Genomic DNA, 434,693 nt, shown 5'->3' on the forward strand with positions numbered 1-434,693 from the left:
GAATTAGAAGAGTGATGTACTAATCTTATAGTGAGTAAGATTAACCGCAAATGATCCCAGCAAGGTAGAAAGCCAATCCCAGTGAATAAAGTGTGAGCAATGATTATAGGGCCCGCGTGGTATTCTGAAACTCTGCTCTAATCCTCAGAAGAGGAGGATGAATACATATCCTTTTCTGATAGTGGGAATGAATCCAAGGCATGTAAGGCCGCCCTATTATTACTGAGCAACGCAAAAGGAGGCTGCTCAGAGCTCATGGGGGGGCAAATGGTGTGAGAGATGGTACACGTGATAACGTGAATGACGTGGTCCGAGGTTACACCCAGACTGAGCTTAGCAATTTAGCAAAAACATTTAAACAACAGATGGATGAGAATATGTGGGAGTGGGTGTTGCATTTGTGGGATTCAGGTGCTGACAGTGTGGTACTGAATGCGAATGAAGCAATAGGCATGGGGCAGTTAACGACAGACCTCCAGGTCAGGCAGGTTTTGCGGAGAGTAAGGGAGGTTTGAAACAATTTACCATTGCTGGATTTGGTACAGCATGCTATCCAAATAGTTTTCCCATCTAGTGGAGACATTGAACTTACAAACCCCTGGCTAAAATTAAGGGACGCTATAACGCGTGTTAGGATTATGGGTTGTATAGCAAGATTGAATAAGGACAATTGGGAGGATCCAGATATGGAGGAATTCACAGCCAGCATGCGCTCGCAGTTTTTGAAAGCAGCGCCTCATTACTATCTTTATTCGGCGGATTGGGGAATGGAGGAAAAATACACCAACTTACATCTTTGTTAGCTGAGATTTGGAGAGTTAGAACAAGAATCTAAACCCAGGAAAGGCATGTCTGTTATAAACAGAGAGGGAGAGGATATAGATTAAAAGGGAATGGAGAAACAGGGAAAGCATAGGAACAGAGATAGGATTAAAGTTTCACGTAGACAGATCTGGATGGATTTAATAAAAGTGGGTTTACCTACAGATAGCATAGATGGCATTTCAACTGCTGCTATGTTCCAGAAATGGACAGAGGTTGTTAGGAGATCTAAACAGAAAGTACAAGTATATGCTGCATACAGGGATCCAGTTGACAATTCTCAGTCCCTGGCTTGTTTTCTGGACACACCATCTGACGTCCACTCTCTAGTGACTGCTACTACTAACCTTTCCACAGCCATGCACTCAACAACCCTTCCGACACTAACTGGACCCCCCATCCACTGCAACAGATCGCATCAGCTTGTTCCCTAAGGCCACACCCATTAAAACACCTACACCCCCTGAGAATGCTCAACAAGGTAAGTCACTGTATCCAGCAGAAGATTTGCTTACTCATGAACTGACAAACTGGGATGAGGTTTCACTCCAATGACTCACCGGTGGGCCTTCAGTAGTGCACATGTCCCCACTGACTTCTAGAGACCGACGTCCTCATGTACCTTTGACTGTTTGGTGGGGGGCAAGATAGCAGCCAACTAGGATTTTGGCTTTAGTAGACACAGGGGCATAAGTGACGGAACTACATGGTAGCCCTTCAAAGTTGTCAGGACCAAGTGTGAGTATAGAGGGTTTAGGGGGACAGATTACAAAGGCAGTACAGACAACCGTTACATTGTCAATAAACAAGGGACCACGATTTAAGGCAAAGGTATTAATTTCAGAACTACCAGATAATATCTTGGGGATAGATGTTTTGCTAGGGCAGAGTATTGAGACGCAGTGGGGGGGGGGGGGGGTGTTCACTTTTGGGTTCCCTCACAAGCCTTACTACCTTTGCCCAGTAAAAGACATTGTGCGGGGGAATGCAAATTGGACACCCGTGGTTATTCCTTTTCCGAGTAACCCGGTAAGGCTAAAGCAATACCGTTTGCCTGGGGGACAGAAAGAAATCAGTGAGACCATTGAAAAGCTGCTACAGTCAGGTGTAGTTCATCCTGCAGTTAGCCCTTTTAACGCACCTTTGTTCCCTGTTAAGAAACCGGATGGTTCCTGGTGAATGACAATAGATTACAGGGTACTCAATAGAGTAGCACCACCGTTGAGTGCTGCAGTCCCTAATATCATCACCATAATTGAAAATATTGCCATACAGGAGGGGACGTGGCACGTGGTGATCGATTTAGCGAAAGTATTCTTTTCAATCCTCATTGCACCTGAGTCACAAGACCAGTTTGCTTTTACCTGGGGAACATGCCAATACACTTTCCAAGTGGTCCCTCAAGGCTATGTGCATTCTCCTACAATTTGCCATGGATTAGTTGCCCGAGACCTAAGCAACCTCACTCTGAAGACCCCAGTTTTTCATTATATTGATGACATCATAATCACAGGATATAAAGAAGAAGTAGAAGAGGCACTTCCTATTCTTTTCAACCACATGACCAGTAAGGGATAGGCCATTAACAAAGAAAAAATCCAAGGCCCTACTCAGGAAGTGAAGTTCCTAGGAATGGTATGGGCTGGCCCCATCCGTAAAATTAAATAAAAAAAAAGGAAAAAGAAACACTATTATGGCACACTATATCTATAAGTAGATGAGATGTTAAATCTGAGAGAGAGGAGGGGAGGACCGGAATAATTTATTAAAACATAACTTGTATTAGAAATATATCACATATAAGTCATGAAAGTCATGAAAGTCATGATGGGGGTGAGAAGAACAAAATAAATTTAAAAAACAAATAGCATTAAAAAAAAAACAACACAAAATTCTGCCCCCTGTGTGCGTATGCCACTAACTATTAGATCTCCAAGAACGGCTTAAACATATAAGGGATACACATGTCATAAATACCCAGGTGATGATGGCTATGACTGGAAATGGGGAAATAATGCCAATTATAACATTTGTGATTAATTCTATAACCAGTACTTAAGCCCACCAAGTGGTAAAGCGGTAACCATACCTGATTGTAAATGCTCAGCAGGAAAGAAATGGGGGTTTTATACATATATCACTATTAAGTAATGGTAAAGAACTAGGTAAAGTATGTGTTATTCAAAATAGTCAGTGGTAGGAAACTATCAGTTAATACCTAACTGGGTCTTAATTATTGCAATCAGTGACCACAACAAGGGCCCTAATTATCACAGCCAAATTGACTGAGATATTACCAATTATTACTGAGTCAAAACTAATAGCATAGATACCTATAACCATAACTGTAAACTACCTATATGCTATTTAGGTTTGCCTATTACTGTAGTTCTGAAAACAGGTCAAAAGGATATATAAAAGACCACAGCTATTAAAATCAGAAGCTCAATATTAAGTCCTGAATGTTACAGCCAAAATGGCTAATACCCAACCTTATATTGCAATGTCTAGATTTAATACCTAGTATACCGATCAGAGTGACTATATTGAAAGCCTAAGGTGTCGCAGCCACAGTAGCCGAGAGAACCCCAAGCCAAGACAGATGCTATCGATATCAAGCTGTTAGGAAAAGAGCAATGAGGTACAGCCTAGGAAAGTGAACTTATTTGTATCACAGCCAAAGCAGTTGTGAGTTACCTATTAATACCATATTGAAGGCTGACCATATTTATGCTAAGCAAAGCAGCAGGAGCAGGCAGAGTAACCCATTTAACAATTAGAACTATAACAAGTTGTACCGCGTACGGTTTATCAAAGGCCTTTGATAAAGCAGTAGCAAAACGCACATCAGGCGTTTGCACTGCTCCCTGTGTGTGTGTATATAGTTTCCCTTCTCTCCTAACTGCTGTAATTTGTATGGCTTGTTATAGTTCTAATTGTTAAATGGGTAGATCTGGGCAGATCTGGCAAATGGACAACATTGGCCCACTACCAAAGGGCAAGGAGATTTAATGTATTGCTCTACTGCTGTGGACACATTCTCTGGGATATTTAGAGTACTACCCTGCAAGCATGCAAATCAAGCCTCATCCCTTCAAATGCTTCAGACTCTAGTAACTGCCTATGGACAACCATCTGAAATCCAGACAGATAATGGAACCCATTTCACTGGACAGCTTGTGCAGCAGTGGTCACATGACTCATACATTAAATGGATATTTTACAACCCCTATCACCCTCAAGCCTTGGGGTTCATTGAAAGGTGCAATGGGCTTTTAAAAGATCAAATTCGGAAGCTATCCCCAAGTAGGACATTAAGGGGGTGGGATAGGGTCATTACACAGCCAGTTATGATGCTTAATAACAGGCCAATAGGGAGGTTCTCCCCATATGAGAGACTGACTGGACAGATGGAGACACTGACTGTGAATTTCAAATTCAAAATAGTCAACCAACATTTATTTGAGGTTGCAAATGGGGGGTGGAGAGGGCAATCACACCCTTCCCATGGAAGATACCCTACCGGAGGAAGCTGATATAACATTTACATTAGCTGATGATTTAAGATATAATGAATGGTTGACCACAGGGACTATTAGTGTATCAGAAAATCTGTGGGAGATTTTTTTGTCCAGGGGGTCACCAGGGCAGATCACATCAGGCACTGTTCTGGGTGTGGTATCTATATGGATACCCCTACCAATTCTTGTGACTTGGGAACAAGGCAGCACTGTGCAGTCAGGATCTAAAGTGTGGGTATTACCCCATGAGGGTGAGCAGGTCAGGCAGAAAGGAGAAGTTTTATCAGATGGGCCTGGGGATACTAAAGTTGTATTGTTAAGTGGAGGTACTCACCCTGTCTTTTATCCTTCCAACAGGTTAGTGGCAATATAGACCGGTCGGATTCATGGTCCTCCAACTCATTCTTGAACCTGCTTGCGAGATACTCAAAGGTGTAGAACAGCACTGACTGCTGGATATGTGGGGCCATTCAGTGAGGAGAGTGGATACCCTTTCATTGGAGTACCATGATCATTGGAGGAATTGAAGCACTATAATGCAACAGGATTTGGCTGGTACAGAGAAGTGGGGGAGCCACACTCAGAAGGAAGACTCCACATAATAAATATCCCACAGGAAGGTGCTATTTGCATCAGCTCCCATAAAAATGGACTTAATGCTACTAGGTTGTGATATTCTAATTGCACATCTGCTTGGGTAAAAGCTATGGTAATGACCAACATTGGAGAATGTCAGTGAATGAGTATTCCCCTGTAATCAAAATTGTAACTTTCACTCCCCATGGTGCCATTAAACGCATGAACTTTCCTTTTATAGCCACCATCATGGACACTTGTTTTAGTGGGCCCCCTGATCATAGCTATAGTATCCTTCCTCGAGGTGTATATTTTCTATGTGGATCTTGGGCCTACAGGCGGTTACCATGCCAATGGGAGGGGGAGTGCTACATTGGATCTTTCATCCCAGCAATAAGGAAAAGAGATCATCCTCCAGAAGGCCTTATCAGAAATAAAAGGTTGAGTGAATTCATAGGAACCCATGAAGCCAACTCAGGTGTGGTATTTCCAAGCTGGAGGTATATTGGGCATTCAACAGAATTGAGGCACTTGGTTAATTGTTTGAAGATGCTCTGGATGCCTCAGTGGACTCAATCAATAAGCTAACCCAAGAACAGGTGCAGATTAGGGCAGTGGCATTACAGAAAAGACTATCGCTGGATTATGTTCTAGCTGCAAAAGGAGGAGTGTGTGCATTGATAGGAACTGAGTGCTACACATACATTGTAAACAATGCTGGAGACATTTCCCATTACTTGTCCAAGATAAGGAACATTAAAAAGAAGCTCCAAGAACCACCAAATATCTGGCTTTTTGGGTATTTGGGGAATCTAGGGGCTACATTTATTCAAGGAGTAATAATGATTGTTGTTATATGTGTAATTTTATATGTTTTTGTAAAGTGGGTAACATGCATTGGGAAACAGATGACACATAGGGCTAGGCCCAAAAGAGAGGTTTATGAGTTATAGAGATTACATATATAATGGGACCAACAGATGGTTTGTATTGCCATTAGAACATCCATTGCTCCCTTTATAGCATGCAATATTATATCCCACCACTAGGTGTCCCCACTGAACAAAGGATTAGCTGTACATTTTCCAAAATGAAGATTGTTGGAAAAATGCCATGTGCTTTTAGCAGGAAGTGACATCAGTCTAGGGATCCTGTGCGTAGCCACCACCCCCCGACAACTTACTTCCTAGTAAGTTTATTGGCCATTTTATCTGGTTCCTCCCTTGTGGGTGTTAACAATATCCTAATCCCTCCCTTTTGGATTAAAGGCCAGGACACTGAGAATCCTGGAGACTTCCTCTTGGATCGTGTAGATGCCAAGTCTTACCAGAAAAGCTAAAGAACTGAGGGCCCAGGAATGTGGCAAGGAGTCTCCCTCACCTGTGTGTTTGTCTGTTTCCTGCTACCTGGTGTAAGCTGCTGAACTCAAATGAAGCTAAGTAAATGTAATATTTTTAATTGTTTAGTATTTAGATGCTATTATTACTAGATTTAATTACTTACAATCAAATGTTTAATGTCTAATCACCATTTTTTATTTTTTTTATGTTTAATCTTTACTGAGTGTCTTCATTCCGTATTAAATATAACTGTAAATACACACACACACACACATATATATATATATATATATATATATTTTTTTTTTTAATCATATGCGATTGGCTGAAATACCATTTTATGTGTTACTGACCTTACACCCTGCCCTCTTTTTTCATTATATTTTGTCAGTTTTTGAGTAAACCTCAGGCACCTTTTTCACCCTTGTGTTCCTTCTTTTTCCATTTTCCGTCGGTTGAATGACTGGAGATTATGGGTAAGGTAACTTAAAGGGACAGTATACTGTAAAATAGTTTTTCCCTTAATGTGTTTACAATTGCTTTTTTTACCAACCGCAGAGTAAAAAATGTATGAAAATTAGCTTTTTAAGGTTTATTTGTGTATTTTAAAGCTCTGATTTTGTGTTTTGAAGCCACAACCTTATAAAATGGGTTGAGCTTGTAGGTATAATCAGATCTCATTACTGTATCACATTGTATACATATACTTGCTTCTTTATCTTATATCTGTCCATAAAACAATCACCACTACTTGGAGAGAACAATGGAAAATCAACATTTTATTACCTTATCTCTGCTATATCCCACTGGCTGAGTTTACAAAGCTTTTCTATAGCTTGGATCTGCGGCCACAAACTTTCAGAATAGGTGGGGATACCACATGCTAAATCAACTATTTCAAATGCCGATATAAGGGTAAAGGAGCTACTTGTAAACAATTTAATACACTCCAGCAGGTAAAGTGGATCATTGGGAACAAATTAAAGGGGAGAATTTTTTTGAGTAAACTGTCCCTTTAACAGCCTTGCTGGGGTGCTCTTTGCCTCCTCCTGCTGGCCAGGAGTTGAATATCCCACTAGTAATTGGAATGATGTTGTGTACTCTCCATGCCTGGAAATAAATTTATCAGGTAAGCATCAATTTTGTTTTTATCAAATATATAACAACATTTTGTTTTATACTATAGAAAACAACCTTTACAGTAAAATAAAAGTTATACAACAAAATTAGGTCATGGTGGTAAAGAAAAAAAAGAAATCATTGTTCTTATATGATTTGTTGCATGATGTGCCTCTGATAAGTAAATGATAAATACATATCTGTTAAAACCCATGACAATATTACATAGGGCTCGACAATCTAAACCTTGCAGAAGTGCTTTTTTATACCCACCTGCACAGGGGCTTCCCTGGTGGAATTATTCTAAAATGAGGCAGTCCCTGCGAGTGGCAAGATATTTCCTATTGAAAGTAATGGAGCTTGCTGGAAAGGGAAATCTGTACCATCATTGATGTGTGTTGCGGGACCTTTGCCTGTCCTCTGACTACCCTCCTGCCCACCATGTCTTGTCTGTTAGTTGCCAGAACTCTGCCTGGCCTTGTCTATTTTTCAGTAGCCCAGGAGTGATCAGTCTTACTTTACTAGTATGTTCCTTTACCTAACTTTTCTTTCTGGTAGTAATGTCTTGGTTTTATACAGAATGTTGAGACAGTGTACATATTTTTAACCACTACTACAGTTATTATGGCCTGATACTAACTCTGTTATATATCTGTGCCCAATTGGCTTTAACTGATAACAACTAAAAAACAGAATACTTGACTAGCCTTGTTATTTGAAAACTAAAGCCCAGATTGTCTCCTCAAAATAATGTAATTGGAGTTTAGCTATTGAAAAATAATTGCAGTAAAAAGGATATTAATGTGTTTTAAAAATTGGCTGAGATGTTATTCCGTAGCAACACAACAAAAACATCTTGTAATTACAAGGGGCCCATGTATTAAGCGACGTGCGGACAAGCTTCTCATCTTGAAATGTTGTCCACACCTTTGCTGCATATGGACAGCAGATCTGTTCATCTGCTTGCCTGTATGCATCATTACACACTCGCATGGCCAATTACGCAAGCGAGTTTGGGATGATTTCTCTTTTGCCACCTCAGAGGTGGTGAAGAGTGTAAGAAGCAGCGATCTAATGTCCACTGCTTCTTACATTGCAGGAAGCAGGGTTGCATTGCAAACCTTCCCCGCAAGGGCTCTGGAGCAGCTTACACTGCTTCGTACATAGAGCCCAATGTGTTTACTGTCATTTTAGATGCTACCTGTCACCATTCCTCAAGGGTAATTGATGAAGAAGCATGTCTACAATTACACTAAAGTATATTAGGTGCATTAATGGACTGGGCTAAGCAAGTGCCTGAGATCTCCTATATTTGAGCCTTTTTAATGTTTGTGTGCAATTTTTTTTTTTTTTTTTTTTTTTATAAATATATTTTATTAGATTGTGTTATTATGAGTGTAAGTGTACTTTTTGATGTATTGTTTGTTTGTTTGTGCAACTTTTATGTTTCACGAAAGTTAACCATAGCTAATCATTCTAGCGTAAATCGCGATTGCACTCAAGTGATCGCGATTACGTTCAACTCGTAATATAAGCCAGATGAGCGGAAACCCTCACAATAAACCCTTTATCGATTGGACACACACGTTTGCACTCCATTCGTAATCTAGCCCTTAGTGAATTTGTATTTCTTATGCATATATTTGCTAACTTTAGAAATGCTTTGTGCCACTGTATTTAATTATTCAGTTATAAATCTGAGGTGCAATAACACACACACAGAGCTACGCATAAGCCTTGCAGACAACTAATAAATAAATCAATAAATAAATATAAATAATAATAATAAGGATCCAAGTAGCCTTAGGGCTAAGGCCATTGAGAGAGTAAAACTGGATATAAGAGGGGGTAATAGAATCCTAGCTCTACGACAGAGAGATACCTACTGGATCAGAACTCTGGGGTCTTTTGAACCAAATGGAATGAACAGAGAGATCAATCTGGCCGCCTTCTTGGTTGATGAATAGGACCCTTATATGAGAGATATTAAATGGGCCTCTGAGAACTTAATTGTTGGCAGTTTGAAGAGATTATGCTGTAATATTTACGGTACAGCTGACAAGAAATTAATTTACGATTCTGACATGCAACCATTAGATTTTTGACACATAGATACACTGGACATACATATGTTTTCACATTAGTTAGTACCATAGGTATCATTGTGCACTTAGCTGACATCAGCCACTAATTGGTATACATTCTTATATAGCAAACAATTACTATGAGGTATACACATAAAGGTTGTAACCAAAACCCATTATTTAAGATGAATCAAGCACTAGTCTTCTCTGGTCTCTATGGATGATTATTATTATTACATTTTTTAAGTAAAGTGTTAAATTGGATCTAAGAGACTTTTTGAGTAAGAGTTATGTATACACAGGAAATATCAATTGATTTTATATATATATATATATATATATATATATATATATATATATATATATATATATATATATGTATTTATAGATTAAATATTGTTTGCTAATGATTTTATGGACATATCTATATGAATTAAAATGTATGGTGAAACGGAATATTTCCATATATATATATATATATATATATATATATATATATATATATATATATATATATATATATATATATATATATATATATATATATATTTAACTTTTTATTTGAGGTTTAACATAAGGTATACATGAAATATACAATACAGTGACACCATAGAAATGTTTGGAATAAAGACAACATGAGATACAAAATTGTGAGTGATTAGCTGCATTACATAGTTAAGTATAAAGGAATGGGCACAATACATAGGCAGTATACCAAATTCTTTGTATACCTCCAAAATGATAAATGAGGCCACTTTTGGACCTCCACTCTAGATGAAGTAGGTATTGGAGGTAAAAAAAAACAACTAAGGAGACCACTCTTGGATGTCAACTGAATAACCTCATTTTCTGTTTTTACATTAGTATGAATATAGTGAGAACAACACTGAAATGCTGGTAAATAAAAAACAATAATGGAAATATAATGCAACTTGTAGGATATAGTTTAAGGAAAGCTTGCTTAACTGGTATAAAGCCCTAAATCTGCAGCGTACAACGTGAGAGGGGATCTATTATAGAATGTAACATAAAATACTCATAAGTATTGGTCTTTGTTTATTAAGGTATAATTCTTCCCGGTATATGGAGCTCATTATATTTCTGCTACTTCAGAACCCACAGTTTTATTTCACAGGAGAAACGTATGGTAGATACACCACCTTACAAGGAATATTGCATGGGCTACCTCACTTTTGCTAGGGATATCTTGCAAAACAGGAGGACCATTTTTTTTTCCCCTTTTTTTTTTTTTTCTTAAATATTTTATAATTTTAACCTTCCCGGGCATCAGGGTATCTATACATTAGCCTGTGGTGCCTAAGAAAGAAGATAGATTTTAGGGGATTTCAAGAGGACATATGTTATATAGAAGGCCCCAAAGTATAGGACCCAAAGCAAAAATAACTGCCTTTATTTATATAAATTTTTTGGGACTGTATATAAATGTTTCTCCGCATAAATGTGTGTATGCTGCTGCCCCAGCCACGGGCAGTTCATAATAAATATTCCTGCTAAATAAAGAGGAGAAACACTATGTTTAGTAGGCATATCCTTATACAGAATAGACCTTAACAGTAATTCAGTGAGAAATCCTTTAAACTTTTGCGTATCTGGTTAATAACAAGAGATTATATGAACAACAATAAATATGCAGGAGCATAAATCTGACTTTGCAAAGTTTGTATGGTACTGTGAAGCTCCATTGAATTTGTTTATATTATAGCGAGATAACAAGTAAAAAGGTAAATGCATACAAACCCCTACCCATTGTTATTCTTAGGGTTTAAGATAGTAATAATTAACAACTGGGGTAAGCTTTGGGTAAAGTGCATACTTCATTTAAACTACGGATATGAGATATAAGAACATAAATAATGCACACTGTTTGTTCCAAAAAAAATAAAAATAAAAAAATAATCAGAGAGACAAGGGAATAAGCTATACAGGTTTCTGTGTGATACAGCTGCAATTCTCAGGCTAAGTAGCCACCATCACTGTATACTATGTAAGCCCTATCTACCTGAGGTAAAATACTGACAAGTTAGGGCAACAACTATGCTAATTTACAGCTAATACCCAAAGGTGTTCCAGATTCAGCCAATACCGACTTTAGTGGAAAGAGGGGGTGAGAAAAAAAACATTCTTGTGAACCGAGTAACAATAAAAATCTTCTTTGGGCAAACCGCATCAAGACTGTAACTAAAGTATGTCCATTCAGCAAGCTTGGCATCAATTTGTTGTATCTCTACCCCATGACTCGGTTTCAATTGAAGGTATTGTCCATTCCGTGTTATTGATGATTTCTCTAGAGTCCCGGTGGCGTGGACAAGCTGTATGTCAATGCAAAAGTTATAGGGGTCACAGTTTACATGCCTGTTATACTTAGCAGTGTATTTTGTATCCCCATAGACCTCCTGTTTGTCAAGAGTGTCCATGTTCTGTTGTCTTTCTAGGTCGCAACCAACATAGACCATTTTTGGCTGGTATATCTCAGCAGATTGTGTGTGTCCTTCTCCCTCCATCTCTGGTATATTGCTAATATAAAGAGGCGATGAGCACCGGGGCCCCTGAGCATCACCACCCCTCCCAGGCATCAGAGTAGGGGATGCATACGGAGTTAGTATTGGTGATTCTGAGGCTTGAGGGCTTATAGCAGCTTTTAGGTCTAGCGTGAATGCAACTCTGTACTCACTCAGCATGGTTCTCAGTGTGTCCAATAGAGCTGTAGCAAGCATCCTGTAACAATATATTGACCCGCGTGGAGCTCAGATGCGCAGACTTGAGCCACAATGTGTAGGCTAGATCCCCTATTGAGAGAGGGCTAATAAAACAGAACCAGCAGTCCTTCACTGGAAACGATATCAAGCTTGCACTTACAGTGCTAACTAATGACAGGTGCTGGAAAGTATCCTGCCGGGGGGGTATGACATGCGGCTGATGGTATACGCCATTACTCCAAAGTAATTCCGGGCTCTGAAGCCAGCAGCGATTCTGGCAAGAAAGGTCTCCTTAGATAGATATTTGTTAGTAGATTATAGATATGTCAATCTCAAGGTTAGATGCTTCATATATAGGCAGATGTTTGGTAGATAGCGCTGGAAGGCTGGAGCAGCTTGCAGAGATGCGACCAGTCATGGTCGCCGCCCGGAAGTCCCCCCCCCCCCTATATATATTTTTAAGTTGAAAGTTTTAGCATTTTTTGTATTTTTAAATACATATTCTGTACATATTCTGCACATTGCATAGGTAATCAAATTGTTTTTAATATTTAATTGTATGCATTTTAGGTATGGTTTTTATATTAAAGCCGAGATAAGTTTTAAAACCATATAGATAGGGTTGCTTATTATTATTATTTTTGTATTAATTTGTGTATTAATTATTTGCACCCATAACATGCATAAATTGTATGTGTGTTAGAAACTCAGTGTAGTTTCAATTAGTATTCCTTAACTGCAAGTGCAGAGCAGTGGAGTTCTACAAAGGATCCGTCTCTGTTTGGGTTAAACATACCTGTGGAGGAGGAGCATTATGTTAATACACGTATAAAAGATCAGATGGTGGAACAAGTGGGCAGCCTCTGACGAAGTAGGGAGTACCCCTACGAAACGCGTAAGGCCCCACCCACCATTCACACGCTACCACTAACAGCTGATGCAAGTTGCCGGCTTCTATTGCTTGCATGCGGCTGGTTCCAGTGGCGTGTTTCTTTTAACTTTAAATAAGTGCCCATACCTTACAAACTGGATAGAGTGTATGGTGATCCTGGGAACAGCTTGCACATTTGTTTGGTGTGTGTAACATCTGGACACGCTATCAATGTACTTTGTTTGCAGCTGATCGGATACAAAGGGATTTTGTCTGAGAGACCTGGATGGTTCCCAAGCGCTTTTTTCATACCTCATTTATGTTGAGGTTACCATTGTGAGTTTTCAATTGTTAATAAATGTTTTGGTTTTACATACATATTGCACTTAGAGGTGTTGCGTCTGTTTTCCTTTTTTCTTTTCTATACAGTTTACATCCGGTGTTCAGAGCCGTGACAGGTGTATGGCAGCAACCCAGGCTCTAGTGCAGCATTGACACCTACTCCCCATATATCCTTTTTTCAGTTATCTCAGTGGGGCGTTCAAAATTGTATTGTATTTTAAATAAATATAAATATACAATATAAGTATACGTCAAAAGTCTTTAATCTTAAAATCAAGTAATCCAAAATACCAACCAATGAAGTCCAAGCAACTATTAATGTTCTCTTAATATGCACAAGTGTGCGATGCTCTCCCTTAGGTGTCTCACATACACAAATCCAGGAGTTTCAGTTTTTCATATTGATGTGAAATATCTACCTCCTCCAATAAGGAAACCTCCCGTATAGAATCCCAGGCGCAGCTCTCCAGTTCACAAAGTACTTTAGGGAGTACTTGGCCAAATAAAAACTACAAAATAAGAGCACAAGAGAGCATCCTCGATTCAAAGTAAAGTAGGTAAAATGTATTAATGCACTTAAACAAATGCACTTACTAGACAGAAATGATAAACCACTGTTCATTTGCGGCTTCTTATGGCTCTTCTGACAGACGGCTAAGACAATTCCATTCTTCTGTCCACAATCCAAGCAAATGCTACTGTCCCACTTATCACCCTTAGACAAAGGGAAACAAGATGGATACAGGAATTAGATAGCTTAACCCCAGAGGGCTTAACGTTGATTTGGACCTACAAGCATTTATGATTATCCTTATGTCTTTTATGATTCCCGTGTTTATAGGAGTATATTAGAATGGTGTTTTAAGTTTTTTAGCATTAGATTTAGGGAGGAAGTTATAAGCTCTCTAGCAAATTGTGGATGGGGGTTTAGTACTTTTATTATGTTTTATATTTCTATAGAAGATTTTTTATGATTCGATGAAATGTTTTCATGTATTCGTCAAATGTTTTTATATGGATTAACTTTATGTACTAATAAGATAGATATATATTTTTAATATTTGTATATGTATCACATTAATTATTACATTTAGTATATGCAGTAGGCTTATTCACTTTAATACGTGTTTTTAAACTTAAATTTCACAATTCTTAATTTCTGTGGCTGTAGCAATATTTGCAAGAGATACATAAGTTTTTTATAACTTCAATATAGCCATTGTTAATGTCAGTAAGTATATTTGTGCATGAATAGTTATATACATTATTGCTCAACAATCTGCAAGAATCATTTTCTTTATGTGTAAATATTTTTTTGAAATATCGCTTTTCAAAGTACATTACCAATACCCATTGAAATATTTTTTGGCTGTGTGGCCAGTCTCCTTTCACTCACTTCAGTGCAGAGCCCATGTGCCTCCCCCAACTGTGACGTCACTGTGACGTCACAGCAAGGAAGCAAGTCTGTGTTCAACTATAAACAGTTTGTTTTCTTGCCCAGATCACAGTGACATTTTAATGAGACTTAGCTCTGCTGAAATTCCCTATCAATTTCCCTTAGCTTCAGAGCAGTAAATGTGATCAAAGAGGTCTAGTGATTTACAGGCTTGTGGGTCAACCAGGTTATACATGGCTTTCTTGAAGCCACTCTCCTGTGTGAGCAGACTCTTTTACCTCGTCCAAAGAATCTCTCTCCATTTAACCCTTTTCTACTATACTGTAGCGCATAAAGGGTATTAATAATAATTAATAGGTTAAAATAGCTATAGTTGATTGGTCAGGGGGCGTGTTAATAGATCTTTGTTGTCAAATCCTTTTAATTGGGAGTTCCAGTAGCATTGAGATAAACTGGTACGGTACAAACTAAAAAGCTAAAAAACAAAAATTATATTGCTAAGTTTATTGTTTATACATTGATTTTAATTTGTAAGACTGTGTTAATGCAGCTAAGCATTTGCAGCTCTAGTGTGAACTGGTCCTTTAAATATAAGAATTTACAATTTTCCATGAATTTCAACGGCACTGACAGTAAACAATACACGCATGGCTACTGGGTGTTTTTGATGATGATGGATGGAAAATCTAACAGAAAGGGGCAGAGCAAAAGGGGTATATAGGAGTTGGATCAACAGTATCAAAACAGCTGATCCGTTCGTCTTGACAAAGTCTGCATAAAGACAGATGAAACGCATAGACCGGATTTATATTTACAGCTGTATCCTTATCAATCTGCACTGTAGAACTCACGGGACAGTAGCATTTGCTTGGGTTGTGGACAAAGGAACAGCGTTGTCTTAGCTGCCTATCAGAAGAGCCATAAGAAGCTGCATATAAACAGTGGTTTATGTTTGAGGCATGTTTATCATTTCTGTCTACTAAGTACATTTGTTTATGTGCATTAACCCCTTAGTGACCAGACCATTTTTCAATTTTCTTACCGTTAAGGAACAGGGCTATTTTTACATTTCTGAAGTGTTTGTGTTTAGCTGTAATTTTCCTCTTACTCATTTACTGTACCCACACATACTATTTACCACTTTTCTCGCCATTAAATGGAATTTCTAAAGATACCATTATTTTCATCATATCATATAATTTACTATAAAAATATATATAAAATGTGATGAAAAAGTAAAAAAAAAAACTCATTTTTTTTAAACAAATAGCAATTAAAGAATACATGTACTGAGAACTTTAAGGGTTACTGCCAAAGAACACCCCAATATGTGTCCAGCAACATCTTCTGAGTACAGTGATACCACTCATGTATAGGTTTGTTGGGTTCTCTAAGGGCTAAAAGGCCTTATTTTTAGGGCGCATTACAGTTTTCGAACTTGGAATTTTCACATCTGGTCATCATGCACCCATGTCCTATTTGGGACATTTCTGAAGTCAGCCAAGGTAATTTAACCCCATCAAACCATATATTTTTGAAAAGTAGACACCCCAGGGTATTTGAAATGCTGGTATTTTAACACTTTCCATGTACTAATTCAACCACCAGCCTTTGTCAAACTTTTGGGAAATCATTTTTTGTGTGTTATTTTTAACACACATTGTAGTTTAGGCATGGATTCTCAGTTTCTGTTATGTGTTACTGTCAAAGAACACCCCAATATGTGTTGAGCAACATCTCCTGAGTACAGTGATACCACCTATGCATAGGTTTGTTGGCTTGGTTGGGGGGTGCAATGCCAAACTTCTGACATGTGTCAGGATTTTGGGAAGGTTCAGTTACAATTGTATGACTTGTAATTTGAGTTGAAAGTGAGAGTATTTCTTCTGATAGGCATATCTTTAGTTTGGGGCTTATCGCATACCCCCGTTTTATTTATTGCCATGAAAGTGTATATATTTTTTAGCCAAAAAAATTGGAGAAAGTGTATGGTGGTAATTTTTCAATTTTAATTTTTACACACATTGCATTTTGACTATGATTTAGGAGAGCCTGTTGTATGTTATTGCAAGAAAACACTCCGGGTAGTTTTCTCTGCAAGACCACCTGAGTACACCCATGCCCCCATGCATAGGTTTGCCAGGATTTTGGAAGGTTCAGTTACAATTGTATGACTTGTAATTTGAGTTAAAATTGAGAGTATTTCCTCTGATAGGCCTATCTTTAATTTCTGGCCTATCGCACACCCCAGTTTTATTTATTGCCATGAAAGTGTATATATTTGAAAACATTGGCACCCCAAAGTATTGTATATGGAGTGCTTTGATGCCTTTGATGCAACTGTTTTAGCCAAACAAAATCAGAGAAAATGTATGGTGGTAATTTTTCAATATTCATTATTACAAACACATTGCTTTTTGACTATGATTTTGGAGAACCTGTTGTAAGTTATTGCAAGAAAACACTCCAGGTCCTTTTCTGCAAGACCCCCTGAGTACACCCATGCCCCCCAATGCATAGGTTTGACAGGGGGGTTGGTAAAATATAGCACCAATTTTAGAACAAAAAATAGAACAGTGAAATGTAAAAATCTTTTGCTTTTTTGAACAACAAAAAAGCATTGTGGGTTGCAATCTGAATTAAGTAAATTGCAAACTTTTTGTACCAGGCCCTTGTCTTCCTCATAATTAGGTAGGGCTGCAGCAGCTGATCTGCCAGATCAACCCCACCCATATGCCGGTTATAAGCCGCGATGCACACTGTCTTTCTTGTTCTTTCAGCTCTGCCACGTACAGAGACCTCCACAGTCCTTTCATTGTCGAAGGTGGTAAGAAGTTACACATCCTTCTTGTCTCTGTACTTGACTGCCAACAGCTCCTCTTGGCACAGAACTGAGGTCTCCCCCCCTTCGTAGCCGGGTGCGTATAAGTTATCCTGGGAAACCTGCGTGTTTTTTTCTAATTGTACCATAAGCTACTGTATTAAAACAATACAGTAGCTTAAACAAAAGGACACTTGTATAGAAATTGTCTAGATACAAGTGGTACCCTTTGTTCATCAGGGGTAATATCAGGTCCCAAACAATCTTGCCAGTGGTTCCCATATGTTGTGGGCAACCTGGAGGATCAAGGTGGACATCCTTTCCCTTGTACACCCGGAAGGCCAATCTCGCTCTCACAGAGCTTATACACTTTTACTCCATACCTGGAGCGCTTGGAAGGAATATACTGCTTGAATCCCAGCCTTCCCTTATACTTCATCAGGAATTCACCCATGAATATATTCCTTCCAGGTGTAAAAGCCTCTGCAAACCTGGCAGCTTAGTGGTTAATAAGGGGGCAGATTTTATAGGGCCTGTTAAACTGGGGATGCTCCCTAGGGGGGCACAGGCTGTTGTCGCTAAAGTGCATGAAATGTAGAATCATTTCATATGTTTTTATTATTATAAATTTAATTATAGGGGCAAGCTCAGATTGGATGACCCTAGCCTGCCCCTATGATAAGGCAGGCTAGGAACACCCCCAGAAGCCCCATGATGCAATGGGCAGCACCATCTTTGAAGCCACATTGGGCAGGGGCTTTATGGGACTTTTTTATATCAAAACCTATATATATATTTTTTTTTAAATTCAAAAATATAATTTAGTAAGTTCCTGGACCCACCAAGGCACTCAGCCCACAGTCAGAGCATCAGAAGCCTGCAAGATGGCTTCCGATGCTCTGCTGGGCTCCATGTGGAGCAAAACCAGAAGTCATCGCTCTGTGGGAGCGATCAAAATGGGGCCCGGCAGTCAGGAACAGTATTACAGGATGCCTCAACATTGAGGCATTGCTGCAATACTGTTTGAGCAGCTGGAAGCGATTTAGATCATTTCCAGCGCTCAGATTACCAAGGACGTGCCAGGCATGTCATTGGTCCTTAATGATCGCTTTTTGTTGGACGTGCCTGGCACGTCCTTGGTCGTTAAGGGGATATTACATTTTGCCTGCTTTACTTTGAATCAAGGTTGCACTCTTTTGCTCTTATTTTGTAGTATAAATCTGAGGAACTTATTTTTTTTTAATTCAAGTCTAGGGCCCCTTTCATGAACATGCAGGAGGACAATGTTCCCAGCCAGGGAACCTGTCTATCATTGTTCTAGTTGAGTGAGGCATTATCCACTTCCCGAACTGAACAATGCGAAAGCAATTACTTGTGCAGCCCTGCTCTTGCTCTCAGGACTTGTATTAGAGCAAGGCTTATCTCATTTGTCCATGATCATTTAACTCCACCGCCTTTGAGAAAATAAAAAATAATTCTAAAGACCTCTACTTCTTAACTTGTGGTTGGAAGTTCACATGAGACATTGAGCACTAATGCCAAGTTTACTTTGCTGGTGTTAATCTTTTTTGTTTTTCTTTTTTTCAAAAAAGTGTAAATTGTACTAACAAATGACAGTCTTAAAAGATTTTAAAATATTTTTGCAATGCTGTGTTCAATGCCGTTGAAATAATGACATAAATAAACAGAATATTATGGAAGAAACATCATATCAATAAATGGATACAAGGTTGAGTGGAAAATGCCAAATGGATACTCATATTTATCCCAAGTACACTTATGTACTGGTAGATGCAGGCTGGTAACTTGGGGTGTACCAGCTAACCAACTCAAGGTGGAAAATTAGGTATTGTAGATGTATACTGCTTCACTCAGTAAATCATGAACTCCCAGTGGAGTAGCAGTGCTATCAAGTAAGGTGCTGTACCAGTGCTTGCATTAAAACAAGTTGAATATTAAAAACAAATTAAAAGAATAACAAGCAGTGGTTCACAGAGAACATAAAACATATATGCTCTGTCTTATGCAACGCATTTTTCATTGGCTGTTACATCAGACATAGAGCACCTTACAACTGACAACAATTTAAACAAATATAGGCCAACTAGTCCTAAAGCCAGGGCCAATTTTTTAGGTACCGTGGTTCCAACCCTTGATCCGTCTCTCTCCCCCCTCTCTTTTGCGCTCTCTCCCCCCTCTCTTTTGAGTTCTCTCTCTCCCCCTTATTTTGCACTCTCCCTCCTCTTTTGCTCTCTCTCTCCCCTTTTTTGCTCTCTCCCCTCTTTTGCTCTCTCTCCCACCTCTTTTGCTCTCTCTCCCCTCTTTTGCTCGCTTTCTCTGTTCCCCCCCTCATCTGCTCTCTCCCCCCTCTTGCTCTCTCTCGCCCTCTTTTGCTCTCTCTCTCCCCTATTTTGCTCTCTCCCCCCCTCTTTTGCTCTCTCTCCCCCCTTTTGCTCTCTCTCCCCCCTCTTTTGCTCTCTCTCTCCCCCCCTCTTTTGAGCTCTCTCCCCCCCTCTTTTGAGCTCTCTCTCCCCCCTCTGTTTTGCTCTCTCTCCCCCTCTCTTTTGCTCTCTCTCTCCCCTCTCTTTTGCTCTCTCTTCCCCTCTCTTTTGCTCTCTCTCCCCCTCTCTTTTGCTCTCTCTTCCCCTCTTTTGTACTCTCTCTTCCCCTCTTTTGTGCTCTCTCACCTTTCTCTTTTGCTCTCTCTCCCCCTCTCTTTTGCACTCTATCTCCCCCTATTTTGTGCACTCTCTCTCCCCCCTCTCTTTTAAACCCTCTCTCCCCCTCCTCTCTTTTGAGCTCTTTCTCCCCCCCCTCTCTTTTGAGCTCTCTTTCCCCCCCTCTCTTTTGAGCTCTCTCTCTCCCCCCACTCTTTTGCGCTCTCTCCCCCCTCTTTTTTGTGCTCTCTCCGCCCTCTTTTTTGCGCTCTCTCCCCCTCTTTTTTGCGCTCTCTCCCCCTCTCTTTTGTGCTTTCTCCCCCTTGCGCTCTCTCTCCCCCTCTTTTTTGCGCTCTCTCCCCCTCTTTTTTGCGCTCTCTCCCCTCTCTTTTGTGCTCTCTCCCCCTCTCTTTTGCGCTCTCTCTCTCCCTCTTTTGCTCTCTCTCTCCCTCTTTTACACTCTGTCTCCCCCTTCTCTTTTGCGCTCTCTCCCCCTCTTTTGCACTCTCTTTTAAACTCTCCCCCCTCTCTTTTGCGCTCTCTCTCTCTCCCTCTTTTGCGCTCTCTCTCTCACCTCTCTTTTAAGCTCTCTCTCCCCCCTCACTTTTGAGCTCTCTCTCTCCCCCCTCTCTTTTGAGCTCTCTCTCCCCCTCTTTCTCGCTCTCTCTCCCTATTTTGCTCTTCCCCTCTCTTCTGCTCGCTTTCTTTCTTTCCTTCCTTCCTCTGTTTTGGTCTCTCCCGCCGGCCACCCCCCTCCCGTGTGCTCCCATGAGGCCACGCCCCTCGTCACGCCCGACGGTCACTCCCCCTCGTCCCGTCCGTCGGCCATGCCCCCTCATCATGCCTGCCATGCCCACAGGCCACGCCCCCATCATGGCACGCCCAACGCCGGTCACGCCCCCACCAGGCAGCTTCCGCAGTGCACCCTACTCTGCAGCTGAAGGCCAGGTATGTTTGTCACGTGCAGTCTCTACTGCGCATAACTGCATCTGACAAACATATTTGGCCAATTATTATATAGGATAGGAAACAAGCACCCTCCCCAAATGTGCGTGCATAAGTGAAAGCATCATTCATTGATTAATTGGTAACTGACAACAATTAGTTAGAACATACACAAATAGAAATATACAATGTAACTAACACATAAATTATAATCTAACTGTTTCCCAACAATGTTACATTTGTAACATACTTAAATATAGCCTGTTTACAATCATATTGTACATATATATTATCTAACATATTGAACATATTGAATAAACCAGATAGTTGATTGATATGTATATATCAAAATAAGCAAAGGATTAATAAATGACCATGTTGGACATATGCATGGTAATACAATCAATCATAAATATAATACTAATAGTTATATTGCTCTTTTGATAAGGAGCCAATACTATAATAGAGTTAATCACATTGTTAATAGCCCAAATCATCTGATTTTAGCACCTTAAAGTGTGATAAAGATTGGCTGAATATGAATAAGAAGGTCAATGATCACAATGTTGAAAGCCCAAATTGTTTGATTTTTGTACTTTAAAATGCTAAAAATTGACAAAATATGTATAAAGGTTCAATTTGTGGAGTGTAAGTCCACCATTCTTATAGTTATAGCTTCTAAAGTTCCCTTTTACTTATCTTAATTAGTATGATGTGTTTATTGCTTATCAACATAGCAACATAAAGTTAGACACGAGTAACTGTAAGCACACGCCTACACCACAACGTCCCTTTTAGACTTATATCATTGGCTCGATCTAGTGATGTCATCCATAATAGGAAACACTGATTAGCTCTACTTGAGAATAAGGAGGTAACTGTACATCCCCCCCATAGTGTTCCTAATAGTGAACTTATGTTTAGGAGAAAAACAGATAAGCAACAAACACATCATACTAATTAAGATAAGTAAAACAGAACTTTAGAAGCTATACCTATAAGAATGGTGGACTTACACTCCACAAATTGAACCTTTTATACTTATTTTGTAAATTTTTTGCATTTTAAATTACAAAAATCAAACGATTTGGGCTATCAACATTGTGATCATTGAACTTCTTATTCATATTCAGCCAATCTTTATCACACTTTAAGGTGCTAAAATCAGATAATTTGGGCTATTAACAATTGGCTAGATTACAAGTTTTTCGTTTTGAGCTGTGCAGTGCTAACGAGCAGTTTTTTCTCACCGCTCACTTACCTGTAGTGCTGGTATTACAGGTTTTTACAAACCCGGCGTTAAAAGGCAAGAAGTGAGCGTTGAGCAAAATTTTGCTCATTACCGCACTCCAATACCAGTGCTGCTTAAGTCAGCGGTGAGCTGGTCGTATGTGCTCATGCATGATTTCCCCATAGGAATTAACAGGGAGAGCCGGCTGAGAAAAAGTCTAACACCTGCAAAAAAGTAGTGTAAAGCTCAGTAACGCAGTCCCATTGATTCCTATGGGGAAATAAAATTTATGTTTACACCTAACACCCTAACATGAACCCTGAGTCTAAACACCCCTAATCTTACACTTATTAACCCCTAATCTGCCGCCCCCAACATCACCGCCACCTGCATTATATGTATTAACTCCTAATCTGCCGCTCCGGACACCGCCGACACCTACATTATATTTATGAACCCCTAATCTGCTGCCCCCAACATCCCCAACACTTACATAATATTTATTAACCCCTAATCTGCTGCCCCCAATGTCGCCGCCACTATAATAAACATATTAACCCCTAAACCGCTGCACTCCCACCTCGCAAACATTAGTTAAATATTATTAACCCCTAATCTGCCGCCACCTACCTACATTTATTAACCAACCCCTAATCTGCCGTCCCCAACGTCGCCGCCACTATACTAAAGTTATTAACCCCTAAACCTAAGTCTAACCCTAACACCCCCTAACTTAAATATTATTACAATAAATCTAACTAAATTATTCCTATTTAAAACTAAATACTTACCTATAAAATAAACCCTAAGCCAGCTACAATATAACTAATAGTTACATTGTAGCTAGCTTAGGGTTTATTTTTATTTTACAGGCAAGTTTGTATTTATTTTAAGTAGGTACAATAGTTATTAAATAGTTATTAACTATTTAATAACTACCTAGCTAAAATAAATACAAAAGTATCTGTAAAATAAAACCTAACCTAAGTTACAATAACACCTAACACTGCACTATAATTACATAAATTAACTAAATTAACAACAATTAAATAAATTAAATTAAATTAGCTAAAGTACAAAAAACCACACTAAATTACAGAAAATAATAAACAAATTACAAGATATTTAAACTAATTACAACTAATCTAATAAGAGCCCTATCAAAATATAAAAGCCCCCCCAATAAAAAAAACCCTAGCCTAAACTAAACTACCAATAGCCCTTAAAAGGTCCTTTTGCAAGGCATTTCCCCAAAGTAATCAGCTCTTTTACCTGTAAAAAAAAATACAAACAACCTCCCCAACAGTAAAACCCACCACCCACACAACCAACCCCCCAAATAAAATAGCCGGGAGAAGTCTTCATCCAAGCCGGACAAAGTGGTCTACCAGACGGGCAGAAGTCTTCATCCAGATGGCATCTTCTATCTTCATCCATCCGGCGCGGAGTGGGTTCATCTTCAAGACATCCGGCGCGGAGCATCCTCTTCATTTGACGACTACCCGACGAATGAAGGTTCCTTTAAGTGACATCATCCAAGATGGCGTCCCTTAGATTCTGATTGGCTGATAGCATTCTATCAGCCAATTGGAATTAAAGTAGAAAAAATCCTATTGGCTGATGCAATCAGCCAATAGTATCAAAGTTCAATCCTATTGGCTGATCCAATCAGCCAATAGGATTGAGCTCACATTCTATTGGCTGTTCCAATCAGCCAATAGAATTCAATAATAATTAGTTATTAGTATAAATTTCTTATTTTTCACTTCTTTATCTATTTGATTTAACTCACTTTATAGGCTTCCATCTTATATTTTACCCCATTTGACTTATATTGTTTTATTACATAACACACACACAATCTATGTTCACAATATCTCAGCTCACTTTCCACAACTTGATACAAGCTGTGAACTTTGTTTTAATTGTTTTAATCTTTCCACCGGTGGTTTAGTCTTGTTTTTTTTTAGGTTTATTTCCTGTTTTATTATATAATATCATTATTTAGTAAATATTTTATTCATACTGTTAGGTGTGGTTGCTGTTTTATATGCACTTTACTATTTTTGTTTTTTTTATTTTACTCTTGTGATTGGTTCTAGAGGCCAATCCTTTTTTGTTTAATTGCAATACCACCCTGCTGAGTGTCTGAAGATATTCCTGTTAAACATTTGTGTACCTAAGACTGTCACAGAAAACCAGATAGGAACAAGTTGTGCATACACAGGTATCAGGGAAGTTTGCTTGGCTTTCAGGAACAGGTTAGTATGCTTGGTCTCTGGAACAAGGTGAGCATACACAGGTATCAGGAAAGTAGGCATGGTGTCTGGAGCTATGTGAGTATACACAGGTGCAATGTAAGTACGTTTGGTCTCTGGAACAAGGTGAGCATACACAGGTATCAGGTATATGTGGTGCCTGGAGCAAGGTGAGCATACACAGGTACAAACCACGTATGATTGATCACTGGAACAATAGGAGCATACACAGGTATCAGGTAAATATGCTAGGTCTCTGCAAGAGTTTCTAGAACAAGGTGAGCATACACAGGTACATGGTAAGTATGCAAGAGTCTCTTGAACAAGGTTAGTATACACAGGTAGAAAGTAGGTATGATTGTGCTTCAAAGGAACCAGGAACAAGGTTGGAAGGCAATAACTCATCCCAGAGTGATGGGCTGTATTAGCTTTTATAGGAACTCCCAGACCTAAGTCCTCCAGGTGGGAGTTTCTGTAATTAAGACGTGGCACCTTTTAATGCATTCTTTTAAAATCTCTGATAAGTGCAGGGGCATGCACTTCAGTTGCTGGTATCCAAATTTTGTTATCAGGACCATATCCTTTTCAATAGATGAGTTACTCCAGTCTTCCGCTGTGCAGTCGGGCATTTAGAATTTATTCAACCTTCTGGTCCATGCACCATAACAGGTCCTGGAGAAGTTAGCTTGCGAGATTGAAAGGGGTCTGGCACTGAAGGTTTGAGAAGGTAGACATGACAAACTGGATGGATGCGATAGGAAGATGGCAACTGGAGAGAAATTGCGACAGGAGATATAATTTTCACAATAAAATAGTGAATAAATATACTTTGTCTTCAACTTGATGAGCAGGAGTAGGAGGTCTCATCTTGTCAGTCAGCATAAGTTTATATTGTTGCTGGGCCTCAAATAAACACTTGTTTATTACAGAAACAGTATTGTAAGCCTCCTGTAAATGTTGATCAGCAGCAGGAACTGAGCTTAGGAGAGGGGACCCAGGTAACATGGTTAGATGGTACCAATTTTCCCTCTGATGAGCGCGGCAGCACGGCCACGCATTGATTTTAATGACCCTGCGCACTTGTTAATTATTCCCGCGCACCAAATGGGCGTTGCTTAGCCTGGAGCCCTTAGCGCGCCAAATTGCCCTCATTGCGCAGTTGAGATAGCGCCGGCAAAGACAACACATCGTTGTGTGAGACTGGAGAGTGTGACACTGTGAGTTGAACAGTTCTTGAACTTGTCTCCTGTAGGTGGAAGGAGCATCTATTTTGTAAGTTTGGGGTCTGCCTTTAGGGTCTGCCTGCTGAATATGATTACTTATCAGCAGTTTCAATATTGTATAAATTCTTTGCTATGGCAAGCAGATAACTTATAAAATATTGAGACTAGACCGCTGATAAGTAATCTGATTCAGAATCAGAACAACTTGTTAACTCTCTCGTCTTTGCTGCACCGGTCTGGTGCAGCAGATTCAGTAGTACTGTGTAATTGCATTACAGACAGTCACAGTCTGTGACTGTCTGTAATGCAATTACACTGTACTACTGAATCTGCGGCACTGGATCGGTCATCAAAGCAAAGACGAGAGAGTTAACAAGTTGTTGAAAGTATGTGTCTTCTTGTGCTGCAGACTGGAGCCCAAAATGACGCGGGGGATGCCGCAACTGCTTCAGTGCCACATGGCTGAATTTAAAATAACTACTTAAATCTCTAGACATTTTCTATAGATCTTTACAAAGAAGCAGGTGTTGAAACTGTTTTAATTATGTGTGGGACGTTTTTATTTTGCCTCGTCATAACTGAAAATCATTGTGGAATTCATGACAGCAATAATTGCAAAGCCATATTGATTCAGCAAAATAACAAGGTTCCTTGGACTTCCAAACCTGAGCCCATGGTATCTTGTTTGAGCATTCCCTTTGTGTAAAATTGTTACATACTGCAGCGCGGTGTAACAGTCATTTAGTGGTGTTAAATAATATTATGTAAAAATGAGTAGCACAGTGGTCAAATTATTTGTTTAATTGTAGGTGAGTTATTTACCCTGTTCTTCATTTTAAAATTATAAATGAAACTACTTGGTTATTAAAACACAAATAGAGATTAAAATAATAATACCATGTATGAATTGCTAACCCTTTTATAACACTAAAGCAGTGATGGGCAATTAAAGGCATATGAAATCCAACATTTTCTTAATTGATTCAGACATGGAATACAATTTTAAGAAAGTTTATAATTTACTTGTGCTCTAAAATTTACTCCATTCCCTTCTTGGTATCCTTTGTTGAAAACCAGGTAGGTAGGCTGAGAAATGTGGGCATGTCCAGAGCACTATATGGCAGCATTTTTGCAAGCATGTATTTAACGTTATTCATTGTGCAAACTGGTGCCATCTAGTGCTCAAAAGCATTATTGCAAAACTCCTGCTATAGTTCTCCAGACTTCTGCACACTACCTACCTAGGTATTCTTTCCAACAAAATTAAGTACATTTGCTAAAATGGAAAGTTTCTTAAAATTGTATGCTTTGTTTAAATAATGGGAAAAAAATGGGGATTTCATGTATCTTTAATTGCACTGTCAGTTGTCAACAGCTTTTCTACAAGGTCATAAATAAATAAATATATATAGGAAACATTTTAGACACAAGTTTGTAGAAAATAACTATATTACTTGTTTATACAAAATCTGCTATATCTTAAAGGGTTAATAAACACTAAATAAGTACTATATTTACATGTATTTTAGTTTAGTTAAGAATTATATATGTGTGTGTGCTGCCTGGTCGCCAGGTCATGTAAAAAATTCTGCTCGGAGCAGTAGCAGCTCTGCACAGATGTAAAAAAAATTAGAGGGAACATTGGATGGCACCCATAGGTACACCGGCAAAGGGAACATGAACGTAGATCTATGAACTTGATTATTATAGGCAGATTCAAGAATCCAACAGATATCCAGCATTGGCACAGACAAGTGCAATGCTGTCAAGCCCTGCACTAGGGCTTAGTCCCCTCAATCTCAGTGATAACAACAGCACTACTTTGCAGCAAATGTCCTTTTCTTTATTAGGAGAAGGTAAGAAAAAAACATTTGGACTACATGATTAAAGACATGTAGTCCGAAAAGTCTTTTTTTCTTACCTTCTCCTAATCTGCTGCTATAGTGCTGTGATGGAGACAAAAATAATACCAGCATGAGTGTTTTCATATATAATAAAAAAATAAAGAAGTAAACAGTAATGATAACAAAATCTGCATTCAGACACATTAGGCAGACATCATCAATATTGAATTAATTATCCACTCTTTTTTTAAAAATGTGCAAGTTCTGTTTAGCCGAACCCTTGGTTATGTTGATCCTTTTTTTTTTTTTTTTGGTCCACACAAGTTTGGTTTATCAGGATCCCACTTTTTTATAGTGTATGCTTTCTGCCATCTCCCAGCGCTACGGAATTTGGCGGCGCTATACAAATAAATTAATAAATAAATAAATTAATAAATAATAATAAAAATAATCTCAATAAAACTAATTCCTTTTATTTAAGAGATCCCTAATATGGTCTCTAAAAAAATACAATATAAGAACATGGCCAGTGTATTTTTTGAAAGTAAATATAGAAGATATACATACATTATGATTAGGTGAGGCATTAAAGGCCAAATTAATGTCAGAAAGGCAGGTGGCGGATAACAACCAGAAACTAAATGGTCTCATATCTTGGAAGCTTCCATCTATTTGATAGTTACTTAGAGGTAGATTTTCTGCATTTGACTACAAAATATTTTGTTACTTACATCATTGTCAAAGTTCATACAAAGTCAATACTATTTAAAAAAAAAGCGGCCCAATGGGAAAGGAAACTACATTATTTAAAGGGATGGTACAGTAAAAACTTACTTTCATGATTCAGATAGAGCATGTAATTTCGAACAACTTTCCGATTTACTTCTATTATCCCATTTGCTTTATTCTCTTGGTATCCATTGTTGAAATCATACCTAGGTAGGCTTAGCAACAGCAATACACTACTGGGAGCTAGCTTTAGATTATTTGCACATATATGTCATTGCCTTGACTGATGTGTTCAAATAGCTTCCAGTAGTGCTTTGTTGGTCGTTCATCAAAGGATACAGAGAGAATGAAGCAAATTTGATAAAAGTTGTTTCAAATTTTATGCTCTATCAAGAAAGAAAAAGTTTGGGTTTCATGTCCCTTTAATAATTATGATGACAGCCATATGTAATTTTTAAAAATAATTTAAAGTGAGGGTAAAAGAAGCATGATTGAAATAGACATATAAAATCCTGGATCCTTAAAATCTAAAGCCGTCATGGAATTTGCAAGCACACAGCATTTGCTCCTGGTCACTGTAGATGATATTAGGGATTATTGGAATGTATAATTATTTACAGAAAATACATAGTTAAAGGATTACTTTCTGTTATAATTTTTAAGCTAAACAACTAACATATTAAAGTTAATAAACATTAATTAAAACCTACTGACCTATATTTTCTCCAAAACAAAGTTTCATAACGTTCTAAAAGTTATATCTTTTATTCGCCGATGATGTCACGTTATCCTGCCCACTATTTTCAGCACTGCATGTTCAAAATACTTAAACCAATAACTTTGTGTTTAAAACTTCATTTTGAAACCTAGGTATTGTAAACGGATTGGTACAGAGCAAAGGATACCCATGGAGTGGGTTTGGAAAACAATTAAATTTGCAGACAAGATTTCTGATATACGGTAGAGATATGTTAATGAAATGCTATTGATAAAAAGCGTATTTGGGGTAGTTAGTTAGTAACAGGCATAGAAAATATTTACTTACAGTGGCCCTTTTAAAACGATATTAAATATGAATAGTGCATATATACTTTCACTTGTTTATGTCTACTTAAAGGGACATGCCATCCACATTTTTTCTTTTATGATTTAGAAAGAGAATGCAATTTTAAACATCTTTCTAATTTACTTATATTATCTAATTTGTTTTATTCTCTTGATATTCTTTGATGAAAAGATCTAGATATGCTCACTAGCTGCTGATTGGTTGCTGCACATAGAAGCATCATGTGATTGGCTCACCATGTGCATTGCTTTTTCTTCAAATAAGGATATTTAAAAAATTAAGCAAAATAAATTATGGAAGTAAATTGTAATGTTGTTTAAATTTCTATTCTCTATCTGAATCATGAAAGAAAGATTTTGGGTTTAGTGGCCCTTTAACGGCAAAAGGTTCTAATGCACTCATATATATGTCTATATATGTGTACATATGTATTTATGTGTGTATATATGTCTGTAAATAAATAAACACAGATATAAATAAATACATATGTAAACACGCACACATATATATATATAGGCTTACCATAATTTTTAGAGGTGAAAATGGGACAACCTGGCTCGGTGCCAGTGGGGGTGAGGTTGGGGGCGTGGTCAAGGGGGCGTATTGATTACCGGTCCTTTTAAAGTAGTAGCTTTTATGTGCATAATGCTTTGTGGATACTCTACCCTTCCTCGGTCAAACACAGTTTAAATAGACCATAACACCACCACCTTGTGAAAAAAGGCACCATTATGTTGTCATGGCAACCCATACACAACATGAGCAAATAAATCATTCATCTAAATCTCAGATTCTAAATAATGCCAAACATCAAGCATAATTACCATTTCATAAAATAGAGAAAAGCATATACATCACACAATTTAATATCTTCAGTGTAATATGTGTTTTATGTGTCTAATTAAGCAACAGAACTGGATACTGGTAAGGCATAAATACAACAATGAATGAAATAAGTAAAAAAGAAACACATACCTGCTAAAGCTGTTTAAGAGGCTACGCTATACTACATATAATGGAGGAAGATTACAGCCAAAATGCTATCCTGCATGAAGTAAAGCAATATCCACATCAAAAATCCTACCTGTCTGCACTTTCCGGTCATACCCACGATCACCCTAAACGTGTATCACCAGGAGTCAGGGGGGGGGGGGTGTTAAATTACTAGAAAAATAAACAAAGTAGTACTACAAAATTAATAAAACCGTATGCTGCTCTCTCAGCCTGTACTACTAAATGTGAACTTTGAAGGGCTGTTTGTAACAAAGTATCAGCATCCAACTATGCTGGAGAGCCACAGCCACAGACTCACAGTCAGGTCATTTTGAATCATATGTCTGGGTTTCAGGCGGTCTGAAACCCAGACACATGATTCAAAATCCGGAGGTGGCAACCCTACTGGGACAGAATGAACAACGGGGTGGGACACTGGGACAGCACCTCAAAACAGGGACAATCCCAGTCAAACTGGGACTTCTGGTAAGTATATATATATATATATATATATATATATATATATATATATATATATATATGTATCAGTCTCATAGGTATGGGCACTCACAGGATTTTTGAGATGTGAAGCGAAATGGATCCATAGACTCAATACTCTAGCACATATTGGTCTTAATGTGCATTTAGATTTTTCTTTATTTTATTGAATTATTGGATGTTATTCCTTATAACCATTAGGTCTCTGGTAGCTATGTACATATGTTCCTTTTTCATTTAGGTGAAATAGACTGTTCTTTGTACTTATCTATTTTTTTTCAGCATGAGAACACACTTACAACATTGTTTATCTTTGACATTGGATCTATGTGACTGAATTCCTTGTGAGTTCTTGGTATGTTATCTACGTTACTCTGTGTTGTATGGATTCTGCTATAACATGCTATTGTGTGGTAGTAGTTACCTTTGTTCTCCATGATTCAATCTGTAACTTTTAAGTTTATATATCTGTGAGTCATCTATTTCGGCAAAAGTTGAAAATATTTTGTGTACTTATTTTGCTTGATTAACAGATTCTAGTGGGTTCCTTTGAGCGTGAAGTGAGCTTGTTTTGGTCTAGCTCTATTTGTTTTGTGATCCAGTTTGAATATGCTGCAGGGGTTTTTCAACTTTATCTGACGATATGTGATACTTGCATTGTGAAGTTGAAGGGTTTAATTTGTCCACAAGCCTCAGAGCTTTTCTCTGTCACTAGGAATAGCTACGTGGTATCCATATATTTTATATATTCCGGGTATTAATTTTTCTGGTACTAAATTAGGACCTGCACCTTTATTGATCTAATTATCAGCTGTTCTACTTTTAAGACGTCACGTCTTAGTTTAAAAGTAAGTCCCATGGTTTTATGCTACTTTCACTTTAACTGCCTATTGAAACTGGGAGGACGGCTTGATAGCCGCTTCTGTGTTCACATTATACTGATGCACACTGTAAGTACTTTTATTGTTGACAGATGTTACACTCTAAAGTTACCCAATTGTTCTGATATATTTCGTGTTAAAAGATTACAACAAAAAAACTACTTAAATAAAAGAAAACCCACCCCATTCTTCTTCTTTCCTTTCAAAGTATTCTACCCAACCTACAAATCTTAATCCAGTGCAGCAGGAAGTCCTCTTCTCATTGTCCCATGTTGCTTTTTATGTCTTTTCTCTAGCATTTTACAGCTTATATACAGCTGTCCTGGTTTTTTATTCTTGCTGGCTGATTATATCAAATCATCCAATAAGAATAGTCACTGAACCTGAACTGAATCAGACAATTAAATTAACTTGCATCCGATTGGTTGAGTCCTTTGGTAAAGGGAAAAATATATATTTTTTACCCCCAAAGCCCTGGAAGACATTTGCATCCTAGACTCCCAGTTTCCCCTTTTATCCTCTCTCTGGAATGAGCCCATTGCTTTTAGCAATACAAGATACATATACTGTACATCATATTGATGATATTTCTTGTAAACAAGATAAAATCAATTAATAAAACACATTATTCCTTTTATGTTTTTTGTGAAATATAAATACTAATGTCTTTTATGTTGTCATTAAAAGAACTGACAGAAAAAGAGTAAAATATAAAGCGTTAATAAATTTAAGCAATGTCATCATTAGTAATCAGTGCTCAGTGCCAGCATTTTATATCCTTCCCTGTCAGTTCTTCTTTAGAAGATTATTTATGTAATTATTCACAAGTCTGCAGGGAAAGGAATCAGTAATATGTTGTAAAAAAAATAACACGAGGTGTGGAAATGTTGGTACATCAGACTGTATGACGCTAATACATGTAAAATCAAGCAATATTACATTAAGGTAGAAAACTAATCTCTGTAGTTATAGCATTTTATAATTATTTTATAGCAGCGTAGTACAAACAACCTTTTTTAATCAAACTAACTATTGTAAAATTAAATAAATAAAAATAAATACAAATAAATAAAATAAAAATAAGTTTTCAAGCTATAAAAAACGTCCATAACGCTCCAAATTCATATACGTTTTCTATATTTTTAAATGCATTAAAGGGACAGTCTACACCTTAGTCATCTTAAAGTCTTACCTTAGATTAAGCTGCATATAGCCCCCTGCACCATTTTAATATCATGCAGCAGTAGCAGTACAAAAAGCTATTTTAAAATGAATAGTGTTACTGGCCAGTTTGAAATGGCTGCCAAGCTGGCTGCCAAGCTCAGCCCACTGATGACTTCACAATCTGGGCTGCATCTAGGCACTCTGCTGAATAGCATTGACATTCTGTTTTAACAACTAGTGAGCTTTTTGTGATTGGATGCCATATGCAGCCCAGATCATGATGTCATCAGTGGGCTGAGCTTGGCAGCCATTTTAAACTGGCCAGAAACACTATTAATTTTAAAATAACATGTTTACTGTTCCTGCCGAATGAGATAGAAAGGGTGTAGGAGGCTATTTGCAGATTAATCTAAGGTAAGACTTTAAGATGACTAAGGTGTAGACAGTCCCTTTAATTCTCTCTTTATTATTATGAACCTTAACGAGCCAGAAAGAAGCTAAACATTGATGTTGTGCATATGAAAGAAAACTTAGCAATTGCAATACAAATGTTTGTGTGTAGTAAAAAATCTTCACACCATATTCTCATTTTACTGTAATTTAATTCTGAAAATTGTGAGCTTTGCTATTCCAAATAGAAGTGGAAACCACACTGTAGTCTTAAAGAGATATGAAATCCAAAGTTTTTTTTAATATTTTCACTTAACCAACTTTACAATTTACTTCTATTATCACCCAATGTGTTCAGCTAGCTCCCAGCTACCAACAGACTGAAGCAACATTTATAATAGAAGTAATTTGGGAAGTTGATTCAAATATATGAATATTTGAATAATGAAAGCAAAAAAAATGTGTTTCATGTCCCTTTAACACAGCTATATTCTACACTTTTATCACACTAGTGACTCATTTATACCTGTAGAGAAGATAAGATAAAGACCATTTAAGTTAAGTTCCCATTGCAACCAGGCCCTATGGCCCAGTTGGGCCATAGGGCCTGGTTGCTCTCTGGCTGATAAGCAGATTTTACATTGCTTTATTCATGGACGGTGGCATACCTAAAAAGCTTAAGGTAGACAAAAAGTTATATCATAGTACCCGGTCATCTAGTTGACAAAAAAAAAACAGTGCAAAAAAGTGCAACAAAGATAATAAATAATTTAATGTCCCTTTAATTGCAGAGCATTTGTTGGGCTAACCTATTTATATGATATATTTCTTATATTTATAATAGTTGCACAGATTATTAGTTGGTTTCTATTTACAAGCATGCTCTTCCACTCCAGTGGTTAACTCCTTAGCTGCTAAAAAAAAATGAAAATATTTGCAAAGCAAATAGCCAACAATTTAATTTGACACCACCTAACTACTTGCCTTGAATCATGTCAGTATTTAAACATTCCCATCAACATTTAAATAGTTTTTTAAACTGTATTTACAACTATGAAAACAGTATTTTTTTCCATTATTATAGTAGCTCTTCTTATTGACTTTTATTTGTAATATTGCAAAAAGCGACACTGTGTAGAACGCTGATGGTCTCTTAATTGGCAAAAGGCCATACATTGCTGTGCGTGGTAGAGATAAAGGAGACTTTTGAAACAATGCCAAGATTCTTTTGGAAACCTTACAAAGAAATAAAGTAAGAAAAATATGACATATGGGCCGTAAATCAATATTAAGAACTGTAAAGCCTGGTAAAAGTTAAAAAAGTGGAAATTATTCAAGTAAATATACATGTTAACAAATAATAAAAAGCAATTCACCCAGGTGTCATATTATGTGTGATGACATGGTGATGAATAAAATTGAATAATACGTACTGAACCACATACTTTCCTTGCAAGAGATTTAAACTGATTTGTTTCTTTCAAAATAAAAGGGATCTATCACAATCTATTGGAGATTTGCTGCTAAAATGGCTTTTGGCTTTCTGACCAAAATAAAATTGGCCATTGAGTTTCTCAGGCGATCACAATGCAAATTTATTTTTGTTTTTTTTAAAAGTCTGCAGCCATGAATACTTTTTCAACAGAAAAGCTCCCAAAACCGCCTGTTAAGTACCTGTTTTCGAAGTAGAAACTGGGATGTCATTTGAAACAGGGGCGCGATCCGATATAGGTCGTAGTTTTCGGCGCAAGCGAGAGAACCTGCGCCGCCCGTAATTTCACCTCGCAACTCGACCTATCCAATATACTGCGCCGTCAGATGCTAAACTGGCGTAAGTAGCAAAAACCGGCGATCAACTAAAATGTGCGCAAATACACATTTTAGTCGTCGCAAGTACTTACGCCAGTATTTTGTTCACGTAAAGTGTCAATAAAGTGTAGTTTTTTGCAAATTAGGCTACGAATCGTAAAAAAACAACGGCCAGTTCTAAAAGATGCGACATGTAATTACGCCATTCAAAATTCATACATAAACCCATGCGCAGCGGCCATTTTCTTTAGTGTGTTTGGTTGGTTCTTGGAGCTACAGCACACTACAGTGAGTAGAGATTAGTGGTAAGAGCAGTGAGAGAGGAGCATTTCATTCAGTTAGTTAGGTGGGATTTTTGGATTGTTAAGCCTGTACATTTACTAACACTATTTTTAACATATTGCACACATTTTGCATACACACATATACAAAATACACAACACTTTTTTTTCTAACACCTCACACATTTTATTTATCTTTTACAGTGTGATAGGCTGAGTGTTTGGTTGTGATTGTGTGTGATTGAAGTGGGAGTGAGTGTGAGTGTGTGAGTGTGTGTAGTTTGAGGATGACAGGGAGAGCTAGGGCGGGGGGGGAGGAGGGAAGGGGAGTTGCAGAGAGAGGATTATGGACAGGAGGAGCAGCAGGGTCCCTGTCAGGGAGTGAGTGGAGTGGGGAGAGGGAGAGCTAGAAGGGAGGATGGGATTGGGGCTGCCCCAAGGCCAGGCACACTCTGAAGAGGGACAGAGGGTGCACATGGGGATAGAAGGGGGGAGGAGGGAGAGGATAGGGAGGAACCCACACCAGGGACATCCCAGGGAGGGAGCCAGGCAGCCCAGGACGAGGAGCGCATGAGGTGCACCAACTTCTCTTTTGCCGAAAACCTTGCGCTAGTCCAGGCCGTCATGGAGAACCACACTGCCCTCTTTGGCCAAGAGAAGAGCAAAGGAGTTGCCCGAAGGCGTAAATATGCATGGCTGAGGGTCGAGGAGGCAGTCAACAGCATGGCCCAGCAGAGGAGGAATGTGGATGGGCTCAAGAAAATGTGGAATGACTGCAAGAAGCGGGTCAAGGAGAAAATGGGCCAAGAAGCCATGCACCAGAGGGGAACAGGCGGTGGTCCTCCCCAGGAGGCGGAATATAATGAGTGTCAGGAGATCATTCGCAGGACCCTGAGCATCACAGCAGTCCGTGGACTTCCAGGGGCTCGTGACTCAGGGACTGCAACATCAGCACAGCATGCTGATGAGTAACATCCCACACACCAGTATTATATGTATTTGAGATATAACATCCTTTAATGTTACACATTCATGTACACAATGAGGAGCATGGTATTTGGCCTACTAACAAAAACATCTACAATTAGATTTCACATTAAAGGGACATTAAACCAAAGCTTTTTATGTCATTATTCAGATAGAGAATACAGTTTTAAACAACATCTCAATTTACTTCTATTATCTAATTTGCTTCATTATTTTGTTATTCTTTGTTTATTAAATATCAATGCACATGGGTGAGCCAATCACATGAGGCATTGATGTGCAGCCACCAATCAGCAGCTTCTGAGCCTATCTAGATATGCTTTTCAGCTAAGAATATCAAGATAATGAAACAAATTAGGTAATGGAAGTAAATTACAAAGTTGTTTAAAATTGCATGCTCTAGCTGAATCATGAAAGAATAAAAATGGGTTTAATGTCCATTTAATGCTACTTAACACATTGAAATTCATGATATGAGGTGGAATAGTGAAATACTAACATGTCTCGGAGTAACACAGGCCACAAGCCACATGCAGAGTTTTCAGTAAATGGACACTATAGCCATCACAATACTTTTAGCTCAAGAAAGCACGTTATGTGCCTACATCAGGATAAAGGAAATTGTGTGACCATAGTGTCACTTAAAGAACACATTTTCTCCATCACTGACATGTACACAGAACTATTGTATGAAACACATACATGTATACTTTGCATATTAAAATCCCTCATATCACAAATCACAATGTGCACATGCATGTTATAGAGTTTGACATGAGAATGAGTATAGGCCCTAGCATGTATCAATGTACATTGTATGCCCACATGGATATATATGATTGTACTAATACCTCTCATCATTTGACTCCTCCACAGAACCTCCTGTCACCAGGGTGCAAACAGGCATGCATCCACCACAACCACCAGGCCAGAGAATGCCTCCACCACAACCACCAGGCCAGAGAATCCCTCAACAGTATGCTCCCAGGCATGAGGTGGGTTGGATTGCCTCTGTTGAGGACCCATACGTCATGCCACCAAGTTTTGAAGAGGAGCCCTGGCAGAAGCCCTGGCCGGAGGACTATTCTTTTGGTTATGAGGGGCAGCCAAGGCATCCCCAAAGGGTAGATGTCTTTACCCCCCCCTCCCAATATCAGGCCAGTCAGGACTTTTACCACCAGGACATACAAACTGGTCAGGCTGAGTGGTCGCACACCAGTCGTCAATGGGACTACCAGTCCACCCGGAGAGCTCCGCCATCCGCTTCCCTTGGAAGAGCTCCAGCATATGAAGAGGAGCATATAGCTGTGGTAGTTCCTCCTGCAGCACCAGCTGTCATAGTTCGTCCTGAGGCACCAGCTCTTGTAGTTCCTCCTGAGGCACCAGCTCTTGTAGTTCCTCCTGAAGCAACAGCTGTCATAGTTCCAGATGCAACAGCATCTAGAGGTGAACCTGCACCTATAATCCCTGCTGGTGAACAGCCTTTAGATCCTCTGACTTTTGCCCTGGGCGACGAATACATTGCTCTCCAGAGGAGGCTCACATCAACCTGCAAGAGAATGCAGAGAGACCAACGCAGGTTTTACAGGAGCCAACAGACTTTACTCCAGCATTCCATTGAGCTGCAACGGGACATGGCAGCATCTTTAAGTGGTATAGTCCAGAACCAATCTCAGATGATGAGAGTTATTTCGGACATGCAGATGCAGACTGACAACAGATGGCGGGAACAAAACCAACTGTTGGGTGTGATGGTGGAGCATTTCACACACCAGCAGGACACTGCCTCCAGCCTCTCATCTGTGGCCAGCACTCCTGCAGAATCCTCTGAATCCACACAACCCAGGAGAGGCAGGAGAGCCACTCCAGGCACCTCAGCCCCCTCATCTAAGAAGCCTAAAAAAAAAAAAAATATTGTTATATTTCAGCCTAAATCTTGTCCTCTGTTATTTACCATATAATTGTCATCCACATCCATGTGAGGGGTGTTTTAGTACACTAATATTTTTTAAAAATATAATAAGGCCTGTGTGGAAATGGCCCAAAAAAGGTAATATCATCATGTTTATGACATATTCATGTTCTCTAAACCACATCACATAGTTGTGTATGAAGGGTACATATAGTGATATTCACTTTTAAGATGTAAATCAAGGTTTCTCACATCCAATAGAAATTGACCCATGTGCAGGGATAGGCACGAGCCAAGGCTGTGGTGGACATTTTCTAAGGTAAAGACTTTTAGTGAAGGACACCTTGCCTATCCCTTTACATGGGTATATATATCTAAATAATAATAATGTATTTACAGAAGGTGTGAACATAAGGTATAAACATCCATTTTCATTCCTCAAAATGATAGTCAATAAATCATAGTGGCCAAAACATGAATTGAACTAATGATATATTTTCAGTAATTAGGGTGGTTAAGGGAATGGGGGGTGGGATGTAGTAGTTTCACTTACATGCAGTGGAAATCCGCAGTATGTAATTCGATGACCAGCTGCAGCAGGGGCAGCACCATCACCATGGACCTCAGCAGCAACTATAGAATCAGCATGTGTAGACGGAACAACAGGGGATTGTAGGGCTTCCAGCACCCTTGTGTCCCCATGATGACCCCTTGTGCCCCATGATGACCCCTTGTGCCCCATGATGCACCCCTTGTGCCCCATGATGACCCCTTGTGCCCCATGATGCACCCCTTTGTGATTGGTTTGACAAACTTGCAGGGGCAGGGAATAATAAATGCTTTGAAGAGGTTTAACTATTTGTGATCAAGCTGCTGATATGTATGTTGTTAAGCATGCACTTGTTAGGCCTTCAGAGAGTTACGTTGGTTTCTAAGTCAGTGCAAGGGTTGCTGCGCCTTCAATTTGTGGCAAGATGAGAATGGAGTAGATTTTCTGAAATCTGCGCACGTAAGTCCTTACGCCGTATATTGGATACCAAACTGTGCGTGTTTTGTATGTCAGTCTATGGGCCAAAAAAATGATGGGCGAAGGAAGAAATATACGCGCGTAACTTCTAAGTTACGCCGTATATAGGATACCAAACCTGCGCAAAATTTGGCGTTGCCGGCTTCTGCGGGCGACGCTGCATATCGGATCGAGGCCCAGATGTATACAATAGCACATTCACACCTCTTAAGTTTACAGAAAAGATCTATTCATGTAACCAATTTGTTCACTCTGGAAGGAAAATGCTCAGTTGTATGTACGACATTAACCTATTGTCATCAGAATACATCCTCATCACTGATTAACCATTTGAATGCCATATGTATCTTGGCATGATGGGCATACTCCAATAGTAATTTCAGGACCCAAACATCTACGAAATGTGTGTTTTTATTGAACAAAATATTAATATCCTATAAAAGACTTTAGCAATGGCTTTTTATTGTATTTGTATAGCGGCTAGCCTTTACAAGTTCACACTGTACTGAAGGTGTTCAGTTTTAATTTTACGATAGCGCTGTACCAAACATGTTTTATATTAAAAAAAAAAAATCAAGAGAAAGGGGGCATCCAATGGCCTAGGCGTAGCACAGTGGTAGCAACAGATGGTAGTGTGTAGGTGAAGATGAGATACTCACTTCCGTGTGAACTGGAATATAATGAACAAAACACAATGGACGCCCAATGGCCTAGAACAGTTTTATATTTAACTTTTAATAAAATAAGTATATTACAGATTACTTGAAGAACTCCAATACTTACACACCATTGGCTTAGCACATTATCAGCATAGCGCTGAGAGCAATATCCCAACATGAATAAACTGCATGACCCCTCAGAAGTCTATTATGTCAGGCATTTAGCACACCCGCAAAATAGATGCTCTATTGATTGGCACTTGAGTGATGTTAATACACACTAGCATTACACTGTGCTACACTTGTAATATAGGCCATTAACAACAAATTCAGCAAGCAAAAATATTAGAGAAAATCTTTTAGCACAACCGCTACCTCCTATTTTGGCAATGAAAAGTGTTAGCTTGGAATATGATTAAAGGGATACTAAACCCAATTTTTTTTCTTTAATGATGCAGATAGACCATAGCAATTTTTAACAAGCTTCTAATTTACACTCCTATTATCAATTTTTCTTTATTCTCTTGCTATCTTTATTTAAAAAGCAGGGAATGCAAAGCTTAGGAGCTGGGCCCATTTTTTGGGTCAGAACCTGGTTAGCCGCTTTCTTATTAGTGGCTAAATGTAGCCACCAATAAACAAGTGCTATCCAGGGCAATATTAGACAAATTAATTTTTACTATTTATATGATATCTAAAAATATATATTTAAAAATACTTATAGCATATTCTGCTATACAGTACATACACTGTTAAACAACTTCATTAAATATGAATATTGCATAAGAATGATTTTACATGGTTTTCAGCTGCTTGACAGCAAAGGGTTCAAATCCAATTTTGTAAAATATTTTTTTATATGATAGTGTTATTAATGAGCGCAACTGTACTGTTAAATTAATTTTTGATGTGGTTTTAGTGACGCTTTTTGTGACTCACATAACATTTTAACTGAACTCTTAGGTTGTAGTAATCATTCCGAGTCATAAATCGCAATTGCACTAAGGGATTCGCATTTACTTTCCCAACTTGTAATACAAGCAATTCTTCTGATTGCGCTCAAACAGCCACAGAATAAACCTGCAATAGGACGCCTAATCTTGGGCTCTAAAAGTTTTCTTTGAAAAAGCTGTGATTGAACAGAAAATGTGTTTTGGAGATTACAGGGGCTGGTTGCAAGGCAGGGGATGGATTTTGACCTACACAAGAGAGACAGAGTTTGGTGAAATATAAACACTTCAGCAGTTGCTATAAATAGCAAATATAAAAGTATATGAAACTAGTCCTCAGCTTTTATGTGACTATTAACCCATGTCTGTATTTTTTATATGTGTTTTTAATAAAATGAATTGTAAAACAAATTGCTGAAGGGAAGGTTGGCTTTTAACCCAAGCTGTTGAAAGCTCTGGGATAGGTGCGTGCTATTCTATCATACTGACTTTTTAAAATTAATTGAATAGTTCTGTTACGGCTATGAGATTTTTTCTCCTCTTTTCATTTTGAGGGAAATCTGGTTTAGTTAACAGTAGACTGTTCACTTTCAATATCTACCTTGTCAAGATTATTCACATAAAGTATAAAAATTATCTTTATTACATGGTCTTGATTTACATTGGTGCACAGGGTTCTTTACAAATTGTTTCATTAGTTTTGTATCCTATTATTTAGTTTATTATTTAATCAGTTGTATTGCGATATTTATATTTATTTATTAAAATAATTAGTACATGTAAAAAGCTGTTTGTTTATCACTGCATTCCACTTATTTTAAGTAATTATACAATTACAAAATATATTAAGCACAATACAAAGATAGTTATTAAAACTAACTTAAAAAATAGAACTTTGCTGTAGACAAATAAATGAATATAAATATGTATGATGTACATTTGATAAAAATTAATAAACATGTAAAAACAAAAGTGACATCTGCAGTAATAAAGATAAATAATTAAAGTGAATGAAAACTTTAGTGAATTAAAGCCAGTATCCAATAATAATCTTAAAAATAGGAGCATTTTAATTAATTAAAGTATACAAAGAACGCTTATTTTTTAAAATACTTACCTTTGCACTATGGTAAACATAATGCTGATTCACTGCCCGGAGAGCGCCTGCCTTTTCTTTAGCAGATCAATGACAAATCTGCTGGCTTCCTCCAATTGATGCGTTGCCCCATGAGCTTGGACGCTCAAAAGGGGTCACAAAAAGAGTTGGAGGAAGCCAGATTCATAAAAATGTTAAAAACTTACAATAATGGAAATCAATCTAACAAGTTTAATAAAATTAGTTGGAAAGTAAATAAAGTGGAAATCATTACTACAACTAAAACTTCAATACTGGCAACCAAGAGTTATATTTTTAAATCCAATTTTTTTACAAAATATTTTTACATATCTCACATGTCCAGTTTTATGATTAGCAACCCTGTATTTTTTTCATTTTTAAAATGTCCTAACTATAAAGGATATTAAAACACTAAAGGGTTAGATTACTAGATGGAGCACCTTAGCAGTAGAGTGTTGTATCTAAGGTTTGTGCATCATCAGGCTTACTGCTCAAATTACAGGTTGAAAGAAAACGCGATCCTGCTTGAGCGCAATTGCAATTTACGCTAGCATGATTACTGCCGACTTCAGGGCTCTGGTTAATACTCTTTGCGAAACTTATAAAAGTGTCACCAAAACACATTAAAATTACATTACGAAGTACACATAGCACTCATAATAACACTATTCTAATAAAAATTATTCCAAAAAAAAAATATTGCACACAAAAGTTATAAGGGCTCAAAGACAAAAGATCTCAGATGTTAGTGGGAAAAAAAAAGACAGCCAAAGGGCTTTTAAACCCCTTAACCGACCGAGGACGTTCCAGGAACGTCCTACAAAAAAAAGACCCTTACGACCAAGGATGTTCCTTGGCACGTCCTCTGTCTTCAGAGCGTGTTTCATATATGTGCAATGTGCACGCCGGGTGCCCAGGAGCGTACGGGGTGGGTTGTGTTGGGCGTGCGCACGCAGCAACCACTGCCACCAATGAAAATGAATGGGAAGGAGGGGAGAGGGAGGGGGGAAAAATAAGGATCGTAGGATTTGTGAGGGGGAGAGGGAGGGGTTTTGAGGGGGGGGCTGCTACACTACAGAAAATGGATACTGGCAAACAGCTGCCATACCCAAGATGGTGGCAAATAGGTAGCGGGGGAAGGGTTAGAGAGCTGTTTGGGGGAGATCAGGGAGGATGGGGGGGCTTAGGTGGGGTCCATCAGAGCTACATATTTTTTTTTAAATTTATTTATTTCTGGCCAGTACCTCCAGGAAGGCAGGGACAATTGTGGGGAGGGGGAGGGATAAAGGGGTGGGGAGCTGTTTTGGGAGGGATCAGGGGTGGGAAGTGTCAGATGGGAGGCTGATCTCTACACTAAAGCTAAAATTAATCCTAAGAGAACAAAACATAGAGGGCGCCACATAGTGCAGATTAACTGATAAGGATCCAACAAATATATATAGATAGCCAAAATTGCTGAGTTATTGTTTATTATAGTGGCATAACACCACCAGAGGGAAGCTGCCTGACTTTTGGAACACTTCTGATATTGGACACGTTGTTATTTTTATTTTATTACTTGTATGGACTATTATCAATTTCTTTTAATACAACATGATTGGGACATTTTTATACTAATCAGGGCCAGAATTGGCCTACCAGGATAGCCAGGAGATTTCCCGGTGGGCTGCAGTAGCTTGGACTGGGAAAGCTACAATTTAAAGGGGTTGATTAATGGATGCAATTTGGTTGTAGTGTTGCTATATACCATCAATCTGACATTTTTATTTAATACTAAGTAATATAATTTAATACTGGAAAAAAAATATTGGAGGAGTGTCCCAGTAATCCCCTTTGACAAAAATAGGGCATGTGCATTCGTAGCGACTCAATGGTAAATAGGGCTGGTTTTCATATTTTTCCAGGGCTGCTTTTTATTTCCAGTCCAGCCCTGATACTAATTATTATTTTTATTTCACTTGATTATATGTTTATGCACTATATAGGGGAAGGAATTTTTTCTTGTGTATATTGATTCAATCTTGTACATATTATTTTAGTAGTAGCAATTATCACTCCTCATCACATTATATATTTTTATAGATATTCCTTTTTTTTTATACTATTACAATATAATTCTCATCATATTATTTAGTTTGATCACTCCACACATTTTTTATACACGTTATTATTTATATATATATCCTTGGTATTGGCGCCGTCTTAACAACACCAGTTAGATAGACTTTACTGGTTGTGTTTTTGCTTGTTTAAAGCTAAAATTAACCCTGCAAGCTCCCTACAAGCTACCTAATTAACCCCTTCACTGCTGGGCATAATACAAGTGTGGTGCGCAGGGGTATTTAGCGGCCTTCTAATTGCCAAAAAGCAACGCCAAAGCCATATATGTCTGCTATTTCTGAACAAAGGAGATCCCAGAGAAGCATTTACAACTATTTGAGCCATAATTGCAAAAGCTGTTTGTAAATAATTTCAGTGAGAAACCTAAAGTTTGTGAAAAAGTTTGTGAAAAAGTGAACGATTTTTTTTATTTAATCGCATTTGGCGGTAAAATGGTGGCATGAAATATACCAAAAGGGGCCTAGATCAATACTTAGGGGTGTCTACTACACTGCACTAAAGCTAAAATTAACCATACACACTCCCTACAAGCTCCCTATTTAACCCCTTCACTGCTGGGCATAATACACGTGTGAAGCATTTACAACAATTTATGCCATAATTGCTCAAGCTGTTTGTAAATAATTTCAGTGAGAAAACTAAAGTTTGTGAAAAAGTTTATGAAAAAGTAAACAATTTTTTTTTTTATTTGATCGCATTTGCATTGAAATGGTGGGCATGACATATACCAAAATGGGCCTAGATCAATACTAGACTTGTGCACTGGCCGAAAAATTTGGTTTGGTTCGGATCGATTCAGATGTTTTTGAATTTCGGTTCGGTATCGATTCAAAATCGGAAAAAATTTAATGAATTTGTTTCGGATTCATTTCGGATTCATTCGGGATTCGAATAAATTCAGCTGGATTCGGTTCAGTTCGATTCGGAAATTCGGAATTTTGGTATGTGTTAGGTGGGATGTGCTGTGGTATTAGACTAGATATTATGTACTGTATATTAGGTGTAATCCATAGCAGAGTGATATAACCTAATATACTGTACAATACTAGTTGTAATCCATTGCCATCCGAATGTGATTGAATAAATCCGAACTAATTCAGATTTATTTGGTAGATTCGGTACAACCATAATTCAGAAATTCAAATCAATCCGAATCTCCGAATTTAACAAATTCGTCCGAATTTCGATTTGTTTCCGAATCGAAACGCACATGTCTAATCAATACTTTGGTTGTCTACTAAAAAAAAAATAATATATATAGCATGTCAAGGGATATTCAGGGATTCCTGACAGATAGTGTTTCCAATATAACTACCGCTAATTTTGAAAAAAAAAATGGTTTGGAAATATCAAAGTGTGACTTGTATTATTGCTCTATAACTTACAAAAAAAGCAAAGAAGATGTAAACAGTTGGGTATTTCTAAACTCAGGACAAAATGTAGAGAACTATTTAGCATAGGAGTTTTTTTTGTGGTTGTAGATGTGTAAGCAGATTTTTGAGGGTCAAAGTTAGAAAAAGTGTGTTTTCTTCCATTTTTTCATCATATTTTATATATTTTTTTATAGTAAATTATAATATATGATGAAAATAATGGTATCTTTAGAAAGTCCATTTAATGGGCGAGTGAAAAAAAAAACGGTATATAATATGTGTGGTACAGTAAATGAGTAAGAGGAAAATTACAGCTAAACACAAACACTGCAGAAATGCAAAAATATCCTTTGGTCCCAGATGGTCAAACAAATAGAAAAGTGGTCTGGTCACAAAGGGGTTAAAGAGCTTGCAATTTTAAACAACTTTCTATTTACTTCTGTTATCTAATTGTCTTTATATTCTTGATATCCTTTGATGAAAAAATATATCTAGATAGGCTCAGTAGCTGCTGATTGGTGGCTGCACATAGATGCCTCGTAAGATTGGGCTTAAACCATGTGCATTGCTAAAGGATATCTAATGGAATGAAGCAAATTAGATAGTAGACAGTAAATGTAATATTAGTTTAAAAATTGTATTCTCTATCTGATCATGAAAGAAAATGTTTTGGGTTTAATGACCTCTAACATAGACATTACAGTACATAAACATGTCTAAAGATGTGTGGGGGTGGGAAAGGTGTGGGGGGGGGGGTTGAGCCCGGGGTTTCCATGAGAAATAGAAAGGTGACATTTATACTAAAGCGCAAAGATTCCATCCTTATCATTTGGGGTGCAAAGTGACAATGTGGTTACAGTCTGACATAATAGGGCTCTATCGGGGTAAAGGGAGCCCTAGTGTTAATTTACGGAGGTGAGGGGAGGGGGAGAAGGGAGAGGTAATGGTGGAAGGGGAAAGGGGGGGGAGAAACAACAGTAATAACAAACATTTAAGTGTAAGAAATATGTATTTAAGAATAAATAGAACTAAATTTGGTTAGATTACAAGTAGGAGCGCTAATTTACATGCTCCTTGTTTACAGGCGCACGTTAAATAACCATCCATTACAAGGGGCTGGTTAAAAAGAATATTCTACTTAGAATTAAGACTTTCATGATTCAGATAGAGCATACAATTTTAAAGCAACTTTCTAATTTACCTTCCTATTATCATTTTTTCTTCGTTCTCTTTCATCTTTATATTGAAAAAGCAGAAATGTAAGCATAGGAACCGGCCCATTTTTGGTTCAGTAACCAGAGTAGCGCTTTCTGATTGTGTCTAAATGTAGCCACCAATCAACAAATGCTACCCAGGTGCTGTACCAAAAATGTAGCCGGCTTGCTAAGCTTACATTCAAATATAAGATCCCAGGAGAATGAAGAAAAATTGTTAATAGGAGTAAATTAGAAAATTGCTTAAAATGACAGGCTCTATCTAAATCATGAAAGTTTAATTTGACTAGACCTATCCCTTTAATGCTAACCGGTGGAGTTCGCGGTAGCACTTTTTGCAAGACTTCATTAACCAGAGGTCAGACCTCTGATTTGTGAAAATAAATGCCCCAAAATAAAGTGTACTGTTCATTGTTTTAGATATATATAATATATATATATATATATATACATGTATATACTATATATATATATATAGTATATATATATAAATATATATATATTATATATATATATATATATATATATTTTGTTTTCTAAAATGAAATAACTGCCAAAGCAGTTATAAGGTGTTAAAGTGAGGGGATTGTGGGTGTTAGAAAAAAACGGCACTAAAAAGTACCTTTACATTGCGGTCTTTGGGGACTGTGTTAAAACTGTTAATATGTATATGCTTATATATGTATATATTGTATGTGCTAATATGTGCATGTACACAAATAAACACAAATATATATGTATCTATTCATAAACATATATATTGAAACTTTGCTGCCCAGCGCTGCATAACTTACCCCCTTCGCTGCGCTAGGTTCTGTGCTGTGTCTAATGGCATCAGAACAAGTCTCCCATTGGAGCCTATGGAAGCGCACTTTTGTGAGCACAAAGCTTCCATGCAAAAATTTTACTTCTAGCGCAATTGACGCTCAAGCGGGAATGTTAATTTGCACTCCATTTGTAATCTGGCTCTAAATAAATGCTAGATAGAATTATGCAAGTATATGTATTTAAATTATACTTGCTTTAGTGTTGAAAAAAAAAAGTGTATTATTTTAGTGTCCATAAAACAATGAAAATTTCTTTCTTTACTTAGATCAACTAAGGACAGTTACAAATAGGTCACTAAAGTGTGCAACCAATGAATGGGGAATATAGCTGTGCTTAATTTTCAGAATTAAAGTTAAAGTAAATTTTACTATTTCAATACGGCTATTGGTTAATCTACTATTATACATGTTAAATCGTTATCTTTATATTTTTGTAGTTTATACCAGTTTTAGAAAATATCTACCAATTTTGATCTTACTCTTCGTTATGTTCCTCCGCCCCCTTCGCTTTCTTCCTGCTTCATCCTTCTTACTAGTGATCAGCGGTCCCATCCACCGTATACGTCATGAAGCGTGCTCGTAACCTTTCTCTCAGCTGCTTTCTCTAAGCCATGTTTAACTTAGTCCCCCCGCGCGTGGGGAGCTCTCATTGGTCCACATCCTGATAGATGGTACATCAGAACCAATAGTATGCGGCAGGAGTGCGATTAGGGCAGGCTTGTGTGATTTAATCAATGAGGGGATTCCCTTTGTTTAAAATGCGTATGCGGCTTGCATGAACGCGGCTTTCTAGAGACAGCTGTAATTCATAGTTTAGTGGCATGAGCATTGGGGCGTATATGGAACGGAACAAGACGCCACTAGGGGACCAATCAGTTTACATTATTGCTGAATACGACACGCTAAAAGGTATTTTTTTTTTAAAGCGGTGTGGGAGGATCGGCGAATGACTTTGTCAAATGAATTGTGGGACAAAAAAGGATATAGAAAATGATTAGAACAAAAATGATGAATTAAAAATAATCCTCTAATTTTAATATATTTTTTAAATATTTATAACAAATAATCTGACTTACTTTCACTTTAAATTACAGTAAAAGGGTTTTTTATACTAGATATAATTATACATTTTATATTGCAATCAGTGTTAAATTTCCCTTTATATACAACCACCCCTCCTCTGTATTGTTGTTTCCATTGCTGTTTATATAAGACTATACAACTTTACAATCCTATAAACAGTGGGCTATATAGGAAAAGGTTGCCTGCCCATATTTAGTAAACAACCGAAAAAATTTTAGAAGCATAATGATATGCTCTTTTCTTCCTGACCTAAAATAGATACGCCAAAAACTGTAATTATGTATTGGGTGTAGGCAGTAAACACAGGAACTAAAAATAGTGTGTATTTACTGTTAAATGAGGAAAGAAAAAAACACATATTTATACTCACAATCATATTAAAAGTTTACAGTGATTAGAATGAGTATTAAAGGGAAAGTAAACAACTTGTGGTGTTAATTAAAATGTTTAGTTATACATATTACAAACTACTTTGCAATATAGTTTTATTATTTACTATGCGATAAGGTCTGTCCAGAGGGCAGTCAAGTTAAAATTACTGAAAAAAATAAACAAAATCATCATAAAAAAAACAAACAAAGAATACCCCTAATCTAATACCACTTTAAAAATAACCCCACCAAACTAAAAAAACCTAATCAAAACTAAAACTACCATAATAGCCCTTAAAAGGGGCCTTTTGTAGGGCATTGCCCCTGAGTTAAACAGCTCTTTTTACCTAAAAAAAAGAAATAGCCATTTACCCCCAAATAGTAAAATCCCCACCAAACCAACCCCCCAAAATAACAAACCTAAGTCTAAAAAGCCTAAGCTACCCATTGCCCATAAAGGTGCATTTGTATGGGCATTGCCTTTAAAAGGGAATTCAGCTTTGACAAACAGCTCTTTTGCGCCCATAAAAAAAAAAATTCCTAATCTAAAAAAAAAACCCAACCCCAACAAAACCCCTAAAACCCTTAGTCTAACACCTAAAAGAGTACTTACAGTTCCTGAAATCCAGCGGCGAAGGTCTTCTCCCAGGTGGTGAAGGTCTTCATCCAGCTCAGAGACATCTTCTATCTTCATCCGGAGCGAATGCGGCACGGAGGTGACCGTGGAGCAGGCCCGGCCGTTGCAGAGCAGGAGGATCCTCTTCATGCGGTCGCCGCCGCATACTGAATATTGAATGCCAGGAGCCCCATTTAGGTACCTTGCATTCCTATTGGCTGAAATTTTGAAATCAGCCAATAGGATGAGAGCTACTGAAATCCTATTGGCTGTTCAAATCAGCCAGTGGAATGCAAGGTATCCCAATATAAATGGGGTACCTTGGATACAGACTTCAGTGTGCGGCGACGACCGCAGGAGGAGGAACCTCCATGCCGGTCCTGCTCCACGATCGCCGGTCCTGCTCCACGGTCATCTCCGCTCCGCGATCACCTCCGCTCCACGCCGCCTTCGTTCCAGATGAAGATAGAAGATCTCCCCGCGCTGGGTGAAGACCTTCCCCGCCGGACTTCAGGAACTGTGATTACCTATTTTTTTATTTTTGGGGTGTGTTTTTTTTAGATTAGAGATGCCCATACAAATGCCCCTTTAGGGGCAATAGGTAGTTTAGGTTTTTTAGACTTAGGTTTTTTTATTTTGGGGGGTTTGGTTGGGAAGGAGTTTTACTGTTAGGGGGTAATTGGTATTGTTTTTAGGTAAAAGCTATTTAACTTAGAGCAATGCCTTACAAATGGCCCCTTTAAGGGCTATTGGTAGTTTAGTTTAGATTAGGGGTTGTTTTTATTTTAGGGGTTTCTATTTTCATAGGGGTATTAGATTAGGTTTCATTTTTTTTTTTGATAATTTTATTTTTTGTGTAATCTTAGGTATTGTTTTTTTTTAAATTGTAACAGTATTTTTTTATGTAATTGGGGTTAATTTAGGGGGTGTTAGGTTAGGGGGCTTAGTAAATAAATTAGTTATTTGTTTTGTGGGGGGTTGGCGGTTTAAGGAGTTAATAGGTTAATTATGTTTATTGCGATGTGGGGTGTTGGTAGTTTAGGGGTTAAATAATTTAATTATGTTATTTGCGTTGATTAATTTGCGGATTAGGGGTTAAATACTTTATTATGTTGCGATGTGGGGGTTGGCGGTTTAGGTGTTTGTCAATATTTCTTGCGGGCGCTTAGGTGTTTTTTGTTAATACTTCATACGGGCGCTTAGGTGTTTTTTTGTTAATACTTCGTATGGGCTGTTACTTTTCTTTCATTAATACTTTGTGCGGGTAGATTTATTTTTGTTAATACTTCGTATGGGTGCTTAGTTTTTTTTTGTCAATTCTATGTACGGGCGGTTATTATTTCATACGGGCGCTTAGGTGTGTTTTTGTTAATACTTTGTATGGGCGGTTAGTTTTTTTTTTTTAATACTTTGCGCGGGCAGGTAGATTTTTTCTTGTTAATACTTTGTGCGGGTGCTTAGGTGTTTTTTTATTAATACTTCATACGGGCACTTAGTTGTTTTTTTTGTTATTACTTCGTGCAGGCGTATGCTGTCGACATTTATCGATGTGCGGCGGACATTAGTAAATTGGCCCCTATGTAGCTTATTAAAGAGCTTCCTATGTATTTCTGGATAAGGGGAGACAAGTGCTGTATAACAATAATGAAGAGCAAGTTTAATTCACTTTAGAGTGTTAATTTTGGGGGGGATTTTTTTGGGTATAGCTGTGCATTAACAAATGACATGTATAAATACACAAATGTAAGGCAAGATATTATGTGAGTTTCTAAAATACTTTGAAAAATTTTTGCAACATGATCCAGACTCACAGAACCGTAAAAAGAGAATAAAATTCTTGTACCAAGAAATACCCTATGTAGATTTTCTCAAACCTAGTTTTACCCAGCTCTCCCGATTTCATTAGCATATTTGCAAATTAGCATTTGTCCACATAATTAATTATCTACCAAAACATAAAATAAAACTCCCTTATTTGAAACATCCTTCTATTAAATGTGGATGTTTTGATATACTGTATTTCTATTGTGAAGGGGATATCGGCTTCTTGGTATTAGTCTTTGTTATGTTAAAAACCTCTCAGCTGGAAAGACACTGGGCCATTAATTGGTACCCTCAATATTTCAAAAGTGTGATTAATTGTTTCATTGAAGTGCTTAAATAAAGGGTTATAAGGTTATAAGGTCACTTTTGGAGCCCAGAAAACCATAAAATCACCTAGTAGACAGGTGTTTGCCATGCCTTTGGCAACTACCTGTTATCTAGATAAAGACACTAATTTGAAAGAGGATAATCCTCACATTTATATGATGATTTTGTGTGTGTGTGGCATTGGCATATGTTGTCTTTAGTGCATAGCAGCCCTTTGGAGCATTTCTTAGGCAGCTGTTTTTATTATTTTGGTAGTTTACTAATGACAGTGTCCTGAAACCCCTCATTAGAATAAGGGACTTTTTATCATAGGAGAAATATAGAAATTAGATGAGCAATCGCCTTTTTAAAATAGTATGTTTCAAGTAAAGCAAATGGGAGTTCCATAATAACTTTTTTTTACCTTCTACAGAAAATCCATGGTGTCCAATGGGGCAGGTGACCACCATTTCATACACACAACACCTTATTTTAAAGGGACAGTATACACTCATTTTCATATAACTGCATGTAATAGACACTACTATAAAGAATAAGATGCACAGATACTGATATAAAAATCCAGTATAAAACAAGCTTACTTTGAAGCTGTCAGTTTAGCTCTGTTGAAAAGGTAGCTGGAAAGCCCACTGCAAGTGGCAAATAAGACACTCCCCCCTCCCCCTCCTTTTGCATATGAAAAGACCCTTTACACAAACAGGAACAAGCTGAAGAAGGTAGCTGACAGTATTCACATAAAACTTTGGGGCTTGGTTAGGAGTCTTAAAATCAGAGCAATGTTATTTAAAAATAAGCAAAACTATACATTTATTTTTTTTAAAAACTTTATGGGCTATATAAATAGATCATCTACAAAACATTTATGCAAAGAAAAAATGAGTGTATCAAGTCCCTTTAAAGAGAGATTTTACCCTTCTGAAGTGAGGGATCTCATCCTTTTAGATCAAATGGGGATGGATATGGACTCTACCCTAGCTAAACTATTTACCTTGGTTTGCAGGTATTGGTTGCATTGGACAAGATAAAGTCCCCATAAAAGTCTCTTTCCCACTCCAGGAACAATCAGGTAGTTAATGTGTATGACAACATAATCTACTATATGATGACATCATGTCACACCAGATGCAGGGGTACTAGGAATGAGGAAAAAACTTATTCTGCCACTAGAAAACAAGGACAATTGTGTGTATATGGAGGAGGGCAGTGCTCTGCACATCACAGCATAAAAAAATAAGATGTCTCCCTGTTGTTCCTTGCAATGTGGGAATAAAAATGTATTGCAGGATCATTAAAGCATGGATTAAAAAATGTATTGCATGTTAAAATACAGCATCTTTAATATTTCTTAAGGTTTCAGTCCCAAAGTTCTGTTCATACTTGGAGGCGTTTTAGTATATTCAATTACTATGAAATAGTGTGAAGTATCATGTTTTTGTTTTGATTCTAATATTAGTCAAAGGTTTTAAGAAACCTTGGAACATAACCATAATAAACAGAAATAAAGGGGATTGCAAAGGCAACCACCTCATCCTAGACAGAAATATATATCACTGCTCTTGACTGTATATGCTTCCCATACCCTAATTTATGGGTCAACACACAAATAAATATGCCTGTTGTTCCCTACCATAGATCATTGTTCCTGTCAATTTTGTTAATAATAAATACATTATATATATATATATATATATATATATATATATATATATATATATATATATATATATATATATATATATATATATATAAATGTGTAATACATTTTAGTATGATAATCACTTTCATTCCATATTCTGGAATAATTGATCAGCTACCCAATCAATACAGAGAATAGTATAGCACACCTTAATGTCCACTTCCAGATCAGATATATAATTGATAATATCTCCGGCTTCCATTTTGAACACTGTACTGTACACCACAAACAATAGCACACCTAGAAATGTTTAGAAATATATCTCTCTGTCTATATGCAGACCATTGTGCTTACCAACCAAAACTATCATAAGACACTTATGGAAAATGGTATTTAATATTTGTTTTTCAATTTCTTAAATACAGTTATAGCCATATTAGTGTCATCATGTTTCATAATTCACAGCTTGCGTGATAGTCATTTTCCAGTTTTTCTTCCTGCTGCTCCGGTTCCCTATATAATCTGTTTTCACAAACTGAAATTGATGACCACTAAGAAGCTTTCCATAAAAGCCTGTTTTTCTAGCATATTCTTTACATTTATTCTTGAACTGACTAAGATCTTTTTATATAAGCACAGTTAAAATATTGTTAAATGTAGTTATTTATGTTTGCTTGGTGTTTACACTTAGTATATTTATATGTCTGATAAAAAATAATAAGACTTGTTTAAGTGATTGTCCAAAGATTGCAAAAAAATGCTGTTCATGCAGTTGTACGTGCACTCTGTGTATTACTTTAAGTGGCACACTATTAAGTGTTGATATTGGCTTAAATCACAGCATGTGTTCCAAAAAGAATAAAAGATGGATTACTGAATACTCTGCATGCTGGCACATACTGTTTCAGGTGCCAACATGCCTGGCGCTGGATAAGATATCCAAGCTTACATTTATGCTGATAACCCTGTTATATAATTTCAACCTATTGGAAGTGGAGGGCCCTCTAGTGGGCCTGTAGCAAAATTAAGGGGCAAGGGACTTGAAGTCTGGATGGTTCTAGGTGAAACAATGTTGCAATTGAGGGGGGCGGGGGTTTCTACTCACCTTTAAAGGTTCTTGTTGCAGTAGATCCGGCCTCTTTGTTCCAGTGCACAGACTTCAAGAAGAACTTTTTGTTGCTGTAGCAAGATGAGGCAAGCAAAGAGAAGAGCTGTTCCTCCAAAGAGATATGCTGAAGTGGTGAAGGAGGTCCCAGGGATGAGAGGCCCTGCAAGAGCAAGAGAAGAATCAGGTTCTGAGGGAGTTATACCTCCCACCCCCAGGGCTCAGTCAGTTAGTAAAAAAGGGTCCGGAGCTAGGCCAGGGGCTAGGAGAGGCCTGGAGTTACAGGGAGGAGTGGTTAGGCAAGGGGCCCAGCAGGGAACCGGGGCTCAGGAACTGAATGCCCCGGGCTTGCTAGGGGCCCCCTCTGGAGCTGCAGAATCGGAAGGGCCGTCAGGTAGTGGGGCGGTTGGGAGGCCCACAGCAAGTGGCGGGCAGCATGGGCAGCGGCCTGCAGTGGATTCTGCGGCCGCTCAAATGCTCCCGGGTAGTCAGGATGGCACGGCGGTGCCCCAGGTGCCTAGGCCGGACTCGGCGGTTGAGGCTTGGCTGGCCACATGCCAGCAATTGCGGTGATTACCCTCGGAGGCCTTGGCTTCCGTGGCCTCCTTGGCCCAGTCCCTAGCGGCGTGCATCGCCCCTGGTGCGGCTGGGGCGGGCGGCGACGGCGAGGTCCCGGGTGGCAGCGGTGCGGCCTACAGGCCTCAGATGGCTACTAGGCCGCGTCGCGCGTCCCCGGCTGGCTCCGCCTCCTTGTTTACGTCACGCGCGTCCTCCCCATGTGACTCATCAAGCGGGGAGGAGCGCGGGCGTGCAAGGAGGAAACGCGCAGTAGGCAGCAGGAGCGGATCCTCTTCCGGAGAAGCCCCCAGTAAGTTGGGGAGACTCCGGGCGGAGGATGCGGCCCCTGATGGGAGGGGGACCAGGCGGCCTGGTGGAAAGGCAGCATTTAAGACCCCGGGAGGGGGTAGAAGCAGGATGCCAGATGTTGGGGCGCAGGCAAGGGGAGAGAACGTTGCAGTGGTTGGGTCTGCTGAGGGAATGAATGCGGTGGATATGCCTGACACGGGAGTGTTGCATGAGCGGGCCAGACAGGGCATAGTGCGTGATAGGCCGCATGCACCGGCTATGCATGAGACCGGAAGGTCTGCAGAACAGGACAGACAAGGGGTGTTGGGAGACATGCCAAATGCAGTGATTATGCAGGAGACTGTAAGGGGTAATGCGCAAGGCAGACAAGGTGTCTCTGGGGTCAGGCCCGGAGCTGACAGGGGGGTTGCTGGTCACAGGGAGGAGACTTTGGTGGCGGCTATTGCACAAACAGGGTGTGTGAATGAAGAAGTTATAAGGAAGGCTGTGGCTGCTGCGCTTGGGATGTCTGTTGTGGATGGTAGCAAGGAAAAAAGGCGTGTGGGGGAGGAGGCTGGGGGCCCCTCGGGGGTCTCATCCTACGCACAGAGTACTCCCCATATTCCTTTATTTTCCCAGGTTAGCAGTGATTCGTCAGCAGTGCGGATAGATTCCTCAGCTGGTCAACCTCCTTCCGGATCTCAACCTGTCCCTCCAATGGCTGCAGCGGCGGCTGCACAAAGCGGAACTGGAGCAGCTCCTCCTTTGGCCCCGAGTGGTGAGTACTTGCTTGGCACTTCCACACACACTGAACACATGGTACCCTCTAGTGAGTCAGGTTCAGATAGCGATGGGGACCTAGGGTTAGTGGGTAAGGGCCAGAAGGAGATGTTTAGAATGATTAAGAAACTGGTAGCAGCGCAGGTGAAGAGCCAGGCAGCGCAAGCATCGGGTTCGGCGTTGGTTCCGTTTGTCCCCGGGGTGGGTGCAGTTTTACAGCCCCCCTTGGGGGTGCCAGTGACAAGGAGGGTGGCCTCGCAAGGTGACACTTACCCGTGCTTGGTTCACTCCCTTTATGGGCACCTCAAGGCGAAGGTGGTGAAAAAGATTCAAGATGGTCGCTATGTGAACATCTTTGAACTTTCACCTGAAGCATGTCGCGTGAAAGAGCGGGCGGCAGATGGCACGGGCCCTAAGAAGGTCCAAAGGCCGGAAACATATGAAGAATGGCAGAGGTGCTTCAGAGTCCTCGCAACCTGCTATTTGGATAAATGGCAGACGCAAGGACATAACCTCTTTAAATATGAAGACACTATCGATGATGTCCATGCCAGGTTCAGGGAAGGGGCGTGGCGCGAATATGACATGGCCTTTCGTAGAAAAATGGTAGGGAACCCTATGCTCCACTTTGGGACGCAGGATTTATACCTGTGGTCCAAATTGGGGTTGGAAGGTCAAGCGGGCCAGACACCGGGCCTGCGGACCGGCCCTGTGCGGCCTGGCACCCCGCGTCCGAAGAGACGCGGACGGGAATGCTGGAAGTTTCAGGACAAGCAGTGTGACAGGGGGGCAAATTGCTCCTTTCGTCACATCTGCAAGTTCTGCAGCGGCCCACACCCAGGAATTGATTGCAACAAGAAGAGAGAGGTTGGCGGAGACAAACAGTCCCAAAGAGGGGCCCCTGGTAACAAGGGCCCCAACGCCTCTTAGGCTTGAGGCCATGACCGTGTGGCTGGCACAGTACCCGGACAGGGGAGTAGCCGACCTCATCCGTTGGGGTTTGGCGGATGGGTTTAGGATACCTGTGTCGGGCCGGGTGGTGGGTTCCTCGTTGCACAGGAACCTGAAATCAGCCTATGAGTTTCCAGGTGTGGTTAGGGACAAATTAGCTAAAGAATTGGCCTTGGGGAGAGTTGTGGGCCCCTTCAAGGCTAACCCCCTCCCGGACCTGGTGGTGTCTCCATTGGGGGTGGTACCAAAGAAGGATTCAGGCAAGTTTCGGCTTATACACCACTTGTCTTACCCCAAAGGGGCATCTGTGAATGATGCCATCGACACCGAGCTTAGTTCGGTGCACTACCAGTCCTTTGATGAGGCATTGGCATTGGTCAGAGATAGGGGTCATGGGGCTTTGATGGCTAAACTGGACATTGAGTCAGCGTTTAGGCTTCTCCCTTTGCACCCGTCGGCCTTCGTGCTGATGGGCATGAAATTTGAAGGGGAATTTTATGTTGATCGTTGCTTGCCCATGGGTTGCTCGTTGTCATGTGCCCTATTTGAAAGTTTCAGTACGTTTCTTCACTGGGTGATATGGAAGGCGTCGGGTGGTGGGGCCGTGGCCCACTACTTGGATGACTTTCTTCTGGTAGGTCGTGCGGACACATCAGAATGTAGGGTTCTAATGGAGGTCATGCATGACATGATGGGCAGGTTTGGTGTCCCTTTGGCATCAGATAAGATGCAGGGCCCGTGCACTTGTCTCACATTTCTAGGTATAGAAATTGATACAGTGGCTGAGGTATGTCGGCTCCCAGGCGACAAAGTGGTGCGCTTGTTGGGGGCCGTTGAAGCAGTAAAAAGGGCAAATTGGGTGTCCAAAAAAGACCTGCAATCCCTACTTGGTATGCTGAATTTTGCCGGTAGGGTTATCCCCATGGGTAGGGTTTTCAACAGACGGTTGGAAGAGCAATTACGGGGGCCACACATCGGGGCCCGGCGTTTTAAAGTGTCACAGGACTTGAGGGATGACTTAGAAGTTTGGGAAGAATTTTTGAGTCGGTTTAATGGCGTCTGTATTTGGCAGGAAGAGCCCAAGTCAAACCAGGCGTTGCACCTGTTTACAGACGCAGCAGGCAGCCACGGCTATGGGGCTTACTTGAACGGGGCGTGGAGCGCCGCTCCTTGGCCTAGGGAGTGGGTTTCAGCTGGCCTTAACAGGAACCTGACGCTGTTGGAGCTGTTTCCCATTGTGGTAGCAATTGAACTGTGGGGTCCAGCGCTGGCCAACAAATCTGTAGTTTTTTGGTCAGATAATATGAGCGTGGTATACGCCATCAACAGGTTATCGGCTTCTTCCCCGAGGGTAGTCACTTACCTTCGGCACTTGGTGCTGCGCTGCTTGCAGCTTAACATTTGCTTTGTGGCACGTCACGTCCCGGGCGTCCACAATGTGGTTGCAGATGCTTTGTCTAGGTTTAATTGGGAATTATTTAGGCAGGCTGCCCCTCAAGCAGAGCAGAATGGCTTGACATGCCCTCCTTTTCTTTGGCAGATGGCAGAGGCTGGGAAACTGTTATCCCTTTGATTCGGGCTTCAGTGGCGCCTAAGACATGGACAACCTATGTGAGTCACTGGAGGGTGTGGGAACGTTTTGCTGCTAATCAAGGGTTTGAGGTGCACAAGGCATCACAGGTACAGGTCTTAGAGTGGCTGGCTAGTTTGCGGAATGAGGGGACCTCTAGATTGGCTGCACAAAGTAGGCTGGCCGCGATGGCGTTCTTTAATAGAACGTTTGGTATTCAGGATTTTTCGGGGTCATTCCTTGTTAGGCAGGTACTGAAGGGATGGGGTCGCATTGACCCTCGCCCTCCTGACCACAGGGAGCCCATCACACCTTCTCGTTTGCGGGCATTGATGGAATGCTTGGGGGAGGTATGCTCCTCTGAGTTCGAAGTTTTGTTGTTCCGCGCGGCATTTGCGTTGGCGTTTGCAGGGGCACTTAGGATTGGGGAGCTAGTGGCGTCATCGTGTTCTGGGGGCGCTGGCGGTATCCTGTGGAAAAATGTACGGCCGGCTGAGAATGGCCTTATGTTACTCATTCCTAGGTCTAAAACGGACCAAGCATTAAAAGGAGCATGGTTATGCTTGGGCAAGTCAGAGGAGGAGGTGTGTTGCCCAGTGTGGAACTTCGATAAGTTCTGCGCTGTGCGCCCGGCGGGTCCGCTGCAGCTACTCGTACATGAGGATGGGTCATCCTTATCTGCCTTCCAGTTCCGCAGGGTTCTGGCGAGAGCAGCGAAGATGGCTGGGTTGGACCCCGCTAATATAGGGTCTCACTCATTTAGAATTGGGGCTGCGACGTCGGCTGCTGCGTGTGGGTCTTCAGGCAAGGAAATTCAGCTGCTGGGTCGCTGGAAGTCGGGCAGGTACAAGTTGTATATCCGGCCGGTGAAGAATTCACGGGGGTCGGAACAATCAACAGCACAGGCACTCAACGCTAGTCAGATGGGCTTTTAGGGCGTGGGGGGGGTGAGAAGGGAGCTCTCGGGCTCTTTAGGTCTGAAGGGGTGGGCGATTTGTATGAGTGTTGCTCAGCATTTATGTCATGTCCTTTCAGGCAGGAATACCCCTTCATCACGTGTTTGGATAGTGGGCCACTCATTTATTCATTGGGCGGCCATCAGGGCGTTGAGGTTACCAGAAGGGCAGCAGCTGGGAATTCCGTGGTCAAGGGCCAATGTGCGGTGGTTGGGACGCAGGGGATTGGCTTGGGATGATTTGCCAGCACTCCTTCAGGATGCTCACAGGAGGTGGGGGAAGCCTCAGATTGTTATTTTGCATGTGGGAGGCAATGACTTTGGTGCTGTCCCGGTGTTGGATCTGATCAGAAAGATGGTGTCTGATTTACGATGGGTGTATGCTTGGCTCCAAGGTGTGCAAGTAGGGTGGTCCAACGTGGTTGCACGGCTGCGATGGAGACATATTGTGACACAAAGGGCGGCATATAATGTCAAGAAAAAAGTTAACCGGGAAGTAGGGAGAGCGGTCACGGCATTGGGCGGCTTTGTGATTCGGCATGACTCAATTACAGCCGACAAGAAGGAGTTATACCGTTCAGACGGTGTTCACCTGGCGGACGCTGGGATTGACATTTTTCTAGCAGACATTAGAAGGAGTCTACTATCAGTTTTATAAAGTTTAGGACAGTTGTGTTTTATGTCACTGTTACATGTTATGTAAGTTATTGAGTTAATGCTGGTTATGTGTGTATGTGGTGGCGGCAAGAGGGCAGGGAGCTGTTCTCTTGTGGCGGTCGGCTCGGTCCCCCGAAGCGGGTAGAGAGAGATTTGAGTGACATCCTTGGATGGGGGAGGGACGCCTGCCGGGTGCCGGCCTGGGGGGTCCTCCCCCTTACTAATCTTTGGTTGAAGATCTCTACAGTTCTGCAACTATCTCTCTCTGCCATTTTGGGCGCAAGCAACCCGTGCTGCGCTGCAGTCCCCCGATTGGGGGGTCCGGGCCGGCTGTCAGTAGGGGTTAGGATAAGGAGTAGATGCCGCCACCAATTTTTGCTGAACTTGTTACAAGTTATAAAATTTAAAGTTGCCTGATGCGGCATTTAGCCGTGATAAAGGTTAGGTTAATAAATGCGACCGTGACCGGTCTTTTCCCACATACATATGTGTTGTGTATTTATTTTGAGTAAGTCTAGATTAATTTAAGACGGAATAGGAGGTTTGCCCCTTATGGAAGTGGAGGGCCCTCTAGTGGGCCTGTAGCAAAATTAAGGGGCAAGGGACTTGAAGTCTGGATGGTTCTAGGTGAAACAATGTTGCAATTGAGGGGGGCGGGGGTTTCTACTCACCTTTAAAGGTTCTTGTTGCAGTAGATCCGGCCTCTTTGTTCCAGTGCACAGACTTCAAGAAGAACTTCCCACCCTCCCAGCCCAGAGAGAGGAGATGTGGCATATTAGTGTAATTTTTTTTAGGGCTTAGTCAGACGCGGCCCGGGTAGGTTTATGTGAGCCAGCCCTGTAAGTCCGAGTCTTGTAATTTTAGTTTCCACCACGGATTGGCGTGTTTTACGACTCGCCAGGCGTGGGTGCCTTCTCGGGCTGGAATTGTGTGCCCTAGCTGGCGGTCGGCTCGGTCCCCCGAAACGGGTAGAGAGAGATTTGAGTGACATCCTTGGATGGGGGAGGGACGCCTGCCGGGTGCCGGCCTGGGGGGTCCTCCCCCTTACTAATCTTTGGTTGAAGATCTCTACAGTTCTGCAACTATCTCTCTCTGCCATTTTGGGCGCAAGCAACCCGTGCTGCGCTGCAGTCCCCCAATTGGGGGGTCCGGGCCAGCTGTCAGTAGGGGTTAGGATAAGGAGTAGATGCCGCCACCAATTTTTGCTGAACTTGTTACAAGTTATAAAATTGAAAGTTGCCGTGATAAAGGTTAGGTTAATAAATGCGACCGTGACCGGTCTTTTCCCACATACATATGTGTTGTGTATTTATTTTGAGTAAGTCTAGATTAATTTAAGACGGAATAGGAGGTTTGCCCCTTATGCTTCTTGCATTATATCACAAAACACTAGAAAATAATCTATTTCCAAAAAAGTTTTTTTTATGAAGAATCTTAATGAGACATGAAACCCAAAAATGTTCTTTCATGATTTTGGTAGAACATACAATTTTAACCCCTTAATGACCGGACCATTTTTCAATTTTCTTACCCTTAATGACAATGGCTATTTTTACATTTCTGCAGTGTTTGCGTTTAGCTGTAATTTTCCTCTTACTCGTTTACTGTACCCACACATATTATATACCGTTTTTCAAGCCATTAAATGGACTTTCTAAAGATACCATTATTTTCATCATATCTTATAATTTACTAAAAAAAATGATAAAATATGAGGAAAAAATGGAAAAAAACACACTTTTTCTAACTTTGACCCCCAAAATCTGTTACACATCTACAATCACCAAAAAACACTGATGCTAAATAGTTTATACATTTTGTCCTGAGTTTAGAAATACCCAATGTTTGCACGTTCTTTGCTTTTTTTGCAATTTATGGGGCAATAAATACAAGTAGCACTTTACTATTTCCAAACCACTTTTTTTCAAAATTAGCGCTAGTTACTTTGGAACCCTGATATCTGTCAGGAATACCTGAATATCCCTTGACATGTATATATTTTGTTTTAGAAGACATCCCAAAGTATTGATCTAGGCCCATTTTGGTATATTTCATGCCACCATTTCACCGCCAAATGCGATAAAAAAAAAAAAAAGTTCACTTTTTCACAAATTTTGTCACAAACTTTAGGTTTCCCACTGAAATTATTTATAAACAGCTTCTGCAATTATGGCACAAATGGTTGTAAATTCTTCTCTGGGATCCCCTTTTTCAGAAATAACAGACTTATATGGCTTTGTGGTTGCGTTTTGGTAATTAGAAGGCCGCTAAATGCCGCTGCGCACCACACGTGTTTTATGTCCAGCAGTGAAGGGGTTAATTAGGGAGCTTGTAGGGAGCTTGTAGTGTTAATTTTAGCTTTAGTGTAGTGTAGTAGACAACCCCAAGTATTGATCTAGGCCCATTTTGGTATATTTTATGCCACCATTTCACCGCCAAATGCGAGCAAATAAAAAAAAAAACTTTACATTTTTCACAATTTTAGGTTTCTCACTGAAATTATTTACAAACAGCTTGTGTTATTATGGCAGAAATTGTTGTAAAAGCTTCTCTGGGATCCCCTTTGTTTAGAAATAGCAGACTTATATGGCTTTGGCGTTGCTTTTTGGTAATTAGAAGGCCGCTAAATGCTGCTGCGCACCACACGTGAATTATGCCCAGCAGTGAAGGGGTTAAATTAGGTAGCTTGTAAGGAGCTTGCAGGGTTAATTTTAGAGATCAGCCTCCCACCTGACACATCCCACCCCCTGATCCCTCCCAAACAGCTCTCTTCCCACCCCCACCCCACAATTGTTCCCGCCATCTTAAGTACTGGCAGAAAGTCTGCCAGTACTAAATAAAATAGTTTTTTTTTAAAATAAAAATAATAAAATATTTTAGTTGTGATGAACCCCTTCCTTAGCACCAACCTCCCTGATCCCCCCTCCAGCTCTCTAACCCTCTCCCCTACCTAATTACCGCCATCTTGGGTACTGCCAGCTGTCTGCCAGTACCCAGTTTGGCCCCACAAACCAAAGTATTTTATTTTTAACTTTTATTTTTATTTTTAATTATTTCTGTAGTGTAGCAGCCCCCCCACAATACCCCCACCCCCTCCCCCTCCCAGATCCTTTTATATGGCAAAATTTTTTTTTAAACTTTTTTTCCCCCTTCCTAACTTCATTGGTGTCAGTGTGGCTAATGCGTGCACGTGCACGCGCGTCCACGTGCACGCCCTTGTGCACGCGCGCGCATCGTGCACGCGCGCACACGCTCCCTCCTCCCACCCGGTCAAATGGCACCATCGGCACCATCGCTACCAGTGCAGAGAGGGCCACAGAGTGGCTCTCTCTGCATCGGAAGCTTGTAAAGGGGTATTGCAGGATGCCTCCATATCGAGGCATCACTGCAATACCCTCAGAGCTGCTGGAAGTGGTTGTGATCACTTCCAGCACTCTGTTAGACAACTGACGTACCAGGTACGTCTATTGTCATTAACTGCTTGTTAATGCATGACGTACCTGGTACGTCAGTTGTCATTAAGGGGTTAAACAACTTTCCAGTTTGCTTATATTATCAAATTTGTTCCATTCTCTTGGTATCATTTGTTGAAGGAACATCAATGCACATGCACTACTGATTTCTATGTGAACACATGAGTAAGCCAATGACAATCGGTATATATATGCAGCCACCAATCAGCAGCTAGAACCTAGATTCTTTGTTGCTCCTGAGCTTACCTAGATAAACCTTTCAGCAAAAGATATCAAGAGAAGAAAGCAAATTAAATAATAGAAGTAAATCGGCAAGTTGTTTAAAATTGTATGTTTCTTCTAAATCATGACTATAATTATTACTTTACTGTCCCTTTAAGTAAATTCAGTATGTTCAATTATATCTTTTGTATGTTTTTATTTGTTGCTATGTTAGTTAGTGCATATCAACTTTCTAAAGCCAAACATGATGAAAAATATATTTATTAGAACAATACAAGCAGTTAGGTATACACATAAATTGTATATTAAAATCAAATATTTAGCAAATGTATTGTTTTCTGCAACAATATAGTGATTTGGAATTGGAAATGACTTAGCAGTAAGAGTTTAAATTATTTTAAATACAGAAACCAGTATTCTGAGAAGGGAATACACATAGGGGATTGTAATGGTTTCTAGACGCTATATTAAAGGAAAATAAAAGTGTTACTATAATTGAGGTTGTTTGCATTGTGAGATGCAGTAGATTAATACTATTTTTAAATGTTATATATGTGTGTGTGTTTTTGGTAATTCGTTGACTGAACGGCTGGAAATTATATATATATATATATATATATATATATATATATATATGCACACACAAACAAATACACAAACACACACACAAACTACCATACAAAGGTTTTAGGTAGGTGTGATAAAAATAATGCTAAAACATAAAATAAAAAATGCTGTACAGTAAATTTGCTTTCACAAATAGAAATGCTAATAGTTTATTTATTTTTTATCAATTAACAAAATGCAAAGTGAATAAATAGAAAAAAAAAATCTAAATCAAATCAATATTTGGTGTGATCACCCTTTACCTTCAAAACAGCATCAATTCTTCTAGGTGCACTTGAGCAAAGTCAGGGATTTTGTAGGCATTTAGTCCTCTGCATAATTAAACAGTTATACCAAACATGTGCTAATGATCATCAATTTAATATGTAGGTTGAAACATAATCATTAACTGAAACAGAAACAGCTCTGTAGGAGGAATAAAACTGGGTGAGGCACAACCAAAGTCTGCTAACAAGGTGAGATTGCTGTAAACAGTTAAATGTCAAAAGTCATACACCATGGTAAGACTGAGCACAGCAACAAGACACAAGGTAGTTATACTGCATCAACAAGGTCTCTCCCAGGCCGAAATATCAAGGCAGACAGGGGTTTCTAGATGTGCTGCTCAAGCTCCTCTGAAGAAGCACTAAGAAATAGGCAAAATTAAGGACCGTAAATGCAGTGGTCGGCCAAGGAAACGTAGTGCAGTAGATGAAAAACACATCATGGTTACTTCAAATAAATAAAACAAAACATAAGTGCATGGCAGATATAAGTGTGACATAGTTAAAAAATTCTTTAATTAAATCATAAAAATATACGCACACTTTTCAAACTTATTTAGCATATGAGGTCTTTTAATGATTACCTTAAAAAAGTGTGACTTGAAACTTAGCCCTTCATTAATCCATTAAAAGCAGCATCCCAAAGAAAGTCTTGAAGGTAGCGGGCAATCAACAGGTGTAGTCCCAATAACATATAATATATACTATTTTAATATAATTTATATAAACTGTTTGAGGACGCATTACTATTTTCACTTGTAATACATCATGCTTACTTCCCTTCACAATCAGAAAATATCCAGCAGTGCCATCAGCTCAAAATTGGCAGAAAGCAGTGGGACCCTCGTACACCCATCTTTTGTCCAGAATTGGTCTTCATGAAATACTGGTGGCCAGAAAGCCATACAGCAGATGTGGAAACAAGAAAAGAAAAATGGCAGCAGCTGTTCTGGACTGATGAGTCAATACTTTAAATATTTGGCTTCAGCAGAAGGTAATTCGTTGACTGAAGGGCTAAAAAATAGTACAATAAGGAGTGTCTGCAGGCAACAGTGAAGAATGGTGGAGGTTCCTTGCAAGTTTGTTACTGCATTTCTGCAAATGGAGTTCTGAATTTGATCAGACTTAATTGTCTTCTTAATGATAAGAAGTACAGTCAGATATTTATCCATGAGGCAATAACATCAGAAAGGCATCTGATTGGCCCAAAATTTATTTTGTAGCATGACAACAACCCCAAACACTTACCTTAAAATTTTGCACAGCATTTTTTACTTAAAAATTAGTTAACAAGTCTGTTTTGTGGGCTTATTATAAAAGATTAAACAGAATTGACAAATAATGACACAGTGTCACTATATAAAATAGGATATAGAGGTATGTGTGAAACCTCGGTGCTGCCCCTTTAAGTAATTATACAAAACAGGATAAGGGATAGGAAGGGACTAAGAGGGGATTAGTAGCACTCTTATTCCTATGATTGGAAAAAGCTGTATCCAGCTAAATGTTAGCAATTATGTAGGTATTAAAATTCAAAAACTTTAATTCTGCATTTAAAAATTATAAAGTTAAATCCTTGTGATCAAAATTACTAATTCACACACCACTTATTCAAACTAACTAAAAACAACCACCAACCACCAAGGAAGCTGCACAAATACACCGGGTGACACCCCCCTGTATTCCTGGCCGATAAAAGGATTCCTCAGCTTCAGGTGTCAGGGGTAACACAAGGTGCTATTGTACTCGCAGCCACTAAGGTGATAACAAGGGTGAAAAAAAGGTGATATCACTAATATACTGGCTATCTATTATTGATGGGAACAGTATGAATATGTGAATATGACTACCAATACATAATAGTTTTATTTTGGTGGTGCATGTCTTATAACAAATTGTGTGATTCGTTCTACACAGTTTTTCCTTATGTTGTCTTTTATTTGCTGTGATGCTGTCCTCTTTACCTACTATATTACAATTTCTCTTAGCGTTAAATATTACCAACCTCTTGATCATAAATAACTTTAATATATGTCACAGCGGTAATGCAGTGATGACAGGCTAATTGGATGTAACACCATCTGTTTCCTGTATGTATGTGTAATTAAATGACACATAGTTATAAGTTGATATTGCATTGAAGTAAAGACGTATCATGTTAATACAATCAAAGTATAACTACTGTCATTTCAGTCGCTCATAGTAACAATCTGGAGATAGTGAATGTATTTTGATTAGAACGTAGCTGAGGAGCTTGTCTCCCAAAACGTGTCTGATTGGATAACCGGCTTTCTCACTTCAACCAATCCGGGTTTACATTACACCATTACACAATGAGTATCACTGCAACTGTGTACTATTGGCTGAAATAGGGGGTTGCCGAATTTAACGCTCATGATTGGTGCTACCATTTCAGTACAGGTTTAAAAAGAGGCTACAGCAAACATTCGGCTTGTCATTTTTTGAACCATATTCACATTGAGAAAGGCCGTATAACGGCCGAAAAGCGTTTGTGTGGCTAACAACATTTTTTTCACCCTTGTTATCACCTTAGTGGCTGCGAGTACAATAGTACCTTGTGTTACCCCTGACACCTGAAGCTGAGGAATCCTGTTATCAGCCAGGAATACAGGGGGGTGTCACTCGGTGTATTTGTGCAGCTTCCTTGGTGGTTGTTTTTAGTTCGTTTGAATAAGTGGTGTGTGAATTAGTGATTTTGATTATTATTTGATTATTTAACTTTATAATTTTTAAATGCAGAATTAAAGTTTTAGAATTTTAATACCTACATAACTGCTAACATTTAGCTGTTTGGATACAGCTTTTTCCCATCATAGGAGTAAGAGTGCTACCAGTCCCCTCTTAGTCCCTTCCTATCCCTTATCCTGTTTTGTATACTTAAGTATAAAAGAAACTGCTTTTTTTTTTCTGAAAGGCCAGCATCTTTTTAACAGTGTTGATGCTCATGATAACCTATGTTTGTCATGAAGGGAGATCATTTATGGTTTACAATAATACGTATTACACTGCTTTTCAGCCTGGGGAATGTTGATGGCCTAGTGAGTAGGGATGGGCGAATGTTTTGCAACATTCGAAAAACGGCACAAATTTTAACACATTAGTTTGTTCGAATCAAATTTCGAATGTTTACATAACATTCTAACATTCGATTTTCAAATGTTCGGTTTCGAATTTTACGATTACATTCGAAAATATTCTTTTTGAAAAATTCTAATTTAGATTGTAATAGTATTTCTAATGCTTTTTCTTTAAATGTAATATTCGAATTATGCAATATTCGAATTAGAAAAATTCTAATTTAGATTGCAATAGAATTTCTAATGCTTTTTCTTTAAATGTAATATTCGAATTATGCAATATTCGAATTCGAAAAATTCGAATTTATATTCGAATTCGAAAAATTCGAATTTATATGTTTGTAATAGTATTTCTAATGCTTTCTTTAAATGTAATATTCGAATTATGCAATATTCTATATGGAAACATTCAAAATTATATATTTGTATCTATTATGTATCAATTTACTAGATTCCCGCCCTACCACATGAACTATTGAACTTCTGAATAGTATTTGTTAAATAGAATGTTAAATTCGAAATATATATAATTATAAACATTCGAATTCGAAAGTGACATTCGAAAACTGTAAATAACATTCGATTTTCGAATTTTTAAGAATATTCGTTTTTATCGACATTCGGATTTAGAATTCGAATTTCGGTAATAACATTCGTTCTACATTCGAAATTCGAAAATTTACACATTCGCCCATCCCTACTAGTGAGCAGCACTTCCAAGCCTTCAATTGTAGTGCTGGAAACATTGTTAAAAGCGTGTGGTGAAATCATAAAGGAGCAGAGTTAGTGTAGATGCAATGGAACTGGGAAGAGGGAGCTAGATAAACACATTGGTAAGCCAATGAGAACAGGCTAATGTTGTGCAGTCACCAATCAACAGCTAGCTCCCAGCTCCTAAGCCTACCTAGGTATGCCTTTTAACAAAAGATACCAAAATAACAAAGCAAATTAGATAATAGAAGTAAAATTGGAAAATTATTTAAATTTGTATCTTTTTTCTGAATCATGAAAGAAAAAAAATGGGTTTTATGTCCATTTAATATTTTAACTTTTATTGATTGAGCCAGTAGCAGTTGCATCTGTTTGGTGATGTTGCTTCCTAACATCATCCAGCATGGCAAGGGTAAAGTTAGTGGGCTAGATTACGTTTGCGCCCAAGCGATTTGTGGTTTATCACTAGGGTTTGCGCTCATCGGGTTTAACACTGCTATTACGAGTTAAAAGTAAATGCAATCATGTGAGTGCAATTGTGATTTATGCTAGAATGATTACAGCGACTTCAGAGCTCTGGTTAACTGTTTCACGAAACATAACATTTGCACAAAACACATCAAAAATATATTACAAAGTATAGTATCACCCTTAATAACACAAAAGTTATAGGGTATCAAAGATAGAAGGTCTCAGGTGTTAGGAAAAAAAGACTGGCAAAAGGATTTAACATATACATACATATACATGTCTAAAGATGTGTGTGTATATATATATATATATATATATATATATATATATATATATATATATATATATATATATATATATATATATATATATATATATATAAGAATAGAGGGGCGCCTCATGTGTGTATCAGTATGTCAGATTCAATCAATCAAATACGCAATGCCAAGTGGGTACTCACATTTGGCCCAAGTATACTTATGTACTGGTAGAAGCTGGCTGGTAACTTGGGGTGTACCAGCTAACCCTCTCCAGGCATAGATCGATCAGTGCAGGGGGATCCTGCCACACTCGGTGTGAATAGAAGTCAGTTGCAGTAGTTATAACTGCTCAAGAAGATGATGAACCAGAGCTTGTATAAAACAAGTAAGTTTATTAAAATGAAAATTAAAAACAGTAACAAGCAATGGTTACATATAATGCAACGCGTTTCTCAGCCCTAGCATGGGCCGTTTCATTAGGCATAATACACATTCCAACTGACAACCTATTTAAACTAGATCTAGCCAATGGTTAGAAAGGACACACCCATTATGGGCGTGTAAGAGTACATACATTCTTAATTGAATAATTGACAATAAGCAACAAACTTATGGTTAAAGTGAATACATAGCAAGCATATATAATGTTTTATAATAAAAACTGCACCGTACATTGTAATCTAAACATTTCAAATCGGCATAACCATCAAAAATAGCAATAATATAGTCATTTGTATAATGTCAAATACCACATTGCACTGTAATCATACATAATAAAGGTACAATAATTTATACAATATCTTCAAATATCTGTAATCAATATATCTATACACAAAACCGTTGTACAGATTTAAATATTATTCTCTAATGAGCAAACAAACCATAGCAATAAGTTAACAGCATTGAACACATGCACATCACATATCTCAATCCTCATCTCAATAGATCCAAATTGAGAATTTGCTTGTTTAATAAATGTGTACTTAACATAAGGGGTTTATAATGATTCCCCAAATAATCTGTTATGTAGTACTCACAGTTTTGATTAATGGTCATGCTTCAGATACTTTAAAGAGTTATTTGATTATGTGGAAATACTTTCCATACACTAGTGAGTTATACTCAAACTGCTGAATGAACAAATCAACAAGGTTATTTAACATCATGCCAATCCTGCTGTATAAAATGATGTGTTAGTACACAAGTTGCCGAATAAACATAACAAACGTGGGTGATTTTCATGAACGATATTGAGCCAAACATTGTGTCTCTAATTCCTATCACACCCTCTACTTAGCCAATAATTTGGCATTGGGCGTGTGAAGTCTGATGTCACAAGTAAAGTTAACTTCTGTCACCTGTTGGATTTAGTCTAATGTGATGATTCTCTTAAGGGGGCGTGGTCCACTACCGTAATCGTACCTAAAGCTATGACTGTTACCTATTGGGTGCTAATTTGGTCTAATGCGATGATGCTCTCAACGGGGCATGGTCCGTTACCATACTCGTAACTAAACATATAATACTGACCACACTGTGCCTATTTAGTGTTAGGGTCTACTATGAGGAAGCTCTTTGGGGGGCGTGATTCGCTACCGTGACTCATATTCGTCACTAGAAAAATAATGAAGACTAAGCTGTGCCTATTTAGTGATAGAGTCTACTATGATGGTGCTCTTAGGGGTGTGTGGTCTGCTACCGTGATCCATAATCGTTGTTATATACTTTGATGGAGAACTATTTTGTGCCCTATACGAAATGTGTGTTAGTAATTTTTTTGGTATGACTAACAACCAACAATTAATCCTTATCATAAAATAATAATGTGTAATGTGATATCGTCTAGTATAAGTGTTTTAACTACAATCTGTGAACACTTTATGTGATGTGTAGTGGAGTCTCCATATACACGCTTTATATAAGAAGTGTATATGTGTCATATATTCTATGACATAGTAAGCCTTTTTATATCTATTAGAAAGAATAATAAATAGTCTTTATAAATATTTAAACTGTATGAGTGAAATGCTATAGTGTGCAATATTTGTGACTGTAGTGTTAATATAAATAACAAATGAATAGTGCATGGAGACATAAGTGACTAATAATAAAAGTATATTAAGAATGTGACCTCAATAATTGGTATCCTATAATACCATTAATGTGTCCAAAAAAACATATAGATGTATTATATATCTCTATCCTCCTAAGGAGCTATTTCTGGTGAAACGATGCTAATTATCCATACTAATTGCAAAATTCCTTATATTAAACAAGAAAACCTTAACTTATAATGTAAGTCTATAACCATATAATAACTAGCTGATATATATGTCTAAGGCTCTATAAGTACTAAGAAATGATGGCTATTGCTGTTTCATCGCAAAGGAGATGAGAAACGAGAGGATGTGATCCTTAACAGATTGCGGGCATGTGTCCAGGACTGAAGTGCATTCTCAATTTGGATCTGTTGAGATGAGGATTGAGATATGTGATATGCATGTGTTCAATGCTGTTAACTTATTGCTATGGTTTGTTTGCTCATGATAGTATTTAAATCTGTACAACGGTTTTGTGTATAAATATATTGATTACAGATATTTGATATTGCATAAATTATTGTACCTTTATTATGTATGATTACAGTGCAATGTGGTATTTGACATTATACAAATGACCATTGACTAGATTTAGTTTAACTAGGTTTTCAGTTGGAAGGTGTATTATGCCTGATGAAACGGCCCATGCTAGGGCTGAGAAATGCGTTGCATTATATGTAACCATTGCTTGTTACTGTTTTAATTTTTATTTTAATAAACTAACTTGCTTTATACAAGCTCCGGTTCATCACCTTCTTGAGCAGTTATAACTACTGCAACTGACTTCTATTCACACCGAATGTGGCAGGATCCCCCTGCACCGATCAATCTATGCCTGGAGAGGGTTAGCTGGTACACCCCAAGTTACCAGCCTGCTTCTACCAGTACATAAGTGTACTTGGGCCAAATGTGAGTACCCACTTGGCTTTGCTTATTTGATTGATTGAATCTGACATACTGATACACACATGAGGCGCCCCTCTATTCTCCTGTTTTCTCTATAGCTACTTCCGGATAAGTCTGTGAGGAGGAGAGCAGCCTTCTATCTCTGTCCCATTGATTGAGTTGAGTTGGATTACTTCATCACATTGGATAGACTACACCATCTCTTGTTTGATATCTTAATTGGAACTCTCTACTGGGACTTTCCCTACTAACTACAATTGGAATATATAGTTTGACCAATATGTTATTTATTTGGTATTTTTAAGGGCATAAAGTGGAGTTATATGGTCTCTAAATACTTTACTATAGAGCGCCCCCTTATTATCCAGTATATTTATCTTTGCATCTGTATATTTTGCATAGAGGGTGGCAGCTGTTTTTTGTTATAAGCATAATATTTTGATATATTTTATATATATATATATATATATATATATATATATATATATATATATATATATATATATATATATATATATATATATATATATATATATATATATATATACACTGTATCTATAATGCTGTCTGTATCAGGAAGGTCCTCAAGGAAGCTTTCCCATAACCCCACTGATCAAGGATCAGATGGTCCCACAATAGTTAAATCTATTGGAAGCCTCTTTTCCAATCTAGAGGATCTTATTAAATCTGGAACTAGACATTGGTGGGACCTTGATACCCTCAAAAAATATAGGTACACAAAACAAATACCAAGAGGTTTAAGAATATTTAAGAACTGTTCTTTTAAGAATGATGATAAACTTTTGAAAAAAGAATACCAATCAACATCTACATAACACATCGAGTAACAATAATTGGAGATAGAGAAATAGTGCTCCACAACAAACACATTGGGGGACCAAAATAGATCAATATTTGGCTAGAGGATTCAATAGTCACCATTATGAGAATGGAAACCAAGGGAGACCTCACCTCATCATAAGCAGCATCACAATAATTATGGAAACAATGGGACACATAATCAAATGGAGGGCCATAATTATGAAATTCCCACACATAATAGATATGAGCCACTTATAGAACATGATCAAAGTCATTCACCTCATGTTCAATAGCAAGAACAAACTGATTATAAAGAGGAAAGGCCATTGACATCAGGGAATGCTAATGCTAATAATAATTTTTTAGGGGATAGACCCCTAGCCCTTTTATGGAACAGAACCATACCCCCCCACACACCTCAAACAGCAAAAAAAGATCATTTTCCAATGAGGGAGAAGAGGTAGAGGGAAAACCCTAAAAAAAACCCCAGAATTATTGAAACTAAAAGAGGGGATCTTTAATCTTTCTACACACAAACGAACAAATTATGAAATTAGAATTCTGGGCAGGGGCCTATGATACTGTACTCCAAATGAACCTAATCTGTTTAACTTGTTTGTAGATTTGAATGCTTTCACTAGGAGACTCAATCTACAAAGATATTTTGCATCAAAAAATCTGAAGAAAAAAAGAGGGCACTCCCATTGTATTATACACAATGGATCCTAAAAGGTTAGAATACATAGCATACACCCAACAGATGATATATCCAATGAGATATTTGAACAGGTTCTACATACTCCACTCGCCCCTTCAAGCAGCTTGTTATGGAGGATTTAGAAAAAGCAGTGGCAAATGGAAAACATAGTAAAAAGAAAGTATGGCCTAATGAACAAAAGACCCTTAAAACCCTTATGGATGACAGGAACTTGGTTATCCACTAGTTGGACAAGGGAGGGGGGATCGAGTTACAAGACTATAATGACTATATATTGGAGGCAAAACTAATTGTATTAGATCATGAATATTACAAAAAAATTACTAAAGATCCCACTATTACTTATAGTAAGATGCTTAAAACAATCACCCTACAGGGGTTTGATAATGGAATACTAAACAAAAAAAAGAAAGCATATTTACTCCCCGATCACTGAGTGTCCCTTTCTACTATCACTTGCCTAAGATTGACAAAGATTGACTCAAACCCCCTGGGCATCCAATTATAGTGGGAATCAATAGTTTGACAGATCGGTTGTCAGAGTATATAGACTTTTATTTGCAAGAATATGTGGTGAATCTTCTATCTTATATACGTGACACAACCGATCTGTTGAACAAACTCTCTGACTATCATAGAAAAGATGAATATATATGGCTATCATGTGATGTAGGTGCATTGTATTCTAATATAGACCATAGACTGGGTTTAGAAGCTATTAATACGTATCTGGAGAGTAACATTTGTTTGCCATCCTCCCAACAAAATTTTATATTAGATTTAATATAATTTATTTTGTCACATAATTATTTCCAATTCTTCTTGGACGAATTTTTCTGCAAGTCAAAGGACGGCCATGGGCACCAGGTTCGCCCCCAGTTTTGCCAGTGTATTCATGGGCAAATTCGAGGAGAAATATATTTATCACTCGAGCTGGAGGGCGAACCTGGTGTTCTATGGCTGCTAGATGATTTGATTTTTATATGGGAAGGGTCTCCATCATTAGCTAAAGCTTTTGTAAACAGTCTAAATTCAAATGACATGGGTTTAACTTTCACTTCAAATATTCAAACAGAGAAAATTGAATTTCTTGACGTATATTTAGAATGGGATTTGGATGGGAGTTTGTTGCCATCAACATTCTTTAAAAGCGTAGATAGTAATAATTTTTTTAATTTTTCAAGAAATCATCTAAATGGTTGGAAAACAAATATATTCTATAGCCAGTTTAGGTGCATCAGAAGAAACTGTAGAAATATAGAATTATACGATACTTAATCCACAATTCTAATAAATAGATTTAAAGAAAAAGGCTACCCTGTGAACTTGATCATAGATGGATATACCAAAGCAAGAAATATAGATAGAGGGTCTATTCTGCAACAAGCTCCCAGAGATATGACCACTAACCAACAAAATATATCATCTAGCCCAGCTTCTATAACTTAGTATAACCCAGGCCCTAAACAAACACTGGCCCATTGTATTAAAGGACCCATTCCTAAAAGGAAATCTTGAACTTAATCCAAGAATGGTATTTAGGCATGCTCCAACTTTGAAACAAAAACTGTCTCCAAGCAAAATAGTAGTCTCTAAAAGAAATACACACAATACATTACTCTTAAAAGTTACAAAAAAATACAAAGAAACCAGGAGTGTTTAAATGTAACGAGAAGAGGTGCAATAATGTTTGACCAATGGCAGCAATTCTGTTACAAGTCACACTATGGGTGAAACCTTTAAAATTAAGACTCATATAGATTGTGGTTCTGACTACATCATATATGTTCTCACATGTGAATGTGGATTACAATATCTAGGACACACATGTAGGAAGATAAGAATTAGATGGAGTGAGCATAATAGGAATCTTAGGAATGGTTCATTGAAACACAGTGTCTCAAGACACAGTGTCTTACAACACAGGAAACGTAACACTTTTGTTATAACTCCTTTAGAGAGCATTTCATGCTCTTATAGGGGTAATAGATATAATCATTTATGCCAGAGGGAGACATACTGGATCTATCATTTCCAGTCCCTGTTTCCTTCTGGTTTAAATGAGGTAATTGATTTAGCTGCATTTTGACCTATATTGTTATGTACCGTATATAGGGGCATGCATTATATGAGGGTTACTATTAACTAATACGTATCATAATTTTGAGGGTTTATGTGATGGAAGAGTGGACACTGTCCAGAGACGTGTCACCTCAATATACCCTTACATGTTAATGCATTTCAGTCCTGGACACATGCTCTCAATCTGTTAAGGATCACATCCTCTCATTTCTCATCTCCTTTGAGATGAAACAGCAATAGCCATCATTCCATAGTACTTATAGAGCCTTAGACATATATTTCAGCTAGTTATTATATCGTTATAGACTCACCTTATAAGTTAAGGTTTTCTTGTTTAATATAAGGAATTTTGCACTTAGTATGGATAATTAGCATAATTTCACCAGAAATAGCTCCTTAGGAGGATAGAGACATTTAATACACCTATATGTTTTTTGGACACATTAATGGTATTATAGGATACCAATTATTGAGGTCACACTCTTAATATACTTTTATTATTAGTCACTTATGTCTCCATGCACTATGAATTTGTTATTTATATTAACACTATTGAACACTATAGCATTTCACTCATACAGTTTAAAGATTTATAAAGACTATGTATTACTCTTTCTAATAGATATGAAATGCTTACTATGTCATAGAATATATGATACATATACATTTCTTATATAAAGCGTGTATATGGAGACTCCACTACACATCACATAAGATAAACACATACAAAAGGTGTACAATATGGGTGAATACTTTCCTTTGAATTGTGAACCGCAGCCATCTCACAGTCTCTCCAGAACACTATGTAGATAGATAGGGCAATAAAAGTGCATAAAGTGCTTTACATACCAAAAAGCATGGTATGTAAAGCACTTTATGCACTTTTATTGCTCTTGATAAAGACGGCTGGGTCCATGGAAACGTGTTGGGCTAACATAAAATGCAGTTTTTTATTGAAATATCTGTGGAATCGTTTATTTGCAACAGGAGAGAGCCGGTTGTTTGGAATATTTACTGTGAGTAGATATACACATTTTTTTTATTTGCTTCAGTTTGATGTCTCAGCACTGTTCCTTGTACCTAGAAACTGAGGAGAAATAATAAGAAAAGAGGGAAAAAGGAGAAGACAGCGAATAACAAAGAACCAGCGCCTCTGTCTAGCACACCCTATCTAACATCACATAAGATGTTCACAGATTACAAAAACTGTCAATAACACCTAGGTGTCCAACCTTAGGGGGCGCTAGAATAAGACTGATAATGTAATGAGCGATTTCTAAATGCAGAGTATGTAGATCTATCACATGTGTGACGATCTGTGGGTATGATATAATAAGAATAATTATAATTAGGTAGTCACAATATAACCTATATAGGTAAAATACATATGCAAAAAATACAAACATACGATTCTGATCAACAGTCATATACCCATAGTTGATTGAAACTTAGTTGAGTCTTTGTCAGAGGTTGGAAGACAAAGTCCAATAATCAGAATTGTCCTGGTATATTCATCAGTGGTAATGACTCATCTGTATGTGGCAATCCAAATGTAGCCAGTGAAAAACTGTTCAGATGTAATGGGCAGCTCCTCTCATAGAATATAGAGCAGAAAACATAAATCTGTGAAAAAAATCACCAAGAAAGAGGGCATCTCCTAGTGCAACACTGGGAGAGTAATGATATAGCAAATCTTGTGATAAAATGATACTCACAAACGGAGCAGCACCAGTGTGCTAATTGGTACAAGCTGGGGAATCACAGTGACCCAGCTATACTGATCCTGCATCAGGATGATGGGATCCAGGATATCAAGGTAATGTGGTAGGAACAAAGGCTCAGGCTTCCATGTAGTACAACATATTTATTAAAATGGTTGCTAAAAACAGAGGGTGTATGAACTTCACCCAAAATATAAAAACAAGTATTGAGACAGATTACAACGCGTTTCTCAGCCAAACTGGCTGTTTCCTCAGGCAAGATAGAGACATTTAATACACCTATATGTTTTTTGGACACATTAATGGTATTATAGGATACCAATTATTGAGGTCACACTCTTAATATACTTTTATTATTAGTCACTTATGTCTCCATGCACTATTCATTTGATATTTATATTAACACTACAGTCACGAATATTGAACACTATAGCATTTCACTCATACAGTTTAAAGATTTATAAAGACTATTTATTACTCTTTCTAATAGATATGAAAGGCTTACTACATCATAGAATATATGACACATATAAACTTCTTATATAAAGCGTGTATATGGAGACTCCACTACACATCACATAAGATGTTCACAGATTGTAGTTAAAGGGACAGTCTAGTCCAAAATAAACTTTTATGATTCAGGTTCATATGCTAATTTCTAAGCCCTTAAAGGATGCCTATTCTCTCAGGGCATTTTGACAGTTTTTACCACTAGAGGGTGTTAGTTCATGTATGTCATATAGATAACACTGTGCTCACGCACATGGAGTTCAGGTGAGCCAGCTGATTGGCTAAAATGGATGTCTATCAAAACAACTAAAAAAAGGGGGCAGTTTGCAGAGCATTAGATACAAGGTAATCACAGAGGTAAAAGGTGTATTTATATAACTGTGTTGGCTTTGCAAAACTAGGGAATGGGTAATAAAGGGATTATCTATCTTTTTAAACAATAAAAATTCAGATGTAGACTGTCCCTTTAAAACACTTATACTAGACGACATCACATTGCACATTATTATTTTATGATAAGGATTAATTGTTGGTTGTTAGTCATACCAATAATATTACTAAGACACATTTCGTATAGGGCATACAATAGTTCTCCATCAAAGTATATAACAATGATTACGGATTATGGTAGCAGACCACCCCCCTAAGAGCATCATCATAGTAGACCCTATCACTAAATAGGCACAGCTTAGTCTTCATTATTTAGTAGACGAATATGAGTCACAGTAGCGAATCACGCCCCCCCTAAGAGCTTCCTCATAGTAGACCCTAACACTAAATAGGCACAGTATGGTCAGTATTATATGTTTAGTTACGAGTATAGTAACGGACCATGCCCCCTTGAGAGCATCATCACATTAGACCAAATTAGCACCCAATAGGTAACAATCATAGCTTTAGCTACGATTACGGTAGTGGACCCCGCCCCCTCAAGAGAGTAATCATATTAGACTAAATCCAACAGGCTTTTTTATGGTTATGCAGGTTTGCAATGTTTAGATTACAATCGACTAGATTACGAGTTTTGTGTTAGGCTGAAAAAGCAGTGTTAACAGGTCCTAACTCTGCTTTTTCACTACCGCTGGGATTACGAGACTTGAAGGTTTAGGATCCCCGCACACTTTTGGGCCTTACCACAAAACGACTTACGTAAACTTCGCTAACCATTTTTTTCTATGGGACTTCCATAGCGCTGGTATTACGAGTCTGTCCTGGGAGGCCAAAAAGTGATCGGTACACCCTACCCGTCAAGAGTCCTACCGCATTTAAAAGTCAGTAGTTAAGAGTTTTACACTACAACGCCGTAGCATAAAACTCATAACTAAAGTGCTAAAAAGTACACTAACACCCATAAACTACCTATTAACCCCTAAACCGAGGCCCTCCCGCATCGCAAACACTAAAATAAATTTTTTAACCCCTAATCTGCCGCTCCGGACATTGCCGCCACTAGAATAAACATATGAACCCCTAAACCGCCGCACTTCCGCCTCGCAAACACTAGTTAAATATTATGAACCCCTAATCTGCTGTCCCTAACCTCACAGCCACCTACATTATACTTAGTAACCCCTAATCTGCTGCCCCAACATTGCCGACATCTACATTATATTTATTAACCCCTGATCTGCCGCCGCAACATTGCTGCCACTATTCTAAATGTATTAACCCCTAAACCTAAGTCAAACCCTAACAACCCCTAACAAATATAATTACCATAAATCTAAATAAAAATTAATATTATTACCTAAATAATTCCTATTTAAAACTAAATACTTAGGTATAAAATAAACCCTAAGCTAGCTACAACACACTTAATAGTTACATTGTATCTAGCTTAGGTTTTTTTGTTTTTTTTTACAGGCAAGTTTGTATTTATTTTAACTAGGTAGAATAGTTATTAAATAGTTATTAACTATTTAATAACTACCTAGCTAAAATAAATACAAAATTACCTGTAAAATAAAACCTAACCTAAGTTACAATAACACCTAAGACTACACTACAATTAAATAAATTAACTAAATTAAAAACAAATAAATTAAATTAAATTAAATTAGCTAAAGTAAAAAACAAACAAACACTAAATTACAGAAAATAATAAACAAATTACAAGATATTTAAACTAATTACACCTAATCTAATAGCCCTATCAAAATAAAAAAAATCCCCCCCAAAATAAAAAAAAACCCCTAGCATAAACTAAACTATCAATAGCCCTTAAAAGGGCCTTTTGCGGGGCATTGCCCCAAAGTAATCAGCTCTTTTACCTGTAAAAAAAAAATACAAACAACCCCCCTAACAGTAAACCCACACAACCAACCCCCCAAATAAAATACTAACTAAAAAAACCTAAGCTCCCCATTGCCCTGAAAAGGGCATTTGGATGGGCATTGCCGTTAAAAGGGCAGTTAGCTCTTTTGCGGCCCAAATCCTAATCTAAAAAATAAAACCCACCCAATACACCCTTAAAAAAACCTAACACTAACCCCCTGAAGATCGACTTACTGTTCTGAAGACTGGACATCCATCCTCAAGGAAGCGGCAGAAGTCTTCATCCAACCGGGCCGAAGTCCTCAACGAAGCCTGGAGAAGTCTTCATCCAAGCTGGGCGAAGTGGTCCTCCAGACGAGCAGAAGTCTTCATCCAGACGGCATCTTCTATCTTCATCCATCCAACGCGGAGTGGCTCCATCTTCAAGACATCGGACACGGAGCATCCTCTTCATCCAGAGTCTTCTTACTGAATGACGGTTCCTTTAAGTGACGTCATCAGTATCAGTATTCTATCAGCCAATCGGAACTAAGGTAGAAAAAATCCTATTGGCTGATGCAATCAGCCAATAGGATTGAAGTTCAATCCTATTGGCTGATCCAATCAGCCAATAGGATTGAGCATGCATTCTATTGGCTGTTCCAATCAGACAATAGAATGCAAGCTCAATCCTATTGGCTGATTGCATCAGCCAAAATGATTTTTTCTACCTTAATTCCAATTGGCTGATGGAATTCTCTCAGCCAATCGGAATCTAAGGGAAGCCATCTTGGATGACATCACTTAAAGGAACCGTCATTCAGTAAGAAGACTCCGGGTGAAGAGGATGCTCCGCGTCAGTTATCTTGAAGATGGAGCCGCTCCACGTCGATGAAGATAGAAGATGCCGTCTGGATGAAGAATTCTGCCCGTCTGAAGGACCACTTCGCTCGGCCCAGTTGGATGAAGACTTCTGCCACTTCCTTGAGGATGGATGTCCGGTCTTCAGAACAGTAAGTCGATCTTCAGGGGATTACTGTTAGGTTTTTTTAAGGGTGTATTGGGTGGGTTTTATTTTTTTTTTAGATTAGGGTTTGGGCCGCAAAAGAGCTAACTGCCCTTTTCAGGGCAATAGGGAGTTTAGGTTTTTTTAGTTAGTATTTTATTTGGGGGGTTGGTTGTGTGGGAGGTGGGTTTTACTGTTAAGGGGGTTGTTTGTATTTTATTTTACAATAAAAAGAGCTGATTACTTTGGGGCAATGCCCCGCAAAAGGCCTTTTTAAGGGCTATTGATAGTTTAGTTTAGGCTAGGGTTTTTTATTTTGGGGGGCTTTTTTTATTTTTTTTTTATTTTTTTGAAAGAAAATTTTTATTGAGGTATGAAAAACAATTATAAAGCAGATGAAAATTTGCCATACTAACACAAAAGTAAAAAAACTATAAAATGAAGAGTGCTAATATATATGTAGGTACAATGCTCACCCCACACAAGTAAAAACAATATACATATATATACATATACATTGTCATAACCTCATAAGAATCAAAGATAGGCAAATCTAATATAAACTTCATTTTTTATAAAGATATATATACCACCTAATGTATGAGTAGGCAACTTTTGGACCCTCTTATAGATTAACATATTAAGAATATATAAAGAAACAAGAGTGAAATATACTTGTATAGCAGAGTTATGTATAGCTTGGTTTGGTGGATCATTAACAAGTAATTCTATGTAACCCCCTATATAACAAAAGCGGCCACTTTTGGACTGATGACCAAGCTATGGCTACTATATGGGGTAGTAAAAAATAAGATGGGCCACTGTTGGACCCTAAAAAAGGGGAAGTCATCTATGTAGGGAAAATTGTAATTAACAATGTACTAATAGTAAGTGGTGGATCTCCCCACAAATACACCTCTTAACAAGAATAGTAATAAGCGACCTATGGAGTACGCTGGTGCTGATATCAATTGTGAATATAACACAGAACAGCCGCTAGGCTGCAAGGCAGGTTAGAGAGATTGAACTAGGCATGCTGTGCCGAAACCCCAAATCTGCAATATTCTGTATAGGGCAGAGGCTGTGGGAAATGTAACTACAGTGAAAAACACGTGGAAAGAAAATTTAACTACTCCCTTGCCGTCTCGGCCGCAGACAGCCCAGGAGTCCCAGATTGTGGAAACTAGGGGTCAGTTGTACCTCATTTATGGTTGGCACATTGTAGGCTATGGCGGTACAGTCAGCTAACTACATTTCTTAATGCTGTCTCTTAGACTAGTTATTAACCATATTAACAAAGAGTCTTAACGGAGTGTATATCATCCCAATTGAGCATAGCTGATATATCTGAGTCTCATACAATAATGTACTCTCATGGCCACTTTATTCTAACAAATATATGGATATAGCATTTACCATATAAGATATAAACTACAGTGAGGCCAATCTGGTTAAAATTAACCTAGGCACAGGCGAGATACAGTAAGCAGATTATTGCTATAGGCCTAACTAGTCACATCCTACCCATGAACCTTCATGAACTCCCAATTAAGCATAGCTGATATACCCAAGTAAGCATTATTATAATACTATGACCACTGCTTCCTATAAACATAGCTCAAATGAATAAACAAAGGGGATATAGCATAGTAAATGACTTATGGTATGATGAGTTTGCACAAAACCAGACTGGACATAAAATAAAGAGACTGCTGCGATGAGTATGACATGTCAATAACTTTAAGTCAGCGTTAGAAGCTTTCTCAAAATCTGACTCACTAAGCAGCTTCAAGGCTCGTATTTAACCAACACCTATTCTCCGGTGCAAATTTCCAGTAATCCTTTCCGATAAAAAGGTAGAGTTCCAGTCTCTGTCATCTGCTGCGCTCCCCCACCGCAGCTGATAGACAGTAGTAAGAGCTCGTTGTTTGCTGGGCAGATTGCCGTTGAGACTCAGTGAGAGCTTCCAGTACTTGTCTAACAGAGGGAGGATAGGGCCCAGGCGCCAGCGCACCTCAACACCCCCCGCTTGTGAGTCCCAACTTGTGTCTTCACAATCGAGCGATAAAGGTAAGTCCAATGGAGCATCAGGTGCTTTGGTGGCCTGTGCAGTGTCTTTCTTTGTCTGCCACAGGATGTCTTCCAAATAGAGCGGAGCCGGCACTGGTTCTCTCAACTCCCCCTTGAGAGAGGCTTCCTCTACGCTGGGATCTTTCAGTGGTACGGTACCTTCCAGGTGTGAACCCAGTACATCAAGCAGGTCCCGCTGGAGGCTAGTAAAATGTATCGCTATAAGCGTTTGCGTTTCTCTCTCCCACCGGTCCACTGCAGCTATGCTCTTCTCACTATGGCGGGAAGGCGCCATTATGATCGCTGTGTGCTAAGGTTGTTATATGTCCGTAGATACAATCTCCAGGTCTGAAGTATTCAAGGTGTGAACCAATTATCTAGCGTCCTTTAATTAGTATGACTTCCCCAGTTGACAGCTCACATCGGCTGTTGTTACCCGGATTTATCCGGGGGGGGTTAGGTGGAGGCCTCAGACAGCTCAGTGCCGTTGCCGCGGGCCCACCGTTCCGGTACTTCAAAGCAGGCAATAGAGCCACCCAAGCACACCAATCTGTTCCACAGAGTTAGATAAGTGTAGGGATATATTTTTTTGGCATGGATGGAGGCCCCAATCACTGATATGCAGCAAAATTATCAGTGGGTCCACACAGCTTCAAAGTAAGTCGGCCATCTTGGTCGCAGCCCGGAAGCATCCCCCGGCTTTTTTTATTTTGATAGGGCTATTAGATTAGGTGTAATTAGTTTAAATATCTTGTAATTTGTTTATTATTTTCTGTAATTTAGTGTTTTGTTTTTTATGTACTTTAGCTAATTTAATTTATTTAATTGTTTTTAATTTAGTTAATTTATTTAATTGTAGTGTAGTGTTAGGTGTTATTGTAACTTAGGTTAGGTTTTATTTTACAGGTACTTTTGTATTTATTTTAGCTAGGTAGTTATTAAATAGTTAATAACTATTTAGTAACTATTCTACCTAGTTAAAATAAATACAAACTTGCCTGTAAAATAAAAATAAACCCTAAGCTAACTACATTGTAACTATTAATTATATTGTAGCTAGCTTAGGGTTTATTTTATAGGTAAGTATTTCGTTTTAAATAGGAATAATTTAGTTAATGATAGGAATTTTAATTAGATTTATTTAAATTATATTTGTTAGGGGGAGTTAGGGTTAGGGTTAGACTTAGGTTTAGGGGTTAATAAATGTAGAATAGTGGCAGCGATGTTGGGGGCGGCAGATTAGGGGTTAATAAGTGTAGGTAGGTTGCGGCGACATTGGGAAATGGAGATTAGTGGTTAATAAATATAATGTAGGTGGCGGCGATGTTGGGGGCAGCAGATTAGGGGTTCATAAGTATAATGTAGGTGTCGACGTTGTCCGGAGCGGCAGATTAGGCGTTAATAAATATAATGTAGGTGGCGGCGATGTCGGGGGCAGCAGATTAGGGGTTCATAAGTATAATGTAGGTGACGGCGATATCTGGAGCGGCAGATTAGGGGTTAATAAGTATAATGTAGGTGTCGGCAATGTTGGTACCGGCAGATTAGGGGTTAATAAGTGTAAGATTAGGGGTGTTTAGACTCGGGGTTCATGTTAGGTTATTAGGTGTAGACATTAAATGTGTTTCCCGATAGGAATCAATGGGGCTGCGTTACTGAGTTTTACGCTGCTTTATTGCAGATGTTAGACTTTTTTTCAGCCGGCTCTCCCCATTGATTCCTATGGGGAAATCGTCCATGAGCACGTACGACCAGCTCACTTCTGACTTAAGCAGCGCTGGTTTTGGAGTGAGATATGGAGCAAAATTTTGCTCTACGCGTACTTTTTGTCTTTTAACGCTGGGTTTGTAAAAACCCATAATACCAGCGCTGCAGGTAAGTGAGCGGTGAGAGAAAACTGTTAATTAGCACCGCATAGCCTCTAACGCAATACTCGTAATCTAGCTGAATGTATGGTGCAGTTTTTATCATACAACATTATATATGCTTGCTATGTATTCACTTTAACCATAAGTTTGTTGCTTATTGTCAATTAATCAATTAAGAATGTATGTACTCTTACACACCCATAATGGTTGTGTCCTTTCTAACCATTGGCTAGATTTAGTTTAAATAGGTTGTCAGTTGGAAGGTGTATTATGCCTGATGAAACGGCCCATGCTAGGGCTGAGAAACTTGTTGCATTATATGTAACCATTGCTTGTTACTGTTTTAATTTTGATTTTAATAAATTAACTTGTTTTATACAAGCTCTGGTTCATCACCTTCTTGAGCAGTTATAACTACTGCAACTGACTTCTATTCCCACCGAGTGTGGCAGGATCCCCCTGCACCGATCGATCTATGCCTGGAGAGGGTTAGCTGGTACACACCAAGTTACCAGCCTACTTCTACCAGTACATAAGTGTACTTGGGCCAAATGTGAGTACCCACTTGGTTTTGCTTATTTGATTGATTGAATCTGACATACTGATACACACATGAGGCGCCCCTCTATTCTCCTGTTTTCTCTATAGCTACTTCCGGATACGTCTGTGAGGAGGAGAGCAGCCCTCTATCTGTGTCCCATTGATTGAGTTAAGTTGGATTACTTCATCACATTGGATAGACTACACCATCTCTTGTTTGATATCTTAATTGGAACTCTCTACTGCACATAATTATCAATGTATTTGGCATTTTTAAGGGCATAAAGTGGAGTTATATGGTCTCTACATACCTTATTATAGAGCTCCCCCTCATTATCCAGTATATTTATATATATATATATATATATATATATATATATATATATATATATATATATATATATATATACAACAATGAGTATTGCATAAGGACAAGACCTGGTGATGATCCCTGTAGTCCCTCGCAAAGAAAGCCAGCACACGAGATTTAAACAACACACCTTCCTTTAATGCCAAAATAGCATAACGTTTCAGCTCCCACTGGAGCCTTGGTCACATGCAGCAATTCACGAAAATAAATCAGGCATAAAATAACATACACAGGTAAACCCTTAAATACCCCCACCCACCAATCAGATACATAACAAAAAACCGCCAAATACAAAGGTAATTAACTCAGCTGTGTACCATAATATCGGGCATGGACCGCAAGCATAAACGCGTGTCCATGGAAATAGCGCATGCGTACGCAGTGACGTCATAGCGTCAGAGCTAGTTGTCATGGTAACCATATACAATAGTAAAGCTCAGCGGAAAACATACCGCAACGAAAAAACAAACTGTGAACATAGACTCTATTTGTGAATGGGCACCAAGACAACTCTGCGCATTGTACACCTAACTTACAAAATGTAATATGCATTTATATCAAGGACATATATGTACACCAATAGGCAAATGCAAACAACCTGTGTACAAGTTGCACAAGGATAAATTGTATCTGATTACCAAGTGAAACTTACTAGTTAAGTTAGCCCATTCACTAATAGAGTCTATGTTCACAGTTTGTTTTTTTAGTTGCGGTATGTTTTCCGCTGAGCTTTACTATTGTATATGGTTACCATGACAACTAGCTCTGACGCTATGACGTCACTGCGTACTCATGCGCTATTACGTCATCTACGCATGCGCAGTTGTGAGATACACGCTACTGAGTTTGACAGTGTTTCCATGGACACGCGTTTATGCTTGCGGTCCATGCCCGATATTATGGTACACAGCTGAGTTAATTACCTTTGTATTTGGCGTTTTTTTGTTATGTATCTGATTGGTGGGTGGGGGTATTTAAGGGTTTACCTGTGTATGTTATTTTATGCCTGATTTATTTTCGTGAATTGCTGCATGTGACCAAGGCTCCAGTGGGAGCTGAAACGTTATGCTATTTTGGCATTAAAGGAAGGTGTGTTGTTTAAATCTCGTGTGCTGGCTTTCTTTGCGAGGGACTACAGGGATCATCACCAGGTCTTGTCCTTATGCAATACTCATTGTTGTATTTATGCTTTGGTACGCAGAAGTACGTTTCAGCCTATTGTGGGTCTCGTCAGTGAGGTGCAGCCATATCCCTCTAGGCACACTGAGCAACGGGTCCACATCTGGCTTCCCACATCACCATTAGGGAGACTTCCCTCAGGGTCATAATTTGCATAAATGAAAACAGAGAAGCGCTCACCCTGGGAACGAACAACAGCATAAAGCTTGCTCTATTGCTAGTTATCACCCAAGAAGCAGCCTCTTTTTGCTCAACATGTGCCTTTCATAGAGAAGAACTTTCCTGTAGCATATCAGTCTGATTCAAACTTAACAGTGCAGCCCAGTCCAGGGTCATAATTTGCATAAATAAAAAAGAGAAACTATTATGCTGTTCGTTCCCCGGGTTGAGCACTTCTCGGGGTTGTTAAGTTAGGATCAGACTGATATGCTACAGGAAAGTTCTTCTCTGTGGTAACTAGCCATAGAACAAGCTATGCTGTTGTTCGTTCCCAGGTTGAGCGCTTCTCTCTTTTTATTTATATATATATATAAAGTGCATTGGAGCCCTTTGCCGTTAAGTAGATGAAAACATGGAAAAGCTTTTTTATGCAATATTAATATTTAATAAATGTTTAGCTATGTTTGTACTGTAAATTTTTCCCATTCCAATGTTCTGCACATAGAGTAATATGTTCTATGTAAATTCCTATATACTGTATATATCTATACCTACATATTTATAGCCATTTATGTATATATAGGTATATATATATATATTTTACCAAAAACACATCAGCTATATGTAGAAATGTTTATTTATGAAAATATAGAACATGTTCTGCTATGTGCAGAACATTGGAATGGGAAATATTTATATTTTCATGTCGGGTTAGCGTAAATGAGAATATGCAGTTGTTTTCCACTTTTTTTTCTCAATTGACTTCTATGGGGAAGTACGTGAACATGCACTCAATATTCTAACTTAAGATATTTGAGCAAAAACAGTTTACTTTCAACTCATAATATGAGCGCAAAAATTATACTTCTAGCGCAAGCAGGAAGCTTAATTTGCACTCCACTTGTAATCTTTCCTAGTGTGTGTTATCCATTTTTTATTAGGATCAGCCAAACAGGACTGGCACATGATAAGTATGCGGACATTTTCACTAAACGAATAATGAAAATAGCTGAGCGTGATCATGTTGAAATTAAAAGGGGCTCATCTGCATACGTTGACATGCAGATAATTATCAAACGATAGATTGTAGGCAAACCCAGAACCCCAAAGAAGCTTACTTTGCAATATCTGCAAAAGCTGAATGCTTCTATACATGTCTCCCACAAACATTTCCAGTGGAAAAAGTAACGATACATTACCAGTGAAAGTCACATGCGCAAGCACTTTGCCTACCGCCAATATCAGCAGAGTTTCTAACTAGATTTGTGTTTAAAAAAGTGCATCTAAACACATTGTTTATCCCTTTACTCGAAGCAATAAAAACTATCACTGGTCACATGACAGTTTAAAAACAAAAATACAAGTGAGTCTGCCTGTCACAGACTGCATTACTGGCATTAGCCAGGTATTCTAAACTACACACACAATTAACTTTCTGAAATACCTATACTATAAATGGGATGTTTCTCATTGAAATGGAGATAATAAAACAAGTTATTGGAATTTTTTATTGATAGTTTTGCAATATAATCAAAGCAGTATATATTCAGTAAAATAAATTGGCATTAAATCCCCTAACAAATGAGCTTGATGTTTTTCCTCAGATACAATTTCTTCCTCACTTTTATTAAACATCTATATAAAAGCCCTCATTCAGCCCTGATAATTAATAGAGATCTCTTACCCAGCTTCCACTTAGCGAAGGGCACGAGACAGGGATGCCCTCTATCACTCTTGTTGTTTAATTTGGCGATAGAGTCACTGGCAATTACAATCGGAAAGTACATAGAAGGAATTCAATTAGAAATAAAGAGAATTACAAGTAGCATTATGTGCAGATGATCTTTTGGGATTCATTAGAAAATCAAGGGTAAATATGCCCAAATTAATACAGATCTTTATTATTATTGGTTATTTGTAGAGCGCCAACAGATTCTGCATCTCTTTGGCTCATTCTCTGGATACCGTTTTAAAGTGAAAGTAAATCCTAGCGTTGTACAAACACTAGGATTTACTATTGAATCAAATAAAGGGCACTTTCATTCATGAAGTATAATATACTTCATATAGAAAGCTCCTTTATTTGATTCAATTGGTTGCTGTTTTTAGCTCCTACTGCAGCCCACGGCTAAAATAATTTTTGGCTAAGAGGTGACATTTTCACCAGCCATGCGGTAAATCCAGCTTGGCGCCCATGGGAGCCGGATTTACCGCACGGCTATTGGCTAAGAGGTGAAAGCTGTAGGAGTTAAGAACGGCAACTGATTTAATCAAATAAAGGAGCTTTCTACATAAAGTATCTTATAATTCATTAATGAAAGTGCCCTTTATTTGTTTCAATAGTAAATCTTAGCGTTTGTACAATGCTAGGATTTACTTTCACTTTAATGGCAATAAATCAGATGTTATGTGGATAAACAAACAAGCTTATTCTTGCACTATATTTAAAGAAGTGAATTTCTACATTAAAAACTTATGTATTAACATCTCCAGATCTTCGGAAAAGGGGTATGAACACAACAAAATAATAATCAGCAAAATAACTGCTGATCTTAAGAGATGGGTGATTTTATCCCTATCACTCACTGCCAAAATAAACTTGATAAAAATGATAGCTTTTCCTAAACTACTATACCTATTGCAAAACCTACCATTATTTTTAAAACATAAACATATCCAAATATTGAACAAAGGATTCAGAGAGTTCTTATGGGTAAAGGGGAAGGCAAAAATCTCTTTACATAGATTGAATCAGGCAAATAACTTGGCCAGATTTAACCTCCCCTCATTATAAAAATATAATTGGGTCTGCATGACTAAGTTAGTACCAGATTGGATTATAAGTGGTTGATCATTTCACATTAAAAGGCATAGAGGAAAGCATTCTTCTCCTGTCTCAATAAAGGCATTTAATCCCACATGCACCCGAACAAACTCCCAGGCCATATCAAAAGAATGATAATATTTAAAAAACCCTTTTGTTGCATAACAAAGACTGTGTAAATCTCTAGAAGTTTTCCTTGTTTTCTCTAAATTTCTCCCATTAACTGGCAATCCAGATTTTTCAGATGGGGTAAATTCATGCAATAGAAAAGTAATTTCATGCAATAGAAAAGAAAAGGTTTAGAACATGTAGACTAACTGGCGTTTAGCTAAAACGTTGAACAAATTAAACAAGTGTTCAATATTGATAAGAAGGACTTTTTTGCTTACCTTCAAGCTAGACATTTTTGCTCCTCAATTAAAACAAAATCTCAACCAGAACAATGGAAGGATATTGAAACGGGGATAAATCTTTTTAGGAATGGTAATTTCTCCATATCATATTGGTATAAACTAATATTAAATAAAGAAGGAAAAGCTAATATTAATAAGCTAACCTTAAAATGGAAGAAAAAGATCAAATTGGTGGGTGATGATCGCCTTAGTAGGAGTATTAAAAGAGCACAGAAAGCCACATTATTATCATCCTGGCAGGCATCACACTAAAAGCTAAATCATTTTGCATACATTACACCGGATAAACTCACAAAATGGAATCAGGCTAGATCAGTTGCATGTTATAGATGTAACTTCCCAGATGCCAATATTTAGGAACCTGTCCGAAAGTTAGGAAGTTTTAGAAAATGATCAACCATTGGACCTCAAAAATTTTAAATTCTACTATCCAGATTAATATAATAGATATAATTGTTTAAAGGAAAAAGATAAAGAAACCCCCAAAACTAAAATGTATTAATTTTGTTATTCTATGTGGTCGCAACGTGCTTTTCTCTAGCTTGAAGTCAAATAGAGTTAAATGGTAATAGAGCAATATGATACACTATATAATATAAAGTCAGAGGTTCCTACCTTTTTTCAAAAGTGGGGAGACCTCATAAGAACTTAAAAACAACTAATTTCTCCCTTTATAAATACAGTTTATATACAGGAGGCCTATTTAAGAGGGGAATATAAGATAATCTAACAGATAGGTGCGGGTAGGAGAATGAGGAGCGGTGAGATAAAGGGGATGACTCCACCACTTCTTTCCATTTATGCTTTTTATGTTACTTATTGTTAAAAAATGAAGTACTAAGTAAATGAATATTGAACATACTTTATTTTGTGATATATATCGAATTACAAATATTATAAAGTGAGTTTCCAAGCTAGTATACAATACATTGTTTGTACTGATCTTAAATTGTATTTCAATAAAATATATACAATATTGGTAATATGTATGCTGGCAATGTCAGGCTTTGAGCCCTTCCCTCCCCCTATTTTATCTATTTCTATCCAGCATTTATCTTTTTATGGATTTATAGAATACCTAAATATGCATTTTCTATCATTTTAAAAGAGCAACAGTGTACTTTATACCTTTATATTGGACTTAAACATGTTTAAACCTTTTGTATTTGCAGGAGTGAGTGGATTAAGTAGGAAAAGGGAAGATGAAGGGGAGGGAATGTGTTCTGTAGGTTAATACAAAATATATTTGTTTTCTGCAGATACAAATTAGACATGTTTTTGTTGCAGCTGAAGTAAGCATAGAGGGAAACAGAAATTATCTGAGAAGCACATGTTGACTTTGGCTTCCATTTATACAACACTAGCCCTTCCTCTGTCCTGTTTGTTTTGTGGCATTGTTTTGTAGAAGTTTGCACAGACGTCCTTGAGTCGTGTTTTTTGCAGTGTCATTCTGATTTTGCTATGCAATCATATTGATTAAAAGGGAAATTGGGGTGGTCTATTCTGTTAAAGTATTTATTTTCAATGACAACCCCTTTTCACTATGTGTCTAACCCAGCATAGTGGATAAATACACAGTTAATGTTGTGCACCTAGATGCAATGCATTGCTAATCTTAAGACTATCAGGTATGACATTACATACACCCCGGATTAGAGGAAGTTCTGCGCTAAGGTTTGTGCTGCAAAGCAATGCAATCTCAGCTGTGTTCTATAATTGATGTACCTCCACTGCTACAAAGGATTCAAAAAGTGCCCCCCCCCCCCTCAATTGTCGCTCTAGGCAAGTGCCTTGTTTGCTTAGGAAATAATACGCCCCTGATACATGCTCTACTCAACTGTGGAAAAGAAACAAATAGCGAAAAAGGCTAATTCCTTTTAAATAAAATGCTGTAAGAAAATTGAGGCTATTCATTTTACACTATAATGTACTTTTAATTATTAACTATATCAAGCAAATTTAATTAGCTGTTAGGTGAAAACATTTTTTCCGGTTGCCTATTTGCAATAGAATATTTGAGGATGAAAATTTGCAGATGGTCTCAGAACTGCAGGACGGTCCGTATACTGTAAGACAAAAAAGAGATTTTAATGAAACTGTAAAATATACATTTTTAACATAATAAGCTTACTAAAGTCCATTTCCATCTTTATCCTGGATTGGATACATTAATTAGGTAGATACAAAGTTACAAAATGTTTTCTGAAAACTTTCTGTAAAAAAATAAAAAATATAAAATGCATATGGTACTAATTATGTTCAAATGTTTTTCTTGCTGCTAAACTAATCATGGAAATGTAGAAACACTTGGCTCACTTATTTTGTTTCTTTATTAACCAGATTTAAAACATCAGATGTTATTTATTTTTTAACATTGTTTTACATTAAAGGTGCAGCCAACTCAAAATCAAACTTTCATGATCTTGACAGACGATGCCAATTTAAAAAACTATCCCAAGTACTTTGATGATCAAATTTACTTTGTTCTCTGCTAGCTGGTGATTGGAGGCTGCAGATATATGCCTCTTGTCAATGGCTCACCTGATGTGTTCAGTTAGCACCCACTGCTGCTCCTGAGTCTGCTCTTCAACAAAGGATATAAGGAGAACAAAGCAAATCTGATAATGGAGGTAAACTAGAAACATTTTTAAATGTCATGCTCTGTGTGAACCATGACTTTACTGTCCCTTTAAGGATAGACATAAATAATTTCTTTCTGATATTACTCTGCTACAATTCCAGACTCCCTGCAGAAGCAGTAAAGACAGTATTTAGAGGGATGTTGAAATGTGTATTATAATTATTGCATTTATTTTTAATGAGACTACTGAACAGGACTCTTATTTTCCTACACAGCTTTTTCCCTTGCAGCCAATCAGAAGTTGTTTCTGCAGTGAAATGGAGTTGCTGCTTGGCTGCAGGGAAAAGAGTTCTACAAGAAAAAAATTGGGAATCTCCGCCCAGATTTATCTCTTGTGTGCAAAGTGTTTTATTTTTGCCACAAATTTGCTTCTTATTGCAACAGAAGCCACCAATTAAAGTTTTTCCATTTGCTTTTATATGGACATTAGACAAAAAATACATATCCGCACTGGAATGTAGTGAAGGCTAGATTTCAATATGGTGGCACCCATGATTAGGCAGGCAATAACTTAGAAACTATTCTATACAAATTGTATTTAGTTTAAAATGTCCCTTCAATAATATAGGGGCTATACACATAGCTAAAGAGACATAAAACTCAAAAAATGTATTTCATGATTTAGATAGATCATACAATTTTAAACAACTTTCAATTTATTTCTATTACCTAACTTGATTCATGCTCTTGGCATCCTTTGCTAAAGGAGCATCAATGCACTACTGTGAGTTAGCTGAAAGCCAATGTCAAGAGGCAAATATGTGCAGCAACCAATCAGCAGCTTCTGAGGCTACCTAGGTATACTTTTCAACAAAGGATGTATAGAAATACATTGGAAAGTTGTTTACAATTTTATTCTCTATCTGAATCATGAAAGAAAATAAAAATGGTGTTTCATGTCCCTTAAGCTTACACTTCATACAGTGAACAGTGTTTCAATGTATTCTCTTATTCCAAATCAGTTTTATAAGGAGAGATTCTATGTTCATTACTTAAATGTAAATACACAAAAAAAGTGTAATTGACTGACCTTGGTGCACTTTTATTTATTGCGTTTACATGAATTATTCTATGGAAAGTGATATTGGTTTGCAACAATTATTTGTCTATTATTGCATATGTCCATAGCTTGTGTCTCAATAGGTGTAGAGCATTGCAAGAGAACCTTTATTGAATATGAATATCATCTCAGCTGCCCAACATCCTCACAATACCGGCACATGTTTTAATCCTTTGCTGCCTACATGGGCTACAATTGTGGATACTATTAAATTAAAGGGACAGTCAAGTCCAAAAAAAACTTTGATGATTCAAATAGGGCATGCAATTTTAAACAACTTTCCAATTTACTTTTATCACCATTTTTGCTTTGTTTTCTTGGTATTCTTACTTGAAAGCTAAACCTAGGAGGTTCATATGCTAATTTCTTAAACCTTGAAGGACGCCTCTAATCTAAATGCATTCTGACAGTTTTTCCCACTAGAGGGCATTAGTTCATGTGTTTCATATAGATAACATTGAGCTCATGCACGTGAAGTTACCTAGGAGTGAGCACTGATTGGCTAAATTCCAAGTCTGTCAAAAGAACTGAAATAAGGGTTAGATACAAGGTTATTACAGAGGTAAAACATGTATAATTATACCTGTGTTGGTTATGCAAAACTGGGGAATTGAAAAATTAAGGGATTCATTTATCTATCTTTTAAAACAACAAAAATTCTGGTGTTGACTGACCCTTTAATTTGCAGCTTATATAGAGTGAGGGTTTAAAATAATGCAATGTGTATAAAAGTGTACTCAAATTTATTTTTTATATATACATCAATTCTCTAATGTCAGATTGGTCATAGGCCAAATTACACTATTCTTAGATTTAATGATTGATATAATGCTCGGAGCCCTTGCGGGGCAGATTTGCACAATCAAGGGAGATGCTCCATCAAAAGTGAGTGCACTATATACTATACTATACCCCGTTTGTGCAAACAGTACTAGGCCATATAGGCACCCTTGTGTTTTATATTATCATCCACAGACTACTAAACATCCTCTGGAGGTCAGTCATCTGGGTGACTGTTATTGATCCCTGACGGCTTCTTCTGCACCACTAGGGGTGCTACACTACATGTTAGTGTACCAGATACACATATTATCACTCTATTTGTATCCAACAATATTGGGCCATGTGGCGCATGTGTCTTTCTTTGTTGTCTGCAGATCATTGATCCTGGATCGTAGCCTTGATCCTTTACAGATAGCTGCCTCAACCTAATCAACTATTCATCTGTTATTTGAGACCACCATCTTTCAAGAGACTTTGGCACAGTTAGATAATAAGAACCATTTATTGATCTGGTTTAAAATATATACAGTATTATTGTTTATACATCTCAACTATTATATAATTACATATCTTCTGCTGCAATATCAATAGTGTGGGTATAGAATAATATTGATATTTATTTATATTTATTTTTTACCTTATATGTGTTATTACCTTTAGGTCACTTATATTATATTTTATCATTTATTATTATTATTTTTTCATAATACCTATTATAACTCACCAGTGGTTATATAGGAAAATTATTTTGCAATTTATACTTTACTGCTGATCATTTATTGGGTTACACCTGTCAATTCGTCAGTTACTAAACACAGTCCCTGATTATAAATCTTGGTTTAGCAAGGGCGCCCCCTACTAGTTTTATATGCTTCCTGCAATGTAAGAAGCAGCAGTCACTTCTAAGGTGGCAAAGAGAAATCACTGAGAGCTCATTCACTCTTGATTACTGATAGTCCCTTCTCTCATACGATCTGTCACGCATTACACACTCAGCGTAGTGTGTAATTATGCATATGGCCCGTATGCAGGGAAGGTGTGTGAACAGCTTCTCAAGTTTAGAAGCTGTCCACACGCTTTTTAGTACATGGGACCCATTGCCTCAAAAATAGTTTACAATCACTAGGTATGTGCATTCAGACTATTCAGAAGCAAGCAAATGCCAAATATGACGCCCACAAGTGGCATTTGGCTATTTCCGGAGAAGAAATCCAGCTTCGAAAATTGCTGAATTCTGCTTGCTGCCACCAAATTCACATTTGTTTGCTTCCGTATACTCCAAATGTACATACCCAATAATCCCATTTTATTTACAAATTACACGAGAAATCATTTTACTATTAATTGATTTTAATTAACTGTATATACTTCTCAAAAATTAGGTACAAATACACATGGCTTTTTATTTTATTAAAATAATTATGCAAGCCCCTTAATAAACATTGGTAGGTTGTGAAAGTTGTTTAGGCTGCTCTAGTGTAAAAATCACATATTGTACAGTTCTGCATATTCCAACAGGCATTTTCAGATCTGTTGAATTGCCTGTTTGAGCAGATTTACTTTGGGACTATTTGTTGCCACAACTGAGTTTAAAGTCATTTAAGGTAAATGGAGAGTGCTGTCTTGTTTAATCTGAAATATTTAACGAGTGATTCATTTCTGGTGCAGAATAACAAGCAACTCTGCTTTATTGGCAATAGATCACTGCTCTTAATCAAGAGCTTAAGCCTATCTATTAATGACTATAGGGTGGAAAGCTTCCATGTATACTATTGGCTTGGATGTAATGTTGTGTTAGCATTCTCAGATACAGCAGCTGCTGCAGAATCATATTTGTCTAGATGTTTTCTATAGTGTTACAGTTTTTTGTTGGTAATGTAAAATTTGCCAATAATCAAATGTTCTGCACATTTTAATGAATCTTTTCTTTTCCCCCATCTGTTTTTATTGATTGTCTTCATCTATTAAAGCACTCAAAGACAAAAAACAAAAGAAAAAAATAGGTCCAAACTAAAAATCATTCAGATGATACTTTATTTCGGAGGACGCAGTCGTTAGATTTGTGTGCAGATAAACATATACAATTATTAACATACAATATATTGAAACTTGGAGTCAACAAAGAATATATATATTGAATAACCCCTCAGGGGGAGAGAACATTTTAATGAATCTTAATAAGATATTAAACACTTCTTGCTTTTGTGTAATATGATGTGTTTGTGCCACACTCCTTAAAGAGGGCAAAAAAGTAACCAAGGTTTTCAAAACTGAGAATTTTGAAAAACACAGTTAAAGGGACATGGAACCCTGATTTGTTTTCTTTCATGATTCAGAAGGAGCATAAAAGTTTAAAATGTTTCCAATTTCCAATTTTCAAATTTGTTTGTTCTCATGTTATTCCTTTGTTGACAAGATCATCTAGAAAGTAGGGTGCACGTGTCTGGGCACTACATGGAAGGAAAAAGAGCTCTGTCATCTAATGCTCTTGCTAATGTATAACATTGCTGCAAAAACTGCTGACACAGTTCTGCAGAATGTGCACCACTCCTGAGCTTACCTTCCTACCAGGTCTGGAATAGGACTAAAAAGCAGCCCTGGAAAATCTGTAGACCAGCCCTATTTCCATTGAGTCATTACAATGTGCACACCCCATTTTTCTCAAAGGGGATTACTGGCATTTTCCCTTCCCCCAATATTTTTTTTCAGAATTAATTTATTAGTTTGTAGTTTTGTATAAAAATGACAGATTGTTGTTATATAGGCACCCTACAGCCCAATTACATCCATTAAGCACCCTTTAAATTGAAGCAATTACAGCCCCAGCTGCTTCAGCCCACTGGAAATCTCCTGGTATACTGGTAGGCCAATCCGGCCTTGCTTCCTACTATTGGTTGTGCAAAAATAGTTGGCATTGTACTTGTGCAATGGTACATCTGGGCAGCTTACATACAGTGTCGGATATGGGGACCTTGAAAATGTGACTTGCAATATGCTACTGCAAAAATGTTTATAATCAAAATTGAAATACACTGATGAAAATGTCAGTTGTCTCTCTTCCCTGTAAGAACTAATTTTATACTATTTTATACATGACCTACTTGTATATTTAGTGGTATCGTGTATAGTCTACAATAGCGGTTCTAGGGGATGCTGTGCTCCCCAAATTGACAACTGTAGGACCCCCAAATCTCAAGCATGCATGATTTTGCAAGGTAGTGTCTTTTTTTAAATGTCCCGCTCTCTGTGCAGATTTAAGGAGAGAGATCAAGGTGGGAAGGTAATTTAAAAGGACATTAAGAACGAAATAAGAGCTGGATAGATTGAAGATTAACCTAGATATAAAATGCTATAATAATGTGATAATCAGGCCCTAACTAAGCCCCTCCCATCTGAAACAATAAGACCCTTTTAATTAAACCAAAGACATTCCTTTCAAATGGGGGTAGTTTGACATCATACGATCAATGTCAAATTGCAATTTCTTAACTTGTATACTAGGTTTAGTGTAATAAATTAGGATGGTGATGAAACCTGTGTTGCTTTCTTGAAAAAAAATATTAAACCCAACTATATCTCTGAACACTACACCACTCTATTGTAAAATTTTAAAATTCACTAAAAAAATAAAAAAAAAATAAGTAAAGTTTATTGAGTTCCATTGATTGTATATTAATATGTAACCATAGTGAGTATTATATCACTTCAAATACATGAAATACACAAAATGTTAAAAAGTGTATGAAATGACCAGGTATAGAAAATCATATTGACACGTTCATATCTTTTCAGTATTCATTGTAACAGATTATCTCATGGCTTACTTTGTGGCTTAGGGAAAAATTTATTAACTTGTAATTATTGGAAAGAAAACAGTTTGAAGCCTTCTTTTGTGAAAATATATAAAGATTGAACAAATGCATTTGTTTCTAGAATTAGGTAGCTCATGTATGTGAGTAAACTACATTATATTATAATCATATACAATAATAATACTAATTATATAATGTTATAAAAGAAAAGAAGGGGCAGGCTTCCTTGTAGAAATGGTAAGATCTAGCTGAAATGCTTTTTTAAACATGAACTGATACGCAAAAAGCTATCCTTAGAGTACAGTACAATTCATATCCACGTTTGTGATGTAACAGGACACATTTTCCGTTATCTATGTATGGATAGATAGATAGATAGATAAGATAGATAAGCTGATAGATTAATTAATAGATGATAGATAGATAATTGATCGACAGATGATAGAGAGATAGACAGACAGACAGACAGACAGACAGATAAATAAATAGAAAGATAGATAGATAACCAAAACATGGTTGCAAGTTTACAAGTCTGAGACTTTCTATAAAGTAGTAATCTTGTTATCTTTTCTACTGCAATCCGCCAACTTGTAGCTCTGGTATTTATTTTATGTATGTTATATTTTTCTTTTAATTGAAACATGATTTCAAAAGGTATTAAACAATAGCTAGTTGTTTAAACATGAAAGGAAGTTAGAGTAATATTTCCTGAATATGTACACACTCAGAATGCAACATGTTTACATATCTAATGCAAATTGCTTTTGTTCCTTCTGCAGGAAGCATGAACCTTTAAACTTGTGACCAAGCAGTGGGGGAGGGTTTCTATATGTCACAACCTGATGACAATAAGTACATGAGTGGTTGAACACATTATATTTTGGCATGAGATACAGGTTGTGTATTTCTGTTGTTTTCTTTAGAAAATCCTTATTTCTGGGTGTTATAGAATGCAATGCTGAAGATAAAAGTACCTCACATTCTGAAGAAGAAGTAGGCAAAACAAAGGGTGATGGAGGGAAGGTAAAATACTTATAACATAGGCAGTTGCTTATGTAGCATCTACCGGGAAAGTCAAAGAAACAAAGTTAAGCCAAATATAGCTGTTTGAGGAATTATGTGATATAGTTGTGCTGCCTGCAAGTCCCTTGATTTCAGTATATGAGATTATAGACAATTTTCCTGATGGGGTGGTCAGAGAGGGCCTTACAATATATTACATTACTCTATGACAGTCATGGATTCCTCCCTAAACGTATTCTCATTCTTTAATACAATTGATTTAAAAGTGATAAATGTTTTGTAGTATAAAAGTGAAAAAACTGACATATTAAAATCTTTACGTGAGAAACTGATTTTATTTACCACAATAAACAAATATTAATAATCTTTACAGCAATCTTTTTATAATCTTTTCATAATACCTCATAACTTATCTAATAGTCATAAAACTGGAGCGGTATTTAGCGCTTCCACCAGAGCGCTAATTGCGCTAGAAGTAAACATTTTGCCCAGTTGGGTTGCGCTCATATTAGGAGTTGAAAGTGAAAAGCTCATCTTTAATGATACCAGCCCAAACCAGGTACTCCACTCCACCTTGTGGCGTATGAGTCGGACTGGAGCTCTCTGCCCTTTACCAATCCAGCCACGGCCCATCCTTCTGGCCCATCAAGACTCACTCTCATTTCATCAGTCCATTAAAACCTTAGAAAAATCTCAGTCTTGAGATATTTCTTGGCCCCAGTCTTGACGTTTCAGTTGTGTGTCTTGTTCAGTGAGTGGTCGTCTTTCAGCCTTTCTTACCTTGGCCATGTCTCTGAGTATTGCACACCTTGTGCTTTTGGGCACTCCAAGTGATGTTTGCAGCTCTGAAATATGGCCAAACTGGTGGCAAGTGGCATCTTGGCAGCTGCGACGCTTGACTTTTCTCAGTTCATGGGCAGTTATTTTGCGCCTTGGTTTTTCCACACGCTTCTTGCAACCCTGTTGACTATTTTGAACTGAAACGCTTGACTTGTTTCGATTGATCACGCTTCAGAAGCTTTGCAATTTTAAGAGTGCTGCATCCCTCTGCAAGATATCACACTATTTTTGACTTTTCTGAGCCTGTCACGTCCTTCTTTTGACCCATTTTGCCAAGGAAAGGAAGTGCCTAATAATTATGCACACCTGATATAGGGTGTTGATGTCATTTAGACCACACCCCTTCTCATTACAGAGATGCACATCACCTAATATGCTTAATTGGTAGTAGGCTTTCGAGCCTATACAGCTTGGAGTAAGACAACATGCATAAAGAGGATTATGTGGTCAAAATACTCATTTGCCTAATAATTCTGCACTCCCCTGTATTATATATATATATATATACACCTACATCTTTAGACATATATATATGCATCTCTATGTTAAAGCCTTTGCCTTCCTTTTTTTTTAACACCTGAGCCCTTCATATATTTGAGCACTTATTTTGTCTGCAATATTTTTTTTAAAATCATTTTTATTAGTTGGCGTTATTATGAGTGTAACTTTGTTCGACGGACAAAGTTCAGAGATAGTGAACCTGTCCATCCAGGATTGCAACCTGCTACCTGTATTTATCATTTAATGTTCAGATGATTGTGCAATGCTGCCCCACAGCACTCCAACATCCAATTAAGTAAGAGCAGGGCTTGCTAATCAGCACAGAATGACCAGTCCAAAGTGATTTTAATCTGTCAACCTATCTATCATAGGTTTATGAAACAGCAGTTTAAACTAACATGTAACAATAATATTCTCTCTTTTTTTTCTCATGTATTTATCCATGATCTAAAAAATCACATTACATTTAGTAATCAATTATCCTGTTGCAGAGGAAAAATCAATTTAATTGAGAATGATTGCTTTAGTTGTTGTTCCTTAATTTTTTTCTGATAAGAATAGATTGATAAAATGGAGAAATAATTTCGTAATTGCTTTCAATCATTCTTCATTAAATATAGAGCAAAAATGTATTTTTAGTGTTTCGACAAGATTTGATTATAGCCAGTTTCTAGATTGTAAATTCCCACAGGACTAGGACCCTCAACTGCTCCTGTATGAGTCTGTCAAATATTGGTCTCATCTCCTTTCAGTTTTGTATCGTTTTGTTTAAAAAAAAAAAAATTATCCTTGGACAGCGCTGCAGAATATGTTGGTGCTATATAAAGTATAATAATAATAATAATTATAATTATAGCCATCTTGCCTTGAAATTTTAGATATTTAATCATCACTTGCCATTAGATGTCGTATCATTGTTATGTCTGTTCTGGACTCACTCAAAGCACATTTTCTACTGCTGTGGGAGAGATTTATGATAGTTAGTACTTTGCTGAGGCAAAATATAATATTTGCAGGCTGTTTCACTGATTTTGGCAGACCAATCAATCTTTGCATATTTTGTTTAACACCCACTTCAGCTGTTGTCATCTATTTGCTTATTTTGATCATTATGCTATCAGCTGTTTTACTATAAGGTTTTCTCCCAGTGAAGTTTGTCTTTGTGTGTTGATGCTGAAAAAGTCACAGCATATACTTATATGCATTTTGGGATTGTGTAATTATGCGGGGGACGGCAAATTAAACTAACCTTAAATGGTCAGTCTAGTCAAAAATGAAACATTCATGATCTTAGATAGGGCATGCAATTTTAAACAATTTTCAATTTACTTTTTTCATCAAATGTGCTTTGTTCTATTGGTATTCTTAGTAAAAAAGCTAAACCTAAGGTAGGCTCATATGCTAATTTCTAAGGCCTTTGAAGGTCGCCTCATATAAATTGTGCTCCACACTCATGGAGTTACCTAGGAGTCAGCACTGATTGGCTAAAATGCATTTATGTCATAAATAACTAAAATAAGGGGGCAGGACTGCAGAGGCTTAGATACAGGTAATCACAGAGGTAAAAAGTATATTAATATAACAGTGTTGGTTATACAGAACTGGGGAATGGGAAATAAAGGTATTATCTCTTTTTTTAACAATAACAATTCCTGGAGTAGACTGTCCCTTTAACATTCTAGAAGGGCATATATATGATTATCAGGACTGCAGCTGTTCTGTGTATACTTTCAGTGGCATCTTTAATTACATGGTGGTCCCACAAATTTATTGTTACCTCAGAGTTTTGCTTGAGTGGATGACAGCACATTCTGCAGTAAAAAATACTTTGGGGAAAATTAGTACAATTTATTCTCTGTGATGGTAAGATCCTTCCAGATGGTCATTATGTGGGCCCACCAGGAAGTTTCACCCCTAATTTTTTTTTTTTTTTTTGAGTTTCAAAAAAGCTTTATTGTAAAACTAATCTGTGCACAATCCTTAAAGATAGAGACTGCAAAGGTACTTTCATACAATGACATAATACAATACATATCCTGATTCCAGGTCTATCTGATAGGTATGGGGTTCTCAGCAATATAACTCTGCATGTGAACATCTGCGGTATAGTTTCTCCTGTATCAACTAGTCAGTCTCTTATCAGAGTTATCATGTAGATATCAATACAGACTCGATTAGTATGGGATAAAGTCCTGCCTTACAAAGGTATTCATCTAACTGTTGAGAATACATTACAGGATTGTCAATAGTACCAGTGCAGGTATAATGTTGATGTCATGGTGGTAGAATAGCGGAAGAAAAAATGGACAGCGCTAAGTGGAACCGGTCCCATATTGTAACGAATATAGTCAGTATTAACATATAACCAAGTATATGCAATTTATAAATAAAATCTCCTTTTTTACTATTGGAACTGAATATTTCATTTTATAGTGTCAAATGTTTAAGGTGAGTTTACGTTGGTGAGGGATTCCCAATAGAACAGGCCATCCTGAAAGAAGGTCAAATTTCTATTCTTAAAGTATGAGAATTCCTCATAAGCAAAGAGCTCAGTTGTGTGAAGTGTCCATTCTTGTATTGTGGGAATTTGCGTTTTTTTCACTTTCTTGCAATCAACAGTCTTGCACTGTTGAGTCCTATTTGTAGTAATTTTACATAGCTATCCTGGTTTGTAGTTAAGAAGGGCAGTTAGTGGATTTAATTAAAAGGTAGTTCCCATTAACTTGTGGTTACAGATTACACTCCTCCATACAGAAGCTAAACACTACGTTGTAAGGTGTCCTAAGAAACTAGAGAGTTTAAAAGCTCAGATAAAACTCAGACATAGACAGGGTCAGCACTCTATCCCTTTGATCAATACAAGGACGCATGGCAATATCCCCTAAAGACATAGGAGATTCATTTAGATCTTTCTACACCAATCTTTACAATCTAAAAAAGGGGTCTTTTTCTGATATAACCTCGATTGAGAAAAAGCATGAGTTTCAGCCCCTTTTGATATATTAAATGGGTCCAGACAGGGTTGTCCCCTGTCCCCCTTATTGTTTGCAACAACGATAGAACCATTAGCACAATTATTAGGCTCATCCAAATAATTCTGGACTGAGGTTTGGAGAATCGCAACATAAAATTGCGTTGTTTGCAGATGATGTAAACTTGAAGCTTACTTCTCCCACAAAATCCATGCCAGCGGTATTTGACCTGTATTGAGAAATTTGGAAAATGCAGCTTCTATAAACTTAACTAAACAAAAAACTGAAGCTCTATATGAATATACCGCAAAAAGAACTCAAGTACCTACAGAGGAAATATCCTATCCATTTAAGTCCCGATTTCCATTTAATGATCTTCTAAAAATGACAAACACTATACTAGAATACAGAACTCTATTAGAAGGATGGGAGTTTAAAGAGTTCTCCGTGGACAGGTAGAATAGCGGCGGTCAAAATGTCACTACTTCCAAAGCTTACCTATCTCTTTAGATGTATAAACTTAACTGTTCCTAGGGTAACCTTGAATAAGTTAACAAAGTCTCATGTCAACATATGTCTGGAAGGGAAAGACTTAGAGTGGCAACCACCTGTGATTCAACAAGCCAATACCTAGAAGGGGATTTCTAGCGTATCCCAGTATTCTTCTGTACTTATGATGCAGCTCGTCTATCTCTATCATATTGTGCTGGAACTTAAAAGACTCCAAGCTACAGATGGCAGAAGTAGAACAATCTTTCAACCCAAAGGTAATAACCCTCTCAGATCTCCCTTGGATCCCAGCCATATGCGCAAATCTCTTAAAGATTGATCATCAAATTATTCTAGATGCCCTTAAGCATTGGGATACTAAAAGCATACCGTGACTATCTCACCCCTCATCCTTCCCCCCATGTATAAGATCCATTAGCATACTAGTATCAATGACTGAGACCCACATTCATAGCTGGTCTGATACAGCAGATTTGCCCATTTCCTCTTTATATAGAGATAACTATATTCTAAAATTTGAGGATGCTAGACATACATTTTCTCTCCCTTTTCACTTCGGTTTGATACAGTCGCCTAGCTAGCATTCTTAAAATCTTGGGGTTACCAGGACAATCAATACGAAAAACCTACGTTTAGGAACTGAAATGGGAGTCTGGAGCTTCATTTAAATGATCCCCTCTCATTCCATTATGATATATTAATCACATCCCCCAAAACTAAGTAAACATAATCAATATAGGATAAATAAAAAGAGAGAAGTGCTGAACCTGGGAACGAACAATAGCATAATAGCTTGTTCTATGGCTAGTTACCACCCTAGAAGCAGCCTCTTTTTGCTCAATATGGGCCTTTCACAGAGAAGAACTTCCTGTAGCATATCAGTCCGATCCTGACTTCACAGTACAGTCCAGCCCCGAAATACCAGGCAATCCCTCTCTGACAAGAGAAACAGCAAAACCCCAGATGTACGTTTAGGCCTATTGTGGGCCTCGTCAGTGAGGTGCAGCCATCATCCCTCTAGGCACACTGAGCAACGGGTCCATGTCTGGATTCCCGCATCACACTTAGGGAGACTTCCCTAAGTGTCATAATTTGCATAAATAAAAAGAGAGAAGCGTTTAACCTGGGAATGAAACAATAGCATAATAGCTTGTTCTTGGCTAGTTACCACCCTAGAAGCAGCCTCTTTTTGCTCAATATGTGCCTTTCACAGAGAAGAACTTTCCGCGTAGCATATCAGTCTGATCCTGACTTCACAGTACAGGTCCAGCCCCGAAATACCAGGCAATCCCTCTCTGAACAAGAGAAACAGCAAAACCCCCAGACATATTATGCTATTGTTCGTTCCAAGGTTGAGCGCTTCTTCTTTTAATTTATGCAAATTATGACACTTGGGGAAGTCTCCCTAAGTGTGATGTGGGATTTACGATGTGTACCCGTTGCTCAGTGTGCTAGAGGGTTATGGCCTGCACCTCACTGACGAGACCCACACCAGGCCCGAAAGTACGTCTGGGGTTTTACCGTTTCCCTTGTTCAGAGAGGGATTACCTGGTATTTCGGGCCTGGACTGCACTGTTAAGTCAGGATCAGACTGATATGCTACAGGAAAGTTCTTCTCTGTGAAAGGCACATGTTAGAGCAAAAAGAGTCGCTTCTAGGGTGGTAACTAGCCATAGAACAAGTATTATGCTATTGTTCGTCCAGGTTGAGCGCTTCTCTCTTTTAATATATGCAAATTATGACACTTGGGGAAGTCCCTAAGTGTGATGCGGGAATCCAGACGTGGACCCGTTGCTCAGTGTGCCCTAGAGGGTTATGGCTGCACCTCACTGACGAGGCCCACACTAGGCCCGAAACGTACGTCTGGGGTTTTGCCCGTTTCCCCTTGTTCAGAGAGGAATTGCTGGTATTTCGGGGCTGGACTTGCACTGTTAAGTCAGGATCAGACTGTATGCTACAGGAAAGTTCTTCTCTGTGAAAGGCACATGTTGAGCAAAAAGAGTCTGCTTCTAGGGTGGTAACTAGCCATAGAACAAGCATTATGCTATTGTTCGTTCCCAGGTTGAGCGCTTCTCTCTCTTTTAATTTATGCAAATTTTGACACTTGGGGAAGTCTCCCTAAGTGTGATGCGGGAATCCAGACGTGGACCCGTTGCTCAGTGTGCCTAGAGGGTTATGGCTGCACCTCACTGACGAGCCCCACACTAGGCCCGAAACGTACGTCTGGGGTTTTGCCGATTCCCTTGTTCAGAGAGGAATTGCTGGTATTTCGGGGCTGGACTGCACTGTTAAGTCAGGATCAGACTGATATGCTACAGGAAAGTTCTTCTCTGTGAAAGGCACATGTTGAGCAAAAAGAGGCTGCTTCTAGGGTGGTAAACTAGCATTAGAACAGCTATATGATATTGTTCGTTCCCAGGTTAAGCGCTTCTCTCTTTTAATTTATGCAAATTATGACACTTGGTGAAGCCTCCCTAAGTGTGATGCGGGAATCCAGACGTGGACCCGTTTGCTCAGTGTGCCTAGAGGGTTATGGTTTGCACCACACTGAACGAGGCCCACACTAGGCCCGAAACGTACGTCTGGGCGCTTCTCTCTTTTAATTTATAATCAATATAAGGCCTGGGATAGAGATTTACACATTGAGACAGAGGCAGTCCGAATGGTTCAAGGAGCTGACGAGAGCAAAAAAAATCCCTGCATTGTGCAAACATTATGGGAACTTTACTAACAAATTGAGAGTACGTTGGCATCTGGTCCCAGTTACCCTACATAAATACTATCAGACGGCCTCCCCACTGTTCTGTAGAGAATGTGGCAACTTGGGTACTACTATACACATTTGGTGGGAATGCCCTAAAATAAGAGGATTATGGAGAAATTTTTTTGGAATTCTAAACAAACTGAATATCCGAGTGCAGTTGAGTCCAGCTTTGGGGCTTTTACATCATGGAACTTCTACATTGACTAAGGCAGAAAAACTTCTAATGTCTTATATACTCATGGCCACAAAGTTGGCTATAGCAAGAGATTGGAAACAGTCTTCTCCCCCAGCAATGGCTAAAGTAGTTTCTCTTGTGGAATTTATAATGAATATGGAATTGTATGCTTATAAGTCCTTGAACAAGGTAGACTTATATTATGAAACTTGGAACCCTTGGGATGAACTTGGTCTAGACAAATAAATAAACTATCATCCACATAATCTTCCCCCTTTTTTTTTTAAAATACTCACTTCCCTCTTCCCTTTTCCCATGCTCCCCTTTTCAGGCCCCCCTACTGAAGTACACAAGAAGCGAATCCAACTTTATCATCTCATTTCAATGTTGGCATGATAGACCCATATCTATCTTAAGAGTAAAACATTATAGGTCACGTATGTAGCTATAAGATCCACTTCTTCATTTACTGAACCAGATGGTCCAGAAGTTGCCATAACGATAGCTACTTACATTAGAGTGTACAATAATATAAAATGAGGATTTCAATTAACTAGATAATGACTGTAAAAGTTATGTTATGTTACAGCTTTTTATCTTTGTATTGTGAATACATTGCTATGTAACTTCATTGTGATTATTTATGATTGTAAAATGTCAATTTTTCTAACTGAATCATTAATGTTTTTTAAATCCTCAATAAAATAATATTTTATTTTAAAAAATGGTATTTCCCAGTAATCCCTTAAAAAATTATCTACACTATTATAGAAGGGAGCCAGAAATTTGGCACTGCCACCAAATTTGTGACATTATTACCACCATTCCACATCCTCTCCAGCAAGAAGCATTGGCATTAGGGTATATGCGTTTCTTTCAGGGTGAGGTACCAGTGGAACAGAACTTTATGGTTCAGTTCTAGTAGTCTAGGGGATGAGGATGATTTATGGGAGTGATAAAATATATTTGAAAAATATATACACAAATGTGTGCACTCTACTAATAGGTAGTAGGACCAAAACAGGTGCTGTGAATATTCAAGAATGGACAAGGCAGCACTCAAGTCCAATTCCAACAGGTAATGCATGCAGCTCCTTGGGTACTACTACCTTAAAAAGCAGATTAATATTTGCCAGGTCATTTGGAGCACTTAGTGTTCAAAACATGCTCACTGAAAATCATTAAGGACAGATGTTATCGCAAATTGTTAGTAATTGTATACTGCAAGATTGTACAGAGACAGCTTTAGATTCAAATGCCTCACCACGTTGTGATGTCAGAGTTCCTGGATCACATGTAACGGGATCTTGTATCCACACTTAGCAGAGGATCCTCCAGCAGAGGATCCTCCAGCAAAAGCAGCGGGCTGAGACTGTGATTCAGAGACACAGACAGGTAGCTTGTGTGTTGATGCCGCAACTGGCATGTACAACAACACATCCAGGGATACTGTAGACAAGGTAAGGCGTGAGTGGTAAACAAGATACCTCCGGACACACTGTGATACTGTAACGGGATCTTGTATCCACACTTAGCAGAGGATCCTATAGCCAATGCAGCGGCTGTGACTGTGATTCAGAGACACAGACAGGTAGCTTCATGTTGATGCTGTAACTAGCATTTAGACATTCAGGGGTACTGTAGGACAAGGTAAGGCGTAAGTGATAAACAGATACCTCCAGACACACGTGATCCCAGGAACTCTGACATCACAATGTGCTGAGGCATTTGAATCTAAAGCTTGTCTCCGGACAATCTTGCAGTATACAATAACTAACTTTTGCCATAACATCTGTCCTTGAGGATTTTCAGTGGAGCGTGTTTTGAACACTAAGTGCTCCAATTGACCTGGAAATTATTGATCTGCTTTGTAAGGTAGCAGTACCTGAGGAGCTGCATGCATTGCCTGTTTCCCTACTTTAATTACGCAGGGAGCATGGAACTGTGCATCCAATACTTTCACTATAGGGCTTGAGCGTGTGTGAACACTTATGTGCTCATATTTATTTTTATAGAATTTTCACTACAATGTATAATGTTTTTTAACATATTAGGTACCAACTTAAAAGAGGAGGAAGACTGCTTATCTAATAGAGCATTTGTTCTAGAACCAGGCCTTCAAATGTTTGAAAGGTGATAGGAGGTCAATAAATTAAAGATATTATACCTCTTGTAATATCAGTTTTTTACAACACAACTGAAGGCACTCAAGTTAATGTATTAGCAGAGAGAAGAATAATGTATTAAGTAGTTACACTGTACATGTGGAATTAAAAGTGGTAGATTGGATCAGAAGACTATGGGGCTTAATTGATGGCATGGAAACATTATTTAGGACACTATGCTTTGGCTTGTTATAATTTGGCTAATCTTCAAAAGTACTTACCCCCTAGTGCCAAAAAATAATAATGACACTAACAAAAAATTAGGGACAGTGCTAAACGGTATACAACAATTATAACACTTAAGGAGAACAAAATTATATAGAATATAATTTATATTTTTTATTTTATTTAACTTAAAATAACTAACTTTACACTTAGAAAAAAAAGTTTTTTAAAAAAACACACATAATAAAAGTTTTGAGGCTTGTTCGAATTTATTGCCAGTGCATTTAGCAAAAACTGTCTGCACACACATAATTGTTTACTATATCTTATTTGGAGAACACCAGTTGTTAAAAAATCTATGTTGACTGATAAAGTAACCATATTTGTGAAAGTTTAACAATCACCACTACTTAAAAGTATCAAAACAGGCAAAGAAATGTGTAATATAAGTGCACCAAAAATAGAATATACAATCTAGAAATCTTCTGTGAAAGTGTCTTTAAAAAAGGAAAAAAAGACAAAAACAATAGTGAAATACTGTATAAAATCCATTCAAGGGAAAAAGATGAAATCGTACTCACACAGACAAGAGCTATGACTTAACTCTTAGTATTAAAAACCCCATGTAATCAATCCAAGTAGGATAAACAAAGGACCAATGGAAAAAATATTTATTATATAAAATGTTACTCGAGTAAAACGGATTTCATAAATGAACAAACCACATTGTATCAGCATAAAACATCTAACAACAAGGGCTAGCCGAAAGCGGTATACAGTTGAAAGGAGTCCCAGCCCTCCAGATGACATCAGAGTTCAAGCGACCAATGGTTCCAATGTACGTTTCACCGGACATCCTACCCCTAATTATCAACCATAAACATTATTTGTTTGCCTCAAGCATCTGAACATATCTGCCAAGCCTCTTTAGAGACACAGTATTATGAATAGATTTCAAGTGCTGAATACACTCAATGTCCTATATTTATGAATATATGTTTTTAAATATTTATCAAATACACCAGTGGATATATGTTTTTTTTATGTCAAATAAGAAAGCGAACAAGTCAGCTAAAAATGCACAGGTGGCAATGAATAATAATTACCATAAAACTGCAGAACATTCCATTAACAACACAAAAGAAAAAGAATAGGGCCTACGTCAAACTATATACGCTTAGGTCCATGACACAGAAATGTCTCATCATTCCAATATAACTAACGAGGCTCTCAACCATGTCCTCAAAAGATTACATTAAAGAACTCATGAAGGAAGTTTGTACGACACAGCAATTGACCAAAGAGTCAAACTAATGGAAGAGAAACACGATTCTCTGCTGACAGATATTAAACAACAATGTGACTACCTGAATACACATGATGAAACATTGTGGGTGCTCATAGACGGTGTTAAAGACTTACATAATAGAAGCAGGACAAACAACTTATGAGTAAGAGGGGTTCCTGAAACAATTGCCCTCTCCCAGCTCTTCAAGGATGCTTACAAGATCCACAAAATAGGGGCAAGTCTGGAGAAGTCTTGTAAATGGGAATGCAAGGAGGTTAACAAGAGAGGAGGAGAGAAGGAGGGCCATGAGCAGAGGAAGGGGACGGAAGGGAGAGTATCTGGAGACTAGGTTGGAGATATAGGGTTGAGCAGTGTTATTGAGAGTTTTAAAATTTAGAGTCAGGATTTTGTGTTTTATTCTGGAGGTTGGAGGACGCAAGAAAAGGGACTGGCAGAGAGGTGCTACAGATAAGGAGTGATGTGTAAGGAAGATGAGCCTGGCAGATGAATTTATTAAAGATTGTAAGGGAAATAGATGGCAATTAGGGAGGCCAGAGTGGATGGAGTGGCAATAGTCAAGACAGGAAATGATGATAGAGTGGACTAAACACTTAGTTGTTTCTTGAGTGAGGAAGTGCCAAATTTTGCAGATGTTTTTAAGGTGGAGGTGGCAGGAATTGGCCAAAGACTGGATGTGGGGAGTGAAAGTGAGATCTGAGTCAAGTGTGACCCCAAGACATTGGGCATGCAGGGTTGGGGTAATGATGTTATTATCAACAGTTAGAAATTTGGGGGCTGGGGATTTTGGAAGAAGGGGAAAATAAGGAGCTCAGTTTTGGAGAGATTTAGCTTAAGGTAGTGAGAGGACATCCAGGATAAGAGTCAAATAACTCAAAGCAGCTGTCTAAAAGTGTTTTTTTCTTGCTGTATTCTAACCAATAAAGGGAATTGATATGTACAGTACCTAGAAGCAAAAACTGTTAAATATTGAATATATAATTTCTCTCTCTCTCTCTCTCTCTCTCTCTCTCTCTCTCTCTCTCTCTCTCTCTCTCTCTCTCTCTCTCTCTCTCTCTTCTATTTTCCATAAATGCTCTCTTATTCTTTATTTTAAAAGTCTTGAAGTATCCCTTATATATTGTTTTTTACAAACACACTCAACCAGGAATATAACCCCTTTATCCATGGACATAATTATATCTTTATATAAAATTCCTCCCCTGTGATTGATATTGTAACTCATTTTTTCTTGCAGCTGTATCTACAAGCTTTGCAGCAATGACATAGGTAAAAAACTTTCAGTTCTTCCCCATGTAAATCTATTTCCTTTAATTTTGTGGTTGTGCATCTAATGCACTTGGTGCTAGGATGTTTTTCAGATTTTTAGATCATCTGTATATAAAACTTATATAGGGTTTTATCTTATCCTTCAAAACTAGGTCTGTTTGTAAGATGTGCCAATGTTTTTTTTATAATCTGTTCAGATTGTTTATGGTGGATATTGTAATCAGTAATAAAAGGTACATCTAATCTCTCATCATTGGGAACTTCAGTGGTCTTACTCTATATTCTAGTAAGTAATTCCTTTCTAGTTTTATTATCTATCCACAGTTTTACCTACTTCCTCTATATCATAGTCCTTTTGTTGACTGATTTCAGATGTGAAATCAGTCAATGATGTTTCCATAGTATGAAAACATCATCTACGTATCTTTCATAGAGTACAAGGTTTGCTCCAAGTGGGTATTGGAAAAGGAACTCTTGCTCCCACTTGGCCATAAAAAGATTGACATAACTTGAGTAAACCTTTTACCTATTTCAGTCCCTTTTTTATAGTAAAATACACCCCTGGACACAAAGTAGTTATGTTCTAAAATCATCAGGGAGTTAAATTATTTAGCATTAATAATTCCGATGTATTTTTGCTTTATTTAAATGGGTCTTTAACAGTATTTCATATTCCATAGTAAGATAACATTTCCAGAATCTTTAAGTGGGTTTCTCACTTAATAGTCTTTCTTGCTTCATCTCATGCCTTATCTGCTGGTTTTATAATTATATTATGAGATATTGTAGATGAACATGCAATGCACCAAAAATATACTTAAAATTTATCTTGGGGGCTGGATTATATTTCTTTAATACATTCAAAAATTAAAGCAGAAATTCCCATGTTTACTGTGTTATTTTTTAGCATGACACTAGAGTATTTGGCTCAAAAACTTCATATATGATCAGACTTGTTTTCAATATAGTCTTTATAAAAAGAAATAAAAGAAATAATGAGTGCCAAAAGTTATGATCAGAAAATACAGAACAATTATTCTTAATACTATAACTACATTTGTTGGCAATGGTTTACATTAGAACAAGGGTGTGAGAACAAAATTAATTATATTCATAGCATCTAAAGAAGTTTTATTTGTTAAAACATCTAGATGCAATTTTGACATAATGGTTTTAAAACATGCTTTGCTAATTTATATTCTTGATCTAAGGTTTGCAATGATCACAAATAAATAACACTGTTACTGTTTACATCCATTAAAAAATCATCTCCCCACATTTTTCCCTTTTGGGACTAATAGGCTCAGGGCTTAGCCTGAGAGTACCAGGACTTGGTCTGAGTGGTCTGGTTGGAGCTTGAAAAACACTTACACGCCTGGGAAGATTTGGGTCTTCCTACAGTTATGGGTGTTTCTCAGTGGGTACAGGTTGGACCAAGGGTTTTTCTTTTTTTTACAGAAATCTACACTTGAAGAAAAAGTAGTAGGTACAGCAGGAAAGAACTCACAAACTGTGGCATTTCATCAGAATTCAGGATGTTAATGACTGAAGTATATTCCATGTTTAACATATTAGATAAGTGCATGTTTTTTTCCCTTAAATTGACATTTGTTTAGAGCGTTTAAAAAAAATGTAACTTGAAAATATATAAATATTTTGGTTTTATGCTGGTGTTGGTATGGGCAGTCTGTCACCATGGCTACATTATGTGCAAACATGCATTTTTTGTTAGCTGCTATTTGCATAATAGAAATGTATGAGTTTAATGACTTATAATGTTTGGTGACTATATCTAGAAAAGAAGTGATTCAGGATTTTGTGTTTTATTCTGGAGGTTGGAGGACGCAAGTAAAGGGACTGGCAGAGAGGTGCTACAGATAAGGAGTGATGTGTAAGGAAGATGAGCCTGGCAGATGAATTTATTAAAGATTGTAAGGGAAATAGATGGCAATTAGGGAGGCCGGAGTGGATGGAGTGGCAATAGTCAAGACAGGAAATGATGAGAGAGTGGACTAAACACTTAGTTGTTTCTTGTGTGAGGAAGTGGCGAATTTTGGAGATGTTTTTAAGGTGGAGGTGGCAGGAATTGGCCAAAGTCTGGATGTGGGGAGTGAAAGTGAGATCTGAGTCAAGTGTGACCCCAAGACATTGGGCATGCAGGGTTGGGGTAATGATGTTATTATCAAACAGTTAGAGAGTTGGGGGGTGGGGATTTTGAAGAAGGGGGAAATAAGGAGCTCAGTTTTGGAGAGATTTAGCTTAAGGTAGTGAGAGGACATCCAGGATAAGAGACAAATAACTCAAAGCAGCTGTCTAAAAGTGTTTTTTTCTTGCTGTATTCTAACCATAAAGGGAATTGATATGTTAAAAACAGTACTTAGAAGCAAAAACTGGTTAAATATTGAATATCTAATTTGCATCTCTTACTCAGTGTTCCAAGGTGCATTGGTAACAATGAATTCAGAGTATTTCTGGAGGTAAACAAGCGGGATACTTGTCTAGATCTGCTAATTTTCTATATTTGTCTTATATCCGCTTTTGTACATGAGGTATATATATATATATATATATATATATATATATATATATATATATATATATATATATATATATATATATATATATATATATATATATATATATATAGTATATATATATAACTGGCCTTCTCCATAGAGGTAATTTAACTTTCTATGAACTTATTTGTTCTCTAAAGGCCAATGTGAAAAAAAAAAATGAAAAAAAGGTATGAATCTATTGTATGAGGGAAATAAGACTTTTACAAAAACTTTTATAGAAAGACATTAACCTCAATCTCATCATTCAGTTCATGGGGGGTTAGGCTTTTAAAATTCTGCTTTGTTCTGCAGAAGCTGTTTTTTTAAAATTACACCCTCTCCAATAATTTTTAACCTTTCAAAGTATTAGAGTTTCTGGCATGCACTTCTCTAAAATGTCTCTCTCTCGCTCTCTCTCTCTCTCTCTCTCTCTGTGATATACCTTTAAGGTATCTCCCTGCATGCACTTCACTCCTTTAAAAGGGAGCCTCCTACTTTCATACCTTGCCTGATTATTGAGAAGACAAGCAGCCTAAAACCTGCACCTTTCGCTAATGTTCAGGTCTCATCCCTATCACTTGGATAACTCTAAGGATATTCCTCTACTAATCTCCAGATAAGCATACGTGGGACCTTCCAACAATTTCCCAGTACCTTAATCTACGTTCCAGCCGCCACAGCTTTTACGCTCTGAGAAGAATCCAGTTCAGCTCTCCCTCTGCAGCACCTGTCAGTTTTACACTGACCGAGGTACCGCTGCAGCTATCCGACTGTGGATCATCCAACCGGAAGTGAGTCACACATTCACCGCGGACCGATCAGTTCAGCAGCAGTGATCCTCTGTCTCTCTCCACAGGTAATTGTTCCTGGAATTCAACTACCGCTTGTTGTTCTTATTTAAATTAACTACTAACTGATAACTTTGGCCTGAGTTGCCTTGAATACCTATTCCTCCTGCTCAGACCTACTTATATTACCAGTTGCAACTACAGCTGTGAAATTGTTTCTTATTATCCAGAGATTGATTCAACCTAACTGAGTGACTGACTTTGTACATATTTTATGGGTGAATGTGTGTGAAGGAAACTACGTTACCAAGTCATATATACTGATTCTATCAAGCTCTGCTGTAAAGACTTTTTCATGTGATCTTTGCTTTAAATTGACTTCTGATTGAAAGGAGTTCAGTAATACCTTTATCTAATTCTACTGGCTATTAACTGCTCACTGTTTCATTTTTCTGTCAAACAGAGTCTGTGTTTGCAGGAATTGCTAAACAAAAGAGCTACATTTAAACCATTTCTGGTAACTGAGTGCTCAATTCTTTACATAATAATCAGGCCTAAAAATAGATCTTGTTACATTTATTAAACATGGATCCCATAGTAAAAAATGAATTCACTAATGTGTACCAGAAACTGGAATGCTTAGCCCATGCCGTACAAGAAATCCAGACAGAGAATAAAGCCATAAAAGCAATGATAAAAGACTGTTTAACCCCTAAACAAGTGGATATACCAGAACCATAAGTACATACACCAACACCTTTTTCTGGGAAACGATCTGAGTTCCGTGATTTTAAAAACGCTTGCAACTTGATGTTTTCCCTGAAACCACGCACCTACCATTCAGATAGGATTAAAGTGTGCACCACAATTTCATACTTACTAGGAGAACCACGCACCTGGGCTAACAGATATTTTGAGCAAAATAACCCCATTTTAGATTCATTAAATGATTTTTTTTCAGCAATGACAAGTCTCTATGAGGACTCTAACAGCCAGCTACAAGCTGAGACAAAACTCCAGTCACTTAAACAAGGGAAAAGGACTGTAGAGGTATACACTACCGATTTCCAGATGTGGGCCTCTGACTCATTATGGAATGAGGTAAGCTTACGTAACCAGTTTCGATTGGGTTTGTCTGAATCATTAAAAGATGAACTCTCTCGACTGGAACTCCCTGAAACACTTCCTGGGTTAATCAAGCTAAGCACCACACTGGACAGACGTCTGAGGGAAAGAAAAGCTGAAAAAGGCATGTATGACCCTACAATCAGGCGCACTTATTCCTCATCATTCACCCAAGACAGAAACTTGACTACAAGCACCCCAATGGAGATTGGGGCAATCAAAGGTCCTCTGACTCAAGAGGAGAAAACAAGGAGAAGATTAGGTAATTTATGCCTTTACTGCGCTCACAAGGAGCACACAGTTTCAACTTGCCCACTCCTATCAAAGCAAAAGAAGGGTAAGACAAAGAATTTAATTTCATTATTTAATCTATCTACTGCTACCCATCTCACTGTCTCTCTCTCCCTACAGTGGGACCGTCTCCACATCCAGAGTGACGCATTAATAGATTCCGGGGCTTCAGGAATATACATTGATGTTACTTTTGTTAAGAAAAATAAAATTCCCACAGTGTGTAAAGAGCAACCAGTCTTTGTGAAGTTAATAGATGGTACTTTGATTCAGAAAGGCCCAATCACACACCATACTATTCCCTTACTCACAACAACTAAAGATGGTCACACAGAATATCTCACTTATGATATTATTCCTATTGATAGACACACTATTATTTTGGGATACATATGGTTAAAAACATATAATCCAAGTATTGATTGGTTAAAAGATGAGATAAGTTTAACATCTGTATATTGCACAAATACATGTTATCCACATTGTTCTATTTTATCTATTGAGACTGGTGTTCCAGCGGCATATTCTGATTTGGTAGACGTATTCGATATGAAAGAGGCTGAATCATTGCCGCCACACCGTGAGTTCGACTGCCCCATAGAGTTAATACCAGGGTCTCAAATACCCTATGGCAAAATATACCCACTGTCCCAGGATGAGCTCACTCATTTACGTACATACCTAGACGACAATCTGAAAAAGGGTTTTATTTCACACTCAACATCACCCGCCGCAGCTGGTATATTTTTCGTTAAAAATAAGGATCTAAGTCTAAGACCCATAATAGATTACAGAGCCTTAAACGCGATTACAGTTAAAAAACGTTACCCATTGCCTTTAATACCAGAATTATTGGAAAGACTCACCATCGCCACCATATATACCAAACTAGATCTAAAGGGGGCGTACAATTTAATTCGGATCAAGAAAGGAGACGAATGGAAAACAGCTTTTCGTACGCGGTACGGATTGTTTCAGTACAACGTTATGCCTTTCGGGTTAAGTAACGCACCAGCAACTTTCCAGCACTTCATTAATGAGATATTCCGAGATTTAATTGACATATGTGTTGTAATTTATTTGGATGATATTCTTATTTATTTCACCAACTTACAAGATCATGAGAAACATGTACGCTGGGTTCTCACCCGTTTACGATCCAAGACAGTATAACATGAAAGACAAAAGCGCAAAAAGAGGGGATTCAAGCGTAATTTGTTAAAAAGTGCTGTCTTGCACAAACATAGACTTCTACTCACCAGAGTTAGTATAAAAATAAGCCTTTATTGATACAATCTTTAAAACGATACTCTGTGTCCCAAGTACAACAATCCGTTTCCCAAGGTAATTGGCAGCTGGAAGTTCTTATATGCAGGATACGACCTGCGGCGGGCGTAGCCGGCTTGCCCACCCTCAGCTGTTTACTCTACGGTTGCGGAGCTTGGGACCGGTGGTAGATTAACCCCAACGTGTTTCCCCCGGTATTCGCCGGGCTTTCTCAAGGGGATCTGGATAAGCACAAACGGATCTCACCCATTTACGACAACATAGATTATTCGCCAAACTGGAAAAATGTAATCACCTCAGCATTCTGGAGGTCCCTGTGCAAACTCCTACAGATAGATACACACTATACTACTGCCTTTCATCCTCAGTCGAATGGCCTGACTGAACGGTTAAATCAGACATTAGAACAATTTCTACGGTGTTATCTAAGCCATCTCCAGGATGATTGGGTTGATTACCTTCCGATGGCGGAGTTTTCTTATAACAACTCTATATCTTCTTCAACCAAGGTAACTCCATTCTTCGCTACATATGGTTTCCATCCAACCACTATATCGTTCTCTACTACTACAGTGAACTGTCCAGGAGCAACAGATTTCAGCAACACCTTACAGGATAGACTTCAGTTGCTTAAAACTCATCTCCTGGAAGCTCAAGAACATCAAAAAAAGTACTATGACTTACATCATTCCCCAAGCCCCACCTATAAGATAGGTGACTTGGTTCTCCTGTCCACAAAAAATCCGAAGCTCAGTGTACCTTGCAAAAAGTTGGCCAACCAATTTATTGGTCCTTTCCCGATTGAGGCAGTTGTGAACCCGAATGCAGTTCGGTTGACTTTACCCAAAGATCTTACTGTTCATCCTACGTTTCATGTTTCTTTGATCAAGCATTATGAAGCTGGTTCCTCGCTACGTCAGGTTCTTCCTCCTCCACCTATTTATCACCAAAATCAGTTGGAGTCAATCCTTGATTCTCGAATACGTCGCGGACTTGTCCAGTACCTGATACAATGGAAGGGCTATGGTCCTGAGAGCAACTCCTGGGAGTCCCATACGGATGTTCACGCACCTGATCTGCTCTCCGCCTTTCATCGATGGTTTCCTGGGAAGCCCATTCCCCGCTCTCTCGCTGCCTGCCCTTAAGGTGGGGGATATGTGATATACCTTTAAGGTATCTCCCTGCATGCACTTCACTCCTTTAAAAGGGAGCCTCCTACTTTCATACCTTGCCTGATTATTGAGAAGACAAGCAGCCTAAAACCTGCACCTTTCGCTAATGTTCAGGTCTCATCCCTATCACTTGGATAACTCTAAGGATATTCCTCTACTAATCTCCAGATAAGCATACGTGGGACCTTCCAACAATTTCCCAGTACCTTAATCTACGTTCCAGCCGCCACAGCTTTTACGCTCTGAGAAGAATCCAGTTCAGCTCTCCCTCTGCAGCACCTGTCAGTTTTACACTGACCGAGGTACCGCTGCAGCTATCCGACTGTGGATCATCCAACCGGAAGTGAGTCACACATTCACCGCGGAGCCGATCAGTTCAGCAGCAGTGATCCTCTGGTCTCTCTCCACAGGTAATTGTTCCTGGAATTCAAACTACCGCTTGTTGTTCTTATTTAAATTAACTACTAACTGATAACTTTGGCCTGAGTTGCCTTGAATACCTATTCCTCCTGCTCAGACCTACTTATATTACCAGTTGCAACTACAGCTGTGAAATTGTTTCTTATTATCCAGAGATTGATTCAACCTAACTGAGTGACTGACTTTGTACATATTTTATGGGTGAATGTGTGTGAAGGAAACTACGTTACCCAAGTCATATATACTGATTCTATCAAGCTCTGCTGTAAAGACTTTTTCATGTGATCTTTGCTTTAAATTGACTTCTGATTGAAAGGAGTTCAGTAATACCTTTATCTAATTCTACTGGCTATTAACTGCTCACTTTTTCATTTTTCTGTCAAACAGAGTCTGTGTTTGCAGGAATTGCTAAACAAAAGAGCTACATTTAAACCATTTCTGGTAACTGAGTGCTGGATTCATTACACTCTCTCTCTCTCTCTATATATATATATATATATATATATATATATATATATATATATATATATATATATATATATATATATATATATATATATATATATATATATATATACTATATATATATATATATATATATAAATATATTTCAACTATTTCTCGCTTTTCTATTTTCCATAAATGCTCTCTTATTCTTTATTTTAAAAGTCTTGAAGTCTCCCTTATATATTGTTTTTTACAAACACACTCAACCAGGAATATAACCCCTTTATCCATGGACATAATTATATCTTTAATATAAAATTTCTCCCCTGTGATTGATATTGTAACTCATTTTTTCTTGCAGCTGTATCTACAAGCGTTACAGCAATGACATAGGTAAAAACTTTCAGTTCTTCCCCATGTAAATCTATTTCCTTTAAATTTTGTGGTTGTGCATCTAATGCACTTGGTGCTAGGATGTTTTTCAGATTTTTAGATCATCTGTATATAAACTTATATAGGGTTTTATCTTATCCTTCAAAACTAGGTCTGTTTGTAAGATGTGCCAATGTTTTTTTATAATCTGTTCAGATTGTTTATGGTGGATATTGTAATCAGTAATAAAAGGTACATCTAATCTCTCATCATTGGGAACTTCAGTGGTCTTACCTCTATATTCTAGTAAGTAATTCCTTTCTAGTTTTATTATCATATCCACAGTTTTACCTACTTCCTCTATATCATAGTCCTTTTGTTGACTGATTTCAGATGTGAAATCAATCAATGATGTTTCCATAGTATGAAAACATCATCTACGTATCTTTCGTAGAGTACAAGGTTTGCTCCAAGTGGGTATTGGAAAAGGAACTCTTGCTCCCACTTGGCCATAAAAAGATTGACATAACTTGGAGTAAACCTTGTACCTATTTCAGTCCCTTTTTTTACAAGTAAAATACACCCCTGGACACAAAGTAGTTATGTTCTAAAATCATCAGGGAGTTAAATTATTTAGCATTAATAATTCTGATGTATTTTGCTTTATTTAAATGGGTCTTTAACAGTATTTCATATTCCATAGTAAGATAACATTTCCAGAATCTTTAAGTGGGTTTCTCACTTAATAGTCTTTCTGCTTCATCTCATGCCTTATCTGCTGGTTTTATAATTATATTATGAGATATTTGTAGATGAACATGCAATGCACCAAACATATACTTAAAATTTATCTTGGGGGCTGGATTATATTTCTTTAATACATTCAAAAATTAAAGCAGAAATTCCCATGTTTACTGTGTTATTTTTTAGCATGACACTAGAGTATTTGGCTCAAAAACTTCATATATGATCAGACTTGTTTTCATTATAGTCTTTATAAAAAGAAATAAAAGAAATAATGAGTGCCAAAAGTTATGATCAGAAAATACAGAACAATTATTCTTAATACTATAACTACATTTGTTGGCAATGGTTTACATTAGAACAAGGGTGTGAGAACAAAATTAATTATATTCATAGCATCTAAAGAAGTTTTATTTGTTAAAACATCTAGATGCAATTTTGACATAATGGTTTTAAAACATTCTTTGCTAATTTATATTCTTGATCTAAGGTTTGCAAATGATCACAAATAAATAACACTGTTACTGTTACATCCATTAAAAAATCATCTCCCCACATTTTTCCCTTTTGGGACTAATAGGCTCAGGGCTTAGCCTGAGAGTACCAGGACTTGGTCTGAGTGGTCTGGTTGGAGCTTGAAAAACACTTACACGCCTGGGGAGATTTGGGTCTTCCTACAGTTATGGGTGTTTCTCAGTGGGTACAGGTTGGACCAAGGGTTTTTCTTTTTTTTACAGAAATCTACACATGAAGAAAAAGTAGTAGGTACAGCAGGAAAGAACTCACAAACTGTGGCATTTCATCAGAATTCAGGATGTTAATGACTGAAGTATATTCCATTTTTAACATATTAGATAAGTGCATGTTTTTTTCCCTTAAATTGACATTTGTTTAGTGCGTTTAAAAAAAATGTAACTTGAAAATATATAAATATTTTGGTTTTTTGCTGGTGTTGGTATGGGCAGTCTGTCACCATGGCTACATTATGTGCAAACATGCATTTTTTGTTAGCTGCTATTTGCATAATAGAAATGTATGAGTTTAATGACTTATAATGTTGGGTGACTATATCTAGAAAAGAAGTGATTAATAAAATACTAAAGCTACTCTTCCTTGAAATGGTTTTTAATGTTTTTTAAATGATCTTAAATGACCCATTAATTGTGATTTTGTGTGTGATTACAGTTACTTCCCAGATAGACAGCATTGTAGAAAATGTTTTCTGTCTCTTAAAGAGCCTAAAAACACAGAAAATCCTGTTTTTCTGCTCTTCAACCTTGAGCATAGAAGAAACAAGAAATGAGTACACAATGGCAGCATCAAAGTAAAGTCCAAGAATAGGCAGCACCACCTTTGTCTTGCAAAAACTCTTTTTATTTCTTTCTTTAAGCAGGAGTGGGTACAAAAGAAAAGCAGACTACGTTTTGGGTTACATACCCTTAGTCATGTCAGTTATACATGTGTACCTTAGCAAAACTCCTCCCATTTAGATATTTCTTTCCTATTACTCATTATTTGTTCAGAATAGCTCCCTCTACTGGAGAAAGAGTATAATCACATTTTGAAAGAAAAACACACACAAATATATACAGAATGTAGGCAGCTTTGAAAAACCCATTACAAAAACAAGCTTGAATCAAAATATCTATTCATACCATTTGGACTTAAGGCATCCAATGTATAAATAAAAAAAAATCCTTTCTTTTTAATAACAGTTCCCTATTCCCATCTCTCCTGGGTATAGGGACCCAGTCTATGATTCGGAATCTTAACTGTTCAATTGAGTGACCTGCCTCTAAAAAGTGGCAGGCCACAACTTGTGTTGCACCATCCTGTCTCTTACCCTTTGTGTCGTTTCACCAATATAAATTTTGGCACATGGGCACTTAAATAGGTACACAACAAATGTAGCATTGCAGGTGAAATAACCACTAATGAAAAACATTTTACCTGTTGTAGGATGATAAAAGCTGTCTCCTTTTGTCACACTATTACAGCTTGAACAGCCCGGACATGGGATGCATCCTTTCTTTTGTGTGCAAAAATATCCCATGGTTTTCTTTTTTAGACTTCCCACGTCTGCCCTTACCAATATATCCGTCAAACTTAGAGGGTGTGTATAGGCAGGCATAGGAGGGGGGGGGGGTCCTTAAAAATCTCTACCCCCGGATGGAATGCCTTAATAATGTGCCAATGGCGTCTGATGATCTTCTGAATCTTAGGACTTAAAGTATTAAATTCTGAGACAAAAACCTTCCTTTCTTTGTTCTTATTTTCAGTTAATAATAGGGCTTTTTTCGTTAGATCTTATTAACCTCCTCAATATTTCCTTTAATAAATTCTGCAGGGTAACCCATTTCTAAAAAGTGTAGGCCTTCTTCAGCTAGCCTAGTCTCTATAAATGTTTCATCTTTTACAATCCGTCTGACCCTCAGCATTTGACTCTTAGGGGCATATTTATCAAGCTCCGTACGGAGCTTGATGCCCTGTGTTTCTGGGAGCCTTCAGGCTTGCCGGAAACAGAAGTTATGAAACAGCGGTCTAAAGACCACCGGAATACATATTCCTTATCTCACCTTTACCAGTGTAGTGCCAGTTTTAGTCTTTTTTGTTCCTAACACTAAAGACCACTGCTCCATAACCTGTCTGCCTGCTTTGAGGCGGCTGACAGAAATCAACCCGATCGAATACGATCGGGTTGATTAACACCCCCTGCTAGCGGCCGCGAATCTGCAGGGGGCGGCATTGCACCACAGTGTATGCTGTAGGCATTTATCGATGTGCAGAGGACATGATCCGCATGCACCATAGTAAATAGAGATTTTTTTTGAGAAGGAGGGTGAGCACTTGAATAATGGAGCAAAGTATTGCGATCTGTTTCCTTTCATAATAAATCTGTCAAAATTGACTCATCCTTGTTATAAATTTGTTTATATAAAAAATGAACACTCTCCTCACTCCACATGAGTGTAAACTTTTTATACCTGGAGTTGAGATTAAGGGTTCGTATAAACTTTTGTAAGGATCCAACGCCCCCCCACCATATGCCAAAGATATCATCTATATAGCGCCACCAAGTGACGCCATATAGATGAAACAATTCATTTTCAAACACTAGGTGTTCTTCATATCATTTCATATATATGTTGGCATAGGTAGGGGCAACGTTGGACCCCATTGTTGTCCCTTGTCGCTGTTTATAAAAGGTATCCTGGAACAGACCGTAATTGCAGCATACAATAATTTCCATCAGTTCCATAATGAACTAATCTTCTTGCAATGAAAATATTTTACTATCTGCCAGTGCACTTTTAACAACATCCATCCCATTTGTGTGTGTAATAGATGTGTACAGGCTAATAATGGCAAGGCTATAGAGTATACACTTTTAATAGTTCCCTGACAATTCATGACTTTTCAAAAGAAAACCATTGGTGTCTCTAATGTAGGATGAGGATTGCATAACAAAAGGCCTATGAACTCTATCTAAATAGATTGAAATGTTGGTAGATATGGAATCAGTCCCTGCCATGCCCTGGTGGTTTCAAAAGGTTCTTGTGGACTTTAGACAGGTATAAAATACTGGAATAGTGTAATCTTCTTTTATTAAAAATGTCTTTGTTACCATGTCTGAAGCCCTTCTCCACAGTGCAGATAATAGTTTCTAGAATCCTTTTGGATGGATGAGAAGTTAGTTTATCATACATTGTGGTGTCAGAAAGTTGAGATAAAATTGTTTCTACATAATAATCCTTATTTAACACTACCACTGCTTATTTAACTTCTTGAATTTGTAATTTGTATAATAAATTAATCACCATATTTAAATAAAAAAAACTACACAAGACATACCTTTCACCCTTACGCAGAAGTTCAAATCCTTCATTGATTTTATGAAAGGGCAGTTTGTGAGACACCAATCCGTCCAATGTAAACTTCTTTGCCATCGCATCCCTGACTAGCACTGGAACAAAATCCTTGCTCTTCCAGCCTGTAAAATCCACACAATGTGTATCACAAAAATGGCAATAAAATCTCCAAATGACTCATAATAATCGAATTGTTTGTAGAAGTATGATTCTCTAATAGAGTTAATTTATACCAAAATAATATATAAAAAGTTTGCCTTTTCAGTATTACACTAAAGACGGTATCTCAGATTCACCCCTTTGATGCACATAATGAACTATGTTCGTCAAGCACATCACAGCCAGCAGACGCATGATGATGCCTCTTCATCCTGCAGGGGAGTCAACATAAAAACACTGTTTTCGGTGATGCCCACACTACAGGCCGGCAATCCATTGGTGATCTCGTGAGTGGCACTCCCAGGCTTCATGGAAGTGCCAGTGATGTCACCATGTCTGCATATGGTGAGGTCACAAAAGGATTAAGCCAGGAAGCTTGGTGTAGCTGCGAGGGAACTGGATGTGGGGAGGTTCTTCAAGCCCCTTAATCTCAGCTCCCATTGCATCCACAAACCTCAAAGACTCATTTGAAAGAGAAAAGCCATTAAAAAAAACTGCTACAAAAACACACAGGTATACACAGGGATTATAGTTTATGTGCACAATGAAAAAAACTAGTATAGTCAGGTGATCACTGTAGTAACAGTGAACACCTTGCAAGAAAAAAGTGCTTTTATTTCTGTACTGCAAAATGGGGCATCTCTAATCTATATTATAACCCCCAAAAGCATGTATAGGCTCCTATTTCACATGTGGCTACCTTTGATGACAATTTAGTAAGGTGATCACTGTAACACTAGTGGTCACTGGGCTAATTTCAATATTCCACAAATTACTAGAGTATAAACAAAATACTCACAAACACATTGCACTCAACAGTGCAAATTGGGCAGGCTGAACTCAGAGTTGTTCTGCTAACTTGCAATCCACCTAGCCACTCTCAGACCGACCCAACACCTCCACTAGTCTCGGCACCTCTGTTAAGGATGGTACAGCTCCGCTAACAAAATACTGCACACAGCACCACTACTAGAGTGGCTCAGGATCAAAGCATGGTAAGTTAGGGAATTTCAGTATACCTCAAGGTGCAGACAGAGGATAAACAGAGGCTCACAGGTTATGTACATTAAAAACTATTTATTCACAACGCGTTTCTAGGTACATGACTGTTTTATCAGGTGATAAAAAATACAAATACAAGTGAGCTTAAATACCTGACTTCCTTGATGTGTTTAACCAACTAATGCACATGTCAAGAAAAAAGGGGGATGGTCTTTTACTCCTACATGGATTGGGCAGCAATAATGACATTGCAACCAATGTTACAATGCATATACACTATTAGTAGAAAGTGCTACAATTATATCAAAAGAGTTGCCAAAATGCCAAATATATATGCGCATAGTGTTTTAAAGGTAAATATACCGGGGTAGTTTCGAACACAGATGGAAAAAATAGAATATACTACAATACAATATTACACATACACATATTCTTGTCTAACATCATCAAACACATATTCTTGTCTAGCATCATCATGTTTCTAAATCATCGATCTGTTGTGTAACTACACAGAACAATATATTAACTAATGCCATGGATAATATGTATAGAACAACAAAATGATAAAAACATTCTAGATAAAAAATCCCTCATATGTTAAAGAACACAAATTCCTAAAAATTAATTTGTATTTCATATATGATTATTTACAACAGGACAGGGTGAATCTATTGCGGAAAGACATAATATATCAAAATCACATACATAGATATGATCTAGCATATATCGATCAGATTTTAGTCATTAAAAGCTGCAAGGTCAATATTCTCATTCAAACCATATGGTGACAATGACTGCATTTTCCAAATCCAATAAGTTTCTCTTTGTCTAAGCCTTATAAATCTATTTTTACCCCAAGATCTAGGAATAGACTCAATCGGGATAATCTTTAAAGCATCTATGTCAGAGCCATGATTACAAAGTACATGTCTCGGAACACTATGTTTTAAAAAAGTATTTTTAATATTTATTAGGTGCTCCCCCCATCTTTTTTCGATAAGTCTAGAGGTTCTACCTGTATATTGAAGTCCACATAAACATTCTAGAACATAAACCACAAAAGAAGAATCACGTGATTCTAGATTTGATACTGAATGTTTCTTGAGTGACATTAGATTTGAAACAATCAGTGCCAGTAGTAATATGCTTGCACAAACCACATAGTTTTTTTGTTTTTTGTTTTTTTGTGGTTTGTGCCCCATTTACACTGTTGAGTGCAATGTGTTTGTGAACATTTTTTTTATACTCTAGTAATTTGTGGAAGATTACTGATATATACTTCACCATTGGAACACCCTCTTTTATCTCTTTCTAGATTTCTCTACCCACTTGTTTTGGTGAATCACGTATGATCGTTGGAAGAGGAGCTGCTATATGGAGTTGGACACTTACTTTATGATGGACTTTCATCATTTTTGAACTGTATCAGACATATATATTGATATCACTTATTTTTGATGTCTATAACACATCTTAGTATTTATAATATTTATCTTATATTAATTAGAGGTAGTAATTAGAGTTATTGGGCACACATATTACTGATAACATTACCACCTATATTGATGCAAATAGTCATTTTTGGGGTTTTATTCCCAAAATTTCAATATTATTTATTGCTATCTCACATGCCATAAATTATAAATGTAATAATGGCATATTGTGAATCTGCTGTGCCTGCTGAAAAAAAACAATGTATATTGTGTGTGGGTCACTCAATAAAACTAGACTTACTATAAGGTTTGAATGTAGGTAGGCAACAATAGCTCAAAATTGGCACAACACTTAGGTGTAAAAAAGGCTTAGCAGTGAAAGAGTTAAGTTGATATGTATATTTTCACATCATATTATATTACAGAAAGAGCAGCCATTAAATTGAGATACAAATATGTGTGTGTGTGTGTATAATAAAGATATAGGTGCATCTCCAGGCCAATAAAGTATCAACTTGGGGTGCACAATTTGAATTTTTTTTTCATTCAGCTTACAATTTCCTGGCCCAGGCATTTAAAGGGGCATAAAACCCAAAAAAAATTATTTCATGATTCAGAAAGAATATGCAATTTTAAACAACTTTCTAATTTATTTACATTATCTAATTTGCTTCATTCTCTTGCTATATTTTGCTGAAAATCATATCTAGAAAGGCTCAGAAGCTGCTGATTGGTGACTGCACATAGATACCTCATGTGATAGCTTACCTATGTGCACTGCTATTTCTTCAACAAAGGATATATAAATAATGAAGCAAATTAGATAATAGAAGAAAATTGGAATGCTGTTTAAAATTGTATTCTCTATCTGAATCATAAAATTAAAAAAAAATGGGTTTAATGTCCCTTTAAATGTAGAGCAGCCCACATCAGTTATACTTCTGTCAGCTAGGCAGCCATAATAGACTAGATCTCTTGTCCTGCAGCACTTCTGCTTAAAAACCCAAAGGAAAATGTACTTCCTAGTGTGGCTTCTATATAGCAGCAAGGCCCACATAAGAGACTGGCCCACTGGGCATTTGTCCTGTATGCCCTATGGCCAGCTTTGGCCTGTAATTAGTCTATTATGAATCATATTTAAACTAACATTTTAATAGGTAGTTGTAAAGAGGGTGTTTACTACTATTATAGTATACAATGTGTATGACTTTAGTATACATACAGCAAAATATAATTAACATCCCCAGTTAGAGGCAGATTACAATTTCTTGCTTTCGCCCATATATATTTTCTATTTTTTTATCACCTAAGATTTATATTTATATTTATCTTTTCACACTGTGTTCTTGTCATTTCCACCACATACATACTTCATATTTTCCCTCTCACCGTTGCTTTCTTTCCCTCTGTTGATATGGATTTCCCTTACAATCTCCTCTGTTTTTTTCCTTACTTTTTATTGAGTATCTCCCTCTTTGCGAAAGTTATTCTCCATTATTTTTTCCAAGAATTTAATTAGCCTTACTCAATGCCCTTTTCTACATTTCTTCTATTACTTTTTAAATTATATTTAATAAATTAAAGGGGCATAAAATGTAAAAAATAGAGTTGCCTGTTTACGTCTGTTATCAAATTTACCCCTTTCTCTTATTATCATTTTGTTGAAATTTAGCTGCGAGCATGCTGAGTGCCTGTTGTGAGCACTGTATGTAGGAAAATGTTACAAACATTGGGATCATTTCCAATCTTTCTTTTCAATACCAGAAAACCAGGATTGTCCATTTTTTTATCTTTTTTTTTTATCAAAAGTATCACAACCTTTCTGGTTCAAACAAAGCTGAGGTTGATATTTCTAATGACTTTTAATCTCATATCCCCCATAAGCAACACGTTACAACTGATAATGGCTGTGGATCATAGAAAACCTAAATGAATTAGGCCTAGATTTAGAGTTGGGCGGTAGCCGTGAAAACCAGCGTTAGAGGCTCCTAACGCTGGTTTTTACCGTCCTCTGGTATTTGGAGTCAGTCAGGAAAGGGTCTAACGCTCACTTTCCAGCCGCGACTTTTCCATACCGCAGATCCCCCTACGCCATTTGCGTATCCTATCTTTTCAATGGGATCTTTCTAACGCCGGTATTTAGAGTCGTGGCTGAAGTGAGCGTTAGAAATCTAACGACAAATCTCCAGCCGCAAAAAAAAGTCAGTAGTTAAGAGCTTTCTGGGCTAACGCCGGTTTATAAAGCTCTTAACTACTGTACTCTAAAGTACACTAACACCCATAAACTACCTATGTACCCCTAAACCGAGGCCCCCCCACATCGCCGCCACTCGATTAAATTTTGTAACCCCTAATCTGCCGCTCCGTATACCGCCGCCATCTACGTTATCCCTATGAACCCCTAATCTGCTGCCCCTAATACCGCCGACCCCTATATTATATTTATTAACCCCTAATCTGCCACCCCCGCTATCGCTGACCCCTGCATATTATTATTAACCCCTAATCTGCAGACCGCACATCGCCGCCAGCTACGTTATCCCTATGTACCCCTAATCTGCTGCCCCTAACACCGCCGACCCCTATATTATATTTATTAACCCCTAATCTGCCCCCACAACGTCGCCGCCAGCTACCTACAATTATTAACCCCTAATCTTCCGACCGCATCTCACCGCTACTATAATAAATGTATTAACCCCTAATCCGCCTCACTCCGCCTCAATAACCCTATAAGAAATAGTATTAACCCCTAATCTGCCCTCCCTAACATCGCCGACACCTAACTTCAATTATTAACCCCTAATCTGCCAACCGGAGCTCACTGCTACTATAATAAATCTTTTAACCCCTAAAGCTAATTCTAACCCTAACACCCCCCTAAATTAAATATAATTTTATTCTAACGAAATAAATTAACTCTTATTAAATAAATTATTCCTATTTAAAGCTAAATACTTACCTGTAAAATAAACCCTAATATAGCTACAATATAACGAATAATTACATTGTAGCTATTTTAGGATTAATATTTATTTTACAGGCAACATTGTATTTATTTTAACCAGGTACAATAGCTATTAAATAGTTACGAACTATTTAATAGTTACCTAGTTAAAATAATTACAAATTACCTGTAAAATAAATCATAACCTAAGTTACAATTAAACCTAACACTACACTATCAATAAATAAATTAAATAAACTACCTACAATTATCTACAATTAAACCTAACACTACACTATCAATAAATAAATTAAATACAATACCTACAAATATCTACAATTAAATAAACTAACTAAAGTACAAAAAATAAAAAAGAACTAAGTTACAAAAAATAAAAAAATATTTACAAACATTAGAATAATATTACAACAATTTTAAACTAATTACACCTACTCTAAGCCCCCTAATAAAATAACAAAGACCCCCAAAATAAAAAAATGCCCTACCCTATTCTAAATTAAAAAAGTTCAAAGCTCTTTTACCTTACCAGCCCTGAAAAGGGCCATTTGCGGGGCATGCCCCAAATAATTCAGCTCTTTTGCCTGTAAAAATAACATACAATACCCCCCCAACATTACAACCCACCACCCACATACCCCTAATATAACCCAAACCCCCCTTAAATAAACCTAACACTAAGCCCCGGAAGATCTTCCTACCTTATCTTCACCATACCAGGTTCACCGATCCGTCCTCTGAAGTCTTCATCCAAGCCCAAGCGGGGGCTGGCGATCCATAATCCGGCTGAAGTCTTCTATCAAGCGGCGGCTGAAGAGGTCCAGAAGAGGCTCCAAAGTCTTCATCCTATCCGGGAAGAAGAGTAGATCCGGACCGGCAACCATCTTGATCCAAGCAGGCAGAAGAGGACATCCGGACCGGCAAACATCTTCATCCAAGCCGCATCTTCTATGTTCTTCAATCCAATGACGACCGGCTGATCTTCAAGACCTCCAGCGCAGATCCATCCATCTTCACCGATGACTTCCCGACGAATGACGGTTCCTTTAAGGGACGTCATCCAAGATGGCGTCCCTCAAATTCCGATTGGCTGATAGGATTCTATCAGCCAATCGGAATTAAGGTAGGAAAATTCTGATTGGCTGATGGAATCAGCCAATCAGAATCAAGTTCAATCTGATTGGCTGATTGGATCAGCCAATCAGATTGAGCTTGCATTCTATTGGCTGTTCCGATCAGCCAATAGAATGCGAGCTCAATCTGATTGGCTGATCAGATCAGCCAATCGGATTGAACTTGATTCTGATTGGCTGATTCCATCAGCCAATCAGAATTTTCCTACCTTAATTCCGATTGGCTGATAGAATCCTATCAGCCAATCGGAATTCGAGGGACGCCATCTTGGATGACGTCCCTTAAAGGAACCGTCATTCGTCGGGAAGTCGTCGGTGAAGATGGATGTTCCGCGTCGGCGGGATGAACATGGATCCGGAAGAAAGAAGATTGAAGATGCAGCTTGATAGAAGACTTCAGCCGGATCATGGACATCTTCAGCCCCCCGCTTGGGCTTGGATCAAGACATTGGAAGAGCTCTTCTGGATCGATCGGTGAACCCGGCGTGGTGAAGATAAGGTAGGAAGATCTTTAGGGGCTTAGTGTTAGGTTTATTTAAGAGGGGTTTGGGTTAGATTAGGGGTATGTGGGTTGTGGGTTGTAATGTTGGGGGGGGTATTGTATGTTTTTTTTTTACAGGCAAAAGAGCTGAATTCTTTGGGGCATGCCCCGCAAAGGGCCCTTTTCAGGGTTGGTAAGGTAAAAGAGCTTTGAACTTTTTTAATTTTAGAATAGGGAAGGGCATTTTTTTATTTTGGGGGTCTTTGTTATTTTATTAGGGGGCTTAGAGTAGGTGTAATTAGTTTAAAATTGTTGTAATATTTTTCTAATGTTTGTAAATATTTTTTTATTTTTTGTAACTTAGTTCTTTTTAATTTTTTGTACTTTAGTTAGTTTATTTCATTGTAGTTATTTGTAGGTATTGTATTTAATTAATTTATTGATAGTGTAGTGTTAGGTTTAATTGTAGGTAATTGTAGGTATTTTATTTAATTAATTTATTGATAGTGTAGTGTTAGGTTTAATTGTAGATAATTGTAGGTATTGTATTTAATGTATTTAATGATAGTGTAGTGTTAGGTTTAATTGTAACTTAGGTTAGGTTTTATTTTACAGGTAATTTTGTAATTATTTTAACTAGGTAGCTATTAAATAGTTATTAACTATTTAATAGCTATTGTACCTGGTTAAAATAAATACAAAGTTGCCTGTAAAATAAATATAAATCCTAAAATAGCTACAACATAATTATTCGTTATATTGTAGCTATATTAGGGTTTATTTTACAGGTAAGTATTTAGCTTTAAATAGGAATAATTTATTTAATAAGAGTTTATTTATTTCGTTAGATTTAAATTATATTTAATTTAGGGGGGTGTTAGTGTTAGGGTTAGACTCAGCTTTAGGGGTTAATACATTTATTATAGTAGCAGCGAGCTCCGGTCGGCAGATTAAGAGTTAATAATTGAAGTTAGGTGTCGGTGATGTTAGGGAGGGCAGATTAGGGGTTAATACTATTTATTATTGGGTTATTGAGGCGGGAGTGAGGTGGATTAGGGGTTAATAACTTTATTATAGTAGCGGTGAGATGCGGTCGGCAGATTAGGGGTTAATAAGTGTAGGTAGGTAGCGGCGACGTTGGGGGCGGATGATTAGGGGGTTAATAAATATAATATAGGGGTCGGCGGTGTTAGGGGCAGCAGATTAGGGGTACATAGGTATAATGTAGGTGGCGGCGCTGTACGGAGCGGCAGATTAGGGGTTAAAAATAATATGCAGGGGTCAGCGATAGCGGGGTCGGCAGATTAGGGGTTAATAAGTGTAAGGTTAGGGGTGTTTAGACTCGGGGGTTCATGTTTGGGTGTTAGGTGCAGACTTAGGAAGTGTTTCCCCATAGGAAACAATGGGGCCGCATTAGGAGCTGATTGCTGCTTTTTTGCAGGTGTTAGTTTTTTTTTTCAGCTCAAACAGCCCCATTGTTTCCTATGGGGGAATCGTGCACGAGCACGTTTTTGAAGCTGGCCGTGTCCATAAGCACCGCTGGTATCGAGAGTTGAAGTTGCGGTAAATATGCTATATGCTCCTTTTTTGGAGCCTAACGCAGCCCTTCTGAGAACTCTAAATACCAGCGGTATTTAAAAGTTGCTGCCAGAAAAAAGCACGCGTAGCTAACGCACCCCTTTGGCCGCAAAACTCTAAATCTAGGCGTTAATGAGGTTAATGGAGTGTTAAACAATCTGAATGCAATATCTGTGTGTATGTATATATATAAACATTTTAAACTTTTTTCATATTTTTATTTTTCAGTCATTGAGGCCAAACGTCAAACATGTCTTTTACTGAAATTGTTGAACTTTGTGAAGGTCTTGACAACTTATAGTAAAACTAATTACAAAAAGCCTGGTCATTCAACACAACTAAATTGGTTTTAGGTTTTTAATTTTTGCTTATTCTGTTAACAATTTATATTATAAAAGTGTATTATAAAATAGGTAAACATATAATTTATTGGCTATATTTTATAAAAAAAAACAAAAGAATTATTGTAATGCGTGGAAAAACTCCTAGTAGTGGGAGAAGTGTCACACTATTTAGCAATTTTGCTCGTATGCAAACACCACCAGAAGCAAACTTTTAACACATGCGGGTTATCTCTCTTATTACAAGTTGAAAATAAAATTTTTAACTTGGGGACATTGGACATTGTGACCCCCTTAGCTTGTTCTTCCCATAGACTTCAATGGAGCGTGCAAACTAGAAAATAACCAAACACTTATCGCTCACCTGCAAACCTGACACTACGGTAGACCTACAGCGATAACCCAAAGTTAGTTATAAATATTTTACATTCTAAAGTATAAATTTATTTTAAATATCTATTTATCTATATATCTTACCCTCTTCTTTTTTTTTGGTACTATTTTTGTCTGCTGCCATCATTTTTAATTTATTCCAATAAACGTCAAGTTTTATATATGAGCTAAGAGTTTCTTTTGTGCTTTAATGAATTAAATATGTATAATATGTGTATGTATATATATATATATATATATATATATATATATATATATATATATATATATATATTTTATATACTGGGATACAGGGCTTGACATTTCCAGTGGTCCAGTGATCCTGAACGACTTAAAATTGCAGAAATTGCAGCGGACGACTTATATATAGATATAGGTATATACAGAGATATATAACACTTCCCCTATATGAAAAACATGTTAATGTAAAATATTTACAGTACATACACAGTAAAATACTTACAGGTAGATTGCGAGTTATGTGCATGAGCGTTATTTAACCCTCTATAGCGAAGCCATTACAAGTTTTGGAACAGCCGGGTTGTGCGTGCGATATGGTTGCGTTGAGCCCCATACCACACAAAATACAAGCGCTTTTTTGACGTGCTCGTGCATGCTTTCCCCATAGACATCAATGGGGAGAGCGGGTAAGAAAAAAACTTAACACCTCCGATCTTAACACCTGCGATCGCAGAATAAAAAGCTCCGTAGCGCAGCCCCATTGATGTCTACGAGGAAAAGAAAATTTACTTTTAAACACCCTAAAATCTGCTGCCCCCGACATTGCCACCACCTACATAATGTTATTAACCCCTAATCTGCCGCTCCCGATATCACTGCCACTATACTAAAGTTATTAACCCTATTCCCCTGCACCCCAACATCGCCCACACTATAATAAATCTATTAACCCCTATTCCGCCACTCCCTGACATCACCGCAACTAAATAAAGCTATAAACCCCTAAACCTTTGGCCTCCCACATCACTACCACTTAATAAATCTATTAACCCCTAAACCGCCAGCCCCCCACATCTCAACAGCCTAAATAAACTATATTAACCCCTAAACCTAACCCTAATGTAACCCTAACGTAACCCTAACCCTAACACCCCCTAACTTTAACATAATTAAAATAGAGCTAAACTAAAGTTACAATTATTATATAAATAATACCTATTTAAAACTAAATACATACTTACCTGTGAAATAAAACCTAAGCTAGCTGCAATATAACTAATTGTTATATTGTAGCTAGCTTAGGTTTTATTTTTATTTCACAGGAAAGTTTGTATTTATTTTAACTAGGTAGACTAGTTATTAAATAGTTATCAACTATTTAATAATGACCTAGTTAAAATAAAAAACAAACGTACCTGTGAAATAAAACCGAAGCTTACTTACATTAAAATCTTACATTAAAAAAAATAAAAAACACTAAAATTACAAAAAATTAAAAAACCTACCGTTTCAAAAAATAACAAAATTATCCAAAACAATAAAAATTATTCCTATTTTAATACCCTTTAAAAAAAAAAAACACCCCAAAATAAAAAAGCCTAATCTATAATAAACTACCAAGGGCCCTTAAAAGGGCCTTTTGTGGGCCCTTAAAGGGGCCTTTTTTAGGGCATTGACCTAAAGTTAAAGGGACACTCAGGTTTTATTGAATTTTCATGATTCAGATACAGCATGTAATTTTAAACAACTTTCCAATTTACTTCCATTAAAAAAATGTGCACAGTCTTTTATATTTACATTTTTTGAGTCACTAGCTCCTACTGAGCATGCGCAAGAATTCACAGACTATACGTATATGTGTTTGTGATTGGCTGATTGCTATCACATGGTACAGTGGGAGTGGAAATATTCATAACTTTGAAATTTGTTATATAAAAAAATCTTCTACTCATTTGAAATTCAGAGTAAATGCTATTGTATTGTCTTGTTATCTTGCATTTGCTGATTATGCAAATCTACTATGTTTACTGGTCCTTTAACAGCTCTTTTGCTACAAAACAAAACAAACACCCTTAACAGTATACAACCCCACCCCCAAACCCACAAAATTAAAATAAAGTAAAACCTAAGCACATTTGTATGAGCATTACCCTTAAAAGGGCATTCAGCTCTTTTGCTGCCCATTAAAAATAAAAAATGGCTATTGTAACCCCCCCAAAATGATAAAAAAAAATTACACAAAATAACAAACAAATTATCAAAAATAAGAAAAATTATTCCTATTCTAATACCCATTTAAAAAAAACAAACATCCCTAAATAAAAAACCTAATCTAGAATAAACTACCAATAGCCCTTAAAAAGGCCTTTATTGCCCTAAGTTAAACAGCTCTTTTACCTGAAAAAAAATCTAAAAAACCCCTAAGCTACCCATTGCCCTGAAAAGGGCATTTAGCTCTTTTACGAAAAGCCCAAACCCTAAACTAAAAAAAACCCTACCCAAAAAAAGTTTAAAAAATCCTAACACTAACCCCCAAAGATCCACTTACAGTTGCTGAAGTCCCGCTTGAAGGATCTTCATCCCGGCGGCTCCATCTTCATCCAGCATCTTCTATCTTCATCCCGGCAGCATCTTCTATCTTCATCCCGGCAGATCTTTGGGGGTTAGTGTTAGGATTTTTTAAACTTTTTTTGGGTGTTTTTTTTTCAGTTAAGGGTTTGGGCTTTTCGGAAAAGAGCTAAATGCCCTTTTCAGGGCAATGCAAAAGAGCGAAATGCCCTTTTAAGGGCAATGCCCATACAAATGCCCTTTTCAGGGCAATCGGTAGCTTAGATTTTTGTTAGAGTTAGGTTTTTTATTTTGGGGGGTTGGTTGGGTGGTGGGTTTTACTGTTGGGGGGGGTCTTTGTATTTTTTTTACAGGTAAAAGAGCTGTTTAACTTAGGGCAATGCCCTATAAAAGGCCCTTTTAAGGGCTATTGGTAGTTTATTGTAGGCTAGGTTTTTTTATTTTGGGGGGCTTTTTATTTTTATAGGGCTATTAGATTAGGTCTAATTCTTTTTATTTTTGATAATTTCGTTTGTTATTTTTCATAATTTAGTGTTTGTTATTTTTTTAAATTTAGTACTTTTTATTTTTTGTAATTAGATAGTTTGTCATTTTTATAGTAGTGTTTAATAGTTATATTAGTTTAATCGTTAGCTTAAACTTATTTTTTTAATTTGCTAGGTAAGTTTTAAATTAATTTAAGATAGGGTAATTTTAATATAAAGTTAGGGGGGCGTTAGGTTTAGGGGTTACTACTTTAAATTAGTTTATTGCGATGTGGGGGGCTTTCAGTTTAGGGGTTAATAATTTAATTTAGTATGTTTTGTTGTGAGGGGCTTGCGGTTTAGGGGTTAGTAAGTTTATTATAGTGGCGGCGGTGTAGGGCTTAAAAACTTTAGTATAGTCGGGGCAAAGTGGGCGGACAGCAGATATGGGGTAATTATATTTAAATAATGTTTGCGATGTGGGAGTACGGCGGTTTAAAGGTTAATAACTATAGTATAGTGGTGACGATGTCGGGGAGCGGCGGAATAGGGGTTAATACGTTTAATATAGTATTTGCCATGCGGGAGGGCCTCGGTTTAGGGGTTCATTTGTAGTTTATGGGTGTTAGTGTACTTTTTAACACTTTAGTTATGAGTTTTATGTAACAGTTTTGTTGCGTAAAACTCATAACTACTGATGGTGGTACGGATTTTGTCGTTTTAGAGTGTAACACAAGCTTTTGAAAAAACTTGTAATGGCTGCGCTATGGAAGTCCAATGAAAAAACTAAATTTTTGAGTGCAGGACTGACGTTCCATTACAGGCTAAAAGGCTTGCGGTACAGCTATACCGACAAGACTCGTAATGACTGCGTTGCTGTTTTAACGCTGAAATTGCCATTTTTCAGCATTAAAAGACGAATGCACAAACTTGTAATCTACCTGATTTTTAATTATTACAACTGAATAAAATGATTTTTCATGTTTTCTGGTATTTGAGTTCAAAGGGCTTAAAAATATATGTGTATATATGTGGTTATATGTGTATATATCTATATGCATACATATATATGCAGATAAACATAAATACACATGTATACACATATATACATATGTATATACAGTATAAATACATAATACACATATTTAGACATGTATATGTATGTACATAATAGCCGTTTCCATTCAAATACTTTGTCATATGCCAAATACCTTTTAACCCTTATAATCATATTTTTTAATATTTATATTATTATTTTTTATTACATAGTATATATCTGAGTGTAAAACTTTAGTTTAATGTCTATGTTGTGCTTGGTGAAACTTTTAATTTTGCCCCAACCCTTTACGCAAGGACTTCAGTTGCGCTAACCCAATTTACTTTCAACTTGTAATATGATCTCAAGTTAGCATAGGCGCGATATTTCGATATCACGTGCGCTAATGTTCATCTTTTATGGGATGTTGCTTTCTCATAGTACAGCCTCTTCTAAGCCGTATATTCTTTTACAGATGATACAATCTGAAGTATATAAGTCTTAGCATTCCAACATTAAATCATTTTCCAACCAGTGCCTCCAAATGTAAACGTTTTTGCTGCATGTAAAAAAAGGCATTTCACAATGTAGTACTTTTTGATTTTAATAAAAATGCATGCTCTTGTCCTGAATGAAGCAATATTTTTTGGTAAGGTTTGCTGAAGTGTTTCCTTCTACAACAATATAATGCCAATATAACTGTACAAACTGACGGCCAGATTACGAGTTTTGCGGTAAGAGGGGTGCGTTGCTAACTTGCACTTTATTCTCACCGCTCACTTACATACAGCGCTGGTATTACAGGTTTTTATAAACCCGGTGTTAAAAGACAAGAAGTGAGCGTAGAGCAAAATTGTGCTCCATAACGCACTCCAATACGAGCGCTGCTTAAGTCAGCGGCGAGCTGGTTGTACGTGCTCGTGCACGATTTCCCCATAGACATCAATGGGGAAAGCCGGCTGAGAAAAAGTCTAACACCTGCAAAAAAGCAGCGTTTAGCTAAGTAACGCAGCCCCATTGATTCCTATGGGGAAACACATTTTATGTTTACACCTAACACCCTAACATGAACCCTGAGTCTAAACACCCCTAATCTTACACTTATTAACAACTAATCTGCCGCACCCGACATCGCCGACACCTACATTATATTTATTAACCCCTAATCTGCCGCTCCGGACATCGCTGCTACCTACATTATACTTATTAACCCCTAATCTGCTGCCCCCAACATCGCCGACACCTACATTTATTAACCCCTAATCTCCCTCCCCCAATGTCGCCGCAACCTACCTACATTTATTAACCCCTAATCTGTTGCCCCCAATGTCGCCACCACTATTCTAAATCTATTAACCCCTAAACCTAAGTCTAACCCTAACCCTAACACCCCCTAACTTAAATATAATTAAAATAAATCTAAATAAAATTACTATCATTACCTAAATTATTCCTATTTAAGACTAAATACTTACCTATAAAATAAACCCTAAGCTAGCTACAATATAACTAATAGTAACATTCTATCTAGCTTAGGGTTTATTTTTATTTTACAGGCAAGTTTGTATTTATTTTAAATAGGTAGAATAGTTACTAAATAGTTATTAACTATTTAATAACTACCTAGCTAAAATAAATACAAATTTACCTGTAAAATAAAAAAAAACACCTAACACTACACTACAATTAAATAAATGATCTAAATTAAATACAATTAAATAAATTAAATACAATTAGCTAAATTACAAAATAAAAAAAACACTAAATTACAGAAAATTAAAAACAAATTACAGGTGGCCCTTGGTTTACGCCGGTTCAATTTGCGCCGTTTCAGAATAACAACCTTTTTTTTTAGTCATGTGACTGCTATTGAAAAGCTTTTGGAAAGCAATGCACTAATTAAAATAGCCAGTAGGTGGAGCTGCCTGCTTGTTTTGCAGCAAAGTTATGCAACTTAACAGCCTTAAATTGATCTGTGTACACAGATCAGACCAGATCTATTGAGCAAAATGTAGCAGGCACTTCCCTATTATCTTCCTGTCCAGCAGCTTGAGGTGAGGGTGCCTAACTGCTTACTCACTGCAGATTGAAATGCATAGAATAGGTGCAGACCCAATATTATCTAACATGCTAACAATGCAGAGAACTTATTGCAGAAAAATGTAAGTAAAAAAATGTTTTGTTTATTAAACTTAGTTTGATGATGATGCAGTCTGTTGTGTGATTATTTTATTAGGTGATGTTTAGCAAATGTTTTTGTTCATTAAACTTAGTTTGATGATGATACAATCTATATTATTAGGTTTATAATGCTGTTTAGCATTTAAAGTCTTCATTTCAAAGCTTTAAAAATAATGTATTAGGTGTTACTTATGCCAATTTTGAGAGGGGCCTGGAACCTAACTCCCTCACTTCCCATTGACTTACATTATTGTCAGGATCCAGCCTGGAATTGAACCTGAGACCTGTTTATATTTCTGCTGCTGTTCTTTCCCAGCCTGTTGTTTTACCACTATGCCATTAGATGGCTTGATCAGAGGATAAGAATATTGTATTTTTCTGTTTGCTGCAACTTTGGCTCTCTGGCTCCATCTGCTTGCCAGCTGAAACAAATCATTTAATCAGCAGCTTGCTTTATCTGGGTGGTTTGTTTGCAATTCTAGGCCTTGACATTGAGAGTTATACTTTGAAACAATCTCTGCTGCTGTATCCTGTGTGAAATACAAAATTGTTGGATGTCCTGGTTCCTGATTTCTCTACAATTACTGACTACTCTTCTGGATAATCCATTGGCACTGCGTTTCATTTTTTGACTGATTTCCTGGCAATTGATCTTGCCTAAAACTTTCTTTCCTAAGGACTGACTCAGGTACTTTTGCTTGCTTGTTTCCTGATACTACAAAGTTTCAATTTGCAGTCTATGCAAGTATCCTGTTTGTTTCTACAAGGTTCCAAATTGCAGTCTATGCAAGTATCCTGTTTGTTTCTACAAAGTTCCAAATTGCAGTTTATGCAAGTTTCCTGTTTGTTTCTACAAAGTTCCAATTTGCAGTTTATGCAAGTATCCTGTTTGTTTCTACAAAGTTCCAATTTGCAGTTTATGCAAGTTTCCTGTTTGTTTCTACAAAGTACCAGTTTGCAGTTTATGCAAGTTTCCAGTTTGTTACAACTGTGTCCAGTCTACAGCATATGCAAGTATCCTGCTTGTTATTACAATGCACTGCATTCCTGCGTGTTATTACACAGTTCCAGTCTTCAGCATATGCAAGTATCCTGTTTGTTATACAAGTTCTGCTTTCCTGCCTGATACGACACAGTTCCAGTTCTACAGCATATGCAAGTATCCTGCTTGTTATTACAAAGCTCTGCTTTCCTGCATGTTATTACACAGTTCCAGTCTTCAGCATATGCAAATATCCTGTCTGTTACACAAAGCGCTGCATTCCTGCCTGTTATTATACAGTTCTACAGCATATGCAAGTAACCTGCTTGTTATTACAAAGAACTGTATTCCTGCCTAATACAACAACCTATAGACTTTGTCTTATCTAATTGCATATCTCTACATTGCTTTATCCTATAAATAAAACCATCTCCTTTATTTCCTAAAACCTTGTACCTGTTTAATTATGCCTAAAAGGAAAGACTCAAGCAGACAAAACACAACATTAACCCCAAAACCTGACACCTCTGCACAACAGCTCCTTACTCCTGAACCTGCTCCCTTGCAGAGTATGACAATTATAAACTGGGTTTCAATTTACAACGGTTTCGATTGACAACCATTCCTCCTGGAACCTAACCCCGGCGTAAACTGAGGGCTACCTGTACAAGATATATAAACTAATTACACCTAATCTAATAGCCCTATCAAAATAAAAAAGCCCACCCAAAATTAAAAATAAACCCTAGCCTAAACTAAACTACCAATAGTATAGCATCAAAGAAAGAGAATAGAGGCACCGGGTAGTTGCACAAACAAAATGTCCTTTATTAAGGAAATAAAACAGGAAACACTTTGGATAAAGCTTAAATCCTTGGGGCAATGGTGTAGTGGTAGTTCCCCACGTACCCTAGTGCTGACATGTTTCGGCAAATGCCGTAATCGTAGCTATAGGGTGCAAGTTTGTTTGTTTATTTAAATACACAGATCACATGTAATTGGTTAAAATCTTATGTGCTACGTGGGTGACACCCACCTCCACCTGTAGTTAATCTATCTGCCCTAATCTAGGATGTGTTACCGTGCTATCCACTTTATGCACAGTTTTATCTGTCTTAATTATAAACTAGACTGATATAATAAATATAATAGATAGATAGTGTCATGAACCGAGACCTTCCTTAACGTATGTATATAAATACATAAAGTAATACCAAAACTGAAACAGAAAAAACCCTTGTAATAATGAATTATAAATAATAAACTAAGTGTACAATCTTAAATAAATTCAAAAAATAATAACAAATGCAAGGATCTGCTAAAACAGACCCAATACTGGAGGCACCAGAGAGTATTCTTGGCAGCTAACACTAATAAACATTTTTACATTAAACCATGTTTTACTATAGTGTACATATACTAGACTATTTTAAGTCAGTTTTCTATGTCTTGTGTGTAGTTGCCAAAGATAAAATTTGTCGAAGGTGAAATTTATTCATGAACATATAAACTTATAAGTAAATATATATATTATAATGCTTTGTTTCGAATACACAGGCTAACACCAGAAATTAATTAAATCATATTCAGAGTTGAGCCCCTTGGGCACCCTGGTGTTCAACCTGTGTATCCAAAACACTTCCCTTTTGAGGAGCAAATTCTCCCTATCCCCTCCCCTATTTTGTGTATTCACCACCTCAATAATAGTCCATGACAATGTCCCTGGATCCTTATTATGTTTAGACTTGAAGTGGTTTACAAGGGGGGTGGTGAGTTTACCTTGCTTAATGTCGTTTATATGTTCCCTAATTCTGGTTCTGACTTGTCGGGACGTTTGTCCTGTATATTGGATGTCACATGTGTCGCAACTGAGAAGATAAACTGCATATGTGGACCTACAATTAAAGAGTGCCCTGTGTGCAAATGTTTCACCTGAGTAGGCACTCCTAAATATATTTCCTAGTTTTACATGTCCACATGCTATACAGCCGCTAAAATTGCACTTGTAAACCCCTTTGTACCTTAACCAAGAGGATGTATTTATTTCATCTTGTTTTAATTGTGTGGGAGCTACATAGTTTCCTATGGTTTTGCCTCTCCTGAAGGCAAACCTCACTTTTTGTGTGGCAATGTGAGCGAGCTCGTCATCAGCCTTCAGCAATGTCATGTGCTTGCGTACAATATTGCACACCTGATAATATTGCCTACTAAACTGTGTGACAAAAGTTAACTGTTCTGGTTTGGTGTCACATTTTGATTGTTTCTCACAAAGTAGGGTGGTCCTTTTTATGGCCCTTACTTCCTCACGTGCCCTACATATATCCTGCTTGGGGTACCCTCTCTCCTTAAATTTAGTTACTAGTTCAGTTTCATGCTTGAAATGTTCACTATCTCGGGTACAATTCCTTTTGACCCTGGTGAACTGACCCTTCAAGACTGATTTAAATACCTGTTTCGGGTGGCTACTATGGGCATGTAAAAGCGTATTTCTGGTTATTGGTTTCCTATAGAGCTCGACCTTAACATGTTCCAGTTTCACACCATGAAGGGTAACATCCAAAAAATTGATGCTAGTAGGCCCATATTCATGGGTGAACTGTAGGCCAGCCTTATTGTTGTTCAGATACTCTGCAAATATCTCAGCTTCCTCCACACTTCCATCCCAGACAAATAGCAGATCGTCTATATAACGACGATAATATGCAATTTTGCTTCTCTGTCTGTTTTTATCTCCATAGATGTGGCACAGCTCCCACCAACCCATATATAGGTTGGCGTAAGAGGGAGCAAATTTTGCTCCCATGGCCGTGCCACATCTCTGGAGATAAAATAAGTTTTCAAACACAAAGAAATTATGTGTGAGGAGGAATTCGGTTACCCTGACAACAAATTTAATGAAATCATCACTGTATTTAGTAGATCTTCTTAGAAAGAAGGCTATGGCTTCCAAACCTAGATTATGTGGAATGGATGAATAAAGCGATTTTACATCCACTGATAACCAGCCATAGCCCTCCCTCCAAGAGATCTTTTCCACCTCTATGAGGAGTTGTTTAGTGTCCCTCAGGTGACTAAGGAGTTCCCCCACTAGGGGTTGTAGAAGGGAATCTAACCATTTGGATAATGGTTCCAACATGGAACCAATCCCACTGATGATAGGCCTACCCTCAACCTTCTCTAGGGACTTGTGTACCTTAGGGAGAAGGTTGAAGGTAGGAATTCTGGGGTTACAATTATATAAATAATCGCTAGTGCCTTCATCAAAAAACCCCCCTTCCATCCCATCATCAATTAGGTGTGAAAGTTCCCTTTGGAACCTTAGTGTGGGGTTGAAATCCAGTTCGGTATATTGTTTGGGGTCATTAAGCTGTCGTAGGGCTTCTTTGATAAAGGATGCCCTATCCATTAAAACAACAGATCCCCCCTTGTCTGCTGCCCTCACCACCAAATTTTTATTCTCACTTAAAGCTTTGAGTGCTTGTCTTTCCTTAGCACTGAGATTACCCTTAGCTCCATATCCAGAGGTGTATGCCAATTTATTTAAATCCTCCTCAATCCTTCGCTGGAATTTTTCCAGGATAGGTCCCCTCGACTGAATAGGGTAAAATTTGGATGTACCTCTGAATCTGGGACCAATGGTACTGGTGTGGGCAGAATTCATATCACCACAGTAGTTCTCTCTATCTAGTGACTCCAAGTTCACCACATCACAACATTCTTCAAAGGTTAAAGAAGAATTTATTTGCTCTTTGGCTAAATCACCTGTATACATATCCTCAGCCTGATCATTTTTGAAATGCTTCTTTAATGTTAGTGTTCTGATGAGTTTGTTTACATCAATTAGCGTAGTGAACAAGTCAAAGTTATCAGTAGGTACAAAATTTAGTCCCAAACCTAGGACTTTTTCCTCAACCTTACTCAATGTGTGGCTGGAAATATTGATCACTGGTGTTAATTGTACTTCCTGCCCTGATATTTTCTTCTGGATGAGGACCTTGTTTTTAAATGATCTCCACCTTTCCCCCCCCCTTCTTGTCCTATGGGGGGCCTGGAAAAAACCTGTTCAATCTCTCCCCTCTCCCGTTCCATGGACATAGCAGTAGTGGGTATAGGAGCACCATTGGTACTATCTAGATCCTGGTATCTGGATTGTCTGCCCCTACCTCTTCCCCTGCTACCTGTATTGGGCTGTACTGGGGCTGAAACTATGGCTCTGGTTTTATTCGAGGCGACTGTGGGTGTTTGTATATTCTCGTCACCTGAAGAGGCACCAGTATTGTAGTCTTCTTGTGACTCTACCTCACTATCAGAGAAAGTGACTTTTTTGAGTGTGGAGTGTCCCTTCTGACCCCCTTGTCCCTGAGATTTGAGTCTATTATCTTTTTTAAATCTATGTGCATGTGATCTTTGCTTCCTGTTCCAGATATAGACTTTATTATTGTCATAATCACTCTGGTCCCTGAGATATTTCTCATGCTTAATGCCCATAATATTATTTTTAGCCTCATCCAAGGTACTTTGCAAAATACTGTCATATTGTGAGTATTTGACACATGTACTGCGTATGCTTAATTCTGACTGTAATAATTCAATATCAACTGTTATATTTTGTAATAACTTTCTCTTATACTCTATAAGCATATTAATCAAACGTATCGAACATTCTGTCAATATGTCATTCCATGCAGTGATAAATTCTATATCCTCAACAGGAAAGGTAGGGAACTTGGCTATGCGTAGTCCCCTAGGTATAATCCCTAAGGAAAGATATTTTTGTAATGTCCAAATGTCCCATTTGAGACGACATTCTTTTATCAAGAGAAATTCAGCCTCTTCAAAGAGCTTACTGAGTGGTAACTGTGCTCTATCCGTAACAAACAAAGTCTCAAGTTCACCTTCATTTAACCCTCTGTCCTCCAGTTTAGAGAGTGAATAGAAATGTGTAGACACATCCAAGCTTTGATCGGCCTCCATGTTACTTATATGCAAAACAGCTTCAGTATAGCAACAACAATATATACTCTCACAGTGCAAGCTTAGATTCACTGGGACATGCAGTGTGATATATACGATAAAAGAGAAAGGCAGCACCTGTGGTTGTATTGTTGCGTTGCTAACTCCAAACACCCCTTTTATGTATAACACCTGCTTCAATTTTCAAAACATCACAATGGCCCCCCAAAAGTTCCGTTATACATGCATACGACCTGTATTCCGATGTGGCGCTGATTTTGGGGACCCACCAAAACCTTCTGGGCTCCAAATCCCCTCTCTCCGTATTTTGTGTATCAACAGTGATGGCCTGGAGGTCGAGCCGCGGCGTGGGTCCCTACAGCGTCTAAGCGTGTGTGCAGGGTCGATCCGGAACTATGTGACGTCACAAATGGGAGCGGAAGAATCCGCAGGTGCGATGAGTCCTCAACCAGGGAGGACCGTTGTTACAGCGTCGTACTGTGTCTTTGCAGGGGTGATTCAATGCTGCTCAGAAGGTGCAAGTACCCGTGCCTTTGAACATATCCATCAAGGTATAGCATCAAAGAAAGAGAATAGAGGCACCGGGTAGTTGCACAAACAAAATGTCCTTTATTAAGGAAATAAAACAGGAAACACTTTGGATAAAGCTTAAATCCTTGGGGCAATGGTGTAGTGGTAGTTCCCCACGTAAATTTTGTACCTACAAATTTTGTACCTACTGATAACTTTGACTTGTTCACTACGCTAATTGATGTAAACAAACTCATCAGAACACTAACATTAAAGAAGCATTTCAAAAATGATCAGGCTGAGGATATGTATACAGGTGATTTAGCCAAAGAGCAAATAAATTCTTCTTTAACCTTTGAAGAATGTTGTGATGTGGTGAACTTGGAGTCACTAGATAGAGAGAACTACTGTGGTGATATGAATTCTGCCCACACCAGTACCATTGGTCCCAGATTCAGAGGTACATCCAAATTTTACCCTATTCAGTCGAGGGGACCTATCCTGGAAAAATTCCAGCGAAGGATTGAGGAGGATTTAAATAAATTGGCATACACCTCTGGATATGGAGCTAAGGGTAATCTCAGTGCTAAGGAAAGACAAGCACTCAAAGCTTTAAGTGAGAATAAAAATTTGGTGGTGAGGGCAGCAGACAAGGGGGGATCTGTTGTTTTAATGGATAGGGCATCCTTTATCAAAGAAGCCCTATGACAGCTTAATGACCCCAAACAATATACCGAACTGGATTTCAACCCCACACTAAGGTTCCAAAGGGAACTTTCACACCTAATTGATGATGGGATGGAAGGGGGGTTTTTTGATGAAGGCACTAGCGATTATTTATATAATTGTAACCCCAGAATTCCTACCTTCAACCTTCTCCCTAAGGTACACAAGTCCCTAGAGAAGGTTGAGGGTAGGCCTATCATCAGTGGGATTGGTTCCATGTTGGAACCATTATCCAAATGGTTAGATTCCCTTCTACAACCCCTAGTGGGGGAACTCCTTAGTCACCTGAGGGACACTAAACAACTCCTCATAGAGGTGGAAAAGATCTCTTGGAGGGAGGGCTATGGCTGGTTATCAGTGGATGTAAAATCGCTTTATTCATCCATTCCACATAATCTAGGTTTGGAAGCCATAGCCTTCTTTCTAAGAAGATCTACTAAATACAGTGATGATTTCATTAAATTTGTTGTCAGGGTAACCGAATTCCTCCTCACACATAATTTCTTTGTGTTTGAAAACGTATTTTATCTCCAGAGATGTGGCACGGCCATGGGAGCAAAATTTGCTCCCTCTTACGCCAACCTATATATGGGTTGGTGGGAGCTGTGCCACATCTATGGAGATAAAAACAGACAGAGAAGCAAAATTGCATATTATCGTCGTTATATAGACGATCTGCTATTTGTCTGGGATGGAAGTGTGGAGGAAGCTGAGATATTTGCAGAGTATCTGAACAACAATAAGGCTGGCCTACAGTTCACCCATGAATATGGGCCTACTAGCATCAATTTTTTGGATGTTACCCTTCATGGTGTGAAACTGGGATATGTTAAGGTCGAGCTCTATAGGAAACCAATAACCAGAAATACGCTTTTACATGCCCATAGTAGCCACCCGAAACAGGTATTTAAATCAGTCTTGAAGGGTCAGTTCACCAGGGTCAAAAGGAATTGTACCCGAGATAGTGAACATTTCAAGCATGAAACTGAACTAGTAACTAAATTTAAGGAGAGAGGGTACCCCAAGCAGGATATATGTAGGGCACGTGAGGAAGTAAGGGCCATAAAAAGGACCACCCTACTTTGTGAGAAACAATCAAAATGTGACACCAAACCAGAACAGTTAACTTTTGTCACACAGTTTAGTAGGCAATATTATCAGGTGTGCAATATTGTACGCAAGCACATGACATTGCTGAAGGCTGATGACGAGCTCGCTCACATTGCCACACAAAAAGTGAGGTTTGCCTTCAGGAGAGGCAAAACCATAGGAAACTATGTAGCTCCCACACAATTAAAACAAGATGAAATAAATACATCCTCTTGGTTAAGGTACAAAGGGGTTTACAAGTGCAATTTTAGCGGCTGTATAGCATGTGGACATGTAAAACTAGGAAATATATTTAGGAGTGCCTACTCAGGTGAAACATTTGCACACAGGGCGCTCTTTAATTGTAGGTCCACATATGCAGTTTATCTTCTCAGTTGCGACACATGTGACATCCAATATACAGGACAAACGTCCCGACAAGTCAGAACCAGAATTAGGGAACATATAAACGACATTAAGCAAGGTAAACTCACCACCCCCCTTGTAAACCACTTCAAGTCTAAACATAATAAGGATCCAGGGACATTGTCATGGACTTTTATTGAGGTGGTGAATACACAAAATAGGGGAGGGGATAGGGAGAATTTGCTCCTCAAAAGGGAAGTGTTTTGGATACACAGGTTGAACACCAGGGTGCCCAAGGGGCTCAACTCTGAATATGATTTAATTAATTTCTGGTGTTAGCCTGTGTATTCGAAACAAAGCATTATAATATATATATTTACTTATAAGTTTATATGTTCATGAATAAATTTCACCTTCGACAAATTTTATCTTTGGCAACTACACACAAGACATAGAAAACTGACTTAAAATAGTCTAGTATATGTACACTATAGTAAAACATGGTTTAATGTAAAAATGTTTATTAGTGTTAGCTGCCAAGAATACTCTCTGGTGCCTCCAGTATTGGGTCTGTTTTAGCAGATCCTTGCCTTTGTTATTATTTTTTGAATTTATTTAAGATTGTACACTTAGTTTATTATTTATAATTCATTATTACAAGGGTTTTTTCTGTTTCAGTTTTGGTATTACTTTATGTATTTATATACATACGTTAAGGAAGGTCTCGGTTCATGACACTATCTATCTATTATATTTATTATATCAGTCTAGTTTATAATTAAGACAGATAAAACTGTGCATAAAGTGGATAGCACGGTAACACATCCTAGATTAGGGCAGATAGATTAACTACAGGTGGAGGTGGGTGTCACCCACGTAGCACATAAGATTTTAACCAATTACATGTGATCTGTGTATTTAAATAAACAAACAAACTTGCACCCTATAGCTACGATTACGGCATTTGCCGAAACATGTCAGCACTAGGGTACGTGGGGAACTACCACTACACCATTGCCCCAAGGATTTAAGCTTTATCCAAAGTGTTTCCTGTTTTATTTCCTTAATAAAGGACATTTTGTTTGTGCAACTACCCGGTGCCTCTATTCTCTTTCTTTGATGCTATACCTTGATGGATATGTTCAAAGGCACGGGTACTTGCACCTTCTGAGCAGCATTGAATCACCCCTGCAAAGACACAGTACGACGCTGTAACAACGGTCCTCCCTGGTTGAGGACTCATCGCACCTGCGGATTCTTCCGCTCCCATTTGTGACGTCACATAGTTCCGGATCGACCCTGCACACACGCTTAGACGCTGTAGGGACCCACGCCGCGGCTCGACCTCCAGGCCATCACTGTTGATACACAAAATACGGAGAGAGGGGATTTGGAGCCCAGAAGGTTTTGGTGGGTCCCCAAAATCAGCGCCACATCGGAATACAGGTCGTATGCATGTATAACGGAACTTTTGGGGGGCCATTGTGATGTTTTGAAAATTGAAGCAGGTGTTATACATAAAAGGGGTGTTTGGAGTTAGCAACGCAACAATACAACCACAGGTGCTGCCTTTCTCTTTTATCGTATAAACTACCAATAGCCCTTAAAAGGGCCTTTTGCGGGACATTTCCCCCAAGAAATCAGCACTTTTACCTGAAAAAAATACAAATCCATCCTCATCGAAGTGGCAAGAAGTCCTCAACAAAGCCGGAAGAAGTCTTCATCCAACCCGGGAGAAGTGGTCCTCCAGACGGACAGAAGTCTTCATCCAGACGGATCTTCTATCTTCATCCATCCGGCACGGAGCGGGTGCATCTTCAAGACATTCGACGCAGACAATCCTCTTCTTCCGACGACTACCTGATGAATGAAGGTTCCTTTAAGTGACGTCATCCAAGATGGCGTCCCTTAGATTCCGATTGGCTGATAGAATTCTATCAGCCAATCGGAATTAAGGTTGAAAAAATCCTATTGGCTTATGCAATCAGCCAATAGGATTGAACTTTAATCCTATTGGCTGATCCAATCAGCCAATAGGATTGAGATCACATTCTATTGGCTAATTGGAATTAGTTTTAGGTTAGGGCTTTGGGCTGCAATAGAGCTAAATGCCCTTTTAAGGGCAATGCCCATCCAAATGCCCTTTTCAGGGCAATGGGGAGCTTAGGTTTTTTTAGTTAGGGTTTTATTTGGGGGGTTGGTTGTGTGGGTAGTGGGTTTTACTGTTGGGAGGGTTGTTTGTATTTTTTTTCAGGTAAAAGAGCTGATTTCTTTAGGGCAATGCCCCGCAAAAGGCCCTTTTAAGGGCTATTGATAGTTTAGTTTTTTATTTTGATTGTAATTGTAATTTGTTTTTATTTTCTGTAATTTAGTGTTTTTTTTTGTAAATTAGCTAATTGTATTTAATTTATTTAATTGTATTTAATTTAGGTAATTTATTTAATTGTAGTGTAGTGTTAGGTGTAAATGTAACTTAGGTTAGGTTTTATTTTACAGGTAAATTTGTATATATTTTAGCTAGGTAGTTAGTAAATAGTTAATAACTATTTAGTAACTATTTTACCTAGTTAAAATAATTACAATCTTGCCTGTAAAATAAAAATAAACCCTAAGCTAGATACAATGTAACTATTAGTTATATTGTAGTTATCTTAGGAGCTCCCAGAATGCACCAAAGTCAGCAAGAGAGGTATTTGCCATTGTATTAGAGCACTTATGGTACCTGGACACATCTGATGCAATCAAGCTAGAGGAAGTTTGGCATTATAAAGCAGTCTATGTATGGAGGGTTTAGTACTCCAGTTGAACAAATCCCCTTGAAAAGGTCTGCCCGTGAGCAGAGGAAACGCGTTGGGTAAAGGGACTGCTATATGCAATTGATCTATTACCGCTCTGTGAGACAAGGAGAAGTGTAACTCCAGGTGCTGCTGGTCGGCGTCCAGGTGATCCTTTCCGGTAACTACTACAGGCGGTCTTCTCATCAGCCAGTGGGCTTAGTGCTAGTTTTTATCCTTTATCTTGTAAGTGTGCCATTTTACGTGGAACTGTGTGTTATGAATAAAACGATGCTGTGAATCGCGGATGAGCTGTGTTTTCTTTTTTTCCCATTTAATACTAGCAATCATATCCATGAATTTTGTTTATAGACAGAAATGTATCCAAATAATTTTTAAATGTATCTAGGGTTTTGGCATTCACTACCTCCTTTGGTAATGAGTTTCACAATTTTATTGCTCTTACAGTGAAAAAACGTTTCAGTTGCAAGAGATTAAATCTCCTTTCCTCCAACCTTAAATTGTGACCTCTGGTCACAAACAATTTTCTTGGAATAAACAGAGCTTCTGCCATCTCTGTATATGGGCCTTGAATATATTTATATAAAGTAATCATGTCACCTCTTAAGCGCCTTTTTTTCTAAAGAAAACAGACCCAGTTTGGCTAGCCTTTCCTCGTAGGTTAAATTCTCCAATCCCCTTATTAGCTTTGTGGCCCTTCTCTGAACTTTTTCTAGATCTGCAATATCTTTTTTTGCGATTGGTCCCCAGAACTGCACTCCATACTCAAGGTGAGGTCTTACCAGGGCTTTATATAGTGACAGAATTATGCTTTCCTCCCTTGAGTCAATGCCTCTTTTAATACATGCTAGTAACTTATTAGCCTTTGAAGCTGCTGCCCTGCATTGTTCACCCATCTTTAGCTTGTTATCTATTACTACCCCCAAATCCCTTTCCTCCTGTGTTTGGCTAAGTCTTGTCCCATTTAAATAATGCGTTGCCTGCTTATTTTTACTTCCAAAATGTAGAACCTTGCATTTTCCCGTTTTAAATCTCATTTTCCATTTACCTGCCCATACTTCAAATTTTTGCAGGTCCCTTTGTAACGAAAGCTCATCCTGCTCTGACCTAATGACCTTACTTAACTTAGTATCATCTGCAAAAATAGAGATGTTGCTATTTAATCCTAGCTCCAAGTGATTTATAAAAATATTATAAAGAATAGGGCCCAGCACTGATCCCTGGGGTACTCCACTTACATCTTCTTCAGTTCACTTCTACTTTAGAATAGTTTCTAAGCTGTTCCAGCTTCCTAGCATATTATCATCAGAAATATGATGACACCTAACCCAACACCTCCTAAATTAACCCCATTACATAAATTAAAATAAAACTAAATTACAATTAAATCTATTAACCCCTAAACCGACAAAGCCCACAACGCAAATAATTCATCACTAAGCCCCCTAACCTAACACCCCCTAAATTAACCCCATTACATTAATTAAAATAAAATTAAATCAGAATTAATATAAAAAAACCTAACATTACTTTAAAAATAAAAAATACTAAGTTTAAATTAAGCTAAAATTACAAAAAATAAAAAAGCTAAAATGACAGAAAATAAAAAAAGGCTAACATTACAGAAAATAAAAAAACAAAATAATCAAAAATAAAAAAATTATACCTAACCCTTATGAAAATAAAAATATAAAAATAAATAAAAACACCCCCTAATCTAATAATAAACTACCAATAGCCCTTAAAACGCCTTTGTAGGGCAGTGCCCTAAAAAAATCAGCTCTTTTCCTTAAAAAAAAATACTAAGTCCCCCCTCTAACAGTAAAACCCCCCACCCACCCACCAAACCCCCAAAATAAATAAACCTAACACTAAAAAAACCTAAACTACCCATTGCCCCTCAATGGGCATTTTTATGGGCATTGCCCTTAAAAGGGCATTCAGCTCTTTTAAGGAGGCCCATAACCCTAATCTAAAAAAAAAAAAAAAAAATTTTTTTTTTTTATAAAAGCCTGAATCTAACCCCCAGGTTGGTATTCACGGTACCTGAAGTCCAGCGGAGAAGGTCCTGTTCCAGGCGGTGAAGTCTTCTTCCAAGCGGCGACCGGTTCCTGAAGTCTGTCAGTGAAGTCTTCTTCCAAGCGGCGACCTCGTCTATCTCCATCCAGGACTGCGGATCTGAAAACCGGCGACCACAGAACTAAAGACCGGTGAACACGGAGTGTGGAGGATCCTCTTCGTACGATCTTCGCCATACACTGAATAGTAAATTCAAGGTACGCGATTAAATATGGCGTCCCTTGAATTCCTATTGGCTGATATGATTCTTCAAATTCAAATCAGCCAATAGGATGAGAGCTACTAAACCAATATGATTTCAGTAGCTCTCATCCTATTGGGTGATTTAAATTTGAAGAATCAAATCAGCCAATATGAATTCAAGGGACGCCATATTTAATCGCGTACCTTGAATTTACTATTCAGTGTACGGCGGAAATCGCACAAAGAGGATCCTCAATGCTTCATGGCTCCGTTGTCGCCAGTATTCAGTTCCGCGGTCGCCGGTCTTCAGTTCTGTGGTCCCAGATGAAGATAGAAGAGGTCGCCGCTTGGAAGAAGACTTCACCACCTGGAACAAGACCTTCTCTCCCGGACTTCAGGAACCATGAGTACCAACCTGGGGGTTAGATTTAGGCTCTTTTTAAAAAAAAAAAAAAAGATTAGGGTTATGGGTCTTCTTAAAAGAGCTGAATGCCCTTTTAAGCATAGTAAAATGTCTTTACTATCGCCACGTAAGTCCTTGCGCTGAATATGTGATACGATTTGCGATATCGGTTCTATGTTAGCTTATGTGATTGAAAATTGTGGGTGACGGGTGAAATATACATGCATATACGGCTTTTGCGGGTGACGCCGCATATATAATTGAGCCCCAGCTTGGAATTTATGGCTGAAGTGTCATAAGACGTTCAGGAATGTTCTCTGTGAAATATATAGATTGGAAAAAAAAAAGGTACCCTGGGTAGGCACAGCACCCTATAGCAAGCTACTGAGCTGTGTTTATTATGTGTTGAGTATCTTTATCTTTCAGAATTTTTTTTAATGGGATGACCAACATTTAATGTGCTGTACACATACCGCCAAATAGAGCCCCTTTCAATGTACGTCCAGTGAGCATCAGCATTGGATCAAATGCAATCTGCGATGATGTAGGTGCCACTCCAACAATCACAGCGGTTCCACTGCCAGCGTTACTGGTTAGAAGGGTAGAAACCTTATAAAGAGCATATAAAAAATAGACATTTTAGTAAAAAAAATCATGTGCATGTTTAAAAAAAAATAAAAAAAAATCTAATTTACCTTATGATTTACTTTGACTCACTGAAAAAGCAAGATGCAAATTCTTGGCACATACATAATATGAACCTTTGTGTGCCAGGCATAGTGACTGCAACTTTTGCCATAAAATGTAAAAAGAGACATATAAACATGTACAGTATATTGACTATTTTTTATAATTTCACTGTGTAGTATGTATGAAGGAAATAAAAAATAACCATATTATTTGCTTTTTTTCTGTTCTGACTCAAATACAACTGCTTGATTTGCTTGATCTGCTTTTCCAAAACTCAATAGCATTGTGTATAACAACATTAATGCCATCACTGACATAAAACGCAAAAGTTTCTTCTTTTTTTTTTTTTTATAATTTTAGAAAAGTTTTTCATTTGCTTTGCTCTTATGGTATGCTTTGTTGAAAGAGCATATCTAGGTAGGTAGGGTGCATGTGCCTCGAGCACTACTAATAAAAATATACACTTTCATTTTTAAACATGGTTCTTTATTTCTATTAAAGGGACACTGAACCCAAATTTTTTCTTTCATGATTCAGATAGAGCTTGCAATTTTAAGCAACTTTCTAATTTACTCCTAGGGGCCCATTTATCAAGCTCCGAACGGAGCTTGTGGGCCCATGTTTCTAAAGACCGCTGCCCCATAACCCTGTCCGCCTGCTCTGATGAGGCGGACAGGAATCGCCAGAAATCAACCCGATCAAGTACGATCGGGTTGATTGAAACCTCCTTGCTGACGGCCACGAGTTAGCAGGGGGCGGCGTTGCACCAGCAGCTCACAAGAACATAGAGATGATATTACCTTCTCTAAAGATACAAGTGTAGCAAGGCATTTTTTGGATTATCATGGATCCAACCCAGAATCAATTAAATTTATTGGTATTGATAGAGGGATAACGTCTGGAAGAGGGGGTGACAATTACAAATGCCTTTTACAAAAGGAAACTAGATGGATGCATACTTCAATAACCCTGGCTCCTGTTGGCCTGAATAAAAAACTGGAGTTTGCAAGCTTCTTATAATAAGAAGTTGAAAGGACAAGTGCTTATGCCTTTCTTGCATACTAATAACAAGATAAGGATAGATATCCCTAAAAATTGGAAATACGTAAATACTTTGCTAAAAATAAAATTTGCATATGAAAATAGATGATTGCAGACAGATCTGAGAAAATGTCATCTACTTTGTGACCGAAAAAGCGGAACCATAATTATAAATAAAATGTGCCTTTTATAGGTATAACTTTCAAAGAACAAAAATGTGATGAATTGTATTGCCTAAGTTGGTATAGGATTTAGTGTTATGCATTTTTAGTGTGAATGTCAGTGTGTGTAAGTTTTAAGATGGGAATACATAGCTATACAGTGAATAGAGCATTTTGGGAGTCTATGTTTTAAAGCAGAAAAAGTCCACCTTAAATATGACAACAAAGCAAAAAAAGAGGCAGAGTCTACCTGTTAAAAGAACGGCTCACCTAATGATTGACAGCCCTGATGAAGCCCTTCTTGCAAAGGATTATGGGTGAAACGCGTGTTGACTGTTTTGTTTAAAATTGTTTATACCTAGGGTGACTATATTGCTGCTTTAAAAAGGGACACATATGAAAGATACATATGTCAGGGCTGTTTTCAGGCCTGTTTAAAGAAATGTTTTGTATAAGGACCCTGACATATGTATTTTTCATATGTGTCCCTTCTTAAAGCAGCAATATGGTCAGCCTATTTATACCGGTATGCGGTTGGTTAAAGTAAAGCCACAGGAATCTTGGAACGAAACAGAGCTATTTCCAATCAAAACGAGTCGAAATGTAAAGCATTTGCGAGCAGTGCCATGACGGATACAGAGGACGTTTAAAAGCTGCTGTCTCTATAAAGGAAATACGGAAGGGAAACAGTGGAGGGAGCGAAGGCCATAGTAAGGTAGTATTGATGTATACTGTCTCCACTGAGGCAGTGGGACTGAAGAAACCTTAGAAGCCGGGTTGCAGAAGGTAACACTCCCTACCACATGAAAGGCTTTTTTCAAGCACCTAATAGCACTTAATAGCGGCATAATACTAACATCTGCTAATCTATCACTGCTTTAAACATTTGCTAAATCTGCTTTTGCTTACGTTATAAACATTCAAATGGGAATCAAGACTGTGACATAACTGGAACATGAACTGACAAATTCCTTTCTCTATGCTTACTGGATACGCTATAAATAGCCTGCTTTTTTCTTTTTTACAGTGCACCAGCGCTGGCCACTATATTTTTTGAAAAAGTTTTGTGTGCACACATATTTTTGTGACTCTGATAGTGGACTTTTAAGCATAGTATAGTATATATGTCTCTAGATGATTAAACTGCATATGGGTGTTTTGGATTTATGAATGTAAAATATCTTTTTACTGCACCTTTTTATTTCTCATGTTGATTTCAGTTCTGGAAGTTGGAACTGTATAAATAAATAGGTGTTTTTTTGATACATTAAAAAAGTGCTGATTTCCCTGTCTTTTAAAAGGAACTCTATAATCCGAGATCTTCTGGCCTAGATTTAGAGTTTTGTCGGTAAGGACCCGCGTAGCTAACGCCGGCTTTTTTCTGGCCGCACCATAAAAATAACTCTGGTATTGAGAGTCCACAAAAAGGCTGCATTAGGCTCCAAAAAAGGAGCGTAGAGCATTTTTAACGCAGCTTCAACTCTCGATACCAGAGTTGCTTACGCAAGCGGCCAGCCTCAAAAACGTGCTCGTGCACGATTCCCCCATAGGAAACAATGGGGCTGTTTGAGCTGAAAAAAAACCTAACACCTGCAAAAAAGCCGCGTTCAGCTCCTAACGCAGCCCCATTGTTTGCTATGGGGAAATACTTCCTACGTCTGCACCTAACACCCTAACATGTACCCCGAGTCTAAACACCCCTAGCCTTACACTTATTAACCCCTAATCTGCCGCCCCCGCTATCGCTGACCCCTGCATATTATTTTTAACCCCTAATCTGCCGCTCCATAAACCGCCGCTACTTACATTATCCTTATGTACCCCTAATCTGCTGCCCCTAACACCGCCGACCCCTATAATATATTTATTAAACCCTAATCTGCCCCCTAAACGTCGCCTCCACCTGCCTACACTTATTAACCCCTAATCTGCCAAGCGGACCTGAGCGCTACTATAATAAAGTTATTAACCCCTAATCCGCATCACTAACCCTATAATAAATAGTATTAACCCCTAATCTGCCCTCCCTAACATCGCCGACACCTAACTTCAAACATTAACCCCTAATCTGCCGACTGGGGCTCACCGCTATTCTAATAAATGTATTAACCCCTAAAGCTAAGTCTAACCCTAACACTAACACCCCCCTAAGTTAAATATAATTTAAATCTAACGAAATTAATTAACTCTTATTAAATAAATTATTCCTATTTAAAGCTAAATACTTACCTGTAAAATAAATCCTAATATAGCTACAATATAAATTATAATTATATTATAGCTATTTTAGGATTAATATTTATTTTACAGGCAACTTTGTAATTATTTTAACCAGGTACAATAGCTATTAAATAGTTAAGAACTATTTAATAGATACCTAGTTAAAATAATTACAAAATTACCTGTAAAATAAATCCTAACCTAAGTTACAATTAAACCTAACACTATACTATCATTAAATTAATTAAATACAATACCTACAATTACCTACAATTAAACCTAACACTACACTATCAATAAATAAATTAAAAACAATTCCTACAAATAACTACAATGAAATAAACTAACTAAAGTACAAAAAATAAAAAAGAACTAAGTTCCTCGAATTCCGATTGGCTGATAGGATTCTATCAGCCAATCGGAATTAAGGTAGGAATATTCTGATTGGCTGATGGAATCAGCCAATCAGAATCAAGATCAATCCGATTGGCTGATCCAATCAGCCAATCAGATTGAGCTTGCATTCTATTGGCTGATCGGAACAGGGCTGGTAAGGTAAAAGAGCTTTGAAATGTAGTAATTTAGAATATGGTAGGGCATTTTGTTATTTTGGGGGTCTTTGTTATTTTATTAGGGGGCTTAGAGTAGGTGTAATTAGTTTAAAATTGTTGTAATATTTTTCTTATGTTTGTAAATATTTTTTTATTTTTTGTAACTTAGTTCTTTTTTATTTTTTGTACTTTAGATAGTTTATTTCATTGTAGTTATTTGGAGGTATTGTATTTAATTTATTTATTGATAGTGTAGTGGTAGGTTAAATTGTAGATAATTATAGGTATTTTATTTAATTAATTTATTGATAGTGTCGTGTTAGGTTTAATTGTAACTTAGGTTAGGATTTATTTTACAGGTAAATTTGTAATTATTTTAACTATTTTAGCTATTAAATAGTTCTTAACTATTAAATAGCTATTGTACCTGGTTAAAATAATTACAAAGTTGCCTGTAAAATAAATATTAATCCTAAAATAGCTACAATGTAATTATTCGTTATATTGTAGCTATATTAGGGTTTATTTTACAGGTAAGTATTTAGCTTTAAATAGGAATAATTTATTTAATAAGAGTTAATTAATTTCGTTAGATTAAAATTATATTTAATTTAGGGGTGTGTTAGTGTTAGGGTTAGACTTAGCTTTAGGGGTTAATACATTTATTAGAATAGCGGTGAGCTCCGGTCAGCAGATTAGGGGTTAATATTTGAAGTTAGGTGTTGGCGATGTTAGGGAGGGCAGATTAGGGGTTAATACTATTTATTATAGGGTTAGTGAGGCGGATTAGGGGTTAATAACTTTATTATAGTAGCGGTGCGGTTCGCTCGGCAGATTAGGGGTTAATAAGTGTAGGCAGGTGGAGGTGACGTTGTGGGGGGCAGATTAGGGGTTAATAAATATAATATAGGGGTCGGCGGTGTTAGGGGCAGCAGATTAGGGGTACATAGCTATAATGTAGGTGGCGGCGCTTTGCGGTCGGCAGATTAGGGGTTAATTATTGTAGGTAGCTGGCGGCGACGTTGTGGGGGGCAGATTAGGGGTTAATAAATATAATACAGGGGTCGGCGGTGTTAGGGGCAGCAGATTAGGGGTACATAAGTATAACGTAGGTGGCGGTCGGCAGATTAGGGGTTAAAAATATTTAATCGAATGGCGGCGATGTGGGGGGGCCTCAGTTTAGAGGTACATAGGTAGTTTATGGGTGTTAGTGTACTTTAGAGTACAGTAGTTAAGAGCTTTATGAACCGGCGTTAGCCCAGAAAGCTCTTAACTACTGACTTTTTTCCTGCAGCTGGAGTTTTGTCGTTAGATGTCTAACGCTCACTTCAGACACGACTCTAAATACCGGAGTTAGAAAGATCCCATTGAAAAGATAGGATACGCAATTGACGTAAGGGGATCTGCGGTATGGAAAAGTCGCGGCTGAAAAGTGAGCGTTAGACCCTATTTTGAGTGACTCCAAATACCGGAGTTAGCCTAAAACCAGCGTTAGGAGCCTCTAACGCTGGTTTTCACGGCTAACGCCAAACTCCAAATCTAGGCCTCTATTTCTGATAGTAAAAAGTAAATAATCTGTATATGAGTTTGCACCAATAAGAGGTTATCAAGCCTCTATTTTAGAAAGACACCTTCTGAGAAATATAACATTTACACCCCCTAACTTAACACCAATTAAAATACACATAAATAAAATTAAAAATATACTAACTACTTAAAAAAATAAAAAAAAATACAATAAATAAAAAAATCTACATTATCAAAAAACCCTACAACTACAAAAAATAAAAAAATTAACACCTAGATTACGAGTTTTGCGTTAGCCTTAAAAAGCAGCGTTGAGAGGTCCCAACGCTGCTTTTTAGTGCCCGCTGGTATTACGAGTCTTGCAGGTACAGGTGTACCGCTCACTTTTTTTCCGCGACTCGAAAATACCGCAAATCCACTTACGCCAATTGTGTATCCTATCTTTTCAATAGGATTTTTCTAACGCTGGTATTACAAGTCTTCCTAAAAGTGAGCGGTACACCCTCTCCTGTCAAGACTCCTACCGCAGTTGAAAGTCAGTAGTTAAGAGTTTTACGCTACAAAGCTGTAGTATAAAACTCTTAACTAAAGTGATAAAAAGTACACTAACACTCATAAACTACCTATTAACCCCTAAACCGAGGCCCCCCCACATCGCAAACACAAAAAATAATAATTAACCCCTAATCTGCCGAACTGGACATCGCTGCCACTTCAATAAATGTATTAACCCCAGCACTCCCGCCTCGCAAACACTAGTTAAATATTATTAACCCCTAATCTGCCGTCCCTAACATCGCCAAAACCTACCTACATTTATTATATTTTTATTGAGGTAACACATAACATTGGTACATTTACAGTGTATGGACATGTTACATCACATCATACATATAGGTGGTATTGCATATTGTAACAATTAATGTTGACATGACCATAAATGATTACTTTAACCTCCCTTTTTTTTTTTTTTTTTTTTTTTTTAATATAGAGAGAGAAGAAAAGAAATTAATGCCTAGATTTAGAGTTTGGCGTTAGCCGTCAAAACCAGCGTTAGAGGCTCCTAACGCTGGTTTTGGGCTACCGCTGGTATTTAGAGTCGTGTAGGTAAGGGTCTAACGCTCACTTTGCAGCCGTGACTTTTCCATACCGCAGATCCCCTTACGCCAATTGCGTATCCTATCTTTTCAATGGGATCTTTCTAACGCCAGTATTTAGAGTCTTGGCTGAAGTGAGCGTTAGAAATCTAACGACAAAACTCCAGCCGCAGAGAAAAGCCAGGAGTTAAGAGCTTTCTGGGCAAACGCCGGTTCATAAAGCTCTAAACTACTGTGCTCTAAAGTACACTAACACCCATAAACTACCTATGTACCCCTAAACTGAGGTCCCCTCACATCGCCGCCACTCTATTAAATTTTTTAAACCCCTAATCTGCCGAACGCACACCGCCGCCACCTACATTATCCCTATGTACCCCTAATCTGCTGCCCCTAACACCGCCGACCCCTATATTATATTTATTAACCCCTAATCTGCCGCCCCCAACGTCGCTGCTACCTTACCTACAATTATTAACCCCTAATCTGCCGACCGGACCTCACCGCTACTATAATAAAGTTATTAACCCCTAATCTGCCTCACTAACCCTATAATAAATAGTATTAACCCCTAATCTGCCCTCCCTAACATCACCGACACCTAACTTCAAGTATTAACCCCTAATCTGCCGACCAGCCCTCACAGCTACTCTATTAAATTTATTAACCCCTAACACCCCCCTAAGTTAAATATAATTTTTATTTTACGAAATAAATTAACTCTTATTAAAAAAAATTATCCTAATTAAAGCTAAATACTTACCTGTAAAATAAACCCTAATATAGCTACAATATAAATTATAATTATATTGTAGCTATTTTAGGATTACTATTTATTTTACAGGCAATTTTGTATTTATTTTAACCAGGTACAATAGCTATTAAATAGTTAATAACTATTTAATAGCTACCTAGTTAAAATAATTACAAAATTACCTGTAAAATAAATCCTAACCTAAGTTACAATTAAACCTAACACTACACTATCAATAAATTAATTACATAAAATACCTACAAATAAATACAATTAAATAAATTAACTAAAGTACAAAAAATAAAAAAAGAACTAAGTTACAAAAAATAAAAAAATAATTTACAAACATTAGAAAAAGATTACAACAATTTTAAGCTAATTACACCTACTCTAAGCCCCCCTAATAAAATAATAAAGCCCCAGAAAATAAAAAAATGCCCTACCCTATTCTAAAATTAAAATAGAAAAGCTCTTTTACCTTACCAGCCCTTAACAGGGCCTTTTGCGGGGCATGCCACAAAGAAAACAGCTCTTTTCCCTGTAAAAAATAACATACAATACCCCCCCAACATTACAACCCACCACCCACATACCCCTAATCTAACCCAAACCTCCCTTAAATAAACCTAACACTAAGCCCCTGAAGATCATCCTACCTTTTCTTCACCACGCCGGGTATCACCGATCGATCCAAGCTCCGAAGTCTTCATCCAAGCCCAAGCGGGGGCTGAAGAGGTCCATGATCCGGTTGAAGTCTTGGCCCAAGCGGGGGCTGAAGAGGTCCATGATCCGGCTGAAGTCTTCATCCAAGTGGGAGCTGAAGAGGTCCATGATCCGGCTGAAGTCTTCTATCAAGCGGCATCTTCAATCTTCTTTTTTCCAGATCCATCTTCATCCCGCCGACGCGGAACATCCTTCTTCACCGACGACTTCCCGACGAATGACGGTTCCTTTAAGGGACGTCATCCAAGATGGCGTCCCTCGAATTCCGATTGGCTGATAGGATTCTATCAGCCAATCGGAATTAAGGTAGGAATATTTTGATTGGCTGATGGATTCAGCCAATCAGATTCAAGTTCAATCCGATTGACTGATTGGATCAGCCAATCAGATTGAGCTTGCATTCTATTGGCTGTTCGGAACAGCCAATAGAATGCAAGCTCAATCTGATTGGCTGATTGGATCAGCCAATCGGATTGAACTTGATTCTGATTGGCTGATTCCATCAGCCAATCAGAATTTTCCTACCTTAATTCCGATTGGCTGATAAAATCCTATCAGCCAATCGGAATTCGAGGGACGCCATCTTGGATGACGTCCCTTAAAGGAACCGTCATTCGTCGGGAAGTCGTCGGTGAAGAAGGATGTTCCGCGTTGGCGGGATGAAGATGGATCTGGAAGAAAGAAGATTGAAGATGCCGCTTGATAGAAGACTTCAGCCGGATCATGGACCTCTTCAGCTCCCGCTTGGATGAAGACTTCAGCCGGATCATGGACCTCTTCAGCTCCCGCTTGGATGAAGACTTCAGCTGGATCATGGACCTCTTCAGCCCCCGCTTGGATGAAGACTTCAGCCGGATCATGGACCTCTTCAGCCCCCGCTTGGGCTTGGATGAAGACTTCGGAGCCTGGACCGATCCGTCATACCCGGCGTGGTGAAAATAAGGTAGGAAGATCTTCAGGGGCTTAGTGTTAGGTTTATTTAAGGGGGGTTTGGGTTAGATTATGGGTATGTGGGTGGTGGGTTGTAATGTTGGGGGGGGGTTATTGTATGTTATTTTTTACAGGCAAAAGAGCTGTTTTCTTTGGGGCATGCCCCGCAAAAGGCCCTTTTAAGGGCTGGTAAGGTAAAAGAGCTTTTCTATTTTAATTTTAGAATAGGGTAGGGCATTTTTTTATTTTGGGGGGTTTTGTTATTTTATTAGGGGGCTTAGAGTAGGTGCAATTAGCTTAAAATTGTTGTAATCTTTTTCGAATGTTTGTAAATTATTTTTTTATTTTTTGTAACTTAGTTCTTTTTTTATTTTTTGTACTTTAGTTAGTTTATTTAATTGTATTTATATGTATGTATTTTATGTAATTAATTTATTGATAGTGTAGTGTTAGGTTTAATTGTAACTTAGGTTAGGATTTATTTTACAGGTAATTTTGTAATTATTTTAACTAGGTAGCTATTAAATAGTTATTAACTATTTAATAGCTATTGTACCTAGTTAAAATAAATACAAAGTTGCCTGTAAAATAAATATAAATCCTAAAATAGCTACAATATAATTATTATTTATATTGTAGCTATATTAGGGTTTATTTTACAGGTAAGTATTTAGCTTTAAATAGGAATAATTTATTTAATAAGAGTTAATTTATTTCGTTAGATTTAAATTATATTTAATTTAGGGGGTGTTAGTGTTAGACTTAGCTTTAGGGGTTAATACATTTATTAGAGTAGCGGTGAGGTCCGGTCGGCAGATTACGGGTTAATACTTGAAGTTAGGTGTCAGCATTGTTAGGGAGGGCAGATTAGGGGTTAATACTATTTATTATAGGGTTATTGAGGCGGGAGTGAGGCGGATTAGGGGTTAATACATTTATTATAGTAGCGGTGAGGTTCGGTCAGCAGATTAGGGGTTTATTATTGTAGGTAGCTGGTGGCGACATTGTGGGGGGCAGATTAGCGGTTAATAAATATAATATAGGGGTCGGCGGTGTTATGGGCAGCAGATTAGGGGTACATAGGTATAATGTAGGTTGCGGCAGTGTACAGAGCGGCAGATTAGGGGTTAAAAAAATATGCAGGTGTCAGCGATAGGGGGGCGGCAAATTAGGGGTTAATAAGTGTAAGGTTAGGGGTGTTTAGACTCGGGGTACATGTTAGGGTGTTAGGTGCAGACTTAGAAACTGTTTCCCCATAGGAAACAATGGGGCTGCGTTAGGAGCTGAACCCTGCTTTTTTTTCAGCTCAAACTGCCCCATTGTTTCCTATGGGGATATCGTGCACAAGCACGTTTTTGAAGCTGGCCGCGTCCTTAAGCACCGCTGGTATTGAGAGTTGCAGTGGCGGTAAATTATGCTCTACGCTCCCTTTTTGGAGCCTAAAGCAGCCCTTCTGTGAACTCTAAATACCAGCGGTATTTAAAAGGTGCAGGGGGAAAAAAGTCAGCGTTAGCTACGTGGGTCGTTACCGACAAAACTCTAAATCTAGCTGATAGATAGAAAAGGTTGATAATTATCCGCTAAAGTGCAAAACCTGCATGAAATAACTTGTTCACATTTTCATCCAAGATTTGTATCCTATGTCATACATCATATAGTATATTGCTATGTATGTACTCTTCCCAAATAAAAAGCATCTCATGAAAGAAATCTTGTTTCATTATTTTCATATAATGGTATTCTTCCAGTTGCAAGGTCTTATGTATAGTTTCTACCCATAGAGCTATAGAGGGGATTTGATCTTGCTTCCAATGTTGTGCAATTAATGCTTTAGCACTGTTAGATATGATTTGGAATAAGGCTAAGTATGTTGCAGGTAATTTTTTGGGAGGTTTATTTAAGAGCCACAATAAAGGGTCCAATGGAATATTTGTTCCCAATATCTTCTCTGTTTGGGTTACTACATCTTCCCAAAAGGGGGTAATTTTGCTGCAACTCCACCAGATATGTCCCATGTTCCCTACCTCTTTTTTGCAGCGCCAGCATAGGTCAGATCTTTGTGGATATAAGGTCTTTAAACATGCAGGGGTGTAATACCAGCGATGTAGTATCTTGAAATTAATTTCTAAAATCTTGGCTGATGTAGAAGCTTTCATTGTTCTATTAAATATTTTACACAAATCCCCACGGAAGACATTGATTTTAAGTTCTTTTTCCCACCGTTTCATATATTGATATTCTGTGCCTATCGGAACCTGTTGTAGCATATTGTATATTATGGATAAGGTATGTCTAATAGGGGATTTTAAGATGCATAATTTTTCAAAATTTATTGGAGAGTGTAGCAAGTTATTTTTCCCTTTGTGACATTGGAGAAATGAGTGAGCTTGCAAGTAGAAGTACCAGTTATTAAAAATATGTAGATTGTTTTCTATGAGCTTCGACCTAGGATACATTGTCCCAGCTTCAGTAAGGATATAAAAAGGTAAATTACTTTGCCTATCTAGAGGGTTTAGTTTAATTATTTCAAGTCCCGGAGGGAACTCTGGGTTCCGCTCGAGCGGTGTTAGGGGTGAGGGTTTGGATGAAAGTAATGGGTACAGAACCATCAATCTATCCCACATTTTAAATGTTTCTGTAATTATATAGTTATCTGTTAACTTTATCATTCTTTCAGAGTACTCTAGCCAACACAATGAGCCTAGATGATGATGGCAGCTTATTTGGTGTTCTATCTTAACCCATATCTTGTCCTGATAATTAGTGTGCCAGTCTACTATACTTTGTAGGGATATCGCCTGTCTATACAGTTTCAGGTCTGGAACACCCAGTCCCCCTGATGCTTTGGAAATGCACATTAATGTTTTATTAATTCTGGGATGCTTTCTATCCCAGATATAATCATTAATAATTTTTTGTAGGGAAGTTATATAAGATGGTGGGAGAGGTATTGGAACAGTTTGAAAAAGATACAAAAGTCTAGGTAGTATGTTCATGGTTATTGTCCCCATTCTCCCCAACCAATTAAGGCGTTTGGATCTTTAAGAGCTTAGGTCAGCTATTATATTCTTCTTGAGGGTGTCATAATTAAGAGCAATTAAGTCTGATTGGTGGCGCGTCAGCGATATCCCTAAATATTTAATAGATTTGGATTGCCATTTAAATGGACACACTTTTTGTGTAAGATGCAGTTCTGTCTGACTTAAGTTAAGATTCATGATTTCTGACTTCGAATAATTAATTAAGAAGTTAGATATATTTCTAAAATCGTCAAACTCTCTCATTAATTCTGGAATTGATGTGCTAGGGTTAGTGAGTGTGAGAAGTATGTCATCCGCGAAAAGAGATAATTTGTATATATCAGTTTGGAGAGATATTCCTCTAACAGCATTATTTTCCCGGATTTTTATGGCTAAAATTTCAATAGCGCAGGCAAACAGTAGGGGTGACAGGCACCCCTGTCTTGTTCCATTTTTAATATAGAAAGAGTCGGAAAGAGTACCATTTACTAGAATACGTGCGCTTGGATTACTGTACAGGGTGAATATCTTTCCTAAAATGCCTTCTCCAAAACCAAAACACTCTAAGGAGTAATATAAAAAAGTCCAATCTACACGATCGAACGCTTTTTCTGCGTCTGTGGAGATCAAAACCGTTTGAGTGTTGGTAGCTAAAGCATGTTGTATTAGGTGTAAAGTATGGACCGTGTTGTCTTTTGCTTCTCTGTTCATAATAAAGCCAACTTGGTCTCCATGTATAAGATGGGGCAAGAGCGGGCATATTCTATTTGCCAATATTTTGGCAAATATTTTCGAGTCTGTATTTAAAAGGGAGATTGGTCTGTAGTTCATAACCTGATCAGATGGTTTTCCTGGTTTGGATAGTAAAACTATTGTGGCTTCCAATGAGTGTTTTAAAAAGGGATTTTTTTTATGTATTCCATTATAAAAGTTACATAAATGGGGGGTCAACAGGGGATGATATTTTTTATAATAGAGATTAGTAAAGCCATCTGGACCTGGAGCTTTACCATTCGGTAATTGTTTCATAACATTAGTAATTTCCTCCGTTTGAATTGGTCGGTCCAAGTGTTCTTGTTGTTCTTTTGATAAAGAAGGGATCCCAATGCCATCTAAATATTTTGCTATAGTATGTTTAAGTGATTTATCATGTGTTGATGCTATGGGGTCAGATTCATTTAAGTTGTACAGGCCTTCAAAGTAATCCCGAAACGCTTTTGCTATAGCTGAAGTATTTAGACAAGGGGTGCCCTTTATATTTTTAATAGACATGATAAAAGTTTTATTAGTTCGTCTGCATAACTTCCTAGCCAAAAACCTTCCACTTTTATTGTCACTATCGAAATAAATTTGTTTAAGTTGAAGAGCTTTACGTTTATATATATATGTAACAATTGTGCGTTCATATCTTGTCTCTTAGAATGTAGCTTATTTTGAATGAGATTATCCTCTGGAGTTTGTTTATGTCGGGATTCTAGAATAGTTATTTGATTTAATGTTTCTTCTAGTCTAGCTCTTTTTTGTTTATTTAGCATGCGTTGGAAGCTAATACATTCACCTCTTATGAGCTTCCCAGATTATTCTATTGTCTATATGTGGGGTGATATTAATTTCAAAGTATTCCTTAATAGATTTCCCCAGCTTCTCAGTTATAAGAGAGTCATCTAGTAGTGATGGGTCAAATTTCCAGTTGAAGTGTTTGTTAGGAATGTCAGGCCATTTTAAGTCACAGCTCATGAAAGAGTGGTCTGACCACGTACAGGGTAGGATTTTACTCTGCCTGACATATGAAAAACTGGTGACATCCATAAATATGTAGTCTATCCTGGAGAACAGTTTATGTGGGGCTGAATAGAAAGTGTAATCTTTTATTGATGGATTAAGAATCCTCCACACGTCATGTACAGCTAATTCTTGTAAGCATTGTTTAATTGTAGTTATCCTTTTTAAGGAAATAGATGTTGATTGAGTGGAGCAGTCTATGGAAGGATCAGGTGGTACGTTAAGGTCACCCCTCAATTATTAAAGAGCCTTTCATAATATCAAGGAGTGTATTAGATATGGTTTTGAAATAACGGTGCTGATTAGGGCATATACACATACCAATGTCACAATCTTTCCATATAGTTTGCCTATCACTGCTAAAAATCTACCTTCTTTGTCTTTGTGAATTGCAATCTCCTGAAAGGGGACATTGTGTTTTATCAGTATCCCTACTCCGTTTCTTTTAGATAAATTGTAAGAGTAAAAACTTTGGCCGTATTTAGATTTAAAGGTTTGAGGTTCCCTACCCCTTTTGAAATGTGTTTCTTGTAACATTACAATGTCACTTTTAGTCTGTTTAAAGTCGTGTAGGGCAGAGTTTCTCTTCAGAGGAGAATTGAGACCTTTACAATTAATAGATATTATCTTGATCTGATTACTTTGTTTGTTTGTCCTGAGGGGACATGGGTAAGTGGAAATATATTATTTTGTAGACATAAAGTTGTGTAGTATGGAAGTATGTGGTCATTTATATTAGCATTTGCACTCTGTCGAGTATTCATTATCAGAGGTATAAAGAGAGGAAAGTAAAAAAGAATCAATGATTGAAGGAAAAGGAACATAGGTAAATGGAATTGAGAAGGGGTAGTGTACCGGAGACTTCCATTTAAGAGGTAATAAGAGGACCTAAAATATATCTCAAGTAACATTTTTTGTAAAATTCCTAATTATTAGAGACAGTAGCAAGAAGGAAGACAACAACATTGGATCAACAAATCACTCAACAAATGAACAACCTAGAATCATACTTTTTTTTTTTTTTTTTTTTTAAGGTTAAAGACCAGGTATTGTCCAGGTTCGTGGAAATATTCGACAGTCTGAACATAAGTTACTTATTTGGCAGGAAGACAATATCATCACAGCTTAGATAAAGAAACCTCATACACTTGAGATCTGTCTTAGACCCCCACCACTAACAGCTTAGATCATAACACATGTAGTACATATATAGAGCAACACAGCAGAGATAAGCTTGAAGAGTCCAGGCTGCCCTCTCGGGAAGCTATTAATTAGTATCAACACCATCCCCAGTCTTTCTAGAGCTTCCTATAACCTCATATATTTTTGTCTGTCTTCTAGACCTTCACCACAAATAACATAGAGTGCAATCAACATAAACCTGCAGTAAAAATATTTAACAATCCTAACAATAAATAACATATGTAGTATATATATAATGCAGCACAACAAATATAAACTTAAAGGATACAAGCTACCCTTTTGGGAAGCTACTATTTGGTATCTACACCATCTTTAGGCTTTCTAGAGTTTCATGTAACGGATTCAGAGTTCAGGTCTGTTTGGATTATCTTCTGTTTGGAGTTTCTCCTCCGACGATGAACTGTAGCCCACTCTGGGCGCCTTTCTTTCAAACGAGAAGATCCTCCTTGTGCCACCATTGAGTTGTTTTGGTCTGAAGGGAGAGGGAATGTCAGATTGAGACCTTAAGAGAAAGAGTCCAAATTGTTCAGACTTCTATATATCCAGGTTTTGCCTTCCAGGAACACAATTAGTCCAAATGGATATCCCCAGCGGTATTTTATGTGGTTTTTCTGCAACACAGATGTGATAAATTTAGTGTCTTTTCTTTTCTGCAACGTGAGGGTGCTCAAATCCAAATATGCTTGTAGCTCATGATCCTGGTATTTGAAATTGGGATTGTCCCTGAAGTGTTGCCAAATAGTATCTTTATCTTTGAAATTTAGGAACTTCATAATGACATCACGAGGTGGTGCTTGACTCGGAGGTTTCGCTCTTAGAGCTCGATGGGCCCTCTCTAGTGGAAAAGTTATTGCAGGTTCTGTTGATCCTGAAAGATATTGAAATAGAAGTTGCAGATAGTTTTCTAAGTCATCCGGGCCTATAGTTTCGGGTATCCCTCTAAGTCTTAAATTATTTCTGCGACCTCTGTTGTCCAGATCTTCAATTTTGTCATTCAAATCCTGTATCAGGATAGATTGCTGTTCTTGGTGCTCAGATATGTCTTTGATATCTTTTATTGTTTCATCTTGTATAGTTTCTAGAGCTTCGACTCTATTACCAATATCTGTTATATCTTTTCGAAGTTCAGAGATCTCCGTTTTAATCAGGTCCTTCAAAGAGTCTATATCTGTTTTAGAAGGGAGTTCGCACATTTTAGATAGAATTTGTGATAACTGGTCCTGCTGTGTTCCCGACATAGGGTTCTCTGGTGTTATTGTTTTATCAGGTTGTTTTGGATTTGAGGACTCTTGTCCCAGGCTCTCCTTTTCTTGGGAATGAAAAAATGTTGAGACTGACACAGGAGTAGTATTATGAGATTTAAGAGACTTTTCTGGCTTTGTTTGTCTTCTGGAAGTCATTCTTGTAATTATAAGAGATTAAAACATTTGGAGAATGTAATTCTCTTTTTGAGGCACTAGATGGAGCTCTTGTTATAAGAATGAGGCTTTACAAGAAGGAATTAAACTGCATAGTAGAAGGAGCAATATTATTTATTCATAACATTGTTTTGCCTGTAGTTTTTCTCCTTTTTATTGTTATATTAAATCTTCCTTCAGGTTGCCATATGATAGTGATTTCAAGTGTGACAGTGTCAGTTATTTCAGAATAAAATAACAAAAGTGTTGATTACACTATCAGCTATGGGTTTAATCCACAATTTAGTTTGCATTATATTAAAATAATAAAAATCCCTACCCTACAATAAATTACAAATAGCCCTTAAAAGGACTTTTTGCGTGGCATTGCCCCAAAGTAATCAGCTCTTTTACCTGTAAAAAAAAAAATACAATACCCCCCAACATTACAACCCATCACCCACACACTCAACCCTACTCTAAAACCCACCCAAACCCCCCTTAATAAAACCTAACACTAACCCCCTGAAGATCACCCTACCTTGAGAAGTCTTCATCCAACCGGTCCAAAGTCCTCTACGAAGCCGGGCGAAAAGGTCCTCTAGACGGGCAGAAGTCTTCATCAATGCCGGGAAGAAGAGGTCCTCCAGACGGGCAGAAGTCTTCATCCAGGCGGCATCTTCTATCTTCATCCATCCAGCGCAGAGTGGGTCCATCTTCAGGACATCCGAAGCGGAGTATCCTCTTCAAACGACATCTAACTGAAGAATGAAGGTTCCTTTAAATGACGTCATGCAAGATGGCGTCCCTTCAATTCCGATTGGCTGATAGAATCCTATCAGCCAATCGGAATTTGAGGGATGCCATCTTGGATGACGTCCCTTAAAGGAACCGTCATTCTTCAGTTGGACGTCGGAGGAAGAAGATTGATCCGCGCTGGAGGTCTTCACGATGGAGCCGTTCCTCATCGGATGAAGATAGAAGATGCCGCTTGGATCAAGATGGTTGCTGGTCTGGATCGCCTCTTCTTCCCGGATAGGATGAAGACTTTGGAGCCTCTTCTGGACCTCTTCAGCCGCAGGATTATGGATCGCCAGCCCCCGCTTGGGTTGGATGAAGATTTCGGAGCCAGGACCGATCGGTGATACCCGGCGAGGTGAAGATAAGGTAGGAAGATCTTCAGGGGCTTAGTGTTAGGTTTATTTAAGGGGGGTTTGGGTTAGATTAGGGGTATGTGGGTGGTGGGTTATAATGTTGGGGGGTATTGTATGTTTTTTTTTACAGGCAAAAGAGCTGAATTCTTTGGGGCATGCCCCACAAAAGGTCCTTTTAAGGGCTGGTAAGGTAAAAGAGCTTTGAACTTTTTTAATTTAGAATAGGGTAGGGCATTTTTTTATTTTGGGGGTCTTTGTTATTTTATTAGGGGGCTTAGAGTAGGTGTAATTAGTTTAAAATTGTTGTAATATTTTTCTAATGTTTGTAAATATTTTTTTTTTTTTTTGTAACTTAGTTCTTTTTTATTTTTTGTACTTTAGTTAGTTTATTTAATTGTAGTTATTTGTAGGTATTGTATTTAATTAATGTATTGATAGTGTAGTGTTAGGTTTAATTGTAGGCAATTGGAGGTATTTTATTTAATTTATTTATTGATAGTGTAGTGTTAGGTTTAATTGTAACTTAGGTTAGGATTTATTTTACAGGTAATTTTGTAATTATTTTAACTATTTTAGCTATTAAATAGTTCTTAACTATTTAATAGCTATTGTACCTGGTTAAAATAAATACAAGTTGGCTGTAAAATAAATATAAATCCTAAAATAGCTATAATATAATTATAATTTATATTGTAGCTATGTTAGGGTTTATTTTACAGGTAAGTATTTAGCTTTAAATAGGAATAATTTATTTAATAAGAGTTAATTTATTTCGTTAGATTTAAATTATATTTAATTTAGGGGGGTGTTAGTGTTAGGGTTAGACTTAGCTTTAGGGGTTAATCCATTTATTACAGTAGCGGCGAGATTCGGTCGGCAGATTAGGGGTTAATAATTGAAGTTAGGTGTCGGCGATGTTAGGGAGGGCAGATTAGGGGTTAATACTATTTATTATAGGGTTATTGAGGCGGGAGTGAGGCGGATTAGGGGTTAATAACTTTATTATAGTTGCGGTGCGGTCCGCTCGGCAGATTAGGGGTTAATAAGTGTAGGCAGGTGGAGACGACGTTGAGGGGGGCAGATTAGGGGTTAATAAATATAATATAGGGGTCGGCGGTGTTAGGGGCAGCAGATTAGGGGTACATAGCTATAATGTAGGTGGCGGTGGTGTACAGAGCGGCAGATTAGGGGTTAATAATAATATGCAGGGTTCAGCGATAGCGGGGGTGGCAGATTAGGGGTTAATAAATATAATATAGGGGTCGGCGGTGTTAGGGGCAGCAGATTAGGGGTACATAGGGATAACGTAGTTGGCGGCAGTGTACGGAGCGGAAGATTAGGGGTTAAAAAATTTAAATATAGTGGCGGCGATGTGGGGGGACCTCGGTTTAGGGGTACATAGGTAGTTTATGGGTGTTAGTGTACTTTAGAGCACAGTAGTTAAGAGCTTTATAAACCGGCGTTAGCCCAGAAAGCTCTTAACTACTGACTTTTTTCTGCGGCTGGAGTTTTGTCGTTAGATTTCTAACGCTCACTTCAGCCACGACTAAATACCGGCGTTAGAAAGATCCCATTGAAAAAATAGGATACGCAATTGACGTAAGGGGATCTGCGGTATGGAAAAGTCGCGGCTGGAAAGTGAGCGTTAGACCCTTTAATGACTGGCTCCAAATACCAGCGGTAGCCCAAAACCAGCGTTAGGAGCCTCTAACGCTGGTTTTGACGGCTACCGCCCAACTCTAAATCTAGGCCTAAGTAAACTAATCTACCCATTGCCCTGAAAAGTGCATTTGGATGGGCAATGCCCTTAAAATGGCATTCAGCTTTTTTTTCTGCCCATTAAAAATAAAATAGCCCTAATCTAAATAATAAAAAAAGCACCACAAAAATAAAAAACAAATCTTAACACTAACCCCAAAATTTGTACTCACCATAGATAAAGGGTGACAATCCATCTTCATTCTGGTGGCGAAACATCTTCATCCATCGCGGAACCATTTTCTTCAATCTTCATCCATGGTGGAGGCAGTGGTGGCGAGGTCATCTGCGGCGTTGGTCCTCATCTTCATCCAGACAACATGGAGCTCCTCTTAATGCAATCTCCAGCCGCACACTGAAGGTTGAATGCAAGGTACCCCTTTTATATGGGTACCCTCACATTCCTATTGGCTGATTTGAGTAGGTACTTTGCATTGTGGGGGGATGGCGGTTTAGGGGTTAATAGTTTAATTAGGTACTTTGCGTTGTGGGGGAATGGCAGATTAGAGGTCAATAGGTTTATTATGTACATTGTGTTGTGGCGGGATGGTAGTTTAGGGGTTGATATTGTGCATGCGTTAGGTGTTTGTTAAGGCTTCCAGGGAGTTACAGTGATTTTTTACTGTGTACAAGGGTTGATGTGCCTGCCTATGTATAGCAAGCTGAAAATGGAGTAAAACATCTCCATGCACTGCATCTTTGATACTGACTGGCAACGCCAGTTCTATGTTAGTTTATGGGAGTAAAAAAATTAATGCACATAACTTTTCTGCTGCGCCGGGTATGTGATCACTCGATTAGAGAAAAATCTGGCGATGCTCGTTTTTCCTTACGTCACCAAGTATGTGATCAAGGCCATGCTGTTTAGCAAGTCTACAGGCTGAAAAACTCACTGTCCAAAAACAATACCATTCTCAAAGACTTTCAGAAATTTCAATATTTTCCAAAATAATCCTGTGAGCCAAAGAAAATCTGTATTCAAAATCTATAGAGGTATCATGAAATGCAAATTATTTATTTGCAGCTGTGTTTATTTTAAATGCAAAACAATTGCTTGCATAGTAAGATATTCTGTCTCAAAACATTGATATCCGGATAAGTCAATTCACCTTATGTTTTTTACACCATGAAACCTTGTTACAAATTCTAAGGTCAATTAAGGACATTCACATTTTTTCTACACTAACCTGATTTCTAAAGGTCACTTGTCCGTCTATAAAATGCAATATATTGTATTGTTTGTTTTTTTCTTTCACACTTTTGAACTAGTGTATGCCCTTATTAAGAATTAAAGGGACGGTCTACTCCAGATATTTTATTGTTTACAAAGATAGATAATCCCTTTATTACCCATTCCCAGTTTTGCATAACCAGCACGATTAGATTAATATACTTTTAACATCTGTGATTACCTTGTATCTAAGCCTCTGCCGTCTGCCCCCTAATTTCAGTTATTTTGACAGACTTGCATTTTAGCCAATCACTTCTGACTCATAAATAACTCCACGGGAGCAGGGCTGGATTGGGTTGCCAGGATACCGGGAAAAATCCCGGTGGGCTGGCAGTGGCAGCTGCAGCCAGTGTGTCAAGACCAGAGCAGCAGAGCCCAGTGTAAGTGTGTGAAGGAGCGCAGCAGCCAATTAACAGCAGGGCCGGATCAATGTAGGGCTGGAGGAGCTGCAGCTCCAAGCGCCTCCCCTAAATAGGCCCCTAGTCCTCTATGTACTTTTTTTTTTTATTATTATTATTTTTTTTGTAAAGTGGCTGTCCGGGGGAAACAGCTTGTGCATCTTACTTTAGGAGGAAGGGAGTTAGCTGAGAAAGTGCGCACCAGTTATTCAGAGCGGGAATTTGGAGCGGGAGGAGGGAAATACACTGAGCACTCACACCTGCCAATGCCTGTGGTTTGTAAGTAGTGACTGAGCACAGCAACAAAGAAGTGATGGAGCTGTAACAAGGTAAGAAACCCTGTGTTTGCTAAAATTCCCCCCTGCCTGTGATGAACTGGGCTGCAGACGCTTGAGTTAGTAAAGTGTGAGAGCTCTCTGTTTAATTAAGCTGTCGGGCTCCTGTCACTCCCCCTCTTGCTGAATTTACTTCTTGCATTCATTGCTTGTTAGTACCGGAGCCCTGACTAATCAGGCAGTCCGGTGTCTTCTGCCCCTTCAACCTTCCTGTCAAAGAATGCAATGTGAGAGTGAGATAAAAGGTCAGATAAGTGGGAATTTGCAGTAAATCATTGACTACTGCTCTTTTTTATAAAGTTTTTTTCCCCTTACATTATTTTTAATACCTTCTATTTAACAGTTACATGAGTTAAATAGAAGGTATTAAAAATAATTTAAGGCGCAAAAATAACTTTATAAAAAAAGAACAGTAGTCAATGATTTACTACAAATTCCCACTTATCTGACCTTTTTTTGTGACCAACATAATTCAAAATAAAAAAAAGAACAGTAGTCAATGATTTACTACAAATTCCCACTTATCTGACCTTTTTTTGTGACCAACATAATTCAAAATAAAAACTGCATCAAGGGTGTGTATTTTTATTAGTATATTTACCATCATAAATTTAAAAAAACTGTGTTGTGTGTATATTTTTTACTATTATTTTACTATCATACATTTAAAAAAAATATCTGCATCAAGTGTGTGTATTTTTGTAATTTTTTTATTTGGGTTCACATGAGTACATTACATTTATGCATTGACTTCATGGATAAATGGTTCACATAAGAGTTACACACTTACATACAAAAAAAAGAGATACCAAGGTTTGAAAGTCTTTAAATATGTGACCAAGTCCAGGTAAGCGGCAGGTTCCGTTGATGGCTTAAGGTGCAAAGAGTCCATGTTAGCTCCCAAATACCAACTTACATTTTCACATTTTCCAAATATGAATTTAGTTCTAACTTACAACATTATCTAACAACTAACTAATTTCAACAAAATGAAAATTTGAAGCCTAAATACAACTACCAGAGTTTAGGGGTTCAATCTTCTCATGTCACAAAGCGGCCATGTCCCCCTATCATTCCAGAGTGCCAGGGAAGCTAACTCTCAATCAATACCTCCTCCCAACCAGAAGACTGTGCGGCACTACCATGTTCAAAGTCAAGAGCTATCCAATCCCCCCTAAGGGACGCCTCCAAGAATATTTCATGATGTGAGAATGGTCGTAAAATGTGATACTGTAGAGTAGAGGGGAGAGTTTTTATAAAGCATTGCCATTTCTTAAAGAATAACTTTAGTTTACGCTTTATGTCTAGTTTGGTATCAAGTTGTTCTACAAAAGGCTGTTTGAGTAACCATTGTTTAAATTGAGATAGTGAGGGGGGCTTGTTGGTGATCCAGAGGGCCAGAATACATTGACGGGCTAAAATGATGCAGCGGGTAAGAATAGAGCGCATAGAGCTACTCCGCCCTTCCCACATAAATAGGTATATTGTCTTAAAGTCAAAGATTATGCTAATTTTTTATGTATTCTTGATCCAATACTGTACCTGGCACCAAAAGTGTTTGATACATGGGCAGTCAAAAAAGTAATTGCCAATAGTGGGTTTGGGAAGACCGCACTTGATGCATCAGTTTGGGTACGTAGGGTTCCAGTGCGCCAAGAGTGCCAGGGTTATGTAATCACCATTGAGCACTCTAATTTGCCTTTATCTATGGGCAATCACCAGGCTGGCCCTTTTGGTCATAGTCAAGCTATTTTTAATGTTGTCAGTGGTAATGTCAGCTATGCCTTCACCTCTCATCCTAACCGCAATGTCAGCCATAGTAGTGTCTGCTGTAAGTCTGAGCAGTCTTTGATAGATCGGGGACAGAGATAATCGACCTAGTTTAAAGGCTGTATGTGTAATAGCGAAAGGGGAAAGATCCCAGAAGCCAGGGTCTTGGATATTAGGGTGTTTACGTAATGTCTGCACTCTAGGTATGCATAAAAATGAGTGTTGGGCAAGCCAAAACTACTCTTTAGGTCCTGAAACGTCCTGACGGTGTGCAATAGTGGGTCTAGTAGAGTGCCAATAGAGTCAATGCCACTGCTTGCCATATCTGGAATGGTGTTGTCTCATTTCCAGCTGTAAAATCTTTATTTCCCATCAACGGGATAAATTTGGGGGAGGGGAGCTTCCTACCCAAGTATCCAAGAGCCAACCACCAAGCTTTCAATACATCCTTGTACATTAAATTATGTTTGATTTCTGATGAAAGGTCCCAAAGCGGAATGTAAGGGAGATATGCTAGAGAGTGGGGTGCCACCATAGTCTCCTCCAGAAATTGGTCAGTAAAGTGTGCAGTGTGGAGTTGCCAGTCTAAAGTCAGGCGTAGTAATGCTTCCCAATTATACCACTTTAAGTTTGGAAGTGCCAAGCCTCCATTAAGGTAGGGTTGTTCTATTTTTGAAGCTGCTATATGCGTTTTCTTTCCCCTCCAAAAAAATAATAGGAATGCCTTGTTAGTCATTGTTAAATCTCCTTTAGTGAGGAGAAAGGGCAGCATCAATAGTGGGTATTATAGTTTAGGTAGGATAGACATTTGTACGAGGTTAATACGACCGGATAGGCCAAGGGGGAGCTTGGTCCAGGCTCTTAACTGAGACTGAAGCTGACTACACTGCTTTGTGATGTTAAGTTCATAAATTGTATTTTGATTCTGATGCAACTCATTTCCCAAGTAGGTCAGGGTGTCAGGCTGTACAGTAAAAGGGGATTGGGATTTGTCAGATTTGTGGTTGGTTAGCCATAGAATTTCGGATTTACTCATATTAATTTTGTATCCTGCAAAGTCTCCAAAAACATTTAGGACATCTATGATCCTATGGGTGTGTAATGAGGGATTTGTGAAGCGAAGCATATCATCGGCGTATAAAGCCATATGCACAATGTGATCAATCAGAATCATTCCCGGTTATGTTTGTTTCAGCTTAAGGGCAAAAGGTTCCAGTGACAAATAAAAAAGCAGGGGGTACAGCGGACATCCCTGACGGGTGCCTCTCTGAAGAGTGAAGGAAGGGGAAAGAAGGCCATTAACCAATATATTTGCAGTAGGGGAAGAATAAATTTTGCCTAGAAATTTAAGGAATGGACCTTCGAATTGGAATTGTCTAAGGGTATTAAATAAATGTGGCCACTCCACTCTATAGAAGGCCTTCTCTGCATCCAGAGATAACAGGAAGGCCTCCTGATTTCCCCGTTGCTGTGGATTCTCCGTCTTTGACCAAAAGTGGTTGACGGCATGAAGGACTTTACGTATGTTAACTACGGATGTTCTACCAGACACAAAACCCATTTGGTCAGCATGCAGCAAAGAGGGAATATTTTGTTTAAGTCTATTGGCTAGGATTTTCATAAAGATCTTATAGTCAGTGTTTAACAGGGAGATTGAGTGGTATGACTCTGGGAGGAAATGATCTTTCCCAGGTTTGGGGATTAAGGTGATATGTGCTGAAACAAATGAATTAGAGGGATGTTTATCCTCCAGGAAAAGCGCATTATAGACCTTCGAGAGGGTAGGTGAAACTTGGTAGGACAGGAGTCTTTAAAACTCTACTGGAAGGACGTCTGGGCCTGGCGTCTTCCCTAGGGACAGGGATTTGACAGTGAATTGAATCTCCTCGGGAGATACCGGGGTATTCAAGGCTTCCAGTTGTTCTGTGGTGAGACGTGGTAAGGTGATGGATTTCCAAAACTGTATTTCTGAGATTAAGTCTGTTGGTGGTTGACTTGCATACAAGTGGGTATAGTAGGTCGCCAGGCAATATGCGAATTCCCTGGGTGTTTTATAGGTTTTCCCCCTAAATCTAAGTGCCACAATGTCTTTTTTGGCACAGTGAGTTTTTACTAGGGTAGCCAAAAGCCTACCCACCTTATTTCCAAAACAATAGAACTTACTTGCCGTTTTTAGTAGACAGGCAGCCGTTTTTTGCCAAACAAAGGTGTCTAACTCCAGTTTGGCCGCAATATAAATATCATACAAGGCACGTGATTTGTGAGTGCAGTAGGCTAAGTAAGCTTGACACAATGTAGTCTGTAATGAGTTATGTGTATACTCGGTTTTACGATTAACATCCGCTACATAAGATATGATATGGCCTGTGAGTACCGCCTTAGCTGCTTCTCAGAACAACTGAGGATTATCTATGTGTGCTAAATTGTCAGTGTAGTAGTCATTCCACACGTGTGTGAGTGATTTCTGAAATGGTTCAGAGGTGACCAGGTATGAGGGGAATCACAGGGAGTTCCTGGCAGGGCGCCTACGGACATTACCTAAAGTAATCTCTACCGGGGCATGATCAGAGATCAAAATGTCATGTATGGTTTCTGAGGCAACTTGTGTGATAAGGGTATCTGCCACCAGAAAGAGGTCTATGCGAGATAGTGGGGAGTTAGCCTTAGACAAACAGGTATAGTCTCTACCCTCAGGATGTCTCCTATGCCAGATGTCAACTACAGCTAAAGAGTTGGTGAGTAAATCAAACACTCTTTTGAAATGTCCCCCTATAATTCTGTAACCTTTTTGCTGTGGGGACCTCCTGCACCCAGGTTCTGTCCAAAAGAGGTTGTGGGGATAAATTAAAATCAATTATATGCAAATAGTGAAAGACAGCACCTCTCTTTTCCTTTCTGGGGCACAGGAAAGGGTTAGCCAAACCCCAGTATGTATTCAAAAGAAGTAGTTTTCCAGCCTCCAGTAAATTTAAAAGACCTTTATTAGTTTCTTACAGGGTCCATCATATCAACCAACAACGTTTCAAACCTATTCCAGGTTCTTAATCATGTCTATTGAATACTGTACAGGTGTGTCTTTTATACCTGTCCAATCTTCTATCAGTTTGCACAATAGTGCCATCTTGTGGTTAAAATTTAAAATTACATGTGATAAATAGGTTTTTAGATTTATTGGTATTTATTCTTTTCTTTGTGACCAGAATACAATTCTCTAAGTCCTTATATTTATCACATGAAATGTTAAAACCAAATTAATATATATACAATTAAAACCTATACACATAATAATATCAGAATCCATATGCTACAACAGATATGTGCTACCATTTTTAGAAAAATAATGACCATTCAAAATCTTTGTTCAGACCTTCAGGTATCATTGTATTTCATTTATTTATCCAATACATCTCCCTTCTTTTAAGCATTTGGTCCCTGTCACCTCCCCTCCTGGGTCTGTCAACTTGTTCAATTACTTGAAATCTAAGTTGACTGATGTTATGACCCATGGAGAGGAAGTGACAGGAAACAGGAGCTTCCAAATTTTTGTTCCTAATGTTGGATTTATGTTCAGTAATTCTAGTTCTTACTTCCCTGCTTGTTTCTCCTATATAAATTCTGGCACACGGACATTTGATGAGATATATAGCGTATGTGCTTCTGCATGTTAGATATTTCTTTATTGGATATTTAGTTCCCTTAATGGGATGTAAAAATTCCTTCCCTACAATGTAAGCAAGGATAACAACCTCTATTATCTGATCCTATTGTTGTTTGTGAATTTTTCTTTTTGCTACCTATATCTGCCCTTACCAATAGGTCTCTCAAGTTCTTTGTTTTTTTTGTAGGCTACCATAGGTATGCTTTTAAATTCTTCAACCTGGGGATTACAGTCTTTCAATATGTGCCAGTGTTTATTTATAATGTGTGATATCTTTGTTCCTAAAGAATTGTATTGAGTAACAAATATCATTCTGTTGTCTTGTGTCTTCTTTTTTATAGTATCTTTTTGGTTTTTGCAGTATTCTAATTGTTTTGTGACTAATTCTTCTGGATACCCTCTTCTTTTAAATTTTTCTGCCATTTCTGTTAGTCTGATGTTACATTTCTTTTCGTCAGTTACTATTCTTTTTACTCTTTTAAATTGGCCTTGGGGTATTGCTTTTTTGAATGAAAACTGTCATATTGTAATACTTTATTTTTGTCTGTTGGTTTTACATATAAATCGGTTTTCAAAAAACCTTGTTCTTTGTACACAAAGGTGTCTAAAAAGGCTACTCCTGTTTCCTCCATGTTGAGTGTGAATTTGAGACCAGCGACAGATGTGTTGAGATGTTGTACAAATTGCAATAGGCTACCAGTGTCACCCCACCATATGCCAAATATGTCATCCACAAATCTCCACCATGCTGCACCATTTTTTAAGAATAATGGATGTGAATATACCAATTTCTCTTCTATGTGGGACATAAAAATATTGGCATATGTTGGGGCAACACTGGAGCCCATTGCAGTACCTTGCTTCTGCAGGTAAAAGGTGTCTTGAAATAAAAAGTAGTTTTGATATAATATAATAGATAACAAATCTGTTAGAAATTGTATTTCTTGCTCATTATATTTGTTATTAGTTTTCAATGTGTTGGTTACTGCTTCAATTCCGCTTGTATGCTTGATTGATGTATATAAGCTAGTAACATCTAATGAGTATAGAATGCATTTATCTCCAATCTGTCCAATATCTTTTAATTTAGCAAGAAAATCATTAGAGTCTTTTAGATATGATGATGTATCTAATAAGTAGGGTTGTAATACTTTATCTAAAAAAACTGCAATTTTTGAAAAAATGGAGTTCACCCCTGCCACTATTGGGCGTCCTGGTGGTTGAAATTTGTCTTTATGTATTTTAGGTGAGATGTATATTACAGGTCTTACTGGGTTTTTTTCAATTAGACATTCTTTGAATTCATTTGTGATGATACCATTCTTAATCGCTATATTTGTGATGTGTTCTATTTCTTTCCCTATTTGGATTGTAGGATCTCTAGTCAAGGCTTCATATACTGTGGTATCATTTAGTTGTCTTTGTATCTCTTTCACATAATCAATTTTATTTAATAAAACCACTGCTCCGCCCTTATCTGCTTCCTTTATTGTGATTTTGTTGTTATTTTTTAACTTGTTAATGGCTTCTTGTTGTTTCCTATCCATTTGTACTAGTCCTCTCTTTTTATTTCTTTTAAATAAGTTTTTTACTTCTTTTTGAACTCATTTTGCAAATGTAGCTACACTGTGTTGTAAGGGTGGATTAAATTTACTTTTTCCTTTAATACCAAATGTTTTAGGATCATTGAATTTTATGTCCTTTTTCTTGTCATCAATCTTAATTGTTATAGGTGTTTCTGTCATATTTTTAAGTGTAGAAAAATGTACTTTAAGTTTCAATTTCCTGAAAAACCTCTCTAAATCTTGTTCTATGATGAATTCATCATGTGTGTTTGGTAAACAGTATGATAAACCTTTATTTAAAATTGCATATTCTATTTCTGACAAGGTGTAATTCGAAATATTGTGAACCAAATCATCCTCTGTATTTTCTATATTGCAGTGCAACTCGGTATTGCTATTAACTATAGTATTAGCTTTAGAATTGGTTTGTGTCTCATTCAGTTTGTAAGTATTCTGGTTATGAATGGTGTTATCCCTTATTGAGTTCACATTAATAGTGTTTTCTTTATTTAAAGTGCTAGTGTCATTTCCAATCTGACTACCTAAAGTGCTATCAATTTCTAAAGTGCTTGTGTTTTCTGCAGCATTATTTGTTAAAGTGTCGTGATTAATTACAGTGATATCCAGTTGTAAAGTGCATAGATTTTCTGCATCTCTGCTTTCTAAAGTGCTCTCATTTTCAACAATACTTGTTACATTATTAGCCAAAGTGTTATTCAATCCTAAAGTGCATATATTTTTTTCAACATTGCTTTTTAAGGTGCTTTGATTTGCAATACTTGTTTCATTGTCAACATTCAACAAGGGATTTTTCATATTAATGTTTGAACTATTGCAATACTGTGAGTCTTTAAATACATAGTTCGTTTCTTTACTTTGTCCATCATTTCCTTGGTGAATTATGTCTTTTAAATGTCTATACACAGTGTATTTAGGTGCATTTACTTTACCCATGTTTGCTGTGTTTTCACTTTTTGCACTCCCGCTGTGTCTTGTTCTTTCCCTGTTGATGGTTAAACTCGAGTACCTTAGATTTTCAGGATCCGTTATCTCGCCATTTTCTTTGTTTGCTTCCTCTGATGTATCTTGTGGCTCTGCGCCGCTACTCAATAGTGATATTGCCCCCGTTGGTATCCTCTCGTTTGTCGGGCTCTCTGGCGCTCCGGTTGTGACGTCGAAAGGTATGCGTCTCTTCCGATGCTTGCGCCCGGCGCGGTGTGATCTACGTCTGAGTCCTCGGTTAAAAAACCGGCAGACGATCCTGAACCACTACCGCTGATGTCATCCTGAGCCGGGCGTTTTCTTGCTTCTCTCCTTCGATCTCTGATTTCTGCGTTGGGGTCTTTGGTTGCTGTTTCTCTGTTGCCATTTGTAGACATTGCCAGATGAGTAGTCCTGCTCATCTCTTATGGATTTGGTTCTTTTGCGGCACTCCAGTTGTTTACGGTACTCTTGTGTTGATTTTTCCACTTCTTTAATTAATTTGTTATATTCATCCAAGGAAATGTTGTGAATAAGTTGTTCTTTTTGTTTGTTTATAATTTCTTTATATTTTTTTATTTCTCTTTGTGCATATTCAATAGTCCATGTAATGATGTCATATGAGCATTTGTTGAGAATACTTTCAAATTTTTCACAATAATTTTTTTTGTCTGAAAAAAGTGTAGGACAAGTAGACATCCTCAATCCTCTAGGTATCCTTTGGACTTTATGATATTCACTCAATGTAATAGCATGTAATTCTAAAACCATTTTTCTTTTGCTGTTTTTTTCAAAGTTTCTACTTGTTGCTTCCCCAGATGTGATTTGTAAAAAGTCTCTGTTACCTGATACTGTAGCATATACCTGTTGAGCTGATTCCTCATTGCATGCAAATGTTTTAGGAACCACTTCTGTTGTTTTTTCAGCATTTTTTTCAGCCATATTGTTTGTTTGTTTGATCCTCTGTAGATGCAAGTGCTTTCAAGGCTCCAAAGTATTATATGCAAATAGTGAAAGACAGCACCTCTCTTTTCCTTTCTGGGGCACAGGAAAGGGTTAGCCAAACCCCAGTATGTATTCAAAAGAAGTAGTTTTCCAGCCTCCAGTAAATTTAAAAGACCTTTATTAGTTTCTTACAGGGTCCATCATATCAACCAACAACGTTTCAAACCTATTCCAGGTTCTTAATCATGTCTATTGAATAGTGTACAGGTGTGTCTTTTATACCTGTCCAATCTTCTATCAGTTTGCACAATAGTGCCATCTTGTGGTTAAAATTTAAAATTACATGTGATAAATAGGTTTTTAGATTTATTGGTATTTATTATTTTCTTTGTGACCAGAATACAATTCTCTAAGTCCTTATATTTATCACGTGAAATGTTAAAACCAAATTACTATATATACAATTAAAACCTATACACATAATAATATCAGAATCCATATGCTACAACAGATATGTGCTACCATTTTTAGAAAAATAATGACCATTCAAAATCTTTGTTCAGACCTTCAGGTATCATTGTATTTCATTTATTTATCCAATACATCTCCCTTCTTTTAAGCATTTGGTCCCTGTCACCTCCCCTCCTGGGTCTGTCAACTTGTTCAATTACTTGAAATCTAAGTTGACTGATGTTATGACCCATGGAGAGGAAGTGACAGGAAACAGGAGCTTCCAAATTTTTGTTCCTAATGTTGGATTTATGTTCAGTAATTCTAGTTCTTACTTCCCTGCTTGTTTCTCCTATATAAATTCTGGCACACAGACATTTGATGAGATATATAGCGTATGTGCTTCTATAGTATATATAGTAATTCGGTTTTAACATTTCACGTGATAAATATAAGGACATACGGCTAGATTTAGAGTTCGGCGGTAGATGGGCTGTTAACGCCACGCGTGTTTATGTCTAACGCACGTCATTGTTTGACTCCGGTATTTAGAGTTAATATAAGACCATCTAACGATGCTCCTAACGCGTGTATGTCACACGCGTAATCCTGCCCGCGTTAGACAGTCTCCCATAGAGATCAATGGGAAATCAAATAAATTGCCTTTTTTCACCTAACACTCGATCTCGCGAGAATACGCACAGCTCGGTCATATGACGCATACCACATCATGCACAACAATAACACGCCGCAAATGTCACAACAACAATCAATCAACAAAGCACACAAGCATTACACATTCACAAGCGGGGGAAGTTTTAATACTATTTATACGGGGAATACGCATATACTTTAAGATGCGGAAAATCGCACAATAACAACAAGGATTAAAAAATATATACATACACTAGAAACAAAATCGCATTCAATATCATTATATATTATGAAAAACATACATATACAACACTTCACGAAGAACACACCATCGCAAATTCACATTTAAAAAGAATACTTTTGGACAATGAAAGCGAAAACGAACACTATGACATCATCGCATTCTACACATTCCACAAATACCAACTCTAAATGAGCATGCGCAAATTAACACACCTAATACACATTGCAATAATATTAATTGCTAATAAAGCACACCTGAACACTAATTACAATGGAAATTGGGACATCATTAAACATTTACACAGGGTATATAAGCACCACACAAGCATGGCTTCTTTGACTGTGTTGCTGGTGGGTCTTTTGAGATTTAAGAATAGAGAGTTAGAGATTTTTTGAGAGTGAGTTAGTGTTAGCGTGAGAGAGTCAGTTGGTAGTGTTAGCGTGAGAGAGTCAGTTGGTAGTGTTAGCGTGAGAGAGTCAGTTGGTAGTGTTAGCGTGAGAGAGTGAGTGAGTTAGTGGGAGTTAGTGGGAGTGGGAGAGAGTCTGTTAGTGGGAGCGTGAGTGAGTTAGTGGGAGTTATTAGTGATAGTTGTTAGTGTGAGCGTCAGTTAGTGGTAGTTAGTGAGCGTTAGTGGGAGTGTTTGTTATTGAGAATTAGAAGTAGTGTGAGTTAGCGAGCGAGTGATTTATCTGTACACTTAACACATTTACACGCAAACACATTCAATACATACATACACTTATCAATAACACTACATACACTCCATACCCCCTACCCCCTCATACTACACTCCATACCCCATTCCTTGTAGTCCCATTCCCTTTCATCCCATTTACTCTTATCCCATACCCCATACCCATCCCATACCCATCCCCTAGTTACATTTAGTTTACATATCCTCCTTTTAGTCTTATTCTTTTCGTTTATTTAAATACTCCTTACCCTCTTTGTTTTGTTTACATCCCTCACACTTTAAGCACCTTTTTTGTCTTTTTAGTTCTTTATTTTGACCCCCTTTCATTTCATCACACTCACTTTTTGTTTGATTATTTGGGGTTTAGTTTAGGGAGGAGATGGAGGCCAGGCAGGGGACAGGTAGAGGGGGGAGTAGAGGGAGGGGGAGAGGAACAGGGCAGGAAGGGGGGCAGGAAGCGGGGGTGGAAGCGGTGGGTGGACCCAGCCACTTGGTTCAAGATGACCAAGTGGCTGGGCCCAGTGGCGGTCAGAGTAGGGCTTCACAGTCCGGGAAACAGAGGGCATCGTCACAGGGGAAGGCCAAGGCGACTAGGGAGGCAAGGTTTACGATGGAGGAGAAGGAGGCCCTCGTAGAGGCCTATATGGCCAGGCATAGGATGCTGCAGCACCAGAAGACTACCCCGACTGACAGGAGGAGGCTCTGGAACGAGATTAGGAATGCAGTCAATGCAGTGGGTGGCCGGAACCGGGATATGGATTCTATCAAACATCGGTACCGGGACTGTAAACTTGAACTTAAAAAAAAGTTAAGCCTGGAGGCCCGACATGCCGCAGGGACCGGTGGCGGCCCTGCCCTTGAAATGGAGTACTGCAGATGGGAGGAAATGTTGCGGCCCAGCATCTCCGAGGTGGAAGTAGTCGGTATCGGAGGAATCGATACCGGGAACCTGCCACTCTCATCTGACGGTAAGCTCATTGAACAATAATTTCACATACGAATGTATTTCAATGGACACTATACGCAAACATTTACTTTCATGATTGAGGTAGCGAATACAATTTGACAAAACATTCAAATGTACTTATATTACCTAATTTGATTCATTCTTGAGATATATTTTAATGAAGAAATAGCCATGCACACGGTGAAACAATCACAGGAGGCAGCTATATTCAGCTAACAATCAGCATCTTATAAGCATATTTAGATATGCTTTTCAGCAAAGAATATCCAGAGAATGAAGCTAATTAGATAAGAAAAGTACATTCGAAAGTTGATACTAAATGTATGCTTCTAAATCATGAAAGATAAAACATTGGGTTTCATGTGTTAAGCATCAGATTAATGCTATTACGCTGTTTACACGCATTCTATTACTTTGCGGTTACATCAGTATCTAGGCTATAGGTTAGGTGTGCATTTAAACAGACTGAAAACAAACGCAAAAACATTCACATTGACCAGATATCACAAACACGGTTTAGAAAAAGCGGAAATCGTATTGATTGTTTGTTAGATTTCAAAGTGGATTAATGATTCTGCATTTGTAATTGTATCGTAAGCTAAGTCATTTAAACCTTGATTTGCAAATATGCTAATATATATATATTTTTTTATTATTTTTTTATTTATATACAGAGTCTGGGGACGAGGCAGCACAGCCTCCTGCATCTCCCCGGGATGAGAGTGGTGGTGAGGAATTCCCACTTCGGAGGGAAGAGGCCCCCCGTGACGAACAGCGCACGGGAGATGATGAAGAGGCCCCGGAAGCACAGGAGGATCCCGCTGAACTCGCGGAACCCGCGGAACCAGATGTCCCTCAAAGACCCGCACTCCGCCGTGCACGGGCACCCCGCCGTGCACGGGTTCAACAGGCACAACAAGAAGAAATAGCGGAGGTGCGGGTTCTACTGGAGTACATAGACCAGATGCGTACCTCCCGGATAGAAAACATAGAAGGACGACGCAGAATACTTGATGGGCAGAATCAAATAATTCAAGGCCAAAATGAAATAATCAATATACTGAATAGAATACAAGAAGGACAAACAAGAATGTTTAATCTTCATCAGGAAATGTTTACATTTTTCCGGGAGGCGCATGCTGGTCTACCTCCTGTTGCTGGGCCTCTTGTTGCTGGGCCTCTTGCTGCTGGGCCATCTCCTCCTGCCGGCCCATCTCATCCTCCTCCTCAGCCATCTACTCCTCCTCCTCCTCAGCCATCTACTCCTCCTCCTCCTCAGCCATCTTCTCCTCCTCATCCATCTTCTCCTCCTCCTCAGCCATCTACTCCTCACCTTGGTCGTCCCAGTACTCTTCCTTCCACTCCTCCCACAACAGCTCCAAGGAGGACTCTTCGGAGTCGGCAGTTGCCTCTCCCAGAGCCTCAGCCCCGTGGGAAGAGGGGAAGGAAGAGGAAGTAAGTATTTTTTTCCATCTTCAAATTTTTTTTTTGTGTAATGGATAGGTATGTGATGATGTGGTTTTCATACACTTGTGGACCACACTCTGTATATAATCGACTTCTATGGGACCGGGTCCATGGAGGAAGATTCTTTGCAGAGTGTGGGTTATAAGTGTGTGAAAACCACATCATCACATACCTATCCTTGTTCATGATATTGATTGGTTTCTGTGATGTGATGTCCAAACTGTTTCCCGAATCGCTAACTAAATTACCATAACAATTATCCATGATGGCATATTACTGTTTGAATGCCAATAACACAGCTTAAAGGGACAGTCTGAAAATTATTGATTACAAAGAAAACACTGTATTACGCATTATAAAGTTTGAAACAACAAAACATGGAGAAATACATGTGTGACTTATGTGCTTACCCTTGTATCTATGACTATGAAAAATGACCACTTATTTGTTGTTCTGACATAACAACATTTTAGATATCAATGATCAATACATGGTCAATAATATGCTGTATGAGCACAAGGTTTTACATATACAAATGCTATCCAAATGCCCTCTAGTGCTCAAATTGTATAATGATTACAAGCACTCTTCAAGATTTAAGAAATGAGCACACCAACCTCATAGGTTTAGAGAGCAAATTTAAATAAACCCAGACAAATGTTCAATTGTTGAGAAACATTTGATATCCTTGATATTACAGAATTGACTTTTCGAATAATTTTAAAATTTTTTTTTTTCTAAACTGTCCCTTTAACAACATTACATATGCTAACACATATTTTAAGCTTGTTGGTATATCTACATGTACTTTGTCAAAAAAAAAAATTAAAATAACATTTATATTGACGTGTTAAATAAAGTCTATTTTCTTTAAGAGACATTATTGTGTTAATATTTTATTGTAAATATTTTTATTTTAACAATGAATATGGTTTAAAGTCCTTTTAGGAGTGGGGGGGGGGGAAATATGCTAACAAAAATATATTTGAAGATTAAACTATGTGGATCTCATACATGATACAAAAAACAACATTTGCATTCAAGGGACAGTATCCTATATTTTTTACATAACTGTATGTAATAGACACTACTACAAACAACAAGATTAACATATACTGATATCAATATTAAAAAGCTTCAAACACTTGCAAATAAAATAGGGTTAGCTATATTGAAAATATAGATGAACCACCATTACAACCGTAAAACAACACAATACCCCATCATTAACATATGAAAAGACCCTTTACACAAACTGGACAAAGCTGGAGATGGTACTCACATGAAACTCATTGGCTTTGCGAGGAGTAAGAAAATTACTTACATTTTCTTACAACACAAGACAAAATAAACCGATTGGTTAAACAATGGACTATCTAACTAGAGACAAAATCAAATATTTTTATTTATAATGTGAGTGTCTAATGAACCTTTCATAAAATATACAACGAAATTACATTTAGAAGAAGTCGGCATCATATATTTAGCATATGATAAATGCATATTGATTACTTTATTCAAACACAATAGCGCATATTTATTAATTAGATATGTTCAACATTAAACACAACAGTAATTTTTCAGAAAAAGGAACATTGTTGACAAACATATTAAACATGGACTGGAGAGATTTGCACTTGCCTATAAATATCCTATGCATGAAAACATTTTGCTTTCGTTCGTTGATTCAACCAGACATCCAGCAAAAGAGAATGTGTTGGTCTTTATCAGCTACGGGTCAACAATGTAACATGATGCAAATAATACATATTCGCAAGCTTTGTAAAATTGCATGCAGTCACAAACGTTTTTAACGTGCACAAATATTGCGGGACTACGCAATCCAATCACACGTTTTTTTACCTTTACATGTTCCGTCTTAACATGGCGCTTCCTTGATCACGTAAGAACGCCATCCAATGAAAGGCACATTATTGATCACGTAAGAACGCACAAAAAAAAGGCGCATCCTTGATCGCGTCAAAACGCAATACAATAAAAGGCATATTCCTGATCACGTAAGAACGTCAGTCAATACAAGGAATCATTGGACAGCCTGGCAGGTGACGTCTTAAGCAACATGGCGCATCCGAGATCGCTGAAAAAACGCAGACAATACAAGGACTCAGTGACATCTTGGCATATCACTAAGAAACGTATTTATATTTTAGGAACTAGTATGTGTGTAGATTGCTATCTAGGAATGTCACCAAATCATGAATCATCTTTTCGGACTTGACTGTCCCTTGAACTATAGCTATGGTGTATATCTTTAACATTTAAAAGATACACATGAGAAATACATATGCCATTGATGTTTTAAGATATGTTTGGATTGTTGTTGAATAACAATAGTTATACATGTATTGATTAAACGTGTCATTTATTCAAGTTTAATTATTGTCAGCCTACCTATAGCCATATATGGGAGGAGATGTATTTTGTTAACATATTAGTTAACTAATATTCATCATCTACATTATTTGCATTACACACAGAGATTGATTTGGTTACACTTTGACAATAATATAGATTTGAAAATGAAATACAGGTGCTGTCAACATTACAATAAGATTGTTTATTAATAAAACTATATGTCCTTGTTCTTGTAAAAAGGACAAAAACGCTTTACAAATGGAAATACATTCATTTACAATAGTGATCAACATCACTTAAAGGGACATTATTTTGTTTTTAAAAGAGCATACACATAGTCAATACTATTTAAATAAAATGAACACTTTACAGGGATTATATCATTGTATCAATACTCAGATCATTTGGTAAAGGTGCATCAATTCATGCAGAGTTTATAAATACACACATGGATCTGAACATTTAAATATACATATATACACAAATACAAAAATATATATACATATATAAAGAAATTACTCTGCTAATCATAATCAGGCAATGATAGAGCTAAGAGAAAATAATATAAACACAAATAATAAGATTACATTGGAGATGTTAATCTTAAAGTCATTTACTATTGTCTTACATATATGATTTCATTATAACAAATATATTTGTTAGGTCCCTTTAAGGATAAACAACATAAACTCGAGCTTTAAAAAAATAACAGGAAGAATGAGGACAAAGATTTGTGAAATAAAATGTATTTTATTAGTATGTAAGAAAACATACACAACGTTTATAAATAATCTTGTAAAAATAAGGAATATATGAGCCATATGACAAGGTAACACAGTGCATCACAGTCCATGAAGAGAGTTGCCAAGGGCCAGCATAGCCCCATTGGAGACACATGACAAGGTAACACAGTGCATCACAGTCCATGAAGAGAGTTGCCAAGGGCCAGCATAGCCCCATTGGAGACACATGGCAAGGTAACACAGTGCATCACAGTCCATGAAGAGAGTTGCCAAGGGCCAGCATAGCCCCATTGGAGACACATGGCAAGGTAACACAGTGCATCACAGTCCATGAAGAGAGTTGCCAAGGGCCAGCATAGCCCCATTGGAGACACATGACAAGGTAACACAGTGCATCACAGTCCATGAAGAGAGTTGCCAAGGGCCAGCATAGCCCCATTGGAGACACATGGCAAGGTAACACAGTGCATCACAGTCCATGAAGAGAGTTGCCAAGGGCCAGCATAGCCCCATTGGAGACACATGACAAGGTAACACAGTGCATCACAGTCCATGAAGAGAGTTGCCAAGGGCCAGCATAGCCCCATTGGAGACACATGGCAAGGTAACACAGTGCATCACAGTCCATGAAGAGAGTTGCCAAGGGCCAGCATAGCCCCATTGGAGACACATGACAAGGTAACACAGTGCATCACAGTCCATGAAGAGAGTTGCCAAGGGCCAGCATAGCCCCATTGGAGACACATGGCAAGGTAACACAGTGCATCACAGTCCATGAAGAGAGTTGCCAAGGGCCAGCATAGCCCCATTGGAGACACATGACAAGGTAACACAGTGCATCACAGTCCATGAAGAGAGTTGCCAAGGGCCAGCATAGCCCCATTGGAGACACATGACAAGGTAACACAGTGCATCACAGTCCATGAAGAGAGTTGCCAAGGGCCAGCATAGCCCCATTGGAGACACATGGCAAGGTAACACAGTGCATCACAGTCCATGAAGAGAGTTGCCAAGGGCCAGCATAGCCCCATTGGAGACACATGACAAGGTAACACAGTGCATCACAGTCCATGAAGAGAGTTGCCAAGGGCCAGCATAGCCCCATTGGAGACACATGACAAGGTAACACAGTGCATCACAGTCCATGAAGAGAGTTGCCAAGGGCCAGCATAGCCCCATTGGAGACACATGGCAAGGTAACACAGTGCATCACAGTCCATGAAGAGAGTTGCCAAGGGCCAGCATAGCCCCATTGGAGACACATGACAAGGTAACACAGTGCATCACAGTCCATGAAGAGAGTTGCCAAGGGCCAGCATAGCCCCATTGGAGACACATGACAAGGTAAAAGAGTGCAACAGGCACAACAATAAACTGATAAAAAGGCCAAATGGCAACAATATAAATACTAATTCAACATGTGGACGGAGGATTATTATCTGCCACCATGGAGCATATCCAGATCCTCCACTTACTGGTCATCATCTTCATTGTCCTGTGCATGTCCAGCTCCAGATTCAGGCCTTGAACGTAATTGCATAATTTCACGCAGAGTCAAGTCCTGAACCCGGAGCTGGGCCTGCATGGTGTTGTTCATCCCTCTCAGGACATCTGCGTTCCTCAACACGGCCTGCTCTACTCTTGCTATCCCTTCTAGCATGAGCCATGCTGAGTCACAGCCTAAAATAAAATAAAATTAAATATTAAGGATAATTACACAACAGAATAAAAGATTTTAATACATACATTGTCATCATAAAGACAAATAATTATTTACATAAATTATTTTTCATATATTCTTTACACATGAATTAGGTTATTCAGACAGACAGAAATCATTAAAGGCTCATGTTACTCAAACATGTTGTCCCCTTTAATTGGTTTTAGATGATCCACTTATACAGCTTGAGTGTATCAAATCTTGTTAAAGGATTTACATTGTACTTACATCAGCTATTTAAAAATTCAATTTAGACTGTGGTAGGCACACCTATCCTTAAACATTTTGGCATTGAGGACAAGCTGTGTAAACATAGCAACCAGAAGAAATTAAATTCCCACTGGGTTAGACAAGAGATAATGTATCCACATTTGGACATAAAATTTTGGATCCAAGTAGTGGTGTTTGGTATATGTAGTGATATCCAATTAAAGGGACACTGAACCTAAATATTTAATGGACTGATTCAGATAGAGCATGACATGACAAATCTTTAGAAATTACACATATTCATTATATGTTTTAATTGTCAAGCTATATTTTGAATGCAAGAATGTTGGTTTTTATGGAAGCCAATATTTGTTGATGAACTTTGTTTGTGCATGCTGGTTGATGGATACATTCATCCAACAATAAAGAAATGATGGCCACATTTATTTTATTGTTTAAACTAATTATAGGAATAAGTTGTTTTCCATAAATATATCAAGAGAATGACAAATAATTCATAAGAGTATTCTATTATACATTGGCTTAACATTGCATGCTGGATTTGAATCACAATTTAACAAATTTAACTTCACTGTACCTTTAAGTATCTTATAAAGTGTATTTAGAATGATACTTACAGCTGTGCCTGGGAAGGACAATCTGACACCCAGGACAATGAAGGTTTAAACAGGGGGGAGGGATGGGATTGGCTTGGGGAGGGATGGGAATGGCTTGGGGAGGGATGGGAATGGCTTGGGGAGTGGTGAGCTGCTGCTCCAGGGTAGGCCGTACAGCTGGGGAGTGGGGAGTTTGGGTCTGGACAGCTGTACGGGCCAGAATACGGGGAGAGCGGCGAAGGGGGGTGTATGGGCGTTTTTTGGGAGGGACAGGATATGAAATATGGGAAGGGCTGGCAGTGATCGGGGCATGGTCATGAGTTTGGTGATGGGAAGGGCTCTGGGTGTGTGCAGAGGTGTGGCCATGGTCAGGGGTGTGTGCACGGGGAGGGGTCTGTGACTGGGCAGGGGCAGAATCCAGATGACCAGAAGTGGTGGATCCATCTGAAAATGTAAAAGAAATATATTAACATCTCATACATCCTGACATCAAATCAACGCATTTCAAATTGATTATGTTTTCAATATACTTCGAAGTGTGTTTGAATCTGTAAACTATTCTGAAATGAGGATATGGTATCTATATAGGCACTCAGATGAATCTCAATGACTGTCTGTACAATGTGAAACTTATTATTGTGTTTTGGCATGGAATATGCATGTGACATAATGATGGCATGAATTATATATTCTTAAAAAAATATATACAAGCAGATTTTCATGCTGCCTGATATAGAAAGGGGCCAGTAGTGTATTTGAACAGACAAATAATATTCCTTTTTAAAGGGAAAAAGCTGTAGACTTTGAATGTCTTCAATAAAATGATTTCAAACTAAGAAACATGTTGGAAACATGATAGATATATTTCACATACCATCAGACTCCAAGGCAGCCTCTTCCTCCTCCATCCCACATGTGACATCAATCTCTGTAAAACATAACATGTTGTGTACACCTTAAGATCAGATATTATAACATATGTTACTGTTGCTCAAATACGCACATCAATGTTGCATTAAAGATATACACACACAAAGTTATGATTTACATCATTTTGATGGAGCATACAAATGACAATAGATTTGTTATTGTCAATAAATCAGAATATTAATGTATTGTTTGTCTTAATGTTAAATTCATAAAAGCATAGTACATAGAACATTTAAGATTTCTCATGTGTGTATCACTTGATGACTGTTGTCAAAAAAACAAATTTAAAAAACATATGTTAGACATCTTATGAATAACAAATGTGTAGACTAATAAAGTAGAAATTATTAATCGCTCAATATTAAAAATAAATATATAAACAGAAGATAAATTCTATGTTTTTTTATAATGTTATGCTTCATCGGAATCATGATCATAATATTGATTAGCAATACACCTTCAATTACATATAAATGAGTCCATGGACTTACCAGGAGGCCGCAAAGGCGGCTCTATGTCACTGCTGGATTCCTGTGGGCTTCCCACACCAACTCTCTCTATGAATGATATAGATATATATTATTAAACACATTTTGGATATCACTAAATCACATCTGTCTAGAATTTTAACATTAATCAACTTTAAAATGTGAAGAATAGAGCAGTCATTACACCAGAAAATGCTTGATTGAATCAAGGGGATTCTGTAAACATATCTGTATTGAACATATGTTTAATGTCAGACTACATTAGACATCAAATTCATCTCAGATGCTGCTATTGCATATCTAAATATACCCAATGATCAATGTTCTTAACCCTTTAAGGACACAGCTTTCACTTAGCTCAATTGTTTTATGACGGAATAATTCCGTCATATGTCCTTAAGAAGTTACAAGAATACACACAAACCACATATTGAGGAGCATCTGTTGACAAATCTAAACAAACATGTGTCACATTGACCCATTTATTCAATGTACAGTAATCTTGTTTAGGACACAACACATATTTATCACAATACATAACAAACTTGATTATTACAAATATGTAATCATGGTGCTGTTAGAGTATGCAGATATCTATAAAGTAACTCCAACAGATAATTAGATTTATATATCAATAGTTTTTAATAAAAATAATGTAAAGATGAATGAATCTATTTTGTCTTAAAGGGACACTGACATGATTAATTTAAATAATTGATTTCTATGTTCAAAATGTAAAAAATGATTTTACATTGACTCCTATTATAATTAGAATGTTGTTCGATATTAATCTTAAAGGCAGATAAGGAATATTGGATTCAATAAATATTGTTTGTTGAAGGTATCCACCAATCATCAATATAAACCCAGGTTGGTCAACAAATTTTTAGATGCACATAAACGTACTTTCTTTATTTTAAACTACATTTAGCAATAGAATATGTCACATATGATGATAGTATTATATTTTAGGTTTATTAATATTGCATACTGTATGTGAAAGACAATATTAATAATTGTAGCTCAGTATCCCTTTAATCTAAAATTAAATAGATTCCACAATGTTGTTGTTTGTTAATGAATTATCTACTCCATATGTTGATGTAATGAATGGTATTGAGCATGCAATTAAAATCAAATATGTTATTTAAGGATATCCGAATAATTATATAATTTTCATCTATTAAATAGACATTACATATAAATATTGAACAATGTGTATTTAGTATGTAATGTTCATTCCATGTTTCTAAGACAAATGTCAATTAAAATGAGACATACCATACTGTGACAAGCCCTGGCTTGAGGATCCAGCAGCCACATCCATATCTGTAATATATTAAATGAGGATTGCATATCATTAATACTAATCATGCCATGTTTAAAATATTTACATTAATATCAAATCAATAGAAAAATATTAATCCTTTGGTAGTCCCATGAGTTAATAGTTTCCGCAATTAAATTAATGATAAATATATCCTGGACTCTTATTTTCAATCAGTTGTGTTGTTTACTGTATCTTTAAGAATATCTGCTTGTTATTACATAATCATCAATTGATGGCCATATGTTATAATTTATTAGTATTATTCGTTTTTTATTAGATATAATATTTAAAATAAGAATACTGTATTCTTCACTAATCTAAGAATTTCCATTTAATTTTTAACAACATGTATAAAGCAATGCCACTTTCCGCAAACCCATGTTAACGTGGATGAGAAATGCCATTTTCGCGATCATTTTGCAATGATTCCAAGCGGAATTACGCATCCGTCATTTGAACAACATGTATAAAGCAATGCCACTTTCCGCAAACCCATGTTAACGTGGATGAGAAATGCCATTTTCGCGATCATTGCGCAATGATTCCAAGCGGAATTACGCATCCGTCATTTGAACAACATGTATAAAGCAATGCCACTTTCCGCAAACCCATGTTAACGTGGATGCGAAATTACATTTCCGCTCTGTGACGCATATTCTGTAGAGCGCAAGAAACATCATTCCTATTTCATGTGTCAATAATCTAAAATCAGATATCTAAACATCATATGTAGTGTATGTTGTGAGATCTGTATAGGTTTAGTATCTGACTAAATACACATTTTTTAATTTTAAAATTATAAATATTATATGAAGTTGGATAATTACCTGGTTCAGATTCTCTATCGGCTCCTCCCAGGCCACCGGACGGAGAAGCATCTGCCCTGTCCCCCGCGTCAGGACTTTCAGATCCCGCAGCTGGGAGGGAAGAAGAGGAGGCCGAGGATGGCGAGGATCTAAATCTTTTGGGGACCCGGAGATTGAGGAGCTCGCATAAAGTCACCTCATAAGGGAGTAGGTACAGTTTCCGCGGGGCCTTTCTTTGGCCCCCTCTTTTACGGGCTTGTACCCAGTCCCTTATGAGGTTGACTTTTTTCGATAAACGCAACCTCATATCTCCGAATCTCCTCATGATCTGATCCTGGCTCCTCTGGACGTCACACACCAATCTAACCGCATTGGTGATAGACTCCCAGAGGGCCTTCTTAACAGGCGCATCTGTCGAGCTCCTCTTGTTCCCAAACAGCTGGGGATAAAAGTCCTTGACGGCGTGGACCAGTGCAGCGCTCTCCTCCTTGGTGAACCTGGGAACTGACATGCCTGCTGGGTTGTCCAATAAATATATTATAATAATATAAACTGCCTGCAGGCATTAGAGAACTGACAAAGATGGCAACGTGTAATGGACTTTTATATGGTGAAGTAAACATGAGATGCACCATGGGACAATTTATCTGTACATCTGATTGGATAAAAGTTTGAAATATTGTTATAATGTCTGTGAGACCATCCTGACTCAAGTTGTGTTTGTGTGATGAACTCTGATTGGCCGTTCCTTAATGTTTCATATCTTAGTAACTTCCTTACACATACCGCTTGGTGGTGCTGTAAATTCATTTTTCATGTAGACTTATTTGTAACTCATGGGCCTGTCATGCGGATATGTGTGACGCAGATTTAATATCCGGGATCCGTGAAATATTAATGATTAAATACTCTTTAAAATCTAATCCTGTCACATTATTAATGTTGTAGACATTTCTCGGTTTAATAACGGTCTGTTTCTTTAATACAAATACACATTTAATATTGTATGTCTTTATTGTTCTTTAAATAAATTGATTGTGAAGTATTGACATTGCTCTATTAAATGTATTTATAATGCACATTGATTGTGTGCTATTGCGTGACATTACACTAATGTTTAAATATGCTAATCTGGTGTTTGAAGATGCGTTTCCCACGCAATATTTATTAATGTTAAAATTCCGGTTAGAATGTCAGTAACTTGGATAATCTGTTTATAAATGTTAAACTACAGCTTTGTTATTCGCAAATAAACCTCGAGCTTGTATTTCTCTGAAGTGCTCATATATGTTATTGTGCAATGGCGTATTTAGTTTTAAAGAGACATTACAAACAAACAATTGTATCAAATGATCTGTAGAGATAGAAGATTGTTTAGACTTTAAACTGTAAATCATTTTCTCTTAGTATTTATATATCCTCAACAGAAGAAATTTAAATGCACATGGTTGAGACAATCACATAAGGCATCTCTGTGCATCCACCAATCTTCATCTACTGAGCCTATCTCGATATGCTTTTCAAGCAAAGTATGTCAAGATAGGAAGAGAAGTAAATACACTCTTTAAATCTCTTAAAGGGACACTGTCCAAACAAATTTACCATTGGTGATTGAGCATGAAATGTTAATCAACTTTATTATTTAATACGATTATCAAATGTTAAGTTATCTTGTTATGTTTCTTTGCAAATCAATAATGATATTTTATATTACGGACAATTGTTTAATAAAAACCTGGGTTGTCCTTGACGATTGTTGCATCAATTATTCCAAACAATCAAGTTCTGTCCAGAGTACTGAAGCAAATAAATTAGCTATTTACTGTCTTATTTCTAAAGTAATGATAGCAACATCACAATGAGCATTCATAATATGAGACAAGTTTTAAAGTTGATTAAAATAGAATACTCATTCAGAATGTATAAATCATTGTTTTTTTAAATGGCTACCTTTAAGTATATTTTGAGTTCATGTCCCTTTAAATAAACATTTCACAATAATGCTTAATATATCATAAACCTAGGCACATTCCTTTTGCTAAATGAGTCTAACATATGAGTAAAGCAAATTTAGATTAACTTCTAGATTGTTTTACACACTGACTGAAATATATTTATTAAATGAGGTCTTTTTTAGCCTTCAGCGTAGAGGGACATTAAGCTATATGTTATGTATGCATTTTGTATAATAATCTTATATTTGACCAACTTAATATGTTTTGTTATTCAATCATTATATTGTAATTATATATATATTCGTGGATTAAATACATCTCTACATAGGCTATTTTGATGCTGATTGTTGTTTGCATATAGATGCCTTATATCATTGACTAAGATATGTGCATTTATTTGTATTTTAACAAGTATATTTAAAGACTGAATGTAATTCTATAGTACATTCTAAATAGGTTTAAATTCTTATATGATATTTGTTACAATGTATACAAAATATAAATTTTGAATGACCCCTTTAAGGACCCAAACATATTGTATTTTGATTTAACATTGACAAAATAAACTAAAGGGGAAATTACATTCTATATAGATATTTGATGTCTAACCCAAGAGGTAAGATTGTAATAAATACATAATATTACTAAGTATAGTTAAATGACTCCACTAGAAAATTACATAGATTAACCTGGCATCCAATAACTAATTTTTTAAAAATATCAAGTTAAATGACCTACCATTTATAAATGTAATAATTGTAAAATATTTTCGAATAATGTTTTGAGATACCTAAGGAAGATACATGATCTTATACAATTCTTTTTACATTCAACAACACTGTCACTTTCATGAAATTGAACCACTTCACCTTATTAAATGTTAAAACAATCATAATATTAATACATATCCTAAATATTTTTAATATATACTTTTTAAATATAAAAGCATTGAAGAATCAGACTCCCCAATTAATGTTAAAAGATATATTTTAATATTCTCTGAAGATTTTTATTTTCTACTATTAATGCATTATTTTCTCTTATGCATGTGCTTGTCAAATGGACTCCCATGACTGGTAGTTGGCTAAGTTTTATTTATTTACAGATTATATTGATATATATTAGAATATGTTAAAAATAAACATATATTTAATTTTAAATAATTAAATATTCCAGGAAGTCATCAGATGCCAATCTGAAATGAAAAATAATAAAAATGGAACAAAGTTAATACACACGTTGTAAAATATTCATAAAATACATTTAAAATCATATGGTGTCTATGCTCTAACTTTGATCAACATTTTTTAAAGATAATCATTACATTGATTTTAAATTAATTAAATCCATACACCATTATATTGTTGATTAAAAATTATATTTAAATATCAAAAATTTAAATTATACATAATAATGTATATCACATGTAAACAATATATGTATGCTGAACATAAATTTAATATTTCATGTCCATTCAAATACCTCTATATCAACTATAATATGTATTCCTTTTTCTGATTGTGATCCCTAAATATCTCATTAAGAACTAAATATGACTAATGTATGTAAGCTACTAATATTCTACAGTCTTCACTAGCATGCATTGGTACACCAACCTGGACAATGCATGGTCTTTGAAAGTCAATTCAGGGGTAAACAGTTGATCTTCAATAGGTGTCTTATTAATCAGTTCATTAAATAGAGGACTGGGAAATACCATCTAAAAAAGTACAATCATCTAAATGTCTGATTGTGATCCCTAAATATCTAATTAAGAAATAAATATGACTAATGTATGTAAGCTACTAATATTCTACAGTCTTCACTAGCATGCATTGGTACACCAACCTGGACAATGCATGGTCTTTGAAAGTCAATTCAGGGGTAAACAGTTGATCTTCAATAGGTGTCTTATTCATCAGTTCATTAAATAGAGGACTGGGAAATACCATCTAAAAAAGTACAATCATCTAAGTGTCTGATTGTGATCCCTAAATATCTAATTAAGAAATAAATATGACTAATGTATGTAAGCTACTAATATTCTACAGTCTTCACTAGCATGCATTGGTACACCAACCTGGACAATGCATGGTCTTTGAAAGTCAATTCAGGGGTAAACAGTTGATCTTCAATAGGTGTCTTATTCATCAGTTCATTAAATAGAGGACTGGGAAATACCATCTAAAAAAGTACAATCATCTAAGTGTCTGATTGTGATCCCTAAATATCTAATTAAGAAATAAATATGACTAATGTATGTAAGCTACTAATATTCTACAGTCTTCACTAGCATGCATTGGTACACCAACCTGGACAATGCATGGTCTTTGAAAGTCAATTCAGGGGTAAACAGTTGATCTTCAATAGGTGTCTTATTCATCAGTTCATTAAATAGAGGACTGGGAAATACCATCTACAAAATAGAAAATCATCTAAGTGTCTCCAATAGGATGTCTCCACAGCCTTATTCTATCAAATAGTTTGCACTTACCATGTGAACATGTATTTGTATGGTTTTCAAGGTCAGCAGAATTGAAATATAATGCCAGACATGATCCCATTGGTATACTTCAATTTCAATCTTGGCTTTTTCCCCACTGTCAGTCTTGGAAATCTTCACTGTCAGGCTTCAAATTGTTCCCTTTCAGTCTTTAGATGAAGTCATCTCCCTAATGTAAGAAATTATATATAAAGATTTCATACAAGTGTGTGAATCAGTTCTGTACCCCTCTCCCACCCCCCATTTCATAATAAATATCTATCACTAGCTTACTAAGCCTGTGTATGAACCTGTGTTATTTTCTATCAAGTGTGAAGATGAGTCATATTGAGCAGAACAAACCTCTGTGTGACATTGAACCATAGTCATTCTAGAGTATCCCTTTCTGATTATGTACATTTTAAGTAATGTGTAAACAAAGTTATATTTTTTAACATGTATGCCATATGATGTATTTGTGTACAAATCATGCCAGCAACAGTCCATACATTTCTACTTACCATCTGATGTCCTCTTTAAAAACCAGGTGGCAAAGACTCGCTATAGGACCCAATGCCCAGAGCATCACCTATATTATGAGAAATAAAGATTATTCTAACATTTGATCAATACTAACATGTTTGCACAATTCTCTACTTGTCATTTCCCTAGAGTTCACATCTATTGAAAATACTCCAGTGTAACTTCTATTATTTACCGTCTAAAGTGGCGGTTGATGACGTCTGCTCTGACATCAAGTCCCTCGTCCTGGAATTCCCCCTCTAGAACAGGATCATCCTCCTCATCTCTGAGGAGGTCTCTGTCCACCGGGACGGCCTGCAGCATCCCAGCCCGCTGTGCAATATTATGCAGGACGCTACAGGCTACAACGATCTTAGCCACCTTCTTTGGGTTGTACTGGAGTGCTCCTCCAGAACGGTCCAGGCACCTGAATCTCATCTTCAGGAGCCCGAACATCCTTTCAACCACCGCCCTGGTTCTCTTATGAGACCTATTGTAGCGCTCCTCAGACACATCAGTTGGGCTACGCAAGGGGGTTATGAGCCAAGGCCGGCTCATGTACCCAGAATCACCTATAAATTTAGAACAGAACATAATTCAAACAGAATACTTAAACTAGTATATTGTTGTATAAATATATTTTTTAAAAACCATAATCCATATTAAAAGTTGTCAGAAAGATAAAATAAAAAAAATTTTTTTATATATAAATCTGTATCTTGCCATTTCATCTAAGACATGCTACATATGCGTATTTCTCCTAAACCAAACCTTGTGTAAAATGCTAACTACATGGTTACATTGCATTCTCTATCTGAACACTTAAGGTAAGACATGCTACATATCTGCATTTCAATACAAATAGACATTAGCAGAAATAGACAATGACAGGGTTAAATTGCATGAGATAATATCTTGCCTTTTCATCTAAGACATGCTACATATGCGTATTTCTCCTAAACCAAACCTTGTGTAAAATGCTAACTACATGGTTACATTGCATTCTCTATCTGAACACTTAAGGTAAGACATGCTACATATCTGCATTTCAATACAAATAGACATTAGCAGAAATAGACAATGACAGGGTTAAATTGCATGAGATAATATCTTGCCTTTTCATCTAAGACATGCTACATATGCGTATTTCTCCTAAACCAAACCTTGTGTAAAATGCTAACTACATGGTTACATTGCATTCTCTATCTGAACACTTAAGGTAAGACATGCTACATATCTGCATTTCAATAAAACTAGACATTAGCGGAAAAAGACAATGACAGGGTTAAATTGCATGAGATAATATCTTGCCATTTCATCTAAGACATGCTACATATGCGTATTTCTCCTAAACCAAACCTTGTGTAAAATGCTAACTACATGGTTACATTGCATTCTCTATCTGAACACTTAAGGTAAGACATGCTACATATCTGCTTTTCAATAAAACTAGACATTAGCGTCGGTAAATAACTAATGGTTAAATTTAATCCTATAGCTGAACATGACGCTAACAGTTAAAAAATACAGGGGCAATTGTCAAAATAATTAACCATGTTGAGCACAAATACTCACCAACGAGATAACCAGGGGGCATTTGTCTTTCCTCAAACTGTCTCCACAGGGACGACAGAGAGAGGATGCGGGCATCATGACAAGCCCCTCCAAAATTCGCATACACATGCATAATCCTCATCCGTGCGTCACAAACATACTGCACGTTGAGGCTATGAAAATGTTTGCGATTTCTGAAGGGCAAGTCATCAATTGGAGCACGCAGCGCAATGTGGGTACAATCAATGGCTCCCAAGACATTGGGCAATTGAGCAATATCAAAGAATTCCCGCTTCAGGCGCCTCCAATCACCATCATTCTGTGGGAATCCTATGTATTGCTTACTGATACGTACCATGGCGTTCAGAAAGTTATCAAACACCCCAGAGAATGTACCTTGAGCCAGGCCATGCATGTACAGTTCTCCGGATTGAAAACTCCCTGAGGCCAGGACGTATAGACAGCTTAGCATCTTACTCATGGGGGGAACAGCAGTCCTTATTTGTATACGTGGCTCCAAATGAGGTTTAAGAAGCTCGTAAAGGCCAATGAGCTGTTCGCGATCGAGCCGATACTTATCAAAAACCTCAAAGTCACTCATGTTTTCCAAGGTGGGTCTCACCCTGTAGACACGAGGACCTCGAACCAGACGACCCCTTCGTCTCAGTCTGAGCCGCCGAGGCTGCCTGATTCGACCAACAGCTAGTTCGCCAATAGCACCACCAGCAGCGTCTACCATGTCATCGTCATCCATCTTTCAAAACAGCGTAACAAGGTAAGCACTTGATCTGATGTGGATCACAAGTGATGCATTGGCCATGTTGTTTGGGGGATTTATAGTACAATTAGTCCAATGGTAGTGAGTTTGTAATGATTGCTAATTGTATTCACTTGTTTGTATGTGAGCGGCGCGAATGCTTTCACAGTGGGCGTTTTTTGGTTGTTTGCTGAAATGTTAGTTTCAAACAATGATTCTCAATGTGAAAGTGTCCAATATCACACATACAGTGCATGTTTGTAATGTTTGATCATATGCGTAATCAATATTTCTTAAACGCGATCTTATAGTAACAAGCACACGTCCAGGCTAACATGAATGAAAGTGCATAGTTGTGTATAATGTGCATCAAATGTGATCGATCAATGTTGCTGCAATATTGTTTGTAAACGATAAAGTAACATCTGCCATCTGTAGTATTGTATATAAGTGATTGTCGATCTGTCAATATTGTATGCGTCCCTTTAAAATCGCAATAATAATTCAGAACTTCCCGTCTGCCATCTGTAGTATTGTATATATAAGTGATTGCCGAGATGTCAATATTGTATGCGTCCCTTTCAAATCGCACTAATACTGAATAACTTCCGGCTGCCATCTGTAGTATTGTATATATAAGTGATTTCCGAGCTGTCAATATTGTATGCGTCCCTTTTAAATCGCAATAATAATTCCGAACTTCCCGTCTGCCATCTGTAGTATTGAATATATAAGTGATTGCCGAGATGTCAATATTGTATGCGTCCCTTTCAAATGGCACTAATACTGAATAACTTCCGGCTGTCATCTGTAGTATTGTGTATATAAGTGATTGCCGAGATGTCAATATTGTATGCGTCCCTTTCAAATCGCACTAATACTGAATAACTTCCGGCTATCATCTGTAGTATTATATATATAAGTGATTGCCGAGATGTCAATATTGTATGCGTCCCATTCAAATCGCACTAATACTGAATAACTTCCGGCTGTCATCTGTAGTATTATATATATAAGTGATTTTATATCTGACAATATTGTATGCGTCCCATAAAAATTGCACGAATACTGAATAACTTCCGGCTGCCATCTGTAGTATTGTATATATAATTGATTTGCGATCTGACAATATTTCTTAATTGTCCCATTGAAATCTCCATAATAATGCTGTTCAAAAGTGTGGTTTACGTATATGTTGTATTGTAGTATTGAGTGTTAAAGTTCCTAAAGGGGCGGTACAGTGGTGAACCTGTGATGTGTATGGTTGAATCTTGTAATGACGTCATGATATTATTAACCTGCCTATGTAGTTGTGAAATCCTCATTGTGTTGTTGTATTGTGCTACATTGTTATTGTGTGCTGAATAAAATATAAATGTGTGCTTTGTGGTTGCGTGATGGGGGATACGTGTTATGTACATGTAGTACGTATATATTGTGATTGTGTCCCACATATGCTGACTTGTATATAGCGGTCTGGCATTGTTGTTCCTTCCCATAAAGTGACATCTGTAATCTGGTGTAATGATGTTCTTCTTGTACTTAATTCCTAATGGTTTCTGGTGATGGAATCATGATGTTACAAGTACAGTCAAATCCATATGTTGTGTTTTGTGATTCCTGTAGAGAATGTAATGTGTTTGTCCCCCATCATTTGAATGCACATGTATGAGTGAATGTTAAACGTAATGTATGTGCATCCATGAGTGATTATGTGTTAAGCCTATGTAGATATGCAGTTGCTGCAAGCATATGAGTTGAATAACTGAAATGCAATAATAAAGGTAAATGAGAGATGTTTCCCATTGTGTAGTGTTTGTGAATCCAGAAATGTGTATTGAATTTTATTTTAATTGTAAATGTAATTTTATTGAAATAATAATGTGTTACTAGTGATGGGGATTTGTAGTTGATGTAATCTAAAAGTGTTAAAAATATTTATGGTGTGGTGAATATTTAATATTAAAAACCATAAGTCCACCATAGGGAAATAGTCATTTCTTGATCTATTTATCATCGCTAGGTCTAACGCATGAAATCATGTATTTTCTAGCGCTGGTATTTGGAGTTTTTCAGTCTACGCTATTTGCGTGCGTTAGGGAAATGAGGGTTTCGCGTGCAAGAGCACGTCTTCCCAATAGAAGTCAATGGAGGCTCCAAATATTTCTCATTTTTTTTTCTAAGACTGGTTTTCCTCGTAAAGTGAGTGACGTCATGATCTTGTGTGAAAAAGTCGCTAAATCGTGTTCTTTTTGTAATAAATAAATATTTTGTGTATGTCATGTGGTGTATATTGTTTGTATGCATCGATGAGTGTATGTTTGTGATAATGTTATTAGTTAGATGTAGGTATATGAGGGTCTTTTCCCGTGTGTCTATGTAAGTCAATGGGAAAATGGATTTGTGTGGATTATTTTCAAACACCCGAGATCTCGCAACTTTAATCCTTTGTATTTTAATGAAAAAAAAAAAAATAAGAAAAATAAAGATAGTGTTGTGTTTGTATGAGTGTAAGTGTACTTTGTGTAATATTTGTTTTGTGATTCGTGGATGTTTTTTTTTGCGGTATATGTTTACTACTGGGTCTGAGGTGGCGGTAGAAAGGTGAGCGTTAGGTGTATTTTGAGTGGCGGTAAATAAACTCTAAATACCGGAGTGCGTAAGAAACCCGCGTTAGGAGCCTCTAACGCTGGTTTTTACGGATAACGCCGAACTCTAAATCTAGGCCATAGAGAATTGTATTCTGGTCACAAAGAAAAGAATAAATACCAATAAATCTAAAAACCTATTTATCACATGTAATTTTAAATTTTAACCACAAGATGGCACTATTGTGCAAACTGATAGAAGATTGGACAGGTATAAAAGACACACCTGTACACTATTCAATAGACATGATTAAGAACCTGGAATAGGTTTGAAACGTTGTTGGTTGATATGATGGACCCTGTAAGAAACTAATAAAGGTCTTTTAAATTTACTGGAGGCTGGAAAACTACTTCTTTTGGATAAATTAAAATCACCTCCAATTACCAAGTTTGAATCTATAAATGGGATTAGATTTTGTGTTAGGGTTTCCCAAAAAGTCATTGTTTTGTGGTTGGGCACATATGTATTACATAGTGTATAATTGATTATATCTATGGAGATTTGTACAATAAGGAATCTGCCCTCTGGATAAGCAACAGTGTTGAGTAATTCTACCTGTAGGCGCTTACCAAATAACATGGCTAGTCCTCTGCTAGAGGAATTATATGACAATTAAGTGCCATAATGAGGCATAGTCAGGGACGGGAAGAGGACATCCCTAAGATGGCATGTCCCGGGAGGAGCAGAGAGAGCGGGAGGGAGGACAAAATAGCACCTCAGGCATTAGATCAATGGAGCCCTGTACCTGAAAGAGAAAAGCATTATACAATACCTTCATAAACATAATTATCCGATCACCCATCAAGTATCTACCCTGTGTTTGAAAAAAAAACAAACAGCTGCAAAGAGAAAGATAACAATGGGTGCAGGGCTTATAGGCTGCATAGAAAGTGATATACGACACATAAGTACTAAGTGACAGAAAACTATTTCTGTGTGGCTCGGGAGCCCCTGATAGGTTGTTGGTGAGAGGAAGAGCCAAACATAATAATTCAGAGTGACTCTTAAGCGTGCCCAAAGTGGCCCACAGCACTCGGGCCTGATCAGGGTAAGGTATTTTACTGTTACATGTAGAGAAGATTGTACTTTACCATAGGCTATCATACATAACATTAATATGAACAAAAATAACCAGTTAATTTGAAAACAGTTTCCCTTTGTCAGAAGATACCAGCATTGTAAATATAAATATACATAACATTGAAAGTGGGATTGTTGTGTTGCTGAAACAGTTATAAACAAACCTATAACAAGTAAAACTATAAAGCCACTCCGAGGCATTAGGCTCTTAAGTATCCCAGGTATGGAAACCCACACCCAGGTAAATCTCAATCCCAGAGCCAGCGAGAAAATATACAAAAAGTGGGTAAATACATTATACATATCTTTACTAGATGAAAGATAAAGCCTCTGGACAAATGTCGGGGGATCAACCCAAGTCTCTACTTCCTGCTTTAGGCGATTGCTGATTCTTGGTTTCTGTAGCAAGGTATACCTCCAAGGCTTGCGGTGAATGAAAGTACTTTGGGCCTGCAGGAGTGGCCAGCCAAAGTTTAGCAGGGTACAGAAGAGCCACTTGGCAACCCTGTTCATGCAGTTTTGAGCAGAGTGGAGCAAAATCCTTCCTCCTCCTAGTAACCTCCATCGAGTAGTCTTGGAACAAAAGAAGGCGATTGTAGTCATATTCAATTTCTTTTTGCGCTCTATAGGCTTGGAGGAGGATAATTTTTTCCTGAAAGTTCAAGCATTTAAAGATCACTTGTCTCGGTTTACCTCTGTCGTTTGGTAGTATGTCTGGGCCCACCCTGTGGGCATGTTCCAAATCAATTAGAAGGTGATCAGAGGTTATACCTAGAAGCTTTGGAAAGGTGACAGCAATGAATTCCATAAGTGCTTTACCTTTGACTGTTTCGGGTACCCCCACTATGCGCAGATTGTTGCGAAGGCTCCTATTCTCCAAATCCTCAACACAGTCAAGGAGATATTGGTTCTGTTTCACAATCTGCTTAATTGAAATATCAGCACTGGACTGTCTGTCCTCCACTTCTGAAATGTGGCCCTTAGCTGCTAAAAAGGCATGTAGAGAACTATCTGACCTCGCTTGTTAAGTTGTTCATTCCCGCTTGTAGGGAGTCTATTCTAGGCAGGAAGAAAGATTTCAGTTCTTGCATTAGGGCTGAATGATCTCCCGGTTGTGGTGCATGCTGGTCAGAGTGTTGAGGTACATCTACATGGGAGTCCACCAGCTGATGTGTTTTTTTCTCAGCAGTTTTTGATTTAGGACTCATTATGTCAGTAAGGGTGGATGAGATTTTGTGAAAATATTGGTCCACTCTCATGAGAATGGGCTGTTAATGCAAAAAGGAACAGGCAAAAAAAGAAAAGAAAAGAAAAAAAAGATAGCGGTAGTTATGATGTAGCTAGCATGAAGTGGGAAAGGCAGCCGCCCAGTACCACAGTCAGATAAGTTCAATTAGTCCTTAAGTGGTATTTGAAGAATATGGGGCATGAGGCTTCCCTCCAGAGGCAATTTATATCCAGGTGCTTGAGCCTGATGGTCAATCTACCACTGCTCACTGTATCTCCAGGCAGAGGGTATACAGTATGTGAGACCTATAGTGTTTTAGAGACCAGTAAGATAAGGTAAGGGCTAATAAATCCCAGGCCACAATACCATTTATAAAGGTGTGGGCAGTTAAAGTGATCAATGGAGTCACAAACGGGCTATGTAGGGCTAAACAACACACTACTTTATCCTAAGTAAGGTGGAGAGATCAAAGGCCTGAATATTGCCCACTTCGATGTACCCACCAGGTCCCTGATTTTGTTGTCACAGCACAGTACCCCTGCTTTGTGCAGCAGTAGCAGTGGCCAGGATCTATGGGCTGCACTTAAATTCAGACCCTGCGGTTGTAGCGTGATCCGGACAAAGCCGGTCCCAGATTAGTCTCTGAAAGTGCCACTATACTCTCTTCCTGAGGTGCGCACTGTTGCCGTAATACCTTGCAATCGTGGTACTCCGAGGGAGACAGGGTACGATGCGATGTTGCGCCAACGTGGCACTCCACGTGGGTTCCGTGATGCGGTCAATACTCCCGGGAGATAGGGCTAATGGAGTGCCCCTCACAGAACGATGGTCGGCTGCCAATAACCAGGACTGGTTCTCACAGCAAGACAAGTTGTATGGGTAGCTGGGTTGGGAAAAACGGCACTTAAACTTTCCTTAATATGCGCTTGTTTCACAGAGCTCTTGCCGTTTACCTCCACCCAGAAGCAAAATTATTATTTAAAAAAAAACAAAAAAACATGATTATCTTGACATTTCTGGCTTCTTAATATTAAATAAGCTTTATGCTTAGGTTAGATTTCAGAGAATTTTATAGTTTTTCAGCCATCCTAGTGTCAACTGTAAGTAAAAACCAAAACTAACATTTTAGCCCAGCTATATGCTAAAATTACATTTCAGAACACACAGACACACATAGAAAAAGGCGCTCTCAGATTTTAAATATCAGCTTTTCTTCTTTAAATGGGGAAAACAACCTAAAATGTAAAATTAAGTAAAAATAATATTCAGCCTGAGAGTGCCTTTTTCTATGTTCTTAGATGATTAACTTTTAAGTGCATCAGTGTGCTTGTTATTCATGACCAGAGTGCCTGGTGCAATAAGGAATCAAGCTATACATGTACATATTGTAGCAATGTGCTATACATGTTGTACAAGTGTATATTATTTTGTGTTTTTATAGCCATACATTTGTATGCGGCCCTTAAGTCCTCTAAGATATTGACTTGTGGTCCTTCTGTGTAAAGAAGTTAGCCATCTCTGCCTTGGATAATAATAAGAACTTATCAATAATGTAAGCATTTCATGTGGGCACGTCTATATTGCTGAAAAATATAACTGTGTGTTATATAAACGGTCATTATAAAGAGACAATCGCCTAGATTACGAGTTTTGTGGTAACAGGGGTGCTTTGCTAACAAGACTTTTTTTTCCAGTGCTCACGTTAAACAACGCTGGTATTACAAGTTTTCTGAATGGCTGCGTTAGCCTCAGAAAAGTGAGCGTTGAGCAAATTTAGCTCCACTTTTCACTGTAATACCAGCGCTGCTTACGGTAGCGGTAAGATGGCTAAAATGTGCTTGTGCACAATTTCCCCATAGGAAACAATGGGGCTGAGACGGCTGGAAAAAACCTAACACCTGCAAAAAAACAGCGTCCAGCTTCTAATGCAGCCCCATTGTTTCCTATGGGGAAATACCTTTTATGTCTACACCTAACACCCTAACATGAACCCAGAGTCTAAACACCCCTAATCTAACACTTATTAACCCCTAATCTGCTGCCCCCGACATCCTCGCCACCTACATTATATTATTAACCCCTAATCTGCCGCTCTGGACACCGCCGCAACCTACATTATATGTATGAACCCCTAATCTGCTGCCCCTAACACCGCCGCAAACTACATTATATATATTAACCCCTAATCTACCACCCCCAATGTCGCCGCAACCTAACTAAAATTATTAACCCCTAATCTGCTGCCCCCAACGTCGCCGCTACTATATTAAATGTATTAACCCCTAAACCTAAGTCAACCCTAACCCTAATACCCCTTTAACTTAAATTTATTTTTAATAAATATAAATAAAATTACTATAATTAAATAAATTAATCCTATTTAAAACTAAATACTTACCTATAAAATAAACCCTAATATAGCTACAATATAACTAATAGTTACATTATAGCTATTTTAGGATTTAATTTTATTTTACAGGCAACTTTGTATTTATTTTAACTAGGTAGAATAATTATTAAATAGTTATTAACTATTTAATAACTACCTAGCTAAAATAAATACAAATATACCTGTAAAATAAATCCTAACCTCAGTTACAATTACACCTAACACTACTCTATAAATAAAAAAATAACTAAATTAAATTAAACTAATTACAATTAAATTAAATAAACTAAATTACAAAAAAAAAACAAGCACTAAATTACAGAAAATAAAAAAGAAATTACAATTTTTTAAACTAATTACACCTAATCTAATCCCCCTAATAAAATAAAAAAGCCCCCCAAAATAATAAAAATAATAAAATTCCCTACCCTATACTAAATTACAAATAGCCCTTAAAAGGGCCTTTTGCGGGGCAAAAACTAACACTAACCCCCTGAAGATCACCCTACCTTGAGCCGTCTTCACCCAGCTGGGCACAAGTGATCCTCCAGAGGGTCCGAAGTCTTCATCCTATCGGGGCAAAAGAGGACATCCAGACTGGCAGAAATCTTCATCCAATCGGCGTCTTCTATCTTCATCTTTCGGAGCAGAGCGGAACCATCTTCAAGACATCCGACGTGGAGCATCCTCTTTCATCCGACGGCGACGACTGAATGACTGGTCCTTTAAGTTACGTCATCCAAGATGGCGTCCCTTCAATTCCGATTGGCTGATAGAATCCTATCAGCCAATCGGAATTAAGGTAGGAAAAATCTGATTGGCTGATGCTATCAGCCAATCAGATTGAAGTTCAATCTGATTGGCTGATCAAATCAGCTGTCACGCTCAGCTGCTGGGAAGCTCTGCAGTCCTCTCTGTGTGCTTGATTGACAGGTGTCTGAGCCACCCCTTCCTGATGATGTCACAACCAGGCTTTTTATTCTTAGCTTCCTGTTTCTCCAGTGCCAGTTTGTTTGTTAACTTTTTGGCTTCTGATAGGATTTCGCTGAGGAATCTCTCTAACTGCTGCTTTTCTGTTGCCAATCTCTTCAAGGATTTACTATGCTGGATTAACCTTCAACCTCCTGATTACCTGTCTCCAAACAATGCAAGTACTGTTTGTTTTGTGAAACTTTCAAACTTCCTGTTTACCTGCTGCAAACCCTGCATATTCAGACTACTCTGTGTACTGCCAAACTATTCAAATACTGTTATTTCTGTGAAACCTTCAATCTGCATGTTTACCTGTTTCCAAACTCTGCAAATACAATTATTCAGTGTAAACCTTCAAACTGCTTGATATCCTGTTGCCAATCTCAACAAGTACTGATTAATCTGTGTTAACCTTCAAACTACCAGCTTACCTGTTGCTATCTCTGCAAGTTCTGACAACACAGTGTTAACCTTCAAACTACCTGATTACATGTTGTTAATTCTGCAAGTTCTGACTACACAGTGTTTACCCTCAAACTGCCTGATTACCTGTTGCATACTCTGCAAAGACTGTCTGCACAGTGTTAACTCTCAAACTGCCTGATTACCTGTTGCATACTCTGCAAAGACTGTCTACTCAGTGTTAACCCTCAAACTGCCTGATTACCTGTTGCATACTCTGCAAAGACTGTCTACACAGTGTTAACCTTCAGACTGCCTGATAACAAATGACCTACTCCTGCATTATTAACAGTTTCCTGTTTTACCCTTCTTCTGTCTGAGTATAAGTGGACTATCCCTGCTCTCCTGATACTGTGGAAGACATTTCCTGAAACCAGTTCCTTATTCAGAAGTCTATCTGGCTGATATCATGAATTACCCTGCTCCATATCGTGAGTACTTTGTTTTTTGGAGGTTGTCGTGGGGTCACATCCTGGATTAAACTCAGAGTGCAAGGGTGTTGTTTAAGTTCGCCCTAGCATTTGGGTCTTCTTCTGGACATTTCCTAACCTGACATCAGCCAATAGGATTGAGCTTGCATTCTATTGGCTGTTCCAATGCTTGTGATAATTTTATAAGAACAAACAGAGATGGAATATGGATTGCATATGGATTGTAGTCATAGCAGTGGAAATGTCACATTCTGTGTTAGGAATGGGCACCTAAAAACTATAATAAATCCCCAATGAGTGGTTTTATCACCAAATTTTCTTTGTTCCCTTTATATTCTTAGCAGAAAGCTAAATCTAAGAGGTTCATTATCATATGCTAATTCCTTAGACCTTGAAGGCTGCCTCTAATCTTAATGCATTTTGACAGGTTTTCACCACTAGAGGGCGTTAGTGTGTGTCATATAGATAACACTGTGCTCACACACATGGAGTTACCTAGGAGTCAGCACTGCATTAGCTAAAATGCAAGTCTGACAAAAGATCTGGAGGCAGATACAAGGTAAGTTCAGGCCTTTCATGTGCAGACACATGTAAACGCCTGAACTTGCCTTCCTGCTTTTCAACAAAGGATACAAAGAACATTTTATAATAGCTGTGAAAAATCTGACATGTGCATTCTATGGCCGCGACAAAATTTAGGGCTGGTCTGCAAATTTTCCAGGGCTGCTTTTCATTCCCAGTCTGGCCCTGCATGGGAGTGACCACAATGTACATGAACTAATGCTGTCTTGCTGTGAAAAACTATCAAAAATGCACTGAGACAAGAGGCGGTCTTGAAGGGCTTACAAATTAGCATACAAGCCTACCTAGGTTTAGCTTTCAACAAATAATGCAAAGAGAACAAAGTAGCACATTTGATGATAAAAGTACATTGGGAAGTTGTTTAAAATTGCTTACCCTGTCTGAATCATTAAAAGTTTAATTTTGACTAGACTGTCTCTTTAACTCACTTTACTCACACAACACATTAGTCAATAGATCTTTTCAGACATCTGGTAATATAGAAAATTACTATGAGACATAATATAGATGGGAAAATGTTCATAAAAATCAAAACTGATTTTCTAGTTATTTAAGGGATATTAAAGCAATTTTATATTTGCATAGCATATATATATTTCAGAGTTTTTTTATAACTACACATGCACAAAGAAAATCTTATAGGGCGTCTATGCATTTATATCTCTTAACCTCTTCACCCAAATGGGCGTATATATGTGTGGTACTTTAGCTATCGTGCCACTCCACGTATATATAACTTCAAGAAGCTCCAGCACTCTCGGCTGCTAAATTACAGCCAAGAGCTGGAGCTCCTGAAGCTTCAGGCATCTGCTGCTTATGGAGCTGGCGCACAATCGGTGCTCTGGCTCCATATGAGGGCAGATGCCTGATCAAAACAGACGGTGACACTGTGTTTGTCACCGTCTGTAACGATCTTCTGCTGGTGCCGGCGAGAGGTCTGGGCGGGAGGCGGGTCACGGGTGGGCAGGTCAGCAGCAGAGGGGGAGGGAGTGGGAGGGCCCTATGCTATGGAAAAAATAAAAAATAAAGGGATGGGGCAGCTACACTACAGATAAGGGTTTTTGTTGTAGTTAGGGCAGGCGAGGTTTAGAGAGCTGTTTGGGGGGGATCAGGAGGGTGGTGGGTAAGGGTGGATCCTACCCTGCAGAAAATATAAAACAATATATGTATATAATTTAATTAAAAAAAAACTTACATTTTCATACTGGCAGATTGTCTTCCAGTATCTAAGATGGGGGTGACCAGTGGGGGGTGAGGGAGAGCAGAGAGCTGTTTGGGAGGGATCAGGTAGGGATCAGGGGTTGGGAAGTGTCAGATGGGAGGGTAATTTTTACACTAAAAGTAAAATTAACCTTTTAAGCTACCTAATTAACCCCTTCACTGCCGGGAATAATAGAAGAGTGGTGCACAGCTACAATCAGCGGCCTTCTAATTACCAAAAAGAAATGGCAAAGCCATATATGTCTGCTATTTCTGAACAAAGGGGACCCCAGAGACACTTTTACAACCATGTGTGCCATGATTGCACAAGCAGTATGTAAATAATTTTAGTGAGAAACTCAAAGTTTGTGGAAAAAATATATATATATATTTGATTGCATTTGGCGGTAAAATGGTGGCATGAAATATACCATAATGTGCCTAGATCAATACCTTGGGTTGTCTACTTAAAAATATATATAGTTTTGACAGGGAAATAAAAAAAACAAGGCTTTATTTCTGTTTAAATAGAGTGATAGCAAAAATGCTAAAAATTCTCTGGTATTTTATGCAAGTTTTTCTCTGAAAGTCCTGGTAGTGAAGGCGTTAATCTATAGTGAATATTTAATAGATTAAGACAGTAACATCCCATATCTTCCTGCTAAACATTATTAAAGTTTGCTTGAAGCATTGCCTAAATGAAGAACATGCAATTTTCAACAATACATTTATAATTTTAGGGTAGGCACTATGCAGATACTACTAGAACAAATGAAGCTGTTCAAGAGTTATACAAATATAAGGCATAGCTTGCCTGAAAAAAATACACTTACACTATGTGTTTGGATTTTATATTACTTAACATTTCACATTGGGTCCTTTCAGTATTGTTGCATTTAAGCTTTTATTTTATTTTTAATTTAGATTTAGATTCAGCAGTGATTTTACAAAATTCTGAAATTTTCTGTGTTACTTTAACAAATTAGGATCATACTTTGTATATATCTGTATCTTTTACAAATTACATTGCATTTTGTATTTGCTCAACTGTAAACTAAAACTGACAGTTTCAGAGAGTCTGAGGAACAAGTCAGTCCCTGGGCTAAATAGGGGAGTTCTTAAACTCTCTCACAGGTCTTGTGCAATGATGTACGCATTTTAAACAAGTTGGTCTCACTAATTTAACTCACCAGTATGCATGTAATGTTTGCTCAAAATTCCCAATACACATTTTAACACACAGAAAAGTAATCTATACTAAACAATTGGCAAAAACAAGTTAGTGAAAACATTCCAGTTTAATATGTAATTAAGGCATACTGAGCATTTTTAGATCTGCTCTAGATGTTCTCCAGATATCTTCTCTCTCCTAAGTGAAAGTTTGTATCCCAGAGAGCTGCTTTACTTTCTATGGAAGGCATCTCTCATCTCTCTGGGACTTCCATTTTTCTTAGAAAATTCAGTGAGTTCTGTTCTTGTGAAGTCTGTCTGAATAATAATTTCTTTCCACCTAGAGAATGGATGATTATCTGGCCCAGAGAAAGTAATAAAGCTCTCTGGGAAACTCACAGTTTTTCAGTTTTATTTTAAATAGAAGAAATGCAAGGTACAATATAATTTGTAAAATATACACATACATATACAAAGAAACTGTGAAAGCATGATCAGAATTTGTAAAATCACAATACTAAATACACTGCTGTATACAAAATAAAATACAAAATAGAAAGTGCAAAGTTTAAATGTAATAAAAAATGTATCTGAAGTGTAAAGTAATATAGAATACAAAGCACAAAGTGTAAATGCAGCAGAATTGTCGTGATATGGAGTGCTATATTGAATTGGGCTTGTCTCTTCTTCACAAAAAGAAATGCAGGGAACGGCCCTGGAGAATTATAGTAAAATCAGCCACTTAAGCACTTGTTGTCACACATACGCTGCACTATCAGAGAAAAAAAACACAAAGACATCCACAGGCAGTCAGCATCCACACAATCACACAAAAACAGGCACCCACAGGCATCATCAAGAGGAGTTGCTCCTTTGTGACTATATCACATATATAATGACGTGAGAGGCAAGAAAGGGCTAGCCCTGCATTATGCACAAATATTAATGCTGGTGACTGGATGGGGCTGAGGCAACCAGGCCCACAACTGGCCCCAGCACAGCAGGCAAATGCCTTATATATTCTGTGTTTTAGAAAAGGCGTTCTGCAGAGTTGAGATGCAGTTTAAAGAACTAGGTCAGGTAATCATTAAAAGAAACCAAATCATTTTAACCATTTTAAAATCCATTACTGTATGAGACAGGAATATACTACTAACCATGACATCAGTGTTCCCAATGCACTCAAATGAATAGTCTACTCCTCCATCAGACATATTTGCCAGCACTTCATTGATTGGTTCCTTGAAGTCCTTCGGGTTGACACAGTGAGTGGCTCCTAACTCTTTTGCTTTAGCAAACTTATCACTATTTGTATCAATGGCAATGATATTAGAAGCACCTGCAACTTTGCATCCAATAATCACTGAAAGGCCAACACCTCCCAGACCAAACACAGCACACGAGGAGCCTGGAGTAACCTGTAGAGATAATAAACATAGCAAGTGAACTTCCTTTGCCTTTGATATAGCCTATAAAAATAGGAGTAATAGTTATAACTAATTATGATAGTGATAAAATAATGATATGATATGTGTTTATTTATGGACAAGTTACACATTCACTACATAGAGGCCTATTTATTATTGTGCAAGCGGACATGATCCGATATTGCGGATCATGTCCGCCGCACATCGATAAATGCCAACAGCATACGCTGTTCTCATTTATCATTGCAGAAAGAAAAGTCCTCCAGCTTGTGAATAAATCCAAAGACCTTTATTGTGCAAAATAGGGTCCACAACAGCTACGTTTCGGGCAAACAATCAGTCCTTTTTCAAGCTTTAAAAAGGGCTGATTGTTTGCCCGAAATGTATCTGTTGTGGACCCTATTTTGCACAATATAGGTCTTTGGATTTATTCACAAGCTGGAGGACTTTTCTTTCTTCAATGATTTTGCTGGGCATGGTAAGCCCTCTCCGTGCTGTGTGATTAGTGAGTGCTGTATTTCAGTTATTTTGTTTCAATATACGCATTTATCATTGCACTAGCAGTTCTTGTGAACTGCTGGTGCAACACCGCCCCCTGCAGATTCACGGCTAATTGGGCGCTAGCAGGGGGTGTCAATCAACCCGATCATATTGGATTGGTTTGATTTTCAACGATGTCTGTCCGCCGCCTCAGAGCAGGTGGACAGGTTATGGAGCAGCGGTCTTTAGACCGCTGCTTCATAACTTGTGTTTCTGGTGAGTCTGAAGGCTTGCCAGAAACACGGGGCTTCAAGCTTGATAAATAAGCTTGATAAATATGCCTCATAATCCATAATTATTTCAACTAAAATGCTTAAATATGCCTCATTAATATTTAATCTTACACATAAGCGAATTTCTATCTTTATTATAGTACTGAAAAAGTAATGTTGCTATCTATATTTTCAAAAAAGATGTAAGATATTTTCTCATATAGATTATTCTTATATTGTTCCTGACAAATAATGTAGTGATCTTATCTGTCAGAGCAGCAATATATAATATTTGGCACTTTCTCAAAAAAGAGGTTACATCACATAATAGTCCCAGTGTTACTCTGCCTGTTATCATGTTTCAATAAGGTTATCTAGGCTTATTTGTTGTCTCAGGCACAGGACATTTTGTGACAGATGTACTACACATTGAGAAATTTTGTGAAACACTTGCATCTTTTATGATTATAAAAAAAAGGTATTGCCATATTAACATGGTGATTGTTTTCAATACCTTAATTATTTCCTGAAAGTGTTATAGCTTACCACTGTCTTAAGGTCGTTAAAGAGTGTATTGTTACATAATTGATTTCTAACTAGCTATTTTTGGTCTCAATTGTGCACATATATTTCAGCTTGTGCATCCAAAATAACTTGAGAATTTACACAATAATATCCTTTATCATATCAATGACACAAGTCATTTTGCCTTTGTACCTTGGGATAAACAGCTGAACAAAATGTGGCTAGTGATTGTTTCCACTTGATAATTTTTACTATAAAAACACCTAATTTGAAAGCTGGGAATTCCTCTTTCCAATTAGGTCTCATCAAATATTTCTATGGTTAGGAGGGATTTTTTTTTCCAGAGCCTTTTGACATCCCAAAATATGATACATGAGCTATTTGCTGTTGTTATCTGTAGCAGAGGGAACACAGGATCCCATATTTGAAAGACATAATTTCCCCTTGAAATGATCCATATTATCTTATAAGGTAATTTCCATTGTTCCAGTGGTCATCTAATAGCTACTGGATTTCAATCCTCAATTAAATCGAGGGACTATCTTCTTTTTGTTCTAAGGACACTACGTAATTGACTTAGTGTACAAATGATTTCTAGTTCTAAATGTGACCCCTTATTTCATAAAATAGTGGTTGTTTGTATATGTGCATGTGAGTATGGTGAAAATGAATTATGTATGTGATTCCTATGTAAAGGCAATCACATACCTATGAGATGGGACATGGAACCCCACATAAGAAAGAGGTGACACCCTTCTTTATACAGTGGTGTCTCATGCCCATGCATGTGGTTTATGCGGTAGGGAGAGGTTCTGAAAAAAATCCTTTATTAAAGGAATAGTAAAATCTAAATAAAGCTTGCATGATTCAGATAGAGCATGTCATTCTAAGACACTTTTAAATTCACTTCTGTTTTCAAATTTGCATTGTTCTATATCCCTTGTTGCAAAATAAAACACACATATATACACTAGTGGGAGCAAGCTGTTGATTGGTGCCTGCAAACATTTGTCTCTTGTGATTGGCTAACTAGATGTGTTCAGCTAGCTGCCAGTAGGAATGATGTTCCTTCAGCAAAGTATTACAAGATAATGATGCAAAATTGATAACAGAAATAAATTGGAAAGTTGTTTAACCCCTTAAGGACCATATCACTTTTCCATTTTGTGACCGTTTGGGACCAGGGCTATTTTTACATTTATGCGGCGTTTGTGTTTAGCTGCAATTTTCCTCTCACTCATTTACTGTACCCACACATATTACAAACCGTTTTCCCGCCATTAAATGGACATTTGAAAGATACCATTATTTTCATGATATCTTATAATTTACTATAAGAATAATTATAAAATATGATGAAAAATGGAACAAAAAACACACTTTTTCTAAATTTGACCCTCAAAATTGTGTTACACATCTACAACAACCAAATGACAACCATACTAAATAGTTTCTAAATGTTGTCCTGAGTTTAGAAATACTCAATGTTTACATGTTCTTTGCTTTTTTTTCAAGTTATAGGGCAATAAATACAAGTAGCACTTTGCTATTTCCAAACCATTTTTTTCAAAATTACAAAGTTACATTGGAACACTGATATCTGTCAGGAATCCCTGAATATCTCTTGGCATGTACATATTTCTTTTTAGTAGACAACCCAAAGTATTGATCTAGGCCCATTTTGATATATTTCATGCCACCATTTCACTGCCAAATGCGATCAAATAAAAAAAATTGTTCACTTTTTCACAATCTTTTTCACAAACTTTAGGTTTCTCACTGAAATTATTTACAAACAGCTTGTGCAGTTATGGCACACATGGTTGTAAATGCTTCTCTAGGATCCCCTTTGTTCAGAAATAGCAGATTTATATGGCTTTGGCATTGCTTTTTGGTAATTAGAAGGCTGCTAAATGCCGCTGTGCACAACATGTGTATTATGGCCAGCAGAGGAGTTAATTAGGGAGCTTGTAGGGAGCTTATAGGGTTAATTTTAGCTTTAGTGTAGTAGACAACCCAAAGTATTGATCTAGGCCCATTTTGGTATATTTCATGGCACCATTTCACCGCCAAATGCGATCAAATAAAATAAAAAAATGTTTAATTTTTAACAATTTTAGGTTTCTCACTGAAATTATTTACAAACAGCTTGTGCAATTATGCCACAAATGGTTGTAAAAGCTTCTCTGTCGTTGCTTTTTGGTAATTAGAAGGCCGCTAAATGCTGCTGCGCACCACATGTGTATTATGCCCAGCAGTTAAGGGGTTAATTAGGGAGCTTGTTAATTTTAGCTTTAGTGTAGAGATCAGCCTCCCACCTGACACATCCCACCCCCTGAGCTCTCTAACCCTCCCCCTCTACCTTATTGTGTGCCATCTTGGGTACTGGCAACTGTCTGCCAGTACCCAGTTTGCAATAAAATATGTTTTTTTTATTTTTAAATATTTTTCTGTAGTTTAGCTGCTACCCCTCAATAACCAACCCCCCACCCCCTCCCAGATCCCTTAGATAAAAATTTCCACCCTCCTCTCTCCCACCTTATCGGAAGCAAATTGTGCCATAGTGTAGCGTTCCCACCCGCTCCCGCCCCGTTCCCGCCCCGTGCACATACACGCCCCTGCATGCTCCCGGTGCCCTTGCACATGATCCAGTCCCCCTCTAATGCACATCCCCCAATGATGGCCGCCCACCCACCTCCCTGCAACGGCTCCCACCCACCAACGATTGTGACCATCGATGGCCGATGCAGAGAGGGCCACAGAGTGTCTCTCTCTCTGCATTGGATGGCTAAAAAATGTTATTGCAGGATGCCTCAATATCGAGGCATCACTGCAATAGCATAAAAGCATCTGGAAGCGATCAGGATTGCTTCCACCGCTTGAAAATACTAACAACATACAGGGTACGTCATTGGTCATTAATAACCGTTTTTTATATGACGTACTATGTACGTCGTTGGTTATTAAGGGGTGAAAATAGAATGTTCTATCCAAATTATGAAAGAAAAGTTTGGGGTTTCCTGTCCCTTTAAGGATTGATGTTGCCTAGTGACACAAGATCATCTGAATGTTAGAGGGGTTTGTGATTCTTCTTTCAAAGTGATAGAAGCTTTGCAATCAACCTAACTTCATACATATTACACCTTCTTGGTTCCAGTGGTGCAGATAATCATTGTTTAGCAGGGTGCTCACGTGCATCCAATGGACAAGGTTCAAAAGAGAGTTCAGTTTTCCCTCTAACTGGTACCATTGGCAAAATAGTGGCCCTCATCCACCTCACTAAAAAACTCCCCAGTTTGTTGTCAGCCAACAACTAGAGCATGTGGAAGCAGGAGCAATTAAAGGACTCCAGTGAAAGATATTTTGTGCAAAGGACGGAAAGTAGAGTACAACTTAATCATACTCAGATGATAATCTATTGAATTCCATTAAAGTTTAAGAACTGTGTTTTGAAATTGCTATGTGTTATGTGTACTTATATTCCTCACCTTAGCAACATTCACTGCAGAGCCATAGCCTGTTGAAAACCCACAGCCAATCAGACAGACTTTATCAAGAGGTGCATTGTCATCTATGTTAGCAACACATGATTCATCCACAACAGTGTACTCAGTAAAGGTGCTGGTGGTTAAAAAGTGATGAACCAGTTTTCCCTTGCAGGTGAATCTGCTGGTGTTGTCAAACATCAACCCAGTATATTTGCCGACACTGTTAAAAAGACATAAATATCATTATACAATGAGCACAAACAAAGAATCACTGCAAACCACGGTATTCTTGCTTTATAGTTGAAAAGGGTTTATTTAATCTACTTAGACATGAGCAGACAAACACTTAACATGTTTCGCATGGGCACTCCCACACTTCATCAGAGGTGATTATACAGGACAGGTATGGGGACTTAAAAAGCTGAGATTAGCCAATAGGAATACAGTGCATTGATACTTCCTCTTAGGTGTCCAATTAACCCTATGTTTGCCTGTTAGTTTAGTGCAGGTCTGCTAATGGCAACACATTTCTAATAATGATTATAGTAGAGAGAGAGAATTCATTAAATAATACAAATAATAACAATTACATACATAAATTATTAAACACATAAGTAATAAATGTTGGAGATTAATAATAAAAAAGAAAACAAAAAATACATAAAATTAAATTAAAAATGCAGTACATAATATGGAATCAATTAATACAATATATATATATATATATATATATATATATATATATATATATATATATATATATATATATATATATATATATATATATATATATATATATACAGAATCATATTTAATTTCAAGGTACCTTATCAGAAAAAACTTTTTTATACTATTTGTATGTTATAAATAGTTTCACATCACATCTAAACATTTGTATCTATACTAGTTATCCTAACTATGTGTAAACAGACCTTATTAGTTCACAAAGTAGGCTTGTGTATTGGATAGATGACTATATATGTGTATACATCATATGGTTTGCTCAGCTAAATTTAGCAAATAAGTTCTAATTTGTGAGGAGATATAAATTTATAAATATCATTATAGATACATTAAAACTTTTTAAGGAATATGTAACAGAGGCTCATGACCAGTTTTCCCTCTAAGGCCAGTTTTGTGAGTGAATCCCAGAAGTGAAACAGTTAATAAGGGAACCACACCTTGCAGTGTTTGGTAATTTCTCTAATTAACTGTTTCACTGCTGTGCCGCTCACAAAACTGGCCTTAGATGGAAACAATGCTCATGACACAACCACCAGTATGGTGTGGACATAATTCATATATCCAAATAACTTTGAATGCAAGCAATCATTAACACATAATAGAATGTCTGTTCATATATGGTTATGTTAATCTGAACTTTTAGGCCTAGTGGAGTGCTAATTTATTGCGCGCCTGCAAATGCGCACATTTTCAGTTTGCCGGCGGGCAATAAATAACCAGCCATCACAAGTGGATGTTTATTGCTACTGCATGCTCGCGGTAGCAATTAGCGCTTATAAACTTAACCAGATATCAGATCTAGGGTTAATTTTTTAAATGTTCACCAAATGCCCCCAAAATACAGTGTAATATACTTTAATAAAGTAACTGCACTTAGCAGTTTTTGGGGGCTAAAGTTGGCAGCTGTAGGGTGTTGAAATAAAACGACACTGAAAAGTGCCTTTACATTGCAGTATGTATATAAAATTACAATTTGCTGCTATTGCTGTGTGACCTACCCCCTTGGCTGCGCTCTAGTTCTCATGCCGTGTCTCACAGCATGAGAACAAGGCTTCCTTTGCATTTTCTGGTATTACTCAGTGGACTGCAAATATTGATTTTGTGACAGCAATATTTTGTGCTCCACTTGTAATCTAGCCCATAATGTTTCATTTAGACAATAATATAGCTGAATATTATGCAGTAAATACAAATTAACTTTGATGTGTATGAATTCTGTTTTTCATAGTTTAATTAAGAGGAAAACATGTCCTCAATATTCAAAATCAACATAACTTTATTTAGAAAATGACCATACTGTATAATTAAAAAAAAAAGCTATGATGCATTTTGAAATACAGGTATACCTCACTTTACAGCGCTTCGCTAATACAGCGCTTTGTGGAGCTGAAGTTCAACCTCCAAGGATTTTGAAACAGTGCTGTAATCATTGTGAGATTGCGAGAAAAGTGACTGGCGGCATTTTGTTATGCGCATATCACTCCATTTACAGCATTACAGTGCAATCTTTGTCTCAGTGTTTTTCTACATTAATTGTCACTATTTTACAGGTACAGTATTTATTGAATACTAATTTAATACTGTGCTGTGCTACTGTTAAACTAAACGTAGCGCTATTTCACCTCTAATATATGTTAGTTCAAACATGTTTCAAGTTTTTAAACACACTGGCAAGTGAAAAGAAAGCTAAAACTGCCTTGTTTCACTTTAAGGAGGTTTTCACTTTACAGCGCGGCTCCGGTCCCTAACCCGCTGTATGAGCAGGGTATACCTGTACCCACTTTTTAGTATAGAAATGAAAATATTAGCATAATGGAATAAAATATATACAGTATATATATTTATAAACTAACTCTGATTTGAAGCATAAGTTGCTTTTCGGGTCAATACAACTTTTGCATTCTCCGCATTGAGGGACAAACAGCGGTATGACTTTATCTCCTAGAAAAACAAAATATATATTTTAAAGCAACAATAGAAAAGAAAGTTGAAATAATTTAATGAAGATATGAAAAAGGAAAAGCTAAATAAAATAATTTAACAATATAAATGTACATAAACTTGTTCAGACAATGATTGTTTTATAATTGTTATTCACTTATTGTAATGTAATTAATATTTTTACATTGTTCATCAACATTTTAAAATAAAACACAGGAAGCTTCTGGCAAAATAGTTTTATCCCATACGTACAGTAAAACAACAAATGAACCTAAGATGCTACTCTCAGTTAAGATTAGCTTTTAACTTAATGAAAATAAACATAACAATTCATTTCTACTCTTCACTTTTTAGCCAAAAAAAAAAAAGGTTTAAGGGTATGTATGTGTAAAAAAATAGGTAAAAAACAAACATTTCCGGGGGGCGGAGTCTGGCCGTGCTGGAAAATGGCCACGCACTAGAAGGGCTCCTGCTCCTTAAACTGGCAAACTAGCTTTTATGGCACTAATTAGTCATAACTAACACTGGATGGACTAATATCTAGTTCCTGGCATACATCCGATACCCTCAGAGGCCTCTGCTTCGCTGACGGAGCTGCCTGATAGAGATTTAACCACAAGCCTGCCGCGGGCCAGCCCGATAGCTAAGCACAAGAGGCCCATAACAGTGTCTTACCGCTGAGCGCGGGTTCCCCTGCGACTCCATCAGTAGAAACTCAGCAGGACCATTGGCGACCTTGAGGACTCCTGACCCGGCACAGTATAGCACACCTCTGGAGCCGACAACAGACAAGGCCTATATCCGCGCTGCGCACGGCCACCACCACTAACCGTAGCCAACATCAGAAGTCACTCGCATACTGCAGCACGTGACCTCTGGTCCTGAGGAGGTCTATCAGCCAAAAGACAGCAGCGGCCCGTAACAACTCCACAGCGTAGAGGCGGACTGCATCGCCTGCCACGAGACGGAGGCTGCCCCAGCAGGACCCGATACACAGAGGTGAGGCTGAGGGCTGGTTCAGTGCAGGGAGCAGCTGCACATACAGGTTGCAGGGATTAATTCCCTGGGGGCTATACATTTTATATAAATGAGACTCTGTACTTTTGGGACACAAAATGAGGGCCAATAAGTATCGCAATAAATAAAAAAGAAGGGGAAAAAGGAAAAAATAACACATTAATAAAGCAACTATCAGGAACCTGATCTCTGAAAATACTTCCCCTAGTGGAATACAGTGTGCACCACGCACAATAACACATTACCTAAGGTGTGGGAAAATTCACAAAGTGAGCAGGTAATGCCTAATAAGAGGCAAAACAGGACTGATAAGTCATTAACTTCAAAGACTCTCTCCCAATACTTAAAGCCCATAGACACAAGCAAGAATGCAGATAGGGAAGAAATGGCTTCACCTCAAATACCTACTTTACATGCTGAAGCAGCTCAGTCACCATACCTCACTAAAGAGGACATTGTACACTTATGCTCCAAGGACGACATTAGAGGTGTAATGCAGGAGATGAAAAGCTTATTTGGAGAACTCAGAAAGGATATCTCAAAACTTGATTTGAGAATACTCAAAGTAGAGACCAACTTCCACACTGCTACAGCCACCATAAAACAGAACTCTACTGTGCTGCAACACCACTCTGACAACCTGCAATTTTTAAATGACAAAATAGAGGACCTCGATAATAGAGGTCGCAGGAACAATCTGCAAATTCGTGGGGTCTCAGAAACAGTTCCCCAACAAGGGATAGAGGGTTATCTGCAAGCCCTTTTTCGGATTGTGAAGGGAAACCCCACTGCCCCAGAAGTACCGTTGGAAAGAGCACACAGGGCTCTTAGGCCTAGGCCTCTCAGCAAAACTCCGCCAAGGGACATCATTGTAAAATTCCTTAGCTTCAAGGACAAAGAAGAGATCATCCAAGAAGCAAGGCGTAAACACCCCATAACTCATGTAGGCGCAGAAATTCAGATCTTCACAGACCTTTCGCCTACCACCCTCCAAAAAAGGAGGGAATTAAGCCACATAACTTCAACATTAAGAAATCATAAGATTTAGTACCGCTGGGGATTTCCAGTTTCCATCATAGCCAGCAACAACAATAAAACTGTCATTTTCAGACCAGGTTCAGATGAAAAAGAGTTCTTCGACGGCCTATCCCTGCGCCCACCTGCACAACAGAGCACAAATGATGAAACTGAGGCGCCTTCCTCCCAATCCTCATTCGGATAACAGATGCAGAAGAAAAATGGCTGGGTAATGTAACTTTTTACTAACCAGTTTTAGTTCATTTTATAGAACACTATGCCCACTTTTGATCTGTGGGACACTGTGGGGGCATACTAGATTGTCAGAACTGTCTAGAGACATTACTTTGAACTGTTGCTCTTATGTGTTTCAAAAAAAAAAAAAAAAAGGGTAACTTGTGAAGATGTGAGGGGTTTTTGTGGGGCTGTGAGTGTACTGTTCTTATTGCTGTGGGGGACGGTTGGGTTGGGATTCCAACCTATGATTGTTTGTGAATAGGCCCTATGTACCGGAGACAACACACCAGACATATATCATATTTCAGATAAAAGGCACACGCTCCTGGTTCACATATAGAAAGAGATGATCAAGCATAATATACATTTCCTGACCCAACACACATGACCACTTGTTGATCTGACCGCTACATGGGTAGCTCTTACAATTAAAGAAGGTGGAGCATATTAAACATACACCCCATCCAGAATACAGTACATGTCTGAAATCTCTCCACTACCTGTGTCTTCATTATAAAGAGAATTGCATACACTTATTAGCATCTGATCCACGTGCCACTCTTTTCTTTTTTGCTGGACGAACATAGACGGGCAGTCACAGGTCCTCACTTTACTTTACATGTCATGTACAATCACTCTCAACCCTGCAGAGCACTTCAACTTACCCTGATCCACAACACAGTATATGCCAGACAAATGATACTACACAACATATAGTGTACTCCTCCAGTTCTCAAATTAGACTTAATTGCCATACTTCATCATACCCCAAGGGAACGATTGGGGTATAAAAGTTTGTAATAATTAACGCCAGTTATGGGGCTTTTCCCCTATTGTTACTAATACAGGTTTGAAATGGTTGAGATACAGAGTTGGTATCTGTATCTAGATTAGTTTTCATACATTGCAAGATTGTTTACAGAATCGTAACCTTATGTATATAACAGAACAAGAAAGTTATTCTCATATCGTTAATAAGATTATTTGTTGTTCTTTATTCTCGATACTCTCTCTCTTTTTCCCCCTAACCTACCTCCCCCAACTCCCTTTTCTTCCTTCCAACATATACCTACCCCCTCCCACCCCACTCCCTCTCTCTATTTATTCCTTGCTTCTCCCCCCTCCCTTCCACTTTTTTTTTTTTTCTCAGCCGCAGGGTATATAATCATGCAACCCAAGGTCAGTAGGTTTCTGGATCACGGCATTAATATCACCACAATAAACGCCAAGGGATTAAACTGTCCCGGCAAACGCTTTAGGGAACTAACCAAGCTCCAAAGCCAGATAATCTTTGTACAGGAGACACACTTCCGAAGAGGAAGAGAGCCCAAGTGGTTCCATCCGCAGTACCCTAGAGCTTTGTTTGCCTCGGGGACGAGCAAAAAGGGGGGAGTGGGTAGTATTTTCCACAAATCGGTCCCTTTCAGGTGACCCAGGTTGAGAGGGACCCAGAGGGGAGATATATACTGGCAATAGGAACACTATACGGGCACTACATTACACTGGCGTCGGTATATTCACCTAGCTCTTCTCAGGGGCTCTTTATCAAAAAGGTAGCAGATCTCTTATTAGAACACTCCAGGGGGATTACATTTCTGGCAGGGAATTTTAATTTGGTTGCTAATCCCGCTGTGGACTCCTCGAGAGGTGCTACTTGTACCCCCTCTTCTACATTACATCAGGTTAATACAACCCTCAGAGATGTAGGGCTACATGACGCCTGGAGAACTCTACATCCGACCTCGAGAGATTATACCTTTTACTCCATCCCGTACAACAGCTACTCAAGGATAGACTACATATACACAGATACCAATGCCCTCTCAATCACTCAAAGCTGTGATATAGGTCACATTACCTGGTCAGACCATGCTCCGGTCTCGTGCCTGATTCACTGGCCTGACATCCCAATCACAAATTACACTTGGAAATTAGATGATACTTTATTAGAAGATCCATTAATCTTAGAAGATATTCGCAAATCCCTAAAAGAATACTTTGAAATAAATACGCCCCAATCCACCCCGATTATGACGGTATGGGAAGCCCATAAAAGCGTAATTCGGGGGATCCTCATTAAGCACAAAGCAATACTTAATAAACGGTACAGATTAAGATATAGCGAACTGATCTCCTCGCTGAAAACCTTAGAAACCTCCCACAAGTCCGACCCTCAGAACCTAGATGTAAAAAATAAACTAAGCTCTGCTAAAGCTGAGCTGAATAAGCACTTGGAGGAAGTGCATCAAAAGAAGGCGTTATCCCTTAAGCGTTTTTACTACGAGGGAGGAAATAAGCCAGGGAGAATTTTGGCCAGAGCCCTTAAGAGACGGCAAATACAGTCCTATATCCACTTGATTAAAACCACAGACGGAAACCGTTTGTATAGTAGCAAACAGATAGCTTCTGCGTTTCACAAATACTATTCCTCATTATATAACATAGAGGAAGACTCGGATTCAGTGAAGGGAAAGATTTCCCAGCAATGTAAGGTTGCCAGGATTGACTCGTATCTTCGAGATATTGGCTTGCCAAGCTTGTCCGTTGAGGCCTCGGAATACTTAGATTCCCCAATCACTAAAGAGGAACTATTCCAAGTTATAAAAGACACCCCATCGGACACAGGATCGGTGTGCTTGAAAATAGCAAATGTAACACACTGGAAACTGGTGCAACCTCGGTTCCGCAGGATAAGAATGATCAAAGTTCAAATGAGGTGCACAAACAGCCAGTTGTGAATACAAGTATTCTTTTCTTTATTTGCAAGTAAAATATTCGCTCCCTTCAGGGATACAGGATATACAAGTATAGTAGTGAGTGGAGGTAACTTCACTCTAGTGACTGTCTGCTGACATGTTTCGGCGATGAAGCCGTAATCGTAGCTACAGTCTCATGTGTGCACCAGTCTAATAAACCTGTTCCTGGTACCTGATTGGTTTAAAAATATAATTAAAACCACACCTAGAGTGAAGTTAACCCCCACTCTCTTTACACATAAGACATAATGGAATAGCAATTATCCATTGCTTATTGTGACATACACAGTTAGGAAATTTAAACTACATTGCATGAACAATCAATAAGTGAAAGAAATGAAAATTTAAATGAACCTTGTAACCTTTTCTTAGAAAACGCCAATGGTTAAATATCAATTGATACAATGTTAGTCACATTAGCAAAAACAAACAAAAAGCATACACTGTACATCAAGTGACAATAGACCTTACATACATATATATAAAGAACCAATTAAATCTGTATTTATATTCATACTGGCATATGTATAGGCCAAGCTCCTGCCTGGAATTCCACGAAATATAAGTATATATTTACACATAATACAAAAGCTAATTTTATCACACGTTTTGATGTACAGTTTTCAGGGTTCAAAGACCCTGTATATATGCAGGACTTAAATATCGGATACACAGACCCAGAACCAGAAAATCATTCCCAAAAATTAATAAGGTCAAATTCTGAATTTAGACCTTCCGGGACTCTGGTTCTGAGTCTGTGTATCCAAAATACCTCCCTTTTTGCCAGCAATCTCTCCTTATCCCCGCCTCTCTTGTTCAACTTGACCTGCTCAATAATGGTCCATCTGAGTGACCTGGGACATTTGTTATGATGTATCTTAAAATGCTGAACCAGAGGAGTGGTCAATTTGCCAGCTTTGATATTAGAGACATGTTCCCTGATCCTCTCTCTTGTCTCCCTCGTTGTGAGCCCTGTGTACTGCATTGCACATTCTGTGCAAGTTAATAAATAAACTGCGAACTTGGTTCTGCAGTTTAAACAAGAAGAGTGTCTAAAATTGTCACCAGTACTTGCGCTCCTAAAGCCTTCTCCCTGTTGTAAAAATTCACAGGCAATGCACTGTGCAAAATTGCATTTGTAAGTTCCTTTAAAACTCAACCAAGATGAAACTTCATTATTTGGATCCTTAAGTTGTGTGGGGGCAAGCAAGTTGCTTAAACTGATCCCACGTCTAAAAGCACAACTGCACCCTTTTGTGACAACATCTGTCAATCCATCATCCGCTTTAAGAATATTAAAATGTTTTCTAATAATATTGCAAATTTGATGGAATTGGTTACTGTACTGGGTGATGAAGGAAACTCCATCAAATGTGCTTTCCCCATCTTTCTTTTTATTATTATCAAGATAGGTGGCTCTGGGTTTAGCCCCAATATTTAGTCTGTGTTGGCTAACAACCACTCTTTTGTATCCTCTCTCACAGAACCTCTCCTCCAGCTCGAGAGATTGTCTCTCATAGTCTTCATCCGTTGTACAGTTTCTCCGGAGTCTGATGAATTGTCCTTTGAGGACAGAATTAAAGACTCTTTTCGGATGGTTACTTCTAGCATGGAGGAGAGTATTCCCTGTGATTGGTTTCCTATATACTTTAGTATCAACAATATTATCGCTAATAACAACCAGAGTGACATCCAAGTAATTTATACTGACTTTGTTAAATTCAAAAGTGAATTTTAAGCCTATGTTGTTGTCATTTAGTGTTGATACAAAACTCTTAGCCTCCTCATCAGAGCCAGACCAGATCATTAGCAGGTCATCAATGTACCTTCTATAGTAAATGATCCTATGCTTCCAGAGTTCACCACATCCAAAGATGTGGGACAGCTCCCACCAACCCATGAACAGGTTTGATTATTGATTGTTCATGCAATGTAGTTTAAATTTCCTAACTGTGTATGTCACAATAAGCAATGGATAATTGCTATTCCATTATGTCTTATGTGTAAAGAGAGTGGGGGTTAACTTCACTCTAGGTGTGGTTTTAATTATATTTTTAAACCAATCAGGTACCAGGAACAGGTTTATTAGACTGGTGCACACCTGAGACTGTAGCTACGATTACGGCTTCATCGCCGAAACATGTCAGCAGACAGTCACTAGAGTGAAGTTACCTCCACTCACTACTATACTTGTATATCCTGTATCCCTGAAGGGAGCGAATATTTTACTTGCAAATAAAGAAAAGAATACTTGTATTCACAACTGGCTGTGTGTGCACCTCATTTGAACTTTGATCATTCTTAAGATACCAGAAGTCCCAGAGAACTTTAGACCCATCTCATTAATCAACGTGGACATGAAACTCTTGGCTAAGATTATGGCAAATAGGCTTAATAAATATCTCCCAGATCTGGTATCTAATGATCAGGTGGGATTTGTCCCTGGAAGAGAGGCCAGGGACAACACCTCTAAAGTACTACAGTTAATCTCACACGCTAGGGCATCCAATACTCCATTGGTGTTGTTCTCGACCGACGCGGAGAAGGCCTTCGACAGGGTTGACTGGCTTTTTCTGCGTTGGGTTATGCAGACGATGGGTTTTGGAGATCCTTATGTAAACACAGTTTTCGCATTATACTCAAACCCAGGTGCCAGGATTAGGGTAAACGGTACTCTATCCGAGTTTTTTACCATCAGGAACGGCACTAGACAGGGCTGTCCCCTATCCCCACTCCTATTCGCCCTCTCAATAGAGGCTCTAGCTCAAAAAATTAGACTGAACCATAACATTACGGGGTTACGGGTTGACCGCACAGAGCATAAACAGACACTATAAACCGATGACATCCTTTACACCGTCACAAATGCCGAAACATCTCTACCTGAGCTCTTGGGCGAATTGGACACATTCAGTGATGTGTCTAATTTCCTTCTTAACCTTGGCAAGTCAGAAATTTTAAACATCAACACATGCCCTAATATAATAAAGTCCTTACATACAAAATACAATATCAAAATCGCTAAGGAAAAGTTAAAATACTTAGGAATCTATCTCACCCCCGACCCTTCAGACCTCTTTAAGCACAATTATGGGCCCCTCAAACATAATGTTGCGGCCGACCTGTCATCCTGGAGCAATAGACCCCTCTCTTGGCTGGGACGGGTGGGGTTATTAAAATGAATATCCTCCCTAGGATCTTGTATATCTTTCAAACGTTCCCCATCACTCTCCCGGTGGGTTATTTAGCCCAGCTTCAGAGACTGATTGAACAGTACGTTTGGGCTAACGTCAGACCCCGCCTTCCCAGGCGGACTATGTACCTGCCCAGGGACAGGGGCGGCCTGGGTCTCCCCTATTTAAAAACATATAGAGACGCTGTCATTTTACAAAGGATAGTGGAGTGGTCGCATAACATAGAGCATAAGGCTTGGGTACATTTAGATAGGAACATTCTTAGATTAAACAACATGGGTGCCCTGGCTTGGGTCGGTCCCTCTAAGAGACCGATTAAACTACGAGATTACCAACTAATTGAAGAGACCCTTAAGGTTTGGGACACTGTGGTGGCCACCACGGCCCATGTATCTACGAGATATTCTCCCCTCCTCCCGATCATCGAGAACCCGGACCTCCCCTTTCACAAACTAGGCTATAGCAGATTGACACCATACAGCCTCAGAGAGGGATCAATACAGGGCATAGTTGAGAATGGGAATGTGATGCCTCAGGACAAGATGGAGGCCGCGTTCTCAGGTATCTTTAACTCATGGCTTCACTACAATCGGCTCCTCCACTTTATAAAAACCCACAAGCATAAACAAGAGCTGGGGAGAGAGCTAACCCCCTTTGAGTCTCTTTGCTCATCCGCCCAAGTCCCCAAACACCTGATCTCCCTGATATACAGAATTTGCTCGTCCCCGAAAGGGAAACACTCCCCTCATACACTATTCAATGGCACAGAGAGCTCGGCTCGGATTTTGACTATACCGCTTGGACAAGGGCTTGGACCCTGATTAAGAGATCCTTGGTGTCTGCGCACGTGCAGGAGTCTCATATCAAACTTCTTGGCAGATGGTACCTCACCCCGGCGAGGTTATGTAAAATGTTTCCTTCTCTTAGCTCCACCTGCTGGAGGTGCTGTGGAGGAGACGGGACGCTGCTCCATATATGGTGGCAGTGCCGAGCCTGACAAATTACTGGCAAAATATTATTAGGGAAATGTCCAACATCCTCAACATTAACGTCCCAAATTTACCAGAAATACTTCTATTTCTCTCTCTCCCTAAAACTCAGAGCGAGTCACACTTGGCGCTGTTGTTGATCATGATCACCGGAGCCAAGATGCTGGTCCCCAGAAAATGGAAGATGCAGAATATTCCCTCTATTGAGGAATGGTGCACCCAAATTGACACTACCCTTCTGTTAGAGAGATACCATTATTTGAAAACACAAAACCTAGAGAAATATGAACTGATGTTGGCCTTGTGGCACAAAACAATTTAGTTTCTGAATGACCACCCTCAATGGGCGACTTAAAACTTTTTTTTTTTTTTTTTCCTCTCCCCCCCTACTTGACCCCCCCCCCCCCGATTCTTTATCTCTCTCCTCAAAATCTTACAAACAGCTCACTGTGTAACTCTTTGATTGCAATGTTAAATTGTTCATTATGTAAATTGAATATGTTTGACATAGGTTCCTTCCTCGGAAGAGATGGCTGGAGCCTAAAACTGTGGATGTGATAATAATCTTGGTTATGCTTATTTTATTTGTGTTTGTTTTTCACAATGGAATGTAACCACAATTTTTTGTTCTACTATGATTGTATCTTGACTATTCACACCAATAAAGCTTTTAAAAAAAAACAAAAAAAAAAAACATTTCCTCAGTGTTTCCATTCGACTTGATGGCACACCTGTGAGAATAGTATTTAATGTTCATACAATACATCACAAACTGAGATTGAGAGGGACTTTGAGAGTGTCACAGACACAGCAAGTGAACTGAAACGTTGAGCGATAATCCAACACACGTAAAAAGCCAAACTTAGAATATTGTGCGCGATAACATATTCCCCCATAGAAGTCAATAGTGGAAAAAAGTGGAAAAATAACTAACGCCCTACTCACGCGCTAACCCAAAATGAAAATATGAATATACTTCACATTACAATGTTCTTCACATAGAAGAATATGTTCTATTTATTCATACATACATATTTATACATATATCTGATGGTTTCTTGGTAAAATATATATTGATACCTATAATATATATATATATATATATATATATATATATATATATATATATATATATAAACCTTTACAGGGGTCAAGTTGAGCGGGAACGTATGGGAACAGAGTTCCTGCACTATTGTTGCAGGAGGGACTAAGTTCCCTCTGGACAGAGAACAGAAACACTTCAGTAAACACTGCTGCTGTTGGTGGGAGGAGCTGGAGCACAGTCCGGATAGAGGGATAGTGAGATCCTCTAGTAATGGACAGTAACACTTCCTACAATGCACTAAATGCAAGCTTGTCAGTAAGCCTGCTGTTCGATCACCCTACATTGTGTGTAACACATGGTGCTTACATTTCTGTGTGGCTTGCTCTGGGGTTATTAAGATCCCTTCAACAGAAATAAGACTATTGCAATTTAAGTGGGTGAGACTCTGTGACAGAGTAGGATTATCAGGCCCAAGGGCAACCATTCAACCCTTTATTGGATTTAAGATGCTCTCATTAACCAAAGTGTATATATTATATACATATAAATACAGTGTGTGTGTGTATATACTGTGTGTGTGTGTATATATATATATATATATATATATATATATATATATATATATATATATATATATATATATATATATAAATATAAATATATATATATAATGATCCCTGTACCTATATACATATATTCAAAGAGGCTGGTGCACTCTCACTAACAGGTATCCTGGTGCCAGGGTGCTGAATGCAGGTTAAGGTATAGGTGATAGAAGACAGCACTCACAGGTCTTAAAGAATAGCAATGTGCGAATAGACATGTGCGATTCGTTTCAGATTTATTCAGAAATTCGGAAAATTCGGTAAATTCAGAGATTCGGATCGATTCGAATTTCCGAATTAAAATACTTCCGAATCTGCCGAATGAATCCGAAATAGCTGCTGTATCTCCGAATAAATCCGAGTTAGCTCGGTAAATTTCAGCATTCCCTCATAGGAAACAATGGGGCAGTTTCGGCTGAAAAAAAACCTAACACCTGCAAAAAAGCAGTGTTCAGCTCTTAACGCAGCCCTATTGTTTCCTATGGGGAAACACTAACGGCTAGATTTAGAGTTTGGCGTTAGCCGTCAAAACCAGCGTTAGAGGCTCCTATCGCTGGTTTTGGGCTACCGCTGGTATTTAGAGCCGTGTAGGTAAGGGTCTAACGCTCACTTTGCAGCCGCGACTTTTCCATACCGCAGATCCCCCTACGCCATTTGCGTATCCAATCTTTTCAATGGGATCTTTCTAACGCCGGGTCGTGGCTGAAGTGAGCGTTAGAAATCTAACGACAAAACTCCAGCCGCAGAAAAAAGTCAGGAGTTAAGAGCTTTCTGGGCTAACTCCGGTTCATAAAGCTCTTAACTACTGTGCTCTAAAGTACACTAACACCCATAAACTACCTATGTATCCCTAAACCGCGCCCCCCCCCACATCGCCGCCACTCTAATAAAAAATTTTAACCCCTAATCTTCCGACCGCACACTGCCGCAACCTACGTTATCCCTATGTACCCCTAATCTGCTGCCCCTAACACCGCCAACCCCTATATTATATTTATTAACCCCTAATCTGCTGCCACCAATGTCGTAGCCGCCACCAACCTACAATTATTAACCCCTAATCTGCCGACCGGACCTCACCGCTACTATAATAAAGTTATTAACCGCTAATCCGCCTCACTCCCGCCTCAATAACCCTATAATAAATAGTATTAACCCCTAATCTGCCCTCCCTAACATCACCGACACCTAACTTCAAGTATTAACCCCTAATCTGCCGACCGGACCTCACCGCTACTATAATAAATGCATTAACCCCTAAAGCTAAGTCTAACCCTAACACTAACACCCCCCTAAGATAAATATAATTTTATTCTAACGAAATAAATTAACTCTTATTAAATAAATTATTCCTATTTAAAGCTAAATACTTACCTGTAAAATAAACCCTAATATAGCTACAATATAAATTATAATTATATTGTAGCTATTTTAGGGTTTATATTTATTTTACAGGCAGGTACAATAGCTATTAAATAGTTAATAACTATTTAATAGCTACCTAGTTAAAATAATTACAAAATTACCTGTAAAATAAATCCTAACCTAAGTTACAATTAAACCTAACACTACACTAGCAATAAATTAATTAAATAAAATACCTACAATTATCTACAATTAAACCTAACACTACACTATCAATAAATAAATTAAATAAAATACCTACAAATAAATACAATTAAATAAACTAACTAAAGTACAAAAAATAAAAAAAGCTAAGTTACAAAAAATAAAAAAATTAATTACAAACATAATAAAAATATTACAACAATTTTAAGCTAATTACACCTACTCTAAGCCCCCTAATAAAAAGCTCTTTTGCCTGTAAAAAAAAACATACAATACCCCCCCCAACATTACAACCCACCACCCACATACCCCTAATCTAACCCAAACCCCCCTTTAATAAACCTAACACTAAGCCCCTGAAGTGTTTCCTACCTTGTCTTCACCATGCCAGGTATCACCGATCGCTCCAGGCTCCAAAGTCTTCATCCAAGCCCAAGCGGGGGCTGGAGATCCATCATCCGGCTGAAGTCTTCTATCAAGCGGCGGCTGAAGAGGTCCAGAAGAGGCTCCAAAGTCTTCATCCTATCCGGGCAGAAGAGTAGATCCAGAACGGCAACCATCTTCTTCCAAGCGGTGACAAGCGGCTCCATCTTGAAGACCTCCGGCGCGGATCCATCCTCTTCTTCCGACGTCCTAAGTCCGAATGAAGGTTCCTTTAAATGACGTCATCCAAGATGGCGTCCCTCTAATTCCGATTGGCTAATAGGATTCTATCAGCCAATCGGAATTAAGTTAGGGAAAATCTGATTGGCTGATTGAATCAGCCAATCAGATTGAGCTTGCATTCTATTGGCTGTTCCGATCAGCCAATAGAATGCGAGCTCAATCTGATTGGCTGATTGGATCAGCCAATCGGATTGAACTTGAATCTGATTGGCTGATTCCATCAGCCAATCAGATTTTTCCTACCTTAATTCCGATTGGAATTAATCCTATCCGCCAATCGGAATTTGAGGGACGCCATCTTGGATGACCTCATTTAAAGGAACCTTCATTCGGACTTAGGACGTCGGAAGAAGAGGATGGATCCGCGCCGGAGGTCTTCAAGATGGAGCCGCTTGTCACCGCTTGGAAGAAGATGGTTGCCGGTCCGGATCTACTCTTCTGCCCGGATAGGATCAAGACTTTGGAGCCTCTTCTGGACCTCTTCAGCCGCCGCTTGATAGAAGACTTCAGCCGGATGATGGATCTCCAGCCCCCGCTTGGGCTTGGATGAAGACTTCGGAGCCTGGAGCGATTGGTGATACCTGGCATGGTGAAGACAAGGTAGGAAGATCTTCAGGGGCTTAGTGTTAGTTTTATTTAAGGGGGGTTTGGGTTAGATTAGGGGTATGTGGGTGGTGCGTTGTAATGTTGGGGGGGTATTGTATGTTTTTTTTTTACAGGCAAAAGAGCTGAATTCTTTGGGGCATGCCCCGCAAAAGGCCCTTTTAAGGGCTGGTAAGGTAAAAGAGCTTTTCTATTTTAATTTTAGAATAGGGTAGGGCATTATTTTATTTTGGGGGGCTTTGTTATTTTATTAGGGGGCTTAGAGTAGGTGTAATTAGCTTAAAATTGTTGTAATATTTTATTATGTTTGTAATTAATTTTTTTATTTTTTGTAACTTAGCTTTTTTTATTTTTTGTACCTTAGTTAGTTTATTTAATTGTATTTATTTTTAGGTATTTTATTTAATTTATTGATTGATAGTGTAGTGTTAGGTTTAATTGTAGATAATTGTAGGTATTTTATTTAATTAATTTATTGCTAGTGTAGTTAGGTTTAATTGTAACTTAGGTTAGGATTTATTTTATAGGTAATTTTGTAATTATTTTAACTAGGTATCTATTAAATAGTTATATATAAAAATAAGTAACCAGCGCCTAGGACTGATATCTGCTCACTATAATAAAGACCCCCTAATAGGTCTAAGAAACAGAACACAGAAAATAGGATATATAGGAGCGCCACTGGCTAAGATATACCACAGGAGTCAAAATATTAAAATCGAATATTTGTACAAGTATTTTTAATAAAATCTGCGTAGATAAAAAATAACAAAAATTGACAAAAATTGACAAAAATTAAAAAAAATTAACAAAAATTAACAAATAATGAGATCAGAATATTAGACCGAACTGATGAACTCACTAGAGTACAAATTCTAGGGATAATAACCCTTTGATTCCTACTGCATGGATATAATCCAAAAATGAATTGGTACAGCTCATATGTTTAAAAATGAGATCGTGAAACGTATGTGTCAATATAACCATAAAAATAAAAATGAAAATATAAATTCAAATATAAAAAATGAAAGGAAATATAATTGTGAAGATAAAAATCCAGTAAAGGATTAGTTTCTTAGTGAAAGACCCATGTTATGAGTCTAAAAATAAATTTCCTTTATCAAATTTGAATAGATAGTGATAAAAAATATATATATATAAGAACAAATCAAATCCTTGTGATATATAATACTCCTGTGTATAATGTGCAATAATATAATACAATCAAAAATGAGTGAGTTAATGCAATACAATCAAAATTAAGTGGGTTTAACCATTTGTAAACCTAAAGCTCAACTAAGCTGGTACCAGCTATAATTCAATTAGCTTTGGGACACACCGGTCCGTTCTGATAATAAAACTTTCCAATAATTGATATATATCTGGTTATAAAATCATATTGTGTGACAATTTATAAAACAATCAAATAATAAACAATTAAAACATTTATGTCATCATTATAAACGATTGAATGAAAGAAGAATAATAATATAAAAAATATAAAAAACAGATGAAAAAATGTCCAAAATCTATCAAATCCTGATGAAATGTAAGTAGTAATTCCTTCCTTAAAAGTCTAATTTGAGTAAAGTCCTTGAGTATATTGAAGTCCAAAGTCCTAATCCTTAGATAGAGGTATATATATAAAAACCTAAAAGAAAAAATAAAAAATAAAAAAGTGCACTAAACAAATGTGCTTTTAGGGTATGGACTATTGAAAATAGTCTTACCATTCAAAGCCCGGTCCTGGATATGATTAGCCTCTCAATCTTGGTTTTCGGATAGTCGTCTACGCGTTTCGGCCCTTTGAATGGGGCCTTTTTCAAGACATGTCTTGAAAAAGGCCCCATTCAAAGGGCCGAAACGCGTAGACGACTATCCGAAAACCAAGATTGAGAGGCTAATCATATCCAGGACCGGGCTTTGAATGGTAAGACTATTTTCAATAGTCCATACCCTAAAAGCACATTTGTTTAGTGCACTTTTTTCTTTTTTCTTTTTTCTTTTAGGTTTTTATATATATACCTCTATCTAAGGATTAGGACTTTGGACTTCAATATACTCAAGGACTTTACTCAAATTAGACTTTTAAGGAAGGAATTACTACTTACATTTCATCAGGATTTGATAGATTTTGGACATTTTTTCATCTGTTTTTTATATTTTTTATATTATTATTCTTCTTTCATTCAATCGTTTATAATGATGACATAAATGTTTTAATTGTTTATTATTTGATTGTTTTATAAATTGTCACACGATATGATTTTATAACCAGATATATATCAATTATTGGAAAGTTTTATTATCAGAACAGACCGGTGTGTCCCAAAGCTAATTGAATTATAGCTGGTACCAGCTTAGTTGAGCTTTAGGTTTACAAATGGTTAAACCCACTTATTTTTGATTGTATTGCATTAACTCACTCATTTTTGATTGTATTATATTATTGCACATTATACACAGGAGTATTATATATCACAAGGATTTGATTTGTTCTTATATATATATATTTTTTATCACTATCTATTCAAATTTGATAAAGGAAATTTATTTTTAGACTCATAACATGGGTCTTTCACTAAGAAACTAATCCTTTACTGGATTTTTATCTTCACAATTATATTTCCTTTCATTTTTTATATTTGAATTTATATTTTCATTTTTATTTTTATGGTTATATTGACACATACGTTTCACGATCTCATTTTTAAACATATGAGCTGTACCAATTCATTTTTGGATTATATCCATGCAGTAGGAATCAAAGGGTTATTATCCCTAGAATTTGTACTCTAGTGAGTTCATCAGTTCGGTCTAATATTCTGATCTCATTATTTGTTAATTTTTGTTAATTTTTGTCAATTTTTGTCAATTTTTGTTATTTTTTATCTACGCAGATTTTATTAAATACTTGTACAAATATTCGATTTTAATATTTTGACTCCTGTGGTATATCTATTAAATAGTTCTTAACTATTTAATAGCTATTGTACCTGGTTAAAATAAATACAAAGTTGCCTGTAAAATAAATATAAATCCTAAAATAGCTACAATATAATTATAATTTATATTGTAGCTATATTAGGGTTTATTTTACAGGTAAGTATTTAGCTTTAAATAGGAATAATTTATTTAATAAGAGTTAATTTATTTCGTTAGATTTAAATTATATTTAATTTAGGGGGGTATTAGAGTTAGGGTTAGACTTAGCTTTAGGGGTTAATAAATGTATTAGAGTAGCGGCGAGGTCTGGTCAGCAGATTAGGGGTTAATACTTGAAATTAGGTGTCAGCGATGTTAGGGAGGGCAGATTAGGGGTTAATACTATTTATTATAGGGTTAGTGAGGCGGATTAGGGGTTAATACATTTATTATAGTAGCGGTGAGGTCCGGTCAGCAGATTAGGGGTTAATTATTGTAGGTAGCTGGCAGCGACGTTATGGGGGGCAGATTAGGGGTTAATAAATATAATATAGGGGTCGGCGGTGTTAGGGGCAGCAGATTAGGGGTAAATAGGTATAATGTAGGTTGCGGCGGTGTACGGAGCGGCAGATTAGGGGTTAAAAAAAATATGCAGGGGTCAGCGATAGCGGGGTCGGCAGATTAAGGGTTAATAAGTGTAAGATTAGGGGTGTTTAGACTCGGGGTACATGTTAGGGTGTTAGGTGCAGACTTAGGAAGTGTTTCCCCATAGGAAACAATGGGGCTGCGTTAGGAGCTGAACGCTGCTTTTTTGCAGGTGTTAGGTTTTTTTTCAACTCAAACAGCCCCATTGTTTTCTACGGGGGAATCGTGCACGAGCACGTTTTTGAAGCTGGCCGCGTCCGTAAGCACCGCTGGTATTGAGAGTTGCAGTGGCGGTAAATATGCCTGTATGCTCCCTTTTTGGAGCCTAACGCAGCCATTCTGTGAACTCTAAATACCATCGGTATTTACAAGGTGCGGGGGAAAAAAAGCCAGCGTTAGCTACGCGGGTCGTTACCGACAAAACTCTAAATCTAGTTGTTTGTCTGCACCTAACACCCTAACATGTACCCCGAGTCTCTAAATACCCCTAATCTAACACTTATTAACCCCTAATCTGCCGCCCCCGCTATCGCTGACACCTGCATTATCTTATTAACCCCTAAACTGCCGCTCCGGACACTGCCGCCACCTACATTATACCTATGAACCCATAATCTGCTGCCCCTAACCTCGCCGACCCCTATATTATATTTATTAACCCCTAATCTGTCCCCCCCCTACGTCGCCTCAACCTAACTACAAGTATTAACCCCTAATCTGCAAACCGGACATCACCGACACTATAATAAATGTATTAACCCCTTATCCGCCGCACTCCCGCCTCGCAAACACTATAATAAATTTCATTAACCCCTAATCTGCCCCCCCCCCCCCAACGTCGCCACAACCTAACTACGAGTATTAACCCCTAATCTGCCAACCGGACATCACCGCCACTATAATAAATGTATTAACCCCTAAACCGCCACACTCCCGCCTCGCAAACACTATAATAAATTTTATTAACCCCTAATCTACCCTCACTAACATCGCCGCCACCTACCTACAATTATTAACCCCTAATCTGCCGCCCCCAACGTCGCCGCTACTATAATAAAGTTATTAACCCCTAAACCTAAGTCTAACCCTAACCCTAACACCCCCCTAACTTAAATATAATTTAAATAAAATGAAATAAATTTACTAAAATTAAATAAATGAATCCTATTTAAAACTAAATACTTACCTGTAAAATAAACCCTAATATAGCTACAATATAAATAATAGTTACATTGTAGCTATTTTAGAATTTATATTTATTTTACAGGCAACTTTGTATTTATTTTAACTAAGTACAATAGCTATTAAATAGTTATTAACTGTTTAATAGCTACCTAGTTAAAATAATTACAAAATTACCTGTAAAATAAATCCTAACCTAAGTTACAATTAAACCTAACACTACACTATCATTAAATTAATTAAATAAATTAACTACAAGTACCTACAATTAAATACAATTAAATAAACTAAACTAAAGTACAAAAAAAAACCCACTAAATTACAAAAAATAAAAAAATATTACAAGAATTTTAAACTAATTACACCTAATCTAAGCCCCCTAATAAAATAACAAAGCCCCCCAAAATAAAAAAATGCCCTACCCTATACTAAATTACAAAAGTTAACAGCTCTATTACCTTACCAGCCTTTAAAAGGGCCTTTTGTGGGGCATGCCCCAAAGAAAACAGCTATTTTGCCTGTAAAAAAAACCCACAATAACCCCCCCACATTACAACCCACCACCCACATACCCCTACTCTAACCCAAACCCCCCTTAAATAAACCTAACACTAAGCCCCTGAAGATCTCCCTACCTTGAGTCGTGTTCACCCAGCCAGGCCGAAGTCTTCATCCGATGGGGCAGAAGAGGACATCCAGACCGGCAGAAGTCCTGAAGACATCCGACGCGGAGCATCCTCTTCTTTCTTGATCCGACGACTAAATGACTGTACCTTTAAGTGACGTCATCCAAGATGGCGTCCCTTGAATTCCGATTGGCTGATAGGATTCTATCAGCCAATCGGAATTAAGGTAGGAAAAATCTGATTGGCTGATTCAATCAGCCAATCAGATACAAGTTCAATCCGATTGGCTGATCCAATCAGCCAATCAGATTGAGCTTGCATTCTATTGGCTGATCTGAACACGACTCAAGGTAGGGAGATCTTCAGGGGCTTAGTGTTAGGTTTATTTAAGGGGGGTTTGGGTTAGAGTAGGGGTATGTGGGTGGTGGGTTGTAATGTTGGGGGGTGGTATTGTGGGTTTTTTTACAGGCAAAAGAGCTGTTTTCTTTGGGGCATGCCCCGCAAAAGGCCCTTTTAAGGGCTGGTAAGGTAATAGAGCTGTTAACTTTTGTAATTTAGTATAGGGTAGGGCATTTTTTTATTTTGGGGGCTTTGTTATTTTATTAGGGGGCTTAGATTAGGTGTAATTAGTTTAAAATTCTTGTAATATTTTTTTATTTTTTGTAATTTAGTGTTTGTTTTTTGTACTTTAGTTTAGTTTATTTAATTGTATTTAATTGTAGGTACTTGTAGTTAATTTATTTAATTTATTTAATGATAGTGTAGTGTTAGGTTTAATTGTAACTTAGGTTAGGATTTATTTTACAGGTAATTTTGTAATTATTTTAACTAGGTAGCTATTAAATAGTCAATAACAAATAACTATTGTACCTAGTTAAAATAAATACAAAGTTGCCTGTAAAATAAATATAAATCCTAAAATAGCTACAATGTAACTATTAGTTATATTGTAGCTATATTAGGGTTTATTTTACAGGTAAGTATTTAGTTTTAAATAGGATTAATTTATTTAATTATAGTAAATTTATTTTGTTTTATTTAAATTATATTTAAGTTAGGGAGTGTTAGGGTTAGACTTAGGTTTAGGGGTTAATAACTTTATTATAGTAGCGGTGACATTGAGGGCGGGAGATTAGGGGTTAATAATTGTAGGTAGGTGGAGGTGATGTTAGGGAGGGCAGATTAGGGGTTAATAAAATGTATTATAGTGTTTGCGAGGCGGGAGTGCGGCGGTTTAGGGGTTAATACATTTCTAGGTTGTGGCGACATTGGGGGGACCAGATTAGGGGTTAATAACTATAATGTAGGGGTCGGCGAGGTTAGGGAGAGCAGATTAGGGGTTAATAGCTATAATGTAGGTGGCGGCGATGTCCGGTCAGCAGATTAGGGGTTAATACTTGTAGTTAGTTTGCTGCGACTTTGGGGAGGGGCAGATTAGGGGTTAATAACTATAATGTAGGGGTCTGCGATGTTAGGAACAGCAGATTAGGGGTTAATAGCTATAATGTAGGTGGCGGCGATGTCCGGTTGGCAGATTAGGGGTTAATACTTGTAGTTAGATTGCGGCGACGATGGGGGGGGGGCAGATTAGGGGTTAATAACTATAATGTAGGGGTCTGCGATGTTAGGGACAGCAGATTAGGGGTTAATAGCTATAATGTAGGTGGCGGCGATGTCCGGTCGGCAGATTAGGGGTTAATACTTGTAGTTAGATTGCGGCGACGTTGGGGGGGGCAGATTAGGGGTTAATAACTATAATTTAGGGGTCGGCGATGTTAGGGACAGCAGATTAGGGGTTAATAGCTATAATGTAGGTGGGGGCGATGTCCGGTCGGCAGATTAGGGGTTAATACTTGTAGTTAGATTGCGGCGACGATGGGGGGGTCAGATTAGGGGTTAATAACTATAATTTAGGGGTCGGCGATGTTAGGGACAGCAGATTAGGGGTTAATAGCTATAATGTAGGTGGCGGCGATGTCAGGTCGGCAGATTAGGGGTTAATACTTGTAGTTAGATTGCGGCGACATTGGGGGGCAGATTAGGGGTTAATAACTATAATGTAGGGGTCGGCAATGTTAGGGACAGCAGATTAGGGGTTAATAGCTATAATGTAGGTGGCGGCGGTGTCTGGTCGGCCGATTAGGGGTTAAATAATTTTATTATAGTGTTTGCGATGTGGGGGGCCTCGGTTTAGTGGTTCATAGGTAGTTTATGGGTGTTAGTGTACTTTAGCACTGTAGTTAAGAGCTTTATATTCCGGTGTTAGTCCAGAAAGCTCTTAACTACTGACTTTATTCGGTAGATTCGTATTACACTAGTATTTACACCTAATATACAGTACATATAATACTAGTCTAATACACAGCATATCCCACCTAAAACATACAGAATGTCCGAATTTCGGAACCGAATAGAACCGAATAGAACCGAATTCAGCCGAATTTATTCGAATCCGAATAAATCGGAAACGAATTCATTCGAATCCGAATAAATCCAAAACGAATTCATTCAAATTTTGCCGAATTCGAATCGATCTGAACCGAAATTCGAAAAGTCTGAATCTATCCAAACCGAAAACGAACCGAATTTTTTAGCCATGCACATATCTAGCAATAATAGTAATAATAATCGCTTTTTATTAAATTATTGCTATTCTTTAAGACCAGTGAGTGCTGTCTTCTATCACATATATACGTATATATATATATATATATAAATATATATAAATATATATATATATATATATTTAAAATTATATATAGGTATCGATATTTACAGATATCTATAAGAATATCTATTTATAAAAACATAGAACATATTCTGTTATGTGCAGAACATTGGAATGGGAAATATTTACTGTAAATACACAGTATAACAACTTAATAAAAAATAATGATGCATAAATATGTTTTTACATGTTTTCATCTACTTAACTGCAAAGGGCTCCAACCCGATGCAAATAAACACCAACGATAAACTACTTTTTACTTGCATGCAACTGTTAGCGCTCCACTTGTAATCTAGCACTTAATGTAATAATTATTTTTAATTTTGCTAAATCCTCAAGAAACAAACAGTTACCAATGTTTGCATAGAGATCCTATATACTTACGTGAGAAAGAATTGCTAGTCCATTGGAAGGAAGCTAAAGAACTGGAATCTTTACTCAAGATGAATTTAATTTCATTTTCATAAAATAAATTAAAATATTCTGGCCTTTTCACACATCCTAAAGATTCGTAAGAATGCAATAAATACCTCTGGTAGACCAATTATTTCAGATATTGGCCCCTAGTTATCAAGCCGTCAACCTCAAATACGCTGGAATTCCGCAGCGTATTTGAGGCGAGGCTGATTCGCCTAAGTTATGAAGCCCTACAGACAGGCAAAAGTAGAATCTGGTGACGTAAGCATCGATCCGCCGGACTCAGTCCGACACAGATCGATTCTTACGTCACTCCAGATGTTCCAAACGCAAGTTCGGCACAATCTGACTACTTTTGGGAGTTATCAAAATCCCAGCAGGTACTCTCGGCACTTTTACGGCCCAGCGTACCTGGTTTTCAATCCGCCGCCCGGGAGGTGGCGGATCTCATAGGAATCAATGGGAGTCAGACCATAGCAAAAGTTCAATTTCGCTGCTGCCTGACATCCCATTCATTCCTATGGGAAGTGTGTACACCTAACACCCTAACATGTACCCCGAGTCTAAGCACCCCTAATCTGCCCCCCCTACAATGCCGCCACCTATATTAAACATTTTAACCCCTAAACCGCCGCTCCCGGACCCCGCCGCCTCCTACATAATACCTATTAACCCCTATCTTGCCCCCCTATACCGCCGCCACCCCTAATAAATGTATTAACCCCTATCCTGCCGCTCCCGGACCCCGCCGCAACAAAATAAATAGTTTAACCCCTAAACCGCCGCTCCCGGACCCCGCCGCCACCTATATTAAACTTATTAACCCCAAATCTGCCCCCCCTACACCATTGCCACCTATATTTTTATTAACCCCTATCCTGCCCCCCCTATACCGCCGCAACCTATAATAAAATTATTAACCCCTAAAGCTAAGTCTAACTCTAACCCTAACACCCCCTAAATTAAATCTAATTTAAATCTAACAAAATAAATTAACTCTTATTAACTAAATTATTCCTATTTAAAGCTAAATACTTACCTGTAAAATAAACCCTAAACTAGCTACAATATAACTAATAGTTACATTGTAGCTATTTTAGGATTTATATGGAAACAGCCAATCAGATTCAAGTTCAATCCGATTGGCTTATCCAATCAGCCAATCAGATTGAGCTTGCATTCTATTGGCTGTTCCGATCAGCCAATAGAATGCAAGCTCAATCTGATTGGCTGATTGGATCAGCCAATCGGATTGAACTTGAATCTGATTGGCTGATTCCATCAACTAATCAGATTATTCCTACCTTAATTCCGATTGGCTGATAGAATCCTATCAGCCAATCAGAATTCGAGTGACGCCATCTTGGATGACGTCATTTAAAGGAACCTTCATTCGTCGGGAGTTCATCGTGAAGGAAGGATGTTCCGCGTCGGCGGGATGAAGATGGAGCCAGAAGAAAGAAGATTGAAGATGCCGCTTGTTAGAAGACTTCAGCCGGATGGAAGACCTCTTCAGCCCCCGCTTGGATGAAGACTTCAGCCGGATGATGGACCTCTTCAGCCCCCGCTTAGATGAAGACTTCAGCCGGATGATGGACCTCTTCAGCACCACGCTTGGATGAAGACATCGCCCGGATTGGATGAAGAATTTGGCTCGGCTGAGTGAAGACGACTCAAGGTAGCATGATCTTCAGGGGGGTAGTGTTAGGTTTTTTAAGGGGGGTTTGGGTGGGTTAGAGTAGGGGTGTGTGGGTGGTGGGTTTTAATGTTGGGGGGTTGTATTTTTATTTTACAGGCAAAAGAGCTGTTTTCTTTTGGGCCTGCCCCGCAAAAGGCCCTTTTAAGGGCTGGTAAGGTAATAGAGCTGGTATCTTTTAAATGTAGAATAGGGTAGGAATTTTTTTTATTTTGGGGGGCTTTGTTATTTTATTAGGGGGCTTAGAGTAGGTGTAATTAGCTTAAAATTGTTGTAATATTTTTATAATGTTTGTAAATTATTTTTTTATTTTTTATAACTTAGTTCTTTTTTTATTTTTTGTACTTTAGTTAGTGTATTTATTTGTATTTATTTGTAGGTATTTGTATTTAATTTATTTAATGATAGTGTAGTGTTAGGTTTAATTGTAACTTAGGTTAGGATTTATTTTACTGGTAATTTTGTATTTCTTTTAGCTAGGTAGTTATTAAATAGTTAATAACTATTTAATAGCTATTCTACCTAGTTAAAATAAATACAAAGTTACCTGTAAAATAAATATAAATCCTAAGATAGATACAATGTAATTATTCATTACATTGTAGCTATCTTAGGTTTTATTTTATAGGTAAGTATTTAGTTTTAAATAGGATTCATTTATTTAATGATAGTGTAGTGTTAGGTATAATTGTAACTTAGGTTAGTTTTTATTTTACAGGTAAATTTATCTTTATTTTAGCAAGGTAGCTATTAAATAGTTAATAACTATTTAATAGCTATTCTACCTAGTTAAAATAAATTGAAAGTTGCCTGTAAAATAAAAATAAATCCTAAAATAGCTACAATGTAATTATTATTTATATTGTAGCTATATTAGGGTTTATTTTAAAGGTAAGTATTTAGTTTTAAATATGGTTAATTTAGTTAATAAGAGAAATATTATTTAGATTTATTTAATTAATATTTAAGTTAGGGGGGTGTTAGGGTTAGTGTTAGACTTAGGTTTAGGGGTTAATAATTTTATTACAGTGGCGGCGGTGTAGGGGGGGCAGGATAGGGGTTAATAAATTTATTATAGGTGGCGACGGTGTAGGGGGGGCAGATTAGGGGTTAATACGTTTAATTTAGGTTGGGGCGGGGTCCGGGAGTGGCGGTTTAGGGGTTAAACTATTTATTTAGTTGCGGCAAGGTCCAGGATCCGCAGGATAGGGGTTAATAGCTTTATTATAGGTGGCGGCAGTATAGGGGGGCAGGATAGGGGTTAATAGGTATAATGTAGGTGGCGGTGGTGTCCGGGAGCAACGGTTTAGGGGTTAATACATTTATAAGAGTTGCGGCGGGGTCTAGGAGCGGCGGTTTAGGGGTTAATAACTTTATTTAGTTGCGGGGGGCTCCGGGGGCGCCGGTATAGGGGGTAGAACAGTGTAGTTTAGTGTGGGTGCTTAGTGACAGGCTAGCAATAAAGCTGTCAAAAAGCCGAAGAGCAGTGAGATCGGATGAGTGATAACTCTCACAGTCCGCTGCTCATTGCCCTGTACTTGTTGCGTGGCTTTTTGACAGCTTTATTGATAACTTAGGCGAAATTTTTCAGGTCCGCGGCGGCGATGGTAGGCGAGCTTAGGCGGGCGTATTGGGCCGGCGAAGGCAGGTAAAGTAGACACGTTGATAACTAGGCCTCATTGTCTCCCTAATGGACTATTTTGTATTTGCTGGATACCATAGATGTGATTCCAAAATTGGATGGTTACAATGGTCCTCAAATTATTTATGGATTTTTTGGCTGTTATAACAGGCACTTGGCTAAAAACAAAATGTATACTTATCGGATAAATTATTTTCTTTCCTGGCACGGAGAGTCCACAATTCCATTCAATTACTGTTTGGAAACCAATACCCTGTCACGCCATGCCACACTAGCTGTTGCTAGGGAGGCAGCGCCACCTTCCCTGCTCGTTGAAAGGGGCTGTGTCGGCTCCTGTTGCGTGCAATGCTGACATCATCGCCGCACGCTCTCCGCTCTGATACCAGTTGGGATTCCCTGCGCGAATCCTGCGTCTATGTAAGTCTGCGTCTATGTAAGTTGCCATTCAGCAATCTATCACTGCCCAAGTATAGGTGTTACTTTGTGTGCTCCTGGGTGTGATAGATTGCTGATTTCTGGATTGATATTCTGTTGCTGACTTCTGCTTGTCTGACCTCTCTGCCTGTTAACCCCTAAACTACTGGATTGATATACTGCTGCTGATATCAGCTTGTCTGATCACTCTGCCTGTTAACCCCTAAATTGCTGGATTGATATACTGCTGCTGAACTCTGCTTGTCTGACTGTTGGTCTTCGTTGGTCTTCCTTGACTTCATATACATAATCTGCAGTTCGACTGGACTGAAGGACAACTGGCCTCCTGGCATACCTCCTGTTTCCACTCCTGCCTGCTAAAGTCACTCCTCTGCTCCGCATCCCCATATCCAGTCCTCAGACTTCTTCAAGCCTTCCCTCAGTATACACAGACTTTGCAGATGTGTTTGAGAAGAAAGGAGCCGACGTGCTACCACCCCACCAACTACAGGGCCTTGAACAACATAACTATCTATCAAGAATCACTATCCCATTCCTTTAATCACTGAACTGTATGACTCACTCCAGGATGCTTGCTTCTTCACCAAGCTGGACCTATGTGGGGCATACAATCTGATTCGTATCTTCCCAGGCCAAGAATGAAAGACCGCCTTCAACACAAGATCACGGAATTACGAATACCTTGTAATGCCCTTTGGGCTGTTTAATGCCCATGCAGTCTTCCAGGCATTTGTCAACAATGTATTTTGTGGCCTTTTCAATCGCACTGTCATCGTCTACCTAGATGACATCCTTGTTTTTTCTTCCACTTTGAAAGAGCATCATAAACATGTGATACAGGTACTTGAGCGTCTCAGAGACAATTCTTTGGTAGCTAAGCTAGAAAAATGTGAGTTTGATCAAGTTCAGATCCAGTTCCTTGGTTATGTCATTTCAAAGGAGGGTTTAGACATAAATCCTGTTAAACTTACTGCAGTTTTAGAATGGCCTCAACCCACTTCATTAAAGGAATTACAGAGATTCTTGGGGTTCTCTAATTATTACTGCAATTAAATTAAATAACTTTTCTCAAACAGTCGCTCCACTCACTGAATTGACAAAATGGAACAAAGACTGTAAACATTGGCCACCTGAAGCCATGAATGTCTTCTCTCATCTGAAAAAGGCTTTCTGTTCTGCTCCCATGCTCCACCATCCTGATCCTGACCTACAGTTTACTTTAGAGGTTGATGTCTCCGAGATAGGGGCTGGAGCAGTTCTTACCCAAAGGGATCCTTTAACCTCCAAGTTGCACCCTGTAGCCTTTTTCTCTAACTGCTTTATTCCTGCAGAGAGGAATTACGATGTGGGTAATCATGAACTCTTAGCCATTAAGATGGCCTTGACTGAATAGCATCATTGGTTAGAGGGCACCACCAATCCCATTCAGATTATCACTAACCACAAGAATCTAACTTATCTAGAGACTGCTCATCGACTCAATCCTCGACAGGCCAGATGGGCCTTGATCTTTTCCAGTTTTAACTTTGTAGTTTCTTATCCTCCCGGGACCAAAAACAAGAGGGCGGACGCTCTTTCCCGTCAGTTTCCTCACTCAAGTGATTCCTCTGAAGTACCTATTTGGTGTGGTTGCTCAACTGAATACCACCCTTCTTCAATGACTGCAACATGCCCAGTCTAGAAAACCTCCTGAACCTCCCGTGGCTTCTGATATCCTCTTTGCACCTCTGAACCTACGCACTCCTGTGCTATCCTTGGCTCATGATAGTAAACTCTCAGCACATCCTGGCTTGACAAGGACTTTTAAGCATCTCTCCCAACATGTATAATGGTCTACTATGAAGTCTGACAATCAGGATTATGTGAGAGCCTGCATGACTTGAGCTGCCAACAAAATTCCCCAATCCTTGCCTCCTGGCTTGCTCCAACCATTGTCCATTCCCAAACAACCATGAACACACATAACCATGGACTTCATTGTGGACCTTCCACCTTCTGACCACCATACAGTTATTTGGGTTGTGGTGGATCAGTTTTCCTGACTGGCTCATTTTGTACCCGTTAAGAAACTGCCTTCTGCTCAAGACCTATTGTCTCTTTTTCTCTTGTATGTGGTACGACTTCATGTCATTCCCGTGAATATTGTTTCCGACAGAAGCCCACAATTAATTTCTATCATTTTGGAGAGCCTTTTGTAAATTGATTGAAACCACTGTTTCCTTGTCTTCTGGCTACCACCCTCAGGCCAATGGACTAACAGAGAGTAAACCAAGATCTCAAGGCCTACCTTAGAGCCTTTGTCAATACTCTCCATACCAACTGGTCTGAGTTGTTACCTCTTGCTGAGCTGGCGAGAAACACTCATTGGCACTCATCTCTACATTGTTCTCCATTTTAAGCCGCAGCAGGGTATCAACCTTGTGTCTTCCCTCTTTCTACTCAGTCCACAGGGGTTCCTGCTGCAGACAGACATGTTACTGAACTCACCACTCATTAGCAACGTATTCTCAGTTACGTTCAGCTGTCTCTAGTTACAAGAAGTTTACTGATCATCATAGACTCTGTACGTGCCATCTCGGTAGGTGAACGTGTTTGGGTTTCTACTCGATACATTAATTTACATCAACCCTGTCACAAATTAGGGCCTAGGTTTATTGGTCCTTAGAAAGTTCTAAAAAGACTGTCTCCTGTCGCCTACAGAGTGGCCTTGCCCAGAACCCTGTGCATACACCCAGTCTTCCATATCTGATTACTCAAGCCTTACATCAAGAAAAGATATACCCAACTCATAGCTCCTCCTCCTCTGCTCCTGGTCCATAGTGACCCTGAATATGAGGTTGCTAAGATCCTGGACTCCAGATACAGGCGCAGACAATTGCAATATCTTGTACATTGAGATGACTGCGTTCTGTATAGAAACAAAAAAAGAAGAGGCGCTCTGGTGCAGATGATCCTTGGCTACAAATGATTCTAAACTAACAGTTCAGAGTAATACTCACAAAGATGTTTGCACATGCAGTGCAATAACAGGTGAGCCGAAGCTTCAGAGCCGCTCGGCTGACTCGCTAGAGGGTGAAATCAGCTGTTCACTGGGTAATCACTTCACCAACGATGTGGGGAAAAAAGATACCTATGACATAAAATATAGATACCGCCCTTGGTGCAGATTATCCCAGGCACAGAATACACATACAACAGATGTCGAGAAGTTATACTCACAAACGGAGTTGCACAAGCAGTGCAATATCAGGCGTGCCGAATCTTAAAGAGCCGTTCGGCTGACTCCCTGAGGCCTGTACAGCTGCTCCTGGATCGTTGGAGGAGTGGTGGAAAATAAAGGTGGATATGCCGATAGAGGTTAATCCAAGCAAGGGATCAATAAGGCAAATAGAACAATTCACCAGCAAGGTAGACAAAATAAAAGTATTTATTAAAAATATAAAAATTACTTAGCAACGCGTTTCTCGGATAACATGCCGTTTCATCAGGCTGATGTAGCCTGATGAAACGGCATGTTATCCGAGAAACGCGTTGCTAAGTAATTTTTATATTTTTAATAAATACTTTTATTTTGTCTACCTTGCTGGTGAATTGTTCTATTTGCCTTATTGATCCCTTGCTTGGATTAACCTCTATCGGCATATCCACCTTTATTTTCCACCACTCCTCCAACGATCCAGGAGCAGCTGTACAGGCCTCAGGGAGTCAGCCGAACGGCTCTTTAAGATTCGGCACGCCTGATATTGCACTGCTTGTGCAACTCCGTTTGTGAGTATAACTTCTCGACATCTGTTGTATGTGTATTCTGTGCCTGGGATAATCTGCACCAAGGGCGGTATCTATATTTTATGTCATAGGTATCTTTTTTCCCCACATCGTTGGTGAAGTGATTACCCAGTGAACAGCTGATTTCACCCTCTAGCGAGTCAGCCGAGCGGCTCTGAAGCTTCGGCTCACCTGTTATTGCACTGCATGTGCAAACATCTTTGTGAGTATTACTCTGAACTGTTAGTTTAGAATCATTTGTAGCCAAGGATCATCTGCACCAGAGCGCCTCTTCTTTTTTTGTTTCTATACAGAACGCAGTCATCTCTTTTTCAACATCTTTGGAGAGAGCAGCTATCGTTTGGGACATCATTTCCAGATTGGACATCACTCTATATTGGGACTTTCACTTGCATCTATGGATGTATATTTCCTAACCATATGACTGTGGTGACTATTGTTATGTATTTGTATTTATAATTATACAGTTCATATTGTTTATTTTTTGTAAGATATAAAACTTAGGATCTATCCATATTATCACTTTTTTGAAATAGCATAAATTAGGCGCACCTTATTTCTGGACACACTACTTAGATATAGTAGAGCCCCATTGTTTTTGTATACATCTTGTACATTGGAAGGGTTACTCCGTGGCAGATCGTTCCTGGGTTCCTGCTCGTGATGTGCATGCCCCATCTTTGTCTACAGATTCCATACTGCACACCCTTTGAAGCCGACTCTGGTTACTGGAAGGAACCCTTGTGTGGGGGGCTATGTCATGCCGTGCCACACTAGCTGTTGCTAGGGACGCGGCGCCTCCTTCCCTGCTCGTTGTCAGGGGCTGTGTTGGCTCCTGTTGCGTGCGGCGCTGAGGTCATCGACGCACACTCTTTTCTCTGATGCCGGTTGGGATTCCCTGTGGAGCGAATCCTACACCTATGTAAGTTGCCATTCAGCAATCTATCACTGCCCAAGTATAGGTGTTACTTTGTGTGCTCCTGGGTGTGATAGATTGCTGATTTCTGGATTGATATTCTGTTGCTGACTTCTGCTTGTCTGACCTCTCTGCCTGTTAACCCCTAAACAACTGGATTGATATACTGCTGCTGAACTCTGCTTGTCTGACCACTCTGCCTGTTAACCCCTAAATTGCTGGATTGATATAGTGCTGCTGAACTCTGCTTGTCTGACCTCTCTGCTTGATTAACCCCTATTGTTCTGGATTGCATCTCTGTTGCCAACCCCTGCTTGCCTCACCATTCTAGTGGTTTACCTTTGGACTGTCTTACTGTTGCCAAACTTTGCCTTCCTGACTCATCTTGTGGTTTACCACTGAACTGCCACTCTCTGATTCACTGCCTGTTGCATGATGTGCAGTCACTAGAGGCAGGTGAGGCAGTGCTTTACCTCTCATATGGGCAAAAATATATATATATATTTTTTTATTGGCTTTAAAAAAAAAAAAAAAAAATGTAATTTTTTTCCCCCAGCATTTTTTTTTCTCACAGCTATATGTTGTGCAATGGAGAGGCACAATCAGGTCTGCCCACCATTACACAACATGCTGCGCCACCTACTGGATGAAAGTGGTTAAGATCATTGCATGGCCCATTAACTGCTTATTTGAGGCAATCCTATTTGGGCTGAACCAATCCAGTGAGAGGCATTAGTAAGTGGAACTTAGGGTTGGGGCTGGATGTTAAATCATATAAAACAAAACAAAAACGGAAAAAAACAACTTTCATATATTTTGTTGCTGTCCTGTGAACCTGCTAGCTTTGCTAAAGTGAAAAAGAGAGTTCTGTTCTTCCCCTCTAAGTGCAGTGGAATGTGCCACTGTCACTTCCTGAATCCTTATACAGAGCAGGAAGAGAGGCAGAGAGAGAAGTGTTTCAGCCACATCTTATTAAAGTAAGATTTTACAGAAAGGGATTCTGTTAGTGAAAATGATAATTTAATGAATGTGGTTTAGTGTTTTTTTACTCTTTTACAGCAAAGGATCATTTTTGTATTTTGTTTACTCAAAATTTACACCCACTAACCTAGCATCTTGCCTCTGTACTTCACACTAAATTATAGTCTCACTTTATGATCTCTCTGTAGCTCTCCTGTTTTATTACTTAAAAATGCAGTGGTCCCTCTCCCACCCCCCCCTTGTGTGTCTCTCTCTCTCTCTCTCTCTCTCTCTCTCTATCTATCCATCTCTCACCTTATGTGTTGTTCTCCTCCATGGTCCCTTTCTCTCTCTGTCTCTATTCCTCCCCCTCTGACTCTCTCATCCCTTATGTGTCTCTCTAACCCTCTGTGTGTGATTGTGTCTCTATCTCTGTGTCTCTCTCTAACCCTCTGTGTGTGATTGTGTCTTTCTCTCTAATCCTCTGTGTGTGATTGTGTCTCTCTCTCTTTCTCTCTCTAACCCTCTGTGTATGATTATGTCTCTCTCTCTTTCTCTCTATATAACCCTCTGTGTGTGATTGTGTCTCTCTCTTTCTTTCTCTCTCTCTCTCTCTCTCTCTCTCTCTCTCTCTCTCTCTAACCCTCTGTGCATGATTGTGTCTCTCTTTCTCTCTCTCTCTAACCCTCTGTGTGTGATTGTGTCTCTTTCTCTCTCTCTCTAACCCTCTGTGTGTGATTGTGTCTCTCTTTCTCTCTCTCTCTCTCTCTCTCTCTCTCTCTCTAACCCTCTGTGTGTGATTGTGTATCTATCTCTTTCTCTCTCTAACCCTCTGTGTGTGATTGTGTCTCTCTTTTTCTCTCTCTCTAACCCTCTGTGTGTGATTGTGTCTCTCTTTCTCTCTCTCTCTAACCCTCTGTGTGTGATTGTGTCTCGCTCTCTTTCTCTCTCTCTAACCCTCTGTGTGTGATTGTGTGTCTCTCTCTCTCTCTCTCTCTCTCTCTCTCTCTCTCTCTCTAACCCTCTGTGTATGATTGTGTCTCTGTCTATTTCTCTTTCTCTAACCCTCTGTGTGTGATTGTGTCTCTCTCTCTCTAACCCTCTGTGTGTGATTGTGTCTCTCTCTTTCTCTCTCTTTCTCTCTAACCCTCTGTGTGTGATTGTGTCTCTTTCTCTCTCTCTCTAACCCTCTGAATGTGATTGTCTCTCTCTCTTTCTCTCTCTAACCCTCTGTGTGTGATTGTGTGTGTCTCTCTCTCTCTCTCTCTCTCTCTCTAACCCTCTGTGTGTGAGTGTTTCTCTTTCTCTCTCTCTCTCTCTTTCTCTCTCTCTCTCTCTCTCTCTCTCTCTCTCTCTCTCTCTCTCTCTCTCTCTCTCTCTCACCATCTGTGTGTGATTGTGTCTCTTTCTCTCTCTCTCTCTCTCTCTCTCTCTCTCTCTCTAACCCTCTGTGTGTGATTGTGTCTCTCTCTCTCTCTAACCCTCTGTGTATGATTGTGTCTCTCTTTCTTTCTCTCTAATCCTCTGTGTGTGATTGTGTCTCTCTTTCTTTAACCCTCTGTATGTGATTGTGTCTCTCTCTCTTTCTTTCTCTCTAACCCTCTGTGTGTGATTGTCTCTCTCTCTCTTTATTTCTCTCTCTCTAACCCTCTGTGTGTGATTGTGTCTCTCTCTCTCTTTCTCTCTCTCTCTAACCCTCTGTGTGTGATTGTCTCTCTCTTTTTCTCTCTCTCTAACCCTCTGTGTGTGATTGTCTCTCTCTCTCTTTCTCTCTCTAACCCTCTGTGGGTGATTGTGTCTCTCTTTCTCTCTCTCTCTAACCCTCTGTGTGTGATTGTGTGTCTCTCTCTCTCTCTCTCTCTAACCCTCTGTGTCTGATTGTCTCTCTCTCTCTCTCTCTAACCCTCTGTGTATGATTGCGTCTCTCTCTCTAACCCTCTGTGTGTGATTGTGTCTCTCTCTCTTTCTCTCTCTCTCTAACCCTCTGTGTATGATTGTGTCTCTCTCTATTTCTCTCTCTCTCTAACCCTCTGTGTGTGATTGTGTCTCTCTTTCTCTCTCTAACCCTCTGTATGTGATTGTGTCTCTCTCTCTTTCTCTCTCTAACCCTCTGTGTGTGATTGTGTCTCTCTTTTTCTCTCTCTCTAACCCTCTGTGTGTGATTGTGTCTCTCTCTCTCTTTCTCTCTCTCTAACCCTCTGTGTGTGATTGTGTCTCTCTCTTTCTCTCTAACCCTCTGTGTCTCTCCCCCGTCTCTCCCTTTCCTCCGAGTGATTTTCTGTGTTTCTGTCTACCTTTTATTTATTTAATTAATGAATTGGTAGTGCCATCTGATGGTGTGGCTTTATTTAAGGGGGTGGGGTCAAGCACCCCACCATCTTTAAATTTCACCAGCCGCCACTGGATCAAGACATTTTTATATTTACTGAATAATGAAAGAATCTATAAGCATAATTTGCAGCATTAAAGTAAAAAGTATGTTTTAAACATATTTTAATGGGCATGGATTTCTAGATCTCATAATCAGAGCAAGCATTGTGTTATCTTTTCATATCCTTTGTTGAAAATCATATCTAAATATGCTCAGTAGCTGCTGATTGGTGGCTGCACATAGATACCTCATGTGATTGGCTCACCCATGTGCATTGCTATTTCTTCAACAAAGGATATCTAAAGAATGAAGGCATATCTTAGCCACTGCCTCACCAGCCTCTGACGTCACTGCACATCACTGGTTGCCACTGAAGACTATCCTGCCTGTGGTGAGTGCTGCTTACCTCATCTTGTGAACTTTCTCTGCTCTGGGATATTCCCTATCATTTCGGCTCGATGCCAAGATAAGAAGAAAAAAATACAAACCATTTCTGGAATAAGGAAGCTGTCTAGTTCATAAGCAAATGAAAGACAACCCTAAGACACAAAGAAAAAGTAGTCACAGAAAGACCAAACTCTGTAGTAGACTGGAAAAGAACTCTAGAATACAAACCCCATACAGGGTGAGAAACAAGCGTTTCTTCTGAAAAGAAGAAAAAGTGCAGAAGAGGATTACAATCCCTTGACAAACAGAATGGTCAGAACCAACCTTGGAAGGAGCTCTAAATAGGATGGAGAATGACCCCCTTCTGTACAGACAATAAGAAAGAGAGGGTCACATGGAAAATCTGACAAATCAAAAAGTTAACCAAAACAAAGCCAGACATTCTATGACCAAAGGTAAAATTCAACAGAATGTTAGGTTCCAAAACAAAGAATCAAATTAAGATTCCAGGAAGGAGCAAGAGATTGAAACACTGGTCCAAAACTTAACCAGGACCTTAAAAAAAAACGGACCTTAAACCATCTGCTTAGGATGCTAGCCGGCATTACAATCCCCCGGATGGGAAAAACAGATGTGTCACTTGGGTTCAAAACCACAACCTTCTGCTTCAGGGTCAGTGGAACTAACCACTATGTTGTATCTTCCAAACTGAAAGGGAAGACAACCCTTCTCCAAAACATCTAGGGAAAGGTCCTAGCATCAAGGAAACCTAGAGACTCAAGTAAAGAGAAGGGAGCGCCAGACCTAGTTATACTTCTGGCGTGTCCCAGGAGAATTCGCCTGGGCTAGAGAGACAAAGACCCTTAGAAAGGACTAATCATCAATCTCCACATGGCCACCTTGGAGAACTAGAGATCGAAGAAGGAAAAAGACCTAGAGAATAAGGTCCTTCCCGAACCGGATCTACAGACCAAGTATTGGACTGCCAAACTGGAGAACCACCAAGGTCCACTCCAGCTGGATGCGAGCAATAACCCTGGCATATAAGAGAGAAGTCACGAGGTCAGTCTCCAGAGCCCCCATCCGAGGGATAGATCAGAGCCCACCTCAGGAAGAAAGGCTCCCACCCCAGGAAAAAACACCTGTCTTTTCAGACAGTCTGCTTTCTCATCCGTTTACACTGTAAAAAGAATGGCTTAAAAGGGAAAATCAAAGAACTCTGCCCACAAATGATGCTTAAAGGAGCTCCAAATAGATCCCCAGCCTAAGAGACTGGAATCAGAACCTCTCCCATGATGGCCTCAGGAGTCATGCATGGTTGAGTAGAACAATTAATCAATAAACACCTGTCTATGGACAGAGCATACATAGGTGGAGAGATCTTAAATGACAAAGAATGACTGGGGATTATGGGAAGTGGTAGGGATTTGTAAAGCTTTGCTAGGGTGTCTTTGCCTCCTCCTAGTGGCCAGGAGCTGAATTCCTAACAGCAATTCAATGGAATTGTGGACTCTCCATGCCATTGGAAAGACATAGTGATTTCTGTTCCTGCTGCAGTTAGGTGTGCTGTACCTTTAAGGAGGCATAGAAAGAACAATTAAGCATTAATTGCAGTAGCCTATATTAGCTCTGTGTTTGTAGCATCTGGTTGCTTGTGTATTCAATTTACCTCTGATAGGGCAATTACTACTTGGATATTCTGGTTTGATTACAGCTTTCCCTGACCAAACTTTTGTATTAAACCTTTGTTTGGGCTTACTTGGTGTATGACTTAAGCTTGTTTGGGGTCTCTGGGTTTCTATACTGATTTGTACTACTGTTCCCAATGAGGCCTTGACTCAGACTGTCTGACATAGATTACCTTTATACCTTTACCCTGGATACCTCTGCTATCAGAAGATTTGCTTTAAGTAACTTATGCAAGTATATATCCTTCTGGATAGAGAGACTAAACAAAGGCATGTCTTTCTTTGATATTCAAATTTAAAAAAACTTATATTTACTTTCTAACACTTAATTGTTGTTTGTTTTGTAGGAGCTGAGTAAAGTTCTAGAGAGAACATCATCAAAATTGATGTCAAGAAAATGTTTATTTTTATTAAGGTAGCATTATAGCTTAAATCTTGATCAGCTGAAGGTGATCTTATGAAGGTGATCTGCAAACAGTTGGACTCTTAGGCTTACATGCTAAGGAGGTTCATGGCAGATAGTAATGGAGGAGAGGAACTGGTATTAGGAAAAGTTAGTGTAGGTTGCATACATCCCTGAATGGTAGAGTCTTTAGGGAGCGTTTGAAGCTTTCTTGTGGAGCGAGGCAGAGAGTTCCACAAGATGGGAGCCTGTCTGGAGAAGTCCTGTAAATGGGAATGCAAGGAGGTAACAAGAGAGAAGGAGAGTAGGAGGTTGTGAGAAGAGCGAAGGGAACGGGAGGGAGAGTATCTGGAGACCAGGTCTGAAATATTGGGGGGGCAGTGCAGTTGAGGGTCTTGTATGTCAGAGTCAGAATTCTGTGTTTAATCCTGGAGGCAAGAGGAAGCCAGTGAAGGGATTGGCAGAGAGGTGCAGCAGATGAAGAGTGACATGTAAGGAAGATGAGCCTGACAGCGGCATTCATTCTAGATTGTAAAGGAGCTAGGCGCCAGCTAGGGAGACCAGAGAGGACGGAGTTGCAGTAGTTGAGGTGGCAAAGGATGAGAGAGTGTATTAAAATCTTAGTTGTGTCTTGTGTAAGGAAAATGCCAACTTTTAGAGATGTTTTTAAAATGGGAGCGGCAGGATTTAACCAAGGACTGAATGTGATCCCAAGACATTGGGCATGCGGGGTAGGAGTAATGATGGAGTTGTCAACAGTTATAGAGAGATAGGGAGGTGGAGATTTTAGAAAAAGGATTGAAAATAAGGAGCTCAGTTTTGGAGATATTTAGCTTAAGGTAGTGAGAAGACATCCAGGAAGAGATGTGAGAAAGACAGTTAGTGACACATGTTAGCAAGGAAGGAGATAGGTCTGGTTCAGAGAGGTAGATTTGGGTGTCGTTGGCATACAAATGATATTGAAACCTGTAGGACTTTATTAAGGAACCAAATGATGATGAGTAGATTGAGAAGAGACGGGGACCAAGGACAGAGCCTTGTGGTACCCCAACAGAAAGTGGTGACGGGCAGAGGAAGCCCCAGAGAAGGCTACACTAAAAGTATGGTTAGACGGGTAGGAAGAGAACTACAAGAGGGCTGTATCACAAATGCCAAATGATTGGAGGTTTTGGAGCAAAAGATGGTGGTCGACAGTATCAAAGGCTGCAGACAGATCAAGGAGGATAAGCAGTTAGAAGTGGCCTTTAGATTTTGCTGTAAGTAGGTCATTGGTAACCCTAACGATTTTTCTCTCTGTGGTGTGATGGGGGCAAAATACAGATTGCGGTGGGTCAAGGAGGGAGTTTAATGTAAGGAACTGGGATAGGTGTGCATATACCAGCTTTTCAAGAAACTTTGAGACAAGAGGAAGTAGGGTAATAGGATGGTAGTTGGGTAGGGAGGTTGGATCGAGAGAAGGTTTTTTCAGGATGGGTGTGACCAGTGCATGTTTTAGAGATAAGGGAAATATACCGGTGCTGAGCGAGAGGTTGAAAATGTGTGTGAGTATAGGGGAGGGGAGTAGCTGTGAGGGGATGGGGTCGAGGGGACAGGTAGTGAGGTGAGAGCACAGTATAAGTGCAGAAACATCTTCTTCAGTAACAGGGGCAAAAGAGCTAAATATATGGGTATGTGGGTTTTGGGTGATTGCGAGCTTTTGAGGGGGTAAGAGACTGGAAGTATGTTGAGAGCTGATTTTGTTTCTGATGGAATCGATTTTGTTGTTGAAGTGACTGGCAAAATCTTGAGCTGAGAGAGAAGTTGTATTAGGAGGTGGGGGTGGGCGGAGAAGAGTATTGAATGTGGAGAAAAGAGAAAGTATTGGGTTTGAAAAAAGAAAAGAGATAAGAGTAGAGAAGTAATGATGCTTATGAAGATTAAGGGTAGAGTAGTAGGAGTTCAAGATGAACTTGTAGTGAAGAAAGTCAGCTGAATTCCAAGATTTTCCAGTGCCGCTCAACAGTACCAGAACCACTGTGTAGGTACAGTGTCAGAGGAGTGTGCCAGCGCTGAGGGTGAGTGTGTGATTTCTGAGCTATGGTAGGAGGGGTCAGATTGTCAAGGACCAATGTAAGGGTGGAATTATAGTGGCAGATAGATTTTTCACGGCAGGAAAAGGAAGAAATGGATGAGAGGGGAGGTTCAAGAGAACTAGTGAGCTGTTTCTGATAGAATGACATAATGCTTCTATAAAGTTTGATGTGAGAGGTAGAAGGAGGGAGAGTTGTAGGGAGAGATGAGATGTTGTGAGGAGATGATGGTAAGAAAGAGGAAAGGGGGAGTTTGTGAAGTCTGAATTTATTTAGTGCATCCATTGCTAAAGATCAGATCAAGGGAATGACCATCTTTGTGAGTGGGAGATTCAGTCCATTGTGACAGACCGAAAGAGGAAGTGAGTTGCAGAAGTTGATTTGCAGAGGAGGCAGTGGGATTGTTAAGAGGGATGTTAAAGTCGCCAAGAATGAGGGCAGGGGTGTCTGAGGAAAGGAAATAAGGTACCCTTGTCTATTGCCAGACCTAGGAGTGTGGCTGACGTGGAGACCCCCATGTGACAGTGCAGTAGTGGATACTGTGTCTAAAGGAGAGAGACAAGTTTCTGTGAGAGGCAGAAGGTTGAGGGAGTGGGAGATAAAAATGTCATGAATAGAAGTGAGTTTGTTGCAACTAGGGCAAGAGTTCCAAAGTGCACAAGCGAAGGAGGTAGTGGCTTTAGATACAAGAGGAATGTGAGTAAGGTTACCAGAGTTTTGTTTTCTAAATCTATGGAAAGGTACACATGGATGTGCACGGCTAGGAAGATGTTGGAGACCAGAACTAGGGGAGATGTCACCAGCAGCTAGTATAAGCAAGAGGGAGAGTGAAATGAGATGAGATGCAGATTTGCAATAATGAACTGTTTTAGGGATGAGGTGCAGGGGAAAGAAAGGGTGTTTAGAAATGTCTAAAGTTCATGAGTACAAAAGTAAGGTGAGTTTAAAAGAGATGGGCTAATGAAGAGTGCAGGTGGTGAGGTAAAGTAGTTTGTTATAGAGACAAGAGGTAGCAAAAAGTAATATAAATATTTTGAGCATTTTTACAAGAATGGGAACCAGTAAAACACATAAAACACAGAATTACAGCAGCACTTGCATAAGGAAACAATGAGAAACTTAAAACACAACATTACAAGAGTACTTGCCTTGTGTCTTGCCCTTTGTCCAATCCTTGTTAAATTATTTTACAATTCTTATCTTAGTGCCTCACTCATAAAATGTTCACTTCAGAAATGTGAACATATGCTATTGTGACAATGCACACTGCCCAGGTAATGCACAGTGCAATGCACAGCCCATGCTAATGTTAATATATAGGCAGGACAGTCTTAGAATTTATCAGAGCTCACGGAACCCTCATTGACCCTTATTTGGACTACATTTTGGTCCAAGCTTTGTCTCTGGCTACTGCTTATACCCAAAGAATGGAATCTTGCGCATTGCATAGACCATATGTCCTACTATGCTGTTTTTATTTTTTTACTTGTTATGCGATCAGAAGTCAAAGAGTGATTTCAATTTGAATGGGAGATCTATAAGCAATAAGTTATGGAAAATTGAGGTGTATTATTGTGTCCTCAGTTCTCTGGTGAATAATGTATCATTACATCTTGTATCTGGAGGTAGCAGAGTGTAACTGAGAGCATATGCGTTGTCAATGAGTGGTGAGGTCAGTGAAGTGACGTTCTGCAGCAGGAACCCCTATAGATTGAGCAGTAAGAGGAAAAGCATGGGGTTGATATCCTGCTGTGACTTGAAATTGAGAGCAGCGTAAAGAAGATTGCCAATGACTGTTAACAATCCTGAGATAGGCTTTGAGATCTTGATTCATTCACTCTGTCTGCCCATTAGTTTGCGGATGATAGCCAGAAGAAAAAGAAACAGTGTTTTCTATTAGCTTGCAAATGTCTCTTTAGAATGAAAAAAATAATTGAAGTCCTCTGTCAGAAACAATGTTAATGGGTAGACCATGGATTCGTACCACATGAAGAAGAAAAAGACTAGACATTTCTTGGGCAGTAGGTAGCTTGGTTAGGGGTATCAAATGAGCAAGTTTGGAGAATCAATCCACCACAACGCAAATAACTATATTTTTATGATCAGGAGGAGGGAGGTCCACAAAAAAATCCATGGCAATGTGAGTCCACGGTTGTTTGGGTATGGACAATGGTTGAAGTAAGCCATGAGGTAGGGATTGGGGAGTCTTATTAACTGCCCAGGTCTGACAAGCCTTGACATATTCCTGAGAGTCAAACTTCTTTGTAGGCCACAAAACATGTTGGGAAAGTAAAGGCTCTCGTCAAACCAGGATGACCAGATAGATTGTTATCATGAGACCAGGATAGCACAGGAGTGCAAAGGTTTGGAGGTACAAAGAAGATCTCAGGAGCCACGGGGCTTCAGGAGGTTTTCTAGACTGGGTACGTTGCAGTCTTTGAAGGAGAGAGGTGTTAAGTTGAGCAAGCACACATGATGGAAGAATGATGTGTTCGATAGGAGCTTCAGAAGAGACATTAGACTGAGGAAACTGACAGGATAGAACATCAGCCTTTCTGTTCTTGTTCCCAGGAAGGTAAGAGACTATGAAATAAAAACAGATTAAAATATATGCACAAATGAGTGGATGGGGGGGGGTGCAATCTAGCCCCCTCAAAATGCAATGCGTTTCTTGGCTATAAGCTGTTTCCTCAGGCATAATATTCACCTTGCTTCTACCCTGCTTTATATGTCTACTGCCTAATACCAACTAACAATAGCCTTCCTACAAGAGGGGCGTGTTCCCTAATTAGTATCAATAACACCTGATTGTTTCAGTGTTAGTTACAGAAGTGTCAAATTTGTATACTTTCTATAGTAACATCAAATACATGTGTACACATGACACTCTGCACATTAAATAACATTATCTCATAAATATAAATGACCATCAATTCATATACATATGTAAAAATATAACACATCAATTCATATATACATCAAATAATACACATATACAACGCATTAATAAAAACGCATTAATAAAAAGATTTTTTGCAATATGCATAGTTCGTTGTCAATATCAGACTTCATTTTTTGTATCCCTCTATTTTAAATTTGTAATGGATAATGTTAGCCCCATTGGCGATACTTCCTATACATGTTTGTGAATGGAAATGGTTAGCAAATTTAAAGGGACAGTAAACCTAAAAAATAATGTTATATAATTCTGCACATAGTGCAGAATTATATAACATTATTTTATTGCTATTGTTCTAAAAGCTTTTTTTCCCTTTGAATTTTTTAAAAATATGACACTTTTACAGACCCGCTCTCTGCTCTCTGCTGAGCTGGTCTGTTTTTTTTACTCAGCGCATCGGGCCAGCTGTATAGTCACAGCCCGGCCCGACCACGCCATAGCATTAAGTGCAGCTCGCTCCTGCTGTCAGACAGAGCAGGAGCGAGCGGCACTTAATGTTATGTCGCGGTCGGGCCGGGCTGTGACTATACAGCTGGCCCGATGCGCTGTGTAAAAAAAACAGACCCGCTCAGCAGAGAGCGGGTCTGTAAAACCGGCATATTTTTAAAAAATTAAAATGGAAAAAAGCTTTTATAACAATAGCACTAAAATAATGTTATATAATTCTGCACTATGTGCAGAGTTATATAACATTATTTTTTAGGTTTACTGTCCCTTTAATAAACCTATATGTATCCTAATAATCAAATTGTGAAAGATAGTAGGAATTATACCTAATCCTTGATAGTGATATGACTATATCTACAATATATTATTTTAATCTATGTAAACAACCTATTATACTATCTACATTAATTTTATATTAATATAGATTGTATATATATTTAATTTAAACTAAAGTGAATAAATGATAAAAATAATCAAATACAATATTTCTTATATAAGTGTTAATACCATATAAGTATGGTGGTCTCCTGTGGGGAGACCATATGTGATATTGTGAATAAATTAAATATGTGTAAAAAAAATGACTAATTTACTACTTATAATAAAATAGAAGGTGACAATATATTACTTATACTATTCTATATACTCACAAATATATACTGGATATAACTCTGCTCTATTGGGAGAATATAAACATGTCAAAATGCAGCCAGATCTAATGCCTCATTTAGGCCAGAGGGAAATAACGTTTGAAACTTGTAGATCCAATATGTTTCCCTCTGGCGTAAGCGAGTATATCTATTGATGTCCACCCTGGGGGCAATATATTCCAAAGGGGTAATATTATATGTTTCATGTCCACCATTGTATTGGACTTTGCTGTGTCTTGATACACTATGTTTCAAGGAGCAATGTTCTCTCCACCTCGTGCAGATTTTTCTGCATGTACGGCCTAAATATTGAAGGCGACATTTACATGTAAGAACATATATTACATAACTAGTTCCACAATCAATTCTATTCTTAATAGTGATAATTTCTCCTGTGTTATGACATTTTATAGTTTTAGTTCCATGTGTAATATGTTTACACATGAAGCATCTCGCTTTGTTACATCTGTATGTTCCTGTTCTCTCTTTGTTGGTATGATAGCTCAAGTTGTGTATATTCTTCTTCTTTGATATTACTACTCTACTCGGTGTGAGTTTTTGTTTGAGAGTGGGTGCTCTACGAAAAACTATATTCAGATTTTTATTCTCTATGCTATTTCTGAGAATAGGATCTTTAAGAATAATCGGCCAGTGTCTATTCAAGATTTGTCTGATTTGCTTGTGTTCTGAATTGTACTGGGTGATAAATGTGGGGCCCTTAGATTGTCTTTCATTTTTTAGCTTGTCTGACCCTTCCAATTTGGGTGCAAGGATGATGTTCCTATCTTCATTTCTTGCTTTCATGTAACTGTCTTTGATTAATTCCATTGGATAGCCCTTCTCTCTAAATCTCGTAATTAGAATTTCAGATTGATTGTCATATGATGTCATAGTGCTACAGTTTCTTCTAATGCGTCTGAACTAGCTATAGGGGATGTTGGTCTTCCAGCCATTTAGATGATTACTGGAGAAATGGAGAAAATTATTACTATCCACCTCCTTAAAGGACCAGTCAATACAGTAGATTTGCATAATCAACAAATTCATGATAAGAAGACAATGCAATAGCACTTAGTTTGAACTTCAAATGAGTAGTAGATTTTTTTTAAATAAATTGCAAAGTTATGTCTATTTCCACTCCCCCTGTATCATGTGACAGCCATCAGCCAATCACAAATGCATATACGTATATGCTGTGAACTCTTGCACATGTTCAGTAGGAGCTGGTGACTCAAAAAGTGTAAATATTAAAAGACTGTGCATATTTTGTTAATGGAAGTAAATTGGAAAGTCGTTTAAAATTGCATAATGTATCTGAATCATGAAGTTTAATTTTGACTTGAGTGTCCCTTTAAAATAGGTGGAAGACTCAACATCCCTCATATATGTCCACTTAAGAATGACATCTAGATATTCATTTTTTTCTCTCTGTATGTTATGAGTAAATGAGAGACCCATATCATTAGAATTTAAGCTATTCAGGAATAATGTAGCTTACTCTATGGGGCCATTTCAAATGAAGATCAGATCATCTATGTAACGGCCATAGAATACCAGATTCGCCTCCCAATTGGAATTTTCCCAATAGAGCAGAGTTATATTCAGTATATATTTGTGAGTATATAGAATAGTAGAAGTAATATATTGTCACCTTCTATTTTATTATAAATAGTAAATTAGTCATTTTTACACGTATTTAATTTATTCACAATATCACATATGGTCTCCCCACAGGAGACCACCATACTTATATGGTATTAACACTTATATAAGAAATATTGTGGGCCCCTACTTATCAAGCCATCGACTTTCTAGCATTCGCCGGCACCAATATGCTCGCCTAAGATCACCTAACATCGCTGCCGCGGACCTGAATACGTTCACCAAAATTATCAAGAAAGCTGTCAAAAAGCTGCGCACCAAGTACGGTGCGATGAGCAGCGGACTGTTGTTAACTAACAGTCATCGATCTCGCTGCTCATTGGCTTATTCGCAGCTTTCTTGCTACCCTGTCACTAAGCACCCACACTAAACTATACTGTTTTACCCCCTATACCGCCGCTCCCAGACCCCGCCGCACCAAAATAAAGTTATTAACCCCTAAACCGCCACTCCTGGAGCCCACCGCCACCTACATTATATGTATTAACCCCTAAACCGCCGCTCCTGGACCCCGCTGCAACTCTAATAGAGTGTTTAATCCCTAAACCGCCGCTCCCAGACCCCGTTGCAACTAAATAAAATGTTTAACCCCTAAACCGCCGCTCCCGGAGCCCACCGGAACTCTAATAAAGTGTTTAACCCCTAAACCGCCGCTCCCAGACCCCGCCGCAACTAAATAAAATGTATTAACCCCTAAACCGCCGCTCCCAGAGCCCACCGCAACTCTAATAAAGTGTTTAACCCCTAAACCTCCGCTCCCGGACCCGCCGCAACTAAAGAAAATGTTTAACCCCTAAACCGCCGCTCCCGGACCCTACCACCACTAAATAAAATGTTTAACCCCTAAACCACCACTCCCGGAGCCCACCGCATTTCTAATAAAGTGTTTAACCCCTAAACCACCGCTCACGGACCCCGCCGCCACCTACATTAAATGTATTAACCCCTAATCTGACCCCCCTACACCGCTGCCACCTACATTACATTTATTAACCCCTAATCTGACCCCCCTACACTGCCGCCACCTACATTCCATTTATTAAACCCTAATCTGACCCCCCTACACTGCCGCCACCTACATTCCATTTATTAAACCCTAATCTGACCCCCCTACACCGCCGCCACCTACATTACATTTATTAATCCCTAATCTCCTGCCCCCAACGTCGCCGCCACTATATTAAATTTATTAACCCCTAAACCTTAGTCTAACCCTAACCCTAACACCCACTAATTTAAATATAATTTAAAATAATATAAATAAATTATTCCTATTTAAAACTATATATTTGCCTATAAAATAAACCCTAAAATAGCTACAATATAACTAATAGTTACATTGTAGCTATTTTAGGGTTTATATTTATTTTACAGGCAACTTTGTATTTTTTTAACTAGGTAGAATAATTGTTAAATAGTTATTAACTATTTAATAACTACCTAGCTAAAATAAATGCAAATATACCTGTAAAATAAAACCTAACCTAAGTTACAATTACACCAAACACTACACTATAATTAAATAAATTAAATAAATTAACTATATTAACTACAATTAATTAAAATAAAATAAAATTAACTAAAGTACAAAAAACAAACACTAAATTACAGAAAATAAAAAAATAATTACAAGTTTTTTAAGCTAATTGCACCTAATCTAATCCCCCTAATAAAATTAAAAAGCCCCCCCAAAATAATAAAAATCCCTACCCATACTAAATTACAAATAGCCCTTAAAAGGGCATTTTGCAGGGCATTGCCCCAAAGTAATCAGCTCTATTACCTGTAAAAAAAAATACAATACCCCCAACATTAAAACCCACCAGCCACACACCCAACCCTACTCTAAAACTCATCCAATCCCCCCTTAGTAAAACCTAACACTACCCCCCTGAAGATCACCCTACCTTGAGACGTCTTCACCCAACCAGGCCTAAGTCCTCAACGAAGCCAGGCGAAGTCTTCATCCAACCGGGCAGAAGAGGTCCTCCAGACGGGCAGAAGTCTTCATCCAGGCGGCATCTTCTATCTTCATCCATCCGACGAGGAACGGCTCCATCTTGAAGATATCCGACGCGGAGCATCCATCCAGAACGACGACTACCCGACGAATGACTGATCCTTTAAATGATGTAATCCAAGATGGCGTCCCTTGAATTCCGATTGGCTGATAGAATTTTATCAGCCAATCGGAATTAAGGTAGGAAAAATCCTATTGGCTGAGACGGCAGTATAGGGGTTAAACTATTTATTTAGTTGTGGCGGGGTCCGGGAGCAGCAGGATAGGGGTAAATAACTTTATGTAGGTGGCGGCGGTATACGGGGCAGCAGATTAGGGGTTAATAGGTATAATGTAGGTGGCGGTGGGCTCCGTGAGCTGCGGTTTAGGGGTTAATACATTTATTAGAGTTGCGGCGGGGTCGGGGAGCGGCGGTTTAGGGGTTAGTCACTTTAATAGAGTTGCGGTGGGCTCCAGGAGCGGCGGTTTAGAGGTTAATATGTATAAGGTAGGTGGCGGCGGTGTAGGGGGGGCAGATTAGGGGTGTTTAGACTCGGGGTACATGTTAGGGTGTTAGGTGTAGACGTTCCCATAGGAATCAATGGGATATCGGGCAGCAGTGGACATGAGCTTTCGCTGCTGTCCGACTCCCATTGATTCCTATGGCATTGAAAACCAGGTATGCTGGGCCGGAATAGTGGCGAGCGTACCTGGTAGGTATTTGATAACTACCAAAAGTAGTCAGATTGTGCTGATCTTGCTTTCGGAACATCTGTAGTGACGTAAGCATCAATCTGTGTTGGACTGAGTCTGCCGGATCGTATGTTACGTCACTATATTCTACTTTTGCCGGTCTGTAGGGCTTGATAACTACGGCGAATCAGGCTCGCCACAAATACGCTGCAGAATTCCAGCGTATTTGCGGTTGACAGCTTGATAAATAGAGGCCATGGTCTCCCCACAGGAGACCACCATACTTATATGGTATTAACACTTATATAAGAAATATTGTATTTGATTTTTTTTATAATTTATACACTTTAGTTGAAATTAAATATACATATATATATATATATATATATATATATATATATATATATATATACACAATCTATATTAATATAAGATTAATGTGGATAGTATAATAGGTTGTTTACATAGATTAAAATTATATACTGTAGATATAGTCATATAACTATCAAGGATTAGGTATAATTCCTACTGTCTTTCCCAATTTGATTATTAGGATACATATAGTTTTATTAATTACAATCCATTTAAGCATAGCCTTCACAACACAATCACGACTATGTTAGTTATAACTTATATTTAATTCAATATTTTTATGTATACACATTCATCGCGTACCACCAGTACATATAGATTTCACATTTACAATTCACTTCTCCTTTAGAAATGTAACATTTAAGGTGTTGTTAAATTTAAAGCCTTTGTTATATATCTTGGATCACAATGGATGAATTGTTGCAAACTTATATTTGTGGCCACATGCTAGATTGGGGTATATTTTGATATCGTTTTTAGATGAGCACAACCAACCAACCATTATAGTTTAATAGTTGATGAATGTATCTATAGCAAGATTGCACTGCAGAGGCTTTATTAAAATTGTAAAGTCGAGATGAGTTACAGAAAACATCAACCCTCTGTTAGGAGATTTTTAGGGACATTGGGGAGAACTCAGTGGAACAGTGTTTATTATTGTTCTTTGCTTGACTATGTGGGGGTGTTAGAAGGCTGTTTGAAACATATGTAGCACTGAGCGGATATCGTTGAGGCATGGCATATTGTTATGATCAGACGTTTAGGCTAACCCCTAATGATGTGGAGAAAATTTGGGCTGATTTATATGGAGCGTAGATTTAACGTTATCTTGAAATCTTTGGAGAGATTTACTCGGTTAGGAAGTAATGTGTCTGTGGATTCAAATAGAGAGTGGGCGGATGCTAGAATCTTGCTGTTAGTCAGATCGAGCTTGCTGCAGTAGGGAGCAACACCCCCCCAATTCAATAGGCTAAAGCTTTATTTAGGGCCAATCAGTATAGAGTATAGGAACCAATCAGTACATTGTATGTGTAAAAACATGGCCGCACAATGAAATGGATACGATGAAACTGGATAACTTGTAAATAGTTATAACATCAGAAGCGATAATCCACGATAACTCTAGAGAATTAAATACATACGGTAACCTAAAAAAATCATATGGTATGGAAGCCTTATCGATGTTAAATATAGGACCGCATTTATTCATTTAAGAGCTGTGGTTGTCAGCTGCGTGTGAGTGATTCGAATTTAAATTTTCTAACCATTTCTATTCACACACATATATAGGAAGTATCGCCAATGGGACTAACATTATCTATTACGAATTTAAAATAGAGGGATACAAAAATTGAAGTCTAATATTGACAACGAACTATGCGTATTGCAAAAAACCTTTTTATTAATGCGTTGTATATGTGTATTATTTGATGTATATATGAATTGATGTGTTATATTTTTACATATGTATATGAATTTATGGTCGTTTATATTTATAAGATAATGTTATTTAATGTGTCGAGTGTCATGTGTACACATGTATTTGATGTTACTATAGAAAGTATACAAATTTGACACTTCTGTAACTAACACTGAAACAATCAGGTGCTATTGATACTAATTAGGGAACACGCCCCTCTTGTAGGAAGGCTATTGTTAGTTGGTATTAGGCAGTAGACATATAAAGCAGGGTAGAAGCAAGGTGAATATTATGCCTGAGGAAACAGCTTATAGCCGAGAAACGCGTTGTATTTTGAGGGGGCTAGATTGCACATCCCCAATCCACTCATTTGTACATATATTTTAATCTGTTTTTATAGAAATAAATAGTACTTTTTAAACAGTTCTGTGAGTGGTTATAACTACCTGTATCTGCTTGAATGGGAGCCTAATCAACAAGACTTTGTTTTACCTGCATACTACACACTGAGGAAAAGTTCCCTAGTGGTGAGCTGACACACCATATTAAAATCTGCCAGCCTGTTCCTACTAGCACATTGGTGTGCTCATCCAGCATGTGAGTACCCATTTTACACTTGTGTAAAGTCAATATTAACTATATCCTGAGTGATCTGCACAATTGGTGCTTGTTTTGTGCTTCATTTTTTTACTGCATTAGACGACTGATTCCCTTGTGGGTGAGCTGCCACACCTGTTAAATCTGCAGCCTGTCCCTACAAGCACATAGGTGTGCTTTATAGCCATGTGAGTACCCATTTGACTCATAATATTTTGTGGTCCTGTTTAAATTTGATGATACCACACATGTGGCGCCCCTTTGCTTTGTTTTTCTCATAGTATATCTGAACCTATTGGTGAGGAGGAGGCTGCCATCGTCTGGTCTAGAAGAAGAATTACCCCACATTGTGGACTTGAATTATTACCTTCTTTACATATCTGTTGGGACTTTGTATGCAATAGTGGTTCAAGTGAACAGAGGCACTCGCCGTGAATAAAGAAATGTTGCTTTATTTTAATCCCATTTGAGTAAACGTTTTCGGGCACTGTTTTGTAATATCAGGAGTCTGATGACGGGCATCACAGCCCGAAAACATTTACTCAAATGGGATTAAAATAAAGCACAAATTTTTTTATACACGGCGAGTGCCTCTGTTCACTTGAACCACTAATGCATGTTTAAAATTTGGGAGCACCCCGACGCTGACAGAGAATAGTGAGTGCTGGTATTCTGGATTGATATATATATATATATATATATATATATATATATATATATATATATATATATATATATATATATGATTTTTATTGTTATCAATAGTTATAGATTAGCGCCCCCTCTTTTTTTATTAGATTGTTCTCTTGGATGTATTCCTCCATGGCCTTAGTTTCAGCCTTGGACAGTGGATACGTCCTAAGGGTGGTAGTACATCAGCTGCTTTCTTTTCAAACACATACATAAATTCTGCATATACCGAGGGAAGGGTAGAAAAAGTCTAAAGGTTGGCAATAAAAGAAGGAAAAAAGAGGAATTACCCCAAGAGGTCAACTGTCCCTTAGCCTAGTCCAATTGAGGATTGTGTTTGAGTAGCCAAGGAAGACCAAGGATAACTGGTTGTGCAGGAGAATGAATGACATCAAATTGTAACTGTTCAGAATGTAGATTTCCCACAGTCAAGGTTAGGGTGCTGATTCAAAATGGATTAAGCCCAATCCAAGGGGTGTGCCATCCAGAGTGGTTATTTTGAGACATTGTTTTTTCTGAAGAAGAGGCAACCCTGTGTGAATCATGGCAGATCAGATATCTCAGCATGCTAAGGCACTGTGGCTGAGCTCTGCAGCAAACTAAGGTTTGCAGGTTCGATCCCCTGCGAGGTCCACTCAGCCTTTCATCCTTCTGAGGTCGATAAAAGGAGCAGCACCTTGAGACCCTTACGGGTGATTAGCTGTGCTTTACAAGTACCCAATACATACATACAATCATGAAACAGTGGTCTAGGAAATTTCCAGATGCCCCTGAAATAAACAAAGGCCTGTGGGTAAACAGAGTTCTGGAGAAAGGTAAGGGTAATATGTACCAGGATCTAAGAAAAGTGAGGGGAATTGGTAGTGGCCATGCTTAGAGGTACCCCACTTTTATCCTCTAAGTGTTGGCTTTTCCCGGCAGTATATCACAACTCTTAAGTTGGTGTGCATTAAAGCTGCATAAAAGCACAATCTATTCTTAACCTCCTTCTTCTCTGTCTTTCAGTTTCAGAGGACATAAGAGAAGAGAGATTCATGGGTTCCTCCTCAGAGGCAACTGGAGGTGCAGGAGGGGTAGAGGAGAGTCTAGAAACTAGACGGGTAGGAGGACGAGAAGGAAGGGTTCTGGAAGTCCTCTCTGTCTCAGCTTGTTGCTCCTGAAAGCGAGAATTCAGACTGATGCAAAGTGCTATTTATTCATCCAGTGAAGATGGAACATCACGATAAGTGAGCTCATCTTTGATGCGTTCATGTAAACCTATCCAGAAGGCCACCTTGAGAGCATTGCAATCCCAAATGGTCTCAAGTGCCAAGGTGCAAAATTCAATGGTATATTGTGCCACAGACCTATTACTCTGGCGGAGATCCACAAGAGAGTATTCAGCAGCAGAAGTGTGACCAAAGGTCCCAAACACAGAAGACAGTGCAGAAACAAAAGGTATCTGCATCGTTCAGGAGCTGAGCACTCTGTTCCAAAAAGGGAAAGACCCAAGCTAGGGCCTTGTCCTTCAATAAAGAAATAATAAAGGGACCTTTGACTGATGAGACTGTAGGTAGGAGGGTCATTGCGGAAATGCAGTCCGCACTAGTTGAGAAAACCCCTACAGTCGGTAGTGCCATCATACTTGTCAGGCTATGGTATGCGGGGTATGCTACAAGAGGCAAGGGAGGAGTCCATGGTATTAGCAGCTGGGACAGGCTGTGTGGCAACAAGAGCAGTGTTTTCTCTGCAACAAGTGAGGAGACCATAGCGGTGATTTTACAATTTGGAATCCAGACTTTGCAGGTGTGTGGCATGGGTTTCCAGCATTTGTCCCTGAAGATAAATTGCTCTTGCTATCTCATTTGGGTCCATGATCCAAGTATAATGTAATGCTCATGGGATATTTCCCCATCAGACCATTTCTGGCCAGTAGTCTTCTTATCCCAGCATCAAGTGGCAAGATAAGGAAATATCCCAGAACAAAAAATAGAAATAAAAAATGAGGATGCAATCCAATACTCACAGTAGAGATGAGAGAAGCAGGGAAATGGTCCCAGACAGGGCAGGGTTAAACACCAGGCAGACAGTCCATTCTTTCACAGTACCAAAGGGTAAAGCAGAGAGTGGTCAGTAAAGCAAAGTCCGGCAACAGGTAGGCAGTCCAAGGAAACAGCAGTTCAAGGGTACAGCAGGAGAGAGGTCAGAGACAGGAAAAGTTCAGCAACAATAAGGCAATCCAGCAGTTCAGTGGTTAATCAGGACAATGGTCAGAGGCAAGTAGAGTGTCGCAAAAATAAGGCAATACAGCAGTTCAGGGGTTAATCAGGAGAATGGTCATAGACAAGCAGAGTTCAGCAATAAAAGGCAGTCCAATAATAAGTCAAACATAACAGTTAAAAATAGCACCCAGGAGCACAAGACAACCTATACTTGGGCAATGTAAGTAAGAAGGTACTTACATAGACCCAGGTTCGCACCAAGAGGAACGTCCAGAAGTGGTGGTGATGTCAGATCCAGTGCGCCCAGAGCACTGCAGCGTCCATGGCAATGGCCATGGCAACAGGAAGGAGCTGTCTGTGTCCATGGCAACAGCCATGGAAAGTGGAAGGAGTCTGTGTTCTTACCTTCATTGTATGTTTGAACACCTCAATAAAAACTATTTTTTTTTAAAAAAAATTGTATATTTCCTTCAGGAACATGAATGAGAAATCAATGTCCCCAAAAGGTCTTTTTCACCAGCCACAAGGGTGTTTTTTTACAGAACCAAATTTCAGAATGCTTGTCGTTCCCTACAGGCTCGTTCTTCATCTGTAGCACAATGAATGGAAGTAGTGGGTCTTATGGTACCAGTGTCAGATGCAGTACGTTTTGATCTCTTTGATCTTTTTCCTCTCTAATTTTCCCTGATTCAACAGTGCTCAAATGATTGTTTCCATCAGGAACAGAAGATAGAGCTTAGATCTTCAGTCAAATAATCTCTCACATGTTTGAGAGAAAGTCCCTATTTGACCCTTGGAACTTCTTGTCATCGGCCTATCTGGATCTTAGTCATTATGAATGCAGGTGGGCTGGGGTGTGGTTTGGGAGTACCAGAGGATGCAGGGAGTAGGTCCCCTCAGGAGGCAAGGCTACCAACATCCTAGAATATTGTGCAATTCTTAGACCCATAAATCTTGGCCCCTCCTTAAACAGAAAAATGAATTCAGTTGCAATCAGAAAATGTCAATGCCATGGCATACATGAATCATCAGGGAGGCACTTGAAGTCCCTTAGCTATGCGAGAGTTATCTCCCATTCTATCTTGGGCAGAGGAAAACTACAGAACCCTATCGGCCATTCACATTCCCGTAGTGAACAATTGGGAAGCAGATTACCAAAGTCATCAGTTCATCCATCCAGTGGAATGGTCTTTTCATCAGGATGTGTTTGATCAATTAGTCCTGAGGTGGGGTCTTCCAGAAATAGTTCTAGTGGTGTACAAATTGAACCACAAACTTCCAGTTTATTGTACCAGGTTATGAGATACAAGATCTCACATGATAGATACTCTAGTCTGTCTTTGGAACTTTAGTCTGGCCTATTTATTTCCTCTGTTTGTTCTTCTTCCAAGAGTCATTGCCAGAATCAAACAAAAAACAGATTTTGTTATTTTCATAGTTCTGTCGTAGCCCTGCAGAACTTGGTATGCAGACCTAATTCACATGCCATCCCTTCCTTCATGGGCTCTAACCCTAAGGAAAGATCTGCTGTCTCAAGGACCCTTGTGTCATCTGGATCTCAAATCTTTAAATTTGACAGCGTGGAGGTTGAACAGAGGTCATGCAGAGAATTTATCATAAGATTTGAAAAGCTTACTTTCTTTGGTGTTCTTCTAGAGGTTTCTTTTGGAAATCTATAAGAATCCCCAGAATTCTTCAGTTCCTTTAGGGTGGACTGGATAAGGGTTTATCAGCTAGTTCTTTAAAGGGCAAGACTTTGGCATGATCTGTTTTGTTTCACAAAAAGCTGACTAAGTTGCCTGATATTCAAACTTTTGTTCAAGTCTTGGTGAGAATTTGCTCTGTTATTAGGCCCATTTCTCCCCCTTGGAATTTCTGTTTTGCTAGGTGCCCCCTTTGAACCTTTGTGTTCTCTGGACCTAAAGTTATTATCGTGGAAGGTTTTCTTTCTTCTAGCTATTTCTTCTCCTAGAAGAGTTTCTGAACTATCAGCCTTGTCTTCTGATCATTCCTATTTGATTTTTCATCAGGATAAAGTGGTTCTCCATACAAAATATGATTTTCCTCCAAAAGGTAGTGTCTTCAGAAAATATTAATCAGGAGATTGTTGTTTCTTCTCATTGCCCAAATCCTTCTAACTGTAAGGTACACCTTCTACACAACTTAGATGTAGTCAGAGCCTTAACATTTTATCTTCAGGCTACAAAAGATATTAGACAGAGTTTTAGCTTATTTATCTACTCTTCATGTCCCAGAAAGGGTCAAAAGACTACAGCAGTGGCCTTGGCTGAAACAGACTATTCATAAGGCATACTTGGTTGCGGGAAAACCGCATTCAAAAAGAGTAACTGTTCATTCTTGTTACAAACTGCTATTTGTAACTGGCCCTTTAAATGGAAAATTGCCCTGCTTCCCTGGATTTTGGAGAAGCCTATTTGCCAGCCTCCTTCCTCATGACTATGGCCCCTGGAAGATTGTGCCCCTGAGAACATATTAACTTTTATTGGGTGTGTAGGGCCCTTTAAGAACCGTCTGGGGACATATTGTGACTTTGGTGAACAATGCCCCTTTAAGACTATGTCCCCAGACCTGTAAAATAACTTGTCCCTGGCTTTCTCCCACTTGGTTCAGTAAATAGGGCTTACTGAACCACACAGGCAGAGTGTTCCACAGAAAGGGAGCACTATTACAAAAGCATTAGTTTTCATTGTGTGCCATTAAGAGTTAATTTTGTTCAATTCCAAATACAAGTTTGCTGGGATCAGCTCTAATTAAGTTTAGTGATAAACCTTCCCATTGTCTAATCAGACTGCTAGTGATAAGGTGGACTGCATTGTTTTCTTGTGTGTAAATTGTTATCTGCTGAAGAAATGTAATTCTACTATGGCCTGTAAAAGGGCGTTGTCTCTATCTAAATGTATCAAATGTGTGATTGGGGATTTCATGCCTCCCCCTGAGAGTGTCTTTTTTGCATGTAACCTCAATAAAAAGCAGACTGTGTGTTCAAGCACATCATACCTTTTCTGACCCTCTAACTTGCAACTTTGACTCATGTTTGTAGGGGACAGCTATAATCACTACAGGGATTGCTATGCTCTATATACTCCCTTAGCTACTGAGCTCCTGTAAGAGCTCTTGTTCCTGATCCTGCTTTGCTCTAAAGAAGGAAGAGGTTCACCTACTGGAGCCTGGTCGTAGGTCCAGGGCGCAGAGCAGACGGCGAGATACCAGCCCAGCAGCGGTGGTTTGTAGAGTCTGCGTTACGTATGGTGGCTACGCAGTAGTCTATAGTGTCTACGGTGCTGCTGCTCCTTTGGTAAGCACTAGGAGCATCCTTTTCTACGGTCCAACTTCCAGCCAGCCTGGAGGCAACCGTAACATTTGGTGGCAGCGGTGGGATGGCGTCCTAGCGCAAGGAGCAGCACCCCAACAGCACTGGTATCGTAGGAGAGTTATTGAGGGCAACGCTAGCCACTGCGCAGCGTCCCTACCTACAGCAGCATGGAGCTGACAAGATAATGGTCAGAACCCTGTGAAGAGCACCTCAACCGGATCCGTCGCTATGAGGGCGTGGATTTCGTTCCAGAGGTAAAGAGGCGGCTAGTCCGATATGGTCCAGATCCTGCGCAGGAGGTAGTCAGTCGCATCATCCGGGAATTGGATATGGAGAACAAGGCGGCACAAGCCTTTGAGCGCCAACTGTGGAGTTTGAGGGTATGGACACCTGGTCTCTCTCCCCAGCCGCAGCATGTTCCACATGGAGAGGAGAGCAGCGACCTCCCTCCCCAATGGCAGTATACCGTGCAGAGGGAAGAGACAACTGGTCTCCTTCCCCAACCCAAACCAGAGATACCTGAGGCAGCAGGCCTCATAGACTGGTCCTGGGAGGACCCCCAGCAGGCAGGTGGAGATGGGACCGCAGTCTCTCTACCGGCCCTACAGGGATGCTTGGCAGGCGGCCCAGATCCCCAGCGACAGACCCAGCTACAGGGAAGGGAGAGCATCGACCTCCCTCCCCAGCCGGAGTGTGCCTTCCAGGGAGAGGAGACAACCAGTCTCTCTCCCCAGCCGCAGCATGTTCCACAGGGAGCAGAGAGCATCGACCTCCCTTCCCAACGGCCGCCGGAGTATCAGGAGGAGGAGGTAAGCCAATCTCTCCCTCCCCAGCTAACTCCTAACTTGGGCCCAGGGTTAACAATGGAGATGTTAACCCCCACTGACCCCCACGTTCCCTTTGCCACTGGGCAGGACTATGCCCCAATTCCCCCAGCAGGAGAGCTGGCATCAGGACAGAGCGCTGCTGGCCTCTGCCCTAAAGACCCCCTTGTTACAGGACTGGCCTGCAAACCCCTCACCCCAGCAGAAGCGCTGGCACCAGGGCAGAGTGCCGCTGGCCTCTGCCCCCCAAGTACCACCAGCTATTTGCCCAGCTGCGCCAGGAAGGCCGAGGATGCTACACTTTTATCCTACAACCTGGAACCTACAGGCCAGTACTACTTATTGTGGGGGGGCTAATTTGCTGCTAATGTTTATTTGTGGGTGGGTTGCGAGACTAACTTAGGCACTGACCGACAGAAGGTCAGGTGCCTGGTTAGTCTCCATCCAAAAGGGGAGATATGTTACAAACTGCTATTTGTAACTGGCCCTTTAAATGGAAAATTGCCCTGCTTCCCTGGATTTTGGAGAAGCCTATTTGCCAGCCTCCTTCCTCATGACTATGGCCCCTGGAAGATTGTGCCCCTGAGAACATATTAACTTTTATTGGGTGTGTAGGGCCCTTTAAGAACCGTCTGGGGACATATTGTGATTTTGGTGAACAATGCCCCTTTAAGACTATGTCCCCAGACCTGTAAAATAACTTGTCCCTGGCTTTCTCCCACTTGGTTCAGTAAATAGGGCTTACTGAACCACACAGGCAGAGTGTTCCACAGAAAGGGAGCACTATTACAAAAGCATTAGTTTTCATTGTGTGCCATTAAGAGTTAATTTTGTTCAATTCTAAATACAAGTTTGCTGGGATCAGCTCTAATTAAGTTTAGTGATAAACCTTCCCATTGTCTAATCAGACTGCTATTGATAAGGTGGACTGCATTGTTTTCTTGTGTGTAAATTGTTATCTGCTGAAGAAATGTAATTCTACTATGGCCTGTAAAAGGGCGTTGTCTCTATCTAAATGTATCAAATGTGTGATTGGGGATGTTATGCCTCCCCCTGAGAGTGTCTTTTTCCATGTAACCTCAATAAAAAGCAGACTGTGTGTTCCAGCACATCAGACCTTTTCTGACCCTCTAACTTGCAGCTTTGACTCATGTTTGTAGGGGACAGCTATGATCACTACAGGGATTGCTATGCTCTATATACTCCCTTAGCTACTGAGCTCCTGTAAGAGCTCTTGTTCCTGATCCTGCTTCGCTCTAAAGAAGGAAGAGGTTCACCTACTGGAGCCTGGTCGTAGGTCCAGGGCGCAGAGCAGACGGCGAGATACCAGCCCAGCAGCGGTGTTTCATAGAGTCTGCGTTACGTATGGTGGCTACGCAGTAGTCTATAGTGTCTACGGTGCTGCTGCTCCTTTGGTGAGCGCTAGGAGCATCCTTTTCTACGGTCCAACTTCCAGCCAGCCTGGAGGCAACCGTAACAATTCTATTAGGTTTGTACCTACTACTTGGGCCTTCATAAATGACACATCTTGGAACAGATTTGCATGGTGGTAACTTGATCTTCTTGGCAGGAAAGTTATTCAGGCCACAGTGTCCAGAAAATAGGAACAGACCTAATTTTGTCCTACCCATCCTTAACATGGACTCTCAGCTTGGGTATTGTATCCCACATGGTACGGACACCTATGGACTCTACAGAATGTATACTTACCAATACATTTCTTTCTTTCGGGATGATGAGAGTCCATAGTACATACCCGTTTTTTGCTATGGGCAACAGTTCTTATTTGCACCTCTTAACCCTACCATCTATCTTTCCTACCTTTTTTATCTCTCTCCTCTGCTCGACTATATGTAAATTGAGTGGGGAGAGGAGGTGGGAGGGATTAAAGCTTTTGTGAGGGTTCTTGACTATGGGCACATCTTTCATCATTCCGAAAGAAAGAAACTTTTCACTAAGTATTAATTCTGTTTTCTTAGATGACAGAAGTAGCCATTGGGAAAAACAATTTAATGTCTTCTATGGGAAATTCCAAAAGATAAGAAGGAAATGAGCAAGCGAAAAGGCTTTCAATGAAGAAGCCAACAATTTCCAACAAATTTCTTAGAGAACAGTATACAATAGGTTTGTTGACTAAATACATGAATAAGTTATTAAGTTGGAAAGAAATAAAACACAGGAGCAACCATCACCAAAATTATGACAAAGAAACATTGGAAATGCTCAAAATAAATGCATTATTAAGGACCTCTGTAGGAGATTTTCTGGATATAAGTTCAGAAAAATAAGGATTTTAAATGGTCTATAGCTTCTAGTAAATTACATCCCATTTCTACAAATCAAACATGTGGCTGGTTGGTTTAGACAAAAAGTACTCATCCATGCAGAAAACAGAATGTTAATTCTATTAAAAGTATATTAATAAGGAGGTCTCTTTGACTGTGCCTTATCCTCCAGTACAATAAACTTGCCTTGTCTGTTTTAGTCGGCATGCATAAGAAGGGGAAGAACACAAAAGGGAATGTTACATCTGTTCCTTTTAGTGAAAATGACAGCCACCAGTTACCTCTACTACTGGACCCAAACCATGCTCACCCAATAATAACAGAGTATGTATTTTATAATTATATGTGTAATGAGGTAAGTTTAATATCTATTCTATAATTGCGTTTGTAACGTGTCCATCGTTGTCGCTAGTTGCGCACGCATCCTCAAAGGAATGTTGGCTGCGTGAAGCAGCCAAAAGAATGTTGGCTGCGTGTGCAGCCAAAGAATCCACCTGGATGCAGCAACACTGCATCCAGGTGGATTCTGAAAATTGCAGGTGGATTCTGAAAATGACAGGGTGGTGAAAGAATTCACCTGGATTCTTTCACCACACTGCCATTTTCAGAATCTAAAAAAAGCACAACCACCCGCACGAAACAACGAAAAAACATGTAACCGCCTGCAAGTATTAAAAAAAACTAACCGCCCACACGAAGTATAACAAAAAACCTAACCTCCCTCACAAAGTATTAACAAACATTGAAACCGCCAACATAGCAAAATAATTAAGTAATTAACCCCTAATCCGCAAATACCATAATTAAAATATTAACTCCTAAAGAGACACACCCCCACATCGCAATAAACCTAATTAACCTATTAACCCCTAAACCGACAAACCCCCACATCAAAATAAACCTAATTAACCTATTGACCCCTAAACCGATGAACCCCCACATTGCAATAAACCTACGGTAATTAACCTATTAACTCCTAAACCATCAACCCCCCACATCACAATAAACCTTATTAGCCTAATTAACCCCTAAACCGCCAAACCACCACATTACAATAACCTTAATTAACCTATTAACTCCTCCTAAACCGCCAACCCACCACAATGCAAATAACTAATTTAATTACTAAGCCCCCTAAACTAACACCCTTTAAATTAACCCCAATACTAAGTTACACTTAATAATAAAACCTAACATTAAATTGCAAATAAAATAATCTAAAATTACAGAAAAAAATCAACAAAATTATCAAAAATAAAAAAAATTAAACCTAATCTGCATGAAAATAAAAAAGCCCCCCCCCAAATAAATACACCCCCTAATCTAAACAAAACTACCAATAGCCCTTAAAAGGGCCTTTTGTAGGGTATTGCCCTAAGTTAAACAGCACTTTTACATTTAAACAATACTAAGTCCCCCCGAACAGTAAAAAAACCCCACCCACCAAACCCACCCAAAATAAAAAAACCTACCACTAAAAAAACCTAAACTACCAGCGACGTACCCTGTATGTCACTGGCATTTTTTTGGGACTTGATTGTTTTATAGCGCAGTCTTACCACCAGCGTTGAGACTGCTCTATTGCACAAAGTCTGCTGGAGGGAGTGCATTAATAGTGTGTTCTTGCTAGACTTGTGCTATTATGTCCTGAGAAAACCCTTAACGACCAGTGACATACAGGGTACATTGTGGTCATTAAGGGGTTAAATCCCTAATCTTAAAAATAAAAAAAAGAAAAGAAAATACTAAAACTAAGCCCCAAATAGGTACTCACCGTTCCTGAAGTCCGGCGGAGAAGGTCTTCTTCCAGGTGGCTCCATCATCTTCTATCTTCATCCAGAGCAAAGGCGGCACGGAGAGGAGGTGCGGAGCTGGCTTCCCCGATGCGTGGATCATCAGCGGTGGTCCTCGGCGGCGGTCCTCGGCGGCGTGGAGGTTCCTCTTCATGCGATCATCTGTCGCACACTGAAGATTGAATGCAATGTACCATATATTTATTGGGGTACCTTGCATTCCTATTGGCTGAAATTTTGAAATCAGCCAATAGGATGAGAGCTACTGAAATCTTATTGGCTGATTTGAACAGCCAATAGGATTTCAGTAGCTCTAGCTCTCATCCTATTGGCTGATATAAAAATTTCAGTCAATAGGAATGCAAGGTTCCCCAAATTAATGCGGTACCTTGCATTCAATCTTCAGTGTACGACGGACATTGGATGAAGAGGAGCCTCCAAGCCGTGAGGACCACTGCCGTTGAGGACATCCGCTGAGGATCTATGCAATCAAGGAAGCTAGCTCAGCACCTCCGCTCCGCACTGCCTTCTTTCTGGATGAAGAAAGAAGATGATGGAGCCACCTGGAAGAAGACTTTCTCCGCCGGAATTTAGGAACAGTGAGTACCTATTTGGGGCTTAGTCTTAGGTTTTTTTTATTTTTTGGGGTGGCTTTATTTTGAGATTAGGGATATTTGGACTGGAAAAGAGCTGATTGCCCTTTTAAGGGCAATGCCCATACAAATGCCCCTTTAGGGGCAATGGGTAGTTTAGGTTTTTTTTAACGTTTTTTTTTTATTTTGGGGGGTTTGGTGGGTGGGGTAATTGGTAATTTGTTTAGGTAAAAGAGCTGTTTAACTTAGGGCAATGCCCTACACAAACCCTTTTAAGGGCCATTGGTAGTTTAGTATTAGATTAGGGGTGTTTTTATAGGGGTATTAGTTTAGGTTTAATTTTTTTTATTTTTTCTGTAATTTTACATTTTTTATTTTGTGTAATTTTAGCTTTGGGGTTTGTAGTTTTTTTTTTTTTTAATAGACTGCCGTCTGGGCAGGCTTATCACCTAGTAAATATTTTAAAAAACAAAGAAACTCTGACAAACTTCTCAGTACACAATTTAGGGCCAGATTACAAGTGGCGTGCTAACTGTTTCTCACAAACAATATCAAGTTTATTGCGGCTGTTTGCATGCATCGGAAGGAGCGCTCATATTATAAGTTGAAAGTAAATGCGAAGCATGAGTGCAATCAAGATTTACACTAGACTGATTAACTCAACCTCAGAACTCTGGTTAATTGTTACGTGAATCAAAGAAGTGTCACAAAACACATCACAAATACATTTAAAACTACAGTTACACTCATAATAACACAACCTGATAAAAATTATTAAAAAAAATATTGCACAGAAAAGTTAAGGGCTCAAAGATATGAGGACATACATACACATGTCTACAGAGGTATATATATATATATATATATATATATATATATATGTGAGTACATATGTATTAATTTAAATGTGCATATATGTATTTATATATACACATATAAACACATAAATACATACAGTATGTATACATATATAGACATATATAAGTGCATTGGATTCCTTTTGAGTCAAGTAGAAGAAAACATGTAAAATCCTATTTATGCAATATATTTATTTTTAATAAAGTGTTATACTGTAAATAGTTCACATTCCAATGTTTTGCACAGAGAATATGCTCTATGTATTTTTAAATAGATCTTCCTATACATATATCTGTATATATCTATACCTATATACAGTATATATATAGATAGATACTGTAGGTATATGTATAGATATATATTTTACCTAAAAAAATAATATATATATATATATATTTAAATATGAGTTTATGAATAAATAGAACTTATTCTGTTATGTGAAGAACATGGGAATGTGAACTATTCATAATTTCATGTTTGGTTAGCGCACCTGCGAGAATACGAGTAGGGATTTTTTCAGCTTTTCGTGCTCCATTAAAGTCTACGGGGGAATACCTTAACGCATTTGTGATATTCTAAATTTTTAATTTTTAACTTGTAAAACACATGCTACCCGACGCGCACTAAAAACTTACTTCTAGTGCAGTTAACGCACAAGCGGGGGCGATATATAGTGCTCTACTCATAATCTTGCCATAATCAGGTTCAGGAATCCTATCTGTACAACAAAAATACTTTTCTTTACCTGGATTTATTTTAGTTACACCTAGTCCCACACTCTCAACAATGCCAGCAGCTTCATGACCTAAAATAACTGGAAATTTAATTTGATTTCGTTTTCCTTCCAATACATTTTCATCTGAGCGACAAATTCCAGTAGCTATAATCTGTAAAAAAATTAAAAGATTAAAAGATTGAATGAAATATTTGTGTAGTAACTATATGGCAAAATAGTTTGTGTGTGTGTTTATATATACACATACATACATATACAGTATATATATATATATATATATATATATATATATATATATATATATATATATATATATAAAAACACCCAGTATACCCTAACACCAATCCCACAACCCTTATATACCCCACTACTCTTTAAGATTAATGATATTTAGCCATTGACCCTGCTGCCGCTAGCGTCCTCGCTACAGTCGCTCCACCTTGACATCATTAAGATGAATCATGTCCTGATGCGTCCATTTACACAGACGTGAGAGGATTTGAGTACAACAGCTGACTGTCAAAACAAAGCAGCTACTGATTAATGGCTAAGCTGTTTCAAGTTAGTGGACGGTAAGGTAACACCGTTATTAAAAACAACACTAACACTGATCATAAAATGTACTATTTACAGACTATATATACTCCAATTCATGTTGCAACACAATGGACAATTTATCGCTTTAGGTGTCAAAAGGAGTATGCTAGATTTTTAATACAAAGGGCCATGACAGTAGATATATCTTCGCTATGATATATAGCAGCCGAACTTGTGCTTAGATCTGTACTAGGGAGAGATCTCCTACTTGAGAGGCTAGTGATAAAAAGGAATGAATACATCTGTGTATTCAGGCCTCTTGGTGTCATGGTATCAAGCATATAGATCCACTTTGTTTCTCTTCTTAGTAGAGCCTTGGCTCTATCACCTTCCCTGAGCATGGGTGGAATTTGATCAATGAGCATGGTCCTAATACTGGATACTCCATGTTTCTTCTGGCAGAAATGGCTCTACTAAGAAGAGAAACAAAGTGGATCTACATGCTTGATACCATGACACCAAGAGGCTTGAATACACAGATGGATTTCAGCCATGTTTATCACTAGCCTTTCAAGTAAATGATTGGGCAAGCACAACATCTTTCGCTACCTATTTATATCCAGATATGGAACTAGAGGATGCCTACATGTATGCAAGAAAGGATATGTGCCCTTATACACAGCAGGAGATATTTCCCTAGTACAGATCCAAGCACGAGATCGGCTGCTATATATCATAGCGAAGAAATATCTACTGTCTCGACCCTCTGTATTAAAAATCTACCATACTCATTTTGACACCTGACCTGAAGCGATATAGTGTCCATTGTGTTGCAATATGAATTGCAGTATATATAGTCTGTAAATAGTACATTTTATGATCAGTGTTAGTGTTGCTTTTAATCACTGTGTTACCTTACCATCCACTAACTAAAACAGCTTAGCCAATAATTATGTCTCATGACATGTAAGGATGATGTTAGAATACCAGTTATTATTCAGTATCAACTTAACATTTTGTGTGTATACGATTGTAATAATACACAGATACACAGATACAATAACACGATCGGTAGCTGCTTTGTTTTGACAGTCAGCTGTTGTACTCAACTCCTCCTACGTCTGTGCCTTACTTGTCAGGGTTTAAAAGCTACTAGCCCATAGGGGAGACGTTAGTAGTCCAATCAAAGTTAAAGATAGGAAAAAGAAATAGCAGACACTAACTCTTCAAGACCACTTGACCATTGGAAAAGCCAATAATTATAAAACATTTCAAAGTGTGCTGGACATTCTAATATAATAGATTCATCACAAACCTAGTTTGATCCACATTCTAAGATTATATTTCTGTAAGTATGTATTCCATTTCCTGAGACCAGGAAATTCCTTGCCTTAATTTGAATATTCAAAATCAACAGCCCCTTTAACAAATAAGTGTGCATGCAGTGTTTTTATGTGTACAACGCGTGCAGTGCTTTTGTGTGTTGTGTGTGTTTGTCCTCAGTGCTTTTGTGTATTGTGTGCAGTGGTTTTGTGTGTGGTGTGTATGTGCACAGTGTTTTTTTATGTTGTGTGTGTGTAAGCAGTGACTTTGTGCATTGTGTGTGTTTTGCACAAAGTTTGTGTGTGTGTGCACAGTGTTTTTGTATGTGTGTTCACAGTGTTTTGTGTTAGGTGTGTGTGCAGTGATTTTGTGTGTGGTAGGTGCGCGCAGTGTTTTTATATGTGAGGCAAGCATTTGTGTGTGTGCGTATGTGTCTGTATAGAGTTTTTGTGTGTGTGCAGTGTTTTTATATGTGAGGTGTTTCTGTGTGCAATTATTTGTGTGTATGCAGTGTTTTTGTGTGTGAGGTGTGTACCAAGTGTTTTGTTTGTGATGTGTGTGCGTGCAGTATTTTTATGTGCAAGGTGTTCCTGTGTGCAATATGTTTTGTGTGTGCAGTGTTTTTGTGTTTGTGTGGTGTGGTATACAGGGGTGGAAAAATAGCATTATGGTTTACTAGTCTGTTGTTTAAAGCTACTAGACCAAAGGAAAAAGTTAGTTGTCCCCTCAATGTTAAAGATGGAAAAATGTGAAATTTCCAAGTCGTCTTCTGCAATTTCTAAGTCGTCCAGGACCACTGGACTATATAAATATATATATAAAGAGAGAGAGGGAGTGTATATATATATATATATATATATATATATATATATATATATATATATATATATATATTTATATATATCTTTATTTTTTTGTTATTTGAAGAAAAAGTATTTTTGTAGAAAAATGGAACAGCCATGGGGACTAAATTTGAGCCACATTTTGCTAAGCTATATATGGGATCTTTTAAAGATGATATATATAAACATAAGAATTTAATATTCTGGTGGAGATATAATGATGATATTTGAATAATCTGGGAGGAAGATGAGTCCTCTTGGTTAGAGTTTGTGGAAAGTCTAAATAGGAATGATACAAATCTTAACTTTACCCATAATGCAGACAAGGAACATATACATTTTTTGGATGTCTCTCTATTCACTGTAAAATAAGAAATAGGCAGTAGATTGTATAGGAAAGATACTGATACAAATGGTTATTTGGATGCAAAGAGTACCCACTATCCGAAGTGGATAGAAAATATCAATAGGGCCAAAGGTTGAAATGTAATTGTACCAGACAGAAAGATTTTGAGGAAGAGGCAGATAAATTAAAAAGAAAATTCAGAGAAATAAAGTTCTCTGAAGAAGTAATTAAAGAGGCCTATGAAAAAGCAAAGTCAGATAGGAAAATATGTTTTTTAAGTTTTGGAAAACATGACCAGATGAAACAAACAGGGAATCTAACACTAAACAAGAATAGAAAGAAAAGAGGGACCAAAGTTAAATTTATCATTACATTCAATGAAAGTTTCAGGAAAATTAAAAATATCATCTTACATGGAGAACCTCTACTGTAAGATGTGATAGGGGATAGACCAGATATTATTTTTAGAACAATAAAAATAAAGGGATGTCTGGTATAAAAAATATGAAGGGTTTTTATAAGTGTTCCAGAAAACATTGTGTGTGCTGCGAACATACAAATAAGTCAAAGCAGTATAATAGTTTTGCAGATATACAAAATGGAACAAAGGAGCTCTCCAATAAGTTAAATATTAAACTGCAAATCCAATCATGTAGTTTACTTATTGTAATGTACATGTGAGAAACCTATGAGGTACAATGGACGTACGAAAAGAAGTCTCAAAACAAGGTGTCTAAAACACATAAAAATATTGAGGCTTGTACCTCGAAAAATCCCCTAATAAGACATTTCTCTAAAATACATAACAAGAACAAGGCAGACTTCTACATTAAAGCAATAGAACAGGTACAGATAGGAAAGAGAGGTGGGAATAGACTAATAGATTTAAGGAAAAGGGAAACATTTTGGATCTTCACCTTAAAAACATTAGAAGGTTTAAATAGGGCTATTCAAAGCTAAAATAGGTATAAGTATTTATACCTTAGAGCGCCCAGTGCTGTAAAATTTAAACAATGGTATGGTTATTTATATCTACCTGGAAAAAAAAGAATACAGAATAACACAAACTTATTTTTCACTGACAATCTTAAACAGTGAAAAACAAAATGACAGCACTTTTATAAAAAAAATTTGTTTTGAAAAAGAAATGCTAACTTAAACATATGTTGCTATTAAAATGTAATAGTCAATACAATGAATACAATAAAATATTTTAAAATAACAAAGATACTTGCACTTAAAAAGTATCACAAAAATGTTCTTGAAAAAAGCAATTGGTTTGCAGGACAAATGCAAACTGCCGTCCGACTCATACTCAAGCTCCACTACTCGTTTCAGGGTACATGCCTCTTCATCAGTGATGTGTAATGCGTAGTCCTGAGTCTCTTTTTATAGGAAGGTATAATATATTTCCAACATCCCATTCATTACGCACAAAATCAAATAATAAAGCTTTTTTGGGGTCTGTAGAGCATTTACTTATTATATTTAAAAAATTGTATATATGAATAAAGGGGTTTATTATTTCCCTGAGTCGGATACTTTTTGTTGACCCACAAAGCATACGAAACTCAAACATTTACCTGCTCGCCAAACAAAAGGGTTTCCATAGAGACCAAGTTCCTTGATAAACAGTGAATATTGTAGTGAAAGTTACGTCACTTCCTATAGTTGCCATGGAAACCGAGTTGTTTAATTGACCCGTTATCATGACTTATATCATAATACATTAAAATATCAATAACATACTTTCAGTAGGAAAAAATGTCCTCTAACATCGGCTCAACCAACTTAATTCCATGTTTTACTAAAGTTGATAATATGGAACATTCTAACTGTTCAGATTCTAATGTAGATGAATAGCTAAAAACCCATTGCATAGAAATTGTGTCACAATAAACTTTCCCAAAGGTTGTCATTGGAAACAAGTTGTTTATCAACATATAGTTATTATCACAATAAAGAAAAAGTTGAGAAAGCTTTAAAATGTGTAAATTAAAAAAAATGTGAAGATATTTTAGAAAGACAGTATACCAAGAGTAAGGATAAGACTAAAAGTATTCCAGTGATATGATCAATGGAATAAAACTCATGCAAAATAATAACTTTAATAGATGCATGATTACAGACTATAACATAGATAAAAAAAGAAATATTACAAATCTTAAATAAATATGAACATATACTAAAGAATGACCAATTGTTAAGAGATAATACCCTTTATAATAATAAGGTTACCAGTAGAAAAGCTCCAAATTTAAAATCAATCTTATTTCCATCAGACCACCAATAAGTTAGAAAGTGGGAACAAAAATACATCTAGTAATAACATAAAAGATTGGGGCTTTTTAGAACCACCAATAAGGAAGATGGGAATATTGTCAATATTGCCCGAAAAAAACTACAACATTTAATGTTCCACTTTCTTGTAAAACATTTAAGATCAAACAGTTCATCAATTGGGAAACACAATTTGTTATCTATAGGTTAAAGTGTACCTGTGAACTTTATTATATAAAAGACGCACAACCAGACAATTTAGAAAACATATATATGAAATATATGATATAAAACAAGGGTTTCAAAAACTCTTGGCTAGATTACGAGTCTTGCGTTAGGCTTAAAAAGCAGCGTTGGCTGATCCCAACGCTGCTTTTTAACGCCTGCTGGTATTACGAGTCTTGCAGGTACAGGTGTACCGCTCACATTTTTGGCCAGACTCGGAAATACCGCAAATCCACTTACGTCAATTGCGTATCCTATATTTTCAATGGGACTTGCATAGGGCCGGTATTACGAGTCTGACCAAAAGTGAGTGGTAAACCCTCTCCTGTCAAGACTGGTACTGCATTTTAAAGTCAGTAGTTAAGAGTTTTACACTACAACGCCGTAGCATAAAACTCTTAACTAAAGTGCTAAAAATACACTAACACCCATAAACTACCTATTAACCCCTAAAACGAGGCCCTCCCACATCGCAAACCCTAAAATAAATATTTTAACCCCTAATCTGCAGAACCGGACATCGCTGCCACTATAATAAATATATTAACCCCTAAACTGCCGCACTCCCACATTGCAAACACTATTTAAATATTATTAACCCCTAATCTGCCGGCCCTAACATCGCCGTCACGACCTACATTTATTAACCCCTAATGTGCCACCCCCAACGTCGCCGCCACTATAATAAAGTTATTAACCTCTAAACCTAAGTCTAACCCTAACACCCCCTAACTTAAATATAATTGAAATAAATTTAAATAAAATTATTACAATTAACTAAATGATTCCTATTTAAAACTAAATACTTACCTATTAATAACTAATCTACCTAATTAAAATAAATGCAAAGTTACCTGTAAAATAAAAATAAACCCTTAGCTAGCTACAGTGTAACTATTAGTTATATTGTAGCTATTTTAGGGTTTATTTTATAAGTAAGTATTTAGTTTTAAATAGGAATTATTTATTGTAGTAATTTTATTTAGATTAATTTAAATTATATTTAAGTTAGGGGGGGTTAGGGATAGACTTAGGTTTAGGGGTTAATAACTTTATTATAGTGGTGGTGACGTTGGGGGCGGCAGATTAGGGGTTAATAAATGTAGTTAGGTTGCAGCGAGATTGGGGCGTCAGATTCGGGGTTAATAATATAATGTAGGTGTCAGCGATGTTGGGGGCGGCAGATTAGGGGTTAATAAGTGTAAGATTAGGGGTGTTTAGACTCTGGCTTCATGTTAGGGTGTTAGGTGTAGACATAACTTTTATTTCCCGATAGGAATCAATGGGGCTGCGTTAGGAGCTTTACGCTGCTTTTTTGCAGGTGTTAGTTTTTTTTCAGCCGGCTCTCCCCCATTGATTCCTATGGGGAAATCATGCACGAGCATTCAGCCAGCTCACCACTAAAGTAAGCAGCGCTGGTATTGAGGTGAGATGTGGAGCAAAATTTTGCTCTTCGCTCACTTTTTTGCAGCTAACGCCAGGTTTCTAAAAACCCGTAATACCAGCGCTGTCTGTAAGTGAGCAGTGAGCATAAACTACTCGTTAGCACCGTACAGCTTCTAACGCAAAACTCGTAATCTAGGTGTCTGTTTCTCAACATTTTGATCAGCTACATGGATGAAACATTATGGGACTGAACATGTGAAAGCTGACAGAAGACGTGGAGATAGAGAGAAAGAACCCTTAATCAACGAGAATCCTTTTGTATTATAACTTTGAATACCCTTTATCCAAATGTAAATTTTGATTTAGTATGCTTTATAACATAAGATATATATATATATATATATATATATATATTTATAATTTTTCCCATTTTTTTAAGACCATAGATTTACCCACAATATTATTATTACTAGTTATTCATCTAAAAAACATCTTAACAACATGTCAGCTTTAGGAATACCCCAGTATACCCCGGTATGAAGTTTTTCCTAGCTATCTAATGGGACCACTAGTGGATCACTAATGATGATCTCCCATGTCTGAGGTTTGTGGAGTTCCCCCTAGAGCTTGAGGGGGTACCTGCACCCAGACATGGGTTAATGTATATAAAAATGGATTCATTAAAGATACAAGGATATACTCTAAAAGGCCGACCATGTCCGGCACACAGAGATTAATTCCAACAGATAGAACAATGTCCAGCAGCACAGCAGTGAAGTTTAAAAAAAGAAATTTATTTCCACAGGTTAAAAATAACAGTACAAACCACGGACAAGAAGGACTGACGTGTTTCACGCCCCCTAGTGGCGCTTACTCATAGACTACTGAAAATACACCAGATAACCCCTTAAATAGCTGTACCAGATGATCAACAGGTTAACTCTTAATAAGGTCTCTGCATAATTAGTAACAACAAAAGAACATTAAAAAGTGTGACATACAAATACATTGTCCAATTTATATGATATACATAATTAATAAGGAAAGAATTGATAATAAGTATATACAAAAAGTGATAACAAGTGTTTAAGAGTATTTAATTATCAAAATAAAATATTAAATTAGTTCCTAGGTTCAAAATTATACAGGGAACCAAAAACTAGTAATTTTTCAATGATATGTCGAAATGAAAAAGCATAGACATAATTAAAAATGTAATGTAATATTAACGCATCATTGCTTCACCAAACCTTCACAAATTATCCTGCAAGTATATATGCCCACAAGTATTGATGTCCACAAACTAAAAGAAAAATTTACAGTAATGATATACCAATAAAATCATTATTTCATAGATCCCCAATAACCTGTGGATGTAAAGATAACAGTGTATTAACACACATAGAGAATACATATATATATATATATATATATATATATATATATATATATATATATATATATATATATATATATATATACAGGTAGCCCTCAGTTTACGCCAGGGTTAGGTTCCAGAAGGAATGGTTGTAAATCGAAACCATTGTAAATTGAAACCCAGTTTATAATGTAAGTCAATGGGAAGTGAGGGAGATAGGTTCCAGGCCCCTCTCAAAATTGTCATAAGTAACACCTAATACATTATTTTTAAAGCTTTGAAATGAAGACTCTAAATGCTAAACAGCATTATAAACCTTATAAAATGACCACACAACACAGAATATATAATTAAACTAAGTTAAATGAACAAAAACATTTGCTTAACAGAATTATAAACCTAATACAATAATCACACAACACAGACTTCACTTGCATTTTTCTGCAAACAGTTCTTTCTATGCATTCCAATCTGGACTGATTTATAGACAGGAAGATCTTGTTCCTTTGAAATCTGCTAGATAGCTCAGATCTGGTTAAACTGATTAATTTCAGCTTGCTTGGCTTTGCTGCAACACAAGCGGACAGCTCCACCTACTGGCTATTTTAATAAATGCACTGCTTCTCAATGCTTTTCAATAGCAGTCACATGGCTGGAAAAAAAGGTTGTTATTCTGAAACGGTGTAAATTGAACCGTTGTAAAATGAGGGCCACCTGTATTGGCAATGTGTGATAAATATACTACAAAGTCTATAGCTTAAAATTGCATAAATTATCTAAAGTGTATACAATGTTTCAGATAGTAGTAGGCAGGTGATATATATTCATAATTTATACGAAATATGTCCCATTGCAAGTTAAGACCCATAGGAACTCTGGACTTAAGTTTATATATCCAATATAATTCTTTTTTATCAAGAATCTTATACCTATTCCCACCTCTAGATGGAGTTTTGGCTAAATCAATTATTCTTACTGAGAAATCACTAACACTTGTAAAATGAACCTGATTAGTGTCTGGCAATGGTGAAATCTTATTATTTTTTACGTAATTTACATGTTCCTGTATTCTCACATTAGCCTCCCTCGTTGTTTTACCAATGTACTGTATATGACAAATATTGCATTCTAGAAGGTAGATGGCAAAACGGGTTTCGCAATTGGCGTAAAAAAAAATCTCATACATAGTATCATCAACCGTGGATTTAAACTGCCTGGTTATTTCCATCATAACACAGGTCAGACACGTTCTAGCTCCACATTTGAAATTTCCTTTTCTCCTTAACCAACTATCACCCCTACTTGATGTCAAATTCAAGACCATGCTAGGAGTCAGTCCAGATGCCAGGGTTTGAAGTCTTTTATAAACAAATTTGCATTTCTTAATGTAACTATGTAGCACGCTGTTGGCATTTATCATTGCACAAGCATTTCTAGTGAAATGATTGTGCAATGCCGCCCCCTGCACATTCACGGCCAATAGGCCGCTAGCAGGGGGTGTCAATCAACCCGATCGTATCTGATCTTGGTGATTGCTGTCCGTTGTTTTAGAAATGGCAGCGAAGTTAAAGGGACATAAAACAAGTTGAGATAGAGACAAAATATAATAATATGTACATTAACTACTTTAACTGCAAATGTATACTGCAGTGACTCGCCATTAACCCTTTCTTTTAAGTTTCTGAATTGTACAGCTCTAACTCCCCCCACACAATTCCTTTTATGACTGTAGCTATATCCATTGTTGTTTTGGTAAAATGCACAAATGAATAGGGATTATCTGCTGGGAAATCCTAGAAGCTGTCAACTCAGTTGAAATACAAAGCCTGTGTCTAAACACTGATAAGAGGGGTGGAGCACAGTGCCCAGATAGCATGGCTATTTTAAAGGGACAGTCAACCATAGAATTGTTATTGTTTTAAAAGATAGATAATCCCGGGGGGCGGAGCCAGCTACTGAAGAGATCAGACGTGTTTCCTTGAGGCTCTCCTTTATAACCCTAAACTAGTTAATTACACTGAATGTTCCTTCCCCAAAACAAGGTTCTTACTCTCCTACAGCGTTGTAGACAAGCCTCCTTAGTAATTCCCTCAAGGAAAACGCATTTAGACACGTCTTTAGAGCAGTTTCAGTGGAATAGTGCTCCAGCATGAAGAGGCTTAATTGCGGGAATTAGCCCCAATGTTTCTAAGACTCTGCCTAACGTTCCTTTTGAGAGAAGACAACGCCAAGAAAGCTCTTATCCCTCTCTCTGCATAATGGATCAAGGAGAGCCATTGGACTGAGGTCTGCTTCACTGACCAGAACCTTTGAACCCTCCTTCTGCATAGAGCCTGATAATTGAGCCGGAATTGCATATACACAGAATCTGGACAGATAAGGCGCGTATTCAAAGTGTAAACATCTACAGAGCTCATTACCCCTGGGACATTACTTCGCTATGGAAGAACTGCATAGATTAGTTAGTTCGCTGCTTCGGGACTTTGAGGCCAAAATGGATTATAAATTTGCAGACCTTGCATCGCTCTGCAGAGTACGCAACCGCAGCACTTTGCCTATGGCTGAATTTGTACCTCTTACAAATGGCATATCTTTCACTTCCCCTCCAGATGTAAAAACTCCGTCCAGGAATGAGAAGCCAGAGGGATCCCTTAGTGCCCCATCATGTGCCGCACCTAGTCATGATCAGCAACCACGCTGATCTACTACAGCCAAACTCACCGCTACTGAGCCCTCTACTGACGCCGGGAGTGATGCGGCCGGCCTCCCTGGCTCATGCGGAGTGTAAAAATTCCTGATCGGCCCTTTTTACAGCTGTCATCCTGGAGTGGTCCCCTCTATCACTGGAAAAGGAGGTCTGTACACTAGGAAGCCTGGGGGCCATGGAGACGGGGCACACCAGACACAACTTCTGCTTTGCTTGCCATCGTGGCAAATCTCTCGAAGGCGAGTATCACATCTTCCGGCTGCAGGGCCTATTAGACCGCAACTACATGTCCCGCTGAAAGCGCAACTGAGGGCCGACAAACCAGTATCTCCCACAGACTCCGGTACAGGCTGGCTGTTCATAGCAGAGGGGGTTCTAGTTTTCCCGTTAATATCGCATAGACTAGGTATAGGCTAGCCATCTGACCTTCCATGGGGATACGCTGCACATATAGCTCATCGACCTACTGCACTCTCCCCCTGAACCCCAAGTATCATTCCCCCAGCTGCCTTTCGGAAAAACTGACACAGAGGTTTATGGACTTTTCCACATCCCGGATGGAACATTTTGCCCTGGCTGCTCTATAGCTAAGTCTCAGACACTGACACTAATGATGTACACCAGTGGCCATGATGGGGGCTTCATCCACATGTACAACTCCCTTTGACAAAGGGCACTTTTACTTCTTACCTTCTGCCATTTATTAAGCTATATCGCTAGACAACTCTAATATATTGAAAACTATAGCATCCTGTATGTGGAGTGAAATTACACTACATGAGAACAGAGCATCAGCGCTTCTGATTGTTCCTCTTTTTGCTCACAAAAGCCCAATTGAGTCATGTACTCATTACAGCTATAATTATTACACGAGGTGCTTTGTTTTGTGAATGGGGTTTTTTTGCAACTGTCATCTCATGTAAACACTGCTCCTAGTTAAGCTCTATTATAAGCTCTGTTATTGGTTATCCTTATTCCTATTTTGCCCTATTTTTAATATATATGCCTCAAATGTTTCTTGAAATTATCTGCTTGTTTAGCTAACTTTGTGATAACATACCACAGTTACATGTTTTGGAGTGCCACCTAGCTTAATTATTATCCTCATCATGACCCAAAACTGTACATTGCAAATCTAATGGCGATGCTTTTGTTGGCAAGGGTGTTTATATTTACATCTCCTTTTGCAAGCTGGGTTTAATCCCTTTCACATTAACATTATCATACCATATGCTATTTAACCTCAGGTTATGCTTATAATCGTCCTATGCAACTGGCGTCCTTTATGTTTATTCTAGTTTTACGCTTATATATATATATATGTATATCTATTATCCATCTATCCAGTAGAATGACACACAGCATTCAGTGCAACCTATAATACACCCATTCTCCTAGTGGTAATAAGACTTAACTTTCATAGTCCTATGTTGTTCCTCATCTTGTTCTGCTTGCTACATTATTGTTCATATTATAGCTTGGAGTTTTGTCCTAATATGTTACCCCTCCCAGTGTGCACTTCTCCTCAACCTAATAGTATTCTTGTGAACTTAGGGGTTTTAAACAGGTCTGTCAATACTACATATTGAATCTCTGTAAGTTTCAATACGACTCCCTGGCAGTTAGTTTATAGTTATAACATGGTAGCCCAATACTGGACTTTGATAAACTTGAAATAATCCATATATAGTTCACATGGTCTTATGTAACTTACTTACGCCCCTGATATCTTCAACTGAGGGATATTTACATAGCCAGCTGGCCTAGGTTTTAGCATACATACTATGTAAGCTAATTTACGCTTCTTTTTTGTACATTGTGGTCCTCAGCTACTACTAGCTTTCATGTTGGTGATGGACTTGAGCCTTCTGTCTGCGTTCCATCTACTGGTTTAATGTACATATGTATTGTGAGATTTTCCAACACGCAACTACCCCACATTTTGACTTCTTTACGCGAGCTATTAATATAGATTGGACCGATAATCCAGCTCCACCTTATTTATAGCGCAAGGTTTTTTTTTTTTTTTCTCCCTCTTATGTACTTGTTTATTTTAAAATCCTATACTAAGGGACTCCGGTTATTAGGTAATTGCACTGACTTTGTTTAAGCCTACCCAGCTAATGCCTCCACATGACCCCTCTCCTCCCTTTCCCGCTGGCATTTATTACCTGCGGGTCATACCCCTGCTCCTTTTACCCACATCGCCTATAGCTGGCACGCCCCAGGAGAGGGGTTCATGTAGCAGTCCTCTGTTTTTCAGTTATCTCCCTTTGTTCGTACCCTTCATAGGAAACTACCCTTATGTTCACATTCCTTAGCTTAAAATTACTCGTGGTGTATATAGAGGAGAATTCTATTTGGTAGTGTATTTAAATTCTCTGGGTCCTTAGTGCATTCGCAAATTCGACATCCTAACTGGCTCCGCCCTCCCCCCCCTCCTACTCTATCTTGAGCGGCTCTTGCTCGCTGCATCCCCCTTCCCCATAAAACTATAGAGCTACCCCCTCCCTAGCCCAGATCCTATCTGAACAGATACGCTAATCTTCTTTTTATTTAGCTGGGAGAGGACTATTCTTGTTTATATCACATTTATGATACTCTATAATGAAACTGAAGTCTCTTTATCAGATTGCCCACATTGTATAGTAACGCTTGAGGTATTTGAATGCATTGCACTTATAATTATACTGTGTACACATTCATCTGTAAATGTTTTGGGGCATACCCTATATATTGTATTCGTTTATGACTTCGATAAAAATTATTTAAAAAAAAAAAAAAGATAGATAATCCCTTTATTACTCATTCCCCAGTTTTGCATAACCAACACAGTTATATTAATATACTTTTTACCTTTGTGATTACCTTGTATCTAGGAACCTTCTTCCAGCCCCCTGATCACATGACTGTGACTGTTTATTATCTATTGTCTTACATTTAGCATTGTTTTGTTCTCAATCTTAAATAACCCCCTGTGCCTGAACAAAGTGTTAGCTATATGGCCCACGTGTACTTTCTGTCTCTTTGTGTTGAAAAGAGATTTAAAAAAGAATGTGATAAGAGGCAGCTCTCAAAGGCTTAGAAATTAGCATATGAGCCTACCTATGTTTAGTTTAAACTAAGAATACCAAGAGAAAAAAGCAAATTTGATGATAAAAGTAAATTGGAAAGTCAATTAAAATTAAAAGTCCTATCTGAATAAGTAAGTTTAATTTATACTTGACTGTCCCTTTAAGTATTTTTGCTTATTTTTTAAAATGATTTTAAAATACTTCCTAACAATTTCTAAACAATTTTTTATGCAAACTTTTTTATTTAATTAGCTCTTTTAGGATATGCACAGATCTCAACTGTTTTATGGCCCTTTAAGGAGCAGCGGTCTTAAGAAGGCTGCATCTTAACTCCTGTTTCCAGCAAGCAAGAAGGCTTGCACGGAAACAGATGCAAATGGGGGTTGATAAATCAACCCCTTAGTAATGATCAATAAAATGAAAAAGGAAACTTTTTCACATTTACACCTATATTACGTTTTTTGCGGTAACAGGGGTGCGGTGCTAACGAGCAGTTTTCCCTCACCGCTCACCTACAGACAACGCTGGTATTATGGGTTTTTAGAACCCGGCGTTAGCCACAGAAAAGTGAGCGGAGAGCAAAATATTGCTCCACATCTCACCGCAATACCAGCGCTGCTTACAGTAGCGGTGAGCTGGCAAAACGTGCTCGTGCACGATTTCCCCATAGGAATCAATGGGGGAGAGCCGGCTGAAAAAAAAAACTAACACCTGCAAAAAAGCAGCATAAAGCTCCTAACGCAGCCCCATTGATTCCTATGGGGAAACACATTTTATGTCTACACCTAACACCCTAAGATGAACCCCGAGTCTAAACACCCCTAATCTTACACTTATTAACCCCTAATCCACCACCCCTGACATCACAGACACCTACATTATACTTATGAACCCCTAATCTGCTGCCCCCAACATCGCCGACACCTAAATTATATTTATTAACCCCTAATCTGCCGCCCCCAATGTCGCCACCACCTACCTACACTTATTAACCCCTAATCTGCCGCCCCCAACATCGCCACCACTATAATAAAGTTCTTAACCCTAAACCTAAGTCTAACCCTAACCCTAACACCTCCTAACTTAAATATAATTTAAATAAATCAAAATAAAATAACTACAATTAACTAAATTATTCCTATTTAAAACTAAATACTTACCTATAAAGGGACCTCTTCTTCCCGGCTTGGATGAAGACTTCTGCCCGTCTGGAGGACCACTTCGCCCGGCTTCGTTGAGGACTTTGGCCCGGTTGGGTGAAGACTTCTCAAGGTAGGGTGATCTTCAAGGGGTTAGTGCTAGGTTTTATTAAGGGGTATTGGTTGGGTTCTAGAGTAGGATTGGGTGTGTGGGTGGTGGGTTTTAATGTTGGGGGGGTATTGTACTTTTTTTTACAGGTAAAAGAGCTGATTACTTTGGGGCAATGCCCCGCAAAAGGCCCTTTTAAGGGCTATTTGTAATTTAGTATAGGGTAGGGCTTTTTATTATTTTGGGGGGCTTTTTTATTTTATTAGGGGGATTAGATTAGGTGTAATTAGTTTAAAAAACTTGTAATTATTTTATTATTTTCTGTAATTTAGTGGGGTTTTTTTCGTACTTTAGATCATTTTTTTTAAATTGTATTTAATTGTATTAAGTTTAGGTAATTCATTTAATTATAGTGTAGTGTTAGGTGTAATTGTAACTTAGGTTAGGATTTATTTTACAGGTAAATTTGTATTTATTTTAACTAGGTAGTTATGAAATAGTTAATAACTATTTAATAACTATTGTACCTAGTTAAAATAAATACAAAGTTGCCTGTAAAATAAAAATAAACCCTAAGCTAGCTACAATGTAACTATTAGTTATATTGTAGCTAGGTAATGGTTTATTTTATAGGTAAGTATTTAGTTTTAAATAGGAATAATTTAGTGAATTGTAGTAATTTTATTTAGATTTATTTAAATTATATTTAAGTTAGAGGGTGTTAAGGTTAGGGTTAGACTTAGATTTAGGGGTTAAAACATTTAATATAGTTGCGGCGACGTTGGGGGCGGCATATTGGGGTTAATAAATGTAGGTAGGTGTTGGCGATGTTAGGGACGGCAGATTAGGGGTTAATAAAATGTAACTAGTGTTTGCGATGCGGGAGGGTGGAGGTTTAAGGGTTAATATATTTTTTATAGTGGCGGCGATGTCCGGTTCGGCAGATTAGGGGTTAAAACATTTATTTTAGTGTTTGCGATGTGGGGGGGCCTCGGTTTAGGGGTTAATAGGTAGTTTATGGGTGTTAGTGTACTTTTTAGCACTTTAGTTAAGAGTTTTATACTACGGTGTTAGCCCATAAAACTCTTAACTACTGACTTTTAAATGCGGTATCAGTCTTGACAGGAGAGGCTGTACCGCTCACTTTTGGTTAGACTCGTAATACCGGCGCTATGCAAGTCCCATTGAAAATATAGGATACACAATTGACTTAAGTGGATTTGCGGTATTTTCGAGTCTGACCAAAAAAGTGAGCGGTGAGCCTGTCATTTCAAGACTTGTAATACCAGCGGGCGTTAAAAAGCAGTGTTGGGACCTCTCAACGCTGCTTTTTAAGCCTAACGCACAACTCGTAATCTAGCCATTAATTTTTTAACCCTATATCACTTTGATCACTGAAACATTAAAAATACATTAATCTATATTTTTTAAAATCTTTCTTCTTTCCCTCTTAAAATACATGAAATAACATTGTGGTTGTGTAACATGCTTGTTTAATCCTGTCAAAATTCAATTCAGCTCAATTGGTTCAAACAAAAAATATCCAACTCAGGGAAATTAATAAACCCCTATTTCATATATACATTTGTTTTATTTATAATAAGTAAATGCGCTGGAGACCCAAACAATGGGCTGTATTATTTGATTTTGTGCATAACTATTGGGAAGTGAGAAATATATTATACCTTCCTATAAAAAGAGACACAGGACTACGCATTACACAATACTTGATGAAGAGGCATGTATCTTGAAATGCGTAGTGGAGCTTGTGTATATGAGTCGACCGACCGTTTACATTTATCCTGCAACCACTGGCTTTTATCACAGACATTTTTGTCATCCTTTTTAAGTTCTAGTATCTTTTTTATTCTAAAATATTTTATTGTATTTATTGTATTTGCATGACTTTTTTAAAAAAAATAAAAAATAATAGCAACAAAACATTAATAGCATTTATTTTTCAAAACTTCATTTTATAAAAGCTGGGGTCATTTTGTTTTTCACTGTTTAAGATTAGCAGTGAAAAATATGTTTGTCTTATTAAATTGGTATATTTATTTAGCTGTTTTTTATAGGGGGAAAAATTGCCACAATGAGAAAAGCAAAGGCTTTTAAATAAACCTTTATAAATAAAAGTTTATAAGTGTGATGCAGACAGTGTTCACCTAACAGTACAAGTCATTTTTATTTTTGAATTATTTAATTAAACACCTTTACAGTATGATTTCTAATATGGGGTTTTAATTTGACAAGCAATATACCTGAAGGGAGATAGAAAGATATAATTTCCCTGTATTGACAGTGTATTTTTCACACACACATGTACAACATATGTGAGATTACACACTTACTGTAAAATAGGATTAGTGTTTAATAAGTGCTTTTGATCAGTTAGTGGAGCTTCTGAGATTTATATACTTTTATGTATGAAATGTAGATGAGTTTTGTTTTATTTGTAAACTATGTGAAAAAATAGCTGATGTATTACTTTTGGGGGGTATGCCAAGGACGAAGATGGCAAAACAGGGGGCTGAAGAAATAGATGTATAATAAGAGAAACACTCTATACATAATGGATGCTAGGGGGGGTGGCCCCCACCCCTGAAGAACCAACCAATTGGGTTGTGATATGCATCAGGCGTGTCTCTCCGCCTTCTGACATGTGGATCGGCTGGTGTACTATCAGACAGAGTTTTGTTTTGTATATATTATTTATACTTTTAGCGGATACTTTGTATCTCAATTCTAACTTTAATGAGCTGTGTCTTGCAATAAAATAGTTTAACTACTGATGATAATCACAAGTATTTAACTCAGTTTCTATAGTAAACTACCAGAACTGGTAATGCTGTGGGAGTGAAGGATCCACGGAGAGGTGTCTGTTTAAGACCAGACTGGTGTGGCATATGGAGGATAAATAATACAGAGACACATCTTATACTTAGAGAGGCTGAATTATCAAGCCATCAACTATGCTGCATTCACTGGCACCAATATGCTCGCCTAACATCGCCTAACATCGCAGCCGCGGACCTGAATACGCTCTCCTTATTTATAAAAAAGCTGTCAAAAAGCTGCACACCAAGTATGGGGCAATGAGCAGCAGACTGTTGTTAACTAACAGTCATAGATCTCGCTGCTATTCAGATTTTTACCAACTTTATTTATACCCTGTCACTAAACACTGCGACTATACTAAAATGTTTGACCCCTATCCCACCACTCCCAGAGCCCACCGCAACCTAAAAAAAGTTATTAACCTCTATCCCACTGCTCCCGGAGCCCACCGCAACTCTAATAAAGTTATTAACCCCTATCCCGTTGCTCCCGGAGCCCACCGCAACTCTAATAAAGTTATTAACCCCTATCCCCCCGCTCCTGGACCACGCCGCAACTAAATAAATGTATTAACCTCTGGCCTCCCACATCACTACCAGTTACTAAACCTATTAACCCCTAAACCGCCAGCCCCCCACATCGCCATAAACTAAATTAAGCTATTAACCCCTAAACCTAACAACCCGCTAACTTTACATTAAATATTAACTCATCCCTATCTTATAATAAATTAAAACTTACCTTTAGAATTAAATTAAACTATATTAAACTATTAATTAACCACCCTAACTATTATACTAAAATTACATTAAACTATATTAAAATATTAATTAATCTACCCTAACTATTATACTAAAATTACATTAAACTAAAAATTTAATTAACATTATTACATATTTAAAAACCTAACCCTACTCAAGTTATTTAAATCTACTATTAAAAATTACTAAGTTACCAAAAAATAACAACTAAGTTACACAAAATAAAAAATACATTATCAAATATTTAAACTAATTGCACCTAATATAATAGCCCTATCAAAATATAAAGCCCCTCCAAAAAAATAAAACCTAGCCTACCTGGCCCTTAAAAGGGCCTTTTGCGGGGCATTGCCCCAAAGAAATCAGCTATTTTACCTGCAAAATAAAATACAAACACCCCTCCAACAGTAAAACCCACCACCCACACAACCAACCCCCCCAAATAAACTCCTATCTAAAAAACCTAAGCTCCCCATTGCCCTGAAAAGGGCATTTGTATGGGCGTTGCCCTTAAAAGGGCATTTAGCTCTTTTTCAGTCCCTAACCTAAAATTAAAACCCACCCAATAAACCTTTAAAAAAACACTAACCCCCGAAGATCCACTTATAGTTTTCGAAGACCGGACATCCAGCTCATCCAAGCGGCAGAAGTCCTCAATGAAGCCGGTAGAAGTCTTCATCCAAGTGGGCAGAAGTCTTCATTCAGACGGCATCTTTTATTTTCATTCATCCTGTGCGGAGAGGCTCCATCTTCAAGACATCCGGCGCGGAGCATCCTCTTCTTACAACGTCTCTTGAAAAATTAAGTTTCCCTTTAAATGACGTCATCCAAGGTGGCGTCCCTTACATTCTGATTGGCTGATAGAATTCTATCAGCCAAGCAGAATTAAGGTTGGGAAATCCTATTGGCTGTTTCAATCAGCCAATAGGATTGAGCTTTCATCCTATTGGCTGATCCAATCAGCCAAAAGGATTGAGCTTGCATTCTATTGGCTATTCCCTCTTAATTCCGATTGGCTGATAGAATTCTATCAGCCAATCAGAATGTAAGGGATGCCATCTTGGATGAAGTCATTTAAAGGGACACTTCATTCTTCAAGATTCATTGTAAGAAGTGTCTTGAAGATGGAGCCGCTCGGCACCGGATGGATGAAGATAGAAGATGCCGTCTGGATGAAGACTTCTGCTCGCTTGGATGAGGACTTTGGCCCGCTTGGATGAAGACTTCTGCCGGCTTCACTGAGGACTTCTGCCGCTTGGATGAGGATGGATGTCCGCTCTTTGAAAAAACTGTAAGTGGATCTTCTGGGATTAGTGTTAGGTTTTTTAAGGGTTTATTGGGTGGGTTTTAATTTTAGGTTAGGGACTTTGGGCTGAAAAAAGAGCTAAATGCCCTTTTAAGGGCAATACCCATACAAATGCCCTTTTCAGGGCAATGGGGAGCTTAGGTTTTTAGATAGGTTTTTATTTAGGGGATTTGGTTGGATTTGGTTGTGTGGGTGATGGGTTTTACTGTTGGGGGGTGTTTTTATTTTATTTTACAGGTAAAATAGCTGATTTCTTTGGGGCAATGCCCTAGGCGATTTAAAGGGCCATTGGTAGTTTATAGTAGGCTAGGGTTTTGTTTTTTTTATTTTGGGGGGGCTTTTTTATTTTGATAGGGCTATTAGATTAGGTGTAATTAGTTTTAATATTTGGTAATTTATTTTTTATTTTGTGTAACTTACGCCTAGATTTAGAGTTCTGCCATCAAAACCAGCGTTAGGGGCTCCTAATGCTGGTTTTGGGCTACCGCTGGTATTTAGAGTCAGTCAGGAAAGGGTCTAACGCTCACTTTACAGCCACGACTTTTCCATACCGCAGATCCCCCTACACCATTTGCAATTTGAAATCTAACGACAAGACTCCATATGCAGAGAAAAGTCAAGAGTTAAGAGCTTTCTGGGCTAACGCCGGTTCATAAAGCTCTTAACTACTGTGCTCTAAAGTACACTAACACCCATAAACTACCTATGTACCCCTAAACCGAGGTCCTCCGACATCGCCGCCACTCCATTTTTAACCCCTAATCTGCCGACCACACACCGCCGCCACCTACGTTATACTTATGTACCCCTAATCTGCTGCCCCTAACACAGCCGACCCCTATATTATATTTATTAACCCCTAATCTGCCGCCCCCAACGTCGTCGCCACCTACCTACAATTATTAACCCCTAATCTGCCGACCGGACCTCACCTCTACTATAATAAAGTTATTAACCCCTAATCCGCCTCACTCCCGCCTCAATAACCCTATAATAATAGTATTAACCCCTAATCTGCCCTCCCTAACATCACCGACACCTAACTTCAAGTATTAACCCCTAATCTGCCGACCGGACCTCACCACTACTCTAATAAATTTATTAACCCCAAAAGCTAAGTATAACCCTAACACTAACACCCCCCTAAGTTAAATATAATTTTTATCTAACAAAATAAATTATTTCTTATTAAATAAATTATTCCTATTTAAAGCTAAATACTTACCTGTAAAATAAACCCTAATATAGCTACAATATAAATTATAATTATATTGTAGCTATTTTAGGATTAATATTTATTTTACAGGCAACTTTGTATTTATTTTAACCAGGTACAATAGCTATTAAATAGTTAATAACTATTTAATAGCTACCTAGTTAAAATAATTACAAAATGACCTGTAAAATAAATCCTAACCTAAGTTACAATTAAACCTAACACTACACTATCAATAAATTAATTAAATAAAATACCTACAATTATCTATAATTAAACCTAACACTACATTATCAATAAATGAATTACATACAAATACCTACAAATAAATACAATTAAATAAACTAACTAAAGTACAAAAAATAAAAAAAGAACTAAGTTACAAAAAATAAAAAAATAATTTCCAAACATTATAAAAATATTACAACAATTTTAAGCTAATTACACCTACTCTAAGCCCCCTAATAAAATAACAAAGCCCCCCAAAATAAAAAAATGCCCTACCCTATTCTAAAATAAAAATTGAAAAGCTCTTTTACCTTACCAGCCTTTTGGGGCCCCAAAGAATTCTGCTCTTTTGCCTGTAAAAAAAAACATACAATACCCCCCCAACATTACAACCCACCACTCACATACCCCTAATCTAACCCAAACCCCCCTTAAATAAACCTAGCACTAAGCCCCTGAAGATCTTCCTACCTTATCTTCACCACACCCGTATCAGCGATCCGTCCAGAAGAGGGTCCGAAGTCTTCATCCAATCCGGGCGATGTCTTCATCCAAGCCCAAGCGGGGGCTGAAGTCTTGATCCATGCGGGGGCTGAAGAGGTCCATCATCCGGCTGAAGTCTTGATCCAAGCGGGGGCTGAAGAGGTCCATCATCCGGCTGAAGTCTTCTATCAAGCGGTATCTTCAATCTTCTTTCTTCCGGCTCCATCTTCATCCCGCCGACGCGGAACATCCATCCTGGCCGATGACTTCCCGACGAATGACGGTTCCTTTAAGGGACGTCATCCAAGATGGCGTCCCTCGAATTCCGATTGGCTGATAGGATTCTATCAGCCAATCGGAATTAAGGTAGGAAAATTCTGATTGGCTTATGGAATCAGCCAATCAGATTCAAGTTCAATCCGATTGGCTGATCCGATCAGCCAATCAGATTGAGCTTGCATTCTATTGGCTGTTCCGATCAGCCAATAGAATGCAAGCTCAATCTGATTGGCTGATTGGCCAGGATGGATGTTCTGCCTCGGCGGGATGAAGATGGAGCCGGAAGAAAGAAGAATGAAGATGCCGCTTGATAGAAGACTTCAGCCGGATGATGTACCTCTTCAGCCCCCGCTTAGATCAAGACTTCAGCCCCCGCTTGGGCTTGGATGAAGACATCGCCTGGATTTGATGAAGACTTCGGACCCTCTTCTGGACAGATTGGTGATACCCGGCGTGGTGAAGATAAGGTAGGAAGATCTTCAGGGGCTTAGTGATAGGTTTATTTTTATTTACAGGCAAAAGAGCAGAATTCTTTGGGGCTTCCCCCGCAAAAGGCCCTTTTAAGGGCTGGTAAGGTAAAAGAGCTTTTCAATTTTTATTTTAGAATAGGGTAGGGCATTTTTTATTTTGGGTGGCTTTGTTATTTTATTAGGGGGCTTAGAGTAGGTGTAATTAGCTTAAAATTGTTGTAATATTTTTATAATGTTTGTTAATTATTTTTTTATTTTTTGTAACTTAGTTCTTTTTTTATTTGTTGTACTTTATTTAATTGTATGTATTTGTAGGTATTTGTATGTAATTAATTTATTGATAGTGTAGTGTTAGGTTTAATTGTAGATAATTGTAGGTATTTTATTTAATTAATTTATTGATAGTGTAGTGTTAGGTTTCATTGTAATTTAGGTTAGGATTTATTTTACAGGTAATTTTGTAATTATTTTAACTAGGTAGCTATTAAATAGTTATTAAATATTTAATAGCTATTGTACCTGGTTAAAATAAATACAAAGTTGCCTGTAAAATAAATATTAATCCTAAAATAGCTACAATATAATTATAATTTATATTGTAGCTATATTAGGGTTTATTTTACAGATAAGTATTTAGCTTTAAATAGGAATAATTTATTTAATAAGAAATAATTTATTTTGTTAGATAAAAATTATATTTAAGTTAGGGGGGTGTTAGTGTTATACTTAGCTTTAGGGGTTAATAAATTTATTAGAGTAGCGTTGAGGTCTGGTCAGCAGATTAGGGGTTAATACTTGAAGTTAGGTGTAGGTGATGTTAAGGAAGGGAAGATTAGGGGTTAATACTATTTATTATAGGGTTATTGAGGCGGGAGTGAGGCGGATTAGGGGTTAATAACTTTATTATAGTAGCGGTGAGGTTCGGTCGGCAGATTAGGGGTTAATAATTGTAGGTAGGTGGCGGCGACGTTGGGGGTGGCAGATTAGGGGTTAATAAATATAATATAGGGGTCGGCGGTGTTAGGGGCAGCAGATTAGGGGTACATAAGTATAACGTAGGTTGCGTCGGTGTACGGAGCGACAGATTAGGGGTTAAAAATAATATGCAGGGGTCAGCGATAGCGGGGGTGGCAGATTAGGGGTTAATAAGTTTAAGGTTAGGGGTGTTTAGACTCGGGGTACATGTTAGGGTGTTAGGTGCAGACTTAGGAAGTGTTTCCCCATAGGAAACAATAGGGCTGCGTTAGGAGCTGAACGCTGCTTTTTTGCAGGTGTTAGGTTTTTTTTCAGGTGAAACTGCCCCATTGTTTCCTATGGGGATATCGTGCACGAGCACGTTTTTTAAGCTGGCCGCATCCGTAAGCACTGCTGGTATTGAGAGTTGCAGAGGCGGTAAATTATGCTCTACGCTCCTTTTTTGGAGCCTAACGCAGCCCTTCTGTGAACTCTAAATACCAGCGGTATTTAAAAGGTGCGGGGGAAAAAAAGCACCAGTAGCTAACGCACCCCTTTGGCCGCAGAACTCTAAATCGAGCCGTATGTGTTTTATATTTTGTGTAACTTTGTTGTTATTTTTATGAAACTTACGGCTAGATTTAGAGTTTTGTCGGTAAGGACCCGCGTAGCTAACGCCGGCTTTTTTCTGGCCGCACTATAAAAATAACTCTGGTATTGAGAGTCCACATAAAGGCTGCGTTAGGCTCCAAAAAAGGAGTGTAGAGCATATTTAACGCAGCTTCAACTCTCGATACCAGAGTTGCTTACGCAAGCGGCCAGCCTCAAAAACGTGCTCGTGCACGATTCCCCCATAGGAAACAATGGGGCTGTTTGAGCTGAAAAAAAACCTAACACCTGCAAAAAAGCCGCGTTCAGCTCCTAACGCAGCCCCATTGTTTGCTATGCGTAAACACTTCCTACGTCTGCACCTAACACTCTAACATGTACCCCGAGTCTAAACACCCCTAACCTTACACTTATTAACCCCTATTCTGCCGCCCCCGCTATCGCTGACCCCTGCATATTATTATTAACCCCTAATCTACTGCTCCGGACACCGTTGCTACTTACATTATCCCTATGTACCCCTAATCTGCTGCCCTAACATCGCCGACCCCTATATTATATTTATTAACCCCTAATCTGCCCCCCACAACGTCGCCTCCACCTGCCTACACTTATTAACCCCTAATCCGCCTCACTAACCCTAAAATAAATAGTATTAACCCCTAATCTGCCCTCCCTAACATCGCCGACACCTAACTTCAATTATTAACCCCTAATCTGCCGACCGGAGCTCACCGCTATTCTAATAAATGTATTAACCCCTAAAGCTAAGTCTAACCCTAACACTAACACCCCCCTAAGTTAAATATAATTGACATCTAACGAAATTAATTAACTCTTATTAAATAAATTATTCCTATTTAAAGCTAAATACTTACCTGTAAAATAAATCCTAATATAGCTACAATATAAATTATAATTACATTGTAGCTATTTTAGGATTAATATTTATTTTACAGGCAACTTTGTAATTATTTTAACCAGGTACAATAGCTATTAAATAGTTAAGAACCTAGTTAAAATATATATAGTTACCTAGTTAAAATAATTACAAAATTACCTGTCAAATAAATCCTAACCTAAGTTACAATTAAACCTAACACTATACTATCATTAAATTAATTAAATAAAATACCTACAATTACCTACAATTAAACCTAACACTACACTATCAATACATTAATTAAATACAATATCTACAAATAACTACAATGAAAAAAACTAACTAAAGTACAAAAAATAAAAAAGAACTAAGTTACAAAAAATAAAAAAATATCTACAACCATAAGAAAAATATTACAATTTTAAACTAATTACACCTACTCTAAGCCCCCTAATAAAACAACAAAGCCCCCCAAAATAAAATATGCCCTACCCTATTCTAAATTACTAAAGTTAAAAGCTCTTTTACCTTACCAGCCCTGAACAGGGCCCTTTGCGGGGCATGCCCCAAGAAGTTCAGCTCTTTTGCCTGTAAAAAAAACATACAATACCCCCCCCCAACATTACAACCCACCACCCACATACCCCTAATCTAACCCAAACCCCCCTTAAATAAACCTAACACTAAGCCCCTGAAGATCTTCCTACCTTGTCTTCACCATACCAGGTTCACCGATCGGTCCTGAAGAGCTCCTCCGATGTCCTGATCCAAGCCCAAGCGGGGGGCTGAAGATGTCCATGATCCGGTAGAAGTCTTCATCCAAGCGGGGCAGAAGAGGTCTTCCATACGATTGAAGTCTTCATCCAGGCGGCATCTTCTATCGACATCCATCTGGAATGGAGCAGCAGCATCCTGAAGACCTCCGACGCGGAACATCCATCCTGGCCGACGACTGAACGACGAATGACGGTTCCTTTAAATGACGTCATCCAAGATGGCGTCCCTCAAATTCCGATTGGCTGATAGGATTCTATCAGCCAATCGGAATTAAGGTAGGAATATTCTGATTGGCTGATGGAATCAGCCAATCAGATTTAGCTTGCATTCTATTGGCTGATCGGAACAGCCAATAGAATGCGAGCTCGATCTGATTGGCTGATTGGATCAGCCAATCGGATTGAACTTGATTCTGATTGGCTGATTCCATCAGCCAATCAGAATATTCCTACCTTAATTCCGATTGGCTGATAGAATCCTATCAGCCAATCGGAATTCGAGGGACGCCATCTTGGATGACGTCATTTAAAGGAACCGTCATTCGTCGTTCAGTCGTCGGCCAGGATGGATGTTCCGCGTCGGAGGTCTTCAGGATGCTGCCGCTCCGTTCCAGATGGATGTCGATAGAAGATGCCGCCTGGATGAAGACTTCAATCGGATGGAAGACCTCTTCTGCCCCGCTTGGATGAAGACTTCTACCGGATCATGGACATCTTCAGCCCCCCGCTTGGGCTTGGGCTTGGATCAGGACATCGGAGGAGCTCTTCAGGACCGATCGGTGAACCTGGTATGGTGAAGACAAGGTAGGAAGATCTTCAGGGGCTTAGTGTTAGGTTTATTTAAGGGGGTTTGGGTTAGATTAGGGGTATGTGGGTGGAGGGTTGTAATGTTGGGGGGGGGTATTGTATGTTTTTTTTACATGCAAAAGAGCTGAACTTCTTGGGGCATGCCCCGCAAAGGGCCCTGTTCAGGGCTGGTAAGGTAAAAGAGCTTTTAACTTTAGTAATTTAGAATAGGGTAGGGCATTTTTTATTTTGGGGGGCTTTGTTGTTTTATTAGGGGGCTTAGAGTAGGTGTAATTAGTTTAAAATTGTTGTAATATTTTTCTTATGTTTGTAGATATTTTTTTATTTTTTGTAACTTAGTTCTTTTTTATTTTTTGTACTTTAGTTAGTTTATTTCATTGTAGTTATTTGTAGGTTTTGTATTTAATTAATGTATTGATAGTGTAGTGTTAGGTTTAATTGTAGGTAATTGTAGGTATTTTATTTAATTAATTTATTGATAGTATAGTGTTAGGTTTAATTGTAACTTAGGTTAGGATTTATTTGACAGGTAATTTTGTAATTATTTTAACTAGGTAACTATATATATTTTAACTAGGTTCTTAACTATTTAATAGCTATTGTACCTGGTTAAAATAATTACAAAGTTGCCTGTAAAATAAATATTAATCCTAAAATAGCTACAATGTAATTATAATTTATATTGTAGCTATATTAGGATTTATTTTACAGGTAAGTATTTAGCTTTAAATAGGAATAATTTATTTAATAAGAGTTAATTAATTTCATTATATGTAAATTATATTTAACTTAGGGGGGTGTTAGTGTTAGGGTTAGACTTAGCTTTAGGGGTTAATACATTTATTAGAATAGCGGTGAGCTCCGGTTGGCAGATTAGGGGTTAATAATTGAAGTTAGGTGTCGGCGATGTTAGGGAGCGCAGATTAGGGGTTAATACTATTTATTATAGGGTTAGTGAGGTGGATTAGGGGTTAATAACTTTATTATAGTAGCGCTCAGGTCCGCTCGGCAGATTAGGGGTTAATAAGTGTAGGCAGGTGGAGGCGACGTTGTGGGGGGCAGATTAGGGGTTAATAAATATAATATAGGGGTCGGCGGTGTTAGGGGCAGCAGATTAGGGGTACATAAGGATAACGTAGGTGGTGGCGCTTTGCGGTCGGCAGATTAGGGGTTAATAAGTGTAGGTAGCTGGCGGCGACGTTGTGGGGGGCAGGTTAGGGGTTACTAAATATAATATAGGGGTCGGCGGTGTTAGGGGCAGCAGATTAGGGGTACATAAGGATAACGTAGGTGGCGGCTCTTTGCGGTCAGCAGATTAGGGGTTAATAAGTGTAGGTAGCTGGCGGCGACGTTGTGGGGGGCAGGTTAGGGGCTACTAAATATAATATAGGGGTCGGCGGTGTTAGGGGCAGCAGATTAGGGGTACATAAGGATAACGTAGTTGGCGGTCGGCAGATTAGGGGTTAAAAAAATTAAATCGTGTGTCGGCGATGTGGGGGGACCTCGGTTTAGGGGTACATAGGTAGTTTATGGGTGTTAGTGTACTTTAGAGTACAGTAGTTAAGAGCTTTATGAACCGGCGTTAGCCCAGAAAGCTCTTAACTACTGACTTTTTTCCTGCGGCTGGAGTTTTGTCGTTAGAGTTCTAACGCTCACTTCAGCCATGACTCTAAATACCGGAGTTAGAAAAATCCCATTGAAAAGATAGGATACGCAATTTACGTAAGGGGATCTGCGGTTTGGAAAAGTCGCGGCTGAAAAGTGAGCGTTAGACCCTTTTTTGAGTGACTCCAAATACCAGAGTTAGCCTAAAACCAGCGTTAGGAGCCTCTAACGCTGGTTTTCACGGCTAACGCCAAACTCCAAATCTAGGCCTTAGTAATTTTTTTTTTTTTTTTTTTTTTTTTTTTTTGGTTTTCAAAGAGCTTTATTGTCATCCACAAAAAAAAAAAAAAAAAAAATGTACAGAGCATGGAAGAAAAATAGAAAATTAAGAGACAACAATTACATAAATATAGTCTTTTACAGTCTTCTCCCAATGTAACGATTTGGATGAGGTTAATACATAGGTGTGTAGTTTCGTTGCTCCTTGGTGAAATTATTCTCATAACTTTGTAACGATAAACTTAACTATAAACTTTGGAACCACCATTCCTTCCAAGGGGGGGAGGCCCCCGAGATCAGCGTCAACAAGAGATATAAGAGGAAACGAAGAGAGAGACAGGTAAATAGGGAGAGAAGGGACTTTATGTTATTGGCCTACGTAAAGGGACCTGCCGTGTAGTTAGTTCTTCCCAGAGAAATTTAATGTCTGCAAAAGTGCCGATCTGTTTTCTTTTGTAGTAACTATATTCCTCGAGTGCTAGCATGTCCGTGACCTTATTGATCCATTCTAATAGCGTTGGCCTGTGTTGTGTTTTCCAATGAAACGCTATTAGAGATTTGGCGCTTGTGATGCCTATTTGTAAAAGTCTAAGTCTCAGTTTGCAAGGGAACGGGGGGAGGTCATTTAATAACGCTAGTCTGGGTGTCAGCTCAAATTCCTCAGTCAGTATTTGCCTATAAAAAGTTTCTATTTCGCACCAGAGTGGTTTGATTACATCACATTCCCACCACATATGTAGGTATTGGCCTCTAGTAGGGCAACCTCTCCAGCAGTTACTGCTTGCCTCCGGGTAGATGGAGTGGATGCGTGAAGGTGTTAAGTACCATCTCAGTAGCACTTTAAAATTAAGTTCTAACATTTGGGGTGAGCTTGACGACTTTTTTGTGTTTTGAAAGATTTTCTTCCAATCCTTCCCATTTATATCATGTCCCAGCTCCTCGTGCCATTTGGTCGTGTATGAGGGGAGCGTGTGTGTGTGCTCTATTTGTATAAGTTTGCGTGTCAATGACAGTGAGTGCCGCAGCGGCGTTGTATTTATGCAAAGAGTTTCGAACGGTGTCAGTTCCCTAAGGAAGTCTTTTTGGTGTGGTGAAGTGTATATAAAATGGTGTAGTTGAGAATATTTTAACCAGTTAGAGTATCGTCCTCCTGCTACTGCACTTAGATTTTCTCTCCCTGCTAACTTCCCATGAAGCGTAAATTCTTTTAGTGGCACTGTGTATCCCCATTCAGTTAGTCTCTGTTGTCCTTTATCCAACCCCCCTATCATCTCAGCGTTCAGTGGTATGGGAAAAAGAGGGGAGCGAGCTCCAGTGAGATACGTCTGGTGAAGATTAATATTATCCCAGTCAAAAACATGTTTATGAATCATTAGATCATAACACTGTGGGGGCCGTAAAGATTTTGGTACCCAGCATAGAGCTCCCACTGAAGGAACTCTAAGGATATTAGAGTCTAAGGATACCCAGGCTTTCGAGTCACCTGCTCTATGCCAGTCTAGAATTCTTTGTAAGGTGACTGCGTTATAATATACTGTTAAGTCTGGTAACCCCAGTCCTCCATTTATTGTGGCTCTGTACATGTTGGATTTGTTAATCCTAGGTTTTCCTTTTCCCCAGATAAAGGCATTTATATGTCTTTGGAGTTGAGCTAGGTACCATTTGGGAAGAGTTATGGGTACCGCTTGAAGTAGGTACAATACCCTGGGCAAAGTGGTCATTTTAATGCATTGTGTGCGTCCCCACCATGAAATTGGTTTTAAAGACCAAGTGCGAAGATCTTGTTGCGTTGTTAATAAAAGTTTGGTGTAATTTTCTTTAAATAGTTGTGTGTGGTTAGGGGAGATATGTATCCCTAAGTATTTTATGGACCTGTCTCGGACAATCATTGGGCAGGTGTTTGAAACATTAAGAAAATCAGTCTGGGCCATGGAAATATTTAGAATCTCCGATTTCTGCGGGTTTATCGAGAAACCCGAGAACCGGCCGAAGGTGTTAATTTCTTTTAAGATTATAGGAACTGTGCGGTGTGGATCGGTAATTGTGAATAGTACGTCGTCAGCGTATAATGCAATTTTAAAATCGTGAGGGCCTATCTTTATACCATGTATCTCATTGTTATTTCTAATATGTGTAGCAAAGACCTCCATTGTTAGAATAAACAATATGGGCGACAAGGGGCAACCCTGTCGTGTGCCGTTTTGAATTTGGAAGGGGTTTGATAGCATTCCATTTGCCTTAACTTTAGCGGTGGGACTGGTGTATAGGCTAAGTATGCGTGAGATCATGTGTGGTCCAAATCCTATCGCCTTTAGTGTCTCTTCAAGAAATCTCCAATTTATGCGATCGAACGCCTTCTCGGCGTCTACCGCCAAGAGGGCTGATGGAATTTTGTTATGTTTAGCGCATGATATTAAAGTCAGGGCTCTTATTGTATTGTCCCTTGCCTCTCGCCCCGGGACAAATCCCACTTGGTCCGTATGTATTAGGGACTGCAGTACTACGTTGATTCTTTTTGCTAAGATTTTGCCTAAAATTTTTATATCCGTGTTTAGGAGGGATATCGGCCTATAACTACTGGGGTCTGTTGGACTTTTCTGGGGTTTGGGTATTACAGAAATATGTGCCGACAGCATGTCTTGCGAGAAAGAGCCCTCGTTCTCCAATGTTTGGAATAATTTAAGTAGGTGTGGGGCTAGGATATGTTTATAAGTCTTATAGTATGTGTTTGAGAAGCCGTCTGGACCCGGACTTTTACCTGTGGGTAAATCTTTTATTGCAGACAAGACCTCTAACAAGCTTATTGGGTTTTCTAGTGTAGTGCGTTGCTCTGGTTGCAAAGAGGGTAGGTCTGCGTCGTTAATGTATGCCCGCATCTGCGTTAGGTGTTCTGGTGTGTCGTCTTTGCTAAGGTTATATAACTTAGCGTAATATTCTTTAAAGTGGTTAGCAATACCTTCACTGTCTAGTATATCCCGCTTGTCAGGGGTTGTTAACTTATGTATCTGTGCTTTTAGTGTCTGGGTTTTTAGGGCTCTGGCTAGGAGCGAACCTGCTCTATTGCCCTCGAAAAAGTAGATTTTTTTAAGATTTAATGCACGTCTCTGGGCCTCTTTCAAGAGTATTTTATTGAGTTCTTGTCTGGTGTCTGTCACCCTTTTAAGTAATGTATTGTCTTTCGGAGAATTTTTGTGGGAGAGTTCCAAGCCGGCTAATTGAGTAGTCAGGGCATCTATTGTCTGATTGTACCTTTTCTTCCTATATGAAGTATGTTTAATGCAGTGGCCTCTGAGTACCGCTTTGTGAGCCTCCCATAACGTGTGTGGAGAGGTGTCTGGAGTAGCGTTAATGCTAAAGTATTCCTTTAGTGAAGTTGCCAAGGCGTCAGTTGTGTCTGGTTGGTGTAATAACGAGTCGTCCATTCTCCAAATATAGGGGGTCGTTGGGTGGTCGGGCCATTGTAGTTGGGCACAAACTTGAGAGTGATCTGACCATGGTGTTGGCTGGATGTCTGCGTCTTTAAGTAAAGAGAGGTGGTTTCTGTCTATGAAGATATAGTCGATTCTAGTGTACACTGACCAGGGGAAGGAGAAAAAGGTGTAGTTGCGCTGTGACGGATGTTTTAGTCTCCATGTATCGAGTAAGCCTAAATGTGTTAGGAATTTGTATACTATGTTAGGAGGTCGTGTTTGAGCTGTTGGTCTGTGAGAGGAGGCGTCCAGTGTTGGGTTTAGAGCGACGTTTAAATCTCCTCCTAAAATGAGAGTACCAATTTTATTTTCTACTACTAGGTTCTGTAGTGTCTGGAAAAATTGGGCTTTCTTACCGTTGGGGGCATATGCATTTACTAACGTCACAGGTTGGTGGAACAGTAAACCTGTTAGGATTAATATTCTGCCTTCTGTATCAACAATCTGTTTGTTAAGTTGGAATTGTATGTTTTTATGTATTAAAGTGCATACCCCGTTCTTTTTAACTCTGTCTGAGCTGTAATAACTTGTTGTGAATTCTTTTGAGTGAAAATTAGGTTCTGACTCCCTTATGAAATGTGTCTCCTGTAGGAATATGATTGCATTCTTATGCTTAGCTAAGCTGCGCAGTGCAATCGCTCTCTTCGTAGGGGAGTTGAGGCCCTTCACGTTCTGAGATATAATGTTTACTGCTGGGTCAGCCATGTTGGAGTGTGTGTGTTAGCGAACAATGTGATCTTACCCTCAGGAGGATCATCTGTAGCTTGGTTTGTAATACTTTACTGGTACAGCGTAGGTAAGAGTGGAAGAGAGTTGTAGATAAGAGGGCTGTATTCAGTTCTCCGGTAATGACACAGAAAAAAAAAAAAGGATGGATGGTGGTTCCAATACTGAAATAAATAAGCAAAACATGTAAGCAAAACAACAATGGTAAAAGTATCAAACAACAATAACAATAACATTCCATTTGTCGTAGAGTACGATGTACTATCATCGTACAATTAGGGGGGGGGCAAGGTAATGGGGAATTAGGGAAATGAATTTTCTTGCTTCCGTTGAGAGGGGATGGTAGGCAAGAGTGGTAGGGGGAGAAAGGCATCTATTGTGCCTATCCATTCTTGATATTATGTCAAGATATTTGTTGTGGTCATGGGGGCTAGCTTTTAAGTTAAAGGGGTATGGGGTGGAGAGGGTGGAGGGGGGGGAATTTCCGTGGGTCACTGAGCAACCTATTATAGCTTTGTACTATATACTAGAGTCTTTTCATTTGGGTGGACATTCCCGCAATAGTCTTTGTTCAAAACTCTCTTAGGGAGTTATAGTAAGTGCAGAACAAATATAAAAGGAAATAAAGTACTCCCTTCATGATGGTTCAGAGTCCGCTTCCGATTGGGCCTGTGAAGTTGTGGAGTTGTTTCTTCTTTTCTTCGGTACTGTTGACCAGTTTGATTGTTGATTAGTTTTCGGAGTTTTCTTTTGTGAAGGTTTATCTGTGATGAGATCTTTTATTGAAGGCAACTTGGGTTGTGGGATGTCAAGCTGTTGGCAGAATGTTTCTATGTCTTCGGGGTCTTTATATGTGTATGTTTTGTTGTCCTTAATGACTTTTATAGCAAAGGGAAAACCCCATCTGTAGGGTATATTTAAGTCTGTTAAATGCAATGTAAGGTATCTCGCCTCCTTCCTCTTTGCTAATGTTAGTGGGCTCAGGTCTGAGAAGATCTGTAGAGAGTCCTCCCCGAATCTAAGTGGGGAACTTTTTCTTGCCGCCAGCATGATTCTCTCCTTATCTGCAAACTTGTGGCAACATAATATTATATCTCTAGGGGGTGCCGATGGCGATGGTTTGGGTCTAAGGGCACGATGTGCTCTGTCTAAAGATATCATGTCATCTTTGCCTAGACCTAGTAAAAATTTGAATAGGTTTTGTAAGTATGATGGAATTTGTGGTGGTGTAATTTCCTCTGGCACCCCCCTGATTCTCAGGTTTTGACGTCTGCCTCTATTATCAAGGTCTTCGACTTGGGATTGCAGTTGCAATATTGTCGTGTTCTGTTGCTGTAATGTTATAGTCATGTCATCTGTGGTTCTGGTGTATTCCTCTGCTTGTTCCTCCAAATGCAGTACTCTGTGACCCAGTGCGTTAACATCTCTCTTAACTTCAGCTAAACCGTCTTTTATTGCCTTGCTGACATGGGTCATAAATGTGCTCAGGTCATCTTTAGTGGGTAATAGGTTAAGGTCTGCCCGCGTTATAGGTGTGTGATCAGTTGCGTGATCCGTGAGATCCGACATGTCTAACTGTGCAGTTTCCACAGAAAGTGCATTTACATTGTCAAATGGCTTAAAGAATGCATTTAATTTCCCCCCACCAGGGGTTGTAGTTTTCTGTTGCTTGTCAGGTTTCTGTTTTCTGGTAGCCATATGGCAGTATTAACATAGAGTGGTAACAATAATGATGGCCTTATCGGGGGTCCTTTTCCTCTGTATTTCCCCCAGAATATAGTAATGATGTGTCTCTGTGGAGTTATGTCCCCAGGGCCTAGTTTCTTATGTGCGTGGCAACTAGTTCCGTCTGTATTATGTGGTTTTGGTTTGTGTCCCTTTAGCTGGTATATCGTTCAGTGTGCAGGGCCTCTCTCTTCGCATATGTGGTTAATAAACTGTTATAACGTTGGGATGTGCGACTTACTTAATGTTTGGTGTCGCTGCTGCTCTCTCCTGTTTGTTACAGGGTTGATTCTGTATCTGTGTTTCCAAGAGGCTCGTTCCCTGTATCGGGTTCTGTAGCGTCTGGCCGGAGGTGGCAATCGGTGCCTTGGAAGCCGGTGTCTGAGGATACCTTTGTAAGTGCACTGCTCTGTCTGTCCCAAGTTGTCGGTCTTTCTCTAACCGCGAGACGCTGCTCGCCACGTGGGTGATTCAGAGAGGCCTCTGCTAATGACCGCTGTAGTCTGGGTTTCTCTGCCGTTTATATGCCTGTTTTCGGTCTCCACACCTAACCCCCTAATTCAGAGATTATGGCACGTTATTGCATGCCCGTTTACTTTGCTTTAGCCCCCTTAGCTATGCTTATATCAAGTGGATGTAGCCGGAGCTTCAGTTAGTTGCGGCCATGTTCTTTCCCGGCCGGCTCCGCCCCCCGGCCTTAGTAATTTTTAATAGTAGATTTAAATAACTTGAGTAGGGTTAGGTTTTTAAATATGTAATATAGTTAATTTAATTGTTAGTTAAATGTAATTTTAATATAATAGTTAGGGTAGGTCAATTAGTAATTTAATATAGTTTAATGTAATTTTAGTATAATAGTTAGGGTAGGTTAATTAATAGTTTAATATAGTTTATTTTAATTCTAAAGGTAAGTTTTAATTTATTATAAGATAGGGATGTTGTAATTTGAATGTAAAGTTAGCGGGTTGTTAGGTTTAGGGTTTTATAGCTTAATTTAGTTTATGGCGATGTGGGGGCTGGCTTAGGTTTAGGGGTTAATAGGTTTAGTAAGTGGTAGTGATGTGGGAGGCCAGGGGTTAATACATTTATTTAGTTGTGGCGGGGTCCGGGAGCGGCGGGATAGGGGTTAATACATTTATTCAGCTGCGGCGGGGTCCGGGAGCAGCTGGATAGGGGTTAATACATTTTATTTAGGTTGCGGCGGGGTCCGGGAGGCAGATTAGGGGTGTTTAGACTCAGGACTTATGTTAGGGTGTTAGGTGTAAACTTAACTTTTATTCTACCATAGAAATTAATGGGATATCGGGCAGCAGCAAACATAAGCTTTTGCTGCTTTCAGACTCCCATTGATTCCTATGGCATCTGCGGCCTCCAGGGTGGCGGATTGAAAACCAGGTATGCAGGGTCTGGAATAGTGGTGAGCGTACCTGTTAGAAATGTGATAACTTGCAAAAGTTGTCAGATAGTTCCGAATTTGTATTCAGAACATCTGTAATGACGTAAGCATCGATCTGTGTCGGATTTATAATGGCAGATCGTGTGTTACGTCACAAATTTCAACTTTTGCCGGTCTGTAGATTTTGATAAATGGGTCGAATCAGGCTCGCCACAATTACGCTGAGGAATTCCAGCGTATTTGCGGTTAACGGCTTGATAAATATCTCTCAAAGGCTTTATATATCTCATAATCAGTGAGGTTGGATCACTTGAGTGCACATTGTTTATACAACTGTTATCTTTTTTGCTGTTGTGATATACTTCACTAGGAGCACCTTTCTTGGGCCCTTGTACTTTTTCCTTTCTATATACAGGGAGTGCAGAATTATTAGGCAAGTTGTATTTTTGAGGATTAATTTTATTATTGAACAGCAGCCATGTTCTCAATGAACCCAAAAAACTCATTAATATCAAAGCTGAATAGTTTTGGAAGTAGTTTTTAGTTTGTTTTTAGTTATAGCTATTTTAGGGGGATATCTGTGTGTGTAGGTGACTATTACTGTGCATAATTATTAGGCAACTTAACAAAAAACAAATATATACCCATTTCAATTATTTATTTTTACCAGTGAAACCAATATAACATCTCAACATTCACAAATATACATTTCTGACATTCAAAAACAAAACAAAAACAAATCAGTGACCAATATAGCCACCTTTCTTTGCAAGGACACTCAAAAGCCTGCCATCCATGGATTCTGTCAGTGTTTTGATCTGTTCACCATCAACATTGCGTGCAGCAGCAACCACAGCCTCCCAGACACTGTTCAGAGAGGTGTACTGTTTTCCCTCCTTGTAAATCTCACATTTGATGATGGACCACAGGTTCTCAATGGGGTTCAGATCAGGTGAACAAGGAGGCCATGTCATTAGATTTTCTTCTTTTATACCCTTTCTTGCCAGCCACGCTGTGGAGTACTTGGACGCGTGTGATGGAGCATTGTCCTGCATGAAAATCATGTTTTTCTTGAAGGATGCAGACTTCTTCCTGTACCACTGCTTGAAGAAGGTGTCTTCCAGAAACTGGCAGTAGGACTGGGAGTTGAGCTTGACTCCATCCTCAACCCGAAAAGGCCCCACAAGCTCATCTTTGATGATACCAGCCCAAACCAGCACTCCACCTCCACCTTGCTGGCGTCTGAGTCGGACTGGAGCTCTCTGCCCTTTACCAATCCAGCAATGGGCCCATCCATCTGGCCCATCAAGACTCACTCTCATTTCATCAGTCCATAAAACCTTAGAAAAATCAGTCTTGAGATATTTCTTGGCCCAGTCTTGACGTTTCAGCTTGTGTGTCTTGTTCAGTGGTGGTCGTCTTTCAGCCTTTCTTACCTTGGCCATGTCTCTGAGTATTGTACACCTTGTGCTTTTGGGCACTCCAGTGATGTTGCAGCTCTGAAATATAGCCAAACTGGTGGCAAGTGGCATCTTGGCAGCTGCACGCTTGACTTTTCTCAGTTCATGGGCAGTTATTTTGCGCCTTGGTTTTTCCACACGCTTCTTGCGACCCTGTTGACTATTTTGAATGAAACGCTTGATTGTTCGATGATCACGCTTCAGAAGCTTTGCAATTTTAAGAGTGCTGCATCTGTCTGCAAGATATCTCACTATTTTTGACTTTTCTGAGCCTGTCAAGTCCTTCTTTTAACCCATTTTGCCAAAGGAAAGGAAGTTGCCTAATAATTATGCACACCTGATATAGGGTGTTGATGTCATTAGACCACACCCCTTCTCATTACAGAGATGCACATCACCTAATATGCTTAATTGGTAGTAAGCTTTCGAGCCTATACAGCTTGGAGTAAGACAACATGCATAAAGAGGATGATGTGGTCAAAATACTCATTTGCCTAATAATTCTGCACTCCCTGTATGTTTGTGTGTGTCCGTGTGTGCATGAGTAAGTATGTGTGTGTTTGCATGAGTAAGTGTGTGAGTGCATCTGTGTGTGCTTCCGTGCATGTGTACGCAGTGGAGGCTCCTCTATATGTGCACTACCGCATGTGAACCCCAGTCAAAAGAAGAAGAAAAAAACTTTTTGGCTGAATAAATATAATTTTTCGAATAGCCCCCTATTGGAAAATTTATATTTATAGAGGCAAAAATGTTCCAGTCCAGTTTTGTTGCAAAAAAAATTAAATATTTTGTTGCCTTTTTTACTTCTATCTATCACACACTGCACGTGCGATAGATAGAAGTATAGGGCTTCAAGCCCTTTGCACTTATTTCAAAGTGCCTGCAGCGCCGCCCCCAACCCAGCTCTATACCTTCTTAATCACACATCTTTTGATGTGCGAGTGAGAGCATGTGATTGTGATGACAACGTGCGGGAGGAGGAGCCTAGTCAGCGCAAATCTGAGTTTGAGCTAGAGAGCTGAGAGGGAGCCGCCGGGAGCAGACTGTGCTTCCATTGAAGTTGAATGAGGTCGGCCACTCTGATTTCAAGCCGGGGCTCGCCTCACTTTTAGTTACACCCGACAAAAACTTGTGCACTGGATCAAGAAAGGGGCAGCATTTCTGTATTAGAAGACTAATAGAATTCTAATCAGATGGGGTTGCATAACGAATATAGTGCAACAGTGCTGTAATGGAAGATTTGTTAATTCAATAGTTGTAAATAAAGTGCCAAGTGTATGTGTATGTATACTAATAAAATGCATAATGATACTCCATAGTGTGGGAAGTGGGATTTTTACTGTTTTTTCCCCCCCTACTTGCAAACTTAATTTCTATCACCACTAAACAAAATACACTACAATTCGGACAAACCGTCATGCACAGGGGGGGGGTACTTACACTTGTGGACTATACCATTTTACTGCGGGGGTAGTGTAACAAAGTCACTGAAACAGAAATTTATGTTTTATTGTAGGTGTAAATACATCCTAGACATTACCTTGTCAGCCAGCTCAAAGATACGTCAACACAAAATCGTGTGTTTTTAACCAAGTCTCCTGTAGTTTGCAGGAGACGTTTAATTTGCTATTAATAATTACTATTAATAATTTTGACAGCCTCAGGTCTGCCAGAATATTTTACACATGCAGCCAGGCTGAATAAAACAGCAGTGACAAATGGACTTCTTTGGTTATGTTAGATTAACGGTCTCATGTGTCTCCTCTCAGTTTAACTGAAAAGAGACACATGAGATTGTTAATCTGTTATATGAGTCTGACCCAACCAATGAACTCTGTTGACATATTGACCCCTTCATGTGACGTAATGCTAGTTCCACAAAGCTCTAACAGCATAGTACAACAATAGCAATATTGTATGTATTGTCACAAATGTAAACCCTATCTAACACACAACCACAATATATTTATTAATGGAATTAGGTGGTATTTAGCCCCAGTTCATGTATTGTGAACCCCCATTTGATTAACCCACGAGCCGCCACTGTGTGTACGGCTGTTTGCTTGTGTGTGTGAAAGGTTTTATGTTTGTGCATGCACGTGCATGTGTGTGTCTTTGTGTGTGTGCATGCTTTTGTGTTCGTGCATGCAAGCATGTGTGTATGTGCATTTGTGTGTTTGTGTGTATGTTTGTGCATGCCGTGTTTGTTTTTACGTGTGTGCGTGCGTGTTAGTGTGTAATGTGTGCGTGCATGTGCACGTTAGTGTGTGTATGCCTGTGTGTGTGTGCGTGTGTGTGCATGTGTTAGTGTGTATGTGTAATTTGTGTATGCGTGCGTTCATGTGTGCATGTTTGTGTGTGTATGCATGTGTGTGATTGTGTGTATGTATGTGTGCATGCGTGTATGTTAGTGTGTAATGTGTGCTTGCATGTGCGCGTGTTTGTGTGTGCATGCATGTGTATGCTTGTGTGTGTGTGTGTATGTGTGCATGTGAACATGTGTGTGAGCGTGTGAACGTGTGTGTGTGCGTGTGAACATGTGTGCTTGTGTGCGTGTGTATGTTTCAAATTCCAAAATATAATTTACTTTTAGAGCAAAAAGTGTTATTAAAATACATTATGTACCTTTATTCGGACTTCATGAGCCTTTGGAGGAGCAACTTCAATTTCTTCAATGCTTAACGGTTTGTTTGGCCCCCAGGCTACTGCAGCCTTGCACTTTATAGCCTAAGCGATATATAGCAGACATTATTATTTATGTGCATCAACATAATAACAATATTATGCATTCATAGTCATCTTTAACCTAACTTATAAAAGTTGGTGGAAATAGGAAACATGATTCCTTCTCATCATCTCCCAATATTTCCTAGTGAGCCCCTTTAACCAACCTATGACAATAGAGCTGGTGGTATGTTACAGTGATAGTTCATGAGATGTGCTGGTTCTAGCCACAGTGAGTCTCACCCACACAACGTTCCTACTGATTTCTATGTGCATATTAACTTCATTCTTTTGGTATCCTTTGCTGAAGGAGCAGTGAGTTATCTGAACAAATGGGGTGAGCAGGGTTGTGTTTAGGGTGGCTTAACTGGGCAGCTGCTTGGGGTGTTAGGAGAGGAACTTCTACAAAGCACTGGTGCTGAATATTGTGTAGTCTTGAGACAACATTGTTCTTTTAATTAACCCTTATCTGACAAGATAACTTCTCCTCTCTTCTGCTTCCACCACTTATTTTTAACTTGCACAGTGCTGTCAATATTCCTTTTGAGGCAGCACATTGCACGCAACTAACTTTCATACAGTCAAAAAATGGATAAGGTAAGGGGGCAGAGGCAGCTGCATTCGTCAGGTCTGTTACCTTACTGATATTGTGGCGTTCATGTGTGCTGTGTGAATGGGGGGACAAGTACGCTCCCAGACCCTACTCTCCTCATATCTAACCAGATAAATAACAATCTAAATTATGTAACCCCTCATCTGCTAGATAGAGTAACAAACAATCTCTGACACGCACACTCACATGTATCTATAGACATATACATGAAAACACAAACATATATATATATATATATATATATATATATATATATATATATAAACTAAAATATACATATTCATTAACAACTCTCCCTTTAAAGATTTGTTTCAGGGGTAAGCAGACCTTTCCAGAAGCAGACAACGATAATATATCCCATTTCCTTTTAAATATATCTATATGGGCATACTTTCCATAATGTAATCATTTATTTATTGAAATATTATTTTAAACAGTATTCACTTATAATTATGTGTTTTTGTCATATCAAATTCACGAGTTAAAGGGACAGTCTACACCAGAATTCTTATTGTTTTAAAAGATAGATAATCCCTTTATTACCCATTCCCTAGTTTTAAATAACCAACACAGTTATATTAATACACTTTTTACCTCTGTGATTATCTTGTATCTAAGCCTCTGCAAACTGTCCCCTTATTTCAATTCTTTTGATAGTTTTGCATTTTAGCCAATCAGTGCTGGCTCATAGGAACTCTACGTTCATGAGCAAATTGTTATCTATATGACACAAATGAACTAACACCCTCTAGTGGTGAAAAACTGTCAAAATGCCCTGAGAGAAGAGGCGGCCGTCAAGGGCTTAGAAATTAGCATATGTACCACCTAGGTTTAGCTTTCAACTAAGAATACCAAGAGAACAAAACCAAATTGGTGATAAAAGTAAATTGGAAAATTGTTTAAAATTACATGCCCTATTTGAATTATGAAAGTTTATTTTGGACTAGACTGTCGCTTTAAATTGGGCTGTAAAGACAGGCGGTTTCCTGTTCTCCTTTGGTCTGATGTGGTATTTAGCAGAGAAAAGTGTGGGGGGGCTTTCATCTTGCCAGGAATATTTTAGCATTTAGATGGCATTTATGGAGTTAAAGAGCCCTTTAAATGGCTAGTTTTAATATGGAATATAGCTAGTATAAATGGGCCTTGTGTCTAGTGAGGGTAGATGTGGCATAAAGCTGTTATAATTGGTTGCCCAAGGCTCAATGTCTGATCTGATCTAATGGAGTGTAAACAAAAGTCCGAGAGGGGAACAGCACCTGGGAGTGTGGAGTGTGCACGGTAGACCAAGGGCGCTGCCAAGCCCCAGACACATAGAAAAGATAAGCAAGGTCTCCAGCACTTTGTCAAACCAACTTTATTCAGAATAAATAAAGTTGGTTTGACAAAGTAATGGAGTGTAAAGCTGGTATAAGTGAAAGCAAGGGCCACTCCATCTTGTCAAGTACAACTATATAATATTAATAAAACAAACTTGGTTTCAGTTTCTGACAATATGGAAAGCACATTTTTTGAGTGATCGCAATCCAAATTACATTCAGTTGCTAACTGCTCACATCTATGGGGTAGATTTAAAAAGCAGCGTATGCTGCTTTCTACGCCCGTAAGACCGATACTCTTTATGATCGGGATGATTGACACCCCCTGCTAGCGGTGATCAGGGGGCGGCATTGCACAAGCATTTCACTACTGAGCCTCACAGCACGTGCACAGTCTCCTACCGATAGCCGGACCTGCTTCTTATGGCCAGGTATGTTTTTCCTTGCGCAGTCTCTACTGCCCATGATTGCATCGGACAAACATTACCTGGCCTTTTATAAGATAGGATGGATGTTTTTGAATAAAGAGGTATTGTTTGTTTAGTCTTATGTTTGTGAGATGTTTCAAAAATCAGTGAGAGAACTACTGATCATCCAGTGAGCAACCAGTTTTTAAAGTACTCTGCACCTCCTGATAGCTCCAAAATCAAAATAAACAGCTTTAAATTCCCCTTTTTAAAATAAATGTGCTCTTTCATATACATATAACCTTGTTTTGTTTTTTTGGCCTTTTGACTTGAGTGCAGTTTGAAAACAAATAAGGAAAATGTTATAGGTTAGTGCATTATGTAAATGCTCTCAATTGCAAATAGGTTCCCCATGAGTCTACTTGAACACCAACAATTGTTCTGCACACCATTAATCTATTGATGCAACAATGCTAATTATATACAATATAGCCGTGCAGTAGAGCTTTCCATTATAAATTACTCAGTACAAACCATCCAAATTTGAAGAAAATTAGATAAGTAATTTCCGAGTAATTAAGATATGCAAGTGCTCTTCTGGGGTTAAGTGCTCTTCTGAGGTTTTCTTTGGCCTAAATATAGATTATTGCCTATTGATCATATTGTCGGTCACACATTTTTAAACTGGTGGCATCAGAATGTTTTCTATACTTGGTACACTCTTTTATGTATATCTATTACATCATACTAGTATTTGCTATCTTTATTATTCAAATGGTTGCCATTTAAAGACCTTAACTTATATCAAAATCACCCTATAGGATCACCTGTCGTATAATCTTATATGTGCTAAGAATAAATAAAGTGAACCACCAGTGCCAGATTCGGGTTTATCACAGCTGTTTGCGAGTCAGATGTAGTGCTCTTATTACAAGTTGAAAGTAAATGCAAACACGTGCAAAAATGCAATTTACGCTAGAATGATTACTTAACTGTTTTTCAAAACAAAAAAGAGTCACAAAACACTTCAAAAATACATTACAATGTACACTTACATTCATAATAACACTATCTATCTAATTATCTAATAACAATTATTTAAAAAAAATGCACAAAAAAGTTAGAAGGGCTCAAAGATATGAGGTCTCAGGTAAAAAAGGCAGGCAAAGGGCTTTAACATAGAGATACATACATATACATGTCTAAATATGTCTATGTATATATATATATATATATATATATATATATATATATATATATATGTTTATTTGTATGTACATATGTATTTATATGTGTATTTATGTATTTACAGACATATATACACATATTAACACATAAATACATACATAGTTATAAATAAGTACATTGGAGCCCTTTGTAGATGAAAACATGTAAAACATATTTATGCAATATTCATATTTAATAAGGTGTTATATTGTGTATTTTTTGTAAATAATTTACATTCCAATGTTCTGCACATAGCAGAATATTTTCTGTGTTTTTATAAATAGATATTCCTAAAGCTGGATCTTTAAAGCAAATAGTATTTGCAAACGTTGCCCTATAAAATTTTTGTACAGGCGAACCTCAGAGATATTAGATTTGGTTCCAGACCACTGCAATAAAGTGAATATTGCAATAATGTGAGTCACACACATTTTTTCCCAGCATGTATAAAAGTTATGTTTACATTATACTGCAGTCTATTAATTGTGAATTAGCATTATGTCTAAAAAACAATGTACAAACCCTAATTAAAAACTACCTTGTTGCTAAAAAATGCTAACCATTATCTGAGCCTTTAGCAAGTCATAGTCATTTTGCTGGTGGTGTGTGTGTGTATATATATATATATATATATATATATATATATATATATATATATATATATATATATATATATATATATATATATATATATAGGATACTTGAAGAAAAACGAGGAACCAGGAACTTAAAACATAATTTATGTAAGAACTTACCTGATAAATTAATTTCTTTCATATTGGCAAGAGTCCATGAGCTAGTGACGTATGGGATATACAATCCTACCAGGAGGGGCAAAGTTTCCCAAACCTCAAAATGCCTACAAATACATCCCTCACCACACCCACAATTCAGTTTAACGAATAACCAAGTAGTGGGGTGGTAAAGAAAGGAGTAAAAAGCATCAACAAAGGAATCTGGAAATAATTGTGCTTTATACAAAAAAATCATAACCACCATAAAAAAAGGGTGGGACTCATGGACTCTTGCCAATATGAAAGAAATTTATCAGGTAAGTTCTTACATAAATTATGTTTTCTTTCATGTAATTGGCAAGAGTCCATGAGCTAGTGACGTATGGGATATCAAATATCCAAGATGTGGAACTCCACGCAAGAGTCACTAGAGAGGGAGGGATAAAAATAAACAACAGCCATATGCTGAAAAATTAATCCACAACCCAAAATATAAGTTATTCTCATGAAGAAAAAAAAAACTTAAAAGATCAGCAGAAGAATCAAACTGAAACAGCTGCCTGAAGAACTTTTCTACCAAAAACTGCTTCTGAAGAAGCAAATACATCAAAACGGTAGAATTTAGTAAATGTATGTAAAGAGGACCAAGCTGCCGCTTTGCAAATCTGATCAACTGAAGCTTCATTCTTAAAAGCCCATGAAGTGGAGACTGATCTAGTAGAATGAGCTGTAATTCTCTGAGGCGGGGCCTGACCCGATTCTAAATAAGCTTAATGAATCAAAATCTTTAACCAAGAAGTCAAGGAAATAGCAGAAGCCTTCTGACCTTTCCTAGGACCAGAGAATATAACAAATAGACTAGAAGTCTTTCTGAAATCTTTAGTAGCTTCAACATAATATTTCAAAGCTCTCACCACATCCAAAGAATTCTTAGGATTAGGACACAAGGAAGGGACAACAATTTCTCTACTAATGTTGTTAGAATTCAACCTTAGGTAAGAACTTAAATGAAGTCCGCAAAACCGCCTTATCCTGATGAAAAATCAGAAAAGGAGATTCACAAGAAAGAGCAGAAAGCTCAGAAACTCTTCTAGCAGAAGAGATGGCCAAAAGGAACAACACTTTCCAAGAAAGTAGTTTAATGTCCAAAGAGTGCATAGGCTCAAATGGAGGAGCCTGTAACGCCCTCAAAACCAAATTAAGACTCCAAGGAGGAGAAATTGATTTAATGACAGGCTTAATAAGAACTAAAGCCTGTACAAAACAGTGAATATCAGGAAGAGTAGCAATCTTTCTGTGAAATAAAATAGAAAGAGCAGAGATTTGTCCCTTCAAAGTACTTGCAGACAAACCTCTATCCAAACCATCCTGAAGAAACAGTAAAATTCTAGGAATTCTAAAAGAATGGCAAGAGAATTTATGATAAGAACACCATGAAATGTAAGTATTCCAAACTCGATAATAAATCTTCCTAGAGACAGATTTACGAGCTTGTAACATAGTATTAATTACTGAGTCAGAGAAACCTCTATGACTTAGCACTAAGCGTTCAATTTCCATACCTTCAAATTTAATGATTTGAGATCCTGATGGAAAAACAGACCTTGAGACAGTAGGTCCAGCCTTAACGGAAGTGGCCAAGGTTGGCAACTGGACATCCGAACAAGATCCGCATACCAAAACCTGTGGGGCCATGCTGGAGCCACCAGCAACACAAATGATTGTTCCATGATGATTTTGGAGATCACTCTTGGAAGAAGAAGTAGAGGCGGGAAGATATAAGTAGGTTCATAACACCAAGGAAGTGTCAGGGCATCCACTGCTTCCGCCTGAGAATCCCTGGACCTGGACAGGTATCTGGGAAGTTTCTTGTTTAAATGAGAAGCCATCAGATCTATTTCTGGAAAACCCCACATCTGAACAATCTGAGAAGACACATCCAGATGGAGAGACCACTCCCCTGGATGTAAAGTCTGACGGCTGAGATAATCCGCCTCCCAATTGTCTACACCTGGGATATGAACCGCAGATATTAGACAGGAGCTGGATTCTGCCCAAACAAGTATCCAAGATACTTCTTTCATAGCTTGGGGACTGTGAGTCTCACCCTGATGATTGACATATGCCACCGTTGTAATATTGTCTGTCTGAAAACAAATGAACGGTTCTCGCTTCAACAGAGGCCAAAACTGAAGAGCTCTGAGAATTGCACGGTGTTCTAAAATATTGATTGGTAATCTCGCCTCTTGAGATTTCCAAACCCCTTGTGCTGTCATAGATCCCAAGACAGCTCCCCAACCTGAAAGACTTGCATCTGTTGTGATCACAGTCCAGGTTGGCCGAACAAAAGAGGCCCCTTGAACTAAATGCTGGTGATTTAACCACCACGTCAGAGAGTGTCGAACATTGGGATTTAAGGATATTAATTGTGATATCTTTGTATAATCCCGGCACCATTGATTAAGCATACAAAGCTGGAGAGGTCTCATGGGAAAACGAGCAAAAGGAATCGCTTCCGATGCTGCAGTCATGTGGCCTAAAACTTCCATGCACATAGCCACTGAAGGGAATGACTGAGACTGAAGGTGCCAACATGCTGCAATCAATTTCAAACATCTCTTGTCTGTTAGAGACAGAGTCATGGACACTAAATCTATCTGGAAACCTAAAAAGGTGACTCTTGTCTGAGGAATCAAGAAACTTTTTGGTAAATTGATCCTCCAACCATGTTTTCGAAGAAACAACACTAGTTGATTTGTGTGAGATTCTGCAGAACGTAAAGACTGAGCTAGTACCAAGATATTGTCCAAATAAGGAAACACCTCAATACCCTGTTCTCTGATTACAGAGAGTAGGGCACCCAGAACCTTTGAAAAGATTCTTGGAGCTGTTGCTAGGCCAAATGGAAGAGCACCAAATTGGTAATGCTTGTCTAGAAAAGAGAATCTCAGGAACTGATAATGTTCTGGATGAATCAGAATATGAAGGTAAGCATTCTGCAAGTCTATTGTAGACATATAATGTCCTTGCTGAACAAAAGGCAGAATAGTCCTTATAGTCACCATCTTGAAAGTTGGTACTCTTACATAATGATTCAAAATTTTCAGATCCAGAACTGGTCTGAATGAATTTTCTTTCTTTGGGACAATGAATAATTTTGAATAAAACCCCAGACCTTGTTCCTGAAAAGGAACCGGCATGATTACCCCTGAAACCTCCAGGTCTGAAACACACTTCAGGAAAGCCTGAGCTTTTACTGGATTTACTGGGATGCGTGAGAGAGAAAATCTTCTCACAGGAGGTCTTACTCTGAATCCTATTCGGTACCCCTGAGAGACAATGCTCTGAATCCATTGATTTTGGACAGAATTTGCCCAAACATCCTTGAAAAACCCTAATCTGCCCCTACCAGCTGAGCTGGAATGAGGGCCGCACCTTCATGCGGACTTAGGGGCTGACTTTGGTTTCTTAAAAGGCTTGGATTTATTCCAATTTGAAGAAGGCTTCCAATTGGAAACAGATTCCTTGGGGGAAGGATTAAGTTTTTGTTCCTTATTTTGACGAAAGGAATGAAAACGATTAGAAGCCTTAGATTTACCCTTAGTTTTTTATCCTGAGGCAAAAAAACTCCCTTCCCCCAATAACAGTTGAAATAATAGAATCCAACTGAGAACCAAATAAATTATTACCTTGGAAAGAAAGAGATAGTAATCTAGACTTCCAAGATTTAAGCCACAAAGCTCTTCTAGCTAAAATAGCTAAAGATATGGATCTAACAACAATTTTGATAATATCAAAAATTGCATCACAAATAAAATGATTAGCATGTTGTAGTAAACGAACAATGCTATATAAGTCAGAATCCAATTCTTGCTGCGCTAAATTCTCCAACCAAAAAGTTGAAGCAGCTGCAACATCAGCCAAAGAAATTGCAGGCCTAAGAAGATGACCTGAATATAAATATGCTTTCTTTAGATAAGATTCAAGCTTCCTATCTAAAGGATTTTTAAAGGAAGTCCTATCTTCCATAGGAATAGTGGTTCGTTTAGTAAGAGCAGAAATAGCCCCATCAACTTTGGGGATCTTTTCCCAAAACTCTATTGAAATTGCTGGTAAAGGATACAATTTTTTAAACCTTGCAGAAGGATTAAAAGGAGTACCCGGCTTATTCCATTCCTTAGAAAGCATATCAGAAATAGGATCAGGAATAGGAAAAACCTCTGGAGTAACCACAGGAGGTTTAAAAACAGAATTTAAACATTTACTGGTTTTAATATCAAGAGGACTAGCTTCCTCAATATCCAAAGTAATTAACACTTCTTTTAACAAAGAACGCATATACTCCATTTTAAATAAATAAGTAGATTTGTCGGTGTCAATATCTGAGGAAGGATCTTCTGAATCAGATAGATCCTCATCAGACATGGACAATTCATTATGTTGTCGGCCATTTGAAATTTCATCAACTTTATGAGAAGTTTTAAAAGACCTCTTACGCTTATTAGAAGGTGGAAATGCAGACAAAGCCTTCTGAATAGAATCAGTAACAAATTCTTTAAAATTCATAGGTATATCATGTACATTAGAAGTTGAAGGAACTGCAACCGGCAATGTACTATTACTGATGGACACACTATCTGCATGTAAAAATTTATCATGGCAACTAATACAAATGACATTAGGAGAAATAATCTCCACAATTTTACAACAAATGCACTTAGCTTTGATAGAACCGATGTCAGGCAGCAAAGTTCCAACAGATACTTCTGAGGCAGGATCAGATTGAGACATCTTGCAGAACGTAAAAGAAAAAACAACATATAAAGCAAAATTACCAATTTCCTTATATGACAGTTTCAGGAATGGGAAAAAAATGCAAATAACATAGCCTTCTGACATAGAAAAAGGCAAGAGGCAAACAGCAAAGGGGCAAATAAATAATGAAAAAAGTTTGGCGCCAAGTATGACGCACAACGTAACTTACATTTTTTTTTGCCACCAACCATGTCCGGAAATGACACACTCGCGTCACTAACGACGCAATCCTGTGTGAAACCTCTGCATCAATAACGATGCCAGAAATGACAAACTTGCGTCAACGGACGTGCCTTTTGCGCCAAAAAATTCTCGCGCCAAGAATGACGCAATAAAGTGTAGCATTTGGCACACCCGTGAGCCTAAGTCAGCCCGCAATTTGAAAAAAGTAGTCAATTGAAAAAGACTAAACCCCAGTTAAGAAAAATATTTCTAATATTAACTTTCCCAAATATGAAACTGACAATCTGCAAAAGGAAATACATGAACCTGACTCATGGCAAATATAAGTACAATACATATATTTAGAACTTTATATAAATGCATAAAGTGCCAAAACCATAGCTGAGGTGTCTTAAGTAATAAAAACATACTTACCCAAAGACATATAGCAGATAGCCAAACCAGTACTGAAACAGTTATCAGTAGAGGTAATGGTATATGAGAGTATATCGTCGATCTGAAAAGGGAGGTAGGAGATGAATCTCTACGACCGATAACAGAGAACCTATGAAATAGACCCCCGTTAGGAAAATCATTGCATTCAATAGGTGATATTCTCCACTTCCCTCTGACATTCGCTGTACTCTGAGAGGAATCGGGCTACAAAATGCTGAGAAGCGCATGTCAACGTAGAAATCTTAGCACAAACTTACTTCTCCACCTCCATAGGAGGCAAAGTTTGTAAAACTGAATTGTGGGTGTGGTGAGGGGTGTATTTGTAGGCATTTTGAGGTTTGGGAAACTTTGCCCCTCCTGGTAGGATTGTATATCCCATACGTCACTAGGTCATGTACTCTTGCCAATTACATGAAAGAAAATGTTATTTGTTTGTATATATATATATATATATATATATATATATATATATATATATATATATATATATATATAATTTACATGTGTGTTATTAAGTGTGTATGTTAGAAAAATAGAGCAGATAGACTTGACACATGGTTGCCACAAACCTTCAATTTGTAAAAAACATGATATCTGCAAAGCGCAATAAAACAAGGTACACTTGTATATATTTTACAATTGTTTCAAATACTATTATTATTATTATTATCAGGTATTTGTAGAGCACCAACAGATACCGCAGCACTGACCATATACATTATTACTCATTTTAAATGCTTTAATGCCATATATATTTAGCTAAAAATTTTCAGTGCAACTCTAGAATTGTTCCTTAGCTATTCATTTTAAAATAGGCCCAAAGGTAAGGACGGATAAAAAATACATAGATGATAAAAAGGTCATAACAACTAGTAAAACTGTTGAATCATGCTTTACATAACCTATGCAATTCTACTAACTGTAAGCTTGCAGTACAGTCATTGTTCATTATTAAAGGGATGCTCAAGTCAAAATTAAACTTTCGTGATTGAGATAGAGCATATCATTTTAAACATCTTTCCAATTTACTTTGATTAAGAAAATGTGCACAGGGCATGTGCAAGAATTCACAGAATATACACATTTGCAATTGTGATTGATGAATGGCTGTCACATTATACAGGAGTGGAAATAGACATAACTTTAAAATTTAGTAGAAAAAAATCTAATATTCATTTGAATTTCAGACTAAGGGGTAAATTTATTATTGTGCGGACGGACATGATACGATGTAGCGCATCATGTCCGCCGAAACATCAATAAATTTTCATTGTACCAGTAGTTCTTGTGAACTGCTGGTATAATACCGCCCCCTGCAGATTCGCGGACAATCGGCCGCTAGCAGGGGGTGTCAATCAACCCGACTGTATGCGATCGGGCTGATTGCTATCCTCCTCCTCAGAGGTGGCGAATGAGTTAAGGAGCAGCGGTCTTAGGACCGCTGCTTCTTCCGCTTCAGGCGGAACTGAATCGGAGTGGCTCGGAAGCAGCATCCACTGCTTCATAAATCGACCCCTAAGTGCTTTTGCATTGTCTTTATATCATGTATTTATTGATTATGCAAATCTACTGTATTTACTGTTCCTTTAAGCAATAACTCAACAACATAACATTTGGTAGTGCTTTCAATTTAGGCTTCATCAAAACGTCACCAGACAGTATTATCTGTGTTTATGCAGTTAGTTAAAGATAGACTGACATTTTAATGGGACACAAAACACCTTTTGCAGTATTACTATAAATTATCATGCAAAAGAAGTGTGAAGATTTACTAAATACCTTATTTAGAAGATCTAATCTGGACTTGTTAATGGAGTATGCAAAGCTTCACACCATTTTATTTTAGTATCTTATCATCCTGATGAGGCCAGTTAGCAAGGTTAGGCTTGTGAAGTCTCAGGATCAGGAGTCAAATAACAAGAAATGGGAGGAAATATATATTACAAAGTTTTCTTCTATGCATAATTATTAAAGAGGTTAAAAAGGTAACTTCTGTAATCCTAAAGAGACTGTTTCGGATGAAAAAGTGAAAAAAGATTTCTCTCTTCTCTGGATCTGCTCTATAACTGGAGTCATTATCAACAAACTACTAAAATGGAATAATTAGTGTTAAAGTGCAAGTTTTAAGGCTTTCATAAATGAACTTGCCTAGGAGGACATAAATGGTGCAGTTGGCTTGCTGGTCCTAAACACTTAGGGCTAGATTACAAGATTAGCATTTACAGCCATACACCTCTAGTTAATGATAAAAAGTTGCCAAAAATTGCCCCTAAAATAAAGTTGACAGTTCTTCAAAATAAATAAAACACTGCACAAAGCAGTTATGAGGGGTTAAAGGGAGGTGATGTGGGGTGTTTGAAAAAAAAAAATGGCACTAAAAGTGCCTTCACATAGCGGTGAATAGATACTGTTTTTTTTTCTCTAAATATATATGTATATGCTTATATATTTATGTGTTAATACGTGTATACATATATATTTATGTTCATATATATTTAATTATTCCTGCCAAATGCTGCACGAATTGCCCCCTGTGCTGCGCTAGGTGGTTTGCCGTGTCTGACGGCATGAGAACGAGGCTCCCATTGGAGCCTATGGAAGCGCTCTCTTGAGAGAGAGTGTAAAGCTTCCAGGCAATGCGAACCCGAGGTCACGTTCGCATTGCACCTCACTTGTAATACCAGCACACATTTACGTGCGCTGGTATTACTGAGTGGAGAGGTAATATAGTGCTTGCAAAAGTGCAGTAATGTGCTCTACTAATAATATAGTCCTTAGACATTAAAATTAATTCATTTCGGCTCCATTTATCTGCAACTGGTTGCATGAGAGTAGGGGGTAGGTCTAAAAAATCAATTGCTTGGGCAAAAATAACTGCACTGGTGAATGATGCTCCCTTGACCTAAACCCGTGCAGACAGATTCCAAGGCTGAGAATCTTGTTCAAAAGTCAGTTGATAAGGGGGGGATAATTTAATCTTAAAGGGACAGTCAACACCAGAATTGTTATTTAAAAAGAAAGATAACCCTTTTATTTCCCCTTCCCCATTTTTGCATAACGAACACTGTTATAGACATACACTTTTTACCTCTGTGATTACCATGTATTTAAGCCACTGCAAACTGCCCCCTTATTTCAGTTAATTTCACAGACTTGCATTTTAGCCAATCAGCGCTCACTCCAGGGTAACTTCACGTGCATGAGCTTAATGTTATCTATATGAAACACATGAACTAATGTCCTCTAGTGGTCAAAATGCATTCAGATTAGAGGCAGTCTTCAAGGTCTAAGAAATTAGCATATGAACCTCCTAGGTTTAGCTTTCAACTAAGAATACCAAGAGAACAAAGCAAAATTGGTGATAAATGTAAATTGGAAAGTTTTTTTTGGACTTGACTGTCCCTTTAACTTGCCTACTGTATTCAGATGGATAACACAATAACATAACGTATAATGATTGGCCAAACCATACTTACAAGCATATTTTCTTCTTTGTTTATGGAAACATACGTATAGTTATAAAAGGAAATTTTCCTTGTTATCATTGACTCCTCATATGCTAAAGCTTTATTTTTATAACTATATTGTTTTATATGGTTCTTGCTTGATGAAGAATATATTAGCGAAAAATAAATATTTTAGAGTTCTACTTCGTAGTATATTTTGAGTTTGTTATTATTTCACTTATTCTCCGAGAATTTAATTTGACCAGGTAAGGTCCCATTTTCCACATTAAACAGAGTTATATGGGATCTGCTTTAATTGCTGTAAAAAGCCGACGTGCAGAAATACTATGACAAACATCTAGATTTTATTGTACATGTAGGTGTAAACATAACTTTTTATTGCTAACAGCTAGCAACATTTACAACTGAAAAAAAGTAAAGGCCAAATAAAATGTGCCTACAGACATAATAGTCCAAGGATTACATGTAAAATACATGCGGCTAGATTACGAGTTCTGTGGTAAGCTAAAAAAGCAGCGTTAAAATGTCCTATCACTGCTTTTTTACGCCCGCTGGTATTACGAGTCTTGCAGGTTTAGGGTCACTGCACACTTTTTTGGCCTTACCGCAAAACGACTTAGGTAAACTTTGTAAAGTCTTTTTTCTATGGGACTTCCATAGCGCTGGTATTACGAGTCTGTCCTGGGAGGCCAAAAAGTGAGCGGTACACCCTACCCCGTCAAGAGTCCTACCACATTTAAAAGTAAGTAGTTATGAGTTTTATGGTACAACGCCATAGCATAAAACACATAACTAAAGTGCTAAAAAGTAAACTAACACCCATAAACTACTTATTAACCCCTAAACCAAGGCCCTCCCGCATCGCAAACACTAAAATTATTTTTTTAACCCCTAATCTGCCTCTCCGGACACCGCCGCCATATACATTATATTTATGAACCCCTAATCTGCTGCCCCCAACATCGCCGACACCTATATTATATTTATTAACCCCTAATCTGCCGCCCCCAATGTCGCTGCAACCTACCTACACTTATTAACCCCTAATCTGCCGCCCCCGACATTGCCGACACTATAATAAACATATTAACCCCTAAACCGCTGCACTCCTGCCTCGCAAACACTAGTTAAATATTATTAACCCCTAATTTGCCGCCCCTAACATCGCCGCCACCTAATTACATTTATTAGCCCCTAATCTGCCGCCCCCAGCGTCGCCGCCACTTTATTAAAGTTATTAACCCCTAAATCTAAGTCTAACCCTAACACCCCCTAACAAATATAATTTAAATAAATCTAAATAAAAATTCCTATAATTAACTAAATTATTCCTATTTAAAACTAAATACTTACCTATAAAATAAACCCTAAACTAGCTACAATATAACTAATAGTTACATTGTATCTAGCTTGAACCCCGAGTCTAAACACCCCTAATCTTACACTAATTAACCCCTAATCTGCCGCTCCCAACATCGCCAACACCTACATTATACTTATTAACCCTTAATCTGCCGCTCCGGACACCGCCGCCACCTACATTATAGTTATGAATCCCTAATCTGCTGCCCCCAACATGGCCGCCACCTACATTATATTTATTAACCCCTAATCTGCCGCCCCCAATGTCGCCGCAACCTACCTACACTTATTAACCCCTAATCTGCTGCCCCTAACGCCGCCGCCACTATATTAAAGCTATTAACCCCTAAATCTAAGTCTAACCCTAACACCGCCTAACAAATATAATTTAAATAAATCTAAATAAAAATTCCTATCATTAACTAAATTATTCCTATTTAAAACTAAATACTTATCTATAAAATAAACCCTAAACTAGCTACAATATAACTAATAGTTACATTGTATCTAGCATGAGGTTTATTTTTATTTTACAGGCAAGTTTATATTTATTTTAACTAGGTAGAATAGTTATTAAATAGTTATTAACTAATTAATAACTACCTAGCTAAAATAAATACAAAAGTACCTGTAAAATAAAACCTAACCTAAGTTACACTAACACCTAACACTACACTATAATTAAATAAATTAACTAAATTAACAACAATTAAATCAATAAAATTAGCTAAATTAGCTAAAGTACAAAAAAACAAACACTAAATTACAGAAAATAATAAACAAATTACAAAATATTTAAACTAATTACACCTAATCTAATAGCCCTATCAAAATAAATTAAAAAAAACCCTAGCCTAAACTAAACTACCAATAGCCCTTAAAAGGGCCTTTTGATGGGCATTGCCCCAAAGTAATCAGCTCTTTTACCTGTAAAAAAAAATACAAACAATCCCCCAACAGTAAAACCCACCACCCACACAACCAACCCCCCGAAATAAAATACTATCTAAAAATACCTAAGCTCCCCATTGCCCTGAAAAGGGCATTTGGATGGGCATTGCCCTTAAAAGGGCAGTTAGCTCTTTTGCAGGCCCAAACCCTAACCTAAAAATAAAACCCATCCAATACACCCTTTTAAAAAACCTAACACTAACCCCCTGAAGATCGACTTACCGAGAGAAGTCTTCATCCAAGCAGGGCGAAGTGGTCCTCCAGACGGGCAGAAGTCTTCATCCAAGCCAGGCAGAAGTGGTCCTCCAGAAGGGCAAAAGTCTTCATCCAGATGGCATCTTCTATCTTCATCCATCCAGCGCTGAGCGGGTCCATCTTCAAGACATCCGACGCGGAGCATCCTCTTCATCCGAGGACTAAAGACGAATGAAGGTACCTTTAAGTGACGTCATCCAAGATGGCGTCCCTTAGATTCCGATTGGCTGATAGAATTCTATCAGCCAATTGGAATTAAGGTAGAAAAAATCCTATTGGCTGATCCAATCAGCAAATAGGATTGAAGTTCAATCCTATTGGCTGATCCAATCAGCCAATAGGATTGAGCTCAAATTCTATTGGCTGACTGGAACAGCCAATAGAATGCAAGCTCAATCCTATTGGCTGATTGGATCAGCCAATAGGATTTTTTCTACCTTAATTCCGATTGGCTGATAGAATTCTATCAGCCAATCAGAATCTAAGGGACGCCATCTTGGATGACGTCACTTAAAGGTACCTTCATTCGTCTTTAGTCCTCGGATGAAGAGGATGCTCCATGTCAGATGTCTTGAAGATGGACCCGCTCCGTGCTGGATGGATGAAGATAGAAGATGCCGCCTGGATGAAGACTTCTGCCCGTCTGGAGGACCACTTCTGCCCGGCTTGGATGAAGACTTCTGCCCGTCTGGAGGACCACTTCGCCCGGCTTGGATGAAGACTTCTCCTGGTAAGTCGATCTTCAGGGAGTTAGTGTTAGTTTTTTTTTAGGGTGTATTGGTGGGTTTTATTTTTAGGTTAGGGTTTGGGCCTGCAAACGAGCAAACTGCCCTTTTAAGGGCAATGTCCATCCAAATGCCCTTTTCAGGGCAATGGGGAGCTTAGGTATTTTTAGATAGTATTTTATTTGGGGGGTTGTTTGTGTGGGTGGTGGGTTTTACTGTTGGGGGGGTTGTTTGTATTTTCTTTCCAGGTAAAAGAGCTGATTACTTTGGGGCAATGTCCACAAAAGGCCCTTTTAAGGGCTATTGGTAGTTTAGTTTAGGCTAGTGGTTTTTTATTTTGAGGGGGCTTTTTTTATTTAGATAGGGCTATTAGATTAGGTGTAGTTAGTTTAAATATTTTGTAATTTGTTTATTATTTTCAGTAATTTAGTGGGGGGTTTTTGTACTTTAGCTAATTTAATTTAATTGATTTAATTGTTGTTAATTTAGTTAATTTATTTAATTATAGTGCAGTGTTGGGTGTTAGTGTAACTTAGGTTAGGTTTTATTTTACAGGTACTAATGTATTTATTTTAGCTAGGTAGTTATTAAATAATTAATAACTATTTAATAACTATTCTACCTAGTTAAAATAAATATAAACTTGCCTGTAAAATAAAAATAAACCCTAAGCTAAATACAATGTAACTATTAGTTATATTGTAGCTAGTTTAGGCTTTATTTTATAAGTAAGTATTTAGTTTTAATTAGGAATAATTTAGTTAATGATAGGAATTTTTATTTAGATTTTTTTAAATTACATTTGTTAGGGGGTGTTATGGTTAGACTTAGATTTAGGGGTTAATAACTTTAATATAGTGGCGGGGACGTTGGGGGCAGCAGATTAGGGGTTAATAATATTTAACTAATGTTTGCAATGCGGGAGTGCGGCGGTTTAGGGGTTAATATGTTTATTATAGTGGCGGCGACGTTGGGGCAGCAGATTAGGGGTTAATAAATATTATGTAGGTGGCGACGATGTTGGGGGCAGCAGATTAGGGGTTCATAATGCAAAATTTGTAATCTCGCCGATGGTGTTTTAAAGAATTTCTGCGTGATTACGAGTTTTGCATTATGAGCTATGCGGTGCTAACGAGCAGTTTTCTCTCACCACTCACTTACATACAGCGCTGGTATTACGAGTTTTTACAAACCCGGCATTAAAAGACAAAAAATGTGAGAGTAGAGCAAAATTTTGCTCCAAATCTCACTTCAATACCAGCGCTGCTTAAGTCAGCGGTGAGCTGGTGTAACGTGCTCGTGCACGATTTCCCCATATAACCATTGATTCCTATGGGGAAATAAAATTTATGTTTACACCTAACACCCTAACATGAACCCCGAGTCCAAACACCCCTAATCTTACACTAATTAATCCCTAATCTGCTGCTCCCGACATCACCGACACCTACATTATACTTATTAACACTAAATCTGCTGCTCCGGACACTGCCGCCACCTACATTATAGTTATGAACCCCTAATCTGCTGCCCCCAACATCGCCGCCACCTACATTATATTTATTAACCCCTAATCTGCCGCCCCCAATGTCGCCACAACCTACCTACACTTATTAACCCCTAATCAGCCGCCCCCAATGCCACCGCCACTATATTAAAGCTATTAACCCCTAAATATAAGTCTAACCCTAACACCGCCTAACAAATATAATTTAAATAAATCTAAATAAAAATTCCTGTCATTAACTAAATTATTCCTATTTAAAACTAAATACTTACCTATAAAATAAACCCTAAACTAGCTACAATATAACTAATAGTTACATTGTATCTAGCTTGGGGTTTATTTTTATTTTGCAGGCAAGTTTATATTTATTTTAACTAGGTAGAATAGTTATTAAATAGTTATGAACTATTTAATAACTACCTAGCTAAAATAAATACAAAAGTACCTGTAAAATAAAACCTAACCTAAGTTACACTAACACCTAACACTACACTATAATTAAATAAATTAACTAAATTAACAACAATTAAATCAATTAAATGAATTAGCTAAAGTACAAAAAAACAAAAAACACTAAATGACAGAAAATAATAAACAAATTACAAAATATTTAAACTAATTACACCTAATCTAATAGCCCTATCAAAATAAAAAAAGCCCCCCCCCCCAAAAAAAAAACAAAACCTAGTCTAAACTAAACTACCAATAGCCCTTAAAAGGGCCAATTGTAGGGCATTGCCCCAAAGTAATCAGCTCTTTTAACTGGAAAAAAAAATACAAACAACCCCCCTAACAGTATTCTATCAGCCAATCGAAATCTAAGGGACGCCATCTTGGATGACGTCACTTAAAGGTACCTTCATTCGTCTTTAGTCGTCGGATGAAGAGGATGCTCCGCGTAGGATGTCTTGAAGATGGACCCGCTCCGCGCCAGATGGATGAAGATTGAAGATGCCCTCTGGATGAAGAATTCTGCCCACCTGGAGGACCACTTCTGCCTGTCTTGGATGAAGACTTCTGCCCATCTGAAAGACCACTTCGCCCGTCTTGGATGAAGTCTTTTCCCGGTAAGTCGATCTTCAGGGGGTTAGTGTTAGTTTTTTTTTAAGGGTGTATTGGGTGGGTTTTATTTTTAGGTTAGGGTTTGAGCCTGCAAAAGAGCTAACTGCCCTTTTAAGGGCAATGCCCATCCAAAAGCCTTTTTTAGGGCAATGGGGAGCTTAGGTTTTTTTAGATAGTATTTTATTTGGGGGGTTGGTTGTGTGGGTGGTGGGTTTTACTGTTGGGGGGGTTGTTTGTATTTTTTTTTTCCAGGTAAAAAAGCTGATTACTTTGGGGCAATGCCCTGTAAAAGGCCCTTTTAAGGGCTATTGGTAGTTTAGTTTAGGCTAGGGTTTTTTTTTATTGGGGGGGGGGGGTTATTTTGATAGGGCTATTAGATTAGGTGTAATTAGTTTAAATATTTTGTAATTTGTTTATTATTTTCTGTAATTTAGTGGGGGTTTTTTGTACTTTAGCTAATTTAATGTAATTGATTTAATTGTTGTTAATTTAGTTAATTTATTTAATTATAGTGTAGTGTTAGGTGTTAGTGTAACTTAGGTTAGGTTTTATTTTACAGGTATATTTGTTTTTATTTTAACTAGAAAGTTATTAAATAGTTAATAACTATTTAATAACTATTGTACCTAGTTAAAATAAATACAAACTTGCCTGTAAAATAAAAATAAACCCTAAGCTAGCTACAATGTAACTATTAGTTATATTTTAGCGAGCTTAGGGTTTATTTTATAGGTAAGTATTTAGTTTTAAATAGGAATAATTTAGTTAATTGTAGTAATTTTATTTAGATTATTTAAAATTATATTTAAGTTAGGGGGGTGTTAGGGTTAATATATTTATTATAGTGGCGGCGACGTTGTGGGCGGCAGATTAGGGGTTAATAAATGTAGTTAGGTTGCGGCGACATTGGGGGAGGCAGATTATGGGTTAATAAATATAATGTAGGGTTCGGCAATGTTGGGGGCATCAGATTAGGGGTTCATAAGTATAATGTAGGTGGCGGCTGTGTCCGGAGCAGCAGATTAGGGGTTAATAATATTATGCAGATGTCGGGGGTGGCAGATTAGGGGTTAATAAGTGTAATATTAGGGGTGTTTAGACTCAGGGTTCATATTAGGGTGTTAGGTGTAGACATAACTTTTATTTCCCCATAGGAATCAATGGGCTGCGTTAGGAGCTGAACACTGCTTTTTTGCAGGTGTTAGACTTTTTTTCAGCCGAATCTGCCCCATTGATTCCTATGGGGAAATCGTGTACGAGCACGTTTTTGCCAGCTCACTGCTACCGTAAGCAGCGCTGGTATTGAGGTGAGATGTGGAGCTAAATTTTGCTCTACGCTCACTTTTTTGTGGCTAACGCCGGGTTTAAAAAAGCCTGTAATACCAGCGTTGTTTTTAGGTGAGCGGTGAGACAAAACTGCGCCTTAGCACCGCACCCCTGTTACTGCAAAACTCGTAATCTAGGTGTTTGTTTCTGAAGATAAAGGGGGGATCAGACTACTACAGACTGCATAGCTATGTAACTAATTTTGCTTATATTTGAAAATTATTTTAAAATACTTGCCAGCAATTTTTAAACAATTTTTTTTATGCAAACTATTTTTACTTTTAGGATATGCATATTTTATGGCACTTTAATGCTACTTGCCATTATTTGCAAAACACATGTGCTTTTCCAGTGGCATTCTGAAGCCAATTTTAAAGATGCAAATGTTATAGCTTGAAAGCTAATTATGGCCTGATTTTTTTACTCTTTAATGGCACAGATATTGTAAGCAGCAGTTATTGATTCTTCAGACATTTTTAAAACAAAAAAATATTCAGCTAGATTACGAGTTGTGCGTTATGAGTGAAAAAGCATAATTATGGCTCTTTTTCACTACTGCTGGTATTACAGGGGTTGTATGTATAGTTGTACCGCACACCTTCTTGGCCGTCACGCGATGTAAGTACCGCACTTTTTAAAAAGTCCTTTTTCAATCGGACTTCCACAGCGCCTGTATTACAAGTTTTGCCACGAAGGCCAAAAAGTGAGCGGTACAGCCTATACCAACAAGATCCGTACGGCCATCTAAAGTCAGTAGTTTTGAGTGTTACGTTACAAAGCTGTAGCATAAACCTCATAACTAAAGTGTTAAAAAGTACACTAACACCCATAAACTAAATATTAACCCCTAAACCGAGGCCCTCCCGCATCGCAAATACTAAAATAGAAATATTAAACCCTAATCTGCCGCTCCGGACATCGCCGCCACTAGAATAAACATATTAACCCCTAAACCCCTGCACTCTCGCATTGCAAACACTAGTTAAATATTATTAACCCCTAATCTGCTGCCCCCAATGTTGTCACCACCTACATACACTTATTAACCCCTAATCTGCTGTCCCTAACATCGCCACAACCTACATTACTGTTATTAACCCCTAATCTGCTGCCCCCAAAATCGCTGCAACCTAACTACACTTGTTAACCCCTAATCTGCTTCCCCCAATGTCACCGCCACTATACTAAAGTTATTAACCCCTAAGTCTAACCCTAACCCTAACGTAACCCTAACACCCACTAACTTTAACATAAATAAAATAATTCTAAATAAAACTTACTATTAATAACTAAATAATTCCTATTTAAAACTAAATACTTACCTGTAAAATAAACCCTAAGCTAGCTACAATATAACTAATAGTTACATTATAGCTAGCTTAGGTTTTATTTTTATTTCGCAGCTAAATTTGTATTTATTTTAACTAGGTAGATTAGTTAGTAAATACTTATTAACTATTTAATAGCTACCTAGTTAAAATAAATACAAATGTACCTGTAAAATAAAACCTAACCTGCCTCACACTGACACCTAACATTACAATAAAATTATATTAAAAAATACATTTATCTAAATTACAAAAAATAAGAAACACTAAATTATACAAAATAAAAAAAAGAAATGATCAAAAATAAAAATGAATTACTCCTAATCTAATAGCCCTATCAAAATAAAAAAGCCCCCAAAATAAAAAAAAACCTAGCCTACAATTAACTGCCAATAGCCCTTAAAAGGGCCTTTTGCGGGGCATTGCCCCAAAGAAATCAGTTTCTTTTACCTGTAAAAAAAAATACAAACAACCCCCCCAACAGTAAAGCCCACCACCCACACAACCAACCCCCCCAAATACAATCATATCTAAATAACCTAAGCTCCCCATTGCTCTGAAAAGGGCATTTGGATGGGCATTGCCCTTAAAATCCAAGATGGCGTCCCTTAAATTCCAAACACTTGGATAAGAATGTGTCAATAAAAATACCACAATTACATGTAACTGCCTGGTAAGAACACCAAGTAAAGGATAATTGAATAACCCTTTATTATTAAAACAGACCATGGCTCTGAATGGGTTAATATACCTGTATACATAACCATGTCAACAGAGGATCCCATTGATGACAATAGATTAATAATAATGGGCTAATATCTCCCATTTGTCCATTTTTTATCAACATTGTTGTCCCCAGGTTGAAGGTTTACATTATTTTGGTCAGCACATACACCCTATGGCACTGAATAGTTTAATATGTCACAGTGCAAAGTCTAATGGTCAAGTCACCACATGGTATTACCCCCTGGCAGAACTAGTATGCAGTTTAGTTAGCTACCCACTGTGGTCCTGAGCCGCCCTACCTTACGCACTTGCCACTTACTGAAAGGAGGAAGGGAAAAAAAAATACTTACCTTAATAACCACATCCTCCAGGGCAGTGGGACACGGCAGGTCAGCAGCTCCTCTTCTTCTTATCTCTGTCTTTGGCAGCATCGGGACTCAACACTGGCTCCTGGTACCCACTCCATCTCCTGCAACACCGTCATGTGACTCACAATGATGGTCACACTATCACACGCGTTGGGTCGGCACTTGGCACTGGCTGCAGTTCCCTCCTGGTTGGCTGTCTGGCTAAGTTGAGTTTAGCTCCATGTCTAGCGGTGGCTTGGAGAGCCGCCTCCATTGAAACATATATGGCCGCAAAGAGCTACCACTGGGTGGCGCCATTTTAGAAAATTTAGTAAACCTTATCAAACATCCATGTTGCGTAATCAATGGAGGGCAGCTGAATTGCTCACTGCCTTTCAATTGCGCAACATGGATGGATCGCTGTTGAGGTGCCGGCGGAGAGAGGGGGGTGAGTGGTACCTGGAGGGGGCGGGGTCAGTTAAGCTACACAAAACCAGACAACTTTTTTATGTAATTGATTATTAAAACCTTTTTTTTATGATTTGGCAGGGTAGGCACTGCCTCACCTGCCTCCTATCACTGCACGTCACTGCAGTATGGAGCTCAACGGAGCCATATCGCCCGCAAACGCCGTGTTTTTGCAAACCTGTAATAGCAGCGCTATTAAAGGTGAGTGGTGACAATAACTTGCAAGTTAGCACCGAGCTGCTCATAACGCAAAGCTAGTAATCTAGCCGAAAGATACTTGCACTTAAAAAGTATCACAAAAATGTTATTAGCGAGCCACTCATAACACAAAACTCGTAATCTGGCTGAATGTTCTTTACCTGAAACTATACCTCTGTACAATGAAACCAAACAATTGATCAACTCAAAAGCTTTCAGCAATCTATGCTCTTCTCCAACATGTATATTGAAGAAAGACCATCATGCATCTCTTTACATCTCAAACATTCTTCTCTCCTCATGAACCATGGTAGACCTTCCCCACAAGCCAGTACCCACACTCTAACCTCTCTGCTATGGCAAAATAACATTATTTATATTTTTAACGACCTCAGAGACTTTCATTGATCTATGCTATAGATTATCACTCACTCTAAAAATTAAGCCAACAGGCAATCACACACACAACTACACTCTCTGTATTAGTACATAACACAAGTTATCCCAAAAATTTGCCATTTTAAGTAAACATCACAAGGTAGTGAAGGCTAGACTGTCAAGGAGACATAAATATGTTCTTTTTTTGCCTATTGATACCATATGAATTCTATAGCAACCATTATTTTTAAGTTGCATTATAGAAGGTACTGTTTGATAATTGCTGGTTTTCCTATATTAGAAGTGTTAATTATTAATATCTTGAATAAACAGGATGCAAAAATAATTTTAGTTCTTGTGTGTTTGTGTGTGTGGGTATACAGAAACCTACACATTATTAAACATAAAAACAATTTATAATTACAGAATTAACATTTTTGCTAGATATGTTGACACAAATTTTACATGAAAATGCCTATTGTGTTGTGTATAAGCAATTACTCTCTTTATTTGTATTATTTTTGTAATTAATGTTATTATTATAATTTATTTGTTTGGCGCCACAAAATTCCATAAGGATATAAACATACATTTTCATGACAGATATTGACTGCTTCTAATCCTATTAAACATGCAGAATTTTTTTTTTCTCAATATAGCTTTAGGTATTCTACTCCATTTGTACTCTATTTGTTCTACCAAACCTTATAACATTTCTATAGTGTTTTCTTACTTTGCCAGCAGTGTCCATGTGGATTCCTGTGTTTCTCACAAGTCTATCTGTATTAGAATTAATCTGTGTTTTGCCGTTATAGATGTAATAGCACATGAAGAGTACTAACAGGTAAATCATTAATAACATGACATCTCTGCCAAATTACATATGTTGTAACAAATATATATTTTCTTCTTCAATAAAATACAATACAGAACAAAACAAGTTTTTATTTCTTCTTAAAACAAGTTTTTGTTTTGCATAATTTTGACTACTAAAATATTTCCCACTATTGGACTATATTATAATCAATCCTATGAGAATTATTACTTTTCTATAAATCAGTTAATATCGCTGTTTGTGAGTCTTTCTCCACCGCATATACCCGCAATAAGTGACATCAAGGGACTAGAGCACATTGAACAGCCTAACATATGCAATGCTCAACATGATGTTTGTATTATTATCATTTATTTGTATAGGGCTGCCAACTTCCATAGAACTGGGTTTATAGATAGGGGTATACTATGGAAGATTTGTGACAAGATACAAATACATAACAGACTAAACAAAACTAGTACAGGAGGAGGGCCCATCTCTGAAGAGCTTACAATCTACAGGGTGATGGTTCAACGACATAAGGTTTGGGGTAGCTTGTCATGTGGATTGTAGTTGCAGCAGTGAGTCAGGCAGCTCAAGATTTGTTTTGGGTCAGATGAAAAGCACATGATAGAAAGTAGGCCGCTCTGAATAGGTAGGTTTTAAAAGATCGTCTGAAGTTCTACAAGGTTGTAGAAAGTTTGGGAAGGCAATTTAGAAGTAGATTGCAGTAGTCAATGCGTGACAAAATGAGGGAGTGAATTAGTATTTCTGTGGTTTCTTGAGTGAGAAAAGGTTGAATTCTGGAGATGTTGCGTAGGTGTGCACACTAGGATTTGGTGAGAGTTTGAATATGTTGAGTAAATGTGAGTTTAGAGTTGTGTGACCTCAAGATAGTAGACCTGGTTAGAGGTGTTGAGAATAGAGTCTCCAACTGTATGAGAAATGTCAGCAGGATGTCTCGAAGAGGGACGAATGAGAAGCAGCTCAGTTTTAGATAGATTTAGTTGGATATAGCGCGTAGACATCCAAGGGGAAATTGCAGAGAGAAGGTTGGTGATCTGGTTGAGTAAAGAGGGAGAGATATCAGGAGATGAACAATATATTTGAGTATCATCTGCATATAAGTGGTACTGAAAGCCAAAGGAGTATATACATTTTTCAAGGGAGGGCAGCCCAATACAGAGCCTTCTGGTAATCCTACTGAGAGGGGTAAAGGATCAGTGGATGTGCTGTTAAAGGAAACTCTAAATCAGCATTTTGAAAGATAGGAAGCAAACCAGGAGGGGGCTGTGTCTCAGATGTCAAAACAATGTAGGATTTTTAAAAGGAGAATATGGTCAGCTGTGTCAAAAGCAACAGAAAAATCTAGTAAAATTAGTTAGGCGTAGTGTCTCTTTGCTTTAGCTGATAGCAGATAATTTGTTAGTTTAGTAAGAGCAGTTTCTGTTGAGTGTTTAGGATGTAAGCCAGATTGTAGGGGATCTAGTAATAAATTAGTTGAGAGAAATTAAGTTAGGAAATTATAGTCTAGTTCTTCCAATAATTTGGATGCAAAGGGAGCCAATAGTTAGAAGAGGTTGAGGGGTTGAGCGAGGGCTTTTTTAAGATTGGTGTGATTGCTGCATGTATCAGGAAATGTATTAGTGGAGAAAGACTGGTTAAAGAGATGTTAGGATAGAGTTTAAAGAAGCAGAATCATGAGGGAATAGGGTCATGTGATTAGGTTGTGAGATGAGCAGAGGATAAGAGTACTTTGGCTTCTTCCAGTTATTAGAGAAAAATAACAGAGAATTTTATTAATCAAATAGGTGGGTAGGAGGGCTTGGTTTTAGGGGTGTGAGGGAGAGATGAATTTTCTAATTGTGTCTTTTATTTTTGTGATTAGCAATAATCTGAGCAGTGAGTTTGGTAGTGGGAGGCAGTGCAGGCAGAGGTAGAAGAGAGTTAAAAATTGAAAACAGCCTTCTGGGGTTGGATGCATGAGTTGACACGAGGTAGGAGAAATAGACTTTTTTGGCTAGGCTGAGGGCAGAGATGTTTGACCTGAGGATGAATTTAAAGTGCAACATGGGTGCATGATTTTCTCCACAATGTTTATCAGTTTGTTAACATCTCTAAAGATAGTGGCTCTGTTTGGTGTGCGATGGTTGTCATTTTGTGTATGAATTATACTGTAAGACAAGGTCTAGGCAAGAGATAGATGAAATGTTAGTAAGAAGAGGTTTAAGTTGGGTAGAAAAGTCTGTGATATCCAAGTCATTTAAATTCCTGTAAGGTAGTGTTTTTGAGGGGAATTGTTAAAGTGCTGTAGTTAAAGTTAGAGAGAAAGTTAGTAGATGGTGGTCAGAGAGAGGAAAGGAAAAATTAGACATCTTGGAAATGGCACAGAGATTGGTGAAGACCGGATCAATTGAGTTGCCTTCACAGTGGGTAGGAGATGTTTTCCACTGGGAGGGGCTAAAATATGTAGTAAGGGATAGAAGTTTAGAGGCAGCAGGCATGTTAGGATTTTCAATAGGTATGTTGAAGTCCCTTAAGATAAGAGAAGGTATGCTACAAGAGAGGAAGTGCGGGAGCCAAGCTCCAAAATGCTATAGAAGTTGTGATTCTGGATCAGGAGGCCGATAGACAACAGCAACACAGAGATCTACAAGGGAGAATAGGCGGATAGTGTGACCTTCAAAAGATGCGAAAGGTAGGGGGAATGCGGTATAAGAGAATTGTGGGGTATCAACTGAAGCACGTTTAATTTGGTTTAAAGGATTCCATGGGCAAGATTTTGGAGTTGTCAGTTGTGGTAGTGAACAGAGAGTGTGGACCTGGGTTAGACAAGACACCCCCAGCTACAAGGAGAAGGAAGATGGTAAAAGAAAGAAGATGAGAGTGCTTCTTATGTTAGTGTCTAAGCTTAGTATCAGTGGAGCAAGGTTGCCTGAGTGATGTGAGATAGCTGTTCTTTTTTCAGAACAGGGCGCAGAACTTGGTTTCTTCTGATTCCATCTGGAAACCAAGTTCTAAATAGAACAGGTCAAAGCAGTCAAAGAAATCCACTCCCCCATCTAAAGTCTGCATGAAGGTGCAGCCCCTGATCCAGAGGCTCTGGTAGGGGGCAGGTTACACCATTTTCAGGAAGCTTGGTTTCAGTCTGTTCAGGATCCTTGGGCCTCTAGTTATGACGTTGTCTACTTTCCTGCATTCGCCGGCCCAATACGCTCGCCTAATCTCTCCTACCATCTCTGCTGCGGACCTGAATACGTTCGCCAAAGTTATCAAGAAAGCTGTCAAGAAGCCACGCACCAAGTATGGAGCGATGAGCAGCGGACTGTTGTTAACTGATAGTCATCAATCTCGCTGCTCATCGGCTTCTTCGCAACTTTCTTGCTATACTGTCACTAAGCACCCACACTAAACTATACTGTTTTACCCCCTAAACCGCCACTCCTGGAGCCCCCCGTACCTAAATAAAGTTATTACCCCCTAAACCGCCACTCCTGGACCCCACTGCAACTCTAATAAATGTATTAACACCTAAACCGCAGCTCCCGGACCCCGCCGCAACCTACATTATACCTATTAACCCCTAATCTGCCGCCCCCTATACCGCCGCCATCTATATTAAAGTTATTAACCGCTATCCTGCAGATCCCGGACCCCGCCGCAACTAAATAAATTGTTTAACCCCTAAACCGCTGCACCCAGAGCCCACGGCCACCTACATTACATTTATTAACCCCTATCCTGCCCCCCACTACACCGCCGCCATCTACATTAAACTCATTAACCCCTAAACCGCCGCTCCTGGACCCCACCGCAACTAAATTAAAACCCCCCCTATCTTTAATATTATTTTAATAAATCTAAATAAAACTTACTATTATTAACTAAATTATTCCTATTTAAAAATAAATACTTAAATAAACTAAACTATAGTAAAAAAAAAAACCCCACTAAATTACAGAAAATAAAAAAAAATACAAGACATTTAAACTAATTACACCTAATCTAAGCCCCCTAATAAAATAATAAAGCCCCAAAATAAAAAAATGCCCTACCCTATTCTAAATTACAAAGTAACCCATAATGCTATGTACATACTAACAGACAGTGAGCTCTGGGCCCAATGAATTATTATGCCTTTTGTGTATGATGTCATTTCTGAAGCTACAATTTATTGTTGTACAGTCTTTTTCAAGTGTCTTTTTTTCTCATTTATTTTTTAAAGGGAAATTGCACCCAGCTCTTTTACCTGTAAAAATAAATACAACCCCCCCCAACATTAAAACCCACCACCCACATACCCCTACTCTAGCCCACCCAAACCCCCTTAAAAAAACCTAACACTAACCCCCTGAAGATCTCCCTACCTTGAGTCGTCTTCACTCATCCATGCTGAATTCTTCATCCAAGCGGGGCAAGAAGAGGTCCTCCATCCGGCCGAAGTCTTCATGCAAGCGGGGAAAGAAGAGGTCCTCCATCTGGTAGAAGTCTTCATCCAAGCGGGGCAAGAAGAGGTCCTCCATCCAGTAGAAGTCTTCATCCAAGTGGTGTCTTCAATCTTCATCCAACCGCGTCTCCATCTTCCAGACCTCCGACGCGGAACATCCTGCTGGCCCAACGGACTAAAGACGAATGAAGGTTCCTTTATGGGATGTCATCCAAGATGGCGTCCCTCGAATTCCGATTGGCTGATAGGATTCTATCAGCCAATCGAAATTAAGGTAGGAAAAATCCAATTGGCTGATTCAATCAGCCAATCGGATTGACCTTGCATTCTATTGGCTGATCGGAACAGCCAATAGAATGCGAGGTCAATCCGATTGGCTGATTGAATCAGCCAATCAGAATTTGAGGGACGCCATCTTGGATGACGTCCCTTAAAGGAACCTTCATTCATTCATTGTTAGTCTGTCGGGTTAGCAGGATGTTCCGCGTCGGAGGTCTGGAAGATGGAGCCGTGGTTGGATGAAGATTGAAGACACCGCTTGGATGAAGACTTCTACCGGATGGAGGACCTCTTCTTGCCCCGGTTGGATGAAGACTTCGGCCGGATGGAGGACCTCTTCTTGTCCCGCTTGGATGAAGAATTCGGCTCGGCTAAGTGAAGACGACTCAAGGTAGGGAGATCTTCAGGGGGTTAGTGTTAGGTTTTTTTAAGGGGGGGTTTGGGTGGGTTAGAGTAGGGGTATGTGGGTGGTGGGTTTTAATGTTGGGGAGGTTGCATTTTTTTTTACAGGTAAAAGAGCTGATTACTTTAGGGCAATGCCCCGCAAAAAGCCCTTTTAAGGGCTGGTAAAAGAGCTGATTACTTTGTAATTTAGAATAGGGTAAGGCATTTTTTTATTTTGGGGGGCTTTATTATTTTATTAGGGGGCTTAGATTAGGTGTAATTAGTTTAAACGTCTTGTATTTTTTTTTATTTTCTGTAATTTAGTGTTTGTTTTTTTTGTATTATAGTTTAGTTTATTTAATTGAATTTAATTGTAGGTAATTGTAGTTAATTTATGTAATTATTTTAATGATAGTGTAGTGTTAGGTTTAATTGTAACTTAGGTTAGGATCTATTTTACAGGTAATTTTGTAAGTATTTTAGCTAGGTAGTTATTAAATAGTTAATAACCATTTAATAACTATTGTACCTAGTTAAAATAAATACAAAGTTGTCTGTAAAATAAGAATAAATCCTAAAATAGCTACAATATAATTATTAATTATATTGTAGCTATCTTAGGGTTTATTTTACAGGTAAGTATTTATTTTTAGGAATAATTTAGTTAATAATAGTAAGTTTTATTTAGATTTATTAAAATATTAAAGTTAGGGGGATGTTAGTGTTAGTGTTAGACTTAGGTTTAGGGGTTAATAAGTTTAATATATGTGGCGGCGGTATAGTGGGGCAGGATAGGGGTTAATACGTTTAATATAGATGGCGGCGGGGTCCGGGAGCAGCGGTTTAGGGTTTAAACATTTAATTTAGTTTCGGAGGGGTCTGGGTGTGGAGGTTTAGGGGTTAATTAGTTTAATATATGTTGCGGCGGTATAGTGGGGCAGGATAGGGGTTAATAAGTTTAATATAGGTGGCGGCGGGGTCCGGGAGCAGCGGTTTAGGGGTTAAACATTTAATTTAGTTGCGGCGGGGTCGGGGTGCGGCGGTTTAGGTGTTAATTAGTTTAATGTAGGTGGTGGCGGTGTAGTGGGGGGCAGGATAGGGGTTAATAAATGTAATGTAGGTGGCGGTGGGGTCCGGGAGCGGCGGTTTAGAGGTTAGGTCTGTTTCGGATATATAAAATATGGGGGTTATTGTTTCCGTTCCTTTGCAGGAACGGGGAATGAGATTTTATTCCAATCTCTTCATTGTTCCAAAAAGGCAGGAACTTTCAGACCAATACTAGATCCATAAGCTCTGAACAAGTTTCTCAGTAGCATGTCAATCAGCAGAAAGTAACTTACAGTTCCCTAACCATGAGAGAAATATCACAAATTCTTTCATAGGCAGAAGTCAATTGCTGTCTGATTTCTGCTGTTCATATTCCAGAGTGGACAATTGGGACACAGATTTTCTTAGTGATCAGACTTTGCAACCGGTAAAGTGATATTTTCATCTGGATGTGTTCAATCAGAAAGTGTATCTTTGGGGTTGCCCAGAGATAGATCTAATGACCTCTCGTTTTCATCACAAAGGTCCCAAGTACTGTGGTGAAGTCCAGGGATCTTCAAGCAGTGTTGTTCATGGTCTGTTAGTTCAGGGGTCATTTTGGCTAGTTTATGTTTTTCCACCTCTGGTTCTTTTTCCCAGAGTGATTGCCAAAATCAGAAAGGAAAGAGCATCATTGGTTCTAATTGGTCCAGCTTGGTCTCACAGAATTTGGTTTGCAGATCTGGTTCTGATGTCCAGTTGCCCCCCCCCCCCCCTTCTGCATTCACATCTTCTATCTCTAGGTTGGATTTTCCATACAGATCCAAAATCTCTCAGCTTGATGGCATGGAGATTAAACAGAAAGTTCTCAGGCAGAGAGGGGTTTTTATTCTGTTTTTGTGACTCTGATAAAGGCTCCTAAACTGGTGACCAGAAGGTCTGGAAGGCCTTTAATTCTTGATGTATGGATCAGAGTTTTTCTTTGCATTCTTGTAGAATTCCTAGAAATTTGTTATTTTTACAGGATGGTTTGGATAAAGGTTTATCCGACAGTTCTTTGAAAGGTCAGATTTCTGTTCATTCATTTTTGTTCCAAAAGACATTCATGGTATTGTTCAGGCTTTGGCTAGAATTAAACCTGTCATTAAACCAATTTCCCCTCCTTGGAATCTTACGGCTAGATTACGAGTTTCGCGTTATGAGGGGTGCGGTACTAACTTGCACGTTATTGTCACTGCTCACTTACCTACAGCGCTGGTATTACAGGTTTTTCTAAACCCGGCATTAAAAGACATGAAGTGAGCGTAGAGCAAAATTGTGCTCCATACCGCACTCCAGTACCAGCACTGCTTAAGTCAGCGGTGAGCTGGTTGTACGTGCTTGTGCATGATTTCCCCATAGGCTTCAATGGGGAGAGCCTACATTATATTTATTAACCCCTAATCTCCCTCCCCCAATGTCGCCGCAACCTACCTACATTTAATAACCCCTAATCTGCCGCCCCCAACATCGCCGCAACTATAATAAACATATTAACCCCTAAACCGCCGCACTCCCGCATAGCAAACATTAGTTAAATATTATTGAGTGATAAGTGTATATGTGAACCAAGTGCTAGTATCTAAGTCTTAAACTCACAACCAAGAAGTCCCCCAGAGAGCACAAATAAACATAAAGGGGAGGGAGCGCTAAACAGCTAAAAAGGTTAAGGTATCTAGATAATAAAATACAATTTATTGTACAAAACAGTTCAATAAAAACAAATATTAATAAAATACAATATAATTAAAACCTATATGGATCCATGGTTAATCTATGAAAGTCAGAAATCTATAACAATACTAGCACAAAGCAGCACTGGAGTGTGTGTGTGACAGTGGTAGCAGTTGCTATACAAAAAATAAGAAACACAATGACAATAGGTTCCCTAACAGATAGTAATGCTTCTACAATAATACAAATAATAAGGATTAGTGGTGGTTATAGACCAAGCTGAGAAGGAATGTGTCTATGAATAAACAATAGAAGCAAATAGCCAAAATCTAGTAACAAATAACAAAGTGTGTCAATAAATTGTGTCAATAACAATAGTGTAGAAATGAGCAGATGTAACAATAAAAATAAAAATATAAATATCAAAAAAATGTCCAATTCCTAACAATCCATTGTGTCCAACTGTGAGAATAATCCAATTATGCCATCTTCATTGTGGGAAATGATAGAAACAAAAATCACATCAAAGCACTGTCATACAAATCGCAATTCAGGTGAAAATATTGAAAAAACAAATGCACAATTAAAAATAGAAAATTCTAATTGCAAAGTGAAAAAGTAAAAATATAAAACCAGTGATGGAACCTTTTAGAAACAGGTGGTAAACAAAGTAGATAAAAAGCGGTAAAAAATGAAGTAAAAAAATGAAGTCTCCTGAAACTGAAATAAAAAAGAAATACAATAGTGCAATAAAGTTTGTACACTTAACTTCTATTAAAAAAGAGCTCACCAGTATGTCAACGCGTTTCGGCCTTATCATAGGCCTTTTTCAAGACTATACTGTGTTGAGTGGACTGGGAGCTTAAATAGTGATTGTGTATCCGTTTTTGGCGCCAAACTTTGTAAGCTCCGCCCCTTCCTGTAAGGACAAGTGTCTGCTGGGTAATTTCTATTTAATTTTTTATTGTTAGTGCTATTTATAATATTCAGTAAATTGGGGGTCTATTGTATCATTCAAATAAATCATATTTCACACTTATACAATGTATCCCCTTATGTAGTACTACCTTGATATGTTGCCTTTGATATTGTTATTATCTATGTGTATTCGTTTCAGTTTCTGGACATATTTACGTCACTTCCGGTTTCTGTGTGTGCGCACGTCTTGACTTCCAGTTTCAGTATATGTACACGTAGCGCCACTTCCGGTTTCGGTTTGACCGGTTCTGTGCTTACGATATCTTCAATCAAGCACTTCTATTTCTTTGGTGGGAATATATGCAATTTCGCTAACTGTTGGGGGTTCTCTTCCTCATATGCTAATAACCCCAGATTTAAAAATGCTGAAATAAGGTGTTCGTGTCATACATAGGTTTTGTATACATATGAGTAGATCTCTATATTTAGAAATAAAGTGTGTGAATAAGATATACATATATGCTCAGATCTCTATGGTCTAGATTTGGAGTTTGGCGGTAGCCGTGAAAACCAGCGTCAGAGGCTCCTAACGCTGGTTTTAGGCTACCGCCGGTATTTGGAGTCAGTCAGGAAAGGGTCTAACGCTCACTTTTCAGCCGTGACTTTTCCATACCGCAGATCCCCTTACGTCATTTGCGTATCCTATCTTTTCAATGGGATCTTTCTAACTCCGGTATTTAGAGTCGTGGCTGAAGTGAGCGTTAGAAATCTAACAACAAAACTCCAGCTGCAGAAAAAAGTCAGTAGTTAAGAGCTTTCTGGGCTAACGCCGGTTCATAAAGCTCTTAACTACTGTGCTCTAAAGTACACTAACAGCCATAAACTACCTATGTACCCCTAAACCGAGGCCCCCCCACATCGCCGCCACTCGATTTAATTTTTTTAACCCCTAATCTGCCGACCGCCACCTACGTTATACTTATGTACCCCTAATCTGCTGCCCCTAACACCGCCGACCCCTATATTATATTTATTAACCCCTAATCTGCCCCCCTCAACATCCCCTCTACCTGCCTACACTTATTAACCCCTAATCTGCCGAGGGGACCGCACCGCTACTATAATAATGTTATTAACCCCTAATCCGCCTCACTAACCCTATAATACATAGTATTAACCCCTAATCTGCCCTCCCTAACATTGCCGACACCTAACTTCAAACATTAACCCCTAATCTGCCGACTGGAGCTCACCGCTATTCTAATAAATGTATTAACCCCTAAAGCTAAGTCTAACCCTAACACTAACACCCTCCTAAATTAAATATAATTTAAATTTAACGAAATTAATTAATTCTTATTAAATAAATTATTCCTATTTAAAGCTAAATACTTACCTGTAAAATAAATCCTAATATAGCTACAATATAAATTATATTTATATTATAGCTATTTTAGGATTTATATTTATTTTACAGGTAACTTTGTATTTATTTTAACCAGGTACAATAGCTATTAAATAGTTAAGAACTATTTAATAGCTAAAATAGTTAAAATAATTACAAATTACCTGTAAAATAAATCCAAACCTAAGTTACAATTAAACCTAACACTAGACTATCAATAAATTATTAAATAAAATACCTACAATTACCTACAATTAAACCTAACACTACACTATCAATAAATTATTTAAATACAATATCTACAAATAAATACAATGAAATAAACTAACTAAAGTACAAAAAAATAAAAAAGAACTAAGTTACAAAAAATAAAAAAATATTTACAAACATTAGAAAAATATTACAACAATTTTAAACTAATTACACCTACTCTAAGCCCCCTAATAAAATAACAAAGCCCCCCAAAATAAAAAAAAATGCCCTACCCTATTCTAAATTACAAAAGTTCAAAGCTCTTTTACCTTACCAGCCCTGAACAGGGCCCTTTGCGGGGCATGCCCCAAGAAATTAAGCTCTTTTGCCTGTAAAAAAAAACATACAATCCCCCCCCAACATTTCAACCCACCACCCACATACCCCTAATCTAACCCAAACCCCCCTTAAATAAACCTAACACTAAGCCCCTGAAGATCTTCCTACCTTGTCTTCACCTCACCGGGTATCACACCGATCCGTCCTGGCTCCTATATCTTCATCCAACTCAAGAGGGGGCTAGACATCCATCATCCGACGGCTGAGGAAGTCGAGAAGAGGGTCCAAAGTCTTCATCCTATCCGGGAAGAAGAGTAGATCCGGACCGGCAACCATCTTCTTCCAAGCGGCATCTTCTATCTTCATCCGATGAGGACCGGCTCCATCTTGAAGACGACTTCCCGACGAATATTCCTACCTTAATTCCGATTGGCTGATAGAATCCTATCAGCCAATCGGAATTCGAGGGACGCCATCTTGGATGACGTCATTTAAAGGAACCGTCATTCGTCGTCTAGTCGTCGGTTGAAGAGGATGTTCCACGTCAGCTTGGAAGAAGATGGTTCCGCTCCGCTCCAGAAGAAAGAAGATTGAAGATGCGGCTTGATAGAAGACTTCATCCAGATGATGGACTTCCGACATCAGCCCGAGGATGGATTTCTTCAGTCGCCGCTTGGATCCAGACTTCAGCCCGAGGATGGACGTCGCTCTTCAGCCCCCCACTTGGGCTTGGATCAACACTTCCGAGGCTTGGATCAAGACTTCCGAGGACGGATCGGTGAACCTGGCAGGGTGAAGATAAGGTAGGAAGATCTTCATTGGCTTAGTGTTAGGTTTATTTAAGGGGGGTTTGGGTTAGATTAGGGGTATGTGGGTGGTGGGTTGTAATGTTGGGGGGGTATTGTATGTTTTTTTTTTACAGTCTTTACATTAGGGGGCTTAGAGTAGGTGTAATTAGTTTAAAATTGTTGTAATATTTTTCTAATGTTTGTAAATATTTTTTTATTTTTTGTAACTTAGTTCTTTTTTATTTTTTGTACTTTAGTTAGTTTATTTCATTGTATTTATTTGTAGATATTGTATTTAAATAATTTATTGATAGTGTAGTGTTAGGTTTAATTGTAGGTAATTGTAGGTATTTTATTTAATAATTTATTGATGGTCTAGTGTTAGGTTTAATTGTAACTTAGGTTAGGATTTATTTTACAGGTAATTTGTAATTATTTTAACTATTTTAGCTATTAAATAGTTCTTAACTATTTAATAGCGATTGTACCTGGTTAAAATAAATACAAAGTTACCTGTAAAATAAATATAAATCCTAAAATAGCTATAATATAAATATAATTTATATATTGTAGCTATATTAGGATTTATTTTACAGGTAAGTATTTAGCTTTAAATAGGAATAATTTATTTAATAAGAGTTAATTAATTTCGTTAGATTTAAATTATATTTAATTTAGGTGGGTGTTAGTGTTAGGGTTAGACTTAGCTTTAGGGGTTAATACATTTATTAGAATAGGGGTGAGCTCCAGTCGGCAGATTAGGGGTTAATGTTTGAAGTTAGGTGTCGGCGATGTTAGGGAGGGCAGATTAGGGGTTAATACTATTTATTATAGGGTTAGTGAGGCGGATTAGGGGTTAATAACTTTATTATAGTAGCGGTGCGGTCCGGTCGGCAGATTAGGGGTTAATAAGTGTAGGCAGGTGGAGGCGACGTTGTGGGGGGCAGATTAGGGGTTAATAAATATAATATAGGGGTCGGCGGTGTTAGGGGCAGCAGATTAGGGGTACATAGGGATAATGTAAGTAGCGGCGGTTTACGGAGCGGCAGATTAGGGGTTAATAATAATATGCAGGGGTCAGCGATAGCGGGGCGGCAGATTAGGGGTTAATAAGTGTCAGATTAGGGGTGTTTAGACTCGGTGTACATGTTAGAGTGTTAGGTGCAGACGTAGGAAGTGTTTCCCCATAGCAAACAATGGGGCTGCGTTAGGAGCTGAACGCGGCTTTTTTGCAGGTGTTAGGTTTTTTTTCAGCTCAAACAGCCCCATTGTTTCCTATGGGGGAATCGTGCACGAGCAGGTTTTTGAGGCTGGCCGCGTCCGTAAGCAACTCTGGTATCGAGAGTTGCAGTTGCGTTAAATATGCTCTACGCTCCTTTTTTGGAGCCTAACGCAGCCATTCTGTGGACTCTCAATACCAGAGTTATTTTAAAGGTGCGGCCAGAAAAAAGCCAGCGTTAGATACGCGGGTCGTTACCGACAAAACTCTAAATCTAGCCGTATGTTTGTAAATAAAGTATGTGAATCGAATATATATATGTATTATTGTATTATTGCAGGAGCATTACTATCTGTCTGGGAACCTATTGTCATTGTGTTTCTTATTTTTGTATAGCATCTGCTACCACTGTCACACACACACTCCAGTGCTGGTTTGTGCTAGTATTGTTATAGATTTCCGAATTTCATAGATTAACCATGGATCCATTTAGGTTTTAATTATATTGTATTTTATTGATATTTGTTTTTATTGAACTGTTTTATCGAATTTGTACAATAAATTGTATTTTATTATCTAGATACCTTAGCCTTTTTAGCTGTTTAGCGCTCCCTCCACTTTATGTTTATATATTATTAACCCCTAATCTGCCGTCCCTAACATCGCCGCCACCTACCTACAATTATTAAACCCTAATCTGCCGCCCCCAACGTCGCCACCACTATATTATATTTATTAACCCCTAAACCTAAGTCTAACCCTAACCCTAACACCCCCTAACAAATATAATTAAAATAAATCTAATTAAAATCTACAATTAATAACTATATAATTCCTATTTAAAACTATATACTTACCTGTAAAATAAACCCTAAGCTAGCTACAATATAACTAATAGTTACATTGTATCTAGGTTAGGGTTTATTTTTATTTTACAGTCAAGTTTGTATTTATTTTAACTAGGTAGAATAGTTACTAAATAGTTATTTAATTAAAAACAATTACCTATATTACAAAAACAAACACTAAATTACACAAAAAAAAAAAAAAAAACAAATTACAAGATATTTAAACTAATAACACCTAATCTAATAGTCCTATCAAAATAAAAAAGCCCCCCAAAATAAAAAAAACCCTAGCCTAAACTAAACTACCAATAGCCCTTAAAAGGGCCTTTTGCGGGGCATTGCCCGAAAGAAATTAGCTCTTTTACCTGAAACCCCCCCCCCAACAGTAAAACCCACCACCCACACAACCAACCCCCCAAATAAAACCCTAACTAAAAAAACCTAAGCTCCCCATTGCCCTGAAAAGGGCATTTGGATGGCCATTGCCCTTAAAAGGGCATTTAGCTCTATTGCAGCCCAAAGTCCTAACCTAAAAATAAAACCCACCCAATAAACCCTTAAAAAAAACCTAACACTAACCCCCTGAAGATCCACTTACAGTTTTGAAGATCCGACATCCATCCTCAGCGAAGCCGGCAGAAGTCCTCATCGAAGCGGCAAGAAGTCCTCAATGAAGCCGGGAGAAGTCTTTATTCAAGCCAGGAGAAGTAGTCCTCCAGACTACTAGGAGTTAGTGTAACTTAGGTTAGGTTTTATTTTACAGGTAAATTTGTATTTATTTTAGTTAGGTAGTTAGTAAATAGTTAATAAGTATTTAGTAACTAGTCTACCTAGTTAAAATAAATACAAACTTGCCTGTAAAATAAAAATAAACCCTAAGCTAGATACAATGTAGCTATTAGTTATATTGTAACTAGCTTAGGGTTTATTTTACAGGTAAGTATTTAGTTTTAAATAGGAATTATTTAGTTATTAATTGTAGGTTTTAATTAGATTTATTTTAATTATATTTAAGTTAGGGGTATTAGGGTTAGGGTTAGACTTAGGTTTAGGGGTTAATAAATATAATATAGTGGCGGCGATGTTAAGGACTGCAGATTAGGGGTTAATAATATTTAACTAGTGTTTGCGAGGCAGGAGTGTGGCGGTTTAGAGGTTAATATGTTTATTCTAGTGGCGACGGTGTCGGGAGCAGCAGATTAGTGGTTAATAATTTTATTTTAGTGTTAGCAATGCGGGAGGGCTTCGGTTTAGGGATTAATAGGTAGTTTATGGGTGTTAGTGTACTTTTTAGCACTTTAGTTATGAGTTTTATGCTACAGCTTTGTAGTGTAAAACTCATAACTACTGACTTTAGAATGCGTTACGAATCTTGCGGGATAGGCTGTACCTCTCACTTTTTGGCCTAAAACAAAAAAGCTTGTAATACCAGCGCAATGAAAGTCCCATTGAAAAAAGACTATACGCAAATTGCGTAAGTTGATTTGCGGTAAGGCAAAAAAAGTGTGCGGGACAGCTGTACCTACAAGACTCTTAATAGCAGCTGTAGTAAAAAAACAGTGCTGTGAGCCTTAATGCTGCTTTTTTTACTCATAACACAAGACTCGTAATCTAGCCGTTATTTTGTTGTTGAAGATTTTGCAGGCTCCACCTTTTAAACCTATGCATAAGGTGGATATTGAGCTTTTCTCTTGGAATGTTTTGTTTCTTTTAGTGATTTAATCTGGTAGAAGAGTGCTCTCTCTTGTAATTCGCCTTATCTTATTTTTTATCAAGATAAGGCAGTGTTAGGGACCAATTTTGACTTTATGACAAACTTTTGTCTTCAGACAATAAAAGTAGGGAAAGTGTTGTCCCTTCTTTATGTTTAAATCCTAAAAAATCTTCAGAGAGATCTCTCCATAATTTGGATATTGTTACAGTGTTAAAATGTTATGTTGATGCTACAAAGGATTTCATACAAACATCCAGTTTGTTCATTTTTCTGGTTCTAGGAAAGGTCATAAAGCTTCTTCTGTTTATTTGGCTTCTTGTTTGAAACGTTTGATCCACAAAGCTTACTGGGAGGCAGGTCAGCCTCCACCTAAAATGATTACTGCTCAATCTACTTGATCAGTTGCCTCTTATTGGGCTATTAAGAATTAAGCTTCTGTTGACCAAAGTTGCAAGGCAGCTACTTTGTCTTCATTGCATACTTTTACTTAAGTCTACAATTTTGATGTTTTTGCCTCTTCTGAGGCAACCTTTGGTAGGGAAGTCCTTCAGGCAGTTTACTCAGGTTGATTTATTTTCTTGCCTGATTTTAATTACATTAAAAAAACGTTTTCCCCTTTTCTTGGGGTTCTATTGGGGTAGTGGATTTAGTTATTTTCAGTAAAAAAAAAGAAATGTTTCTAAAATCCCACCCTTCCTGCTTCATTATTCCTGGACTCCACAGCTTGGTATTAGTTCCCAGGAGTAATGTATCATGGACTCTAACCACATGTATGAAGGAAAACACAATTTATGCTCACATGGTAAATTAATTTATTTCATGGTGGTGAGAGTCCACAAGACCCCACCCTGTGTTTTTTCTGGGGGGTTTTGAGCACATATTTTTCCCTGCTCCTATTTTTTTTGTTCTTATTTCTTTTCCTACCTCTTTTGCTCAGCTAGCTAGTCATTAGACTGAGTTTTGAGGGAGGTGGGAGGAGTTTTTTTTAGAGATCATGGGGTTTGGAGAGCTTTACTTCCTCCAGTAATGGATCATGGAATCTCACCACCATGAAAGAAATTAAATTAAGCAGGTAAGCATAAATTATGTTTTCCAGTAAGAATAAAGAAAAACAACTAGTAACCCATTTCTTACTGCCCTTGTTGTGCTGACATATGTCTAACCAGGTTGTGGTCACTATATTAATTATTCTCTCTGCTTTATCCTACTGAGCAATTGCTTTCAACAGGTAAACAAGGGGTGGCAGTAGGAATTAGTGAATGAGGGCAAGAACAAGCATAAGCTACTTAGCTCAAAATTATAGTAAAGCATAAAATAATTAAAAGGATGGGAAAATGCCCAGTTCACTGTCCTACCCATGGAACCATGAGCAATCACTAAGACAATGATGTGCATGCAAATCTGGCTATAATACATAACCAGTATGCAAACAAAAAGGTTCATGTAGCATAACTGTCATATACTGTATAATCAGCTGTAGGAGAGTGAAAGCAATTTGTCTCCTAAGTACTTACAAGGGGAAAGGTTGAGGGATGGGAAACGTGGAAGAGTTTGCTGAACAGTCCGTGCCATCTGATTACTGAATAAAGGCTGCTTTTGTTTTAATTGCACATGTATCACACCTCTTTCTGCTATAATGCACAAACATATTGGTCACTTAGATTATGTGCCCTTTGTTTATGAACAAGCAATGCAATACATATCTGGCTTGACCAGGGATAGGCAAGGTGTCCATACATGGACACTGGTTTCCATTACTAGCCCTTGCAGTGTCCGCCACAACCTAACTAAACCTTTTCTTTCTGATTAAATAATAGGAAGAAAAAAATATGTGCTGTGGATAAAGTTAATGGCTTGTCAAGAGACTGCTAGCAATATTGGGTGATAGATTATGGAATAAATAAAGCCTGAGTGAAATACACAGTAGTGAAAGACACAGTAGTGAAACTGGCACATGCGTATAGCCAGACAAGGGCTGGTTATAGGGCCAGTGGAACCTGCATCAGTATAATAACACCCAGCACTTTATAATGACACAGTAGTGACACTGGCACATGGGTATAGCCAGAGGAGGGTTGGTTATAGGATCAGTGGTATCTGCATCAGTATAATAACACCAAGCACTATATAATGACACAGTAGTGACACTGGCACATGGGTATAGCCAGAGGAGGTCTGGTTATAGGGTCAGTGGTATCTGCATCAGTATAACACCCAGTGCTATATAATGACACAGTAGTGACACTGGCACATGGGTAAAGCCAGAGGAGGGCTGGTTATAGAATCAGTGGTATCTGCATCAGTATAATAACACCAAGCACTATATGACACAGGAGTGACACTGGCACATGCGTATAGCCAGAGGAGGGCTGGTTATAGGGTCAGTGGTATCTGCATCAGTATAACACCCAGCGCTATATAATGACACAGTAGTGATACTGGCACATGGGTATAGCCAGAGGAGGGCTGGTTATAGAATCAGTGGTATCTGCATCTGTATAATAACACCCAGCTCTATACAAAGACACAGTAGTGACACTGGCACATGGGTATAGCCAGAAGAGGGCTGGTTATAGGATAAGTGGTATCTGCATCAGTATAATAACAACCAGCACTATATAATGACACAGTAGTGACACTGGCACATGGGTAGAGTCAGAAGGGGGCTGGTTATAGAATCAGTGGTATCTGCATCTGTATAATAACACCCAGCTCTATACAAAGACACAGTAGTGACACTGGCACATGCGTATAGCCAGGGGAGGGCTGGTTATAGGGTCAGTGGTATCTGCATCAGTATAATAACAACCAGCACTATATAATGACACAGTAGTGACACTGGCACATGGGTATAGTCAGAAGAGGGCTGGTTATAGAATCAGTAGTATCTGCATCAGTATAATAACAACCAGCTCTACATAATGACACAGTAGTGACACTGGCACATGGGTATAGCCAGAGGAGGGCTGGTTATAGAATTAGTGGTATCTGCATCAGTATAATACCACCCAGCACTATATAATGACACAGTAGTGACACTGGCTCATAGATATAGCCATAGGAGGGCTGGTTATAGGATCAGTGGTATCTGCATCAGTATAATACCACCCAGCACTATATAATAACACAGTAGTGACACTGGCTCATGGGTACAGTCAGAGGAGGGCTGGTTATAAGATCAGTGGTAACTGCTTAAGTATAATAACACTCAGCACTATATAATGACACAGTAGTGACACTGGCTCATGGATATAGCCAGAGGAGGGCTGGTTATAGGATCAGTGGTATCTGCATCAGTATAATAACACCCAGCACTATATAATGACACAGTAGTGACACTGGCACATGCATAAAGCCAGAAGAGGGCTGGTTATAGAATCAGTGGTATCTGCATCAGTATAATAACACCCAGCACTATATAATGACACAGTAGTGACACTGGCACATGGGTATAGCCAGAGGAGGGCTGGTTATAGGATCAGTGGTATCTGCATTAGTATAATAACACCCAGCTCTATATAATGACACAGTAGTGACACTGGCACATGGATATAGCCAGAGGAGGGCTGGTTATAGAATCAGTGGTATCTGCATCTGTATAATAACACCCAGCTCTATACAAAGACACAGTAGTGACACTGGCACATGGGTATAGCCAGAAGAGGGCTGGTTATAGGATCAGTGGTTTCTGCATCTGTATATATTAACACCCAGCTCTATACAAAGACATAGTAGTGACACTGCCACATGAGTATAGCCAGCGGAGAGCTGGTTATAGGATCAGTGGTATCTGCATCAGTATAATAATACCCAGCCCTATATAATGACACAGTAGTGACACTGGCACATGGGTATAGCCAGAAGAGGGCTGGTTATAGAATCAGTGGTATCTGCATCAGTATAATAACACCCAGCTCTATATAATGACACAGTAGAGACACTGGCACATAGATATAGCCAGAGGAGGGCAGGTTATAGGATCAGTGGTATCTGCATCAGTATAATAACACCTAGCACTATATAATGACACAATAATGACACTGGCACATGGGTATAGCCAGAGGAGGGCTGGTTATAGAAGCAGTGGTATCTGCATCTGTATTATAACACTGAGCTCTATACAAAGACACAGTAGTGACACTGGCAAATAGGTATAGTCAGAAGAGGGCTGGTTATAGGATCAGTGGTATCTGCATCTGTATAATAGCACCCAGCTCTATACAAAGACATTGTACTGACACTGGCACATGCGTATAGCCAGAGGAGGGCTGGTTATAGTGTCAGTGGTATCTGCATCAGTATAATAACACCCAGCACTATATAATGACACAGGAGTGACACTGGCACATGGGTAAATCCAGAAGAGGGCTGGTTATAGAATCAGTGGTATCTGCATCAGTATAATAACACCCAGTTCTATATAATGACACAGTAGTGAAACTGGCACATGGGTATAGCCAGAGGAGGGCTGGTTATAGGATCAGTGGTATCTGCATCAGTATAATAACACCCAGCACTATATAATGACACATTAGCGACACTGGCTCATGGATATAGCCAGAGGAGGGCTGGTTATAGGATCAGTGGTATCTGCATCAGTATAATACCACCCAGCACTATATAATGACACAGTAGTGACACTGGCTCATGGATATAGCCAGAGGAGGGATGTTTATATGATCAGTGGTATCTGCATCAGTATAATATTACCCAGCACTATATAATGACACAGTAGTGACACTTGCTCATGGATATAGTCAGAGGAGGGCTGGTTATAGGATCAGTGGTATCTGCATCAGTATAATAACACCCAGTACTATATAATGACACAATACTGACACTGGCACATGAGTATAGCCAGAGGAGGGCTGGTTATAGGATCAGTGGTATCTGCATCAGTATAATACCGCCCCCCAGCACTATATTATGACACAGTAGTGACACTGGCTCATGGGTATAGCCAGAGGAGGGCTGGTTATAGGATCAGTGGTAACTGCATCAGTATAATAACACTCAGCACTATATAATGACACAGTAGTGACACTGGCTCATGGGTATAGCCAGAGGAGGGCTGGTTATAGGATCAGTGGTATCTGCATCAGAATATAACATCAAGCAGGGGGGGGGTAGTAAGATAAAAGAAAAGAGGCAGGGTATGTTGATGGTTTATTTTGTCTTGCAGAGGGAAGTGCCATTACGGCCATGGGAAAGGTGGCTGGCAAAGCCACCAGGGATGTGGAAGTGTTGGAAGATCTGGAGCTCTGGACAGAGTGGCTGCTGGAGTTGGAAGCCGGCAGTGACTTTAAGGAGGAAGAGGACCCACTGGAAGGGACGTCAGCAGGAACGGTAACAGCTGGCCAGGTAGGAGATATGTCTGCCCTGGTGCAGCTTTTGTCCCCGCTATGGGGAGGGGGCAGGATGCAGGGAATTGGGTGGAAGGTTGGAGAGGAGGGAACAGAGGGGGGGTGATTTGACTAGTTCCTCTTCCTCACAGGCTGCAAGATCCGGACATGGTACGGGGAGGGATCATACCCCCTGAGGAGGCAGGATTCATACAGAAGGCGCAGGAGGTCTAGGTCGCCACTGAACAGGAGGATTGGAGGGACGGAGGTGGTATCGCCATCCTGGGCCAGGGTGGACAGGTCCAGGGACAGGAGCAGACATGGCAGGGGGAGGTCCCTTGCTAAGAGAAGGCCAGCAAGATGCCTTCTAGAGGTAGACAGAGAAGAGATGGTCAGAAGAAGGCTCCAGTCGGGATGGGAACAGCAGGCCAGATGCGGGAGTTATAGGCGAGGGAAGGAGAGTAGGACCGGCAACAGCGGTACAGTTGACAGGTGAGATGACTGAACTGCTCCCTAGGGTGAATGATGGCTTGTCTGGAGAGAGGTGTTATTGGCGAGGTTGAAGGGTTTAATTGCAACTTTGGAAAAGTCAAAGGGTCTAGGGGGGGTCGCCAGCAGCGGCGTGGGCCCAGCCAGGAGGAGAGGTACAGGCCAGAGTATCACAGCAAGGAGGAAGTAGGGTGGCCATGGTAAGTATCGGGGCGAACGGCGGAGTGACGTTGGAGGTGCCGGAGGACACCTTAAGGAGGCCCTGCCTGTGTTCAGTGGGACCATTGGGCATCCACCTCACCAGCAAGTTGAGGGAGAAGATCTGGAAAAGGGAATTCTTGGAGATTCTGGCGTTGATTCCCTTGGATCAGGTGCTGGAGGTGAAAAAAGACGATAAGGATAAGGGGAAGAAGGAGGACGAGGAGAGGAAGAAGCGTTCGAGGAAGCTGCCCAAGACATTTGGGAATTGGTCCTGGTATTTCTGCATTTTAGTGAGTGTGGTGAGTGAGAAGTTCCCAGAACAAGGGTCAGCATTGTTTTGTTATTATGACGAGATTGCGAGTGCGTATCAGACATACGGCGAGACAGCCTGGTGGCGGTATGATGAGAGGTTCAGACAGCGTATGGCGGTAAGGCCCAAAATGTGCTGGGATGATAGGGACATGGGCATTTGGCTAGAAATCATGATGCCCCTTAGGGGGGGTCAGTCCTTTCGGTTGGGAGCAAGAAGCAGGGGAGGGAGTGGAAATATGTTGACGGTTATCCGCAAAAGCCTCTGCTATCAGTTTAATGAAGGGCAATGCCGATTTGGGGCATCGTGCAAGTACAAGCACGAGTGCTCAGTGTGCAGGGGAATCCACTCCTTTGCCAAGTGTTTCAAGAAAGCACAGCATCGGGGCAAGCCTGTAGAGGTGGGTAATGCGGGCGAGGATCCCGCTGATGGTAGAAAGGATGCTGCCGTGGCTAAGGGAGTACGCCAGTAGGCAGGGGCGCGTGGCAGATTCCGAGTTGTTGCTGACAGGGTTTAGTTTGTGTTTTATTATTCCGTTTAAGGAGCAAGAAGCGGGGGGTATTTGGGGGTAATTTAAAATCAGCCAGGGAGTTTCCTTCGGTGGTGAAGAAAAAGTTGTTCAAGGAGGTAGCATTGGGCAGGATGGCAGGGCATTTTGATGGGCCGCTGTTGACGGGGTTGCAGATTTCTCAGCTGAATGTGGTCCTGTAGAAAGGGGCAGGACAGTTTCAAATGATCCATCATCTTTCACACCCAAAGGTTTTGTCGGTTAATGATGGCATCGATCCAGAATTGGTATTGGTGAACTATGCTTCTTTTGATAGAGCAGTGGCATTGGTGCGAGTGGCAGGGCCTGGGGTGTTGTTAGCTAAGGCCGACGTAGAATCAGCTTTCCGGCTGTTGCTGGTTCATCCTAGGTGTCACCATTTGCTTGGCTGTTTTTAGAGTTTGTTTTTTGTGGATCTGTACCTTCCTATAGGTTGTTCGATCTCCTGCTCGTACTTTGAGAAGTTTAGTTCTTTTGTGGAGTCGGTAGTTAGGCGGATGTCTGGGAAATCTTTGGTGGTACACTACCTAGATGACTTCTTATTTGTTGAAGCGACAGGTTCTGGGGATTGCGAGCATCTGGTAGAGGTATTCAGGGAGGTGACGCATGATTTCAGGATCCCGGTCGCAGCAGACAAGTCGGAGGATCTGGTGTCTTCACTGAGTTTCCTGGGTATCCAGCTGGATACAATCCACATGGAGTGCAGGCTCCCGGAGGACAAGCTGATGGACCTTAAAAAGTGTTGGGGGAAGCGTTGGCTGTCCGGAAGGTCACATTGCTGGGGAAGCTAAATTTTGAATGTCGGATCATCATGATCGGCAGGGTGTTCTGCCGCTGGCTGTCATTGGCAACGGTCGGGGTGTCGGAGCTGGGGCACCATATCAGGTTGACGAGGGAGCTGAAGGATGACTTGAGGGTGTGGCTTATGTTCCTGGATGAATTAAATGGTAAATTGATTATCCAGGAGGTAGGTTGGTCTGATGACAACTTGTGTTTATACACAGATGCTTTGGGGGCTCAGGGGTTCGGGGCCTACTTACAGGGCAGATGGTGCACTGAAGCATGGTCTGCCGGCTGGGGGGAGTTTGGATTGACAAAGAACCTCATGTTCTTAGAGTTCTTTCCTCTGGTGGCTGTGTTGCGGGTGTGGTCTCACATCTTGAGGGACAAGAGGGTCACCTTTCAGTCAGACAATTTGGGAGTGGTTATGGCTATTAACAAAACGGTCAACTCCCCGCCGGTGGTAAGGTTACTGAGAGCATTTGTGTTGGAATGCCTGCGCAATAACGTATCTTTCAGGGCTATCCACGTACCAGGCAAGCTGAATGTTATAAATTATTCTTTGTCCCGTTTCCAGTGGGAGCGGTTTTGCTTGGCAGCACCAGATGCAGACGAGGAAGGGGTGCCCTGCCCGAGGGACCTGTCGAGCTTGGGTGGCATGGGGTGATCAGTCTGATTCAGGGATCTTTGGCTGGTGCCACATGGAGGGCTTACGCCCGCGTGTGAAATGAATGGTGCAGGTTGGAAAGGGGAAGGCATTTGTTGGGAAATGATGGGATCCAGCTAGGGGTTTTGTTGACCTGGGTGAAGAGGCGGGGGGAAGAGAGGCTGTCACCTTCTGAGATAAGGAAAAGGGTGGCAGCATTGTCATTTTGGTTCCAGCTGTTGGGGGAGGTCTAAAAGGTTTGTGTTTTTCAGGGTTTGAAGAGGTGCTGTTTAAGACGGCATTTATTTTGGCCTTTTTTGGGGCATTCAGGGTATCAGAGATAGTGGGTCAGAATAGGAGGGATGATGGGGGCATCCATAGGGATGAGGTGATCTTAAAGGAAGGGGCTGTGGAGGTGTGGTTGAGAAGGTCCAAGGTGGATCAGATGGGGAAAGGATGCCTGATCAGTTTGAGGGAGATTGGGGGAGTGTGTTGCTCAGTTGCAGCGGTCCATCATTACCTCAGTCTCCGCCCGAGGAGGAATGGCCCATTGTTTGTTCATGAGCATGGATCTGCCTTGTCGCATTTCCAATTTATTGCTGTATTCCGGAAGGCCTTGGGGGTCTTAGGGCTTGGGGGGATGGAGTTTGGATCCCATTCCTTCAGAATCATTTTTTTCTTTCATGATTCAGATAGAGCATAAAATTTTAAGCAACTTTCTAATTTACTCCTATTATTTCTTCATTCTCTTGGTATCTTTATTTGAAAAGCAGGAATGTAAGCTTAGAAGCCGGCCCATTTTTGGTTCAGAACCTAGGTAGCACTTGATGATTGATGGCTGATTGGTATCAAATAAAAATACCAAGAGAACAAAAAAAAAAAAAATAGGAGTAAATTAGAAAATTGCTTAAAATTGCATGCTCTATCTGAATCATGAAAGAAAAAAATTGGGTTTCAAATCCATATAATCAGATTTCCTACATCCTATTGTCCCTTTAATTTAAATATTTAAACATTAGAGATTGGAATACTTTTTTAAATATTTGCAAAAAAAGCTGGTTATACTTTTATTTACTTGTAATGGTTTGTTATTTATTGCATGCCCTCCTGTGTTAGCAGGTGTGGAATAAATAACCAACTATTACAAGTGGCTGGTTAATGCTACTGCGAGCTTGCTATAGCAATTAGTGCTCGAAGTAGCATTAAAAAAAACAGAGGCCTAGATTTGGAGTTCGGCGGTAGCCGTCAAAACCAGCGTTAGAGGCTCCTAACGCTGGTTTTGGGCGCCCGCTGGTATTTGGAGTCAGTGATTAAAGGGTCTAACGCTCACTTTTCAGCCGCGACTTTTCCATACCGCAGATCCCCCTACGCCATTTGCGTAGCCTATCTTTTCAATGGGATCTTTCTAACGCTGGTATTTAGAGTCGTTTCTGAAGTGAGCGTTAGAGCTCTAACGACAAGATTCCAGCCGCCTGAAAATAGCAGGAGTTAAGAGCTTTCTGGCTAACGCCGGTTCATAAAGCTCTTAACTACTGTACCCTAAAGTACACTAACACCCATAAACTACCTATGTACCCCTAAACCGAGCTCCCCCCACATCGCCGCCACTCGATTAAAATTTTTAACCCCTAATCTGCCGACCGCCACCTACGTTATACTTATGTACCCCTAATCTGCTACCCCTAACATCGCCGACCCCTATATTATATTTATTAACCCCTAATCTGCCCCCCACAACGTCGCCGACACCTGCCTACACTTATTAACTCCTAATCTGCCGAGCGGACCTGAGCGCTACTATAATAAAGTTATTAACCCCTAATCCGGCTCACTAACCCTATAATAAATAGTATTAACCCCTAATCTGCCCTCCCTAACATCGCCGACACCTACCTTCAATTATTAACCCCTAATCTTCCGATCGGAGCTCACCGCTATTCTAATAAATGTATTAACCCCTAAAGCTAAGTCTAACCCTAACACTAACACCCCCCTAAGTTAAATATAATTTTTATTTAACGAAATAAATTAACTCTTATTAAATAAATGATTCCTATTTAAAGCTAAATACTTACCTGTAAAATAAACCCTAATATAGCTACAATATAAATTATAATTATATTATAGCTATTTTAGGATTAATATTTATTTTACAGGCAACTTTGTAATTATTTTAACCAGGTACAATAGCTATTAAATAGTTAAGAACTATTTAATAGTTACCTAGTTAAAATAATTACAAATTTACCTGTAAAATAAATCCTAACCTAAGATATAATTAAACCTAACACTACCCTATCAATAAAATAATTAAATAAACTACCTACAATTACCTACAATTAACCTAACACTACACTATCAATAAATTAATTAAACACAATTCCTACAAATAAATACAATTAAATAAACTAGCTAAAGTACAAAAAATAAAAAAGAACTAAGTTACAGAAAATAAAAAAATATTTACAAACATAAGAAAAATATTACAACAATTTTAAACTAATTACACCTACTCTAAGCCCCCTAATAAAATAACAAAGCCCCCCAAAATAAAAAATTCCCTACCCTATTCTAAATTAAAAAAGTTACAAGCTCTTTTACCTTACCAGCCCTGAACAGGGCCCTTTGCGGGGCATGCCCCAAGAATTTCAGCTCTTTTGCCTGTAAAAAAAAACATACAATACCCCCCCACCCAACATTACAACCCACCACCCACATACCCCTAATCTAACCCAAACCCCCCTTAAATAAACCTAACACTAATCCCCTGAAGATCTTCCTACCTTGTCTTCACCATCCAGGTATCACCGATCCGTCCTGGCTCCAAGATCTTCATCCAACCCAAGCGGGGGTTGGCGATCCATAATCCGGTGCTGAAGAGGTCCAGAAGAGGCTCCAAAGTCTTCCTCCTATCCGGCAAGAAGAGGACATCTGGACCGGCAAACATCTTCTCCAAGCGGCATCTTCGATCTTCTTCCATCCGGAGCGAAGTGGCAGGATCCTGAAGACCTCCAGCGCGGAACATCCATCCGGACCGACGACTGAACGACGAATGACTGTTCCTTTAAGGGACGTCATCCAAGATGGCGTCCCTCGAATTACGATTGGCTGATAGGATTCTATCAGCCAATCGGAATTAAGGTAGGAATTTTCTGATTGGCTGATGTAATCAGCCAATCAGAATCTAGTTCAATCCGATTGGCCGATCCAATCAGCCAATCAGATTGAGCTCGCATTCTATTGGCTGATCGGAACAGCCAATAGAATGCGAGCTCAATCTGATTGGCTGATTGGATCAGCCAATCGGATTGAACTTGATTCTGATTGGCTGATTACATCAGCCAATCAGAAAATTCCTACCTTAATTCCGATTGGCTGATAGAATCCTATCAGCCAATCGGAATTCGAGGGACGCCATCTTGGATGACGTCCCTTAAAGGAACAGTCATTCGTCGTTCAGTCGTCGGTCCGGATGGATGTTCCGCGCTGGAGGTCTTCAGGATCCTGCCACTTCGCTCCGGATGGAAGAAGATCGAAGATGCCGCTTGGAGAAGATGTTTGCCGGTCCGGATGTCCTCTTCTTGCCGGATAGGAGGAAGACTTTGGAGCCTCTTCTGGACCTCTTCAGCACCGGATTATGGATCGCCAACCCCCGCTTGGGTTGGATGAAGATCTTGGAGCCAGGACGGATCGGTGATACCTGGATGGTGAAGACAAGGTAGGAAGATCTTCAGGGGATTAGTGTTAGGTTTATTTAAGGGGGGTTTGGGTTAGATTAGGGGTATGTGGGTGGTGGGTTGTAATGTTGGGGGGGGGTATTGTATGTTTTTTTTTACAGGCAAAAGAGCTGAAATTCTTGGGGCATGCCCCGCAAAGGGCCCTGTTCAGGGCTGGTAAGGTAAAAGAGCTTGTAACTTTTTTAATTTAGAATAGGGTAGGGAATTTTTTATTTTGGGGGGCTTTGTTATTTTATTAGGGGGCTTAGAGTAGGTGTAATTAGTTTAAAATTGTTGTAATATTTTTCTTATGTTTGTAAATATTTTTTTATTTTCTGTAACTTAGTTCTTTTTTATTTTTTGTACTTTAGCTAGTTTATTTAATTGTATTTATTTGTAGGAATTGTGTTTAATTAATTTATTGATAGTGTAGTGTTAGGTTAATTGTAGGTAATTGTAGGTAGTTTATTTAATTATTTTATTGATAGGGTAGTGTTAGGTTTAATTATATCTTAGGTTAGGATTTATTTTACAGGTAAATTTGTTATTATTTTAACTAGGTAACTATTAAATAGTTCTTAACTATTTAATAGCTATTGTACCTGGTTAAAATAATTACAAAGTTGCCTGTAAAATAAATATTAATCCTAAAATAGCTATAATATAATTATAATTTATATTGTAGCTATATTAGGATTTATTTTACAGGTAAGTATTTAGCTTTAAATAGGAATCATTTATTTAATTAGAGTTAATTTATTTCGTTAGATAAAAATTATATTTAACTTAGGGGGGTGTTAGTGTTAGGGTTAGGCTTAGCTTTAGGGGTTAATACATTTATTAGAATAGCGGTGAGCTCCGATCGGAAGATTAGGGGTTAATAATTGAAGGTAGGTGTCGGCGATGTTAGGGAGGGCAGATTAGGGGTTAATACTATTTATGATAGGGTTAGTGAGGCGGATTAGGGGTTAATAACTTTATTATAGTAGCGCTCAGGTCCGCTCGGCAGATTAGGGGTTAATAAGTGTAGACAGGTGGAGGCGACGTTGTGGGGGGCAGATTAGGGGTTAATAAATATAATATAGGGGTCGGCGATGTTAGGGCAGCAGATTAGGGGTACATAGGGATAACGTAGGTTGCGGCGGTGTACGGAGCGGCAGATTAGGGGTTAATAATAATATGCAGGGGTCAGCGATAGCGGCAGATTAGGGGTTAATAAGTGTAAGGTTAGGGGTGTTTAGACTCGGGGTACATGTTAGAGTGTTAGGTGCAGACGTAGGAAGTGTTTCCCCATAGGAAACAATGGGGCTGCGTTAGGAGCTGAACGCTGCTTTTTTGCAGGTGTTAGGTTTTTTTTCAGCTCAAACAGCCCCATTGTTTCCTATGGGGGAATCGTGCACGAGCACGTTTTTGAGGCCGGCCGCGTCCGTAAGCAACTCTGGTATCGAGAGTTGCATTTGCGGTAAAAATGCTCTACGCTCCTTTTTTGGAGCCTAACGCAGCATTTGTTTGAACTCTCGATACCAGAGTTAAATTTATGGTGCGGCCAGAAAAAAGCCTGCGGAGCGTTAACAGCCCTTTTACCGCCGAACTCCAAATCTAGGCCTAAAACTGCAGTAAGCAGTTTGGTGGGCTAAAGTTGGCAGGTATGGGGTGTTAGAAAGAAAATTACACTAAATTTTGCGCTCCACTTGTTATCTAGCCCATAGAGAGGAAAAAAATATGAAAAGTTTTTTAACATTAATTATTTTTTCTACTGTTAAAAAAATAAAAAGTCTAAAGAATCTACAGAAGATTTCATAGTCTGATTACTTCAAATATTGTACTTTAGCTTCTTTCAGTACACTGCAATTTATTATCTTATATAAACAGTGTCTGTTGTGCAGCAAATATTGCAGATGATACGTTTACATAAGGTTTAGCAATTAAAAAATACAGTCAAAGGAACCAATTCTGCAAACTTTAGAAACAAGGGACAAAATTACATATGAGTTGTAGGTTTCAGCAAAACTGCTGAAACCCGTGCTGCCCATAACTTCACCTCGCACATCGGGTGAATCACATATACTGCGGTCGGCAGATCAGATACTACCGTAAGTCGGATAAACTAGAGATGTTTAAAAATGTGCGGAAATACACAATTCTGGAGTCGCCAGTGGTTTATGGCAGTTTTTTAACTGCCGGCACGTAAGAAAAAAACATAAAAATGTTGTATCGCACATAAACGTCTAACCCGCCTCCCATAATTAAACCTGACACGTCAAAACCCCTATATCCACCATCCCCCACATCGCAAATAATAATAAATGTATTAACCCCTAAACCGAGATCCCCCCAAAATGCAATATACCTAATAAATGTAATAAACCCTGAATCCACTAACCCCCACATTGCAAAGTACCTAATAAATGTATTAACCCTTAATCCGCTATCCCCCCACAACGCAAACTACCTAACAAATGTATTAACCCCTAATCCGCCATCCCCCCACAACTCAAACGAACTTATAAATGTATTAACCCCTAATCTGCCATCCCCCCACATCGCAAAATATCTAATTACACTATAAACCCCTAATGCACCAACCCGCACAACGCAATCTACCTATTAATACCTAAACCCCCATCCCTTCACAACGCAAATAATTAATCTAATCACTAAGCCCCCTAACCTAACAACCCCTAAATTAACCCCAATTACATAAAATAAAAAAGAGTACCTTACTAATAAATTAATTAAAAATTACAAAAATAAAAAATCCTAACAAAATTAAAATAAAAAATCCTAACATTACATAAATAAAACTAAGATTAAATTAAAAAAAATATATCTAAGATTACAAAAAAAAATCTAAAATTACAGGGAAAAAAAAATTGTATCCAAAATAATAAAATTTAAACTTAATCTAATACCCCTATAAAAAACAAAAAAGTCACCCCAAAATAAAAACAACCCCGGGGGGTGGAGCAAACTGGCCTACAGAGCAGATGTGTCTGATCAGAGCTCCTGCTAGAATTTAGCACTAATACGCCAAAGAACAGCACTTTTGCTTGGAGAAGTTACCCTAAATCATCTTGGTTGCTGGGTGATCAGACAGGCTAACACTGGTGAACCTGCGGAGCGCAAGCCTATTGCAACCAGTGGATACTGGCAACACTTCAGTCAGGGGCCTTCAGGCTGGATTGCCAGGACGGACTCGCACTGTTTAGAGGACAGCAGTACCGGCACTTTCTGAATTTGGGGATTCCCCCTAGACCGATTTTGCAGGAACACCGGGTTGCACTAAATTAAGCCTCTCACATCTTGGAGGTAGAAGCAGACAGAGAGCGGTGGACCAAGGTAAAGGCCTGGATGGCCCAGGGCAGGATGTGCTATTTTGTCCTAGCAGGAGTAAGTGCGCAGCAGTATAAAACCCCAACGACCTAAACAACGGCAGCTCTGGGTTGCCCAGCAGATCAGCGGTCTTTGGGATAGTTTACAATAGAGACAGCAGCATCTAAGCAACGGTTCATAGATCCCCGGAGAGGGTTGAACCAGGCCCACATTTTAATATTTTATTCTATTGCAGAGACAGACTCCCTTACATAGAGCCATACCTAGAGGTAGTCAATTCAGAGGCCTTACATCTAGGTTTGTCATGTTCTCCTAGATAGGTCCAACACCCAGAAGAATTTAAACTGCAGATGCAGGCCCCATCTCTATTAACCAAACCTCAAAGCACTGACCCATAGGTCTTGAGACTGCCTAGGCCACGCTTGTATGTGATTCGGTAGATCTCCAGTTGGCTCATAGGTTTCTGGGACTATTACTACAAGGGAGCTCCTAATCTGTGGGAGCTGTTGACACCCCATAAGACATCCGCTTTACTCTAATCCCTCTAACTGTTCGTGGGCTGGTCAGGTCATATCTGTTGTTTTGTATTGTTTTTTTAGGGGGTGGGTTTGTAGAGTCTTGCTCAAACACACTATAAAAGACTAAAAGACCATAGGTCCCTGCCCTGCCGGTGTGAGCATACTGTGACCATTGTTGCTATACAATCAGTACTTTTATTTTCTGTTTTTTGTGTAAACTTACAGAAAGCAAAGTCAGAATACATTATCTGCCTTCCACTATGGTGCAGCAGGCAAGAAGTGTTACGCCGCACCACTCTAGCTGTTGCTAGGGACGGGGCGCCTGCTGTTCTACTCGTTGCCTAGGGGGAAGTCGGCTCCTGTCTGCGTGCAGTGGTGACGTCATTGCTGCACGCTCCCTCCATTCTAAAGCCGGTCAGGATCTCCTGTGGCGCGAATCCTGCGCCTATGTAAGTTACTCACTTGCTACCTATCACTGCCCAAGTATAGGTGTTACTTTGTGTGCTCCTGGGTGTGATATCTTACTGTATTCTGGATTGCCATATCATTATTGAACTCTGCCTGTCTGACTACTCTGCTTGCTTAACCCCTAAAATATTGGATTGCCTCTCTGTTGATGGACTCTGCCTGTCTGACTACTCTGCTTGCTTAACCCCTAAAGTACTGGATTGCCTCACTGTTGATGAACTCTGCCTGTCTGACTACTCTGGTTGCTTAACCCCTAAAGTACTGTATAGCCACACTGTTGATTAACTCTGCCTGTCTGACTACTCTGCTTGCTTAATCCTTAAAGTAAGTAAGTACTCTGCCTGTTTGACCATTCAAGTGTTTTACCTTTGGAATTCCTTACTGTTGCCAAAACCTGCCTGTCTGACCATTCAAGTGGTTTACCTTTGGATTGCCTTACTGTTGCCAAACCCTGCCTGTCTGACCTTTCTAGTGGTTTACCCCTGAACTGCCTTCCACTGATTCCCTGCCTGTTGCCGCCGCAGACTATACTGCCTGTGGTGAGTGCCACTTACCTCATCTTGCGTACTTCTCTGCTCTGGGATATTTCCTATCATTCCAGCTTGATGCCGGGATAAGAAGACTACTGGCCGAGTTCGGTCTGATAGTGGAATATCCCACGAGCATTACAAGAAGGAAGCAAAAATCTAGCATATCTGCCAAGAACACTGTTCGTGATCATTTTCAGTGTCTCAGGGACCCAAACCCTGGCTTAACTGATGATGAAAGATCTCTCTCTCCTGACCTATCAGAAGAAAGGCCCAGCTCTAGACATTCTCCACCTTCCAGATCTCAGAGTTAGGTAATTACTGTAGACTTCATGAAGCAACTGCTGGATAGACAGAGATAGTCCTTTGCAAAAAGATTTGACAAACTTGAAAGGTCTTTTGATGATCTGCGTAAGGATATATCTACCATTAATGAGTGCACAGATATTATTGAATGGAAACAGGAGTACCTGCTGGTGGACCATAAAAATGGGGTTAGCTACACTCAGAATCTTGCTGACCAAGTTTCCTCCTTAGAAGCAAAACTAGCTGATCTGGAGGACCGCTCCCGGCCGAATAACGTGAGAATCAGAGGTATTCCTGAATCAATTAACCCACAGGATCTTGAAAAGTTTGCACAATCATTGTTTCAAGACATCCTGGGGTCCCCGGGTGGGTAAGACAGTAGAATTGACTGTATACATAGAGCGGCTAGACCCGAAGAACCTCTCTATGGATAAACCTAGAGACACAAATGCGTGTTTGCACTATTTTTGTTATAAGGAGAAATTATTGAGGACTGTCTTGTGACAGCCTACGGTCTCTGGTCAGTTTAAAGATGTTCCATTGTTCCCAGATCTGTCCTCTCATATGTTGCAAAAGAGGAGCTTTTTCACTGAAGTTACTAGCACCTTGCAATTACACCAGATCCGGTACCGCTGGGGCTTTCCCACCAAACTGATAATTACTAAAGATGGAACTCAGTATACTGCTCTTTCCCCTAGACAAGGCCAGGAACTTCTTAAGAAGTGGCAACTACATTCAGGGGATGCTGATAACCTAAATCAACCACCACAAGTCAACAATGCATTGAGGACTGGAACCCAAATTGGCAGGATCCTGATCCATGAGTCCACCTTCAGCTGTACCTAGGTAACTTTTTGCAGTTTATGTTGGCCTGATGCAGAACTCTCTTCATAATTGAGACCCTTCAGTGCTTAGCTGAACTCTAAAGCTTACCTAAAAATATGTATTTTAGCTAGCCTATGTCAAGTTATGTAAAGTATTGCTAGTCAGATGCCCCTTTTCCCTCTTCAAGGAAAAGGTAAGATGATGTAAAGGAAAATGTTCCATAATTTCTGAATGTTTAATGTACCTTTGCTTTTCTTGGTTCAATTTTATAGGTTGATTGTAACAGATATTATATTTTTTGTATTGTTTTAATTACTTGTAGCCTACCTATGAGCAAGCCTGACCTTATGGATATAAGTATTATAATATTATGTCTTTATGAGAGCTTGGTCTCTGCCTTTTAGCTTTGACACATGTTGGCAGTAGATTAACACATATACTCTAAATATATATATATATATATATATATATATATATATATATATATATATATATATATATATATATATATATATATATATATATATATATATATATATATATATATACACCCATCTCATTGTCAGCATGCTTTTAAGCTCCTTACCTGATCTCCTATACCTCCCTTTCCACATCCTGGGGAACACGCCCACTTCCTACAACATTTCCAGGACCAATAATTATAAGGTAATATTGTAATGGGAGGATAGATTGTAGTTGGTCTGGCACACTATTAGTTAATCATTATGCCCATCCGAATATCCTACCCAGTCTCCCACTTCTTTGTCGTCTCTCTCTCTTTTGTCTGGCTCTTTACTTACTACCACACTGATACTTGAGGTTTGCCATAATTAGGCGAGGCCGGGCTGCTTGCTTTACTACTATAATTGTAATGTGCCTTTACTCTCAAGGTCTGGATTCATGTGAAATGTGTAACTCTAGGTATAAATTTTGAAATGTATGTAACTATATTATTGTTATGCATCTTGTATCCCATTAGATCTAATCACTATTGCCTGAGTAAGTGACCACTTTATACGTCTGGTATTAATCTAATCCCCAGTTTTCCCAGGAATGTCCCTATAATTCCAAACACAAAATAATGAGCCATTGTGGATCGTTCTTACAATGGTTGCACTGCCTATAACATATCTGACTAAAGCTAGGTCGCTGTGTGTGACTACTTTTGTGTAATCCCCTATTCTACCTTCCTCACACCCCTTCCTTCCCCCCCAGTACCTTAACTATAGCCCTCCCATGGCTTATATTGTGACAGGCCCAGGTTAGATTAGATTTTAGACCACACGTCCATGCTAGAGCTTTTCATATCCTCCCCATCCCCTATATCCCTTCCTTTCCCATTCTGGAGCTCCGATATGATGAGTGTATATATGAAGGCTACTTGTTTCCCGTTGGTCACAGTTTAACTTGTTAACTAGTTTGAAAAGTACACCGGTTGCGGAGGGGAGCATTGCCTCTAGCCTAACCTCCGCTCCACCCCCACTCCTCTTGTGCAGTAAGGGATAAGTAACTTGTCCTCCACATCACTTATTTTGGGCAGAGTTTCGCAGTCTCTGCCTAGTCCAAAGAGCCTCTAATAGAAGTCTTTTTTTACCCTCAATGCCCCCCCCCCTCAAAATGAGACTAGGCAAGCTTAATGTTAAAGGCCTAAACTCCCCCTCTTAAAGGAGCCTGCTCCACAGACTTCTCACCACCCACAGAATAGAGGTCACTTTTATACAAGAAACCCACAGGGTCGAGTCAAGGGCTTCCATTTTTAAATCTAGAGATTTCCCTATATGTCTTTCCTCAACCTTACATAAAAAGGCTAGGGGAGTTTCCATACTTATAAGCAGACACATTTTGTATGATTCTATCTACAATGAGGTAGACCCCTCTGTGGGCTATGGTATTACTGTTTGCCGCTTAAATAATATGCTGTGCTCTCTGGTGGCCGTGTATTCCCCTAATGCCAATCAAACCAGTTTCCTCTGCAAGTTGTTAGGAAGAGTAGAGAAACTCAAGCAAGGCCATGTTTTTGTGGGGGGTGATTGTAACCTGGTTTGGGACCCTAGCAGGGATAGGAAATTTTGTAATAGAACTTCTGCCTCACAAGGGGAGGAAAACTACCCCAAGCACTTTAGGAACCTCATATCTTAATTTGCACTGATGTCTTTCTCATGGCTAGATTATTTTGTTGTCACTCATGGTCACTAGATGAGATAACTGGTGCAACAATCATGCAGTGTGTGTGGCCTGAACATGACGCGGTAATTATAGATATGTCTTTCACACACTTAGGAGGCATAAAGAGCACTTAGCGCTTACCTGATTACCTGCTCTCTGATATTCACTTCACCTCCTGGATTCAGGAGATATAGATCTTTCTCCATGTTAATGACGTAGGAAACACATCAGATCTAACACTATGGTCCTCACTCAAGGCCTATATGAGAGGCCTGTTCATACGTCATGTGAATCAATCTAAGAAATCAAGAGGTGCCTTCCTGGCTCAGCTATATTGCGAGTATATCACATTGAGAGAACAACTGAAAAATGGTAGACCGAGCAACCAAGTGCAATCTGTTAGAAAGCGGATTAAACAACTTGAACTAGAAAAAGTCCAATATCTATCTGTTAAAACAGAAGTATTTCCACAAGGGCGATAGGGCTGATAGATTTTTAGCACACAAATTGAGGCAGCGCTCCCTCTTGAATAAAATATCCTACATCAGGAAAGATAATCATAGATATTATTCTTCACGTGATATTGGAGGAGCCTGTGTCAGATATTAAAGCTGACTATATAAAATTGAAGAGTCAGAATGTGCACAATACTATTTTTTTTGCTGAACTCCAATTTCTGCAGGTTCCAGAAGATCTTGCTGACTATCTAACAGTGAATATCTCTATTGAGGAAGTTGTGAATACTATTAAGGGCCTTAAACTCCACAAGGTACCTGGCCCTGATGGTTATGGTGCCCTATTTTATAAAAAAAATGTGGTAACTTTAAGCCCTCTGTTAACCAGGGTTTTTAATGCAGCATCCAAGTCAGGTAGCTTTCCCAGAAAATAATTTAAAGGTCTCAATTATCACAATCCCCAAACCAGGAAAGGACCCCAGCCTGTGCGAGAGTTATAGATCGATTTCTCTTATTAACAGGGATGAGAAAATGTATTCAAAGATATTAGCCAATAGACTTAACCGAGTTCTCAACCATATAATCCACCCTGACCTGATGGGTTTTACCCTTGGGCGTCAGGGATCATATAACACCAAGAGGCTGCTGAGTATTTTCTCTGAGGCAGCATCTCTCGAGATCCTGATGGTGACTCTGTCACTAGATGCTGCAAAAGCATTTGACAGGGTGCAGTGGGATTATATGACAGAGGTCCTTCGCTCCTTTCGCTTTCCGACTGGGTTCATCTTGGCAGTTATGGCATTGTATGCAGCCCTGTCAGCTAGAGTTAAAGGTGCAGGATTTTGCTCAAGGCCATTTGAGATTAAGAATGGCACCAGGCAGGGGTGCCCCCTTTCCCCTCTTTTATTTGTCTTGTCCATTGAGCCTTTGGCCACTAAACTTAGGACGAGCTTAGACATAAAGGATCTTCTGTTATATGATACTCTCCCCACTCTGGCATTGTTCGCAGATGATTTGACGGTGTTCCTTTCAGAGCCAGAGGGCTCTTTGCTGGCTTTGTTTGACCTGCTGGTAGAGTTCGGAAGACTGTCCTAATATAAACTTAATTATACAAAGACAGAAGCGTTTGCCTTGGGTTTGTCGGCTGATAGATCGGAGACCTTGAGGAGATCTTATCCATTCAAGTGGTCTACTGATGGGCTGAGACACCTGGGAGTTGAGTTATCTCCTGATCCCAAGAAACTCATTACTAAAAATTATGAACCTCTCATTCAGGAATTTAGATGATTGACCACACAGTGGTCCTCATTAGAGGTGTCTTGGACAGGTAGCATAGTGGCGCTAAAGATGATGTTGCTACCTAAACTATTTTTTAAGATGCCTTTCAGCAGCTGTTCCTGTCTATATTTTAAATCATTTCCAATCAGTTTTCACTAAGTTTATTTGGAAGGGCCGTCCTTTTAGACTTTCGCTCCTCTAACTCCAAAAGCCTATGAAATGTGGAGGCCTGTCCGACCCTAACATAGTCTATTACTATAAGGCTGCCATGTTGTCGCACATTACCGCTTGGTCAGTCAAAACTAGTAACTAAAGATGGTACCAACTAGAGCAGGCCTGGTGTGGATTCCTGACCATGCGGACACCCACAAAGGGATACACAATTCTATAATTAAGACTTGTCTTAGATATTGGGGAGAACTCCCTCTCGCATCAACCGGTGGGCCCACACCCTTCACCAGTACACTCAATTAAGGTGCTACTGTACTGTCTGGCAGACTCACAGCCTAGACAATGGTTTCAGTCAGGTTCCAGATTTATACAGAGGTGATGCCCTTATACTGCCACCCAGGGATTTCACAGCTAGTGATTTCCCCAAAGATTTGCAATTTGAATACTTGAGGCTGATCTCATTGTTACTATCCTGGGGATTCCCCAGATCTGGTGGCAGGGCCCTCACACCTTGGGAGAGGAGATGGATGGGCGGCAGACCCAATGCATGGCTCCTTGTCTTGTCATTATAAGATTTTGATTAACTCCCCTTCATTTGTCAAATCCCACGCCACAAGATATTGGGAGAGGGACTTGGGACTGACGCATCGGGATATGATCTGGCAGCGAGCTATTCAGGATATAAAAATGGCAGTTCAGTGTTCTAACCTATTTGAGCTCTATATTAAATGATTGTTTAGATGGCATTGGGTCCCGACCAGGTTGCATCAAATCTTTCCCATTCGCCAGGCTGACTGCTGGAGAGGGTGTAACTAGAGAGGCACTCACATGCATATATGGTTGGGCTGTCATAAATTGTATTCAGTATGGTCCCAGGTTGTTGACTTGCTGCACCAGTTACAGCTAGTACAACACTTAACTAGTGATATTGATCTCCTCCATTTAGGTCTGCAGGCCTTGCAAAAACCAGCTAGAGCCTTGTATGTCATCATTCTTCTAGCCACTAAGTTAGAAATAGCTAGGCAGTGGGCGAGAGACACCCCTATCACTATGTTAATGGTTTTAGATATACTCACCTACATTAAAAAAATGGAAGAATATGCGCTGCAAATGGAGGGGCATTTAGATTTTTACTGCTCCATATGGAGTCTGTGGGATGAACACCTAAGGGGTAGAACACTAAAAAGGTAGGAGAGGTAGGGATTGGCGGTGAATAGGACAGGATTCAACATCCCCTTGACAACTTCACACCCAGGAAACTTGCTCTCCCCCCCTGCAAAACTCCTAAGGCAAGTCGCCAGATTCTCCACCTTTTGAATGGGCGTTGCTCTTTTGCTGCCCATTAAAATAAAAAAGCCCTAATCTAAAAAAAATCACCCCACAAAAAACATAACTCTAACCCCAAACTAGGTACTCACCATTCCTGAAGTCTGGCGAGAAGGACTTCTTCCAGGATCCTACATCTTAATCTAGTTCAGGAACATCTTCTTTCTTGATCCAGAGTGAAAGCGGCCGTAGAGCAGTACCAGCGGCCGTGGAGACATCCAGCGTGAAGGATCCTCTTCATGCGATCGTTGCCGCACACTGAAGATTGAATGCAAGGTACCCATTTTATATTGGGGTACCTTGCATTCCTATTGGCTGAAATTTTCAAATCAGCCAATAGGATGAGAGCTACTGAAATCCTATTGACGGTCCAAATCAGTGGACAGCAAAAGAGCTGATTGCCCTTTTAAGGGCAATGCCAATACAGGTGCCCCTTTAGGGGCAATGGGTAGCTAATTTTTTTTAGAGTTAGGTGTTTTTATTTTGAGGAGTTGTGTGGGTGGGCAGTTTTACTTTTTGGGGGTAATTTTTTATTTTTAACAGTAAAAGAGCTGATCACTTTAGGGCAATGCCCTAAAAAGGCCCTATTTAGTGTTAGTTTAGTGTTAGAAGGGGGCAAATAACAGTGGGGATAAAGGGCAACCCTGCCTGTTTCTGCTTAAGATAGCAACAGCCCTGGACTGGTAGCCTACTGCTCTGATGGTGGCTGTTGGACATGAGTAAATTCCCTTTATAGCTTGTGTGAATGGCCCATGAAAGCTCATCTTCTCAAGAACCTCCAACATATAACCCCAGTCCACCCTATTAAATGCTTTCTCTGCATCCAGAGAAAGAAGCAGATAAGGCATCTTCATCCTACCTAGGTAGTCAACTAAAGAAATTGTACATCTAACGTTGTCCGGAGCTTTACAATCAGCAATGAATACAACCTGATCTGGGTGGATCAGGGAGGGGAGATGTCTTTTTAGTCGGGTAGCTAAAATTATAATAAAGATTTTGATGTCCTGATTAATAAAGGAAATAGGTCGGTAACATTGGAATTGTTTGGGGTTTTTCCCTACTTTTGGGATCACAACTATCTTTGTCTGGAGTATGTCTGATAGTATGTCTTGTCCTTGCATGATGTCATTACAAAAGTTCAATAAGTGAGGGTTTAGTGTCTTATTAAAAAGCTGATAATATTTCCCTGGGAAACCGTCCGATCCTGCTGCCTTCCCTGGTTAAAGATATTTAATAGTGGTTAAAATTTCCCCTACTGTCACTTTTGCATTTAGTTCCTGAATAGCTGCCTGGTCTAGTGTGTTTAATTGGACTTTTTCCAAGAACTGCAGTAGTAGTGTCTTTGTTTTGGGGGATGAGTTGGTTTTGTTGCCATCAAAGAAAAGTTCATAATATTGTGCAAATCTGGGGATGTGAGGTGTAGAATCCGTCTGGTTTTTGTATGAGGGTGATGGAGAAGGATCTAATCCTCTCTAAGAGTTTATGGACTAAGTATTTGTCTGGTTTATTGGAATAAACAAAGTATTTAGACTTTTCTTTTTAGGATGTTTTGATTGATGCTTCATTTAGAATTTTTGCAAGATCATTTATTTTAACCTGTAGTAATTTGAATGTGGTTTGGGAAAGTATCTGTTGGTGTTGCTTAGTTAGCCTATCTATTTCCTTCTGTAGGGCGTTGGTTTTGGATCTTATTACATTAGTATGTATAGCTTTTTCTTTAATGAACACTGGTCTAATAAAGGGTTTTTGTGTGGCCCATGTAGCAATTGTGTTATTCGTGGTTCCTACATTTATTTTCCAATACTCCATGTAGAATAGACTTGGATCGTAGGATTTTTAAGGGTGTTTGGATCGTAGGTCCAGGAGTGTGATCTACATGCCCATTGATCACTATAAAATCTATCTGGACTATAGAGTTATCCAACCAAAAGCATGCATGGATAAAGGAAAAAGTCAGGTCAGGAATCTACACTTAGCTTAAAAAAATGTAATCTAATTTTGAATATGATTTATGTGCATAGGAGTAGTATGTACAGTCTATAGTCTCTCCATACAAAGTGTCCCAGGAGTCTAAAATGTTATGAGCTGATAGAGAGTCTTTAATTGAATTTAGTGTGCAGTTGTGTCTCTGTTATTTATGTGTCAACTTGGTGGTTCCTTTAATTCTGTGTGGGTACATGGATATATTAAAATCTCCTTATAGGATGATTATAATCTGCAACAATTTTTGTTAATAGGTGTGATACCGGATGGAAGAAAGAGTCCTGCTTTTCATTTGGGGCGTACACATTACTTAGTATGATATGCATGTCAGGATATCTGTGAGTGTTATTACATATTATATATATGTATGCATATTTATCTACACATAGATATATGATAAGACCAAGAACTCATTTTATTTGTGAAACTGTTTGTAAAAGAACCCCCCTCTCATTCTGAAGCACATAATTCAAGAACAAAGGAATTGCTTTCAAAGGTTTCCTGCCTAAGGTGTGAAGTTAAAGTTCCTATCAGATCACTACTACCCCCCTCATTGCTGCTTAAGACAAGTTGGAAAGCAAAATGGAAAACATTTGGTTCAATTAGTGAAGATAGATAATTAACCAAGCCAGGATACATCATGGGATGTTGGAGACAAGATTCTCTACATAAGTCAGATAAGCAAACAGAAATTCTGAGAGTATAGTAATTAGCACAGTCCTGTTAAATGCCCCTAAACCTCAGAAACACATCTCTACTGGCTAGCAGAAACACGTTTTGTATTGTAACTCTGAATTTAATTTTAAACTACAACTTAGGTTTAATTTCAAATAAGGTATACCTCAAGCTTGTATAAAAATGTATATGTCCATGGATGTGAGAAATGCATTTCAGGTTTGTAATAAATGTAATGGATAACATATTCTTATAGTTTTTTAGGCATCTAATAAGTAGATATGTAATTGGTGCTTTAAATAATATCATATGTTTTATACACTCAGCAAGAGATATACAGATATGAAATATTTATAAGGGATAGTAATCAAATATAGATATAATTATATGACACTACATCTGATTACTGATCTCAAGGTATGTATGTGATATTAAGATGATAACTGAGAAAGTTATGAGTCCATGATGAAGGTATTACAATCCTTTTCAAATCTTTTCATAGAAAGTATGATTTTTAAAGGCATTTTTAAGATATTATAAGTGGAGTATATTCATGTTTAATCATGAAATACTCTGAATAAATTATATTAAACGGACCATATATGGAACATACAGGGAGCGCAGAATTATTAGGCAAATGAGTATTTTGACCACATCATCCTCTTTATGCATGTTGTCTTACTCCAAGCTGTATAGGCTTGAAAGTTTACTACCAATTAAGCATATTAGGTGATGTGCATCTCTGTAATGAGAAGGGGTGTGGTCTAATGACATCAACACCCTATATCAGGTGTGCATAATTATTAGGCAACTTCCTTTCCTTTGGCAAAATGGGTCAAAAGAAGGACTTGACAGGCTCAAAAAAGTCAAAAATAGTGAGATATCTTGCAGAGGGATGCAGCACTCTTAGAATTGCAAAGCTTCTGAAGCGTGATCATCGAACAATCAATCGTTTTATTCAAAATAGTCAACAGGGTCGCAAGAAGCGTGTGGAAAAACCAAGGTGCAAAATAACTGCCCATGAACTGAGAAAAGTCAAGCGTGCAGCTGCCAAGATGCCACTTGCCACCAGTTTGGCCATATTTCAGAGCTGCAACATCACTGGAGTGCCCAAAAGCACAAGGTGTGCAATACTCAGAGACATGGCCAAGGTAAGAAAGGCTGAAAGACGACCACCACTGAACAAGACACACAAGCTGAAACGTCAAGACTGGGCCAAGAAATATCTCAAGACTGATTTTTCTAAGGTTTTATGGACTGATAAAATGAGAGTGAGTCTTGATGGGCCAGATGGATGGGCCCGTGGCTGGATTGGTAAAGGGCAGAGAGCTCCAGTCCGACTCAGACGCCAGCAAGGTGGAGGTGGAGTACTGGTTTGGGCTGGTATCATCAAAGATGAGCTTGTGGGGCCTTTTCGGGTTGAGGATGGAGTCAAGCTCAACTCCCAGTCCTACTCCCAGTTTCTGGAAGACACCTTCTTCAAGCAGTGGTACAGGAAGAAGTCTGCATCCTTCAAGAAAAAACATGATTTTCATGCAGGACAATGCTCCATCACACGCGTCCAAGTACTCCACAGCGTGGCTGACAAGAAAGGGTATAAAAGAAGAAAATCTAATGACATGGCCTCCTTGTTCACCTGATCTGAACCCCATTGAGAACCTGTGGTCCATCATCAAATGTGAGATTTACAAGGAGGGAAAACAGTACACCTCTCTGAACAGTGTCTGGGAGGCTGTGGTTGCTGCTGCACGCAATGTTGATGGTGAACAGATCAAAACACTGACAGAATCCATGGATGGCAGGCTTTTGAGTGTCCTTCCAAGAAAGGTGGCTATATTGGTCACTGATTTGTTTTTGTTTTGTTTTTGAATGTCAGAAATGTATATTTGTGAATGTTGAGATGTTATATTGGTTTCACTGGTAAAAATAAATAATTGAAATGGGTATATATTTGTTTTTTGTTAAGTTGCCTAATAATTATGCACAGTAATAGTCACCTGCACACACAGATATCCCCCTAAAATAGCTATAACTAAAAACAAACTAAAAACTACTTCCAAAACTATTCAGCTTTGATATTAATGAGTTTTTTGGGTTCATTGAGAACATGGTTGTTGTTCAATAATAAAATTAATCCTCAAAAATACAACTTGCCTAATAATTCTGCACTCCCTGTATAATTATTAAAACTAGGAGAGAGATTAAAAGTATATAAAAATAGTCATTTGATAAAAATATATATAAGAACTGTATTTACTGTATAGCAGTGTTGAAAATGAAACTGTTTGTCTTGTCTGCTGCCCCCGATGGCCTAAATCCAGAATTACAACCAAAAGGCATTTGGCTGTTAAAAATGACATTTCCCAGTAGCCAAACAAAGAAGAGTTTGTATCCAAATCTATCGAATGATTAAGAGATGGGGAAGAGTTTTGTCTTGCACACAGAGAAAAGTGGACTTGGCTGAAATATTTTTCTTGGTAACTGTTGCAATTATGCTTGCTGCAATTTTTGCTTATAGAAAGACCAGTGTGAGAACACAGTTTTCTTTAAGACACATACGTTGGGACACTCTTTGTGGATAAGAGACTATCAAGATTAATTCTCTTACAAATGTGCATAATTCTCCTATAACATATGACGATAGACATATTTGGATATTAACTTAATTCTCAAACTGGTGATCTAGTAAAGTATTAGCAACTGTATATTTCATATTTTAAATCAAAGATATTCTAAAGCTTTAGTTAGATTGTAGTAAGTATACTGATATTACATATTAATGTTTAGAAATAATTTCGTATTTTAATATCATAAATGAATTACAGTTATTGCTATACATATTGCTATATATATATATATATATATATATATATATATATATATATATATATATATATATATATATATATATATAAAATTTGGCTTATTGTAGCTACATATGAGATCATTTCAGGTCAGACATATTGGCATATCAATTATAATATAAAAGTTATATAGAATCATATGTGGGCTAAATAACTTAATTATACTTGTCTGAAAGTTATCTTAAATCTTTAGAAATCCAGTAAGAATTGTGTGAAGTATCTTGGTATAATTGTTTATCTAAACACTGTGAAGTTAGCGGTCCATATTCTGGTATTTTATTGTGGTATTTTAATGCGATTCATTTTGACTAAGGTTAATTTTAAAGGTATATTTTTTTATGATCTTTGTAAAAATATTATAACTGCATATGTGTATGGTTGATTCATAATCTAGTTTCTATAAATATAATTCAATGTGTTTATAAATTTTAACTAATCTAAAGAATTTAGGAATAATTATTAATTTCAATTGTGTATTATATTCATTTTAATTGGGGGTTTGTTTTAAAGAATGCTAACAAATAAATTGTATTATAACCCTAGTATATACTGACATATTATCTGGAGGCACTGCTAGAAGATTATTATATTTATCATATTGTTATAACATATTTTGTAGTAAATAGAGAATATTATCTAGAAGAAAGATAAAAAAATTAAATTAATTTTTTATTATTATTAATATTTCAAAATTGATATTAATATTCTGAAATTTTTTTTTTTCTCTCTCTTGTTGGTCAAAATTGTATTAGCGTTTTAAATTTAACCAAAATACAAAGCAAAAATAATATTGTCTGTTACTAGAAGTAAATCAGTTGAATCTATACATAGTATTGAAATATGTTCCCCAAAATCGCCCATTAGTCAGGCAGAAATGCTTAAAACAGAAGCCATTACTCACCTTAAAAATAGATTAAGTATTAAGGGAGAATTAAACGCTTACATTAAGATGCTGAAGACTAAGGCCAAAAATGTTGCAAATAATATATGGTGTGGCAAAAGCAAAATATTTCAAGGGTTGTTGAAATTTGACCGACCTCAGAAACCGAGAAAACGCAACAAAATAATTTTCAAAACTTGGGGTCTGCTCCTCTATGCGAATGATAAAATGTACAATAAAATTGAAGTACAGAATTCACAATTGGAGCAACTGAGGGGTGAAAATTATTCCTTAAGGCTAGGTGTAGAGGAGGTGGAGCAAGTCCAGGATAAAATGAATGTGCTTGCCCAGAACATGGCCACCTTACAAAAATATAACCAGAGTGTAATAGCTCAAATAGAAGATTTGCATAAACAACTCGCACAAAGCCAGAGTTAAGAGTTTTAAAAAGGGTGTATCGTCATAATGAAAACCCCTCTATTCACAACGAGGATAATGCAGATAATTTTAAATCCTTTAAAGAATTGATGAGAAATGATCTGCAGTTTATTAGGGAAGAATTTAAACAAAGGACCCCTATTGGGTCATAAATAAACTTCCCACATAGACAGTCCCCTCATGTTATATATTCAGGGAACTGCTAAACTTCAGAGGGGGAGGGCAGTGATTATAGTGAATCAGAGGGCGGAGCTAGCTACCCAAATAGCCCATGTAGTACTAATGTACATAAGGGGTCTCCCACAGTAGAAGGGCAAATAGGGAATGCTCCAACCCTAACAAGAAGGTCCCTATAATTGACCACTTAGTGACCTATGAAAATGCTTTATCCATAATGAATGTTACTAGTGAGCAGTCCAAAATTGAATTTCTGCCCTGGGTATTTGAGGGTAAACATCACAAATTATTAGCTTCACTAAAGGATAGGAATATTCATTCCTGGAGTGAAACAAAACGACAGTGCATAAAGGAATTGGGTTTTTATCGCACGACCGCTGCTGCTAAAGCTGTATACAGTTTAAAATGTGGCGCGAATCAAAGCTCAATTAAATTCCTTGTACTAAAAAGTGTGTACAGTATGGCTGAAGATTACCCCATATTTGAAAGCTCAGAATTTGTGAATTTATTTAACGAAGCCTTGCCTGCACACATCAAACTTAAATTAGCTAGAGATTTTGATGAGAACTGCTTATTGGACTGGCTGATAAAACATAATTTATGTAAGGAACTTACGTTATAAATTCATTTCTTTCATATTGGCAAGAGTCCATGAGCTAGTGACGTATGGGATATACATTCCTACCAGGAGGGGTAAAGTTTCCCAAACCTCAAAATGCCTATAAATACACCCCCCACCACACCCACAATTCAGTTTAACGAATAGCCAAGAAGTGGGGTGATAAGAAAGGAGCGAAAGCATCAACAAGGAATTGGAATAATTGTGCTTTATACAAAAAAATCATAACCACCACAAAAAGGGTGGGCCTCATGGACTCTTGCAAATATGAAACAAATGAATTTATCAGGTAAGTACCTTACATAAATTATGTTTTCTTTCATGTAATTGGCAAGAGTCCATGAGCTAGTGACGTATGGGATAGCAAAGACCCAAGATGTGGAACTCCACGCAAGAGTCACTAGAGAGGGAGGGATAAAATAAAGACAGCCAATTCCGCTGAAAAAAGAATCCACAGCCCAAATCAAAAAGTTTTAATCTTTATAATGAAAAAAAAATGAAATATATAAGCAGAAGAATCAAACTGAAACAGCTGCCTGAAGAACTTTTCTACCAAAAACTGCTTCTGAAGAAGAAAAAACATCAAAATGGTAGAATTTAGTAAAAGTATGCAAAGAAGATCACATTGCTGCTTTGCAAATCTGATCAACAGAAGCTTCATTCTTTAAATCCCAGGAAGTAGAAACTGACCTAGTAGAATGAGCCGTAATCCTCTGAGGTGGGGATTTACCCGACTCCAAATAAGCATGATGAATCTAAAGCTTTAACCAAGATGCCAAAGAAATGGCAGAAGCCTTCTGACCTTTCCTAGAACCAGAAAATATAACAAATAGACTAGAAGTCTTTCTGAAATCTTTAGTAGCTTTAACATAATATTTCAAAGCTCTAACCATGTCCAAAGAATGTAAAGATCTTTTCAAAGAATTCTTAGGATTAGGACACAACGAAGGGACAACAATTTCTCTACTAATGTTGTTGGAATTCACAACTTTAGGTAAAAATTTAAAAGAAGTCCTCAAAACCACCTTATCCTGATGAAAAATCAGAAAAGGAGACTCACAAGAAAGAGCAGATAATTAAGAAACTCTTCTAGCAAAAGAGATGGCCAAAAGAAACAATACATTCCAAGAAAGTAATTTAATGTCCAGAGAATGCATAGGCTCAAACGGAGGAGCCTGTAAAGCCCTCAAAACCAAATTAAGGCTCCAATGAGGAGAAATTGGCTTAATGACAGGCTTGATATGAACCAAAGCCTGTACAAATCAATGAATATCAGGAAGATTAGCAATTTTTCTGTGAAACAGAACAGAAAGAGCAGAGATTTGTCCTTTCAAGGAACTTGCAGACAAACCCTTATCCAAACCATCCTGAAGAAACTGTAAAATTCTAGGAATTCTAAAAGAATGCCAAAAAAAATTATGAGAAGAACACCATGAAATGTAAGTCTTCCAAACTCGGTAATAAATCTTTCTAGACACAGATTTGCGAGCCTGCAACATAGTATTAATCACTGAGTCAGAGAAACCTCTATGACTAAGCACTAAACGTTCAATCTCCATACCTTCAAATTTAATGATTTGAGATCCTGATGGAAAAATGGACCTTAAGATAGAAGGTCTGGCCTTAACGGAAGTGGCCAAGGTTGGCAACTGGACATCCGAACAAGATCCGCATACCAAAACCTGTGTGGCCACGCTGGAGCCACCAGCAGTACAAATGAACGCTCCATTATGATTTTGGAAATCACTATTGGAAGAAGAACTAGAGGCAGAAAGAGATAAGCAGGTTGATAATTCCAAGGAAGTGACAACGCATCCACTGCTTCCACCTGAGGATCCCTGGACCTGGACAGATAACTGGGAAGTTTCCTGTTTAGATGAGAAGCCATCAGATCTATTGGAAGCCCCCACATCTGAACAATCTGAAGAAACACATCTGGGTGAAGAGACGATTCTCCCAGATGTAAAGTCTGGCGACTGAGATAATCCGCTTCCCAATTGTCTATACCTGGGATATGGACCACAGAGATTAGACAAAAACTGGATTCCGCCCATGCAAGTATCCAAGATACTTCTTTCATAGCTTGAGGACTGTGAGTCCCACCTTGATGATTGACATATGCCACGGTTGTGACATTGTCTGTCTGAAAACAAATAAACGGTTCTCTCTTCAGAAGAGGCCAAAACTGAAGAGCTCTGAGAATCGCACAGAGTTCCAAAATATTGATTGGTAATCTCGCCTCTTGAGATTTCCAAACCCCCTGCGCTGTCAGAAATCCCCAGACAGCTCCCCAACCTGAAAGACTTGCATCTGTTGAAATCACAGTCCAGGTTGGACGAACAAAAGAGGCCCCCTGAACCAAACGGTGGTGATCTAACCACCAAGTCAGAGATAGTCGAATATTGGGATTTAAGGATATTAATTGTGATATCTTTGTATAATCTCTGCACCATTGATTCAGCATACAAAGCTGAAGAGGTCTCATGTGAAAATGAGCAAAGGGGATCGCGTCCGATGCTGCAGTCATGAGACCTAAAACCTCCATGCACATAGTTACTGAAGGGAATGACTGAGACTGAAGGTTCTGACAGGCTGAAACCAATTTCAGACGTCTTTTGTCTGTTAGAGACAAAGTCATGGATACTGAATCTATTTGGAATCCTAAAAAGGTTACCCTTGTCTGAGGAATCAAGGAACTTTTTGGTAAATTGATCCTCCAACCATGTCTTTGAAGAAACAACACTAGTTGATTCATGTGAGATTCTGCAGAATGTAAAGACTGAGCAAGTACCAAGATATCGTCCAAATAAGGAAACACAGCAATACCCCGCTCTCTGATTACAGAGAGAAGGGCACCAAGAACCTTTGAAAAGATCCTTGGAGCTGTTGCTAGGCCAAAAGGAAGAGCAACAAATTGGTAATGCTTGTCTAGAAAAGAGAATCTCAGGAACTGATAGTGATCGGGATGAATCGGAATATGATGATATGCATCCTGTAAATCTATTGTGGACATATAATGCCCTTGCTGAACAAAAGGCAGTATAGTCCTTATAGTCACCATTTTGAATGTAGGTATTCTTATATAATGATTCAAAATTTTTAGATCCAGAACTGGTCTGAAAGAATTCTCTTTCTTTGGAACAATGAACAGATTTGAATAAAACCCTAGACCCTGTTCCAGATATGGAACTGGCACAATTACCCCGGATAACTCCAGGTCTGAGACACACTTCAGGAAAGCCTGAGCCTTTACTGGGTTCACTGGAATGCGTGAGAGAAAGAAACTTCTCACAGGCGGTCTTACCTTGAAACCTATTCTGTACCCTTGAGAAACAATGTTCTGAATCCAATGATTTTGGATTGAATTGATCCAAACATCTTTGAAAAATCAAAGTCTGCCCCATACCAGCTGTGCTGGAATGAGGGCCGCACCTTCATGCGGACTTGGGGGCTGGTTTTGATTTTCTAAAAGGCTTGGATTTATTCCAGACTGGAGAAGGCTTCCAATTGGAAACCATTCCTTTAGGGGAAGGGTCAGTTTTCCGTTCCTTATTCTGACGAAAGGAACGAAAACATTTTGCAGCCCTAAATTTACCCTTAGATTTTTTATCCTGAGGCAAAAAAGCTTCCTTCCCCCCAGTGACAGTTGAAATTATAGAATCCAACTGAGAACCAAATAGTTTATTATCTTGGAAAGATAGAGATAGCAACGTTGACTTAGAAGTCATATCCGCATTCCAAGATTTAAGCCATAAAGCTCTTCTAGCTAAAATAGCTAAAGACATATACCTGGCATCAATTCTAATGATATCAAAAATGGCATCACAAATGAAATTGTTAGCATGCTGAATTAGCCTAACAATGCTATATACATTAGGATCTGGTACTTGTTGCGCTAAAGTTTCCAACCAAAAAGTTGAAGCCACAGCAACATCAGCTAAAGACATAGCAGGCCTAAGAAGATGACCTGAACATAAATAAGCCTTCCTTAGATAAGATTCAAGCTTCCTATCTAAAGGATCTTTAAAAGAAGTCCTATCTGCCATAGGAATAGTAGTACACTTAGCAAGAGTAGAGATAGCCTCATCAACTTTGGGGATCTTTTCCCAAAACTCCAGTCTATCAGGCGGCAAAGGGTACAGTCTCTTAAACCTTGAAGAAGGAGTAAATGAAGTACCCAGACTATTCCATTCCCTAGAAATTACATCTGAAATAGCATCAGGAACTGGAAAAACTTCTGGAATAACTACATGAGGTTTAAAAACCACATTTAAACGTTTACTGGCTTTAATATCAAGAGGACTAGTTTCCTCCATATCTAATGCAATCAACACCTCTTTTAATAAAGAACAAATATACTCCATTTTAAATAAATATGAAGATTTGTCAGTGTCAATATCTAAGGAAGAATCTTTTGAACCAGATAGATCTTCATCAGAGATAGATAAATCAGAATGCTGTCGGTCATTTAAAAATTCATCGAATTTATAAGAAGTTTTAAAAGATCTTTTACGTTTATTAGAAGGTGGTATAACAGACAGGGCCTTCTGAATAGAATTAGAAACAAATTCTCTCACATTAACAGGAATATCCTGAACATTAGATGTTGAAGGAACAACAACAGGTAATGGACTACTACTAATGGAAATATTGTCTGCTTTAGAAAGTTTATCATGACAGCTAACACAAACTACAGCCGGAGGAACAGTTACCACAAGTTTACAACAAATGCACTTAGCTTTGGTAGAACCGACATCAGGCAGCAGCATTCAAGAAATAGATTTTGATACAGGGTCAGATTGGGATATCTTGCAATATGTAATAGAAAAATCAACATATAAAGCAAAATTATCAATTTCCTTATGACAGTTTCAGGAATGGGAAAAAATGCAAACAGAATAAGCCTCTTAAAACCAGAAGCAAAAATACATGAAGACTTAAATAATGTCAAAAGTCTGGCGCCAAGTATGACGCCCGCAACTGACAAAATATTTTTTGGCGCCAAAAACGTCTGCAACAAACACTAGCGTCATAGATGATGCAACTACGTGAAAATTCTCGGCGCCAAGTAAGATGCCGGAAATAACAAAAATTTGTCAACAAACGTAATTCTCGTGCCAAAAAAGTCTTGCGCCAAGAATGACGCAATAAATTATAGCATTTTGCGCACCCGCGAGCCTAACAGCCTGCAATTTAGAAAAGAAAAGTCAATTCGAAAAATTTCAGGTAAGAAATTTTTTTTTATTTTTTTTATATATGTGCATTTCCCAAAATGAAACTGACAGTCTTTAAAAAAAGGAAATGTACTGATAAACCTGAATCATGGCAAATATAAGTACAAACATTATATTTAGAACTTTACATTTAAAGTGCCAAACCATAGCTAAGAGTGTCTTAATAAAGGAAAACATACTTACCAAAAGACACTCATCTACATAAAGTAGATAGCCAAACCAGTACTGAAACGAGAATCAGCAGAGGTAATGGTATATAAGAGTATATCGTCGATCTGAAAAGGGAGGTAGGAGATGAATCTCTACGACCGATAACAGAGAACCTATGAAATAGATCCCCGTTAGGATGACCATTGCATTCAATAGGTAATACTCCCTTCACATCCCTCTGTCATTCACTGCACTCTGAGAGGAACCGGGCTTCAGCATGCTGAGAAGCACATAGCAACGTAGAAATCTAGCACAAACTTACTTCACCACCTCTATAGGAGGCAAAGTTTGTAAAACTGAATTATGGGTGTGATGGGGGGTGTATTTATAGGCATTTTGAGGTTTGTGAAACTTTGCCCCTCCTGGAAGGAATGTATATCCCTTAAGTCACTAGCTCATGGACTCTTGCCAAGTACATGAAAGAAAAGAGTCAGTTGAGCAGGGGGTTAGAAAGGAACCAAGGTCCAGCCCCAAAATTGTGGCAGAAACTAGGGTGTCGCCTAGCGTCCTCAATTTGGAGTCTAACAAGAAAACATGCGAAAGTGGCCCGAGAAAACAGGCCTTCCCCACAAACTTTTAACTCCGCCCCTCCCCCATCATGGGCCGAGGTGTAGAGAGAATATACTCAAAATGGGGGGCATACCCAAACAAATAAATATCCTCAAAAAGATGAAAACCCAGAAGGTTATCGGTACCCCCGTAAAAATAAATACCAAAAGTGGCGAAAATACTCTTAGGGTAACCAGACACCCCAAGTAAATAGTGCTCCTTAAGACATTAAAGCTGAACAAGTTGAACCCCAAAGACAACCACGTCAATATAGGAACAATAGTTATGATTCTGTGGGATCCCAAGGATCCAGGAATCAATACCCTGGGATATCAAAAAAATTGGTCCATGGTTAAAGATAGCTTGTCCATTCAAGTGGGCCAACTCAGTACGCAAGTAAGTCAATTATGTACACTATTTAATAATATGAGTCAAGCTTTGATGGCTCAGCACCCTAATAATCCTTTTTTAGGGGTACTGCCAGTGGCCAGCAGTGGACCACAGGCACAGTCATAAATACTGTGATATCACCTGAGAGAGAAAGGAGAGATATACCAAATGAAATGATAAATGTAAATAATGGTACTAATCATGTTCTCTTCCTACAGACCAGGAACAGATGATTTAGCTGTGATGACGAGCAACCTCAGCCCAGAAGTTCTAACAAACCTCTTTCTTTACAGTTTTCAACTAACCTTATTCCCACAGATGCAGTACACAGGAACCCTTTCAGCCCTATTATAGAGGAAGATACTGGTGAGAATAAAAATTCTCCTGCATCAGGTAGCATGGCTGTGATGACCAAGGTTAACCAACCCTGCGCCAGTCACTTGTTTGGCACAGAAAGGGTTATCAGACCCCTTCTACTGTCACTAATAAGTCACAATCTAGCCACACCAGGCAAGCTTGTGATTTAGTTCAGTGGGTGCAAGGGTTAACAACACTCTCTAGTCTGTACTAGACATAAAAGAAATACCCAAAACTCCTCTTTAATGCCACCCACACTAAACTAAAAATTATATATAGCTGCCACCACTTAAGATTATATGATATGGGAAATCTTATGGAAACCCCATATTTACACATTAACTCTCAGAATACAATTTAGCAGAAAATAACCTAAAATATACAGTTCTAATACTCCAGTCTCTTTCAGTGTCTTTAAAACCGACACTTTTACTGCCTGAATGCACAAATGCCTATATGATAACATTTATTCAAGTGGAACTCTGAAACAATTTATAATGGGGTCTGGTTTTATCACAAAAAACAAACAACATAAACACAGGACACAGTTCTTCTTGAAAAAACAATTGTTTTTTAGCTCACAGGCTAATGAGAATTAACCCCTTGGCATCTCAATCATGGGGTATTTGTGACACCTCCCCCAAATAAGACGTGCAATGGGAGGTGGCCACATGCCACTCCAGCTGTGTATCAAAGGGAGCTTCCCTTTGTGGTGATAACGGCATTGCCAGACAAGTTGCACATAGCAGTTTTGCCGTCATGATGCCCTCCATTTAAAAATGACACACTAGTTGTTCTACCCAGCTGATTTAATGTATTGCAGGGACCTTCCCATGCAGCCTGTAGCTTGTTCTGCCTCATGGGTGTTAGTACTCCCTCTCTGGCAGTAAAATCCTGCAACTGATTTTGTAGGAATATGGCATCTCTGGGTTTTGCAGGTACCTCCCCCAATAAGGCTTGCATCTTGTCCTTGAATGCTACATCATACCCTGTTACAGAGCTTGCATCTTGTCCTTGAATGCTACATCATACCCTGTTACAGAGGTGTCTGTGAAGCCTAGGGTCTTGCTACATATTGTGTGCTCTCTGAACATATTGTGTGCTGTCAGTTCCTGCTTAATTATCCAGAGCTCCTGTTCTCCCACTAGAGTAGAATTCCTGTACTCCTGCACTATGTTATGGTTGGTAGGGGGTTGCCTAACTGCCCCCCTCTTCTCCACTGTGGGTCCTATCTGCTGAGCCTGCTGGGGACTTTGATTCTGCACACCTAGCAGTGTATCTGCTGAATGGCACTGTGAGGCTGTGAAAATACACTTCTCTGTACTCCTCCCCCCTGTGTCTGCAGTCTGTGTCAGTCTCTGTCCCCTAATCTGTGCAGTCTGTTTATAGGTCACTGCTGAGGTTACTGGGGTCTCTGTCACCCACAATCTTTCACACTCACTCTGGAGGTCCCTCAAAGAGTATCATGTACCTTCCTCCTCCGCATACTCTGGATTCTAGGGCGCTGCTGCATCTGTCATAGAGTGGGATAGATTCTCCCCCTGCTCTCTCTCTCCCAGTCAGTCTGCCACTTCACATCCTCACACAGAATTTGATCAAACACTGGGGGTAGTTCAGCAAAAGCCTCCAGTGCAGGACCTCTCAGACCAGGGATAAGATACTTGGCCCACTGCTCCCTTGGCAGCTGGAACTGTCTGCAAACTTTCTCAAAGCTACGCAGGAATACATCCACATCGCCATCTTTCTCCAGAGTGGGAAAATTCTCTGCACGCACTCTGGGAACAGGTGGGTCTATAGGTTCACTAACAACAGGTGAGACCATCCCTCTCTCCAACTGTACAAGTTGTAGCTGATACTCTCTCACATATTGTCATTCAGCAGCCTGTCTCTCAGCCACAGCAGCCTCTATCATAAAATTTTGCAATCAGCTCCATGCGCACACTTGCATCCGTTGAGCCCATATGTTTCAGAACAGTTTGCAAATAACAGTATAATGGGTCCCCAGATCCTGATGAATCACTGCCCACAGCTGCAGACACCTCTCCTGAGGCTTCAGCTGGTGTGGCCTGGCTGTTATCATATTTGTTAAGAAGTTGTATTAGTCCCTCTTTGTTCTTTCCACGAGATGGGATATCTCGCTCCTGGCATAAAAGTGTCACATTTCCTTGGTCTGCTGCTGATATGTCTCCATAGTAAAAATAAAATAGAAAAGAAAAACAGAATAGGGAAGGGGACTGTGTGCAATGTGTGACTATATAATGCACTGAGTTTAGCCTTTGGAAATTGTGAGAGTCACAATTTCTTTTTAGTACCAGGATTTTCATACTAGCAAATCCACGAGCACTAAAATCTAATAACATTTTTTTTATCTACACTGCTGCTCACCAATTTGCGATGACCAAGGTTAACCAACCCTGCACCAGTCACTTGTATGGCACAGAAAGGGTTATCAGACCCCTTCTACTGTCACTAACATGTCACAATCTAGCCACACCAGGCAAGCTTGTGATTTAGTTCAGTGGGTGCAAGGGTTAACAACACTCTCTAGTCTGTACTAGACATAAAAGAAATGCCCAAAACTCCTCTTTAATGCCGCCCACACTAAACTAAAAAATGATATCTACCACCACTTAAGATTATATGATATGGGAAATCTTAAGTAAACCCCAGATTTATACATTAACTCTCAGAATACAATTTAGCAGAAAATAACCTAAAATATACAGTTCTAATACTCCAGTCTCTTTCAGTAACATGGTTCAAATATTAGGAAAAGGTCGAAGCTTAATAAATGAATTATTTATTATGCCAAAAATTATTATGCTCAATGCATTATTAATAAAAAAGTTGTTACAAATAAAATTACACACAAGCAAACCGTTTTTCAAAATAATAATAAAAAAAAAAAAAATTGTCTATGAATAAGCATCCTAAAGGGATGCGAGACTAGTCAGACAGCCTGTTGTGTCTCTAGCACTCCTGCCATTGACTTTTTGTGCTTGTTTTACAGCGTCTGTTGCTGTTTACCTTTTTTAATATTTTCAAATAAAGCATTCACTATTTTTTTAGGAAACCTCGGTGCAGTGCCTGCTGCTTTCTTCTGTGTACCTGGACTGTATTTAGTGGCTTGGTTTCGCCACTGCTACGGCACTCCGTTTGCGCTAGTAGGTTGAACTTTCAACTCACTGACAGGTACCATTTCCGGTTCAATTGCCGGGTCCCCGGATGTTGCCTGGAGCGTCGCAACATGTCGATTTGTATCAAACACAGGACATAGTTCTTCTTGAAAAAAACAAATGTTTTTTTAGCTCACAGGCTAAAGAGAATTAACCCCTTGGCATCTCAATCATGGGGTATTCGTGACAATGGCAAATCCAGGTAACTCGTGGCGAAGCCCACAGATGTGTAATCATGCTAATTTTATGTGTGAAATAGTAGCAACTGGAGGGAGATATTATATATTAGCTGAGCTCCAGGATTCAGTCTCCAACCCTATCATGGGATCAATCTCAGGCAACTATTTTGTCCCACAGGTACTTCACACAGCTAAATGAGTAGACACCCCACAAACCTAAGATAAAAGAATTTGATGGTTCACTGATAGGTGTTGGGGGTGACTCACTCAAAGTCTACAGTACAGCATGGTTAAAGCTAAGACTGGGGAACAGGATAATAAGACACCCTGTCATTATAGTGGATCTGCCAACTGATCGTGTAATAATTGGTAGTGATCTCCTGAAATGGTTAAGCACCATAATTGTTTGCATAAATAATATAATTTGGTTACAAGTAAAAAGGCCTATTAATTATGAGCAGTCCGGTATATCTCGCACTCAACATAACTGTCACATGGTGGAAGAAAAGCCAGATGCTGTGGAGATTAATTTCAGGAATTACTCTGTACCTGAAATTGATATCCTACAAATAGATAATCAGAATCCTTTAAGTGGCTCTGATGGTAATACTTTTAAAATTTCGCCTGGAAAGATAGCAAATATTTCCTTAGACGGCGATGTATTAACCATATACCTCCACAAGGGGGACCCTAAATCCCCTAAAGGGGGAGATCATTCACAATTCCTCACAGAAATTGAAACATTTAAGGATGATCTATTTATCCCTATGCAAGTGCATGACCTTGGGAAAACCAACGCCTAGATTACGAGTTTGGCGGTAACAGGGGTGCGTTGCTAATGAGCCTTTTTTTTCTAATGCTACCTTAAGACAACGCTGGTATTACAGGTTTGTTTAAACCTGGCGTTAGCCGCAAAAAGGGGAGCATAGATGCAAAATTTAGCTCCACATCTCACCTCAATATCAGCGTTGCTTACGGTAGCGGTAAGCTGGCTAAACGTGCTCGTGCATGATTTCCCCATAGGAAACAATGGGGCTGACCCGGCTGAAAAAAAAGCAGCGTCCAGCTTCTAATGCAGCCCCATTTTTTCCTATGGGAAAATAAAAAATATGTCTACACCTAACACCCCAGCATGAACCCCAAGTTTAAACACCCCTAATCTTACACTTATTAACCCCTAATCTGCTGCGCCCGACATCGTCTCCACCTACATTATATTATTAACCCCTAATCTGCCTCTCCGGACACCGCCGCCACCTACATTATCCCTATGAACCTCTAATCTACTGCCCCCAACATCGCCACCACCTACATTATACTTATAAACCAATTAATTTGCCGCCCCCAACGTCGCTGCCACCTACCTAAAATTATTAACCCCTAATCTGCCGACCGGACATCTCCCCCACTTTAATAAATGTATTAACACCAAAACCGCCTCACTGCCGCCTCGCAAACACTAGTTAAATTTTATTAACATCTAATCTTCCCCCCCAATGTTGCCGCCACCTACCTACAATTATTAACCCCTAATCTTCCGACCCCAACGTCGCCACCACTATAATAAATGTATTAACCCCTAAACCTAAGTCTAACCCTAAGCCTAACTCCCCCCTAACTTAAATATAATTTAAATTACAAAGCAAACCCCCAGCTAGATCCTTAGCTAAATATAGGCACACTGTAAGGAGAGGGCTGGGCCTTCAGGAGAGGGCATCCAATCCTGAGGCCCCGCCCCTAGTGAAGACCATAGTCAGTCTACCACAGGGTTCTTGGGGGGCCCATCCACCTTCCCTGCACAAACTGAGAGTATCAATATTCACCATAGTGCCCCCATACATATGTCAGCAGCCCAGGACATAAAATTACTACTATTAAATAAATGAATCCTATTTAAAACTAAATACTTACCAATAAAATAAACCCTAAGCTAGCTACAGTATAACTAATAGTTCATTATAGCTAGCTTAGGTTTTTATTTTATTTTACAGGCAACTTTGTATTTATTTTAACTAGGTAGAATAGTTATTAAATAGTTAATAACTATTTAATAACTACCTAGTTAAAATAAGTACAAAATTACCTGTAAAATAAATCCTAACCTAAGTTACAATTACACCTAATACTACACTATCATTAAACTAAATTACCTAAACCACCTACAATTATTTACAATTATATTAAATAAACTAATTTTTTTTTAAAAAAACACTAAATTACAGAAGAAAAAAAAAGAGCTGATTACTTTGGGGCAATGCCCTGCAAAAGGCCCTTTTAAGTGCTATTTGTAATTTAGTATAGGGTAGGGAATTTTTTTTATTTTGAGGGGCTTTTTTATTTTATTAGGGGGATTAGATTAGGTGTAATTAGTTTAAAATTCTTGTAATTCTTTTTTTTCCTGTAATTTAGCGTTTGTTTTTTTTTAGTAATTTAGTTTATTTAATTTAATTGTAAATAATTGTAGGTGGTTTAGGTAAATAGTTTAATTATAGTGTAGTCTTAATTGTAACTTAGGTTAGGATTTATTTTACATGTTGTACTTATTTTAACTAGGTAGTTATTAAATAGTTAATAACTATTTAATAACTATTCTACCTAGTTAAAATAAATACAAAGTTGCATGTAAAATAAATATAAATCCTAAGCTAGATACAATGTAACTATTAGCTATTGTAGCTAGCTTAGGGTTTATTTTATCGGTAAGTATTTAGTTTTAAATAGGATTAATTTATTTAATAGTACTAATTTCATTTCGTTTAATTTAAATTATATTTAAGTTAGGGGGGGTAGACTTAGGGTTAGACTTATACAGTATACAACAGAGAATATTAAACTACGCTTACCCTATAGATACCTCAGGCTGATCCGAAATGACAACTCTTCCCCAAAAGGTGTCAAAGGTTAATAGTCTAAGAAAAAAAGGTGTAGTGGGTCAGCGCTAATAGTAGCTAGAGGAATCTAACAACAATACAGTAAATGTTAATAGACTATATAGAGATGTATCCAAATACACTAAATAGGGACGCTAAAATCTCAAAAGTGAAAGCAATGTATGAATCTGTACAATGCTGGCAGGCAATACTCTATTAGTAATGAAAAAGTAATGAAAAAGTGCTGTCTTAAAACCCAAAAAAGAGTAATAGTTTCTGCCACCTCAATGGATAATACGAAAATATCTTCAAATTTTAAAAAATGTTTATTATTAAAATATATATATTATAAAATATGTTCAAGCTTATTGACATAGAATTTGTTTAAGCTTATTAACATAAATACTCTAAATATAGTGACCGGTTACTTATATGTCAACTTAAAAATGTAGGATCATATCACGTAAAAATCTGGCATAGCATAAGCACATAACACACATGAGCATACAAAGATGAAAAATACAGGCCGTTTGTCTGTCAGTATGCACACATCTCCCAAGCTAGTGGGTATAAGTCAAAATAAGCCTCGGCAGGCACAGTTCAAATATGTATAACCCCTTAATGACCAGACCAATTTTCAATTTTCTTACCCTTAATGACAAAGGCTATTTTTACATTTCTGCTGTGTTTGTGTTTAGCTTTAATTTTCCTCTTATTCATTTACTTTACCCACACATATTATATACCGTTTTTCTCGCCATTAAATGGAATTTCTAAAGATACCATTATTTTCATCATATCTTATAATTTCCTATAAAAATTTTTATAAAATATGAGGAAAAAAAGGAAAAAAACACACTTTTTCTAACTTTGACCCCCAAAATCTGTTACACATCTACAATCACCAAAAAACACCCATGCTAAATAGTTTCTAAATTTTGTCCTGAGTTTAAAAATACCCAATGTTTACATGTTCTTTACTTTTTTTGCAAGTTATAGGGCAATAAATACAAGCCGCACTTTGCTATTTCCAAACCACTTTTTTTTCAAAATTAGTGCTAGTTACATTGGAACCCTGATAACTGTCAGGAAAACCTGAATATCCCTTGACGTGTATATATATTTTTTTTTTAGAAGACATCCCAAAGTATTGATCTAGGTCCATTTTGGTATATTTCATGCCACCATTTCACCGCCAAATGTGATCAAATAAAAAAAAAAGTTAACTTTTTCACAAATTTTGTCACAAACTTTAGGTTTCCCACTGAAATTATTTACAAACAGCTTCTGCAATTATGGCACAAATGGTTGTAAATGCTTCTTTGGGATCCCCTTTGTTCAGAAATAGCAGACTTATATGGCTTTGGGGTTGCTTTTTGGTAATTAGAAGGCCGCTAAATGGCGCTGTGCACCACACGTGTTTTATGCCCAGCAGTGAAGGGGTTAATTAGGGAGCTTGTAGGGAGCTTGTAGGGTTAATTTTAGCTTTAGTGTAGTGTAGTAGACAACCCCAAGTATTGATCTAGGCCCATTTTGATATATTTCATGCCACCATTTGACCGCCAAATGCGAGCAAATTATAAAAAAAAAATCATTTTTCACAATTTTAGGCTTCTCACTGAAAGTATTTACAAACAGCTTGTGCTATTATGGCACAAATTGTTTTAAAAGCTTCTTTGGGATCCCCTTTGTTCATAAATAGCAGACTTATATGGCTTTGGCATTGCTTTTTGGTAATTAGAAGGCCGCTAAATGCTGCTGCGCACCACACATAAATTATGCCCAGCAGTGAAGGGGTTAATTAGGTAGGTTGTAGGGAGCTTGCAGGGTTAATTTTAGCTTTAGGGTAGAGATCAGCCTCCCACCTGACACATCCCACCCCCTGATCCCTCCCAAACAGCTCTCTTCCCTCCCCCACCCCACAATCGTCCCCGCCATCTTAAGTACTGGCAGAAAGTCTGCCAGTACTAAATAAAAGGAGTTTTTTTTTTTTTTATAAAAAAAATAAAATATTTTAGCTGTGATGGACCCCTGCCTTAGCCCCAACCTCCATGATCCCCCCCCCCAGCTCTCTAACCCTCTCCCCTACCTAATTGCCGCCATCTTGGGTACTGGCAGCTGTCTGCCAGTACCCAATTTGCCCCAAAAACAAAAGTATTTTTTCCTCTTTTGCAATTTTTAATGTTTTCTGTAGTGTAGCAGCCCCCCACAATACCCCTATCCCCCTCCCCCTCCCAGATCCTTTTATATTAAGTTTTTTAAAATCTTTTTTCCCCCCCTCTTCCCTCATCATTGGTGTCAGTGGCCAGCTAATGCGCGCGCACGCGTGCACACGCACGCTCCCGGCACCCGGCGTGCACATTGCACTTACAGGAACCGGATGCCGGGTAGCGATGGGCCGCCCACCCGCCTCCCTCTTACGCTCCCACCCACCAACGAACCGGCACCATCGCTACCGGTGCTTTCAGCACTCTGTTAGACAACTGACGTACCAGGTACGTCTATTGTCGTTAACTGGTTGTTTTTGCATGACGTACCTGGTACGTCATTTGTCATTAAGGGGATAAAGAAAGTGACACCTGATGTTAATATGGATGTTTTGCCTCCTCCAATATAGATCCGATTGTTCTCCTCGGTCTCCTACTGTGCAGGTGGAGGGCAAAAAAGGAAAAGTAGATCCCCAAATGTGAGTACCTTATACGCTGTTGTATCTTCTGATGCTCCTGCGTCTGTAACACTGTGTGATATACGGAGCTTCTCTACCTCGTCTGTCTGGCCGGCCATTACTTCCGCGTTCTGTCACGTGTTTGCGGATTGGCCAATAGGATGCTCTTACAGACGGAATGTTCCAAAGGAGTGTATACTTCGGGTATACGGCAATGTCGATACTCTGGGCAGAGTTTGGCCTTTTTCCTTTACTGGGCTCTTGCTTTACAACACACTGTCACTCATCAACATTTTTCGCCTGACTCGCAGGCTTTGTCAAGATGTTTGAACAGTGTTTGTATTGCCTATATATACCCCTCCTCTGTGCTCCTATTGGTAGATCTTATAATGTCCCTCTGATTAAGGTGGTTTTCTTTCTTAAGGTGGTACTTTGGTGTGTCACTTTCCATATGAATTCTTTATAGTATGTATTTTAGTCACTTTCTTTTATCTTCTGTATATAATCACTGATCCCTTATAGAACTTGTAGGTAAGCAAATATAAAACTTAGGTATGCCTTAGTTGTCGTTCTCATATGTGCTTATATCACTTCACTGATGTAATTAAAATTAACTATTATGAATATTCCCTCACGAGATACAAAAAATACAAAAATGCCTACAAGGGGTCATATTATAATTATTAAATTAATGAACCTATTTTAGAGATAAGACATATTTGACATTAAGTATTATTATCTCCATCTTCATTAACAACCTTAATTTGATATCATCATTAAGTAAATTTCGTTCAAGATAGATGTTTCTATTTTCTGTAATCAACGTACTTAGTTTTTAATTAAGGGTATATACCTTACTTTTCCTCTATTGCTTTATCAGACAGCATTTTAAACTGTTCTTTTATTTATATAGTATTATCCCTAATAACTATAAAAAGTCTTATATTTTAACACTACTGTCTATAATAGTGATAGGTGGTCCAATGATTCATTTAATTGTGAACTATAATCAATATACTATTGTGTAATGGCCAATATGCCTACTGCATTGATACTTAACTTAATAGGTTAAAGTCCACTTAGATGGTGCTAGTCTAAAACAAATGGTGATAAATCGAATTCTGAATTTACAGGGAGTGCAGAATTATTAGGCAAAGGAGTATTTTGACCACATCATCCTCTTTATGCATGTTGTCTTACTCCAAGCTGTATAGGCTCGAAAGCCTACTACCAATTAAGCATATTAGGTGATGTGCATCTCTGTAATAAGAAGGGGTGTGGTCTAATGACATCAACACCCTATATCAGGTGTGCATAATTATTAGGCAACTTCCTTTCCTTTGGCAAAATGGGTCAAAAGAAGGACTTGACAGGCTCAGAAATGTCAAAAATAGTGAGATATCTTGCAGAGGGATGCAGCACTCTTAAAATTGCAAAGCTTCTGAAGCGTGATCATCGAACAATCAAGCGTTTCATTCCAAATAGTCAACAGGATCGCAAGAAGCGTGTGGAAAAACCAAGGCGCAAAATAACTGCCCATGAACTGAGAAAAGTCAAGCGTGCAGCTGCCAAGATGCCACTTGCCACCAGTTTGGCCATATTTCAGAGCTGCAACATCACTGGAGTGACCAAAAGCACAAGGTGTGCAATACTCAGAGACATGGCCAAGGTAAGAAAGGCTGAAAGACGACCACCACTGAACAAGACACACAAGCTGAAACGTCAAGACTGGGCCAAGAACTATCTCAAGACTGATTTTTCTAAGGTTTTATGGACTGATGAAATGAGAGTGAGTCTTGATGGGCCAGATGGATGGACCCGTGGCTGGATTGGTAAAGGGCAGAGAGCTCCAGTCCGACTCAGACGCCAGCAAGGTGGAGGTGGAGTACTGGTCTGGGCTGGTATCATCAAAGATGAGCTTGTGGGGCCTTTTCGGGTTGAGGATGGAGTCAAGCTCAACTCCCAGTCCTACTGCCAGTTTCTGGAAGACACCTTCTTCAAGCAGTGGTACAGGAAGAAGTCTGCATCCTTCAAGAAAAACATGATTTTCATGCAGGACAATGCTCCATCACACGCGTCCAAGTACTCCACAACGTGGCTGGCAAGAAAGGGTATAAAAGAAGAAAATCTAATGACATGGCCTCCTTGTTCACCTGATCTGAACCCCATTGAGAACCTGTGGTCCATCATCAAATGTGAGATTTACAAGGAGGGAAAACAGTACACCTCTCTGAACAGTGTCTGGGAGGCTGTGGTTGCTGCTGCACGCAATGTTGATGGTGAACAGATCAAAACACTGACAGAATTTATGGATGGCAGGCTTTTGAGTGTCCTTGCAAAGAAAGGTGGCTATATTGGTCACTGATTTGTTTTTGTTTTGTTTTTGAATGTCAGAAATGTATATTTGTGAATGTTGAGATGTTATATTGGTTTCACTGTTAAAAATAAATAATTGAAATGGTTAAATATTTTTTTTTGTTAAGTTGCCTAATAATTATGCACAGTAATAGTCACCTGCACACACAGATATCCCCCTAAAATAGCTATAACTAAAAACAAAATAAAAACTACTTCCAAAACTATTCAGCTTTGATATTAATGAGTTTTTTGGGTTCATTGAGAACATGGTTGTTGTTCAATAATAAAATTAAGCCTCAAAAATACAACTTGCCTAATAATTCTGCACTCCCTGTAGTCCAGGTGGAATAATGTTCCTAATTCATGTATCATTTCAGACTCTTTCCTGAGAATAAGTTTCTCATACTCCCCACCCCTCCAATTCTTTTTAACTTTTTTAAAAGCCCAACATGCAATATTGTTAATGCTATTATTGTGAACTGTTCTAAAATGATCGTATAGGCATTTTTCTAATTTACCATTTTTTATATTGTTTAAATGTTCCCTAATCCTGTCCCTATATGGTCTGGTAGTTTCCCCTAAATATTGTAGTCGGCAAGAACATTGTAAAATACATAATATCCCTTTGTCCCTACATCTAATTGTGTCTCTTATTGTAAATTCTTTACCAGTACTAGTGGAAACAAATGTTTTAACTTTTTTACTATGTTCGCACGCCTTACAGCTGTAGCATGGAAAAAATCCACTGACTTTGTTTCCTTTTAGATCTCTTTCTCTTGATGTAGTGTTTGCATTTTTAAATTCACTAGGCGCTAGCATGTTTCTAAGGTTCGCTGCCTTTCTATATATGAACGTCGGATTGTCAGAAATTTCTTTCCCTAAAAACATATCAGTTTTTAATATATGCCAGTGCTTTATTATTATTCTTTCCATGGTTTTATGCTGTTGGTTATATGTTGTTATAAAAGGGACTTTTACACATGGCTTTTCTTCAGTTAAAGGTTTAATTTTCATAAGAATCATCTGTCTGTCCTTATTATCAACTTCTGTTTTTGCTTTATCTAAGATGGTATGGTCATATTCCCTTTCCATAAATCTTTCTTCTAAGATCTTTATTTGTTTTATATTATCTATATTTTTTGTACAGTTCCTCTTAATACGAAGGAATTGTCCCTTTGGGGTATTATTAATCCATCTCTTAAGGTGGCAGCTTTTAGAATGAATGAAATTATTTGCGTCCACCTCTTTAAAATGATTTCTTGTTACCAAGGAATTATCTTCTACCACTATATCTAAGTCTAGGAAAGTTATGATTTCTCGGCTAAGGTTATACGTAAATTTCAATCCTATCTGGTTGTTATTCATTTCTGAAAAGAATTCAATTAGGCTGCTCTCACTACCTCTCCATATGATAAGTATATCGTTGATATAGCACAGAAAGAGTACGAGGTTTGTGCCCTGCCAATATAGTGCCGTGAACTCTTGTTCCCACTACCCCATAAAAAGATTGGCATAGCTGGGCGCAAACCTTGTACCCATTGCTGTACCCCTTGTTTGTATAAACATATTATTAAAAAAAAACATTATTTGTTAAGATGAATCTGATGCTTTCTAATATAAACTTATCTGAGATGTCCAATTCTGTATTATTACCTTTCAGGAAATGTTCTACCGCTATAATCCCTAAGTCGTGTGATATACTGGTGTACAGTGATGTTACATCACATGTTGCTATTATATACTCACTGTTCCACGGAAAAATTGTTTAATACATTTATAATATTGGTAGTATCCTTTATATATATGACGGTAACTTCCTGACATGCTCTTGTAATTTGAGGTCTACAAACTCAGAAAGATTGGCGGTCAGGGAATCAATCCCCGATATAATCGGCCACCCAGGAGGTTTTTCCTTGTTTTTATGCACCTTTGGCAAGAAATAAAAAATTGCCATTTTGGGAAACTTCTGATATTTATATTCATATTCTTTTTTTTTGTGATGATCTTATTAATCTCTGCTTCTTCTAGAATTTTATTTAGAGTTTTAATATTCTTTTCTGTGGGATTTATTTTTATTCTTTGGTAGGTGGTGGTATCTCCTAAGAGGCAGCCAGCTTCTTGTAAATAATATTCCCTATTCATCACCACTATGCCCCCGCCCTTATCGGCTGGCTTGATTACTATTTCAGTGTTCTTTTTTAAGTTTGTTAAGACTTCCCTTTCTTTTTTTGTTAAATTATATTTAATATTTTTGTTTGTATTGATTTTGGCCAAGTCTGTTAGTACTAATTTTTTAAACACGTTTAAGCTATTACCCTTCCCGTGGGTGGGATAAATGTGGATTTCTTTTTTAGATGGGTGCTATTGGTTGGATTTTGTGTAATAATTCTTTCTACAGGATTTTTTATAAAATATCTTTTTAAGGTCAGCTTGCGTACAAATTGTGTAACGTGTATATGGGTCTGAAGTTTGTTCAGTTTTGCTGTAGGGGCAAAAGAAAGGCCTAAATTAAAGACCCTTTTTTCTTCTGCTGACAGAATAGTTTTGCTGATATTAAAAATTCCTTTGTGGTCATCTTCTTTTATTTTAATCTTTTTTGGATGCGTTCTTCTTCCCCCTCTTTTTCCTCTAAGCTTTTTTTTCGTGTTCGCAGTTTGCTTGTTTTGTTTGGGCCTGATTCTAAAAAATGTTGCTTGTTACCTTGATTACTTGGTCCTGCTATTTCTCCACTATTGTCTATATCCTCATTAGTAATTTCTATTGGGGTAAACATATTATGGAGGGGTATTTGCCACCAATTTTGGCTTTTGTTGTGTTTGGTAGGAGTATGTTGCCTTTCTTCCCTTTTATTTTCAAATCTTGTGTGGTATTGTCTCTCTTCTCTCTCTCTTCTGTAGTCACATCTAGTATGAAAGTAATTCTCCTCCCAATATCCTCCGTTGTTATAATATTAATTTCCCTGTCCTTGTTTATATGTGTTTCTATAAGTTCCATATCCGTCTCTATTTTGATAATGATAATTTCTACTTCTATTGTCTCTGAAGTAACCTCTCTCATCATGTTCTCTAAATCTATTTTGTCTTTCCCTTCCCCTCCAATTATCTGTGTGAGATTAATATGTTCTATTAGATCTGTCTGTTGACCTCAACGGAGATCTATAAAGATTCCTTATTTCCCTTGTACCTTTGTTATTAGTGTTATTTTCATATGTCTCTTTATTTCTAATTTTGGTAATTTCTCTGTTATCTTGTGTGGTTGTATTTATATGAGATTTTACCATAGTATTAGAATTTTCCATATTATTACTTTCTTCCATTGTTTCTACAATGGGACCTTCATAGTCTCCTTATCTCTATTGAATTTTTTTATTTTAGTTTTTTGTAAGCTAGAGTTTAAGTCAGTTAAATGTGTAATGATCACTTGTTGTTTTTCTTTATATTGTATGTTCTCTTTTTGTGTAATAAGTGTATCTTTAATTTCATTTATTCTTTCACAAAAGGTGTCTAATGTCTGTTTCCTTGCTTTCTTGATTATTTCTATTAGACCAAAAGATGCCTTTTCCAATACTTGGAACCACTCTGCTTGTAGTGTTTCATTCAGATGGAATGTACACTTTTTATCTAACCTTAGTCCTCTTGGGACCATCTTATGTTCTATGTATTTCTCTAAAAATGCAATCTCAGTTTTTTGTTTGAGTTCTTTTAGTAGAATATTCTCTAATTTCTCCATTAAAGAATCTGTATCTATTTCTATTTCTTCTGATTGTACAATATCTGTATTAATATTTGCCAATATATTTTCTCTGATATTAAATATGTCCATAATGGGAGTTTTTGTTTAAGTTTATTAACTACAAAAATGTGTACTGTATTAATGAGGTGCTGCTGTTTAAAAAAGGGAAGAGGATACACAGTATACAACAGAGAATATTAAACTGTGCTTACCCTATAGATTCCTCAGGCTGATCCGAAATGACAACTCTTCCCCAAAAGGTGTCAAAGGTTAATAGTCTAAGAAAAAAAGGTGTAGTGGGTCAGCTCTAATAGTAGCTAGAGGAATCTAACAACAATACAGTAAATGTTAATAGACTATATAGAGATGTATCCAAATACACTAAATAGGGACGCTACAATCTCAAAAGTGAAAGCAATGTATGAATCTGTACAATGCTGGCAGGCAATACTCTATTAGTAATGAAAAAGTAATGAAAAAGTGCTGTTTTAAAACCCAAAAAGGAGTAATAGTTTCTGTCCCCTCAATGGATAATACAAAAATATCTTCCGTCTGTAAGAGCATCCTATTGGCCAATCCGCAAACACGTGACCGAACGCGGAAGTAGCGGCTGGCCAGACAGACGAGGTAGAGAAGCTCCGTATATCACACAGTGTTACAGACGCAGGAGCGTCAGAAGATACAACAGCGTATAAGATACTCACATTTGGGGATATACTTTTCCTATTTTACCCTCCACCTGCACAGTAGGAGACTGAGGAGAACAATCGGATCTATATTGGAGGAGGCAAAACATCCATATTAACATTGGGTGTCACTTTCTTTATATATATTTGAACTGTGCCCGCCGAGGCTTATTTCGACTTATGCCCACTAGCTTGGGAGATGTGTGCATACTGACAGACAAACGGCCTGTATTTTTCAGCTTTGCATGCTCATGTGTGTTATGTGCTTATGCTATGCCAGATTTTTACGTGATATGACCCTACATTTTTAAGTTGACATATAAGTGACCGGTCACTATATTTAGAGTATTTATGTTAATAAGCTTGAACGAATTCTATGTCAATAAGCTTGAAACATATTTTATAATATATATATTTTAATAATAAACATTTTTTAACATTTGAAGATATTTTCGTATTATCCATTGAGGTGGCAGAAACTATTACTCTTTTTTGGGTTTTAAGACAGCACTTTTTCATTACTTTTTCATTACTAATAGAGTATTACCTGCCAGCATTGTACAGATTCATACATTTCTTTCACTTTTGAGATTGTTGCGTCCCTATTTAGTGTATTTGGATACATATCTATATAGTCTATTAACATTTACTGTATTGTTGTTAGATTCCTCTAGCTACTATTAGGGTTAGACTTAGGTTTAGGGGTTAATAAATTTATAATAGTGGGGCGACATTGGGGTCGGAAGATTAGGGGTTAATGAATGTAGGTAGGTGGCGGCGATGTTGGGGGGCAGATTAGGGGTTAATAAAATATAACTAGTGTTTGCGAGGCGGGAGTGCGGCGGTTTAGGGGTTAATACATTTATTAAAGTGGCGACAATGTCTGGTCAGCAGATTAGGGGCTAATAATTGTAGGTAGGTGGCGGCGACATTGGGGGCGCCAGATTAGGGGTTAATAAATATAATGTAGGTGTCGGCGATGTTAGGGGCAGCAGATTAGGGGTTCATAGGTATAATGTAGGTGGCGGCGATGTCCGGTCGGCAGATTAGGGGTTAAAAAAATTTATTTTAGTGTTTGCGATGTGGGGGGGCCTCGGTTTAGGGGTTAATAGGTAGTTTATGGGTGTTAGTGTACTTTTTAGCACTTTAGTTAAGAGTTTTATGTTCCGGCGTTAGCTCACTACTGACTTTTAAATGCGGTCGAAGTCTTGACAGGAGAGGGTCTACCGCTCACTTCTTCCAAGACTCGTAATACCAGCGTTAGGCAAATCCCATTAAAAAGATAGGATATGCAATTGACGTAATGGGAAGAAAGGTCGCGGAAGAAAAGTGAGCGGTGAGACTCGTAATACCAGCGTTAGGTAAAAAGCAGAGTTGGGACCTTTCAACACTGCTTTTTAAGGCTAACACCAAACTCGTAATCTCGCTGCAAGTATGCTAAATTAAACTTAAAACAGGAAGCTAGCTACATAAGTAAAGGTTTATTAGCGCAGATCTCCCCAAGATCTTTCTCCCCAAGACCACTGTGTCCATGACCTGGATGACAAGTGTGAAAGCTATAACATCACAGCTAAGTGTTTATTATCTATACCCATAGGTAATAAATCAGCGAAGCACCTGTTTTTAGTTTTAAATACTCCCCATAATCAAATATACGTTGGCAATGATCTCTTACATAGATATGCCATACAAATAGATTTGATTAACCTTTGTCTCTGGAGCAGGTTAAAAGGGGACCCTGAAGTATTTCAGGATGAAAATGCCACCCTGAAATCAAACCAGCAATTGCCATATGCTGTGAATATGCAGGTGTCTAACAATGTTGTAATCCCTGCTGGGGCTGATAAATTCCTCTTATCCTTACAGGTAAAAAGAAGTCAGAAATTAAAAACTTCTGAAACACTAATATGCATCTCCCTTAGAATGCAAAATCTGTGTATAACAATGACCCATACTCCTATGGTAAATTTTGGAACTATACCAATACATGTTATTGTGCATAACATGACCCCAGAGGATGTAACCTTATCCAATGGAACTACCATAGTATATGCGCTGGAATCAAGTTATTACACTTTTGAATTCCAGAATAATGTAATTGGGCTAATACCTGAAGGATACTTAACTGAAGAACAGTTAATAGAACAATCCTTTGCATCTATGCCAGAGGGACTATTTACAATTCAGTCTATTTATCCCTTCAGCTCAGAGGAAGGCATCTGTAAAATTGAAGAAGCCTTTCTGGTATTTGATCAGCCGATCAAAGAGCAAGAATACCCCAATACCCAGAGTCATGGGGGCAATGTAAATTATAATCAAGGGGATCTCACCTCAAGGTTGGAAGAAGCCTATGAGATAGGACAGCCTGAAATCTTTCCAGGATTTCAGCAAATAGTTGAAGAAAAAAATCTCCTTAGCTAATGACTGTTCCAATGATGATGAATACTGACAGCTACGAGAACTCCTGATGGAGTACAAGGATTTTTTTTGCTAGTGATTCTTATGACTCTGGGACTACAGACTTGCACATTACAAGAATCCAAACAGACCCCAATGCACCACCTGTCTTTGTTAAACAATACAGACTTCCTTTAGCCTCATATGATTCTCCTGCAGAGAGCACAAGGAATCTGGAAGAAAGGGGTATTTCCCAACAGGTGCATAGCTCTTATAACAATCCAATTCTAGATGTTCTTAAGCCCAATGGACAATGGTGTTTGTGTGCTGACTTAAAGGAACACAGCAAACCCAAATTTTTTCTTTCGTGATTCAGATAGAGCATGCAATTTTAAGCAACTTTCTAATTTACTCCTATTATCTATTTTTCTTCATTCTCTTGCTATCTTTATTTGAAAAGGAAGGCATCTAAGCTTTTTTTGGTTCAGAATTCTGGACAGAACTTTTTTATTGGTGGATACATTTGTTAACCAATCAGCAAGGAAAACCCAGGTTGTTAACCAAAAATGGGCCGCCATCTAAACTTACATTCTTGCATTTCAAATAAAGATGCCAAGAGAATAAAAAAAATTAATAATAGGAGTAAATAAGAAAGTTGCTTAAAATTTCATGCTCTATCTGAATCACGAAAGAAATAAAATTGGGTTCAGTGTCCCTTTAAGATAGCAAATCAAACGAGTGTACATGTCTGGCTGGCCTTTGCCATATATTGACAAGTGTTTAGCGCAGATGCAGTGATCTAAATATTCACTGCCAATGATTGTGCTCAGGGATATTGGAACATAAAGGTACATGAGGAGGACCAGTATAAGCTTGCATTCTCATTCCAAAAGGTCCAATATGCATTCCAAAGGCTCCTGTTTGGATACATAAATTCAGAACATGGATTTGCTATATTCATGCATAAGGCTATGCCTGATGCACTGGAAAGGGGACCTTATCTTATGTTGATGATGTTTTAACCAAAAGAACAGATTTTGAAAGACACATCACAGAGCTTAAACACGTCCTCAGCCAACTTAAAAGGGCATGTGTCAAATTATCCCTACAAAAAGCACAATGGTGCCGCTCTTGTGTAAACTTCTTAGGACATGATGTTACTTCTGAAGGGTTAAATCCTCAGAAGAAAAAGGTGGAAGCTATAATAAATTCTTAAAGCCCAACTAACTTAAAGGAATTGAGATCATTCCTGGGTTTGACAAATTATCCTTGCAAATGTATTGAAAATTATGCAGAATTAGCTAAACCACTGCTACTTCTTCTAAAGAAAGATGTGAAAAGGCACTGGAGTGAGACTCAAGAGACAGCCATCAAGTAGCTGAAGAGAAAACTCACTTAAGCACCTTGTTTAGCATACCCTGCATGTGGTAAACCTTTCTGCTTAGAAACAGGTTACACAGATATAAGCATGAGTGCTGTTTTATACCAAAAGCATGATAATTTAAGCAAAGTTATCCCCAGTAGAAATAAAATTTACCGATTGCGAAAAATCCCTCTTATCTACTGGATGGGCTCTACAAAATTTCCGCAGCTATATACATGGTGAGAAAATTATTGTAGAAATGGCCCACCAAAGTGAGAGAATAAGAGACGGGAATTTGTCTAATAGCCACATAACAGCTTGGACTCTTTCCTTACAAGGCTGGCCTTTAGAAATTCGCTACAAGCAAAATAAAAAGAATCCAGTCGCACAGGGGCTTGCTGAGCTCCACGATTGTACTGCTAAGGATCATGGGGAAGAGTTATTAGAAGATGATTTCCTGGAGGAACAATTGCTTTCCCCATATAAAACATACAATGAGAACCATTGTCAAACATTACCTTGGGTATATGTTGATGGTTGTTCTTACCATGCCACTATTGAAAATGAGCGCAGACTAGTTGCCGGCTAGATATAACTTGGATAAATGGATTCCCAAATATTTCTGTAGGTTTCAACCTTGGACCAATATCCAGTCAATTTGCAGAACTCACTGCTGTTCTAAAAACCATTGAAATGGCTATTGAACACTGTATTCATGAATGTGTGATCATTACTGACTCAAATTACGTGTGCAACAGTTTTGTTGTATACCTTCCAACTTGAAAAAGAAATGGCATGCAGAAAACTAACAACAAACCAGTCAAACATGGCAAGTTGTTCTGCAAGATTGATAATCTAGTGGTGTCCAATGATATAACCATACACTGGAAAAAGACCAAGGGTCATTCCAGGGTTCTAAGTCCTGATAAGGATGGCAATGATCTTGGGGATTCATTAGCCAAACAAGGAGCCATAAATGGAGAACTCCTTAATATCGACCACTTAATGGGTGCAATTCAGGTAGAAGCTATTACCAGAAACCAGGCTAAACAACAAAGTGAGCCTAACCTAGTTCAATGGAGTCAGGATTCTCCTAGTGAGGACCTGATCACTAGTCAAAAGGAAGACCCCATTGTAGGCTACTTCTATAAACACATAGAAGATCCTGAAAGCAACCCCATCTCAAAAGAGGATGGTATTGGCAAGGAAGATCTTAGAATCTTAATGAAATCCAGATCACAATTCAAGTTACAGGATGGTTTGCTAATTAGAACCTCCAAAACTTGCATCCAGCAATGGGTGGTACCTACCCAGTTCAACAGTAAGGGAGGGGGCGCCCTATGACAAAATATTCACTGAATCTAGTGATTTACAACTAAATAATTAGGGATCCACAGTGTGGAAATATAACAACCTCAGTAGAGAAAGAATTAAACCTCAGTAGAGAAAGAATTAAACCTCATAGAGAAAGAACAATACCTCATAGAGAGAGACAGAGTAAAATAAAGTATTAAGTGACTATACTACAATATAAAATATCTCAAAGTGAGAAGCAGTATGGTGAACCAATAATGCAATAAAATATGGTATGTAGTGAGCAATGGTACATCAAAAATCAATATCAGAGGTAAACAGAGGTGAGTGAATCAGTGTAGGTTGAGTTATAAAGTCACAATATTATGTAACGAGTCTCTGGTGAGAAGATTGAGGCAGCTATCTGTAGAGATCCAGGCCGGGATCAAAAGCAGCAATCTACAAAAGACAAGAAAAGACAGATGTGCCACATGGCCCAATATTGTTTGGTCCAAAATCAACTATATATATGAGGGATTGAACTCACATTTGGGAGAGCACCTCAATCAGTGCTAAGGGAGCAGTCTGGGATCTATAACAGTCACCCAGAAGACCAACAGCCGGCAATGATATGATGTCTGTATCAGAGAGATAAAAGGAAACAAAGGTGCCTATATGGCCTAGTAATCTTATACACAAATAAATCAATTGCAAGATAGAAGAGTGGTACTCACAATAGTTGTAGCATCTCCTTTGATGCTATAGAGGCGAGGTGGGATCAAAATAGTCACCCACCAGACTAGACCTACCCAGTTCAGAGGTCTCATGCTTCAACATGCCCATGATGCTCCCACATCTGGTCATCGTGGCACCAAATTAACGTATGAAATATTGCATGACTACGCCTTCGAGCCACATATGTTGAAGGATGTTCAAACCTACTGTCAAGGTTGTTTAATCTGTCCACAATTCCAACCCACTGTGTCAATGCATTTAGCATCATTGCAGAAAAGGGGGGTGGTAATGCCATGGTCAGATATACAAATTGATTTTATTGGTCCAGTAACAAGGTTATCTAGAGGTAACAAATACATGTTGACAGTGACATGCCTGTTCACTAAACAGGTAGAGTGCTGAAACATACGTAGCATTGCTCATCAACCACGTGTTTTCCAGATTTGGTTTGCCCCAAAGAGTAGAATCCGATCGGGGAACCCACTTCACTAGCGAAGTGATGACCAAAATGTGGAAAATACTAGGGGTCAAAAGAAAATTCCATATTGCATATAGAGCTGCCTCAAGTGGTGGTGTAGAGCATTGCAACCAATCCATTGTGAAAATCCTCAAAAAGTTTGGAAATGAAACGGGTAAAGACTGGGATGTATAATTACCTCTAGTCCTAATGGCATTAAGAGCAACTCCAAGTAGTGCTACTGAGATGTCACCTTTTGAGTTAATGACTGGTAGAAGAATGGTTCTACCTCAACATCTAATGTACCGTACATCAGACCAGAACTTGATAAATGCTGCCAATACGCATCAATATGTGGAGAACATAAGGAAGCACCTGTAATATGCCTTTGCATTTGCTCAAAGGAACATAGAAAAGGCTGCAACTGCCACTAAAACCTATTATGATCTCAAAACGTCCAAAAAGGAATATGAAATAAATGATAAAGTTTATCTTTATAATTTTGAAAGAGATCAGGTTAAGGAGAAGAAATTCCTTCCATCATGGAAGGGTACTTTTGTCATTACTGTTTCATCTTAAAAGCTGTCCTAGTTTTGGTGGTGTATGCTCAGCCGCTGTGGTCGTGAGCATGGGAGGAAAGTCAGATGCTTTAAGTTGGAGATAATTGCAGATCTCTGGGATGTCCACTACTTCCTTGATGCTGAAGACTTTACCGTATGTAATACAAAAAAATGTTGGGCTCTTTCTTGCTGCTGAGATTATTGTTTCTTTCTTTGGGAAGCGGAACATCTTGACAATCACATCTCTTGGTGGGACATCTCCCTTGGGTTTTGCATGGAGTGCACGGTGTGCTCTTTCCAACTGGAACACATCTTCTCCTGTTTTCCCTGTTATGGCGTAAAACAGCGATTATAGATAATTCTCTAGGACAGTTAGAATGACTAATACCGGAATTACTTTAAGTCTCAGGTTGCATCTATGGCTCCGATTCTCCTGGTCCTGAATATCAGATATAATTTGCTTTTGTGTGGAGATCTGGTGGTTTAGGGCCACTATCTTTCAGATGTAGATGTCTCAGTTTATTCTAAAAAAAGCAACTCTGGTTCCTAGATCAGTGATATCCTGTTTGATATCAGCCAAACTGCTAGTTACAGTGTTCTGTAAGTTGTCAAATTTCTCCCACAGTTTATCAAAATTTACATTAATATCTTGTTTGGAGACAAGAGCTTTAAGGTCTGCTTTGGTAGCAGGTGTCAGATATTCAGTGACAGTTTGAAACTTTGTGTGAAAATCTAGTTCTTCCTCTAATAAAGGGTTTTGAGCTTCTAACACTTTCTCATCTTTAGCAGAATTTAAGAATAGATTAGATGCAGGTGGTTTGCTTGTTGAGAGGCGCTTGTTTGGTTTCCTAGCTGACATCTTTGGTTTGGCTGATATGGGATACGATTTTAGTTAGATTTGTGTATAAACTTTGAGTCAGTCACTCCTAGGTGTTCAGTAAGCAGTCCTAGTCAATTCAAATAGTTATCATGGGATCTGCATGGCTTGGAAATATATACTAGCGATATCTCATAAAAGGGACACTGAACCCAATTTTTTGCTTTCATTTTTCAGATAGAGCATGCAATCTTAAGCAACTTTCTAATTTACTCCTATTATCAATTTTTCTTCAATATCTTGCTATCTTTATTTTAAAAGCAGGAATGTAAATCTTAGCAGCCAGCCCATTTTAGGTTCAGCAAATGGATAGCGCTTGCTTATTAGAGGCTGACATTTAGTCACCAATAAGCAAGCATAACCCAGGTTCTCAACCAAAAATGGGCCGGCTCCTATGCATCACATTCCTGCTTTTTAAATAAAGATAGCAAGAGAACGAAGAAAAAATGATAATGGGAGTAAACTAGAAAGTTGCTTAAAATTGCGTGCAGTATCAGAATCATGGGTCTAGTGTCCCTTTAAGTTTGTGGGGCTGTTTCAATTAGGGAAGCCAAATCTGAGGCATTGAGTGTAAGCCTAAGTATATATAATCATGTCCTGTTAAATAAAGATTGTAGTTGCATGTATGGAATTTAAACAAAGCACTCATTTTATGTCAGAGAGTGGGGCATGAAAAAGGGGGTCTAGGCCTATTCTTCTTGCAGTTTTTGGGCCTGTCTTGGGATAAACAGTAAAAGTGCTGATACATAAGAATTTGCAGTGCTTTGATAGTTATGTCCTTCTCTATAGGCCTTCCTAGGTTATATATGAGAGGTTTCAATTGCCCGAATGTGTTTGCATTTTAGTGGCTAATATAGTTCTGGTATGGGGTCATAGCATGTAGAAAGCCATTATAGTGTATTGTGTATGTCGGATCATGTACCGTCTCTGGACTTCTACCCAATTGGGAGTGTTAGTCTTTGCTCCTCTCTGCACATGTCACCGCTGCTTACTTGTTATCAGCAGACTGAGGTTGGTTTGGGCAAACTGTTCTAGTGTCGCAGCATCATATATGAAGCATGGCGGCTGACTGTTGTCTGCATAGCCGCTACTTCAGAGCATGTGCGTTCCTCTCTGTATGTATGTGAAGCTTGTATATTGGTTGGGACACTTCTATATGTTGTCTGTTCACTTCCTTTTATGAAGCCGATCCTGGTATCTAATTCTAAACCACTTTTTAAAGCATTGTAGTAGGGAGCTAGGAGATTACACATATGTCTCCATATGGCTCCAGACTCCGCCACCCTTTAATGCTACTTTTTTTTTATTGTCCCTCTTCCTTTTGCTTTTCTGTAGTGTAGTGATGTATAGAGTGGTTCCATCCTCTCTATACACTGCAGGTAGTATGCGTACCTCAGAGGAAGCATGTATGCATATATGTGTAGCTAATCTATGGGCCTGCTGGCCACTATTTAAGTAAACAGTGATTCAAAACATGAGTTCCAATTCACCGTTAACAATTTTGTCTTTAGGTTTACCGTAAATGTCCGACTACTTGTACATTCAATTGAATCAGCCATGCGGAAATGTTTCAGCTTAAATGACTGGCCTAGACGTTGCTGAGTAGAAAAAAAATACTGTGTTGTACTGAGGTGAGGGACTAAAGACAATATAAGTTTAAAAAATATAAACGAAAAATAATTGTGGCCATTATTAATGTAAAATAAAAGTAT

The 434,693-nt window shown here is 38.4% G+C and overlaps 1 protein-coding gene across 1 annotated transcript; it reads right to left on the reverse strand.

The window, feature by feature from the left end:
• Positions 1-92,037: 92,037 nt before the first annotated feature.
• LOC128649915 (alcohol dehydrogenase 1) lies at positions 92,038-356,562 on the reverse strand. The gene is made up of 9 exons (XM_053703466.1): positions 356,501-356,562; positions 331,839-331,940; positions 291,606-291,747; positions 228,822-228,909; positions 226,225-226,444; positions 221,190-221,450; positions 156,486-156,621; positions 126,194-126,332; positions 92,038-93,217 (listed from the first exon to the last, which is right to left on the reverse strand). The coding sequence occupies exons 1-9, from the start codon at positions 356,516-356,518 to the stop codon at positions 93,193-93,195; spliced, it is 1,131 nt and encodes a 376-aa protein (XP_053559441.1). The 5' UTR covers positions 356,519-356,562; the 3' UTR covers positions 92,038-93,192.
• Positions 356,563-434,693: the final 78,131 nt, after the last annotated feature.

The sequence above is a fragment of the Bombina bombina genome, chromosome 2, assembly GCF_027579735.1.
Source record: "Bombina bombina isolate aBomBom1 chromosome 2, aBomBom1.pri, whole genome shotgun sequence".
In the NCBI taxonomy this organism is placed as follows: Eukaryota; Metazoa; Chordata; class Amphibia; order Anura; family Bombinatoridae; genus Bombina; species Bombina bombina.

Excerpts from the sequence above, each read along its gene's own strand:
- LOC128649915 (XM_053703466.1), bottom strand. Across the intron at positions 226,445-228,821 it reads AACTTATGCTTCAAATCAGA|TGTCGGCAAATATACTGGGT; the intron begins GTTAGTTTATAA and ends TCTTTTTAACAG. Across the intron at positions 156,622-221,189 it reads TTGGGAACACTGATGTCATG|GTTTCTACCCTTCTAACCAG; the intron begins GTTAGTAGTATA and ends GCTCTTTATAAG.